Source organism: Leopardus geoffroyi, chromosome B1 (assembly GCF_018350155.1).
Source record: "Leopardus geoffroyi isolate Oge1 chromosome B1, O.geoffroyi_Oge1_pat1.0, whole genome shotgun sequence".
NCBI lineage: Eukaryota > Metazoa > Chordata > Mammalia > Carnivora > Felidae > Leopardus > Leopardus geoffroyi.
In genome coordinates, this window is record NC_059327.1 from 131,005,471 (window position 1) to 131,582,186 (window position 576,716).

The 576,716-nt window shown below is 36.4% G+C and overlaps 1 protein-coding gene, 5 long non-coding RNA genes and 1 pseudogene across 10 annotated transcripts; 2 read left to right on the forward strand and 5 right to left on the reverse strand.

Moving 5' to 3' along the window:
• The first annotated feature begins 42,365 nt into the window (after window positions 1-42,365).
• On the forward strand, window positions 42,366-199,117 carry SNCA (synuclein alpha). 4 transcript variants are annotated; one of them, XM_045472950.1, is made up of 6 exons: window positions 42,366-42,480; window positions 44,219-44,359; window positions 54,304-54,345; window positions 61,937-62,079; window positions 189,075-189,158; window positions 198,599-199,117. In XM_045472950.1, the coding sequence occupies exons 2-6, from the start codon at window positions 44,239-44,241 to the stop codon at window positions 198,629-198,631; spliced, it is 423 nt and encodes a 140-aa protein (XP_045328906.1). In that variant the 5' UTR covers window positions 42,366-42,480; window positions 44,219-44,238; the 3' UTR covers window positions 198,632-199,117. The 4 variants fall into 4 exon arrangements, with proteins under 4 accessions (XP_045328906.1, XP_045328900.1, XP_045328890.1 ...); XM_045472944.1 differs by having other exon boundaries at window positions 42,403-42,516; window positions 44,217-44,359; XM_045472934.1 differs by having other exon boundaries at window positions 42,456-42,657.
• LOC123595359 lies at window positions 129,166-142,905 on the reverse strand. 2 transcript variants are annotated; one of them, XR_006711144.1, is made up of 4 exons: window positions 141,933-142,905; window positions 132,753-132,893; window positions 131,537-131,610; window positions 129,166-129,294 (listed from the first exon to the last, which is right to left on the reverse strand). It is a non-coding gene; the product is annotated as an uncharacterized LOC123595359 (long non-coding RNA). The 2 variants fall into 2 exon arrangements; XR_006711145.1 differs by lacking the exon at window positions 141,933-142,905 and adding an exon at window positions 139,171-139,268.
• LOC123595365 lies at window positions 166,896-388,587 on the reverse strand. The gene is made up of 5 exons (XR_006711147.1): window positions 388,484-388,587; window positions 332,900-332,988; window positions 170,404-170,512; window positions 167,532-167,641; window positions 166,896-167,356 (listed from the first exon to the last, which is right to left on the reverse strand). It is a non-coding gene; the product is annotated as an uncharacterized LOC123595365 (long non-coding RNA).
• Window positions 200,612-213,507, reverse strand: LOC123595369. Its single transcript, XR_006711150.1, has 3 exons — window positions 213,497-213,507; window positions 209,819-209,821; window positions 200,612-200,652 (listed from the first exon to the last, which is right to left on the reverse strand). It is a non-coding gene; the product is annotated as an uncharacterized LOC123595369 (long non-coding RNA).
• Window positions 330,967-356,855, forward strand: LOC123595364. The gene is made up of 4 exons (XR_006711146.1): window positions 330,967-331,165; window positions 332,981-333,085; window positions 351,019-351,114; window positions 356,576-356,855. It is a non-coding gene; the product is annotated as an uncharacterized LOC123595364 (long non-coding RNA).
• Window positions 388,588-393,109: 4,522 nt separating the features above from the next.
• On the reverse strand, window positions 393,110-393,516 carry LOC123595352 (annotated as a pseudogene).
• Window positions 393,517-489,365: 95,849 nt separating this feature from the next.
• Window positions 489,366-498,964, reverse strand: LOC123583270. The gene is made up of 3 exons (XR_006704814.1): window positions 498,950-498,964; window positions 490,658-490,661; window positions 489,366-489,504 (listed from the first exon to the last, which is right to left on the reverse strand). It is a non-coding gene; the product is annotated as an uncharacterized LOC123583270 (long non-coding RNA).
• Between the last annotated feature and the right edge of the window lie 77,752 nt (window positions 498,965-576,716).

Here is a 576,716-nt window from a genome sequence, read left to right on the forward strand (position 1 = left end):
ATGTGTGTATATATATCCCAAATAACTCTAATACAAAGTAAAGAAATAAGCATTTTAAATTTTTTTTTTCAATGTTTATTTATTTTTGGGACAGAGAGAGACAGAGCATGAACGGGGGAGGGGCAGAGAGAGAGGGAGACACAGAATCGGAAACAGGCTCCAGGTTCTGAGCCATCAGCCCAGAGCCTGACGCGGGGCTCGAACTCCCGGACCGCGAGATCGTGACCTGGCTGAAGTCGGACGCTTAACCGACTGCGCCACCCAGGCGCCCCAGAAATAAGCATTTTAAAGAGCCAAAAGAAAATAAATAGGGGAGTCATTCAGAGGTCACTTTTCATCCATTCATTCTCATAAATGTATGTGCATGTGTGTGTATGTATGGAAAGAGAGACAGAGAATCTCTGTGTGGAAAAGTAACTTTGTGAGTCAAATTTTCTTTCTTTGTATGTCATCAGTGTATCTCTAGAACGTGACACATTTATGTGTTTATTAAATACTTGTTGAAAGCAGTTTTCAAAACTAACGTCGTTTTCTGAAACTTTCTCAATCCCCAAATATCACTTTTTCTACAGCAGCCAGAGGTAATTTATGTAAAATGTTAATCAGATTATGTACACTCCTGTGTATATTAAATTCTTGTCTTCCCCATTACGTCTAAAACACAACCCAGATTCTCAGATGCTAATGATCTTACCACTTCAATCTCATCTGACACCACTCTCTTCTCTGCTTACGATGTCCCTGTCACGTTGATGTTCCTTCAGTTCTCAAACTTGTCACTTTGTCATTGAACATTTGAGGCCCCTTGCCTACAAATCTGTCTTCCCAGTCTTCCCAAGGCTGCTTTTTTCTCATGGTTAATTCTCAAATTATATAGTTCCCTCGTCCCTACAAATATCTCCTTCAAATATGTATTTTACAGTTAGTTGTTCATTTACTGTTCATTTCCTTCCTACTATATATCACAATTAGCTGTTATTTCAGCTATTTATTTGTTCCCTTTTAAAAAAAAGTTAAATGTTTATTCATTTCTGAGAGACAGACAGAGCATGAGCAGGGGAAGAGCAGAGAGAGAGGGAAACACAGAATCCGAAACAAGCTGCAGTCTCTGAGTTATCATCACAGAGCCCAACCTGGGGCTCAAATTCACAAATAGTGAGATCATGAGCCAAAGTCAGACACTTAACTGAATAAGCCAACCAGGCGCTCCTTGCTTATTTATTAGTTTTTAAGCATTGTCCCCCAGATGAGTCACTAAATTCCATGATGGCAAAGGAACATGTTAATCACATTCAGTTATTTTATCTCATTGCCTAGCACAATATCTAACATACGTAGGTTCTTAAGAATTGAAATTGAGGGGCACCTGGGTGGCTCAGTCGGTTAAGCGGCCGACTTCAGCTCAGGTCATGATCTCGCGGTCCGTGAGTTCGAGCCCCGCGTCGGGCTCTGTGCGGACAGCTCAGAGCCTGGAGCCTGTTTCAGATTCTGTGTCTCCCTCTCTCTGACCCTCCCCGTTCATGCTCTGTCTCTCTCTGTCTCAAAAATAAATAAACGTTAAAAAAAAATAATTGAAAATGTTTGAAAAAAAAAAAGAATTGAAATTGAGAGGCACCTGCGTGGCTCAGTCAGTTGAGCATAGGACTCTTGATTTTGGGCTCAGGTAATGATCCCAGGGTCGTGGGATTGAGCCCCGTGTCAGGCTCTGTGCTGAGCATGGAGCCTGCTTGGGATTCTCTCCGTTTGCCCCTCCCTCCTGCTTGCGCTTTCTCTCTGTCAAAAAAAGAAAAATAAAAAATAAAATTGAGTGAATTAAAAGTAACTTCTGAATACCCATAACTCTTTATTTGTATTTCTCTTTAAACAATTCTTTCTACTTGTGTTAGAGCTATTTGGGATAAAATTGGAATATAAAGTGCTCACGTGTCCAGGGCAAGACATGCTTTTTATTTCCTTTTTTTATTATCCAGAGCACAGATATGCAGTCTTCTGAAGTAGATACTGTGATATGCTACTCAGTTTCCTCTCCAGGAATAGAGAATTCATTCCCCCAACTGCTGGAAGACAGCCCACAACTATCAGCTTTCTTTGGGAATTATCTCAGCCTTGCTCAGTGTCATACCTCCTTCCGACAGTTGCCTGCAAAAAACAATCAGAGTTGAAATATGAAGACTCAGCTTCCTCAGTCTGACTAGGGCTGATTGTAAATGGGATTGACTTAAGTCTTTGCTGGGACTGAAAAGCATCTCACCTTGTCTCTCAACCCACAACTATTCCCTCAACCTTATGTAAGTGTTGATCTCAGGAACACTCTCTAATAAACTTCCTTGGAAGTAGTCTCCATCTCATAATCTGTTTTCCAGACAACTTGACCTGCATCATCTGCAAATATTTATTTCCCCCTTTTCCACAGTAATAGAGACCCCTTTTTTTTGGCTGAATTAAGGTCACATGTCCTAGTATTCCCTGCAGTCAGTTGTGGCCATGTGACTAAGTTTAGTGGGTTATAGCAGTAATTGTGTGTCTACCTGCCAGAATGTGTCCTTAAAAATTGCATTTGCATCTTTCTTTGCCCCTTCCTCCTTCTTACTGGATGGAATATCTGGAGTTACCTTGTATCCTGAGAATAACTTGGAATCAAAATCCATGCAGGGCATAGCATTAGCATGGAGGAGTCTGGGTCCTGAACATTGTGATCTATCACTCCAGTGCTGGACTGACCATGTCCAGACTTCCTGAATAGAGAGAAAAGTAAACTTCTATCTAGTTTAAGCCATGCTTAATGGAGATTTCCAGTGATTGGCATTCAACCCAAATACTAACTGAGTACATGACACAGAGCTTCAAACATTGTTTTGAAAGTTGAATCAATAGGGGTACATGGGTAGTTTTGTCAGTTAAGCAGTCAATTCTTGATTTCAGCTTAGGTCGTGATATCGCAGTTCATGAGTTTGAGCCCCGCATTGGGCTCTGTGCTCACAGCGTGGAGACTGCTTGAGATTCTTTCCTCTCCCTTTCTCTCTCTCTCTGCCCCTCCCCCACTTATACTACTGCTCTCTGTCTCTCTTTCTCAAAAATAAATAAACGTTAAATATATACAAAGAAAGTTGAATTAATAAATGAATAATTATAGGAAAGTTAATATTTTAGGCAAATTTTCACCGTGAATATGAATAAGAAATAATGGGAGAACAGACGAAGGCAAAGATACCTTAACAATGGGACTCATTCCTTGAATGGCACCTTAACAATTTATATTTGAAGGCAGAAGAAAAAGTAATATAAAATGTTATGCTCTAGTTAAATCACCTTGAATAAGACTATAAAACATCTATTCTCTATAGTGCCCCAATTTCCCTCTTTGCTTGAATCTTTACTACAAACATGAATTTATGTCTTCTAAGATGTATTTGGTAAGGCCTAAAAAAAGAGGGTATTTTAGACAATCCTCTAAGAGCAATACTATTAAAATTATTCGATTTCAAAGGGAATAAATCATGCTAAAAATGTTGACATTCTCTCTGCACTCGGTGAAAAACAATTGGCTCCTAAGAAACTAGTGTGCTAGTAAAATATAACAAATTTAACTTTTCATCTGACGATAGAAGAAAAAGAGAATTTGATACTACAAAATGATCTTATTTATATTAGAAATTTCATTGTGATAAAATACATTATTATACAGGGGAGAAAAATAGTCCCGGGTGTTGACTCTGGAGCTGGAATTCAGTCAAATCTGAGTTCAATTCTTGACTCCAGCATTTATTTGCCATATGATCTTGGTGAACTTTTTCAGGTACCTATATTTCAATTTCCTTATCTCTTAAGTGGGACATACCTACTAATGCTTTCTTCACATATCGAGGCTATAATAGGTTAACTTGGATCTTCAATTTTTCCTAATTCTTGAGGTCATACTACTTATTAAAAAAAATAATGACATTGACATAACCCATCTTTTCAACTTTGTGTCCCCAAACTCTCTCAATGGAAAAACTCATGATACCTTACATTTAAAGCATATCTGTGGAAGTGAAAAAACAATTCCACCTATGGGAAGTTGATGTCATGATATTCAATGTTAGTCAGAGATCAATCTACATCATGAAAAATTTACATGGTGGCTTGAACGTGTCAGAATTCTCAAATCCCCTCTTCCTCATACTTGAGTGACACAGGAAAGTTTGCCATCAGTTAGCATACAACTTTTGGAAAAGGAGAAGAGGGTTAATTAAAGTTGTCTCCTTCATTCAGTTCAGATTCAATAATGTACACTGGAAGATGACACAAAATCATATTTTTCTGGTATTTGATAAATGGGGTCATCAGCATCAAATCATTTTCTACATTCTCTACACCAAGTAGTTTGCTATTGAAGAGTATTTAATGAAGGAAGGTGAAACTCAACATATACACGAAAAAAAAAAAAGAGAGAGAGAGATGTTATCATTTATTTTGAACTAAAAAGGGAGAGAAACTTTTAATTTTTATAAAAATGTATCCACAAGCTTGAGGAAAATATATGAAGGGAAAATTGGAGGCTTTTAAGATTCCTGCTAAGTGTTCATATGACCTAAATCAAATGCTACTTTGTAAATGCATTGCAATAATGTTGGAACTAAGACCTAACACTCCTAATTGTAATATATAAAATAAATGCTTATTTGAAAGGACACTGGGCCTCCACTTATCCCCACTGGGGCCATTTACATGTTCTATGATGTAATCACCTGTGCTGCTATTTTAATTTTCTTTTCTGTAGTGATTTCATGTAAAGTTAAAATGTATCTAAGCTATATGTATGTAAGCCAAGTCCCTTATGACTAACAACAAATAATAAAACAACAGATTTATGATTTAGGTAATAGTATAATAAATTAGTTGTATTAGTGATAATAATGATATTAATGCATTATTTTTGAGCATCTTCATTTAAAGTCACATATAGTATAGAATTCAAGATGCTTGTAATTATAATCAACATCTTAATTCTCTAATTTAATACTAAAATATTTTAATAATAAGATGATTCAAGGTGAGACTACATGGACAGTAAAATTGCCATTAGTTTTTAGGAAGTGTCATTGTGTTTGGATATTGGTGCAAACCATTTGCAAAAAGACATTTTGAAAAATCAGGGAAATTTGGTTATGGACTGAATGTTAGATGAACAGGAATAATCTGATATAGTTGCATGTGATAATGGTTTTATTGTTACATAAATATATGGCTCTGTTTTTAGAAATGCAGACTAAAGTATTTGGGTAAAATGGGTAGATCTGGAATTGCTTTAAAATATTTCAGCAAAGGAGAAAAGGAATACAAAACACAATTTTATCAAAATATTTTTTTGAGTATAGGATATGTGGGAGTTTATATTATTATTTTCTCTTTTTCAAATACATTTTTTAAAGGAAGACTGAGTGCAAAAGCAATGAAAAATTGATGGCTTGGAAATGCATTAAAGAAAAGAAATATCTTGATAATTTTTTTAAATGCTATCTATTTTGCTTACTTATATTATTGCTCTTGCAGAAAGTGACTTAAACCGTGAATCCCTCCATAGGGTTTTGTGTCATGTGTCACCCTAGACCACTTGATTACCTTTATAGAATGGCATATGTGGCCACACAGCTATGCCCCAATCACATCTGACCATGACTCCACCCTTGCTTACTGTGAGCAGCACGCTGGTCTCTTTGGATGGCTTTACCACAAGACCTTTGCACAAGCTGTTTCTTTGGTCAGGAACATACTTCTCCAGATATCCACATGCTTGCCCCCTCATTCCTTTAGGTCTTTTCTTAATTGTCTCATTAAGGCTTTTCCTGATTATTTTATGTATTCACTTATTTTTAAAATTGAGGTGTCATTGACAAATAAATTTAAGATATTTAAAGTGCATGACATGATGATTTGATAGATGTTTACACTGTGAACAGATTCCCTCCATCCAGTTAATTAACACTTCTATCACCTCACATATTATCTTTTCGTGTTCGTGAGAGATTTAAGTTCCATTCTTTAGCAGTTTCAATTATGCAATACAGTGTTATTTATAGTCACATTACACATTAGATCTGATTATTTTCTTTAAAACAGTAACACCCACCTGCCCTATCCCAATATTCTGTATCTGCTTTATTTTTCTTATATAGCACTTATTATATCATATACTCTATAATACACTTATAATTTTGTGTGTTGTCTGCTCCTTCTCCACAGCACTGTAAACACCATGAAGGCAGAATTTTGTTCCTGGTGTAGTCACTATAGTATTTCAAGTACTTGTTAAATGAGTTAATGGGGCAGATTTTGAAGAAAGAAGAGTAGAGATACAGCAATTGTTACATTTTCATCTCTGGTTACTAGGCAAGGATTTTGGCAATGGGAGAGGGTATTGAAGGCCGAAGAGCGGTGTTGCAAATGTGGTTCATCTCAAAAGGGCCAAGAAGCACAGAAACATTCTCCTTGTTCGCAAATATCTCAGACAACATTCCACACCATAAGATTCCATTTGAGTCAAAGTTATGTTTTAAAATATAAGCTCTTTGTAGAGTTAAATCTTTTATTTTTTCATACTTTATGATGAATTTCTTAGATGAGATTAAGTACAGTGACAATCAAGAAATGATGAATATTTTCATGTGACAGTGATGAATGAAGAAGTCATTTGGAACATATACCAGACAGGATGGAGCACTTTAAAAACAGAGGCCTGTGGGAGACAGAGAGAACAAAGTGGAAATGGGATCCCAAGTATGTAAAATACTGGCACTTTAATCAATTTTATTTTATTATTTCTAAATCAATTTTATTTTATCTATAAATATAACCTATAAATATAAATTATATCTATAAATAGTACATATAAGATATTTATACATTATGTATGTTTTGTACAACATAATATATTATGAGATAAGTACAATACCTATAAATATTAATATATACATTTTTATAACAAAATGCTATGTTAAGAAACCGATAGCTTAAAAAACATATTTGAGGGGCGCCTGGGTGGCGCAGTCGGTTAAGCATCCGACTTCAGCCAGGTCACGATCTCGCGGTCCGTGAGTTCAAGCCCCGCTTCGGGCTCTGGGCTGATGGCTCAGAGCCTGGAGCCTGTTTCCGATTCTGTGTCTCCCTCTCTCTCTGCCCCTCCCCCGTTCATGCTCTGTCTCTCTCTGTCCCAAAAATAAATAAACGTTGAAAAAAAAATTAAAAAAAAAAAAAACATATTTGAAATTTGAAACCAAGTCAGCAAAACTAAAAGGCAATGCATGGAATGGGACAAGATATTTGCAAATGACATATCCAATAACAGGCTAATATCCAAAATATACAAAAAACTTATAAAACTCAACACCAAAACAACCAAATAATCCAATTTAAAAATAGGCAGAAGTTAAGAATATACATTTTTCCAAAGAATACATCCAGATGGCCAACAGACACGTGAAAAGATGCTCAGCACCACTCATCATCAGGGAATGGCTAAAATCAACAACACAGGAAACAACAGATGTCGGTGAGGATGTGGAGAAAAAGAAACCCTGGTGCACTGCTGATGGGAATGCAAACTGGTGCAGTCACTCTGGAAAATAGTATGGAGTTTCCTCAAAAAATTAAAAATAGAACTACCCTATGCTCCAACAATCACACTACTGGGTATTTACCAAAGAATACAAAAACATTAATTCAAAGGGATACATGCACCCCTATATTTATAGCAGCATTATTTACAATTGCCAAGATATGGGAGCAACCCAAGTGTCCATTAATTGAAGATATGGTTTATATACGCACATAATGGAATATTACTCAGCCATGAAAAAGAAGGAAATCTTGACATTTGCAATGGCATGGGTGGAGTTAGAGAGTATAATGCAGAGTGAAATAAGTCAGAGAAATAACATGATTTCAGTCCTGTGTGGAATTTAAGAAACAAAACAAATGAGCAAAGGGGAAGAAAAAGAGAGAGAGAAAGAGAAACAAATCAAGAAACAGACTAAATTATAGAGAGCAAAATGATGGTTACCAGAAGGGAGGAAGTTTGGGTGATGAGTTAAATATGTGATGGGAATTAAAGAGTGCACTTGTGATGAACACCAGGTGATACATGGAATTGTTGAATCACTATGTAGAAAAGAAGGGGGGGATCTGAAACCAGAGTCATCATCCTATCTGTAAAGTGTTATTAAATATATTTAATAAATGTATTATCTCATACTTCACAGAAATATTCTTTGAAATACCTTTATTTCTTTATGGCTTTAATATTTTCTGGAATTTCACCTGAATACATGCTTGAATTGTCTTGCACCTAAATCTGAGACAAAATTTTCATCATATTTAATATTACATTTCCTGGTCAGGTACACATTTCAACAAATATCAGAGCCAGAAACAGATCCTAAGTAAGAGAAGTTTAATAGGAAAAGAGTATAGAGAGGAAAGAGAAAGCAACAAGATAAGGAAAAACTGATAGATGAAGACAATGATACTCATTTAAAGGCTTTTCTTGTTTTGATTTTCTAAACTGTTTTTTGCACTAGTTAGCAGTAGACTTGAGAAAGTAGTAGGACCTCAGTTGCCTTAGGAATAAACTGAAGAGGTCCAACTAATGATCTCTCAAGTTCGTGATGGTAAAATGTTTAACCACTGTTTTTGTAGGGGGTGAGGAGAAGCCTTGAAATCAAGTTTCAACTTGAAATCAACTGTCATTTGTCAGTTTCTTGTATATAAACACTTCTGCCATAGCTACCAATATGAAGGCAGTGAATGCAAATTTGCTTTCATAAACTGGTGAGCTGGCTCCATCACACCATTGAGGTTCTCTCCAAATCTAAATTATGTGACTCCAGTCCATATGAGCATGGGTGTATCCCAAGACTTGAGCAGCACCTCTACCTTCTGATTAATTGATTCCCTTAATGGTGCCTTTCCCTTTGAACTCTAAATAGATACTCAATATAACCAAAGTATTTTAGACTCATGTGTACAATAATTTTACTGCATGTATGCATCTGCTCTTTAAATCTAGTTTGGTTTACTTATCTTGGGAGTTAATTTTTTTTAATTTATTTTTTTTAATTTACATCCAAGTTAGCATATAGTACAACAATGATTTCAGGAGTAGATTCCTTAATGACCCTTCCCCATTTAGCCCATCCCCCCCCACACAACCCCTCCAGTAACCCTCTGTTTGTTCTCCATATTTAAGAGTCTCTTATGTTTTGTCCTCCTCCCTGTTTTTATATTATTTTTGCTTTCCTTCCCTTATGTTCATCTGTTTTGTATATTAAAGTCCTGATATGAACAAAGTCATATGATATTTATCTTTCTCTGACTAATTTCGCTTAGCATAGTACCCTCTAGTTCCATCCACATAGTTGCAAATGGTAAGATTTCATTCTTTTTGATTGTCGGTAGTACTCCATTGTATGTATGTATCACATCTTCTTTATCCATTCATCCATCGATGGATATTTGGGCTCTTTCCATACTTTGGCTATTGTTGATAGTGCTGCTATAAACATTGGGGTGCACGTGCCCCTGTGAAACAGCATACCTGTATCCCTTGGATAAATACCTAATAGTACAATTGCTGGGTCATAGGGTAATTCTATTTTTAATTTTTTGAGGAACATCCCTACTGTTTTCCAGAGTGGCTGCACCAGCTTACATTCCCACCAACAATGCAAAAGAGATCCTCTTTCTCCGCATCCTTGCCAACATCTGTTGTTGCCTGAGTAGTTAATGTTAGCCATTCTGACAGGTGTGAGGTGGTATCTCCTTGTGGTTTTGATTTCTATTTCCCTGATGATGAGTGATGTTGAGCATTTTTTCATGTGTCGGGTGGCCATCTGGATGTCTTCTTTGGAGAAGTGTCTATTTGTATCTTTTGCCATTTCTTCACTAGTTTATTTGTTTTTTGGGGTGTTGAGTTTGATAAGTTCTTTATAGATTTTGGATACTAACCCTTTATCTGATATGTTGTTTGCAATTTTCTTCCATTTCATCAGTTACCTTTTAGTTTTGTTGACTCTTTCCTTTGCTGTGCAAAAGTTTTTATTTTGATGAGGTCCCAACAGTTCATTTTTGAACTTGCTTTTGTTTCCCTTGCCTCCAGAGTTGCTGCGGCCAAGGTCAAAGAGATTTTTGCCTGCTTTGGGAGTTAATTTTTTAAGGTAGAATGTAGAGTATGCTTATGTATCCACAAATTTAGAAATATTCTTAAGAACTTCAGGGCATAGAGTCCAAATTATTTTAATGCCAAGAAAAAAAACGTAAACTAAATTTATTTTTTTTCATGTTTTAATTGACACATAATCATCATACAATTAATTGCACATACTTGAGATGTATAATTTGGTAAATTTGACATATGCGTGCAGCCATGAAACCAACACTTTAATCAAGATGATAAATATATCTATCATTCCCAAAACTTTCTACATACTCCTGGCAATCCGTTTCTCCCACTCTCCCCATATTCCATCCGTATGCAAACACTGATGGTATTTCTGTCACTGTAGATGAGTTTGCATTTTCTAGAATTTCATGAATAAAATTGCATTACTATTACACTATTACACTGGTTTCTTGAGCTAGGCACAATCATTTTTTATAGTTATCCGTGTTGTTGTATGTATCAGTAGTTCATTTGTTTTTCTTGCTGAGTAGAGTTTTATTCTCTGCATATACTCCAATTCATTTATCTATTTATCTGTTAATAAACACATGGAGTTTTTCAAGTTTTTTAACTACTACAAGTAAAGCTGTTATGAATATTCATAAATAAATCTTTGCATGAACATATCCTTTCATTTTTCTTGGGAAGATATCTCGTATCAAATGGCCAACTCATGTGGTAGGTTTATATTTAACTTAAAAAATTTATTTTTAATGTTTTTATTTATTTTTGAGAGAGAGAAAGAGTGAGCAAGCAGGGGAGGGGCAGAGAGAGAAGGAGACACAGAATCCGAAGCAGGCTCCGGGCTCCGTGCTGTCAGCACAGAGCCTGATGTGGGGCTCGAATCCACAAACCGTGAGATCATGACCTGGCTGAAGTTGGGCGTCTAACTGACTGAGCCACCCAGGCACCCCTGTATATTTAGCTTTTTAAGAAACTATCAAACAGCTGTCAGCACAGAGCCCGATGTGGGGCTCAAACTCACGAACGCTGACATCATGACCTGAGCCAAAGTCGGACACTTAACTGACCCAGGTGTCCAATTTACCTTTTTAAATAATATGTTTGTCTGTTCTTGATATCAGAGTAGTGGTGGTCTCACACTATGAGTTAGAAAGTATTCACATCTCTTCAATGTTCTGGATAGATGTTTGTATAGTATAGATGTTTGTGTAGTATAGATATTATTTCTTCCTTAAATGATGGGTAAAATGCTCCAGTGAAGCCATCTGTGTCTGGGATTCCTTGTGGGAATATTTTCATCTATAATTTCATTTCAATTTCTCTAACTAATATAGAGGATTATCAGATTATCTGCTGACTTAATTTCTTCTTGAGTGGTATCTGGTTGTTGATGTCTTTCTAAGAGTTCACTTATTCAATCTAAGTTTTGAAACTATTGGCAAGAAATGGCTCAAAATATTTCTTATTATCCTTCTTATAGCTATAGATTCTCTAGTAATATCTCTTCCATTACTGAAATTTATTCTTCTATTGTCTACTTCACTGATTGCACTCTAATCTTTATTACTTCCTCTCCTTTTGCTTATTCTTGGTTTTACTTGCACTTATTTTCCTAGTTTTATTTCTTTTTAATATAAGCATTTAATGCTGGAAATGTCCTTACTTTATCTGTAATTCCCAAATTTTTATATGCTATTTGTTCATTTTCATTCATTAAATGTACTTTGAAGATCCCTTTTTGTTTCCTCTTTGACTCATGTGTTATTGAGAAGTGTATTATTTAATTTCCCAACATTTAGGGATTTTCTGGGGAAGCTTTTGGTCGTTGATTTGTAATTTAATTTTATAATATTCAGGGAACATGCTATACATGAGTTTAATTGTTTTAAAATGTATTGAGACTTGCTTTTATGGCTCAGGATATGGTCTATCTTGTTAGATGTTCAATATGCACTTGAAAATGGTGTGTGTGCAGTTGATTTTGGGTGGAGTGTTCTAAAAAGATCAATTTGGTCAAATTTATTGGTAATGTTATTTAAGTCCTTTATATCCCTAACTGAATTTGTGTCTACTTATTTTATAATTATTGAGGAAAGAGTGGTGAAGCCTATAATTATGGATTTGTCTATTACTCCTTGAAATTCTAAGATTCTAAGGCCCCAGATCTTGCCTTGTGATGTACATGCCATATTATCCTGGAGTTTTTCCTCGATGGATCTCATTTATTTATTTATTTATTTATTTATTTATTTTTATTTTTTTTTACATTTATTTATTTTTGAGAAACAGAGTGAGACAAAGCGTGAGTGGGGGAGGGGCAGAGAAAGAAGGAGACACAGAATCTGAAGCAGGCTCCAGGCTCTGAGCAAGAGGTCAGCACAGAGCCTGATGTGGGGCTCGAACTCACGGACCGTGAGATCATGACCTGAGTCAAAGTCAGGCGCCTAACTGACTGAGCCACCCAGGTGCCCCTCGATGGATCTCATTTAATCAGGTGAACCTGTAAAAGGAAAAAGCGTCCAAGTAAGAGGGATTTGAAGTAGGATAGGAATTCTGTGTGAGGGAGGCTCCCTGTTCCTTGCTTTGAAGATGGTGGGGTCCAGGTACCAACATCCAGCCAAGAACTGGGGACCTTAGTCTTGTGGCCACAAGAAAGTGAATTCTGCCACAATCATGTCAGCTTGGAATAGAACACTGACCTCTAGATTAGAATATAGGTCATCTGACATTGATTTCAGCCAACTGAAGCTGAGTAGAGAACACTGTGCCCAGACTTTGACCTATGGAACTGTGCAACCTAATAGGTGTTTTAAAGTCATTAAATTTGTGGTAATTTGTGATGCATCAGAAGAAAGCTAAAACAGTGCATAAACATTTAAGATTTCTATGTCCTCATAATCAGTTGAGCCCTTCATTATTATTAAATAAACTTATTTACCACTGGTAATATTCTTTGATCTGAAACCTACTTTGTCTGATGTTAATAGAACCACTCTACATTTCTTTTGATAAATGTTAGCATAGAATATCTTTTACCATCCTTTACTTGTAAACTGTGTTTTCTGTTTGATTTGGATCTACCAGAGGCAGCATGCACTTACTGTTTAATCTGACATTGACTGTCTTTTAATTTGGATGTTTAGACCTTTACATTACTGTGACTCATCGTTGTACGTGATTATTATATAGTTGGATTTAAAGTTGCCATCTTGCTATTTGTCTTCTATTCAACCCATCTGTTCCTTTGCCACCACTCCAAATCCCCTTTTTTTTGTCTCTCTGACTTCTTTTGAGTTAATCAAGTGTGTTTTATGATATACTTATGATTTTTATTTGTTGGCTTATTCGCGATAACTCTTCATATTATAATTTTAGTTTCTGTAGTGTTAATAGTACCTATCTTTAACTTATTACTGCTTCCCTTTAAGGGATGTTATTCTACTTATACTTAAGTGTAAGAACCTTACAAAAGTATTCTTCCTATTCTGCTCTTCCAGAATTTGTGCTGTTTTGCTATATATTTTTCTTCTACATATGTTATGAACCACACAATATGCCATAATTAATTTTTGAATTAATAATTATCTTTTAAAGAGATTTAAATAATAAGACAAAGAGCCTTTATATTTATTCATGTGGTAACCATTTATGGTGCTCTTTATTGCTTTATAGAGGAATTCATTTTCATCTGGTAGCATTTTCCTTCTGCTTGAAGAACTTCCTTAAAATTTTCTATAGTGCAGGTTTTCTGCTGCTGACTTCTTTCAGTTTTCATACGCGTGACAAAGCCTTATTTCACTATTGTTATTATTATTACTATTTTACAATTTAGTGATACATTCATTATTATTTTTGAAAGATACTTTGGCTGAGTGAGGAATTCTAATAGTCTTTTTCATTCAGTACTATAAAGATGTTACTCTAAAGTCTTCTCACTTACGTTGTTTATGACAAAAAAAAAAAAAGAAGAAAAGAAAAAGTACTGACATCCTTATCTTTGTTCCTCTATATACAATGTATTTTTTTCTCTAGCTTCTTTTAAGAATTTTTCCTTATCACTAGTCTTAAGTGATTTGATAGTGATTTGCACTGATGTGTTTTTCATGTTTCAAGAGCTTGTGGCTCTTGAATCTATGGGTTTAAAGTTTTCACCAAATTAAGGGGGCAATGACCATATTTTCTTCCTCCACCTTTGAGGGTTCCAATTACACATATATCTGGCCATAGTCCATTGATTTTTTTTTTTTCAGTTGTTTTTCACTCTAGGTTTCATCATGGGTAATTTCTATTACTAGGTCTTCAAGGTGATTGATCTTCTTTTACAATGTCTTATCTGCCATTAATAATCCCATCCAGTGTATTTTCCATCTTGGATATTATTTGAGTGTTTTTTTTTATCTCTTCTATGTCTACACTTACCATGTTTAATCTTATTTCTCCCTTATTGACCATATTGAAAAGAGTTAAAAAGCATTCAATGTCTTTGCCTACTAAATCTATCTTCTGTGTCATTTCAGTGTCACTTTTAATTGATTTGTTTTTCTCCTCATTATGTGTTATATTTTCCTTTACTTTGCGTGCCTGGTAAATTTCAATAGTATATCAGACATTGCGAATTTTTCCTAGTTCAGTTTCCTTTGGGGTTTATATCTGCTTGAGAAATATAAGAAGGAAGACTTTTTTAAAAAAATTTGTTTTATTTTAGGGAGAGAGACAGAAAGAGGGTGCGCAAGTGGGGGAGAGGGGCAGAGGGAGAGAAGAAATCTTAAGCAGGCTCCATACTGAGTATGGTGTTTGATCCCATGATCCTGGGATCATGACCTGAGCTGAAATCAAGTCAGATGCTTGGGGCACCTGGGTGGTTCAGTCCATTAAGCATCTGACTTGGCTTGCATCACGAACGATCTCACCGTTCATGAGTTTGAGCCCCATGCTGAGCTCTGTGTTGACAGCTTGGAGCCTGGAGCTGTCTTCAAATTCTGTGTCTCCTTCACTTTCTGCTCCGCCTCTACTCACACTCTCTCTTTCTCTCTGTCTCTCAAAAATAAATAAACATAAAAAAAGAGTCAGATGCTCAACCTACCCAGCCACCCATGTGCCTCATGGCATCATTTTTTATAGTTGCTAACTTCTAAGTAGATAGTTATATAATATTTATATTTATAAAAATCTCAAAGCTGTAATGCCTGTTATACAATATAAAAGAAATGACATAAGCTCTTAAAGCCAAATTTAGAAATATAGCATGAATAAAGCACCATATATTTCTCTCTTTTTAATGTGTTGATAGCACAGGATAAAATGATCTTACACAATTTTTTCTTGAAACCTAGCAAAGAAATTGTAGCTTTAAAGGACATGCAATTTTATTTCAAAACAGCAGATGGCAGTATCAAATTCTAGATTCACCTTACAATTTTTTTTTCTTAAACTTTTTTTTTTTTTTTTTTTTTTTAACTCATAATGCTTGGCTTACCCTCAGAAACACAATTAGCTTTAATTCAGGAAATACAGGTTTACAGGCATTAATTCCTGGAAAAAAAGAAAGGTTTGCAGTATCTAGAACAAAACACTTTTTTTTTTTTTCAGAATTAATATCTAACTGTAGTTAAAAAGCCAGTTGATCAAATTTTAGAGGCATTAACATCAAAACAAATGAAATCAAACTCCTAATCCAATTGATTACACTAACAGCCCTGGAACACTCCACTTTAAAACTAGGATAATCTTTTCTGAGCATCAGCAGAGATTCATGAGGGAAAAGGCTGAACTAAAGTCCATGAAAACAAGGTGGCCACCAGGAAGCCCAAGGCCTGATGGTCCTCTAGATTCTAAAGGTAAAGTTAAAATTAAGATATAGAATAAATTAAAACACTGCAATTTGCCAAACTGTTCTTTTCTTTCCCTTAAGAACTATAGTCCAGGGTAGCACATATGGGGAAAGAGCTGAGGAGAAGGAGGAAAGATGGAAGAATAAATAGCTTCATTCTCACAGAAGAGAGATATTCCAGTCTGGCATAGGAAGAACAGATTTATTTCCTGTGGAATTATGCCATAAACACGACTTCTTGATAGAAGGGTTTAGTCAGCGACTTTATCCCGATGACTCCCTTATTCTTATTCTGGTCCATCCTGGAGCCGCCAAGGAGGGCCAGGGGTAGAGTCGCCAACGTCAAGTGCTCATCTGTTTCTGTGTCTATGGTGTCCCACTTTCAGCAATGCCAGTGATATATCATTCTGTTTTGCCAAGTAGTTTGCTTAGTACAACATTCTGGAAATTTAGCCTCAAATATTCTCTGGATCTGTCATTGTGCCATTTCTCCTGCTTATATCTTTTTTTTTTAAGTGTACTTTCCTCTCTTTTCTTTATCACTCAAAAGTGAATTATTTACCTTTTTCTCATCACTTAGCAAAGTATTAATAATTTGGCTTTTTCCACATTTCCTACCTCATTCTTTTCAACTTCTTATTATGCTTGTTAAAATAGATTTCGGATGTAACTTTTTATTCCATTTAATATAAACTTTTTTGCTGTTTCAGTGTATCTCTACATGTGTAACTTAGAGGAGACCCCTGCTGTGGTGTGTACAATCACTGTCGTCATTTCTCTACTGAATTGGTATAAATGTCTTGTTCAGTTATTTCAACCGCACTACAAACAGTGTGCATTTGCTACACGGATTTAGTGACTTCAAGAATAAGATTTAATTGCCTTTACCTATATTCCCGGGGTTTCAAAACAAATAGCCTTAAGTAAATCACTCACTCTCCATTCCTGGTTGTGCAGAACTCCACGGTGTTATTATCGTGAGATGCCACGATGTTTTCAAAACAAAAACAAAAACAAAGACATGCAAATAAACGGAGACAAAGTTCAGTGATGTCTGGAGCTCAGTAAGGGCGGGACTGATACCCCTGGCACAGCGGCGGGGGTCCTGTTAACAGTCTGTATTCCACCAAAAGGGTAAAAGGAGGCACAGGAGTAGCAGATTCAAGTGTTCACAGTGACAAAGAAGTATAGACACAAGTGAAGGAAGATTAATTTTTCTTGAAAAATACACATATATGGTGCTGTCTTTCCTATTTGCACTTTTCACGGAAATGCGGCACATTAGGGTTAGTTTCCATTGCAAAACAAAAAAACAAAAAAAATACCCCAAAAAATGAAAAATAACAATTGCCTAAATAAAGAAATAATTTCTCTCTTGTGGAGAAGTTCAGAGATAGCCAGGTGCTGGGATGGCAACTCTGTTCCAGAAAGTTTTCAAAGTCCAAAGCCACATCTAATCTACTGCTCTGCCATGCTCAGTATATGTCCCAAGTCCTCAGGGTCCAAGACTGCAATAAAGGCCTTCCCCATTATATCTGTGTTTTAGAAAGTGGAATGAAGTACTACATGCAGAATAAAAGGAGGCAAAAAGCTGTGCAACAGTTGCCTTTAAAGGAAGGTTCCAGAAACTGTCATATGACACTTGTGCTAACGTTTAATTGACCAAAACTCAATCTCATATCCCACCAAGCTACAAGACATTATAGAAAAATGTGCCTTTCCTCATTCTATCTGAATGGAGACCCATTATCCCTGAATATTTCTCGACACAGAGATCTATGCAGCCAATATCAAAAAGTCAGTATGGACACAAACCTAGTCCTTTAACTTTGAATAGAAGGACAAATGCTGTGTTGATTGTCTCTGTTTCATTTTTGGTTGTGACAATCAAATCCAAATGAATTTGATTGAAATTAAAATAAAATAAAATGCATTATATTCTGTTGTTATGGTAACTAGAATGGTTGAAATGCATGCATTATTTTCACAGCATAAATGATACATTTCTAACCATGTATTTTAAAACAAATTGCTGTGGGGTTTGCCTAACAGCCAGAGTATAAAGGAGTATTTGTTTCTTAGTTGGCAAAAATCACAGTTTTGACTAATTTGACACATTTTTAGCAGTTCTGTAATCCATTTGATTTAATTAAATTGTCAGCTTGTTTTCACAATGAGTAATGGAAATAAAATTTAAAGGTCTAAATAGAAGAAAATTAAACTTGAATTTCCTGATTAAACGACTTAAAATTTTTATTTGCAATTTACTAACTGAATGAATAACTAATTTCACTGGATATGAACCATCTCAAAGAGAATATGGCCACTTGCATGTCACAAAGGATTTAAAGTAAACTACAGACTATGTTCTTAGAGTTGACAAAATGTTAAAGCCCGTATATTTGGAAAATCAATATTTTGCTTATGACATGCATGTGTATGAGATGTGCATATGGATAAGTGGATATAAAGTTGTAAAGATAAGGCAAATTTTAAACTTTTGACAACAGTGGTAACTTTAATATTTCAAAAACTTTCAAATGCATTCTTTTGACAAATGTTCCATGGTTAAATTAAATGTTAACAGAAGAGTGAAAGATATATAGGAACTCTCTGTGCTTTATAGCTCCTCTGTAAATCTCCTATTTTTTCAAAATAAAAAATGTTTTTAAAATGTTCAGTCTTGGAATGCATTAGAAATGTTAATTCAAATTATTATCGGTGTTACAACTAATATATTAATATTACATACAGAAAAACAGAGAGTGAAAAGGTTAATTTGAATATGACTGTTGTTTTAAGCCATTCACATTCAGTCTTAACAACTTTACCTCGAGAGTTGGTCCATATCACTTCCCAACTCAGACACATGGTAAGGTTACGGTAAACATTTAAAAGTAAACAGGGGCACTGAGATATCAAGAATTCACCATATGTCAGGAAATGATAAATTTCCACAACCTCTTAGCACCAATGCCAGGCTGTCTTAAAGAAATCATATCTCACATTCATCAACAGTGGACTCACAGCTTTGTAAGGCAAGTGTGAAAGGAAGTATTTATTTCAGTGATTCTTAAAAATGTTGAAAAAATAACCCCTAATTCAGTTTTCCTCTTCACTCAAGTTTTTTTCTTACCCTTTTTTTTTCACAATTAAAACTATCACCATTTTTCTAGATGTCCAAGAGAAAAAATTAACTCAGAGATGTATGATTTTTGTTGCTGAAATACAGGTTTGTATTTATATTCAACCCCTCCTTTCTATCAAACCTTCCAGTTCAGCATGCTTGTAATCTGGACTGCCAGGCACCTGCTCCCACATACCCTCTACCTTTTATTATTACACAATTCATTCCTGGAAGCACCATTAGCTTTTTCAAGTGCACGTCAATATCTCTGTGCCTGCCCTGATGCACTCCCTCCCCGACTCCCCTCCACACACACACATATTCAAAGATTTTAAGGCTTAATACTGAGCTCCAGCATTCATTCTATTCAGTTCAATAAATCAAAAGCACGTTTTACTACAGGCTGTGGACTAAACACTTTTATTCGCAAAGAATTAAGACCAAATGCCTGCACTTGTGAAAACAGTGGGGAGTTGGCCATCCAACATTGTATTCATTCCTATTGCCCAAATTTTTAGTCTATTTTAGGAAAAATGGACACTAAGCTCTCTAGGTCTGCTCTCCACACTTCTATCTGCACTTAAAATACCTACCCTTTCTCCATTTATTTTTTTTCCAGTTATCTATAAAGATCTATTTGAAGAATCTCTATTGCAATTTTTTTTTTCTAAACCATACAGCAACAAATGATCTTCCCATTTGCTTTTAAAGAAAACTTATTGGGGCGCCTGGGTGGCTCAGTCGGTTGAGCCTCCGACTTTGGCTCAGGTCATGATCTCACGGTCTGTGGGTTTGAGCCCCGCCTGGGGATCTGTCCTGACAGCTCAGAGCCTGGAGGCTGCTTCCGATCCTGTGTCTCCCTGTCTCTGCCCCCCTGCCACTCTCACTTTCTCTCACTCTCTCAAAATTAAATAAATTAAAAAAAAATTTTTAAATAAAGAAAGAAAACTTATTTACACAATGAATATGTGCCTAGTAAGCTCCAGGACACAAGACATTTAGAAAATGAAGAGATGTGATTATGTAACAATTTCAACTTCTACAAATCAAAGACTGCAGAAGCAAAGTTCAATAATAGGAAATTTTGGAATTGTTTAGACACAAAGAAAGCCTTCTGGCACATGCTGAGCACATTCTATTTAATAGTAATATAATCTTTGTCTGTGTTTTTCATCCTTTACTAGTTTGTAAGCTTCTTGAGGAAGCAAGGATATTTTTAATTTTCTTTTTTATAATACTTTCCATTTTATCCCACACAGCCATATAATGAATTGTTTGTTAAATGTATCATAATCTATTTACCAAACCTAACAACAGATTAAATGTAGGCAACATGCTGAGAGACAATTCTCCATAGGTCTCTTACCTCTCTCTATGTCTTATAAGCAGGTGCACTCACTGCCTTAGTTTCAGAATGTATTTTCAGAGATATTGGTATGTGGAATGCCTTAGACTATGATGAGAGTGTCTTTCACCAGAATAAGAGCAGATTTTATAACAGTTTTTGGAAAATAGTCATAATGTTTTATTTCAGGGAAAAGGGCAGACATGTATATTCTTCATTATAAATGATTTGGGTGTAGGGGCGCCTGGGTGGCGCAGTCGGTTGAGCGTCCGTCTTCAGCCAGGTCATGATCTCGCGGTCCGTGAGTTCGAGCCCCGCGTCGGGCTCTGGGCTGATGGCTCAGAGCCTGGAGCCTGTTTCCGATTCTGTGTCTCCCTCTCTCTCTGCCCCTCCCCCGTTCATGCTCTGTCTCTCTCTGTCCCAAAAATAAATAAACGATGAAAAAAAATTTAAAAAAAAATAAAAAAAAAAGATTTGGGTGTCTCAATATAAAGGTTTTCCTCCCTGTATGCAAACACCCGCATGCACAGGCAACACTGTGCTGTCCCGTGGGGATTTGGGTGTGTAGTCTGGCCCCTGCTATTACTAAGGGTAAGGAACTGTGTTTCAGCTGTGACCCAACAATCTTGGATCTTCCGTAGCATTTGTGAAACTGTGGCTGGCTAGAACTTGCTGGTTGCAAGTAGCTTAAAATCTTGGACTCTTTGTAGTTCTTAACTCAGTATTTTGAAAAATATAGAAAATTGGAATTGGGGAGAACTGAGGCACACGTCATGGTCCTCTTCTTCAGGATAGCAAAAGCCAAGAAGGACAAAAATATCAAGTACTGACAACTCTCACCCACATCTGTTAAGAGTACAATTTGATATCACCACTTTGAAAAACCAGCAATCTCTACTAAATCTGAGTGTATGCATACCTTATGATCAACAATTCCATCCCAGAATGAGGATCCCCAAAGACGCTCGCTTCTTCTCTCTGGGATGTATGAGTGTTATCTTACTTAGCAAAAGGGACTTTAAAGATGTGATTAAGGTTAAAGACCTTGAGACTGGGTGCTTATCTTGGGTTATTCAGATGTGTGTTTGGTCTATGTCTGGAGGCTCTTTGTGTTTTCCTCCCCTGCTTTAACATTCCTTGATGTTTACACCTGGCGAACGTGAAACAGAGACCATGTGCAGTTTGCTGCTGCTGCTGCTGCTGCTGCCGTTTCGCTGACAGAGGGAGCCCTGCACGTTGGCTCAGTCTAAGTGCCTGAGAACTTTTCCTTCGGTGCATGGCTACAGACCTTATTTGGAAATAGGGTTTCTGTAGATGCAATCAAGTTAAGATGAAGTCATGCTGTATTAGAGCGGGCCCTAAATGCAGTAACTTGTGTCTTTGTCAAAGAGAGGACAGGAGGACTTGGATACAAAGGTGTAGACACACACAGATGTGAATACAGAAGCACAAACTGGAGTGATGTGTCCATAAGCCAGGGAATGACATGGGCGCAGGAGAGAATTCCTCCCCGCAGTCTTCAAGGGGAGCGTAGTCTTGTGGACACCTTGATTTCAGACCTCTAGCCTCTGGAACCAGGAGAGGATAAGTGTCCGTTGCTTTAAGCCAACCAGTTTGTGGTGCTTTGTTAAGGCAGACCTAATAAATTGATGTAAGTACCCATCTCACAGGTTTTTTGAGATAGGTTGATGACATGATTTATATGGCAGTGTTTGAAAAGAACTGTCCACTGTTTCACCTCAACATTCTCATGGGACTGAGTCTTGAGGTAAGATGTATTCCTCTAAGCTACACATCTAAATAACAGATTAAGCCTCCTGAGACAGAAAAAAGGAATGAGGTGGATGGGCAGAGAAATACATTACAAAATCAGTTGACTGGAAGGTTTTTATACTCCTTTAGCTTTTAGCTTTTTACTTATTTATTTATTTTTAATGTTTATTTATTTTTGAGAGAGAAAGACAGGGTGTGAGCAGGGGAGGGGCAGAGAGAGAGGGAGACACGGAATCCGAAGCAGGCCCCAATGAGTTGTCAGCACAGAGCCCAATGCAGGGCTCAAACTCACAAACCATGAGATCACGACCTGAGCCACAGTCAGACACTTAACTGACTGAGCCACCCAGGTGCCCCATCAGCTTTTTATTTTTTATTCTTCACATATGAAAAGAAGGGACATTGATGTGGGGTTTGGTGTCTAAGTGGGCCCAAAGTATAGCAGTGGTTTTCTTTATCTAGATTCGGAAATTACTAGGAATAAGGCAAAAGAGAAGAAAGCAGAGAATAGAGAAAAATATTACCTGTATTAGTACTGAAGCTAAGTTGGAAATTGCAGTTTAATTTAAGAAAGCAACAGGCCTACTAACTGAATCACAGAATTGGTAAATTTACTCCCTCATTCCTCAGTACCACAAAACTACAACAAGCCTCCTCCAGGGCCTGCACAGGTAAGATTTAGGGCAGAACCCTAGGGTGTTCTGGGCTTCTGTCTATAGAAAATTCATTTAGAAATGTATTACACAACCCATCGGTGCACGAGGGGTATAGTGATTTATTGATAAAGTTAGAATGGAAAAGAGGTATATAACTTTTCTTATTGTACATTTAATGCAGGTGAAGTTTCTTCACAGTATCAGACATCACTCTTCTTGTTCAGATCCAGGAACTATGTCTCCATGCTTATTGTCAAAGGCATGGTTCTGGGTAAATTTCATATCTCCCACTTTGAGAAAAAGGTAGTAACATGTTATTCACAAGGCATCGGTTCTTCAGAATCCATTTGTATTGAACTGATATGGGTTGCCTTGCCTCTGCAGTTGCCTAATAGCATTTATTTAATGCCGCTTACAGAATTACTCATGATGTAGCATCATGGTGGATGCACCACGCTGCCTGTGAATACCAGCTTCTGAAGACTCAAGAGTTATTACTATGCTTTGTGGATGAGGATCATACAAGTCTTAGAGTATGTAGGAAAATGTGAACAATTTTTTCTCCCCCTCATGTTAAATTTACTCTTGGGAATTTTATATCATAAACCTAGAACAACTCATCTTCCACGTTTTCTCTTAAACTCTTTATGATATAATCACTGACTCTCCAGAGTGTGGTCTCACCTTGCCTCTCACACATCATCACCAATGAGGAGGACAGGGGAGGGGTCAGGGGAGGGCTAGAGACAGAGAAAGCATAGAAGCCACATTTGCACAAAAATGTCCATTTCCATCTCTAGCACCATTTAAGACCAACTTCCTGGGGCACCTGGCTGGCTCATACGGTTGAACGTTGGACTTCTGGCTTCAGCTCAGGTCATGATCTCACAGTTCATGAGATTGAGCCCCACTTCAGGCTCTGCACTGACAATGCGGATCCTGCTTGAGATTCTCCCCCTCTCTCTCTGCCCCTCCTCCACTTGCACTCTCTCTGTCTCTCTCAAAATAAATAAATAAACAAAAAAAAAAACCACGCACACACAACAGACCAACTTCCTAAGAACATGACTTTGGGCTTTACCATGTTGAGAAGCAAGAGAGGACATTGATCAGAAAGACTCAAAGGCAATGTAGAGCAATTAACTTGAAAGCCCTCAGAGAAGATACGTGCAGCTACCTCTGGCAGTTCGCCTGATGGCTGGTCTGGAGCTTGCAGAGTGAGTGGCACGATGGCTGTGGACAAAGGGTACCTTCCAGCATTTCCGTTAGTGAGAGTTAGTGAGAGTCAGTAGGTAGCCCAGAGCCCTGAACTGGTCTCATGTCTAACATGAGTGAGTGGTCACCCTACAAAGGCACATCAGCACATCTGACTGAATCTTTCTTACTAAAGAAATACTTCTCTAGCCAGCGGGAAGTGATTCATGACATGCTCTGACCATAAGGCCCCAGAACAAACCTATAGATTGAGCCCTAGGATTCTTCAGAGCATCTGGTTGACTGTACAAGGCTAGAGGGTTAGAGAGTGAAACCTCAAAAGGGAGAAGGAACTAGCCTGTGAGATTCCTATTCTAGGCTGGGAGTGCCCCTTCTGGAAAGCTCTGGTTACCTGGCTGATTCCAGCACTGAAGGAAGAGAGAGTTGGAGAATTTTGAGGAAGCACTCCAAAGTATGGGCAGTGTCAGGAGTAGACTTCTGTCATGAAGAAATAGGAGGAAAGCTGCTTTTCCCCATGTGGTAACAGAAGAGGTTGAGCCAAGCCCAATAGTGTATCCTTCCTATTTTTACCCATTGTTTAAATGACCCCATTTTCCTAGGGCAGAGTAAGAGAGAAAGAATTCAGGAGAATTTAGGAAAAATGTCTCCTTATGGAAGCCCAAGAAATGAAGAGAAACTGTTTGACCTTAACAGTAGAAATAGCTGCCTTTTCTTCAGCCATCAAAATAAAATTCAGAAAGTTCATGCATAACTAGACTCTCCTGGTAACACCTTGCTTATCATCTGAAGTGAATCTCAAAACAATATGTTTTTAAGTTTCTTTATTTTGTGACAGACAGCATGGGTGGGAGAGAGACAGAGAGAGAGGGAGAGAGAGAATCCCAAGCAAGCCTTGTGTGGTCAGCATAGAGCCTGATATGGAGCTGGAACTCTTGAACAGTGAGATCATGACCTGAGCGGAAACTAAGAGTCGAATGCTCAACCAACTGAGCCAGCCAGGCACCCCTATCCTCCACCCTTTTCAATCCTTACTCTTTTCTGATTATCTTATAAATAACGCTTAAGAAACTGGCTTACTTAAACTATAATTTCAAACTCTCTTGCTGTGGGTTTGAAGGTACAAGTGCCTCAGTTGTTTATGTTCACCCCCTATGTCAACAGAGAGTGTGGTTCACGTGAAAAGCTAGCTAATTACAACCCACTTGGACAAGGTTAAATTTTACTTCTCTGCCTTAAGTAACTTCAGTCTGATGACCTATCTCAGCCACAAACCTCCGCTGACTTGTAAGAGGAGGAAGCCTTCAAACTAAAGTTTGGAGCATTGTCATATGTTCTTGGTACATAACCTCCTCCTTCCCCCTCCCTGTTTGGGATCTTTGCCACAGAGCCCATAAACAGGGATTTACAGAAAGTTCTGCCGTTTTCCAGGGAACAAATTGAGGACCATGAAACTGAAATACCCAGTGCCATTTAAATATATAAATATGCACAGCAGCTCAGTGTGCTTTTCACTGGATTAACAACATGCTGTTAAACCATGGTGCTGCCAAAGGACCTGATATTTCAAAGCAGGAAACATTAGTGCTAGAAAAAGAGGAGCAGTAGATCTAGGTTATGTCCATGATCCCTTTGTGAATATGTTGTCTGCTTCATTGCCTAATGCAGAACAAAAGAACGTCGCAAAAAAGAAGAAAATTCTGGATCAGCCTAACCTAGGTCCTTCGCCCCAATATATGCCCTTTGCTATTCTGTTTCCTCATCTGCAAAGTGTGTATCATTATTAATACCCAACACAAGTCGGATGACTGAATGAGGTTAATTAATTTAAAGCACTTAGGTCACAGCTTGAGCCATAATAGGAATCAATAAACACTTAGCATTGATGTTCGCAATCTTCACTTTCATTTGGATGATGGAACGATAGTATACTTATAACTTATATATTCATAGGATTACTGTAAAGAAAAACCAATTGTTATAAAAATAGTCCAAAGAGCTAAAATAAACTGAAAATAAAGTAGTAAAATTTTCATTTACTTTAACTTGTGTTTATTTGACATCAGCCAAGTGACCATTTCAGTCAGTGTAATTCAGGGGTTCTCCAAGTATGGTTCAGGAGCCAGTAGCATCAGCATCATCTGGGCAGTGAGTTAGAAAGGCACATTCTAGGGACCAATTTCAGGCCTGCTGAAAACCACTGATGTGATGTAGTTGGGGGGAAACCAACCAAAGCACTTTATTTAGCATCATGCAGGGAAAAAAAGAAATCTGGTATTGATAAGTACTTCCTCAACCTTTAAGTACTTATTCTTATGGAAACCAGATCTGACTATATTGTTACAAACAAAGTTTTAAGTTTTTTTCACAATGTGTTTTTCTTTTGTGATCTATATTTAGGGAAATGCTCATCCCTGAACCCAGATATAGACTCAGGATCAGCCTGTTTTCTACCTATATGTCTCTCTTTTCACCCCCCCTTCTCCCTGGACCCCACTCTCCTCCCCTGCCTCCCAGAACTCATTTTCCTGGAGCCCTCAGCTTATTCTGCTCTACCCTTCTATCCAAATATGCTGTCCAAAGCATTCCTTTTCTCTTTCCCTGTCTAAACAGCCAGAGCCTTCATTGCTACAAGAGAGCCCAGAGCAGCTCCTGAAGACAAAGTCTCCACAGGGAATGAAAGATTCTCTGTCTTAGCAGTGGTGGCTCTGTGTCCATGCTGTGCCTTCTGCCCAGACCAATATTTCTTAATATTTTTCACATCTTCACTCAGTGTCTTCAGTAGAGTCTCTGAACTTCCTCAAGAGTCCTTCTCTAATCACTCCATATAAAAAGCTGCTCTCCTCCCTCCAGGAATTTTACAAGACTTCCCTCTGCTTTGTTTTTAAATTAATTATCTCTCTATTATGTAATATTTTTTATTGAATGTCCTGTCATTAGATTGTGAGCAGGTCTTTTCTTCAAAGCAATACATGCCACAACACAGGCACACCGTGAACACCACCAGCGTTCAAATGTAAAACTCTGAAATGCCCGCCATTTTTTGCAAAAATAGCATATACCTAGTGCTTACTTGAGTTCACAAATATTTATGGAGTGCCTACTGCCTACCAGACATTTGGCAAAGGACTAGGTAGAAACAATAATAGGGTATGCTCCTTGCATTGGAAGAGTGTGAACTCAAGTGGTCATTGGCATAATAACAAGAGCATACACGGTAGCATGGGAATGCTGAGGCCAACTTTACAGATAAAGAAGTGTTTTCTAAGAATGGGTGATGAAAAGCTGAATCTATTTTAAAACTGGTAAATATACTTTCAAAAGGCAATAAGCATTTATAAGTTCTATCAATATTATAAATACCATGCTTTATTCAAATTAGTTCAGACCACATTTTCAAGAACAAAATACATTTGTCTTATGTATGTATGTATGTATGTATGTATTTTAGAGAGAGAGAATGGGAGAAAGCACATGAACGAGGGAGAGAGGAACAAAAGGAGAAAGAGAGAATCCCAAGCAGGCTCCATGTTCAGCTTGGAGCCCGACCTGGGGCTCAATCCCAGGATCCTGAGACCATGACCTGAGCCAAAATCAAGAATCAGATGCCCAACCAACTGAGCTACCCAGACACCCCTATTCTTTCTTTTAAATAAAAAATTTATTGAGTTAAAAGCATTATCAAATACGTCTTGTAGCCATCTTCTACTCATAATCCCTTAACATTCTCACAAATTTCCAACACAGAAACTGGAAAGCCTTTTGACTTCCTTCTCTTTCAGTTCTAACTTGCAAACTATCTTTTAATTATATCCAATACACCTCCTATGTTTGCCAAATATATTTCCTCCCTTTAGTGCCTTCTCACCACCAGTGCTTTCTCTTTAGCTGGAGTTTCAGCTTCTAGACTAGGAACTATGAATACTGACAAGAACAGGACCAAGCTTTGCTTCAAGGACTCATGGTCCACAAGAACAAGTCAAACATGTAAGCCAAGGTAGCCACTTTACTGACCAAATTCACCTTGTCTGAATACAAATGTGAAGGTTTTTTTTTTTCTTTATTGCCTTTAACCATACTATGTTCACTTCTTCTTTCCAAACCTTTGGTAGAATCTTGGTAGAAATAATATTTTCCTGACAAATTTCGGCTATCCAGTTATTCAGTCCAGAAGATGTTAAAGCTTCAATAGCATACCAATTCAAAACTTCCTCTTCCTCCACAGAATGCCAAGTCTGTGGCTTACAACCTGAGGTGAGGTGAGAGTATTTGTAAATACTCTCCATTTCAGGTCCTTTAAGGATTTTCTAACAGCCACAGTTGGTGATAATATTGAATTTAACTGTAGTAGCAACAGTTTAGCTATTCTAAACATGAGCAAGTTTATGTTACCCAAAGCATCATAAAACTTTCCTATGGTGTGTAAATTTTTGAGGGTCCGATAAACTAGACTGGAGCGTTTCTAATTCTGAAAGCATTGTATAACGGAGCGTCAATGTCAATTGGCTATGGGGCTTGAAAGAAAAAGGTGTTTGGAGATGAGGAAGAGCTACTTCTTGAACCTGAGAGATGACAGCACCATGAAAGTCTTACGTGGAGTCATTACTTTTGCGGGAAAAAAAAATCCTACTGTAACCACTTGAAATATCATTCTTCTATCTTGTGAACATTCCATATTTACTGAGAAAGTTGCTGGAAGGGGCCATTTGTCATTTTGATCACTTAAAATCTAGCATTATGAATTCAATACTGCTAGCTCCTCTGAATTCCGCATACTCTCTAGGTAGAAACTGTCTGACACTTTTTCTTGTTGGAATTCCTTATATTTTAAGTAAACACTAAGTGTTAATACATGTCAAATCTCATCTTGGCATTTTGAGATTTTCAACACCTGCCAGCTCTGAAAGTTAAAATCAGGTGAAAAACATGCAATAGATTAAAAATCGAAATCTCAGAGCATTGTAGATATAGTTCAATAATTTTAAAAGTTCAAATGTCTTGCCAATAAACAATAAATAATAATTTATTATTTTGTTTTATTATTTATTTAAAAAAATTAATGTTTATTCATTTTTGTGAGAGAGAGAGAGAGAGAGAGAGAGAGAGAAAACATGAGCAGGGGAGGGGCAGGGAGAGAGGGAGACACAGAATCTGAAGCAGGCTCCAGGCTCTAAGCTGTCAGCACAGACCGCGACGTGGGGGTGGAACCCACAAATTGAGACATCATGACCTGAGCCAAAGTCAGACGCTTAACCAACTGAGCCACCCAGGAGTCCCTAATTTATTATTTTAAAGAACAAAAACAAAGAATGTGTGAGACAATTGAATCACTCAAGCAACAGCTTTATTAAATTACTGAAATGAGTTCAGAGAAACATAAGATATTTATATTAATATACTTGGCTGTTTCTGAAAAGGGGATGAGTCAAAAATTTCTCGACAATTGATACTAAACAAAATTTTTGTTCAGACACAAATGAGAATTTAATTTGGTGTTCTCAATTTAAATCATGTACTTCAATTTAGACTGTCTGCCAAGCTATTTTAGGAACTAATATAGGTGATGAAAATTATGGTTATGAATTATTGCTATGAATTTCTGATGATCACTATGTTGACCATAAATACATGTACATTCATATATATATATATATATATATATATATATATATGATGAATGCTATATGTAATTAGAATTTAAAACAACAACTATGCATTAGTAGGAAAAAAACTTGAACTTTTCACAGATTTTAAAAGCAAACACTTGTGAAATGAACAAAGAAGAGAAGCTAGACGTGGAGAAAGAGCTGGAGATAGAGGAAGGGGAGGAAAGAGAGGAGGGATATGGGAAATACCCCTTCAATAAACAGAGTGATAAATTGGCACATTCTGAAAATGTTATGTAATATACAAAGTGAGACTTGTTGGCAGTGACAGGTTAGACTTGTTCTTTGTGTAGTGACTGTATTGAGTACCAACTAGGCTAGGGATACAATAATAGAAAAAGCACAGGAACTGAAGGCAGGAGATCTGGTTGAAATCTGGGCCTGACACTTAAAGCTCTCTAAGGACTCTGTTTTCTCATGCTTCAAGTGAAAAGGAGAAAGTGATTAATGATTCATATCTCAAAAGGTAATGTGAGAATTAAGTGCTATATGAAGCCATGAGCATATTACCTGCCCCAGGTTAGTGTTCAAGAAATATTATCCCTTTTCTTTTTCACTACGGGAGATAGTGGGTTCTTAATTTTTGTACATTTTCTTGTCTGTTTTACATATAGGTATGGGAAGGCAAGAAAGTTTCTTGAGTTATTTATAAATTTATGACTTGGAGAAAATATGTTTTCAATCAAATCATCTTTGTCCACTGAGTGTGCTATACTAGCTGGTGAAGAGCGTTAGTTTGTGAGATTTGGTGTGGCAATAGTAAAATAGAATTTTATACATCTGTATGTTTAAGCAGGATTTTCACTGTGGAATTTCAAAATGCCTTTTCTTGTTTATATTCTCCTAATTCAAATGTCTAAATTAGTTACTGAGGTATAGACTAAAGTTTACCTCTTTGGGCCTTATTGAAAGAACTACAAAAATTACATGGAAAAACATACTAGAAATATTATTGCACATTTGATTCATACATTTATTATTAATTATTTTAGGTACTAAATAAGGCTAATAATCCGAAAGATTTGTTTACTGAATCTGTTTATGTTTTTACGATAAATTTTTTGTAAACTATTCTATAATTTTATTAGTTAAGAATAGTGTCAACTTTCTTTTATCCATATCACTGAGTATATAAGTAAAGTTTTATTTAGGAAGACAGGATCAATAATAGATTTTTCAATAGAGACAACCTAATATAAGAATTGTTTACATTGTGTTGAAGGGCTGAAAAAGAACCTAATGGGATAACACAGAGATTAGTAAATATAAGAAACAGGTGTTACCCATAGGGCTGGGCAATGAAGGTCAAAGTTTGAGTTACCAGAACCTAAAATCTCAAAGCAGGACTCCTGTCAAGTTGGTATGCACACTTCTGAGGAGAGGGTGCTGGCATCTCCGGAGCTCAGAGCTGCAATCAGACCCCTGAGGAAATGAGACCCACGAGGAAGGGGCAGTGCCTGGCTCTGCTGATAACTCAGAAGCTCAGGAGAAGAGCCCCACCTGGTTCACCTCAGGCATTTGAGGAAAGAACGCTGCCTTCCTCATCCTGGAAACCCTGAGGGCAGCAACAAGATTGTTACCAGAAATCTATGAAGCACGTCATGGAGCCAATTGCTTCTACTGGCATGAAGTAAGATGGTTGGAGTCGGGTGATAACAGCCAGCAAGTAAGGATCAAGTCCCTTCTCTCCTGTCTTCCACTATGTCTCTCAAGTCCTCAACTGGTAGAATCTAACAGCAGACAAAGGAACATGGTTTGTGGATCCTAGCCCAGCACCAGTGAGGAAAGAAAGGAAAAACACACTTGGACTGAGGAGCAGTAGCTTTGTAACTGGCACAGTGATGGGTTGTAAGTTTATAAAAATCTTTCTCATCATCAGTTTTGCTCGGCACATTCACTTATTTGGATATCAGTGTGTGTTGGGTGCCTGAGTGGCTCAGTCCGTTAAGCAAACATCTGACTCTTGATTTCGGCTCAGGTCATGATCTCAAGGTCATGACAGCGAATCCCTCTTCAGGCTTTATTCTGGGCCTGGAACCTGCTTAAGATTCTCTCTCTCCCTCATTCTCTGCCCCATCCCCTGCTCACACATGTGTATGTGCGCTTTCTCCCTCTCAAAATAAAATAAAATAAAAATGTATATCAAGGTGTTTATTTTGTGATAATTCATTGACAAGGAATTGAGTATTTGGTGTTCATGAAAAGCAAATCACTATCTTAATACAAGTTTTCTTTTCTTTTTTTTTTTAATTTTTTTTTTCCAACGTTTATTTATTTTTGGGACAGAGAGAGACAGAGCATGAACGGGGGAGGGGCAGAGAGAGAGGGAGACACAGAATCGGAAACAGGCTCCAGGCTCTGAGCCATCAGCCCAGAGCCCGACGCGGGGCTCGAACTCACGGACCGCGAGATCGTGACCTGGCTGAAGTCGGATGCTTAACCGACTGCGCCACCTAGGCGCCCCGACTTAATACAAGTTTTAATGCAATGTTAATTGTCTTGATTTAGATACAGGGAACTGTCAAATTACCGTCATCTGTTCGATTACTCAAATATGAGAATCTAGTTGTAAAATTGGCATTCATTCTGGTAAATTATTACTTTTGTATCAAAATTTGGATATTCCTTAGTAAGATATATTTTCTACTTTAGGACTCTAAAATTTAAGTAATAGTTTATTATTGTTATCATCATCATCATATCATTACATCTACTGCACAAGTACCCTGCTATGGTCTTTACTCATACAACCGTATCCTGTGTCCTGAATTGGCCCAGTGTGGAAGTCAAGCATCTCTATTTAATGTGTCCAATGGAGGAAAATGTGACAGTGATTTGATTAGGCACATATGTATTTGTTTTTAGTATACAAAGGAGACTAACCCTTAAGGTTGCCAAACTGCTTCCTGCTTGTGTAATTATCTCTATTTCCGGTGCTTCTTTTCAACACCTATGAGCCTGCATTTATTTAAAAGTTCCACTTGAATCACAATTTTATCATGGAGTATACATAGCAGGAACCAAAACACAGTCTATTGCAGTTGGAAGGACAGGAAATCTGAGGAATATACTATAAAACTAACATAGTAACCAGAATAGTCTAATGTTTCCCAAGGGATCCATGAATCTACACCTTACTGGATGGTATCTTTCAAGTTTTATTTTTCTTTGCAGAGTGTCCAATAGTTCTGTCTTTGAAAGTGTTTCTGCCAAGATTGATAATTTCAGAACTGAGTCTGGGAAGCAAACAATCCAACATCCAGGTAAAAAGAATGGAGAAAGATGAATACATTTTTCACGTTTGTTCTTTTTTTTTTTATTATTCTGATGTTTCTTCACCCTACAAGAATAAATGATTCTACCGGCTGGATAAATTTGTTTCATCATAGAAGATTAAGAATGATAAAATCAGTAAAGGTGGAAACTACAGGTTAGAAAGGGAAAGAATCAAAATGCCTGAATGAACCTTATTCTTTTTTTTTAAATTTTTTTTTCAACGTTTATTTATTTTTGGGACAGAGAGAGACAGAGCATGAACGGGGGAGGGGCAGAGAGAGAGGGAGACACAGAATCGGAAACAGGCTCCAGGCTCTGAGCCATCAGCCCAGAGCCCGACGCGGGGCTCGAACTCCCGGACCGCGAGATCGTGACCTGGCTGAAGTTGGACGCTTAACCGACTGCGCCACCCAGGCGCCCCTGAATGAACCTTATTCTAATGAAAATACCAAATAGCCAAACTAGAAAGGTACAATAATATTTTGAATAATATTTTGAATCAAAGTCAAAATAACATTTGAATATTTTCACGTACACATTTGCCATTTAAGAAGCTTTGGGGGCAAATTGCCAAGTTCTAAAGATATATACTGTCAAAGTCAAAGAAGAACCCTAGTCCTCACAGGAGTCGCTTGGGTGAGTAGACAGTTTCCTACAAAAGGAAACAGTGGAACCAATGTCTGTCAATCATTTGACGTCAATCATTTCTTAAGGAGTTTTAATTATCAACAACAAAATTGAATGGTTTTAAACAAGTTATTCTGAGAAATTTGTAATAAATACAAGATGCACTTGGGCCACTTCTCTTTTGCTTCTAGGTGGACTCTTTTTGTTTATTTATTTATTTTTATGCTTATTTATTTTTGAGAAAGAGACAGAGCATGAGTGGGGGAGGAGCAGAGAGAGAGGGACACACAGAATCCAAAGCAGGGCTCCAGGCTCTGAGCTGTCAGCACAGAGCCCGACGCAGGGCTCGAACCCATGAACTGTGAAATCATGACCTGAGCCGAAGTCAGATGCTTAACCGACTGAGCCACCCAGGTGACCCTAGGTAGACTCTTTTTGATGCTTCACATTTGTCTTGGTGCTTTTTTGCCTAACTGGGAAAGTGTCTTCAACCTCGCTTCCTTTTCATCCAGTTAGTAGCTCATTCCTGTCCAGAACTAAATCTATTCTTTACTTCCACAAACACTATTTCATCATAGGTGGCATTTGTCTCAGGAGATGAGCAGTAAAATGATTTTTTCCCTTTTTTTCCACTGAAGTATGTTTTATAAGTTAAGTAGAATTAGCTATTTCACACACCATCATGGTAGTTATTTACATACGTTAGCTCTACATTTTCACAAGTTTATTAGGTAAACATAGCTAACCTTTCCTTCTTAAAGAGCAGAGGGCAAATGGAGGAAAAAGTAAATTGCAAATATCTGGGCACATTGTGCCATTTAAGAAGAAAATATGGAGACACAGGCTTCATCATTTACTAGTTATGTCACATATCACATAAAGAGTAAGTGGTCTTAGCACAATATGTAATCAGAAACTTAACTTGGAAAATTACATTGCTAATTTTATGGGAAAATGCAGGAATGTTCTTACAATTGTAGTAAACAGCATAAATACCTTTCTTTGAGTGTACTGAGGATAGATCTCATTATTTTCTGAGCATAGATCTCTAGAAGTGAAATTGCCCAAATGTACAGACATTGCATGCTTTGGGTACATATTTTTAAATGATCTTTTTAGAAAAGGTAATTCTTAACAGGAGAGTCAACAGGTTATCTCATGTGGCTGACACAGTGATACTTTGTCTGTTTTCCTTTTCTTGTATGCATTTATTTCTAATAAGCTTGTGCTATTTGTGTAACAACAAAAACTAATATTTGTGTATCTTTTCAGTCAGTCCTATCATGGAAATCCACTTTTATTTTTAACATGTGTGAGAGTGTTATTTTAATCATTTAAATGTTCCCTACAGGTTAAGACAATAATCCAAGATGATTAAGGAGATTGAATTCTCATTTAATTGATTGTTGTTATAGACACAGAGAGATAAACTAAGCCATTGAACATGAGTTGCTTTTACTACCTGGCAAATCTTTTCACTGCTATTCTTTCTTCACTACACATAACATCTACATTATGCGTATATGTGTCTATTAAAATCTTTTATCAGTATTTTAATGATCTTATGGGTGTATGCTACTTCCTTACTTGAAAATTGGCTGTACACATTTGAGTAACATCAGTGAGATTTTTTTTTTATGTGAATTAGATTTTCCTTTTGGTGATTGTGTGAAGATGTTTGAGTGTTATTTTTCTTTGTTATATATGAACTTGAAGACATACCTGTGAAATCTCTAGTTAGATTTCCTGTAGGAATTAAAGATTTACATATTGAAGCAGATTTATTTCTGCACTGTAAATTTTGATAATGTAAAATAGAAACATAATTTATTTTTTAACTATCCTCAAATGTTTAATATCCACTGCTATCAAAAAAATCCTTCATTGTGATAATCTGATTACTCAGAATTTCTTCCTATCCTGATCTACAAACAAAAACAAAAAGAGCTTTGAGTCTAATATTTTTGTGAGGAAAATTAAGGGGAATTTCTTGATTTATTTTTTTTAATATAATTTATTGTCAAATTGGCTAAAATACAGTGTGTAAAGTGTGCTCTTGATTTTTGGAGTAGATTCCCATGGTTCATTGCTTACATACAATACCCATTGCTCACGAAGGGGAATTTAAGTCAAAATGGGCTCAGCAGAGAATCCATGAGACTTAAGGAACAATCATTGCTTACCAGAGAAGTTGATTTAAGAGGAACTCATTCATAGTATATAAATATATATGAACAATTATTAGGCTGAATATATAGACAAGCTCTTGTCCCCTTCTTGTGAAGATAATAGAAGAGAAATTGAATTCAAGTGATATTTATAAAAATTAAAAATGAAAATTAATTTTAAAAAGATGATTGATTACATACATGATACAATGTAATTTTCTTAGTGAAGTGGTGTTACAAATATGTATTTATTGGTGTCATTATGTTTTAATGCTAAACTGTTTATCAAGTAGCCATTAAATAATAATTTCTTCTCTGAATAATTTCGTTTTCTTAATTTCTTAATAATGTAAATTTTTAATTTTGGGTGGGATAGCAAGCTTCCAAAATATTAATGACATGCTTTTTATATACAGTTGAAGAAAAAAAATAAGTTTATTTATTTTGAGACAGAGAGAGTGAGCACTGCCCTGCTGTCAGCATGGAGCTGGACTTGAACTCACAAACCTTGAGCTCATCACCTGAGTTGAAATCAAGAGTTGGACCCTTAACCGACTGAGCCACCCAGGGACCCTAAGAAAAATTCTTACATGCCACTTACTATTATCTACAATCAAATTATCTACAGAGGGAAATATATTAGATGCCTGTATAATTTTGATATTAGAAGAAAAACATGCTCATTTTATTAATTTTCTGTGATTTCTGTTTACAAAGCATTATAACTTCAATTCAAAACACTACACAAGACATTATAATTTCTCCTAAAATATTTTTTTCATCCATTTATTTTCTCCCCTGCTGAACTCAAATGCTCCTGAAAAGTAGAAGCAGATCTGTCACTGTGTTATCAGTCTGTCCATTTTTCACTCACCTGGAACATTAGAGGCTGAGTTTATCTCTGAATTGGATATTCATTCTGAAGTTTTTCAGAGCTGCTGTCTCAATGAGTCTGGCAAATTTGGAAACCATTTGTTGTGTCATTTTATTTTTCTCCCATGGCAAATCAACATAATTCATACAGAGTTCTGCCACCACCCTTTTAAAGAAACCAGGTTTTTTTTTTTTTTTTTTTCAACGTTTATTTATTTTTGGGACAGAGAGAGACAGAGCATGAACGGGGGAGGGGCAGAGAGAGAGGGAGACACAGAATCGGAAACAAGCTCCAGGCTCTGAGCCATCAGCCCAGAGCCCGACGCGGGGCTCGAACTCCCGGACCGCGAGATCGTGACCTGGCTGAAGTTGGACGCTTAACCGACTGCGCCACCCAGGCGCCCCAAGAAACCAGGTTTTAAGAATGCAAAACTGCCGATAAAAGATAGTAAATGTTAATTCTGTTGCTATCACTATTATTTCTTCAGGCTGCTGAAGCAAATTCTATGAATGATGTTGCTATTGTAATCCATACACTAAGGAGAGAAAGAGATACCCTCTTTCTAACATCCCACAACCTCTCTACCTGGCTGAAAATGTTTTACTTCCCATAGTAAACCAAAGTGATTGATAGGTATCAGATATCTCAGGTATGTTGTGGGTGGGACGGGAGGTTGGGGAAAGCTTAGAATAATGTTGAAACTGCTGTAGTGAAAAAGTGCTTCCAAAGGCACCTTAAAATAGGGGGACTAGGTAATAGTAACAACTACTTATACTGAGAGATTCCACTGTGCTTGGTTCTTTGCTAAGAACCATATTATTTATTCCTTACAACAATCACACAACTGAGATACCCTCATTTCATAGATGAGAAAATTAGAGGTTAGAGAGATTGGATATTTGCTCTCAGTCACTGCTACTCAGTGGTAGAAACTTGGTAAGTCTCTGTGTTTAACCTGTACCTAGTACCCCTATTCTCAGAAATCTACCAGGCTCACTAGGGTTTAGTGCATTTCTTGAGCTGATTAATATGATTTTTTCTTCTAATACTAAAACATTTGAACTTTTTAAATCCTAAAATATTTAAATATCTTTCCTATCTGGCTTTGAAGTCTGTATCTTACAATTGCGCATGTCTTTATATACTTAGCACTACAAAAACCACAGGGATATTCAAAATGATATGCAGTTTAATTTTACCTATTTCTCAGGGCACTTTCTCATGGTCACAATTTATATTTATTCTACATTTTTGAGGATATATTACAATATTAGTAGATGTGATAAATTACATCATGCTAGAATAAATGTCCATTATTTTTTGCTGCCTACAGTATTGTAGAAACAGTATTGTAGAAGTTGTTGATGGGGTCAAATTAGAGAATCTTCTTTGGACACTATGCTCCCTCTTCATTGTTCTTCATGTCTTTTGGAGTAACTCTATTGCCCTGTCTCAAGCTCAACCCCTTTTAAAAATCCTATGCAATGTCATCCCAACTGTATCCATTAGGCTTTCCCTCCTGTGCTCACTATGAAATTAATGATTAATTTCACTGTGAAATTACAAGAGAAGCCTACCAAGATGCTTTTCACACATCTGCAGAAGATGAGAAAAAGGTACTGATAGAGAGTAAGCTACAAGTGACCCAAGAATCAACATTACATTGCCCCTTGTGTCTAAAGATAGTAAAGATTGTATTTTCCTCACTTAAACACATTAAATCAGCTCTTATCAGCTCTTTAGTACTTGGTCCTAAGAAGCTTCCTTATTTATCATGTCGTTCCATTTTTCAGCACAAGCTTACCACATGGTACACCTAGAAAATTAGTTGTTGTAAGGGGAAGACAAAGAGAGTCTAGGTTAACCATGCATCTCATATAATGTTAATCTCTAGTTAAATTATTGTATTAAACTCAGATAAAACAATCCTATTAAAGAGTAGCAAAATATATAGATTTCATTTATCAAAGAGAAAAGCAAACATATATGTAGCAGTTGTTAAGAAAATGTGCACATCAGTAATGTCTCCCAATAGGTTATTCTTCCATATTCTTTATGAAGTACAAGCCATTCAATGAGTTAAATTTTTTTTTCCAGTTTAAAATTTAAAGTTATACTTGTACAGTTAAAATATTACTTAAGAGTATGCTGTCAATCAATGATGAAAAGAAAAATAATATCTCATTAACTTCCAGTTTCCTTTTTTGTCCGTGAGTAATTCCATTTCCTTAAGAATACAAAGCTAAGAGACTATAAATAGAACATAAGCAATGTCACTATTGATATCACCAGTAATTAAAAGTTTATTGAATGCTTACTATGTTCAAGGCACTTTGAAGGAAGAAAACAGGAGTAGAATATAGAATTATAACTATAATTCTAAATGACACAAAATTGGTTTACAATTCTTTCTTTTATCTTTCTTTCTTTCTTTCTTTCTTTCATTATTTCTTTCTCCTTCCTTCCTTCCTTCCTTCCTTCCTTCCTTCCTTCCTTCCTTTTGTCATCTTCCCCTACAAAGAATTACCAATGTAGAAAAGGCAAAATTTCAAATATGAATACTCTGTTTTGTAATAACTTAAGTTCTTCTTGATTTCTATGGTCAAATCCAAATTCAAAGGCTATTGGGTCCCACCTTTTTCCTCCCACCCCATACCACATCCAATCTGCAAGGTTATAGAGAGTAACTGTCAATGGAGGAGACTATTGCACCTTTTGGAACAGTTCTTGCTATATTATCTCAGCTTTGCCACTTTCAGCCTTTACCAAAATACTTTGAGCTTCAGATTTTCTGACTATAAAAGGTACATAATAAAACTTAATTTACCACTTGTTGTGATTAAATGATACAGTACATTAGTCTTTTGTGAAGCATAAAGTATCATATAAAGGTGTTTTGGTATCACGCTGTGCTATAAGAAGCACAAAAATTTAACAACCATTCCCAAATAATTCTCTCATTGGTCTGCCATGAGACCCAAGAATATACCCCTTTGACCTAAAGCACTAGGTTCCCAGGAGGTCCCTTTTAAACTATAAATATATCATATCATATATTAAATAATTGTCATAATAGTCTACCAAGGTAACTTGCAGTGTTAGTTCACAGTGGAAAACATTATTGCAGTAATAATAAAAAAAAGCAATAAAAGGAAACAAACTATTGACACATGCAACAACATGAATAGACTTCACAAATATGTTGAGACAAAGAAGGGGAAAAATTTCATACTGTATGATGCAATTTTTGTGCAATTCTAAAGTATGTACAACTAAAAACAGCAAAAGGGAATTTTCTGGGGTGATGAAAATGTTCTGTCCGCAAAACAGTGTGGATTACACTAACGCATGTTTTTCAAAACTAATTATTAGGAACACTGAAGATCTGATGATTTCACTATGTAAATTATAATTGAATTTTTAAAAAGCCTATCTAAGTGTTATGGTGGTTATTTAAAAATAGCTCTTATATTTTATGCATACAGGATGAAATATTTACAGATAAAATGATATATGTAATTCTTGGGATTTAGTAAAACATGAGGGGTGGTGATGAAAAATGGGAAGTGGTTGAGCAATATAGATGAAACATGATTAGCCATGCGTTGAAAAATGGTGGCAGTTGGGTGATATTCACATGGAGTCATTTATTCTTTCTGTTTTGTTTTTGTTTAAACATTTTCCATAATAAAAAGTTGAAAAGAGAGAGGTCGGGGCGCCTGGGTGGCGCAGTCGGTTAAGCGTCCGACTTCAGCCAGGTCACGATCTCGCGGTCCGTGAGTTCGAGCCCCGCGTCGGGCTCTGGGCTGATGGCTCAGAGCCTGGAGCCTGTTTCCGATTCTGTGTCTCCCTCTCTCTCTGCCCCTCCCCCGTTCATGCTCTGTCTCTCTCTGTCCCAAAAATAAATAAACGTTGAAAAAAAAAAAAAAAAGAGAGAGGTCATCTGCATTAATCTCATTTACAAGAGAAAACTGTGAACAGAGGACATAACTTGTTTAAAGTCTCAAAGCCAGACTGCAAACCAGCTCTTAAGTTTAACCTTTTTCTGATCCCAAGGGAGCAAAATAGCGTTTGGAAAGGCTGCTTTTAAAAAAGGCAGACCAGGGGCGCCTTGGTGGCTTAGTGGGTTAAGCGTCTGATTTCCGCTCAGGTCATGATCTCACCGTTTGTGAGTTCGAGCCTTGCGTGGGGCTCTGTGCTGACAGCCTGGAGCCTGCTTCAGATTCTGTGTCTCCCCCCATCTCTCTGCCCCTCCCCTGCTTATGCTCTGTGTCTCTCCGTATGTCAAAAATAAATAAACGTTTAAAAATTATTAAAAAATAATGAAAAAGGCACACCAATAATGCAAGGACTTGTTTAAGCTATATATATATATATATATATATATATATATATATATATATATATACATATAATTTGCTTCCTGTTTCTCTTGGTTTCAAGAGGTTGTTTTGTAGATTTAACTGTATTTTACTCAAATTTCAGATAAAACAAAACAAAACAACAACAACAAAAAACATACAGCTAAGACTTGTTTTTCCCCCTTTCAGTGCTAAAATCATCCTCTCAATTCAGGCAAAAACAGCAATGCATTCTGTTAGAGGGAGGAGATTGCTTCTCCATTCTGGTGTGATCCAGGAACAGCTGTTTTCCCTCCAGCTCTGAAAGAGGTGAAAATGTGTTAACCAATGCAAAAATTGTCAAGTCCGCGCGTATGTATGCGTGTCTGCGTGCGGGATGGGGTAGGTGGGGTGTCAGCTCCGGGGGCAACGTGCATCAAATCAGAAAGGTGAGCCGTGTGTGGGAGGGACCAAGAAATTAAATGTGATGGTTCGGGAGAATAAACCCCGCTAGATTTGTCTCCTCCATCAGGCACTTGAGTGTGGAAAGTAAATTCCATCTCGAGAACGAAAAACCTTATGACCGCTTGATATCGACGTCTGGGGAATATTGATTCCGTATTCCACGGATGGGGAAAAAAAAAAAATCGGCGTCTGGCAGCCGCTGATTGGTGGACAGGAAAATGGTGACAGTGGGGTGGGAAGAGGACTCCGAGAGCCTCCTCCTGCCTCAACCTGTAACTCTTCCTTACTAGTCTCCTCTCCATCCGCCGGACCCTTTCGAGCTCACCTGACGTTAAGAGCAAGGGAAGATCTGAAGGATGTTTGAACAAAAGCGTCTTAAACATTGTGTCCTACGGCCGTTAATAAAAATCACAGCGATGCCAGGGAAACGTGCTCTTCTTGGGAGGGCTTCCTGAGCCGCCTGCCTCCTTCGGTAGCCTCCCAAGAGGACGGCTCTGTCTTTGGTGGTCGAGCTCCCAGGCCTCCGCTCCCCCAGGCTGGCTCCCACAAGGGGGTCCAGGGAGGAACCAGAGGGGAGGGCGGAGACAGCGAAGGAGGGGGGGTGGGAAAGAGGGAGAAACATCAGCCTAACAGCTCCCGATCGCCACGAGAGTCCCCTTGATCCTGAACTAGAGCGGAAGCGCAGACTACCCCACCTCCCACCCCCCCCCCACCCCCCACCCCCACCCCCCCGGGCCCAGGCTGGCGTCTGGAGCCGGAGGTGCGGCTTTCCCCCCGCCCCCATCCCCATCCGAGGAGAGGAGTGAAGTGCACGCGGCTGGGAAAGCGGCGAGCGCCGGGAGAAGGGCGGGGAGAGGCGCTGACAAATCAGCTGCGGGGGCGGCGAGCGGAGGAGAAGGAGGAGGAGAGAGAGGAAGAGGAGGCAGACCGCGACGACCAGAGGGGACCCGAGCGAAGGGGTGAGAGACCCAGCGCCGAGACGAGGGGCGAGGTGTGTGCTAGCTGCAGGGCGGACCCGAGGACCGTGCCGGCCCTTGGCATCCTGGGCGCTCTCTCCCCGCCTTCCCTTCCGACCCTCTGCCTCTTTCTCTCGGATCCAATTGTGCGGGGGACGGGGAGTGGCAATTCGACGACAGGTTCGTGGGTTCGCCTCCCACGCCCCCAGCCTCTCATCACCCGGCGGCGCTGACGGCAGCCTCCTCTGGGGACCACCCCGGTCCTGGTGCTGCCTCCTCCCTTCCTGTGCGCTTCTTATCCTCCCCCTTCCCATTTCAATAACATCGGGGAATTGTTTTGAACAATTTCGTGTAAGGGGCGGGTGGGGAGGAATTGTACTTCTGAGGATCAGAGGCACTCAGGTAAGGACCAATGGATCTGAACAGGCAGCTTTGGAAATGCTGGGGGAAACCCGGGGGAGAGGAGTCGTGCGCTTCTGGGAGGGGGGAGGTGGTGCTGCAATGAGGACCCGCTGGGGCAAGTCTCTCCGAGGTGGGTCCCTATCTCTCCAGCGAGCTGGACGAAAGTAAGTTGACCTCTCGCTTCCGACTCGGCTCTTCTCATCCCCAAAGACCGAGAGGTTAGGCTGCTGCTCCGGGGTGCGCTTTTCCCCTGGGGAAACGCGAGGATGCTCGATGGAGCACGAGGTGCCAACTTTTATTTCTGTTACCTTAAATCCCCCAGTCCGCCCTCTCGGCGTTCTCGGTCAAGCAAGCAAGCTGCGTTTGGCAAATGATTAAATGGAAGTGCAGGGAAGGCAGGTCAACAGGTGGTAAGGGGTTAACAGGTGCGGGTGCCTGGTGGGTGGTGAATTCAGGCGCGCGGAGAACGCCCCCTCGGGTGGCAGGCGCGAGTCAGGAGACTGTTCCCGAGTGTGCACAGGCGCCTGCTCCTGGCAGATAGCTGGGGGCGAGCGTGGATGGTCGGATAGATTAGAACGGGTGCGGGTGGGCTCGCTGTGGGCCTGAGGTTGGGCCACACCCAGAGTGAGTAGTTCTCTTCCCTCCCTTCTCCGGGATCAACCAGTTAGCCCTCTTCTGGAATTCATTTTAAGACTGACTCCGACCCCATGCCTCTAGCTTCTTTTCGTTTCTTTTCCTGTGATCTTTTAACCATACTTATTTTTATTTTTTAAGATTTTTTTTAATGTTTATTTTTGAGCGTGAGTGGGGGGGGGGGACAGAGAGAGAGGGAGACACAGAATCCGAAGCAGGCTCTGAGCTGTCAGCACAGAGCTCTACGACCGCCTGGGGCTCGAACTCAGAAACCCACAAACTGTGAGATCATGGCCTGAGCGGAAGTCACAGGCTTAACAGATTGAGCCACCCAGGTGCCCCTGAACCATACTTCTAACTTGTCTTGTCGTTCTTTGGACTCTGGGAAGTTCAAAGAGGGGTCCATCTTTTCATGCAACTACACTTCGAAGATACATTAAGAACAACTAGATGATTCATCTTAATCCATGTTTGGGCAGCTAGACTTTTACTAGCCAAGATGGATGAGGAATGCTAAATTTTTAATGCAAAAGCTAAAAAAAGGCTCCCCCTTCCCCACCCAGTGGTTGAAATAAGAGTATGGTTAAAAGTGTCACACACTTTTGGGAGTTATACTGATCTTTCTGTGGTTTTTATCTTGGGTGGTTCTAATTTTATTATATTCTACTCACAAGTTCTCATTGAAATTATATTTTGTGTTCTCCAGTGTAAAGGAATTCATTAGCCATGGATGTATTCATGAAAGGACTTTCAAAGGCCAAGGAGGGAGTCGTGGCTGCTGCTGAAAAAACCAAACAGGGTGTGGCAGAAGCCGCAGGAAAGACAAAAGAGGGTGTTCTCTATGTAGGTAGGTAAACCCCAAATATCACTTTGATATTTATTTATGACTGATGGGTTATGATGATTGATGCTCTAAAGGCTGGTATTTCTTGCTTGATTCATTTTTGCATCATCACTTGTCAAAGGGATAAACTGAGTCAGGGGACTGTGTGAGTAGATAAATCCGTATATTTAGAGCCAATAGTAAAAAAGTGAAGATAATTTGTTTTCTCAGCTGATTTCATTTTTTGGTGTGAATGCTTCTGTGTATAAGTGACTATATTTCAAGAAAAGTTTTTAAAAGTCAGTCTCAAAAAATAATTAACATTTTTAAGAATCGAAATCATTCATAGACCTTTGATTTTTTATTATCATGAATAATATTGGCAAATTTTAGTGTATTCACATTTTAAAATAAGACCTTTTGATATGGCCCTGGGATATGTAAAAAAGAGACCTACTGTGGCCCTAAAAAGGAAAGGACAGAAAAATCTTTGGTACAGTTCATCCTTGTGACTACTTGGTAAATGAAGATTAATTACCCCCAAAAGTGCTTGACGCCTGCTACTGATATCTCAGAGACATTTATATAATTCATTTGTCAAATGGCACACATACTAAATAATGAGATGGGTGCTTATTTCTACTTGTTCCAAATTGCCACTTAGTAGTATTCATGCAGATCCTGACGCTCTTCTTATCTTGAACGGTGCTTGGTTGAGTGTTATTTTGTAAATCCCTTCGGCTTCTTTGGGGAAGGAATAGACACATGCATAGACAAACACTCGTCCACATGGACATATGCCCACAGGCACACGCTCACTTTCGGCCCATTCTGCCTCTCCCTCTTTCTCTTCTGCTCCTCCAAGCTCTTCCACATTCTCTGGTGGCAGCTGTAGCAGCAGTAGCACAGGGTATGCATAAGGTGGAGGATGAACGTATTGGGCGGCGAAGGGCTCTATGCCTGTGTCTGTGGGTGAAGGACAGATACACTGTCTCTCCAGCGTGGATGCACTGAAGAAGAGTTACACTTGGAATGATTTTTAAAAATGCTTCTCATGTTATTTTTTCTCATTGTCCATAGACTCTATATTGGCTTGAGTTTACTGCAAATCTTCAGTTAAATTCTTCTTTTTCTATCTTAAGACATATTTTCAGAAAATCATTGAACTAAAGAGTGTTACAAGAGGAAAAAGTGATGACTTAATTTCAAGTGGTTTTGTAAAGTGTGAATTAGATCTTTTTAGATGAAATTTGGAATACTGAATCAGTGATGTGCAGATAATCGATATCTTTATACTTGTCCTCAGTTTTCTAAATTGTAAAAGTGTATACTTAGAAATACTTTTTGATTTTAGTTTATAATTTTGTAACTTTAGATATTTTTTACAATGCTGGTATTTACGCCATTAGTTTGTAGTGAGTCCAGAAACTACTGAATATTCATTTAATACATTGCTCTTTGCTAGGTAATAAACACGCTTCATCATCTGGAAAACTTTGTTTTCATTGTCAACTATGAGTTTGGGCAAATAGAATTATTTTGTTTCTTAGAGATTAATTCTGTTATTTACTCTGACACTATAATATAAAATTATAATTTTTTTATGTCACATGTATTTTTAAACCATCTTCAGTATTTATCGTGATATTTAATACATAGTGCATTCTATAAATTGTGTATTGGTTGTGTCCTGAAGGATAATTAAAATTTGAACTCAAACAGAGGTTTTAGGATGAAAACTGACCCTAAGAAGACACAGTATGTAGGTCGGGGGTTGGGAAACTTTTCCTGTAAAGTGCTATACAGTAAGTATTTTAGGCCATAAGATTTCTGTGTGAATTAATCAACTCTGCTGTTGTGGTAATGAAAGCAGCCATAGACAATAATTATCTGTATTCCAGTAAAATCTTACTACTGGAGCAGGTGGTGAGTCGATTGGGCCCATAGACTGCAGTTTGCTGAGTCCTGGAAAAGTAGGGAGAACATAGACTTGATGTCAGACAAACCTCAAATCTAGTCCAAGCTATATCATTTATTGCCTTCAGAAGACTATAAAACTTAACTACCATCTATGAGCTTTACTTTCTTCATTTGTAACAATGTGATTTAGATAAATGCAACTACCTTGCAGAGTTTTTGTGAGAATGTCATAATAAAACAAAACACATGAATGATAAAGTACACTTAAAAAAAAGAGACTTTTTTTTTGTAGTGGTTTAGATTCACAGCAAGATTGAGAGGCAACTAGCAGAAGTTTCTCACGTACCCTTTGCCCGCACACATGCATAGCTTCTCGCATGGTCAACATCTCCCACCAGAATGGTACATTTATTAAAATTAATGAACTACACTGACACATTATGATCACCCCAACCAAATCCATAGTTTAAGATTCCCTCCGTGCGCTATACATTCTCTGGGTTTGGACAAATGCATAATGAAGTATATCCATCATTATAGTATCATCTAGATATTTTTGGTGTCTTAAACATTGTTTGTACATCATTTATTCATCTTCCTCTATCAACCCCTGGTAACCAGTAATCGTTTTACTGTCTCCACAATTTTACCATATCCAGAAGGTCATATAGCTGGTATAGAGACTGTTAAGATTGGCTTCTTTCACTTAGTAATATTCATTTAAAGTTCTTCCTTGTCTTTTCATGGTTTTATAGCTCATTTCCTTTTAGCATTAAATATTAATCCCATTGTCTGGATGTATCACAGTTCATCTGTTCACCTACTGAGGGACATCTTGGTTCCTTCCAAGTTTTGGCAGTTATGAATAAAAATTCTAGTTAAACATCCATGTGTGGGCTTGAGTGGATGTAAGTTTTCAATTCCTATGGGTAAATAGGAAGGATCACTACTGATGGATCATATGATAAGTACCTGCTTAGTTTTATAAGGACGTAACAAATTTTCTTCCAAAGTGGCTGGACCATTTTGCATCCCACCAACAGTAAATGACAATTCTTGTTGCTCCACATCCTTGCCAGCATTTAGTGTTTCAGTCTTCTAGATTCTGACCATTCTAAGAGGCATGCAGTGGTGTCTGATAGTTTTAATTTACATTTCCAAGATGGCAAATGATGTGGAGCACCTTTTCATAAGCTTATTTGTTATCTAAAAATCTTCTTTGGTGGGGTATCTGTCACGTTCTTTGGTCTGGTTTTTAATCTGCTTGTTTATTTTCTTACTGAGTTTTAAGAGTCCTCTATATATTTTGGATAATAGTTCCTTTTCAGACATATCTTCTGCAAATATTTTCTCTCGGTCCATAGCTTTTCTCTTGACTCTTTCATGGAGGTGAAATTTTTAATTTTAAGGAAGTTCAGCTTATTTATTCTTTATTTCATGGGTTGTGCTTTTGGTGTTATATCTCCAAGTCATTGGCATACCCAAGGTCATGTAGGTTTTCCCCTATGTTATTCCAGGAGTTTTATAGTTTTGTTTTACAATTAGGTCTATGATCTTTATTGCATTAACTTTTTGTGAAGAGTGTAAAGGTGGTGTCTAGACTCTTGTCCTCCTTTTCCCCTGCCTCCTCTTCCTTCTCCTCCTCCTTCTTCTTCCCCTCCTTTCCCTTCCCCTCCTTCTCCTCCTCCTACTTCTTTTGTTCCTCTTCTCCTTCTTCTCCTTGCCCCTTCTTCTCCTTTCTTTTCCTCCCTCCTCCTCTTCCTCCTCCTCCTTCTTCTTCTCCTTCTTCTTCTTCTCCTCTTTCTCCTCGTCCTCCTTCTTCTTGTGCATGTGGATGTCCAGTTGTTCTAGCACCATTTGTTGAAAAGACTGTCTTTGCTTTATTGTAGTGCTTTTGTTCCTTTGTCAAAAATCAGTTGCCTATATTTATGTGGTTTTATTTGTAGGCTCTCTATTCTAGTCCAATGATTTATTTGTCTACTCTCTTGCTATTATCACACTGTCTTGATTACTGTGGGTTGAAGGCAAATAGTGTCAGACCTATGATTTTATTATTTGACTTCAATATTATCTTGGCTATTCTGGGCCTTTAGAATCTGTTGATATCTATAGTTTTTGCTCTCCACGTAAACTTTAGAATCTGTTGATATCTATAAAATAACTTGGTGAGATTTTTATTAAGATTACACTGAAATAGGAGCACCTGGGTGGCTCGGTTGGTTGAGCATCCAGCTTCAGCTCAGGTCATGATCTCACAGTCCATGAGTTCTAGGTCTAGCTCAGAGTCTGGGTCCTGCTTCAGATTCTCTCTCTCTCTCTGCCTCAACCCACTCGCATTCTGTCTCTGTCTCTCTCAAAACTAAATAAACATTTAAAAATTTTAAAAAATATATTGCACTGAAATATACATCAAATTTGGAAGAACTAAGATTGCATTGGACTATAGAGTAAGTTAAGAAGAACTGACATCTTGATAGTATTGAGTATTCCCATCCATGAACATGGAATATACCTCTTTTTATTTAGTCCTCTGATTTTGTTCATCAGAGGTTTTTCCTCATCCAGATCTTATATTCTATTCTTATAGAATAGATCTTATATTAGATCTTATATTCTATTAAATGTCTACCTAAGTGTTTCAGTATTTTTTGGTGCTAAGATAATTGTATCGTGTTTTAAATTTTGAATTTCACTTGTTCATCGATGGTATATAGGAAAGTGGTTGACTTTTGTTTATTAACCTTCTATCTTGCAGTCTTACAATAATTGCTTCTTTGTTGTTGTTGTTGTTGTTGTTTTTGTCGTTGTTGATTCTTTAGGATTTCCTACATAGACAATCATGTCATCTGTGAATGAAGACAGTTTTATATCTTCTTTCCCAATCTGTATACCTCTTATTTCCTTTTTGTGTCTTGTTGCACTGGCTAGGACTTCCAGTATGATGCTTGTCCTTTTCCTGATCTTAGTAGGAAAGCTCTAGTTTCTTGCTATGAAATATGATGTTAACTGTAGGTATTTTTGGAAATATTTATCAAGTTGAGGAAGTTCCCATGTATTTCTAGTTTACCAAAAGTTTTTAATCATACATAGATGTTGCATTTTGTCAAATGTTTTTTCTGCATCTATTGATATAATCATGTGACTTGTCTTTTTTACCCTGTTAATGTGATGAATTATTCTAATTAATTTTTGAGTATTGAACCAACCTTGTGTACCTGGTGTGAATTCCACTTGGTTGTGGAGTATAATTCTTATTACATATTGTTAGATTTGATTTGTTAACATTTCATTGAGGATTTTTGTAAAGCACACTTTTATATAGGAGCCATGGTTATGATTATCAAACAAGCTGTCCAACTGAATACTTACTTTGCCAAGATATTTTCTTTTCATCTTTTCATTCTTCATTACAAAACTCATCAGTAGCTAGAGTGAAATACTGGAAGTGGCTAGAGAAAGTTTTGTAATTTCAGTGTGGCTGAAGATGTTTAGCACACTGTTTTCTTAAGCCTACAGATGAAAGTAATCTTATTCCTTTATAATATATTTTTGGCAACTACCTTTTAACTAAGTGAGGAACTACCATAAGAATCAGTGTTATTTTATGATTTTTCTTCATTTGTGATATATTTGTATACAAACATTCAATCAATATACTTCAGTTTAATAAATAACAATTATCTCAATCAAATGGGTCAGACATAAGTATAGAGTCAAATTGAAAAGCAAAAAACATTGATTTTCTTTATGTAATGCCAAGTATTATAACTGTAAAGGCAAAATCATTATCTTCACAACTCTCCCAATGCCACTTTGTTCAGCAAGCAGCAATAGTCAGGAGCATGGATTAATATCAAGCTCTCAAATCACAATATGCTCCAGCTGCATCAAGTTGACAGAGTCAACATAACATGTACAATAGCAGTATATTTGAGTTCTTGCAACTCCTAGGCATTACTTTCAACCTTCTCCACTCTGTGCCTTTGTGAAGTCATGAGAGATAAGATGGGATAGTTTTGGCCACCTCAGCTCATGCAAGCCATCAGCACTGGTCTCTCTTCAATTTACTAGTCACTTAGCCACTTGGTACCTACTTTGTAGCTATAGGTTTTCAATGACAGATTACTCATCAATAAAATGTTAATTATTAATTACAGATACTAACAAACAATTGACAGCAAACCACAGGTGATTGGTTTGATATGAAGCACTTTGTTAAGACTCTCATTTATCTTTGAATCAGGATACATTCCATGATTTAGCCCAAGGTCAAATTCTCAGCTATTACTCAGGCAGAGAGGAAAGACCACAGACCAACTGTTACACATTTATTTCAAATAGTTGTTTTTAAAAATATGGGGTACAAGGAGTGAGTAGTAGTGATAAGAAGTATTCTCTTAAATAAAAGGTGTTCTCACCTTGTATAGTTCCAGGATGCAAGAAATTTCCGACACCACAGTTAGTTGAATAATACCAGCTCCTCACAACACAGTTGGAATTTCTGTTACCATAGTACATATACTATGATTACATACATTACAAACTTTGCTCCTAGCCCTTCAGCCCACAAAATGCTACATAAACAACAGAGACCCATTATAATCCATGATCAAGTTACATCACTTCTTTCAAAGTTTTTCAGTGACTGGTCATTGTACATCTGCTATTCAGCTCATACAGACGGCAAAGCCTCTAGCTGTATTGCTTCTCCCAGTGATAGACCCATGTGATATTTCGAAAAATGCATAGTTGAAAAAAAGAAATTGGCCACAAAATATGGAAATGCAGCAAAGAGATGAAGTGAAAATGGCTGGAGGTAAAATTTGAATAAAAAATATTTTATTTATACAACAAATAGCTGACTTTGGGAATGGTGACACTGCTACTGTTCAGGAGACGGAATAGATAGCCAGTGGAACTGATCCAAGCTGACTGAATAAATGGGAGAAGTTGTCATGAATAAGTTGAAGATGTTCCAGAGGAAGTGCTGCTGCAAAAGTACCCCATATTAGAGGAACAGTCAGAGATAGGCGTGATGCTAAAAGGGTAACATTTTGGAAACTGATCTAAACTTATAAAGGAGTATGACAATTTAAGACTTAGGAAAGATGCTCACTCCATATAGAAAGCTATATAATGAGAAGACAGCAGCACTGTTTCAACTGCTCTTGATAAGCTTTTTTTTTACAAAGAAATGAAACAGTTTAATTCTCAATGTCTTAAATTACAGTAAACAAAGTAATGATTTTGCTAGTTTTTCACTTCCCTATAAATTTATAAGTGAGTATGAGAATTTTTAATGTTTTGAAAAAAACATTTAAAGGTCATGGGACAATTGTAATGTTTACCACCAATTAATTGACATTTTCTTCATTGATTTTTAAGACCACTTTCTACAGCTTCACCTCAGCTTATGCATGCTCACCTTACAATCCCACAGTACCGTGCAAAGTGAACATTGACTGTAAAATATGTACATGTACATACACGAACACATTGACATGTCCTATGAGATATATATATATATATATATATATATATATATATATATAAAAAACATTATCTTGTATCCTTTTATATATTTAATAACTGCACAATTTCATTTATGTGAATTTTTGATTAATGACTTGTCCTATATTTAACCTGCAAATCCCTTTACAAATATTATATGAAAATAATAATAATGATTTCTTACTATTTGCTATATATTAAACACAGTTTTAAGAACTTTATATGTATATTTCCTTTAGTTTCATGTTAACCAACATGATGTATATTTGATTATTGTGACAAAGGTTTAAATACAAGAAATCTAAACCCAGGGCCCACATTTAAAAATTTTAATTTAGGGGCGCCTGGGTGGCGCAGTCGGTTAAGCGTCGGACTTCAGCCAGGTCACGATCTCGCGGTCCGTGAGTTCGAGCCCCGCGTCGGGCTCTGGGGTGATGGCTCAGAGCCTGGAGCCAGTTTCCGATTCTGTGTCTCCCTCTCTCTCTGCCCCTCCCCCGTTCATGCTCTGTCTCTCTCTGTCCCAAAAAAAAGAATAAATAAACGTTGAAAAAAAAATAAAAATAAAAATTTTAATTTAATTTTTATTATTGAAATATAGTTAACATTCAATGTTACATTAGTCACAGTTGTAATAGTGATTTGACAACTCTATACATTACTCAGTGCTCACCACAGTTAAGTGCAACCATCTGTTGCCATACAATATTACTGCAATATTATTGAGTATATTCCCTATGCTGTATTTTTCATCTCTGTGACATTTATTTTATAACTAGAAGAGGTTGTTCTTCTTAATCCATTTTACCTACTTCACCCATCTCCCACCCATCTCCCCTCTGGCATCCACCAGTTCTCCATATTTATGAGTCCATTTCTGTTTGTTTGTTTTGTTGTTTAGATTCCACATATAATTGAAATCATATGGTACTTTCTTTCTCCATCTGATTTATTTCACTTAACATAATACCCTCTATTGTCCATCCATACTGTTGCAAATAGCAAGAGCTCATTCTTTTTTATGACTGAGTATACACACACACACACACACACACACACACACACACACACACCATATCTTCTTTATACATTCATCAGTGCACACTTAGCTTGCCTTCATATCTTGGCTATTATAAATAATGCTACAATAAACATAGGGATGCATATGTCTTTTTGAATTAATGCTTTTGTTTTCTTCAGGTAAATATTCAGTAGTTGATTACTGAATCATATGGTATTTCCATTTTTAATTTTTTGAAGAACTTCCATACTGTTTTCCAAAGTGGTTACACCAATTAATGTTCCCACCAACAGTGTCCCAAGGATTCCTTTTTCTCCACATCTTTGCCAACATTTATTTCTTTCTTTTTGATATTCACCATTCTGACCAGTGTGAGGTGATATTTCATTGTGATTTTGATTTGTACTTACGTGATGATAGTGAAGTTGAGCATCTTTTGATGTATGTGTTGGCCATTGGTATGTCTTTGGAAAAATGTCTATTCAGATCCTGTATCCATTTTTAAATTGGATTATTTGTTGTTTTTGATCTTGAGTTGTATAAGTTCTTTATATGTTTTAGATATTAACCCCTTATCAGATATATCATTTGGAAATATCTTCTCCCATTCTGTAGGTTCCCTTTTCATTTTGCTGATAGCTTCCTTTGCTGTGCCAAAAGCTTTTTATTTTTGTGTAGTCTCAATAGTTTGTTTTTGCTTTTGTTAACTACTTCAGGATACGTATGCATAAATATCTTGCAAGGATTGATGTCCATTTTGACTTGATTTTTGCATATTGTGTAAGAAAGTGGTTCAGTTTTACTCTTTTGCATGTAGTTGTCCAGTTTTCTCATCACCATTTATTGAAAAGACTGTGTTTTCCCATTGTATATTCTTGCCTCCTTTTTCATAGTTTAATTGGCCATGCAGTGTGGGTTTATTTCTGGGGAAAAAGTACATTCTCAACTACAATGCTATAGTTTATTTTATGTTTTATCTTTATTGGAAGTCCGTAAATATATTCAAATTGAAACTTCTTAACTACTTTGAAATTGTTTTATTAAATATGATACTTTTCTTGACTGTTTAGCAAAATGTAAGTTTAAATATGATACATCCAAATTTCACTTAATGCCTTATTTATATATTTTCATAAAAATACTTAGTAAACATTTAGTGAGAACCAAGCGATGTATGGAATTGTTGAATCACTATATTGTACACCTGAAACTAATATAACACTATATGTTAACAAACAGGAATTAAGATAAAAACTTAAAAAAAAATTGTCTTAATTGGGGGTTAAAATTTAATGGGAGACAACTTCCTGCTAGCTTTGCTTTCTTCTATTTGTTGTGTGATTACTGGATTTCCTTGTTTTAGTTTTTTGTTTGTTTGTTTTAACCCCTAAGGATATCTTTCCATATGAGCTTCTTCAGATTGAGAATTTTTTTTTTATTAGTTGTATTTAAAGCTAGCTAATCAGCAATATAAGGAAAATTTGAGACTTATATATGTTTTAAATTTGTTTTTTTATAGGCTCCAAAACCAAGGAAGGTGTGGTTCATGGTGTGACAACAGGTAAGCTCCATGGGGCTCATATCCAAGAATGATATGGAAACTAGTAAGCATTAATCATTCAGAATGTAATTGTAAGCAACCACTGAGTTCATAGGAAAGCATTCTAAGGGAACATCAGTTTTGTTTAACCTTAATTCTTTATTACATATTTTCAGTAGGTCAATATCTATTATCAATAAATAAAACACAAAATATTTCATTGTCAAAAATGATGACTCTGAATTGACCAGATAGGTTTAATTTATGGTAGTAATAGCATTTGAATATTCTGACCAACATAACATTTTGGCAAACTGCTGACATAAATTACATACAGGAATTGCCATGTTTTGAAGGATTAATATAAAATTTTCTGTAGAGTATATTGAAACATTCTGACATTGAACTATACTCAGTATAATATTTCCTTGATGATTCAGAAAGCATTTATGGAAACACCCTTGGAATGATCAGTGAAGTATTTATTGTATTTATCTCTACTTGGCATAATTTCACCAACAATCTGAATAGGTCTATTAGAAGATTATAATAACTTAATATCAAAATGATGAAAATTATGGTGGTGATGATGGGGAGGAGGAGTATGATAGGGCTAGAAATAGAAAAAATGATAGGGGAACTGAAGTTTAATAATCTTAAGAGCCCACAGACTTGCTGTGATTCAGTTTCATGTTGTATGTATTCCAGGCTGTCTGGCAGATGCGGTAAAACAGGGTATATAATGAGAAATATAATTCATAGGATCAGAAAGCAGTAAGTGTAATAGAAAGTGTGAAATATAATTCATATAATTCATAGGATCAGAAAGCAGTAAGTGTAATAAAAATATACCATGTTCTTATTACTGAATTAAAAATGGAAGTGGGGAAAATCAAGTGGGACTATTAGTATAGTGTTGTGGTTGATCCCATAACTCTGGAGCCAGACTTCCATGGTTCAAATTTCTGCTTATCGTTTTTCAGCTGTGTTATTTTCTGCAGGAATCATAACCTTTTTGTGATTTAGTTTCCTCATCTATAAAAGAATAAAGAGAATTAATGTATACAAACACCTAGAGTAATGAAGGCAAGTAGTGTGTACTATGTAAGTGTTATTTATCCTCACTGTATACTGGGTCTATCTTGAACAACATTTTTACAGATAGTGGAGAAAAATATTTCATATGACTATTTTATATATACTTTTGATAAGTAAGTGAGGGTGCAAAATTAAAACAGAACCCTTTGAAACTGTTTCTGCTAGAAGGTAAATTAAAGTGAGCTGTTTGTTTTTCTGTGTTGGCAATCCAATCAATATGTAATGCCCAGAACTAAGCAAGTAAATGAACTGTATTGCCTTGTAGGGACCTTTCCATAAATATGATGTTATTAAGCATGTTTTTATATGACCTGGACAGCAGACAGTTGGAGACTACCATCTGAAGGGCATAGCTAGATTAGTGGTGTTCCAGTTGGTAGTTGAAGAATCCCTGTAGTTTAGAAAGCAGATAAGCTTGTGGCCCAATTTGGAGTCTGTGCCATTCTCCAGAATGACAGAAAGTAAATGAGTGTGTGTGTGTGTGTGTGTGTGTGTGTGTGTGTGTGTGTGTGTTACTGAAGTTTGTACAATAAGGCAACATTTTAGCCTGCCACCTTACGTTTCCCTGATTTTATAATATTGAGAAGTTTGCATATCATGTCTTTAGCATACTGAGGAATCTAAAATAACCCATAGTAACGATGTTTTCATAATTTAGTTTAATCCAGGGCTTCTCAAATGTATTTGACCTTATTTCAATAGTTACTAGGATTGAATGAAACCAAGGTTCCACACAACACTGTGGAAAATGCTGCTAAGCAGCAAGGCCATGATGATTTTTATGTGGGTAATATTTACAGCCATTGTATCAATCAGCTACCCTGACAATAGTAAGATATCAAAAATGCCATAAGTAGTCTGACCAGGAGGAATGCATTGGGATAAATCTGCAATAAATACTACCATCCTTCTCCCATATCAGGTAATGAGTAGGATTATTTAATATAAAATCCAAATTCCAAGTGTAAGGATAAATAAGATAATTACCTCAATGGTTAGGAGAAGAATTGGTCTTAAAGCAGAGAAATGAGAAACTACTATATAGAATATAACATTATAAGCTAATGTGAAAGGAAAAATTTCCTCAAGATTCATCCCATTACTTATTTTTGCAGAAATATCAGCTTCAATAAACTTACTTAGACTAGGAGTTTTCTACCTCAAAAATTCCAAGAAAACTAAATCCCCCCAGTTAGATAATCTCATGATAAAATCTAAAAATCGCTACCTTAAACCCTAGCTTTTTTTTTTTTATCTCAGTTCATTATTGTTGTAGTGGTCAACTTAATGCATTATGTTATAGAAAAATATGAGAGTGTGTTTAATCTGGACTTACTGAATGACAAATCTTTGAAGGTGCTTAAAAAAAGTAAATGTTGATTGGGGCCCCTGCGTGACTGAGTCGCTTAAGCGTCTTGACTCTTGATTTCTGCTCAGGTCATGATCTCATAATTTGTGAGATCCAGCCCTGCAACTAGCTTTGTGCTGGTAGTATGGAATTGGCTTAGGATTCTCTCTCTCCCCCTCTCTCTCTTCCCTTCCCCCTGCTTGCCTTCTCTCTCTCTCTCACTCTCAAACTAAATAAATAAACATAAAAGTAAAATAAATGTTGATAAAAGCTTACTTTTTTTTTTCTCATGGAAGTATGGTTTAAAGAAATTCCAATTATTGGAGATTTTCTGAAGGTTTTGATTCTTAGAAACAAAAGTTTATTATATGATAATGAACACAGCCAATTTCAACATGATATAATTTAAATTACCATATTAAAATGTTTAATGATATAAGTTTATTTTCATCAAATGTATAATTTGTACTGTTAAAAGCTAGGTATTCTTAACTTTATAATTGTGTTTAATAACAAGGTTTGGTTTTACTATATCTATTTGAAAAGTTGGTGCCACATTTCCTTTCTGAAATTTTATTTTTGTCTTAAATCTAATGATTGAAGTTAATGAATAAATTACAGAATACACAAAATTTCTCTTAATGCATTGAAATAATTTATTGGTGTCTGCTGTGAAATAATATAAAGAGAAATAACAGGATCTCTGATTTTAATGAACTCCAAATAGACTGATGGAGGTGGATAGACATAATGGGAAGTGAATAATTCTGGCACAAAGTTCAATAGCAGAGATATATCTAAAATTTTATGAGATCACAGGAGGAGGAACAGGACACCTGTTGGGAGGAAATGTTTTTAACATGGAATTGGACATCTGAGGTGGGTTTTAACAGCAGTTTGAATTTGCTGAGTAAATAGGGAGATATCTGACAAGGATCAAAGCTTCTGGCCAGAGGGAACTATATGAAAGAAATTGGGAAAGACTGGCACATTTGGGGGAAAACATAAAATATTATACTATCAGTAAGTTGGGAGGAAGTATCTGTTTTGATCCTGGTTATGAGGTCTTTTCCCTTAAAAATGAATATTATTTATCAGATGAAAAATGACTAATTTGAATGTGTCTCCTTTTGTTTTGTCATCTTTTGTTTGGCATATCAATGGAGAAACAATGTTCTTAAGAGAGGGACTTGGGGCTTAAGATCAGTGGATAATCCACTAGATAAATCAAGTCCAATGAAATCTTTTAAAATGTGTCCATTATTGCTACAGGTATGCTCTGTCATTTTGTAATGTAACTAATTTACTTATTTTTACAATGATAAAACCTGGTGAATTATAATAAAGTACAAAGTGCATTTTACTGTGAACTTTATGTGCATTAAAAGTAAATTAATGTGTATACATATACAAAGCATGGTCTAAATATTGTAAAAATAACCTCTCACGGTTGGCAGAAAAAATACGAGTCTATAAAAAGATCAAAATTTATTCTTGTCTTTGAGATACTGTAACAAGAAAGTGTTCATTTTTCAAGCAAAATTTTCTATTGATGTTCTTGGAAAAGAAAAAAATGACAAGTTAAAGCCCATAATTCACTATTTTTAAAGGATCAACATTCTGGAAATGTTTTAAAACATGAAATCTCTAGTACAGCTTCTCACTGACACTGGAATTGAACTTTGCATTGGGAATAGCCATTATTTGTTAGGAGGCATCAACGGTATCCCTAGAAGTGGCAAAAAGCAAATATCAAGCAACATCTTCTGGGGACTCTTCCTGGTTTTAGACGCTAGGGCCATTTCAATTTTGCCACGTTGCCTAGAACTGAAGAGTAAGCATCTATCCTTACAGACCACCTTACTTCCATGACCTGCCATTTCAAAAGCCAATTGCTTTGTCCACATTGTTCAATCATTGGCTTCCTCCAGTGAGTGACATGAAATCTGTACAATAATCATGTGATTAGCATATCACACCGACTTAACAGCTGACAGTGTAACTCATCAAATTCCTTGGGGTGGGACTTATCTGGAGAGGATGTACACAAGCCTAAAACATAACCTCCCGCCCCCCCAAAAAGTGTCTCTATTTGCTTGGGAGAGGGCCTGAGGAAAAGTATCACTCAAAACCGCAAATTCTTGAAATCTGGGGGAAAAGCAGAAAAGAAAGAGTTTATGAGGCAAAATGAAGGCAAACGTTACATAAATGGAGATAAAAGATGCAAGATGTAGACTTTGTAAGTGTTATAAGGTTTAGATGAAGAGAGATTGTTTTATTTCTCTATCAACCTTGAGATTATTAACAGAGCAGAAGATCTTGTGTTTTGTTTTTTCATAGAAATCTTCATTTAATTGAAACAAACATTTTTATTGGAGTTTCCTTTATTTGGGAATTGCATGGAGGTAATATACAAAGATTAAACAGCAATTATATCAGATATGGTTTTAGAGAAATTTTGATATGAGATTAAGTTTTTGCTTCCAAATCTAATTCCAAACTATTTACACTGTCTTCTCTAAATTTTTACCTTATAAAAAAAATCTACTGAATCACCATATTGTATTTTGTTTTATGAAAATAAATTATAAGTTTGCTCAACAAACTTCATTTTCATACTAAACACCTAGTTCTTTTGTTGCCATTAAAATTGTTGAAAATCAATCTTTTTATTTCAAACCCTGTTTCGACGCTTGAAGTTTCATAAAAGGATTAAAATTTCTTCATAACCATACCTTACTCTATTGTTCATTTTTTTTTGGCTTAAGTTTTATTTTAATTCCAGGTAGTAAACAGACAGTGTTATATTAGTCTCAGGTGTACAATGTAGTGATTCAATAATTCCGTGCATCACCTGGGGCTCACCATGACAAGTGCACTCCTTGATCCCTGTCACCTATTTAACCCGTGCCCACCCCTTTCCCCTCTCGTGACCATCAGTTTGTTCTCTATAATTAAGAGTCTGCTTCTTGATTTGTCTCTCTCTCTCTCTCTCTTTTCTTTCCCTTTGCTCATTTTCTTTGTTTCTTAAATTTCGCATAGGAGTGAAATCACATATTTGTCTTTCTTTAACTAACTTATTTTGCCTAGCATTATACTCTCTAGCTCCATCCATATTGTTGCACATGGCAAGATTTCATTCCTTTCTATGTCTGAATAATATTTCATCGCATATACTGCATCTTCTTTATCTATTCATCAGTCAATGGACGCTTAGTTTGCTTCCATAATGCTGCTATAATCATTGGGGTGCATGCATCTCTTTGAATTACTGTTTTTGTACTCTTTGAGTAAATATGCAATAGTGTGATTGCTGGATCATAGGGTAGTTCTATTTTTTTAACTTTTTGAGGAAACTCCATCCTGTTTTCCACAGTGCCTGCACCAGTTTGCATTCCCACCAAGAGTGCACAAGTTTTCCTTTTACTCCATATACTCACCAATACTTGTTTCTTGCATTGTTGATTTTAGACATTCTGACATGTATGAGATTCTATCTCCTTGCACTTTTGATTTGCATTTCTCTGATTGTAAGTGATGATGAACATGTTTTCATATGTCTGTCAGCCATCCAGATCTCTTCTTTGGGGAAATATCTGTTCATGTCTTCTGCCCATCTTTCATTTGGATTGTTTGGGTGTTGGATGTTGAGTTCTATAAGTTCTTTATATATTTTGGATACTAGCCCTTTATCAGACATGTCATTTGCAAATATCTTCTCCCTTTCTATAGGTTTCCTTTTAGTTTTGTTGATTATTTATTTCACTGTGCAGAAGTTTTTTTATTTTGATATATTCCCAGTGGCTTATTTTTGCTTTTGTTTCCCTTGCCTCAGGAGACATATCTAGAAAAAAAGTTGCTCTGGCCAATGTCAAAGAAGTTACTGCCAGTGTTCTAGGATTTTTATGGTTTCAGGTCTCACATTGAGTCTTTAATCCATTTTGACTTTATTTTTGTGTAAGTGGTCCAGTTTCATTCTTTTGCATTCAGTCTTCCCAATACCAATATCTGAAGAGATTGTCTTTTTCACACTGGATATTCTTTCCTGCTTTGCCAAAGATTAATTGATCATATAGTTGTGGACTATTTTCTAGGTTTTCTAGTCTGTTCCATTGATCTAATTGTCTATTTTTGAGCTAGTATCATATTGTTTTGATCTCTATAACTTTATAACTTGAGGTCTGGAATTGTGATGCCTCCAGCTTTGATTTTCTTTTTCAAGGTTACTCTAGCTATTTGGAGTCCATTGTGGTTCTATTCAAATTTTAGAATTGTTTGTTCTGCTTATGTGAAAAATACCATTGGTATTTTGAAGGGATCACATCACACTGCTTTGGGTAGTATAGACATTTTAACATTGTTTGTTCTTCCAATCCAAGAGCGTGAAATGTCTTCCCATTTCCTTGTGTTGTCTTCCATTTCTTTCATCATTGTTTTATAGTTTACAGAGTACAGATCTTTCACCTCTTTGGTTAGGTTTATTCCTAGGTATCTTATTATTTCTGGCGCAATTATAAATGGGATTATTTTCTTAATTTCTCTTTCTGATGCTTCATTATTGGTATATAGAAACGTAAGAGATTTCTATAGATTTATTTTGTATCCTGCAACATTACTGAATTCATTTATCAGTTCTAGTAGTCTTTTGGTGGGGCCTTTTGGATTTTCTATAAATAGTATCATGTCATCTGTATTGTTCATTTCAGAGGGTAACATGAGCACATATGTGTTGTGTGACTAGGAAGGTATGGTGAAAATGGGCATGCTCGGTGAGATTAACGAATTGGCATTGAAATTGAAATAAATAAATAATTACTTCATCTTACAATAACTGCACCTGGAATCATTGCTTTCTGTAAACTTTCCTTAATAAAATGTTAACCAAACCTCAATTGCTCAAAGGCTTTCAACTTGTGATCATTACACTTGAAGCACATTTTAATATTTGCAGGATTACAACAACATATCTTAGCAAAGATTTAATGTTTGTCTAAACGACACTCACTTAAAAATCTCTGTAGTTTTTATTTCTTCTGACACCTCAGTTATTTATGGTATGTGTAAACACAGGTCTTTAGAAGTTAACAGCTAGTGGAAGTGAAATTATTTTAAGTCCCAGTTGTTCCACTGTCCCACTGTTAATCTGCTGTTCTGGATTTATCCCAGTGGCTGAGAAGACCAAAGAGCAAGTGACAAATGTTGGTGAGGCGGTGGTGACAGGGGTGACAGCAGTTGCACAAAAGACAGTGGAGGGAGCAGGGAGCATCGCAGCTGCCACTGGCTTTGGCAAAAAGGATCAGTTGGGCAAGGTATGGTTGCATACATTTTATGTTGCATTTGCAAAGTCTCGGGATCACAATGCATTTTCATGGAAGGCAGGAATAAGATGCTTATTTGAGGGAGGACTGACTCACCCTCCTCTCGTTAAAAAAAAAAAAAAAAAAAAGATCTACCTTCATGTGTGCATTCTTTTTGGAGGCATTAATCCAGATAAATGCCGTGAAAACTGTACAGTAATCATGATTGTTTCATTTTCTGGAAGAAAGTTAATGAAATGAACAAATGTAATAAATATGAAAAGAACTATGACATTTCAGAAAGAATGGGTGCTTTCACGTTAGCTATGAGTCTTGCAATCTCTCTTTGTTGAAACATAACAAATGCTTTGTGCCCAAATGACAGATTTTCAAAATGAAGATCTTTTAGTTGATTTCTTTATAATGACATCATCTCTTATTAAATGGTACATTTGCTTATCGCATAGCAGTTCATTTGCAAATACATGTTTGTGGGAACGGAGAGACTTAAATTGTATACCAACTGGAGATTGTGCTTTTGGGGTGATTTTAAAATTCTCAGAACTTTGAATGCATTTCTTGACAAATATGAGACGCTAGTAAGAATATACAAAAGATACTATGACTTTCATTATGACAGATAAGTGATAGAAAATGAGATGTTAACTGGAATATGAAATTTCATAAATTTCAAGACCACAGCAGCAGACATTTTTGCTGTTTCTCTGACACCATGGCCTCCTTGCTACTCCTTAAACAAACCAAGAACTCCCTTGCCCTGGCTCCTCTCTCTGTCTAGAAGGCTCTTCCCCAAGATTGTATACTTGGTTCACGGCCTCATCTTCTCAGGTCTTGTTAAATGACACCTTCTCAGTGAGGCCTACCCTGTACTATTTGAGATTGAAGTCATTCTCTTCACCTCTGGTATTCCCAGTCTCCCTACTGTTTATTTTTTTCCTTTTATACCAAAGCATGTATCACCTTTAAGAATCATGAATAACTTACTTTTTTTTTAAATATCTGTTGTTATTTTCTTTGTCCCCTCCTAAAATATAAGCACCATGAGGGTGGAATATATTGATTTTGTTCACTGATATTTCACAAGTGTCTGGAACAGTACCCGACACATAGTAGATAATTAGGAATATTTATTAAGGAGGAAAAGAAGGAAGGAAATAAGTAAACAAGCAAAGTGATTTTTATTTCTGTATCTAATAATTATGTGGAGAGTATAGCAACTGTGGCTATTCAACTATCTGAAAGTTATAACCAAAGAGATTTTGGAATAGATGTTTTGAAAAACTATAAGAAAATAGCTTTACTTGCTGGCAAACTACTCTGGGTTATTTCCACTCCATACAATGCTATGTAGCAGGCCTGCTTTGATGGATCATTAAAACATTGATATTAGAAACACAGGACTAAAAACCTGTGACATACTGAAATTTATCACATGTATTTATATCATCTGGGAAACTTATGCTAGTTATGGAAAATCTGGGCTGGGCTTCTAGTGAAGTTCTTCATTCAGCCTACACTGAAATGTATAGCTGGTGAAAGTAGTATTCTTTTGTGTGGATTACGCTTTTCAAATAATCATATTTCTTGTGCTAATAGTCTGCAAATTTCTACTTTCTGTCTCAATTTATAATTATATTTGTAGCTTTAGTACTTTTCAAAAGTTAGGAGGGACCGCAGGTATTAGGACAGAAGCAATTAACCTGTTTGGTGTCCTAGACTCTTCTGCCAAATCTGATAGAAGCTGTGGACTCTCTTCTCAGACATATGCACAATGAAAGGCTTAGGGGGGTCTTGGAAGCCCATAAATAGACAGAGTCCATGATTTAGACCAATTCTCTGTGCAGATGGGGAAAGTGAAATCTGCAGAGGGGAAGCGAGCAGTCCAAGATCACATGGCCAATTGTAATTGATTGGATACCAGTACGGCTTTTCCCATCCACTATGTCCCTTCCCTAGTCACTTACCTTCCCTTTGAGCTTTTATAGCTGACTTGTGGACAACCAGAAATAACTGGAAAAATTCTGTGCTTCAGAATATTAAAAAAACAGGGAAACGTGTACCATCCGCTTCTCACCCCTACGTAAGGCTTACAGTGTAAATTGCAAATAAGGCATGAAAGTGCTTCATTTCTTAAGAAATTGGGCTTGGTTTTTACTTTTCTAAAAATATTACTATTATCTTCATACTTTAAAGCAGAAATCTAAATGATATAACAAAATTAACCATTTGGAGATATTTCTCTTATGTGTACTTACAAGTTCTTCTAAGTTTTTAATATGAAAATGAAGCCATAATACCTAGAAATTGCAGTATAGTTCTATAAAAAAAAATTAAACTAGAATTTAAATAGCTGATTTTCATCCTTGCTCTATCACCAACAGGCTGGATGACCTTTTGAGAATCTCCTAAAACTCTTTCTCAAATAATGAGAAACTATACCAGAAAACTGTTAAAGCCCAATTTAGCAGCAGTGTTCTGAGTTTCTATTATAACTCAAGAAAGATGGTAATAATCTTTCCGTTGTGGCTGTATCTATGAAATCCCCAAAATGCTAGAGAGTTTAGATAAATCATTCAATTTACTCATTATGAGATTGTGAAGTAGTGTAATTTCATCATTCAAACTCTGATCAAAATGATTCTGGTAAATGGAAATAAGCAAATTATCGAAGCTTTAACCACTTGTTAATGATTCCATCGACATACTCATTCTTCACTCAAGAAATAATGCTTGCTCACTGTATGTCAGAAAACTATACACTGTTTTTTCTCTCATTAAGCTTACAGTCTAGTGACAAAGATTAATAATAAGCATCTAATTGCCACACAATATGTATGCAGTTCTAAACTGTGAAATGCTATGGAGTACATAATGCTGAGAATATCCCAGCTAGTATGCAATAGGGGTAAGGGAGAACATTACAAAGGCTTCCCTGAAGAAGTGATGTTTGCACTGAGATCTAGAAAAATGGCTGGCAATTAATAAGCAAGTGGAAGTTGGAGAAAAAACATTGCAGGCAAAAGTAACAACATGAGGAAATCTCATGTGGTAGGAGGGGACTATGGACTGTAGCTGGAGCCACAGAAAATAAGGTAGAAGGAGCTGGAGAGGTGTGTGGAGATCACATCCTGGTTGGCTGGGTTGAGACTGTTGGTCTTTATTCTAAGAATGAAGGAACCTATTAAAAATTTTTAAGCAAGGATGTTAGCTTATAATTTTGCCTGTTGAATAGATGTCTCTACCTGTCAGGCAGGAAACAGATTAAAGGGAGGGAAGAGTGGAATCCAGGGACAGTTAGTGGGCTATGATGGAAAGAGGAGATGAGTGCATATTCTAAGATGTTAGTGGGGGAAGAGAAAGGAAAGGATTAATTTGAAAACTATGTAGGAGGTAATATCAACAAGATTTGGTGGTTCATTTCATGAAACTGGAGGGAAGAGGGATATGATTAGCAGGACTACTGGGTTGTTGGAGTGGACTGCTGGCTGTGCCATTCTGTTGGCAGTTGGTGCTTCTCTTGAATATCAAGAACACTGCAAAAGGAGTGGCTATATTGATGTTTAGCCCTCATGCCCTTTGAGGGTATTTGGCTCATTACTCCCTGATTAGTGGAACAAATCTCCCCCCCGCCTGCCCATTTCTTTCCTCCTTCCCTCTCTCCTTCTTTTCCTCCCCTTCTCCCTTCCACCCTTCCTTCTTTTCTTTATTTCCTCCCTGTGGTGTTTTCTCTTCCTTTTTTTTTTTTTTTTCTTTAATCAAGAGCTCCAGTAGCTCATTTTGGTTTTTCCTGTTTTTGATAAATTTATTTCTTTGGGAACGTTTGCTTTGGTGTACTCTATCTCCTTTTGATGTTAACAGAGAGATATAATGACAGATATGTAAGTATTATTTTGAATTTGAATTTCATATGAATGAAGCTATCCTTAGATCTAATTTCTAATTATAAGACATTAGATTAAAGGACAAATAGGATGTCTTGAATTTTAAGAATTTGCTTTATCAAATATTATTAGCTCCTCTACTGAATACATTAGAATAATACATCTACTGATCTATATTTTTACCTGTGTGCACACAAGAGGTTATAGCTACACAATTTATTTCCTAAAGCTTATTTGATTGGCATGGTAGAAAACAGGCTGCAAATGCACTGGCAGAAATACTCAATCTTTAAGTTCAAACAGAGTTATATAGACAAAATTTGTTTACTACTTCTATTGAGAACAAGTTATCTGCTGATACCAAGACTATTACAAACAATCAAATAAGAGGTTCTGTAGTACATTTATGTGTGCAGTATACAGCTAGTCACTACATTGACTCCATTACAACCCCTCAACAGTGCTTTGCATGTGGTTACTGCTTAAATAAATCCTTGCTGAACAAATGAGCATTTATTTATTGCTTTCTGGAATACTCTAGAAGAGCTGGATCCTCAGTGTCCCTGAAGTCTATACTTTTGTAAAATATATATTTTTTAATTTATAGAGAGTGAAAGTTCTACATCTCCTATAGAGCCACTGCCTGACAAATAGTACAGCAGTCAGCTTCATTATCACATGCCATTTAGTCATTGAACTATCTGCATGGAAATTAATAGGTTTAATTCAGGAAATAAGCTTGAAATATCTATAGCCTCAGATACTTGAAATATTCAAGTTCACCTGTTTTTATTTTTCTTCAGAATCAGAGTGAAGTGCCTAAACAGTATGAAACATTTTGAAAAAAATAGATCAGATTTTAAGAATTTTTTACTGGCTCCAGCCTAGTTATCTGGAAAATATTGATTTCAAATGGATAGTAGCATGCATACTCTGTGCTCCTGCATTAATTCATAAGAAGATAGCTAACCAAGTTTGTGCTGGAGGAGTAAAACAAAGCAGGAATGAAAAATAACAGGTTTGACATAATTTATAACATTTAAATGTCCTTCTACTTAACTTTCCTTTGACTTAGCAGAGCTACGATGTCTAGCTTGATGCAGACTTATTTTTAAACACTTGAGTATTATAGACCTAATCAAATAATCAGATGATGGATGTTGACATCAGCTAACTTATTTATGCTGATTTCATAAATAAGCCAAAGGTGACAGTCAATCTTTCAGATTTCTTTGAAGAAGCATATACCTATTATAGGTATAATCTTAATAGTGTATTGTTTATAACAAGGTAACAGGAGATGTCAAGATTAACAGAATATCGTAATCTTAGCTTAAAGCATGTTGTAACTAAAGAAAAAACCTAATTGATCTGATTTCTTTGTTTTAACATGTCTATAATCAGTAATATTTTGCAATGTGGCATATAAAAAAATCAATATTTTAAGCTCATATGAAAGTCCACTAATATTACATGAAGTCTCTCCACTTGGAAACACATCTGTTATGTTGGACTTTCTTTATATCTAATAATATTTCACTGGGTTCAGGAAGGATTAATCATGATTCCGAATGACACTTAATCTTGTAAGGTTGTGAATGGGAAGGTGCACAATAATTGTACATGAAGTTGTAAGGAACATAGGCTTATGGTTATGTTTTCATTAAAATTCAATAGCATTCATTCATTTAATGGGTACTTTGTATGTGCTGGACACTCAGTTGGGCACCATGAGGAATACAGAGGTAGATAACACACGGATGGCTCCAGCCTTCAAGAAATGTGGGGTCTTGGCATAGCACTGACATATTTACCCCTGGGAAAAAGGAGCATCTCTGCTCTTTGAGACTGTGTATGTGTCTGTAAAAAGTACATATCCACCATAAGGGAAAAAATGCTTGTTGTTAAGAATGAGAGCGAGATCTGTACTCTCAGTATATATTCTACTTTAAATTTTGTTTTTGTCAGCAGGCCATGAAATTACCTCACACACATAGAGATAACAGCCACAATATTTTAGCTGTTTAGACAGAAACATAAAAATTCTCCCACCTGAGTCCTAGGACCAGTTGTTAATAATGTGTAAGGATTATAACCCCGCAATAGATACATGGCTACAAATCCAATTTCAGTCTTCAAAGAACCAGTTGTGATAGTAGTTGTGTTTGTTAGAAAATGTATTATAGGAAGAGTCTGATAGAACTGCTTCAAGGCACACCAGCAAATAGCTTTAAACCATATTTCTGAAATTGGCTTATTCCCTCATAAATGCTTAATGTGAATTAAAATTCAGTGAATGCACTGTGAAAGCAATAACCATACTTTTATGAATCAGTCTTTACTGTGCATGTGGCTAACACCTATTGCAAATGTCCCTTCACCTGCAAAAAGAACATGATAATTTTGATAGTTTCATGAATCAGATACTATTATATGTAGAAAGATTTCAAGCTAAGGTGTTTTCATTTTAAAACTCTGCTACCATCTGAGCTGTATTTCCACCTCGTAATTCAATGGAAAACCTGGAAAAAGAATATTAATATGTTTCGGTGACAGGAATAAAGGTAATAGATGTATTTTTTCATTATGACATACAGTAGTCATTTCCCAAACTTCAATGATAATCAGTTTTTTTGTTTCTAAAAAGTAAGAATAATTTGAATTTCTGCCCCTTCAAATATAGGTTTTTAGTTTTCCAATTTTCAGGGAGATAGTTGATGGTGTTTGCTTTATCAAAAGAAAATAGATATTTTAAAAAACACAAAAATCTAGGGCAAAATATATTTACTTGAATTCAAAGGAATAGAAATAAGGTAAATGAGATGCCAATTGTGTTTTGCATGCAACTACACAATTATGGAACTAGAGTTGAATGATATATCTCATCAACCCAATTGTTCCCTGGTGAAGAGAAAATAAGTAGTTTGTAAATTCAAATAGGAGGTAATTCTTTTATAAGAAATTTTATCAAATCTTTGCAAAACATTGAAATACTTAAGTTACAATTTTTTAAAATTTAAATTCAAGTTAGTTAACATACAGTGTAGTCTTGGCTTCAGGAGTAGAACCCAGTGTTTCATCATTTACATATAACACCCAGTGCTCATCCCAAAAAGTGCCCTCCTTAATGCCCATCACCCATTTAACCCTTCCCCCCACCTACTGCCCCTCCAGAAACCCTTAGTTTGTTCTCTGTATTTAAGTCTCTTATGGTTTGCCTCCCTCTCTGTTTCTATCTTATGTTTTCTTCCCTTCCCCTATGTTTAACCATTGTGTTTCTTAAATTCCACATATGAGTGAAATCACATATCTGTCTTTCTCTGACTTATTTTGCTTAGCAGGATACACTCTAGTTCCATCCACATTGTTGCAAATGGCAAGTTACAATTTAAATATTCCTCTATCAGGTGATTCTAGAATCACTAAACAGATATTTTGAAAATTCTCAAAGTAGTAATTAATTCTTAATATGGCTATGGTGGTACATTAATACAAGGAACACTGAGCTAGAAATTATGTGTTTTGAATAAATAAATAATTGAATGAATAAAACAGTTTTTTTAAAAGAATATATATTTTATCTTCCTGGTTAGAAGTAGAAACTACCTTACTTTTCCTTTGTGTTCTTCACACTAACACAACATAATAAATTTATTTGGAACTCCATTCATAAGAATGAATTCATTTGGCAGCTTTTTAAATTGTGAACTATAATGTGTGAACTGTTAATTTATGAATTTTAGAATTTAAGAGTTTAAGACTAGAATTTAACTGTCTGACAAGCCATAATAGCAAATTATCTCCAATTCACATACATATACACACTTTATCCTATTTAATTGTTGGAAATCCTCAAAAAAGTGGAGAATTGTCCTTTAAATATACACTGTGCTAATTTATGCCACAGGAGTTTTCTGAGTATGTACATACAGCTTTGTCTGAAGGGCCCAGTTTTTGGCCAGTAGACTGTGTATTTTTTGCTATCTAGTGAAATTGGAGAAAGCACGTGCTCCAGCTACATCACTGAGTTTGAAGATTAATATAATTGTCATGAAAAGCATACAATGGCATTAAAAATACTTCATCTTCAATTTTTACCATTATGATGTATGTAAAGTAGGCACCTTAAAAAGTAATCTTCACTAAATACTAATAACTGCTTAAAGTAATAACCTTTCCCTCGTAGTCTTTCTGCAAGGGAAACTAACACTTGGGAATTTAAAACAAAAGCAGTTCACAAGTTTTCTAATTAAAGCTGCTCTATATCTGTTCTTTTGACTCCCCATGATAGCCACTGACCTTTATCTTTGTACTGGGTTTCTGATTTACCTACATCATTTGATTTGGTCATGTGTAGGAAAAGCATGGCTCAAATCTCAGGGCATGGGCTTTAAGTCAGGGAACATGGAATTGGTCTTGTCTCTCTCCCTCTGCTGAGTGATATCATCTCACCCCTCTGAGCATGGATTGTCTCATCTGTGAAATAAAAGGGCTGGATTAAATGAAGTCAAAATGTTTTAAGTATGTTTAATGGCTTGAATTTTAGGCCAGTTTGTTCAGTTACACATTGCCAGACCTCAGAATTCATTTAACCTTTCTAAACCAAAGCTACTTGAGTGTCTGTAACTGGCCAGCCACTGCACAGAGTCTTTGTGAATGAAGTGAAATCATGCACACAAAAGATAAACATGAGCTATAACATGTTATACAGTGGGGACATTTTATTAAGAAGAGGCTGTATTTTCATTGAATTGTGTTAGATATATAATTATAGGTCTCATTTATATAAGTAAATTGTAAACACAGAAAATGTAAAAACCATTCAATGAACATCCTACTTTATTTAACTAAATAAAATGAAGTTACATTACTATTATTTTTCCTTTGATTTCCTCAATGTGGTTCTACTAAATATTACACACATGATATAAATAGAAAGAAATAATTTAGGGAAACAGGTGTAAATGAAGTTAAAATTTTTTTTTCTTTGAAGTAGAAGAAAATCCCAGAGCCCTAATATCTTATTAGGAGTAGAGGTGCTGTCTTTTCTAAATGCCTTTTTAATACCAAAGCCATGGAGAGTAGTTCTGGGTGTTTAGTGGAGCTCAGGTCTGGAGCTCAGGCTTACTGAAATTGTTCCCATTCACTCTTGTTGTCTTTTTCTTAATAAGGTTGGTGTGTAGGTCCTGGGTTAGAGATATTTAGAGAGATCACCAGGACTAAGCATCTCATATCTAAATCCTATTCTTTTATAGCCATTTTCTATAAAATCTCTTGAACAAGGCAAAAGAAATGACTTTCTTCATTCCTATGAAGATTTTGTACCAAATGCTGATGAAGCTCCCTGCTGACCTGTATAGGGACATGTCTAAGATTTGCCTGTGTATCTTCTCGGCTCCTTCCCTTATACTCAAAGGAAGGAAAGTCCATTGAAGGGAAGAAGGCCAGAGAGTTTTTCCTGAAGCTGATTTTCTATGCCAAAACTTTCTAGAATGGGAGCTTCCAGAGGAGGTACAATCCCAAGCTTATCTGACTTTGACACCTTCATGATAAGCACTAATGCTTAGTTTATAACATTTAAGGCCTTGCATTTAATGTTTAGTTATTTCCCATGTTAAGCAGACTTATTATATAAATATTCAACCAAATGCAAGGTTTACTTGTTGCCAGAACTTAACATGAGCTCAAAGTTTCCTCTCCCCAAGTTCACCTGAAAATGAGGTGATATGTCTGCAAAGAGGGAAAGAAGGAAGGATAGGAACAACAATATCCTTGCTCTTGATTGGGCCTGGTTTTCATTTAGCACAGCTATTAATGTCCTGGGGTGACTCTCTGATGTGGTATGTGGTGTGGTCTAAATGTGCCCATCTATCCACTCCTGTTCTCCCGTCATCCCCTGCTTCTGTCATCCACACTTGGCCACCAGAGCCCATATACTCCTCTTTTTACCCGATCTGGGCTCAGGGGAAACTTAGGAACCCCTGCCACACCAGCCTCAACTCTCAGGAATCAGGGGATGTAGGTGTGAGGGGAGCAAGATTAAACTCTCCAACTTGGTATGTCAGCCCCCCATGTCTGTGTGATTATTTGCTCATACTCTATTAGCATTAGGAAAGTTATTTGGTCTTACTCTTCAGGCAGAATCCCACCAGGGAATGAGATGTGAGCTTGCCCAGCTCACAGATCTCTCCAACTTCATGAGTTACCACTCATAGAGAAATATTCAGAGAGAAGTATTCAGAGCAAAATACGGATTCCGACACTCCACTAATACTTTCTTTCAAATCTATTTCCCTAGAAATCTCTCTCCTCTTTCTTTTTATACTTTACTGTTGGGAAAACAGTGGAAAAGGGTCTGGAACTTGAACTTTTATAATTTACTTTCAGTGGCTCAACTGTGATCTTATTTCACAGCAATCCTCACACCTGTTTAAATGTGGGATAGGGAATTGCCTATTACAGCTATTACCCAAGGTTACAGTGCCTTCAGTTGGTGTTTCACATTTCTGGCAACTTCATGTGACAGATGTCCACTCAATCACCAACATGATGGTTGGAGCACAAATTGATACATATCATTCTTGAGTACATGTTGGAAATCTATATTAAAGGCACTGAAATTATGTATATTCTTTCAATCAACAGTTTCACTTCTAAGAATTTAAATGACCATTAATTTAGGGGCACCTGGTGGCTCAGTCAGTTGAGCGTCTGACTCCTGATTTTGACTCAGGTTATGATCCCAGGGTCATGGGATTGAGCCCCACATCAGGTTCTGTGCTAAGCATGGAACCTGCTTGGGAGTCTCTCTCTTTTTCCCTCTGCTCCTTTCCCCCCAGCTTATTCTCTCTCTCTCTCTAAAATAAAATTAAAAAAAAATAAATTATCATGAATGTATTTATTTATTTATTTATATTTTTTGTTTATTTATTTTTGAAAGAGAGATAGAGTGTGAGCGGGGGAGAGCAGACAGAGAGGAAGACGCAGAATCTGAAGCAAGCTCCAGGCTCTGAGCTGTCAGCACAGAGCCAAATGTGGGACTCAAACTCACAAACTGTGAGGTCATGATGTGAGCTGAAGTCGGATGCTTGACTGACTGAGCCACCCGGGTGCCCCACTGATCACGAATTTAAATATAAGGATATTCATCTCAGCATTGATTATAATGGTAGGTTGAAGAAAATTGTTAGTAGTTTGACAATAGGGTTTTAGATAAGGTTGATAAGGCCTAAGATATGGGTGATCCATACAGTGGTATGTTGAACAGCCATTAAAATGTTGGAGTAGAAGAATAGAATACTTCATGGAGTGGAATGACGCTCTTGTTGCATTAAGTGAAAAGAACAGATTACTAAACAATATGAACAGTTTGTATAGTATTACTTATTTCTATTTAGAAACCATCTGTGCCTGGTGTATGTGTGTATAAAGACCTCAAGTAAATGCATCAGGCTCTCAGTTTTTCTCAGTGAAGCACTCTTTGCATTTCTGGTTGAATAATATTTTGCTTTGGAGAACTCTCTCATTCACAGGCATTGCCTGTGAGATGCCAGCACTATCCCTCAGGCATTACAGCAACCACAAAAAGTCCTCCCACGATGTCCTTGAGGAAACACTACAGTAGACTTTTTCTGGGTCACGGATTATAGTCATTTTATTGGCTCCCCTTGCTTACTTATATTTTCTTTAATTTCCTTTAATAAGTATGTATCAGACTCATAACAAAAGCATAATAAGTGATATTTATAATATTCCACTATATTCAACATTTATGTGACTAAACATTCTGCTGGTTTGACCATAATTAGAACTTAAAGAAACCAATTTTCCTTCTTAGTGTCCCAGTTCTGTTTATGTTTGTTCAATGAATTAAAAAAAAAATCAGTTTCATGGGTACTTAAAAATATAGTTATACTATTAGTTATTCATCCATTCACCCATTTACTCATCCATTCATCTGGTCCGTATTTGTTAAAGTCATGCTGTGTGTGAAATGCTATGCCAGGCATCATCAGAAATATAGTGATGTACAAAACCAATTTATTGTGATCTAGGCATTGATATCTAGCTCTTCATCATGATGAGTATATGTAGGAGTTTGTTAGTCTATTGGTTTCACAGACTGCTTGAAGATTGCTTCCCCCACCTCCTTCCGTTTAAGTTTAGAGAAAGGCTGTCTCTGAGTGAGGTATCATAGCACTCATAGTCTCTTATTGTTTCTCAGATATATCTGGCTATAGTCCTTATTTCTCTTGATCCCAACTGTCAAACCAAATTAAAATGCCATTTCAGCGATTGTCTTTTTATTTATCTAATAATACTGGGTACTACATCCAAATTTCAAGATAAATTTGAACAAAGATTTTTGCAGAGTAATGAGTTATACTGCCTGAATGAGTTTAATGCTTTATTTGTTCTTTCATTTTTGGCAAGTTTATCTGATCATTTGGGGCCTTACAATTTGACTTTGCAAAATTTTAATGCAAATCTTTTGGGCTCTGAGAAAGCTGTCATCATTTTATATTCATGTATACTCAGATCTCCTTAAGCTTGCAAATAAACTTTTAATGTTTTTGTTAATCTGATGACATATAGAAAGTTGTAAAAGTAGGGGCACCTGGGTGGCTCAGTCGGTTAAGCGTCCGACTCTTGATTTTTGCTCAGGTCATGATCCTGCAGTTTGTGGGTTCCAGCCTTGTGTCTGTCTCCGTGCTGGCAGTGAGGAGCCTGTTTGGGATTTTCTTTCTCCATCCTTCTCTCTCTCTGCCTGTCTCCTGTTCGCGCACACACATGCACATGCTCTCACATGTGCACTCTCTCTCTAGAAATAAATAAACAAAAGAAAAAAAAGAAAATTGTAAAAATATACTTTTTTTAACTGGAGTTTACTTCTCTTGGAATTAGATAAATTCATCCACAGTGTACAATTTATTTTATATATGAACAAAGGCCTTGTACATGGACTAGGAAGACCTTTATATGCTTTAGTCTTTCCTATAACCTGTGAGTATCTCATTAATAGGCACTGCCATTTGGTCCTAACTAGAAGATCTGATCATCCCAAATGCCTAAAGTCACATTTTAAAATGTTGTATTTTTGGACCTAAGAGTTTATTGAAACATAATAAGAATGACATATGTATTGAGGAGACGTAGACTTCAGTTGCAAATAGAAATTTGAAAGTAATTGATACCTTTCTAAAAAGAAACTACAAACAATGTGACTTGAGGAAGGTACTATTTTATGCTGTGAGTGGTGGGTTAGTGTTGTTGATGTGTGTATATACATGAGGGTGGGTGCGAGGTGTGTGTGTGTGTGTGATGAAATTTATGGTAACAATTTAGAAATCTGCTTGGTCCTTCTCAGAGTTCAACCATTTTATAAATGCATCTACATTGATCTATCTTTGGAATCTATGAAATGGCTTTTGGCAGTACTTCCCTTAACATAATTTGGAAGTTATTAGCTAGATTAGTTCTGGAAAAATTAGCCAGTGGCTGTCCACTATCTATAGAATCAAGCCCCAAGACATAATCTTGTTATTCAAGACCAATTTTGTTTGGTCTCTCTTTCTTTTTAATCAGAGATGTCATAATTGCTCGACATAACTCTTCAGTCTAGGCAGACAAGTGTTTTCAAAATACTTTCCAGTTACCTCATCTAATATGTAATTTTTAACTCTGCTTTACCTTCGAGAAGGCTTTTAGGCTTCTTGTCTGAATTTTACCTGGTCTAAAAAGTCCAGCTCAAGCCTCCAGAAATACAAAACAGCATTCTGTAACTGCTGAAATGTGTAGTAATTTCACCTTATTTAGTGTTCCTAGCATCTGCAGATATACTATTCATATTTGGTTGCTTAGGTGAAAACATTGAAAGAATCCTTGATTCTTTTTCTTTCACATCCTCCATCCAATTCTATAGCTAATCAGTTCACCTGTATTTCAAAATATACCTCTGATCTTACCATGGCTCCTTTCTCTGTTCCACCATCCTTGGCCAGGTGTTCATCATTTCTTCACCTGGACTCCTTCCCTGGCCTCTGAAGTGACCTCCCTGCTTCTACTCACACACCCCACTCTGTTCCCTACCAGTCACAGTAATTCTTTTGAAACAAAACCCAAATCATCCCTCCCCTGCTGTCAACCATCTAGTGGCTTCCTTTCACAGACAGAATGAAATCCAAATCCTTACTGTGGGTTACAGACCCTACATCCGGCGGCTCTCACTAAGCTCTATGTCCTTTCCCTTTTCCACTGGTGCACTGCCCTCCAGCTATGCTGACCTTCCAAGTACATTTCCAATACATAATAAATGTATATAAAATGAATTTTATTCATTTAAATAGGGACTGTTTTCTTCTTCTGAAAGCAAAGGCAAATGTTATAGTCTTCTGCAAAAAAACTAAATAACCAGAAATTTTTTTTATCTTAATTTAAAAAGACAAACTTCAAGAATGTATAAAATGGCAAAGCTAATTCTCTACTTCAGATTTCTGTGTGATTTTTGGTGTATATTTTGCTTTTCCATGCTTGTTAACAATTCTAGTTGATCCTACATGGGTATGTGAAATTAACTTTCTCCCTAAGAACAAAGTAATGTTTTTACTCGTAAGATAAATCTTGGAAATTTAAAAAACTGTTTAAAACTATACATTATTCATATTCCATTAAATGTTTTCCTAGTAAGTCACATAAATTAGATTGACTGTTGGACAGATGGGCAGATCCACATGCATCCAATATTAGGCAGTTGGTGAGCATGAGATGCCAGAAAGAAGATGAGGAATATCAAGGCAGGAGGCTTCCTACTGCTCTTGAAAAAGAGGATTCTTTTGCTCCTGACTCTCCACTACATGTTTTCCTTTGAAAGTAAAGCCTTCCAAAACAACTTTCCACACTTTGTCTCTAAACACGCACTCAATGTTTTCTCATGATAATTGATATGTAAATAATAAAATGGAATGTTTAGGCAGATTGATAAAGGGATTTTCCCTTCCCTCTGCCTTTTATGCAAGGATGACAGCTATGAAATGTGTTTCCTCTGCAAGGAATGTGACAGTGTTCAGCTATGAGAAGATGAGAAGGAGAGAAAGGCTGCATATGGAGGAATAGTGTGTCATTTGTCACTGCCTGGATTCATCAGCCATGTGGAACTCCGGGAGGCACTGGCTGAGATACCAGTCTTCTTTATTTATTTCTTCCAGAATACGTCAGCAATACAGATTTCATTAGGAGCAGAGAAAAACATAAAAAACCAGTTAGCCTTTGTGATGGGGAGCAGTCATCTCAGAATATTGATCAAGAGTCAAAAAGAAGGCTTTTGTAACTTATTTCATCCATAGGTTACACTGATTTATCTAGAAAATTTTAATTTCAGGATGTATCTTTGGATACAACAAATGAGGATCTGTCTAAAACTACAGATAAATTCTACCTACTGTAATGTTTGATCTGGTGGAAACCATTTTAATTTTTTTTTTCAACGTTTTATTTATTTTTGGGACAGAGAGAGACAGAGCATGAACGGGGGAGGGGCAGAGAGAGAGGGAGACACAGAATCGGAAACAGGCTCCAGGCTCTGAGCCATCAGCCCAGAGCCCGACGCGGGGCTCGAACTCGCGGACCGCGAGATCGTGACCTGGCCGAAGTCGGACGCTTAACCGACTGCGCCACCCAGGCGCCCCTGGTGGAAACCATTTTAGTTTAACAATCCCTTCTCTATGAGAGGGGATCAATGGATACCCTACAGCAAAATGTGTAAGGGCCCCTAGTTTCACATCCAATGCAGATTTTGCATATATTTGATCTTTCGTAATCCAAAATATATCTCTCAGATCTAGATGTCAGTGAAAATTGAGTGAGCAAAAATGCTTCAGGGCCACAGTCTTTTTCTACTTCCTGTCCCCAGATCCCTTCTAATTGATAGAGTAAAATGTGATGAGCCAGAGAGCAGACCACTGTGGCCTTTTCCATACTGCCTCACAAAGGTAGAATTAATGGCCACAGTGATGGTGATCATCCTCACTTTTTATGTTCAGATAAATTTGGATATTTGCTTGGAGTTAATACTTTCTACCACAGTAAAAATTTGGGGAAATTAGTCATATAAGTCAGTGTGCCAAATTTTGTTTTGTTTATCCATTTTATTTTGAGTGGTATTAATTCAGCGCTAAATTTTCACTTAGTTATTCTCTACCCAAACTTTGAACCCATATCAGCCAAACATATACAAAGAAATGGCTTTTGCTGCCATCATGGTTAATTCTGTTTTATTTTGTATTTTTTTGGTTAATTCTTTTAAAATTACTTTTAAAAATTTGGTAAAATATGCTTTAAAATTTATATTTATTGAATGTTTTTCATGAACTCTTTTTTCTTTTCCTTTGAATACATGTATAATTGATTTGCAACTTACTTTTTTGTTTGTTTTCTAATTTATATTTCTAATTTTTTAATGTTTTTTAAATTACAATTCTGGTGTAGTTAATATAGTGTTATATTAGTTTCAGGTGTACAATATAGTGATTCAAAAATTCCATGTATCACCCAGTGCTCATCATGACAGATTCCTTCCTTAATTTCCATCACCTATTTCACCCATCCTCCCTGCCCACCTCCCCTCTGATAACCATTAGTTTGCTCTCTATAGTTAAGAGTCTGTTTCTTGCTCTCTCTCTCTCTCTCTCTCTCTCTCTTTCTTCTCCTTTGTGCATTTGTTTTCTTAATTTCCATACATGAGTGAAATTGTATGCTATTTGCCTTTCTCTGACAGATTTATTTCACTTAGCATTATACTCTCTAGCTCCACCCGTGTTGTTACAAATGGCAAGATTTTATTCTTTTCCATGTCTGAATAATATTGCATTGTGTGTATATAGCACCATCTTTTCTATCTGTTTGTCACTCAATGGACATTTGGGCTGCTTCCATATCTTGGCTATTGTTAATAATGCTGCTAAAAACATAGGAGTGCATGTGTCCCTTTGAATTGGTGTTTTTGTATTCTTTGAGTAAATACACAGTAATGCAATTACTGGATCATAGGGTAGTTCTATATTTAACTTTCTGAGGAGCTTCCATACTGTTTTCCACAGTGGCTGCACCAGTTTGTATTCCCACCAACATTCCGCTAGTGTTCCTTTTTCTCCATATCCTCACCAACACTTGTTTCTTCTGTTGTTGATTTTAGCCATTCTGACAGGTATGAAGTAATATCTCACTGTAGTTTTGATTTGCATTTCTGATGATGAGTGATGTTGAGCATCTTTCCATGTATGTTGGCCATCTGGATGTCTTCTTTGGAGAAATGTCTATTTGTGTCTTCTGTCTATGTTTTAATTGGATTATTTGGTTTTGGGGTGTTGAATCGTATCAGTCCTTTGTATATTTTGGATACTAACCCTTTATCAGATATTTCATTCGCAAATATCTTCTCCCATTCTACAGGTTACCTTTTAGTTTTGTTGATTGTTTCCTTTGTTGTGCAGAAGCTTTTTATTTTGATAAAGTCCCAAAGGTTTACTTTTGATTATCAACTTGCTTTTCATGTTAGTTTCTATTAACTTCTGAGTTCTAATATTCTTTGCTTAATTTGTTTTCTACATGTTTCTTTTCAGACTATTGAAGGAATATTTATTAGGTTTTTGGGATTTTTTTAGAATTATATCTGTTACTTTAGGGAATGTGTGTGTGTGTGTGTGTATGTGTGTGTGTGTGTTTAAAGTTTATTTATTTATTTTGAGAGAGAGGGAAGAGAGGGGGGACAGAAAGAAAGGAAGAGAGAATACCAAGCAGGCTCCCCATTGTTAGTGCAGAGCCTAACACGGGCTCTCTCTCACAAACCAGGAGATCATGACTGGAGCTAAAATCAAGAGTCAGATGTTTAACCAACTGAGCCACCCAGGTGCCTCTGGAATGTGTTTTAAAATATTTTAAATGCAATCACCAGTTAATACAGCATTGAAGTTTTTCTTGTTAGAGATATGTTATTTTCTCTATGCCTTACTGGAACAGAAGTTGGCATGATACTGTTACAATGTATTTAGCTGGTGGGGCGCCTGGGTGGCTCAGTCGGTTAAGCGTCCGACTTCGGCTCAGGTCATGATCTCACGGCTCGTGAGTCCGAGCCCCGCGTTGGGCTCTGTGCTGACAGCTCAGAGCCTGGAGCCTGTTTCAGATTCTGTGTCTCCCTCTCTCTCTCTGACCCTCCCCTGTTCATCCTCTGTCTCTCTCTGTCTCAAAAGTAAATAAACGTTAAAAAAAAAAAATTAAAAAAAAAAAACAACAATGTATTTAGCTGGTATTAACTCTTCTAAGGTGCATTGTTTCTGGGAATACCATTGTTTGGCTTCACTGGGGTACATTTAACACAAGCTGATAGAGTCAGTACTTCTTTTCAGGGCCTATTACCACACAGATGTTAAAACTTGGCAATCTTTCACCTGCCTATTTCAGAATCTTTATGTAATCTCTGTTAGACACACATTTAAGTTTTTAGTGTTCTTTCTTTTTAAACGTATTTTGAATGAAGGTTGAGGTGATCTCTTAAATAGCAACCAATAGTGATTCTAACAGCAAAATAACTTAAAAGGAACCTTGTTGCAAATATAGAACATAAGTGAACCCACAAAAATTATATGAAATTGTAGTTACATCACCAACTCCTTTCACATCTGATATTCAACTAATATTTGATGAATTTCCATATGGTGCCATACACTATGGTAAATTTTAGGATACAAGAATGAGTAAGAAATGCTCTTAGATCTTAGGGAAAAAGAATATAGCATCTCTGTGTAATAGTTAAGCCTGAAAAAATCTCAGGAAAGCTAAGGAATAGCTTTCTCGAATCTGTTTTATACTCTAGACGGTTCAGTGTTTTCTTTTTTTCTCCTTATCAGGCTATAATCATTACAAACCTATTAACTTCTTGGAAACCATGAAAATTAGACAGACAGGATACTAAATCTGCCACAAATTTATCCTGATATTCTATCAATCTTACTTGGTACTGAAGGCCATAAAGAGAATGAGATAGTTTTTATGTGTGTTGGTCTTTCTTGCTTGCTTGCTTGCTTGCCTTCTTTCTTTCACTGATAGAAGAAAAACAAAATCAAACAGCAATAGGAATACAGAGACAATGTCTGGAAGTGATTCTTGAGTAAATAGGAATCCTACCCTTAAGAATCTCCATGTAGGGATGCCTGAGTGGCTCAGTCTGTTGAGCATACAACTTCGGCTCAGGTCGTGATCTCATGGTTTGGGTTCGAGACCCACGCTGGGGTCTCAGTTGTCAGTGCAGAGCCCGCTTCAGATCCTTTGTCCCCTCCCTCTCTCCACCTCCTCCACTGGCTCTCAAAAAAAAAAAAGAAAAAGAAAAAGAAAAAAAGAATTTCCATGTAAAGATCCTATACTTACCAACTATCAATAAGCTATGAAGTAATCTATTGTATGTAGTGCAGTTTGAATTATAGTAAATTGAGTTCTAGAAATGGTCCCTTTAGTTAAGGATATATAATGTAGCTTTTTCCAACTTTCCATGAAAAGTGGAATTATACTAACTTCATTAGATTTGTTATCATGAACAAATTGCTTCATTGTTCAGTTACATTCTCTATAAGAAATGAGAATAATAAAATTCACATCTAAGAGATGTGATAGACTGTACATGAGATAAATATGGACCCAGAACCTGGCACAAAAAACCTTAGTATCTATAGTCTTCAATGATTCTTTCTTTGTATTCCAAAGGAAACTTGTACCATGTTTATAGCAGTGATCAGTCGTAATGTCATTAGTTGAGTGCTTTCTTGCCAAATTGTGAGCTCTTTGGGGTAAGGGCCATCACAGATATGACCCTATATTTTATATAGTGTTTTATGATTTTCAGTTGTTTTCATAGTATCAAATACATAGCATAGTTAAATGCATATTGTTATTACAACAGTTTCATGCTAAGATGGGCAGAATGAAAGAATATATTTTTCATTTTGCAAATGCATATTCGAGGCTGACAGGAGTCAAGTGAACAAAGGTCACATGTTTGTGAGTGGCTCCGATGGAGGAAACTGAATCCACTGACTCTAAGTTCAGTACTCTACTCTCCCGTTGAGACTATCACATATCCCAAGAATATTTCCAATGCTGTATCACATGATTCTCAGCTATATATTTGTATACATCAGAAAAAAATGTCCTGCTACTCAATATTGCTAACAATTATCAGGCACTGATGGTCATTACTGTTGAAATCTTTACCAAATGATACATTGATATCAGTGCAAGAAAGGATGAAGAGAGGTTTATATCCTGTGTATGTCACAAATCGACTTTCTTCAGTCTCTCGTTAGTTAGACAGTTAAACTGTTAGAAAATTCTTTATATTTAACATACAACTTTTTTATAACTTCAACACATTTTCTTGTCACTGTAATTAAAAAGCAAAACTTTGGTTGTCTGATCTTTTCTTGGCTACTTGCCTGTCCATTTCAAGCTGTAAAGCCAACTGTACACCTACTAGAATGACTAACACCAAAACACTTGCACCTCCTAAGGCTGGCCAGGATGTGAAGCAATGGGAGCTCTAATTCATTACTGGTGGGGATGCAAAATGGTACAGCCACTTTGGAGGTCACTTTGGCTTCTTACAAAACTAAACAAACATACTCTTACCATATAATCTAGCAATCACATTCCTCAGTATTTACCCCAAAAGAGTTGAAAGTACATCCACATAGGTTTATATATGCAATGGAATACTACTTGGCAATGAGAAAGAATAAAATCATTCCATTTTCAGCAACATGGATGGAACTGGAGGGCATTATGCTGAGTGAAATAAGTCAGTCAGAGAAAGACAAATATCATACATTTTCACTCATGTGTGGCTCTTGAGAAACTTAACAGAAGACCATGGGGGAAGAGAAGAGGAAAAAAATAGGTACAAACAGAGAGTGAGGGAGGCAAACCATAAAAGACTCTTAAATACAGAGTAAAAACTGAGGGTTGATGGGGGTGGGGAAGAGGGGAAAGCGGGTGATGGGCATTGAGGAGGGCACCTGTTGGGATGAGCACTGGGTGTTGTATATAAGCCAATTTGACAATAAATTATAGTAAAAAAAAGGAACGTACATCCACATAAAAACTTGAACATAGATGTTCCTAGAAGCCTTATACATAATTGCCAAAAGTTGGGAGAAACCAAGATGTCTGTCAGTTGGCAAATGGATCAACTGTAGTGTATTCAAACAATGGAATATTATTTGGTGATAGAAAGAAATAAGGCATCAAGCCACAAAAATATGGAGGAAGCATAAATGCTTGTTTCTAAGTCAAATAAGCAAGTCTGAAAAGTCTAAAGACTGTATGATTTTAACTCTATGACATTCTGGAAAAAATAAAACCATGGAAAGCATAAAAAGACCAGTTGTTGCCAGAGGTTTGGGGGAAGGACAGAGGGAGAATAGGTGGAGCACGGAGGTTGTTTAGGGCAGTGAAGTTATTCTTTTTGATACTGTGATGGTGCGTGCATGACACACAATTGTAAAACTCATAGAACTATACAGCAGAAAGAGTGAACCCTAAGATAAATGATGGATTTTAGTTACAGTAATGTATCAATGTTGGTTCATCAGTTTTAATGAATGTATCATATTAATGTAATATGTCAATGATAGGAAAAATTGGGAGAAGGGGGAAAAGCTATATATGGAAATTCTCTGTATTTTCTGTACTATTCTTCTATAAATCTAAAACTTCCCTAAAAAATGAAATCAATTTAAAACATTGTAAAGCCAGATGAACTACAGTACCAATATAGTAGGAACCTTATTTTACATTATTTCACCTATGCAATATATATAATTATGCTTCACTTTGGTAAGACTCACATACAAATATCTGGATTTAAGGTTTATGGGGAAATTATTTGAATTCCAAAATAATCCTTAATGTTCTTCTTCTCAAGTAAGACAAATGGAACAGTTAATGTTTCATTTATTCACAGAAGATTGATGCACATAAGATATGCCAGGAATGCATTTAGAAACTGGGAGATGGTATACTGACAGCTCCCACACAGAACTTTAGGGCACCGTGTGGTATTTTTTTCCTTCCTCCTTCAAATTTCATTTAGCCACACATTCAACTAATACTTACTGTGGGCTTGGGATCTGGCACCTCGCCGAGTACTGACAATACTCTCTTTGCCATCAGGGTGATAGAATGTACAAATACCACCTTTACCTACAGTCTTACTTTGGTTTTTGTTTGTCTGCTTGTTTTTGTTTTTTTCTGTTTTGTTTGCACCTCAGGAGATTGTCAGTTCTTCTGAGGATAAAGACTACATTTTAGTCACCTTTGTAACCTCCATAGTATCTAGTACAATGCCTTCAAAAACAATAGGCTCCAAGAATTTGTTGACTCAGTGAATGAGTACATGACTAAATTAACAAACATCTTCATATACTTTCCTGCTTCTTACAGAGTGTGACCATTAATACTGAAACCGTCTCATTTCTTTATGATCTCAATACTTTCTTCTTGGGAATAGTGCAGTTTTATAGTTCTACCTGCTTACTGCTCTTCATTGTAAGTTTTTTTTTTTCCTTTTTGTTAAATTTAAATTTTAGTTAGTGCAATATGGGTTTCAGGAGTAGAATTTAGTTATTTATCACTGACATACAACATCCAGTGCTCATCACAACAAGTGCCCTCCTTAGTACCCATCACCCATCTAGCCCATCCCCCTGCCCACTTCCCTCCGTCAACCTCATTGTAAGTTTATATCTCTATTTCGCATGAGAGTAATAAGGGCAAGAAAGCATTCTTAGTAAACTTTTGTATTCATAACGCTTTTTGTTAAATCAAAGTGTAAGAGGTAATATCGGTGTGAATCAGTGATTATTTCAAGGCTGTCTGCACAAAACATTGCCATAATTGGGGCTAATATGGAGAAAACACCTCAATGACTATTGCTAAAGCAAATGTAATTTGCTTTGCTGTAAATATTTTGATATGAACTTATTCTGTATCAGTTATAATTCCTGCAGAAACAGATGGTACACACAAATTAGGTAATTTGTGGAGACTTCCATAAAGTGAGTAGTTATGAAGGGTTGGATAGAATTAGGATGTAGTGTAGTACTTCAGGATAGTAACAGTGTACATCATTATAACCACTAGGCCTAAATGAGGAGGGGCAGGAGAGGAGTTACAGGTTCTGAGGGAGTGGGAGGAGGAAGAGAACAGGTATATGTGCGTGTGGAAGGAGAGAGAGAGAGAAATTGAGAGCGCGAGAGAGAGAGAAGGAGAAAACATGTGAATAAGCAGAGGTTGTTTAAAGACAGCTGCCTGCCAGGATCTGTGATATTTGGATGGACACAGATTGCTTACACTGACCTAGAAGGGAATGGATATTTGGGAAACAAACAACTTGATCCTACTTTCCACCTTCCATTTGTTCTGATGCTCCCATTGGCCAAGCACACATGGTAGCTACATTGATATAACCCTATGGTTCTCATTGCTGGAAGATGAAGGCAGCAATTTTGTTCCCAGGGGACATTTTTGGTTGTTTCAACTTTGGGAGGAAGGAGATAGGTGCTAATGGGTTCCAGTGGGTAGAAGCCAGGCATTCTGCTAAAGTTCCTCTAACAACAAAGAAGTATCTAATTCAAAATGTCACTAGTGCCAAGGGTGAGAAACCCTGATGTAGTTCATGCAAGTTATCTTCCCAGGGCGCAGAGCAAGAGTAGAGGGGAGTGAGTTTCTAAGGAAGAAAAATGAAGAGACCAGCATATTTCACAAAAGAAACTAATAAAAATAGCAGACATGGGAAGAGATAGGACTGAAAACATAGAAGTGTCAAATATGTGACTGGTAGTCTTTTACGGAGGTTATTAAAATTCATCCTGGAGTGCGTAATATTTAGCAGACCAGGTTTGTCTTTAGAGAAATAGAAATCCTTGTGAGATTTATACAAGGGTTGATTAATAAAGGGCACACACAATCATCAGATTACAGTCAGTCATGTTATGCAAATCATGGACAAGAACATAATAGAACAAAGAATTTCATGAGTATGCAGGCAATTCTCTCTTCCTTTCATTTATGTACTCTGAAACTCTATGGTGTACATTGTACAACAGCCACATAAAACGGTAAACTTGACATTTAGACGGCTCTATATGTTTGCACATACCAAAATTCATGGTCTTTCCACCTATTTGATATTTGATTCTTTTATTTATCTCCACTTTATTTCCTAGAGCACTCTTCGACAAAAACTGTTTCTCACGCTTTTACAATTTAAGGTGTGTAGGTTCCTGACTTACTCTCTGAGTTTTGCTTTTTCCTCAGCAATATCATATATTCTCATTAATGTTTATCTCTTTATATATTTCTAGTGGGCTCTCTTTCTTAATATACACTCTCATATTTCTCTTTGTCTAGTGCACATTTTACTTTAGATATCACATCATCACTTTGGTCTAAAGTTGGGCCTAATCTTTTTCTCAGACAAGGATCCCCTCCATATCAGTTATCACCTAAGACATCGGTATTTTCTCTATGACCTATGGCATAAATCTTTGGTGTATTCACAATCTCCTTCTCACATTTGCCATAATATGATTCTAAGGATCCTTATTTTTTCTGTTTGTTCTTTCAATCTCTTTCCTGTCCCTTCCATTATGGTTTGGATAGGAGTCTTATTAACTCATGCCTACGTTAGTGCATAGGCGCTCAGTTCATCTATCTGTGGCTTACCTTGTCCTCCCAGTAAATTTTTAACTATCATCTGCACTGATTCATACATCATTTTCCATTCAAACATATGCAAAAGTTTGTCATCAGATCAATATTTTAGTGCTCACATTTTTTCTTACGTTGTTATATCTTTTGTTCATTTTTTATTCACACATTTAAGAGTTGGCTAACATTTGAACATCCACAAAATGTAATATGTATCATATGAAGTCTCTAATGCCAGTTCATTCATCGTCACCAGAACATATCAGGCTTTTCTATGTTCCTGTATATACTTAAAATCTTTTCTTAATTCACAAATATCTCAGGCCTATACTTTTGCTCAAGATCACAAAAATTCCTGCCATAAATCTTTATAGAACCATTTGCCTACACTACTCCTATTGAACTTGTCAGAAATGGCTGTTCATATTAATTATCTTTTCAGTACAAAATATTTTTCCCTATCTTCATTGTAATTACTTTAGTGTTGGACTGTGATTTTTTTCCTCTTAGTTTCTCTAATAGCTAGTACAATTTCTTGCACATAATAGGTGCTCAGTGTTTCCTGTTCACCTCCTTGTCTGCACTGTCCAATATGGTAGGCACTAGACTTACATAATATTATTAATCCCTTGAAATGTAGCTAGCCTGAATTGACATGTGGTATAAAATACACATAGGATTTCAAAAACTTGAAGAACATAAAATTTCCTAATAATTTTTATATAGATGACGTGGATATTTTGAATGTTACATTAAATTAAGTATAATATTCAGCTGTTATTTTTAGCTTTTCTCATGTGTTACCTAGAATGTAATTTCAAATTACATGTGTGACTTACCTAATAATTGTATTGGACAGTGCTGTTCTAGGCAATAATGTGCATGAGTAGTTAATGTGCACTATAAGCATGTGATCAGACAAAATATTTCATATTCCTTGATGGCACATTATTCTTAAAGTTGATTCTGTCGTGTATGTATATAGTTAACAATGGTAATGGGAGAGAGCAGGGTAATAGCAGGTTTCCATCCTTTTTACTAACTTGTAAAGCTATACGTGATACCCCAAGTATCTGAATACTTAAGTAATTTTCATTCACTTGAAGAATTCCAAGGATGTTTATGGACCTTCATGCTGCTTTTAATTTTCTGTCTCAATGAGACTTTTCCTTGAACTGAGTATATGGTATTCAAACCTATCCCCGTTTTCTGAGATTGCCTTTTTATATCACTGTGATTTCCAAAAACATTTAGGGTTGTGCACCGCATATTGCACAATTTGATTGATTGCACAATGGGTACTACATGTATCAGATGCTCATTATTCTAATATTTCAAACCCCTGCGGTGTTTATTTGAGTTTTATACAAGTTGTGTCCCAGATTTTGCTGTTTTTAACCTACATATTTAAAATTTTGATTAAACATTATGGAATTTCTAAGTGGCTCAGCAAAAATAACTGTCCTTCCTATGAGGAGCTATACAGTGTAGTGGTTAAGAGTATTGGATCTAGAGTCAGCGAACGTGTGTTGCCAGTCTGTGCAGTTACACACCTGCTGTAGTACTGTTTCTTCACCTGTAAAGTGATGGTAACAGCAATAGATTCCAGAGTGTTGCTACAGGATTAAACGAGATTAAGCATCCACAATATATGTGATGCATAGTAAACTTTCAAAGAATGTTAGGTATCACTATTGGTATTTTAACCCTTTAAGTATCTCAGCTTCTTCTCTATCAATAAAGCTAAAGTTAATATTTCATATAAAACTTGTAGATAAACAATGAAAAGTTTCCAAGTACAGTGCATATTTTCTATTTTCTGAACATTGATTTAAAATTTAATAGGAAAAGTATAATGTAACATTTGATCTTTTATTTATTTATTTAATATTTTTTTATTTTACAATTCTTTTTTAATGTTTATTTTTGAGAGACACAGAGACAGAGACTGAGTGTGAGCTGGAAAGGGGGGCAGAGAGGGGGACACAGAATCTGAAGCAGGCTCCAGGCTCTGAGCTGTCAGCACAGAGCCCAATGTGGGGTTTGAACTCACAAACCACAAGATTGTGACCTGAGCTGAAGTCGGACGCTTAACCAACGGAGCCACTCAGGTACCCCCTGACCTTGCATTTAGAGACTATCAAATCATTTACAAGAAATTTCAAGTAAAGTTGCACAAGGTAAAATTATACAGTGTGGAATTTTCTTAGAGCATCCTAAATCTGTCTATCAGTGCTCACAAGGACCCTGTCTAATCCCTTTATTATTAATCTTGTTATTTACTAAAAATTGGTTTTATTATTATTAACTCTTAGATTATTTTCATTATTCAAACATATTAATTAATCATGTATGTTTATAAGTTTAAAAATTTTTTTAATGTTTTTATTTATTTTTGAGACAGAGAGAGACAGAGCATGAGCAGGGGAGGGGAAGAGAGAGAGGGAGACACAGAATCCAAAGCAGGCTCCAGGCTCCGAGCTGTCAGCACAGAGCCTGATGCGGGGCTTGAACTCACGGAATGTGAGATCATGACCTGAGCCGAAGTTGGACGCCCAACCAAATGAGCCACAGGCGCCCCTCTTTATAAGTTTTTAAACCTAAAAGTCTACAAAGAAAAACAGAAATTCAAATACTCAGGGGAACTCTATGTTGGAAATCTATTCAGTTCTGTCCTTTAAAAATTTTGCTCGAGGGGCGCCTGGGTGGCGCAGTCGGTTAAGCGTCCGACTTCAGCCAGGTCACGATCTCGCAGTCCCTGAGTTCCAGCCCCGCGTCGGGCTCTGGGCTGATGGCTCAGAGCCTGGAGCCTGTTTCCGATTCTGTGTCTCCCTCTCTCTCTGCCCCTCTCCCACTCATGCTCTGTCTCTCTCTGTCTCAGAAATAAATAAACACTAAAAAAAAATTTTTTTTTAAAGAGAAGAATGGTCCAAAATTATTGGTCTAAACTTTTATCTTAATAAGGTAGAAAACTAAGAAAAATAATTAAACCTAACGTGATAAAAGGAAATAATAGCAATAAGAGCAGAGATTAACTGTGATAGAAAACAAAACATAACTAGAAAAAGGTTTAAAAAGCCAAATCATGGTTTTTTGAAATTACCAAAAGAAGTGATGGAGACTAGGTTGACTGAGAGAACACAAATTACCAATGTGAAAACTTAAAGGATGCAGACATTAAGGGGGTGATGGATCCTACAGACATTAAAGGGGTAATAACAGAATAGCTTGAGCAACTTCATGCATACAAATTCAACGACTTAGGTGCCATGGCACAAGTTATTTTGAAAATACAGTTTATCACATAAGATGAAATAGAAATCTAAAATTTATCCGTTGCAGACATTGTAGTAAGTACCTTAAACCTTCCCAAACCAGAGGAAGTTAGGTGGGGAATGGATAAAATAGGTGATGAAGATTAAAGAGTACCCTTATCCTGATGAGCAGTGATTAATGTATAGAATTGTTGAATCATGATATTGTACACATGAAATTAATATAATACTGTATGATAACTATAATGGAATTAAAATAAAAAAAAAACTCAAAAAATAAGATGTATACAGAGGGGAGAAAGTTACCTTCCCACCCAGAAAATTCCTGGTGTACATGGTTTCACTGGTGAATTACATATAATATTTGTGGAAGAAAATGACACCACTATTAATTAAATGAGCTCTTGCAGAAAATGGAGGATTGGGAAGATTTTCCCAACTCCTTCTGTGAAGCTAGCATAATCTTAATGCCAAACCTGACAAACATACTGTGAAAAGAACATTAAAGACAACTATCTTTTATAAATTAAAAAAATTTAATATTTATTTTATTTTCGAGAGAGACAGAGAGAGATCATGCCTAAGTGAGTAGGGGAGGGGCAAAGAGGGGGAGACACAGAATTCGAAGCAGGCACCAGGTTCTGAGTTGTTAGCATAGAGCCCGACGCAGGGCTCGAACCCATGGACCACGAGATCATGACCTGAGCCAAAGTTGGACTCTTAACCGACTGAGCCACCCAGGCATCCCTCTTTTATGAATTCTAACACCATTGGAAGTAAAATTTCTGAACAAAATTTTCACAAATCAAATTAAGCAGCATTTGTAAAAGATAATGTGTAATGACCAAGTGGAGATTATCCTATGAATGAAAGATTGAATAAATATTTAAAAATCAATTGATATAATTTATTCAACCTTTGACCATTTGAATAGATTCAAAAAAGCATGTGACCTAAAAGAACATCCATTCCTAATTTATTTTTTTTTAAGTTAGCAAAGTCAGCAAATTAGGAATAGAAGGGAATTTTACCACTCTAATAAAGGACAATTATCAGAAACCTAACATCATATTTAAACATGGAATACTAAACACTTTCTAAGATAGAGAATAAGGCAAGGATGCTTACTCTCACCATATCTACTTAACGAGAATATTAGGAAAAACTATATGCCAATAAATTCAACAATGTGATAGTGGGTCCATACTGTAGGTCCTAGAAATACAATAGGGCAGGAAAAAGCAATTAAAAGCATAAAAATTGGAACAGGAAAATGAAAAGTGTCACCAATGATCTGTTTGCGTATGTAGGCAATCCTAATAAATCAATAAAACAAGTGGTAAAATGGTTCAAGGTTGCAAGACAGAATATACAAGATCAATATACAAAATCAATTGAATTTTTGTATACTAGGGAAAACAATTCAGACATGAATTTTTTAAAATGTCATTTCTAATAGTGTCAAATAACAAACTATTTCAGAGATAAATTTAACAAAAGATATACAAAACTTCTATACTAAAGACCAAGAAATTTCCATCTGGGTTTTTATAGACATTGACAAACTAAGTTTATAATTTATAAACATACTCGAAGGACCTAGAGTAGCCAAAACAGGCTTGAAAGAACAAAGGATGGTATGGTGTTAGAAGAGATCCATTAACAACTTTTAGAATGTACTCTAAAGCTACAACAACCACAACTGTGTGGTATTAACAAGAATAGACATATAGCAGGGCACCTGGGTGGCTCAGTCAGTTAAGCATCTGACTCTTGATTTTGGCTCAGGTCATGATCTCACGGTTCATGAATTTGAGCCCGGTGCCAGGCTCTCCGTTGACAGTGTGGAGCCTGCTTGAGATTCTCTCTCTCTCCCTCTGCCGCTCTCCCACTCTTTCTCTCTCTCAAAAATAAGTACATTTAAAAAACATTAAAAAAAAAAACGTTTAAAAAACATGAGTAGATATATAGCAAAAGAATGAAACTGGACCACTTTCTTATATCACACACAAAAATAAACTCAAAATGGATTAAAGACCTAAATGTGAGGCCTGAATCCATAAGACTCCTAAAAGAATACATAGGCAGTAATTTCTTTGATATTGGCATTTACAATATACTTTGAGATATGCCTCCTCAGGCAAGGGAAACCAAAGCAAAATTAACTATTGGGACTACATCAAAATAAAAAGTTTTTGCACAGCAAAGAAAACCATCAACAAGAAAAGGCAACCTACTGAACGAGAGAAGATAATCTACAAATGAACTATCCAATAAGGGGTTGATATTCAAAATAGATAAAGAATTTGTACAACTCAACACCAAAAAATCAAATAATTTAAATAAAACATGATCAGAGGACCCAAATAGACATTTTCCAAAGAAGACATACAGATGGCCAATAGAGAATCACTAAAATAAAAAGCACAAACATAACAAGTGTTGGTGAGGATGTGAAGAAAAACCAACCCTTGTGCACTGTTGGGGGTAGTACAAATTGGGGGAGCCATGGTGGATAATTATATAAACATTTCTCAAAAAGTTAAAAATAGAATTACCATATGACCCAGTAATTCCACTATTGGGTATTTTCCCAGGGAAAACAAAAACACTAATTCAAAAAGAGATATGCACTCCTATGTTTATTGCAGTATTATTTATTGCAGCCAAGATATACAAGCAACTGAGTGTCCATCGATAGGTAAATAGCTAGAGGAAATAATATATATATATATACATATATATGTATATATATATGTATATATATATATAAACCTTTGACAAAGAAATGACATTTTTACAGCATAAAGTTGCCTTGTTTTTGTGAAAGGATTATTTTAAGATTTATTTTGACATTAAAACTTCAAACTAAAGCAAAAAGTGGGGGAGATGATCTTCCTGGACATTGCTGCCTTAGTGTGCCAAATTGCCTTGACCAATCTCGGAAAGAGGTGCATGTTAAGGGGAGAATATTTTAAAAGAAGGAGTCTGTAACTCAGTGTTCACAACTGTATTTACCAAAACAGTGAGGTCAAATGTAAAATTGATTACAATGTGTGTTCAGCATTATCTTATTTGAAAATATGGGGACATCTTCACTTAGAAATACATGTTTATTAAAAAATTTTAAATATACATTTTATGCCTGGAAAAAAATACTCTATATGGAGATGAGTAACTTGTTCTGTGAATGTTCTGTAAGACACACAATCATTTGTAATAAATTTTAACTTGATAAATGAGTGATGTCTTGTGATACGGGTAGTCCATGATACTGAACATCACATGATCACAACTGAGCTAATGGTTCTTGAAATTTGCTTTGATATACAAGAGCTTTGGATGACAAGCATGTTTCCAGAACAAATTATGCTCACAAATCAAGGTTTTACTGTATATATATATGTATCATTATATATATATAACTCAGCCATAAAAGAGAATGAGATCTCGCCACTTGCAAAAACATGGATGGATGTAGAGAGTATGATGCTAAGTGAAATAAGTCAGAGAAAGACAAATACCATATGATTTCACTCATTTGTGGAATTTAAGAAACAAGACAAACAAAAAAGGAGAAAACAAAAAGCAGATTCTTAAATATAGAGAACAAACTGGTGGTTGACAGAGGGGAGGTGGGTAGGGGAAGGATTAAATAGGTAGGAAGAATTAAGAGTATATTTATCTAGATGAGCACTGAGTAATGTATAGAATTGAATCATTATATTGCACACCAAAACTAATATAACACTGTATGTTAATTAAACCTTAATTAAAAAAGTAATAGGCCTGAAGATAAGTGAAATATTATCATAAATCCAGATATAGCCCCACTTGTATATTGTCAATTTATTTTCAGCAAAGATGAAATTCACTGGGAAAAAGAAAGTCTTTTCAAAAGCCAGTGCTAAAACAACTGGATATCCATAAGGAGTGGGGGTGGGGGGAAGAATCTCTACCTTTTCCTCATACCATATGTAAAAATGAACCCTGTATGGATCACAGATTATATGTAATATAATAAAAAATTTTGTGGTATATCGTACAGTGGAATACCACGTAGCAATAGAAATGGAATGAACTGATAACCTCAGCAACATGGATGAATCTCAAATGCTGAGTGTAAGAATCAGGCAGAAATGAGTATATACTGTAATTCTAGAACACACAGATCTCATTCCCAGAAACAAAAAGTAGATCACTGGCTGCTGGGGGCAGGAGTTGAGCATTGATTAAGTCATCTTGGAGGTAGATGACAAGATGGTATTAGAATTACAAGAGATTAATTGGGGGCAATATCCGTGAAAGCTAAAAAAAGAGAATGGGAGCAAAATTAGGCCAGGAAAATCTTGAGACCACAATGCAGTTTCACTATCTGTGCAAAGGGAGGTAGAGGGAAGAATTGGGTAGGAAGAGCCCCTGGCTGCAGGGCAGCTCTGAGGCAGTCGTGGCTTCTGACAGTGGGGTCTGGAACATAGATTGGTGGTTCAATCATGCTCTGGTCAGAAATCTCCCAGCATTAGTTTACATGCTGTTCCCGGTCTTTGGCAGGAGGCTGCCTCCGTTCATATGCAGGTGGATCCCATAGCTACTGTGGCAGGAGACTGGCAGCACTGCCTGTTGCTCTTTGGCTTCTGAGTAGAGATCCAAGAGATGTACCTTCATGGCCACCACACTGGGCCAGTGCTGAGGGGCCTGGGGAGCGGGGATTAACTAGAAAAAAGCACAAAGGAAATTTGGGGGAGATCAGAAAAATACGTGAGTTCTTGATTGTGGTAATGGTTTTTTTGGAATTATACAATCAAAATCAAAACTCTAGAAATAGACATTTAAACTGTGTATATCATTGAAGTAGATTAAACCTCAGTACAGTTGACTAATTTTTTTTTTAATTTTTTTTTCAACGTTTATTTATTTTTGGGACAGAGAGAGACAGAGCACGAACGGGGGAGGGGCAGAGAGAGGGAGACACAGAATCGGAAACAGGCTCCAGGCTCCGAGCCATCAGCCCAGAGCCTGACGCGGGGCTCGAACTCACGGACCGCGAGATCGTGACCTGGCTGAAGTCGGACGCCTAACCGACTGCGCCACCCAGGCGCCCCAAGTTGACTAATTTTTAAATTATGACTTTCCTTTATATATGAGAACAAATCTAAGAGCAACCTTCCCTCTAAAAATTAGTTGCCTAATAATCAGCCTAGCAGGAGTTACCTTATAAAAGACTAATGAATGAAACATGATATTTAGCAAGTGGAGGTGGAGGGGTGGGTAGGAGGCTAGACCTTGTCCTAAGTTCACAAACTTCAAAAGGTCCGCTAATAATATACATTTTGAAAAGGCCACAGTGTCTTCCCAGTATAAATTTTGGGTCCATGAAAGGTTTAGATTTTACTTCGAAGATCTATTGAGGGGTCTGGAGAAGCAAAATATGAAGGATCTCTTTGCTAGATGAGATATTTGGCTTTCAGAACACGTGGGATGAGGTCATGTTAATTACACAGTGGTGCTTTCCTATCACTGGTCACATGATGAATTGATCCTCTTTGTGCTAGGCTTGCTCCCCTTCCCATAATCTGTTGTTTTCATTTTTTTCAACTCTCTCTCTTTACCGACTTCCCTCACTCACAGTCAGTCATAAAATCTGTGATTTATTTTCTATATACAAAATTTCTGGGATTCACCTCAGGACTTCAAAATCTCTTTGGTGGATGTTTGCGGTTGTCTCCAACTCAGCTCTGTTTTTCTCTCCCTGCAGCCATCCAAATTCACGTCTCATAACTTGGAGCTGTCCGCTGCTTAACATGCAGTCAGCAGCTCTCCTTCAGGTTCAGGACAGGCTCCTAGGTATTGACTTAGGAGCCCCTCTGTGTGCCAGCTCAGGCTTTCTCTCTTACCTCATCTCTTATCTCTGCTGCCCTGCATTTTCCCCTCTGCTTGTTTGGTGCTCCCTCAGCATGCCCTGCATAGCTTATCATCTTTGATGATACATGGTAACTTTGTTAAATGCTGTTTGCCAAAATTTGACAAGGATCTTCCTAAAGGCTAGGATCAATTGTGTTGTTCTCATTCTTAAAAACTCCTCAGTATTTTACCAAGTCGTTAAACAGAGAAGAGCCCCAAATGAAATAAGTCAATTGTTATTTAGTGGGTGGTTTCTCTTTTGCTTTACATGATTTTAATAAAAAGTAATAGTTGTGATCTTTTCTATTATGTAAAATACATAATATGAGTTTGACGTAAATTTTAGGAAAAATAGAGATATTTCTTCCTAAAAGTTTTCTTTCTATAAGCTTCCTGTTTTTCCACAAGATGCAAGATAATAGAAAAAAATGAGTTTCAATATCCATCCATGAAGTGCTATTATGACAAATAATGCTCAGGAGCTATTTGAATTCTCACCACATTTATTGGGGCAGACTCTAATCTAGATTTTTCTGTTCTAATGTTGAGTAGTTTCATTGGAACACTATACAAAGGCTTCCAAACTGGTATTTTTTTTTTCTTGGATAGTGGGTTTATTTTCTTCTCTTGGATTATTTAAGAAGAGGACCTAATTTTCCTAGTGAATTCCTCCATGTAAACTTGAGCCAATTTTAGTTGTCAGCCTTCCATCCAAAGAGAGCAAGATTCACCCTGCCCTGTGGGCACTGGAGGCTGTGTCATGTGAAGTGAACAGTTGCTCTTTATCTCTATCTGCTGATCAAGTTGCTCAGAGTCTTTCCTTAGCCCCCTCACAATAGAAATAGGAATATTATGTCCATTGCACGACCTGGTGGTATTTTTAGCTATAATACTGTATGAAGTTGTAATAGATGCGGTTCCATGGGCATTACGGACTTTTTAACAGTAGTTAAGTCCACGTTAGTAGATCAAGGAATCCCCAAATAATAATCCTGTGGTAAATGAGGTCTAGATTGTAAAATGGTAAGAACTAAACTGGCGTTGTTTATTATGTCCAAACTAAATAGAGGAAAAGTTCATTAAAGTGCTCCTGAACTTTTATTTCTTTCTTCACAATTTCTTCTCATAGCCCAGTTAAAAAAAAAAAAAAGCTACATTTTATGTGAAAAATACACAAAATATGTGTCTATTGAGGATAAAAATATTGGTATCAGGATGATTTCTTCCCTCTTGCTCTCCAAAACACCCAGACTACTGACTTGGCTTTGCCTAAGTGTTTTCTCTACCTCCAACATTCCATGTCTTTTCAGGTCTTCAAAATTTTTCAGTTGGCTTGTAATAATAACTTTATAAATGCTTTCTGTAACTATACACATTCCTGCTACATCAACATAATGTATTGGTCGCACACTATCACCTCAAGGTAAGAGCCTGCCCTAAGTGACTGAGACTTGGAACATCTGTTACATTGACTAATAGTTTTCAGGACCTCTCAGGGGCCTTTGGGAATTATGCAAAATAATGTGAGTTTGGTAGGGATGTGTAATTTGAAGGAAATGTTCATGCCTGCTTTCAGGTTTTAATAGGTTTAAATAACACTTAAAACATTAAGAACTTTTACAGTATGGAGAATCCAAACTTCTTTTCATCATCATCACCAACTCAGCCATCACTCTTTATCCTATTTTGAGTTCTGCAACAAAACTTTTAAGAAAACACACACAGAACCAGCTTTAAATGGTAGGATAAAAGCCTCCCTGAGGTTCTTTTCCTACACACAACTAATACTAATTCAACAAATATTTTTTCATCTCCCACTTTGTACCAGTTGCTATTCTAGGTACTAGAGATACAGGGATGAAGCACACAAGATTTTGCTTTCATGCGACAATTTATAAATGAGTAAAGAAATAAAGTAACTTGGATAGGTGTAGGTGCTATAAAGAAAATAAAGCAGGGCCACCTGGGTGGCTCAGTCAGTTAAGCATCCGACTTTAGCTCAGGTCATGATCTCGCAGTTCATGGGTTTGAGCCCCATATCAAGTTCTGTACTGACAGCTCAGAGCCTGGAGCCTGCTTTTGATTCTGTGTCCCCCTCTTTCTCTGCCCCTTCCCTGCTCATGCTCTGTCTTTCTCTCCCTCTTTCTCTTGAAAATAAATAAACATTAAAAAATTAAAAAAAAAGAATGTATGTTACTTTAATTAATAATATTAATAATGATAATAATACCATTTGTTGATACTATGTGGCAGGTACTATGCTACAAGTATTCATAAATGTAACCTCAATTAATCCTCAAAACAATATCTTGGTATTAATACCTTTAGCTTACATATAAGAAAATTGAGGTTTAAAACTTCCTTCTGATAATATGGTTACTAAGTGACAGTATAAAAATTTTGGCTTTCATTCATTAATGCAAGTTGACTGAGAGCTTGTCCAGCAGTGTTCTAAGATACTAAGATACAGTTAAGAACAGAACAAACAAAATGCCTGCCCACAAAAAATGAGCACTTTTACAGTGGTTAGGCAAACATAAAACAAAGAAAACAAGTACAATTATATGATGTTGGATTATGATAAGAGCTATGAATGGCCTTAAGCTAGAAAAGTCAAGGAAGCATTCCCCCTGAGAGCTTCCAGAGATGAACCGAGCCCTGTGAACACCTCGACTTTAACCCAGTGAGACCCCTGTAAGACTTCTAACCTGCAGAACTCTAAGCTCATCAATTTGTGTGGCTTTAAGCTACCAAGTTTGTGGTAATGTATTTAACAGCCACAGTGGAATAATAGTATGTCAAAATAGTTGTATCACGGAACAATAAACTGTAAATATGTCAATACCTATGGAATTATTGTAAATGCTAAAGAAGATAATGGATTAAAGCTCTAAGGACAGTATTTGACATAAAGTGTTGCATGCTGTAATATCATTGTCAAAATCTAGGGGCTAAAACACTTGGCATACATGTAAGGAGATATAAGATTTTCTTGCCGAAGTAGAGGTTAGAAGAGAGTATATCCTGATAGATAACAGCTATCAAATAAGAAGAAGCTGAATGTTTGTTTGGGTTAAATCTAATTTAAAAGGCAATAAGAGATCCATTGTAGGCTTTTGAGAGGAAAATGCAGGCTAAAGGATAGATTAATCTCTGACTACAGTATGTATAAAAATAAAGACATGATGGAAATACCGGGAAACTAGATTGACACAGTGTATATACGTGTGACAGTGATGGCCAGGAAATTAGCATAGGAATAAAGGATATCAAAAGTAAACCAAGGAGATTGTGTTAATATGTGAGTGTCCACAGAATGATTCTCTGGCCAGATATTGGGCTGTTGTGAAGGAATTTTGTACATACTACATCACTGGATTTCACCAGGGAATAATTGAGCAAGATGGGCTTAATAACCCAGGTCCACCACTAGCTTATGGTGTAGGCAAGTCACTTAAACTCATAAACCTTGTTTTCATTTGTAAATATGAGGATGTATCACAGGATCTCTAAGGTTCTTTCTAGCTGTAAAATTGTATAACTTCCCATTGTCTCCACAGTGGACATTTACTGTTACATCGCAATTATTCTAAATGTATGGAATGTGAGGAACATTCATTCCAAAAATAATAAAATAAAAAATAAGCATCCAAGAAATAAACACAAATAATGTTTAGTTTCTATATGTCTTTATTTCCCTTCAAAAGTTTCCATGATACAAACAACTCAGAGGTGAAAAAGTGTCATGATGTTCTTAGCACAAGTTGGAAAATTTTGCTCTCCTGAAGCTAGAAAGCCCTTTTCATTTTTGAGTGTTTTTTATTTTCCCAAATGAAAGAAATTTGGAAGGGTCAATGTCTATGTATGAGGGTAGCCAGTTCAAAATTACTTGTTTGCAAAACATTTTTACCCATAGAAACCATTGTCATATAACATAGAAGCAAGCAATTCAGTTGTAGGTATATTTATAAAGTGCTGGAAAATTATAATCAGCATGATTTGAAACAACTGTATATCATTACTTTTGAAAGTGGTTAGAGTTAAAAACATTTCACCAGGCTAAGTAATGATGATGGGGCAGGGTAGCAAGGGGACGGGATTTGTATTGTGCTTTCTTTGTGGACAGAGAAACACATTCTTCATTTTTGTCACACTGCTAAATCACAGCCGTGCAGAATTTATTAATGTATTCTTGTGAGGCAAGCAAAAATCCACCAGAGGAAATCAACAACTTGTTCTCCTCAGACCCAGAAAGCAAGATGAGAAACATATCTATCAGTGACTTTACTTTTGACCTGTGGAATAACTCCTCTTAAGAAAAACAAATTAATTCAATGGCTATCTATTTAATCTTTTGACCTTTATTTTATGAGAGATTTTTCCATATGACATGCAGAGCTGCCCCAATTATGTCAGCCTGTCCCTGAGATAGGTGAGACAGGACCACAAATATTATATAGCACAAAATCTTTAACGACAGTTATATACCAAAACATTACTTAAATTCTGTATAGTACAAATAGTACTCATTAAATCAGAAAGCATTTTATAAAATAATGAACTAAAGCACTTAGAAATATTGAATAGTAACTATTATTTTGAACTAGTTTGTGATGTTCCAACTGTCAATATTAAATTGATAACTGATGAATGTGTGTGTGTGTGTGTGTGTGCACGCATGCATGTGTATGTATACATATACATACACAGCAGAGGTGATATCCTAGAGGGCGGGATTCATTTACCCACATAGGGTGTTGCTGAAATTGTCCTTTCTTCATCCCATTGTCTTTAGCCATTGTTTATATGTGTTCCCATTGTTCTCCTACCATCATTTGTCACAAAGACATGGTCCTCTCCCTGCCAAGTGCTACTAGAGATCTAGGATATGGAAATTTAGACAGCTTTCACTACCTACCAAGAATGAGACCATGAATCCTGCACGTTTGCTCATGAAGACTCAGTCCCTTTCTGCAACAGCCAGGAACCCCTCTCCCCTGCCTAGAGCTTCAAGACTTCTTATCTTGCTATTGAGAACTAGGAAAACTTACTGCTGAGGACTAGGATAACTAGTACAACTAGTCACTAGTAGAGAAACCTGGGTGTTGAGAATGGACCCTTAATATTTCTTGGTTAGGTACATAGTACTGATGATACACTGTTACAGTTTCATGACAGTGAATAAGACACCCTGTTGTGGACTTGCTTTGGGAACTAAAAAACATCCTTAATGTAATTTCTGTGGAAATAAGGTCATTGTTTCAGCAAATGACTTACAAACACAGTTTCGAAGCAGACACATTTATAATTGAGGAGACAGTGCCCTAGGCAACAATGTTCTCTTTCTGTTATAATCATGTCATAATTAGTTTTCTTATATACCCTCACATGTATTGGTTATTTTTAGCCCGGTTTGGTTGTAGTATTGCAGATATTACTTTTCTGTTAATTTATCAAAGTCCTCAGTAAAATTTTATATGTAGTACATTAATCATGAGATTTCTTATAAGATTACTTAGAATAATTAATAGATGCTGAAATTATTGTGTAAAATCTAATTTATTATTGCATTAAATAAAATACTGCTAACCAGCCCTGTCTTTATTCATTTGAGATAAATTTTGGCATTTATTGTGAATATTCAAGGAAGGGAATATATTTTTAGCAGGAATCTTGTATACCTCCTACACAGAAATGGAATAATTACTGAAACAACTGAGACAAAATGTTTTAGAATGTATACAATACACTTCCTATAACCTCTTTTGTGACTGCATTTGCTTTTACCAGAAAAATCATGTTGGCTTACACATATGTGCTATAAGTAAGCAGTGTTTTAGTTTGTGATAAAAAAAAAAGATTAAAATTTTAAGCACATAAATAAGGTCTTCTTTGTAATCTGAGTTATGCTACTGGAAAATTGGGGAAAAAATGTCATGTTCTCATGTGGCCCTTGACTTTCTGAGTCTAGGAAGATATTTCATAACAAAGGGACAAGAGAAAAAATATTTTTACCTTAATCTGACTGAAAAATACACTTTTGTGTGCTTGACCCTGCTATTTAGGAAAGTAGCAAGATGCTGGTCATCAAAGGCAGCCCGCTCTGATTTTTCAGACAACTCAGGTATTCTTTTCAATTCAGACAGAATTTTGAGAGAAATATAAATGTTCATATTAGGTAGTCTCTCGGGGGATGTTTTTACTATCAACTTTTAAAATGTTACTTGCTAACATTTTCTTTCATGCACTATGTTAAAAATGAATTAATTCATTCATCTTCCCATGTTCTTCTTGTTTTTTGTTCCTTTTTTCATTTCCCTTTCCTCTTGCTATGGAGACACACAAACATGGGTGCCTGATGTCTGAGCAAGCCTGAGGAAAGGGGTTGCCAAAGACAGCTTAACTGCAGTGTGCCCAGAACCAAAGAAGTGGGAGAGGGAAAGGAGAGAGCCCGAGATGGTTGGTGGAAGAGGCAGCCAGAGTGATTATCATATTTGTCACACTGGACAAATAATTGAACAAACCATAAGTGCATAATAATTTTAATACTCTGGCTTGGATGGTAGAGTTGTAGCATTGTTGATTTACTGGTTGTAAGAGTTGTATAGTGTCAGTTGGATGGTGTCGTTTTGTTTTGAGGAGGTAGATATTGGGGTATTTAGGTTAATGCACTATTGTACAGGGAAAAAAGAAATATGTGTGTGTGTGTGTGTATACATATATATATATACACACACACATATATACATATATACACACACATATATATATACATATATATATATATATATATATATATATATATATATATAATTTTTATTTAAACCCAAGTTAGTTTACATTATAGTGTAATAATGATTTCAGGAATAGAATTTAGTGATTCATCACTTACATATAACACCCAGTGCTCATGTCAACAAGTGCCCTCCTTAATGCCCATCACCCATTTATCCCATCACCCCACTCAACACCCCACCAGCAACCATCAGTTTGTTTTCTGTATTTATGAGTCTCTTATGGTTTGTCTCCCTCTCTGTTTTTTATATTATTTTTGCTTCCCTTCCCCTATGTTCATTTGTTTTGTTTCTTAAATTACACATGTGAGTGAAATCATATATGTCTTTCTCTAACTTATTTCAAATAGCATAGTACACTCTAGTTCCATCCCGTTGCTGCAAATGGCAACAATTAGTTTTGCTAATTATTTCCTTGGCTGTGCAGAAGCTTTTTATCTTGATGAGGTCCCAATAGTTTGTTTTTGCTTTTGTTTTCCTTGCCTCCAGAGATGTGTTAAGAAGTTGCTGTGTCCAAGGTTAAAGAGGTTGTTGTCTGTTTTCTCCTCTAGGATTTTGATGGCTTCCTGTCTTATGTCTAGGTCTTTCATCCAGTTTGAGTTTATTTTTGTGTATGGTGTAAGAAAGTGGTCCAGGTTCACTCTTCTGCATATTGTTTTCCAGTTATCCCAACAGTATTTGATGAAAAGACTGTCTTTTGTCCATTGGATACTCTTTCCTGCTTTGTCAAAGATTTATTGGCCAACATTTGTGGGTCCATTTCTGGGTTCTCCATTCTGGTCCATTGATCTATGTGTCTGTTTTTGTGTGAGTACCATACTGTCTTGATGATTACAACTTTGTAATACAGCTTGAAGTCCAGAATTGTGATGCTTCTATCTTTGGTTTTCTTTTACTTTTTTTTTTTATATGAAATTTATTGTCAAAGTGGTTTCCATACAATACCCAGTGCTCATTCCAACAGGTGCTCTCCTCAATACCCATCACCCACACCCCTCCCTCCCTCCTCCATCAACCCTCAGTTTGTTCTCAGTTTTTAACAGTCTCTTATGGTTTGCCTCCTTCCCTCTCTGTAACTTTTTTCCCCCTTCCCCTCCCCCATGGTCCTCTGTTAAGTTTCTCAGGATCCACATAAGAGTGAAAACATATGGTATCTGTCTTTCTCTGTATGAATTATTTCACTTAGCATAACACTCTCCAGTTCCATCCACATTGCTACAAAAGGCCATATTTCATTCTTTCTCATTGCCACATAGTATGCCATTGTGAATATAAACCACAATTTCTTTATCCATTCATCAGTCGATGGATATTTAGGCTCTTTCCATAATTTGGCTATTGTTGAAAGTGCTGCTATAAACATTGGGTTACAAGTGCGCCTATGTATCAGTACTCCTGTATCCCTTGGGTAAATTCCTAGCAGTGCTATTGCTGGGTCATAGGGTAGATCTATTTTTAATTTTTTTTTTTTTAATTTTTTTTTTCAACGTTTATTCATTTTTGGGACAGAGAGAGACAGAGCATGAACGGGGGAGGGGCAGAGAGAGAGGGAGACACAGAATCAGAAACAGGCTCCAGGCTCTGAGCCATCAGCCCAGAGCCTGATGCGGGGCTCGAACTCACGGACCGCGAGATCGTGACCTGGCTGAAGTCGGATGCCTAACCGACTGTGCCACCCAGGCGCCCCTATTTTTAATTTTTTGAGGAACCTCCACATTGTTTTCCAGAGCGGCCGCACCAGTTTGCATTCCCACCAACAGTGCAGGAGGGTTTCCATTTCTCCACATCCTCACCAGCATCTATAGTTCTCCTGATTTGTTCATTTTAGCCACTCTGACTGGTGTGAGATGGTATCTGAGTGTGGTTTTGATTTGTATTTCCCTGATGAGGAGTGACATTGAGCATCTTTTCATGTGCCTGTTGGCCATCCGGATGTCTTTTTTAGAGAAGTGTCTATTTATGCTTTCTGCCCATTTCTTCAATGGATTGTTTGTTTTTCGGGCATGGAGATTGGTGAGCTCTTTATAGATTTTGGATACTAGCCCTTTGTCCAATATGTCATTTGCAAATATCTTTCCCATTCTGTTGGTTGCCTTTTAGTTTTGTTGATTGTTTCCTTTGCAGTGCAGAAGCTTTTTATCTTCATGAGGTCCCAATAGTTCATTTTTGCTTTTAATTCCCTTGCCTTTGAGGATATGTCATTAAGAAATTCCTGCGGCTGAGGTCAGAGAGGTTTTTTCCTGCTTTCTCCTCTAGGGTTTTAGTGCTTTCCTGTCTCACATTCAGGTCCCTCATCCATCTTGAGTTTATTTTTGTGAATGGTGTAAGAAAGTGGTCTAGTTTCATCCTTCTTCATGTTGCTGTCCAGTTCTCCCAGCACCATTTGTTAAAGAGACTGTCTTTTTTCCATTGGATGTTCTTTCCTGCTTTGTCAAAGATTAGTTGGCCATACTTTTGTGGGTCTAATTCTGGGGTTTCTATTCTATTCCATTGGTCTATGTGTCTGTTTTTGTGCCAATGCCATGCTGTCTTGATGATGACAGCTTTGTAGTAGAGGCTAAAGTCTGGGATTGTGATGCCTCCTGCTTTGGTCTTCTTCTTCAAAATTACTTTGGCTATTTGGGGTCTTTTGTGGTTCCATACAAATTTTAGGATTGCTTGTTCTAGCTTCAAGAAGAATGCTGGTGCAATTTTGATTGGGATGGCATTGAATGTGTAGATAGCTTTGGGTAGTATTGACATTTTGACAATATTTATTCTTCCAATCAATGAGCATGGAATGTTTTTCCATTTCTTTATATCTTCTTCAATTTCCTTCATAAGCTTTTTTATGGTTTTCAGCATACAGATCTTTTACATCTTTGGTTAGATTTATTCCTAGGTATTTTATGCTTCTTGGTGCAATTATGAATGGGATCAGTTTCTTTATTTGTCTTTCTGTTGCTTTGTTATTAGTGTATAAGAATGCAACTGATTTCTGTACATTGATTTTGTATCCTGCAACTTTGCTGAATTCATGTATCAGTTCTAGCAGACTTTTGGTGGAGTATATCAGATTTTCCATGTATAGTATCATGTCATCTGCAAAAAGTGAAAGCTTGATTTCATCTTTGCCAATTTTGATGCCTTTGATTTCCTTTTGTTGTCTGATTGCTGATGCTAGAACTTCCAACACTATGTTAAACAACAGCGGTGAGAGTGGGCATCCCTGTCGTGTTCCTGATCTCAGGGAAAAAGCTCTCAGTTTTTCCCCATTGAGGATGATATTAGCTGTGGGCTTTTCATAAATGGCTTTTATGATGGTTAAGTATGTTCCTTCTATCCTGACTTTCCCGAGGGTTTTTATTAAGAAAGGATGCTGAATTTTGTCAGATGCTTTTTCTGCATCGATTGACAGGATCATATGGTTCTTATCTTTTCTTTTATTAATGTGATGGATGACATTGAATGATTTGGGAATGCTGAACCAGCCCTGCATCCCAGGAATGAATCCCACTTGATCATGGTAAATAATTCTTTTTATATGCTGTTGAATTCAATTTGCTAGTATCTTATTGAGAATTTTTGTATCCGTAGTCATCAGGGATATTGGCTTGTAGTTCTCTTTTTTTGCTGGGTCTCTGTCTGGTTTAGGAATCAAAGTAATGCTGGCTTCATAGAATGAGTCTGGAAGTTTTCCTTCCCTTTCTATTTTTTGGAACAGCTTGAGAAGGATAATTATTATCTCTGCATTAAATGTCTGGTAGAATTCCCCTGGGAAGCCATCTGGTACTGGACTCTTATTTTTTGGGAGATTTTTGACAACTGATTCAATTTCTTCACTGGTTATGGGTCTGTTCCAGTTTTCTATTTCTTCCTGTTTGAGTTTTGGGAGTGCGTGGGTGTTTAGGAATTTGTCCATTCCTTCCAGGTTGTCCAGGTTGTTGGCATATAACTTTTCATAGTATTCCCTGTTAATTGCTTGTATTTCTGAGGGATTGGTTGTAATAATTCCATTTTCATTCATGATTTTTTCTATTTGGGTCATCTCCCTTTTCTTTTTGAGAAGCCTGGCTAGAGGTTTATCAATTTTGTTTATTTTTTCAAAAAACCAACTCTTGGTTTCATTGATCTGCTCTACAGTCTTTTTAGATTCTGTATCTGCTTATTTCTGCTCTGATCTTTATTATTTCTCTTCTTCTGCTGGGGTTGGGTGTCTTTGCTGTTCTGCTTCTGTTTTCTTTAGGTGTGCTGTTAGATTTTGTATTTGGGAATTTTCTTGTTTCTTGAGATAGGCCTGGATTGCAATGTATTTTCCTCTCAGGACTGCCTTTGCTGCATCCCAAAGCGTTTGGATTGTTATATTTTCATTTTCGTTTGTTTCCATGTATTTTTTAATTTCTTCTCTACTTCTGGTTGACCCATTCACTCTTTAGTAGGGTGTTCTTTAACCTCCATGCTTTTGGAGGTTTTCCAGACATTTTCCTGTGGTTGATTTCAAGTTTCATAGCATTGTGGTCTGCAAGTATGCATGGTATGATCTCAATTCTTTTATACTTATGATGGACTGTTTTGTGACCCAGTATGTGATCTATCTTGGAGAAGGTTCCATGTGCACTCGAGCAGAAAGTATATTCTCTTGCTTTGGGATGCAGAGTTCTAAATATATCTGTCAAGTCCATCTGATCCAATATATCATTCAGGGCCCTTGTTTCTTTATTGATCCTGTGTCTAGATGATTTATCCATTGTTGTAAGTGGAGTATTAAAGTCCCCTGCAATTACCACATTCTTATCAATAAGGTTACTTATGTTTGTGAGTAATTGTTTTATATATTTGGGGGCTCCCATATTTGGCACACAGACATTTAAAACTGTTAGCTCTTCCTGATGTATAGACCCTATAATTGATTTTTTTATCTCTTTTTCTCAGCTTTCTCTTTTTCCATAATTTTATCTTCTAATTCACCTATTCTTTCCTCTGCCTCTTCAATCTGAGCTGTTGTTGCCTCCATTTTATTTTGCAGCTCATTTATAGCATTTTTTGGCTCCCCATGACTGTTTTAGTCCCTTGATCTCTGTAGTGATTGATTCTCTGCTGTCCTCTATAGTTTTTTCAAGCCCAGCGATTAATTTTATGACTATTATTCTAAATTCATGGCCCGTTATATTAGTTAAATCGTTTTTGATCAATTTGTTAGCTATTGCTATTTCCTGAGTTTCTTTTGAGGAGAATTCTTCTGTTTCGTCATTTTGGATAGTCCCTGGAGTGGCGTGGACCTGCAGGGCACTTCTCCTGTGCTGTCTGGAGTAACTTGTGTTGGTGGGTTGGGCTGCAGTCAGACTGGTGTGTACCTTATCTTCCCTTTTCCCAGGGGCAGGATTCACTGTGGAGTGATGTGGCCTCTATCTGGGCTACTTGCACACTTTCAGGCTTGTGGTGCTGCTTTGATGGGATCTGGCATATTGGCCGGGGTGGATCCGCAAGTTGCACAGGGAGGGAGGGGCAGGCTTAGATTGTTTTGGTGTTGCTGGTCCCCTGCAGGAGGCACCCTGCAGCACCAGGAGGGAGGCAGACCCGTCAGAGAGATGGATCCATAGAAACAAAGCTTTGGGTGTTTGCTCAGTGCAAGCAAGTTTGGTGAAGGGAACTGGTTCCCTTTAGAATTTTGACTGGAGGATGGGAGAGGGAAATGGTGCTTGCCAGTGCCTTTGTTTCCCTGCCGAGCTGAGCTCTGTATTCCAGGGCTCAACACCTCTCCCTCCAGGTGTCCTTTTGCCCTCCTGCTCTCCAAGCAGAGCTGTTGACTTTTAACATTTCAGATGTTAAGTCCCGCTAGCTGTCAGAACTCATGCAGTCCGGCCCCTCTGCTTTTGCAAGCCAGACTTGGGGGCTCTGCTTTGCCAGGTGGCTGGGCTGCCCCTCCACCGCCCCACTCCCTCCCACCAGTCTGTGTAGCGCGCACCGCCTCTCCACCCTTCCTACCCTCTTCCGTGGGCCTCTTGTTTACACTTGGTGGTTTTCTGGGTTATTTAGGCAGATGTGGGTGGAATGCAAGTAATCAGCAGAACGCGGTGAGCCCAGCGTCCTCCTACGCCGCCATCTTCTCCCTATTTGTCTGATTTTCTTTTTCAACATTACTTTGACTGATCAGAGTCTTTTCTGGTTCTGTACAAATATTAGAATTGTTTGTTCTAGCTCTGTGAAGAATACTGATGTGATTTTGATAGGCATTGCATTGAATATTATGTAGATTTCTTTGGGTAGTATTGACATTTTAATATTTCTTCTTCCAATCCATGAGCATGGATGTTTTTCCTTTTTTGTGTGTTTTCTTCAATTTCTTTCATAAACTTTCTATAGTTTTCAACGTATAAATTTTTTCCCTCTTTTGTTAGGTTTATTCCTAGGTATTTAATGGTTTTTGTTGGGAAAAATATTTTTATGCTGGAAAAAAATCTCTAGTTATGTTGCATGCCATGTATACATAGGGATATACATATGCATATGCCTATACATATATAGATACATATATGTGTCTTGAGTATTTTGTATATGTATTTTGAGTTTTTAAAAAAAAATTTGTTTTAAAGGAATTTGTTTTTTTTAAAAATTAATTTGATTTAATAGAATTTGTTTGTAAAGAAACAAACAAAAAAGAATTAATTCAGTGAATATCCATTGAACATGTGCATACTAAAAATCATGCTATGAATTTCTATAAAAATACTCAAAAACAATAAAAGTTTATTTCTCATTCATATAAGTCCATAGTAGGTATGTTGGGCTAGGGGTGAGTTTCCTGCACAGGGTGACTGAGGGACCCAAACTGTTCCCATTTTACAGCTTCACCATCCTCTAAGGGGACGTATCTATTCCCAGTCTGAAGTAGCATACATTATTTCCTCTCTTCCCCCACTGGATATTGGACACAATTAATTCAAGACAGACTGGAAAATGCAGTAGATAGCCACATGCCCTGACAAAGAAGGAAAAACAGATTGTACTAGACAACTACCAACCTCTGATACAACCTATTATTAAGCACGTTTGTAGATACATGTTGACTAGAAGGAGATTCTTTTTGTTTCACCAAACATATACTGTACAACTTTTCTTTTGTTGGAACTGAATTAAGTTTTGGGGATATTGAAATTTTATAAACAGACATAGTAATTCTTGTCAGTGAGCTCAGAAAGGATGAATATGTGTGTAAAAATATCATACCTACGTAGGGCTTGTGTCATTTAAGTAAAATGAATATTCATGAGTATAATTTTTAGCAGTAAGTTTCTGTGAGATGGTTAAAAGTCATCTTTAAATGTTATGCAAAGGAGAAGATGATTTGGGGTTGGAAGTTAATAATTATAGTTAAAAACAGTTCTAAAATTTTTTAGTCTTACTTTGCTATGTTTAAACATATTTATACCTTCTAACATTCAGAAGGTAGAGACTGTGGTTTTACAATCATGACAAAAATACAACATGGTAATAATGCAAGTGCTACATTTTTTACAACCAACTAAGTCACGTTACCTGCTTTGGACTGAATTGACCATTAAGATTGATCTGGCTAAGAGTGCAGACGTGGCCAAATGTGGAGAACCCATCTGTGTTGTAAGTTTCCTTATGCATTCTTATCCAAATGCTCCTTAAATTTTTATTAGAAATTTACTTTGGAGACCAGACACCCTCTTGGCTGGATCATCACTTTTATAACAAATGTATATGCTATTCTCACTGAGATATTTTTAGACATTGCCCTACTGGGAGTTTTTTCAAGTAATTAATATACAGCTTTTGTAGCAGCTTGAACTTGGCTTCTTGGAAATAATTCACTCTTAGCAGAATCTAGTGCCAGAAGAACATTGAAAACTTCTATGAATGTTAGCTAGCTCAGAACTTCCTTTCTTTTCTTTTCTTTTTTTTTTTTTGTTTTTGTTTTTTTATTTTTTTAATAGTTTGTCTTGAGGACAGGCCTTGTTTAGTAGAAGAAAAGTTTATTCTATTTATTATCTTCAAGTTACCTCTTCTCTGTCATTTCTCTGATTTTCCTAAAGGAATCCAAGGCACTATTTTGGTAAGTAAAATTTATGAAGAAAAACCAGGTGAAGTATTGACTTTGGCTTAGCTCTTACCTTCTAATAAACTTAGCCTTAAGACCCTTTTTAACTCACTTAGTTTTGATATGAATGAGAAGTTCTGCATTCAGTTTTTAGTTCCTACCAGAGTATCATACTATACTGTGACTGCTAATGGAGAAAAGACCTTAAAAATATATTTATTTCTTCTAGGTTTATTGACATATGATTGATAAACAAAAATTGTATATAGATTATTCAGCATGATTTTTAAGGTATATAATGTAATGATTTAATATACATATATATTGTGAAATGATTACCACAGTCAAATTAACTAACACATTTGTCGCCCCACATAGTTTCCATTTTCCTTTTTTATACTTGTGAGAATGCAAATATACAATACAATGTTAATACAATGCTAATAATACAGTATTATTAACCATAGTCACCATGCTTTAAATTAGATCCCTGGAACTTACTTATCTTATAACTGAAGGTTGTACTATTTAGCCAACATCTCCCCTACTCCACCAATCCCTTGGTAACCACTTTTCTACTCTGTAGTTCTATGAGTTCCATATTTTTAGATTCCATATATAAGTGAGACCATACAGTGTTTGTCTTTCTCTAGCATATTTCACTAGCGTAGTCTTCCAGATTCATCCGTATGGCCACAAATGACAGGATTTTCTCCTTCCTCATGATTGAATAATATTCCATGACACATATGCACATACACACACACACACACACACACACACACAGACACACACACACACACATACATTTTCTTTAATTGTTCATTCATAATGGACACTTAGGTTTTACCCATATCTTGGCTATGGTGAATAGTGCTACAATGAACATGGCTGTGTAAATATGTTTCCAAGATATTATTTTTAATTCCTTTGGATATATACACAGAAGTGGGATTTCTGGATCATATGGCAGTTTTATTTTTAGTTGTTTTTTTTTTTTTTTTTTTTTTGCGTAACTTCCATACTGTTTTCCATAATGGCTGTACCAATTTACATTCCTATCAATAGTATACAAGCGTTCTTCCTTTCTCCACATCTTCATCAACACTTATAATCTCCTTTCTTTTTGATAACAGACACCCAACAGGTGTGAGGTGATACTTCATTGTGGTTTTGATTTGCATTCTTCTGATAATTAGTGATGTTGAATACTTTTTTTCATATACCTGAGCCATTTGAATATCTTTTTTGGAAAAAAAATAAAAAGTTTATTCAGGTCTTTTGTCCTTTTTGTGATTGGGTTATTTGGGATTTTTTTTGGTTTTTCGTTTTATTATTTATTTATTTATTTATTTATTTATTTGCTATTGAGTTGTAGGAGACTTTCATATATTTTATATATTAACCCCTTATTAGATACATGGTTTGCAAATATTTTGTCCCATGTTATATGTTGCCTTTTCAATTTGTTGATTACTTCCTTTTTTGTATAGAAGCTCTTTATGTAGTTCCATTTATTTGTTTTGTTTTTGTTGCTTGTTTTGATGCTGGTAGTATTATAGCCAAAAAATCATTGCCAAGACCAATATCATGGAAATTTTTCCCTATATTTTTTTCTAGAAGTCGTACAGTTTCAAGTCTTATGTTTAAGTCTTTAATCTGTTTCAAGTTAATTTATTTGTGACTGCTTTAAGATAGACGTCCAGTTTCATTCTTTGGATGTGGATATCCAGTTGTCCTAACACCCTGATTAAAGAGACTATCTTTTCTCCCTTGTGTATTCTTGGAGCCTTTGTCAAAGATTATTTGACCATATTATGAGCTTATTTCCGAGTTCTTTATTCATCTATGCATCTGTTTTTATTCCAGCACCATTCTATTTTTATTATTATGGCTTTGTAATATGGTTTTAAACCAGGAAGTGTGATCCCTCCAGCTTTGTTCTTTCTCAAGATTGCTTTGGCTGTTTGGGGTCTTTTGTGGTTCTTTATGAGTTTTGGGATTATTTCTTCTATTTCTGTGAAAAATGTAGTTGGAATTTTGGTAAGAATTGCACAGAATCTATAGATTGTTTTGCGTAGTATGGGCATTTGGACAATATTAATTCTTTTAATCCATGAACACAGTCTATCTTTCATTTATTTGTGTCTTCTTTAATTTCTTTCATTAGCATCTGGTAGTATTTAGTGTATATATCTTTCACCTCTTTGGTTACATTTATTCTTAAATATTTTATTCTTTTTAATGCTGTTGTATATGGGATAGTTTTCTTAATTTCTTTTTTGGGTAGTGTTTTGATAGTGTATAGAAACACAACTGTTTATTATATGTTAATTTTGTATCCTTCAAATTCACTGAATTTGTTTATTGGTCCTAAGAGGTTTTTTAGTGGAGGTTTTGGGTTTTCTATATATAAAATCATCATCTTCAAATAGAAGCAATTTATCTTCTTTTCAATTTGGATGTCTTTTATTTATTTTCCTTGCATAACTGCTCTGGCTAGGACTTCTAGTACTATGTTGAATAGAAGTGGTGAGAGTGAGTATACTTGTCTTTTTCCTGATCTTAGGGAAAAGACTCAGCTTCTCATCACTAAGTATGATATTAGCTATGGGCCTGTCATATATGACCTTAATTATGTTGAGGTACATTCTTTCTACACCTTGAAAAGTATATTTAAAATTAAGTGTATTACAAAGCATTTGGTACATATGGCAGCATAACAACCTATTATTAACTGTGCTATAACCTATTTATCCTCCCTTTCTTTTAGCTTAAAAAAAGAATTATTTTCATCACAATTATACATAAATCCACATCCAACAAACATCTGGGAAAACCATCAGTACTGCAGTTAGAATATGACATAGAGTATCCTGGTAGAGAGAGTTCTATATCTAGTGATATCTAACATAAATTTGAGTCTCAAATCTGTCCCTAACTACTGCTGTGTCTATGATCAAATCATGTGACCTCTTATCATTTCAATTTACTTATGAATAAAATGCCACTCTTTATTTATAATTTTATATATTATAAATAATGTTGTGATAAACATCCTTACATTTAAATCTTTGTTTATATCTTCATTAATTCCTTAGGAAAGACTGGAAAAATAAATTGAAGATGCATGTCTGCTGCTCAAAACATTGAAAACTCTTTATGTGCAATAAATGTAATGATATTTAGTAAATATTTCTCATTTTTAAATTTATTCAGAAAAGGACTTGCTTAAATGAAAGTATTGGACTTAGCTCTTAAAAGTGATTGAAATTCAGGGCACATTTGTTTTGAATTGAATAGATGAACAAATGAATGAGCTGATGTAAATGAACAAACAGATAAAGCATATGAATTTTAGATTGTCTATAAACAAAGATTAGGCTTTTAATTCTAAAAAGTAGTGGAGTCAAGAAAAGATAAGTTAGCTTCTTTCTTTCTTTCTTTCTTTCTTTCTTTCTTTCTTTCTTTCCCTACTTTAGTAAGGAATTGAACATGTTTGAAGCAGAAAAGTATGAAGTGGGATGTATTAAATTCATTAAGAAAAAATTGGTTACATGTAAGATTTTGGTCTAGGAAAGTTGAGAATGAGATATAGAAAATAAATGGAATTTTAAAGCCAAATCTTTAAAAAAAATAATCTAAAATAGATTTAGGAAACCAAAGCCAAACAAAAGATTGTATAGGAAAATACCTTTCTTTAATGATAGGCTTAAGTTCAAAGTGGCAAAAATTAGTTCAGAGTGGATTTTCCTGTTTATAATGGATTACTGTGTTTTGTCTTAAATCTGTTCAATTGTAACTTATGGGCTAAATTGAAGTAACAAAATACTTCTTCATAAAAAAAAAGTTATTCACTGTCTTGCTTTTGTAGTAGTTTCCTGAACAAACACATACAAAGTCACTAAAAAATTAGCAGAATTGTACAAAGTCATATAACGGAGTATTTCTTTTGATGTCTATATAAGTAGTTGATCCTGTAGAAATGTTTTAGGAAATATACTCAGTATCACATAATCTAAGAGCTCTGTGACTTTTTTGTGTCATTTACCATCTCTCAATCTTTTGTGTAATACGAGAATAATATTATTTAGCAGGCAGTGTTATATGAGAATCAGATGGAAACACACATGCGAAAGCACTTTACAAGTGGTAAAACAATATATATATTTTTATTACTGTCATTAATGTTTGATAGATAAAACTTTCAGCTTCACTGAATGATCTGTATTTTCAATTCCTGGTTACACTGGTTTCCCTCTAACATTTCCCGAGATCAATGAATAAGACATTTCTCTTAAATATATTGGCCACTGAGTTTCAGTGAACATACTGGTACATTTTTATAGTAATGCCAAAACATAGTGAAATTTTGAAGCTCTTTATACAGGATAAATTTATGAACAAGATTAAAACTAATGAAATGAACAAATGAATTTATACGAAGCATGTCCCAAAACATTTCATCTCTAAGAGGGGGCCAATTTCAAGAAATGTCTGACTTGTTTTTCATGGACATTTCAAAATAAACGTAGCTCATATGGTACAGTTTTAAGGAAAGGAAAGGAAAAAAAAGCTAAGAATTTCTGGAATCCTGCCAAAAGTATAATTTGGCATTTTGTCCCACCTTCTGGATGCAGTTGATCAGCACATTACATGATGCCAAGGGCACAGTGGAACTAGAAGAAAACCAGAGAATTCAGTGTTCTTGCTCTTGAAGATCAGCATGTTTTGTTAATAGCAATAGAATTCTGTCACTCCATACTGCAAATCTATATTATAGGATTTCTGGGACCAATCTGTTTTATGTTGCTAGACTTTCACATTCTCTGCCCACACTAACTTAGAAAAGTAAACATTTCTTGATACATATTGGTTGATAGTCCCATTCCATATTTCTAAAAAAAGTTCCTTTAAAGAGAATTTATGTATTCAGATTAAAGTGATGAAATACATATTCATGTATTTCAAATAAAATATATTGATATCTTAAAAGAAAATAATTAGATTCTTAAATTTTTGGTCAAGTAGAATGATCAATCTTAAATAAGTATCTAAGATTTGTTTAGCTTCCACTACCTTAGGAAGGAATAACTTAAGGGAAATTTTAATAAAGACATCTCTTCATACATGTGGCAGTTTTATGTTTAGGAAATACTACCATAGGCATTTTATAAACACATATTAAATTCTTGATACCCTTGAGAAGCTTCCAAAATGCCAGGGAAATTTCAGACATAACTGTGATTGCAGAATCTCCAGTCTTAGCATTGGAATGGACCATAATAGGCCCTCTTCTTCAGATTCATTTTTAAACCCAGAGTAATTAACTAATCTTCCCAAGATCACAAAGCTAGAAGGTAGTGGCATGGGCACTAGCACAAGTATTACCCTCCTAAGTGCTATATAGTCTTCCTACTACTAAGCCTTCTATGTTTTAAAAGTATTGAAGACTATCTCTGCTATTGATGTTCTTTCATTGATATATTTCATATTTTTTGTCATTTGTTTTATATTTTTAAGCAATTGAGATACAATCCCCCTGTTCCCTATTTCCAATTCAGCTTAAGGAACTTAGGATAGATAGATGATATATAGATATAGATATACATATACATATACATATACATATACATATACATATATCATCTGCAAGATGATTGATAGTGATGCATCCCGTACAAATATTTCTCTCCAAGTCGGGGTTTTTCTGCTGATAATAGAAATATTATGTATTATTAAGTGTACAAAAATCTTCTTCAACAAGGAATTTTCATGCCCTCCCCTTATTATAGCTATCTGAGTATTGTGGTCCCATGTTCTCCTAGTGTCTGTGTTTAAGTCTTTTTGTTCACAGGTGAAGGAAGCGTGTATATGTAATTTGTCTAAGAGATTTGGAGTGCTCATGAAAGATGGCAAAGGGTCCCTTTTTCACTGATAAAAGTAATGTAGAAAAATTATCCAAAGATCATGTCACAAACTATATGACTATAATACTATGTCAAATTTATAGTTTAAGGTATTGTAAATACAGACATTGAAAAAAGATATAGATCTCATAAAAATAATATAAGCAGTTTTTATTACCTCCCTATTATGTGGGTCAATAATTTAAAAAAAAGAAAAAAATAGTTTTCTTTGATCTACAAAAAATGTGATCTACCAAAATTTAGAAAGAAATGTGTATTTTCTCAAGTCAGCTCTCTAAAAAATTTTGAATGTGAGAATAGAAGTTTGTCCTTGAAAATTCATCACAAACTCAGTCTGTGTGCCTTTCCTGTTCCCTGGTGAGCTGTATCAAATAACTGGAATCTGGAGCTACCATTCTCATTCTTAAAATCTTTCTTAACATTCTGTTGATTACTGGAATAAATAATTTTTGTCTTACCTGATTCCTCTAACATCATAGTGATTAGGATCTTAATGTACCCTTTGGTCAGCAGAAAATAATTTAACCACTGATGGAAGTGGTAAATTAGTCCAAGAACAATTAAAATTAAGCTTAGAATTCTAAGGAGTAAAATAATTCTAGGGAAATTTGCATTTAAGTCATTTGTATGACACAACATGTTTGCCCACGCATGCAGAAACAACCAATTCCATATGGATATTTTTATTCACAAATAAGTAACCACATGGGATCCCACTGTTGCTTCCCAGCAGCAAGAGTATTTTTCTAAAGGTAAAAAGATATTTAAAAAAAATTATGTGTTGCTTCAGCTAAAGCAGGATATTTTCCATTGTTAGTGGCTTTTAAAATTAAAACAAGTTCAGTATGTAGATCATTAACCTTGGGTATGTTCTTTCTCGTCATGATCTTTAACCATCGGTTCTCAAATCTAAAGTTTTGTTTTCTTTGCTAGATTATACTCATTCTCACAATACTGATATGATTTCATTATATTTAAAGACAAGAAAACTGTAAAAGTAACACCTTGCACCTCATTATATTTAAAGATGAATTCCTAATGAAATACTCCCCTCTGAGAGTGAGAAAGGAATCAAGTGACATCTATGTTACTTGGATAGACTAGTTCTAAGTGCTTTCTGGCTCTTTTTTTTTTTTTTTTAAACATGTGTCTTAATTTTTTTTTCTTTTTTTTTTTTTACCATTTATTTATTTTTGAGACACAGAGAGACAGAGCATGAACGGGGGAGGGTCACAGAGAGAGAGAGGGAGACAGAGAATCTGAAACAGGCTCCAGGCTCTGAGCTGTCAGCACAGAGCCCAACACGGGGCTTGAACTCACAGACTGCGAGATCATTACCTGAGCTGAAGTTGGAGGCTTAACCGACTGAGCCACCCAGGCGCCCCTTTTTGACACGTATCTTAAGGAAAAATAAGAAAGTCAGTTATTCAGCTATATTTGCTTTGAGAATATGTTTATAACATAAATATTAGGAAATGTTTTCCTTTTATGTTCTTCTTTAAGAGCAAGGTATAAAGGATTTTAAAAATATCATTGGCGAGTATATATGCCTAAAGTAAAGGAAAGTTGGGTGCCAATGACATTAGGTGAAACAGTGTACTATTATCTTACTCTAAAGTTATTTAACTGAAAATATAAGAGTACCTCTTGTTTAGGATTAAATGTCAGCTACAATCAGGATTCTACCTTCACTAGGATACATAGTTTGCTTTTTCCATACGTGGTGTTGAATGATACTGAGATACGTACCTCTTTTGTGGCCACAGCTTTGTTCTAGTGCAGTCAGCTAGGCTTAGACATTCTCTTTTAGTGTGTGAAAGAGTGATACCTGGTGTGAAGCTATGGGTCCAGAAGGGTGTGACTATGAGCTCGATGCTAAGCAGGAAACCATAAGACTTCATTTGCATTTGTACAAGTTAATGAAACATATTTCACTGTTTTCCCATAACATCTTATTTATGCCAATCTTGTTACAAACTAAAACCCGTTGATCAATGTTTTGTTTTTTATTTTGCATTAGATGTAATATATACGTAAGGCCTTATTATATGAGGCTCTCTATACAAAAAAGTATAATTCAATTCATCAATCACGTATTGGACCTCTTTTCAACTGCCCTTAGATTTTATAATCTAATTGACAAGTGGAGATGAATTAATCCATCACTTAATCATTTAAACAAACCAATTAATAATATAACTAATACTTAATTTCTTTAATAATCGAACTGTGATAAATTAAATCAATGTGTTAATAAATGTTTTATGAGTATTATAGGCAATAACTTTGGAGAATAGTGATAGTAAAGGGTTGGTTCTCTGAAAACTAGTCACACAATAGTGAATTTTAATCAGATTCTTGAAAACTTTTAATGAGAGAAATAATATTGAAGGCTTCAAATATTCTGATGGCAATGCATAAAAATGCTTTGAAGAGAGAAGTTAGGGGTAGGAATAAAAATTTGAAGGCTATAACAGAGTCATCTGAAATCTCAAGATTTTGGAGTGCTTATTTATATAACTGTCAGTTAAATATTTAAAGGATAGTTTCTTTAAGAAAAGAAAATTCTGCTAACAATGGCTTATTCATAATAATTTTAAAATAGTATTTTCCCTAGTTTATGCAATAGATTTAGAAAGGCTTTTGAAATGATTTTCATATTACTAATTGATGGGCTTTTACAAAATGATAAGCTGGTAAAGTATTTTTTAAGGTCCCTGTTATAAATAATATGTGAAATATTTGTTATTGGTTCTGAGGTACTAACAACAAACTATTCTATACATTCATATGTTTCCTGAAAACTCTTTAGAAATTTTTGTCCTCTTTAACACTTGTTATCTCTGTGTTCAGGTTTGGAGTAGGGATGTATATTTCCTAATAGCAGAAAAAACAATCAGTGTCTAAGGGGTATAACATGGGTCAGAAAACCCAGTGGCACCAGAGGTCTACACTGAGGACTTACCAAAAGGTAACAAAACACATGGATAGAGATCCTTGAAAGGTCTTCCTCTGGAGTGAAAACCATGCACATACCCTCACCTTCATACACACACACACACACACACACACACACGACCAGTAGGCCTCTATGAGGTAGGAAGGGATGGCCATGATAGTACAGACAAGCATTCTGAATGACCATCCACAGGAACATGGCATGGACCCAACCTAAGCTATTACAAGTACTTGGCATTCAGAGGCAGGATTCAAAGCAGGATCCTAGGTGTACAAATTGAGGAACCTTGGACAGGGGAACTATGTCACTGAAATATGGGTTTAAAAATACCCACCCCTCTTTGGACAGGGCCTTCCATGCCATGCAGGGTTTATATGTGTGTTGTGGGACATAGATGGCAGGGAGATGATTCTATAAGCCAGGATGTGGCCATTAGCTTATGAACAGATAAACATTAAGGAGGACTTAGATAAAAAAGCAGATGCCCCATGACCAGTGCTGTGCACTTCCATGATGAACCTAATAGAAAGGTGACTTTGTGTCCATTGTGCCCCAGATCTGATCGCCAAAGAGAAGTAAATTAAGAACAGATTATGGACAGGGGCACCGGTGGCTCTGTCACTTAAGAATCGGACTCTCGGTTTTGGTTCAGGTCATGATCTCACGGTTTCATGAGTTTCAGCCCCATGTTGTGCTCTGTGCTCACAGCATGTAGCCTGCTTGGGATTCTCTCTCTCTCTCTCTCTCTCTCTCTCTCTGTCTCTCTCTCTCTGTCTCTCTGCCTCTCTTTCTGTCTGTCTCTGCCCCTCCCCCATTCATGCTGTCTCTTTCTCTCAAAATAAATAAACTCGAAATGATATGGACAGAGAAATAGGGAAGAGACCCATTAAACTGTGATATCTTAGGCATTTTCACCTGCTTAAGTATTTAGAACCTTAGATCAACCTGGTTCTGGAATGTGAGAGGAGGATAAGCATCATGGGAAATCAGTAGGTCTGGCAATTCCAAGAATTTCAGAGAAATGCTGTGGAGTAGTTTGTTGTTTTGATTATAACTAACCTCACAATTGAGATCCCAAATACTAAATTGTTGGGGATATTTTTAATATGATCTTTTGCCTCATTTTTTTAAACATAGTTTTCAAGATTCAACACAGTTTACAAGCATAGTTTATGAGCACATGCTTCTTAACAGCTGGGACTTTTTCTCTGCATATCTCTGTGATTCCATAACAGGAGGTTTGAAAAATTTCAAACCCACTTAACCATCCAATCTTATGCAACCCGTATATTCACAAAACATTTGTGGGTCACACTGTGGGTTAGAGATACAAAGATAAACAGAGGTCATGGTGTCTCAAAGTATGTAATACAATGTGATAGGTATAGTATTGAACACCTGCAGCAGCAAATCACTTCTAACTAGGCTTTTTTTTTTTTTTTTTTTTTTTTTTTTTTGCCTTGGTACCCTTGTACCAGTCTCTCCCTTGCCTTCCTTCCCCTTCTCTTAGCCAACTCTTCCCTCTACTTCAAGACTTCCTGCAGACATCGCATGCTCCATTCAAGTCTCCCTAACTTTCTTCTTCCCAGCCTGGCTTATATATTCTTCCTCTCTGCTTCCGTGGCACCTGTGTTCACTGCTGTCTTTGCACTACCAAGTTACTTTACTACCTTTCTGTCTCCTCCAGTTAGACTCTGAGCTCACTGAAAGCAATAACTACTACATTCACCTTTGACATTCATCCTGGACACCACGCTAAGACCCTGAGAGGGAACACCCGGGGATGAAGCCGGGAAGTAGGGTTTGCCATATAGCGAGTCACTCTTTATATCATGTGCATCTCAACTCTAGCCGGTAGCAATATGAACACATTGACAGTGTTTCAAAAGGGGTCAGGTGAAATCACATTTCAATTTTAGAAAGAAAATTCTGAAGACATACATAGAATTAAGGGAAGAGATTAGAAATAAAAATTCCAATTAAGAAATTTAAGCACAAGTATGGGTGAGAGATCACTGCAGGTCTGACCCAGATTTCAAATGTGGCAATGGATAAAATAGGTAGTAATTTGAGTGTGAGGGGTGAGAGGGAGGAAAAGAGAGGGGTGTGAAGAATACTAAGTGTGGAACTGTTTTTAAGGAACAAATGAAAATTTGAGTATTTGAGTTAATCCGGCCTAATACCCACTTTTGGAAAAAGTAAAATGCTTGGCAACTTACATTTCAGCCATGGGCTAAGAAATATACATACAAATCTTCACTTCACAACCACCTTCATATACTGGATTTGACAAAGGAGTCCAGCCGGTTCCATTGCTTCCAAACTCCATTACAATCCAAAGCTAACAAAACAAATGAATTCTACTTACCCCAAGAATCCTATATAAAAAGTTACTGCCTTTTTTTTTCTAACCACGTGTCTAAGTATGGGTAGAACTTTTACCTATGTTTTAATAAATTTTTACTATAACCATTTATATACATCAATGTTTCAAGTAAACAAATCATTTCCCTAACTAAAAAAATTATAACTGGGTAAAAGTATTTTTTCCATAAGAAACATAGAAATGTTGTAATAAATCATTTTAGAATTAATCATTTTTTTTATAAATTAAAAAAATTGATATTTATTTTTGAGAGAGAGAGACAGAGAGTGAGTAGGGGAGGGACAGAGAGAGAGGGATACTCAGAATCTGAAGCAGGCTCTAGGCTCTGAGCTGTCAGCACAGAGCCTGAAGTGGGGCTCAAACTCACAAAGGGTGAGATCATGACCTGAGCTGAAGTCGGACGACATTTAACTGACTGAGCCACCCAGGTGCTCCAAAAATTAACTAAATAATTTTTAAATATTTATTATGTAAAATATGACAGGTCACTTTAAAAGTAGTACGATTAAAAAAATACTTCAGTTTCATCTGCTAGCTATTTCTCAGGATGTTTTTTCATATAATTTCCCATTTTATACCACTATTACAGTTTTTTTTCTTCAAATCTTCATAAGATATACTTTTGTATACCCCAGACCACCATCCTGGAATCCATACTTATATCTGAATAAACATTATTAGCTTAAGGCTATTGTTAACATAGTTGTAAGAATATGTGTGAGTTTTACCATCAAGCAAATAATTGCATTGTATTTTATGTTCAATCCGAAAATACAAAATTTATTTTCAAACCCATAGAATGCTGATAAAGAAAATGGCCAGAAGACTCTGGGCTTGATTTTTACAAATCTGAGACCATTCGTTGGTGGATTAGTGAATACTGTATAGGCAGAACATTAAGGCTGGCTGCAGGATTCAGAGGGTCAAAGAGACAGGGATGGATGCATGATCCAGCAAAACATCCACATCTGTGCTCTTCTGTAATGTTTTTCTGAAACTTTAAAAGACAAAGAAGAAACCTTGGGAAACACTAGGTATTTACAGCTCTGGGTGCTGATGAATAAAAATGTAAATTGCAGAGCGCTGGCACCTTGCCCAGGCACCATTGTATCGGGACTGCTTTGCAGCAAGGCTGACTGACAGAGGTGAACGAAAGTGACACTTGGTTCTAGTCCCTTTTTCCTTCAGACTGCACTTGACCCCTTCCCCAGGTTACTATCTGTAGCTGTGAAGCCTGAGAAAAGATGTCCATCTCATTTTCTTTCTCCCTTACCACCTATCTCAAGTTACATTGGGGAAATATTAGTTTCTTCAAGACTTTGGCCATGTGTGTTCTTTTGGTGAGTCAGCTTCCTTCATATTCTTTCATCCCACAAATATTTCTGAGCTGCCATTCAGTACTTGATGCTGTAACTGTTGCAAGTGTGTTTTACAGGTCTGTTTCCTAAAGCCCACAGTTGAACAAAAAATTTACAAATGAGAATTCTGAGTTCATTTATTCAATCATCAAATATCTACTGAACATCTCTAGTTTGTCAGAGACTGGTAGGTTCTGGGACCTGAGAGCATAGAGGCAGGATATGTTTCAATAGGAGCGGGGCCTTGTCTTAGCTTTGGTGGAAGCTGGAAGCTGATTTTGCAGTATAGTGGAGGATGCAGGTAGTTTATCTGGGTAGAAATCCCTATGAAGAGGGGAGAGTGTGACAGGTCAGGTGAAAAAGCCAATATAAAGCAATGTTATTGAGGGCAATGGAGTCTCAAATTCTCTGTTATCTCAAGAATCATATGGACAGTTTCCCTGAATTATCTGTTGAAGGACAAGAGAAAGAAACGCATGAACTTCTATCTCCCATCATGTGAAAGCTGCCACTAGGATATGAATTCCGTGATTCGCTGCCGGAGTCCCTCTTAGGTTTGGCACTGCAGAAGCTCCTCGGCAGAAATAAAAAAGGCACAACATTTTAAGGCAAGATGCTGGCACAAAATAAATCAAAGCCCATGGGAAACTGCATCTAGCACTGGCTGGAATCTGAGGAGTTGGCAAAGGACTGTGAGAGTGGCACTTTTGATGTTCCTTTTGATCTGATCTGTAGCTCTTCCTGTGTAGAGATGAGTAAAAGCATGCTGGACAAGTGGATTAACAAATGAAGAAACATGACAGCAAAGAGTAGGTCTTCAACTCAGGAAAAGTCAAGATGCGATGTGCTTTTCCTGACTCTGAGAGTCAGAAAGAGAATGTGTGTGAAAGAGGAAGAAGTTGAGATAAAAAGTTAGGTGGGGTGAGACCTCAGGCTGGAGAGAGTTGACTTTATCCTACAGGGGAAGAAAAGCTCCTGAAGGATTTTAAGATTTGTATTTTAGAATGGGACCTTTCTCACCAATATTGAGGTCTGACTTAGGGGCAGCAAAACTAAGGGCAGAAAGACCATTCTGATGATTGATGATGCAGAAATGAGAAAAGTATCATCTGGAACCAAAGCATGAAGCTACCTGGGATATATAATCAAGAAGATTTAACAGGTTGGATATGAAGGGAGAAACAGCAAACAAGTCATTTGTTTTGTTTGTTTTTGTTTTTGTCTTTCCACTTCTTCTCTCCAAGTGTGGATGAACTCTACAAACACTTATACAAGAAAGTTCTGGGCATTCATACTTGTCTCTTTGATGAGACAAGTAAGCCCTTATATATTTTAAATGCATAAACAAGTTTAAATGTTAGGAAAAACATTTAAAGCATAAACAAATTCCCTGGAGGGGGAGAAGGGAGAGACCTGGTTTAATTTTTTGCTGGCAATAAGGTTTGTGATTTTTGTACATGATGCTTATATCTAGACTCACATTTTGCTAATTGGAAAGTGTTTCTCTTTGTAAGTACTGCTACCACTGTTACATGTTTTAATGTTCCATTTTTTGCAAACTTAGAAATCTATGATCAAATAATCATCTCTGACAACTTTTAAAAAACATATTTAACTATGCAATCTGCATGGCTAATATGTAGAGGCACAAAAAAGAAAATCCCATCAGATTTGGGAAAAATCTATAGTTTATTTACTTGTAATTGCAGTTCTAGCTCTGGAGAAAGGCAGCTCTTAGGTGTTTCAGCATCATACTTCCCTAAATGAATAATACAGAGGAAGAATTATCACTAGAGTATAGTTGAAGTAGCAGTCAGTTCTCAAGCACAAAGGCCAATCCAGTAAAAATGTCCTCGGCTTCCATGGCCTCAGTTGAAACGTTGGCCTTTCTGTAAAAGATGCAAACAAACAAACAAAAAACAACTGAAAAGAATCTGTTGCAATTAAAAAAAAAAAATTAACGTTTATTTATTTTTGAGACAGAGAGAGACAGAGCATGAATGGGGGAGGGTCAGAAAGAGAGGAAGACACAGAATCCAAAATAGGCTCCAGGCTCTGAGCTGTCAGCACAGAGCCCGACGTGGGGCACGAACCCACGGACTGTGAGATCATGACCTGAGCTGAAGTGGGACGCCCAACTGACTGAGCCACCCAGGCACCCAAAAATCTGTTGCAATTTTGAAATACCTTGAAATTTTATTGGGGTGAAGCCACCTTCCCTTAAATAAGGGACAATTTGCTGGTTGTTTTCTTCCTAGGCAGATGGGACTAATGCCCTCTTTCTCTATTTAGTCTCAAAACCTCATCTGTTATCCTGTATCAGAAAAGCAGGACACCGTAAGTGGAGATGTTATGTATGGGGGTAATCTGAAAAGGGACTGGTAGGCAAATAAGGAGATTAGTATAGACACAGGTGGTTTGGGGTGGGGGAATGATTTGAAACCAAAGAAATAATAATTAGCAGAACCTGGTGCATGGTGTGTTTGTTGCATCAGAACACAAGAAAGAGAAAAACAGGCAGATTTTTGTCTCTAAGATTAATCTTCAATGAAGTCCTGGGACTCTTTTGTTATTGGGGGATAAAGAAGTCCCTGAGCATTTCATGTAGAATGTTGGTCACTTGGAGATGTCATATAAATATAAATTTATACTATATACTAATTAAAAACAAAGAAATTGCCTGAAGAATTTCAAAAGAAGGTGACTCAATGATTTTTAGAACTAGTAGTGTACGATAATTCAAAACATGGAGACTGTTGAAGAAAATGGAATCCAGAAAATGATGACATGACCTTTTATTTGTGTCATAGTGGACTCTTTTCTATGACTGTGGAACAGACCTGGAATTAAGAAAGGATGGTCAGCTGGAAGTCAGCTACTGATGGGTGAAATCTATATTGAAGCCAGTGCTGAATGCAACACAAATGTCATCATTATTTAATATTATTGAAATAGTAGGATTAGTTTTGATGTTTACTGCTAGTACCCGTACATTTTACTACTTAATTAATGCTTGTTAATCTTAGTTTCTACCTAATTCCTAGTAAAACAGAAGGCATAATACTAAAAAACAAAAACGAAACAACAAAAACAAATTTTGTTTTTCTTTTAAGAATGTCATATTAATGTGGTGGGTAGGATAATGCTCTCTGTTCCCCCCAGCCACCACTTTATTTTGAGAGAAAGAGCATGCGAGTGGGAGAGGAACAGAAAGAGAATCAGACCCACGTGGGCTCCAATGCGGGCCTCAATCTCACCAACCTGTGAGATCATGACCTGAGCAGAAACCAAGAGTTGGATGCCTAACTGACTAAGCTACCCAGACGCCCCTCCCTTCCCCCCTCTTTAACCTCTAAAAATGTCCGCATCCTAATCCCTGGAAACTGAGAATATGTTGTTTTATGGAAAAGGAAAATACGGTTGCATTTGGAATTAAGTTTGCTAATCAGCTTACCAAGGATTGTCCAGGTGGGGCATATGTAATCACAAGGGTCCTTATAAGTGAAAGAGGCAGGAGAGAGCTTCATTCAAGGTGATGCCACTTGAGAAAGCGTTGACCAGCCATTGACAGCTTTCCAAGAAAAGCCATGGACCCAGAGGGGCATATGCCAAGGAATATGGGGAGACTTGGGAAGCTGAAGCAGCAAGGAAATATTTTCTACTCTAGAACCTCCAGAAAGAAATGCAGGCCTGCGGACATCTTCACATTAGCCTGGTGAGACCCATTTCTTACTTCTTACCTCCAGAATTGTAAGAGAATGCATTTCTATTGTTTTAGCCAGTACATGTTTTGTGATTTATTATAGCATCAATAGGAAATGAATATAATTAAAAATCCTAAAAGACAATTCAGTGGGCATAATGCTAAAAGAATTTAGAAAAGATCATAATAATTTCGTTACCAGTTAGGAATTTAAAATTCATTGTTCCTTTTAAAGCACAGTCCTTTCAACTATGTAAATATCCCTTTGAATTTCACAGAAATAAGTATTATTTGATGACTTGTGAAAACACAGAATTTAAAATGTAAGTTAATGCTATTAAAAAAGAAACCAAAAGAACATAGTACACAGAAAGTCTGTCTAATGGACTTCATATCATACACCTATACCAGTGTTCATGGATTCAGAGGTGGGTTATGAAATATGATCCTCAAACAAAAATCTTAAAGGAAAAAAATAAATTATTCAATGAAAACTTAATGCACCTGTTATAGGTATAATACACCTGTTATAGATGCATCTTTTGAACATCAGGCTGTATTTATTTAAAATTTTAAAGATTAAATCAAGGATGGTAGTAGTTCCTAATTTAAACATCTAATCTAAGACATAGTTCTGATATGGAACAGTTGTTTAATGTTTAAAGAAAAGAAAAGGCTAAAGAAGTTCAGCTACACAGTTATACTGTGGATACTCCATAACTATTAATTACATTTTACTGGTTATACATTAGAGGAAAATGTTTCATTTTACTGTCCTTTAAAAAGACAAAACCCAGAATTTTTACACACTGCTAAAAGAAAAAAAAATAAGTATTAAGTGTATGAAAGAGGAAAAGTATCTTTTATTCACTTGTCTTGCATATTTTAGAAGTAAAGTTCAACTGCCCTTTATGTGAAAAAAAATAGTGAAATAGTTTAAGGAAAGTCTATGATTTTGATTTTAAATAATCCACTTAAAATAATATTTTCCTTAAATGTTCATGCTCTCTCTTCCACCAAGTCCAGGTTTAAAAAAATAAAACCTACTTGGACTTTAAGGTGGAAGAAAAAAATTAAGTGTTTTGAAAATATCACACTTTCTTGCCTCTTTTTATTTTTAATGCAGAAAAAGAAATTGTATGGATTCAGTTTGTCCTGGGATCTCACAAGTATCAGTATTTCTCTCTCCCCTTATCTTGATAACAACTTGAAATAGGATCTCAGTAACTAAAGCAAAATTGGGCTCTGAGATTTGGTTAAAAATTATTTGGCTGGGAGCCTGTTGCTGAGGGAAGAAGTAACAAATCCTGAGCATATTTTTGGAGCCAAATGCCAAATTGTCTGTGCTTAGTATCACAGAATCAGCCTTACCCTTCAAAATGATTCCAGACCAAATGCCAGAAATGTTCTGGTTCTGGTTACAGAATTTACAAGGAGCAAGAGGCAGAATGCCACTTCTATGTGACCCTTCATGTTTTTCAGATTCAGTGTCTTTTGCTTTTTAATCCTTTACCATTCTGATTTTCTTTACATTTCATAATTTTTAAGGTGATTACTTCCATAAGAAGCACCCTGTATATGTAAATATTTTAAACACTCAAAAATTGCTCAAAGTATCTTGCAGTATAAAATAGATGTGGGGGGAGACTTAAAATGTTCTTTCCCTATGCTGCCCCACTTTAGCATCTGTATTTTTTAAATTTTCCATTGTTAACACTTAATTTAGTGATAGTAACTGTTACCAAGGCAACTCTGTGACTCCACCCAGATAAAAACAAGTCTTTAATCTTGAGGATGAGTTTCTGTGTCTCTGAGCATAGATTCAGGATGCTTACAATTGAGCAAGTTTGTGTGTGTGTGTGTGTGTGTGTGTGTGTGTGTATACGTATATACACGTATATATATATATATATATACATATATATATATTTCACATATATATGTGAAAAATAAAAGAGAAGCATCAAACACATCTAAACTTTTTTATCAGTTTATAGATATACATTTATAGTTATGCCTTTTTAGTCTCAGTTTATACAAATAATTATACAAAGCAATTGCTCTCTGTGTAAATATCAAGTATTTCCAACAGACTGAAGACTTTAATAAGGCCACTCTTGTAGCCATCTATTTGTTTACCTTATTTCTTTCTTAATATTGCTGCTCATTTTTGCTTAAGTCTTTCAGTAAATGCTTGTGACCTCAATCTTATCCTGTGGAAATACTGGTAATGACAAAGTACATATTTCAGATTAAGGTAAAATAGAAACAGAATGCCAGTTCATGGAGAAAAATCTCCTTCTGTACTCAAATAATGCCTTTTGTTTTGTGTTTCTTAATCTTCTCTTGCTTAATCAATTGTAACCACCTTGAATATAATTTATACATTTAGGAATAATTAATACAGAATCAGAGATAATTTAAAAGTGGAGATCTATAAAGAATTAAATGAATTACAATAAATTCTCCTCACTTTCAAAAATAGATTTGCACTCATTTTTAATTTTCACTTTATTTTGACTGGGAGCAGTACCCCTTTCATCTAAGGAATTAACAACATCACCACATTTGAGTGAGAAACACCTTTAGTATCTTCAAGACTGAAGGTACCACATGACTACCAAAATCATAAATTTGTCATCTACTAGTGACGAGGCACTTTAATTATACTCAAACATGCAGTAATAATTCCTCAAGCAAATTCTTCTTTCATATTATTTTGAGATCCTGTAGGTGCTAGCATCTCATTCTTTCCAGAATCTCTAACATCTAGCATTGTGTTGGTCATAGAGCAGATATGTGCTGATGAATTGAATAAGGATATATACAAGGGACAGAATTAGCACTGTTGGAGGAGATGTAAAAAGATAAAGAGAACCTTTGGAGGGTTCATCTTCAAAGCAAAAAGTAATATCTCCTCATTTCCTGCTTAATTGCCCTTTGATTTCCACATCAAAGGGCACATGCAGCACTATACTATTTCCGTGTGTCTTGAATCTAACACCTACTCCTAGGATACACTATTAATTTAATAATACTTTTATTAACTACAAATCTAACTACAAACATGCAGTACTATACTATTTCCATGTGTCTTGAATCTAACACCTACTCCTAGGATACACTATTAATTTAATAATACTTTTAGAAGAACTTGGGGAGACAGGCAGAGAGGAGACTATATGTAATAATTTTAGAAATGTATCCCAATATTAGAAACCAGGAAAATATGGAAAATTGTGGGTCATTGAATCAAAGAAACAGTATTTTAAACTACTTTGTTTACTATGACTTGGTAGCAAATTATTATAATCACTGACTTACATTGGGCACGTAATATGTACCAGGCATTGGGTTATGGCCTTTATATGTATTATCTCATTTAATTTTCACAATAACATAGGATGTAGGCATTTTGAGAAATTAAGCAAGTTGCCTTTGTTCAAAGACTTACTAATTAGAATTCAGAAATATCCAACTCCAAATCTCATACTTTTTAACCATCATACTCACCACATTAGCTCTCAAATTTATTTGCAACCCAAATATTAAAAGGCAAGTCATAAACTTAGAGGCACCATTGTATCTACTTACTAAGCTTTATCTTCAAACGGTGGTTTTATTTAGTTTATAGATTAAGAAGCATAGCATATTTTTATATTATGTAACAAGAACTTATTTGTATATATATGCACGGGCATGGTTACAGATATGTCTATCTCTTATGCTGTTTCACAATGGCAGAACATAACAAAAAATGAAACTCGATACATAGATATCATTAGGCCTGTGGTATCTGAAGAGAAAGAAATGCCCTACAACAGAGGAAAGAAGTATGTGAAGTATTCCAGTAAACAAAGGCCCTTCAGTCACAGACTTAGGAAAATAACAACCAAAACACACTTAAAATTTCTCATGAAAAGTACATAAAAAGACCACTTTGTTTAAACAAACTATGTTCCATAACTACTTAAAATGTTCTGTCAAATACTGCAAATTTTTTTCTGAGATCTCTTCTGCCTGTTTTAGATTAATAGGACATGGCATACTTTTAATTTGCTTTAATTTCTTAGATGGCAGATAGCAAACATGTTAGAACAGTGGTCTCTGGGTTGGTGTTGATGTTAGAGTTTTGCTTTCCCACTTCCCAACTATGCCATCTTGGGCAAGTCACTTTGCCTCTCTCTCAACTCTTCCCAAAGAAGAACAATAGGAATACTCACCTCAAACAAAAAGCTGTTAACTGTTTAGAAATATGTCTCGTACATAGTGAGCACCCAATGCATGTTGGATTTTATTATACTCTGGAAATGGAGCGTGGGATTATCAAAGTTATGTTTCTAAAATTCTCCTAAGTGACAGATTTGGAAACAATTATGGGTCTGTTTAAGAGAGATTGGCATGTGTTTTTAGGATAAGACCATTCCACTTCAGCTTCTGATGAAAGGGCATATCTGAGTTCTTACGTTTCAATGTCAGCCTTCTTGCCTCCATCCTGAGATACAGAAGCTTTGATGGGACAAGGTAGAGTTTTCATTGTCTGCAAAAAATTTCCTAAATCTTTATCTGCTTTTTAAAAAGTTTATTTATTTTGAGAGAGAGTACACAAGCAGGGTAGGGACAGAGAGAGGGAGAGAGAGAATCTCAAGCAGTTTCCATCCGCATTGTCAGTGCAGAATCCCTCGTGAGGCTCAATCCCACAAACCATGAGATCATGACCTGAGCTGAGATCAGGAGTCAGACACTTAACCGACTGAGCCACTAGGTGCCCTACTGCAAAAAGTTTCCTAAAGGAAGTAGACACCCTCCTTCCGTGTAGCCCCAGAGTCTGATCCAGCCCACTATATATATAGTGTGTGTGTGATTATATATATGTATGTAATTATATATATATAGATAGATAGATAGATAAGTTTATAAGTTTATTTATTTTGAGAGAGGGATAGCACACAAGCGGGGTAGGGAGAGAGGGTGAGGGAGGGAGAGAGAGAGAGATTGAGGGAGAGAGAGAGAGAGAGAGAGAGAGAGAGAGAGAGAAAATCCCAAGCAAGCTCTGCATTGTCAGAGCAGAGCCTGATGTGGGGCTCGATCCCATGAACCACAAAATCACGACCTGAGCCAAAATCAAGAGTTAGACATTTAACTGACTGAGCCACCTAGGCACCCTTAGATATATTTTTAAGTCCAGGGAATTCTGTGTGTAGTATATTTTTACTATATGGGTCTGTAGTTTCTGGGAATAAAATATTCAAAGTCAGGAACCAGAGTCAAAGTCATAAGTTAGGTCAACACGTCACCAAGTCGATTTGTGTGTCACTTGCATAAAAGCCCCAATTGCTACTAACTTGACTTTCGTTCTTTATTTACCAGCTATTCAACAAGTGCCTACTATGGGCCAAGTCCTTGACTTGATCTGCCTTTTCTTATATTGTTGTCTTCTGCTGTCCCACTCTTCAAACCATAAACATACGAAGTAAAAAAATGAAAATCTGTCTTCTATCAAAACCATGTTTTAAACAAGCCATATTTTTTTATTGAAAATGTATATTTCATCCTAATGAAACTAGTGTTTATGGTGTACTATTCAGAAATTTTTGTTTGTATCTGGACAAATATATTCATGTACATAATTTTGGGGGGATTTTCTTATATTAATGCATTGTGCCCCATTTTGCTTTTTACCTGATTCCTTGATATTGTCTTAGTTGAGTCTTGACCTAGTTGAGTATTAACCTAGTTGAGCATTACGGGACTCCAGAGCCTTCTAACCTGGGCTGCCTGGTGTGAAGAATGGTGGCTTATCACAGGATTTCCTATGTAAATCTAAAAAGACATATTTTAAAATCAGGTCTTCTGCTGAAGTGGTAAGGTAGAGTTATGATGCCTATTTTATTTCTGCAAATAGCTAAGTGTCTTGCAGATCGCATAATTTTAATTATATAGGATTTGTGTGTACATGTTTTAATAAGCTATAAATCCCTTTAAGTTATAGAAGCATAGCCATGATAATTAGTTATCTAAATTTGGTAAGCATCTGTGGTGCTCTAATGTTGCTTCAGTGCAAAGTGGAGTTTTACTTAGAAATGTAAGGAACCATTTAAATCCTATTTAAAAGAAGTCTGTCAGTGGCTGAAATATATACCAATACACAGGCAAACCTGAAACCTACCTGTTTAGTCACAGCTCAGCATCCTCAGACTTCATTTTCTTTCTCTCATTTCTATAATCCAGATGTGTTGGGTAATTGGAAAATAGTTCTATTGCTTAGGGGAGCAGCCATGCAGAGGGCTCAGTCCAGGCAGAGAGTGGAATTAGGGCAAGCCACTTTGTAGTGCAGAGACTGTGATGGCCCAAGTGTTGGAGGTGTAGCCATCAAAGTCTCCCTCATCCCTCCATCCAGTTGATCATGGGGGCCTAGAAATTTCACTTTCCAAATATTTTTTGATTCCATTTTTCCTCCCAAGCTTATCAACATTCATGTAGTTCAGACCTCCTCATCTCTCCCCTAGTCTCTACCTAGAGGTGTCTGAAAATGCAATTGTGCATAATCCCAGCTACAACACTTCCATAATTACTTACCACACACACACACACAATAAAGTCCAGACGTCTTTTTAAGGCATCCAGATACTCTATGACCTAGCTTTGTTTTCTTCACATTAATTTTCTAGCAATTGACTTCTAATGACAATGCAGACCTAGTCATGACTGCATTTTAAATAAATTTGAAGCTGAAGATCCCAAAAGATGATGCAATGAAATTTTTACATTGGTACCGCAGGAAGCCTTATAGTATAATGGGTGAAAGCTTGCTCTTTACCTTTCACATACCATTTGCCAACTATGAGACATTGGGTAAGATGCTTTAATCTTTTCCTTTTTTTTTTTTTAAGTCTTATTTATTTATTTTGAGAGAGACAGAGAGAGTGCGGGGTGGGGGAGGGGCAAAGAGAAGGAGACTGACAGCACAGAGCCCTAGTAGGGGCTCAAACTCAGAAAACTGAAGTAACTCACAAGACCCAAGACGAAATCCAGAGTCAGACTCTCAACCAGCTGAGCCACCCAGGCACCACAAGATGCTTTAATTTTTACGTGCCTCAATTTCTTTCATAAAGCTTTGAGCACAGTACATGTGTTAAGTGTTGAATAAGTGTTTAGCATAACAATGACAGATTTAATGGTAGTGGTTATTATAATGAGAAGATTATTGATTCGTGCTTAAAATAGTTTGCTGGGTGTAGATCTATGGCTATAAAACGAAGGTTAATGACAGAATGACCTGGAAAGAATTCGCTTCGGGATAATCAAAGGTAGTGATGGCAGAATAAATAAGGACACCAAAGTGTGAACCCACAATAGCAGAAAGAATGAAGCCACTGGTCTTGCCGAACTAGTGTTGGGGAAAGACAGATCAAAAAGGCCATCATGTCTTTTTGGCCTCTTTTGCCAAAATGGAAATAAGAAATTTGGGACTTAAAAATTAGGGCAATTGTAGCATCTGGTTTCCAGATAATTCTTATCCCTAAAAACGATTCTATAAGAAACCCAGAGGATAAGAGGCAAGTATGGATAACATTGCATTTCAAATTGTCTTCTACTTACTAAAATTATAGCTTGTTTCCAATATGAAAATAAAGTTTGCAAATTAAAAGAAAATGAGTTCCAAATTTGTGACAGGTAACATGAGGATAAAAACCTTTTAAGAGATGAATTCCATCTCTTCAGAGATCAAGTACATGACTTACCAACGTCCAATCATGCCTTCAGCTAGTATATTTAAAATCATAATTCCAAAATGTTAATGATGCCAATTAACAGTACAGTATCTCTGGATACTACTGAAAATAATTTGTGCAATTTTACAGTTAGTAAAACTGAGAAGCAAGAAACGTTAATATTCTACCTGAATGTATATGGAAATCCAATATCAATGAAATATTATCTGTTGGGACTAGAAATAAATAAGAACTCTTATAGCTTTCCATTTTCTATTTTCCTCAATGGTGCGATCCCATTGAAGATAGTTCTGCATAGTAAGGTGTGTATATTCTTTCTCTGAGGTTAAAAGAGTGAACATACTGATTTCAGCATAACTATTAAATTAGTTTATAGTTAGGTAGCAATTATATTACTAGCTTTGGCCCTGTTACTATTTTCCATTTGATTTTATATAGTGGGGTTTTTAAAAGTTGAATGCCTTTTGGTATCCATAAACTTTACTGAAAGATGTTTTTATTTGTTAGAATCCACTTATTTTTATAATCATAATTTCACTCTTACAGATTTCTTATAGGATTACTACAAATGATTTATAAAGTACTAAATTTCATTGTACATATAAATAAGCTTTTACTCATGGGAAAAAATATTGATCTGCAGTTACTGAAAAGGCTAATCAAAAATGTTATAGCTTTAAATGTTATAGAATTTATATTTTGAAAGTTAGATGTTGGGAAAAATCATGATCTGTGGGTATATTAGAAGCTACCAATAATTCTATCAATTATATAACTATCCAATACCACATTCCCTTAGTGAATAATATTAAATTTAGTAGTGAAAATATATCAATGTTCTAATCCTGCATAATTCAGCTAATTTAGAGGTGATATCTAAACCCATTTTAAATTTCATGATATTTTTCGTCCAACCTTCACTTATTTACTGAATGAACTTATTGAATGCCTACAATGTATAAGGCGTTGTATTTAGCCTAGCATTTACACTGTTATGGAGGTTAATCTTTGAAATATTAATGAAGATATTGACAAATAAAAGGTCTGAGGAAGGACAAAGGGTTAATTAATTTTAAAAAATGACATTTGAGCACTAGTTTTTTGGTTTGGTTTTTTTTTTTTTTTTTTTGCATGGCATAAAGTTAACACCTTTACTAAAAAAAAATTTTTTTAACGTTTATTTATTATTGAGAGATAGACACAGAGCGAGAGCAGGGGAGGGGTAGAGAGAGGGGAAACACAGAATCTGAAGTAGGCTCCAGGCTCTGAGCTGTCAACACACAGCCCGACGCGGGGCTCAAACTCACAAACTGCAAGATCATGACCCAAGCCGAAGTTGGTTGCTTAACCAACTGAGCCACCCAGGCGCCCCAAGTTACCACCTTTACTAAGAGTAGATGTTTCAGATTTAGGATGTAATACTAAAAAATCAAGCTCACTGAATAGCTGCTACGCTGATGACCTTGTTACATGAACACAAAGTGATGTTGTGTACTGGCTACATGCTTCAGCTTCCATAATGGTTAATTCCTTCCATCCTCATTAGTGATTTTTCTGAGCTTTGGGATTTCCTATATTGTCTAGAGTATAAAAGCCTGTTTATCTAAATGAAAAACAAAGACTAAGATATAACAAATGTGAATGAAATATAAATGGCTTTATCAATTTATTGTAGCAGAAAATGGATGTTTGAGAAATTAAAGCTGACGCTACATTATATAAGTGCTTTTTAGCTAGAAAATATCCCATGTCAAGTTCTATGTACTTTGGGGTTGAGAAAGAAATAGAATTTATTTTTATGCACTGTCATCTGTTTTCTAGAAGAGCTCTCTGATGAAGGAGCACCATGTAAATATAGTAGATATGTAATTATAGGCTTTCTTGACCTAGTTCCTAAATAATAGATGTCATTTTAGGAACGAGTCTAATACTTTCCTTTTGTTCCAGACTATATTCAGACACATATCCACTCTGAATCCCAGAGTGGGACCATACTGTTCACATACCCCGTTTAGTCCTCATGCATATAACTCCTACCAAGTGGACCGTAGGATAGTGACTGGCTGTGCCTACCCAGGTTCATGGTGTTTATTATTATGGTTTCATGGGGAAAGGCAACACTTAACAGATAAAGTGGCATGAAGAAGAATAATCCACCAGACAACTGACCCATTGATTTGCCATCTCTTCCCTTCAAATGGTTTTCTTCTGAAATTGCAGCTGGCACAGGTCAAAGTCAAGTTTAAAAAGCTGTGGTTCTCCACAAACCACTATCATCCTTGGCATAAAAGAGATTAAGATCTTAACCATTTCCTTCCTAATGGTAGTAGTTTGTATTTTCATGTTCTGTTAATAGTATCAAATATAATTATACTAAAATATCAGCAAATATGTAAAATAGGGTTAAAAGGGTAAATTAAATGGGATATCTGTGTTAACTATATATAATGAAAATGATGATAGTATGCATGTATAAAAATAACCTATTGTAGAGAAAGGGGCCGCATTATAAATAAAAACACTTAGAAAACAACACTTTTGGGGTGGCTCAGTGGGTTAAGCATCCAACTCTTGATTTTGGCTCAGGTCATGATCTTGTGGTCCTGAGACTCTTCCCTACATGGGGTTCCACTCTATGTGTGGAGCCTGCTTAAGATTTCTCTCTCTCCCTTTGCCCCTCTCCCCAAGTCATGCATATTCTCTCTAAAATAAAAAACAAGCAAACAACAACAAATACACTTTTTAAAAGAGTACAATTCAGTCGTAAGTCAGGAAACTTATTAATAAATGTGTCTGTAATTCGGATTGTTTCCTCTGTGTGCATGTAAGCTTTGTCTTTTTTTTTTTTTTCTCATAAATAAGAATGCCAAAGTAGATAGCATGCTTTTTTTCTATACGTGTTTCTAAATGGATTCCTCAAAAGATGGATGATTGGTTAGATTCTCTTACCCTGTGAGAATATATAAAAAGTCCCATTTAAATCAGCTGGGGCCCTTATTTATTTCCTGGGGCCCTAAATAGAGGGAGCCATTCCCGATGTATGTTGTTCCAAAATTCACAAAACCAATGTGGAAGTTAGGCAAAGAAGCTGATGTAGCCCAGTGAAGCGTTTGCCTGCTTGTTTGTGATTATACAAGCACGATTAATATGTAACATATGTTTAAAACTTCTGTAATAAGGGCTTTTTTTTCCACATACTGCATCATAAAAAAGACTAGATGTCAAACAAATTCGATGATGGAAGGGATATGAGTGAGAACATTAGACTAGGCAATTGAGCATCGCTGTTTTTCACCACAAATCTGTTTCATGCTTTGCTCACTTAACGCTGAATCCACTTGAACACTGATGGCTAGATTATATTCTTTGGGATAAATTTTTGTGCTCCCATATAGTGCACAGAATAGCATTGATCATCGGTTATTTTCTTGTCTTTGAAGACCTCTCTTTCATAACCATCTTAGAATGTTTTAATCATCCTTAAAGTACAGCCAAAGACCACCATCCCTGGTAGGGTTCACATGGACAAAATGTAAAAGGGATTTTAAGTGAAGGTCATTTTAGTCCTCAGGTAATGTTAATCACATTGAAAACAAATCTGTCACTGAACAGAACTCCAAATACTAGAGCCATTTGCCAAATGTGATCTTTTAAAATAGGAGTTCTGACAGTTAAGATGTGTGTTCTGTCACACATGAGAGCATTTGGGTCTCTGAAGATTTATATGAATGCTTAGCTGTTATTGAAACATCTCTTCATAGATGACTTACTAAATGTCTGTTTTTGCATCAGATGATGGCTTACAAGTTAATCTCTGGCTCTCAGTTACACACACACATGCATACACCCATACCCTTTCTTCCCAAATAGCTTATAAAGTGGGAGAAAAAGACTTTGATTTCTGACTGTGTGATTTGATAATATTACACAGGCTATCTGCTCATCATCTGCTGCTCACACAGGCAAAGTTTATGGTATCAATGATACTGAAAACAATGCACATATTAGGAAATTAGCAGTCTTCCGAAATAAGTTTTATTGTAGTTTTAAAATTACCCAATGTTTTTATCTCATGCTTTATAATATTTAATAATAGAACTGACAAATTCAATTTTTAACTGAACTGTTCAGAGTAACTATCCATAGCAACCCCCTAGCACCCAAATTTCAAATCTTCTTTTCCTGCTGTAAGTAGTTTGCCTAGAATAGGTAACATGGTCAGCTCCAAAAAAATCCATATCAGGATTCATTGCATTCAAACAGAGATTGTTTTAAAGGTGATTTCATGCCAAAGCTGTCAGTGAGTCAAGCACACCTTAAAAAGTGACCTAGAACAGTGAATTCCAACTTCTCAGAACACATACCTATTGTTTTTAAAGATATCCTTGTTCTTTCCTGATACATTGCATTATGCACATATTCCTTATAGTCACAGAATGTTTATATTTCATTTCAGCATCTCTGAAATAAACATCTATATTTTAATCTTTCTCATTCCATCAAAAATGTCTCATGTAGAGATACTTCTGCAAGTATACATACTGTGCTTACAACACTAGGGGTGAAAAGAGGTAATAAACAAAACTTCCAGTGTAAATGTGTGGGAGGTGTTTGAAACTATAGACTGAGGCGGTTCCAACAAGAAATACATTTGTCCAGTCCAGATTGCCTTAGCCTCCAGATAAAAAATATTTTGGGGGGCATTGTGTACCTGATTTTATTAAATGGCTGGTTCTCTTTTTATATACACAGAATTTATATTTCTGGCTATCTTTGTAACTGGTGCCTAAAAGCTATTATTGAATAAATGGCTAGCAATAAGGACCAATATCTATACAAACTCACCCTTTATTTGGGTGTAATTAACTATTTTCAGGTGCTAATCGCCTCTAAGAATGACAGCTGCAATTAGTTAAATAAACCATATGTTTACTATTAGAACATTAGGCTGTTTATAAGCCCAAATAACTAATAAAATTTCTATCTCCTATTATTACTGTTTACATTATCAGATGCTGAATTTTATGGCCTTTTCCAACTATTCCACTTAATTTTTTGCTGCTCATCCATTTGCTGAATATCAAAATAAAACCAGTTAAAGAGAGAAGGGTTTTTAAAAGCCTAGACAACTGTACTTAAAATGAAAATAAATGCCTTATTTATAAACACTTATTTTTATATTGTATATTATCTAGGCCTTTTAAACTGTATTATTCTTATAAGTCTAGGATTCCTATAACATTTATTTAGACTTGGATAATTTTTTTAAATGTCTTTTAAATTGCTTTTGAAATAATTGAAGAATATAACTCTGCATTCCACATTTATGTCCAAACATTTAATTTGAGCAATTTCGCAGGCTCCCTAGAAAACCACCATTTACTCTTCTACAATGTAAGGAATATATGACAAAGGTCATCTTTCAACTTTCTCTAAACACTTCTTTTCCATCCCCTTTTGTTAGGAATTCTGAAAGACCAAATTTTGTCTTAAGTTTCACAAAGCAATGTAGGAGAATATTTAAGCTGAAGTTCTTTTAAAGCTGTTATTTTCAGGACACATTAACATTGCATGTTTTGGGGTTATATATGTAATGAAGATCCCAAAAACTATTGGTTAAATAAGATTTCTCATTTGTTAAATATATTTACTAATTTAAAGTTATGAAAGGTATCTAAGTGTTTATACTTTTCCCATGCTAATAATCATAAAGAGTCTTACCCAGTGGTCATATAGGCTATACTTTGTGGAAGTTTTTTTTATTTGTTTGTTTCTTGTTTGTTTGGGGTTTGTTGTATACAAAGAATTCACATATTTGCCTTCCTTAGTGGAGCTGATGAAACAAAAATATAACAACAAATATATTCTGAGTTATATTTGCATTTTATGATAATTATGTTTAGAACGAACCTTTAAAATCTTCCAATAATTTACTTTACATTTGTATATTTCTAAAAGATATACTTTTTACTGTCAAAATATGTGACTTTTTAGTTCTACTCAATGTTTTTAAATGTGGGTCTACAAACAGTGCATTTAAAAAAAAATTTTTATCAAACAATAGAGGACAGTTGCCTGAGCCCCAATTGGAGACGAAACGGATGGCTGAACTTTATCACTTTAAACCCCCCACTGTTATACAACATGGCCACACAAGTGAGCACACGAACCCATCTGAGCCTCAGTGCTATAAATGTTTTAATAGTTTTCTTGAACTCTGCAAATGGAACAGTCCACAGACGATGCCTCCTCCTTTGAATGTCATTATTATGTCCTTTACAAGTTAATTAATAATAAAAAAAAACTTAGATGTTTCATTAGCATTTGATGAAACCTTATTAATCCTTGATATTTTGATTCTGTGGGTGAATAAAAATCCTTGGAGAAATGAAAATCTTGGAACATGTGCAAGAATATCCACAAGGTATCAAATACAGTTTTTAAAAGGTTTGCAAACATTTACTATTACTTTTAAAACGTGTTACATGTGATTTAATATAAAGTATCATATAGTTTAACTTGTTTCGAGATTAAAAAGTAAATGTTTACTTCTTTGTTTAAAATGGTAATTCTAGTGATGAGAAAAGCAATTTGCCCATTATAGCTTAGTTAAAAATAATCTTTATCAGTTACAGAATGTAGAATTACTTCATTAACTAAGGTAATATTTCAAGTAGCTAACCCTAAAAAACAACAAAAAATTTCCATGCTCTGTGCAGTTTCCACATAAACTTATTTGTTTCATCTGTGGTGGGGGAGGGGTGGAATCTAGCCATGGCCATAAACTCTACTATCATCACTTTCCTCTCCAATGCATCCTACTAGATCCATAGGGAAGTAGGAGAGATAGAAGATGGTTCATGATAGTTCATCAATATCACAAGAGAGAAAAAGATACTGGTAGCACATGTTGTGCTGACAGCAGCATATGCATGCCAGTGAGAGCATATCAGTATTGTCAAATCAGTTGCAATTTTTCATGGTTGAGAATCAAATGAAATGCTTAAATGTATTGAGTCATTGGACTTAGTGACTAATTACAGCTAGATTTATGGCTGTGCTAAAATAAAGCTACTTAGAAAACAGACTAAATTCCCTGAGATACCCAGCCTGACTGATGACTCACCTTAAATTTGGAAAGCATCATTTATCCTCACTTCTTTGTTTGTCTGTTTGACGGCTTGCCAGTATCCATTAAGTAGCTGTGAGGAAAGGGAAAAGTGCTGTGTGGGTGCATGACAAGACACTGGGATTGATTTGTGGCTTTTGATAATTCCTGGATGCTTTTATCTGCTTTAGTATAGAAACAGATCTGCAACTGCTGATAATCGCTGGCTGTTACTATCCCAGGCGTCACTTACTTCACCCAAGTAACTTCAAATCTGACAGCCTGAGGATAGACATGATTCCCCTCCATTGCAGAACTCCATCTGCAGGGCCTGAGCCTCCCCTCTGGCTCCCCACTGATGTACTGGAATCTCCAAGGGTATCTCACCTGTGCTTGAGAACAAGTCTGCTCACTTTTATCTGCTTTGCTTTGCTTGCTGAAATCTGCTGCCCCCAAGTTACTAAGGGAGGAATCCTTCCACTGCCACCCTGGCCAGTGACCTTGCTTCCTGTGCCCTCAATCAAAACAGTGCCTTCAGCATTTGCCGTGGTTCTCTCTCTCTTCCTCCTTAAGCTCCCTAGAACCAAGCTGGCCAACAGACTAACAGACTACTATTTACACTTTTGCACCTCTATACCAGCACTTTTATCCTCCTGAGACTACCTCCCTTTTATCATTTTTTTTGAACAAAGCATCATAAAATAGATACTTTGAGCACATAATGAAAATAGGAGCCTATTAGCCATTTGGATTCAGACAATCCAGTTTATGGAAACTTCATACAGGAAGGTCACATTTAAATTGAGATGGAAAGAATGAGAAGGGGCTGACTATGTGATGAGAGAGAGAAAGAGAATATGAAATTTTGGGGTGGGGTGATGGAAATGCGAGACAGAAGGCAGGACATGTGAAGGCCTTGAGAAGGGGAGAATCTGGTCGTTTTAATGGCATGAAAGGGGCCAGACTAGCTACAAGCTTTGAGAGAGAAAGGGACAGAGGCTATAGATAAAAAATGACCACAGGTTGTATAAGTTATAGTAAAAAGGATTTATGTATAGACTGGTGGGAAGGCATTTAAAATTTCTACAAAGGGGATTAACATTGCCCAATTTATGTCATTTATGATATAGAACCAAAAATGTATGAAAACAAGTTTTTTTAAAAAAAGGAACAAAACCGTGGTGATATTTTTGGATACAAAATGCTTACATACCCATTTTCACAATGTAAAAATCTTTTCATATAAATGTGAACATGTATGAGCTTAGGAATATGAAGGTTTATTGGGGAATATTGTTAAAGGTGGGATTTATTACATGAATAAAATTTATTAGGAGGAAACTTCTCTATCTATTGAGTTACTGCATGCACATTTTTTGTCTTCTTAGAAAGCTGTGAGAAATTATTAAGTAATGTCCATAAAATACTTTTCATTTCTTTGAAGAAAGCAACATTATAAATAGAAAAATTGCAACTGGTAAGTCCTGACAGTTTCCAAAGTCCTCATTCAGAAGCAAAGGGGAATTTGCTTATTGAAATTGCTCATATTCAGCTAAGTTCTCAAAAGCATTTGTTTTCATAAATTTCTTCAAAACACAAGGAATCTTGAGTTTAAGTTATTAAAAAAATCTGACTGTATTATATTTTGAAAAAAACAAACTATACTTATAACCGTATCATATAAAATGCTTTATATCATAGTGAAAAGGACTACCATTGTCTTTGTGCCTTTATAAGTATATCTGTCTGTGCATCACAACTATCCATTTATTGAAGGTTCTCAGATCTTGACCACATGGCATAATAGTAATGTTTTAGCTGCTGTTGTTCATTTTACATAAGCCTCTTAAGAAATAGACCCAAATTGGCACAAAAACAGTAGATTATCAGTGCAAAATTTCATTGTTGTGTACTTTTTTTTTTTTTTTTTTCCAAAAAAATGTATGTTTGGGGCATCTGGGTGGCTCAGTCAGTCACCCAGTTGATCTGACTTCAACTCAGGTCATGATCTCATGGTTTGTGGGTTCGAGCCCCACATCAGGCTCTGCTGACAGCTCGGACCCTGGAGCCTGCTTCAGATTCTGTGTCTCCCTCTCTCTCTCTCTCTCTTTCTCTGCCCCTCCTCCACTCTCTCTCTCCATGTCTCTGTCTCAAAAATAAACATTTAAACATTTTTTTTAAAATGTATGTTTTTCATACTTTCATCACAAATACAAATTTCTTTGGCTTTAAGCAATAAAGTCCAATGCTTTTCTCTTAGAATATCTCCCTCCTCCTTTGTAAGTTTTATACTTATTCACAAAGGACTATTCCAATATCGGATGCTATTGTCTGTGGTTCTTCCTGGAGCAAGTGTTAATTAATCTCTGTGGGTGTGTATGTAGACTAGAGATGGGGGAGGGGGGAGGAGGGGCCGCTGTCAAGGGAGTTGACCTCATCTTTATAGGAGAGCAGACTGATGTTCTGTATAAAAAGCTTTTGGAAAAGGAAATGGAGCAGCCACTTCCCAGGGGCTCCCCCAGTGGTCAGAATCCTTCATTGCTTTAGATACTCTGGCTTTTTTTGTCCTTCTGAGCCCACTTGATTGGATGGGTTGCCATTGTTCTTGTTCATATTTTGGCATATTTTTACCTGTGCTCTTCAGAAAAGATGCTTGGGATAGGATAGATACATGCTTTCTCTGAAAACACCAAAGTACATAATACATTCCAAATGTAAAGGGAAATGAAAGAGAAAATATATTTAAAAAATAATTTATAGAAACACCCCATGGGATGTATGTTTTTAAAAATCCATCTAATGTTCTTGCTGAGTTCCTACTAAGTGTATTATATTGAGGAGAACTTAGATATCTAGAAAATAGTTCATACCTTTGTATATATTTACTTTTCAGTGTGAAAGTTTCCAAAGAATTCTACTTATTGAATTCAGGTAACAAATTATATTACTTGGGGAGATTATAAATAAAACATTTTCTGAGGTTTTAGGTAATCTAAAATTATATAGAATATCAAAACTAAAAGAGGAAAAAATAATTCAACAATGCTTCGGGTGAATATAGAAAATGGTTTTTCTATACTGTATTATAGTTTCAACAGTAAAAAATGTCTTTCAGACAAAAGTAGCATGAATACAAGTCAAAGATTTTATTCAACTAATTAATATAAGAGCTAGGAAGCCGGTAAGATTGGTTCAAAGGAGAAATTGAGGAATAAAGATTCATAGAAACAGTGAGTCAAAGAAATTCTAAAATGAATTGGCTAATAGATGCAAAACTGGTTGATATTTTACTTGTCAATGAACCTTTGGAATTATGTGTTCTACTGAATGAAAGTCTGAAATTTAACATAAAACTTCAAAGTGCTTGGGCTCCAATCAAATACTTAATTGCAAAGTCTAACAGCTCTCGCCTCTTAGATAATTTAATTGTTGGCAAGCTGTTTAAAAATATTTTAAAAATCTATAGTAATCTTTTTTCTTTGTTCCCCAGCTTTAAATTTCCTCATGAGCATAAGTGCTATGAAATTTTTAAATAATAAAGACATCCCATAGGCTCCTAAACACCTCCAAAAAGGCATTCTAGTCTATGGTATGTATGTGTACTTACACATTTGTTTGTGTATTTGTATATTAACTAAATAAGTGATGCTTAGAGACTGTTATTAATTGATTTTATAGCAGATGGTGTGGTCGAGAAAGAAAGAAGGGAGAATGAAACATTATAATAATTACTTACCTTGTATTCAGTTTGTTTTCTTTTTCTAAATTCTTTAATAGAAGTCAGAAGGTAGCAGTTTCTGGGAAACGTGGCAAGACTTAACAGTCATCTTCAGGAGAAACTAGAGATTTTTGAGTGGACGTTAAATGGGGAAAGTGTTTCTTCTTCAATGTCTCTTGTACTTGCGTTTGATTCATAGAAAGGTCCTCACCTGTTAAATTTTAAAGGTACTGCTGAAAGGGATACAGACTATTAATGAATCCCACTAAAATTTTGATGGTTTAGAAGATACAAATATTTTCTCATTTGCCTGGAATTCCAATCATTAATGTAAACATTGGTAGACAGATTAAACACAAATAGCATGCTGGTATGCATGTATCCCTAAAGGTACACCCACACATATCCAGCTGTTCTTTGAAAGGCAATGTGGCCTGGTACTGGAGAGCATGGCTTCCAGAGCTAACATACTTGGTTCCATTTCCTATAAGTGGATTGAATTGGGGTAAATTAGTTATGTTTGTAGAGTGGACCTCATCTTAGTACCTACATCCTAAGATTATGGGAAATAGCCCGATGAATAACAAGTAGTAAATTGTCAAAAAAGCATTAGCTACCATTATTACCTGGCCTATAGTTTCATTCTATAATCAAGGTACTTTAAGCATTATTTATAGTCATTCATTTTTTTTAATTTTGAAAAACCACTTTTTTTTTCCATTGTTAAATGCTTTATAATGAATGCATTCCTTTTTTATCCAGAATGGACCTCTGTAATGGCTTTGGGAGACTTCTGCAAGGAAATTAGGGCTAAGGACTAGAGGCCACTTCACTGCCTTGGATGATATAGTCACTGGGATCAAGATTTTTGTAGAAGTGGAATCTCTCAAAAAAGCTGATTACATTTTAATTTTCCCCAGAGAAAAATTCTTTTCTCAGAGAAAGGAAATTTAATAGCCAATGAATATAAATTTTGCAATAGCAGGTAAAAAACAAAGAGTCACTTTTAATCCTAACAAATAATCCTAAGAGCTTATTTTTAAAATTCAGATTCTTATTGGTTAGCCTCCCAAAATTCTGATTTAGTAGTTAACCATCAAAGCTTAGAAATCTGCATTTATAATGAGTACCTCAGGTGATGGGCATGCATATTGGCTTTAATGTACCATAAGTGCTTATATATAAAAGGAAAATAAATTTAAAAATTTAAATTTGGCATAAACATTTAATATCAAAAATATATATTTGTACATATTATACAACAAATCATATTATGGGGCATTAGTATCTATTTTTATTTGGATCTGAATCCTAATTTCTGCTATAAATCACCAAGGGATTGCTACTTTACACAATTTAATTCAGCTTATTTTTTAATAACTCTTGGTTTTCTGTTTTCTCCACTGGTGTCTTTATATATATTTATTCACTCTTAATTTTTTTCTTGGCATTATTTGTTAGGCAAAGAACTATAGAAGATAAAGATGAATATGATTTTATCCCTGCTCTTAGGAACTTAAAACCTCCTAGAGGACATCACCTACACCAATAATCTTATGACAGTTTATGCTGAACTAGATCCATGGGGAAAGCATTTAGCATGGCACATAGCAAAGGGAGATTAGCTCTGACAGAGGATCTCATGGAAAATTTTATAGAAGAGGTATAGTTATTCAATGATTGTTTTTACTAGGGGCATTTATTATTCTAGAATCTAAGGATATGGTAACGATGAAGACTTTAGGTCACTCTTCTTAGATACCTTCTCTTCTGGTGGGCATGAGAACTGGCCTTAGAAATAGGTAACTAAGGAAATTGGTGAGGAAACCGAAGTTCTTATCACTCAGTTTGCTTGCTTTTATTTGCGTTTTTATTTTAACACAGCACAATGTAATAAGATATCTTCCAAATATCCATGGGTCAACTTTGGTTGACATTCCTGTAACCAAGAGCCAGGTTCTCTGATCATTACATTAATCTGGGAAGCCCCCCCCCCCCCATCCCCAAAAGTAATGTTGTACCACTCTCACGCTAATGAATTATCAGTTTGCTTCTTGTTTTGCTAAGTTTTCACATCTTACGGTGGTGATCTAGTCTAGGTATAACTTTAGCATCTTGATCACAACAAGCACCTGATTCATATTTTTTTACTAGCTCAGTTGAAATCTGATTAGGTAAGTACATTACAGGCTATAAAATGTGTGCAAAATTCATAATGACCTCCTTTAAAAAATGTGCAGAAATAAGATTAAAGCACATTCCGGAGATCTTTTTGAGAATATCTGTATATCAGAAAATTTGGCTGAGAAGCAATCTTTTTCTTAATGTATTTTTTTCTCTTCTGAAAATGAAGAACTAAAAATACTTAAAGATGCAGAACAGCAACCTGTCTCCAGTGATCCTCTCTTAATTAACGTGGTGATCTATGTGGAGAAAAGGGACAATTGCAAGAGTCCCTTAATAATTATCTAGCCAAGGGCTTCAGATAATTACAGCAGGAAGATTTTCAAGACACAAAACACTATGCCAAATTTGACCTCTCATTTGATTCAGGCATTTGTTTTAAAAATCTTTTATTTTGGGGCGCCTGGGTGGCTCGGTCAGTTAAGCATCCGACTTTGGCTCAGGTCATGATCTCACGGTTCGTCGGTTTGAGCCCTGTGTCGGGCTCTGTGCTGACAGCTCAGAGCCCGTAGCCTGCTTCGGATTCTGTGTGTCTCTCTCTGCCCCTCCCCTGCTCACACTCGGTCTCTCTCTCTCTCAAAAATAAATAAAAACTTAAAAAAGTCTTTTCTTTCATGTTGATGCTTATGCTTCATAAAGTCAGCCTGATATCAGATGGATCAGGAAAGAAAGACAGTGCTCAGTTCACAGTTGGAGGATTTCAATATAGTGAACCAGTCTTTAAAAAAACCAGTAGTGAGGATAAGAAGATGTAGTGGAAAGAAAATCAAGTAATGCTCCGGTAGGAATAGGGAAACGTGGAGTGGAATAATAAAACATATTCAAAATAAGAAGTATTAACTCTTGGCAAGGGAAAAAAATAGTACCAGGAAATGATATGTTCCATTTGTGTAGATGATCATTAATTAGTGTTCTTGCTGTGGGAAACATTGGAAAAAATGCTGAACCATCACATTCATGAATATTAAACCACCCATTAGCAAAACTTCCCTTTTGCTTAATTCACAATTGATAGTCCAAATAATATTCAGTTCCCCCCCCATTGCAATTAAATTAAAAAAAAAATTAAGCCTTTGGGTGAGTTTCTGGACTTTATAAATTCAGTCAGAAACTGCATAAAAATACTTTGTTTTTGTGAAAAGCCAGCTTGCCTTTGTGATCTTTCTAAATCTTTAAAAGGTCTTTTATCAGCCCTTTCTCTAACTTGAATAATGGCATGCTTTCTGAAAATGATAAACTCTCTGCTTGGTGTGCCTCAAGATACAGAGTATATAAACCATCCTTGGAGATTGAGCTCTCAATTCTGAATTGTCCTTTGGGAGACCAGGCAAGGACACTGCTTTGTATTAAGTGGCCCCAGTATTAAGTATAGCCAGAGGCAACACTACATTTTCTAAATACCTTATATTCTTTTAAAAATGACTGGCATGTCAGTGAGATTTAAGTTGAAAAATGCATAAATGTTATATTTTCAGTTTCCCATCTCCCCACCCCCCTCCGAGTTATTTCCCTATTTTAGCAGCCTTTTCTCTCAGGTGCCTTGCACTCCACAGTGGTGTGTGTTCACACTAACCAAGGCAGTTGTCTTACCTGCCAGAAATAGCTGTGACATTTAAAGAGAGGACCAGAAGAGAGAGCAGTCTTTAACACCCAAGGCTGAATAGCTAATAGCGAAATTGGGACATCAGTTACAGAGATTTAGGGGTAATATGATTACAGGTCCATCTTTACATGTTTTATGGAAGTGATTTCTGTTCTAAATATGATTAAAACTAACCCATGTTAATCTTGTTTATTGATTTACTTATTCATCAATACATATTGTGCTATACTGTGAAGATAATAAAACTGAGAGTCTAATAATTCACATCCAGACACTCACTGTATACATGTTGTATAACACCTACCTGTAACTGATGTGTGTATGTGGTTTGAAAGTCTTGTTTTATAGGTATGCAGATGAAATACAGATTATCTAATCTGTTAAATTATAATTTATACCTTGAAAGAAGCTTCAAGTTTCTAAACTACTGATACCCTATTGTATCATGCTGCCCTTTTTCCTGAAGTAATGTTTGTATGTTTCTTTTGATGAAGTATGTATCTAGTTGATCATTGTGGTTTTCATACTTGCTTCAAGGAACTCTGTATTCCTTTGATGTGCCTAAATACCCTGTCCCAGAGGGAGAGGAATTGATGGAACCACGTCTATCTATTTACACAGAGATTTTAAAAACTTTCTTGTGAAGAGATAGTTATATGATACTCAATAACAATTATGCTATGATAATGATACAGAAGTTTAAAATGATTGGCTTGGGGCGCCTGGGTGGCGCAGTCGGTTAAGCGTCCGACTTCAGCCAGGTCACGATCTCGCGGTCCGTGAGTTCGAGCCCCGCGTGAGGCTCTGGGCTGATGGCTCAGAGCCTGGAGCCTGTTTCTGATTCTGTGTCTCCCTCTCTCTCTGCCCCTCCCCCGTTCATGCTCTGTCTCTCTCTGTCCCAAAGATAAATAAACATTGAAAAAATAAAATAAAATAAAATAAAATAAAATAAAGTGATTGGCTTGTCGGGGTGCCAACAAAAAGAAAAAAAAAGTAAAAAAAAAAAAAAAAGAATGCCAGAACACTGGAAAAGTTAGGGCAAGAGAAGATTAAATAGTTCCCCAGACTTAAATTCCAGAGATATTGAAATTAGAAGAGGAGTATAAAATGAAGGTAAATTGGGGCACCTGGGTGGCTCAGTCAGATAAGCATCCTACTTCGGCTCAGGTCACGATCTCACGGTTCATGAGTTAAAGCCCCGCGTTGGGCTCTGTGCTGACAGCTCAGAGCCTGGAGCCTGCTTCAGATTCTGTATCTCCCTTCTCACTCATGCTCTCTCTCTCCCTCTCTCTCTCTCTGTCTCTCAGAAAATGAATAATGTTAACTTTTTTTAAATGAAGGTAAATTAAGCAATAAAAGTTTGTATAGGAATGTGCAAAACAAATACAATAGTCATTCAGAATAATTATAGATTTATATTGAATTGTTTTTAATCTTAAAAATCAAATTTCATTTCTTCTCATTTTAAAATGTATTATGGATAGTCTCTTTTGCATATGTCAATTTTATGCCAAAGTAGCTTTTTTCTTGTTTGCAAATGCTTGGAATTATTAAAAAATGTTGTATGATTTAGGAATTTGGGTGAATAGAAAGTGGTTTGGTATATAAATATAGTGTATGTACATACGTATGTCTATCTATATGTCTATGCTTTAGACTTGGCTTTTAGTTAATGTAACAAGTCGGGCCATTCAAATGATTTGTTTAGAAACTAGCTATGGGTCCAGAAAGTCACTCTATGACAAGAAACTGGCAGTAGAATGCTGTGGTGGTTTTTCATCTATTAAATCCTATTATTGCTGTAAAACAGTTGACAATGAACTCAATCCATGTGCATAGTTCAAAAGTTAGACTAAATCCTTTGCCTGCTAAAGAAAAATCAGGATATCGTGCTGGTTGGTTCAACGAAAAAATAATGATACCCAGATTCCACTTGGCACTCATTACTTCTCAGCAGCTGTTTCTTTCTTTCTAATTGATATTTTATTTTTCAGAATCCATTATAAAATTTTTCTATTTAAGACCACAACACCACCATAGCAATTAAAAACATATCTTTAGCATAAGATGATGCTTCTGAAGTCAGTTTTACTGTTAAGCATCTTTGTGACTTTAGGCAAACATGCAATCTTTGATATTCATGTTTATCAGCAATAAAATGAGATGATTAACCATGAGATCATCCAATAAACATAAGCTGCTTCCCCTGCCTTTGTCACCCTTAGATCCTTCATATTTATAATCTCATTACCTATCTTTTTGTAAAAATAGAGACCATATGTTTCAGGCTCCTTTGGGTTCTCTTGTTTCCATTAAGAAATATATGTGCAGACACATGTCCTGCCTCTTCCAAAGTAAACATCCTTGTGTTCTTGACTCCATCCTTTTCTCTCTCTTTTGAGATTTTTATGTTACCAACAAAATCCCTGTCTTGTGAAACTCTATCCCTATTGAAATCATTAAAATCTCTCCATTTCTTTTGTTGTCATTATTTTTGAGAGAGAGATAGAGTGCGAGTGGGTGAGGGGCAGACAGAGAGAGAGACACAGAATCTGAAGCAGACTCCAGGCTCTGAGCTGCCAGCACAGAGCCTGATGTGGGGCTCGAACTCACCGTGAGATCATGACCTAAGCTGAAGTCAGATGCTTAACCAACTGAGCCACTCAGATGCCCCTCTCTGTTTCTTTAAAATAAAAACAAAGCAACGAAACAAAAAACAAAACGCAAAAGACTAGTAGTCATTGCAAATCCCATTACCCTAAAAATTAATTGTCCCAACAACTTTCTCTACTCATAACTTCTCAGTTTTGTCTACCATCCTGGCCTCCTGCTGTCCTATTTATTCTTTTGTTCCCTGAAATCTGACTTCTTCAACTTTTCTGGATTATTCAACAAACCTAAATATTTAATAAACATATATGCATCTCCATTGCATAAAATACTTAGTACTAAAAGTGTACCTGTGTTCTTCTCTTATTTTCTTTTTTCAGTTTTTGAAACCGCCAGTGATAGTACCAATCTGTCAGTAAAACTATTTTCATTTAGCTTCTAAAATATTGTTTCCTGTCTGCCTTTGCTTTTGCCTCCTTTTCCTGCCTTGCCTTCCAGCTAAGAAGTTTCTTCATGTGATACTGTAATGTTTTCTTTCACTTGTCTCTTTTTCTCTTAGTTTTGTGAGCTCTAATGACTTCTATGGAGTATTCAAAATATACCTATATTTCCAAAGCCTCAAGTCTAATCTCATATTTTCAACATATATTTATGGAGGCACCTCAGCGTCAATATAATAAAAAGTGACTGGCATTAAAATTTACTTTGTCCTCTTTTTCTCTGTTACAACTACGAATGGTCCCCATCTTCCTAGTCAAACTCAAAACTTGTTTTTATCCCTTTTCCTTGCGTCATCTGTGCATTCAGGTAATGTGGGAGCTTAAGAGCCTCACACTTTTGTACATTTTGAAAGCGAGGCACTAGCTGCCTTCTGTTGGAGACTGTATTTCAAGGATTTTTGTAAAGTGAACAGCCTTGGAAGATAAAGATAGTTTCTTTGTCTAAAGCAAAGGGTGAGTGTGTTTATAGCCTTGGTTAGAGATAATGTCCCATTCTGGAGCAAAGGAAAGACATGTTCACTGCCTACTATAAAAGATTCAGGTTCCTAGACCCTGGATTCCTCCTCTGTAAATGCAATTCACTGACTGTAGGTGTCACCTGAACTTCCCTGAATTAGGACTTAGAGAATCAACTCAAGAAAATGATACTTTGGCTACTACTGTTGTTATAGGTAAAAAAGACATTTACCTCTGACCCAGAACTCTTGTGTTTTTGGCCAGTATCTGTAAAACTGTGGGAGACTACCTTGTTAGCTTGCAAGTAGGATAAAATCTCAGACTTCTCACAGTTCTTAAATATCAGTGGCTAAATTCTGTCCATTCAACTTCTACAACATCTCACCAAGGCAATCCCTTTGCTCCATTTCCATTTCCATTCCTCTAGTCACCAGACCACCTCTTTCCAGATTATTGCTGTGGCTAATCCACTTCATAATCCTTCCATTTAATAATAATTTCTATTAGTTGAGTAGGTTGATATTGACAATAAGATTGCCTGTTTGATAATAATATAACATAAAATATATGGAAGCTCTATCTCTGAATTAGATTATAGAGAAACAACATTTTCTGTTTCATAATTTATAATTTGGAGGAATTTATAGATAAATAATAAAAAAGTTATCATTGGTCAATTCATTGTACAAAATAGGGTTAATTCTACATTTGTCTTCTCAAATTGTACAGCCCCTTAAACACAAATACATTGCACATTTTTGGAAACAAGTCACAGTGTTACCAAGTTATTGTGACACCTCATCTTAAATACTAATGTTGCAATATTGGTATTTGCCATTTTTTAAATAATTTCTTTTTTAATTTATATCCAAGTTAGCATATAGTGCAACAATGGTTTCAGGAGTAGATTCCTTAATGCCCCTTACCCATTTAGCCCGTCCCCCTCCCCCACAACCTCTGTTCCCTATGTTTGCATCACTTATGTTTTTGTCTCCTTCCCTGCTCTTATATTATTTTTGCTTACTTTCCCTTATGTTTATCTGTTTTGTATCTTAAATTCCTCATCTGAGTAAAATCATATGATATTTGTCTTTCTCTAATTTAGCTTAGCATAGGTATTTGCCATTTTTAAGACCTCTGTACTCTATATTTTTTCCCATGTGTGTCTCTATGTCAAGGTTATAATTGACTGATATAGCTGTCTACAGTTTCATAGACACATTACTAACCCTCTGTGAGATTGACCCAAGAGTCTACAAAAATAAGTCATAATATAGGTTTCGCTTTTCTTCAATTATGAGAAGTTAGTTATTGCAAGGATAAGAGGTGCTTCTTTACCAGCATTATAAACATCAAGAAAAGTACATTCTTCTTTAAGTACTGGTGCTGTGAATATTTCTTATCCTCGGTCTTGTCTAAATATAACATTACTTGTAAGTCTTTAGTTAAAAGCAATTAGGACAGTGTCCTTGTAGCATTTGCACTGATATATAAAAGGCAAATGCTATAGAGCTATCTCACTTGGATGTACTCAGAATATAACAACCTCAATCTACTACAAGTTTTCAGCTGCATTTCTAGGCAGCTGAGAGAAAGGAGACAAAAAGGATGACTTGTGAACCAGTTTGAGAAAGGCAAAACTCTGAGGTCCAATGGAGAGTCGCATGTAGCCAGTCAATGAAAAAGGCAAAAGCTTCAATTCTTAAAACAGTTGTTTGCTTCAATCATTCCCCCCACACAAAATCTTTATAAAAATTAGCAACAAGATGAAAATATAACAGGTAATATGTATTGAGACAATATAGGATGTACATTTATTGGGATACTTAGATCACAAAAATAAGATGCTTAGGGGCAGCTGGGTGGCTCAGTTGGTTAAGTGTCCAGCTTCAGCTCAAGTCGTGTTCTCATGGTTCGTGGGTTCAAGCCCCGCATCTGGCTCTGCACTGACAGTGTGGAGTCTGCTTGAAATTCTCTCTCTTTCTCTTCTCTCCCTGCCCCACCGCCACTTGTGCTCTCTCTCTCTCTCAGAATAAATAAATAAACTTATATATATATATATATATATATATATATATATATATTATATATATTAATATATAAAATCAGAAATTTAATATATATTATATATATACTTATATATATATTTAAAAAAAAATGCTTAAGACACTCCAGAACCAAGTAGATGCCTAGTAAATATTTGTATTGTTCTGACTGCACTGGTCATTATAGGCTATTTTATGTATATCATTTCATTTATGACAACAGTCTGGGACAGGTTTTATTATTATCATTTTCCATTTGAGACATCTCATAATCTCACAGATACCATCTACCGCTAGGTCAGTTGGCTACCAAATCCCATGCTCTTAAAAGCGTATTTTTTCCTTGTCTTCCCAACAACAAATAATATATACAATTGTTGGAGGGAGGAGACTATGACACAAAGTATTTAGAGTGATTGTGTAACCACATTTTTAGTTCCTCAAGAGTAATAAAATTAGAAATCATCCTTAATGTATAGTTTCCAACACACACACACGCACGTGAACCCACCCCACCTACTCTTTGTAACTGTAGAGACAGTTGCAGCATCTTAAATACAGAATATTCTGTGTTTTTTTTCTCCCTTTTATACAGAAATTTAGGAGTTACCACTTAATAAAAGCCAAAAAGAGATATAAATAAATCAAATTAAAGAAATGAGAATGGTTGAAAATTAAATCCAGAACTCCAGAAATAATGGATGCTTTAAAAGTGATTAAAGAACACAAATAAACATTTAGTGCCTAAAGAAAGGAAAAAAAAAAAAGACAACATTAAACGGAGCAAAGGGTATTCACTTGTGATGAGGAAATAATCTTTGATTCCCCTTCAAATTCTCTGTGGGATAAGGCAGAGTAAATAAATAAACATCATGACTAAGTGTAATATCTGCCCCATGGACTTAACGGGCCATTATGTTTTATTATGATAACCAAAATAAATTTGGTGTAGGGGCTTGGGAGAGATTGCCATTTCCAAAGTAAAGCTAAGGAAGACAAGGCTATGACCCAGGCAGAAGCTTTATTGGTTGATCAAAAGGATTGAAGAAGGAAGCTCAAGTGATGATATTGCAAAGCATTCTAAAAAACTGTGGTTTCTGTGCCACATATTTGGGGGCAAAATGAACAGTATTTCTGACAATTTTATCATCTTTATTCTGTTAAAAGACACTAAGGAAAAGGTTTAAACCAGAAAAATGCTATGCATTGAATTAGTAATAAGCTATTTTTCTTTATAAAAATTAATTAGCTTAGTGTTTGCAGATTTAATAGCTATATGGTTAAAAAATACATTCTATCTGGTTTTGTCCTTGTAAATACATTTCTCATAGACAAAGAGATAGGCAATTCTTTTAGTTCCTTATTTTTTTTATTCTGATAAAAATAGGGACAAATTTCTAAGTAGTAATAGACTTCAGATATTTAATCATAAAATACTTTGTATAGTGTTTTAAACTCTTCATTTTTCGAAACTTGATTTTATCTTGTGTAAACTCAGATTAATGTTTCGATAAGAAGTTTCTCGTTGTTTTTCAAGAATCTTGACAAATAATATTGCATAATAGCTAAGTGCTTTTGGAGCCAGACTGCCTATTTCTGTTAATTCATTGATAAAATAGAGATAATAGTAGTAACTTTCTCATAGAATTGTTTTCTAAGATCAAATAATGCTTGTGAAACTCTTGAGACAGTACCAAATATAGAGTAAGCTATAAATGAACCTTAGTTGTAAAATGGAAAATTAAGCATTTTAATAGTTTACTTGCATGACCTTCTAAGGATACACCCAGGCCATTACCTTTCTTGATAATCCTTTAAGTAGATTTCCTTTTATCTCTGATCTGTTGAAACATGGATAGAGGTTTTCAGAGGAGACTTTTTCTAAGTAACCAAAAGAAAGTAATGACTGTAATAGTGTGACAAAGCTTAACAATGAAAGAATTTACAGGATAGGGTAATTGCAACACCCACAGAAAATGACAACTGTGGGGCCTTGTTCCCAGAGTTCTTTTGTCAGTCATAGATGCTACTGTGACATATACATGGTTTATGTATACATACACTATAGAATTCCAGATACTATGGAATATAAAGATATTCCAACTTGAAGGCTGAGATCCACTTGAAGAGTTTTTCTTCCATTTCTTCAAAGCCTTTCACATGTGACTGGCCTCTGTTCCCAATAGTAAGGAGACTCTTGGAAACTCAGATATCACATGCATCTGATTACATGTACTGTGTTGTGCTCTGGCTTTCTTAGGGCCTTTCCTAGTCTTACTTTCTTAGATGAAGAAGACACATCTTTATATTGCTCTTTAAGATTCTCCTCCTAGATTTAACATCCACTAGTCTTGAAGCTACTGTATTCACTCTGTGCTTCAGAGCCCTATTGGTCCTATCCAGTCTTTGGTGTATGAGTTCATTTTGCCTGACATATTTTCTCCCAGTCAGATATTAAGACCAGTTTCCCCCCAAGTTTTGAAAACAAATACCTGGATCTTGGATCACTAAGATTTTGATGGCAGATTTTTTCTTTCTGGGAGCCTTTTAGCATTCCCAACATCCCTAAAATATAGAAGAAGACTCCTGATCTCTAACTCCTCATTGATTCTGTACCCAGTTGCTAGTTTTAAGACTTGCCTCCATATATCAGTGCATTTGAAAGATAAAATGACTGGCTGCTTCTGAGCTTAACACAAGAGTAGATCTTTCTTAGGTTGACCTACTTTTATTTTGATGTCTCATTCAATCACTATCCAAGGGGTGTTTTTAAAATTTAAAATAATAAATTTTTAAAAAATGTGTGTGTGTGTATGTGTGTGTGTAGTAGCATTTTTCATTAATTGAAGAAGAGGATTAATTTTTATATGTGAAAACAAAATATAGTTTATTCCTAGACTTCCCAATGTACATTAGTGTTTGGAACTAGGTCTATAACCAAGTTAACAGGAAAAAAAAAAGCTGGCAGCGTTGCTCTTCTGTGAAGTCTTATTAGGTGAGTCAGCTAATTACATGGCATGGTCATAAATATGGCAGTGACTGAGCTGCTTGCTATGCTTACCAAGAAGAATAAAGTTTTAAGATAGAATATTACCACTTGGCTATACAATGGAAATTTCTTCTAAAATATGATTTCACACTAATTCTTGATTTATAGAACAGTTATTTTGTAATTTATGATAGGTTTAATGTATTAATTTTGCACTCTCCTTCATTTTAAGCCTTTAAAAAGTCAAACTAATTTTATTGTATCTGTTACCTTTATCTTTCTCTCTCTGAGGGGATTGCCAAGACTCAAAAATAAAAGGGCAGAAGAAAATAAATAGTGTGCTAATAAATTATCCAAAGTAGGGTATAAGTGGCTTCTAAATACATATTTCTATTGAAGACTGGTTTCTCTAAAAGTATCATTTAATTAAAATAGATTTGAATTTTAAAAGTTTATTTATTTTGAGAGTGAAAGAGAGTGCACAAGCAGGGGTGGGTTAGCGAGAGAGGGAGGGAGAGAATCCCAAGCAGACTCGATGCTGTCAGCGCAGAGCCCAACACGGGGCTTGAACTCACAAACTATGAGATCATGACCTGAGCTGAAATCAAGAGTTGGTTGCTTAATTGACTGAGCCATCCAGGTGCCCCTAGATTTGCATTTTTAATCTGAAAAGATTCCCCTGTAGGTATGAACTATGTATAGTGTATAATGTGTTTACTATACACTTACGGTGTTCATCAATTTGACTGTACCCAAGTGATACAGATGGTTGATGACATAGTAATTTGTAAATTTGCTGAGACAATCTGAATAGGTGTATAACACATGAAGAGTGTAGGTTGCTTTGCCACTAAGAAAGCCTAGTAGATAACCAGGAGCTATATCTGCCCTCAGCCTTGTTGCTAGGTTTTGTTTACCATGGCATATGCAATTTATGATGAAAATCATGTGCTGTAGTTGCACTTTTTATTAAGAGAATTATGATGGTCTCAGGAGCTAGCCTTAGAGATAATCAGTGGTCTAATATAATACATGTGGTATGTGCATGTTTTCCCACATCCTAAAGCATGTCTTATACAATTGAGTAGTAAATGTTGACAGAAAAATTGTGGGCTAAAACATCTAAAGGACAACAGGATATCATATTATCAAAACTAAAATGTTCTATCTTGTTGGAAAATTAGGCCAACAGAATCTAAAATACTGCTTTATTGAAAAAGCAGTGCAAAAAATTCAAAATATTGTACTTACAGATTTGTCTCTATGGCTGTACCAGGCCTATTACCTTTTAATTCCTGCTGATGCCTTGCCCTCCCACTAACTCATTCTCTTTTACATCTATCTCACTACATAATTGAACAGATTAGTCCAATAGGCTTCAACCCCAAGGTCTCTAATGGCAAATAGCCATTAATGCTTATCCTGCCTTATTTTATGCATTCCTAAAGGTATAGCATTGAATGGACCAATTCTGTTGATCATTTTAATTCTGCCCTAGATCTAAACCATAACTACACCCTACCCTTAAAAAATAGAATTTTATTTTAACCATACATATTTGGAAAAGGGGGTAGGAGTTCATTAAGTGTCTCTTTAGCAATATTTTTTATTCTTTAGGTGTTGATTACACCAGAATATGTCAATTTTCATGGTTTCTCATGTCATAGCACTTAATTACTAGAATGCATTTAAACACTCTTTATAGTCTGGAAACAAATATGATCATTACATCATTTTAAAATTTTCTATTCATAACATTAAGACTTAAAATACCATGGTGTTTCTGAAGTACAAATATTGTTTTGGTTTTAAAGATTAAATAACATTGTCCAAAGTTTTTTTATTAGTATTATTCAACTTTTCTTTATAAAATTCCTTATTTGTTTAAAAAAAAAAGAATCTGATTTTGAAGCAGATGCTCTTTGCTCTCCATTTCAAATGACATTATTAGAACACTAAGAACTGACAAAAATTTGAAAATATTGAATATATTTTAGCCTTATTTTTAAAAACGATTCTTATACCTGCCTACTTCATTTTATTAGTTTTCAATTAAATAAATGTCGCTTAGCCCTGTCTACACACATTTCACTTACTTCCTTTTTAAAAATCAAGAGTATATGATATGCACATTATTTTAACAGTCTATGTCACTTTCCTTGGAACAGGAGTTCTGAGCTTGATTTCAAATCAAGCTATATCAAATACTGGATTCTTTAAGATGGGTGCTATGTTGAATCTTTTTTCTCTCTTAAGTTGGAGTTCTTTATTTAGTTTCTTTATCATTAGGGTTACTCTCTTTTGTTTGAGCTGTTGAGTTATTTGGGGTTGGTTAACATTGTTTTACAATGCAGCAAAATAACAGTTCTACCCAAAATATCTTTCAATGTAAACACAGTGAGGAAAGTGTTTAAGGCCTAGATGCCTGGCAGTGGATGAAGCCATTATTTTTTTTTTTTTTTTTCAACGTTTATTTATTTTTGGGACAGAGAGAGACAAGCATGAACGGGGGAGGGGCAGAGAGAGAGGGAGACACAGAATCAGAAACAGGCTCCAGGCTCTGAGCCATCAGCCCAGAGCCTGACGCGGGGCTCAAACTCACAGACCGCGAGATCGTGACCTGGCTGAAGTCGGACGCTTAACCGACTGCGCCACCCAGGTGCCCCTGGATGAAGCCATTATTAAAAACATGATCTGGTGTTGCTTCTTAGAGTCTTTAGAACACCCTATCCATTTGCCAACAATCTTCATAGGTTTCCAACTGAAAGATTTTTTAAAAAGTGGTTTTTTGATATATTCACACTGACAGCAAGTACATTGCTCTACTCTAAACCAAACGATGCTGCAGAGTTTACAAACAGTTGATGATGTGGAGTAATAATTTCCAAGGAACATATAAAACATTCGCAGGGCCCTAGAAACCTACATTGTTAACAACAACCCCAGATGATGGTAGGTTTTGCTTGAGAGGATTGTTTGCAAAAGCAATTTTCATCTCCATTGTGCATTAGAAAAAATATACAAAAAACTAAAAGTCCTACAATTGAACAGAAATAGTTTTGTTATGCCAAGTATATTAACTTACATTTGTTAAAAGAATAACTGAGGCATATAAACAATTTTAAGTGTTTATTTGAGCAAAAAATTAATTTGAATCGGGAATCTTCCAATCTAGCAGGTAGAAAGGACCTCGAACTGTACAAAATGAAAGACTAGTAGGCAGAAGGGAGTGGGAACAAGGAAATTATATGTAAGTAAAAAAAAGCAGGTTGGTTATGGGAAGGTTACTTTCCTTTAGGAGGTGGCGGGGCATTTATCAGGCAGTGAACCTAACTAGTGTTCATCAGGAGATTCCTGAATGACTCCTTTAAGATTTCCATTTCTGGGAGAGCTGAAACTTTAATGAAATTAAGTCTTGGTTTGGTGATATGGGGCTTAGCTTAAATGACTCCATTCTGGGCCTATCTCAGTTTTGTTGTTGTTGTTGTTTGTTATTAACCATTTCCCCCTTTTGATCAGATTCTCAATCTAATTAAGAGATTGGATACTTTAAGGCATTAGCACTACTTCCAGTTACCACTCTGGATCTCTCATGGTTTTTGCTGAATCTCTGCCTAGTACTCACAGCTCACAACATCAAGTTCAAATTTTTTAAGTGGTCATTTTCTTTGTTCCTGTTATGATGTTCTATTCTTAGGGAGGTCATTTGCTTGGTGGTTAGCAGCTGTTAACATGCATTTAAATCTTTTGAGAAACTACAGTGCACCGGGGAGACTACTATGATTATTATGGGCAGGATCATTCCTTTTTTTTATTTTTTTTTTCAACGTTTATTTATTTTGGGGACAGAGAGAGACAGAGCACGAACAGGGGAGGGGCAGAGAGAGAGGGAGACACAGAATCGGAAACAGGCTCCAGGCTCTGAGCCATCAGCCCAGAGCCTGACGCGGGGCTCGAACTCCGGGACCGCGAGATCGTGACCTGGCTGAAGTCGGACGCTTAACCGACTGCGCCACCCAGGCGCCCCTGGGCAGGATCATTCTTGATGTGTGGAGTGCACTTTACAGCCATGGTCCCCAGGACCCAAACCAATCAGACTCAAGTCCAAGAAAGACCCCTTTGAAGGGGTCACGTTCTTAAGCCAATTGGACTGTTCAGTAATCTTATGTAGCTGAGTCTCAGCTTCCTCAGAAATGTTAATCTAGGTGCAGCAAGTGCTGTTGGCCACAGGAGTGGTTCCTGAAAATAGCCTCATTTATGCTTATTCCTAGCCAGGGGAGTAGGGATCTGCCAAAGCTAGTAAATCTTGAATCATGTATGCCTTCTGGTAATTCCTGTTTGAGCCTGTGGCTCAGGACTGGAAGCATGACAGCCATGGAGGCTGGTAAAATGTAAGGGTCTATAGACAACTTAAGTGGTTTTATTTTCTTTATTTACCCTTGTCTTGTCTCACTCTCATTGTATAGAGCCTGGTTGCAAAATTCTCTGGATTGGGATTGTTAACTGGAGATAGGGAAATGGACCTCTAGTGTTAGGGAGTCTGACATGACAGAGATAGGAGATGTGAGATATGCACCTGAATTTTTATAGCTTGGAATTTGGCTGCAATGTCAGTGGTCAAGAGTCCTTGGTAGGGTTCTTTCCATGAATCTCATTTTTGCAAAAGCATTAGAGTAACACAATGATGGTCTATAAATAACAAAAGACTTTAAAATGCCCATAGATAAAGATCTGATGACGGTTCATTATAATGGAATTGATGAGGAATCTTGATTATTTCTACATTTTAAGATAATAGCTGGAATTATGACCCATAACATTACACCAGAACATATCATATTTTTATGAATTTTGTACAAATTTGAGAACACATATTTATAACATGCATCTATTTATCTCTATATAGGTGTATATATAGATATATATGTATATAGATATATATGTGTGTATAAATATATATTCCTATGTCCACAAATATAAGAAGGTTTATCATCACTTAGTTAATAATGCTTAACACATAATTTAACATACCAAATAAACCTAATTGTTTTATCATCTCTCTTATACAGGTGAGAGACAACCTCATTGAGATTTTCCAGGGTTCCTCTAGGAATTCTCAAAATTAGTTTGAAGTTAGAATTTGATTTTAAGAAAATGTCAAAAGGTTTGATTAATTAGGATTACAAACTACTATAAAATAAGACTTAATTATCTATTTAACAAAAGTGACAAAAGATGTTAAAGGCAAATACACAGGCTACATAGTGATGGACAAAAACAGCTCTCTTAATAGAAGATTGGGTCTTATTAAGTAATCAAAAACCTGATCAAGTCAATGTGAAGCACAATAAGTCACTTTGGTAAGACACAAGATCTTTGCTGACCAAGCAGATGACTTAAAAAGTAAAGAGAAACCTATGTTTAAAATGTCTTATTATGAGCAGACCAATAATCTAGGGGAATTTTTTCCTTTTAACAGACAAAACCAACTTCCAGTTTTGTGCCAGTATACTTTTGATATTAAAACTTTTTTTAAAAAATTAAATCCATTCTGATCTTAGCCATCATGACCACACATAAAATTCCTTCTCCAATATTCATTTTCCACAAACCTTCTACAACTTTCACGTAGCCATTCAGATATTTTCCTCTTTCTCATTCTGAAACAATTATTTTACATTCCTTAGCAACTTTTCATATATAGTGGTTTCCTTTGATCTTTATTATTTCTAAGTAGTTTTAACAACATACATTGATTAGAATTCTTAACTCTTGGAATTCTTCATTCCTAATGAAAACTAAGAAGTCAGCAACTGTGGGTTGTTACACCAGCATTCTGTGGGATTGGTGAATTTATAACCATTTAACACTATCTAGAAGCATATTCTTCTTGTAGTAAATTTTCCAATGTGGCATTCTTTACTAATAGACCCAATTATCTTTAATTCCTCTGTAAAAGAAGGTTTCTCTTACTACATCTATACACTCTATTGAACTTTGCATGCAACTTCTTTTCCTAAACATGCAAGTATATGCGTAATCTAGGCGTGTTTTTCTCATGTATCTTATTACTATAATATATTCTGGCTTGATACACTATAATAAAAACTTGGGATCAAAAATGTTTCCAAAAGTGTCCAACATTTGTTATTTAACTTTTGTTGTTGTTTGTTTGTTTTTGTTTTTGTTTTTGGTGTGGTAAAAATGAATAGAAGCTGAATTTCATATTTTATGATAAGGATTATGTTTTGAAAACAAGTCCTTACTATCCATAAATATGAAATATTAATGTTATTTAACATTCAAAGCATAATTAGGCACAATTCTAAATTGGAGTTAAAATTGAAATTTATTAAGAGATAAAGTGGCAAATATATAAGTTAAAGATAAAATTATATCTGGTAATTAAAGTGTTTCTTGTGATAATCTCTTTGGAATAGCTGCTAAATGTTTTAGTATACTTAAAAATCTAATACATGGAGTTGGCAAATATAGATCACATAGTCATATTCTGAAAAACATATTAGTGTTAGAGACTACTGAAATGAATTTTATTAAATTTGTTAAGAAAAAGGACATACACAACTCATCATCAACTGATAGATGCTGTTTCTTCTATACTCCGTCCATTTCTCCCCACCCAAACCTGGATAATTTCAAAGCAAATACCTAGATATCTTATTTAATAAGCAAACATTTGATTCTTTAATTTCTAAAAGTTAAAGACACTTTTTTTAATGCAAAAGCCCAATATATGATCATCCTTAAAAAGTAACTCTCTACCCAGTGTTCAGAGTTCCCTGTTTCATATTTGCTTAAATCAAGATTCAAATAAGACTAAAATAACATTAAGTTGCAATTTTCTGACGCTCTCATCTACTTTAATCTATAGCTTCTTCAAAACTGTTGTTTACCTTGAAATTTACTTGTTGAAGTATCTGTATTATTTGTCTTGTATCACTCCCCATAGTCAGAAAATTTGCCAGTTACATCTAATGTGAACATGTTCTTCAGCCCCTTGCATTGCTGTAAATTGTCAGATCCAATGATAGATGTGAATCCAGTTCAGATGTTTGGCAAGGATATCTTATAAGGAACACAGAACGTGTGGTTATATCTCAAGTCTTGTTAGCAGCCATTGCCAATCATTGCCTAGATTCCATGTAAAAGCATGATACTCTATATTATCTTCTTTAGAGTATATCTAAAGAGAAAAGCTTGTACTCACCAACTATTTGTTTAACCTAAGGTATAGTTTGTACAGGAAAGGAAAATACATTCCTGATGATTTCTGAGATTGCATTTCTCCTTGTCAATTCTGACTCTAATTTTTTCCATAAAATAATCTATCTCCCACCTATTCTGTGCCTTTCTCATCCCACAGCATCCTATTCTGATTACCGTGTAATAAACTTCACTGAAGATTTTGGGACACCAGGCTACGAGGGGGGAAGGTGGGACAGTGAAATCATATTGTAGCACAGGACTCCATAGAAAACAGGATGTTGAATTAACAGTCATCCTTGTCCTTAAAGGATTTTGCTTACTTATATAGCAAGAATCATCATGGGAGTAGGCCTTTTACACTGTCACTTCATTCCTACCAGTTCCTTGACCCTCACTAATTTCCCAGGCATGTCTTTGAGGTAGATTTTTATACACACAGGTGATTCATTAGAGTAGTTTGATAGAGACGATTTTCACCTATGCTTTAACTAATATTGTTTTTCCTTCTGGGTAGACTTCTATAATATGAAAGATGCAATGGCCCCATGGAATATATAATATTACTGAATAAAATTCTTTGATGGGTTCAGCAATCAAATTACAAAAATTTCATTTACCAAAAATAGACTCTTAACTAGGTCTTAAAAGGATAAATTGGACATAGGGACATAACAGAAAGTCAAATTTCTCAGTTACTGAAATCTGTACTTTTCTTTTTTTTTTTTTTAATTTTTTTTTCAATGTTTATTTATTTTTGGGACAGAGAGAGACAGAGCATGAACGGGGGGGGCGGGCAGAGGGAGACACAGAATCGGAAACAGGCTCCAGGCTCTGAGCCATCAGCCCAGAGCCTGACGCGGGGCTCGAACTCACAGACCGCGAGATCATGACCTGGCTGAAGTCGTACGCTTAACCGACTGTGCCACCCAGGCACCCCGAAATCTGTACTTTTCAATTAAAACGTTTGAATGCCAGAACTCTCCGAGAACTTCAGAACAGTGGTTTAGAGCATAAGTCACCTGTGCCATTGTGACTCTGAGTAAATTACTAAACCTCTCTAAGACCAAGTTTCCTATGGAAGATATGGTTGAGGATAGTTGGTCCATAGTTCTGTGAGCTGTCCCTGTTCTATGTAATATAAAATAGTTATTTAAGATTTTTAGTCAGTTAAAAATTTATTCAATTAATGTATTCAATAATTTCATTCTCCAGAGAACAACACTTATAAAGTCCAGCAGTCAGACTTGTGAACACAATATATTTATGCCTTTAATGAGTTAAAGGTTTCTGAAAGTATAAACCTGTTCTTGTTACATGCTGATAGTTGTTGAATACCCTGGGATTCTTTTTGATTGCTTACTTTTATCTTGTCCCCTCTTTTTTCTGTTAGATAACAAAGATTCAGCTGGGTATATTTTAAAGATCTAATTGGCTTTATTAAACAATTACTGAATGGGGCAGCATCCCACCTAGCAAGTAGAGGGAGGGCCCAGGGAGATACACAAAATGAAAAGTTTTCATAGAAAAAGTGTGAGGCAAGAAGGTTATTAGCAAAAAAAAAAAAAGAAGAATTATTTCAGGTAAGCCCACTTTCTAGGGGAAAACACAGGGTTTTGTTTTTTTGTTTTTTTTGTTTTTTTTTTTTTTTTATCATGCATATTACTCTTCCTTTGAGGGATGGAAAGGACCCAGGTGGCAGACTGATTGGCACTGACCAGTATTCCTGACTGGTTAAAACTACATTTCTGGGGGAGGTTGAAGCTGAAATTAGAATAGGTATCAAGCCCTGCTATAGGAACTTAGTCTAAGTGACACCATTTTGGGCCTGTGGTTTTCTTCATAACAATTCTTCACTTTCGAGCAGACTCTCAGCTTAACTGACAGATGTTATCAAGCTTGAAGGCATTGGCTTCTCTCTAACCTATCTCACTGAAGTTCCTACAACTTTGCTCCTCTGTGAGGCATCAATAGGCCATGACATTTTTACTTAACCTCTGTGATATTCATTGGTCACATTTTCCAGTTGACATTTTTTAAGTTGATAATTTTTGTTGTTGTTGTTCCTTAGATGTTCCAGTCTCAGGGGGATAATTTGCTTGGTGGTTAGTAGCTGCAAACATACATTTAAAGTTTTTTGAGAGAATATAATGGACCACGGAGATTATTATGATTACTATAAGCAGGATAATTCCCCAAATTTAGAATATACCTTGGAACCATGGTCCCCAAGACCCAAACCAATCAAAGTCAAATAAGTCAAAGAAAATCCCCATGGAAAGGCATACCTTTTTAAAGTCAAGCAGCTTGTCCTTATTTTGAGTTTTAGCTTCCTCAAAATTGTCAACCTATACATGGCAGGTGGTGTTATTCAAAGGACAGACACCTCCTTGATCAGCTAAAAGATAATCAAGAGCTCTTCTGTTATCAAGGACAACTATGGCTGGAGAGTTTAAAGACGTTCATTTGTTGGGCTACTATTACTTTGGCAGATTTTTTAATGATTTCAAGAAGTAGGGAGACATTTTTGATTGTAGCCTCATTTATATTTATCCCTAATTGGGGAAATATAGACCTGCCAAAAGGAGTGAATCCTGAATCACAAAAGCCTCCTGAGAAATCCTATTTAACTCAACAATGTAAATTTAGGAGAAATAACTAATGAGATGTCTTATTTTGCTTGTGAAAAATTAGGGGCACATGATTTTCTCTTTGCCTGAAATCAAAGACGTTATTCCCTGCCTTAGCAATGGCCTGAGAGATACAGATGAGGGTGTTATCTTTCTAGGCCAATGCCAGAGGAAAGGAAAGTAAAGGAAAAGAGGAAGAAGGGGTTTTATGTTCAGTTAATGTATTAAGTCTTAATCTGGAACCTTGGCAGGAAGCCATGTACCTCAATGTCAGCTACTTCTCTTCCTTGTCAATTTGATTTAGAGGTCTCTACCATCTTTTAGTTTTGCAGCAGTGTCAGTGGTCAGAGGCACTTGTTAAGGTCCCTTTCAGTGGGGCTCAAGGGTTGTCTTCCTCTGATGACATTTTAGACCAGCCACCACACTGTAGAGGGTGACCAACAGGTTCTTTTAAATTAGGATCTAGCAAACCTTCTTTATGGATGACATCCTATGGATGACAGGCTTGAGCATAAAACATTAGAGATTTACAGTAGCTGATCATACTAGCATGAAACAACAAGGGATCAGCAAAAGGCTGTATACTGGTAGAATTTCAAGTTGATAAAGCTTTTGGTAAGGCTTCTAGGATTAGGCCAGTGAAGTGGATGCCTTAATCACTGGAGATAGTGGAAAGTACACATAAATGGGAAACACATTTAAGTTTTTAGTTTTTTGCTTTTCCTGTGAGGGCATCCGACTTGGAGCAAGGAAAGACTTTAATCCATCTAGAAAATGCATATACAATAATAAGAACATATTGATAACCCATACTAGGTAGCAATTTAGTGAAGTCTAGTTGCAGGTGTTTTGTTGAATTTACAACCATTATTTCTCCATATGAAATTTTCTCATTCAGAAGCAAACTGGTGCCATGTCAGAGGACATTAAAATGGCAAAAGTCTGGCAATGCGGGGCCATTTTTGCAGGAGAATGGACTTCATCTACATGTACCACAATCCTATAAATATAAAAAAGGCTTAGTATTATTTATTTGACAGTGCTTCCATGTAAATTACATATGAAATGCCCAATTTGTTTAACAAATCTTTTGGAATATTCCAAGTTAAAAAGGCATTTAAAAAAAAGAATTTGATTTTGGGGGCACCTGGGTGGCTCAGTTGATTTAGCATCTGACTACAGCTCAGGTCATGATCTCACAGTCCATGAGTTCAAGACACCTGTCAGGCTCTGTGCTGACAGCTCAGAGCCTGGAGCCTGCATCAGATTCCGTGTCTCCCTCTCTCTCTGCCCTCCCCTGCTCATGCTATGTCTCTTTTTCTTTCTCTCAAAATAAATAAACACTAATAAAACTAAGAAAATTAAATTAAATTTAAAAAGAATTTGATTTTGGAAGTTTGTCAAAAATACCAAAAAAGGGCTTTTAAATAAAGCACTTATTCTAAATAGGATCACAGATAATTATGAAACTTAATATTTAAAAGGTAAAAAACCTTCTACAATAATTTTACTAAAACCAGACTAAAAGTCCAAGAAAACTGTCCTTTTAAAAAAGACAAAACCAAATTTTAACTTTGCACCAGCTTTTGATATTAAATCTATTTTAAAAATAATTTTTTTTAATCTTAGCCAGCTTGACCATATATTAATTTTCTAAAGGTTTGCTTATAATTATTTTTTATATTCTGATTTTGTCCTTTGTCTTTTTATCCTTAAGCTAACCTCTATTTAGGACAAAATTACTTTTTTTCCATGTCAACAAAAAAATGCATCTTAATTTTTCATTTATTTTATTATTTATTTATTTATGTATTTATTTATTTATGCTGAAAATGTATCCTTTCCTGGCATACAGAGATGTTTCCCCCATTTTTAGTAGTTTTAATTACAAATATTAATTAGAACTTTAACCCTTAGAAAGCTTAATTTCTAGTCAAAACTAAGAATAAGCAATTGTGGAGGGTCACATCAGCATTTTTAAAATTTTCAAATTTATAAATATATTTTAAAATTTCTAGAAGCATGTCTCTTAAAGTTTTCAAATGTAGCATTAACATTTCCAAATATCTTCTAGTTTCTCTGTAACAAGCCAAAAGTAGAAAAACCTATGTTTATTAATTAATATTTTAGTATTTTGTCTTATTTTAAAATTAGATATTTATATTGTTATGGAACCAGGCTGGAACACTGGCAGAAAAACCAAGCAAAATTTGGAGATCTTGGTGTGTTGGAGATTTATTTAACACCAGCGGGCTCAGAGGAGACCGTTTCTCCAAAAATCTGAGCGCTGAATGCAACTGGGAAGTGTAATTTATAGTTGTCAGCTTCCATATCTGTGGTGGGTTTTCTCATGTGTGGCAAACAGGGCAAGAAGAACCCAGAAGAGGGGTCTCTAAGCTAGAGACCAGAGCTTGTTTTAGCCCCACGGCCATCTTTGGCACAGTACTTTATTCATTTCTCCAACATTCCCCCCTTTGATGCCTTTAAAAAAAACTTGCCAAATACTTGCCATCAGACAGGCCTACAATACCTGTAGAATTGGGCATATTCCTCTTCATGAGGTCCCCAAAATATCCTGAGGTTCCTGCACCTGCCTGGAAGTGACCTTCATTACTCATCTGGTGAGGCTTCTGGGAAATCTGTAAGCAAGGTATCAGGCCAACATTTCCAAGGGGCTTTATGGCTCCATGTTTTATAAAGCCAACCTTAGTTCCTTAAAGCTATCTGGTCATATCTGAGTCTATGAATGTCACTCTGAAATATGACATTCCAGTCAAAGCCTTGGTAAAATAACCAGTATTTCCAGTGGTGAACTGTTACAGAATGAACAGATTCTTATTGAACTTATGCAAACAATTATAATTGCCATGAAACAAAGAATACTCACCGAGAGTTTTTGAATTTCAGGAAGTTATGTAGAGAGAAAAGATAAATGCTTCAGTTTTCAAATGAATGCTTTATGACATTTCTGTATATCATAGATATCTTAAAAGAAAGTTTCCTTATTCTGAAAGAGGAAACATTAGAGAACCAGCAATACTTTCAACAAGAATCATAAAACTATAATCTTCTTCAGTTCATTTAATCCCATGTTCCTAATTCTTGTTCAATTTGAATGCAGCTTGTTAGTTCTGGAAATTCTTACCCATTTTAGTATCAACCTTAAAGATGTTAAATACCTGTATTTGTCCCCAAAGTCCTTTTTATAAATCTCCTTGAAGAAGAGACACGTTTTGTGAGAGAATAAGAACAATTATAAATGACAAAATCTCAGAAATAGACATTGTTAAAGATCTGATGAGAGTTCATTATGATGCAGTCGACAAAGAAATTCAGTTATTTCTGTGACACATAACACTTTAAGTAATCAGAATATTAAGTGATGACATTATACCAAAACACTAAAACTTTAGGAATTGCATATATATATGGGCAGTTACAGCATTTACCTGTGCAATACAACCTAAGGTTTACCATTGTATGACAGTGCTTTTCCAAGTAACTTAGCACCCAAAATAAAAGGGCCTAATTGGCCAAAAAAGACTTAATTTACCATTTAAATCCTGGGAAGTTTGTTAAAACCTTAGGAAGTTATAAGTACATCCTGAATAGGATTACAGATCATTACAAATCTTAAAACTTTATTTATTCAACCAAGGTGGCAATAAAAGATCCTAAAGGTGAATGTATAGCATTATATAGTTGTTACCAAAACCTATCTCCTTTAACATAATCAAAGACCTGATAAAGATGAAACCTAAAACTTTGGTTTTCCGGAAGACAAACCTTTGTTTGCATTGTCTTATCAAGATTAGCTCAACAGTCCAAGAAAACTTTGTCATTTGAAGAGAGAAAAGCAGAATTTCAACCTTATACCAGTGTACTTTTAAACTTCCATTCATCTCAACCTTCGTCCATCCTGAGCACACATAAAATTCCTTTCCAAAGATTTCCCTTCATGAACCTTCTACAACTTTCCGTTGCCTTCAAACTTTGTCCCAAAGCCATTTCTCTCCAAATAACCAGTCTCATTTAGGACAAAATTATTTTCTTCTACCATCAACAAAAACAAATTTCCATCCCTTATATCTTTCTTACATACTTCCTACTTTCCTATATACAGGGTTGCTTTCCGTATTTCCATCAGTCTTAAATACACTTAGCAGAATTTTAACTCTTAGGAAACCTTAGTCTCCAATTGAGGACTTAGCAACCAACTGAGAGGTGTTTACACCAGAATTTTTTTAGATGGTAAATTCATGAACCAATTAAGTACAAAGCATGTTTTCCAATAGATCCAAATAGCCTTAATTTCTCTGCAGTAAGAAGTTAAAAACACAAACCTATGTTCAGTAATCAAAGCTTTAGCAATTCATTCTATTTGGAAAAGACCTAGTTGTCCAAGGGGATGTACTTTACTCCTTGACCTTGAGGATGGGAGGAGGAGCCAATGGTGCCTGAGGCACTGAGGAGGGTATAGGAACCAGCTATGTAGACCACACCCATGTTGATGCAGAAACAGCAGGGGGAGGGGAAGGCAGAGGAGGAAAACCTAATTTAAAACCTTAACTCAGAGGAGCAGCCACCATGTTTTTCCACCAAAGTGGAATATCCACATCAGGCCAAAGAAGACCAGGAATTTCCCCGAAACAAATGGAGTTTCAGCAACTGCTTGGGAACATTCTTTAAAGTCCCCATCCTGAGGCAGACTAACCACAGTTGGCCCCAATTATAGCTATTAACCTGGGAAAGGAGGGAGAATCCTTCACATTATTAGGCAGAGGAACAGGGAGAGAGTCAGTGTCCCCTTCAGTCTGATTCTCTCTTGGCCAGACCAATAAGGTCCCCTTCTCAGCATTCCTCCTGATATCGGCTGGGTTTTGAGGGCCCCTTCTGATTCGGACATTCATTCTTCCAGTGTCCCTTCTCTTTGCAGTATGCACATTGGTCCCTTGCTAAGGGGGCTCTGGGCTTCCCCCATTTTTGTGGTTGGGGTCTTCCCATCTTTGCAGTGTCTGTTTCTTTTAGTGCTGCTGTGAGAAGGGTGGCCTTCTTTTTTAGTCTTCTGTTCACTTCTCTTTCGGCTGCGGCTTCTCTGTTCATAAAAACTTTATTGGCGACCACTATCAGCTGAGTGATAATCATCCCGGCAAAGCCCTCCAACTTCTGGAGTTTGCTTCTGATATCTAGGGCAGCCTGTGCCACAAAGGAGGTATTTACCACTTGTTGACTTTCTGCTGTATACACGGTATGCTTCACATAGTTTTTCATAGTAGTCTCCGGGAGTTTTGTTTTCTATGCTCTAATAAAACTACTTTTTTGTACTGAATTTAAGGTTATTGGTCTAGATAGCTAAAGTTTCCTTTAATATTTGTGGAGGAGACAATTAAGATTTGTATTTGGGGACACCTGGGTGGCTTAGTAGGTTAAGCGTCCAACTGTGGCTCAGGTCATGATCTCATGGTTCATGAGTTTGAGCCCCTCATCGGGCTCTCTGCTGTCAGAGCCAGCTTCTGATCTTCTGTACCCCTCTCTCTCTTCCCTTCTCCACGCACGCTTGTGTGTATTGTCTCTGTCAAAATAAATCAACATTAAAAAAAAATTTTTAAAGATTTGTATTTGTCCTTGGCAAGTCAAGTTCTAAATGGCTTTAGCCCTTGTTTTTTCTTGATAAAAATTACCTCTCTGAAATTTGCATTTTAAAGAGATGGACTAATTTCCTGGAAAAGACCAGGCAGCACACTGAACATTTACAGTTCAATAGCATAGGAAAAAAAAAAAAAAATGCAAGCACTTTCTAGAATGACTTCTTCTCTCAAGGCCAGGATTTTTACAATATTTATACATATTTTGAGATAAATAGGTTGTGGGTTGGGCAAAAAAGATTGGTGATCTTTGAATTGCTTCTGTAATCACTTCTGATCCTGCCAAGACTAAATTCATAAAATAGGAACAGCTTTTTTTTTTTTTTTTAATTCCTTAAAGAATTGGGTTGCTGTGTAATGATATCAAAAGACTGACACACCCATCCACCTATGAAAATGTCTTCTTTTCCTCTGGGTACTTTGAGCTTAGCTGAGAAGGCCTAAAAGTTTTATATCAGGTTCTGAATATCAGCTTCCAATTTGGCCAAATTTCTGATTATACAGTTGTTAAGTCTTTTCGAATATCTTCTCAGGTTTTAGCTAGGACAAACAGTAAATATTTCTGGCAGTATCAAACAACTTCATGCACCCAAGAGGAATCCTCAAAAAAGGTGTAAAAGATACAATTTTTTCGATATCTGGAATTACTCCCATAGATAGCCAAAAAAAAGAACTGACAATCTGAATGTCCCAGGCAGGCAGAAACTCAAACCATTTCTTAAGATGTAAAATGAGAAAAACACAAAGAAAATACTTAGGCCTGGGAGGGAAAGAATAAAAACCTAATAGGTCTAAATTTGGACCAGAAGGGATAACATGAATTTTTTTTTAAGGTTTTATTGTAATCACCCAGTTCTCAGATCAGCAAATTCATTCCATAACCCCCATCACCTATTCACCTCACCCCCCCCGCCCCCCGCCAGGACCCTCCAGTCTGGTAACCATCAGTTTGTTCTCTATAGTTAAGTCTGTTTTTTTGTTTGTCTCTCTCTCTCTCTTTTTTCCCTTTGCTCATTTGTTTCATACATTCCACATATGAGTGAAATCATATGGTATTTGTCTTTCTCTGACTTATTTCACATAGCATAATATATTCTAGCTCCATCCATGTCCTGGCAGATGGCAAGATTTCATTCTTTTTTGTGGCTGAATAATATTCATTATGTATGTGTGTGGATATATATACATATATATATATGTATCATGTATATATTTATATATAAGATACATATATATTTATATATAAGATATATATATATATATATATATCACTTATTCTTTATCCATTCATCATCTATTGATGGACACTTGGGTTATTTCCATATCTTGGCTATTGTAAATAAGGCTGCAATGAACATAGGGATGCCTGTATCCCTTTGAATTAGTGTTCTTGTATTCTTTGGGTAAATACCCAGTAGTGTGATTGCTGGATCAAAAGATAGGTCCATTTTTACCTTTTTGAGGGACCTCTATACCGTTTTCCACAGTGGCTACACCAGTTTACATTCCCACCATCAGTGAAAGGGTTCCTTTTTCCCCACATCCTTGCCAACACCTGTTGTTTTTTGTGTTGTCGATTTTAGCCATTCACAAGGTATAAGGCAATATTTCATTGTACCTTTGATTTGCATTTCCCTGATGACAACTGATCATGAGCATCTTTTCATGTATCTGTATGTCTTCTTTGGAGAAATGTCTGTTCATGTCTTCTGCCCATTTTTCAATTGGATTATTTGTTCTTTGGGTAGTGAGTTGTATAAATTCTTCATATATTTGGGATACTAACACTTTATCAGATACGTCTTTTGCAAATATCTTCTCCTTTTCTGTAGGTTGCCTTTGTGTTTTGTTGATTGTTTTGTTTGCTGTGCAGAAGCTTTTTATTTTGATGTAGTCCCAATAGTTTATTTTTGCTTTTGTTTCCCTTGTCTTAGGGGAATTATTTAGAAAAAAAAGCTGATCTGGCCGATGTCAGTGAAATTACTGCCTGTGTCTCTTCTAGGATTTTTATGATTTCAGGTCTCACATTTAGGTCTTTAATCTATTTTGAATTTTTTAATGTTTATTTATTTTTGAGAGACAGAGAACATGAGAGGGGGAAGAGCAGAGAGAGAGGGAGACAACAGAATCTGAGGCAGGCTCCAGGCTCTGAGCTGTCAGCACAGAGCCCAACGCAGGGCTCGAACTCATGAACCGTGAGATCATGACCTGAGCCGAAGTGGGATGCTCAACTAACCGAGCCACCCAGGTGCCTGGTCTTTAATCTATTTTGAGCTTATTTTTGAATATGGTAAGAGAAATTGACCCAGTTTCATTCTTTTACATGTTGCTGTCCAGTTTTCCCAACACCATTTGTTGAAGTGACTGTCTTTTTCACACTGGATATTCTTCCCTGCTTTGTCAATGATTAATTGATCATTTAGTTGTGAGATTCTTTCTGGGTTTGCTGTTGTATGCATCTGTGTGTCTAGTTTTGTGCCAGTAGCATACTATTTTGATTACTGCAGCTTTGTAATATAATTTGAAGTCTAGAAATATAATGCCTCCAACTTTTCTTTTTCAAAATTGCTTTGGCTATGTAGGGACTTTTGTGGTTCTATACAAATTTTAGGATTGTTCTAGTTTTGTGAAAAATGCTGCTGATATTTTGATAGGGATTGCATTAAATCCATAGATTACTTTGGGTAGTATAGACATTTTAACAATATTTGTTCTTCCAACCCATGGGCATGGAGTGTCTTTCCATTTCTTTGTGTCATCTTCAATTTCTTTCATTAATGTTTTTTGTTTGTTTGTTTGTTTGTTTTATTTACTTTGAACCAGTGCAAGTGTGGGAGGGGCAGAGAGAGAGGGAGATAGAGAATCCCAAGCAGGCTGTGTTCTGTCAGCGTGGAGCCCACATGGGGCTCAATCTCACGAACCATGAGATCGTGACCTGAGCCCAAATCAAGAGTTGGATGTTTTACTGATTGAGCCACCCAGGTGCCCCATCAGTGTTTTATAGTTTTCAGAGTACAGGTCTTTTACCTCTTTGGTTAGGTTTGTTCTTAGGTATATTATTATTTTTGGTACAATTGTAAATGAGATTATTTTCTTAATTTTTCTGCTGCTTCATTATTGGTATATAGAAATGCAACAGATTTCTGTACATTGATTTTGTATCCTGTGACTTCACTGAATTAATTTATTAGTTCTAGCAGTTTTTTGGTGGAGTCTTTTAGGTTTTCTGTATAGAGTATTATGTTACCTGCAGTGAAAGTTTTACTTTTTCCTTACAATTTGGATGCTTTTTGTTTCTTTTTGTTGTCTGATTGCTGTCTCTAGGACTTCTAGTACTATGTTGAATAAAAGTGATGACAGTGGACATCCTTGTCTTGTTCTTGACCTTAAGGGAAAAGCACTGACTTTTCCCCCTTTGAAGGTGATGTTAGCTGTGGGTTTTTCATATAGACGTTTATTATGTTATCTTCCTTCTAAACCTACTTTGTTGAGGGTTTTTGTAATGAATGGATGTTGTACTTTGCCACGTTTTTTCTGCAGCTATTATAATGATTATATCAACAAGAGAAAGGATAAAAACCATATAATACATCATGTTGATTGACTTGTGAATATTGAAACACCCTTGCATTCCAGGAATAAACCCTACTTCGTCGTGGTGTATAATTTTTTAATGTATTGTTAGATTCAGTTTGCTAGTATTTTGTTGAGGATTGTTGCGAGATATATTGGCCTGTAGTTTTCTTTTTGTGTGTGTCCTTATCTGGTTTTGGTATCAGAGTAATGCTGGTCTCATAAAATGAGTTAGGAAGCTTTTTTTAATCTTCTATTTTTTTTTTTTAATACTTTGAGAAAAGAATAGGTAAAAGGCTTCTGTAAATGTTTGGTAGAATTTGCCTGTGAAGCTGTCTGGTCCTGGATCTTTGTTGGAAGTATTTTGATCACTGATTCAATTTCATTGCTAGTAATTGGTCTGTTCAAATTACTGTCTCCTACTCGTACAACTAAAAGAGCTAGAGAAAGAACAAACAAAACCCCAAACCAATAGAAGAAAGAAAATAATAAAGATTAGAGCAGAAATGAACCAAATAGAAACTAAAAAATAGAAGAGATCAATGAAACCTGGATCTGGTTCTTTGAAAAGATCAACAAAATAGATAAACCTCTAGCAAGACTTATCATGAAAAAAAAAAAAAAAAAAAAAAAAAAAGGGAGGACTCAAACCAAACCAGAAATTAAAGAGGGGAAATAACAACCTATACCACAGATATACAAAGTATTATAAAAGTATATTATCAAAAATTATATGCCAAAAAATTGGACATCCTAGAGAAATGGATAAATGCCTATAAACATATAACCTACCAAAACTGCATCCAGAAGAAATAGAAAATTTGAACAGACCAAAATTTTCCTAATTTTTCCTAAGAAAAATTAACTTATACTTTTTATGGTTTCTGCTTTATTCACAGAAAATTTATCAGTGTGGTATAAAACATGTTTACTAATAGGTGCAAATATTTTTGATTCCTATGTAAAAGTAAATAAGCCTATGTTCAGTGATTAATGTGTCAGTATTTTACTTGGAAATAATTTTGATACTTAATGAATTTAACTTAACTCATCACTTAGCAAAACTTTAAAGTTTAAGGTTATCAAAAAGATTTGGGGAAATGATCCTAAAATGTCACCTAAACTTTTTTATTTAATTTATGCCTATTCAGTTTGCTTAATTATGTTTAGATTTGGACATTAGACAAATCAGCTCTATTCTAATTTTTTTTTCTCTGAAAAATTTTGCAACATAGTGTGAACCTGTTTGAATAGTAAGCCTAGGCAGAATAAACAAGTCTATGTATTATATTCAGTGTTGATAAGTCTAAGATATGTTTATTATAATCAATGAGCAAACTGAAATTACCTTTAATACTAAAACTTTTCCCAGGTCTGGTGAAATTGACAAGCAGTTCCTTTAGTTTCTATTATATTTCTGAGATTTTTCTAAAAAATTCTTAAGTTATAAGCACTTATATTTAGGCCAATTAAACAGAGCTCTTTACAAATGTTAGTAGTACCATCCAGAGGTAGAAAATATCACATTCTATAATAGAAACACATAAACATATAATCAGAAACCTTATTGTTTAAAAATGTTTAGCCATGAGACGAGTATGATAATGCAAAACTCACAGGGGGCCCTCATTCTAAGGTAGATATGGGAGTGCCTGTAAGGTCATTAACTTGATAGACTTCTGTTTATGCTCATGTAAGGCAATTTAGGGAGAGGAATAGGATGAGTATTGAACTAAAAGAGGATAGAGGGAAGTAGTAAGAATTGTCTGAGTCTTACAGTCTTTTGCGTTACTTTTTGCATCTTTTAATTTTTTTATGTTTTTTTGCAATGAAATTTTCAGTGAAGCTATTTTTGGAATTTTGAAGGTTTTACTTTTAAGTACACTTTTTAAATGATCTTATCTAATTGGAACATTCCTCATAGTGGCCATTGTAATTTTATTGTTTTAAATAAAATTTTGCCATTTCTGTAGATATTCACACATTCTGGGACCATAGTTTTTAGAAATAAGCAGGTGTGCTAGAAGGTGGTGTGCTTGACTGTTTAGAAAAGGATGCCAAGTCTTTGGGTTTCCCAGAGCCAAGCTGTTATCTAAAAGGGATATGCAGGTGGGTTGGGAATCATGCATGTTTTACAGTGTACCTTGTTGCACAGAAACGTTCTTAAAGTCAATGGCTTACCTAGTATCTAACCCACTGTGTAACCAACTTATACTAATGTGGTAGTCTTTGTATTAGGTGGTGTGCACACTAACATCTCTTAAATGTTCAACCCATGCCCACCAATTTTTGCAGGTTTTTGGTGTCCAAGATTCCCTTTAGCAATTAGCTTTTATCTCATGTGCATATTAACAGGAACCAATAGTTACCAAGGAAACAAAACTGTGGACACCAGCAGGAAGCAAAAAGGATTGAACCAGCAGACCTCAGAGAATGGGGACTCTGGACTAATTCCAAATGTAACTGCCACCAGCAGTTCTTAATGTGGAATCTGAGGATAGAACCCAGGGCCAGGTTTCAGAAGTTACTGTGAACTTGCCAATAGAAGTTCCTATACACATCAACAGCATTTCCCAATGTGGACTAAACCAGCAGACTCCATTAATGGAGACTGTGGACTGTAACTGGGAAAGGATTCCAAACTGAAATTGCAGACTGAAACAAGAGCTAAGGACTAGCGTTCTGTTAGTTATCCTCCTGTCGGTCTACACTGTAAACGAAACTAGATTGGGAGCTAGATGCAAAAAGAACAGAGATCAAACTCAGAGGGATCACCAATGGCCCTCAGAAATGGTAAAAAAGACAATGAAGTCAAAAGTGTTGGTGAGGCATTGGGCCTCTGTTTCTTATCTCAGAACGTTGTCAAAAGTTTATGTCAGTTGTCAATACTGCCACAAAATTTGTTATAAAACAAAATTCAACTGAGTAAATTTGGAGATCTAACTGGCTTTACTCAATGATTCATGAATTAGGCAAATAGAAAGGAGTTCCATAAGCTGCAGAAAAGGAAAGTTTTTTAAAGGCAGAGAGGGAATGGCAGGAGAAGAAAAAAAAAAGCGTTGTTTAGGCAAGATCACCCTCTTGAAGGGAACAGAAATGGTCTAATAGCAGATTACCTCTAGTGTTGACCAAAATTAGTTTGGCTGGTTAAAGTTTATATTCTTGGAGGTGCTAAAACTGCAATTAGGTTAGGTATTAAGACTTGGTTTACTGACATGGGTCCTTAACATAAGTGGTTCTATTTGGGGCCTGTGGTTTTCTTTTTAACAACAGGTTTGCCTTATTTTCCTCATACTTAACTATCACTAAAAGTTACCTAAATACCAGTAGTGGATTAATGATGTCATTTGCTCTTCCCTGTTAAAAAAGGTATTATTGCCCCATTTTTTCACTGTCTATTTGGTGCTTAGAAAAACTTAAGAAACTTGCTCAACATCACAAAATATCTAGAATCTGGGATATCAGGAAGATATGGCAGAGTAGTAAGTTTCTAAATTCACCTGGTCCCATGGACACACCAATATAACAGTTACATATGTTATCTGGTACAACAAACCTTCCATAGTTAATCATAAAGCGGAGGCCACATGGAATAGTGTAGAAGGCAGACACATAATTGGGAACCAAACCCCCCAATGAGACCAATCACAAATGGGAGAGACATCACAGATAGAAGGATGGGGGGATCAGCACTGAGAAGATGAGTCCCTCATAACATTTGGCTTTGAAAACCAGCAGGGCTTAACTTAGTGAGCTTTTGCTATCAGCAGAGCTTAATTCCAGGCACTTTTAAAATCATAGACATAGTTCTGGGAGAGCTAGAGGGTGATAAGATACTGAGTCCCTGTCCTTAAAGAACCAGCATGGTAAATAACCAATGGGAGTAAAAACATAGAAGCACAGTTAAGAAACAAACAGACAAAAAACCAAAAAACTGTTATATATTATGAAGGAGAGTTAATTACTAATCTCAGAACACGTACTGAAGGGACAGGGATCTTCAGGAGAATTATCCAAGAACAAAAGTGCCAGAAGATACCACTTATCTTCCTCCTTGCAAGACTAGATAGCTGGACACTTGCCAGAATCAATGTGAACACATCCCACCTCTCTTGCTAGCACAATGTGCCAAGTGCCCACATTCCCCTGCAGATTCACCCTATGCAACTCACCTGTGTCAACAGGGCATCCCTCCAAAGCAGCTCCTGCCCCAACACACCCTGTAAGCAGCCCCACCAAAGGCTGTTGCCATTGCAAAGTGATTCTTTCCCAGGCATGAGGAGAAGAAAAAAACATATATACCCATAAACTCACAGTTCCTGCACCTGAGTCTTTTAGCTGGCTGTGCAGGGATAGTGCTTTGCCTTTTGGTTCATCTGCAGCCCTGGCAGACATACTGGATGCAGACATTAGGTTTGACTGACAACCTTGCCCACCATTGAAAGCCTCTCAGGGGCTCCACAGGGAGAGCATTTTGCAGTTTGGTGTATGTGCACCTATGGCAGACAGACTGAGAGCAGACAGCAAACCTGCCTGCTGACATGCCCTACCTAAAAGCCTGTAGCATCCTCAGACAGACCTTTCAAAAGCACAGCAACCAAATACTGATTATTGCATTCACAGTGGGAAAACTGGGTCATTACAGCTGACTTGACTGAAGGCAAATGCAGCTCAGCCACGACAGGAGAGTACACACGCAGCCCACATAGGAGACACCCCTGAAATGCCTAGTTCTGGTGACCAGGAGACATTATGCTACAGGGCATCACAGGACTTCTTCATAAGGCCACTACTTCCAAGACCAAGAGACATAGCTGACCATCCTAATACATTGAAACAAACACAGAGAGTGAGACAAAATGAGCAGAGGGATATATCACAAAAGACCAAGACAGAAGCACAGCAAACTAGCTAAATGAAATAGAGATAAGCAATATGCCTAATAGAGAATTCTAAGTAATGATAATAAAGAAACTCACTGGACTTGAAAAAAGAGTAGAGAATCTCATTGAGACCATCAAAACAAACAAACAAACAAACAAACAAACCAGAAATATAAAAAAAGAACCAGGTAGAGATGAAGAACTCAATAACTGAAATTTAAAAAATACACTAGAGGGAATCAATAGAAGATTAGAAGATACAGAAAAATGAATCAGTGGTCTGGAAAACAAGGTAAGGGAAAGCAAGCTAAACAGCAAAAAGAAAAATTAAAAATGAGAATAAGGGGGCGCCTGGGTGGCTCAGTCGGTTAGGCGTCCGACTTCGGCTCAGGTCACGATCTCGCGGTATGTGAGTTCGAGCCCCGCGTCGGGCTCTGTGTTGACTGCTCAGAGCCTGGAGCCTGTTTCAGATTCTGTGTCTCCCTCTCTCTCTGACCCTCCCTCGTTCATGCTCTGTCTCTCTCTGTCTCAAAAATAAATAAACGTTTAAAAAAAATTAAAAATAAAATGAGAATAGGTTGAGGAAACTCAGCAACTTCAAGTCTAATAACATTTGCATTATAGGGATATCAGAAGGAGAATAAAGAAGGGGATAAAAATTATTTGAGAAAATAATAGCTGAAAACTTTCCTAATCTGGGAAAGAGACATTCAGATCCAGGAACACAAAGAATGACTACCGTCACCAAGGAGGTCCACACCGAGGCAAAATATTAAAATGACAAGAAAATAGTGATAAAGAGATAATTTTAAAAGCAGCAAGAGAAAACAATTATATACAAGAGAACCTACATAAGACTATCAGCTGATTTTTCAGCAGAAATTTTGTAGGCCAGAAGAGTGTCATGATATATCAAAGTGCTAAAAGAAAGAAACATGCAACCAATAACACTCTATCTAGCAAGGTTATCATTCAGTATGGAAGAAGAGATAAAGAGATTCCCAGACAAAAAAAGTTGAAGGAGTTCATCATCACTAACCCAATCTTCTAAGAAACATTAAAAGGAATTCTTTTAATGGAAAGAAAAAGCCATAACTAAAAAATGAAAGTTATGGAAGAAAAATATTCATAAGTAAATGCAAACATATAATAAAGGTAGTAAATTATTTATAAAACCAGAATGGAGATTAAAACACCAAAACAGTTAAATCAATTATGTTTACAAAAATCAGTCAAGGGATTCACAAACCAAAGGATATAAAATATATCACATACATAAAAACTGGGGAGTCCATGATGTAAAAATTTAGTGCTTTTAGAATGAGTTCAACTTAGCTTACCATCAACTTAATATAGCCTACTATATACATAAGATGTTATATATGAACTTAATGGTAATCACAAATAATGAACTTATAATAAATACACAAAAAAGAGAAAGGAAACCAGGCATAACACAAAAGAGAAAGGAAACCAAGCATAACACTAAAGAAAGCCATCATACCCAAAGAGAAGAGAGCAAGAGAAGAAGAAAGGAACAGAGAAGGATGACAAAAACAACCATAAAACAAATTACAAAATGGCGGTAAGTACACACCTATCAATAATTACTTTAAATGCAAATGGACTAAATACTCCAATGAAAACACACAGGGTGACTGAATAGATAGAAAATAAGACCCATCTATATGCTGTCTATAAGATACTTACTTTAGAAGTAAAGACACATGAAAATTGAAGGTCAAGGAATGGAAAAACATTTACCGTGAAAATGTAAATGTAAAAAAAAAAAAAAAAAAACCTGGGGCAGTAACACTTCTCAAATAAAATAAACTTTAAAACAAAGACTAGCAAGAGACAAAGAAAAGCACTATATAAAGGAAAGAGGATAAAACAATTGTAAATATCTATGCACTCCACATGGAAGCACCTACATACATAAAGCAGCTATTAACACACATAAAAGGAGAGATTGACAGCAATGCCGTAATAATAGGGGATTTTAACATTTCATTTACATCAGGGGATAGATCATCCAGAAAGATAGTCAACAAGAAAAAAGTGATTTTGAGCAACAGATTAGACAAGATATATATAAATATATTCTATCTAAAAACAGAAGAAAACGCATTCTATTCAAGTGCTCATGAACCATTCTCCATTATGATCACATTAGGCCACAAAAAAACATCTCAATGAATTCAAGGAGAAAGGAATTATTTCATGTATCTTTTCTGACTATAATGGTATGAAACTAGAAATCAATTACAAGAAAAATTATGGAAAGAACACAAACACACAGAGGCTAAACAACATGCTACTAAACAATGAATGGGCCTACCAAGATCAAAGAGGAAAAATAAACAGAAAAAAATGAAAACACAATAGTCCAAAATCTTTTGATGCAGCAAAAGAAATTTGAAGACAAAAGTTTATGGCAATATAAGCCTACTTTCAACAAGAAAAATATGAAATAAACAACGCCAATCTTTTATACCAGAAGGGCCTATAAAAGGAAGAGCCCAAAGTGAATAGAAGGAATGGAATAATAAAGATTAGAGCAGAAATAAATGAAATAGAGATTAAACAATAGTAAAGATCAATGAAACAAAGATATGGCTCTTTGTAAAGATCAACAATATTGAAAAAAGAGAGAACTCAAATAAAATTAGAAATGAAAGAGAAATAACACCACAGCAATACAAAAAAAATCATAGGTAAATATTATAAAAAATTACATGCCAAACTGGAAAACCTAAAAGTAGTAGACAAATATCTAGAAAAATATAACCTTCCAAAATGGAATCAGGAAGAAATAGAAAATTTGAATTACTAGCAATGAACTTGGATCAGTAATCAAAAACTCTCAACCAAAAATCAGGACAAGATGGATTCATGGGTGAATTCTACCAAACATTTAAAGAGTTAACAACTATTTTTCTGAAAGTGTTCAAAAGAAAAAGAAGAGAAAGAGGGGGAAGGGGGAGAAGGGGGATGGTAGAGAGTGTTGAAGAGGGGGGAGGAGGGAGAAGAGGGGCAGAAGGAGGGGGGAGGAGGAAGAAGAAGAAGGAGAAAAGGAAAAACTTCCAAATTAATTCCATGAAGCTAAAATTACTCTGATATCAAAACCAGAGAAAGACACTGGGAAAAAAAAAAAAAGAAAACTACAGGCCAATATATATGATGAACATAGACATAACATCCTCAATAAAATATTAGCAAAAAAAAATTGATAATACATTAAAAAATCATTCACCACAATAAATTGGAATTTATTCCAGGGATAAAAGTGTTCACTATTTGCAAATCAACCAGTATAATACATCACATTAACAAGAGGAAGGATAAAACCATATGATTATCTCAATAGATGCAAAAAAAAAAAAAAATTGACAAAATACAACATCCACTCATGATAAAAATCCTCAACAAAGTTGGTCTAGGGAGAACATACTTCAATATAATAAAGAATATATATGAAAAACCCTCAGATAATATCATATTCAATGGAGAAAAAACAAAAGCTTTTTTCCTAAGATTAAGAACAAGACAAGGATGTCCATCCACCACTTCTATTCAACATGGTACTGTAAGTCCTAGCTGCAGTAATCAGACAAGAAAAATAAAAAGCATACAAATTTATAGGGAAGAAGTAAAACTTTCACCATTTGCAGATGACATGCTATATATAGAACACCCTAAAGACTCTACCAAAAAACTACTAAAACTGATAAATAAATTCAGTAAATTTTCAGGATATAAAATTAAGGTACAGAAATCTGTTGCATTTCTATACACTAATAACAAAGCAGCAGAAAGAGAAATTAAGAAAAAAGTCCCATTTGCAATCACACTAAACAGGATTAAATACTTAGGAATAAACTTAACCAAGGGGAAAGACCTATACTTTGAAAGCTATAAAACATTGATGAAGAAAACTGAAGATGACACAAATAAATGGAAAGAACTCATAGAAGAATTAGTATTGTTAAAGTGTCCATAATACCCAAAGCCATCTATAGATTCAATACAATCCTTATCAAAATACCAATGGCATTTTTCACAGGACTAGAACAAATAATTTTTAAATTCGTATGGATCTACAAAAGACCCCAAACAGCCAAAGCAATCTTGAGGAAGAATAAAGCTGGAGGTATCACAATCCCAGATTTCAAGATATACTACAAAGCTGTGGTAACAAAACAGTATGATACTGGTACAAAAATAGACACATGGATAAAGCAAAGAGAATAAAGCACCCAGAAATAAGCCCATGCTTATATGGTCAATTAATCTACTACAAAGGACACAAGAGTATATAGTGGAAAAAAGTCTTCAACAAATGGTATTGGGAAAACTGGATAACTATATGCAACATTATGAAACTGGACCGCTTATACTATACACAAAAATGAACTCAAATCAATTAAAAACCTAAATGTGAGACCTGAAACCATAAAACTCCTAGAAGAAAACATAGGCAATAATTTCCTTGACATCAGTTGTAGAAACACTTTTTTTAGATATGTCTCCTTAGGCAACGGCACTGAAGCCAAAAAAAAACTTTTGAGACTACACCAAAATAAAATGCTTTTGCACAGCGAAGGAAACCATAGTCAATAAAACTGGGACACCTGGGTGGCTCCGTGGGTTAAGCATTTGACTTTGCTCACACAGTTGTGAGTTCGAGCCCCACATCAGGCTCTGTGCTGACAGCTTAGAGTCTGGAGCCTGCTTCAAATTCTGTGTTTCCCTCTGTCTCTCTCTTTCTCAAGAATAAATAAACATTAAAAAAAAAACAAAAACAAAAGGAAGCCTACTGAATGGGAGAAGATATTTGCAAATGCTATATCCAATAGGGGTTAATATCCAAAATATATAAATATCTTATACAATATAAAAAAAAAACTAAAACTAAAACAATACAATCAAAAAAATGCGCAAAGAACCTGAGTAGACATTTTCCAAAGAAGACATACAGATGGCCAACAGACATGTGAAAAGATGCTCAACATCAGTAACCATCAAAGAAATGCAAATCAAAACCATAATATTTATTACCTGACACCTATCAGAATGGCTAGAATCCAAAGGACAAGAAATAACAAGTGTTGGTGAGGATGTGGAGAAAAAAGAACGCTTGTGCACTGCTGATGGAAATGAAAATTGCTGCAGCCATTCTGGAAAATAATGTGCAGTTTTATCAAAAAATTAAAAATAGAAATACCATATGACCCAGTATTTCCACGACTATTTACCCAAAGAAAATAACAACACTAAAACTAGTGCATAAAAAGATGTATGCACTGCTATGTTTACTGCAGCATTATTTACAATAGCCAATATATGGAAGCAACCTAAGTGTCCATGGAAAAAATGAATGTATAAAGAAGGTGTGGTGTATGTACACACACACAATGATATATTACCCATGAAAAAGAATGAAATGTTTCCATTTGCAACAATATTGATCTAGAGGGTATAATGCTGAGTTAAATAAGTCAGACAAGAAAAACAAATACCATATGATTTCACTCAAATGGGGAATCTAAGAAACAAAAAAAAATAAACAAGGAGACAGTCTCTGAAATTCAGAGAATAGGTGGTTGCCAGAGGAGAGGCGGGCGGGGCAATGGATGAAATAGGTAAAGGATTTAGAGGCACAAACTTCCATTTATAAAATGAATATGTCACCGAGATGAAAAGTATAGCATAAGGCATATAGTCAGTGAGTTTATAACATTGTTTGGTCACAGATGGTGATTACACTCGTCATAGAAAGCACTGAATAATGTATAGAATTGTTGAATCATTATGTTGTACACCTGAAACTAATATAACACTATATGTTAATTATATTTCAGTAAAAGAATCTAGAATCTAGAAAAGCTAAGATTTGAACTCAAGGCTTGTGATGCTACAGACCTCATAGCTAACCACTATTCAATAGAACCTGTATTCTTGGTTTGTGCTAACAGGTGAAACACTATAGAAACAATATCTTTATTCCACATTTAAAAAATAAATGGGCTTTTTGGTGTATAAAAAGGGAGGGCAGGAGAAGATGATATATAAACTCCTCAGCCCTGCTAATGTAGGCATGAGCTATAGTTTGACCTTTTCTCGTGGGCATCCATTTCTTTTTTCCTTCTGCCTTCCTGTCAGTCACTGATAAAGATAGGAAGAACTATTATTTGCACAAGACATATTTTTAAACATAACCTACATTGGCTGAGGGACTATTTGATCTCTTTGAGTAAGTCCGTTTTAGGCTCCCATTGCCCCCTCTGCTTTTTCAACTTTCAGTGAACTTTATCTTTTTATAATCACTTTACTGGAATCAGTGCAAAACAACAAAAGGTATTAATGAAGGATACTAGTAGAGACATAAGTTCAAGCTGAGTTTTATGGCATCTTGTTTCTAAAGAGAGAGATGTGGTAAATTTGAGGATCATGTGTTTGGTGTGTGTGTGTGTGTGTGTGTATGTATGTGTGTGTGTGTGTGTGTATATATATATATATATATATATGTATGTATGGTTTCAGTTTTGAAACTTCAGAAAACAATTTCTTTGCCAACACTTAAAAATAAATTATAAAATATGTATACTTTCACATTACAAATGGTTATATAAGTTAACTTACAAAAAAGTAAAAACATAACTACCCGATAAAACGTACTTTCAATATTTTGTTGGGTTTTCTTTATCTTTTTAGCTTTGTATCTGAATTATACACTGGTGATGTCTATAATATATACAATTTTGTATCTTTCTAAACATTATATCATGAATATACTATCATTTTTTCACTGCTGTCATTGATCCAGTAAAAAAAAACATATTTGGACTATAGCTTTGGACTATTTCCTGGGTAGTGAATTACTTGGGAAAAAATTCTGTACATTTTTAGGTTAATAATACACCACCATAATGTTTCTGCAAAGGTATTGCATAGTTTAGAATGCCAGCAGTAATATTAAGGAGTGCCATTTTTACAACATTCTTACCATTTGGTATATAAGATATTTTCAAAGTGTGCTTAATTTTTAAAAAGTAAAAAATGGTACCTCATCATATTCCCTTGTGCTTCCCATTTAGAATGAAGAAGGAGGCCCACAGGAAGGAATTCTGGAAGATATGCCTGTTGATCCTGACAATGAGGCATACGAAATGCCTTCTGAGGTAAAACTTTATATACATACAACTCTGAAAGTAAACTTCAGGAGTTCAGGTTGGGTCTTTCTAATAAGCAGTATCAAAAATCTGTCCCTCTCAGATTTTTGTTACATTTGTTTTTATTGAAAACTATTTACTCTCTAGAGGGATAAGTTGGCCAAATCCAGAATGTTTTATGAAGACAACTTGAAAACTAGAAATGGTTTTTACATTTGTAAAGTATTGTTTAAAAAAAAAAAGAAAAAGCTACAGAGACACTATGTTGTCCACACAAACTAATATTTGTACTTGCTTAACCTCTACAGAAAGTGTTTGCTGAACACTACATTGGAAAATTATTTTATTAAATATGGTGTTTTTTTATTTAAATTTTAGTTAGTTGACATACAGTGCAATATTGGTTTCAGGCATAGAATTCAGTGATTCATCACTTATATGCGACACCCAGTGCTCATCAAAACAAATGCCCTCCTTGGTACCCATCACCTATCTAGCCCATCTCCACATCTCCGCTTCATCAACCCTCAGTTCTCTATCATTAAGAGTCTCGTGTGGTTTGTTCTCCTCTCTTCTTTTTTGTCCTCCTCTTTCTAGAAGTTCATTTGTTTCGTATCTTAATTGCCACATATGAGTGAAATCATATGGTATTTGTCTTTCTCTGATTGACTTATTTTGCTTATCACAATACATTCTAACTCCATCCATGTAGTTGCAAATGGCAGGATTTCATTTTTTTGATGGCTAATATTCCATTGTGTATATATACCAAATCTTCTTTATCCATTCATCAGTCAATGGACATTTGAGCACTATCCATAGTTTGGCTATCATTGATAATGCTGCTGTAAACATTGGGGTGCATGTATCTCATTGAATCTGTAGTTTTGTATCCTTTGGGTAAATATCTAATAGTGCAATCAGTGGATCCTAGAGTAGGTCTATTTTAGTTTTTTTGAGGAACCCCATATTTTTCTCCAGAGTGGCTGCATCAGTTTGCATTCCTAACAACAGTGCAAGAGGGTTGCTCTTTCTCCACATCCTTGCCAACACCTGTTGTTTCTTGTGTTGTTAATTTTAACCATTCTGACAGGTGTGAGGTGGTATCTCATTGGGGTTTTGATTTGTATTTCCCTGATGATGCATGATGTTGAGCATCTTTTCATGTACCTGTTAGCCATCTGGATGTCTTCTTTGAAAAAGTGTCTATTCATGTCTTCTGCCCATTTTCTTAACTGGGTTATTTGTTTTTTGGGTATTGAGTTTGATAAGTTCTTTACAGATTTTGCATACTAATCCTTTATCTGATATGTCATTTGTAAATATCTTTTCCCATTCTATAGGCTGAGTTTTAGTTTTGTTGATTGTTTCCTTCACTGTGTAGAAGCTTTTTATCTTGATGAAGTCCCAATAATTCATTTTTGCTTTTGTTTCCCTTGTTTTCAACAACATGTCTTCTTACTAAGAAGTGATTCTGGTTGAGGTCAAAAAGATTGCTGCCTCAGGGCACCTGGGTGGCTCACTCAGTTAAGCATAGGACTTTGCCTCAGGTCATGATCTCATGGTTTGTGAGTTCCAGCCCAGCATTGGGCTCTGTGCTGAGAGCTTGGAGCCTGGAGCCTGCTTCAGATTCTGTGTCTCCCCTCTCTGTCTCTCTGCCCATACCCCACTTGCACTCTGTCTCTGCCTGTCTCTCAAGAATGAATAAACGTTAAAAAAAATAATTGCTGCCTCTGTTCTTCTCTAAGATTTTGATGGTTTCCTGTCTCACATTTAGATCTTTCATCCATTTTGAATTTATTTTTGCTTATGGTGAAAGAAAGTGGTCCAGTTTCATTCTTCGGCATTTCGCTGTCCAGTTTTTCCAAATCCATTTGTTGAAGAGACTGTCTTTTTTTCCATTAGATACTTTTTCTTGCTTTGTTGAAGATTAGTTGACCATATAGTTATGGGTTCATTTCTGTGTTTTTCTGTTTTGTTCCACTGATCCATGTGTCTGTTCTTGTGCCAGTAGCATACTGTCTTGATGACTACAGCTTTTAATATAGCTTGACATCCAGAATTGGGTTGCCTCCAGTTTCATTTTTCTTTTTCAGGATTGCTTTGGCTATTCGAGATCTTTTGTGGTTCCATACAAATTTTATGACTGTTAGTTTTAGTTCTATGAAAAGTGTATATTTTGATAGGGATTGCATTAAATGTGTAGATTGCTTAAGGTAGCATAGACATTTTAAAAATGCTTGTTCTTCTAATCAATGAGCATGGAATTCTTTTCCATTTCTTTGTCTCCCCTGCAGTTTCTTTTATAAGTGTTCTATAGTTTTCAGAGTACAAATCTTTCACCTCTTTAGTTACATTTATTCCTAGGTATCATATTGTTTTTCATGCATTGCAAATGGGATCAATTCCTTGATTTCTTTTTCTGCTGCTTTGTTATTAGTGTATAGAAATGCAACCAATTTCTGCATGTTGATTGTATATCCTGAAACTTTGCTGAATTCATCTATTACTTCTAGCAAACTTTTGTGTAGTCTTTTGAATTTTCCACATAGTGTATCATGTTGTCTGCAAATAATGAAAGTTTTACTTCTTCCTTGCTGATTTGGATGCCTTTCTTTCTTTTCTTTCTTTATTTTGTCTAATTGCTGAGGCTAAGACTTCCAGTGCTATGTTAAAAAGTAATGGTGAGAGTGGACATCCTTGTCTTGGTTCTTACAGTAAGGGAGAGGCTCTCAGTTTTTCCCTATTGAGGATATTAGGTGTAGGTCTTTCATATATGGCCTTTATGATGTTGAAGTGTGTTCCATCTATCCCTACTTTATTGAAGGTTTTTACCAAGAATAGATGCTGAATTTTGTCAAATGTTTTTTCTGCATCTATTGACAGGATCATATGGTTCTTATCTTTTATTTTATTAATGTGGTGTATCAGGTTGATTGATTTGTGAATATTTAACCAGCCCTGTAGTCTGGGAATCAATTGTAATTGATCATGGTGAATAATTCTTTTAATGCACCGATGAATTTGATTTTGCTAGTATTTTATTAAGAATTTTTGCATCCATGTTCATCTGGGATATTGGCCTGTAATTCTCCTTTTTAGTGGGGTCTTTATCTGGTTTTGGAATCAAGGTGATACTGGCTTCATAGAATGAGTTTGGAAGCTTTCCATCCATTTTTATTTTTTGGAACAGTTTGAGGAGAATTGGTATTAACTCTTTTTTAAATGTTGGATAGAATTCCCCTGGGAAACCACTTGAGCCAGAACTCTTGTGTTGGGAGATTTTTTTTTTTTTTTTTTTTTTTTTTTTTTTTTTTACTATTGATCAATTTCTTTGCTGGTTATGAGTCTCTTCAAATTTTCAATTTCTTCCTGTTTCAGTTTTGCTAGTTTGTGAATTTCTAGGAATTTGTCTATTTCTTCCAGATTGCCCAGATTGTTGGCATATAATTTTTCATAGTATTCTCTTATAATTGTTTGTATTTCTGTGGTAATGGTTGTGATCTCTCCCCTTTCATTCACGGTTTTATCTATTTAGGTCCTTTATCTTTTCTTTTTAATAAGTCTGTATAGGGGGTTATCAATTTTGTCAATTCTTTCAAAGAATCAGCTCTTAGTTTCATTGATCTGTTCTTTTTGTTTGTTTGTTTCTATATCATTTATTTCTGCTGTAGTCTCTATTATTTGCCTTCCTCTGCTGGCTGGGCTTTATTTGCCTTTCCTCTTCTAGCTCCTTTAGTTATAAGATTAGATTGTGTATTTGAGACCTTTCTTGCTTCTTGAGATAGACCTGAATTGCAATATACTTTCCTCTTAGGACTGTCTTTGCTGCATCACAAAGGTTTTGGACTGTTGTGTTTTCATTTTCATTTGCTTCCATGTATTTTTTAAAAATTTCTTCTTTAATTTCCTGATTAACCCATTCATTCTTCAATAGGATGTTCTTTGGGGCGCCTGGGTGGTGCAGTCGGTTAAGCGTCTGACTTCAGCCAGGTCATGATCTCGCGGTCCGTGAGTTCGAGCCCCGCGTCAGGCTCTGGGCTGATGGCTCAGAGCCTGGAGCCTGTTTCCGATTCTGTGTCTCCCTCTCTCTCTGCCCCTCCCCCGTTCATGCTCTGTCTCTCTCTGTCCCAAAAATAAATAAACGTTGAAAAAAAAAAAAAAATAGGATGTTCTTTAACCTCTGTGTACTTGAGTGCTTTCCAATTTTTTTTTTTTTTTTGTGGTTGACTTCAAGTTTCATAGCATTGTGATATGAAAATATGCATGCTTTAATTTTGATCTTTTTGTACTTGAGGGCTGATTCATGACCAGTATGCAATCTATTCTGGAGAATGTCCCATGTGCACTCAAAAAGAATGTGTATTCTGCTGCTTTAGGATCAAATATTCTGAATATATCTGTGAAGTCCATCCAGTCCTGTGTATCATTCAAAGCCATGTCTCCTTGTTGATTTTCTGCTTAAATGACCTGTCCATTGTTGTAAGTGGGGTGTTAAAGTCCCCTACTATTATTGTATGATTATCAGTGAGTTTCTTTATGGTGTTAATTGATTTATATATTTGGGTTTTCCAAGTTTGGGGTATTAATATTTACTGTTAGATCTTATTGTTGTATAGATCCCATAATTATGATATAATACTCTCTTCATCTCTTATTATAGTCTCTGTTTTAAAATCTAGTTTGTCTAATATAAGTATGGCTACTTCAGCTTTCCTTTGACCTCAGTTAGCATGATAGATGGTTCTCTATCCCCTCACTTTCAATCTGCAGGTATCCTTAGGTCTAAAATGAGTTTCTTATAGGCAGCAAATAGATGGATCTTGGTTTTTTAATCCATTCTGCTACCCTATATCTTTTGGCTGGGGTATTTAGTCCATTTACATTCAGAGTGATTATTGAAAGATATGAATTTAGTGCCATTGTGTTACCTGTAGAGTTTGTGTTTCTGGTAATGCTCTCTGGTCCTTTATAGTCTTTGTTTTGTCTTTTTTTTTTTTCTTCACTCAGAGAGTCCCCCTTAAAATTTCTTGCAGGGCTTGTTTAGTGGGCATGAACTCCTTTAGTTTTTGTTTGTCTGGGAAACTCTTTATCTCTTTTCTTATTCTGAATGACAGCCTTCCTGGATAAAGACTTCGTGGTTGCATATTTTTGCCATTCAGCAAGTTGAATATATCCTGCCACTCCTTTCTGGCCTGCCAAGTTTCAGTGGACAGATCTTCTGAGAAACTGATCTGTCTTCCCTTGAACGTTAAGGCCTTTTATTCCCTTGCTGCTTTCAGGATTCTTTCTTTGTGTATTTTGTGAATTTGACTATGATACACCTTGTCAATGGTGGCTTTTGTTAAGTTTAATGGAGTTCTCTGTGCTTCTTGGATTTTGATATCTGTGTCTTTCCCCAAATTAGGAAAGTTTTCAGCTATAATTTGTTTGAATAGACATTCTACCCCTTTTTCTCTCTCTTCAAATTCTGGGACTCCTCTCATACAAATGTTACTACATTTTAACAAGTCACTGAGTTCCCTAAGTCTGCCTTCATGATTCATGACATTTGTTTCCCTCTTCTTTTTAGCTTCATTATTTTCCATAATTTTATTTTCTATATCACTAATTTATACCTCTGCCTCATCTGTCCTTGCTGTCATGGCATCGATTTGGGTTTACATCTTGATTATAGTATTTTAATTTCAGTCTGACTAGATTTTAGTTCTTTTATCTCTGCAGAAAGGGATCCTCTGGTATCTTCTATGCTTTTTCAAGCCCAGGTAATATCTTTATCATCGTTTTAAATTCTAGCTCAGACATCTTACTTATATCTGTATTGATTAAATCAATAGGCCATGAGTTCTAAATCCTGTTCTTTCTTTTGGGGTGAATTTCTCTGTCTCATCCTTTTGTCCAGAAAAGAAGAGAGAAATAAAAACAAAAACAGAAACAAAACATTCCCCAGAAACAAACAAAAAGACAACAAACCTAGATCCTGGGTTTATTTTTGTCTGCTTATTAAAGGAATCTAGATCCAAAAATAAAATATATATATATGTAATATATGTGAAAATAAAAATAAAAAAGGAATTAAAAATAAGAAAGTAAATGAAAAATAATAATTAAAAAATAAAGAATCAAAATAAAGAGGAAACTAGATCCTATTTCCCCTAGAGCTGAAGCTTTGGTGCACTCTATGATTAGTAGACTTGGTTCAAGAGAGTCCATGCTGCTCTTCTGGGGGAGAGGCCTGGTGTACTGATTCTCAGGCTGACTTGTTTTCCTAGAAATGTGCCTCTAAGAGGCAGAAGGATAGGGCTCCAGCCTCCACTAGGTGGTGCTTGTTTTCTCCCTGAAGGCTTTCAGAGCTGATGGGTGGGATGAATATAGCAACATCCTACTCTCTAGGCTTGGAACTGAAAGATCAGTCCCCCACTCTTCAGGGAGCCCTCACAGAAGAGTATTCAATCACTCTTCTTGTGTTTCCAGTTTCTGTCAGAACCCTGTGTTCACTCTGCTGTGTTGGAACTTTTTTATCTCAAGCACATAACTGAGTTTCAAAACTCCAAATTGTAAAGACTCCCACAACACCTGCTCTGTTCCTCTGGGGGAGGGTCTTGCTGCATTTTTTGCAAGCCCATGCTAGGAAAGCAGTCACAAGACCCCATGGCAGTTCAGAGTTTATGTCAAAGAGCAGAAAGCTGGCACCCCTGCTTGATGCCCTCAGCCCAAGTCTCAGCTCCTCTGCCTGGACACAGCTCAACATATTGGTGCCTCTCAGACCCATGGGATCCTCAGACCACACTGCTACTCCTTGGATTCTGCCCCTATTGGCCATGTGAGCACCTTTAAGCCATGCACATCCCCTGCTGTGAGGGACTTCTAAAAGTTCAGATTTTGTACTCCACTGCTATAATACTTTGCAGTACCCTCCATAAGCAGGTTTCCTCCCAGCCGCCATACTCACAGCTTTGTCTCCCCCAAGTCAACACCTTGCATCTCCCACCTTCCGAAAGGTGGTTGCTTTTTTACTTGTAGACTTGCAATTTTTGTTCTCTCACACCTCTGATTGATTTCTTGGGTGTTATGAATGATTTGATAATTATCTAGCTGTGTTCACAGGATAAGACAAGCTTCTGCCATCTTAACTCCCTTCAAAAACTTACTTTCTAAAATAAATCCCCAGATGGAACTTTGTATAAATTAACTGAATGCCTAAGGAAAGTAATTATTATTTCCATACATTTCCAGAAAGATATTTGCATAGTAAAATAAAAGTTGCCCACAAAAATTATAGAGTAAAAATGTGAGAAATGCATGGTTTGCAACATTGACGTATTTCAATTTAGCATTTTAAACAGCTAATTTACCTATGTTACTTTGGAAATAAGTTTTTTTTTTTTAAATAGAAAATGTATCACAAGGAAAATTGAAAAATACTTTTAGATTAATGAAGCTGACACAAGAAGAAATAGAAAATCGAAATAGACCTATAACAAAGTAAAGAGACTGAATTATTGTTAAGAAAATCTACTCACAGGGGCACCTGGTGGCTCAGTCAGTTGAACGACTGAATTTGGCTCAAGTCATGATCTCATGTCATGTTTGTGGGTTCAAGCCCCATGTCAGGCACTGTGCTGACAGCTCAGAGTCTGGAGCCTGCTTCAGATTCTGTGTCTCCTTCTCTCCATACCCCTCCCCTGCTTATGCTCTGTCTCTTTTTCTCTTTTAAAAATAAACATTAAAATATTTTTCTTTTAGAAAGGAAAAAGAAAATCTACCCACACACACACACACAAATCCCAGGACCATATAGCTTCACTGGTGAATTCTATCAAACATTTAATTAATAAGTATTAATTATAATTAATACCAATTAATTTCTCTTCCAGAAAAAAAAAAAAGAAGAAGCAATACTCCCAAATTAATTCCATAAGGGCAATACTACACTGATGCCAAAACCAGACATCATAAGCAAAAAACATGTAGTATTCATTAAAAATTAAGTTAAAACTAGTAGTAGTTACATTAGATATTGGCATTAGTAAAAGACATACTGATAATCCCATTTATAGAAATTGAAATTAACTTGGTTTTTTTGCTTAGATTTTTACCAATAATTTTGAGTCTTTTTAAGTTCAGCACAATGCTAAACACTATAGAAAATACAAGAAGGTTAATTGATAGTACCAGGACACAAGTAGTCCATCCTAATAAGTTTGATAAAAACAAATACAAATTTACTGTTTCATTTATTCATGATGATTCCTTTAACAGACATTGACTGTCTTCTATATATCAGGCATCACAGAGGCAAAATATGCAAGATACACAAAAAAGTATAATATTTTATAGAATCTGTTTAGAGTCATCGGGAGTTTTATACAAGAGTTGGTGTTGATTGGTGTGGTAGGGGATGGGAGATAATGATGGCCAAAATGAAAGGAAGATATTCTAGAACAGGTAATATTGGAAGCAAGGCATGTCTGAGCATGCATAAGGATATGTTTGAGGAACAGTGAATAATTAAACAGGATTTCAGTTTAGGGAACAGAGAGAATTGTAACAGATTAAGACTGCAGAGATGAGTCAACGACAAATTGTAGAATATTAGAAGAACCTTCGCATTTAAGTTTGTACTGTATTCAGAAAGCAACTTGAATTATTGAAGGTACATTTATTTGTTTTAAAGCAGGACCTTGATTCAAGTTATTCTTTAGGAGGACTATTCTGACCACTTTAGTTAAGGCCTTTAATATTTTTATTGTGGATGTTATCTACATATTGTTTGGGGAGAGGGGGATTTAGAATAGAAGTAATAACTGAAGCCGAGGATGAAGAAAAGATTTTCAAAACATCACTGGCCTTAATGTCTTTGTCTCCCTTTAAGAATTAGAACATTTTAGCCCTGGAAGAGGATTTTAGGCCACTTGATTTGGCTCTCATAACTTACAGTTGAGGAAACTGGGAGCAAGATAGACCACCTAACTTGTTCTATACGATTAGAACATATGATTATTGGGGCGCCTGTGTGGCTCAGTTGGCTGAGCATCTGACTTTGGCTCAGGTCATGATCTCACAGGTTGCGGGTTTGAGCCCTGCATCGGGCTCTGTGCTGACAGCTCAGAGCCTAGAGCCTGCTTCGGATTCCTTCTTGCTCTGCCTTCCCCCCCTCACACTTTGTCTGTGTCTCTCTCAAAAATAAATAAGCATTAAAAAAAAAAAAGACCATGTGACTGTTAAATGGCATCTGGATACCCTAACTCTGAGCAGCAAAATTCACTTGTATATTTGACAGGAAGACAAAACTGTTACAGAATAAGATCATATTGTGTATAACTGAATAGTTGCAGAACCTTTATTCAAGGTGGTGATCCATGTCCTATCTCATTCACCCTAAATCCTTGATTCCTGATGACTAATATTAACACTGCATGTTTTCTTTTTGGTTTTCTTCATATTAGGAAGGGTATCAAGACTATGAACCCGAAGCATAAGAAATACTTTTACTCGCAGTTTCTTGAGATCTACTGAGAGATGTTCCATCCTATACAAGTACTCAGTTCCAACGTGCCCAGTCATGATATTTTTCTCAAAGTTTTTACAGTGTATTTTAAACTCTTCCATCAGCAGTGATTGAAATTATCTGTACCTGCCCTTACTCAGCATTTCAGTGCTTCCCTCTCACTGAAGTGAATATATGGTAGCAGGGTCTTTGTGTGCTGTGTGGATATTGTGGCTTCAAATCTAAAAGTTAAATTAAAACACCTAAGTGACTACCACTTATTTCTAAATCTTCACTATTTTTTGTTGCTGTTCTTGAGAAGTTGTGATTTATTGTCATATATTATAAGATTTCTAGGTGTCTTTTAATGATTCTGTCTAAAAATAATGATGTATTGTGAAATTTGTTAATATATACAATACTTAAAAATATGTGAGCATGAAACTATGCACCTATAAATATTAACTATAAAATTTTACTGTTTTGTGATGTTTTATTAACTTGTGTTTATATATAAATGGTGAAAATTAAAATGTCTCATTACAAAGATCTTATTTTTAATCCCATCTCATTTTAAATAATAAAATCATGCTTATAACAATGTGAACTGAGAACTCCCACAATTAAAGTTCTTGACAGCCATTTGAAGGAGAAGGAATTTTGGAAGAGTTAAGCAGACAAGATGGAACATTAACCCTACTCTGGGAATTCACTGAAGCAACACTACCCAAAGTATGTTCTGATGTGCAGTGGTTTCTTGAGAAGCTATACAGAAAAAATGGGTTCCACCAAACAGTGATTTTAAGAAATAATTTTGACTGTCTGCTTCAGATATTAATAAAACATATTAGTACATTAAGACTCTGAGAGAATCTGGTTAACTTTGTTTAACACAGCATTTTATTTTTATTATTTCTAAAATCAAACCTTCCTATCACTCACCCTAGGAAATGCCTTTAAACATTTCTGGGAACTACCAGACCATTACCTTAAGAAATGTCCATTTAAGTGGATAAATTCCTAGAAATGATATCTTTCAAAACTAAATCAGGAGGAAGTAGAAAATTTGAAAAAAAAAAAAAAAGATTACTAGCAATGAAATTGAATTAATAATCAAAGAACTCCCAACAAACAAAAGTATGGGACCAGATAGCATTACAGGGGAATTCTACCAAATATTTAACGAAAAGCTAATAACTTCTTCGCAAAGTATTCCAAAAAATAGAAGAGAAAGGAAATCTTCTCAGATCGTTCTGGAAGGCCAGCATTACTCATTTCTCAATTTACAGTTGTACCAAAAAGAATAAAATACCTAGAAATAAATTTAACTGAAGAGATGAGAGACTGTAATCTGAAAACTTTAAGTCACTGGAGGAAAAAAATTAAACACTATACAAATAAAATTAAACACTGCACAAATAAATGGAAAGATATATTGTGCTCATAAATTGAAAGAATTAATATTTTTAAAATTTCCATACCACCCAAAGCCATCTACAGATTTAATTCCTATCAAAATGCCAATGGCATTTTTCGCAGAACTAGAACAAAGAATCCTAAAATGTTTATGGAACACAAATGATCCTTAATAACCAAAGCAATCCTGAGAAATAAGAAAAATGCTGAAGGTATAATGCTCCCTGACTTCAAGCCACATTACAAAACTATAATAATAACAGTGATATGATATGGCACAAAAACAGACCAGTGGACTAGAATAGAGAGCCCAGAAATAAACGTATGATTATATGGTCAATTAACCTAAGAGAAAGGAGGCAAAAATATACAATGGGGAAAAGACTGTCTCTTTACTAAATAGTGTCAAGAAAACTAGACCACTATCTTAAACATATACAAAGAGAAATTCAAAACGAACTAAAGACTTATAATATAAGACCTGAAACCATGAAAGTTCTAGAAGTAAACGTAGGCGGTAACTTCCCTGACACTGATCTTAGCAATATATTTTTTCGGTCACTTTCCTCACACAAGGGCAAGAAAAGCAAAAATAAACTATTGGGGACTACACAAAAATAAAAAGCTCTTGCACAGTGAAGGAAACCATCAACAAAATAAAAAGGCAGCCTAGTGAATGGGAGAAGATACTTGCAAATGATATATCTGATAAGGGGCTAATACCCAAAATATATAAAGAACTTCTTCAATAAAAAAAAAAAAAAAAAAAAAAAAAAACAGTCCAATAAGAAAATGGGCAGAGTACCTGAATAAACATTTTCCAAAGAAGACATACAGATGGCCAACAGACAAATGAAAAGATGTTCAACATCACTCACCATCAAGGAAATGTAAATCAAAAGCACAATGAGATATTACCTGACTCCTGTCAATGGTTAACAAATTAAAAATGGAAGTACGATATGACTTAGTAATTCCACTACTGGATATTTACCCAAAGGGGGGGGGGGAGAAAAAAGAAAACCTCCAATTCAAAAAGATATACACACTTCTATGTTTATTATAGCATTATTTACAATGTCCAAGATATGCAAGCTTCCCAAGTCTCCTTTGATAGATGAATAGATAAGATGTGGTATATGGGATATTAGTTATAAAAAGATGAGATCTTTTTGTGTCAACACTGATGGACCTAGAGGGTGTTATGCTAAGTGAAATAAGAGAAAGACAAATATGATCTGATTTTACTTATATGTGGAATCTAAAAAACAAAACAAATGAAGAAACAACAACAAAAACAAAAACCAGACTCTTAAATACAGAAAACAAACTGGTGGTTGCCTGAGGCGAGGTGGGTAAGAGAATGGGTGAAGTAGGTAAAGGAGATTATGAGATACAAACTTTCAGTTACAAGACGAGTCATGCAGATTAAAAGTACAGCATAAGAGATATAATTAATGAGAAAAATATTGATTCTCTAGGTGTATAAAAATCTTATGACTTTTGAATTCTGCTACATATATGAGTCTCAGGATACTTTTTTAAGCAAAGGTTTTCTATTTAGGAAAGATTCATTAACTCCCTAGGGATGCCGATAGTAAATTTGACTATGAAAACCCTATATGAATTAGTTGAAAAACTATTTGGTTTACCTTTTTAGTTATTCAGGAGAAAAATAGCAGTTACTTTTTAAAGTCACCAGTACAAAGTATATTTTTAAGTAAGAAGATTCTAGAGGTGCTAGGCAGTTTTTATGTGATTGTGAGTAATTTGATGTATATTGGGCATTGGCAAGGAAAGAGAAAGGAATGACTGTAATGACTCTAAGCATGATCACCATAGAAACTTCCATTTTTGCCTAATTGGAAAGGGACCTCTGTGAGTGTTAAACCGCCTATGTGGTCTTAAATTGGAAAGAAGTGATGTCTCGTGTTTGATTTCAACACATTAATGAGTATTTTTAATTAGAACAACATGAAAAATTAAAATATCTTTGTTCAAAAAGCATTCTAGTACTAATATACACCAGTGGTGGTTATCTTGTACCAAGCACTTAAGCAAAAAGTTGTATAAGACACACAAGCCTTTTCAGAAAGCTTATCTCCTAGCCACTGCTGAGGCATCCATCTGAGAAGTGGTCTGAACGTTAGACTGGTTCTAGATTTATTTTGCAGATACCATTCCCTCAAGTTTGAGTTATTCAGCCTTATATGACTCTATGGGGACTTTAACAAAACAAGTCAGGGTGGGCTTTGGCACCCAAATGACAACATAACAATCTAATATATGGTTTGACCTTATAAGTTGGATTGTTATCAAAATCTCCCCCTTAGTATGAGATGCAAAATATGTTTTCTCATCTTTCTGGCTCATGGTGTAGGCAACTATTGGATTCAACACACACATATCTCATGGACAACCATCAATTTTCAGAGATAGTGGTGTCTACATCCGTACTGAGGAAGAAAAGCACACTTTTCTAACAGCAAACTCTAAAGACTCCTCTGTCCATTGTACTGACATTACTCTGTTTTATCCAGGATGTCATCTCACTGTATTCTTTGTCTTGGGCAGGAGGGCAATGGGGGTGGCATTTCCCTGTGAGCTCTGCCCTGGCATTGGAAGAGGAAATATTTTTTTATTACTGTGTCAAATATAAATTTAAGTCATATATCAATATTAGCTCATTTAATTCTCAAAACAACCCTAAGAAGTTCCATTATTATCCTCATTTTCTACATGAGCAAATTGAGGTTCCTCCAGGCTAAGTAACTTTCTCATAGCCACATGGCTAAGAAGTCACAAAGCCAGGAATCCCAGTTATTATAGGGCCAGAGTCTGTGTTCTCAGCCCCTAGCCCACACTGTCTCTGAGAGTAAGAACATACAGCTGTGTGAGAGAACCCAGCTGTGTGAGAGAAGTTTAGGGACTGGGGTAGTGGCCTTGCTTTTCTACATATAATTATTAGAATATTCCTATTTTTCTTCAGATGTCTATGTCCAGAATAAGTGATACTCATATATATATATGGAGATATACTTCTAAGAGAAAGTAGTGAGACCCTGATTTCCCTGATTGACATTTCCTTGTAATTAAGTGTGCATATCCTGATGATAGAACTAAGTTATTTATTTTAGTAGAAAATAAAAATGTTAATATAGTAAAAAGCAGCCCTCAGTAAGGTACACTTTGTCATTTTTTCTGTTGAATCACAGGCCCTTACCTTCTGTCAAATGGCATATACATATGCCACACACAAAGTATACATATATATCATGTAAGTAGTATTTTCAATGATACGTACTTAGGAATATAATGCCTGAATTTATAAATAAACTAGAAAGGGCAAGCATTAAGAATTTGTATTTTTAGGGGCGCCTGGGTGGCTCAGTCAGTTAAGCGTCCGACTTCAGCTCAGGTCACGATCTCACAGTCCGTGAGTTGGAGCCCCGCGTCGGGCTCTGGGCTGATGGCTCAGAGCCTGGAGCCTGCTTCCAGTTCTGTGTCTCCCTCTCTCTCTGCCCCTCCCCCGTTCATGCTCTGTCTCTCTCTGTCTCAAAAATAAATAAACATAAAAAAAAAAAAAAGAATTTGTATTTTTAAATGTGGACACCTTAACATTTCAGAATACTTTGAGTTTCTAGGTATATTTTTTGATACAGTAATATTGCATTTAATATTTGAGTAAGCCTAGATTTACATAATCCAAAAGGAATAGAATAGATGTAATGCAAACTATTCCAAAATATAATATTAGTTCTGATGTTTCTTGTATAATTATCTAAGATTTCCTCTATGTTTCTTTGTTGCTACAACATTATCTTTGATTATTTTAAGTCCAATAGCACAGATGGTGTATTGGAAGTAGTTAAAAAAATGTTTCTTCAAAAAGTGGGAGTTTGAGCCTCTAATAAGTTTTGCTGATATAATATACTTCTCAAGTCAGGTGGGATTGCATAGGGGATTTCCAAAGTTGTCCTGCAACTAGAAGTTAATATACTGGGATTGCTTCTCTTATGAACCCTATGAAAATTTATCCTCAATTTCCATTAAAGGTCAATGACCAGAAATTCCCACTGTTTCTATGGCAACACAGCAAGATATGGTGCCTTGGAAATGTGCTGCATTTTAATTAGGTTCCTCTAGGGCTTCCTAACTGCCTTTTGTAGGTAAACTAAATACCAGGTTGCCCTATATCTTGCAGTGAGATGAAAGCTAACCCATGTCTGCAAATGTCAAAGCTAAGCTTGGCTCCAGTAAAGTTAGATCTAAACAAATAATAGTAGCAAGTCTATGTGTTTACCTTAGAAAAGAATATAATACTTTTTACCTAGAATAGTCGAGGATGTTTGCTTAATTAAGCTGGCAGGAGTAGTAGGAAGAATATTGGATTTAAAACCATTCTAGGCAGGCTGACTTTCAGTTATGTCACTTCCTACCTTTTCTACTTCGAGCAAGTTACTTAATCTCGCAGTGCCTCTATCTCCTTGTCTGTAAAAAACATAATAATACTGCCTCAGAGCATTGTCATATGGATTAAATGAGTTAATATAAGTAGAATACTTAGAAATATGCCTAGCCCAAGATCAATAACTTAGTGATGCTATTAGGAGTAGTAATACCAGTAGTATGGTAGCAGTAGTAGGGTATAGAAATAAGAAATATTTAAAATATTCAGATATAGTTGGTAAGAAACATTTAGCCAAAGTAATAGCCAAAGTAATCTCAAGAAAGAAGAACAAAGCTGGAGGCATCACACTTCCTGATTTCAAATTGTATTACAAAACTACAGCAATCCAATCAGTATGATATTGCATTAAAACAAAAGAGATCAACGGAACAGAATAGAGAGCCCAGAAATAAACCCATGCCTACATATGGTCAACTAATTTGCAATAAAGGAGTCAAGAAAATAAACTGGGGAAAGGACAGCTTTTTCAACAGCCACATGCAAAAGAATGAAAGTGGACCAATACCTTACAGTATACATAAAAATGAACTCAAAACATATTAAAGACTTAAGTGTAAGACTGGAAACCATAAGACTTCTAGAAGGAAACATATGCTATACGCTGTTTGACATCAGTCTTGACAATGATTTTTTTGGATCTGACACCAAAAGCAAAGGTAACATATGCAAAAATAAACAAGTGGGACTGCATAAAACTAAAACGTTTCTGTACAGCAAAGGAAACCATTAACAAAATGAAAAGGCAACCTAATGAATGGGAGAAAACATTTGCAAATCCTGTATCTGATAAAGGGTTAATATCCAAAATATATAAAGAACTCACACAATTCAAAAACAGTATGATTTAAAACTGGGCAGAGGATCTGAATAGACATTTTTATAAAGAAGACATACAGATGGCCAAGAACTACATGAAAAAGTGTTCCACATCACTAATTATCAGGGAAATCAGCCACAATGAGATATCACCTCACACCTGTGACAATGGCTATTATCAAAAATACAAGAGATAACAAACATTGGAGAAAATGGGGAGAAACGAAAATCCCTGTGCACCGTTGGTGGGATGTAAATTGGTGTGGTCACTGTGGAAAATAATGTGACGTTTCCTCAAAAAATTAAAAATAGAACTACCATATGATCCAGCAATTCCACTTCTAAGTATTTATCTGAAGGAATTAAAAACACTGTCTTAAAAAGATATAAGCATTCCATGTTCATTGCAAGATTATTTACAATAGCCAAGGTATGGAAGCAACCTACATGTCCCTGAATGGATGAATGGATACAGAAAATGTGGTGTGATATGTATATATAGTGGAATATTATTCAGTCACAAAAAAGAAGTAAATCTTGCCATTTGAGATAACTGGGTATTATGCTAAGTGAAATAAGACAGATAAAGATAAAGATAAAGATAAATAAGACAGATAAAGATCTCACTTAAACATAGAATCTAAAATAGTGGAATTTATAGATGCAGAAAATAGGTGAGTGGAGGGGGAGGGTGTAAAGGTGGAAAAGGTAGTCAAAAAATATAAACTTCCAGCTATAAAATGAGTAAGTCATGAATAAAGATGTAATATACACTATGGTGACTATAGTGAATAATATTATATATTTGAAAATTACTAAAAGAGTAGATCTTAAAATTTTTCATCACAAGAAATAAAATCTCTAACTATGTGTGGTAATGGATATTAACTAGGTCTATTGTAATCATTTTGCAATATATGCAAATGTTAAATCATTATGTTGTACCCCTGAAACTAATGTTATGTGTTAATTATATCCCACAAATAAATTTATATTTGTATTAATCAAGATTAGGATGATGTAGAAACACTTAGGAGACTTGAACAGAGGCTATTTACTAATAGCTACTGGAGCATTTTAATGGTTTAATAACCAGTATGGATACTAGTAGACTAGTAACTAGCACCAAAATACATCGGGCAAGTAAGAGGTAAATATGCACCAAAACCATAAATACTAGCTTCACAGAACACAACTATCTTTAGATTCAGCTATATTCACCAAGCCACAGCATCTTCATATTGAAGTGATATATTTTGCTGTTCAATTTATACAATATGTTCACTGATTTTGGTTCTGATCACCAGAAAAAAGGAGAAGCATATATAAAATTAAAACACACTGGTCCAAAACAGGTTATCATCAACCACAAGGGGAAAAACGGCAATTGAATCCCCATCCATTTCCCAAATCTCATCCATTCCCTAATATGTTTCCCCAAACACCTGCCATTTGGTAGGCTCATCTTGGGCCCAAAAGAGGCAACATTTTACATGACAACTTCTGCATTACACTAGAAGCAACAGAAATACCAGCAATCAAATGGTTCCAGGAAAAGTACTGTTTCTCTTTATGTCTTTAGTGAGTCCCTGGATATCATTGCTGCAAAAGAGCAAGTGAGCTGGTAAAATATTGTCAGATCATCCTCTGTAGCAAATACTAAACATCACTCAGTAGGACCATGCATGCTTGTCCTTTTACCCTCGGGACTGTTTGGCACAGACTAGGAAACTAAATTATAGTAGCAGAAAATTATTATTCAGTACTGTATTTCCCAAAAAAAATCAACCCTTGTGGTAAAAATAACCGAAGACTAAATCCAGACAGATGAGCATCTAGAACATATTATTTGTGATGTGAGACCTCCCCCTAATCTCTATGGAAATGGTTAAGACAAGTTTTGAGAGGCTGCCAAACATTTGTAATTCAGCAGGACCGACTCCTACCGTTGAAGATGAAGTGCCATGTTGAATGATGAGAAGTCTGGCAAGTTGTTTTGGCAAACGTCCCCAGCAATAAGCCATGGGTACCCTTGGTGGCTTATACCAAACTTTTAGCTAGGACATTTGCCTGAAAATTATGAGCAACAGTGTAAAACTGAGATAAAGACCTTTTTCATAAATTTTAAAATCTCATCTGAACCAGAAGAAAATACCTGATTTAAAGCAATTGTAAATTATGTATTGTTAATAACTGATTCTGAGCTCTAATTATCACAGCAATGTTTAGATATGAAATACAGTGGATACTCACTGCCATTCTAATAAGAAGTTTGGCACAACTCAAAGTTATATCCAAGAACAGCTCTGGAAATCAATATTAAGGAGTTTTGATCTGGCTGTTTTGTTACCGCCCATGGGGAGGATAGACATTCTAATGCTACACTCTGTTGGCTTTTCACTATCAGCTTGAGTTCCAGGCCATTAGACATAGCTTTCAGTCATCGTTTTCATGCCAACAATTCCTGGATGCACTAGAAGTAGTTCGTTCAAAGTAATTATTTCTGGAATAAAAAGGATTTTCACATAATAGACACCTTTTTATAGATGATAACTCATATTGACAGTTTGTAATTGACTTGAATTCCTCGAGCTGTTTCTTTACTGACAAACCTTCCCATCCTTACTCCCACACAACACCCATCACTAGTTTAATACAGACCAATCTATAATGTTGCATATTTAACTGTGGAATACATTCAATATGAAGGTGTTGATGTTGTAATCTTTAACACTTAATATCTGTATAATGTTTCTGACTCTGAATGCATTTATCATTTATATCAAATACACCTTCAACAAAGTCAGACAAGAATTACAACAAACAAACAAATCACCAAACCAATGAACAAAAAACCCATCACAGTGAATTGTAAAATAAGGCTGATATTTTTTAAGTGACAAATTTTTTACAGAGAGCTGATAAATAAATCTACTGAGAATATGGTGTGGAATAATATATTTAAGCCCTACACTGACATCTAAGTTTGTTGGTAGCACTATCTGAATGGGAAACACAAAGACTGTATAATTTTCAGTGTCTGAAGAAGGAAGATATTTTGTTGATGGAGGTGGTTAGTATCATTATTTTGCAGAGGAATAGAAAAGTCCTTTTAATTTTTCCTGTTTTTATATCCAGTAGAAATTTATCCCCAAACAACTATTTTAAAAATAAAACACAGCAAATGGAACCCTTCAAAATCATAACTCCTGGTAGTCAGAGACATACTTATAACCAGAATCATTGCTGAAGAAGAAATAGTGAAAGTCCTAGGCCATCCTAAGGATGGGTGGCTGGGAAAATTATACTGTCCTCCTCTTCAAAGCAGGCCCACATTATGGGCAGAACAGACAGGGACAGATGTTTCAGTTTATCATCTCTTCTAGGTTTCTAAAAGCAGTGAGCCAAAGTCCCAAGCACTGCCTACTCAGTGACAGAATTAAAAGCATTACTTTTCCTCGAGGAGAAGGCCCTGTGAGGTGATCCATACAAATTAGGAAGGCATCTCATGATATTCAGGTATAACAGGCTCAGATACTTGTAGTATAGGACATTATTGGGAGGAACAACATTGTGAAATTTACTCATGTACAGAAAGAAGGAAATGCTGGGAAGAAGTCTAGATAGAGAGGCAATAGGGAGATAACTATACAACAAATGACAAGAAGCCAGGAACATGCATGTGAGATACAATACTAAGAATATAGGAACAAGAACTGTTTGTCCGGACAGCAAAAGGAAAGTCTGACAAAAGGCAGCTGCATTCTGTCCACCCCAAGCCAGGAATCTAGCAGTAGAATTCCAGAGCTTTCGGTACATTGGCAATATTAGGGTCAGGCTACAGACCAAAAGACCAGGGTTTTGAATAGATTAACAAAAAGCTCTACTTAAAGTGCCTTATCAGCCTAGATAGCCTAAAATGTCAGCCTTGACTGAGAGGCACTTGGCAAAATACTAAGCAAAGTTCTTACCATGGTTTCGATACTCAGAAAAATTTAAAAATTTTAAGAATTAGTGTTGAGAATCTTATGTAGAAGCAAATGATGCCATATATATCTTAGGCTGAGGTAAAGCAGAAGTATGAAAAATGTCATTTTCCCATGTATTTGGGCCTACAATCTCTATGATACAATGCATATTTTAGTTCATTTTTGGTTTTGTTTTCTTGCAGGGAAGAATCAAAGCCCCCAACATATAAATTCCAAGGAGCAGATTAATTGGCATTGTGCTTTCTGAAAATCCTCAAAGTACACATTTGAAAAAGTTTAAATTCCTGGCTAGAACCTTGATGGCATTTGTGTTTCCTGTGGTTATCTAGTTACTTTCCTTTTTGGTGGATGCCTTCATCTTGTTAAGTTCATACAGGAGTTGTGATTAGGTTTATTGTAGTGAAATTCCCCCACATGACAGCAAAGAGAAAGAACTGTTCAAAAACAGTCTAGATTGTTAAAAGGTACAAAAAACAAGGAGTGAGACCAGCTCAAGATTTAGAATCCAGTGCAGATGTAGGAAGAAAAATCAATCTCCATAGCTCTGAACGTCATCTATCAATGAGGGCTGACAGCTTTCTCGGAAGATTAATTCTACCTTTCCTCCCCCATTAGCTCCTCCCAGTGGTAGAGAAGCCCTGCCCACCATGACCACAAAGTTATGGGCTAAGGCTCAGAAAACTATCTAATTTTGTAATTGTCCAATTCCTTTATTTTATATAAAGAAGCAAACACCCAAGATTGTATGGTCTTGCCATTTTGGACAGAATTAAACTTTCAACCAATAAAATATTGCAGTGAAAGCTAATAAAGGTGAATTCTACCCTAATTCATAACAATACTCTAAAACATAATTTCTAGAAGGCATAAAAATATTAACACTAAAAATCCTCCAACATACACTGGAAGCATAATAATGCTCCCATATGGTGGTAATTATTCGTACAACAGATTCCGGATTTACTATTTCCCGGTCCTTGGAGCCGCTGTATCCATTCCTACCCCCATATTTTCCTTATTGCTTAAGAGGAAAAAATGTAATCCTTAAGTAATTTCTTTAAAAAGTATAGTAAATTTGGGGCGCCTGGGTGGCTCAGTCGGTTAAGCCGCCGACTTCGGCTCAGGTCATGATGTCACGGTCCGTGAGTTCGAGCCCCGCGTGGGGATCTGTGCTGACAGCTCAGAGCCTGGAGCCTGTTTCAGATTCTGTGTCTCCCTCTCTCTGACCCTCCCCCGTTCATGCTCTGTCTCTCTCTGTCTCAAAAATAAATAAACATTAAAAAAAAAAGTATAGTAAATTTATATACAAATATACAAGAAAATAAACATAAATTTTTGTCTGACTTTTAAACACAAAAATAAGAACTAAATATATACGTAAAGAATGACCCATATACTCATACAAATGTAATCTTATCAGGTTCTTTACTGAACATATTCTCAGGCCCTTATAGTCCAGTTCCAGGTTGAATCTTGCAGACAGTAAGTATCTGAATGAATGAATCAAGCTATTAGATGTTATTCCTAAACATAAAATATCTTGTCCTGGATATATTAAGATTGAGATAGAAAGAAACTCTTTTGTACATTCACTAAATGTGAAAACATGATTAAAATTTGTTATTTCATTCAGGTGTAAAATTAATATAAGTATGGCATGGATAAACTTTCAAGTGCCTACCATCAAGTAGAGTGACATTTACTTTTGAAATGCTACTTCTCTGTCCTTTAAACCATGACCAAGTTACCTTGATCCTTTAAATAAAGGGACTTTAGGTCACTGAAAAAAAAAAAAAAAGGTAAGTGCTTATCTTTAGGAAAAGAAAAACTCAGTCATTTCAGGACACCATCAGCTTAAAAGGAGGCAGCACTTTTTTGGGACTATGTTTGACATTTTCCACATATTTCAAGAAGGTCTTAGTGATCTAAAATTGTAGCAGATGGAATAGCAGCAGGTGTGAACTCAGCAAATATACAAGAGATAAGATTCTAAACTAGGCCAGTCACTTAAGGCTTTTGACAATTGAGGACTAGAAAAGATATCAAAGAATATCAAAGACAGTGGATAGACTAGAAAATATATCAAATAGTGTGTGTAACTGTGTGTAATGCATTAAAATTTATAAATTTTTTTATGACATGCCATGGATCTAGATCCTAGTACAGAGACAATAAGCATGGGAAAACAGAGGTAAGAGATACCAAAGTAAGAAGAGGAAACTTATTCCTAACTACTATGTAAACTAACTCAATTACTGTACTTTTAACCTTAGGCAAATGCTTCTCTAAAGGCAAATTCTCATTTATTTTGAAAAGTTCATCCCAAATACTTGTTCTATCAGTTATTTTGAAATTGTCCAAAAAATGAAAACATATTGACTATTTTTAAATCAGAATCTTTGGGTTCAAGTCTTACCTCTACCACAGTCTAGCTATGACATCCTAGGAAACATCTTAGTCCCTCTGAAAATAACATGTAAATTGGAAATAATGGAACTCACATACTTTGTTGTAAAGATTAAATAAAATCTACTATAATTAATTACTCTTAACATCTAGTATTTCTTCGTTTCCATTTTCTCATCCTCAGTGTTGAGTCAAAATTTTAAAAGATGGAATATAATTAAAATGTTATAGATATTATTCAAATAAATATGAATTACAAATAAATATATCTGTTTGGGTTTAATGCATAGTAATTCCTTACATTACTATGGTGAATATTATAAAGAGGGGGAAAACACTCTGAACAATAAGAGCTTAGGGCAAAAGAAACAAAGAAAAATGTTTTACATACATTCCAACTTTGTTATCAGTGTAAAATTACTTTTCTATACATTATGTTGGAGAGAACTGGGTAATTTCCAAAAAGCCTTTTGATTCAGTAAGAAACACATAAACAAAGAAACTTAAATTAAATTGCAAAGTAAAATCTTATTGTTTACTTACATCATCCTAACTTATGTAGAGGAAAAAGAAAAATGACAGAAAACTATAAATACTCCATCCTTAGACATACATTTGAAATAGACTGCACACTACCCAAATATAGCATGCATTTTGTACTTTTGGCTGTAATAGAGCACAGAAATGTTTTACAAGCTGTTAAACTGACTAAATATTATGCTTGTGAGTATCAGTAATATAAATTCAGTAAGGAAATTCTAATATATCTTTAAACTTTATCCACTAGAGAAATACATTTAAAATTTTGTATTCTAAATACTGTATTTCAGAATATATACAAGGGGGGTGGAAACAATGCTTGGCTTTCTTGTTCTTGGTTCTCTGATAAATGCCTCTATCTTTGCACTTGCAGGTGATTCATAAGGGCAGTGACAAGGGCAAAGGCACACATTATATTACGTAAAGGGCAGGAGTAAAACTGCAAAACTTCAGTTATCAAGAGCTGACTAATCTTCATAGTAGCAGTTCCAAAAGGAAGGTTTAATTTGTGAGTGAACCAAGAGGTTCAAGTACCAATGGTAGGTTTTAACAATCACCATTAAATATATGCCCAAATTTTAATTTTATATAAAATTTAATATACACATATATGTGTAGCTTTTTCTGGATAAAAATATTTATGACCGTCTACTTCTAAAGTGGATGTGACTCAGGAGAGGTTGAAAAATTAAATAAGGATGCCTGGGTAGCTCATTCTGTTGAGTGTCCGATGCTTGATTTTGGCTCAGGTCATGATCTCACAGTTGTGAGGTTGAGCCCTGTGTTGAGCTCCACGCTGGGCATGAAGTCTGCTTAAGATTGTCTATCTCCTCTCCCTCAGCCCCTCCCCACTCAAAACAAACAAACAAAAATAATAAAAGTGCACTTCCTGCCCAAATATTCAGTGATAGATAATCAAGGAAAAATTTTATAATACAATTCAAATCAACCAAGTTTTAGTGAGAAAAATAGCAACTGTGCCTTTGACATCATGCTATTTTCCAACAACCAAATAACCATAGTTTTGCACAACTGGGTAAGCTGACTGCTAGGTCCCAATTGATGAGTAATTCTTTGCATATTCTTTAATTATCTGGGCAAATGACCTTTGAAAAGTATATTGCCTGGCTCTGTCGTCACCGGATCCTTACTTCTTCCTCCCTAACTGGTCACTAGGTGAACAGGAAAAACAACAACAACAACAACAAAAATCCAACACATCAGAAGAGCTAAAGACAGGGCAGAAAAAAAACAAAAAAAACAAAACAAACAAAAAGACCTTTTTATCAGCAAGCTGCACATGTTAGAGTCATTGGGGAAATTTAAAATGTGATAAGTATAGCCAAGAGCTATATTTTTTGCTACAGAATCACCAGAATTTGAAGTTTAGTCCATTGGAAACCTATGTCAAAAACAAACCAAACCATGGGGCGCCTGGGTGGCGCAGTCGGTTAAGCGTCCGACTTCAGCCAGGTCACAATCTCGCGGTCCGTGAGTTCGAGCCCCGCGTCAGGCTCTGGGCTGATGGCTCAGAGCCTGGAGCCTGTTTCCGATTCTGTGTCTCCCTCTCTCTCTGCCCCTCCCCCGTTCATGCTGTGTCTCTCTCTGTCCCAAAAATAAATAAAACGTTGGAAAAAAAAAAAAAAAAAAAACCAAACCGAAAAGAAAAACTCTGCTGATTAAACTTGAAGAGGAGTGGATCTACATTGTCATACTTCCTAAGACTCAAACATTCTGTGTAACTGCTTCTAGTGTTACAAAGACCTATAGGACTGATGTCCCTTGTGAATGAGTTGGAAACACATTTTACTTCTACAAGATTCACAGCTGTAACCTAAAGAAAGAAAATAAGAGTGCAGATCATCCTTTTTTCCTACCTATTTTTATGAGCTGTTCAATTATATCCACAAACTCCATTTAAGCTGACAACTGGCATCTTTCTTTTATTCCCTCTGCTCATACTAATGTTTTTAAGCTTCCATGTTCTCCTCTAGTTGCACCATCTTGTTTTTGCCTGCATCTGTTCTTCATTAGCCTCCCAGGGCGGTAAGTTTTTACACAACAATATTTATGGAGCACCCATGATGAGCACGAGACTGAATATCCATTTGGGAAAATTTGTTTCAAGACTCACAAAGCTAACGATCTTACAAGAGAGCAAAGGACAAAAATAGCTGCTACTTTATCCAACAAGAGTAAGATGAATTTTTTGATAAGTGGCTTTTTTGTGTGTGCAGTAATGAGATAGGGATTCACTTCCTTGATTTCTCATTCATAAAAGGCTATTTTGATATTACCTAAGGTTTGCTTTGGAAGCTATTACTTCTCATTTGTAAAATGGCAAGCAGCTTTACATTTAAAAAATAATTACAAATATTTTTAGAAAATCTTCATTGTTAAAAAGCTGTATGTTACACATATAGTATTATTTAAAATGCTGAGCTGATTGTTATTACACTGTGTCCTTTAATAGCAATCTTTACACTGCTGTTATTAGATAGGATATTGAATTACAAAAACATTTATGTGGTATATTAGAAATGTACTGAAATGAGGTAAGAATATAGTTGTCCAAAATATAATAAAAAATGAATTGATTTAAATTCATTATATACTGACTGAATACTTTCTGTATACTTAGATTAAGGGCATATTCTGTCAATAATTTTATTGCAGTAAACTGTAATATTAAATGTGGACTTTGTAGTACGGATATCCTTGGAATTTTGTTTCATTGTTGTTAATGTAAGCATTCTAATTTGAGTACAAAATTTTGGAGAGAAGTATCTGTCATACATTTGTTAGGAGGTAGGAGAAATGTAAAGGGGGACATTAATATTTACAATGCAAAAATAGATGCAAACACATGATAAATACAGTTTAAATATATTACTTGAGATATATTTGTTCGCAAGTAACAGACACCAAACAGAGGTAGATTAAACAAATAAACATACTTTTAGGAAGATACTGCCACATTTCACACAAGCTAAGCTAGAGCTGAAGTGGGTCTCAGGTAAAGCAGATATTCTTTCAGAATATCTGAGCAGGTTCTTTCTGTGGGAGTTCATAGGCCTCAGGGTATTGCCATCAATAAAACTCAACTACTAGAAGCTCCTAGTCTCTGTGTCTCTCATTCCAGCTTCCTAAATCACTGGGATCAGGCAATGGTCACTGGTTACATGAGGTGTCCACCTCAGACCCAATCAACCACAGCAGGCCTATAGAATAGCCATGACTGGTGGAGACCCCCTTCTGTATCAGTTTCCAAAGGTAGAGAATAGTTGTCATCTAGACACTAAGCCAAAAGATGTTTCCTAAAACCAAAAAGAAAAGAGTGTGATAGTTTACCAAATTCAATTTTAATGATAATTAAAGTTAATGATTATACTTTTAAGAATATCTGTTCACCAGTTATGGGCAGAGTATTTCCTATTTCAGCAACACAACTAAAATGTGTGTTCAGTCTTCCTTTGTAGTACACAGAGAGATTCATATAAAATGAATTCAATTTTATTCATATAAGTAAACAGATTTTTAAAACCCAGCTCAATAAGCTTTAATTTTTCTCTTTGTGCCTTCCAAAATCTTAGATGTGAAATGCAATCATTCAACTCTATTAAATTTTATAGAAAGTTGAAAACCTAATGGTATGAAAAAAGAATATGGTGACTTTTTTATACACTAGTGCGTATATAAAGTAATATGTGGGTGTGCTAACTTTTAAGAAGTAAGCTGTGGTGGGTGGGCAATGCCTGGATGGCTCAGTTGGTTAAGTGTCTGACTCTTGATTTCAACTCAGGTCGTGATTTTACAGTTTGTGAGACTGAGCCCCACAACCAGCTCTCTGCTGGCAGCGCAGAGCCTTCTTGGGATTCTCTCTCTACCTCTCTCTCTCTTCTCTGCTCCTCTCCTGCTTGCATGCTTGCTCACTCACTCTCTCAATAAATTAATAAATAAGCCAGCAAGCAAGCAAGCAAAAAAAAAAAAAAAAAAAAAAAAAAAAGAAGAAGAAAAAAGAAAAAGCTAGGGTTCCCTTTTAAACATTACAAGATACTAGAGTTTCTGATTGCTCTTAGATTAAAGGATGTTACTCTATTACTGACTGTACTTGATGGAGTTAGTGAAGAAGTTGTTTTTGTTTTGTTTTGTTACTTGCTTTCCAAGAAATAATAATACCTCAGCCTTATGTGCTTTAGCATTCAGAATTTACCAAAAACTTCAGTGGCTATACAAGTAGCACATAAATAAGCAATGAACAACAACAACCAACCCAGCAACAAAAACACTGAGTTCTTTGAATAGTTACATAATCTACCCTTGGTTTTTAAACAACACAAATCTGCCCATTCTACAGTGGCATAATGAGATGACCAATAGAAATCATGGGTGATTCCGTATGATTACTATAGGTGAAGAAAGCTGATTTCAGTGGCTTGTGAAAGACTTCCATGGTCAAAAATAGCTGGATTTGTTTTCTCCCCTCTGATAATAACCAAGCACTTAACTCCTTTAATGAAATCCTTTTGTTGGATCATGAGAGTGAAGAATGGAAAGCAGGAAATTACAAGATGAAGAGACAGACTCTCTTTGTCTGAGCAGCTGACTGCTGGGCCAGAGCAACATCGGGGGGGCTCAAGCCAAAACAGAAATGACAAAAAAATACAACAGACTCCTTTGTATATTCAGTGGCATGTTAGATTCAGGGCCAGATACTAGCAGTGAACGGACGACAGGAACCAAGCATGGATGTCTGTGAGGAGATGAAAGCCTTGCTGTTTTGCGCACTGGCAAATGACATGCATGGGAACACCAGGGATTTTTCACGAAGTTCCATCTTTCTTGTCCTGCCTTTCATCAAAGAAGGAAATCAATTAAATTGGGAGCCCTTGACCTTCACCCTCAAGGATGCAAATTGGCAAGAATGGCATTGCCTCTGTGAGAGCATGCCAAGCCGCCTAGAAAGGAATTGCACTGGGAATGAATAGCAAAGATTTCTGGCAGTATAGATGAGGGAGGGTGTGAAAACAGATTCCATTACGTTCCACAGGTTAAGGCAGCTTTACTAGAATTTTGACACAGTTGATTCTAAAATTAACCTAGAACTATTACTAGGTCTGTCAAGAATCCTAGTGCCTACTTCTAATAAGCTTGAGCAATAGCTATGGCCTAGAGCTCTCTGGATCATACCCCAACACATCAAGTTGTCCTGGCTAGGCCAGTTTTAGATCAGTGGAAACCACTAGCTTAGTTGCAATCTATGTCTTATTGTGAATCAGAGGCATTCCAGTAGATAGAATCAAATTCCAATACAAGCTATTAAAATTAGCCTTATTCTATTTGCAATATATTAAAAAGTAATAAGTGGGGGCGCCTGGGTGGCGCAGTCGGTTAAGCGTCTGACTTCAGCCAGGTCACGATCTCGCGGTCCGTGAGTTCGAGCCCCGCCTCGGGCTCTGGGCTGATAGCTCGGAGCCTGGAGCCTGTTTCCGATTCTGTGTCTCCCTCTCTCTCTCTCTGCCCCTCCCCCGTTCATGCTCTGTCTCTCTCTGTCCCAAAAATAAATAAACGTTGAAAAACAAAATTAAAAAAAAAAAAAAAGTAATAAGTGATTGGACTTCGTGAAAATCCTCACACAGGTCCAAAAACATCTAATATTTACATATTTAATAGAGTAATTGCTCTTTGCTGAAGTAGGGGCTTGTAACTCAGTTTGAATTTTGTTTACTGGAAAAGGCATCAAGTAAAAAGATAGAATGAAGTTTGATGCAATTGGTTGTTATTAAACTTTACTCAGTTGAAATGGATGAAACGCCAGGAAAGGGAAATGTACAGGCTGGTACAACATATCAGGCTTTTGGGAGGTTCAGTGGAAGTACTAATTATAAGGACAATGGAATCAGATAGCTCTTGCTGAGCATAATTGATGCATTGGAGAAAGACACTGAATGCCTAAAGGAAATTTCACAAATCAAAAGCACAATGTGAAATTCAGCCTCTAAAGCTGCATATAAAGTAACTTTTATCATTTACAGTCTACAACAGAGAAAGTAGAGGATCCCAGCCAATAGCAGATCTCCAAGGGTTGAAATCTCAACTACATAAAGTCAAGGCTTTAGTTGGATAGAGGTGGAACTCTGAGACATGAGAAGGCCATGTAAGTAGAGAATATCAAAGCCTCAGATCCCCTTCAACACCCTGGGTCTATAGGAATTTTCTGCCCCCTCTCTGCCCCTCTCTGTTAAACTAGAATCAAAGGGTTCTAGTTTCCCCTTGCATAAAGACAATGCATCATCCTCTAGATTGTACCCCATGCTGCCAAAAGAACCTAATCCCACATCCCCTCCTAGCCACCAAATCAAGATATAGCATCAAGCCACAGCAGAGCATGGCCAGTCAAGTGCTGGGACTAGAGGAGAAGAAATGGCTATATCCTGAAAAAGCTGCATGATTTAGGCAACATGTGCTAGCAGAAGCCTAGAAATTATGTATGGGGCTGGATTCTGAAGGTGGCAGACCATGGAGTTGCAAGTGGGGAAGGGAGGTGGGGGTGTGGATGAAACAGAAGGTTGTATAATTAAGAGTTTACTGACAGCAATATTCTCCCATAGTACAGGATCTCCTAATCTGGCAAGGACCTCAGAAGATGGTGCTGGTATACTGATTTTTCAGTATGCTAATTAGAGGGTTCTAATTCTAACTTGGTTGACACTTAGAAGTTTGGAGAGAGCACTGACCCACAGTATGTGAAATAGAAATGGAGTAACTGCAGTAGCAGTTAGTGAAAGCAGGAATGCTAGATCGGTATCTACAGGAGTTAGAAAATCTACTAGCTGACCATGTTTCATCGGTGGAGTTGGAGGATACTTCTACCAAAATGATATATTATGCCAGTGAGAGGGGAGCATTAAAACCACTATCAGTGGTTACTTTTCCTCTAGAAGAAAACAGTAGGAGATTCTGTTATAATTGGGCTCAATCGTAGAACTGGGAATTTTAGAATCCCAGAATAATAGATGCCAGGTAGTGGCACTTAACTGTCAGAAATAAAATAAACTCAACATTAGGCTGTTAGAATGAATGTAATGAGCTGCAAGGTTGGTATGGCAAACAGGGGACCTGAACCACAAGGTACCATGGAAACGGTTGATAAAACACAGTTTCCCTAGGGGTAATCTAGATGGGCAACCAACAAGGGTATTGTTCAATCCATATAATCAAAAGAAATCAAGAAAGGAGATTAAGGACACCAGGCCCAATAAAATATTTCAAATGCTTGCTTCGGTTTCAGATCTAAGCCATTTTGCAGATCTGAAATATTGACTAAAGTCCTCAGGAGAAAGGGCCCTGCAAGACTCTAAAATTGGGAGAATATGTAGAAAAATTACCCCTACAGGCCTCAGAGAGGTAGACATTTACTCAAGTAACCATATAATAATGAGGAAAAGGGAATACAAAAATATTTCAAAGAAAGTTAGTCACGGGGCCTGAGTTAATGTGATCATCAGTAATGTGAAGAATATAATAAAGGTAATACTCTCTGAGGTTCAGTTTATAGGGAATTCACTGGGTTCCCAGACCATCCAGTGTTTAGTTCTCTGGAACCTGGTCCTGAATAAATGGTTGTTCTTAGGATTCCCACATAAATTCCTTCTCCTAATTCATAGATTATGTTGTTGTGAGAAAGGCCACGTGGAAGCATCTAAAACTGACATCATCGCACCCCAACCCCATTGGTCAAGTCGGTAAATCAAAAACAATGTTGCATGTTGGAGGGAATGGCAGTGATTAGTGCCACCTTTAAAGGTTCAAAGGACAGGAATGATGGCCCCCATTATATTCCAGATGAATTCACTAGTCCAGTAGATGAATTCTGTTTGCTGCGTAGGACATGGATAATTAACATGGGCTCAGATACATGGTGTGTGGCCACTGATCTAACAAATGTTTTCATTTCTATTCCTATTAAGAAGGAGGATAAGGGGCGCCTGGGTGGCGCAGTCGGTTAAGCGTCCGACTTCAGCCAGGTCACGATCTCGCGGTCCGTGAGTTCGAGCCCCGCGTCGGGCTCTGGGCTGATGGCTCAGAGCCTGGAGCCTGTTTCTGATTCTGTGTCTCCCTCTCTCTCTGCCCCTCCCCCGTTCATGCTCTGTCTCTCTCTGTCCCAAAAATAAATAAACGTTGAAAAAAAAAAATTAAAAAAAAAAAAAAAGAAGGAGGATAAAAAACAAAGTTATAGTAATATGAAACAGACAGAAATATACTTTTATGGTCTTGCCCTAGGGCTACATTAACCCTCCTACCATCTTTTATAATATATTTGGAAGTGATCTGGACTGTCTGAATATTTATAGAATAGCACATGTGAGTATACTTTGTGGGTAATATCATGTTAATGGAACTGGCTGAGCGAGAAGTCACAAGTATGTGAGAAGTTTTGACTAAATGCACAAATTACAGAGGATAGGAGACAGACCTTATGAAGAATCAGGGTCCAATACATTGGTAAAGTTTTGAGGGGCTCAATGACCTGGGTCATGCTGGATGTCCCCTACAAAACTATTGCATCTCACACCTAAGAGGATTTTGGTGTCATGCAAGCTAAGAAGATAGCACTTTTGAGTCTGTGGCAGAATATCCCACTGGTGGGAATAGTGCCCTGACCTTTAGTAGATGGCACGAAGCTGCCAAACTGGAGTGGAATCCAGGGAAGAAAGGTGCCCTGCAGCAAGTCCAAGCTGATATGAAAGCAGTTCTACAACTAGGGCCATTGTCATGTGAAACCACTATTTTCACATTTCTGCATGGTCCAGGTTAAAGTAAAGGATGGTTTAAAGGATGGTTGAATAACAACTCTAAAGACAGATATCCCCTGGAGCCATTTGTTTATATTCCAAAGTGGTGTAGAAAAAAACCTAGAGATGATTTCTTCTCCTCCCCGGAGAAGGTTTGTTTATATCCCAGAGCAAAAGTCTCTTCTGGAGAGGAAGAAGGCAGATGTGTCATGATTTCAGAGTTCCTCTTCTATATCGCAACCTCTATATGTGCCAAGTAATATCTGTCCCTCACTGTGTGGCTCATAGGGGAATTAGGGCCCTGCTAAAATGCTCGGTGAATAAACTGTCTTATCCAGAGGCCTGCAGTTTTTGTTAGTAGCTAGATTGGTAGAAGAAAGACCAGCTAACTCATTAACTTCACAGTAGAATAACATCTCAGATCCTTCACAGTTTCAGACTTAAAGATGTGACCCATCATTTGGGGTGGAAAAAGATATGTTTTATGCAATTTCTGGCAAGTCCTAGTTGGAATTTCACAGCATAAATCCTAAAGATTTTGGAACTAGAGAATACTACCTACCTGTAGCAGAGAATTAAACACCATTAAAAACAAAACACACACACACACACACACACACACACACACACACACACACACACACACACACAGCTTCTGGGTTGGTTTTTAGCCCCAACAGAGATGCAGATTGTATAGCTGGCTGGCATGAGTCACGAAAGATCATAAAATTGTAGTAAGGAAACAGAAGACTAAGTCTAAAGTTCCAGTGAAGAGCACAGAGTGGGCAATGCTGCCTCTCAACCCCGAGAGATAAGAGAACATGTAGCTCTGCTTGAAAGAAGAAGAGGTTAATCAAGGTCTTCTAGGGAAAACAAAATTTATTTAAATCCAAATTATGCACAAAATATTTTGTAAAGAGTTTTGGGATCTGGAGTCCATTACTAATGGAATTGGAGACTCAGGGAAGAAGGAGTGTAGGAGGAATAGAAGAGGGTGTATAGATCAAGAAACAGAAACATACAGTGGTATTGATATAAGACAAAGCACCACTTACCCAAGAATCTACACTTAAATAATGGTTGAAAAAATAAGAATGGGAAGCAGATTGATCTTAGGTCCCAAAGATCAGTGCATGATAATGAATGACAGGCATTTGGTCAATGAGATGGTTCATTTTATGTGTCATCTTGACTGACTGAAGGGATGTCCAGATAGCTGGTAAAACATTATTTCTGGGAGTGTCTATGAGAGTGTTTCCAGAAGAGATTAGCATTTGAATCAGACTGAGTAAAGAAGATTCACCTTCCCCAAAGTGTCTGGCATTATCCAATTCTTTGAGGACCCAAAAAAGAATAAAAAAGGCCAAGGAAGAGTAAATTCTTGTTCTCTTTTTTTTGAGCTGGAACATCCATCTTTTCCTGTCTTCCTGTCTTCAGACATCGAAGATACTGGTTCTCTGACCTTCAGACTCTGGGACTTACACCAGCAGCCCTCTAGCTTTCAGGCCTCTGGCCTCAGACAGGGAATTTACACCATTGAGTACCCTGATTCTCTGGCCAGTGAACTCGGTCAGAATTATACCACCAGCTTTCCCGGTCCTCCAGCTTGCTAATGGCAGACCATGGGACTTCTCATTCTCCATAATGGAGATAATAAATAATCCCCTCTCATAATATCCACAAAAAGTATTTTATATTTATATATATCCTATCAGCTCTGTTCCTCTGGAGAACCCTAACTAATACAGTCAGCTTGGGACTTAACAGTCACCAGAATGCAAGGCTGAGCATTAACAGCCTCACAACAGAATGGGGCAATTTTTAAATGGCCAGCGACTGACAGCAGTGACAAGAACATTGGAGACAGGCATTCCTCTTCTCCCTGAGATGGATAGGAACCCAGCTGGGTATTCTTTTTCCCAACCTGACTGTTTTCAGAAAGAATTAATGAAACTCTAGAAGACTGCGAGGCCCACAGTTCCCTTTTAAGAACAAATGATTGTCTTGAGCCAGCGTGAGAAAAGCAAACAAACCTCAATTGACTAGACACATTGCTAAAGTAACTATATTTAGGTGAAACTGCAGAGGCCAGTGCAGATGATAATGAAACTAACCCAAGAGATTCTTGGGGAGTCTTGAGAGGTCACACAAAGGTGCATAGAGAGGCCAACGTCAGTTGCCCTCATGCTGTATTCTCAATGATACTAGATTATTCTCCTAGGTCTCCCTGAAGCCCATTCTGCTAGAAGATTCCATGTCTGAGGATGGAGCATATACTAACACTCTCAACCCTATTTCCCCATGTGTCCACCCTCATTGTAAAGAAACTGGGTGGCATTTTTCTTATTAGTAAAAGTAATTATGCCATAAGAGCTAACATTTTCTGAAAGCTTAAAATATGCCAAACGCTAGGCTGTGTTTTTTTTTTTTTTTTAAGCTTTATCTTCTTCTATACTTAAAGATTTGTTTGGTCCTATTATTAATCTTATTGTCATATAAAGGAAACCAAGGGACAAGGAGGTTAAATAATCACATAAATGGTAAATTGCGCAACTTGATTTCAAACTCAGGTGGGTGACCTCAGAGCCTGTGCACTGCAACCACTAACCATGTTGCACTGTGTTTTCCCTTTCACTGTTTATTTCCATTTTCACTTGGGAATCTCTCTGTTAGGACAGGTGAATGTGTCTAGTGCAGTCAAATATTATGTTTGCTCACGTAGAAATAAATAAAATTGCAAGATAGAGGTAACCAAAAGAAGATAACTGGTTAATGTGAATTGAGTCAATTCATTTAGAAGACAAACAATTTTTTGTTCAGAAGGGCAGAAAGTAGAGAACAATTAACTATCATACTTCAAACCTATAAAATAGAGCACAGGTCAGATGCCACCTTGAACACTTTTAGCCAAGTTGTAAAAACATGCAAGTCTGTTTTGGTACCATAGATACAAAACTTAAATTTCAATTCTAGATTTTATGTTCAATAAAAAATGGAACATTTGTCACATATATGCATTTTTTCATATATCAATTTCCATGAACTTTATTTGTCAAATATCATTTATATTTAGATCTCTAGGAAGGAAGTGATTAAAGGACAGATTTACAAGTAGGTTTTATCCTGCATTAACTCCTCTCCTTCCCCATCCTTGAAACCTAGCCACTATTGTTGTGAGGATTCCCAGGCTATAAGGAGATGCCAAGTGTAAGTGTTCCAGCTGCTAATCCCAGTTGAGTATATATGACAAGGCTGACAGGTAAATAAATGGGCACACACTCAGATAATACCAGTCCCCAGGCTACAAGGCTCTTCTCTGAGTGTAAAACCTATCTTCTCATCTTTCAGTTCTCTAATTAAATGTTACTCCCTCACAGAGGTTTTTTTGAACTCTCATATTTAATTAAATTGCCCTTTTGTACATTATCATAATACTTTGTGGATTCCCTCCATGATACATATGGAATATAAGTACAGATCTATTTCTATACTTATTCATTAAAAATTCTGTGCTCCCCACCGGTAAAGAGGTCAGGAGGGGTTCTTTTTTGGTTTGCCCTGTGTCCCTAGTGTTGTAATTCAAATACTTAGGAGACGTTCAGTACATATTTGTTATGTAAATCAATTGTTATTCCAATTACTCCAATATTACTTCTAAGGAGCTGAGGCACCAATGTTCTGAGAATTCCTAGATGCTCAGAAAGACGATTGTGTTTGTTGCCCTAGGAGATTGAAAGGGTAATGGTAGAAGACTGAACAGTCCAATTTTCCATTTTGCATTCCTATTTTAGTTAAGCGTATGTATGTTTGTTTGTTACGTAAACAAGTACCTCATCTGAGCAGATTTTATTGTAAACTCTTCTTCTTCCTTTGGAACATACAAATCACTTCTTTTAAAATGACCTTGCTTCTTTCTCTGCTGTGCTCTAACATCATTTATCATTCAGAGAATGAAGCTATGGTATAAAAGATGAAAAAAAAAAAAAAAAAAAAAAAAAAAAAAGGAGGGAGTCCAGAAGACAAATTTAATTGTAACTAAATGGATGATGGGCTGGGTGACCTAGACCTGGATAGGTTTTAAAATTTCCTACATATGTGGCTATGCAAAGCTGGAAAAGCCAAGGCTTCCTGATGGAAACAGATGCACATATATAGGCAGCTATATGTGTGGTGCAACTTAATGCCATGCAAAGTGGTGATAAAGACCTTGGAGATCTTTCCCAGGGGCAGCATGTTATAGTAGAAAGAAAAAGAGCTGTGATGTCAACAGAACCTGAACCGGACTCTTTTACTACTTAGCTGGGCCTCATTTCCAAAGGGGCCTAATGAAATTAGAATTAAATGAAATAATGCATATAAAACACAATATACATTAAGCTCTCAAAAGTTTTAATCCTTTTGTCTGATAAATATTAAAGAATCAAATTTATAACAAGCTGTATGTATCTTAACTGAATCAATATAAATATTCTGGCTGTAATATTGTACTATATTTTCACAAGTTGTTACCTTTGGACGAAACTAAGTAAAGAGGAAATGGGATGGCTCTGTGTTGCTTACAGTTCATGTGAATCTATTATTTTAAAACAGAAAGTTTAATTTTAAAAAGTCTAGCAAGAAGGAGAACCTCAGTTCATACAGTGCCACAGCTGATAGAATCTTAAAAAAATTCAATTTTGGGGGAAGCCTGGGTGGCTCAGTTAATTAAGCGTCCTACTTAGGCTCAGGTCATGGACTGGTGGTTCATGAGTTTGAGCCCCACTCAGGCTCTGTGCTGACAGCTCAGAGCCTAGAGCCTGCTTCGGATTCTGTGTCTCCCTCTCTCTCTGCCCCTCCCCTGCTCCTGCTGTGTCTGTCTCTCTCAAAAATAAATAACAAAAAAAAAAAAAATTTCAATTTTTTACTCACCATTATTTTACAAATTATATAAATGAGTCATTCCACAAATGTAAGTGTAAAGAAGCTCAATGCTGTTAAGTGATGGGCAACATGTAGCTAGTTATTGATCAAGTCAGAAAAAAATGTTGTGTCCTAGTTCCCAGTTGGTTTTATTACCCAAATATAAGTAGATTTTTGAAGAGGAGTCCTTGACATCTAAGTATGCTTTATTGTTCTAACTCTGGGGTTGCTGTATTTGTATCTATAGACTTTTATAGAGATGACTATTTTTTATGAACAATCTTTGTGATTCTTAATATAGAATTTCACGAAATCACTTTATGTTATACATTAGGAAAGAATCTTTTGGCAAATAACCTTGAAATCTCAGAAACAAGTTTGAATAACTTGTTTAATAAGATTTCTGGTGTTCATTTTCTGTTGCTGCTTTTAGACAGAAATGCCTTTCAGCGGTTATATGCATTGAGTCTTACTGTCTACAGGACAAGAATAATGCTATAGCCAGTAACATATCCATTCTCTTATTTGTTGAAATATAATGAATGGGAAAAATTCAACATTACAAATAGAACACATTGGATGTACTAATTTAAACACTTAACTTGAAACATCATTTAGGGCTAAGAAGGGCTTTGGGTAGTATGTCTTAGCATACCCCAGACATCCCCCCTCTCAAAAGGCCCTATTTCTTTGGCTGTCTTTAATATTGTCATTGTTTTTATTCCTATTGGTTACATCTGGATATAAACATCTCAGAAAAGGGTGTTTGGTTACCACCAGTGTTTTAGATTGCTTCCCAACAGAAGACTAGCTGAAACTAACATCCATCCTAAGGTTATAAAATACAGGATAATTAAATTTTGTTAGAGGACACATTAAACCATGGTAAGGAAGGGCTGGTCTTTATGGACCATTACGATGGGACCTAATGCAGTAACACATCTTAGTTAAAGGTAGAGGGTGGTAGAGGGCAGTAAATCAAATGGGGAGAGAAATATTGAAAAGGTTTCAGAGAAGAACATTTAGAAATACATTCTACTATTTTACTATTATTATTACTATTTACTATTACTAAATACATTACTACTATTTTATTGTCATATATATAGTAAAATAAAATTCTTAAAAAAATGTTAGGTGTGAGTCTCATAAAAACATACTAAAATTATTAAAATTAACATTAAAGTGATGGGATGGGGAGGTACAGGATACAAATGTCTTCCCATAAAAGTTATTTGTATTATTAAAAGAGAATTGGCTATATTTTTTTAATGCACTGTAAGCTCTGATGTTATAATGAAATCTCTTTTTTTCCACTACTTGACTTAAGGTTCCAGCTAGAATAATATAAGTATACTCTTCAATTCTACAAAAACAATTATTCAAATTTCTTTTATGTTATTTTGGCTATCTATTAGAATAGCCCTACATAAGTGGGTATGTCACCCTGAGCCCTCAAGAGAAGAATCAGGCTTAAAGCAAACAGCATAAATCAGTCTGACATGAAAAACTACATAGTAGTTCATTCTGCTGCCATTTTGGTATAGCTACAATCAAGCCATTGCTTGAATTCTATTTGAATTTACTGTCTTTGGCACTGCATTAGAAAACATGAAAGCATTCTTTAACATTTTCTTTCAAGTATATACAATTCCTTATTATTGAGAATGCCACATCTAAATGAAACAATGTGTGAGGACAAACGATGCATGACACTCATAATATCTTAGCATATGTGGCAATGTTTACCTAATATATTTCTCTGATATGGAGGAAATCTCTACCATGGTGAAAAAGTACTTAGGGCATTGCTTTCAGCACTACTTGGTTTCTATAAACCTTTTTTTTTTTTTTTTTTTTTTTAATCATAAATGGATTAAACCTCTAATGCTACAGAAAAAAAGCAAAACATGATAGTCTTTGTTAACCTTTAACTCCATCTAAGGTTGACCATTAAATCATTATAAAAGTTTACTGGGTATTCTTAAAAGTCTACAATACCCACAGATCTTACATGCAAGCATGCACGTGTGCACGCACACACACACACACACACACACACACACACACACTATAGCATACTATTCACATTATTTTGTGACTTACTTTTTTACCCAACAGTCTATACACATTAGATAAATTGTTATTGGTGATATTTAGGGTATTTCCAATTGCTATTAAAAACATAATGGGGGGCGCCTGGGTGGCGCAGTCGGTTAAGCATCCGACTTCAGCCAGGTCAGGATCTCGAGGTCCGGGAGCTCGAGCCCCGCGTCGGGCTCTGGGCTGATGGCTCAGAGCCTGGAGCCTGTTTCCGATTCTGTGTCTCCCTCTCTCTCTGCCCCTCCCCCGTTCATGCTCTGTCTCTCTCTGTCGCAAAAAAAATAAATAAACGTTGAAAAACAAACAAACAAACAAACAAAACATAATGGGATGAGTATCCTTTTACATATTTTTGTATATATGTAAAAATATGATTATGGTAGAGTTTCCTAAAAGAATAATGTACTTAATTCATTTTTAACTTTTTAGATATTGTCATATCTCTCTCCAAAGAGGCTAGAAAACATTTACACTCCCATCAGTAGTCAATGAAGATCTATTTCCTTCCACCTCAATTTAAATCTTATAGACCACCTCTGCCCAATAGAATCTTCTGTAATTATGGACATTAGAATGTTCTACAATTATGGACATGTCTTATATCCATGCTAATACAGTAGCCATTAGTTACACATCACAGTTAAACACTTCAAATTTAGCACCAAAATTAAGGAATCAAATCTTAAGTTTCATTTAAATTATTTTTAAATTTAAAAAGCCACATGTGCCTAGTGTCTACATATTGAACAGTGCGGTTATACACTGTTCAATATGAGATGAGATCTTATTTAATTTGTACTTTCTTGTTTATTCACAAAGTTGACCATCTTTCACACTTTTAAAGTGGTTTGTCGCTTTAAATTATTTATCTGATAAATTTTGTATACTGTGCTATTTTTCTATTGTATTGTCCTCATCATGATTTGTAAGTAATATTTCTATTGTATGTTTATTTCTATTGGATATTTATTAACATTTAGTCTACTATATAGATTATAAATCTTTGTTCCAAGTTTTTATTTATTCACATATATTTTGCACAGTAGGTACTATCATGAATTACACATTTTCTTTTCCAGTATAGTATCTCACTGGTAAAGCTTGCATATATGACTATTGTGTTTTGTATATTTATTTTGTATCTTGTCACTTCATTTAACTATGAGTATTTTTGGTAATTTCATTAAAATTATATTCTACTAACTTATTTTCTCATTTTGTCTTTTTTTCTCACTCGTCTCCCTCTGGGAATCCCAATTTGTATATGGTGTCTCACATGTCTCTGTTTCTACTCATTTATTTTATTTCTTTTCTGTTTTTAGAATAGATCATCTCAAAAGATCTGTCTTAAATTCCACTTATTCTTTCTTCTGCCATTTCAAATCTTTCATTGAGTCCCTCCAGTAAATTTTTTATCAGTTTTTGAGTGAGATATTTCTACTTAATTCTTCTTTTTGCTTATTTCTATTTCTATTCTTAGTTTGAGATATAATTCTCATACCTTCCTCTAATTCTTTATATATGCTAACCTTTAGTTCTTAAAGATATTTGTAACGCTGATTTATAATCTTTGTCTACTAAGTCTCATGTCTGGCTCTTCCTCAGGGGCAGTTCTATTGACTTGTTTCCTCTGTATATACAGTAGATACTTTATTGCAAAGACAGACATTTAAAATAACTAATTTTAGCAACTCTGGAAATCAGATGAAAATTACATGTCTTTCACTTTCCAAGGTTGTTGGTATTGTTGTTTGTTATTGGTTGGTTATATTTGTATGGCTTTCCTTTTGTTTGTGACTTTCCTGAACTAATTCAGTTAATCTGAATTAGTTAATCCCTGTTATATGCAGCCGCTTAAGTACTTGTTTTGTTAGTTTAGTCATAAGCTAATGATTAGACAGATTTTCTTAAATGTTTTGGACAACTAAGTCTCACAGACTTTGTAAGGCTCTTTGTGTTAATGTTTTGGCACATCTTCAACACCCAAGCCGACAATTTACAACTCTGCCTTAACCTTCAATTATTGTTTATGCAGACTCAAAGTCAACCATAGGTGAGAAACAGCCCTCTCAGCTGTTTCTTAGATGTGATCACAGTCCTGCACATGCATCTAGCCTTTTAAATTATCAGGAGATATAGCTAACTTTCCTAACACACAGAAACAGACACAGAGAGTTGGACACAGGAATATGTCCCAAATAAAAGAACAAAACCATAGCAAGAGACCTAAGCAAAATGGATATAAGTAAGATGCCTGATAGAGAATTTAAATTAATGATCATAAAGATGCTCACTGGACTTGAGAAAAGAATGGAGCACAACAGTGAGACCCTTAACAAAGAGATAAAAAAAAAGAAGCAATCAGAGATGAAGAACACAATATTTAAAATTAAAAATGCACTAAATAAATAGCAGGCTAAAGGAAGCAGAAGAATGAATCACTGACCTCGAGGACAGAGAAATGTAAAGTAATTAAGCTGAGCAGATGTGAGAAAAACATTATGCAAAATGGGAATAGGGAACTCAGCAGTTCCATCAAGTGTAATAACATTTGCATGATAGGTATCCCAGAAGAATAAAAGGGAAAAGGGGGTCAGGAAATTTATTTAAAGAAATAATAGCTGAAAACTTTTCTAATCTGCAGAAGAAAACAGATATCCAGATCCAAGAGGAAAGAAATACCTAAATGAAATCAACCCAAGGAGGTCCACACCAAGACGCATAGTAAATAAAATTGGCAGAAAGAGAATTTTAAAAGCAGCAAGAGAAAAAAACACAGTTATATGCAAAGAAAGCCTCATAAGGCTATCAGTGGATTTTTCAGCATAAACTTAGCAGGTCAGAAGGGGATGGCATGATATATTCAAAGTGCAGAATGGGAGGGAAAAATTTGCAGCCAAGAATTCTCCATCCAGCAAGGCTATCATTCAGTTTAGAAGGAGAGATAAAGAGTTTCTCAGACAAACAAAAGCTGACGGAGTTCATGGCCATGAAACCATCCCTGCAAGAACTGTTAAAGGTGACTCTTTGAGTGGAAAGGAAAGACCATAAGTAAGAGTGAGGAAAGTAGGAAACAGGAAAGCAGTAAAAATAAATTTATCTTAAAAAAATCAGTCAAGGGATTCACAAAATGAAAAAAATGTAAAATATGACACCATATACCTAAACTATGGAGGAGGGAAAGAATAAAGAATAGTTCAAACTTAAGTCACCATCTATTTAATACATACTGCCATATGCAGTAGATGTTATGTACAAAGCTAATGGTAACCACAAATCAAAAACCAGTAATGGATATGCAAAAAACAAAGAGAAAGAAACCCAAATGTATTGCTAAAGAAAGCCAGCAAAGTGAAAGAGAGGAAGAGAAGAAAGGATTGGAGAAGAACTACAGAAGCAACCACAAAACAAATACCAAAATGGCAATAAATACATGTTTATCAATAATTACTTTGAATGTAAATGGACTAAATGCTCCAATCAAAAGACATAGGGTGATGTAATGGATAAAAATACAAAATCCATCTATATGCTGCCTACAAGAGACTCACTTCAGCCCTAAAGACACATGCAGATTGAAAGTGAGGAGATGGAGAAACATTTATCGTGAAAATGGATGTCAAAAGAAAGCCAGAGTAGCAATACTTAAATCAGACAAAACAGGTTTTTTTTGAGAGAGAGTGTGTGCATGCACATGAGTGGGGGAGGGGTAGAGGAGAGGGAGAGTGAGAATCTTAAGCAGGCTCCATGCCCATCACAGAGCCCAACACATGGCTCAGTCTCACCACCGTGAGATCATGACTGAAGCTGAAATCAAGAATCTGATGCTTAACCACTTAGGGCCCCCAAGGCTTTAAAACAAAGAATGTAACAAGAGACAAAGAAGGACACTGTATAATAATAATGGGGATAATCCAAGAAGAAGATATAAAAATTATAAATATTTATGCACCCAACATGAAAGCACCCAAATACATAAAAAAAAGTTCATAACAAAAAGGAACTAATCTATAATAATAGAATAATAAATAGTAGGAGACTTTAACACCACACTTATATCAATGGACAGATCATCCAAACAGAAAATCAACAAGGGTACAATGGCTTTGAATGACACACTGGACTGCTGGATTTAACAGATACATTCAGGAAATTCCACCCTAAGACAACAGAATAAATATACTTTTCAAGTGTACAAGGAACATTCTTCAGAAAAGACCACATATCAGGTCATGAAACAAGTCTCAACAAATTTAAAAAGATGAAAGTCATACCATGCATCTTTCCCGACCTTAATACACTATGAAACCAGAAATCAACCATAAGAAAAATATATGAAAAGAGCACAAATACATGGAAGCTAAACAACATCTTACTAAACAATAAATAGGTCAACCAAGAAATCAAAGAAAAAATAGAAAACTTTAAGGAAATAAATGAAAATAAAAATACAATGGTCCAAAATCTTTGCAATGCAACAAAAGTGGTTCTAAGAGAGAAGTTTATAACAATACAGAGCTACCTCAAGAAACAAGAAAAATCTCAGTCTCACCTTACACTTAAAGGAGCTAGAACAACAACAAACAATACACAAAAACAGCAGAAGGAAGGAAATAATAAAGATTAGACAAGAAGTAAATGATATAGAAAGTAAAAAGCAATAGAACAAATCAATGAAACCAGGAACTGGTTCTTTGAAAAGATCAACAAAATTGAACCTCTAGCCAGACATACCAACAGTGAGAGAGAGAGAGAGCCAGAGCAAGAGAGAGAGCGAGAGAGAGAGAGCGAGAGGGAGAGCGAGAGGGAGAGCGAGAAGGCCCAACTAAACCAAATCATGAACAAAAGAGGATAAATAACAAACAACAACTGTAGCAGAATATTGTGAAAACCTATATGCCAACAAATTGGACAACTTAGAAGAAATGCATAAATTCCTCAAAACATATAGACTACCAAAATTGAAGCAGGAAGAAACAGAAAATTTGAACAGACTGATTACCAACAATGAAATTGAATCAGTAAGAAAAAAAATAAAACCTCCCAACAAACAAAAGTGTAGGCCTAGTCAACTTCACAGGGGAATTCTAGCTAACATTTAAAGAAGAGTTAATACCTGTTCTTCTCAAAATTTTCAAAAAAAAAAAAAAAAATAGAAGGGGAAGGAAAACTTCAAAATTCATTCTATGAATCCAGCATTACCCTGATATCAAAACCAGATAAAGACACTACTAAAAAGGAAAACTACTGGCCAATATCTCTGATGAACACAGATGTAAAAATCCTCAATAAAATATTAGCAACCTGAATCTAGCAATGCATTAAAAAATTCATTCACCAAGATAGAGTGGGGTTTATACCTGGGAATACAAAGGTGATTCAATAATTGCCAATCAATCAAGGTGATATATCACATCAATAAGAGAAAGGATACAAACTGTATGCTCATTTCAATAAATTCAGAAATAGCATTTGACAAAGTACAATGTCCACTCATGATAAAGCCCTCAACAAAGCACGTATAGAGAGAACATACCTCCATAATAAAGGCATTATATGAAACATCCACCACTAACATCATCCTCAGTGGGGAAAAACAGAGCTTTTGCCCTAAAGTCAGGAACAAGACAAGGATGTCCACCCACACCACTTTTATTCAACATAGCACTGGAAGCCCTAGCTCCAGCAATCAGACAACAAAAAGAAATAAAAGGCATCCAAATTGGTAAAGAAGAAGTAAATCTTTCACTATTTGCAGATAACATGATACTATATAGAGAAAACCCTAAAGACTCCACCAAAAATTAGTAGAACTGATAAATTCAGTAAAGCAGCAGGATACAAAATCAATGTACAGAAATCTCTTGAATTTCTAAACACTAATAATGAAGCAGCAGAAAGAGAAATTAAGAAAACAGTTTCATTTACAATTGGACCAAAAATAATCAAATACCTAGGAACAAATCTAACCAAAGAGGTGAAAGACCGGTACTCTGAAAACTATAAAGCACTGATGAAAGAACTTGAAGATAACACAACGAAATGGAAAGACATTCCATGCTCATAGATTAGAAGAACAAAGATCATTAAAATGTCTATGCCAGCCAAAGGAATCTACAGATTTAACGTAATCCCTATCAAAATGCCAACAGCATTTTTCACAGGACTATAACAAATTATCCTAAAGTTTGTATGGAATCACAAAAGACTCCAAATAGCCAAAGTAATCCTGAAAAAGAAAAACAAAACCGCAGGTACCACAATTCCAGACTTCAATTATATCACAAAGCTGTAGTAATCAAAAGAGTATGGTACTTGCACAAAAATAGACACATAGATCAACAGAACAGAACACAGAGCCCAGAAATAAAACCAGAATTATATGGTCAATTAATCTTTGACAAAGGAGGCAAGAATATGCAATGGGAAAAATATAGTGTCTTCAACAAATGGTGTTGGGAAAACTGGACAGCTACGTGCAAAAGAATGAAATTGGACCATTTTCTTACAACACACACAAAAATCAACACAAAATGGATTAAGGATGTAAATGTGAGAGCTGATACCATAAAAATCCTAGAAAAGAGCACAGGCAGGGATTTTTGACATTGGTCATAGCAACATCCTTCTAGATATGTCTCTTTAGTCAAGAGAAACAAAAGCAAATATAAACTCTTGGAACTACATCAAAATAGAATGCTTCTGCACAGCAGAGGAAACAATCAACACAAGGAAAAGACAACATACTAAATGAGAGAAGATATTTACAAATGACATATCCAATAAAGGATTAGTATCCAAAATATATAAGGAACTTATAAGACTCAACACCAATCAACAAATAATCTAATTTAAAAAGGGGCAGAAGACAAGAGCAGACATTTCTCCAAAAAAGACACACAAATGGCCAACAGAAACATGAAAAGATGCTCAATATCACTCATCATCAAGAAAATCAAATCAAAACCACAATGAGATATCACTTTGCACCTGTAAGAATAGCTAAAATTAAAAACTCAAAAACAAAAACTCAAAAAAATGTTGTGAAGAAACAAAAAATGTTGGCAAATGCACTGCTGGTAGGTATGCTATGGTGCAGCCACTGTCGAAGATGGTATGGAGCCTCCTCAAAAAATTAAAAATAGAACTACCCTGCAACCCAGGCATCATACTACTGGGTCTCTACCCAGTGAATACAAAAACCAAATACTAATTTGAAGGGATATATGCACCTTTATGTTTATTGCAGCATTTTTTACAATAGCCAAACTATAGAAGCAGCCCAATTGTCTATTGATAGATGAATGGATAAAGAAGATGTGGTATACATACAATGGAATACTATTCAACCATAAAGAAAAATGAAATCTTGCCATTTGCAATGACAAGAGAAATAAGCCACTCAACGAAAGATAAATGCCATATAGTTTCACTCATATGTGGAATTTAAGAAACAAAACAAAGAAAGAAAGAAAAAAAAAGAGACAAATCAAAAATCAGACTCTTAACTATAGAGAATAAATAGATGGTTACCAGAGGGGAGGAGGAGGGAGGATGGATGAAATAGAATTAAAAGCACACTTATCTTGATGAGAACTGAGTAATATATGAAACTGTTGAATCACTATATTGTATACCTAAAATTAATATAACAGTGTATGTTAACTACCCTGGAATTTAAAACAAATAAATTTCTTTGTCAACTTTCTATGAGCTCCATATCTTCATCTCTGGAAGTCGTGATTTGAAGTAACTGTCAATGATTGTTCTAGACACATACCCTGTGGATATGGCTAGATAAGCACAGAGTATGGAGTTTTTCAGACAGCTTCTATAAAGTTCTGAGCCCCTGTTCCCCCCTCCAATGACTTCTATGCTAGTGGTTTCACAGCTACCATGGTTGCAGTTGCAAGTCTGTTTGCTTTTAATGCTACCACAGAAATGGTGAGATGGGAATGAGAATAAGACATGTAAAATATCATAAAGTTCACACTTTTTACCAAGATTCAATGGTTTTTCTAAAATAAACTTCTGGGGCGCCTGGGTGGCTTAGTCGGTTAAGCGTCCGACTTCAGCTCAGGTTGTGAGTTCGAGCCCCATGTCTGGCTCTGTGCTGACAGCTCAGAGCCTGGGGCCTGCTTAAGTTATTTTTAACTCCTCTGTGGTTACTTGTGTCTCCCTCTCTCTCTGCCCCTCCCCTGCTCGCACTATGTCTCTCTTTCTCTCTCAAAAATAAATAAACAATAAAAATTTTTTAAATAAATTTCTTCTAAATGTTGAATGTTTTTAGTTAGCTTCCAGGTTTCTAAAAAAATTTAATTTTGATAATTTTTCCCGTTGTTTCTACTTCTTTTATGAAGGAGTGGTCTTGGAGGGCTTTACTTCACCATTCTGTCAATGTTTCTCCCTCTTCCTTTCATTTTAAACTTTTTTTTTACATATTTATTTTTGAGAGAGACAGACAGACAGACAGACAGAGGGTGAGTGGGAGAGGGGCAGAAAGAGAGGCAGATAAAGAATCCCAGGCAGGCTCCAGGCTCCAAGCTGTCAGTATGAAGCGTGATACAGGGCTCAAACCCACAAACTGCAAGATTATGACCTGAGCTGAATTCAGATGCTTAACCATCTGAGCCCTTAACCAAGTGAGCCACCCAGGCGCCCCATCCCTCTTCCTTTCATTTTTTTTTTGTTTTTTTTTTTAACAATTATAGAAGAAGGTGAGGAAGGTGTATATAATATATATAGGTGTATATAATATATATACACAATAATAATGAAAATATGTATACTAGACAGTGTTTATATTCAACAAAATAAAATTCAAGGTGAAAACATTAATGGCACCAACTGGACATCCATGTGCTAAAAAACAAATCCAGACACAGACCTTACACCTTTCACAAAAATAAACTTAAAATGGATTATGACGTAAATGTTGTTAAACACAAAACTGTAAAACCTGTAGAACATAAATAGGAGAAAACTTAGATGATGTTGATGGAATTTAGATACAATATCAAAGGTATGATCCATAAAAAAAAAATCACTGATGAGCTAGATTTCATTAAAATAAAAAATTTCTGCTCTGTGAAGGATGTTGTCAAGAGAATGAAAAGATAAGCTACAGACTGGGAGAAAATAGTTGCCAAAGACATATTTAATATAGGACTGATATCCAAAATATACAAAGAACACTTAAAACTCAAAAATAAGTAAACAAACAACAAAATAAATAATGAGCCAAAGACCCTAATAGATACTTCACTAAAGAAAATATGCAGATAGCAAGTATGCATCTGAAAAAGTGCTCCACATCATGTATCATCAATCAAGGAAATGTAAATTAAAATGAGATACCACAACACACCTGTTAGAATGACTAAAATCCTGATTGCTGACACCACCAAATTCTGATGAAGATATGGAGCAACAGGAACTCTCATTTATTGCTGGTAGGAACGCAAAATAATACAGCCACTTTGGAAGACAATTTGGTCATTTCTTAAAAAATATCATATTTTTATAATGTAATCCTGTAATTGTGCTTGTTGGTGTTTAGTCAAAGGAGCTGAAAACTTATGTCCATACAAAAATCTACACACAAGTATTTATAGCATCTTTATGTTTAGTTTTGTAACTTGGAAACAACCCAGGTACCCTCCAATGGTAAATGATAAAGATGTACATCTAGACAATAAAATACTATTCAGTATTTTAAAAAAGGAAGGAAGGAAGGAAGGGTGGGGAGGGAGGGAAAGAGCTATCAAGCCATGAAAAGACAGGGAAGTACCTTAAATGCATATTACCAAGTGAAAGAAGCCAATCTGAAAAATCTACATATGGTGTGATTCTAACTATGTGACATGTTGGAAAAGACACAACTAGGGAGATAGTAAAAATGTCAGTGGTTGCTAGAGTTTGGGAAGGAGGAGGGATGAATGGGAAGATCATGGAGGATTTTTAGAGAAGTGAAAATACTCTGTATGATACTATAATGATGTATACATACCATTCTACGTTTGGTCAAACTCATGGGAGGTACAACCAAGAGTGAACCATGATGTAAACCATGGCTTTAGGATGACAATTATGTGTCAATATAGGTTCATCAATTATCACAAATATATCTCTCTGGTGGGGATATTGATGATGGGGAGGCTTTGTAAGTGAGGAGGCAAGGAGTACATGGGAACTTTCTGCACTTTTGTCTCAATTTTGCTGTGAATCTAAAGCTGATAACAAAAAGTCTTTAAGTATGAAAAAATATTAATGGCTAAAATAGGTGTTTTATTTTGATGACATATGAAGTAATTATGGTGTTTGTGTTGCAAAAAACATGCTTTTGAAATCGAAAGATGTAGAGGGAGAAATAAAGCTATAATGGTCAAGGCTTTAACATACTACTCTCAGAAATAATTATACATAGCCTAACTTTATATAGTATTGTAGTTTTAATATTATAACTAGGTTTCAGAAATCTTTACATCTTGGGACGCCTGAGTGGCTCAATCAGTTAAGCATCCAACTTTAGCTCAGGTCATGATCTCCAGGTTCAAAAGTTTGAGTCCCACATCAGGCTCACTGCTGTCAGCAGGGAGCTCACTTCAGATCCTCTGTCCCCCTCTTTCTCTGCTCCTCCCAACTGGCACTGTCAGATCCTCTGTCCCCCTCTCTCTCTCTGCTCCTCCCCTACTTGCACTCTGTCTCTCAAAAATAAAACATTAAAAAAATCTAACTTAAAAAAAGAAATCTTTACATCTGACAAAAATTATAATTTATAGTCTTTTTAAAAGTCTTATAGAACAATTACAAAAATCTTTTCGACTACGAAGAAAATCTCTAAAAATTATCCTAAGTAGAATTTCAATGCATTACATTTTCTGAGCACAATAAATCTCTAGTCTAATGGGGAAAAAAGACAGAGAAAGTAGTAAAATAAACCTACTTAATTTGAAACAAACAAAAAAGCACTTTTCTAAATAACTTGTAGGTTAAAGACAAAATCAAAACTGAAAAAAAAAGATTTTCAAAGATATGACATTTTATCTTTTCAAATAGCTACTATTCTTTTTTGGATACATTAATTTGTTGAAATTCTCTAAGGATACAAATTTCAAACAAAACCTTTCTTTTTATACCTCCTCTTTCTTAAAAGCAGATTTTGACAGTACAATATCATAACATCCATAATCACATTTCCCAGAGGCAACTGCTTTTTCCACTTCAATTTTGTGCTATGCTGATGGCTATCTCCTTAACTGTGAATAAACTATTTATATCTCTATTTTGTGGATTAACGATTTTAGACATTGTCTATTGTCTCCTTTCAAAAGATCAGGATTTGCTCACATTATTTGTCATGTCTTTTTTATCTTTGTCATTTTACACTAGATATTTTATTTTTAACTCCTCTGTGGTTACCTTAGTAATTTTTTTTTTTTTTTGATAGAGAGAGAGAGAAAGAGAGAGAGAGAGAGAGAGGGAGGGAGAATCCCAAGCAGGCTCCACTCCCAGTGTGTAACCCAACACAGGACTCAATCCCACAACCTTGGGATCATGACCTGAGCAGAAATCAAAGTCAGATACTCGGCCAATTATCCACTCTGGCGTTCCTTAAATAATATCTCTAAGCTTATGTTTGTTATGACAATTTATGACTTTAGACCAGGAGCTCAAGTACCCACTATGTAATGGGAGGATATTATTGACCCTACAGCTTAATTTTCTTCTTGTCTCAAGCTTCCATGTAGACACTTTCATTATTATGTCAAAAGGATAATAATATTACATTTAATTTCTCTGTGCTTAGTCATAAGTTTGATCAAAGTGTGCAAAACTAATAAACTGTAGTTTCATTATTATGTCTATGTATTGGTGACTCCTGAATCAAGTACTGTATTAGATTTACCCTTTATTTTTGATAGGCATAATGCATGGACCCCTGTGACTCTGAAACATCAAGTTCAAATAGATTCTTTACTCTTATATTTCTTTGACATCTCAAAATCATGCCACGTTTTAACTTTGTTTAATATTAAGACCATTTTTTGTGCAGCCTTTGATTTTTTCCTGGTATTTTTAAATTATCCTCCTTTTTGTTGTTAACAAAAAAATATCTTTTTTTGCAACATATCCTCAAAAGTATCCAGTCTTTTAGAGACCTTTGACTATAAATTATAATTGGTTGTGTTTCTCTTTCGGACAATTGAGTTTTTGCAAATTTTTGTGATCGTTTCTTTTTCTTCATTATAAAGGAAGAACTAATATGATTAATATTGATGTTGGCAGAGGGTTTTATGGTCCTTATGTACATATGTTTCTTTATGGGTCTTCTTTCTTAAAAAAAAAATACAATCTCTGGACTGCATAAGGAAGGTTTATGAATTTTAGGGTTTTGTTTTAGAACACTCATGGGCAGCTCTAAGCCAGACACACTGACCCTCACCTCACCCCCCAATAAAACGATTTGTATTTGTTTCTGCCATCTTGGGAACTGCTAATTGGGCACCTCTTTAAATTAAATTTTGGGTTGAACTTTTTTGAGTCCCACAGGCATTGTGGATTCAAAATTCTATTCCATGCCTCTATTGTCTAGCTTCTGATTACTCTGCTCAATTTTTAACATTATGTGTCATTTAAATGTGACTCTTAAAAAGAGTAAAAAATTATGTTTTTTGTCTTTGAAAGAGGAATTTATCTAATCAATATGTTTAAACTTTTTGCTGCCATCTTGTTGTTCATGTTCTTGAATGTTTTTTTTAAAAAAAACTTTTCTGTGTTTAATCTAACTTTGTTACTTCTTTCTCTCTAATGAATTGTAAATTCTATATCTTATTTTTATTATTTTGTTAGTTATCCTTAAATTTGGAACAAAGTATTTCAATCCATTTTTCTTCAATGCCAAGAATTGATCATTTGAATTTCGATACATTATTAAAATTGTTTATTACATTGTGGATCATCTGTTTTATGAATTCTCTTTTGAGAATTGCATTACATTTTGGAGTAGCATCCTCAATAATTACTTAGTTAACTGAATATTTTTCTGGCCTTTCTGCTCATCGTTACTTCTTGAATCCAAAACTTTCCTCTTCCTTGGTTGTAGTTATCTTTTTTCTGATATTGTGTTCTCTAACCAAGTGTATGGGTGCCATCACTAGCTAAATAATGGCTGCAGAAATACAACCATGCTCAAGTCTTACTTAAAATTCAACTATAAACCCTACATAGGCTCTTAATGCTTGTCTGTAATCATACTACATTTTCCTATTCTATTCATTCCTATATTCCTCTATATCTGTGCTATCCAATGAAGCAGCCACTATCCACATGTGGGCATTTAAATTTAAACTTAACTAAAATTAAAGTAAAAAAAAAATATATTGTTCCCAGCTTCACTAGCTATGGCTAGTGTCCAATCACCATATGGTGATAGTGGCCACACAACTAAAATGAATAATGGTCCCCCCAATGTTATGTCCACACCTAATCCTCAGAACCTGTAACTATGTTACTCTACAAGGCAAAAGGGGCTTTACAGATGTGATTAAGTTGACACTGAGATAGGGATATTAGCCTGCATTTATACCGGTGGGCTCAATATAATCAGAAGGATCCTTAAAATTGGAAGCAGGAGGCAGAGGAAAAGATCAGGGTAATGAGATCTGAGAGGAATCAATAAGCCTCACTGGCTTAGAAATTTCATGAAGGGAGCAAAGCCAAAGAATGCAGGTGATTTCTAGAAGCTAGGACAGGTGCATTCTCTATTAAAGCCTCCAGGAAGGAATTTTATTCTGTTCACACCTTGATTTTATCCCAGTGAAACTGTGCTGGACTTCTGACCTACAGAACTTCAGGATACTAAGTCTGTGTTGACTAAGCCACCAAATTTGAGGTTAAGTTGTTATGGTAGAAATATAAGACCAACACAGCTTCCATATCAGATAGTGCAGACAAAAATATTTCTATCATTGCAGAAAGTTGCTTTGGACAGCATTGATTTATACAAATTTAAATAATCGAAGTTGTGGTAAATGGAACTCTCATTCACTTCCTGTAGTCTTCTATTTTTTACATGTGCTCATTTGTTTGGGCATAGCATGCCCAAAACTGAATTCCTGATTTCCTCCATTGTAGTCTTACTTACATAGTTCTCATTTTAGTTATTGGATATTATACAATTTTTAATTTATCAGGAAAAACAGGAATCATTTTTATTTCTCTCATAACATTTGTAGAACCTATCAGGAATGTTGTTCACCCTACCTACAAAATATATCTTGAATGTAATGATTTTTGTCACTTCCATTACTACCATTCTGTTTCAAACCACCATCATCTTTTGTCTTGAGTACTGTAATAGTCCACTCTATTAGTCAAGGTCCAGTGGAATAAGAAAACCTACTTTGGGGTTGGGGCGCCTGGGTGGCGCAGTCGGTTAAGCGTCCGACTTCAGCCAGGTCACGATCTCGCGGTCTGTGAGTTCGAGCCCCGCGTCAGGCTCTGGGCTGATGGCTCAGAGCCTGGAGCCTGTTTCCGATTCTGTGTCTCCCTCTCTCTCTGCCCCTCCCCCGTTCATGCTCTGTCTCTCTCTGTCCCAAAAATAAATAAACGCTGGAAAAAAAAAAAATTAAAAAAAAAAAAAAAAAAGAAAACCTACTTTGGGGTATTAATAGAAGCCAATTAGTTACAAAAAATCTTAGAATATCTGAAAGAACAAACAAAAGAGTTTAATTAATCCAGGTGATAGTTATTACAGACAGCTGCTACCCCACCCCTAAAGTTAGTTTTATTGGAACCCAAGATCCAAGACTACCCAAATAAAGTGGCTACCAGAGCAGTCTGCCCAGCAAGGACTAGACAAAGGAATATGTGCAACAGACACTAGAAGCGCAAACCAGAACCAATTAAGAGAGGGAGGAATACCCTAGTTCTTCTTTCTTTCTGCCTTTAAATTCATGATAGTGTTTCTCTTTATTCAAATTCAGCTTTGAAACCTGTTAGCAACGTAACCTGGGAAGTCTACTTCTCAAGGATTAGACTTCTAATATATAAATCTGATCAGAGGAGGTACCAGGAATGGATTTGAAAAAAAAGAACATACTTCCTAATTTGGCCCCCAGCTTCCATTATATAGCTATCTATCCACTACCACTCTCCAACACACATGTTCTATTCCAACAGAGTAGGAAAGTGATCCTATTATAAATAAAAACAAATCATTTCAGTCTGCTGCTCACAATTCTGTAATTGGCTTCTCATATCTCAGAATAAAAGTCAAACTCATTATTGTAGCCTACAACTTCTTTATGACCTGCTCCTTCCCTGCCCTTTGCCTCTTTGACCTATTCTTCTCCTTTCTCCCCCGCAACTCAAATTTCTCCAGCCGCAGTAATCAGCTGGCTGTTCCTAGAGGACATGAATCTCTCCTAACTTGACCTTTCTAACAGCTCAGATTCTCTTCCCCTGATATCGTCATCTGCTTCAAAATATCATATTTTCAGGCTGAAGAGTGATCCTTGGTTATTAGAGCTATGCGATTAGAACAGTGAACATTACTACATTGTAAAAGAACGGAACTGAGAGTTCTGTGTAGTGCCCACTGCTTTTACTGATGCTATTGACTCCTTTATTATATTAAACTATGCTAACTTAACTCACCTTTGTTGTTTTCTTCTCTGATTTGATATCTCATAAAAAAACATTACATTATTAACAAGGTAATAACTGTAAAAGGAATTGAACAAGCAAATGAAAATTCAGATGTCACCTCAGAACATTTTTGTTGTTGATGTTGTTCAATACAGTTCATTTCATGGTTCAATTCAGCACAGTATCTTGCTTGAACAAAATAATAGAGGAGAATGCAGTAGACTAAAGCAACAATTTCATTATTATACTAAAAACAAGTGCTATCTGAATGAATCATAGATTTGACAGATTTTCAATATGAAGAAGCTAATCTAGTAGAACAGTCTTGATTGTCTGTAGGTCTTTCTCATCTCTTTCTCTTGTCTCAAGGAAATTTTTATTAAATGCTGCCTGAAGCATACAATTGCATGCTGCTACATTTTAGAAATATCTTTTTTTTCTCAATAAAACAAACAACAGAAACAATACACGATTTAGAAGTACAATCTGCTGACAAAGCAGAGATTAATGTGTATATACTTCTCTGCCTCACACCGGCCCCACACCACACCATATAAGCGATCCCTTACCTGAATGCAATATTAGCTAAATTGCCGCCCTCGATCAAGATCAGTTTTTCCAGTGTTGATCTGCAATCAATCTTCCTGGCCAACGGCAAACATGGCACTTTGCAAAAGTGATCACAATCCTCGCTACTTTCTGTATCCATGCCCTTTTCAATGTGATTTTCAGCTCTTCCCCTTAAAAGGTAGAGGCTATTTTCTCATCTGTATACCTGCCCTGGCCTAGTAGGAGTGACGGTGTGCCGTTTCCAAGCCGACATCTCCTGAGGCTTTGCATGTAACCATATATTTCAGAACTCTGCCACTACCGTGTGTGCAAGGCCAGGCTAAAGTCTGCTGAAGGTGAGAGACGTCCAAATGAAGACAGAAACTGTCCCAGCTGAGTCAATCCTGGACAACCAGCCCCCGATCAGCCCAGCAGCAGACCATTCACACATTATTAGCCTAGAAAAACCACGCAGTTGATCGCAGCCCAAATTGTTAATCTGAAGATATGTGAGCTGAATGAATAGTTGTTGTTGTAAGCCTCTGTGGGGATTGATTGGTACATGGCAGCTGTTAGTCTTTTTTTTTTACTAGCAAATGAAAAAAAAAAAAAATTCCCGATTTCATCTCAAATTATAAGTTGGCTTTTAATTGGAAGAAGAAGCAATTCTCTTTTAGGTACCACAAATTATAAAAAAACAAACAACAACAACAACAACAAAACAAAAAACAACTTGTTATTGCCCCACAGTGTCTCCTCACTAGACCATGACTCTACATGCAGGTGGCTGTCAAGAAGTCACCCCAGTGGCGGTAGAGGGAGTCCCTCCCCATAGAGCAGAGTTGCTGTTAGAGCAGAACTATTACTGCCAAAGCCGCTGAGGCCATGAGGACCATATCTCCAAAGTTAATCATCGTAACATCTAACCTTTGCTTGATTGAATCATCTCTTCTGTGAAAAAGGAGGCTAAAATCCTTCACACACAATTGAAGGAAGAATTCAAACTGAAGAAAGAATTCATAAATCAAACACCAGAGCGAGGGCTCAGCTAATTTGGCAATACTGAGTAGGGAGGGAAGTCACTTCAACACAGTCCTCAGACCTGAATATAATTGTTGTCGTGGCTACAACTTGGGGAAGGGTAGGAGAACCATCCTGATACATTCTGCCAAAAAATGGACTGTGTGAATTTAAATCTCAGTAGCAAGAGCCTACTTGCTCTTAGAAAGCAGACAAAAATAATGAAATAAGATATGAAAAACAGAATTAACAATCTTCATCTAAAAGAATTTCTGTGCAGAAAAATTTTTTGCCATGTACTTCCTCAAGTCTGATGGATTCACGTCTGCCCTAATAAATGCCCACAAATCCATTACTTGCCTTTTCCCCCCCAGGCTCTTTTCTGTCTCTTCCTAATTTATCATTAGATTTTCAGGTTAAATGCTGATGTTTTTTTTCTTCAGGAGAGACTTTGGCCTTTTTAAATTAATTTCTGATAGTGAAACTATTCTATGAGTATAATTCCATTTGAACAAACGAGCTAAATCAGATCCTTTTAAAAAACTTCAAGAAAGCTCCACCCACTGACTTCCTGTTATGTATTACAGGTCAGGACTGTGTCACCTGAACATTCACAGTTTAAAAAGCAATTGACTTTCTCTAGCAAGGTGGTAGAAATCCATTATGTAATATAAAAATAGCAACACTGATCATTAAACTATAGGAAAATAAAATAAATGAATGTATACATACATGCTTGTGTGTGTGTGTGTGTGTGTGTGTGTGTGTGTGTTTAGCATGGTTCCCTATGATAGATAAAAATTGCCTCGGTTTAGGTCTCATCATGGCTATTAGTCTTAGGCATTTATAGTTCACTTTTATACTATTGTATCAAGTGAAAAATCTTTTTTCATGAAAACATGTCATTACCTCACATAGGTCTTGCTAATTTTGTAATATGCTAAATTGGACTTTTGCCTTTTAAATTAATGTACTTCAAAATAAAATTAGAATCAAATGATGAAACTAAGAATCTTAGAAGTCATTTGGTGAACATCACATCATTTGGTGGAACATCACACCAATCAGTCTCCATCAAGAGGCTGAAAGTCTGAGATCAGGGTGCTACCAGGGTTGGGTTCTGATGATGGCCCTCTTCTGGAAAAGAAAAGTTGCAGACTACTTATGTATCATTTTATCCTCACATACCAGAAAGCAGAGAGCCTGAGCAAGCTCCTGAGTCTTGTCTCATAAGGTCACTAATCTCATTAATGAGAGTTTCACTTCTTGATCCAATTACCTCCCAAAGCCCCCACCTCCTAATACTATCACATTGGGGGTTAGGATTTTCACATAGGAATTAGAGGGATGATACAAATATTCTGTCCATAACACAGTGTTTCTTGGAACACTTCTATTATTTGTTCACTATCTCTTATAACGTTTTTGTCCTGGTCCTCGCTTTAATGGCTCTAATCAGTTTTCATGCCTTCTTTGCCTGGAATGTAAAATTGTTTCACTATTATTATAATTTATGTCTTCCATTAGAATCTGTGAGGGGTGCCTGGGTGGCTCAGTCGGTTAAGCATCCGACTCTTGGTTTCAGCTCAGGTCATGATCTCATGGTTCGTGAGTTCGAGCCCCACATAAGGTTTCATGCTGACAGTGTGGAGCCTGCTTGAGATTCTCTCTCCCCATCTCTCTATGCCCCTCTCCGGCTCACTCTCTCTGTCTCTCTAAAATAAATAAATAAACCTAAAAAAAAATTTAGAATCTGTGAAACTTTGACAGGATAACTTACTAATTTTCAAGAAGACTGAAGTTACATACATTTTTCAGTTCTTAACACAGAAATCAGAAAGTGGTTGCCTTCAGGAAGGAAAACATTTAAGTGGAAAGAAGCACAAGGTAACTTTCTGTGTGAAAGAAATGATCTATTTCTCACTTTGGGTGGTGTACACAATTGCCAAAGGTGAACACTTAAAAAATTGTGCATTTACTGTAACTTATAAATTTTAGTCCATGATAAAAAATAAAATTTAAAAATAAAAATGAATTAATTGAAAGCTTATAATTTATAAACTTATTTTAAAACAGATACAAATAAATTAACAAACTTAATTTTTCAAAGTTTCTAAAAATGCTATACTAAATGTCATTATATCAATTCCTTTTTCTGAAAGTTTTAAAAGTTATTAGGAATATTATCACCATTGATACACAATTTTTAAGTGACAAAAATTAAATAAATATTTATGAATAGTTGGAAAGCAGCAGTTACCAAATTAATTAAATGAATGGCAACTCAGAGGGATAAAAATATCAGTTTTCAACCTTGAGAAAATTAAAGATAAAGAAAAAATCCTGAAAGATACCAAAAGAAAGCATCTTATCTGTAAGGGAACAAAGATAAGAATAACACTGGATGTCTCAGAAACTATACACGCAAGAAGAGAATAGAGTAAAAATTTAAAGTGTTGAGAGAAAAAAACTTCAATTTATAATTCTTTACTCTGAAAAATTATCCTTCAAAAGTAAAGGAAAAATAAAGATTTTATCAGAAAACAAAACTTGAGAGAATTTGTTGCCAGCAGACCTTTTAGGAAATGGTTAAAAAAAAATTCCTTAGAAAGAAACAAAATGATATGTCAGAAACTTGAATATATAAAAATAAAGGAAAAGCACTGGAGAAGTGAAATTAAAATGAAACCTTTTATTTTTCTTATTCTCAATCAATCAAACAGATAATACTTTCCTCAAAATAATAATAGCAACAATATATTTGATTATGTATGCATATGTATATGTGTGTGTGTGCATGTGTATCATGCACAGTCTAATGTATATTTATACAGAAGTAAATTAATGACATCAATGATATGAGAGATGGGAGGGAGGAATTAGGATTATGTGGTTATTATTATGTACTTGAGCCACCCATGAAGTCGTATAGTGTGATCTGAGGTGGACTTGGATTAGTAGTAAATGCATATTGCAAACTTTAGAGTAACTAAGGCTAACTAAGGAAAAAAGAAAAAGAATACAAATTACTAATAGCAAAAATGAAAGAGGAAATATCACTACAGATCCCATGGACATTAAAAGGAGAATAAAGGAATACCAAGAACAACCCATAGATATGATAACCTGGACAAAACGGGCCAGTTCCTTGAATGGCATAATCTTCCAATACTCACACAATAAGAACTAAGCAATCTAATAGGACTATATCTATTTAAAATTGATTTAATCATTAATAACCTTCCAAAACAAAAAGCACCAGGCCTGGATGGGTTCATTGATGTATTCTACCAAACATTTAAGGAAGAAATTATATCAATTCTCTATAATCTCTTTCAGAAGATAGAAGATAAAGGAATACTTCCTAGCTCATTCTATAAGGCTACCATTACCCTAATACCCAAACCAGACAAAGCCATTACAAGAAAAGGAAACTACAGACCAATATGTCTCATGAACATAGGTGCAAACCTCAATAAAATATTAGCAAATTGGATCCAACAATATATAAAAAACTTATCCACCATGTCCAAGTAACATTTATTTTTTGTATATAAGGCTGGTTCAATATTTGAAAATCAGTTAATATAATCCATTATATTTATAAGCTAAAGAAGAATAGTCGACATGATCATATCACTAAGTGCAGAAAAAAGATTTGACAAAATCTAAAACCCATTCATGATAAAAACTCTCAGTAAATTAGGAGTAGAAGGAAGGGTCCTCAACTTGATAGAGAATATCTACAAACAAACAAGCCAACAAACCAATAAAACAACTTAATGGTGAGAAACTTGAAGCTTACCCACACAGAGTAGGAAAAAGGCAGAGATGTCCTCTCTCACCACTGCTTTTCAATATCTTTCTGAATGTTATGGTTAGTACAAAAAAAGAAAAAAGAAAATTAAATCAAAAGTATACAGATTAGGAAGAAAGAAAACTGTCATTACAGATTACATGATCATTTATGTGGAAAACTGGATAGAACTGACGAATACACACCCATATCATCCTATACACTATTGATAAACAAGTGAAATTTGAAATTAAAAAGTAATACCATTTATATTAGCATCAAAAAAAGAAATACTTAGGTATAAATTAAACAAATTATGTACATGATCTATATGAGGAAAATACTGCATATTTGATCAAAGATATAAATAAATGTAGAGACGTTTTGTGTTTATGGATAAGAAGAATCAATATTGTCAATATGTCAGTTCTTCCCCACCTGATATATCGGTTCAATTTGTTCCCAATTAAATTCCTAGCATGTTATTTTGTGGATATCAACAAACTGATTTCAAATTTCATATTGAAGAGGCAAAAATCAAAATAGCCAACACAATACTGAAAGAGAACAAAATTCAAGAACTAACACTATCAGACTTCAAGACCTACTATATAGCTATATTAATCAAGACAGTGGTATTGGCAAAAAGAATAGACAAATAAATCAATGGAACAGAATAGAGAGCCTAAAGATAGAACTACATAAATATAGTCAACTGATCTTTGCCAAAGGAGCAAAGGCAGTACAATGAAGCAAAAATAGTCTTTTTAACAAATGGTGCTGGATCAAGTGGACAACTACATTCAGAATGAGAAAGAGGAGGACCATTTCAACACAGAGTTTACACCATTTACAAAAATATTAACTCAAAACAAAATAAATCTGTAAATATAAATAAAACTATAAAACTCCTACAGGATAACATAAGAAAAAATGTAGATAACCTAGAGAGTGGAAATGACTTTTAGATACAACACAAAAGGCATGATCCATAAAAGCAAGGATCAGTGAGCTGGGATTAATTAAAATTAAAATTTTCTGCTCTTCAAAAGACAGTTAAGAGAATAAAAAAATAAGCCACAGATTGGGAGAAAATGTTTGCAAAAAAAAAAAAAAAAAAAAAACAAACGGTAAAACACTGTGACTTAAAATGTATAAAAAGACTTTAAAAATCAACAATAACAAAACAACCTAATTTAAAAGGCAAAGACAGCAACATACCCCTCACCAGAGAAATACACACATAACAAATAAGCATCCGAAAGATACTTTACATCACATATCATCAGAGAAATGCAAGTTAAAACAACAATTAGATATCACTACACAACTATTAGAATGGCCAAAACTGTGAACCCTGACACAGCAAATATCATTGAAGATGTGATGCAGCAGGAACTTTCATTCATTGCTAGTGGGAATGCAAAAAGTTACAGCCATTTGGAAGACAGTTTGGCAGTTTCTTACCAAACTGAACATATTTTTACCATGTAATCCAGCAATTGCCCTCTTTGGTATTTACCAAAGTTGAAAACATGTCCACACAAAAACCTCCATATGGATGTTTTTAGCAACTGTATTTAAAGTTGCCAAAACTTGGTGGGGCACCTGGGTGACTCAGTTGGTTAAACATCCGACTTCGGCTCGGGTCATGATCTCCCAGTTTGTGAGTTCGAGCCCCACATCGGGCTCTGTGCTGCTGACAACTTGGAGCCTGGAGCCTGCTTTGGATTCTGTGTCTCCCTCTCTCTCTGACCCATCCTCTGCTCATGCTCTCTCTCTCTCTCAAAAATAAATAAACATTTAAAAAAGAAATAAAAAAATTAAGTTGCCAAAACTTGGAAACAACCAAGATACTCCTTAGTAGGTTAATGGATAAACTCTGGTATATCTAGACAATGGAATATTATTTAGTGCTTAAAAAGAAATGAGCTATCAAGTCATGAAAAGACATGGAGAAATCTTAAATGCATATTCCTAAGTGAAGAAAGCCAATCTGAAAAGACTTCATACTGTATGATTCCAACCATTCTAGAAAAGCCAAATCTATGAAGAAAATAAAAATGTCCATGGTTGCCAGGGCTTTGGGGGGAAGGAAGAATGAAAGAGCAGAGAACAGAGGATTTTTAGGGAAGTGAAAATATTCATGATACTGTAATGGTGGATATACGTCATTGTGAATTTGTCCAAAACCATAGAATGTATAACACTAAGAGTGAACTCTGTAAAACTATGGACTTTTGGTAATATCAATGTAGGTTCATTGATGGCAATAAGTGTACCACTCTGGTGGGAGGAATTTTGATAATGGGAAAGGACTATGCAAGGCAGAGAGCATATGAGGAACCTCTCTATCTTCCTCCCAGTTTTTCAGTGAACTTGAAATTGCTTTAAAATTATGTATATTAAAAAATTTTAATTGAGCAACTATCTTCTTTGAATGAGATAGAGTCTAGATTAATAGATAAAATGCATAGACAAAACAGGACATTAAAGAAGCCTGAGACATCATAGAACCAGAGTTAGTGAAATCTGAAGAAATATATAAATACAAAATATTTAGGAAGGCAGAGATGGGCTAGAGATTGGATGTTTAAAATAGGAAAATAATAACTTCATTATAAGTATAATTTAAATTGTCCCAAACAAATTTTAAAATGGTGTATTATAAAGATGCTTTTGAGCATTTTAGAAATGGGTGATTCCATGAAACCAATGTATGTTCATTCCGTCAGTCAAAGCACATCCAGCCAATTTGAATTTCTCTTTAATCTAGGCCAGTCATTTTCTAGTAGTAGTTTCTAATCTATTTCACAATTTTTTCAATAAAAGAAAACAGGAGAAAATACTGGAGTGTACTGCATGTGATCAAGGATAGTATTGTTTTGTGAAGCTTGTATTTCCATTTTATATATATACATACATACATATATATATATATATATATATATATATATATGTTTTCTGCTTCACAGTGTAAGATACATTACTTTTTAAAATTTTTTTTAATGTTTATTCTTGAGAGAGAGAGAGGCAGAGTGCGAGTGGGGGAGGGGCAGAGAGAGAGGGACACACAGAATCCTAAGCAGGCTCCAAGCTCTGAGCTGTCAGCACAGAGCCCAAGGCGGGGCCTGAACCCACGAACCTGGAGATCATGACCTGAGCTAAAGTCAGACGCTTAACTGACTGAGCCCACACGCACCCCTGTTTCTTATTTTACGTACAAGGTCCAGAAATATTTAAAAGCTACTATTCTAGTTAAGTTTATATAGTATTTGAATAGGAAAGTGCTAGAAGAAGGTAGCTACTATAACTGATTTGTTCCACATACTAGTTTGAGATACAAACTGTTGTTTTTAATATGTAAAAACTAAATGACTCTGAACTTTCCGTCAGTAGTGGTATCTCATTTATCTTGTCTACAATTGCCTAAAAATAACAGGATGCAGCATTTACTTTATCCAAGGTATTTGTCCTTGTTAGCATCATCCCACTCAGAGCTGCAAAGGATCTGATTGGCCATTTGCCTGGAGGGAAGAATTCTTAGCTTGTTTGTGTTATGTTCTCAAGGATGTGTGATATTGCTGTGAGACAAGGGTGGTTGACTGATCAGCACAGTGACTGAATGAGGCAGAAACTACCTCTGCTGGTCTGGCAGTGGTTTCTCTTTTTAGGGTGATAGTGAAAATGCTTCTCCTCCCCAGAGTTCCAGTAAGCAACGGTCACTCCATGCCACCCAAACCATGGGCTCTCTGTGTTAGAGCATGTCACAGATACAGCATTTTTTGTTCTCTTCCACATAGACATCCAGTTTCTTTATGCAGGTGGATAGTGATGGAGATGTTCGATGGTCTATGCCATCCACATGCTGTGCTCAGAAACATCCTTTTCCTATTATCTCAGGGAGAAGGTGCTACTTTTCTAATGTCCAAAGAATCAATCTCACTAATTATTTTATGATGCTGGAAGTTAGACATGACCTAGGGTTTTCACCATGGGGGTGTCACAGGAGGTAGCCCAGAGACTTGGTGACAGTGTTGCTCACTCTGGCTTGTCTTCAATGTCAAGGCCACCTCAACCCCCAACACTAAAACCATTCTTCCAGTATTCCTCCAGCCTCCAGGACCTGGATGGATCCATAGAAAGTCCTTTCCTCTGCTCCCTGCTTCAAGAAAAGCAAGCTCCACCACATTTCCAGTCACATAATTTTTGGCAAGTGGGACACACTCTTTCTTTTACACATTCATCTGAAGTGTTTTGGGCTGCTGAGGCTTTACCTTTGCTATTTAGTCATACCCCTAACTTTCTGCACTCTAAGAGATTTTTCTATACCTGGAAGCAGGATATTTTGCTGAGTCTTTTCTCAGTCCTCAAATTACCCAGATTTGAGGTTGAACCCTGAATCTATTACTTCAAAGCTATGTAGGTATATAACTTTGGGAAGCTTGCTTAGCTACTCTGAACTTCAGGTAAGGTTATTTATGTTTAAATGCTAAAACCATAGCAGATACTCCAAAACTATGAATTACTTTTATCTTCTCTTTTGTCATCCAAGGGTAAACACATGGTAGAATCTCACTAACTAGTTGATTTGCCTTATTCCATTAAAAGAAAGAAAGAAACTTTTCCCAGTTAATAATTGATGTTAGGATTGGGATACCATCTGTCACTGGGAAATTATCATTTTGGTAAGAAGAATGTCAATCAAGGAATTATCTTTAAATTATTGGTAACAGTGAGGTCGTCAAAGGTTAATTTGGGAGTGGAAAGGGAGGCAGTTGGATAGAAATATGTCATGTTTTATGAAAGGTTCAATAAGAATGTGTATGCTTATGAAGGAAAAAAACCCAAATGTACTGTGCTTTGAAGAGTGACAGGAATAAATTATTCTAGTAAGAATGACAATTACTAAAAATATCAATCCTGGCTGTGATTGCTATATTTCTGCCTGATCCTCTGAAAATGCTTTTTATTTATTTATTTTTAAACAGATGGCCATTTTAATTTACCGGGTGAGTTGTCACAGCTATCACCTTTCTGGATTTCCTCCCAAATTAAAGCTATTCCAATGTAATAAAGGAAAGCAATACAGTCTGTTGAATTATGTTCTCATGTCTCTCCTGAAAACTCTATAATGGAGGATCATATGGCCTCTCACGACCTTAAGGTAGAGAGGGGTAAAATGAGTTGTTGGCATTGTCTGCATTATGTATCTGGTGGCAGTAGCCAGAGCTAGTCTTATGCACAGATGAGGTATGCAGCTTTGTAGTAGTAGTAATCCTCTGTATTAGAATTAAGGGTACAACTGGAAGGAATGTATTTTCCCAATACTATATAATGCAGATCAAAATAGCATTAGTTCCCATAGGGCCTGTGAAGAAATTCAGGTCCATTTCCCTCAGTTTTTGTGGATTTAAAAAAAAAAAAAACCTTCCAAGAAAAAATTGTTTTTCAGCTTCACAAATCTTTTTACCATAGGCTTCTAGGGTACCTGAAATTCCTCTTTTAAAGATTACTTGCACATCATAAGGATCTTTAGTTAAAATGCAAACAGCCCCACTAGGCATAATACAATGACTATTATCCTCCAACACCTGTAAAGATTTTCCCTCAATGGGATTACTAAAATAATACACAAAAGACAAGCAATTGTGATGACAGGAGGCTAAGTATATGTGTGAATGGCAGCATGAGTATTCTAGGAACTTGGCAGAGTGGGTCTGAGAAAGGAAGTTGTTTGGGTTGAGAAAGCAAAGCCCAAATCAAACTTTTTCTATCTTATTGTATCTGGCCTCTGTCCTGAATGTAGAAAAAAACTTAACATTTGGATTATATAATAAGAAGATGTAATAATGCTGCTTCAAGGACCTCAAGAGGAATGGGTTTATTAATATTTCAAGTCTAATCTCAGACTTCCTGAGACTTTAAGGAGGAGGAGGAGTCTAAGACCACTGGATGCAGAAACCTTTCTTTGCCTATAGGTCTTTCACCTGTTCTAACCAACTTTTATTCCTGACCAAGTGATCTGCTGATGGGTGCATACTTAAGAGAGAAACCAGGAAACCCACCAACCTCACAGCCAGTCCTTCTCATCCTGCTTCCTCTCCAGAGTCTCCCATTCTCTGCCCTCCAGGAAGTGCCTTTTTAGTAAGGAGTCTCTGACTCCCCCCATCCCCGCCGAAAAAACGTAAAGATCCCTGGTTTAAATAACTATCTCAAGCAACCACATCTCCTGGATAAAAGCTACTTTTATAATAAAGTCTTATTCTAAGCAGAGCTGCCTACACTCACAGCTGAACATGACAGTTTCCTTAAATACAGCTTGCTTTGTCCCCACCCAGGTGAGGATAAGCAAAACAAACCCTAGGCAAAGTAGTCATGTCTGCAAAGCTCATCTTCCAGGTTTGTCCCTGGTTGCTCTTCCCTGTTTACCTGCCTTCCAGCCAGCTTTTCTCTTTCATATGTCAAATACTCATGAAAGTCTCAACTTCCTTCACATACAGTGTGTACGTTGGAACAGAAAATATTGCATTTCTTCCTCTTTGACACCCCAGAATCTGTAAATTTCTCCCAGACCTTTTCCACCTGTTAGTCTGTTTATCATATTCCATTTGGTCCAGTTTGGTTGTCAGTCTAAAGGAGCTCCCTTTCTGTAATTCCCATATCTTTCTCCAGGATCATCAACCTAAAACAATATCATCTGCCTGCTCTGCCCCCACCATTATTATATGACAGACACAAGAAGAGTAACCTAGAGTTTAGTTCTTATTCTTCTGTTTGCCGTAGTTATATTTTTTAGAGAATGACAATTAGTGTCTCTGGGCTTCAGTTATCTCATTTGTAAAATGGGTAAAAATGCCTATCTCATAACAGTGTTGTGGAGATTAATACATTAACATATATAAAGCAACCTCAACTAAATAGTTGACAGTCCAGTCTTCAAGACAAATTAGCTCTTAAATGAAGAAAAATAATTTCCAGTCACTGCCTTTCATCAATGACAGGTTTCTTTTGCAGTGTAGGGGATGTTACGCATACATTATATTTTTTAGAAATTTTTACACATTTCCGGTAAGTTTTTATCATATCATATTACTTCATCTAGAACTTAGTAGATGTCTAGAAAATTATGGATGTTTCCTGATTTCCACACAGAGTTATTCATTCCTTTCTTTGTTCACTTATTGAACTTTGTTCACATTATTATTATTATTGCCATTCCTACACTATACTATTAAAGTATTAATATGAGAATATAACTCAATTCTACCTTAAACTGAGAGTTCTTAAGGAGAAGAATTGTGATTTAATCACTTTCGGATTTCCAGTGTCCATTTTCCCTAATGGGTAAATAGATGTTTAATAAGCATTTGTTAAATTGATGAATATATTATTTAATACCTTCTGGGATGATTGAAAGTAAATGTATCATCTTATGCCAATTATACTTGCATAAATAAAGGATTTTTTTCTTTTTTATGTATAATATGCAGGGTTATTTCCTAAGCTAAAGCAAAAAATCTTTCTTATGGAAGGAAAGAAACAAAAATTCTATTTAAATGGCATAATGTAGTGTATAATATTATGGATTTTGTAGACAGACTTCTACCTTTTTTTTTTTAATTTTTTTCAATGTTTATTTTTGACAGAGAGAGACACAGAGCATGAGTGGGGGAGGGGCAGAGAGGGAAGGAGACACAGAATCCGAAGCAGGCTCCAGGCTCTGAACTGACAGCACAGAGCCTGATGCGGGGCTGAACTCACAGACCGTGAGACCATGACCTGAGCTGAAGTCGGACGCTCAACCAACTGAGCCACCCAGGTGCCCCCGAGACTTCTACTTTTAATGGTTATGTTACCTAATCAAGTTACTTGACTTCTCTGTGTCTTAGAATACTAATTTCTAAAATGGAAATAATACTGATATCATAATGTTATTAAAAATAATGATAACACATAACTAATACAATTATTACCTACAGTTATTGTATGAGTCATACAATTACCTACAGTTATTGTATGAGTCTTCAGTCATATTGGTAGTTTATATTTTCCTGAAGTTTTATCCATTTCATTTAGATTGTCAAACTAATCACTAAAAAAATGTCAGTTCCTTTGTACGAAAAAACGTGAATATGTATCAATAGTTATACCCTCTTCCTTATTCCTAATGTTTGATCCATTTTCCTTTTTCTTTTATCACATTATCCAATGGTTGTCTACTTTATCTTTAAGGTAATTAGCATTGTTTTTTATTGATCAGACCATTTTTGGTTTAGTTTGTTTTCCTTGTATACCTATCAATTTCTTTCTTCTTACATTATGTGAGTTTAATGTACTCTTTTAACTCATTGGCTCATTTAATGTTAAACATTTTTATTAATACGTGTATTTTTGGCTAGTGTATTTTTACATCTTAATAACATTGAATCTTCCAATCCATGAACATGGTCTATCTATCCCCTTATTTAGGTTTCCATTTCTTTCAGCAATGTTTTGTATTTTCTGTGTATAAGTATTATACATATTTTATTAAATTTTGATCCTAATGTAGACAAGTTTCTTTATAATTTTATTTTACAATTATTTCTTTTTCTTTTTAATTTTTAGTTTAATATATTGTATTAACAGAAAATACTGATATAATTTCTGCTTTGGAGAATTTCTTAGTGAATTAACGTATGGTCAATTTTACAAATATCCCTTGGATACTTTAAAAGGAAAGGTTCTCTTGGTTGGGTATAAGTTTAAGATATGGCTATAAATAAACCTTTATGATTTCTTTATTCAATCTTTAATTTTTAGATTTATTTTTATGTATTTAACTTGTTGATTTCTGAGAAAAATGTTTATGTTCTCCATTAAAACTGAGAATTTATTGAATTATCTTTACATTTATATCATATTTTTCTTAATTTGTCTTGATGATATATTATTTGGTGTCAAAGACTTTTATATTTGCTGTCAAAGATGTCATACATTCTTTTGTATGTTACTTATGCCACTACTTCTACTGTTCTTGCTGCCTTTGCTGATTCTGAGATTTCTATTTCATCTCTTTATTTTCAGCCTTTTAATTCTTTTTGTATTCGGTATGTCTCCTGCAAACACCTTGTGGTTGTATATTTTATCTCCTACCAAAGGTGATTAACCCTCTCTTTTTAATAGAGTAATTTGTTGAACACTTATTATGGGAAGTGATACATTTAGAATTATTTCTGCATTTTATTTTTTATTTTATAAATTTTTACGAATTTTTTTATTCACCATGTTTTTTGCCATTTCTTTGTCTTACTATTTGTACAGCTTATTGGAATAATTGTGTTTCTGCGGTCGTGTTTTTCTATCAGTTTATAAACTAATCTATTTTGTATTCTTTTTTGTGACCATTTTAATTTTTTTTTTAATGTTTATTTATTTATCTTGAGAGAGAGAGAGAGAGAGAGTGAGTGTGAATAGGGAAGCGGCAGAGAGAGAGGGAGAGAGAATCCCAAGCAGGGTCTATACCATCAGTGCAGAGCCCATTGTGGGGCTCAAACCCATGAACCATGAGATCACGACCTGAGCTAAAACCAAGTCAGACACTTACCTGACTGAGCCACTCAGGTGCCCATCATTTTAATTCTTAATAAAAAAAAATGCCATTAATAAATGTACAATTAATATTGGCTCCAACTATATCAGAAGCCTTATTCTATCTGTACTTTCCTTCACTGTGTTCCCAAAGTACTACCTGAAGGCATTTTGAATTTAAATTTGAAAACGTTACTAATTTGTTCATAATTCCATTAAGACTTGAATATTGTTGTTGATTTCTTTTATTATCACTGTTTCTTGTCTTCCATCTCATCTTTCCTAGAATTTCTTCCTTTTTCTGGAATAAATCCTCAAATAATAGTTTCAAAAAGGATCTAATGGTAATGTGTTAATGAGGACTGTCTTTGTCTGCTAGTAAGATACATATGTAACAATAGCTTAGACAAATAGGGATTTATTTGTGTTTTGTAACTAGAATACTGGATATAGGTGGCTGATAGCTTCGTACAGGGCTATATAATAATAGACCAACAGCTCTACCACTTTCTTTTCCTCGTGGTTATAGAAAAGTTACTGCCTCAGGCCTCAATGCAAACCTTCTAGTAGGAAAGACAGAAAAAGAAAACAATGGAATTTTCATCAAGAAATTTTAAAAAATAATAAAACAACCTTTTTCATGAACCCTATGACAAAATCCCTTATCATTAGCCAGAATTATATAATGTGAGCAAACTTAGCTGTAATTAGGCTATGGGAAAAGAGGATGTAAAAGAAGATGTAAAAAGAATTAGCTGTAATTAGGCTATGGGAAAAGAGGATGTAAAAAAAACATTTGATCTAAAAGGCTAACTTTTAGAAAACTTATATGATTGAACAAAAAATTTTTTGTCTTCAATTTGATAATTTTTTGGGGAGAGGGGTTATAGTATTTTAGCTTCAAATTATATCTTTTCAATACTTTGAAGATATTATTTTATTTTATTTCTCCCACACAGTGTTGTTGAGGAGTAGATCATTGCTATTTTTGTTTCCTTGTAAGTAACTTGTCTGTTTGTTGATAGTAATGGTCATTCTGGAAGCTTTTGATTCCTTATTATTATTATTATTATTATTATTATTATTATTAGATGTTTTGGTTTGAATTTGAATTATATCTCCCCAAAATATATGTTTAAGTCCTAACCCCTAGTATCTGTGAATGTGACCTTTTTGGGAAATAGGGTTTTTGTAGATGTCGTCAAGTTAAGATGAGGTCATAAAACATTAAGGGTGGGCCCTAATCCAATTACTGACTTCCTCATAATAGGAGATAAATTTGGACACAGACAGATACAGGGAGAATACCCTGTGATGACAGAGGCAGAGATTAGAGTGATGTGTCTACCTGCCAAATAATGCTATGGATTGATTGCCATCAATCACGAGAAACTAGGAAAAGGCAAGGAAAAATTCTCTCCTGCAGCCTTTAAACAGAACAAGTCTTGGCTGATACTTTGGTTTAAGACTTCTAGTCTTCAGGAGCATATGTCAACATAATAAAGGCCATATATAAAAAAACTACAGTTAACACTACACTCATTGAAGAAAAACTGAAAGCTTTTCTTCTAAGATCAGGAAGAAGACAAGGATGTCCACTCTTATCACTTTTATTCAACATAGTAAGGGTTGTTCTAACCATAGCAATCATATAAGAAACAGAAATAGGAGACATCCATATCAGTAAGGAAGAAATTAACCTCATTATTTGCAGATGGCATGATATCATACATATAAAACCCTAAAGACTCCACCAAAAAAAAAATGTATTTATTACTTTTAGTCAAGTTGCAAGGTATAAAATTAACACCCGCAAAATGGTAGCATTTCTGTATACTAGCAACAAAGTAGCAGAAAGAAAAATTAAGAAAATGATTCCATTTATCATCGCCCACCAAAAGAATTAAAATACCTAGGAATAAACTCAACTGAAGAGGTGAAAGACAAGACCTGTACTCTAAAAACTATGAAATACTGATGAAAGAAATTGAAGATAACAGAAATGGAAAGACAATCCATACTCATGAATTAGAATAATATTTTTTAAATGTCCATACTACCCAAAGAAATCAACAGATTTAATGCAATCCCTAGCAAAATACCAACAGCATTTTTCACAGAGCTAAGACAAATAATACTAAAATTTGCATGGAACCACAAAAGACCCCTAACAGCCAAAGCAATTTTAAATAAGAAGACCAAAGCTAGAGTATTACAATCCTGTATTTCAAGAAACACTACAAAGCTGTAGTAATCAAAACAGTATGGTACTGGCACAAAAGTAGAACATCAATTAATAGAACAGAATAGAGAACCCAGAAATAAAACCAGAATTATATGGCCAATTACTCTTTGACAAAGAAGGCAAGAATATGCAATGAGAAAAAGACAGTCTCTTCAACAAATGGTGCCGAGGCATGCAAAAGAATGAAACTGGATCCCTTTCTTACACAATACACAAAAGTAATTCAAAATGGATTGAAGACCTAAAGACAAGACCTGAACCATAAAAATCATAGACAAGAACATATGCAATAATTTCTATGACATCGGCCATAGCAACATTTTTCTAGACATATCTCCTGAGGCAAGGGAAACAAAAGCAAAAATAAACTATTGGGACTTCATCAAAATAAAATGCTTTTGTACAGCAAACAAAACCATCAACAAAACAAGAAAGCAATCTACTTAATGGGGGAAGATATTTTCCAATAATACATTTTATAAAGGGTTAATATCCAGAACATATAAAAAGAACTTATACAACTCAACACCAAAAAACAATTAATTAATTAGTTAATTAATTAATAATTAATAAAAAAATTTTAAAAAGAAAACAAATAATCCAAAAAACAGAATCAAATCTATAAACACAGAGAATTACTGACCGTTGCCAGAGAGAAGGGGGTAGGGGGATGAGTAAGATGGGTGAAGGGTAGTGGGAGATACAGGCTTCTAATTATGAAATGAATAAGTCATGAGAACAAAAGGTACAGCATAGGTAATATCTAACCTATTGTCAAAAGCCATTCTTGTTTTACAGGTTTGTGCTTCATAAATATATTTTCTTTTTGTTACATCAATAGAATTGCCAGCAGCATACGGAGTGAATGTGTGTGTTCAGTTGGTCATTATGAGTCAGGGCACTGATGGTTTTTAATCTACTTATTTACTTGAGTTTATATTTTTTCCCATCAGGTCTTTCAAGCCATATTGGTATTAAAAGATTTTCTGTTAATTTTTTTACTTTGTCCAGGATGCAAAATTTGTGGCTGGTTCTGAATATAAACAGGTATTTCTTCCCTCTACAGGAGAATTATTAATTGATTTCATGCAAGCTTAAATTTAAAAATTCTCATGTATATCAGAAATAGAGGTTGTGTAGTATTGGAATCATATTCCCAACCTAAGAATAATTCCTTAATATCCTTCAGTGTGCTCAGGTTTAAATTATCTTTATGTTCCAAGCTACTCATGTATATCAATGAAAGCCCTTAAATTTAGGAGACAGCTAATCTGTCTTTAGTAAAACTGCCAATTTTAAAAACTGCCAATGGTTTTCCAAATGCCACAAGTAGTCCAGTTAGATTTTTCTGGTTCCTAGAAACAGACTCCAAAATGTACAATTATAATACCTCCAGTATTATTTCTTAAGGTAAATTTAGTGCTAAAGAAAGATTCTCTATTTGCACTTATGCAGCCAGATAGTCTTAAATATGTGTAGCACAAAGCATCTCAATGATACTCTGCTTAATTATCAGGAGTCAACTAAAACAAATGTAAAATGAACATGAGACTAAGGATTTCAAAAGTAAAAAGAAGCAAGCAATATACAAAAGAATATGAGATTTTTTTTCATTGTTATTCCATTTTGTTTGATATATTTTTTAAAGAAAACAGTTTTTCACAGATCTCCAATATATGAGCTCTAGGTAAATGCTTGATATCTCTTAAAACTTCAAAGCAGAGCCTAAGAACAAAAGGAATTAATAAATTTGTAGTGAGATGATACTTTTTATTTTTGTTTTTCTTTAGTATCATTTTACATTTTTTTTTAATTTTTTTTTTAATTTTTTTTTTTCAACGTTTATTTATTTTTGGGACAGAGAGAGACAGAGCATGAACGGGGGAGGGGCAGAGAGAGAGGGAGACACAAAATCGGAAACAGGCTCCAGGCTCTGAGCCTTCAGCCCAGAGCCCGACGCGGGGCTCGAACTCACGGACCGCGAGATCGTGACCTGGCTGAAGTCGGACGCTTAACCGACTGCGCCACCCAGGCGCCCGTCATTTTACATTTTGTGATACTCTAGTCATTCAGAAAATACAAAGAATAATATAAGGACTATCTATGTACCAACCACCCACATTCAACAAATGTTAACATTCTAGCAAATTTACTTCATATCTTTTTGTCTTTTTTTAAATTTTTAAAAAATGTTTATTTATTTTGGAGAGAGAGAGCATGAGCATGCAGGAGAGGGGCAGAGAGAGACAAAGACACAGAATCCCAAGCAGTCTCCAGGTTCTGAGCTGTCAGTACAGAGCCTGACACAGGGCTTGAACTCATGAGCTGTGAGAGCATGACCTGAGCCGAAGTTAGACACTTAACTCACTGAGCCACCCAGGAGCCCCCTTTTTGTCATTTAATGTGCAAAAGGTTAAGATATAATGCAAAACCCCTATTTCACTTCTTGCTTTCTGATACCCTCCCTACCTAGAGACAGTCACTATTCTGAGTCATTTCCTTCCATTTCCAATTTTTCTTACTATGCATTTGTATGGTTTTATTTTCCCTGTTTATCCATTTTTTTGCCTGTTTTTCCTGTGATGTGCAAAGTTATTCCTTATCTTCCTCCTAAATCAAACAAGGATCTTGGCTTTACCTGCCTCCTCCCACCCAAACAATCTGTTCTTATTGACAAATATTTTAGTTTCATCTTTTTAGCCCCTATATATTTATTGTAATCAATAGTTAAATAAATTTGTCAACATATTTTACCAATTTTCATGCTTCCTGTTTTTTTCATGCTTCCTATTCTCTTTTTTTTTATTTTTCTGGATTTATTCTTCTTTCTACAGTACATCTTTGAATAGTTCTTTCTGGAAAAAGATGATTAGTAATTTTTATTTATTTTTACTTATTTATTTTTTTTGCTTTCTGTGTCTGAAATTATATTATCCCTTCTCTTTTGAATATATCCTAGGTGAACAATTAGCTTACCTCATCTCTTTAGTGGTAAAGTATTACTGTCTTCTGGCTTGCTTTTCTGCTCTTGAGAAGTCTACCTGTAGTCTGATTATGGTTCTTGTATGGGAATCTGTCTTTCTTCTGTGGTAGATTTCAAGTGTTTTTTTTTTTTTTCTTTATTTTTGATTATCCTAGTTTCAATAGAATGTATCTAGCTGTAGACACATTTTTAATTTTCTTGCTTAGCACTCAAAGTTAACTGCCAAGATTAAGTCTCTTAGTTTTATTAAAATCTGAAATATTATAATTTTGAATACTTTTTTTCCCCTCTTTCTAAAACCAAAATAAATGTTTTATTACTGAAATTTAATGCAATGGCTGTCTTTAAAATTTTTTCTCACATGGTTAGGAATATTGATTTTCAGGTAATATTGACCGTAATTCTCCATTTCAGCCCCACCCCTCCTGTGTAGAGATTTTATACCCAGTAACCTGTACAATACTGGTGAATTTGAGTGTGTGTGGCACTGTGTGTGTGTGTTGACCACACCTCAGAGTAGCCATTGAGCCAGGAGACCCTTTGGCTCAGGTCTTGACAAGGAGGCTTCCTGCTTCCTTCTCCTCAGGCCACAGCTACAGGGGCAAGCCACAGCTTTGTTGAAATTTCTTCCATTTGAATGGAAATCTTTGGTTTCAGGCAGTGAACAGAGTTCTGTCCTCCATCTACAGGATGTGCATTTAGTTTCCATTATCCCAAAGTGTCAAATTTCCTAAAGCATCAGCTTGCTTCTGGTCCCAAAGCCTTGTGGGCCTGCAAGTTCTACCTTATTTATCACTTTGTGTTTCAGTTTCATTTCTGGTCAACAAAAATACTTGTCATGCTTCTGAAAATAGCTAAGCCATAATAGGCGACTGACTCTTAACTTTGGCTAGGGTCATGATCTCATGGATTGTGGTATCAAGGACAGCAACAGGCTCTGTGCTGAGGGTATGGAGCCTGTTTGGGATTCTCTCTCTCCCTCTCAACCTGCTCCTCCCCTGCTCACAATCTCTGTCTCTCTCAAAATCGGTAAATAAACATTAAAAAATGATAATTTACATTTGAAAAAATCTTCAAATTAATATTTTTAAATTTCTCATGTCCTTACATCATTATTTGAAAAATATACCAAGTCCCAGAAGTGTGTTTGTCCATTCTTAAATGAGGAAATCTCTGTTTATTTTATGTCTTTTTGTGATATTTGAACGCAAATCAATTGGGGGACACTCACAATAAAATGTGAAGGAGTCCACTCATTTTCATATTCAGCAATTAATTGCTTATTTTCATGAGAATGAAAGTTTTACTCACTGAAATAAATAGTGCCATCTACTGGCTGAAGTTCTGTCATTAGATACACTCAAGTAAAATGAGGGTTGACAGGAACTCACATTGCACCTAACCTGATTCCTTGCTTTCACCTTCATATAATGGCTCAGTGAAGAGCTAGAAATAGAACTCTGATCTAAAACACTTAGTTGTTTCAGTTCAATAATGGCACCATCTTTCTAATGACTGAGACTATGGGAACTTGGAAGTAGCCATATTTGAACAGGTAAACAAGAATTTTTCATAGCACATTAGCTTTCTCTAATTCTTTAAAAATTATTTTCTTTAGTGAAAAAAAAATCTATTTTGAAATGTAATAAATTAAATATACTGAGTAGTCTTTAGTATTATTTCAGCATAAGGGGGCACCTGGGTGGCTCAGTCTACCTAGAGGCAGACTCTTGATTTTGGCTCAGGTCATGATCCCAGGATCATGGGATTGAACCTCACATCTGGCTGGCACTTTACAGTGCCAGAGCCTACTTGGGATTCTCTCCCTCCCTCTCCCTCTGCTCCTCCTCTGCTTCAGCTCTCTCTCTCAAAAAGAAAAGAAGAAACACTTTAGCTTCTGGAATAAGGTGGCAGGATAGAATGATTGGTATGTTTAGCATATTCATGATAAAATGACTTGCCCCTTCTCAAAGGCTGGGGGTCAGTCAGGCTGCTTGGTGTCTGTGTCAACTTGAGGCTAGCTGTAAGTGAGAGGGAGGCAGCAGGTAGCAGAGATCAAAGCAGGAACTGATAAATACTAATACAAAGAAAACAACTAAGTTAGATGGCAACGACATATCCCAAACAAAATCTTGGTATATAGGTTAATGTGTCAGAGTTTTAAAATACAATGATAATTTCCTATAAAATTTATGTCAGTAAATAGTTATTTACAAAATAGGTTTATTATTTCTCACTTGAATTTTATTTAAGCCAGTAAACTCAAATCCCACCTCTTGATAATTACAGGGATCTGTAGCCTCTAAAGACAGTTATCACTGTTTACTAAATCCTAAGATTATGGGAGACCTTAATATTTGAGTTCATTGATAATATAATTTCTAGTCAATATATCCCTTATTACAATCTCCAGATATAATCAGCTACCTAGAGTCATAACATCAGATTGATTAGCAATCAGCAAAATAAATCTAATTAGAGAATTTTGAAGACCCAATTTTTTTTAAGCTAAGTGTTTTAAATCTCATATTTCTAATAAGGCAAATCCTAATTTTATTTTCAAAATTATTTAAGACAGCAAAATTATATACTAATTTTAAAGAAAAAATTAAAAAGCTTTCTTAGTCCAAGATCAGCTAAAACAAAACCAAAACCATAACTTATGAGTTGCTCGAAGAGATAGAAAATGAGGGTCAGAACAATCAGACTTGATTTTCTCATCCAAGAGAGAAAATCTCCCGAGTATTAGAGACTGAGGCTGGGTGATCAACACCACAGAATTTTGCAGGAACTTGGAGATGACATGTGACTGAGCCTCATACACCTACAGTTTGTGCCCAGATATTTGCTACCTAAGCCAGGGAGCCCCCACAGACACTTGAAGTAAAACGTTTGTCCAGAAAAACATTAACTCAAGTGGTATAAGCTGTTGCTGTCACTAGTCAAGATAAACAATCAGCATGATTGTCCAGATTCTTCATTAAAATCAAACATTTTCCATATGGCGATGGAGCACTTTGGCCAACAGAATGGAAGCACCACAGCCTCTGGAGATAAATATAATAATCACAAACACTAATGTTGAAATTATAAATGTGAAATGGTAAAGAGGTAAGCCTTTCCTCAAGTAATATGTGTCAATGTGTCAGCTATGGAAAACCAATGAGAAATCTCTTAATTGATCGCTTTCCAATTTTTCTTCAACTGAAATGAAAAATAAAAGTTAACGGACCCAAATGTAGAAGTCTGATTCCTACAGGACCCTATTAGCTTTCTTATCCCACATGACCACAATCTTACGAGAAACACATCCAATTGCTCTGTATGTTTTTAAACAAAATGATGTGGAAATCCAAATACAAACCAGTTATATTCCTGGAAGAATATTTAATTTCTTAATAGCCTGTATTTTACTTTTTACTTTTGAACATGTATGTATTCTTGTTTCAAAACTGACATTGGAGGAAAAAAGTTGTCTACTAAGTGTTTTCATATATAACATATGTAAAATACATATATTATATATATCATATATAATATATATCATATAGAATGACAGTGAACAATATTTTATTTCAAATTTTGAAAATAATATTCATTTTTGGATATTTTTGGTTGTACTTAGTTGTCAAGATTTCTAAAAAGAGAGGAGATGTTTTTAAAATTCTATCACCATAGAAGGGTATAAAATTGAGACCAATAATCCTACCACTAAAATTTTGTATTTTATATTGATAGATTAGAACTAAGACAAAAGCACACACACGAAAAGATCAACTATTTCTTGTATTCTAAAAATATTCAGGAAAATAAATAATACTTAAAGAGAAAATGTTCTACAATGTCTGGTTGTGGTAGTTTATTTGAAAATTATTTTTTTTAGAGAAAAATTCATGAGTTTTATAAATATAACTGTGTAAAATAGTTAAACGTTTAGATATCTGTGATGAAATAATGATAATACATACATTCAAAGCTAAAAAAAATACCTGGAATTTACAAGTTGTGGTGTTTCTTTTTTGTTTTAAGTCTATTTTGATTTATTTTGAGAGAGAGAGAGAGACAGGGTCAGAGAGAAAGAGGAAGAGGGAGAATCCCAAGCAGGCTCCACACTATCAGTACAGAGCCCAGTTGCAGGGCTGGAACTCACATACCTCAGGTTCATGACCTCATCCAAAGTCCAAAGTAGGATGCTTAGCTTAATCGACTGAGCCACCCAGGTATACTGTTTGTTTGTTTGTTTGTTTGGGGAGAGGTTGTTTTCTAGAATAGATTCTGTTGATAATGAATGTCTTTCTAATACAAATGTAACAATTGCTTTCCAGATATTTCATTAGGTAATATTTTTTTCATTTACTTTTGGATATTTCTCCCATTGTCTTATTATCTGTTCCTTTCTGACTGATTTTATGGTTGTGCTGGAATAAGCAAGGGCCTGGAACACATCACTTGCATTTCTTACTAACAAGCTAATTACAGACACATTAAAGACGCTAAGTCCTTGTCTTCATTTCAGTACTTAAGCAGTGTATCAAGAGAACCTAAGTACTGTGGACAATGGAGAGGTCTGGCCTTGGCCAAATAAATATGACACAAGATATAAACTAAGACTAGATGGTGTTTAGACTGTTAAATTATTTTGATTTTAGGACTTAATTTTAAATGTTTATAGATTCATTTAAACATGTTATTATCCTATTAGAGTGGAAGTCACATTCTCACGTGACTATGAGTAGGTCAGAGGGCAAGATCTGGAGCACAAATTCAGGGTTTCTAATGGATTTGCACCAGATGTGCCTAAAGCCGTGTACAGAGAAGTGGTTCCACTCACTCTGGATTGAGCCTTCTCAAAGCACATTGTTCTGCCTGTGAAGCAATGACCACTAAGCATTGCTATCATACTGATCCATGTCAAGATAGCATTGAAAACAGTTCTGGTCAATGATCAGAGTGAATATCACCTTTTTAAATATTCCATGGTCAAGCTACTCCAAAAAAGCAAGTGTCAAACAGTAATTACTTAGAATTGTGTTTAAAACATGACTGTCAGTGAATTTAATAAATTGTCCAAATAATGGTTCCATGAGAATTGATAGTAAAAGGTTTTAAAAATACTACTTGAGAACTGAAAATAATTATTTTTTTCCCTTTCAGAATGAAAATGTAATGATGTTGTTCAGAATTTTTAAAAAAGCTTAAATTTCTCATTATTGAAGTTATAGTAGGTTAATTCTACAACTTTATGGTTTACTGTAATACTTTTTAAAAACCTTAAAATGACTTCAAAAGAAAAAAAATAGTACATAGTAAGTAAACTAAAAGGGATGAAACATTCAGGTAATATACATTGGCCTCAGGGTACATATATAGATGTATATTCATTGTTTAATGAGACAATCAACAAATATTTTCAAGTTCCTAGTGTTATGTCAAGGAGCGCTACTTGTCCAAGTGATTTTCGGTAATTCAGCCTTGCAACAGTACCACTCAGTTCTCATGGTGATTAGGGGGACAACCACCAGAAGATGAACGTAATTTAGGGATGTGTCCAAGTTTGGTTCTGGCCTCTGGATTTGGCCCAACTCTAACATTAAGGTTCATCTTTGGTCTTATCTTTTGAAAGCCCAAACAGACAAATGTCTGCTACAGTGTTATTTATGGAATAGTCAGTAGGTGTATGATCAAATAGATTACCATCTATCTTATATCTAAGCAAGTAACATCATGATATGAACAAGAAACAAGGACATACACTTCTGATGCATCGTTAATGTCTCATTATTCACTTGCAAATATAGGTAACTTGGAGTGAAAATATATTTATAATAAAGTTCTATCGGTTAATTTAAAGTATGAATATATATTATTACAGTAATAAAACAGAGTAATAATTAGTGATGGTTGTGCAAGCTGTGAATTATATTTATATAAAGCTTTTTAACAACTTTCAACTGTGAAATAGGGAAATAGACTTAATAGATTGACCTTTATGAATGTTAAAAGAAAATGTATTCCAAAGATAAATTTTAGGAAGAGCTCTGTGTTCTTTTGGAGCCAACAAACTGCTCTAAGTAATTTAATTACCAATAAAGAAAAAATAAAGACTAAATCATATTGTGTTTCTATCTTTGTAGAAGTGTTTGGGGACTAGTATATTTAACACTAAATAAAACAACCTCTAAGAACTGTATTTAATGTTCAATCATTTAATTCTCATTTTAACCATAGTGTTTCAATAAAAAGTTCTATTTGGTAGTCCTGTAGTCTTAGAAAAGATGATTTAACAGATGGGATACCAACTTGGCCTCCTTTGTTTATCACATGTGACAGGTGGCAACAGTATCATAAGCAGCAATCTAAGCAAAATGAACGAAAATATTCTTTACATCAATTTGTACCCCAAGTGTGGTGTGGGAACTGGAAGAAACAGTCTTGGACTTCATGGTGATGAGATATTCTTGTTTCTGTACTATTAAGCCAAATAATTAGTTATTAAAATAATTGACCTATATATTAAAATTTCTGAATTATTCTTTTATTCTATATGTTCATTCGAGAAGACAATAGACTGCTTTGGCCAAACACTGATTTTTGACACTTAGACATTTGACCTCTTTGTTAAAGTGTGTGCATCACATATGTGTGTGTGTATGCATATATGTGTACACATGCACATATATATATATGTATATATATACACATATATATATATATATATAATTATCTTTGGGGAAAATAGTTTTTAACTATGACAAAATATAGAATAATTGGAAATTCAGAAGAATTTTTTAAAAATACAGCATATTCCTACATTCTTACAAAAGCATAGTATAAAATTTTAGTTTTTTTTTCCCCATAAGTATAATTCACATGTACATGCACATACATACACACAAACACGTTCACTCTTTTGGGGTTATGTAGATAAAAATTCTAAAATGTTGAGGGGATACTTGTTTTAATTCTTCAGGGTATTTTTACTTTTTGTGAATAATTCTTTTACATTGTTAAAAAATACATCTCTGTATTTGTTTACTAAATTGTCTGGAAAATTTATATATTTTTATATGAGTATCTCTTCACACTGCTGCCCTGAATGGGGAAAATGACAAATTTTCTTTTCATATTTTAGAGTGAGAGTGAGTATAATTGGGGGAGAGGGGCAAAGGGAGAAAGAGGGGCAGAGAGAGAGAATCTTAAGCAGGCTCCATACTCAGCACTTGGTACCAAACTGACCTAGAAAAAGCTGGATAGATATTTGATCTTCTGAGTATTTTCTATTGTTCTGTATGATTAAGACGAAATATATCACATTTGCATAAACATAAACATATTCATATACAGGAACAATTTAGTTTATATTTGGACTTTAATAATATACTCAATCAACCTTTGCTGCCATAAAATCAATTATGAATTAATATTAATGTTTTTCTTAAATATTTTATATTAAGAGGAACATGGTTATTTCTCTTCTTTCAAGTTCAGTTTCTAGCATTGTTTCTTCTGAAGTTAAGGTGTATTAATGAACATAGAGATAGATGTAAGAGGTTCACAAGAGAGCCATCTTGTTTTGTCTTGTTTTGTCCTCAGAGGCTAAAATTTAATGTCTACTCTCATTATGGATATCACACCTAATCTACTTCCTAATGACTTTTTTTTTTTTTTAACCAAGCTGTAATTATGTTCTCTGTATCAGTATCTAGTGATAAAAGGCCAGGTACAATTACCACACTGAGAGGGGCAAGCTCTGTACATTTTTAAGGTAATGTGTTCCCCTTAATTTCTGCCCAAACACCCAGAAATTAATTGGTTCTGAGATATCTTAGTTTCAATGGAAATCCATAATTTTGAATGAACTTTGTATTCCCTCTGTGATTTATTACCTGCCTGTGGTATTTGAGGTTTTTTAGCCAGAGAGAATTTACAGAGATTTGTACAACTTTGTGTATCAATTTATTTTTCATTTCAGTCAAAGCTTTAAGTAGTACAACTATTTCTAGGGTTATTTAAGATTATTTTTATTCTTCCAATTCTGAAAATCTCTAATTGTCTAGCCTCTTCTTTACATGTGTACTTTAGGAATAGTATTCATTAAAATGGCATTTGAAAACAACAGCAGAAGAAAATACTTTATTGAAAAATCTAAAGTACTGAACAATAAAATAATTAGCCTGGATTGATTTACGTTGGTTTTAATTGTTATATATCATTCAAATTAAATGCTTTCTGTTTAATTATTCTAATCTGACTGAATTCAGTAAGAGAAAAAAAGAATTTAAGAAATCAAATGAATGGAAAAATCAACTTACTAAGCTTGATGTAGTTTAAAAAAGAATAAATAGAGGGACACCTGGGTGGCTCAGTTGGTTAAGTGTCTGACTCTTGGTTTCCGCTCAGGTCATGATCTCACGGTTCGCAAGTTTGTGCCCCGCATCTGGCAGTGCAGAAACTGCTTGGAATTCTCTAGCTCTCCCTCCCCCTCTCTTCCACTCCCCTGCTCATGCTCTGTCTGTCTGTCTCTCTCTCTCTCAAAATAAATAAATAAACCAAAAAAATAATAATATAATTTAATCATAATCAGTGGAATTTGATAATAAATAGATATTGACAAGCTCTCAAATTCATAGAATCCAACTACAAAACAAAAGCTACACTCCTCTCTTCACTGTTTTGGCTAAGGTACTTTTTTGAGTAGGCTGAAGCACCATCAATAAAACAAGTTTAATCTCTCTACTTAGATCTAATCATTCCCTTCTTTGTAAGTTACAGACTTCTGAAGAGGTCTCTATGTGGGCTATAGAAAATGCTTTTATACCTTTGTGTGTGTGCTTCTTGTTAGGTGTGCATTTCTAGAAGTCACCTTGTATCTTTAGGAGTTGTATAAGTACCTTGAATGCAGGTGAATCAAAGAACTTCTCCCAGTAACAAGAATTATATATACCTTTGGGAATCACCCTATTAAATATTTGATAATTCTAATCATTATAAAGTGTTGTTATAACGAGCTGAATTGTCTCTCCCTGTAGGATTTAGAGACCTTGTTTTTGTTATTATTTTTGTTTTCTTGAGACAATACGCAAAACCCTAAACTCATTGGACATGGATTATTTCATATGCAATTATTGAGGCAGTCAATGACATTTCCCTACCGTATATCCCTCTTCTACATGTTAAGTAAGTATCTCATCCCCAATTATCCCAAACTGAAATCATGGGTCATGGTTTTAATAATTTTATAGAACCTCTTGGTTTTTCTCCATTAAAAGAAATTATGTAGGTCCAGATTACTTGGAAAAATGGTTCTCAAAAGTGAAATACTATGTGTTTGAACACATAAAGCCAGACCCCTGTAGTTCTAGAAACTTTATTTCCTAAAGGGAATGATCTGCTAGTTACATGTTTACATGTAAAATCTGACTGTATATTTATGGCAACAATGGGGAAGAAAAGCTATCTTCCACGTGAAGTTAACAGGTGCTGTACACATACACAACACATATACATAATTTGTTCTTTGATCAGATTAGCTTGGAAAACTTCCGGTTAACTCAAGTGCCAGCAAATTTAAATCTAAAAGGCTTTTAAATAGTAGAACACATCAGTAATTTTAACGTGCTACTGTGCCTGATGACTCCCTTAGGGATCAACATGGCGTAGTGTTTCCCAAACATTTTTGACACCAGATCCCTTTTAACAGCGTGTCTTGCAGTGCATATTTTGAATTAGAATATTGTTACTCTTTGGAGCATGAAAAATTATGGGAGGTACACAGCCATCTGAAAGGTGAAACTGAAGTTAGTCATGCAACACAAATCTGACTAATTATCATGGAAGATTCCTATTTTTTAGTCCTAAATGCTGAACTGAATAGAAGTCTAGGATTTGTCAACAGAGTATGGTATTGGGCAGTTGGTTCCTGGAAAATGAGTCAAAAGATGGCATTCTCCAAGTGCAGACAAGTTAAGAGCTAGAGGTGACTTTAATTCTCCAAGAGGAAACTTTGCCTCTGTACCTACAAAGTGCTATGAACCCATTCAGGATAGAAAGCTCTTTTTAGCTTTGGGACAACCTGTAAACTGAGGCAGAGTTTGGGCCTTGGCTGAAATCTTGTGAGTGAAACTGTTTCTATATTTCTTGAAGTCTCGGATAATTTCTCTTGTGTTTTCTCTTAGTGTTCAGTACAATCTCTGAAAATTCCAACCAGGCTCAATTTTGTAATGCATATGCAAAATAGTTTTGTCTTTGCTAGTACTGGAGGAGAGCAATGTACACTAGCATTCAACTTTATGATGGACACCATATTAAGTGGCTGAATTCTGACAAAAAGGCAAAATGTACTGACAAGTTTATAAGGTCTGTTTTATCAGATGCCCTTCCCCATGTGGAGACCCTCATTTGTTACTAGCTGCTAAAATCTGAAAGATTCTGCATGCATTAGTGGAAATGATTTTCTTACAAACTGTTAGTTCAGTCAAGCATTACTTATCTCCTCCCCCCCCCCCTTTTTTTTTGTCTGAGGGAGCCGCATTACCTATTGATTTGCCTTGAGCTGATAATTAAAGAAAACAACAAATCTTTCTTTTTATTCTATTTTCTTTACCTCTGTTTGCTATTTAGTTATCTTTACCTTTGGAACCCAAACCAAGAATTTATATTGATTGCATTTAAATGTAATTTTAAGGATTTAGGCCAATCTTCTAATCTTTCTCCTTATTATTTCACCCAGCTTCTCTCCTCCAGTATAATGTTTTACATCCACAATTTTATCTGCAAATGTGATAAGTATCCTAATTCTTTATTCAAAGAATAAAATATAACAGACTAGGATCAATCTAAGTGTCACAAGCACTTTATTTTCTCCTTAATTACATTAATATCTAGCCTGTGTTTCTTGGTATATCCCTAAGGATATCTTGAGATACCTTGTCAAATATCTCATCAATTGCAGATACACAAGGGAAACAAGAGCAAGCCACACATTTACTAATTGGGTAACATTTCTTAAAAATATTAAGATAATTTAAATGTTATAGTACTATTATCTTTTGCTTCTTAACAATTTTTTGGTGGAGCTCAGAAAAAAAAATAATCCAATAGTTATTGGCTTTCAGACCTTATCAAAATTATTTAAATATCCTGGGCTTCAGTTCCTTCATTTTTAAGTAAGGGATCAATCAAAATTATATATTTAACATATCTGGCAAAATCCCGGAACTTAGATTTTCAGCAAAGATAGGTTTTCTTACCAAAGTCACTATAATTACCTTGATAATATAAAGTATCTTTCTTAAAGATGTGCTGCTTTCTTGACTATTAAATGACATCAGTGTAAATTCTAAGTATTGTATGAACAGAGATTAAAGTGAAATAGATACATTTATCAACTGATCAGTAGAAATCTGCACTTTGAATTTAGAAGTATAACACAGAGTAACATTCAAAATAATGTTATACAGTTAAAAAGAATTAAATGCCTACCATATATTTCACCTCCATTAATACAGGGGAGAGGGGGAAAAAAAGATTCAAATCTAAGATTTAAAGTATGGCCCTTTTTAAAAAGTACACCACAATCTAGTAAAGAGAACTTATCGAAAGCAAATAATTACAACTCAGTAAGCTGAGTTCTTCAAAAGTAGGTCGTGCTGAGAATTTGAGGAGTAAAAAAAAAAATGGCTCAGTTAACTGTCCCCAAAATACTCAGAGAATTCAGAGAAGAGGAATTTTTGCTGTTTTATATAGCAAGTGGAAGTTTTAAAGGGAATAACATTTCTTGCTTAGGAAATGGTGAAGGGTTTAGTGTGGCTACAACATATGGCTGAGTTGGACTCTCCAAAAAATTAAGCTCAATATGTTTTTGTGAACTTTATATATATGTTTACAACTTTAGGGCTTTTTTTCTATAGGTGCCCTTGATTTAGGGAAAAAATACATAGTCAAAAGCATTTAGGAGAAATAATGACACAAACTTTGGTACTAATTATTTTTGAACAATGAAAGAAGATCAGTGTGAATTTCAATTTCTGGTGACTAAACAGATACTAGTAAAATAGAGTTATGAAATGATGCAAGAGTAGCAAATTGGAGGTATATGTGGAGCTTGAGCTATTCAAGAAAATAACAAATTGTCCAATATTCAGCAGCCATGTGTCAATGAAGCCCCTGTGCTCATAAGAGACTATAGCTATAGATACAAATTTTATATACCATTTGCATCACTTGTCATTTTATTTTGATTATATAAGTCATATATATTCATTATGGAAAACATAAAATGTATGCAATAAAAAATAAAAGTTCCTCCTAATCCTACCATCTGTTAATAATTACAGGGATAATTTAGGCTTATGTCCTCCCAAAATTGGAGTTATAATGTTTATTCTTTCTTCACTTTATATGATAAGCATATTTCCATGCCCTTACATATTAATTTAAAAATAGTTAAATGGGGTTCCCTGGGTGGTGCAGTCAGCTGAGCGTTTGACTCTTGATCTCGGCTCAGGTCTCAGGTATGGGATCACGCCCTGTGTCAGTCTCTGAGCTGAGCATGGAGTCTGCTTGGGATTTTCTCTCTCTCTCTCTCTCTCTCTCTCTTTCTCTTTCTGCCTCTCCCCCACTCACTCTCTGTCTCTAAATAACTACACAAACATTTAAAAAATGAAATAAAAACAGTTAAATGCTATATTGTATTACATAGACAGATCTTAGAATTATTTAATTCCATACTACTAGATATTTTAGGCATTTCATTTGTTACAGTAAAATATTGTTGTTTTTACTGTCTTTTTCATAAATATCTGCACACATTTCTGATTTTCCCCTATTAACTACATTTCTAGCAGTGAAGTTAATTTAACAAAATATATAAAAATTTAAGGAGAAAAACGGAGAGTTTTCAATTGCCCTCCAGAAAGTTGGTCCCATTTTGCATTTACTTTCCCAAGCAGTAAGACCCATTTCAGTGGATTTAATTGTAACTGTAAAGTTGAATTTCATGTTTCCTAATTGACTCTATCTTTGAAAACAAGATGCTTGTGACTGATCCTGAAAAGGGAACGCATGGCCATGTAGTAATAGACTCTATTTTTATAATTATGTTAACACTAAAAACAGATTTCTCTTAGAAAACCCTTTTGAGTCAAGAAAAATGTTGCTATGGCTTGGAGCTACTAACCCAAATCGGGGATATTTACTGGTTTACCACGTGGGTGTGAGTCAGTGAGAAAGTGAGAGATACAAAGATGGTATACATACATATAAAAAATACCATTTATCAGGACACTATTATTTTAAAGATAAAAGGACAGACATGTGAAATATAATAATGTTAATTTAATTATTCTTAACTTTATTTTTCAAAGAAATTCCACAAATTGTTGAGTAGGCAAAGCTGAAAAGATAGTAAGTTTTTAAATAGAAGAATTTTCATAATAATACCTGAATATAATAGATTAGGAAACAAATATTAAACGTGATATTTGAATTTCAAGAGAGTTTAGAAATTTTATACTAAGCAACCACTAATACAAAATTTTGTGCCTTAAGTGAATTTATACCCTTATCACATTGAATTTTATACTGTGTCTGACTTTAATAAGTTTACTTATTTTTTTGAATGTTTGTAATTGTGATATCTAAATTTAAGGGAAGGACTGATGTAACTCTCCTGTATCTGCAATGGGTATTTATCTTGAATTACAGGATTGCAAATATTTTGTTATCAGGCTGCTGGGTGACTCAAGCCCTAGGGAGATGCTGGCCATTTGTACAAATTAGAGAAATTATTACCAGAAATAATAAAAAGGGTATGTACATGATGTAAGACTGTGTTGTCATTGATTCATTTCTCTTGAGACTTTTAATTTGTTAAGAAATTGTGAGGTTTTCTTTGTTGTTTTTTTTTAAAGATTCCAGTTCATTTTTTAATCAGAATTAATGCCTTATCTGTTTTCATTCAATGTATCAAAGTAAACACTGAGCAAGAAACTTTATGGCAAAACAGTTTATTTATTTTTATTACCTTTATGTGATTTTATTTTTAACTTACATCCCCAAAGTTAAAGACAAATCTAACTGGACCACTTAGTATTAATGAAAAGATTTAAAAACAATATAAAGGTTTAATAAAGTAGTTACGATAGAAAGAGTCACAGTCTAAGGACATATCATTTATTGGGCACTCTGTGGCATTTAGAAGCTAAGCCACATATATACCAAAGTCACATAGTTAATAGTGAATCTGAGGCTTGGATTTTGAGTTTTTCTTACCTCAAAGCCCATGCAACAGCCATGAAGTGAGAGTAGGATTAACTAACTGGTAACTGGGAACTATGTTGATCCCAAATGAAAGGCTTGGGACTGCCAGGAACCAAGCATCTCCCCAAGGCATCCAGCCCCTCACCATGTTAAAAGAAAGCCAGAAAGGGTCAGAGAATCAGTCCAAGTAATCAGAATACTTTCTTACAGAATTTCTTATTTAGTTTAGCTTTCTGATCTACCTTTTACTTCACTGCCAATTTCTATCCAAATTGATCTGCCTTCCACCCCTGCTTTTGTATCTGACTCATACTTTCATTTGCCCCCATCAGCTATATTCTGTACACCTGCCCTTATCTCTGGAATATCTTGAGTTACCTGGACTATAATACTGAGTGCTAGTGCTGTTCACAGAGTTCAGGAGTTTGGATTATTTTATAATACCTCTATTTTTTTTTTAATGAAGAATCTCCTATAAATGAGAATTTAGCTCTTGCTGCTTTCCCATGTAGAGACTCTCTTCTCCTAGGCATTGTTAATTAAAACAGGGATTCTGGGGTTAGGAGCGGCAATAAAACAACTGAGAATCCTTCTTCTGAATTCTGATCAGAAACAGAATGAGTCCCTTTTAGAATTATCACTTAACTTTTCAATTACCCCACAGAATTTTACATTTGTTTTGTCAGAAATCAAAGAATTGGGTGAAAGTAAAATGAGTAAATATCTCTATGGTGATTAATGAAGGGGAAACATAATATAGTCTGAAAATCAAAAGACCTAGTTTTTAGTCTTACTACAGAGCAATCTTAATTCAGACACTCAACTTATGTAAGTTGTTAATATCATTTGAGAAATAAAGGAAGTAAGTGATCCCTAAAGTATTTAACAGTCATAATAGTGTATAACAATATGATTCCAACAAGCAAAAGGGGAATCTAAAGATTACAAGTATACAGGAGTGGGCTTATTAACCAGGCCTCTAGTGAAGTAAGTGTACCAAGTTAATATAACAAGATGGTATACTTATAACTAGATCAATGTTATTTCATTTACCCCTGAAGTTTCAACTTGACATTATGAAATTGTTTTTGTAGTCCTAATAACTGAGCCTAGAAAATATTAAGAAATGTTAGCAAAGTTCTCTTAATGCTCTTGGTGGAAAAATCTATGAATAGAAAATGTTTTAAGGAGTCTCAAACTTGAGTCCCAAGCACAGTTGATCACACATGATCTCATTTATGAGTTTAAGCAGTTTAAGATGGACCTTTTATTGATTAGAAGCATAAATTTGATTATGCAAATTTAACTCTTTTTTTATAAAAACAAAATTACCATAAAATATAAATGTAAATGACAAACTACAGTATGTTTTAGAATATATACCGCAAATAATTTAACAAAAAATAAACACTGAACATATATATGAAATGCTAGTTCATAAAATACCTGGTTCATAAAATACCTTCAATTCATTACCAACTAAAAAATGAAAATTTTAAATAAAAATATACGATATTTTCTCAGTTTGGAAAATTTTTAAAGCCCTGGTAATATTAGGCCTTAGTAAGGATGTGAGAATACTCATATTTTCATATCCTGTTGGAAGTAATGTAACTTGATACCACTTTTCTGGTAGACATTTTGATATGTATTATTCTGCCTGAATTGGCATTGTATCTGAATTAGGAATTTCACTTCTAGAACACTATGCCAAATTTATATTTTTTTGCTACAGTATTAGCTATCATCTGGAAAATTTGGGGAAAGAAAACTGCTAAAAATATGGGTTAGTTAACTATTCATGATATATTAGAATACTAGGAACATAGAAAAAAAGCCTGATGATACAGTTTTATATTTATTGATATTAAATATTATGAAATATTGTTAAATAAAAAGCAAGTTTATTATTATACATCATTGTTATTACTACTAGTATTTTTTATTTTTTTATTTTTTTTATTTAAAAAAAAATTTTTTTTAACGTTTATTTATTTTTGAGACAGAGAGAGACAGAGCATGAACGGGGGAGGGTCAGAGAGAGAGGGAGACACAGAATCTGAAACAGGCTCCCGGCTCTGAGCTGTCAGCACAGAGCCCCACGCAGGGCTTGAACTCATGGACCGCGAGATCATGACCTGAGCCGAAGTCGGACGCTTAACCGACTGAGCCACCCAGGAGCCCCACTACTAGTATTTTTTAAATTTATTTTAATGTTTACTTTTGAGAGAGAAAGAGAGACAAAGCATGAGTGGGGGATGGGCAGAGAGAGAGAGAGAGAGAGAGAGAGAGAGAGAGAGAGAGATTGAATCTGAAACAGACAGGCTCCAGGCTCCGTGCTGTCAGCACAGAACCTGACATGGGGCTCAAACTCAGGAATCATGAGATCATGACCTGAGCCAAAATCAAGAGTCATACACTTAAGGCATCCCACAACGTTATAAGATTTTAAATCAAAGGACTCTGCTAAATCATGTCTGGATTTCTGAAACTGAGATAATTAAATGTGTTGTTCTAAGCTGCTAACTTTGTGCTAATTTGTTACACTGAAATAGATATAAATGCATTTGTGAAATAAATTAATATGTCCAAGTTTCCCATCTGTAAAGTAAGAAAAAATAAAAATAATTACATTATGGACTTTGGTCAGGATTAAATAAAACACCTGAATGACTGTCATGCAGTAAGTGCTCAATAAATATTTGTCATTATAATGGGGTGGATAAAATTTTTTCTGTACTTGATTTCTATCTGAAATGTCTAGAGCTGTCATCTCAGGGGAATGGAGATGAAGTCAAATGTAGAATAATAGACATCACGCTCCCTGATTCCAAACTATTTCACAAAGCTATGGTAATCAAAACAACATAGTACTGGCACAAAAACAGATACATAGATCAACTGAACAAAAAGAGATTCTAGAAATAAACCCACCTATATACGGTCAATTAATTTATGACAAAGGAGCCAAGAATATATAATGGGGAGGGAACAGTCCCTTCAATAAATGGTGATGGGAAAACTGCCCAGCCACATGCAAAAGAATGAAACTGGACCACTATCTTATACAACACTCAAAAATTAACACAAAATGGATTAAAGTCTTGAATGTAAGATCTTAAACGATGAAATAGTAGAAGAAAACATAGGCCATAACTTCCTTGACATCAGTCTTGGTGATGAATGTTTTTGGATCTGACACCAAAAGCCAAGGCAACTAAAGCAAACATCAACAAGTAGGACTACATCAAACTAAAAACCTTCTGCACAGTGAAGGAAACCATCAGCAAAATGAAAAGCTGACCTACTAAATGAGAGAACATATTTGCAAATCATATCCCATAAGAAGTTAATATCCAAAATATACAAAGAGCTTACACAGCTTAAAAACAAACAAAAACAGCCCTATTAAAAAATGAGAATACTTGAAGAGACATTTTTCCCAAAAAGACATACAGATGGTTGACAGACACATAAAAACATGTTTACCATCATTAATCATTACAGAAATGCAAATCAAAACCATAAAGAGACATCACTTCCTACCTGTCAGTTAGCTATGCTCTGAACTACATGAACCTCAGGAATCCACCTCATCTCACCAAACCTCAATAATCAATGGGAGCAACTATATTGCCTTGCAGGTAGAACTGAATCGAATAAACTATGTAAGCACTTAGTGCAGTTTCTAATTCAGAACTAGCACTCAATAAAGAGCAGCAAATCTTCCCTTGCTTTCTTGAATATCTTTGACAAAAAAAGGTTTTGTAATTCTGGAGCTCACAGCTTTCATAAATATCCAATGGAGAAGTGGGACCATATTATTATGTATCTTTCATTATGGACTTAGAGCTGAAGTACCCTCTTGCCCTTTCTTGTTGGCCTTCTATTTTTTGCACCTAGCACACATCTTTCCCCTATAAGATAGGGCCTCTTTGGGTCAGTTTGTCACCTGTCAACTCATCTTAGTTGCAGGTGGCTTTCTGTATAGCCAATCTTAGTGACTTAAAGTAAATAGACAAACACAGTAAGTCCCAGTTTGAAGACTATACATTGGTTCTGTGGTTTACCCTGGTGTGACAACAAAAACATTGCCTCTGGGCTTAAGATTTCACATCTATAAAAATGGATTATATCCATCTCAAAGAATTTTGGAGAGAACTAAATGATATAAAATGCTATGCTCATAAAATAGTTGTTCAATGAATGACATAGGTTACTTAGTTGTTAATGTCAATGTTATCATGATTGCCATTATTTTTATAGCCACAGAACTTAAAAAGGTCCAGAACAATGTTTGCATGTGACTGAATGAATGTATGTAGTCTTACTGCTGCTCAAGTCAAGTAGTGTCATCTGGATCTCTGAGGGCGAGCAATATTTTCTACTAAAAACATGAATTTCTATATTGGTAGCATTCATAGAACATATGGATGGCTTCAAATGGCATCTACTTGTAGCTTCTGATGACAATGCAACTCAGCCATGTAGCTGAGTGTAGTGGTGAGCCCTTAAAAATGCAGCTGGTTTGGCCTCTTTAAATAAAAAAAGGCAAGAAAAAAGTGGAAAACAGATTTATTTATAAACCTTCCTACACAGACACAAGGTGCAGGTTTGTTTTTGTGACACACCAGCAACTCTTTAAATATTTATTGTCAACCTGGGAATTCATGTGTAGACTGAAGACATATTTAGGCCTTTAATATGCCATCTCAGCAGAGCCTGCTTAAGGCTGCCCATCTGGAAGATGAAACTTTAGAACCAATTTTAAAATATTTTTTTATGGACATACAAAACTGTTTCTAGCTGATTTTTACCATGACATATGAAAGCAAACCTGGGGCTTTTTTATTTGAGAGTTAATATTTAAACCAGAAAGACAATTTATTTCCAGAACACCTGTAGCAAACTCCTGTATAGTGAAGCCTAATTTAAATTCAGTTCTATAAAGCCAACTGGAGAACAATGTATGAATCAAAGTGGAGAGATATATTTTCTTATTCTGACACCAAAAGCAGTAAAAAAGTATAGTTAAAATTTTATTCTCATTTCTTCTCTTTAGACTTAATGGATTGGTTTAATGTGTTGAGTCTCCACCAATTGAGAAAAATTGCTCAGAATTTTACCAAATACATTTCCAAATGAATGAGACAATATTACATTTCTTTGAATTACCGTTTTACCAATTTTTAAAATTCTTTAAAAAAAAAGTTAAATGCTTATTATAGAATCTCAAATGCCATAGGACTCATCAGAACTCGTATATTCCTTTTAGTCTTTCACAAACACATCTCCTGTAATTCGAAGGGTTAGTCTTCCTTGCCTCCCCTATCCCTTCCTTCTCTAACTCCAATCATCTCCTTCCTCACCCCCTTCCTTCTTTCCTACTTCCTTTCCTCTTCTTTCTTGGATTTTTATTAGCTAGTAATATTGATGTGAAAGTGTGAACAATGTCTAAATATTTAACCCCCTTTCCTCCCTCAATAGTTCAAATTATATTCTTCCAGGGGCGCCTGGGTGGCTCAGTCGGTTAAGCGTCTGACTTCAGCTCAGGTCACGATCTCGCGGTCAGTGAGTTCGAGCCCCGCGTCGGGCTCTGGGCTGATGGCTCAGAGCCTGGAGCCTACTTCCCATTCTGTGTCTCCCTCTCTCTCTGTCCCTCCCCCATTCATATTCTGTCTCTGTCTGTCTCAAAAATAAATAAACGTTAAAAAAAATTTAAAAAAAATTATATACTTCCAGAAGCTATGTTTAGATGATTTCTCTATAAAATTTTCCAAAAAAAAATTATGATTTCATCATATTTAATATGAGGTTAAGAGACATTTATGGAAGGTGGGGGAAGAGGAGAGGAAAAAAGAATGAGAGTAGAAGCAAGAACAAGAACTAGACTAAGACAGAAAGATAGAGACAGGGAGGGAGAAATAGAGAGACAGAGACTGAGAGAGAGATCATAAAAGTTCCAATAGGGACATTGAGATCACTGACAAAATCCCAACCACATCTCAGAGCACAATCACAACGTTTAAGTGGCCACCACCACCTTTATACTAATGAACAAAATTAGTCCCACTAAAATGATTTTCAATAATCTGAATTTTTAAAAAGCAGTTTGACTTGCTTCAAAATCATCTTTTCAAGAATTGAGAAGAAACATGTGACATAGCTCTCTCTCAGTCCTTGGGATGTTACTTTCTTAAAGTTAATACTGGAATCAAGCCACCAATATTATTTAATAAAATCCAGGGAGGTAATAATAGATGGCTGGAATGTTGCTCTTAACATTATCTCTTTTTTAAATGAGGTCTGATGTTACTAGAACAAAGAACAGGAGCTGATTTTCCTGTTTGCAATATCTAGTTGCAGATGTGTACAGCCTCCCTATGTACTTGGCAGTTAGAGTGATTACTCAGGAGAAGTGAATAAAAATGGGTCTCCGTCCAACTATTACCCCAGCTTTCACATAGTTTAAAAACATTGGCCATCATTAGCAGAACTCCTCATAGTCCTCTGTGCCACATAGTCCTATGTGCATTTCATAGTTCTGAAATGCATTTGCAATTGGAGAACCATATAGATAGGCAATTATTATCCTTACTGGGGAAGAAATTACCGGGAAAACTATTTTCCTAGAGGTTACATGGCTAGATTCCTCCTTCACTGCATTTCTTGAAAGAAAATGTGTTTGCAGTATGTCTCAAGTCTTTTATTCCCATCATTGTTCTTATCCTTTTTTTTTTCATTTTAAAATATAAAATGGTGCAGTGTAGTTCAATGTTTTCTAATGATTCTTCAGGCATTACTACAAAGCTGTATAAATTAGTGTCTTTCTATCTTAAAGTTGTGAGCTGACAATTATAAACTTTGTAGACCACTTCTCATTGGACTGAGTCTCCTAGTACATAGGACAAGTCCACCCATTTACTGCAGGACAGTTTCTAGAGATTTGTGAGTTTTCCTAAGTAGATCCAATTTACATGTATAAGAAATACACTTCTATAATGTTTAAGCTACTATTTTATTGGGTTTTCTGCTTTATTCAGCTGATTCTAACTCTGATTCATCTGGTTATCAGGAATAAACACAAATAGTTTCTACCTTGATTCTAACACTTGGTTTGTGTCTTGAACTAGATTTTTAGCCAAGTAGAGTTTGTATTAGGGGTAGGCAGGTTGTTGTAACTATGGAGATATAGAGACGCATTTTAGGCAAAATAAACGCTGTTCAAATGTACTGTAAGTACACTCAGACTCAAATCACTGAGGCTTGCCAAGAAAGCATCCTATAAGGGATTGCAGTGGTATGTCTACTCTCCCCAATTCTCCATCTTGCACTGTGTCACAGAAGGCTGACCTCCACGACCTGGATCAACAAGTTCCTTTGCCTTCAGGCTTCTGGTTGGGTTTAGTCAATGGAAGCACCAGTAGAACATCAGAGTAAAGAAAGAGAGTGAGGTCAACATATTTATTTACTCGTTTTTGTTTTTGTTTTTGTTTTCCTTTATGCAGGTTGGCTACATCTAGGAGTCCCTCTCTCTTTGGGGTCTATTGACTGCTCTGTTTCTTTTGTCCCTTTAAACCTAGGGGTGGTAACAGCATCCTGTTACTAGCCCAAAGGAAATCTTGTGATTTCCCTCCATATCGCCAATACTCCTATAAATGGTCTCTTTATTCAATGTTCCTCAAACAACTTCAATTTCAATATGTATTTTGTTTCATTTCCTGATCGGACTCTGACCAATAGAGTTCTACTTGCTTTGTTTTCCTAATGTAGAGTACTTATTAGAAACAATAGTAACAAGCTACTGGGTAAAAGTACTTATATTTCAAAATACCTGGGGAGATTTTTGTAAACACAGCAAGAATTTTTTGAAAATGACTGAAATCGCCACAAGAAAATTGTGAGAATTCTTATCCTTTGGGTTCTTTCTCTGTTGGTGTGTGCCCAGTGCCAAATGCACGCTATAAGGGAGTGTCACTTTATTGTGTTGGAGGTCTTATTGTTGAGTCTCTGCTAATCTCATTGTTTAGTTTTTTTCAAGAAATAAATCTTTTTTTCCCCCCAAGAAATAAATCTTAACCATATAATTTCTACAGAGACTTCCTTGCTCCCATCTTTTACTCTCTCTTCTAATCCACCTGTTCTGTAAATTGTTTGCTGTCTAAAACTTTCCTTGTTAACCCCTGAAATGACTTTCTTCTTTTTGTTCAGAACAGTAGCCATATTTCTCTTTGTCTCCTCTACCATGTTTACCATGTTGCTGGAGAGAAGGGAAGGATTTTCTTCTTTCTCACCCAACGTGAGGCTCAAACTCATGACCCTGAGATCAAGAGTCCGATGCTCTACTAACTGAGCCAGCTATGCACCCCAGCATTTTCTTCTTTTATTTTAGGAAGGGTCATTACATTCTTGCAATCAGAGTTGAAAAGAGACTTTCTATTGCACCGCACTCCACAGTTTTCATGATCACCATTTAGAGGCTCCAAAAGCTCTGACAGTAGCTCTGACAGAGGTAAGTTAGGGTTATATTATATACATATACAATGGTGCTGATGCATGAGAGCGTACATGAAATACACTGGTTACATGTAGTGTTAAAGAAATACACAGGTTACATGTAGCTAAAGATGAAAATAAGCATGAGGAGTCATAGAAGATGACGATAAAGAGATAGGAAGGTGCTTTTAGGAGTATACCTGACTTACGAGTAATTTTTTTTACTAAAATTAAGCAGTAGACATCCAAGTCAGGAAACTTGTTGATGGAAGAGGAGCTTCACACATTTACAGGAATTCATGTACAGCAACATTTAAACAAAAAGGATGGACAATAATCCAAATAGTTATTGAAATATTGAGAACCTACTATGTGCCAGAAATGATGAGGAAATTTCCCAACTTGACTTGTTCTGCCATTGTACAGTTTCTTTTAATCTTTAAAATCACTTGAAAATTCCTTTTCTATATCTATTAACAGATGTTGGCTTTATTTCTCCATACTTTTATTTCAAATTATTTTGATGAAGTGTTGCAATTTCTTTTGAAAAAACAAATCAGCACTGAAAGCCTTATTTCCTTTCTTCTCATTTTGTCAGGTAGTTCTTATTGTTGTCTCAGGATGGGTATGCCAGTACCAAACTACTGTGCATAAACACAAATGTCCAGAGGTGGGACAAAGGAGAAAGGGGATCAAATCTTTGTGTGCCTTTTGAAGATCTAAAAAAATCTTTTTCAGATTGCCAGCCATCTTCTCCTCATGTCCCATTGACCTGCATTAGGTTACATGGTACTCCTTAATCAATCATTGTCAATAGGCAATGGGATTACCAAAACTGGCTTAATCAATACATAATTATCCAATAAACATAATTGTGTTATCAAGATTTTGGCATGGGCAGGGGCCAGTTTTCCGTGAAACAAGCCTTCACATGCAGGAATAGTGACAACTGGGAGCCCCGGGGTGGGGGCAGGGGGTGGCGTGGAGGGGGGGAAGAGTTCCATCAGTAAGAAGAGGGAAAAATAGCTATTAAGTAGACAATCACCAATGTCTGTGTGAGTGACTGAAAATCTAAAAGACCATGAAAATGTAAAGGACTATGCTTGAGAAAATAAAACACTAGCAGAAGTAGCAAGATTTCAAGTAATAATTGGGTAGGGGGAAAAAATGTTTTTCTTGGATAGTTCCCTAGAGCTCTCTATTTAAGTAGCATGTTATCTTTTTTGGTAGAAAGAAAGAAGATGGTGGCTAGGGAATATTTATGTCCCACATCAAAGAAGAATTGAATTTATTTTTTATTTAATTATTTGTCAGGAAAGATATTCTGCAACTCATCCAAATACGGGTCAAAGTATAATCCAATTTTCCCACTGAGCTCATTGACAAATTCTTATCTTAACAAGATTAAGACTTTAAAGCAGAAACTCCTCTGATGTTTCAAAAGGCAACAGCTTTTTACTGATTTTTTTGCACATTTGACCATTTCTTGTCTTGTTAAGTTGCCATTTGTTCTTTAAAAACCTTTATCATTTGTACATTCTCAGTCTTTTTCCTTTCAGAGGCAATGGAGCTTTCTATTCGCCCTTTAGCTGAAAGGCCAGAGTGGCTGTCTCCTTGGATATGTGAAACTATATTATGAAAAATCTCTAAGATACTGTAAATATTATAAGGAAAATGTGTAGTGTAGAGCTTCCTAACAGCACAACCATGAATCCTAAGTCTAAATTCAGGAGTATAGTATAGTATAGTATAGTATTCTGTAAGTACAAGATATAGAGGAAGATCATACATATAAGTTGAAAAGTTCATAAATAATAGAAGTGAAACAAATGAATCACCAAAGTAGTAATTAGTAAGTTATTATACATAACTTGCAGGGAAACTAAAGGGATTCCATGAAAAAACTGTTTTTTTTTCTTCCTTTTCCTACTTCTTTTCTTGCTTGGAACACAACCCTGCCCTGTACACATGGCTTATAGTTAGTAAGGAGGTATGTTCCCCTTGTAAAGGTCAAGGAGTTAATGATTTCTTTGGAGTCCTCCAGCACAATAGAATACACCTAAGGAGTGATCAGGCAAGTCCTTCATGTATGTTTTCCAAGACCACTGACTCCAGACACCTTGACACTAACACCCATGGCTCCAGGGCATATGTAGCTTTTGGAGGACACCTGAGCATTCAGTCTTGTTTCAACCAGTTGCTGGATGCCTGAGAGGACATGTACACCAGACTCCAATGAAAGATGAGACCCATTCTCCTTTCCTTTCTGAGTCTTCCAGATACTCTGTTGGTATCTCCCCTCTCTAGATCTTCAATTAACTGTTTTCACTTCCTTCCAGCTCATGTTTGATTTCCATCCTCCTCGAAGCTAATGACCCTCATGGCTGATCCTGCAGGACGCCCCTCTGTAGCTAGTCTGCATCACATACACCGAAAGACAATTTGCAAGTGGTTTATTATTATTAAGCAGTTGATACAGTGAGAAAGCAGTGACAGTTTATTCTTCACAGGGATTGGTTATAATATCAGAATTTTCTTAAATGATAGGGAATTGTTTAGTGGTTACCTCCTATCAGTTTTAGATAGCCAGTTCAAGTTTTGTTTATAATGTCCAGAGGCATAAGTAAGAAATAATCCAGGTTAAGTTAGCTGTGCAAAGTAAACTAAGTTGAGTTTTATTTGTACACCTAAACTGGTTTTGTCTACTTGAGTAATTCTCAAGACTGGTCTTTGCTTTTTATTTTAACAGAGAATAGTATACTGTAAGTAGAGAAAGATCCTATATATATAAGCATGAACTTATACTTTCATCCAAGAAAGTAAATATCTTGTCTTCCTTCATTATCTTTTGGTGAGTGGCATGTGAGAATATCAACCGTCTCAAAGATTTCCCAAAAGCCTTCGTGGTATGTGTGAGTATCAGTCATTTTATAGATCCATCTCCAAATAAGGAAGCCTGGGTTCTCTGGAGACCTGGCCCAGTTCTAAAAGGAAAGCTTAAAGTAGCCTGTCTGCTTAGGATTAGAGGTTATCTAATATTAGCTTCTGTCTGATGAAAAACAAATTGCCCTATACATTAATCACGACATAACAGACTGACCTCAGAATGCAGAAAGGATTTTAAATTAGTGATAGTTGTATTTGAGGGAAATACACAATTGCATTCCATCCATATTAATCAAGTTTTCAAATCTGATCAAATTATCCTTTTCAATTTTTCCAAAAGAATCTGGTTTTTAAATCTTTTGATTTTATTGGAAGTTTGAGAAAATGTGAATGATTGTGTGGACTGTAGTTACAGATGGTCCCCTACTTACGATGGTTTGACTTATGATTTTTCAACTTGACGATGGTGCATGAGACATATGCATGCAGTAGAAACCATACTTTGAATTTTTATCTTTCCCTGGGCTGGTGATATGTGGCGGATACTCTATCATGATGCTGGGCAACAGCAGGGAACCAACCGCAGCTCCCGTTCAGCCACACGGTCATGAGAGTAAACATTGATACAGTCAGAACCATTCTGTATCCACACAACCAATCTGTTTCACTTTCACTTTCACTTTTCAATTTCACTACAGTTTTAAATAAATCACATGAGATAGTCAACACTTCATTACGAAATTGGCTTTGTATTGAATGCCATTGCCCAAATGTAGACTAGTATAAGTGTTCTAAGTGGTTTAAGGTAGGCTAGGCTAAGCTGTAATGTTCTGTAAGTTAGATATATTGAATGCATTTTGACTTATGATATTTTCAACTTATGATAGGCCTAAACAGGAAGCAACCTCATCATAAGTAGAGGAAGATCTGTATTGTAATATCAGTAGGTGGCAAAAATATGAGTGCTACCCACAATATAAAGAAATGTCTCTGTTCCTAATCAGAAATAACCCTTTTGCCCCAGAGAAAGTATATTTGGGGGGCAAAATAGGGCCTGAAAATATGTTTTGGTCTGGTAGCTGGGACCTGAAGATTGGTGAAAGATAGTAGTAATTTGGTTAAGTGTGTGCATCTAAGTAAGACTGTCTGGGTTAAAATACCAGCTCTATAATTTTTTGACTGTATGATTTTGAAAGATTTTTAAAAGTCTGTATACTTTAGTTTCCTGTCTGAAAAATTATAATGACAGAATTGGGTGACTGTGATCATTAAATTAGAAGTATAGATAAAGTACTTTAGGAGCACATGACTTAGCGTTAAGTATTGTATCACGTCCACCTTCAAGTCTAAGAATTTCCTTCCAACTTAGTTTTTTTATAATTTCTAATAGAGATATTTTGACTCAGAAAGTGCTTTACATTTCCTGCTTGGTACAGCCATGTGTTTATTGTTTTACATGAAATAGAAAGCAGTGGATTAGCCCCATTCAATCAGTAAGGTCCTGGTAAGAGACAGACCCTGTATTCGACATTAAGTAGAAAGGAGAGAAAACACAAAAGAAACCAAATAAGCACTCTATGTGCATAGAGTTTACATTGCAGTTTGATCAATACAATCAATACACATGAAAACAATAGACAATGAACTAGAATTATAATTTATGAATACTTTATAGCTCTACTATTTCACCTCCTCATTGAAACAATGCCCCATAGAGTTAATGAGGTTGAAACTAGTAGAAAGTTTAAAGCTTGTTCCCAGAGAACTGTTTCCTTCAAATCTAATTGTGTATTTTCAAATCCATTAGCTGTCTCTACAGAAGCTTGAACTCAAAGTCAACTGATATGGTTTCAACCTATGAAGAAGCAAGGCCCTGCATTTTAAGACCTCATTGAGTTTATACTGGCTCAGCTCTCAGAGCATGCCTATCGCTCCTTCTCCTTGTCCTCAGATAAGATCCTCCTGTCAGGGGCTGAACATCTTTTTGATGTTAAGTCTTCACTCCAAAGTGAACATGGGATGTATGTTACATATATGTTTGCTTAATATGCATGCTCCATCTGCCCTCATGAATAGTCATAAGTACCCCTGTGCTTTTCATCAATATGCATGTAATCTCAACCCCTATTATAAAAAACTTATTCTCTCTCCCTTGGGGGGAGGCAGATTTTAGGCTTGCCTCCCATCTCTTCATTTGGCTGCCCCTCGAATAAACTTCTCTGCTACAAACTTGATATCTTAGATTGGCTTTGCTGTGTATCAGGCAGATAGACTCGGGTTCAGTTACACTATGATCAAAAAATTATCTGTTAGTGATGTCTGCCCCTGAGATTAAAAGTTTATTGAGGGCTGGTATGAGGTCCTGCTTCTCAGAGGTCTAGGTATAGAACCTTGTGCTCTGTAAGCAGTGAGTGTTTGAAAATAAAGGAACTTTGTAGTCAGAGAGACATTCACAGACACAGTGGAAAGAATGCTGGAGTAAAAAGGAAAGGAACTGAGATTCCTGAGTTTGTCTTTCTCACTAAGTATCTATAAAGCTGACTCTCAGTTTCTCCACGAATCAGCCTAGGTTAGTGACATGTTAATGTGTGTGTGTTTTCTTTTTTTTTTTTTAAGTAGGGTAAAAACATTCTGCATATGAAATCTTATGAGTAAACAGGTAAGAGCAGAAAACCACAGCCTTCGTGTTGCAAAATGACAAACTTCCATAGTGTTTCAAAGAAGACCACCTGCATAAATCATTGTTTTATCTGAGTCCTGAAGGACAAATGGAAGTTAACCAGGGGAAGAGTTTGAAAATGAGAGAAGATTGTTCCAAAAGCTAGATAGAGCATAGAATTGAAATCCATTAACTCTGGTTGAATTCAAGAGTGTAAAGAGGGAGTGGAAAGAAAAGGCGCCTAAGAAAGTAAGCAATGCCAGAATATCAAGATCCATAAAAATCATGTTAAGAATATTGGATTTTATCCTTAAGGCAGTGGGTATCCATTAAAGGGATTTAAATAAGACAGTGATCTCAAATTTGCTCGTCAGAAAACTTACTCTGGTTATAGTGCAGAGAAGGAATTTCAGAGAAGCGGGATTAAGGCAAGGATGTCATTTAGGAGATTATTGCGATAAGTAAGTGAAGATGGTCGTTTAAACCAAACACTCCCTTGGTTCTCTTGCCTGTTTTCTACTCATCTATAGCATTAATACTACAATACCGGCTAAATCTAATTCTTTGTCAACTCCATACCTGTACCTAAGACGTTAAATGTGACTGGGGATAAATATAAATCTAAGCTAACTGCTCTCCTTTTAAATTCATGAAAAAAGCTGCCAATAGGCTATTAAAATGCTGCCTAGAAATCACATTCTTTATCTTTCAGGTCCCTTCACCCTCTCATTGTCCTAAGGAAAAAAAAAAATTTTTTTCTTCTTTCTTCCCTTTCTTCAAACTCTCAACACCTCCTTACCCATTCTCATTCTCAGCTTATGATCTTTCTTCTTACTTCACCAAGAAACTGAAACAGAGGGAATCTTCCATAGATTTCTGCCACTACATCTAACCACCTACCTGCTACTGTCCTTTTTTCTGTCTAGTAACTAGAGTTGTTTTCCATGGTCCTATCCAAAGCCAATCCCTCTGGTAGACTCTGTCTCTTCTCATTTCCTTTAGAACATAACTTTAGCAATTCTCCCCTGTCTCATTCCTCATTAACTTTTCATTTTTACTAAATCATTTTTATCATCATTCAAATATAGTGTTATTTCTTCCATATTAGAGAAATCTTTTCATGACTCCACTTTCTTTGCCAGTTACCACTCTGATTTCTCGGCTCTTTTTTGCAGAAAATTCCTTGAAATACTTGTCTATTATTTCTATTCCCAGTTTTTCATATCTGCTTTTCTTATAAACTCACTTTAATCAGGCTTTTACTCTCACCATGTCACTAAAATCACCATTATCAACGTCATTAATGACTTCTTCATTGTTTCTCAGTTATTGGTGTTGTTCTCACCTAATTTATCAGTAAAACTTGAGTCACTTAATCATTATCTCCTTTCAGAAAAAATAAAGATTATTAACTTGGCTTTTAGAATAACACATTCTCTTGGTTGGCCCATACTTGTATCCTTTTTTGATTCTTCCTTCTCACTCACTTGATATTAAAGCACTTCAGTGCTCAAATCCTGGGCCTCCTCTCTCCTCTATCTATACTCCCTTGTGGTTGTACCCAATCCAATGAGTTTAAATCCTCCATAGGTAGACAACTCCAAAATGTATATCTTCAGCCCAGTTATTTCTTAAGAATTTAACGGCTGAAACAAACACAGTATCTCATCAACTGGCTACAGTAATTGATTTAGGGGTAAGGATGCAAAATAAACTCAATAAATGAACTGTAGGACCTGTTCTGGGAATTCTGGTGCATGAATTCACATATTTTCCACTGGGTATATGAATTTGGGGCTTAAAACTAAATCAACATTTGCCAGAAGCCTACTCCATGCCTATGTTTGGAACCAAAATAAAAAGAAACCAGATCCTAAAGATGGATCTTGATGATCTTGTTTGAAATCTGGATGAAGTCATAACTCAAGCCAGATTTGCTCTTGGAATATTCAGTTCCATGAGTATAAATTCCCTTTTGAGTTGGGATTTCTGTTGCTTGAAAACACATGCATTCTATTTGATACACATACATTTTCTGTGAGTTATATATTATTATCTCTATATAAGAGGAAAAACCATGCTAAGATGCCTACATGATTTTCCCAAAGTCATTCATAAAGTAAGTGTTGCCACCAAGACCTGATCCAGATAGTCAAACTTAGGACTTCAAGTGTATAACTCCCTGTGAATAGGAGTTTGAAGATATTGGAATTTCACATTCTATGTGATGTACCCTTTTAAAGTGTGTGTGTGTGTGTGTGTGTGTGTGTGTGTGTGTGTGTGGTGGGGGGGGGGTGTGTGTATACTCTCACTGTAACCACAGCATTAGAACATTAAACAGATGGTCATATTTCTTAAGAAAATACCAAAGAGTTGATTCTCATTCATTATTTAGCTTAATTTACATTGAAATATCCTAGTAACAAAATCAACTTTACTCTTTGATCTATGTCCTCAATTTTAATTTTGTTCTTCACAGAAGAATGGACACTAATCACCAATATGGGTTTTGTGTTCTTATATTTTCAGATATGCAGGCAATGACCAAGAATCTGGTTTCATAATGTCCAAGTTTTATGGATAGATTTATCTTCTTACCCTTCAACTGATGTGAGCATTAGTGAAGAGGTCATTAAAATGAGCACAGAGCAAGGAATCCAGGAAACCTGGGATTATGCACTGATTCTTTATTTCTAGTGTGTGACATCATGCAAGTTCTTCAGTGCACTGGAGCCCTTTCTCCTCAGTAAAGTGTGTATCACAGACATCTATCTTACAGGAGTGTGGTGATGATTAAGTGAGATAACAAACACTTGACATATCATGCACCCTAAACAAATCAGAGTATTTTTACTATTTGCTTTTCAAAATTCTATAGGAATATAAATCTCTATATTAGCAAAGAAGATTCCCAAGCACCATTTTGTAGCACATTTATTTCAATAAATGTTTATTTTAACAAATGATATGGTTCATCACAAGAATTATCCTACCCCCAATACTTTTTAATTAAACATTAGTCCTGTTGACAGAAAATTAATTAGAGTGTGTTTTGGATGTTGAGCCATGAAGAATGGCTCAGAAAAGTCCTAGACAGAAAGAGAAGTCAGTCTGGCGTTCAAAAGTGTCCAGATATAAAACAAGAATGGATTTGCAAAATTGCCTCCATTGGCATTATGTGGATGTGCCTTGACCATTCTGTAGCTGAAAAAATCCACTCCAAACCTTGCATTACAGAGAATTCAATTTGACATTGTTTAATATCCTATGGAGTGAATGGGAAACTTATTGCATCTGCTATCTTATCTCAGAACGGGAGTGTTTTTCTTTAAGAATTCTCAGAAGGGAGTCATTCTTTGATAATTGAACTCCCTGTGGTGTTGGTCAAGTGGAAACAGTACTCAGAGGCTTCAAAGAAATGAAAGCTTGGAAAACAGAACAGAAGCTTTTCTGGCAGTGATGAGAAGAGGCATCTCTTTGACCTTTTAAATAATGAAAACCAATAGTTTAAAGGAAGCTCAGGCAGAAAACCCAGAACAGAGGGTAGAGGAACAAAATTTCCCACCCCAAATTGTTTCTCTTTAGCATGTGGATTATTTTAGGTTGGTTTTTATGTTTTTGTTTTTGTTCTGTTTTTGTTGTTTTTTTTGTTTTGTTTTTTTTTTTTTTTTTTTTTTTTTTGAGAGAGAGAGGGAGAGCGCATGCAGAGAAGAAGGGCAGAGAGTGAGACAGAAAGAATCTTAGCAGGCTCTATACACAGCACAGAGCTCTACATGGGGCTCGATCCCACAGCCCTGGGATCATGACCTGAGCCAAAATCAATAGTCAGATGTTCAACAAAATGAGCCACCCAGGCCATGCCTAGGTTGATTATTTTTAAGAAACGGAAGGCACAAGGACTTTGGACCTTCCCTTTGTCTGAAAATATTTAGCTCCAGGATGGGAGCTATTATTATAGAAAACTACATTAGAACTTAGCAAGTTCTGTTTATTAAAATTCATTTCTATGTCCCATTGTTTCTGTATGGTCCAGCAAATATTTTATCTTCCTTTGAATTGTGAATTGATTCCCGTGAATTGATTTCCTTCCCTTTGAAGTCTCTCACCCTTACCCCCTTCTCCTTAGTTCAGGATGACATAGATATCTCATTTTGTCAGACTGTCTTTGGAATCTCTCATGTTTGTGTGAATTCCTTATATGTACATAATTACAAGTGTTTTCCTCTAGCCAGACTTTTCAAAAAGAGAGAGGGAGTGTGTGTGTTCCCAAATAAATAAAATCAGAAATGTAAGAGAAGTTATAACTGATACAACAGAAATATAAAGGATTCTAAGAGACTAGTATGAAAAATTATCCACCAAAAAATTGGACAACCTAAAAAAAAGGATACATTCCAGGAAACACACACTTCCAAGACTGAATTATAAAGAAGTAGATCTAAGTAGACCAATCACAAATAATGAAATTGAATCAGTAATTTAAAAACTCCTTAAAAACAAAAGCCCAGCACCAGATGGCTTCATAGCTGAATTCTACCAAACATTTAAAGGATAGTGAGTACTCATTCTTCTCCAATTATTCAAAAAAAGGGAGAAGGAAAGCTTCCAGACTCATTTTTACAAGACCAGCATTACTCTGATACCAAAACCAGAAAAGGATACCACCAAAAAAAAAAAAAAAAGGAAAAAAGAAAAAAAAGAAAGAAAAATTGCAGGCCTATATCCCTGATAAATATACATGCAATAATTCTCAACAAAATACTAGTAAACCAAATTCAACAGTATATTAAAAGTGTCATGCATCACAATCAAGTGAGAGGGATGCAAAATGGTTCAACATTGGCAAATCCACCAATGTGATACACCATGTTAACAAAACAAAGGATAAAAATCCTGTGATCATCTCAATAGATGCAGGAAAAACATTTGACAAAGTTCAACATCTAATTATGCAAAAACTTTCAACAAAGTGGGTATAGAAGAAATGTGCATCAACATGATAAAGGCCATATATGAGAAACTTACGCTTGGTCTCATAACAGTAAAAAGCTGAAACATTTTCCACTAAGATCAGGAACAAGGCAAGGATGCCTACTCTCACTACTTTTATTCAACATAGTATTGGAAGTCCTAGCCAGAGAAATTAGGCAAGAAAAGGAAATAAAGTCACCTAAATCAGAAAGGATGAAGTAAAACTGTCACTATTTGCAGATGGCATGTTAATAAATATAGAAAATCCTAAAGACCCCACCAGAAAACCATTAGAATAAATGAATTCAGTAAAGTTGCAGGATACAACATCAACAGAAATCAGTTTCACTTGTATACACTAATAATGAGCTATCAGAGAAATTAAGAAAATAATTTCATTTACAATTGCATCAAAAAGAATAAAATACCTAGAAATAAACTTAAATAGATGAAAGACTGTACTATGAAAACTATAAGTCATGGAGGAAAGAAATAGAAGATGACACAAATAAATATAAATATATCTATGTTTATGGATTAAAAAAAATCAATATTGTTAAACTGTCTACAATTACCCAAAGCAGTCTATGGATTCAACATAATCCCCATCAAAACACCAATTAATTTTCAAAGAACTAGAACAAAGAATCCTAAAATTTACAGGAAACCACAAAAGACCCTGAATAGCCAAAGCAATCTTGAGAAATAAGAACAGAGCTGGAGGTTCTGTTCTTTGATTTCAAACTATATTACAAAGCTGTAGTGATAAAAACAGTATGGTACTGGCACAAAAACAGACACAGATCAGTGGAATGGAATATAGAGTCTAGAAATAAGTCCATACATATATGGTCAATTAATCTATGACAAAAGAGGCAACAATATACAATGGAGAAAAGACAGTTTCCTCAACCAATAGTGTTGAAAAAACTGAATAGCTACATGCAAAATAATTAAACTGGACCACTATCTTACAGCATATAAGCATACAGCATATAAAAATAAATTCAAAATGGATTAAAGACTTCAATGTAAGACTTGAAGCCATAAAACCCCTAGAAGAAAACATCGACAGTAAACTCTTGACATTGGATCTAGCAATATCTTTTTTGGACCACACTTCTCAGACAAGAGCAACAAAAGTTAAATAAGTAGAACTATATCAAACAAAAAGCTTCTGCACAGCAAAGGAAACCATCAACAAAACAAATAGGCAATCAACTGAATGGGAGAAGATTTCTGCAAATCATATATCCAATAAAAGGCTAATAGAAAGATAAAATATAAAAGAACTTAACACAACTTAATATCAAAAAAACAAATATTGGATTTAAAAATGGGTAGAGGACTTAAATAGACTTTTCCAAAGAAGACATACAGATGGCCAATGGGCATATGGAAAGATGCTCAACATCACTGATCATCAGGGAAATGCAATCAAAATCAATATCACCACCTACCTGTCATATTAAGTACTATCAAAAAGACAAAAATAACAAGTGTTGGTGAGGATGTAGAGAAATAGGAACTCCCATGCACGGTTGGTAGAAATGTTAATTGGTGCAACCATTGTGGAAAACAGTATGGAAGTTCCTCAAAACATTAAAAATAGAACTATCTTTGGCTAATTTTTCTTACAACCAAAATTGACTTGCACAGTTCTTCAAACGAAAAATGTCATTTTAGTCCTTTGTACTCCTAAGAAGGATACCAGATACCTGCATTTTACTTCCTAATTTTAACATGATGGTGGAGAAAAGAGAGTTTAAGAATAAAATGCAAACCACTTCTTGGGTTCTCAGCCGCAGGTGCTAATTTAAAGAAAAGTAAGCATAAATTTTGAAGAAAAAAAATCAGGATTGCATGGCAATTATAAATAATAGTCTCTACCTAGTGCTAGAATGGAATCAGAGTCACCCAGAAGAGTTACAAATTTTTCTTCTGCTGAATAAGTGTGAGAAAATTGCATAAATCTCAATGGTTTTGTTTACCTGGGATTAAAAATATATTTCATTAGGTTTCTACTACAATTAGGTTTTTCACAACTAAACCAGTTACCCATGATGTCAAAATATTAATCTTATGTGTTTTATTATATGTGGAGACATCCTGAATCTTATTAGGAATATTCTAACAGAAACAAAATTTTACTTTTATGGGTTTAATTCTATTTTCTCCTCTGTTTATACTCTTCTTGTTTAAGGCAGAAATAAGAGAAGCGTTCCCATTCCTGCCATATAATAACATGTTACATTTTAATATCCCTTTGGAATGCTGTGGTCCCATCAGGAGCAGTGGTTTGGCATTCGTGAAGGCCTGTAGGAGCCTGCACTATTTGAAGAACAGTAAATTGTGTTTTCGTCCAATTATCTGAAAGTAGATGAAATATTTAGCAACTGATCTGATGAAAGCTGCTGTTCCTAATAACCACAACTCCCAAGAGAAAGACCGTGCTCTGGTCTCTATTGCTAAGGAATTTCATCAGTGTCAGAGCAATATCAATCAACCAACTTCAAAATAGCTATTGAATGATAAGGCATCATCATAAGCAACAGTCGTAATATATGTGTGTGTGTGTGTATATATATATATATATATATATATATATATATATATATATATATATTTAACTTGGCTCACTATGAACGGCATCTTCTGTTAGGCAACAGGGCTACAAAATGGCTCAATAATCTCATAATTAGTTATAAAATTGCTCATTTATACTTGTAATGGTAAAGGCCCTTCCAGAAAAGTGTGAAACTTTCTGAAAGGTTTTCTCTTTTCTTTATATGTTTCTAAGTTGATTTTTCAAGGCAGCCACTATCAACTTTATAGGAAAATTAAATAGCAAGAAAGATATTCTTATAAGTACCTTTCCAGGAATACTATACACTGGTTCCATAAAGGGAAGCAAGAAAGCTGGGACTTTAGACATTTTGCCACCATGAGATAGAGAACAGAATGAATATCCAGCAACAAAATAATAGTTCATGGTATTTGCACTTATTGTATTTATGTCATCAAATTACATACATTTACCTGAAGATAGTTAATCACCGTTTACATATTAAGATAAATGTATGACTCACATCAGCTTGAACAGGGCAAAAAAAAAGCCATTAAAAATTGCACTGGGACTAAAACCAGAGATATTTAACCACCCATTTAACACATGCCAGGAATAAGAGGCAGGGTGAACAGTTGTATTCTTCTTTATATTGCAAAATCCAATACAAAAGCTAATTTTACTTTTCGTCACCCAGAAAACAGTACTATATTCCCTTCACATTGGTAAGCACACACCAAGCATTCAAATCAGCAATTGGCCGCATCTGATTGTGGAGAGCACAATTTGGTGCAGCTAATAAGAAAAACCTGCAGCCAAACCCCCAGCTACCCAAAAGGAACACATGCTTTTTTAGGTGGCATCAATCTAGTAATTATTTAACATTTGTTAGTTAAGGTATCTCTTGAACTTGGAAAATTAGAATGAATTCTGTTCTATTCATAAATATTCCCAAGAGTTTTAAGATGATAGATAAATAGGAATAATAATAGCTAACACTCCTTAGAGCATTTACCATGAGGGAAGTACTTTACATACATTATCTCATTTCATCCTCACCACAAACCTATGAGGTAGGTAACCTTATTAAGCATATTAAGCTTAGCTAACTTCATTAGGTCTTACAGCTAATAAGTGATAGAGATATAAACTCAGTGCCCAACTTTTCAAAGCCTGCCTCTTCTGCCTCATAAATCTGCTTCTATGAGTAGGAAATCAAGTATGTTCCAAGTAGGAAAAGTGATTTTGTTCCAGGAATTCTGCTCTAGCATTTAGATTAAGTCCACTATTTTTAGAGAATAAGTCCTTAAAACTCAAACAAGGTACCTGGAATGGATAATAGTTTAATCCATTTTAACCAATGAACCTATGCTCTGAGAAGAGGCAAATGTCTTAAGTAGGAAAGAGCGGAGACAGGAAGTGTCCTAAGAATGTCAACTCCTGAACAGGACATTCAGAAGAGGATTGGCCTGGATAGACAGAAGTCATGGACTTGAAGTAAAAGTAGAAGATAAATAAAGATATAGGAGATGAGAATAGGAGGCAGCAGATGAAACATGGCAGGAAGGTGGAAGGTTAAAATCAACCTTAGGGTTTTCTTTGGAATACATACTTTTCATGGAACACTTAAAGATGTAACTTCACCACTTGGTATCCCATTCTTGGACAAATCAAAAAAAAAAAAAAAAAAAAAAAGGACTTGTAGAATTCCAATCCATTATTTTGCTTTGGAATACAGAATTCATACTTGAAATGAATTCTGCTTTGAATATTAAAATCTTATCAAAGGGAGAAAGAGAAAGCATGACATTTGGTAATTACTTATTAAGTTGTTTAATTAAAAAATCATTAAAATTATTCCAAATTATATGAAAATTAATATCTCATAAGTTTTCCTAAAACAAAATATGAAAAAGTTCAATGAAAGCAATTTTTAAAAAATGTTTATTTATTTAAGAGAGAGAGTGCACCACACATGTGCTTGCACACATGGAGGAGGGGCAGAGAAAGAGAGGGAGAGAGAGAATCCCAAGCAGACTCTGCACTGTCAGTACAGAGCCTGATTTGGGGCTTGATCCCAGGAACTGTGAGATCATGACCTAAGCCGAAGTCAAGAGTCGGCCACTTAACTGACTGAGCCACCCAAGTACCCCAGAAGCAATCTTTTCCATTTTCAACTCCTTTCACCCATGAAGACAATGTATTCTTTTCATATGGGAGCAGTCCATGACCACTTTATTATACAATGAAATGAATTGACTTATATCTCATTAGCACTCTTTCATAAATTGGCTTTCTGACCAACTCAACTGTTTTTCACATTAATGTTGATATTCAGAGTATGTGAAGCAGAGTGACAAAAGCTGGATCACATCTCCACTGCAGTATTATCTTTTTTTAAATTTATTTTTGTAAAATGGCTTTTAAAGTAGTTTATATTGAAACATATTGTTAATCCAACTTCCTCACTAGTTTAATTTTCAACATGAGAAAGTCCTCTGAATTATCCATACAGCTTCCATCATAGTGTTGTCCTATAATGAATTAAAGATTATATACAATAAAACATCTTGAATATATGGGTACAAGCTTCCTATTCTGGATAAGAAAAATTAAGCAGATAGAATTGTATTCATTCTTCAAATTAAAACTATAACTTCATTTCTGTTGAGAAATATAAAATATGACCACATGGTATAATGGGAAGAGCTTAGACTTTGATTTTATACAAATGCAGTTTCAAAATAAGCCTGTGTCAGCTAACAGATGTATTGAGAAGTGAACTCAAGAGTATGTACTCATAAGCAACTATCCATTCTCCCACCTATGCTTCAAATCCTCTTATTGGGCTAGTTCTTTCCCTGTCTTTGGATTTTAGTCTCTTTTAGTTATATTTCACAAAAGCAGTGTCATTTTAATATGAACACGCAATCCTTGAAATAATGAAAACACTTCTGTAGTGAAGAATTAATCTTATCCAGAGAGAAGTATGGCCTTTTCTGCTGGCTCGTGGGAGGTAAATTCTAAGCCTTTGGAATTTCTCAGAGGGTAGGAGTGTCTTTAACATTCATGGTGGGTCCTTGGACCACACCTTATAATTTATGTTAATACAATGACTCAGTGTGGGTTGGGCAATATCAATAGTCTTAAGATGAGGTCTGGCCACACCAGAAAAACAACCATGTGATGAAAAGGTTGGAACTTTTAGCCAGATGACTTCCAAGAGGGATGAGGCTAGAGATCCAGTTCAACCATGCAGGCCATGATTCAATCAATCCTGCCTAAACAATGAACCTTCAATAAGGTCTCTGGACACCAAAGTCAAGTGAGCCTCCTGGATTTCAATACTCTATATGCTTATTACCACACATCACTAATGCCAAGAGAATAACATGCCCCGTAGACGTGACCATTTCAAGTTTGTAACTTTCAGTTCCATGTCTTCTCTTTGCATTTCTTCTTTGGCTGGTTCTAATTTGTATTCTTTTGTTATAATAAAACTATAATCTTATATATGGTACTTTCCTGCGTTTTGTGAATTGTTCTAATAAATTATTAAACCTTGGGGAGTCCATGAGGACCTCCACATTTGTAGCCAGCTGGTTGGAAGTGAGGGTGGCCCTGGGGACCCTTGAAATTGCAGCTGGTGTTAGAAGTGAAAACAGTCTTGTGAGGAGTTCCCTCTGATTTTGCAGGTAAATTAACTCCTTACGGTTGCTGCCGGAGTCTAGAGTAGACTTGCCCATCTAAAGAACTGTTCCTTAATCACCTTAACCTCCACTTTGGCTTCACCGCTGGTAACACCAAATTCTTATTCCATTTAGTTATCTGTTTCCTTAGCTTATTATTCCTTCAGGCTTATAAGCTGGAAGTGTAAGACTGGGGATTTCCCATAGGAAGAACTTCTCTCTTTACCCTGCCAGCTTCAGCCTCATTTATTAGCCACCATTTCCACTCAGTTGTCCTAGAAGAAGAGTGAATTCAAGTTTGTTTTGCATATTGTTATCTGGCATTGGGATTCTCAGCAATTTTTTTTGGTCTGGCTTACAGATATTGATTTAGCCCCTGGAGTGCTATATTACTTTGCCCCTCTGGATGACCTTTCTGGGTAGAGTCTTCACTTGGCTTAAGGTAAAGACAAATGTCTTCCTCACTCTCATTTATTATTGTTGAAAAAGCTTCTCTCCCAACAGATCCATTTCTACTCTTGTATAAGCTGATGCTGAGAGAACTCATTGTACATAATGAAATCTCGTGGCATGTCTGGCATATTGTGTTTTTATTTTTAAGCTTGTTTTCCTAGGGGGTATCCTTGTATCAGTGTAACTTAGTGGTAAACCAATGATCAATCAGAAAATTTTCTTAAATGCCTTGCTGCTATATTTCCTACCCTTTGTGAAGGGGATCTGTATGTAAAGACATGCTTTGGAAATTCAATCAAAACCTGTAATGTAAGGATTTTTTTTTGTATATATATAATCCATTCAACCTATTTTTAGTGTTGCTTTATTTTTATCTCCCTACTTAAAATTCTGTTATACTGAACATAAAATCAATACCTTTAGACACATTTGAATTATTGAAGTTCGAGGAATCCTGCGTGCTCTCATCAATGGTGTCAAAGATGTTTTATCACTGTTGTGGAAGACAGATGGCCAAAATGATTTTGAAAAATTCACCTTTAGATTGCCTCGAAATATATGGATATATTAATCTATAAGAGTTTAAAGTAGATATGTAAACTTATAAAGGGTTCAGAATAAAAAATAATCCAGCCTAGCATTTGACCTAAAACAAGTCCTAGTTATTTTACAAATGATCATGGGCAAAGTAATGGAAAAAACTACTGGCCTTGAAGCTGAGAAGTCAGATGGTTACCCAGGTCTCACGCTGTCAAGAGACATACCGAGAGATGTTGGCTGAAGTGGAATTAGAGATAACTAGGAGCAAGACCTTCAAACATGGCCTCTCACCCAGATATGCACTCTCTGCATCAGAACACGTACATTCTTGCCTTAGCTTCCGTGTTATGGCTTTTCATGCCAACCAGGTCTCTAGAATGTTCAATGCATCTCTCCCTTTTTCACTTTCCCCCTCAGGATTTAGACATTTTTTTATTGATATGCTGAGTCCAACCACATTTACCTACCACCCATGTAATTGCTTCCTTTTATCTTTAAATCCTCTAGCCCAACCACTTATTAATTTAAAAATTATGTATATCCCATAGAACAGATACTATCTGAGCTTCAGCTTTCTACCAGTGAATGAATTCTCTTAAGGCTGCTCACCCATTCTCCTGGGATGTTGGTGGACTCTCTAATTGCGTCAGGATTTAGTGATACCATAGAGGTTCATGGAATGCTTGCTATTACAAGGAATATACTTAACAGTTTTATCTTCTTTCACCTCTTGTATTTATTCCTGATGATGTAAAAAATGTATTACAATTTTATTTACACTCTAATCTCAGGCACATAATTAAAAAATGACCAAACCTGTGAACAAGCAGTTACTAGTAGTTGAGAAAGTGCAGATTACAATAATAACAGCAATCACAGCTCACCCATCAGACTCCTAGAAATGAAATAAATGTAATCATCTCACTACTGGCAGGGATGTAGGGAAAAAGGTGGAAATGTGAATAGTTGTGGGCTTTTTGGAAAGCCATCTGGCAGTGTCAATTAAAAATTTACAAGGTACATGTCTGTAAACCTAGCAATCCCACTCCTGGGAAATTACCCCATAGAAATAAGAGCATCGGTGAATAAGACTATATACACAAGGATGATTATTTCACATTTATCATGGCAAAAAGCTGAGACAAAGAGAAGCCATTTGGGGGCAACATAGATCATGACACATTTCTATCATAGGGTATTCTACTGCCATATTTGGGGGAGCACTAGAGAGCCACCAAATAAAGTATAAATACTTCAAGAAAAACATCAAGTTGCAGAAACAACTTATCTAATACGATCCCACTTTCGTAAAACAAACTGTGACTAAAGGAAACCCTGTATGCATGTATTATTTTGAGCATGAAGATGCCCATGCAAAGTTACACATGAAGTTTATAACATGGATCACCTAGAGGTGGCACAAAAGGCTAGAAAAGAAAAGGAAAGGAAGAGAGAAGTTTAGGGGAAAAAAAACTAACTTGAAAAGATAAGTGCTAATACAAAATAATATATTTTGTGTGTATGTTTTTGTGTGTGCACATGCGTGGGCATAGAAAGATGCACTAAAGGAAAAGATCGCTAAGCAGTAAATAGGGTTTTCTCACGGTAGGGTGATTTCTGGTAATTTTTACTATATCTGTTTAGTTTTTTTTTTTTTTAATTTTGACTCATTAAATGTTTATATAAGTTACATAATATATAAAACATTTACCTTGTGAAAAAGGAATGTCGGTGATTATTAAAATCATTTTCCATATCTGTTCTGTACAAATTGCCTCCACACCATTTTTTTAAAAAGTAGTCAGTAAATCTAAACTGATTTACTGATGGCCTATAGGTACGCTTTGTTGCAGATTGCTTCTCTCCTCAGTCTGGTTGTCAATAGTACTTGCTTATTTCCCTGGCCCTCTCTGTGTGTTCTTGAACCTCTACCTCTGGTTGCAGATCTGCCAGATTGAATCCCCACCTCCCTAACTTTTGCTTCATCATTTATAATGTGGCTTGCTACCTATACCAGCTGTAATTTTACATGATGAAGCTACCATATAGCTGTCACATTGAATTTCTAGACAAATTTTCTCATAATGAATATTATTATATTCTTATTTTTCTCTGTAATGTTGTCTACCACCTCAGCAGTAGACTCATGTTTTTCATTCCCCTTGACACGGATATTGCATTCAACTAAGTGAATCTGAAGCACCTAGAGACAAGGAAGAGTCTATGAATGAAAATTCACTGGTATTTTGGGGAAACAGGGAGTTCACCCAATTAAAAAAAAAAGTTCCAATGGAAATATGGTTTTCATTATCAAGAATGCAATAAAAGGATTTCATTAGAAGATCAAAAGAAAGTTACACCAGCTTATTGCTGATTTCCTTTTCACTTCTGTGAAATTTTGTGAGTTCTGCTTACTGATTTACACATGTGGTTATTTACTTCAAAGGCTGCTTGGGTGAACTCATATCCTTTTTACAAGTACTGGAGTTTAGATCAGATGATCCATATGAGATTACAGCATATATATCTCATTCTTCTCTCTGCTCCTGTGTGTTCCATATCTCAAAAAAAAAAAAAAAATGCTTAAAAGCAAGTTGGCCAGGACTTGCTTTTGTTTTTTGGTGGATTCCTCCTTGTTTTTGGCTTTCATACTGTCCCACATCATTGAAGGTCATTTCTGAATATCTGGCCACAGTGTATATTATAGGAAACACATATCTGTAATCATGAAAAGGGCTTCATATCTTAATATTTTCTTCATTTTTTAGTTTCAATGCCTAAAATCTGAGCTCAAATTCACAGAAGTAAAACCATGCTGTTAATCTTCCTAATTATTCTTTTGGAAACCTCCCTTTCTTACTTAGCTTTTCAGAATCAAAGTAAATTCTCATTGCAAAGACAACATGGGGCAACACATACAGTCTCCCAAAATTTCCTCCAAAAATATCCTTACTAGCTTCTTGAAAATTATCTTTGTTCCTTTCAACATTAGCCCCCTTCATCCCCAAATGTGTAATGTCTTTCTCTGAGGAAGGTGTAGGCCAAAAAGAAAAATGTGACCTCCAATACCCGTGTCCAATCTTTCCCTTTGAATGTTGCCTAAGTTGTTCTGAGTTTTATAATGGATTATCATTCTCCATATGTGCGTGTCTGTCTCTGTCTCTCTCAATCTCTTCCTTATAATACCCCTTTTTTATCTTTTCACTGTCTCTCATTTCTGTACCTACTGTGGTTTCTTATGACTGAATCCTCCAAGAAGGGTTTCGAGAGGTTGGACCTAAGTGCAGGAACCACATTGTATTACATTTGACCTGTTGCTTCCTGGGAGTTTTTCTTCTTCATTTCTTTTTAAAGTATCACTTTAACTGTATGGTTAGCAATTTCCAAATTGTTGTTCTTCTACAATCCCAGTACTATACTCTCTAGCAACCCTTTCATAGTCTCTATCTACTAAGTAAATAGTGACTCTACTTGACCAATTATGCACATGACATACTTCTTTGGAACCAATCTGTACCAACTCCTTTATTCCAGTATAGTCATGCTTTTAATTTCTTAACACTTGGATTAATATTATTACTAATATTGTTAGTAATGGCCCATTAAATTCACTTAATTCATTAAGGGATAATGAAAAATACAATTTTATGCCTTATGTTGCTCTATAAGCTGTGATTTAATGGAATACATTCCAGGTGTTAGAAAACTGGTGAATTAGAAGAAAAGAAGAATTTTATGTAGAAATTTCCCATCAGGAGGGAAGATCGTATCCAAAGAGATAATATCCTAAAGATGTAAGGTGTGAATAAAAAGGGAAAAAAAAGTTGAGGAAGTTCTGGATTTAATAAAAATTAAAATGCTTCTATTAGACTCTAGGGTTGAAGCTTGAATAAAGGGAGGGATTTATAGGAGCACCTGGGTGGCTCAGTTGGTTGAGAGTCTGACTTTGACTCAGGTCATGATCTCATGGTTGATGAGTTTGAGTCCGTGGCAGGCTCTGTGCTGACAGCTCAGAGCCTGGAGCCTGCTTTGGATTCTGTGTCTCCTCTCTCTGCCCCTCCCCCGCTTGCACTCTATTTCTCTCAAGAATAAATAAACATTAAAAAATTTTTTAAAAAAGAGGGAGTTACAAAATAGTTTATGTCAAAGATAGTCTATGAGGTTATGAAATCATAGTAAATGTGTCTAAGTAAGATTCTTTTAAAAAGGGGAGGGATCCTATCCCAAATCCATTAATTAAAATGAAATGTGAAGAACTTAAAACTTTGAGGTGCTTATTGAGCATCACTTGCCCATGAGCAGCCAGCTCTTAGTACAATTTATCATCCTTTGCTCTTATGAAATACTTAGACATACTTTTATTTGAACTTACAGCAGTATCCAATTATTTCTACATCTGGAAAAGCACATAGCATGAAAGACAATTTTCAAAGCCAAGAACATGAAATAGACACAGTTCAGTTTAAATGGAGGTGGCCTTTTTTTTTTCCTTCATCTCTATAGATAAAGAAATATATAAATATGGGGAGGAAAGAGACTCACTATAAGGGGGAGAAGGAAAAAGTAATTTGGGAAAATTGCTGGGAAAACTATTGTAGCTAAAAAAAAGTTTAAATAAGTCAAAAAAAACTTCTTTACCGAGTTCGAAAATCTCCCACGGACTCCACATACCTGTTCAGTTAATTCAGACTAGCTCACAGTGTTTAACTGTGTCTTTATCAGCCTTTTCCAATGTCTATTATAAAAAATCATTAAGATATATGTGCTTATAAAATTTTACAGAAGTAAACAAAAGGACAGAAATCAAGCAAAAAATTATTATAGACAAGAATAGCCAACAGAGGACATCTAGTGGTGGTCAAGAGTAGTGCTATGCTCTTCTCCAGTATGTTTTGTGTTTCACAATTACACAAGAGAGGTCAACTGTAAGAAATTGTCAGATGCCTGCTTTCTATGTCACTTTCAACTGAGAAAGAGGTTCCACAAACAGTGAATCCAATTAATAAAATTTAAAAACTACTGTTTGATTTCTATTTGAGAATTTGTCTTAAACCATTTAAAAATGTAGTCTGAAAGACAACAAAATTGTATTATAAACATAAAATTGCTTAGAGATTAGAACTTAATTGTTTCCACCCTAGAAGAAATGATAATCATGTGACATGAAAGGAGTGTTAGATAATGCTACAGTGGCAGTCATGTGTAAGTCAACTTACACAATGTTGTATGTCAATTGTATCTCCAATAAATTTTTAAAAGTATAGTCTGGCTGGGAAGTTGTAAAGCGGAACCTGTAATCACACAATAGATAGTTCTATGAAAAACAAACTTGCCTGTTCTTTAAGTGCCAGATTAATGTCAAGTATTTTTTTAAACGGCAAATGCACTCAGTAATTCCATAAAACAATGATGTCATTGTTATTATATATCATTGTGCCTATCATGAAGCTAGACACCATGCTGGGTACTGGGAGCACAGAATGAGTCTAATTCTAAGCATTAAATTACATACACACTCATGAACTCATCTGTGGACATCCAATATGTCCACAAATCCTTTTATAGTTCATCTCCCAAATGCTGGAGCCTAACTCCCCTCCCCTTGAATATGACTTAGTGACTGACTTCTAATGAATAGAAACTGGTGATAGTGATAATGGGTGACCTCCCAGATTATGTCATAAAAGGCATGATAGCCTTCAACCGGCACTCTCTCTCAGATCATTCATTCTGGGGCAAGCCTGCTGCCATGTCATAAAAAAACTTATGCAGACCTATGAAAAAGCCCTTATGGTAAGGAACTGAGCCCTCCAGCCAACAGCCATGTGAGTGAGCCATGTTGGAAGATCTTCTCTCCCCAGTCAAGCCTTGCAATGACTTCAGCTCCACTCAACATCCTGACTACAACCTCATTAGAGATCCTGAACCAGATCATTCAGCTAAGCTGCACCAGGATTCTTGCCCCACACAAGCTTTGAAATAGTAAGCATTATAATTTTAAGCCTCTAAATCTAGAAATAGATTACTAAAACACCATCCTTCAAGCCATCTCCTTCTTGGCTCATGACCTAATCCAGAACTTGTGGACAATAATGCAGATGCAGAATTATTATTTTCTCTTTAGAGGTATGAGTATTTTTCTACCTCCATCCCTGCCATAAGATGGAAATCTCAATACTCACCCTCCCTCTAGACCTTCTTCTGCCTGCCCGTGTTATTGTTAAAAGGCCTAGTTGCCATTTCAAGTCTACACAGCTCTTTTAACTAGTGTTTTCAGTCTTTATAGTTTAAGAAAGCAAACGTGGACAATCGCTGAACATCGCTTCCTCACAATTCTTTCTGCTCTTTCCTATAGCTTTGGTCAAAGTACACACCCTCCCCCAAGCCAGGATAAACTATTGTAGATGACTGTACTCACTACAACTCCTGATTAGCAGGCATAACCCAAAAATCCAGAACACAAAGAAAGAGGCTCAGGGTTTTACTTTTTTCACATAAACATAGGGACTCTTTTCAATGCAACCACAAGAAGCCTTAGTCTCCCAAAGTAATTATAAACATCGAAATTATTAATGGCTCTGGATTAAAAAGACAAAAACAGTGTAGTGGAAAGATCATCAGTTCTAAGAATTCAGGAATATATTGAATGTGAAAAGTCCTCTATAAAGTACTTTACACATTGTAGTTGTTGTTGTGGTTGTTGTTTTATTATATCGAGCCACCCATGAACACATACAAATCACATAAGAAATGGTCAGATTCCTAGGTCTAAGAGACTTGTGACATTGCCAAATCTGTCTGTTCTCTCAGCACAGTGGAAGTGTAACACGATATGTGAAAACTGCAGAAAGCTGCATTTTCCGGAAGCTACCACCTAGCAAACAAAACCAGGGGCAAGTTGCTTGTCTTCAAAGGCCAGTTTCCTCATCTAGAAAATGGGTAAATGAGTTAGAGAACTTTGGAATAGCTCCTTGGGTGCTAGTAACTGTAAAATAACACTTGTGGTTAAATGGCAAAGGAAGAATTTTAAAAGTCAGAAAAATAGTCAGCATATATTTTTACCTACTCTATTAAGGAAATAATTTTTACTCTGCATTCATTTCATTTGAAACGGTAAGTGTGAAAATGTTCTTACATATCTGTTTTGATAAGTAGCCAGATGGTGTCTAAAGATACATTTTCTTTGTAGTTTAATGCAATTGAAATGAGTTCTCTAGTCACCTCTTGAAGCCTATGGAGCTTTAAAATCAATCATTTAGAATATGAAGATCCTAGTGAGGCTATTAAACTCTATGACTTTTAAATGTTAAAATCACCAAAGCACCTTTAATTTTACTGGTAATGACATATACAACCTTTTATACTGGATATTAAGTATTCATATTAAATCATAATAAATATTCATGCTGAACCATAAGCCACCTGATATTGCAAATGGTCATTTATGTTGTCATTTATGTACCAGTGTCAGTTCTGATAGGATAATGTTTATAATTTATTAAGCAATATGTCACAAGAAAATGTCCATTTCCACACTATTTCCATATTAGTAGCAATGAATGTTGCCCGGGCATGGTGGAATATAAATTATTTCTCAGTTTGAACATGATGCTACTACAATAAAATGCCCATGGCTAAAAAAGTCATTAACATGCACTATAGAACAAGCTTGTCACACATAATACACACAGACACACACACGCGCACACACACACACACAATTAGGATATTTGGTAGTGCAGACAAAAAGAAATAAAAAAAATAAAAAGCAGTAAACATCAAAGCTGAAGGTCCTCTGATTTATAGCAAGCACAGCAGGGATGCATGGAAGTCTCACAATGAGATGCATGGAGAAAGGTTGGCTCCTTCATAGTAAGCCAAAGACTTTCCCTTTATCTACAAGGGAGCAAGGTTCAAAGCCAGGTCAGCCAGGGAAACTTGGAACCTAAGGGAACTAGAAAACAGAGATCTTTTGGAAATAGCTATTGCTTCCAATGGATGACTATGTGCCTAATAAAAATGGAAGGCCTTGTTAATTTTATTTAACTGTTAATCACCAGATGTTCTGAGCCATATGGAAAAAAATTTAATTTAATGTTTTCAGAGCAGTGATGTGTGTGTGGGTAGGATTTGTGTGTGTGTGTGTGTGTGTGTGTGTGTGTGTGCGCGCGCGCATGTGTGTAAGTGCAATACAATCAGATATTTAGATCCTCAGAAAAGGAATTTGTTTTATCAGGTCTTTTATCTCAACAGGAGAGAAGGCAGCATTGTGATATTTGTGATAATATCACCCTAGCACTATACAATATTTTTTAGTTTATAATATATTTTTACAGGTACTATTTTATCTAGTTTTTAACAACAATGCTATTATAACTAGTTTATTACAGAAGAAACTCAGATCCAGAGAGCACTGAGTCACAAAGTTCATAAGTACAAGATCAATGCTTAAAACCAGGAGATCCATACTCTCCACCAAAGTCCATAAGAAAATGTGGAGAAAAGGCATATAATTGAAATAATTTTCTTGGTGCTTGAGAAAACTGTATTAGGTTATTTCTTATCAATGTTCATTTAAATTATTCATCTTCATAATTAATTAATTGATTTTAATTCATCTTCTTAATCTTGTCCCCCCTCATTGTCACTCTCTAAAGGCTGAAAATATGGCCCATATATTCACTCAACAAAATTCTTGGTATCTATTATATGTCTGGAATAGACACTGATAATATGCCTATGAAAAAAAACAAAAAACAAAACACCTGACTTCAGGTCACATTTGTTTAAAGTCTGCTAAAGGAAAGAGTCAAATACTTTTGGTATTTGGGCACTCAGAATACCTCTAACTCTCCCCAAAGATGGCAAGAACAAAGGCAAATATGTTAAGAAATCCTGGGTACCATGGGTATAAAACAGTCTGTGACGTCCTGTGTTTAAAACTAAAGTTTAATGTGGGTTCTTATGTTCTTATTCATATTCTCATTTTATTTCTCCACCTCCACCTTTTTATTTTTTATTTCTTTTACCTTTCCCAACCAATCAACACCACTGTTCTATCTCATCTGTCCAAAGTAAGTATATGTTCAGTGATCCAGGCTTTAGGAGACCAAATCTCCCTGAGTGAAGCTTCTTCTTTGGAGGGCCTCTAGAGGTGACACCTGCATCTGCAAGGGATTTGAGGTGTTTCTTGTGGAGGAAGTCAGTGTCTCATACTGATAAGGATTGAGATTCCTTTCTAAGTCTGAATCTCTATTGTTGAATCTCTAAGTCTATTGTTTAGGAATGCCAAACTGTAGGGACAGTTGCATGTATGGGTACCTTTCCATAGAGTGCACAGAAATCTTAGTTTAAAATCTGAATGAGTCCAATATGTTGATTTCAAACCCGAATCCTCACCTGGCCAGACTGGTTTAAAATTTAACTTCAACCACTTTACTATAATGACCCTGATGGTTTTATCTGTTAGCAAGGCATTCCAAAGACTCCAACCATAAAGTATCTGTGCTAGTTACCTCAGAAACTCCCATTGTGCCATTGTTGTCCACCCTCTGCAGGTCTGCGGCTCTCATCCTTGTGAAGAACAAATGAATCTTTGGGAAACCATACAGCCATTCCTTACTCAGGATCTACCCCACACTTACAGGTACTGAAAAGGAGATTTTGCCATCTCCAGTCTCAGAGGCTCACTCTTTTCCTGAAGGAGATTCTCCTTCTTTTGAGTTTTGCTTTAATATGCCCTTCTCTTCTCACCTTCAGAAGCCTACCACAATCTCCTCAGAGGGCTTAGACTCCAAAAATTAGAAGCCATGATATGATGTGCCCTTCATTCTTGCATGTACATTCTGTGTTCTTCCATGCCACAGACCTCCCCTCACACAAGGGAGCCATGGTGTCTGCTAGTTGTTTGAAGGCAGGTTATGGAAATAAGGAAATACAGAAAGAAAAATGTAAATCATCATTTTGGAAATTATCTTACTTCATTAGTCTTGGCAGAGGTAGAGACGGACAGAGTTTGCACCTCAGAATGCTAGTGTGTCATGATCTTCACGGGCTACAATCTGCATGGAGTGAGTTAGATCTGGTTTTGATGGGGAAAGGGAGTTCTAAGGTCACAGGCAGATTTTAGGCTGGTGGTTGTGTTGGTTGTTGGAGGGCAGAACAGTTTCCTTGGTGCAGACCCAATGGTTTTCCCTTCATATTTTAGTTTTATCCAGAGCTGAGAACCAAGTTCAGAGGGTCACTTGGGTCATATCATGGCAAAGGACAGGTAGCCACAGTGAGGTGTGAGCTGACATCATGGGAGACTAAGAGAGAAAGAGCAAGGTTTTTGATAAAAGCCCATGGCATAAGTCAATGCACCTCCTTTGCTATCTGAAGGTTCAGGCTTCAGACATGTCAATAGACACAGGATAAAAGGCTTTAGTTAGTTAGTTAGTTAGTTAGTTAGTTAGTTAGTTAGGTTTTTTGTGATTGCAATACCCTAAAATGATTTTATTGGAGGAAGAATGAAAATATCTGTAAAATAATATTCATTTTAAATATCAGAGACCCTTAATTTTCAAATAATAAGTTTAAACAACATATTAGATTTAAACTACTTGTAAATCATCGTCTTTAGAAGTAGCAACACTTCTTCACCCTTGTTTCCTCCTCTAGAGGAAATTTTTAGCATTAGGCTGCCTAGCTCAACCATAACTTTTGCATCTTTAATCTTTCTCTGCTTTTTGCTTGGTTTAATACATATCCTTGCAAAAGAGGAAAATGGGAGAGGGAAGTTATAATTTATTTATGTTAAATGTTTTTTCCCCCCTTAGGATTTTCTTCCTCTTTCTTTCTTTCCTTCTTTCCTTCTTTCCTTCTTTCCTTCCTTCCTTCCTTTTTTAAATTTAAATACAAGTTAGTTAACATATAGTGTAATAATGATTTCAGGAATAGAATTTAATGATTCATCACTTACATATAACACCTAGTGTTCATCCCAACAAAGTGTCCTCCTTAATGCCCCTTGACCATTTAGCCCATCCCCCACCCAAAACCCCTCCAGCCACCCTCAGTTTGTTCTCTGTATTTAAGAGTCTCTTATGGTTTATCTCCCTCCCTGTTTTTATATTATTTTTTCTTCCCTTCCCTTACGTTCATCTGTTTTGTATCTTAAATTCCACATATGAGTGAAGTCATATGATATTTGTCTTTCTCTAACTGATTTGTTTCACTTAGAATAATACACTTTAGTTCCATCCACGTTGTTGCAAATGGCAAGATTTCATTCTTTTTGATTGTCAAGTAATATTCCAGTGTGTGTGTGTGTGTGTGTGTGTGTGTGTGTGTGTGTGTACCACATCTTCTTTATCCATTCATTAATTGATTGGCATTTGGGCTCTTTCCATACTTTGGCTATTGTCAATAGTGCTACTATAAACATTGTGTGTGTCCCTTGAAAACGGTACTCCTGTATCCTTTGGGTAAATACCTAGTAGTGCAATTAGTGGGTTTTATGGTAGCTCTATTTTTAATTTTTTGAGGAACCTCCATACTGTTTTCTAGAGTGGCTTTAAAATTCATTTGGAGTTAGAAAAATAATAAGAGAAGAACACGACATGGCAATTTCAAAATAAAAGAAAAGCCAAAAACTTGGCTTTTTTTTATTTGTTCCCCACAAAAGACATGTAGTTGAGTGCATAAGCTATGCCCTAAGTAGAGCCTCCATATGTAGACGGCTAAAGAGAAAATTTAACTTTCAGGAAAACTTAGATATTGGAGTATATACTGCCATAAATACTTCAATTTTTTTCCACAAGGTGGTAATGCTTGGATGCTGCTTTCCAAAGAAGCCCAGTTATATGAGAATTGACTTTCAAATCTCTTCTCTAAATACATGTATGACTCAATGAGTGGTATGACCAAATAAGGTTTAAGTTTATAGGTAGTAGACTCCAAATAAATGGCAAAAATTGAATGTCCTAATGAAGAAGCTAAAATAACAAAGCTTTGACTTTTCTTTCAGTTCTCTTTCTATTTACTGATTTCTTCAACTAATATGGGCAGCAAGCATTGGTGGTCTAGTGATGAGTATAGCTGCTTTCTAAATAATATGGGTTAAGCTTAATGTATTAGTTAGCTATAGTTGCCATAACAAAAATGCTACAGACTGGGCGGCTTAAACAACAAGAATCTATTTCCTTCCAGTTCTAGACTCTGGAAGTCCAAGATCAAGATGTCGTCAAGGTTTGTTTCAGTGAGGACACTTCACTTTTCCTGACTTGGAGAAACCCACCTTCTGTCTGTGTCCTCACATGGTCTCTTCTCTGTATGTGGCATGGGGAGAAAGAGCAATCTCTTATGTCTCTTCCTTTTCTTATAAAGACATCAGTCCTGAGGTGCTTGGTGGGCTCAGTTTCTAGAGAACCCAATTCCTGATGTTGAGGTCATGAGTTTGAGCCCCACGCAAGATGTACAGATTACTTAAAAAATAAAAGCTTACTGAAAAAAATGCATCAGTCTTATTGGACTTGGGGCCCATCCTTATGACCTTAACTAACCTTCATTACCTCCCTAAAGTCCCGATCTTCAATATATAGTCAAATATGGGATTAGGGCTCAACATATGAATTTTGAGGGAATGAACACAATCTAGTCCATAACACTCAATATGAGTTTTATTAAAATGTTTTTAGACTTTGGGAATATCACTTCAGCTTTGACAATGTTATTTTCTTAAGGAAGTGGTAGTTAAATAAGCTACATAGAAAAATCTGGTTCTGAGTTGTGTGGTAACCTCTTGACCCTGTAGAATTTTAAGTTTATTTATTTTTGAGATACGGAGAGGGAGGGGAAGAGAGGGGAACAGATGAACTGAAGCAGGCTCTGTGATGACAACAGAGAGCCCAATTTGAGTCTCAAACTCACAAACCATGAGATCATGACCTGAGCTGGAGCAGGATGCTTAACCGACTGAACCACCAGGTGCCCCTAGAATTTTAAACTTAAGATTCATTAAACATTTAGAATTAGTTTTATCTACCATTAGAAGTGACTCAAGCTTCACCAACAAGTGGAAAGTGGTCTAGGTATAGATGCTAAAGAAGGAACCAAAATTGACCCTTTGACTTAGAAAGAAGAAAGACTTTTTGTACATATTTTAAAATTCTAATTTCTGAGTAAAAGTAGGTTGAAGGACTTTTATTATGTGGAAGCAAATATTTAATTATAATATGAAGGGGGTTTGGTGTGATTATGTGTAGGTGTCAGCAAATTGGAGGCTTTGAATTATTTGACAAATGGTGAAAATAGCAAAATGTTTGAGTGCATGAACTCAGGGACCAGACTGCTCGGATTCAAAATCTGCTCTCCACTAACAGCTTGTGTTAAACTACTTAAACTGTGTGTCCCTCAGTTTCTTTATCTATAAAATGGGAGCCATAATATTAGCTACTTCATAAATTTGAGGTGAAAATTCAATGAGTTAAAACATGTAAAATTCCTAAGCTTCTCTTTGGCAATACTAACTGTTCAACAAATTTTAACTTCTATTACTATTTGAGTATCATATGAAATATGAAAATGATGATATGAATTCTATGGAAACTCTTCATTGCAAATACAACCATAACTGCTGAAAATAAAATGTTTAAATACGATTTGAAGTCTCTAAATTATCCTAAGGGCATATAGAAAATGAAAACATTCAGTTAAAAAAAATCTATTAGATCTCTGTAAGAACAGTCAGAACGTGTACATTTCAGCCATGACATCAACTTCAAAATGGAAGTTCCACTTACATGGCTGTGGCCAAGAAATGGAAATTCCTTCCCCCCAACTCCCAGTCCAGGTTGTGGTGTCTCCCAGAGGGGGTCAGGCTGCCAGCATTTATCCCCTCCAGCTCTCTGTATTATTTCATTTTATTTTTTAATGTTTGTTCATTTTTGAGACAGAGGCAGACAGACAGAGCACAAGCAGGAGAGAGGCAGAGAGAGAGAGAGAGAGAGAGGCACAGAGTCTGAAGCAAGCTCCAGGCTCTGAGCTGCCAAGCCCAACACGGGATTTGAACCCACAGACCTAGAGATTATGACCTGAGCCAAAGCCAGATGCTTAACCGACCGAACCACCCAGGTGCCCCCAGCTCTGTGTTTTAAAGGCTGAATCCAGGCAAGTGCAGAAAAGAGGTCAAGGATCGCTTTCTGCTACTCAGCCCTCACTTGTAGGTCAGAGGTTCTACCCCAGATGCAGAAGGCTGAGAATACTGGGACCCCATTGATCTTGCTCCAGCAAACATGTAGGGCAGAGATTTCACTGTAAGAAAACCCCCACTTAATACCCTGCTCATAAAGCAGGCACACCACTCTAAGAGAAGTGGCCACTGACCCTGCTTCCACATCCAGAATAATGGTGTAGGGATTTTGCTGAGGGGCAAGGCAGAATATAAAAGCAGAGAGTTCTGAAGCTGTCCCCATGGGAATTCAGTTTATTTGGAACAGAGTATGAAGAAGTTCAAATCTAAATATATCATCAAGATTAATGAAGATTTTGATGATAAACAATTAAGAGGAGGCTGGTAGCTCCATGAGAGCAATGAATTAAACTGTAGACCAATGGAAGTTTTCCAGAGATAACTAGGATAAAAATGGTTAAGGAGAGCCCCACCCCACCCCAGGGTTAGAATAAACCACATAGACTGGCCTCAAAGACTATCCTGTAAAGGGGACTGAGTTTAAATAGATCAGAGTGTAGAGTAATTGATGCCAGGAACATTGTCAAGAACAATAGAGCAAATAGCATGAAATTGGTAGAAGCTAACAGCTGGTTGTGATACCAACAGGGACAAAGAGTTTAACAACAATATCAAGGGAAGAGACAGTAAAAAAGAGGCCAAATCATGGTCATCCCTGGATGATTGGGAGCGTACCCAAGACTGCATTCTCCAAGCTGAATACTTGAGGGGAAACAGACTTCACTACAATGGTTCAGCCAAATCAGTAAAATATTAAGCAAGCAAATAACAAAAGGCCTCAGAAAAAAGGTATCAGTTTCCAGAATTGTTATATTATCTAAAAATTTCACTTTTCAACAACAAAAAAATAAAAGACATGTGAAGGAACAGGAAAGAATGATCTATAAGTAGGGGGAAAAGCAGTCAACATCTGCCTTTGACAGGGTCCAGATGTCCAACTTAGCAACCAAAGACTTTTGAGTAGCTATTACTCATATGTTCAAAGAACTAGGGGCGCCTGGGTGGCTCAGTCGGTTGAGCCTTCAACTTCGGCTCAGGTCATGATCTCACGGTCCGTGAGTTCGAGCCCCGTGTTGGGCTCTGTGCTGACAGCTCAGAGCCTGGAACCTGCTTCAGATTCTGTGTCTCCCTCTCTCTCTGACTCTCCCCCATTCATGCTCTGTCTCTGTCTCAAAAATAAATAAAAAAAAACATTAAAAAAATTTAAAAAAGAGCTAAAGGAAACAATGCTTAACTAAGTAAAGGAAGGTATAATGACAAGTACGTAACTAAAATGAAAATTTTATTAGAACTTGAAAGGGCTGACAGAAAAGAATCAGCAAAGTTGAAGAACCAAACTTGAAGAATAGAGGAAAAAATAATAAAAAAAAATTTAACAGTCTGAGAAAATTAGAGGACAGTCTCAAGTGTACCACCGTTTGTGCAATAAGAGTATTGGGAGAGAGAAGAGAATGACAGAAGCAGAAAATATTTAAAGAAATAATGGCTGAAAATTTCACAAGTTTAAGGAAAAACATTAACCTACACATCCAAACACTCAATGACCTAATGCAAAAGATTTACATCCAGACATATCATAGTGATAATGTTCAGAAGCAGAGAGAAAGAAAAAATCCTGAAAGCAATAAGAGAAAAAGACTCATCCCATACAAGGGAGCCCCTGTAAATTAAAAGCTGAGACTTCACATCAGAAACAATGGAGGTCAGAAAGCAATGGGATAACACATTCAAAGAGCTGAAATAAAAATAAATAAATAAAACTATCATCCAAGTATCTTGTATCTAGCAAAACTATCATTCAGAAATAAAGGCAAAATAAAGTTGTTTCCCTATAAACAAAAACTGAGAAAATTTGTTTCTAATAGACTCAATCTACCATCTAAATTCTTAGAAAGTCATGAACTATCAAAAATGATTTAAGAAATTACAAAAATCTGATAAGATCTATAATAAGTAAAAAGTTGAATTAGTAATAAGACTTTCCATGAAAAGAAATTCAAATGTAGATGACACGGCTGATGAATTTTACCAAATATTTAAAGAATTCTTTTCAGACTGTTCCAAACAATAGAACAGGGAACACTTCTCAACTCATTCTATGATGCCAGTATTACCCTGATGCCAATACCAATACCAAAGGCATCACAAGAAAACTATAGACCAAAACAGGTATCCCCAACTTTTTTCAAGTTCTCATTATGTAATTTTGCTTTTGCAAAAGACCTAAATTTGTGCCTATTTTTGCTAACCGAAAGAAATCCAAAGAAGAATTTTGCTTTTATGAAAAAAAAAGGTGAAAAGCAAAAATAGCATTCAGCTTTTGTTTTGCAGCAAGCCATTCCTTATGGAGGCAGCATGCACACAGAGCAGTAAGCGTTCCATAACCAAGCTCCCACCCTAGAACTACACTCAGCATCTTAGAGTAAAGCTGTTATAGTTCTTGACTGTGTCTGTGAGCATCTATCTGTGCTTTATCTCAATTTATTGTATCAGTTACCAAAATGTTTCCTAAGGTATCAGAAAAGCCTAACAAAGGTTACTTTTCAGGTCCAAGAATGCTCAAAATTTTTTCTACATAAATTAATTGCATATCTGCTTTATGCCATTTCAGCTTCTGAAAGATTTCTTAGGAATGCTCTACTTTCAGAAAGTGGGAGAAATCTGCACTTCTTACGAATATAGGTGTAAAAATCCTCTACAAAATACTAGCAAACTAAACCCAACAATTTATCCAAGCTTGGTTTAACAACCAAAAATCAATTAATAAACCATAGCAATAGAATGAAGGACAAAAACCACATGGTGTTCTCAATAGACATGGAAAAAGCATTTGACAAAATTCAACACCCTCTGATGATAAAAGCAATCAACAAACTAGGAATAAAAGGGAACTTCCTCAACATGAAAAGGTCTCCAGTGCCTGGGATGAGCCAGGGCCCACAGTAGCCTCAGGATGGAATGCTTAATTTAGCCCAGGATTCCTGTAGGTCCATTGCTCTTCAGGCTATTGTCAGGGTATTGACCAACTCTACCACCACCACCATAATGTATGAGGTTGACCATATAGTCATCCAAAGACCCTGGGGCCTAATTTTGGAAGGGTGACCTGGTGATAAGATAACTCTCACTAGTCAGCATTGGATTTGTTTCATGCTGTCACACAAGATTAGGCTGTTGGAATAGCACTAAATTGCCTATATTGAGTGAATCTCACTCACAGCACACACTGAACAACTAGGGCTCACAGCTACTAAAGGACCACTATGATCTTTGCACTTGAGCCATATATGTAGGCCCAAGGGTTATCTCTCACTATTCTACTTCAACTGTTGTTGACCGCAGCCTCCTTCTCCAGTTTACAGCACCCAAGGACAGTGGTAGTAGCAGTAGATTTCCTTTACCAAGAGCTCCCTAATTCTGGTACCCAGGGCAGATGTCTCATCCTCTTTGCAGGCTTCTTGCCACATATCAGGCTATCCTTCAAGTTTGCCTGCCCCCATCTTTCAAGACAATTACCCTACAAGGCCAATCAACCTTCAGATTGATATCGTTTCTTGCTTATAATCAATGTGGTGATATGTGCTCTCCCCAGTCAGCTTTAAGCTATACCAGAGAAAGGATAAACATTTCTCGAGTGACAGTTCTTGTTCAATCCATAGGCCCTTTTCCTCTGTTCCCCCATTGGTGGCATAATGTGTAAGGCAGGATTGCAATCAATATTTGGAGAGATCACATTCTAGGATTGTTGTGATTATTGTTCTAGAGAAGACCTGGTTCTGCATTTATGCTATAAAATTATAAACAGTAATTTTAATATGACAAGGAAACAAGTTTTTATTTACATTTTCCTTGACACCCTGGGTAAGATTTGCATGTGTGCAATGAATCGATGAAGTGCAGTAACAACCTTTGAGTTGTTGAAAGCCAGTATTCACTAGCAGTTCCACAGTGAGAGAAAACTTCCCTGAATTTCTCAATATTCTTGTAAAGAACCTAGCCTCTTGATAGTTTTCGTAGGATATGAGAATTATATCTCTAGCCATCTGTCTGGTTAAATGCTCTGATACAGCCTAGAGGAGGTCCCTATATTAAGCCCCAGGGTACAAGGAAAACTGAAGGCTATCTCTCTAAGTGTTTAGATTTCAAGGAGGAATGAGGCCCCGAAATATGAAAATATCCTTACATTGGAAAAGCAGAGACATAAGGACTGACTCTTGGAGAGATTTTTATTTATACACCAAAGGTTGGAGTTAGGATTCAATCCCATTTATTTTTGGAGGAATAGAAGGAGGGGGAGAGGGAGGGGAGAAGGGGGGAGGAAATTTTCTTACCTCATAAGCAGAGAAATATTTTTTCCTGATTTCTCACCTATGGAGTATCCAGCTCCTCATGCAGGACAGGGTGATCTAGCTCTCATGTCACCCCAGGGGTCAGCCCTGGGACAGAGGACCAAGAGGCTTGCTAAGTGAATGGTTAAGAGAAAAGTATGCAGTAACCATAAACAGAATAAGCAATGTAGTGGGTAGATTAGAATTTTAAGTGAAATATGCAGGAAAGGACTCGCTGAGGTTGCATTTGAGTGAAGACCTGAAGGGGGTGAGAGAGCCATGCATTCTGATATCCGGAGGGAAAACATTCTCAACATAGGAAAAAATGAAAGCAAATCCTCTGAAGCTTGAGTGTATCTGGCATTTTTTGAGGAAAAACAAGACCAATGTTGTTGGAAAAGAAAAGAAGGAGCAGGAAATAGTAGGAGAAGGGACCAGAAAGGTATCTGGGGCTAGAACTTCCAGGGCCTGTAGGCCATGCTATTAAGATACAGAAGAACTAGTATTTACCATTTATGGAAGCCATGAATAATACTGACAATTACCTTGGTAAAATTATTGCAACCAAACACAGTAATTATTATTATTACGGTGGTAATGGATTATTACAAATTAATTCATAATAAAAGTAACAGCTTAGGAAGAAATATTGAAGAGCTATTGTAGCTTTTATAAAATCTCTTAGTTATGGATATTAAATGATTCTGCTATTGATGATCATATGATATGGGGACATGCCACATACAGCCATAAAAATGACTTGTACTTTGTGAACAGAAAAAAGTACTTTCTAAAATTATCTAAAAATCATACAAAAATCATGCCAAAAATAGGGGTAAAGATCATCATGCATAAGCTATGTGCTCTATTTTCTCATGATATGAAAGAGAGAGAGGGGGAGAGAGATTCTAAGAATTATCTTTCCCAGAATAGTAACTACCTATGGGGGAAAAGACGTGTTGAGAGGGGAAGAGCTGTCATAGTGTGTTTTGTATCTCTCTGTACAACTTAAAAATTCTATTTCTATATTTTTGTAGCTTTTTAACAACAGCAAGGGTTATCTAATGGGAAAATGATATTTTCCTATTTCGTTTTATTCTTTGTACCTACTGTATTTTTAAGTGAATAAGTGTTAACATTATAAAAAATTTCTGCAGTCTTAGTATGAGTATTTTATGAGCAATAACACTATAAAACTTTTCAGAACGTTTTAAATAAAGGCAAACATTTCAACAAACTAGTCTTTAGGCAACCCTTCCTGAATTCCCAAGAAATGGCAGAACTGACAGAGCAAATGAGGATGGATCTAGAATTAGAGTGCTATGTATGGGGCACTTGGGTGGCTTAGTGGGTTAAGTATCCAACTCTTGATTTTGGCTCAAGTCATGATTTCAGGGCTGGTGAGATCAAGCCCTGTGTTGGGTTCTGCACTACCAGCATAGAGCCTGCTTGGGAGTCTGTCTCTGCCTCTCCCTCTCTCTCTCTGTCTGCCCCCTCCCTCTCAACATAAATAAAAAGTGCTATGTACATTTTAAAAACCAATATCTTTCCTAAAACAAATCTTCTAATAGCTCAAATTGCTGGAACAAAGCATGGGCGTTTTAATTTGTTCTAACAATATAATAGTATTTCAAGTTCCATAGTGGTTCGTATTGCTTACTGTCAGATTTTTCCTGCTTCTTTTCTTGGCACGATCGTGAGCTGCTCAAAGATCTCTCATTCATGTTATTACCACTAGCACCTAAAATGCTACCTGGCTCACAGTAGGGCACTCAGTAACAGCATATTGAGTTCAGTTGAGCTGGCTTACAAGAAAATAGAAGGAGCCACCTTATTTTGATAGGAATCCGTCAATTAAAAGAGGGCTACAATTTTGAAAGCTAATGACAAATTATTTTTCTAGGTCACAAAATATTTAAATAGTTCCTTCTACAATGAAATTAAAATGACACAACAGATGTAATAGAGAAGGAAACGATAGAACAGTGAGATTTTTATCAAAAAGGTACAGAGGCAGTGCGCCCGAGCTCTTTATGTGTTACCAAGAGCCTTAGTGTTTTAAAACTACTGGCCTGAAGAGACTCTAGCTTTTTTGTAAAATGAGGATAATCATATCAACCATACCTAAAACCCTAGGCTTTTGTGAGAATTAAATCAGAAAAATGTTTCTGAAAGTTCCTTATAAACCATAACACCCCAAACAAATACAAGGTATTATTCTATCTGCAGAGACTTACTTTGTAGAAAATCTGGAAATTTCTATAACTCTGGGCTCTTCTCACAGTCTCAGTATTGCTTTTAGAAGCTTGTCTCCCCATGCCAAGATTAACACTCACCCAGAGTTACCACTGAATGAACCTAATTTCCTAACTTCCTTTTGGGTTTTGCTATTTAAAAAGCATCTGAATCTGATCTGTAGTATCATACTAACTAGTTGGGACTGCCATCTAGTGACTTCCATAAACCAATCAGCTAACTCCAAAGAAATTTAGCTATCCAGATATTTAAACAAATCAATGCATAAATATCCCATTTTTCCAAAAGTGACATTTGTCTCTCATTTACATGAATTTTGTGTGTGTGAGAGAAAGCTACTATTGAAAATAGTTTTAAAAATAACATGCTACTAATACCTTGTTGCCTAGCTGCCTTGCAGCATTATAACATTATTTTATTATTAATATTATTATTAATTTTGCACTGTCTTAACTATTTCTGGTAGATACTTAAATCTTGATATCCATATTAGTAGCATTTCTTTTTCTGCCTCAAGAGAGAAATTATTGTGGATCACGGGTAGAATTATTCTGGATTTATTCACACATTGCCAGTATGTCTTGACCCCCAATGATAGTGATCAAGCAGCTGGAATCTGAACAAACAGCGCTGCACCCTATCTGATTTCTCTGATACATCCTCCTCTTGCCTAGGGAGCCCTGGCCTAAGAAATGGAGTGGGGCTTTGTACCATGTCATGTGAAGTGCCATCTAAGGTCAATGTGTCATCAATGGCTTACATAATTATACCAGGATTCAGCCTGTGATGTGGGGCTTGCAGCCTACATATTATTTAAGGCATGTGGCTTAGGAAAAGATTCCTGAGAGAACTACTAATGAGAAAAGCAAACATCTGTTTGCCTCATCTGGAGTCTACTTTTTTTTTCAATATATGAAGTTTATTGTCAAATTGGTTTCCATACAACACCCAGTGCTCATCCCAAAAGGTGCCCTCCTCAATACCCATCATCCACCCCCCCCCACCCCCCACCAACCCTCAGTTTGTTCTCAGTTTTTAAGAGTCTCTTATGCTTTGGCTCTCTTCCACTCTAACCTCTTTTTTTATTTTCCTTCCCCTCCCCCATGGGTTTCTGTTAAGTTTCTCAGGATCCACATAAGAGTGAAACCATATGGTATCTGTCTTTCTCTATATGGCTTATTTCACTTAGCATTACACTCTCCACTTCCATCCATGTTGCTACAAAGGGCCGTATTTCATTCTTTCTCATTGCCACGTAGTACTCCATTGTGTATATAAACCACAATTTCTTTATCCATTCATCAGTTGATGGACATTTTGGCTCTTTCCATAATTTGGCTATTGTTGAGAGTGCTGCTATAAACATTGGGGTACAAGTGCCCCTATGCATCAGTACTCCTGGATCCCTTGGGTAAATTCCTAGCAGTGCTATTGCTGGGTCATAGGGTAGGTCTATTTTTAATTTTTTGAGGAACCTCCACACTGTTTTCCAGAGTGGCTGCACCAATTTGCATTCCCACCAACAGTGCCAAGAGGGTTCCTGTTTCTCCACATCCTCTCCAGCATCTATAGTCTCCTGATTTGTTCATTTTGGCCACTCTGACTGGCGTGAGGTGATATCTGAGTGTGGTTTTGATTTGTATTTCCCTGATGAGGAGTGACGTTGAGCATCTTTTCATGTGCCTGTTGGCCATCCGGATGTCTTGTTTAGAGAAGTGTCTATTCATGTTTTCTGCCCATTTCTTCACTGGGTTATTTGTTTTTCGGGTGTGGAGTTTGGTGAGGAGTCTACTTTTTTTTTTTCAAATGTTTATTTATTTTTGAGAGAAAGAGAGAGAGAGAGAGAGGCAGAGAGACAGAGAGAGAGAGACAGAGACAGAGACAGACCATGAATGGGGGTTCGGGAACAGAGAGAGTTGGAGACACAGAATACCCAAACAGGCTTCAGGATCTGAGCTGTCAGCCCGGAGTCTGACATGGGGCTCAAACTAATGAGCCATGAGATCATGACCTGAGCTGAAGTTGGATACTTAAACAACTGAGCCACCAAGATGCCCGAATCTGGACTTTTAATCTCACTTTTCTTATATCATGTTTTTACCCAGTGATCACTTTATTGCATGATTTTTTCATTACCATCAGTGTTTCTAAATGTAGCATTGTATCATTTCCTATGTTTTAAAAGAATAAGTTAAAAAATTTAAAAAGAAAACCTGGATTACCAAAATGCTTAAGGGATTGTGCTTTGTTTATTTTGTTTTTTGTTTTTTTTTTTGTTTTTGTTTTTTCTACTCTGATTTGCCCAAGAAAATCAGATCCCTCTCTCTTGTGAGCTAGTAGCACTGTGTCTTACTGTCTGGAAGTATTTATTACAATAGTAATTAATTTTGGCCAAACATTTGAAACATCTGCAACCCTGCTAGAATGAAGGCAATTTACAAGCAGGGATGCATGGCATCTGCCTTGGCCGTGTTTTTCTCCCCAGAGCCTAGCACAGTGTCTCCCTGTGTAAGTAGGCACTCTCAGAGAAATTTATTGAATGTAAAATAAATGACCCCATGTCTAAAGATTAGTCTTAAAATTATGTCTTCTGCACCTTGTCTCTGTAGATTATAAACCATGCACAAAAAGTCTATCTCTACCACTTTTCTAAACCTTAGCTCTATTATCTTAGCTTTTTCATTAATGAGCTATTAAACCTTGGTCTTGTCAATTGATCCCTTTGTGCTCAATTCCCTCATTTGTGAAATCAGAACGTTTCAGAAAACAGTGATAATTTTTTAAATTTATTTCTTCATTTAATTATGTTTTATTTCTTTTTTAGAGCATATTGCCTTGGCCAGAACTAAAAGAACAATGTTAAACAACAGTGAGGGTGGAAGAAGGAGACCCTGGGTTTTTAAAGGCCTATGTGAAAGGCCATTTGAAGTACACCAGTGTTTCCCAAGATGTGTTGTTCGAGTTCTTTTTGAGGAGTGTCTTCCAGAATACTCCAAACTCTTAAAGTCTAAGATCAAAATGAACAAAACTGGATAGAGAAAAAGCATAGTTACTTTTAAACAAGCTGCTATTTTAATACTTTAAAATTGAATCTTGAATTATAATGCAGCAATAAAATCATCTGAGTGCAGGCAATTAGTTGAAAAGGAGAGATGATCACATAGCCTTCTGAGGTAATAATTTGCAGGAAAGCCCATAGATTCAATGTTTTAAGTACTCTTTTCATATTTGATCAATGTAATCTTCTTGTTCATTTTAATGATGATGTTAACATTAGGCTGTCTGAATCCTTTGATTTACTGCTAATTGTCAATTTCCAAGCCGTGCTCAGCAGATGCTCATGCCTGCATTCATAGATATAATTATGTGAACCATCTTTTTAGCAGTCAAGGCCATAGATTTAAAATGTAGGTAAAATAGTAGCTTTGGGAAATAATTATTTTCAAAATCCAGGGTTTCTTTTTATGATTAACAAAAATCTATCCAACAATATATAGATGAATGCTTTGCCTTTCTAGAACCACTCTTAATTTGTTACTTCCATATGCTTTTTGGTATTTTCCAAATGTTCTACAAAGGGCTCATAAACTTTAAAGAATGTTCTCTTTGTAAACTGCTTCACAAGGGAGGCCATTTCTCTTCAGCAACCCCTCCAATCACTCACCACTTCCAGGAAATTAATGAGACTCAAATTCCTTCATAGAACAACCACCCTGGTCATTGCTTAATGGGCACATATACAAAGTGGCTATGGCTCAAAGGGAGAGGCCAAACTGCCAACAGCAAAGATTAAAATTGAGCCTCTGATGTAGAACCTTTCCCAAGGTTACCAGAAGGGTGAGATTGGCTCTTTCAATCAGGGAGGAAGCAACCATTTTTGTCACAGGAATGGAAATATATTCCTCATACAAATTTATTTTCTGTGCTCAAAATGTCTCTGCTACAACTGGAATTTGTGGCATTCCTTATTCATCATTACAGCTTCTCATATAATAGAACTTCTGGCCAAGGAAATAATTTTATGGTGAAGGATGTATAGCAATGTGTCTTGCCCGTAGGATTACCGGCTATAGACAAAAAAGAGGCAGAGCAAGATAGCCAACTAGGAGGTGCCAGACCTTGTTCTCCACTAAAAACTATGACCTAACCACTTCTAGAATAAAAAGAACTCTGGAAAAGTTTCACAGTCCAGGTTAGAAATTGCAACAAACCAGTGGGGCAAAAGAACTGAGGATAACTATATACGAGAGAGTGGGAAAAAATAGTTTCACGTTATTCCTTCCCCCAGGCACAGCTCAGTAGTAAGAAGAATCCTTTCAGCTTTGATTTCCCCCTTGGGGAAAAGCAGTATAGGAAGACACCAACAGTTCTCCCACTGCCAGGGACCAGATTCTTTGCTGCTAAGGAACCCCACAGTCTTCACCAGTAAGAGCCCCAGCTTCTGGAGCCACCAGGAGCTCAAACTGCCACATCTCTCCAGAGCTGCAGATATTGTATGCCCTCCCTAACTGCCACCACAGTGCACCACCTCTCAGCTGACACTGCTAAGTACCTTTAGTACCACCACATATCCCTGGACTTGGAAGCCCCAAATCCAATTGCCCACGTGCCCGCATATGCTTCTGGAACCAGGTGTTACCATGCCCCACCTCCCAGAACTGGTACCCATACATGCTCCTAAATCCAGCACTCACTGGACCTGGGTGCCTCCTGGATGGGTGGCACTGCACACCCCATCCTAGATGGCAGCCTCATGCCCACCCACAGATAAAACTCCTTCTCTACTGAATCCGGTATGTAAAGGCTATGAGGAAGTCACTGCTTCTTCTAGTGAGCAGACACCAATGCAAGGCTACAAAGAACACAAAAAGTTGGGAAGAAAGACAACCCAGAAGGAAGACAATAAAATTTCACTAACAAACTCCTGAATGTGGAAATCTATGAATTGCCTGACAAATAATTCAAAAATAATTATTTTAAAGAAGTTTAGTGAGCTTCCAAAGAATACAGACAACTCACTGAAACCTGAAAAATAATACACAAAGTTCAACATAAAGATAGAAATCATAAAAAAAAAAAATATTTTCTGATAAGCGCTCTCTTTCTGACTTGAAGATAGTCACCTTCTTGTTATGTCTTAACATGGCCCTTCTTCTGTGTATGTGCTGAGAGAAAAAGAAACTCTCCCATGCCTCCACCTCCTCTTATAAAAAACATCAGTCTTATAGATTAGGGCCCTACCCTTATGACCTCCTTAATATTAATGACCTCCTTAAAGGCCCTCTTTCCAAATAGAGTCAGACAGGAGGTTAAAACTTTAACGTACAAATTTTAGGGGAACATAATTTCATGCCATAACATCTTCCCCCCAACCCTCCCACCACCAACATATTCATATACTTCTCACATGCAGAATACATTCACTGTGAACCAATAGCTCCAAAAAGTCTTCATACAACCCGGCATCAATACTAACTCAAAACATCATCTACATCTCCTCTAAATCATGTATGGGTAAGACTTAAATTGTGCTTTACCCTGAGACACAATACCTCTCCAACTGTGAACTCATGAAACCAGACATATTAGGTACTTCCAAAACACAGTGCTGGGACAAGCACAGGATAGACATCCTCATTGCAAATAAGAGAAATAGGAAATTAAAAAGGGGGGATGTGTCTCAAGAAAGCCCATAACCCAGCAAGACAAATTCCAGTAGATTTTTTTTCCCCAATAGATCTTAAGACTTGAGAATAATCATCTTTGGCTCAGTGGTTTGTCTTCCAGGCCCACTGGGGTGGCAGTCTCACCAGCATGGCTTTGAGACAGTGGCCCCACCTCACCTCATCTGTGCAGCACAGCCTGGCTACTGACACCAAGGAAGTGGGCCCACCCTATGAAACTAAGAAGAAAGAAGCCTTGTACACATGGGCTTGTGGATGTGAGTGGCAGCCTTGATTATCTCTGAAATGTCTTTATATACGTCATTTTCTCCCTTTCCTACAGGATATGGCATGCTCACAGCTGGATAACTCTATTGTTCCATGTGTGAAACCCCTGAAGTCTAAAAGCCTTCCTTTATTTCAACTGATCTCTGTCCCTTTCCATGCAAACTAGTAGCATCTGTATTGGTGTAATCGCATCTTTATTTCTGGCTTCTGCTGAGATTGTTGATTAAAATTATGTGGCTCAGTCAGTTAGGCATCCGACTGGCTCAGGTCATGATCTCACATTTTGTGGGTTCAAGCCCCGCGTCAGGCTCTTTGCTGACAGCTCAGAGCCTGGAGCCTGCTTTGGATTCTGTGTCTCCCTCTCTCTCTGCTTTTACCCCACTCATACTCTGTCTCTCTCTGTCCCTCAAAAATAAAGAAACGTTAAAAAAAATTTTTTTTAATTATGCACAACCTCTTTAGGAGGTGATTGCCCAGGCACACTGGACAGTGATGTTCTCTCCAGAACATACTTTCTCATTTTTTGCCACATGCATAGACTGAGAATTTTCCAAATCTTCAATTCTGGTTACGTTTTACTTAGCAGTTCTTTCCATTTCTTGCTCTCCTCTCACACTTTACTATAAGCATTAAAGAGAAACCAGGCGATAAGTTCAGCAATTTGCTTACAAACCTTTTCAACTAAATATTTATCACTCATAGGGCTAAAGACAAAGGAATTGTACCCAAGCACTGTACTTGAGTTCAAATTATGTTAATAATTCTGAAATCACAGTACACATATAATGGAAATGAACACTTAAGAAAATGAATGGCAATAGTGGGAGCCAGGTTTCTCATGGCTGGAGTAGGAGGAGGCAATGGGAGAAGACTATATTGATTCACATGGTAATGAATTGAAGTTCTCAACATCAATATGAATTCATGGTTAGCTCGCTATAGATACACATTCTTACATATAACAATATTTATGAACATGTCTCCTTAAAAAGAAACAACAGGTCTAAAATGGAGTCACTTTTGCTAAGCCCCACCAAGACTTAATACCTAACCTAACTTCACTTTCAGCCTTTCTCAATAATAGAATTTTAAAACAATTAGTCTGGAATTTCTTGACCAGTACTAGTGAGGAAATCTACATGATAAAACCCCCTGCCTTTCCTTAAAGGAAGGTAACTCCCTGAAATAATCCACTCTTTTAACTTCCTTGTCCTATCCTCCTGCCTATAAACCTTTCCTTTTGTGCAACTCCTCTGAGCTCCTTCTATTTGCTAGATAGGATGCTGCTCAATTCATCAATTGCTGAATAAAACCAATTAGATCCTCAAACTTACTCAGTTGATTTTTTTTTTAATAGTATACACACAGGTTAGTATATGCATACATATTCTGCCCTGTCAGCTAAGAGGACCTAAAAGAAATGACATCTCACTAGTAATAAGCAAATCTAGTATCCACATCTTGATTTCTGATACTATTTTCAAATAAAGAAAATTCAAAGAAAATTTCTCCTTGGAGAAATGGCTGATTTTAAGACTGGGGCAGAAAATACACTGGGTGAGCCTTTAAGCAACTGGTAAGTAAAATTGTATTGGATTATAACCCAAAGTATAAAATAAATATCCATAAGTCCATATAGGTATAAATGATTGGCTACGTAAATGGGTGGAAACAGACAAATCACCGTGCAGGGTAATTAAAAATAATTTATATAGGTACTTTACCAGATGCTTCACTCTCAAGAAGGGGAGGAAAATTATCCACTCTTGACATGTGTGCTTGACATGTGTGCCTTCCTTCCAAAGGCTGCAGTCTGAAAAGAGTAGAAAAGAATAACTTTACATTGGAGAAGCCTAACAAGCACTACTTCAGCCAGATGATCAAAGTTGACATCAATCGTGATAAGTCATGTGAGTATGAGTTATCCTTGATAAGATATGATGAGAATCGTACTTGATCTGTTGTCTTCCTCACAAAAGCCTCAATACCAGTCTAGTAGTAAAAGACAAATTCCATCTGAAGAACATTCTGCAAAATATCAGACCAGTACTCCTGACAACTGTCAAGGTCATCAAAAACAAGGCAAGTCACTAAAACTGTCATAGCCAAGAGGAGTCTAAGGGGACATGATGATGAAATGTAATGTGGTATCCTGGATGGGATTCTGGAATAAACAAAAAGTCAGTAAGTAAAAACTAATGAAATCTGAATAAAGTATGGACTTTAGTTAATGATAATGTATCAGTAGTGCTTTTTAATTATGACTAATGATCCAGACTAATATAAAATAATAATAATGTAATTATTATGTTCTTATATTTATATTCAAATATAATATTTAAATAATATAAAATAATAATAATTGAGGAAACAGAGTATGAGGTATGTGGGAACTCTGTAGTATCTTTGAAATGTTTTTGTAACTCTAAAACAATTCCAAAATTTAAAAAGTTCATTTAAAATAATCAATTAAATCCCTTCTCTCAAAATGAAAATATGTCTACCACAGACAGTTCAGTTAAAAAAAAGCAGACTTAAAAAGATATTACAATAAACAATAATGATAGTAATAATTAAAATTTTCCATCAAATCCTTTTCAGATATTTACGAATGACTAAAAATTCCCAGAAATACCTTTGTCAGAGGCTTCCAATTCTGCAGCTGCCTTGCTGCATAAACTCAAACCTCTGTCAAGCTGGATAAGTTTTTACTCTAGATTAACATTTTACTCTAGATTAATTCACTAATGTATCCATCTTTAAGTGACTTTGTGTATCTCATTATCTAATTGTAAGGTTTAGGACATTTTAAAAATTTATGCTCTAAGATCATCCATAGTGTGCTATAATTCACTACTTATCATTATAAATGGTGAAAATAAAAACCTGTGTGGCTTGAATTGGTGCCCATCCTCCTTTGTCATAGGAGTCATGTCTGTCTTGTTAACACATCTGTACACACATCTGTGCACCTCTTGTAAATTTTGGTTAGTACTTTGAATGTTAGCCACATGGAATGTTAACTCCACAATGAATAAGAGATCCCTAACTCCATCAGGTCAAAATTCAATGTCCCTCCAAATGCTAAATTTTTGCTAGGTGGAGGTAGACCTCCCAGTAGGGCATAAAGCACTAAGTCATTTATAAAGCCACATGGTCACTTAAATCTTTTGGGAGACAGAGTAGGAAGATGAATAAATAAATTAAACATAAAAATTTCAATACTAGGCCTCCCCGAGACTGGAATAACTTGAAGACATAAAAATTTTTCTTACTCAAATTTTTACTTTTAGAATTCCAGTTTTCTCAGAAAACTATAATTTGATGAAAACGTGTTATTTGGTGACATAGCTATACATAGCATTTCATCAAATAGCAAAAGTAATCATAAATAGAAGTATAAAATTATGAAGAGATAACAATTTTATTTTTGTGATTACCACAAAAAGCAAAGATTATGCACAACATGTGTACAGTATAACAAACAGAATGGAGCATACTCAACTATAGTAATAATTTAGAAATGATATAAAGATGAACATGAACTTAATAATTACATACATTAAGATGACAATTTAAAAAACGGGCTTACATATACTTATGAGGGGCTTTTCTCATAATGCTTAGAGATGATTGATCAGCCTTCTCATTTGGGAAGGGGAAGAAGATAATTCAAAAGTGAGATAACCTATCCTCCATAGAGTCAAAGATCACAATTATGAACAAACCAGAGGGTTTTTTTCGTAGGGAACAATTAGCACAGCTCTCTGAGACTTAGTCTTCACATTCAGGAATTTTAAGAATTGTTGCAATATTCAACAATTAAACAAAAAGCTTATCTTGTGCTCAAACAATTGTTTGATTTGACAGTTTTTATTTTATTTCTGTTACTCTAAACTGGTTGTATATAAATTCATGAAAGCTAAATTTCTCAATTATGTCAAAACCATTTGGCATTATATTAGGCAATTCCTTGAGTGTTAATTTCTGCCTTTCTCAGACATTCCTTCTCCAGGTGCTGCCCTGACTGTTTTTCAACTAAGGCCAGTTAGATGAGCCATGCATAGAAGGCTTAGCTCCACTGGCTGGTGGGGTCTTGGTTAATTTTTGTTGCACTTAAACCAGTTTAAACTACCAAGGGTTAGTGCCTCATTTTTCACTAAACCTCAGGGTTTCTGTTAAACCCTTTCTTCTTATGCTCAGGATTCAACTTTTGTTGTTGTTTTCTGATCTGTACTCCGATCTCCACCATTGGGATTTGATTGGTATCTCTTTCATAAGTAAATTAGAAAGCTTTATCCTGCACGTAAGAGATGCTTCCTCAGACTTGTACTACACATAATAACCTGTAAGAACTTGGTTATGCAGTACGTTAAAACTGCTGTGACCAGTAGAGAAGAAAACTATGGTACTAACTTAGTTTGTCTCCTAAAATAGCAGTCTGCAATCCAAGTCTTAAATGGCGTGGATGGGTCAGGTTTGGAGTATATCAGTGTCAACATCTGAAAGTCTGGCAAGGTGGGAAGAAAACTGGGAGTGGCCTGATTTAAAAGAGAAGAGCAAAAGAAGCAATGCTATTTGAGTCATGGCAGTGTAGCTCTACCTTATTTGAAGCAAAACCCTAGCGAGTAATAGGGATTAGAGCTACTTTGCACTTTGTTCAGAGGTGTTCCTTTGACTTCAATACCATTCTGAGACTGGACTGCATGGTTCATGACTTTAGAAGTATTGTAGTTGTTTATTTGACAGTCAAACTTTATTTTCCCAAATAAATTATCCTTATTTGATTCTTCAGCAATGCTACTTTAGTTCACATGGCAGACAGTAAATGGTAAAGACACTTTCTGTGCACCAAAAGTTATGTTCTTTCCATAATATAGAGTTCTTGCCAGGATGCAGTGGCTAGGATAGGCACTACAGTCTCCAACCAATCTTGTGTCCAGATGTGTCCATGTGACCTATTCTTAATTAGGATAATGTCATTTTACACCCGAGACTTGCCGTAAAATTCATTATACATAGCAGCCTGTGGGAACCAGACTAGGTTCACAACGGAAGAATAGAGAGGCATTTAAGCTGAACTCTCCACAACATACTCTAGGTTACCAATGAAAACAGGCCACAATAAAAATCTCTTCCAGGAAATTATTCAAGATACTCTCTCACATTTGATTCCCAAATCAGTAACTGAAATCATTTTCATAGCATCAGCCTCCTAGTTCCATCTTGTTAGATCTAGTTACTCTGTGGCTATTCACTCCTACTGGCTTCTTTGGTACCCCAAGATAGCATTCTCCTTTTAGGACTCAGATATTTCCCTGTTCTGAATTCTCTGTCCTATGAAAGAATGAAACCAGTATCTGTATCTTTTTCTAAGAACAGAGTAAATGTGGAGGACAGAGAATTTAAAAGCTTTGATACAAGAAAATGATATTCTAGAATATACTGGCATTACTCCCAGAGAAAAAGATCAGCATAATTTTACAAGTTAACAATTGGAATCTAGGCTTTTGAAGAAATTAGTAATTAACATCAGAAAGCCACTTCCTTTCCTAGATTGGAGAAACAAAGGGATGAGTTTGTTTATCAGATACCAAAGTGTAGGGTCAAATGACAGTAGCTGTAACCACAGCAGGCCCAAACAGAGGGAGCAGGAAACAATGAGGAGATACAGCCACTGCTAGAGAAGCTCCTCTAGGTAGGGAAGGAAGAAAAAAATAGCCTAGTTGGTTCTTCCTTAGTTGCCCTCCAATCTCCATCAGTACTTCCCATTGGCCAAATCCAGGAGGAAGGCATCTGCTAGCATGGAGATCACTTAGTTTCCCTTCAAGTCTTTCTACTTAATAAGCTGGAGTCATTTAACACAAGAGATTGCAGTTCTCTTTAAACCATCAAAATAATAAAATTAGTCTGTTCATATAAAGGACTAGCTGCCTGTATTGGAAAGATATCAAATTATTTTTAGTTTGAATATCAGAAATTATTGGGTAAACAGATATACAGTGAGAGTAATTGAGGAGTAGACTTCAAGGTGTCTAGAAGTTCTTTTGTTTTATTCTAAAAATTTCATGGAGGAAAAAATTATATTTTTCTTTCCTAAAGTACAGTAAGAAATAGTACTTATGCAGCACTTATAAATGCATTCTTTAAAATTTTTCTTAAGTTACTGTACCTCATCTAAAACTAGCTATGTGACATTTAAATTGTATTTATTCTGATGAAAAGATTTGCAATAATTTAGTTAAAGAGGATCATTATTATGTAGAAAAAACAATAATCTTACTGAATTTCATTTAAAGTGATCTTTCAATAATCCGCTTAGTTCTGAGAGGTGAGGACACAACTCTGTAAGCAGACCCTAATGAGTAGAGCCCTTAGGCAATTGGTAGAAAAGAGGAAACCACTGCCCTCTAAAATTCCACCTCAAATGCCAGTCTTAAGGAATAGAGATAGAGTTGCAACATACAAGAGGTCACAGTTGAAAAAAGAAAATCACAGAACATAAAGGAAACAAGCCACCATGTATAAGAGTCAGCAGAAAATTATAAACAAACCTAAAACCACAAAGACATCTGATATTGTTATGTTTCGATACTGAATACAAAATAAGTGTGTTTACTATGTGAGAAGCAAGTTTAAAAAAACTGAAATCATTAGAAGAAAGAAAATTAGATATTGAATCTACACTCCATCTTAACCTAGAAGCTTTGACGTTATCGGTTGAAAGCTTAGAAATAATTCCATCTACACTGCAGAAAACTCAAAAAGTTCAGAACTAATAATATCAGGAAATAAAGTCACAGAGAAACAAAGAGATGGAAAATAATAAGAGATTATGAGACACAGAGAATCATAGTAGAAGGTCCAATCAACCTTTAAGTGGAATTTTAAAAGAACACATTGGAAACAATGTAAAAGGATAAATATGGAAGAAATAATGCTAAAAAATTATTATTAAAAAATCTTCATATAGAGGTATAAAATCCCAAGCAGGATAAGAAAAATCTAAATCTTGATACACTGTTCTGCAGCCATATAAAATATAAAAAATAAAATATTAAAACCATTGAGAGGAAAAGTTACATTACCTACAGGGAAACAGCAGTTAGATCAAAACTGATTCCTCAACATCAGCAAAACAATCAGAGAACAAATAAATCCACATATCAACAATCATAACAGACATAGGTACGATGACTTTCCAGTTAAAAGACTGGATATAAGTTAAATAAATAAGCAAACAAATAAATTCAGCTATGTGTTTATAAAAAATATGTACAACATAAGAACACAGGTAGTTTGAAATTAAAACTACAATTGAAAATAGTTGATATACCTATATTACTGTATTAGGGTTCTCCATAGAAACAGAACCAATAGGATATATAGAGAAGTAGATAGATATATGAAATCCATTATAGGAATGATTTGTGCAGTTATGGAGGTCAAGAAGTCCTACAATCTGCTGTCTGCAAGCCAGAGAACCAGGAAAACTCGTAGCATAATTCAGTCTGAGTACAAAGGCCTGAGAAGCAGGAGTAGATGGGTTTCCCAGCTCAAGAAGAAAGAGTAAGAATTTATCTTTCCTTTGCCATTTGGTTCCATTCTAGCTTCCCATGGATTGAATGATGCCCATTTACATTGGTGAGGGTAGAACTTGTTACTGGTCTATTGAATCAAATGCTAATCTCTTCCAGAAACACCCATACAGACATAGCCAGAAATAGAGAAACACTCATACAGACATAGCCAGAAATAATGTTTTAGCAGCTATCTGAACCTCCTTTATCCTAGTCTAGTTGATATATAAAGTTAACCATCATAATTACTATTAAAACACTCACAAAGATATAAGAGAAAATAGACATTAATATTGAAAGCAGTGCCAAAGAATGAGTCACTGTAACAGAATTTTCAGTGCATCAGGCAAAAATAAAAAGAAAGAAAGAAAAATTAAAGTCATATGTACCTAATAACCTAGATTCAAAAACTGAAAAATCAACCAATCCATTGTCATATTTGTACATTTTACCATCCTCATTCTTGACATATACAGATATAGAACTCTGTACACAACAACTATGGATTCCCACAGTATCTTCAAATTTATTTTTGAAACATTTATAAAAACCAAGCAGATATGAGAATAACAACAGCAACAAAAAAGGCTTAAAATTTTTCAAATAACATATATAATATAAAACATGGGGGGAGAGGATTCTTATAATCTGTATGTTATAATCTATACAATACAAATCATGTGAGAGAGTGGTAGAAATATAACTTTGTAAAAGTACTTTGAAAGTAATTTGACCAATTTGAAGATAAACATGTTTCATGATCCAACAATTCCCCTCCTAGGTATACTTTTATTTATATGTAGCAGAAAACTTGTATAGAAATGTTTATAGTATTATCTGTAATATCAAGAAAACTAGAAAGAACCCAAATATCAATTGGCAAATGAATGGAGTGCAGTATAGTTACGCAATGGGATACTATATATCAGTGAAATAAATAACTCATAATCATAAAAATCCAAATGTATGAATATCAGAAACATGTTGAGTGAATAAAGAAATATCAGAAAAATACATAGAGTATGACAAAGTTCATAAGAAGCAAAATAAAGCATTAAATTCTTTTAGGAGATACATATATGGAATAGAGATAGAAAAGGTTAAAATAATAAATATAAATTCCAGGTAAGAAATTTCTGGACTGGGGTTCACGGGGGTTGTGATATAGGAAGTAAGTACAAGGACCTAGATCAGTATGGTGAATGCTCTATTTCTTAAGTTGAGTGTTGGTTTTTCTAGGGTTTGTTTAATTATTAATCTTTACATTCCATACTTGTCAAACATAAACTTTTATATACAAAATATTTCATAATTTTGACCAGAATGCAATATATGCAACTGCCACTTAGCACATAAAAAGATGTTTAATATCATTAGTCCTCAAGGAAATGCCAGCCCAAACCACAATGGGATACCACTTCACAACTATTTAGATGGCTATGATTAAAAAAAGAAAGAAAGAAAAGAGAAAAAAAAGGAAAGAAAGGAAGGGGAAAGAGCTAGTGTTGGTGAGGATGTGGAGACATTGGTACTTTCATGTATAGCTGGTGGGAATGTAAAATGTTGCAGTCCCTATGGAAAATAGTTTGGCAGTTCCTTAAAAAGTTAAACATAGAATTACCATATAATTTAGCAATTTTACTCCTAGGTATAGGTATACCTAAAAGAATTGAAAGCAGAGATTCAAACATAAAGTTGTATACCAATGTTCATGGCAGCTTTATTTACAATAGCCCAAAGGTGGAAACAACCTAAGTGTTCATGAACAGAAGTATGAAGAAACAAAATGTGATATATACAATGGGATATTATTCAGTCAAGTCATAAAAAGGAATAAACTTCCAATATATGTTATAACATAGATGAACTTGGAAACATGCTAAGTGAAATAAGCCAGAAAGAAGGACAAACATTACATGGATTCAACTTATATGAGTACCTAGAATAGGCAAATTCACAGAGACAGAAAGTAAATAAGTAAACAGGAACTAAGGGAAGGAGGAAATGGGGCATTATTGTTTAATGGGTACAGAGTTTCTGGGTTAATGAAAAAGTTGTCGACGTGGATGGCACTTATGGTTGCACAACATAGTAAATGTACTAAACACCACTGAATTGTACACTTAAAATTAGTTTAAATGGTAAATTTTAGGGGCGCCTGGGTGGCTCAGTTGGTTGAGTGTCCGACTTCAGCTCGGGTCATGATCTCACAGTCTGTGAGTTCGAGCCCCGCGTTGGGCTCTGTGCTGACAGCTCAGAGCCCGGGGCCTGTTTCAGATTCTGTGTCTCCCTCTCTCTCTGACCCTCCCCCACTCATGCTCTGTCTCTCTCTGTCTCAAAAATAAATAAACGTTAAAAAAATTAAAAATAAATAAATAAATGGTAAATTTTATGTTATATATATTTAAACACAATGAAAGATTCTTCATAAAAAAAAAGAATTATTCAGATCCAAAATATTGACAAGGAACAATCTCTCAGACATATTAAGTTAAAAAAAAGCAACATGTGGAATGGTGTATATAGACAATTGTACCACTCTTAGAGAAAAAATTGGGAGCTTCCTACACACATCTGCACATACATGCACACAAAGATATGTATACAGAGAGATTTTCTGGAAAGACACCCAAGAAACTGATAACTATGGTTTTCTATGAAGTGAGAGATAGGGTGGAAGAGTGCTTTACATTAGATTTTTAATTTACTTACCACATATGCATCATCCTATTAAAAATAAAATAGATTTGAAAATAGAGACTTTTAGTCAATAGAATAGTAGGTATTTTGGAAAAATTAAACTTTTAGAAATGCACATTGATTAGATAGGTAAAAACCAGAGTTACAATACTATTTGACTGATTATTTTACTATTGTAAACATGTGACAGTTGGCATCTAAACAAAAACTCTGTCATTGGAAAGGAAATTGAGAAATGTCGTAAATATTGATTTAATAGGTATAAAGGATAAAGAATAAATGAAAATACAGAGATAAATTTCGGGGTCTGGTTGACTAAGAAATTGACAATCCCTTAATTATGATGAATAAATAATAAAGAAAATTCTCTGCATGTATAGATTCATTCCTCAAACATTTATCAAGCACCTATGTTGTGCTTCCAGACATCGGGCCAGCACTGGAACACAGAGTTGAGCAAACACATCTCCTACTATGGAGACACAGTTTTGTAGGGAAGACAAATGTGACTAGAAAATTACAGTGTAATAAAATAAATGCTGTGATGTCTTACCAATCGATGTAGAGAGAACACAGAGTAAGGGGGAATGATAAGAGCTTTCAAAGAGGGGTTACAATCTGAACACCAATCTGAGGGAGGATTTAGAACCACCCTAGACAAGGACAGAACTATCAAGTGTACGAAATGGGTTTGGCATTTTTCAGAAGTGATGAGAACTTCACGGGTCTGGAGAGCAGAGTGTCATGTGGATAAGAGTGTAGGGAAGTGTTAAGTCTCCCAGATCCCCAAAACCAACACATGCAAAATGATAGTCCATGAGTTATCCACAAAAACCTGCTGCTCTTGCTGACTCAATAATTTGGTTTTAGGCATCACAGTCCTAAGCATATTCACTTGTGATTTATAGTTTTGATTATTTTGTATTCTATGCCTTGCCAGCTTCCTCCCTAAGTTATATATATATATACATTTTCTTCCCTGAGGCCTTAAAGTCCTATTTGTTAAGTTTGGGGAAAGGAGGAGGTGATGAGTAAGAATAATCATGATTCTGTCTTTATGCTTCCAAGCAGGCGGAGGAAAAGGGAGGTTTTAGAGAAGATGGTGGGGACTTTTCAAAAATACATCCTTGAAGACCTCAGTCTTTCATAAGTTCTTATTAAGAGCTGTTGGGGGTGCTTGTCCAGGCACCCAACTACAGTGGTGAGAATGTCTGTGGAGTTCTCAGTCTGCTACCTCAGTGACAAGGCTGCAAAATGACATTACTCAAGTAATGAAATCAATACTCAGGTGAGGCATCAGTAAGTGATTGAGAGAATTAACAGAGACATAGGAAAATACACTCGGTAGATGATCGCTTTGTGCAGCAAAAGTATTTTATTGTATCTGGCATGAAAATGTTAATTTCCACAATTCTCAGCCTTCTTTTTTCCCCTCTCACCCTCTTCTTTTCTTTCTCTGTAGGGCAAACAGCCTGCACTGACACACAATAGAAATCAGCAAACATATTTATGACAAAGACCTAGTTGTTATAAGTACTGTCTTATGGGTGATAACAATAAAAATAATATTGATAATGGATAATATTTGAGAATGTCCGGTGTTCTAAGTGTTTATTATAGTTTGGTTTGGTCTTGCTTCACTACAAACCTTCAAGGTAGGTATCATTGTTACACCTATTTTTAGAGATGAGAAAACTGAGACATGAAAAGGTTGAATAAATCGCCCATGGTCACACAGCTAATAATGACAGAGCTGGGATTTGAACTAGAACAGTCTGGCTCCTGAACTGTTAAATGCGACACTATGAAACTCTTGAGTGACATCTGTTACTCTGAGCTAGCAAAGGAAACATGGGTATAGCCTCAAGAACCTTATTACAGAGAATTGTAACTGGTAAACAAATTTGTAGCGATGGGATCATACAGAGTCTATTACAATGGCCAAGATATTTATCTCCTAGATTGACCATTGAGATACTAGCTTTCAATATTCTTTCATAACTTTATAAATTAATTGCCTATACACATAAAATCTCTGAAGTTAAGACTTTTTTATGAGGATCTTGGATATGCTACATTTTTATAATTAGAATTGAAATATACTAAGTATTTTTATAAAGAAACAGAAAATAAAATTTGGAAACAAATAATTCCCATGTTTTTGCTTACAAGACTCTATAAGTTATATTATGTCTTATCAAACCATAATACCAAAAAACCATAGAAACCAAAATTGAAAAATCTTAGCTCTCCTTTTGCTTATCCTTTCTGCAATTGCTGTCATTATTTTTGGTTAATGGTCGAAAGGCAGCAGTAATCTCAGACTTTTAAATTTGTGGAAATCTGGGAAATAACTGCATACATTTACAAATGATACATTTTAATCATTTTACACTTTTCTTCTCAGTATTTTTTTCTTTTCAAAAGGCCTTTATCCCTTTATGTTCGCTTGTTAGACACGAAGGTCTTTCAGTGTTTCAAAAATGCCACATGTCATGACGACATTTTATAAATGGCACATTTGCTCCCGTGACTGCATTTAGCAAAATACCCTCTTAGTACAGTTCATGATTCTCACCAACACTGACTGAGAAAGGGATGCTGTCATCAAAAGGTATTCATTATATTTCAAGAAGGCAATATTAAGTCAAAGGAAGGAGACCCATTTCATGACAATTTACACAAAGGAGAATGTCCTTGGAGATGGATGGCAGAGATTTGTAAAATGTATGCTATAATTAAAATTGTAACCACGGGTTCATGATTTTCTACAGATACCACAAGCTACATTAATTGACTAGGTGGAATTTCAAATTAGCAAAGTACTATAATCAAGATGAGGAGGGTTGTAATTAAATGTGCTTGCTGGTAAGGGTCACCAAGTGAGACAAAAGTAGATTCTATTGGCTGCTGCTGTCCTTCAAATGATTTAGAGCAAAATTATGATGTAGCAACTTAAGCTAAAATATTGTCTTTAGTGATTTATTAGCTCAGAATCATAAAGGCATAAGGTGTGATGAACATAGGTAAGTGTGTAACATATGAAATTTAAACCACTCTTAAAAGGAGAAACACAGTGGAGAATTTTTTATATATGTAAACACATAAAATCTAACACATAATTCCCTATATATGATATATATTTTATAAAATATGTTTGTCATTAGTATACATATTTATATTAAAATATATATAGTATTAAAAGAAAATTTTTGTTCTATATATACTTAAATCCTAACCCACTGCTCCATTGGGAATATCGATGAATGAAAAATGTCAGTGTTCATGAGGATAAGTACTCTTCCTTCTGTCACTTCATTTGTTTTTTTTGTTTTTTTTTTTCTTCCCTTTTAGTAAGAGGAGAGTATGTTGGAGAAAAGCCAAAATGTTCAGAGCTATTCTCACTATTTAATAGCTTTAAAGCTCCAAGTTTCAAGCAAATCTTTTCAAGAGCCCTCGGCTGAACTCATAATAGATGTTGATTCAAAGGAAGTGACAAAAGCTTGCCTAGTTGCCAAAAGTGTTTTTGTGGAAAACACGAAGAAGGCAAAGGAGGTGGAGAGTAAAATAGTATTCTCTATTCCAAGGCTAAATACAGGTAACCTTTGAACAGCATGGGGGTTAGAGGCACCACGCCCCTTCCCCAGTAAAAAACCCACGTATAATTTTTGACTCTCCAAAAACTTAAAAACTAATACCCTACTGTTAACTTGAAGTCTCACCAATAGCATAAACAGTCAATTAACACATATTTTGTGTGTTAGATGTATCATACACTGTGTTCTTACAATAAAGTAAGCTAGAGAAAAGAAAATGTTATTAAGAAAAGTGTAAGGAAGAGAAAATACATTTAGAGTACTGGACTATATTTATCAAAAATATCTGCATATAAGTGGACTTTCACGATTCAAACCCACGTTGTTGGGTGAACTGTAGTCACAATTTTAAGTCCAAGAGAAAAGACTTATGAAATGTTTTTCTTTTTTATAGCTTCCTCCTTTCCTCAAAACAACTTAAATGCATTTTAAATGTTGTCTTCGTCTTAATTCAGCACTTTTTGCAATTCCTTTATATTTTCTGCCTCTCTCACCTACTAGAAAGTAAATTGCAAGAAGGTTTGGATGATCTTACCTTGCTCACTGTGGAACTGGATGTAGATAGCAAGTGCTTGTATTAGAAGACTGTTCCCCTTCATGTCTGTTCAGCCTCACCTGTATTCCAGCCACAGGGGTCAATCAGCTTTCCCATCTGCAATTTGACAAGGCCTCACATTGGCCAGTACCACACACCCTCCTGACTCAGGACTTCCCTGCACCAAGAATGCAGCTGGAGGCACTGGCCCCCATCTTGGAGGAAACTCTTGGATGAATTAGAAGAACTCTCACAAGAGGGAGGACTTGAGGTCTGCAAGGAGTGGACCTTACCCAAAACTTTTCTGTACCACTTTTTATCCATTCAGTTCTATCTCTTGTTCCAGCCCCTGTTCCATTCAAGAACCAAAATGATGAAGGTTTAACTTGCCAGTACTCACCTAGATCAGTACTACATATTTTGCCATTCCTACATGAAGGCCCTTCTAATGCTACAGTATGACTTCCCCAGGTGAACCCACTCAACCTAGCAGAAGCTACTGATGCACAAGCCAGAAGTGTGAGTTATTTAAATTTTTTTTAATTTATAAATTTTTATTTATTTTTGAGAGAGAGACAGAATGAGTGGGGGAGAGGGCAGAGAGAGAGAGGGAGACACAGAAGTAGGCTCCAAAGTAGGCTCCAGGCTGTGAGTGGTCAGCACAGAGCCCAGTGTGGGGCTCGAACTCACGAGCTGTGAGATCATGACCTGAGCTGAAATCGGATGCTTAACTGACTGAGCCACCCAGGCACCCCAGAAGTGTGAGTTATTTAAACCTGTGGGGTAACCGCTGGCCAATGGAAGGCAGAATTCCATAGATAAATGTGTCTTCCTTTCATCCCTGGAGTGTAGAGTCCTGAGAAATATACATAAGTTTCCTCAAATTATCCCAGAGGGTTAAGCATTGGTTACCAGCAATGAGAGCCACCTTGATAATGCTCTCTTATTTTACTCCACTGATTCCTCATTTCTGCCTTCTAGCTGGGCTCACTTCTAAATAAATTACTGAATGCATACTTTCATCTCAGATTCTGACTTGGGGCCAACCCAGGTTAGGAAAGAGATCAACATATATTCTTTGAATGAACAAACAAGTAAATATTGGTAATTCTGCACCTTCCCTATTCAGTTCTTTTTCTTTTCTTTTCTTTTCTTTTTTTTTTTTTTTTTTTTTTTTTACTTTCTCTTCTCAACCTTAAATGTTGGTACTATCCAGACTTTGAACTTTCATTCTCTTTCCTTTTATGCAAATAAAATTCCCCTGAGCAGTCCCAATACACATCAAGGCTATGGCTAATCTCCATTCTGACAATTAGCTCTTGCCAGGTTCAGAAACTCCAGAACTGTGCGTGTGTCAGTGTGCACATCAGCATATAGTGAATGCTGTAACTCTGTAGAGTATTCCCTACTGTTTTTCCACTTGAATACCCCATAACCATTTTAAACTCAATATATCCAAAGAAGAAATCATTGTCTTTCTCCTAAAATCTACCCCTTTTCTGGGTTTCCATCCACTCAAACCCACAAGTCAGAAGTTGGAATCTTTTTTTGATTCTGATCTATCACTACCATAACCAATTAGATACAAAATCCTATATACTAAGATATTTAAGAAGTCCATTCTATCTCTTAAATATAATGTAAATTTCTCCCCAATTAACATTTCACTACTTCCTTAAATTGAATGCTTATACTGCTACAACAACATCATAACCAGTTTCTCCAATTTCATTCTCACACCTGTATTTTGAAGATGGAGCGATTTTCCTAAAATTCTTGTAATTTCCTTGTTTTAACTTCTTAGCAGTATCTCATGGCCTTTACCTTAAAGGTGAAATTTCTTAACAAAGGTCCTTTATCATATAGGTCTTCCCTATTTCTCTCATTCTTTATCTTGTCCCTACACATACATTTTGTATCAATCATACAGAGCTCCCGAACAAGCCATGTTCTTTTCTACCTCTGTGTCTTTATACATCAGGGGTGCTTTTTCTAGAACAGCTTTTTTTTCTCTTGTCCACCCATCTGATTATCTGTCATCATTCAAAAAGCAACTCCAGTCTTACTTCCTCTTAAAAATAAAATAAAATCTTTAAAAATAAAATCTTTCACCAATTTACCTCACATCTTCTCAATACCAAGGCTTAATTAAATATTATTCCTTTAAAAATTTGTTTATTTATTTATTTTGAGAGAGAGAGAGAGAGAGAGACAGTGCAAGTGGGCAAGGGCAGAGAGATTGGGAGAGAAAAAGACTCCCAAGCGGGCTCCTCACTGCCAGCACAGAGCCCAATGCAGGACTCAAACTCATGAAGCTGCGAGGTCATGACCTGAGTGGAAACCAAGAGTTGGATGCTTAACCAACTGAGCCACCCAGGCACCTCTGGACATAACTCCTTATCACACTATTTTTTTAGTTCTTTACTATTCAATGTCTTCTTCTCTGATAGCATTATTTTAAGTATATTAGTTATTGATTTTCTTAATTTTCTTTTACACAATATGCATCTTTAGGTTAGGAACTTAACAACTTTATATTTTTGAGATACATTGGAGTGTCTGAATATAACTCCTCAATTAATGTTGCCAAATAATATAATCAATATCAATAGAGATTATTCATTGTGTAATAACATTTTCAAAAGTATACTCTAAGAAAGGCATTATTTCCCACCATTTTTTGGAAAAGAAAAATGAAATTTAGAGAAAGTGAGAGACTCCTTCAAGTACACAGCTAGGCAATATGAAAATAGCAAAATTTTGCAAACCTTTGTCCCTATCATTATAAGGCCCATATCCTTACTCTATGCCACATCATCCTCCAAGGCCCAAATCAATTGTGTATGGAGAAGAAAGAGTCAGTATTATGAGAGGTAACTGAAGAAAAAAGAAAATCCAAGTCAAGCTACCACAAATAACTTTTTATTTCTACTCATATTTTTGTTGTTACTTTCCTGCTAGTTTATATTATTTAGACAAGAAAATAGATTCCTACTTCTTTTAACAAGCCACCTTAAGAGCAGAATCTTCTACTGACAAAACCAAAAATTCATCAAGTCCTACTTTGCTTTAGTTATTTTCTTCCAAATTTTGGATGATCAATAAATGACTTGACTTGAAAAGCAACTATTTCCTTTTCATATCCACTATTCTTCATATTTGACAAATCAAAAAGAAATGAATCAAACAATTTGTTAAACATCAAAGAAAACAGGATCTTATACAAATAAAAACAAAGACACATTTTTAACATTAGAATAGATCTTCTTTGTCAAACTGGTTAATGTAAGAAGAATAGCTATTTTTTTCCTATTATTTTATTTTAGAGCAAGAGTTTTGTTTTAGGCCAAAAGTGCTATTTGTTTTTGACACTCTTTTGTCTCCTCTTGTTTTCCAGATATATAGACATTTAAAGCCCTTTGTCAGGCAATGCAAACAGTGGAGACATTCACCAAAACAAAATGAAAAGGAATAATGTGACATTTATTTCCCTACTCTATAGATTTGCTTAGAATTATACTGTGGGAAAAAATTCTTAACATATATATTATTCTAGATGAAGATATGAATTCTGAAATGTTTAAGGATGAAGTGTACTGATAAAGTGAATTGCCTTGAAAGCATAAAAAATTATTTGATATATTTATGGAGGATGAATAAGATGACTGGGTATTTAATAAATAATTATAGCAAACTGAATAATCCTTTCAGTTTTTTTCTGTATTTTGGATAAAATTTATTTAAAAATGTGAAAAAAATCAATGGAAAAATATAATTGATCCCTTGCACAATCTCTGGACTTAAAGTCAGTTTTCAGAGCCAGAACTCATTGGCTGAAAGAAAATTCTGGGATTCTGTGAGAAAATATCATATTTAAAAACAACTTTTTTTTTAACGTTTATTTTTGAGAGAGAGTGAAAGCAGGGGAAAGGAAGGCAGGGAGGGAGACACAGAATCCAAAGCAGGCTCCAGGCTCTGAGCTGTCAGCACAGAGCCTGATGTGGAGCTAGAACCCACAAACTGTGAGATCATGACCTGAGCCCAAGTCAGACACCCAACCAACTGAGCCACCCAGGCACCCCAGGAAACATCATATTAAACTACGACAAGTATGTTCACTACTAATTTCCCTATCCTTCTCTAAATGGAACTACAGCCATTTTCTTCATTAACCACCTATTGGTAGAAGAGAATTTCTCCAAATGTTGAAAGTTAGGTATATATCGATATATTGTCATTGATGTTTGGAGGTCTAGGTTGCCATCTTCATCTCTCTAATAGAATATGTAAAGATGTTATCTAGGTAATAAATGTTCTCTTAGAGTAGGTTCACCTCACAGTTGTGGTCACACCCAATAGTTATTTCTCATTCTCTAACTGTGTAATTGTATTAGACATAGCTGGTAATTGGTAGAAGCCCCATATTAGTTCCTTGAACTGTGGTATAAGAGAAATAATAAGGAAAAGACCAAGTGGAAGCTACTGAAACTGCCCCTTTACCTCTGGCCAAGATAGTAAATATGATAAATCACGAGCAATAACATATTATCAAATGAATCAAAGAGATTAGTGCCACACTAAAGGCATAAACTATGATGGGGTATTGGTATTCATCATATTCAACTCAATTCAAAAGTCTGGCCCCTACAAAAATTAAATAAATACAGAAAACTAGCTGACTAGGAGCCCACATTTCAGCTTCTGTGTCAGATATGGCATCTATGCTAGAGCAAATTAACACAGCTCCAGTATGTATTATGTAGCCACTGATCTGCTGAATGCCTTCTTGTCCATCCTTACCAGTAAGGAGGATCAGAAACAGTTTATACTTATATAAGATAGACAACAGTATGCATGTATTATGTTACCCTTAAATTTTCCTGTTCTTCTCCGAAGTATAATCCAGAGTGACTTGAGCCGTATCAACATTCCACAGCTACTGTATCTATGACATTATGTTAATTTGGTTAAAATGTAAATTGGCAGCTTAGGTAAGATAAATGTGCTCCAAAGGTTGAATAGCACAACCTACAAAGACTCAAGGTCATGCCTCATCAGTGAAGTTTTCAATCATCCAGTAGTCTGTGACATGCTGTGTTATTCCTCCAAGGTAAAGGAGGAATTTTTGTAAGTATTTTTTAAATGTTTATTTATTTATTTGGGGGGGGGGGAAGGGGAAAGGTGGAGAGGGAGAGAGAGAGAGAGAGAGAGAGAGAGAGAGAGAGAGAGAATCCAAAGTAGGCCCCACACTGTCAGAGCACAACACACAGCACTGGGCTTGAACTAACAAACCATGAGATCATGACCTGAACAGAAATCAAGAGTCAGATGCTTAACTGACTGAGTTACCCAGGTGCCCCAGGAGGAATTTTTTTGTATCTCAGATTTTCCAGCACAAAGAGAGACATATAATATCTGGTTTACATTTTCAGATTTTGAAAATAGCAGCTTCTGAAAACAGAGGAACAGTACTCTGACCTATTTATTGAATGACAAAGAAGCCTAGCTTCAACTGGAGCCCAGAAGAGGTAAGATCCCTCAGTAGTTTCAGGGTGTGATTCAAGTAGGTCTGTCCCTTGAAATAACCAGGATAAGAAAAGAATACATGTGGTGTTTATAGTAAGACCAAGTATCAGAAGATTCTGAGGGTTCTGAAGAAGTTCTATGTTATCTAGAGCACAGAAAGGATAGAGTCTTCAAAAAAAATGGTATTGGAAAAACTGGATAGTTGTAAAATAATGAAATTGGGTCTCTGACCCACACCATAGATAAAAACCAATTCAAAATAAACTAAAGACTTAAAATGTACAACATGAAATCATGAAACTACTATAAGAAACATGAGCAAAAAGCTTCATGACATAGGTCCCAGTCATGGCTTCATGGATGTGACATGAAAAGCACTGTCAAAAAGAGCAAAAGTAGATGAGCTGGACCAACTCAAACTAAAAATATTCTGCTCAGTAAAGGAAACAATTGACAAAATGAAAAAGCAACCTGTAGATTGGGAGAAAATATCTTCAAACTACATATCTGATAAAAGAGTAGTATCTATAATATATAAAGAATTTCTACAACCCAACCCAATTTAAAAATGGGCAAAGGATTTTAATAGACATTTCTTCAAAGAAGACATACAAATGGCCAACAGGTATATGAAAGGATGCTCAACATCACTAATTATCACAGAAATGCAAATCAAAACCACAATGAACTATTACTTCACACCTGTGAGGATGACTATTATAAACACACACACACACACACACACACAATTATTGAGAGGATGTGGAGAAATTGGAACCATTGTACACTGTTGGTAGTCATTCAGGAATTATGGAAAAAACTAGCGATGTTTCTCAAAAAATTAAAAATAGAACTACCAGATGATCCTGCAATCCCACTTTGGAGTATTTGTCCAAAAGAATTGAAATCAGGACCTCAAAGCTATATTAGCATTCATATGTTCATTGCTGCAACATAATAGCCAAGATATGAAAACTTAAATGTCATTCAACAGATGAATGGATAAAAAAATTGTGGTATATACGTACAATGGCATACTATACTACTCAGGCTTTAAAAAAGAAGGAAATTCTGCAATACCTGACAATATTGATGAACCTTAAGGACATTATGCTAAGTGATATAAGTCACAGAAAGACAAATACTGCATAATATCACTTAATATCAAGTATCTAAAATAGTCAAATTCATAGAATCACGAGTAGAATGGTGGCTGTGAGGGGCTGGGAGGGAAGCGGAGGAGAAATTAGTAGTTCTAATCAATGAGCATTACTTTCAGTTAAGCAAGATGAACAAGATCTAGAGATCTACTTTACGACAGTATACTTATAGTCAACAATAATGTATACTGAAAAATTTGTAAAGAGGTTAGATTCATGTTGTGTTTTTATTATAGTAAAATAAAATTAAAAAAAAATATCTGATAGGGGTGCCTGGGTAGCTCAGTCGGTTGAGCATCTGACTTCAGCTCAGGCCATGATCTCTCTGCTTGTGAGTTCGAGCCCTGTGTCGGGCTCTGGGCTGACAGCTCAGAGCCTGGAGCCGGTTTCCAATTCTGTGTCTCCCTCTCTCTCTGCCCCTCTCCTGTTCACGCTCTATCTCTTTCTCTCAAAAATAAACTTTAAAAAATTTTTTAAAAATTATCAGATAAATGGCTGTTAAATGGGTTTAATCCCACATTTGCCTAATTTTAAATTCTATGCCCTTTCCATTAAAAATACTGCTCCCCTGAAAATTATTTTGATTGCAGAAGAGTCTTACCAAAATCTGATCTGCATGGGGATATGTGAATTGTAGAAAATGTTGAAAGAGATAACATGAGTTTGGCCATATATTTATCTCACTATCTTCAACATATGAAAATATATCCAGTGTACAAGAGCTTCGCATTCTCTAGGGAAGATTTATTGTTGTTACTGTTTTGCTTTGTGTTTTAATTTTATGATATAGAAGTATTTTGTCAAGTCTTAACAATTCCTGGACATTTTTTCTTTTAAAACTACCAAATTTCATAATTTTTTATTTGCTATGAAATCATTAAGGCCTATAATTTTGTTTACTCAGCAGGAAGGGGTACCCTAGACAAAGGAAATGCATGCTTTAGTCATTAATCATTACATATTTTACTATAAATGAAGAATTAGGATTCTATGTTAGTCATTGTTGTCTCATAAATTTATTTTATGAATGAGATTTTGAAGGCCTTTTTAATAATTTCTCAACCTATAACACAGAGGACCAGCAACTGAGTGACAGAGGTACCATATAAACCAAACCTCCCTGCAGGTGTTTGCTATGAATTCGTTAACTTTCACTAATTCAAGTTGAATCTTATTTCATTGATGATCCACTTAATTACCTCAATTGATAGGCATATAATTCTTCCCCCCAAAAATCAGTGTTTGGTAACTGGAGGTAATCAAGTATAATTCATGACTCTATTAAAGTGGGAGTGACTAAAATGAGACAAATCAGAAACATTAATCAATAAGGCTAATGTATTTCAGACCACCAACTAAGACTTTCAATATGTATCCAAATCAATGGAAAAGTAGTATAAAGAGTTTTGTTATAAAATTCTTTACTATTGAAATACTGTGATTAGTAAAATCAAAGAAGAAAGAGTGAATGGGACTGAAAAGTCACAGTCTGTTAGCAAACCCACTAAAAAAAATTCAAGTTTAAGGCTTATATTAACTCTTAGTTGATGTGAAAGCACAGATAAAATCATGGGCAGGGTCAGACTCATCAAAATGACTGGTGTTCTGAAATTTCCAGTACCCCAAATGACAGGGAAAATCACAGGACATCTGGAGTGCCACATAATCATTAGCTTTATGATCTTGGTTGTAGCTCTACCTCTCTGAGGGTCCGTTTTTATATCTCTAAATGGGGATAGAGTACTTATCTCTCAGGGATTTTTAAGGATTACAGAAGATCATCCGTATGTCTATTGTGACAGAGTTACATTTCGCCCTAGCACACAGCTAAATTCTATTTTCCAGCCTCCCTACAGTTAGGTAGGGCCAAAGGATTAAATTTGGAGCAATGGGGTGTTGGTGGAAATGATGTGTGCCATTTCCAATAGCAGCTCCTAAAATGTCCTCTACAATCCAAATTCTGTCTCCCATGTGCTGGCTAGACGACCTCAGGACATTAAAGAGAATGGAGTATTTATCACACTTGACCCCTAAATTAATGGACTTCCAGAAGACCCTCATTAGACAATGAAGTGAACGTAAATTAAATATGATTATGATTATGGTTGTACAGAAGTTAGTTAAGACTGACAAATACTACAGAGATGCTGCATTGTTGTTTTTTTCTTTTTCCATTATTAACTAGTCACATAAAGTTAAAGGGAAATCTATCTGACAACACAAATGCCATTTGATCTGGTTTAATTAATTTATCTATTTAACAAGATTAATTGAATCCATATGTGCCCAAAACGGCTCTAGAAATTAGGAATAGAATGGTAAATTCAACATAGTCCACACTCTTATATAGCAAATATTCTATTGAGTGAAACAATAAACAGGCAAATTTACACACACACACACACACACACACATTATATACATAATATGTATTATTTATAAGTTATATGAAGAAAAATATAATTGTATAAGAGAATACAGTATGATAGGGGACTATTTTAACAAGGCATTCTGGGAAGTTTCTTTGGGATATGAACTGAAGTATGAATGTAGAGAATAAACCACTCCAAGAAGAAGAAATTGCAGATGCAAAGGCCTGGATGGAAATATGCTTGGCAAGTTTGAGAAATCTCAGGGAAGTAAAACTAGAGGCCAGAGAGTAAGAGCTAGAGTGGTAGGAAGTGAAGCCACAGACTTATTTATCATTTATATGTATCATAACATGTATATTGATAATATATATAATGCATATATTTATACCATATAATATAGTTATAATATATACAGATAATAATATATACAGATAGATCCATTTGTAATATATATGTCCAATATTCTATATATGGACATACGTATATGTGTGTGTATCCAGATCACGTAACAACAAGGTCATAACAGGGATTTGGGTTTTTTTATTTTTAAGTTTATTTGTTTTGAGAGAGAGAGCACAAACATGGGAGAGACAGAGAGAGAGGGAGAAAGAGAGAAATCCAAGCAGGCTCCACATTGTCAGTCAAGAGCCTAATGCGGGGCTCGAACTCACAAACTGTGAGGTCATGACCTGAGCCGAAACCAAGAATCAGACGCTTAACCAACTGAGCCACTCAGGTAGCCCGGGTTTTTGTGTGAAACCTGATGGAACTATGTAAGAGTTAAGACAGGAGATAATATGGCTTACCATTTTAAAAAGTAACTAGCAACTTTGACTACTGTGCAGAGAACAGACTGTAGAGTGCAAGAGTGGAACCATGAAGAACTGTCAGGAGGCCACTGAGATAATGCACATGAGAAGGGATGCTGCCCGTGAATAGTGTCTTGGTGGTATAGGTGGTGTGAAGTGAAGGGCTTGTAATTCATTGCAAAGGCTTGTAATTCATTGCAGATTGCAGGTGTGTTGAAAAGATGTCAAGTGTGGCTCCAAGGTGCGATGCATGAAACGGAGTCAAAACTGGTGCCATTTGTTGAGAAGGAATATACCATGAAAAAGATGATTTTGGAGTGGTCACAGGGAAGAATCAAGGGTTTGGTACATATTAAGTTTTACCAGTAAAATGTCTATTGTTTACTCTTATACCCCAATTGTCTTAAGAAAATAAAGGAAGTTTGAAAAAATTAGGCTGCTCCAAAGATCTTTCCCCAGTGGCACTATGGGCATCCAGGAGAAGGCCTACTTTCATCACTATAGCAGCTCTGAAGGAGGCCAGGACGTGAGTTCCTGTATTGGATACCTCCGATACCCTACCTCACCTCCTCTCGGCCCAATTTATATTCCAACCTTTGCTTCTGCAACTAGCTTTGTGTACTGTGACCTGATGGTTATCAGCACCTCTCTCATGCCCAGCTGTATTGCTCTGGGTTTCCCTGAGGTTTCAGTGAGGGACTGGTATGAATGGATCTGGATGTATAAAGAAGCTAACACTCCATGGGACAACGCACAAACAAAAAAGGATGAGAACTGGTAGATAAATGTTTCCTCCTTCATCCAGGTGGGAAATTCTAAGGCTCTTTCCAGCAGTTCCCTAGAACTTTGTGGCAGGACCAAACTCCAAGAACCAGTATCAGTAACCTATTTATATGCCTGGCCTTTTTTCTTTCTCTATTGTACTATCTCCAGTCCCTTAGTGGATCTCCCTGGGATCATTTTCCAAATAAACCATCTCATGTGAAAAAAAAAAAAAAAAAAAAAAAGCATATCTTCTGTATGGGATGCTGGAATGAGATCACTCACTCATCACATAAAAGAGGAAGGTCTCAGGATGTAATAATTTGTTTCATTAACTGTCTGCTATTGTGTCTTTTTCAGGAATTGTTGTCAGATACTACCCTAAAAGCTTTGTGGTGGACTGAACTCGAGTGTAACCTCATGGTGCTAACTATGAACAGAATCAAGAGACTCTTATACCTTCCCTCACATCTTCCTGGCAGCCCTGCTTTCATTCCAGCCATTCTGGGGCAACCAGCACAGAGCAGATACAACCTGACAGCGCCTTGACCCAGCTACACCTCCTGCCTCTTGCTTTCTCACTCAGACCTCTCTAAGTAAACCTTGAAGGACTCCATGCAGTAGTGGTCTGAGACTTCAGATGATCAGATCTGCCAGATTCTGTGTAAAATAGAATCAGGAAGAGCTAAATGGTGTCCTGAGGCTCGTTCCTGGTTAATTGAGTAATTGATTTTGAAATGCAATTTGATGTTGGTACACAATAATTTCAGCACCCAGGTGCTTTTTCAGCAACAATTTCAGCTAATCAGAAACTATTTTAGTTAAAACTAATGTTTTCCATATTTTGAGCCAACGATGGAGTGGGAAGTGTTAAAGGAATATAGCTTAACTAAAGACCATTATGCTTTGCATATATAGATACTACTAGTTTAAAAAAATTTTTTTAAATGTTTATTTATTTTTGAGAGACACGGAGCACAAGTAGGGGAGGGGGAGAGAGAGAGAGAGGGAGACACAGAATCCAAAGCAGGCTCGAGGTTCCAAGCTTTTAGCACAGAGCCTGACGCGGGGTTCAACCCCACAAACTGCGAGATCATGACCTGCACCATAGTTGGATGCTTAATCAACCAACCTCCAAAAGCCCCAATACTACTAGTTTTAAATAGATATAGATGTCTAGAGTAATGAAATGCAAACTGATCTAAAAGAGTATCTGAATTCATAGTAGTGTTTGATTGGTATATTTTCTCAATAAATGGGTACTAAATATACAACTACTATCACGGAGAAATGGTGCATAATTTTTTACTTAATGTTAAGAATGACTCATAATGCTCAGAAATATCAAGAGCTATTGTGCCAGAGGATGGAGTTTGCCAGAAATGTTACTCATGAATAACGTAAGGAGAAGTACAAATTGAAGATACAGGCTAATTCTCCCTGTTAAAAATAATGTAGCAGACTTATCTTCACTTCTTAGAGCATTTACTTTAGATAACTTGTAATTGTATTTACTTCCCCCTCTCTTAAATTGTGTAAGTGTCTTTGAAAAATAGGACTTTTGACTGCTTTAGGACACAAGGCTGTGTTACTCAAGGATCTGAGAACAGTCTCTTTGAAATATAAACATCAAAGGAGATAATACTCCCATCTCCCAGTTTCTGTGGGAGGGTAGGAGTGTAATTTCAGTGCCCTTGCTTCGAGTTGCAAAACTAACTCCTACCATAAAGACATGAGAAGTTTATTTTTCTTCTGGATAAAGTCAATTTGTTACCATAAGATGGTCACCCCAATTATGAGATGAATCTAGAATTAACTGTGTGACAAATGGTGCTGTCATGTCCTCTTACCTGAGCATTAGGTGTCATTTATCTTGAGAATGTAATGGGTCCTATCTGCTTAACTCTATAAAAGGGAGAGATTTCTGTCTTTGTGATATCTCAGTGAGTTGTTGCCTGTGATGTGCATCATATTCTCATGTTTATTCAATCATGAAACTGTTTTCTTGGCTGCCTTTGTGGAAAGGTTTTACAGGTTGGGAGATCTTGTTTTTAATTATATTTTCCCAATAGTAAAGAAGAAAATTACTCTTTCAATGGACCCAACATTTATCAGGCCAACACTGAAATGAGCAATACAGCAGATTCCATTACAGAATATCTACCCTTTCTCCCTCATCCCTGAGGTATCTTAAACAAACCTGAACCCTATAATCACTGCTCACATGTGTAATGGTAGCTCTGTGTTACCCGTGGAGCTTCCACCTCCTTTTCTGAATATAATGAGGCTGCTAAAAACATTTCCTCACATGATTACTCTTTAATTTTTCCTTCTTCAGACCTTTTTTGGTCATTGTCAGTTCTTCAGATTTTCCCCACTGAAAGCTGGCTTCAATCTGAGCATTCATCCTAAGCAGCTATGCTCAGCACCTGCTTGTCCCTTCTCATTATCTTTTACTGCAGTCCCAAGTTACAGCCACTGTTCAGAAATTCTCACCCTCATGCTTCAGAAATAACGTCATTTCAGAGTTTTTCCTTTACTCCATTTTCAGATTAAGAATAATTTATACATTGAAAGAGAAGCTATATGCTTGTAGTAGCATTTTTCTTTCAAGGATGGTGGAAGGTCCAAGGTAATTCCACTATGCCTGGGGCAATCTTTTTGTATCAACAAGCCAGGACTACATTTCAGTTGGCAATTATCAGTGTGCCTACTGACTTAGTCTCTTGAGTTCTAGCCATCCTGTTTCCAAACTGTCACCAGTACTGTGGTATCCCAGGCACAAAATGTCAGTAACACTGATAGAAGGATCTTACACAGCACACAGTATGGTAGGTGATGTTCATTAGCGATGACCCTGTACTTATTTCCCAAATGTGATTCTCAGACTAAAGTAACACCCAGAACATCAGCTTGTTTAATTGGACTGTTCTGTTAGGCAGTGACTCAATCACAAAAGGAAGAAATAACATGTGCTCTTTCAGAATTCACTGACATCTCAGTCACACCATTCCACAGTGATTTAAATGGAGCTTACAGCTGTTTTGTGCTCAAAAAATATCTCTTAATTTTGATGGAAGTCCCTGTTGACAGTCTCATCAGGAACACTGCATACCCTTTTCTGCTATTAGCAACAATTTTAACAGAGTTACCCATCACATATGTCTTTTCACTTTAAGACAATACATCTAAAGTTATGGTTCCTCTTTTGCCTTTCCATAATACAGGAAAAAAAATCCATACACAGATTACTACAACATTTTGAACTTTTTTATCAGTGATTCTTTGACTAGTGATAACAACTCCATGGCTCCTCATAATACGCTCTGGTACAGAGCAAAGGAAAGCCATCATTTTCTTTTACCTGGAGATGTTTAGGGCAGCCATACACCAGGATGGATGATCAGGCTCTTAGCAATGATGCTACCCAATAAATATCTGGATTCACTGAATCAATTTGAAGTCAACACAACAAAACTGTTGTAAGAAATCATTCCTTGTGGAGAAATTAGAACTCTTGTGCAGTGTTGGTGGGAATGCAAAATGGTACAGCTGCCATGGAAAACATTATAGAAGTTGCTCAAAATATTAAAAACAGAACCACCATATGATCCAACAATTCCACTTCTTGTTATTTATACAGAAAAACTGAAGAAAAAATATTGAGATCTGCACTGCCATGTTTATTGCAGTGTTGTTCACAATAGCCAAGTTGTGGAAGTAAATTAAGTGTCCACCTATAAATGAATGGATAAACAACATGTGGTGTATACATACAATGGGATATTGTTCAGCCATAAAATAGGGAAATCCTGTCGTATGCTATAAGATGAATGAATCTTGAGGATGTTTTGTTAAGTGAAATAAGCCAGTTATAGCGGGACAGGTACTCTGTGATTGTACTTGTATGAGGTATCTAAAGGGGTTAAATTCATTAAAGCAGAAGGTAGAATGGTGTTGCCAAGAGCTGGGATGGAGGAGAAATGGGGGGTTGCTATTCAATGTGTATAAAATTTCAGTTATGGAAGATGAAAAAGTTCTAGAGATCTGCTTTGCAACATTGTTCTTATAATTAACAATACGGTGATGTACACTTTAAATTTTTGGTAAGAGCATAGAGCTCAAGTCATGTGTTTTTTACCATAATAGAAAGAGAGGGAGGGATGAAAAAGGAAGGGAGGGAGGAAGGAAAGAGAGGGATAGAGAGAGAAAGGAAGGGACAAATGAATGAACAAAGGGAGGGAGAAAGACAGACTGGCTCATCTTTGTGGCCACTATAGTCAAAGCATAATTGTCAAAATGATGAGGTCTGAGTTATGACCTCTAATCTCACACACAATACTGTAGCTACCAATGATAGCACATTTCTCACCTCTGTTCATGTTCTATGACCATCAGAGTGGTCATAAATGGCAACTCTCACACTAAATAAATATATTTAATGGTATACTTTAGTTGGTAAGTTTGTATGATCAACCCTGATATGTCTACATTTAATTGGACTTTGGTGTAACATGATGACTCAATCATAAAGGGAAAAATAACATGGGGATTTTCATAGTGAACATAGACAGCAGTTTCTATTAGCTGTTCCCAAGTCAGTTAAAATACATTCCTGTTAACTTGTACTAAGTTGGGGTTTTTTGTTTGTTTTTAATTTATACGTTGATTTTTTGGGAAAAAAAATCATAGATCTTTTCAAATGCTGTTGTGCATAGGTTGTACCAAAGTTTGGATTCTGGAATGGGTACTAGCCAAATATGGTGTTACTGTGGCTTCAGCTGAATATGAACTCATGTATGATCAACGGATATGTGATTATGCAGGAAACCTTCATTCACAGTCATTTTAATGTCATTAATGATATGAATAAGATGCAATGGACACTGTGGTACATCACTGAGGCATTCATTCTTCCTGAAACCAGGAGAACGGACTGATGAGGTTCATCGCTGAGTCCTTCCCCATGAGTTGGCCTCCCACTGAAGGAAACTGCCTTATCCAAGCTTTTACCCCATCCCTGATCCTTCCCCAGAGATCCTGGTCTATGATGTATGTTATGTTGTTTTAGAATTATTATTTTTCCTATTTATGAACATTTTTAAACATATAGAAAGATTTAAAAAAAACATTACAGTAACACTGTATGTAACACTATGTACCTATCACCTAGCTTCTACCATTTACATTTTACTATACTTCTTTATCGGATATGTATCTATCCATCTTGGATTTATTATGAAAATCTGAATATTTAATTTAAAATATTGGTAATCAATGTGAAGCGTAAGGTTGCAATGAAAACCTACCTCACCAAAACCAGGCTACAGGTTATTAAGGTATTTTAAACTACCTTATCTTGCACTTATTTAAGATGTTCAACTTAGATAGAATTAAAACCATCACATGTTCAAAGGCTACTTGAGCAAAGAAAGCAAGTTCATTACATACTTTGCAGATATAGGAAAAACTAATGGTTGCTTGCAAAGTTCTCTTCTGCTGAAACCTGGGGAAGAAATCAAACCAATACATCATGAGATGTATTTCTTACATGCTACCTGATGGACAGACCCTCCTATCACTCCATCATTCCTCTCCAGGAGTACTTGTCAGTGAGAGACAGAAACTTGAGTGGCAGATAGAAATTCAAGAACAATTTCACTATCCTGAAAGCCAGTCATATTTTTCTATTGCCAAAATTTTCATCCCAGGTTTAAGGACACATTTTTCTCAAGAGGTTTTGTGAAGCAGACAATGACTGGAAAAATATTAGATATAAAAATATAAGTGAGATTCACAATTGCAAGACTGTTTCTGAAAATATTCAGGAAGTATCTTGTTCAGTGTTGATACAGAGCTTCAGTTTGTGGGGTCACATCATCAACATCGCTTTATCATCACCCTCTAGTCCAGAAGCCAAAGAGGTGGGAAACTTAGTTACAGTTTGGCAGACGTATTGGGGGGTAGGTATTAATAACTTGGTCACATTATTACATCAGCTGTACCCTAGATTGTAGGAGTTAAACAAAGGAAGTTGCTCCTCCACTAATCTCAGCTGAAAATGAAAGTCTATTTAGTCTAACATGCAATATAATTACCGTAGGAGAAAATATACCAGCCACCAATGCTGAAAAATACTTCTGCTCTATAATGTCAAGCTTCCAAATGCGATTACTAAAATTATAAAGAAAATCTCAAGAGCTAAACTTTATTTAGTAACATTTCAGATTTGTTTTGCATTTGACATGTTTTTCTATATTATGATACCCATCTTGGCCAACTGTTGATTTTAACATTTGAACATTCAACATTCAGTCAAAATGTGTATTCACTACATCTCCAGTGAACTTGATAGACTGTTTTTCCTTTGTTAAGGTGCCAGATTTTTATGTTGTTGAAAAAAAAAGATGTCCTATACTTTTATATTTTAAAATTATATAATGCTCCTAGAGAATTCTTTCCATTTCAGAATCTTCAAGTACCTTTAAAAAGCAGTATTAAATTCATTCTCACAATTATCTCTTTTGGAATTAGTGTAAGCTCCCATAAAATTAGAAAGAAAAAACGCAGATTTTGTTTTATTATTTAGAATATATACATGGATTTCAGAGCTTGTATAGAGTGATTTTTGGTTTCAAAATTTTTACTAAAATAATGTGGTTCTACTTTTTGTGGACTGCATTATCTTATATAAAGTTCCATTTTTGTATTTTCTTAGTATGACAAAAAGTCAAAAGTTAAATTTTGAATGTATGGCTTTACTAATTAAATATCTGATACTCATTAAGGGGGGTCAGAAGACAAGGAGTGAAATGCAGAGCCTGTGTGAAAGAAATGGAGCATCTATGTAGCGGGAAGGATGCTGTGAGAGCTGGGTCCACAATGAGCCCAGACTCACTCCCATATTAGGAGCAGGTGCACATTTGAGCAGTAGCTTATGTCCTTTTTTAAGGCTGTTATTAGAAACAGCTGGACAAATATTTCACGAAACTCAGGAAATAAACTGGAAGAGAATGGTTGATAGGAATAAATAATACAGAGGGCAAAGGGTATTTGACTCAAGTATGGACATAAGGAAATTTGCCAGTTTAAACAGGAAACAGAAAGGAAAGGTCAAGCTTCCTGACATGAAGCAAGACTCTGTTTAACAAAATGAGGCTCATCTTCCAAGCGAAAATGGGATTAGTAGGTAAAGAGCTAGCAGATCTTAAGTGTAACCATTTTATTGACCCAGGGGGAGGTCACAACTTCTAACTACATTTGATAGCTGACTTTCAAAGGAGTTGTTCATACTGAAGTTTGTAAAAATGGTTTAAAGAAAGTGTTTGCAGGGTGCCTGGGTGGCTCAGTCGGTTGAGCATCCGACTTCGGCTCAGGTCATGATCTCGCAGTCTGTGAGTTCGAGCCCTGCATCGGGCTCTGTGCTGACAGCTCAGAGCCTGGAGCCTGCTTCAGATCCTCTGTCTCCCTCTCTCTCTGCCCTTCCCCCATTCATGCTCTGTCTCTCACTGTCTCAAAAATAAATATAAAACATTAAAAAAATTAAAAAAAAATAAAGAGTTTCATTTCATTATAATGTGGGTGCCCACACAGAGGATTCAGTATACAAAATGTTCTTTAGTTTTTAGTAGTTAATGAAAGGAAGACTACTCTTACCCTTGAGATAATGTAGATGTAACCTCTTCTCTAAGTATATTGGCTCTTTAAAAATAATAATATGGACTTCTTTCTACTCTGTATAAAAGAAACCTGAACTTTTAATTATTTTTTTTAATTTTTTTAACATGTATTCATTTTTGAAAGACAGAGACAGAGTGAGAATGGGGGAGGAGCAGTGAGAGGGAGAGACACAGAATTCCAAGCAGGCTCCAGGCTCCAAACTGTCAGCACAGAGCCCAATGCAGGGCTTGAACGCACAGACCGCAAGATCATGACTTGAGCTGACATCTGCTGCTTAACTGACTGAGCCACCCAGGTGCCCCACTTTTAATTTCTTAAGAACCAAACAAGCAAGTGGAATTCTTTGAGTTCTGTATTGTGGTACAATTACACTTTCTCTTAGTAGCTTTCTTGTAGTGAATCTTGGCTCATAATTTGTTTTAAAAGAGGTAATGATTTCAGTTGAAGTTTCACCAATAACCTTGCTTAGCTACATGACTGGAGTGTGAAAAGGCAGGAGCATTTCTAGCAGTCCAGATATCAAATGTGGGTGTCACCTTGGTAGCACAAATCTCAAGGCATCGCTAAGACCCCAAGAGGAAAATCCTTCTCTGTGGGGAGTATTCACCATTGTCAGAGCAGATGTAATTAGGAATGCTAAGAGTATTTAGTCCTAGAGATTTTGGCTTGCCTGAACAAAACACGTGTTAGCTTTTGTTGGTTCCACATTTTGCCAATTTTCTCACTTTGTTACAGCTATTTTAATTTGTTCACTTTTCAAATGCTATGCCTGCCTCTGCCACCACAAGTGAAGAAAAAAAAAAATAAATACAATTCTCTTAAACGCTGATAGATCCAAGAACTGATGCACAGTTTAGACATTGCCTGCCCAAGAGGTATAATTTTGAAGATAGTGGCAAAACCTCTCCCAAAGCCCGACTTAGATCACTGCCGTATTGTTTGAAATTATACCCATTTAAGGCTTCATTGGATGGAAGAATTCAAACAGATCTTGTAGTATATGTCTGTCTTTCAGAAAGGAAATTGTGTGAACCTTTAATGTTCAATGACAAAACCTGTTCCAAGAAAGGTCAACATTTTTGTTTCAGATAAGCTGTTTATTTCCATGTTTGGAAAGAACTGAGCCAAAAAACAGAATGGAAAATGGAATGAATCCCTAGTCCTTCTTGTGATTTGGGTTTATTCCAAGTACAGAATGGAAAATGGAATGAATCCCTAGTCCTTCTTGTGATTTGGGTTTATTCCAAGTATTTTCTTATATTGCAAAACATCGAACATAGTAATATTCAAGTATGATCACATAAACACAGCATTCAGCAAAAATATTAGAAAATTATATGCCATTACAAAGAACCTTAATCTGCTTCTTCAGTTCATTAATGAAGACTTGTGAAGGCTTTTAAATTCCTTTTATATGAATGCGACATAGAATTATAGGAATAGCAGTATTTATTACCCAGTGCCTACCTCTCCTTGGATATCTGTAGGCAAACACAGAACTTACAATTAGATTTACTTGCCAGTAAATTTATTCTATATATACCGGCCCAAAGACTGTGTGCCCTCAGTGTGTCTATACGTGTGTATATTCACATGTTCCTATGTGTACATTTGCATGCCTGTGGAAAATTCTGCATCGAGAGTGGTATATATATCTACATTTCGATATTTACTGAGTTACGCTGATAACTCTAGATGATCAGAAGTAACTTTCGCTACTTCACAATCACACTTCACATCTTCTCTGTCACCCATCTGTGAAAAACCCAAAATGACTTAACGTCAACCTTAAGAAAAATTAAGAAATCATGTCATGATTAAACCAAGGATTTAAAATCTAGTTGGCATGCTCTGTTCAAACCTTTTTTTTTCTTTTTTCCTATTTAATTCACATGGGATTCTTCCCCTTAATGTGAAGTACTGTCTATGTATCTGCTGCTCAGCATAAAATAATTTGTTCTCTTACTCTGGGAATATGAGACTATGAGCAGTAAAGGAAGCCTGGATGAATGCTGGTTTGAATGTAAGCTCTGCCTCTATCAGCCATGGGAGCTTGGCCAATAACTTCTCTGTGTTTCAGTTTCCCTATCTCCAAAATGTGGAAAATATTATCTACCTCATAGTGTCGTATAAAGATGAAACGACAGAATATATGCATCTTGCTTAGCATAGTACCTGGGACACACTGGGAGGCAATATTAGCGTGGAGTGGCTAAGGGTACTCCCTTGGGAGCCAGACTCTGCCACTCCTAGCTCAGTGATTCAGGGCAAGTTACTTGATACTCTGTGCCACACTTTCCTCATCTGTAGTAGTGAGGGTATGATAATAACACCCAACATGCTGGTTGGATTAAACAAGACACTTAAAATAATTTTATAATAGTAGCTGTTAATACTGTATCAGTGGTTAATATTAATATATGTTATAAAAAGTGCAATTTTATTTTTATGAGGAAAAAGTATTTTATTTTATTTATTTTTATTTTTTTAAATTTTTTGTTTAACATTTATTTAGTATTGAGAGACAGACAGCATGAACATGGCAGGGGCTGAGAGAGGGGGAGACACAGAATCTGAAGCAAGCTCCAGGCTCTGAGCTGTCAGCTGACAGAGCCGGACATGGGGCTCCAACTCACGAACTGAGAGATCATGACCTGAGCTGAAGTCAGTCAATTAACCGACTGAGCTACCCAGGCCCCCCGGAAAAAGTATTTTATTTTTTAATTATTTTTAAAATTTTTTTAATGCTTATTTTTGAGAGAGAGAGAGAGACAGAGTGCCAGCAGGGGAGGGGCAGAGAGAGAGAGAGAGACACAGACTCCGAAGCAGGCTCCAGGCTCCGAGCTGTCAGCACAGAGCCCGACGAGGGGCTCGAACTCACAAACTGCGAGATCATGACCTGAGCCGAAGTCAGACGCCCAACTGACTGAGCCACCCAGGCACCCCACCAGAAAAAGTATTTTAAAAAAATAGAAGCAAAAAAGCAAAATATCCGTGGGAAATGGCATACGCTCCATGACTTTCACCTCACCACCAGCCTTGCCTTCACAGATGGGGGACTGACCAAAGTTTAACCACCATGGGAGAAAACAAGAGCTGCTGTGTGGCAGGCCCTGCTTCTCTCCCTGGTAGCTGCCTCCTAGAGATGCCTCTTTCAGAGATTCTTCAAAGAAACAATAATGCAGACAAAAGACTAGATTAGTTCTGCCCTGTGGGAAGGAGGGTCTTTCCTGTGTCTCAGTTTTCATCTTCGTTGTGGACCCATGTCAGCCTTTGCAGATCATTTTTAATCCAGTTCCAGGCTCGTCCTTTCTCCTGGTCTATGCCCCAAATTCCCCCAACCCAAGGCTGGCAGCCAGAATGCCTCCCCTTGTAGTTGTTGCTCAGCCAAAGGTTTTCTGCCAAAATGAAAAACAACTAACTGCTACAGCCAGTGAGAATGTTCCTGACCACGTAACACCCTGCAGTCGGACAACGGAGGTCAGGCAATTCAGGTTTGGAAACTAAAGTTGCAACATGAGTACAAGTGAGTAATTTACACACAAAGGCAGGAGTCCCATTTGTAGACAAAAGTAAAAAATTATATAATGAAACAATTGTCTGTAATGGAAGAATTAATTTGAGATTTTTAATTCAGAAAAACCAGTTTTCTATGTACCATGTGATCAACATATGCACAGAAACTCTCCAGAAGGACATGCATATATCAACATGGTAACAACAGTAACTGTCTCTGGGTAGTAAAGTCATAAATTATTTCCTCTAAATCTCTGTTTCTATATTTGCGAAAATGTGTGACTCTTTTATAACATAACATTAAAATTAAATTAGTATTAGAGATAGCCAGCCTCAAAGATGTCCCCAATGATCCCCACCTCCTGGTATTGACACCCTTGTGCTATTCCTTCCTACATTGTGCCATTGTTGGTCTGTGTGACCAATAGGATATGACAGAAGTGACGGTACATCACTCTCAAGATGAGGTTATAACAGATGCTGGCTTCTGTCTTGGGTTTTCTCTGCCCCCCTCCCCCCACCATCACTTGCTCTGAGGAAAGCCATTGCCATGTCATAAATACATGACCTACTTGGCAAGGAATGCCAACCTCCAGCTAACAGCCAGTAAGGAACTGAGGCCTGTTAACAACCCATGAATAAGCTTAGAAGTGGATCTTCCAGCCTCAGCAGAGCCAAGAGACATCTGCTGCTCCTATGGAAAGTTCCATACAACTATGGAAAGCTGTAATCTCACAAGAGACCCTGAACCAGAACCAGCCAGGTTCTTCACGCTCTCAGATTCTTGAGCCTCAGAAACTAGGTGATAATGAATATTTGTTATTTTAAGCAGTTATATTTAGGGGTAATTTATTACTCAGAAATATTTTTTCTATAATATTGAAAATTTTTTCTATAATATTGAAGATAAAGACAAATAAACTGATGGGAAAAAAATGTATTTTTTCTTTAAGGTGGCTTGCACACTTTTCCAAGGAGGGGACAGGGGGTTTAAGCATTATTAACCTTTATCCATAAAGACTTCCAAAGTGAAATATCTGATTGATATGAGGACTTCAGAACTCCTTCTTCAATTTTGTTCAGATCTGTGAAGAGGGAATATTTCCTAGCACACATTATATCTGGACTGATAGAAAACCTGAGGTAAAGTGAATCTAAGTGTGGGAAAGAACCCTTAAGGCTAAAGTAATTTTGTACCAACCTGGGAATTTTATAAAAATAGCCTATGGCTATAATTTTATTAAAAACTAGACTAAAGGAGCAAATCCAAATGGAAAGCATTGAGTTATTACTTTCCTGCTCTGACAGCATAAAGATATCATTCTAGATCTGGAAGGGCCCTGGGGCTCTCTGCTCACTAAATTGTACCTATGAAGAGGCTGACTGAACATGGCGCTTTATGCAATACTGACACTTTACCAAAACTTGTCTGGAAGGTGAAGGCTTTGTGTTTTTGTTTTTGTTTTTTTAAATGATTCTTATTCCTTGAGGAAATAATAGAAATAATCTGCCAGGTCTTTTTATGTCTCTATCCTGGATACCTTTCCAAATAGGCCCCAGCTTCCTTTTAAAGCATACAACAGATGAGATGATTTGTGTCTTTCAATTTGTTCTTACTCATTTGGCTATTTCTAGCTCCTCATCTCTTGGGAAATGTAAAAAAAAAAAAAAAAAAAAAAAAAAAAAGAACAGAAATTGAGAATGACCAAATCTTTTCATTCTATATGATTGACCATGCACAGATGTAACCAGGATGCCTGGAAGCTATTCTTGTCAGATGGTTGTATAAGCACATAAACACCCTCACAGTCACTCAGGTAGCAGCATCAGAGCCACAGTGGGCGCCCTGTCAAAATTTCACCTGTCAAGGCATTGCCTTCTTGAATTTTCTTCTTGAATGCTTAATCAAAAATTCTTTTTATTCTTTTTCCCCAATTGCTTCATCAGTATATATTTTTTAAAATTTTTTAAATGTTTAATTTATTTTTGAGGGGGGGAGGGGCAGAGAGAGACACACACAGAATCCCAAGTAGGCTCCAGGTTCTGAGCTGTCAGCACAGAGCCCTAAGGGGGGCTCAAACTCGTCAACCACGAGATCATGACCTGAGATGAAGTCAGACGCTCAACTGACTGAGCCACCCAGGCACCCCATCCATCATCAGTACATTTCTTACACCCTTCTTTTATTCTGCCTTTTACTAATGTTGTTTGTATATTTGTCTTTATTACACACAGATGGACTAGCAGTAATTGTTCTAGACGCTGGCAATACAATGATAAGGGATGCATGGTTCCTCAGCCAGAGCTAAGAGGACTCAACAGGGATCATCACAATCCTCAAGAAAAACCCTTCTCTTTCCCTATCCCATTTTAAAATACTGCCTGTGTCACCCCATAACAGCCAAAGAGATCAGTATCTAGAAGGAGACTATAACTAGAACCTATTATTCTTCAACATTATCTTTCCTTGCAAAAAAAAAAAAAAAATCACACAGACTGCCCCCATATTTACAACCTTCCTCCTTAGACACAGGGACTCCTAGTCTTCCAGCCTCTCCTTCCACATTGCCCCTTAGCCATCCAACCTCTCAGCAGGCTGCCCTTCACCTGCACTGTGTCTTCTAGGATGACATTCACAAAAGAGCTTGCATCGTCAAGTTCTTTGAATGTCCCTGTAGCCTTCTGCGTCTTTGAAACCAGGTTATGCCTCAAGGACACTACCTTCCCTGCAGGCCTTGGATGTGGAGCATTTTGGTTCTCCCTCTTCCCACATCACACTAGGCCTAAGTGGGGTTGGCAGCGTCTTTGCTTCCCATCATGGCTTCCAGATCAATGTTCTTACCATAAAAAGAAAAAAAAAAACACCACATACTTGAAGTACATTCATCATTATACCAACTTTCATTTCCATAGGTGTCTACTACTCTCTGCCTGCTCACTCCCTATTCATTGACGATTTTAGCACTTGGCTTCAAGTGCTTATTCCTACAGAATTCCTGTCATTGCTCCTGGTAGTTTAACATCTATGTAGATGTTTCGTCTGCACTTCTAGCTCTTCAAATCCTCAATTCTTTTCATCTCTTATACCCAATGTCTTATGCTTCACTCTCAGCCACTTATGTCCATGGTTTATATCCTTAACCAGAGGGCTGGCCTATGGCCTACAGCCATGTCTAGCCCACTAGCTGTTTTTGTCCAGCCTGCAAACTAAGGATGGATTTTATATTTTTAAGTGGAACACACCCATGTTCACTTTTTTTTTTTTTTTATTGTCTGTGACTGTTTTCCTATTACAATGGCAGAGTGAGTCGTTGAGACAGAGACCCCACAGCCTGCAAAGCTGAAAATGTTTATCATCCGGCCCTTTGCTTAAGGTTTGCTGACGCTTGCCCTACACTTTTATATTACTAATAACTGCAACACCTTCAAAATCTCATTTTCAAAAGTCCCCCTCTTTGACAGCTCCCTCAGCTCTTTCTGGTTTGCTTGAACAATCTTTAACCACCCAACCTACTGATGCTGTCATCACTTTTTCTCCACCTCACTTCTCTCATTTCTCAGATTGGATTCCAAATCATCAGCACACTTTCTCCGCTGCACATAGCCTCAGCTTCCATGTCCCTTTTTCTATCATTCCAGCTTCTTATGACTGTAACCAAATCATTGGTTAAGTTCAACTATCTGCCTATTCTGTGCCTGCCCCCGAGCAGGTGAATGTGGCTGCAGCCATAGCAGCAGCAATAGGGCCTTGATAAACATACATCGGATATCCCCAGTGGCCATCCAGTCCCCTCTGTACTCCAGAGGAGTATCTATGAAAATAGGCGTCCTTGACACTCCAGTCAAATACCCATGAGGGATTATTTAGAGCTCTCATATATTAATGGGTGATGCATCACCATGTTAGTCTTGCTTTCCTTTCAACTCTGTTTTATCATGGATTTACCTTGACCTCATCTTTTACAGCTCCAAAGACTTTTTGGTTCCAGCTTGCCTGCAGCTATGTTTTCACGTATGTTTTTTGTGCATATTTACTCCATATCCTTTCGACAGCATCTTCAGTTTACTTCCAAGTGGATAGTGACCAAAATAATGATTCAAATGTATATCTGGAAATTTCTAGGATATTTGAAAAGGATATTGAAAAAGGTGCCGCCTATTTAAATTGTGAAGGAAACAGGATTATAGAAATTGTGGCATATTTAAATTTGGAGGATGAATATATTTCAATGGTATCACTGTAGCTTGGTGTGTGTTTATGTAAACTGATTTGGAGGTAATATCAAAAGCCTAAATTTGAGTCCTACATTAAATGCACTTCCTGGACCTTTATGGTAAAACTGGCTGAGTACCTGGAAGACATTTAACATTTCAGTTTTCTCCTATGTGCAGTGAGAGCATTTGCTTAGCTACTTCTAAGGGCCCTTCCTATGTTAAAATTCTATTATTCTGAGATCTACTCCTATTCTTCTCATATTCCATTGAAGTAAAAGCCTTTGGTCTGTTAGCCAACTTCATCTCTTATTGAACAAGAGTGGTCCTGTGTTCTCAAGTCTGATCTAAATAGCTCTTAAAGAGAAATCAAAAAATTTTTTGAGACTCTTGAGTCCTGATTGACTGAGACCTTTACATCCTAACAATAGCTATTTGATATAGTCACTGGATAAAGCAATGGCTCTTCCATTGATGTGTCCAAGTGTCTGCGAGTTCAGCCAACCAAAAAATCCATTTGGTTGAGTAGTCTTAGTACTGAACAAGGTTTCATCCCAAAGGAATACATCTTATTGTAAGATAAGAGAAAATGTTGGGTAATCTTTAAAAAAAAATCTTTGTGGATCCAAATGCTTCAGCTGATAACTTGGCAGGGGGCTGGGAAGTAGTTTAAGTAGATCTATGTTTTTTAAAAGTGAATTCTATAAGATCTCAAACAAAAGCAGCAGTTTGAGGGAATAAGCTACACGTCAATGGTGCAGTAAAAATAAATGCTGATATTAGTTTTGTATTTCACAAGAATCCTCATAGTCAAAGAAATGGAAATATACATTTTAAGTGAACTTACCTGTACTTAGGCAAAACTTTTTATCTTAATAGCTATGAAAGCATAAGATAAAATCAAGTCATTATTCTGAACTATTAGTCAAATGCCTTAGGAAAAGTTGAAACTTTATGGCAAAGGGAGTTCTATGTTTCAGGCAGGAAATGTATAAATGAGGCCAAAAAAATCCCAAACAGAATTTTTAAATATCTATATGATGAAGAGTTATATTTATAAGGCTTTTGACGTTTTCAAAGTGTCTGAATATCACTTTTTAATGGTTAGTTGATATTATTAGCATCTAGCCCTGTGTCTTGCTCCAAAAGTCCAAAAGGTATATTGAGAAGATCATGAAAATTTAAACTATCCTTAATGAGCTATATAAGATGAGTTTCTACCTTTTTTTTTTTTTTTTTTTTTTTTTTCGGTCACACTAACTCTTTTTTATTCTTAAACATCTCTCCTCTGAAATTTTTCTAATCCTATTTCCCCTGGCAGGTTAATCACTAGCATTCTGTTTTTATTTTAAACAGAAAACTGGTATACTTTAACATTCATGTTTTAATTATTTGCATATCTGTCTCCTTCACAATGCTCTTTTGTTCATTTCTGTGTCCCTAATACGAAGCATGGAGCCTGGCATACATAAGAACATAATAAATCATCTTGAACTAGTGAGAAAACTGAGGCCCAGAAAGAGGCTGTTTCCACAGATCATACACCTAGTTAAAGTGCTTTTGCTAGAATTCCATGACCTTCACATGATAATCTTTACATGATTCATAAATATTTAAGAATTTGATGAACCAACAGGTTAATAAGGCAATGATTCCTAGGAACTTCCCATTGCACTGTTCTGATAAAAAAAAATCAATAGAGCATGTCTCATTTTTTTTTCTAACCAGTCTTCTGACTACTTGGTTTTAATGAGGAAATAAGATTAAGATACACAACAACAGGGGTGCCCGGGTGACTCAGTCATTTAAGCATCCGACTTCTGATTTCAGACCATCATGATCCAATTATCATGATCATCCAATGATGGGATATGATCATGATCAGGTCATGATTTCATGGTCATGAGATCGAGCCCCACATCAGGCTCTGTCGTGGGCATGGACCCTGTTTGGGATCCTTCCTCTCTCTCTGCACCCCCTCTCAAAGTAAATAAACTTTAAAAAATATATATATACACAACATCAAAGGGACCAGATATTTCACATACATTTATTATTTTGGTTACATAGATACAAAATCTATATCAATCATATAAACTAATTTTAATCTGTTAATAAATATCTGTTAGAGGGGCACCTGGATGACTCAGTCTGTTAAGCGTCCGACCTTGGCTCAGGTCATGATCTTGTGGTTTGTGAGTTTGAGCCCCACATCGGGCTCTGTGCTGACAGCTCAGAGCCTAGAGTCTGCTTCAGATTCTGTGTCTCCTTCTCTCTCTGCCCTTCCCCTGCTAAGGCTCTGTCTCTCCCTCTCTCCGTCTCTCAAACATTAAAATTTTTTTTTTAATCTGTTGGATCACTAATAGTTTAAGCCAATGATCTGAGAGACAACTTTCTTACCAAGTTGAATATGTATCCTAGCAACACAGTTATCTAAGAGTGTTTGTTTGAAAATTAATCTTGGACATGGGTCAGTCAATGTGTCACAGATGTTTAGGGAAAATTGAATGGTTCTTTCTCTTGTTTTGAAAGCACAGGGGTAAACTTTTTATTGACTTGGACAATGCAGAACTTCCCATTTTACCTCAAGAATCATAGTATGCTTTGGATATATCATTTCTCCAAAGCAAAATAAGAAACCTCTGCCCTTAGATAAACACAAGTCTTATTTTCTCATGTCAACCAGATATCTGTACTTATATCACCTTACCAAAGAGGCTTTTTCTGATATGTTTGAAAACAAGACCCCATACAATTTATTTCTGGGCTGCAGGGGTGGTACAATATTTGCAAATCAGTCAATGTGGCATATCACATCAATAAGAGATTATTTCAATAGATGCAGAAAAAGCATTTGACAAAGTACAACATTCATTCTTGATAAAAATCCTCAACAAAGTAGGCTTTAGAGGAACATTACTCAATATCATAAAGGCCATATATGAAAAACCCATAGCTAACTTCATAGTCAATGGGAAAAAAAAACTGAGAACTTTTCCCCTAAGGTCAGGAAAAAGACAGGGATATCCACTCTCACCCCTTTTATGCAACATAGTACTAGAATTCCTAGCTACAGCAATCAGACAACAACAACAACAACAGGCATCCAAGTTGGTACGGAAAAAGTAAGACTTTCACTATTTGCAGATGACATGATACTGTACTACATAGAGAAAACCTGAAAGTCTCAACCAAAAAACTGCTAAAACTGATAAACTAATTCAGCAAATTTTCAGGATACATAATCAGTGTACAGAAATTTGTTGCATTTCTATAAACCAATAATGAAGCAACAGAAAGAAAAATTAAGAAAACAATCCTATTTATAATTGTACCAAAAATGATAAGATACCTAGGAATAAGCCTAACCAAAGAGGTGAAAGACCTGTACTCTGAAAACTATAAGACACTGATGAAATAAACTGAAGACGACACAAACAAATGGAAAGATACCCCATGCTCATGCACTAGAAGAACCAATATTGTTCAAATGTCTATATTACCACAAGCAATCTATACATTTAATGCAATCCCTATCAAAATATCAACAGCATTTTTCAAAGAATTACAACAAATAATCCTAAAAATTGTATGGAAACCACAGAAGACCCCAAATGGCCAAGGCAATCTTGGGAAAAGAAAAAAAAAAGTCAAGCTGGAGGCATCACAATTCCTGACTTCAAATTATGTTACAGAGCTGTAGTAATCAAAACAATATCATACTGGCACAAAAATAGGCACATAGATCAATAGAACAGAGTAGAAAACCCAGAAACAAACCCACAATTATTTGGTCAATTAATCTTCGACAGAGGTAAGTATATCCAGTGGGATAAAGACAGTCTTTTCAACAAATGGTGGAGAAAAATGGACAGCAACATGTAAAAGAATGAAACTGGACCATTTTCTTACACCAAACACAAAAATAAATTCAAAATGGATCAAAGACCTAAATGTGAGATCTGAAACCATAAAAATCCTAGAAGAGAACGTAGGCAGTAACTTCTCTGACATTGGCTGTAACAATTTTTTTCTAAGCAGGTCTCCTGAGGCAAAGGAAAGAAAAACAAAAATGAACTATTGGGATTACATCAAAATAAAAAGCTTCTGCACAGCAAAGGAAACAATCAACAAAACTCAAAGGCAACCTACTCAATGCAAGAAGATACTTGCAAATGACATATCTGATAAAGGGTTAAGATCCAAAATATGTAAAGAATTTATACAACTCAACATCCAAAAATCAAATAATCCAATTTAAAAATGGGCAGAGGACATGAACAGACATTTCTCCAAAGACATCCAGATGGCCCACAGGCACATGAAAAGATGCTCATCATGACTCACCATCAGGGAAATGCAAATCAAAACTACAATGAGATGTCACCTCATACTTGTCAGAATGGCTAAAATCAACAACACAAACCATAACAGATGTTAGAGGGGATGTGGAGAAAAAGGAACACTTGTGCACTGTTCATGGGAAGGCAAACTGGTGTAGTCACTATAGAAAACAGTATGGAGCTTCCTCAAAAAGTTAAAAATAAAACTACCCTATGATCTAACAATCACACTACTGGGTATTTAACCAAAGAACACTAATTCAAAGGGATACAACATGCATTTTTATAGCACTATTATTTAACCATAGCCAAGATATGGAAGCAGCCCAAGTGTCCACTTATGGATAAATGGATAAAAAAGCAGTGGTTGTGTATAGACACACACACACACGCACACCCCAAAAAATATTATTTAGCCATAAAAAAAAGAATGAAATCTTGCCATTTGCAATACATGGATGAAGCTAGAGAGCATAATGCTAAGTGAAATAAGTCAGTCAGAGAAAGACAAATATCATATGATTTCACTCATATGTGGAATTTAAGAAACGAAACAAATGAGCAAAGGGAAAAAAGAGAAAAACCAAGAAACACACTCTTAACTATATAGAGAACAGTCTGATAATTACCAGAAGGGAGCTTGGTGGAGAGATGGGTGAAATAGGTGATGGGGATGAAGGAGTACACTTGTGGAGATGAGCACTGAATGATGTATGAAGTGTTGAATCACTAAATTGCACACCTAAAACTAATATAACACTGTGTATTCACTAGCTGTAATTAAAATAAAAACTTACATGATTTGTTTTTTGTTTCTTTGAGAAAGAGAGAGAGTGAGTGGCAGAGGGGCAGAGAGAGAAGGGGATAGAAAATCCTAAGCGGACTCTTCTTTGACAGCAGTAAGCCCGATGCAGGGCTTGAACTCACACTGTGAGATCATGACCTGCACTGAAGTCGGACACTCAACCAACTGAGCCACCCAAGTGGCTCTTAAATAAAAACTTAAAAAAGAAGAATAAATGGAACGATTTAGAATAAAATAACTAAATTAAATAGGACCCCATTCTGGTTTTCTTCCTTTGTCCCCAACCCTGCTTTTCCTGCACCTATTATCACCTGATATAGTGGATGCTTACTTTTTCCATTTCTTGTTACTGCATGTGTACTATGTATATATAATGTGTATGTGCCATCCACATTTCACACATTTAATACTTTTTTAGTAACAAGTGATCAATATCATAGATACATCAGAGATCCTACTTTGAGTAAAATTTAAGATTTTAAGATTTAAGATTTAATAAGGCTAAAGATTTAAGATTTAATAAGGATATTGTAGGCCATATGGTATGATTTATTTCATGAGATCAATGACAATAGGTAATTAATTACACACTTCATGCTCAAGGCACTGAGTGAAATAAATACATGCATAAACTCATGATACTTATAGCAATTCTAGAAAGTGGATCTTACTATATTTTATTGATTTAAAGATATACTTTTTTCACATTTCTGCTTTTATTATCTATATGCTATCAAAATTGAAATCAGAATAACTATCACTTCAAACATTTTAGAAGTTATGTGAGTTTGGAAAATATAAGAAGGAAAGGAATTGAAGAGAATATCTTTGTTTAAATAAAATAATAAATTACCATGTTTACCACTATGTAACTTTTAACAAAAATCTCAAAAATGAAAAAATAAATTTGCCAATAACATAGTTTGTAGCACAGAGGCTGATGTGGGGCTTGACCCCACAAACTGTGGGATCATGACCTGAGCTGAAATCAAGAGTCAAATGCTCAACCAACTGAGCCACACAGGCGTCCCTTCATAGTTTGTAGTTTTTTTCTCTGTCTTTTCAGGAAAAAAAAAGTGTTCATGATTCTCCAAAAAGAAAAACCACATTCCACACCACCTGTATCATGTATAATATGTGAAACATTATTTGTCCAGTGCTCATGTGAGACTCAGCTGTGCAGGAGAGTGACTCGAACAACTAGATCATGGATCCTGAGTGTATCATCCGAGGTGAGAAGGTCAAAACTATGGACATAGGCAAGGATAATTTCTAAGCAGGAGTCAAAAGTTAAATTTCTGAAATCCAAAGCAAGTAAGGGTAAAAGACAGGGAGTTGCTGTCCAAATAGCTACACAAGGCAGAGAACATGGTTAGAATCAAAGATGGAGTTCAGTGTGGGGAGGACCAGAATGGGCAAGGGGTCAAAGCAGAATCTGCCAATATACACGGTGGCCTGAATTCACGGTTTAAATCAAACTAAAAACAGAAGAAATTAGTCATAACTGGAGAGGAGTTTAAATTTGGGCAATAGAGCAAAAGCACTAAGCATGAGTAATTTTTAATTGTAGGACACAGCTGTGTGCCCCACAACTCCTGCTCTTTGGAACAGATATGCCTTTGAGATACAGTCCACTGTACGGGGAGGCGATATTGGTGATTTCACTTGGGTGGGTCCTCCTGGAGCACTAATAATTCTAAGAGCCAATATCTGCCTAATTAAACAGATAAAATTCAAGATCCACTGAGACACTCTTGTGGATATTGAGCATAATCTTTGGTGCCTATCTTTTTATAAAGAAATAGTCATGTTAACATATGTTAGCACAACGCACCCAAATGACAGACTACCATGTGCCCCATAATCCAAGGGGATGACATTCTGTCAAGGCTTTTCTCATAACAGCCCTGCATTTATGACACAGCACTAGAGGAAGGCCATTTGCAGCTACAACCCCCATTGCTTTGTAGGCTAGTCATTCAATTTCCAAATAGAGCTGCCTCAAAAAAAAAAAAAAAAAGCCAATTTGTAAGGTTTAAGTGATAAGATTAAAATGATACACCTAGACTTATTAATTCATGAATATGAGCACTGTCTTCTAACACAAAAATATCTTAATGGACCTAATCTACACTGGGCAACCCCTATCAGACACTTTTATTGAGCATGAATAAATGTTTATGAAAAACTGCTCAAAGTTTTTATGTGTTTTGTATTTTTTAAAAAAGAGAATTTTTAAAAAAGAGATCAATTCCTATATCTACACAACAATGATGATTGATGCAGAAAATTTAGCCTCCAACATGAGTATTTTAGTCTGACATATCTCTATTCACTAGATAGATATGGCTTATCTGCACTACTTTAAGAGGACAACACTGAGCCAGAATGAAGATTGTTGCTGCAACATTTGCAATGTTCACTATAGTTTTAAACTGTTGTTTGGGATATCACTAGTTACTGACTGTAGCTAGCCTTTATTAAATGCTTAATATTCATCAGTGTTTTCTTTTTAAGTTTATTTATATGTTTTGAGAGAGAGAGAGTGCACACGTAATTGAGGGAGGGGCAGACAGAGGGGGAAAGAGAGAATCCCAAGCAGTTTCCATGCTATTAGCATGGAGCCTGATGCCGGGATTGAACCCATGAACCATGAGATTATGACCTCAGCCGAAACCGAAAGTGGGATGCTTAACCCACTGAGCCACCAGGTGCCCCCACCAGTGTTTTTTTTTTTTAAGAGATTGATGTATTTTGTCTTGTTTAACCCATACAACAACCTTCTGAAGTGGTATTACTTTTAATCATTTTACAGGTAAGGAAAAAAGGACTTATGGATGTTACATAAGTTATCCAAGGGGACACAATTACACAGGAACAACAGAAAAGTGCCTCTTTTAGGGAAAGGAGTATGGAGGGCTTGGGTAGTGGGTGGGAAGTGGAAGTTTGCTTACCATAGCATTTCTTACTGTAAATGAATAAATCAGAATTAATGGTGGTGTATCCATTTCCTCAAACTTGAATAACCTAAGCCCACTTGGGAAAGATGGATCGGTCCCTAATGCACATATCAAACTCCAAATATGATAAATTCACCAAATAAATGTATTTGTATCTATGTAACAGGGCTCTTCAACCCAGTGACCTCTGCTCCATTTAACAGTAATTGTACAACTATGCTGGGAGAAGAATCAATCCAGAGATGAGTTCTTTTAAAAACCAGTTGTTGGGGGAGGAGAAGGGGGTTCCTGGGTGGTTCAGTTGGTGAAGCATGTGACTTCAGCTCCACTCATGATCTTATGGTTCATGGGTTCGAGCTCCACATCTGGCTCTGTGCTGACAGCTTAGAGCCTGGAGGCTGCTTTGAATTTTGTGTCTCCCTCTCTCTCTGCCCTTCCCCTGCTTGTGCTCTCTCTCTGCCTCTCAAATAAATAAAAGCATTTAAAAAATAATTTTTAAAAAGTTGTTTCTTGCTGCCAAGGCATACCTGCCATAACCTAATATTCCATACATCTTTTAAGAATTCAAAAGGAAATAACTGTAAACAGAACTTAAATAATACAAAACATAAAACCCTGTTAAATATATCTAATGTATGAAATAAAATTCTTCCTTTAGCTAATACTAGGCATACATTGATATATTGGTATATTGGTATATCAGTAGCTACTGAAACTTCAATAATTGTGCTCTTAAGAAAAGAACTATTACCTGGTGCCATGATCTTGGGTTCTGATACCATTGTCCAATAGAAAGAACCAGGGCTCTTCAGAGAAATGGCTGACTCCAGAGCTGGGGCCAGAAGCACCTTAGGGTGCCAGAAAGTAAGGCAGTGCTCAGAGAACAGAAGGATGGGGTCTGTCAAGGGAACCAAGGTGAAAGAGCTCCTAATGGCCAAAGCTGGAACAATTTAAGCAACAAAATAAATACCTGGTATTAGATGATAATCTAAAACATAAAATAGAGATCCCAAGTCTATACTGATATAAATAAATGATGTAATAAGTAAGCAAATGAGGAAGAAGAGACAATTCTTTATTTTTTCTAAAGTTTATTTATTTATTTTGAGGGAGAGAGAGAAAATGGGGGAGGGCCAGAGAGACAGGGAGAGAGAAAATTGCAAGCAGGCTCCATGCTGTCAACACAGAGCCTGATGCAGGGCTTGATCCCATGAACCATGAGCCAAAATCAAGAGGTGGACGCTTAATCCACTGAGCCACCCAGGTGCCCCAAGACCATCCTTTCTTACAGAAGAATCTCTTGTAATTTACATGGATTCTCACTTTTCCAGCAAGTGGAGCTCACATTGCCCCCCTGCCCCGCCCCACATTTGAGTGTGGGCTACAAGAGTGACTTGCTTCCAAGAAGAGAGCAACTACAGCAGAGACAAGGAGGAACTTCAAAGTAGGGAAAGCTGGCAAGCATTGCCTTGGCCAGGTAATTAAGATTAACATCATATTAATAAATGATGGTGAAGGCATGTAGCCTTGCTCTGATGTGATGAGAATTCAGCTCCCTGGTCTTTTTCCCAAAACCTATAACCCCAGGCTAATCATGACAAAGACATTACACAAACCCACATCGAGGGAACACTCTACAAAATATTCTCTCCAAACTGCCACATTCGTAAAGAACTAGGAAAGATGGAGAACCTGAGGAGACTGACACGTGATGACTAAAGGTAATGTGGTGTCCTGCAGGGACATACTGGAATAAATAGTGGATATTAGGGAAAAAAATTAGTGAAATCCATATAAGTCTGGAGTTCAGATAATAGTAATATACCAATGTTGTTTCCTTAGTGTCACAAAGGTACCACAGTAATATAAAACATTAACAGAGAAATTGGTGGAAGGGTATATATACTAGAACTCTCTGTACTATCTTTGCAACTTCTCTGTCATCAAAAGGTATTCTAACATTAGAAGTTTATTTTTTTTAATTTTTTTTTATTACGTTTCTTTATTTTTGAGAGGCAGAGAAAGAGCACGAGTGGGGGACAGGCATAGTGAAAGGGAGACACCGAATGCAAAGCAGGCTCCAGGCTCTGAGCTGCCAGCACAGAGCCTGACGTGGGGCTCAAACCCATGAACCGCAAGATCATGACCTGAGCCGAAGCCGGACGCTCAACTGACTGAGCCACCCAGGTGCCCCCAGAAGTTTATTTTTAAAAAGAGAACTATTGCTTTCTTCACACTGTGCCATTCTTAAAAGGTATACAATGAAAAATCTTGTATCGGATGCATTCTGACATTTCTAATTGTTCTGCCATGGTAAGTCACCTTGAAAAGACTGCATTCAGATTGAGCAACCTAACAATTCAATTATATGCCACAAACCATCTGCACTTGGGATGTTGTGAGACACAAGCTCTCTGGCCTCAATTATAATAGCAGGATCCTTTTTTGATCTGACTCCTTTGTTTGTAGTAAAGGCTAAAGCCTGGTAGTAAAAATAAATAAACAGTAAATGAAGAAAAACGAGATCAATAAAACAATCATGTCATTACAGGTACTCAGCTGAGTCTGGAAGAAAACGAACAAGGAATGTTTTGAGAAGTTGCCTCATAAGAAGAGGGGTTGGGATGGGAAGTTACATTAAATAACCTATTCAGTAAAAATGTATTGCTCGCCTTTGGTGAGCTAGCTAATCCAGAAACAGGGAGAAAGGACAGAGCTCCTGTACTTCTCATGGAAGTCACAATCTGGGGAAAAGACTGACATGGAAAGGGAAAATTTAAATGCACTGGGAAGTGCTAAAGCCTTTTCCCTCCAATGTTTGTACTTTATAAAATATGCTGGATGCTGTCTCAACATACCACCTCACTCTGCACCATCAGTGGTTACAAATTCAGGGGCCATTCCAGATTGGGAGCAAAAATAATTTTCAGATTAAAAGCTACCTCAAAAAACTGTATCCTTTTTTTTTTTTAGAAAGCCATTACTTAATGGTAATTTCTCTGTCTCTTCCAAATATTCCCCTTGCTACCACCATCCAGTCTTTTGTTATTTAACCATTTCATGCCCACTTATGAATAAGTCACCATCGTGAACTACTAGTATAGGCTTATCCTTGAAAGGAGACTTCTGATTCCCAAAGATCTATAAATGCAACCTCTAAGTGTAGAATATGTTTTTACAAGTGCCATGCGGATTTCTTATCTCCTTTGCCTAGCAATATGTGCAAAACATGTTACCTGATGTCTCCTGACCTGACCAGTAAACCATGGCACCATTTGGGATTTCTTTTGTAATCAATTTTATTGAGGAATAAAATATGCTCGCCTTAAGTGCACATTTCAACAAGTTTTGACAAATGAATATAACCACCAATGATAAAGATATCATTGAGAAAGATATTAAATTTTCTCATCACTCCAAAATTTCCTTCATCCCCCACCCTCAGCCCAACCCAGCCCAATCATTGTCTTAATTCACATAGTCTCAGACACAGGTGCCAAGATAGGATTAGCCATGAAGGAGATTTAGGGGAAATAATGTGAAGGATATAGGAGAGAGGACTCAGGGTGTGGAGAGCCTGTAGAGCAATGCAGCTCTGACACCTGTAAAAGAAAAGTGGAATGCCGGAAGAGGGGGTAAAAAGAGATTCTTAGACTGTAAAGTGCAATTCCAAGAAAGCTTTGGCCAGCCAGAGGTGTCCTCAGGCAATCTCCCATTGGAGAAGGCCTGTGTCTCTTAGCAATGGACTGAATCTAGATCTCCTCTGTGCTCAGCCATTGACTGGGGATAGTATTTCATGTATGATGTGACACAGTTTGTTTATCTACTCACCTACTCCTATATCCTGTCACTTGATGCATTATTTCTAGTTTGGGGCTATTATAAATAAAGCTGCTACGAGAATTTCTGTATAATTGTTTGTGTAAACATATCTTTCATTTTTTTCTAAATATTTATTTTATTTATTTTGAGAGAGAGAGGGAGAGAGAGAGAGAGCAGGGGAGGGGCAAAGAGAGAGGCGAGAGAGAGAATCCCAAGGAGGTTCCATGCTGTTAGCACAGAGCGCATTGCGGGGCTCGAACTCACGACCATGAGATCATGACCTGAGCCAAAATCAAGAGTCAGACCCTTAACCAACCAAGTCACCCAGGTGCCCCATATACTTTCATTTCTGTTAGGTAAACACACAAGAATAGGATTGCTGGGTCATATGGTATGTGTAGTTTAACTTTAGAAAAACTGGCCAAACTTTTTTCCCAAGTATCTGAGTCACATATTTTACAAGATTTCCAGTTTCCAGTTGCCCACACCCTCTCCAACACATGGTATTGTCAGTCTTTTCCAGTGTAGCCCTTCTAGTGGGTATGTAAAGATGTCTCATTGTGGTTTTCATTTGTCTTTCCCTGATGACCAGTGATGAGAAGCATCTGTTCATGGGTTTATTGGCCACCCCTAAGTTTCCCCAGAGTTTCATCCCATTAGAGCATCTGCTCAAAAATCATTTCAATCAGATGCAGGTGTAAATGAGGTTCCTGGGTGTAATCTATTAAGTATAGCTCCTGATGAGTCAGCGTTCCCTACTGAGGGAAGAATAGTAAAATAATCTAAAAAATATAATAACCTCAAGAAGGTTGGAAACCATGTAAGCCATTGTTTCAAAAAATATATATATACAAAATACTTTTATATGTATTTACATATATCTATATAAATATACATATATATTTTTCCTTCATTTAACTTCATGTCACCAAGCTAACACATTTTGTCAGTTTATAATTGCATTCAGTGCTAAAAACAATTCCAATAACAGGGACTTAAAATACATATTCTTCTTACAAAACAGAAGTAAACATTTAACAACATTGGTTCAAGAATATTAGTGCTGAAGTACCTGAGATTTTTCTCACCTTTTTTTCAAGGTCCCAAGACGGATGCTCTGACCTCAGCCATTCCATCCCATTTCCGGAAGGCAGAAAGAGGAAGTGGAGAGGAACAACAGTATGGCTCCCAGCTGGGGCAGCCCTTTAAGAGTTGTCCTGGAAGCCCCACCCACTGACTTGTGATTGTATCTTATTAGCCATCTAATTGTAGAGAGGCTTGGAAATGTGAATTTAAACTGGGGATGTTATTGTGACTAAAAATAAACAAAGATTCTGTTACTCAGTAAGGACAGAGTGGAGACTAAGTAAGCAGCTGGGAACCTGCAGTGTTCTTCCCCTCACACTTGAGGGTGCTAAAAAAATTACCTCTGGGGTGCCTGGGTAGCTCAGTCGGTTGAGCATCGGATTTCAGCTCAGGTCATGATCTCACGGTTCGTGGGTTTGAACCCCATGGGCTCTGTGCTGACAGTTCAGAGCCTGGAGCCTGCTTCGGATTCTGTGTCTCCCTCTCTCTCTGTCCCTCCCCTGCTCATACTCTGTCTCACTTTGTCCCTCAAAAATAAATAAATATAAAAAAAAAACCTTAAATTACTGTTCTCTATTTAATCACTTTTTTTTAAACGTTTCTTTTAATTTTTTTTTTTCAACGTTTATTTATTTTTGGGACAGAGAGAGACAGAGCATGAACGGGGGAGGGGCAGAGAGAGAGGGAGACACAGAATCGGAAACAGGCTCCAGGCTCTGAGCCATCAGCCCAGAGCCTGACGCGGGGCTCGAACTCCCGGACCGCGAGATCGTGACCTGGCTGAAGTCGGACGCTTAACCGACTGCGCCACCCAGGCGCCCCTATTTAATCACTTTTAATTCATGCTTAATACATCTAGCTTCTGTCATGTAACTTCTCTTTTTCTATATTTAATTTTTTCAGTATATTTTATCCTTTCTGGAGTATTTATCTATAATTAAATCCCTTCTTTTAAAAATGTCTTCCTTGCTTTATAGAAAATTATGCTGATGACCCACCCACTGTCAGGCTACTCCTCAGCCTCCTATCTTAACTCTTTGCCCCTCTTCTCTTCTTATTTCTATACATTCTCACTGGCAATTATCATTCACACCTGTGGCATCGATTTTAACATAATCTGTCTCCCCCCACCACCATTGGTTCTTCTTAGCCTCAGATTTGAATTACAAATCACCTACGAGATACCTCCTTGAACTGCCGACAATCTGCTAGATTCTTCTATCTGGATATCTTACAAGAAAATCAAATTCTAGATTTTCAAATTGAACTTGTCCCCTTTCCTTTCTTTCACCCCAAATCTCCCATAGCTTCTATCCCAGCCGATGTTACAGAATGAATAAAGATAAGGAGCAAAAGACACATCCAAAAAATTATAAATCCCCTATTATGACTCAGAATCAACACTAAAATATTTTTATGCCCCATCTCATTTAATTTTCCCCATAACCCTGTAAGAAAGGCACTTTAGTATATGCATTTTATAGTTGCAGAAACTGAGACTTAGAAAAGAATAATTAAAACCAGAGAGCTAATAAATGATATTCTTTCTTAGTCTTGAGTCCAAAATCAGCCTAGAAACACTAGGCTGTTTCTCTCTCTTCCCACCTCCCCCCCCCCATTAAGATATTTAATATAACTTTCCTATGCATCTAACTGCCTAGGGAAAGTGACTCCTACCTCAACCTTCACAAAATTCAGCAAAGTGTACCTTATAAATAAGTTTAAATAGTCATATCCCACAGCCATTGATTTTAATGCAGGATCTTAGCATTTCTTGTCCACACTAATACAGATACTTCTAAAAGTCTTCTTACCAGTGTTACCAGATTTTCCTTTCTCCATTCTCACAAAAAAAAGATACTTGCAAAACTGAATTCTGACCATGTCAGTACTTTGATCATATTCCTCCAGTGACATTTTATTATACATAAAATAAAGGCCAGGTCCTCAATGTGATAAATAGCCTGTCATAGCTGAGCCAATGTCTCCTTCTCCCCATCACCTCACATTTGTCCTATGCTTCAGCCATGAGGTAATACTTGATGATTCACTATCTTTGCATATCCCTTCCCTTCAGTCTGTCTTGACAACTCCTTTTCCTTCTTTGGCATTTGGATCTCATATCATACTCTCTTGGAGACTTCTGGCTCTTCCACACAAATGTATTTCTCTCTCTGTATCTCTGTCTCTCTCTCTGTCTCTCATGAACCATGGTACTCTACTATATATCCCAATACCTAAACAAGAATGAGACAATCAACTCTGATCTCTCTGAGGTCAACAACTGTGTCTCTCTAAATGTCTATGAATTTAGTGCCTGAAATAGTACCTGTTGCTAGAAGCTCACAGTCAAGTATGAGACATGTTAAAAAATATGTAACAGAGTAAACTATGTCCTACCACAGGATGGACTCAAGATATCATATTAACATAGATATTATTTATCTGTACCTTGTGTTATGCTATTTCTTCTCCTTCCTCACAATAAGCAAAAATAATGAAATAGGTTAACTTAGGTTTTGTAAGATGTTAGTGACATGAGAAAGAGACTAGTATTACATCTTCTAAACAGCCAGTGAAAAGCAATGGGTGTGTTTTACATGTACAGGACTTCCCTCTTCCCTCATTCTACAACACATGGTATACCTGCTCCTGACTCTCATAATATTAGTTCACTTTGCCAAAGTAACAACAGCTCCAAGTTTCAATAAGTTACTACCACAAATGTTTTTTGCCAATAGATGTTAAATTTAACTACATCTCGACTCCAGGCACAGGCACTGCTCAGTTGGTCTTCTCATTCCAGGACCCAGGATAAAACAGTCACCATCTGAGACTTGTTAAAATAGCCCAAGAGCAAGCTGCTCCACATAATTGCGTCCCATGACTCTGCCACCTCTACTCACATGTACCTCAGCAAATCACATGGCCAAGGCTGCTGATGAGGCACTAAGAGTCAAATGGCAATGGCAATGAGATATAAGCCTCTTACAAGAGAGGAAATGATTGCTAACAATAAGGCAACCTACCTCACTAAGGTATTTGTTTTTTAATTTTTGTTTGTTTGTTTTTTGTAAACAGCACACAGCAGTGGAAAGAGGACTCATCAGAAGTCACGAGGCAAAAACATTTGTCTCTGCTCTTGTCCATCTCATTCAACTTCACTAAGATTCAGTTTCCTCATTGATAAAATGAAAGGATTGGGCTAGATCATCTGAAAGGTACCTTCTAGTCTGAATTATGTAACCAAATTATTTTATTTTATTTATCTTAATTTATTTATTGTAGGGAGAGAGCACACATATGAGTGGCAGACAGGAGCCGAGGCAGAGGAGGAGAGAGAAAGAGACAGAGAGAGGGAGAGTGAGAATCTTAACCATGTTCCACGTTCAGCACAGAGCCCAACACGGGTTTGATTCCACGACCCTGAGATCATGACCTGAGTTGAAATCAAGAATTGAATGCTCAACCGACTGAGTCACCCAGGTGTTTTATGTGACTAAATATTTTAGATGGAGTGTAAAGCAAACATAAGAAGATTATGAAGAAACACTGCTTCCCAGTAGGCCACTCAAGTTTTGTGTCACATTATCTCATTCTATCAAGTCACAATTTTTAAGGCCTGGTTCAAACACATTATATCACAGATGTAAATCATTTTATACTTTATTGTGGGATTATTTTTTTTCTGTCACACGTTAGAAGAACCACTTTGCTTATCTCCCATCTGACAAATATGTAAGCCATATGTGCTCATATCTCTTAAGAGTTTTTTCAGTTGCAAATAACAGGTATTATAACCACATTTTTGTACACAACAAAGATGATTTATTAGTTAACATACCTACAAAGTCTAGAGGAGGGCCGGCTTCAGGTATGCCTGATTTGATGACTAAATGATTTTACCAAGAATCTTTATCTCAAGACTGACTCCTCTTGTGGTTACAAAACAGTTGCCAGTTGCAACTGAAATAACGGATGCTTTTCCTTCTAGTGCAAGAGGAGAGCGCTTACCATCCCAATGATCCACTAAAATTTCTGGGCTATCCTCTGAGTGGATCAACTTTTGTCCAATTCCCTGAACCAATAACCAGTCAGAAAGAGAATATAACTTGCTCTTTAGTTTCTGCCCACACAGATCCCCATGCCTTTACTCAATGGAGAAGGGGTAGAGGGAATACTGGAGGCATAACTGATCGAGCCTATAACAAAAGTCAAAAATTTATAAGGATATTTTAATTATTGCTTTGTAATTAAAATATTTAGTGAGGATATTTGCTTTGTAAACTTTATCAATATTGAGTAATATATCACTATCTTATAGAGAAGAATAAAAAATCCACCATATTTACATATCCACAAACATATTTTTATGCTCTAATAGGAGATACGATAACTAATTCTAATCTGGATTTTGTAAACTTCCAGTGTTTTTTTTTTTTTGTTTTCTGGTTTTTTGGTTTTTTTTTGTTTTGTTTTGTTTTTTTGTTTTTTTTTTACTAAAAGTACCTATTTGAGTAAATTTAAATTATCTAATTTGTAGAAGCACCTAAAAGTCTTTCTGGAAAAAAAAAAAGTTTCTCTATAAATGATTAAATATTTGTGAGGGAAAAATATAAATCCACTGTATTACCCCCAGAAATTTCTGTTTATTCTTTTAGCTTGCATTTAAGATCTTAACAATATCATAAAGTATTTTGCTAGATTAACTCTTTTATTGACATAAACAGAAGATTCTTGTTTTTGTGGAAATAGGAGACCACTACATTTGAGGAGGAGGAGTCCAAGATTAAAACTACACAGCACACCACAAATGCCAATTCCTTTCTGGTTTATTTTTATCTCATTAAATAACTTCCTCTTCTCAGGAAAGTAGACCATATGGGCGGTGTGTGGAAGAACTAAACAGGAGGGATGTTTTTGGCTTCTGGAGAATCAGGTCTTACAGATGTGGCTTGAGTCTTTTGTATGAAATATCGGAAATTCCTAGAGCATTGGCCACACTTATTCCAAAGGAAATGCCAAAATGTATTTCACACACAAATGTAAGCGATTTTTGGATTATCTGCTTTTGTTCCTCTCCAATAGCTTGGAAAATTGAGTCAACTGCATGTGAACTTCTTATTCACAGCTAGACAGAATATAGCCTCCTCTGAATTATTCATGCTAATTATGGAGAAGGAAAAAAAATCATGAATAAATTAAATCCACAGATGAACAAAAATATCTGTATTTCCATGGCATATTGCATTTATCACTGAAATAGGATATTTAACAGTATATTGTGTTTATAATGTTTTGTCTATTAAGACTTGGAATTTGGGGGGCACCCAGTGATTAGCAATGGAAGCACACACTAGAACCACAGAAATCAAAAATCACAGTTGGTCATCTGAAAGAATTTAGTGTTTTATGGAAGACAGATAAGAATATTAAGGTTTACAAAACAGTAAGACAATTGCATAGGGACACAAGGGCCAAGAAAGAAGGAGCTTGCAGGAACCAAGATATTTAAGAATAGATAACATATAAGTTGAATGTTAAAGAATGAGTTATCTAGCTGATAAGGAAGGCATACTGAAATAAGGAAACCTCAGAGCTCACAAAAAAACAAACATTTCTGTTGAGTTTTGTACAGCTCTGAGTAGCGTGGAAGTCTAGGGGCTTGGCTGTTGCCACAGCCTTAACTGGTATCACAAGAAGTTATGGCAGTTAGAGGACGCCTGGATGTCTCAGTCAGTTAAGTGGCCAACTCTTGATTTCGGCTCAGGTCATGACTTCAGGGTTCATGTTGGATTCTGTGCTGACAGTGCGGAGGCTGCTTGGGATTCTCTCCATTACTCTCTGCACCTCCCCAACTCACTAAATAAATAAATAGATAAATATTTTTAAAAAGTTATGGCAGTTAAGATTAAAGTATTATGCAAAGAACCAAAGCTTCTGAGGACTTACTTTTTAAAGTGTAGATTACTGGGGCGCCTGGGTGGCTCGGTCGGTTAAGCATCCGACTTCGGCTCAGGTCATGATCTCACGGTCCGTGAGTTCGAGCCCCACATCGGGCTTTGGGCTGACGGCTCAGAGCCTGGAGCCTGTTTCCAACTCTGTGTCTCCCTCTCTCTCTGCCCCTCCCCTGTTCATGCTCTGTCTCTCTCTGTCTCAAAAATAAATAAATGTTAAAAAAAAAAAATAAAAAAAAAAATAAAAAAAAATAAAGTGTAGATTACTGGATGCCACACCTGACTGATAAATAGGAATACTAGCATTGGTCCCAAGAATCTGCACTGTTAACAAATTAACCAGATATTTCAAATGTTCACTAAAATTTGACAATTTGTTCTATGGCATTTTAATAACGTAGGAAGTCTTAAGAGATGCAAATTCCTGGGCCCATCAAGACATTGACCTCAGTCATCATTATTTTTTTCGTGGTTTCCCAGGTGATTCTAATGTACCAACAAGTTTGAACATCACTTGTCTGAAGGAATGATCAGTCCATTGTTTTTCTTACCTTTTTGTTGACACATCTCTGCAATGACATTTAAGACCAAAAATCAGAGTTCTTTCTGTAGGTACTAAAACCCATTTCTACTAGTGCCATTGTAATGACAATCTGGTTTTTGTGTTTGTGTTTGCCAAAACTTTGAAACCAACCTTGCAATCTAGTACAACCACCTAATTACGTCTTTATCTAAAGCACAATCAGGATAACTGAAAGAATATTAGGGAAAACAAAATCGTTAGGAAGAAAGTATCTGGAAATCTCAAGTGCTGTGTATTGAGATTAAGAAATGATCAAAGAGCTCTGTTTCAGGTGGCTCCAGAACCTTAGTTTCATTAATATATTTTGACAGTCTTTCTATACATGTGAATATGCCAACTAATTTGTGGGTTTTCAAGTATACATCAAGTGGATTTTCAAGCCCACTTTGAGACCACTTTTTATTTGTTATAATTTAGGAAAAACACAGTGGTTTTTTCCAGTTTTACTGAGATATAATTGAAATAACATTGTATGAGTTTAAGGTGTACAACATAATGATTGGACATACAGATATATTCTGAAATGATTACCAAAATATGTTTAGTTAAAATTCATCACCTCATATAGTTACAATTTGTTTTTCTTGTGACGAGAAATGTTAAGGTCTACTCTCTTAGCAACTTTCAAATATACAATAGAGTATTGTTCACTGTAGTTGTCATGCTGGACATTATATCCCCAGGATTTCTTTATTTTATAAGTAGAAATTTGTACTTTTTGATTATCTCCACCCCTGGCAACCACCAGTCTGTTCTCTTTTTCTATGAATTCATGTTTTTAGATTCCACATATACAGTATTCATCTTTCTCTCTCTGACTTATTTCACTTAGCATAATGCTCTCAAGATGACTCCATGTTGTCATAAATAGCAGGATTCCCTTCATTTTTATGACTGAATAATATTTTCTTATTATAAATATACATATTGGAAAAATAAATATAATATTTAATAATATTTTTGTGTTTTCCCACACGCATTATATATATATATATATATATATATATATATATAGCTATATATATAGTTGTTTCCATGTCTTGGCTACTGTAAATAACACTGCAATAAACACAGGGATGTAGCTATCTCTTCAAGGTGGTAACTTCATTTCCCTCACATATATATCCAGAAGTAGAATTGCTGGATCATATGGTATATCTATTTTTAATTTTTTGAGGAAACTCCATACTGTTTTCCATAGTGGCTGCACCAATTTACATTCCCACCAACAGCATACAAGTGTTCCCTTTACTCCATATTCTCATCAACATTTGTTATCCCTTGTTTTTTTGATGATAGTCATTCTAACAGGTGTAAAGTGATATCTCATTTTGGTTTTGATTTATATCTCCTTGATGCTTAGTGATGTTGAGCACCTTTTTATATACTTCTTGGTCATTTGCATGTGTTCTTTGGAAAAATGTCCATTCAGTTCCTCTGAACATTTTTTATTGGATTGTTTTTTGCTATTGAGTTGTACAAGTGCTTTATAAATTTTGCATACTGACCCCTTATTAGGTATATGACTTGCAAATATATTCTACCATTCTTGCCTTTCATTCTGTTGATGGGTCCTTTGTTGTGCAGAGGTATTTTTATCTCACTTGTTCATTTGCTTGTTTTTCCTAATACCTGTTGGAGGCAATAACTCTTTATTTTCCTCAGATAAAACCATTATAAGAAGGTGCTATTTATTTGTTTGTTTGTTTGTTATTCCGCATGGCTCTTTTCAGTTTATTGCTCAAAGGAGTTACTCCAGTCCAAGTTAAAAGCAGACCCCAAATGGTTATATTGGGTTATATATGTTAATGGTTATATAATGGTTACATAATATAATGGTTACATTATACTTACATTATACAAGCTGTGAGGTTTTTAAACTTGTGGGAGAAAAAACAAAAACAAAAAAAAAAAAAACTTGTGACAAGGAACAGAAGGGAAATTCTATTCATTGCAAGGAAATCCTCCTTTAAGCTTCAGTGAGCCAAAAGCACTTAAAACCTATGAACCTTCAGCTGATCGTCCTTAGCCAGTCCAATCTCTACGAGGAACTGATATATGCTCTTGCACTAGTCACCCTGTAAGGGAATTACTTCTCTTGAGTATATTCTGAATGCTCAATTACAGTACCATTGCAGACAAATTTCTGAAACGCCTTCACCAGTTTCTTTTTATCAGAAACATCAGCGATTCCTTGGAGAGTAATAAGGATCTTCCTGCCATTTCTCTGTTGAATTCTTACATGGATATTATCCTCAGTGCCAACAGAAGCAGATCATCACCCTTATTTGCATAAGCAAAAGAGTCCAAAGAGTGGAGGTTCTGGATGGCAGACATATGATATGATTCCTTTTCCTTGGTGGAAAGGGCCTGTGGAAGGCAGCAGCTAGAGAAGGCTGGTGGGGGCATGGTGATTTAGGAAGCTAGGGGACTGGGGGGGTGGGGTAAAGGGGGTGCTGAGTTCTCAGCAGTGGCTCAGTGACTGGGGCCAGGAAGGTACTTTTTAAATAGATGCTGACCCCTCAAACCTGTACTGCACAGTCACTACCTGTTTGGCAGTACATCTTCCCAGTGTTAAAGGACAAAGGAGGCAGTCAGTTACTGACTTAATTTCCAGCTGTACCAGAAGGTAGAAAGAAGCTAAAACTAGTCTCTACTTGTTTTGGATAGACAATGGTGAGAAAGATAAGGACATCGAGGAGATGGGTGTAAGAGGATGATTCCACTTATTTGTTGGCTGAAATAATGGAAGTACCAGAGCTTTTAATACTAATGGGAGATGAGGGGAAGAGAAAGAAAAAAGCAATAAATTACACGTTTATTTATTTATTTATTTTATTATTATTTTTTTTTTTTTTTGCTGAAGATAGTTCCCAGCTGTTTGGAGTCTGGGGCCAGTGTTGTTTACCATGGAAACTTAGCTTGCTGAATAAAACAAACACTAAGGTCATGCCTGATTTTGTGTGTGGTAAGTAGTGAAACCACCGCCCTTCCCCACAGTGTTCTCTCCAAACTATTTCTACATAATGGCAGGAAGTGAAAAGGAAAGTGTGCAATCCAACCTAAAGTGTCTCTTTTATCACTTTCCTAACAATGTCTTCAGGCCAGATACGAGCATTCAATACATTTTGTCCAGTGTAATGCATCTAGTAAAATGCTGTTTTGTTGTTGGCCTGTAGCATCAGTATCACCAAAAGCATTCATGATATTGCACAAAGTATTATATACAGGAAGTCAAATACATTTACTCATTGTTTTTATAAGGTTAAAAATCAAAGTCAATTGATTGCATGGATGGGTCAGGTAAACAAACACAAGGTGAACCCGTGACATTTTGCGGCACCAGGAAGTAAGGAAGTACTAAAAGGGGGAGGGGAGGGATGGTAGATGTTAAAGGAACAAAGGAGCCAAGCTGAAAGATCACAATGATCAAAGCTAGAACAATTTGAATAATGAAAATAATTAATGTAGTATTGGATTGTAATCTAAAGTATAAAATAAATATCTATGAGCTATATGGATGTAAACAAATGGAGGAAAAGAGACAAATCTCCCTTAAAGAAGAATTTTTCATAATTTATATAGATACCCTCCCTCCCCTCTAGAAAGTAGAGTTTAATTCCCCTATCCTTTGAATGTGGGGTGGACTTAGTCACTTGCTTCCAAAGACTAGAATAGGGAAAAGGAAAAATAACTTTACCGTGGAAAAACGTGACAAACATTACCTTGACCAGATGATCAGTGTTAAAATCATTGGTGATAAATCATGTTAATAGCATGTGTGCCCTGATATGATATGATAAGAATAACATTTCTTCATGTGGTATTCTTCCCCAAAATTCATGACCTCACTTCAGTCATGAGAAAGACATCAGACAAACCCAAATTCAGGATATTCTATAAAATACCTAACCAATACACCTTAAAATCATCAAAGTCATGAAAAACAAGAAAAGACTGAGAAACTGTCACAAGACCAGAGAAGACTAAAAGAAATATGATGACAAAGTACTATATGGTATTTTATCTGAGTTGAGTCCTAGAGAAAAAGACATTGGTGGAAAAACCAGCGAAATCCCACAATTCAAATTAATAGTAATTCCCTGGCATTGGCTTCTTAGTTTTGACAAATACGCCCTGGTTATGTAAGATGTTAATGATAGGAGAAACTAGGTGAACGGTTTATGGGACTCTCCATGCTATCTTTGCAATTTTTCTGAAAATCTAAAACTATTCCAAAATAAAAAAAAAAAAAAACTATATTGAAAGACAAGTCAACATTTAAAAGCATATGGGATGAAACTATCCCAATGCATGTATTTGACACATAATGTGCAGGTAATTTAAAAAATTGTTGTGGGGTGGCTGGATAGCTTGGTCAGTTAAGTGTCCAACTCTTGATTTTGGCTCAGGTCATGATCTCATGGTTCATGGGATGGAACCCTGAGTGGGACTGTGTGCTGACAATGGGGAGCCTGCTTGGGATTCTCTCTTTTTCTCTCTCTCTGCCCCTTCCCATCCACCATTCTCTCTCTCTCTCTCTCTCTCTCTCAAAATAATAATTTTTTTTTAATTTGTGTGAATTAGGTGTACTTTAGAAGGAAAATGCCAAGGACATATTATGATAGTTGTATGCATGTAATTTAAAGTGGTTCCGCTTTTTTGTGACAATTCAGGAAGCCTTCTTATATCAGCTTTCTTCTTTTTCCTAATGCAAACAAATAAAAGATTAGTATCACTTAAGTGCTTTCAAGGGTAAATTTCTTCCAAGCAATACTGAACCTGACACCATTACACAACAGGATAAAAACTTCACAGATTTATTCACCTAATATCTATTATTAGATCCCAAATTCACCTGCGGTGGATTACTTTTTCTGTTAATTCATAGTGTTTGACATTCTTTCTCTTCAGCTGGTATGTGCTTTAGTTCCAGATGAGGTCCTGCAGCCTCATTAACTGCTTCTGTTTCCCTTTCTTGGCCATCACTGCCTTTTTTTTATCCTGTTGCTTAGAGAGGGAGCAGAAGAATTTGGAGGAGAGCTTTATTTCCATCACAAATTGTATAAAACTTGATCATTGTTGGATAGCATTCAAGTTACTCTGACCTCTTTAGTCTTGCTTCTAAGTCAGTGTTTTTTTTTTTTTTGTTTTTGTTTTTTTAATAATTTTATTTATTTTTGAGACAGGGAGAGACAGAGCATGAGCAGGGGAGGGGCAGAGAGAGAGGGAGACACAGAATCCGAAGCAGGCTCCAGGCTCTGAGCTGTCAGCACAGAGCCTGATGTGGAGCTCAAACTCACAGACTATGAGATCATGACCTGAGCCGAAGTCGGATGCTCAACCAACTGAGCCACACAGGTGCCCCTAAGTCAGTGTTTCTTAAGGAGTAGTGTGAAGATCACCTGCCTCAGAGTCACCTGGGATGTTGACTCCTGGGCCAGACGTACTGACTGGGGTGGGGCCCAGAATCCAATTTGAACACTGGTCCCAGGTGACTTTTTTTGTCCACCATTCTGAAAGGTCACACCTCTCAGGACATCCCAAAGGAACTTTCACTTTTAGTTTTAGCTTCCTTATATGGAAGACATTGAGACATTTTTAAAGTCTCCTAACTCCAAGTGAAAACTGAGGTGCTCCACAATTCAGAGGCTGAGAAAGCTTCGCCCTCAACTCTTTTTGTAGGAAGAATCTATTAGCCCCATAATAAAGGACTCATAAAAATAAAACGTCTCATGACTGTGTCTCAATCTCAGCATTTCTAAGGGCGTGTTAAGCCCTCTTCTAAGACGCAGATATAAAAGGCTACATTGACGAGTGTTCTTACACATCTAAACACTATTTCCATATATGTGCTTCCTTATTTTTAATGAATTTCTTGCCAGTTTTCTAAACTAATGATATAGTATCGAGCGTCACATATATAATATAAATAGAGAACTAAGCTAAACTTTGGTGAAGAATATATCACTTAGCTGACATTACTTGGTTTAAAAATTCCCTGAAAAGACATTTATTTTCTCAAAGTTAGCATAATTTGAAGTGTTTGTGCTTTATATTTGTTCTACTTTTCTTTGATAGCTAAATTCCCATTGTCTGCCTCATTGTGACATAACATTCTCATTTTCTTCTCATTTCATTTAAAACAGTCAAGTTGTCTTTCATGTTAATTAGCTTCAAACAAGAAAAAATATCTCTGTGCACATAATAACCAACTCCAAATAGGCATTATTTCATTAACTTCACACTTTAGAGACATGGTGGCTGCTTATTAAAGTATAGCAGAGCTGGTATAAATTAAATCTCAATGGGTCATTCATTAACAAGGCAGTATAAAGTGCCCTGGAAAGCTATATCCTTTGACTAAATTTAGTGGTATTTTTCCCATAAAATTTACCCAATGTTGCCCTTGTAGTTCAAACACAAAACCATTTTAATTGATTTCTAAAATCCTTTTCCCAAAAATAATAACTTAAAAGGAAGAGATTAATGCTGATTAAACCATATGACAAAACAAATCTAAAACATCAGCCCTGATGTTTCTAACCAAAGGCTATTAAGGCCTGTACATATGTTTTTCTGCACAGATTCATTATTTCCTAAGAAAATAATATGCAAAAAGCCGATGATGGCCATTGAAATATTATATTTAATTATTTCATAGACATTAATTATTTTAAAGCAAGTAATTCATTCCCTTAATATTTTGAAACCTACAGTAGCACAATCTTAACCAGGTTACAATGCTTAATAAAGCATTGTAGACAGAACTCTTTGTATTCAAAAAAACTTTGTAGTATTTTTTTTCCTGCTAGAAGATATGTGTGTTTGCATGGTATTTGGCTCTGTTTCAGTAAACATATGGGGGAAGCCTTCCAGTTATAAAACATATAGAAATCTAGTAATGACATTTTGAGTAAAAATCCTTCCCATCCATTCATTCAGCAAAAATTTTCTCAACCCTTTCCATATGCCAGGCACTGTACCAAAATCTCTTTGAGAACAAATATAAATAAATGCTCCCTGCCTTTATGAAGCTTGGAAACTAGTGCCATTATTTTATTCCTAAAACAAATGACTAAAATATGATTTTTTTGGTCATTTTTATGCTAGTTGGGTTTACCTTATATTAATCAATAAGATTTTATAGTACCTAATAATTACTGTTTCAACAACACACACACAGACACAGACACACACACACACACACACATATACACAAAACTCACAGAATTTTAAATATGGTAGAAACCTAAGGCATACATTATACATGAAATAATTTGTGATCAAGGCATTAAGACTTTTACAGAATTTGTGATCACTGCATTTATGACATAATTCAGTCAACTATGTAACAAAATTAGAAAACATAAAAGTACCTGACAAGATTCAAATTCTGTGATACAAACCGCACTCTTCCTAAAATTAGAGGAAAGTTTTTTTTGGTTTTTTTTTTTTTGGAAAAGTCTTTATAGACTGATAAATCCTAGCTTAGAAGGTTCATGATATTTTTCTTCCCAAATAAATAAGTACATAATAAATAGGCAGAGGAGAGAAGGCTATCTCTTTTACTCTCCTATAAAAGTGTTCTATGATTGTTACCATTCAGAAAATTATAAATGTAAATTAATTAAAAAGGGAGTTTTGAGTAATTCATAACAATCCCAGAAAGCAGTTTTTCATTGTGAGATTAAAATGTATACAAACATTAACATTTAGAGTTTAGCCATTTTACTACCTAGTGAATAAATTCAGGAATAACCTAGAAACTGCTTGGTTTCTCCCAACTTTTAGTTCAGTTCAACCTTTCCATTCACCGTTACTAAGTTAGTAATGGATTTCTATTGGTCTCCTAGGAAACTACAATATAGAGAGGATTGAAAATGGTGATAATCTTGTTTCCCATAAACCTGTAAACAGGAGATAAGTTGAATAGAGAAAGCACCAATGCGGTCACTGTCCCATTGGAAACAACAGGTTCAAAATTACCTTCAAAAAGTCTCTTCAAAAACAGAGAATATTGTTTTACAGTAGAAAAAAAAGGAAACGCAAAAATCTGAAGAATTCTCTGGAGGTACCTGGATAAAAGAGGAAGGAAATAGAACATGAAGTATAATGATATACATTTATTACAAATTCAGGAAGTATTTTTTTTCCTTGTCTGGCTTAAAAATTAGAATTACAAGCTTGCAATTTTGCCCATATTACCTTGTCTTTATTACACAGTGAGACAATTTTATTTGGCAGTACAATATAAGCAACTTTCCAAAAGGTTTAATGAAAACAAAATCTCAGCAGTAGCATTTTTGTATTTCACTGAATGGTTTTGGAAATATCCAGAACTATCACTTTATTAAAATCTGTGAGTTAACTTAAGTGTGTAAAAGTTTCAGTTTCCGATTTTCCAAATTTGAAGTTATAAAATGGAAAAAAACAAAAACAAAAACAAAAAACCCTTTGACCAAAAAGGAGGAGCATCAGAAGGAGGAGGAGACAAGAGCAAAGTGTTGGCAACCATGTTGGAATTTTAGCATGGTTCATTCTGATCATTAGAAGATCTAAGTAAAAGTTAGGAGTAGGGAAGGAGCAGGAAAAGCAAATATGCAAATATTAGCAGATTGGAAAGATAGCAAAAATAAGTTTTAATTAGTTTACAATTTAGGTCAAAATGAACTCCTATACAGATAGCTTTTGTAACACTAATTGCCTGTAAGATATAAATTCACACTTGGTTATATTCAGTTAAATACATTATTACATACCTTCTATAGTCCCCTGTCTTACACTGCTAATATCCATTTCTACATATACTAAAACTAAGGCCCTTCAGGCCCACAGCATGCTGTGTATTTCCCTCATGCTTCCCATACCCTCCCACCTCTAGTAGAGAATCGATAAATGCTCTAAAGAGAGAAGTAAAATAGGGTAGGAATGGGATTGACTTTCTTAAAGACTGAGTTGGCAGCTACATTTTCAGCCTTCAATTCTTTACTTCTACTAATAGAGTCATGAGGCTTAGCACAAGCTACCCCAAAATAGGCACCTTGGAATACCGAACATTTTAAGCTGAAGAAATGTAAGAAAATAATAGAAGCAAGAAGGTCATTCTGTCCTTCCCTCTGCCCTTCTCCTCAGAAACAGGTCATAAAACCCTCATGTGAGAGGGCCCCCCATGTAAGAGGGCCCATGTGAGAGGGCCCCTCATGTAAGAGAGGCCCTTCCGAGGTCTTCTTATCTTGGAAGACCAAGGAACACCAAGGCCAATCTGAACAAACAGGCCCTACTAAGTTTCCTCTAATTTACTACACTTACCTCATATTCTGATCTGTCATATTTCCTATGGGACTGTCCACTTATCATCAAACCTAGCATAAAAATACTCAAGTTTAACTGTTTCTTTGGATCTGTGCTTCCCTATGGAGGCTTCCATGAAACTTACATGAAGTCAGTGTGTATGCTTTCCTCCTGTAAACCTACCTTTGTCAGTTTAACTTCCAGATCCAGGTCAGAGACCCTAAGAGGATCAAGGGAAAATTTCCCCCCTACACAGAAGATATATGTTCATATCTTCCAAAGTTGGGTTTTTTACATGGCTTTCTCATTAAATAGCTTTAAAACTAGAAAAGTCTTAAAAGTAGTTCTTAAGAGAGCTATGAAGAAGGTTTAAGAGTTTAAAAGGAAATTTTAAAATCTATTTAGTTTTGTTAAAATTCCTTTGACAGAATTTCTTTAAAATGAAGAAAGTAAAGGGAAATGGGATAATGTAGTGTGCATAGGCTTTCCCAAGAATAAAAATGACTCTTCAAAGAGAAAGTTTTATGTCCCACATATTTTCTTAGCGACCAGTTCAAATTGCCATGTGAAAGATGAAGCACGAATGAGCTACCTCTCAGTTGCCTTGTTATTCTGTATGCCCTACATCAGCACCTATCATATCTCATTCTTACCATGAGATGGCCATCCTGGCTGGATGATGAGCCAGAAACGGAAGGACTGTGGGGAATTTATGACTAATTTAATTCACAGATACCAAATCATTAGTTTTGTACAATGTCAATCTTTTTTACAGAAAAAAAGGGGACTTTAAGAAATGATAAAGCTAAGTAATATTAATAACAATCATGCACATACATATAATGCTTCACAATTTATAAATTAATTTTATAAGCATCTCTCATATGATCATCAGTACAAATCACCAAAGCAGATACACAGTTATTATCGTCTTTACTTGATAGCAAAAGGAACTCTGACTTAGAAAAAGTTTAACTTAATATACTTAAATGTTTAACTATAGGTACATCAAATCATACATAGAGGAACTATTCATTCACCTCTTAGAGATTCCATTTATATATATTTTTTTTCAACGTTTATTTATTTTTGGGACAGAGAGAGACAGAGCATGAACGGGGGGGGGGGGGGGGGGGGCAGAGAGAGAGGGAGACACAGAATCGGAAACAGGCTCCAGGCTCTGAGCCATCAGCCCAGAGCCCGAAGCAGGGCTCGAACTCACGGACCGCGAGATCGTGACCTGGCTGAAGTCGGACGCTTAACCGACTGCGCCACCCAGGCGCCCCGAGATTCCATTTATAAACTACATGGTGTGGGGCCCCTGGGTAGCTCAGTCGGTTGAGCGTCCGACTTCAGCTCAGGTCACGATCTCACAGTCCGTGAGTTCGAGCCCCGCGTCGGGCTCTGTGCTGACAGCTCGGAGCCCGGAGCCTGTTTCAGATTCTGTGTCTCCCTCTCTCTCTGACCCTCGCCTGCTCATGCTCTGTCTCTCTCTGTCTCAAAAATAAATAAACATTAAAAAAAAATTAAAAAAAAATAAAATAAACTACATGGTGATCTTTTGATGAATTAGAACCCATGTTTTATGCTATATAAGGTACCTCATACTTTTGATACATTTAGTGATGTGAAGGAAAAGAATTCAGTGATCAAACTGGAACTCCAATAATAGCAATGTCTGTGTTTGTGGGTTCTACTTTGTTTAAGGCGCAACTTAACTTTTTTTAGTATAACTAAAAAAATAAAGAAGTCAAAATACTTCAGTAGGAACATTTGGTATGCATTTTAAGGTCAAACCTTAAACTCACTATTAAGTAGCCATGGAATTTGTTGTTAACACTGTTATCAGGAATTGCCAGTAAACCTGTAAGCTTCATCCAGAACTAGTACAATAGGTGATACATTTCCTTTTAACAAAGGGAAACGAGAAACATATTTTACTATTGCTATGACTAAATATTCTACTAGTAAATGTCAAAGAATGGGAATACTTGTTTGGAAAGATGGAAGGTCATCCCTTTGAAAGAAGAGATTGGATAACTACACTGGAAATTCTGCTCCTTAAATTTCTTCTTATAAACCCCAGTTAAGCACCCCTTCCCCTTAGAAGACAGATAAAATGGTAATATTCTTACCCTTTTCTGTATTGGTCTATATACATTTTGTAAACACATGTAGAAGCTTATGTTTCACATGTGTATTTCAAAAGTAATTATCTGCTTTGAAAGGTGAATCCAATGTTATTTAAACATGCGTACAAATTTTGTAGTTTAGTCATGAAGGTCCCATTGGGACCATTTTTTCCCCAAAAGTCATAGGCCTTTGGGTCACGGATAGCTTTCCTTTCTTTTCCTTCCTGCCCTTGTCAAGATCCAAACACCAGCAGGGAATAAAATCAGCAGGACGCTTGGCAGCCAACTTCAAAAAGGCCACCTCTTCACTAATGAGGCATTGAGAAGAGAGAGCCACAGACTCTAATAAAATTCTGCTCTGAAATCTGTGATGCTTCCAGGTACATTTTCCACTAGCATCAGATGAAAGTAAGGAAATATATAAAATCATGAAAAATAATATAATAGAAATGTCATAGCCAAGTGTAACCACAACATAGAGACACAGCTTTGAAATGTATTTAGCTTGATACAATTAGTACTCGAATGTTTTAAGACACTTGAAATTTTATACCATGCTGAGCATTATTTTCATTTTCCAAGAAGTTGTTTTGAAAATCAAAAGAAAATCATTTTCTGGCCTAAACATTTATTACTAGCAAGATAAAAACATTTCCTTAATTGAAATAGAAATCTGAATGATCTGAAGTCCCACCAAAAGATGCAGACAAAGGCCCTGGTGAGACTCCACTGTGAGCATAGAGACCAGAGTGGAAAGAGGATCAAAATTCCGTACTGTCACGTGAGCACCTTGCTGTGGGTAGAACACAGATCAATTCAGATCAAAACTAAAATTAAATCATGCATAAGCCTGTGGCAACCCTGGGGTAGGGAAGCGAAGGTAATAAAGAACATTCTTTTATAGTCTTTCCTCTAGCATAAAATATCATGATTGTATATTTATTCTACAACTCTAGCTCAATAGGAATTATTAGCCAGGTGGCTTAAAATTTCAAACCTTGGGTCCAGATGGTTTAAATGTGGAGCAGAGGATTTTGTGTGTTGTCCTCATGAAGATTTAGACACGTGGACTCATCTGGAGGACTAGCGGAGCTGACCAAGAACCCACCTGCACAGCCTCCATGGAAAGGTTTCATCATCTGGCTTTGGAGCAGAGATAGCACTCAGAATTTTCCTCACTTGGTTGTCTAGTCAAAACCACATGGTCTCCTAGAAAAGTCATTAAGAGAGAATTCCTACAAGAAAAATAAATGAATTTTATAGAGAAAATGTTGCGACACACTAGGAACACAATGCTGGAGTGGTTTGAGACCAAAGTAAGGTGCTCAGGGCTAAACTAAATACATCTTTCCTGGAGCACTGCACACAGACTCCCAAAGGGACCATGTGGGTACTTGAAATACTCAGAAAAAAAACCCAAAACACATTATTTTAAACAGGGTCCTTGCACTTTATAGGATATTACTGAAAAAAAAAAAACCCTGGAGGAAACTGAACAAGGTATAAGGATGAGATAGTTTTATTCATTTTCATATTTGGATGGTTGTTTCACATTTGGATATTGGATGGTTGTGTAGGAGACACACATCTTTGTTTATATGAAATACATACTAACGTACACAGCTTAATGAAACATTAGATGAACAAGTTAGTCTCGAATGGTTGAGGAAAATAAGAGTTGTCTTAAACTTGCCACTTTTTTATAAATTTGTAAGTTTGAGATTGCTTTTAAAATTATATATATGCATACCTGTGTGTGTGTGTGTGTGTGTGTGTGTGTGTATCTCCATGACCTAGCCTAGACCTACTATCCCAGCTATTTTACTCATTATTCCCTTCATAAATCCTGTACCCTAGTTTGTTTGGCTTCTTGACTATTCTAATATATCATGTTGTAGACTTTGTCACTGATGTGACTTTGCTCAGTTACCTCCACCCTAAAAGCTGTTCAGAAAAAAATCTGCCTGTCACATTCTACTCATCCTTGAAAGCATCTCCTGAATGACATCTCCTCCATGAAACATTCTATCAGAGCCTAGTCTAATGCCTCAAATAGATAGTATGTGTTCAAAATACATCTAGTGAAAAGAATTAATCACCTATGACTGGAATAGTTAAAGATAAGACCATAGAAATTGTACATGATCTGGGCCTTTCAAGATCAGCATAAATCCACAGTGCAAAGGTAGATAAAGACTTAACTTTTATTCCACAAACAGGAATAAAGAAGAAGATTTTAAAAGGAGGTATAAAGTGGTTATTTGAAGGTAGATTTGAGAACATACTTTAATGATGTATGAGAAGGAGCGTAGAAAAGATTCAGATCATGGTAATTGGCAGAATAGAAACCTAGCCCTGCTGTATTTAGGGACTGGGTATTAATTTTGAAAGCTAATGAAGCCAAGGAGAAATGAAAAGATTTTCATATGAAAGCTGTTAAACAAAGCAGGACAAGATCCTTTTTCAATAAGAAGAATTTGTCCATATTTTATTGTGTTCAATTGCCTGAAGTGACACAGTGTTGGGTCACAGGAAAAGATTAGTGATAATCCTAAAACACTGCAATGGGAAGAACAGCCAAAAAAGAATCACATATTCTGGCTATATATTTCCTAAACCATTTTTCTGGAAAATGATGCTCTAAATTAAGGATATATTGTTAGTCATAGTCACGGGAGACCAAACACATAACTGCTAAAGAGAAAAAGTGTTCCAGCTTCTCCTTGAATTTCCTAATAAAACTTAAAAGGCAATAACACATAATTCCAATGTATCCAGAATATTTAATCAGAGACTACCAAGAATAGTGCAGACATTACTGATTGCTACTTTAATGTGAATTCCAGCTTTTAAGAGATGACTTCCTCATGGAAAAAAAAAAAAGTGACTTCAGTTTTTGAAGGAAAATATTGGAATACTGCCATTTTGTAAGACTCAGCAGTTTGGCAGATGAAGGTCTCACTCACAAAACAAAAAGAAGCTACTTCATCATCAAACAAAATTACCAGCATGAAACATCTGTCATGTCACCCTTAACCCTGCACTCTTTCTATGATGTTTTAGGAGGTTTGGCATTTCTATTAAGCTGTGGATCACCTTGTTTTTAATACTCTCACTTCACTAACAATTTCACTGCAATACCAAAGAAACAAATCTCACAAGAGCCTTACAAAGGAATGCATTTTTATAAGGATTTCCTGAGTACAATATGTTGAAATTGCTGCCCAAAAGCTTGGCATTTCTCCATTCATTTATGCCATCCTATTTTCCTGTTTCTAGACTTTCCCACAGACTGATACCCCGTTTTCCTTGCTAGAGCTTTCTTTTTTCTTACAGCAGTCTCCTGAGACTAGCGTGACTTGAGTAGGAGACTCTCAACATATCTTTTGACCCTGAAATTCTGTTATCTAACAGTATTGCATTGTAAGGCTCCAGTCCCGTTAGCCTTTCCCTTACAACACCCCATATTAAACTCATTAAGCCAAAAAAAAATCATGTGACCATTTTCTGCAAATTATCATTCCCTTGGGGTGCTTTTCCAGAGACGAATTAAAAGGAAAAAGGCTCATTTGCACTCTAGGAACAAATAATAATGGCTTATAATGACCATGACAATAAACACCAGCCCATAGGGTATAGGGCTTAGAATAAATCAGGGGGGTGCCTAATGTGAAACAGGCAGTGGTCCTAATAGGTAGTGGGCAGGGGTACTAATGAGAAATGCAATGATTCTGTCATGCTTTCCCATGAATTTGTGGTGTGCTTTCTGTTGTACTGATTTTTAGTGAGCTTTAAGACATGTCTCTTCCATGAACATGCTCGTGTTCTCTTAGCTTTCAATTTGGAGATCACTAGATGTTATGGAGGAAGATCAAGAGGAAGAAAATTACATCTGAAATGTGTGAAGAAGGCAAATATCAGTCTATTTTAGTCTATTTGAGTGAGTATACTAAGTCTGACAGATTAATATTGTCGTCGGGAGGGTTGTTGTGAGCACTCAACCAATTGTAGTACATCTCTTTCTGCATAAAATATTTCCTGGATTCTGAGAGGTATAGTAGATAATGTTTCATATTTATGAAGCTAATGATAGCATTTCATCCTGTCAAATTCTTACATAAGGAAAGAATAGCATTCTTTGATCTATACATTGGAATATCTAAGGCCAGATGTGTCTATACAAAGAAAGAAGTCACAAATCATGTTGCTGAAACAGTCTTTTGGAAAAAGAGCAAACTGACTTGAAAGCAAATTTTAACATTTTAAATAACCAATTAGAAACTAGTATTGGAAATTAGCTGTTTGGTTAAGGCAAGTTATGTGTTCTTTAAAGCAATGATAGTTTTGTTATGTTGGGAGAAAAAAAAATCTTCAGTAAATTGATTCCTTGATATTTAGAGTTGGATATTAAAAGAAGTTGAATAAAAAAATATTGTCTGCAATTCATAGAGCTGAGTACACTGTATTGAATTTGCTGTACTTCTAATTATTAGCAAGTTTTTATTTTCAGTTACTCCCAACAAAATTAGCTAAGACAGTAAATAATAGTTTATTTGTAGCAAGTGTTTCAAAGCTAATGAGAATTATTAAAGATAATTTTTATCACATGGCTTCCCTGCAAAGCCAGTAGATTAATAACTAAATAGGGATGTTACCCACAGCTTGGCTGCCAGGAAGAATTATATAAACTAATTAACAAAGACCTTGGAGGAAAGTGGTCTCATTTACAATCTTGATAAAAAGGCAGTGAGAAAAGATACCACAAAGGAAAAGATAGATTCTTCTATGTATTAAGTATCCTTTCTTTATAATAAAATATATCATAAGTGAAATAAAGAGGGAAAAGCTAATGAAATATTTTCAGGAAAAGACATAATACCAAAAAGAAAAAAAAATTGAGCACATGTAAGGAAAAATTAGCAAACAAATAAATGGAAAAATTAAAATTAGAAATTAAAAATTTGAAAGCATGTTATATCTAGTAAGTGTGCAAAATGAAAAATAAGGTAATTATTTATATTGGTGATATATATACATAAATTTATAAACATTTTAGAAATCACTTTTACTATGTGTTCCAAAAATTATATAAATCTTAGTATCATTTGATGGAATACTCTCACTCCGAGGGAATATTCTTAAGGATTATCTAAAAGAAAAGATATCTATACTCATTGCAGAATTATTTATTGAAGACCCCCTCACCAAAAAAACCTAGATATTTAGCAATAGGAAATGATTAATTAAATTTTGGCCTATCAACTTGATAGAAGAGTATTAGACAATAATAAAAATACATGTGAGAATTCTATAGCATCATATAATGAATATTAAGTGAAAATGGCTTTCAAAAAAACTGCATAGCTGTCAAAAATAAAAAGGAATGTGGAAAAAGAAAAAATCATTAAAAGCAGAAATATTGCTAATTCTGTATCTAATTTTTATCTATGTGTTCTCACTTATGTGGGGAGAGGTGAAAGATTGCTCGAGTTTCTGTTGGAATTCAGTAATTTCAAGATAGTAAAATATAAGCTCTTCTAACTAAACTTGCACTGCAATTTATTTCCAAAACAACATTCTTCCATTATATATATATATTCAATAAAATGTTTGATCAGTGCTGTTGATTCAGGCAGATGAGTTTTGACAGGATGTTTTCCTGAAATAATTGACAATGTTTTGGATACAAGAGCAAGGGTTTGGGTCTGGTGCAGGTCAAGGACAGCAAAAAAGACAATACAGACAGGACCAAGAGCTGTTCTAATCAGAAATCATCTCAAATGCTTAGTGAGGAGAAATTGATATTGATCTCAAAGTGCTTAGTGAGGAGAAATTGATACTGATACCAGAACTTTCCTCCATATCCTTTGTAATTTTACCCTATTAATTTTATCCTATATAATATCCTTTATAATTTTACATTTATGATTAGGTATAAAAATTGCTGCATGAATTCATTAGAATGCAAGCTCAGTCTCCCTGCATAGATCCTTTGATTGTTTTCATAAAGTCCCAAGTTAATGATTTATCTAAATAGTATACATAAACATCCAAACCAACTATTAGAGCAAAAGTCAAATGCTAAAAGCCTGGAGGCTTAACCTAGTTTATAGATTTGTGTTTGGGTGGGCACAGGCTGACAAAAATTCGAATTGGAATGTCTTACAATGGAGCAACCAGTCTGGACCAATCTGTACATTTTTGTTATCTTCCCGGTTCCCAAAGGCATTGGAGCTGACACATTTGACACCTATTTTAGAGTTTTAGGACTCAGAACTAGTGGGAAAATGAACTAGTGATCTAAAAAGTCTTGCGAATAGGTCCTTTATAGGAATGCTCCGGGGCCCTCTAATTCATGGATAGCTCAATTTTTCCTGGGGCTGTGGCTGCTGAGTAGGACTTCCTCAAAGCAATGTGGTTGCCAAGGCTGGGGAGGTGGGATTGCCTCACCCCTGTCTTTTCTTTCCTCAGCCCAGGAGGCTGAGATATTTTGGGAACAAACCATTAGTGTAAGGTTGGAATTGGTCAGCCTTTGCTAAATTGAGAAAGCAGCTGTGGGGCTCTCATCCTGTTTCTCTGCCTCCTACTGACAGAGGCCGCTCTGGCAACCCTCAATTGACTATTAGGTAGTAATATTCAGACAAGATGATATTGGCATTATTGATAGTATATGGAGAGTCCTCTACCCCTGTTTAAAAGAAAAATACAGTTATTTGGCATATATTGCAATTAGGCATGCATTTCATTTAACACCTTTCACCTGAGAATCTCAGAAGTTTATGGAAATTCCTAGTTAACTTTTTATCCTTAGAGTCTGCAGACCACATATAAAAATTATAAATGGAATTTCAAGATGTGACAGGAAAGGATAGAATAATAAAAAGAAATAAAATACATTGTCCTCTCAGAGGCTTTAAATCTGTCCAATAGTAGGAAACATTGCACTTAATAGATAAAGGCATCAGGGGGGAAAAGATTTATGATAAAGAAGGTTTTCTCACTCTAACATATTTTCACAAATAAATTCAAATAATACTTGATCACATCTGTGTACTAAGTGTGGCTGTTACTCAGGCATCTTTAACTTTTTGGTGACATCTACTGTCCAAAATAGGAAATGCTATGGACTCATTCCATCCTCAGTATTTAGAATTTATTTCATTTTTTTTTAATTTTTGTACTTACAAGGCTACAACTTCTTTGATACTTCCATTTAATATAAGTAGACCTCATTAAAAGATTTAAAAGGTATTTAAATAATTTCTATATGCGTTGCTTCATGGAGCCATAAAAATATTGGTCTGTGCTGTCAAATCCTAATTTTTAGTATATAATTTAAAGGTGTCATTTCAGTTTAAAGACTTTATTAAGCCTCTGTTCAAATATTAGAAAAATATTGAAGTGAATATTTAAATGTATTTTGTTATATTTAAAGAAAACCACTTCTGAGGGCTGTTTACAATATTATTGATATTATAATAGTAGTATATACAGTAGAATCCCAATTTTAAATTGTTTTTAATATTCTATTTATTTTTGAGACAGAGAGAGACAGAATGAGCAGGGAAGGGGCAGAGAGATAGGGAGACACAGAATCCAAAGCAGGCTCCACACTCTGAGCTGACAGCACAGAGCCCGACGCGGGGCTCAAACCCACAAACCAGGAGATCATGATCTGAACTGAAGTCAGACGCTTAACCAACTGAGCCACACAGGTGCCCCGGTAGAATCACAATTTTAAAGGAAATCAAAGTTCCTAATCACTTGTCACCCTGACTTTCTATTTCTCATTCTAGCTATAAAAAATAAATTATCTGTTATTTACCAGGAAATAAGTATCATTTATACTCCTAATTATGCTCCACCTATTTCCCAGTTGATGGTTTGCAAAGACTTAAACACTTCATTTCATAAGTAATGATCATAACTGGAAAATTTTTTCAGAGGCATCTGGTAATGCAACAGCAAGGTAAACAATTTTTTTTTTAATTGGGTATCTCTTATATACAGGCATTGTGCTAGAAGCTTTCAACAGTGTAACAAGTGATCAAATGGGATAGTTCCCAAAGAATACCTCAAAATAGGAGGGTCTCAGGTTCTATAACACAACCCACTTCCATCCACTCCAGTAAGAAGGGAGAAGATATTTCCCTAATTGACCATGGTTCTCCCATTCTTAGAAGAAAAAAAAAAATACCTTGCTCTTTTTAATCTATCCATTGTGATCCAGTGAACAGACAGTCATTTCAAGTTTACTACATGGTAACAAACAGATATGGTAGAAGTAAACAAACCTAGAGTCTCCTGTAACATTACATGAACAGCTTTAAAGTATCAAGTAATTCCTTCTCCATTGTGATTTGTTTTCCAGGCCTCAGTATCCTTTTTTAAATTAGTTACCCCAAGGCCCAATGATCTGCTTGAAAAAAATAACCCATGTCAATTAATCGATTAATTTGTCATTATTTTTATAATTATAATAATTTAATAATTACATGTATAATAATTAACTATTGTGTATTTATTGTCAAGGTTGGCTTTCCCTGTACCCAATAAAATATATGCTATTTTTTCAAGGGTTTACAGCCTATGAAAGGTTGGCATCAAAATTTCAAATCAAAATAGAATACCCTAAAAGATGAATGAGACACACAGCAATGAGATAAGGATTAAGTAAAAAGGCAAGAGTACTTCCAGCTGAGGGAACCAGGAAAGATTTATGGCAAAAGTGATGCATTTGATCAAATATGAGGAGTGTGTGCATCTTCAAAGTGGCAGTGTGGGTAGTCTAGGAAAGGAGGAATATGAGAGCAGGGTCTTCAAGGAGGTAGGAAGGCCTGGACACATGTGACACTGAGCAGCTCAGGATGTCTGCTAACTGGGAGCAAGTAGGAAACAAACAGAAGCTGAGATGTCTCACAAAGGGCCCTGCCTTGCAAACTAAGGTTTGAATATTTTTACCAGGACAGTGGAGTTCCTTACTCCAGATCCTTAGATTATAGAAGGGAAATATCTTCAAATCTGAGTTTCAAGTCAACTTCCTTTCAGCTTCATCTCAAAGCTGTTGCTCTGGGTTGGGTTTTTCCCAGCTTTATTCTTTCTTTACTTTTGATTTCTTCCTGACTTTAGACCAAGGTCACTGACAAGTTATTATCTCTAGATCTATCACATCTGATCAGTTTATGCTCTTTCTTTTTAAGTTTATTTATTTATTTTGAGAGAGAGAGAGAGAGAGAGAGAGAGAGAGAATCCCAAGCAGGCTACACACTGTCAGCATAGAGCCCGACATGGACCTCGAAACCATGAACCATGGGACCATGACCTGAGCCAAAATCAAGATTCAGAAACTTAACCAACTGAGCCACCCAGGTGCTCCTATGCTTTTGATTTAAAAAAAAAAAAAAAAAAAAAAATCTTTGTTTCCCCTATTTCCTCTAAAAGTTACAAATAACAACCAACCACTATTTTGCCCTGGAAAATTGTTTTTATACTTCACTAAAAATTGTTAAATACTTTTTTTTTTAAGTTTATTTATTTATTTTGAGAGAGACAGGGAGAGCGAGCAAAGGAGGGGCAGACAGGGAGGGGGAGAGAGAATCCCAAGCAGGCTCCATGCTGTCAGCACAGAGCCGGACACAGGGGTTGAACTCACAAACCGACTTAACCGACTGAGCCACCCAGGAGCCCCCCAAAATTGTTAAATACTTTTGATTTTCCTCTCTAAGTATATTTTATCATATTTGGCCCTAGACTTTCGCTTAGCACCTCTAGTAAGTAAAGGAGTATTCTGGGAACACATCCATTATCTTCCCCGACCACAGAAGGTAGGAAAGTGACAGTAAAGAAAAGGCAGGTATGGGAGACAGTTTCACTCAACTTACTTGCTCTCACCTGCCTTCCAAAACACCCTCGGTTTAGTTTCTGTTAAAGTTCAAAATAACCCTTTCTGTGACTTGTCAATAAGATACATAAACAGCATATTTGAAATGCCTAATATATAAGTACAAAATATTCAGAGCTAATTAAATTCAGTTGGCGTGACTGCAAATCATAAATATATGCATATTATTTGAAATTCTGCCTAGAATTTAATTTTCACCCTAATTCTAGAAATAACTAAACATTTTTCTACTAGGTTAAGTTGGGGGTTCTCAATTCTACCCTAAGAAAGTACAATTTTGAGTTCCAGTCTGTGAGTTTATAATTTTTTTTAATCACGTATCATTACTCTTCCACAACCTTAGCATATTGGTAAAATTAAATCATCATCTTTTCTTTTAGTTCATAGTCGCAGTCTAACTTCATACAACATATAGAAGAAAAATAGGACAAATTCAACCGACAGAAAACTTCTATACTAATTTTTATATGCATTTCTATACTAATTTTCTGTACTAATTTTTAGTATAATTTTTATACTAACTTTTTTAGTATAAAATATAAAAATATACTAATTTTTTTATTTCAGCTCAAACTTACAGTTCTCTCTATAATACACTTATAACCATCCCATCTCGCTCTCTCTCCCTCTCTCTCTCTCTCTCTCTCTCTGTCTGTCTAAACTGCATGAAACTGGTTTTCCTCATGTGCTTGGCTCTCCCTTAGACAACATTGTCAGGACTTCCACATATCGACAGCTCAGTTTACACCTAAATGAAATGACTTAACAATGACAGTGTTATTTTTTGTCCAAATCCAGACACTTTTGAGAATGCAAAAAAAAAATTTTACATCATTCTCAAAAGTATATAATTTTTTTCCTAAAATTAAAAATTAAATATCTGTGTTAACTAAAAATTTTAAAACTTCTTTATATTCACTATCTGAATATTAGAAGGTAACAAGCAAAATAAATACTCTTGGTACATATTCATAATTTGAAATGTTTTCTAATGTTTATTTATTTATTTTTGAGAGAAAAAGAGAGAGAGCACACAAATGGTGAAGGGGCAGAGAGAGAGGAGCCACAGCTCCAAGCTGTGAGCGCAGAGCCTGATATGGGCCTCAAACCCACAAACCATGATATCATGACCCAAGCTGAAGTCAGATGCTCAACTGACTAAGTCACCCAGGTGCCCCATATATTTTAAATGTGTTTCATAGTGATATCTGTCTCTAATACAATATGCTCTAAATTTCTCTGAAAAGTATACTTTAATACAATTTTATTGTTTTTACAATTTAAAATTATAAATGTTTTGCCAAAATCTTTTTAAATGATATATAATGGTTAATAAAGTTGAAGTTGATATATTCACTCAACTCTTCTTTGTAGGTATAATTAAGAAAATGCCTTCTATGCAGATGCTAAACTACTTGAGAATTTTCAGAGTAAATTCTGCTAAACGGCAGCATTGTCATATAGTCTTATATTGTTCCCAATAGATTTTTCCTCAAGATAATAATAACTGCAACAGGAGCCACTAATGGCAAAGCTTTAAGTCTTATTTGGAACACTGATAAACTAAAATCACAATTTGTGAAGTAGACAACTATGATAACATTTTAGATTGTATGTCTCACAAACTAATGGTATTATCAGATGAAGACAGTGGGAGATCAGAGGCCATCCTGATAGGACTTTGCTCCGTGTTTTTAAGAAAAATATAGTGTTTTCAGTCAGAGATGGAACCTAAAAGCTGGAATCAGTATTCCAGGTAATAAAACCAAGAAAATTGAGCCTTCTGATGTTGTTTAGAAGCATGGTTCCACAATCACAAGTCCCGATTTTTATTTCAAGGACACCAAAGCTGTCCCTATTATTGCTTTAATTTAAAAATGTTCAGGGGCACCTGGGTGGCTTAGTCAGTTAAGCTAAGGACTTCAGCTCAGGTCATGATCTCACGTTTCATGAGTTCAAGCCCCACATCAGACTCTCTGCTGACAGCTTGGAGCCTGCAGCGTGCTTTGGAGTCTATGTTTTCCTCTGTCTCTGCCCCTCCCCTTCTCATGCTCTGTCTCTCTCTGTCTCAAAAATAAATAAACATTAAAAAAAATTTAAATAATAAATAAATAAATAAATAAATAAATAAATAAAAATGTTCCAAGACATCCTACCCTACAACCACTCTAAGTGCCCTACAAGAGTAACACATTACAGTGGAATTCACAGTTTGTTAAAAATAAGTTAAAAAGCTTTAATTGAAATATTTAACAAATAGAGATTTTAAACAAAAACTTCAACTTTTGAAACTTTTGGAGAATTATAATGAATGTACCAGAGCTTACAAACAGGAAGACACTGAAATGAATCCTTACAAACGCAAGGGACAAATCAAACACATAAGTGATGGGAATTCCACTGGCATAAAAATTCAATTTTGAAATTTTATACTTGCACTTCAAAATGCCTCAGCTTGTGAGGAAAATTTATGACAAAACTAAAGAGGGAGAAATACTCAAAAACAACCCAAAACAGGGACAATATATTACATCGGTTTTGTCTAGTTAGAGTATTTGGTGAAGAAAGGTACCATGAAGGGGGGTCCTAAAGCCTACCTGTGAATGGATTTAGGTAGAAACATCTGCACATTTCAAGATGAACAAGATTACAATTCAGAAAACCCTTTGTGTGTTAGAATTTGTTCTAAACTTACCAAGTACACAATTCTGTGCATTACAGTATCGGGGTCTGCCGTGCAGCAACCGTGTGACTTTGAATATTACCATCTAAAATCCACTTTTCCCCTTCTGTAGAATAGGCATAGTAATAGTACGTATTGCACAGGTCTTTGTGAGGCTTAAAGAATGTTATGGATGTAATGGGCTTATCAGAGTGCCTAGCATACAGTAGGTGCTCAGTAAATGTCAGCTGCTATTGTCTCGCTACTATCATCATCACCCTCAGCATCATCTCTTTTCCTTTAACTCTAAAGAGGAAGACAGTTTGGGTCAAGCTGTAGACTTATATTTAAACAGCATACATATCTTGATGCCACAATGAGAATAAATGTGGGTAAGAACCACTTACTGATCAGATTATAATTTAGAGGTATGGAAAGCACAGATAAGTTTTGACCCTCCTTTTTTTTTTTTTTTTTTTAATTTTTTTTTTCCAACGTTTATTTATTTTTGGGACAGAGAGAGACAGAGCATGAACGGGGGAGGGGCAGAGAGAGAGGGAGACACAGAATCGGAAACAGGCTCCAGGCTCCGAGCCATCAGCCCAGAGCCTGACGCGGGGCTCGAACTCACGGACCGCGAGATCGTGACCTGGCTGAAGTCGGACGCTTAACCGACTGTGCCACCCAGGCGCCCCTTGACCCTCCTTTTTAAATTAAAATCTTAATTATTCAAACTCTTTTTGAAATGCCAGATGTGTGTCCCCTTACTATAGGGGATAGAAAGATAATTGGTGTCTACATTTATGATGAGATTTAGCTTCAATAGATACTAGTTCCACCATGTATTTCAGAAATAGTAGCTAAAGATGAATTGTTCTAGAACTCAATGCAGAAACTTTGGAAGACATCCTCCAGAATGTGTTTGATTTACTTTATTTTATTTTTTTTATTTTTTATTTTTTTAATTTTTTTTAATGTTTATTTATTTTTGAGACAGAGAGAGACAGAGCATGAACGGGGGAGGGGCAGAGAGAGAGGGAGACACAGAATCGGAAGCAGGCTCCAGGCTCTGAGCCATCAGCCCAGAGCCCGACGCGGGGCTTGAACTCACGGACCGTGAGATTGTGACCTGAGCTGAAGTCGGATGCTTAACGGACTGAGCCACCCAGGCGCCCCTAGAATGTGTTTGATTTATAATCAACAACCATACATAACAAAAATACCCACTTCTTTCCATGTATGTGCATTTTGCTACAACTTTATCCTATAAGGTCCATCAGGAAGGTATATTGCTTGAAATCAAATATTCCAGACTAAAATTATTGAGATTTCATGATCAAATGGGTCATTAAAGGATATCTGCTTTAGGAACCATTCTTTACAGTGCAAAAAGAAATCTTTGTAACAAAATTAATTTTGTATCCTTATTTGCATTGACCACCAGGAAGCTTAGATCTCAACCTGAGGCCTATCATTAATCATTTAAAAAACCAGGGGTGCCTGGGTGGCTCAGTTGGTTAAGCATCCACCTTCAGCTCAGGTCATGATCTCGTGGCTCGTGAGTTCAAGCTCCAAATTGGGCTATGTGCTGACAGCTTATTGCCTGGAATCTGCTTTGAATTCTGTGCCTCCCTCTCTCCACCCCTCCCCTCCCCTTCCCTCTCTCTCTCTGTGTCTCTCTCAAAAATAAACATTAAAAATATTTTAAATAATTAAAAAAAACACAAAAGATGAGTTGTGATAAGGATATGGAGAAAAGGGAATCCTTGTACACTGTTGGTGGAAATGTTAACTGGTACAGCCATTATGGAAAACAGTATGAAGGTTCTTCAAAAAATTAAAAACATTACCACCATTTGCAATCTCACTTCTCGGTACATGTCCAAAGCAATTGAAACCAGAATCTTGAAGAAATACCTATATTCATATACTCATTGACTCACTATTCACAATAGTCAAGATGTGTAAACAACCTAAATGTCCATTAACAAATGAATAAAGAAAATACGGTATATACATACAATGGAATATTAATCAGCCTTCAAAAAGAAAGAAATCCTACCATTTTCAACAACATGGAATAGACCTGGACATTATGCTGAGTGAATTAAGCCAAACAAAAAAAAAAAACGAATATTACATGATCTCATTTATATGTGGAATCTAAAATAGTCAAACTTATAGAATGATGGTTGTCAGGGTCTGGAGGCAGGGAGAAATGAGGAGGTGTTGGTCAAAGGATACAAAGTTTCAGTTATATAAGATAATTAAGTTCTGGAGACTTACTATTCAGCGCATAATCCCTACAGCTAACAATACTATATTGTATACTTCAAATATTCTAAGAGGGTAGATCTATGTTAAGTGTCCTTTCCGCCACCATCACTATCACCACCACCACAATGATAATAATAATAATAATAATAATAAATTATAATAATAATAATAAATAATGGAGGAGGGAGGAAACTTTTTGAGGTGATGGATATGTCTATGGTTCTGATGGTAGTGATGGTTTCATGGGTATATACATATCTCCAAACTCATTGAGTTGTATATATTAAATATATATGGCTTTTTACATGTCAAGAAAGTATGTGGACGGTCTAGTGATTATGTGGTGTTATTAATGCATGACAGTAAAGAAATAGCTTCTGTAGAAAGGAATAATTTGATAAGTGAGCCATGGAATACAATTATATTAAAGTAAATTGAAAATGGAATCATATTTTTTACTCTATATTTAGGCATTTAATTATTTTTCTAGCAGATAAATAACAACTGGGGTTGTTTTTCTGAAGATACAAATACAAATAATATCACCATTTGTTAATAAAGACTCTGCAGCTATCCTTAATCTAAAGAAAAATATATCCATATGTCCTTCCACTAAAAAATAACTGTACAAAATCATAACTGTACATATTGCCATTATTATTGGTCGAGTTTGCCTTTAATTTTATTTATTTGAGTATGTAATACAAATATAAATATAGTATGAATTTTGAAAGTTCCAAAATTTAAAAGAGGTAAAAATGTATACATGAAAAGTTGTCCTTACTCCTCTACCTTTCATCTACTCGAAACCCCCTACCCCTACCAAATCATGAAAAACTACTCTTATCATTTTTTTATTCTTCCAGAGGTCTTCAGAGAATGTAAAATCATGTGCATATGCTTTTTTCTTTATATCTTCCTTTCTTCCTTCCTTTCTTTCTCTCTCTCTCTTTTTTTTTTTTTTTTTTTTTGCAGAAAAGAAGCAAGCCATACCCATGATTTTACCCTTTGCTATTTTCTTTTAAATATATATAGAGAGAGACTTAGTATCATATAACTACATACAGATCCCCTACGTTCTTATTATAGCTACTTAGTATTACATTCTTGTAATACTTGTAAGCATATTATTTTTTCACAATATAAATATTTGAAATTTTTGAAGATTTTTCCAAAAACTTTATATAAATATTATCAATTTGTATTCCGACTAGCCTGCTATTTTTTTTTACATGTGTCAATATGATTTGTGAAGAACAATATCATAGTGATAGTACTGTCTTATTGTGAGTGAAACTGGGCATCTTTTTATGATTAAGATCCATTTGCATTTTCTGCTAATTGTCTTTTTATATCATTTTCCCTTTTTCTATTGGATAGATTATCCTTTCCTTACTGATTTTTTAAAATCTCTTTTTATATTAGAAAAACTATGGACACCTGGGTGGCTCAGTTGGTTAAGCATCCAACTTTGGCTCAGGTCATGATCTCACAGCTGTGAGTTCAAGCCCCATGTCAGGTTCTGTGCTGACAGTTCGGAGCCTGGAGCCTGCTTCGGATTCTGTGTCTCCCTCTCGCTCTGCCCCTCCCCCACTTACAGTCTGTCTCTCTCTCAAAAATGAATAAACTTGGGGCGCCTGGGTGGCGCAGTCGGTTAAGCGTCCGACTTCAGCCAGGTCATGATCTCGCGGTCCGTGAGTTCGAGCCCCGCGTCAGGCTATGGACTGATGGCTCAGAGCCTGGAGCCTGTTTCCGATTCTGTGTCTCCCTCTCTCTCTGCCCCTCCCCCGTTCATGCTTTGTCTCTCTCTGTCCCAAAAATAAATAAACGTTGAAAAAAAAAATGAAAAAAAAAAAATGAATAAACTTAAAAAAAAAAAAAAAGAAAAGGAGAAAGAAAAACTAGATCATTAAATGTAATGGGTTGCAGATATTTCTTCCAGCTGGTCATTTCTCTTCAAGAGGTTTACTTGAAGAAATTTTAGTATTGCTTTTGTTTTATCTGCTTGAGTTTATCAATCTTTTATTTTATATATTCTAAGTTTTATATCATACATAGGTAGACTTCCTCTCTGAGATTACATAAAAATTCATAATTTCTTGCAGTGGCGATTGATTATAGCCCTGTTGTTGAGTCTTCACTGGTTCTGGAATACTTTCCAACTATTTTTGAGAAGGGGATTTTGCCTGTCAACTGGTTTTATTAAAGAAGATATTTGCGTTAGATTTTCTTTTCATTGTTTCCTTCTTGTGATTTCTAAGAAGTGAAGGGGGAAATTACTGACAATATGTTTCCATTTTTAAACTGAAAGTCATTGTTTTTTTTTTTATTTTATTTTACCCAACTTATTTCTATAAGTCAAGTCAAATTCTTTGTAGAATGACATTACAAATGCACAAACACAATTATTGTGATATATAAGCAATGAAGTTTTTGTTGTTGCTTATCACTCAGTTTCCTTTGAAATACATGTTTTTTTTTTAATTGTTTTCATTTAAGATGACTGTCCTTGTAAGATTAGGTTATCGGACAATAATGTGTAAATTTATGCACAAACTTTTGCATATAATTAATTTCAGGAGCTTCAGAGAGCTCTTCAGAACTCCTAATGCCCATCATGACCTATTTTGAAATTCAGAGATAAGCTGAATATAAGAGTCTCGGACTCAAAATGCACAATAATTTATGTTGAAGGAGAAAAACTTTCTTTTGTTGTTACCAGTAAGGTGTGGAGATTAGGGGCACCTGGGTGGCTCAGTCAGTTAAGTTCTGGTCATGATCTCAGAGTTCATGGGTTCGAGCCCCATGTCAGCCTCTGCGTTGACAGCTCAGAGCCTGGAGCCTGCTTTGGATTCTGTGTCTCCTTCTCTTTCGTCCCCTTCCCCACTTGCACTCTGTCCCTGTCTGTCTCTCAAAAATGAATAAACATTTAAAAAAATTTTTTTAATGTGGAGATTAATATGCCAAACAAGATGGGACTTACTTTAACAATCCATAACAAATACTATTAAAATTGTTACTTATTTTAAAATGATCATGGAATATATGATTCAACATAAGATCTTGCTGTTTCAAAGTATGAATGTGAATGGACTTACTAAGTAAATACTCAACACAGTTTTGAATAAATTATCGAGTTTTTTTCAAAATCTTTCGTTCAAGTAGCAAATCTATTGACAACTAAATTCCTTTATAGAAAAAGTCCCGGGGCGCCTGGGTGGCGCAGTCGGTTAAGCGTCCGACTTCAGCCAGGTCACGATCTCGTGGTCCCGTGAGTTCAAGCCCCGCGTCGGGCTCTGGGCTGATGGCTCAGAGCCTGAAGCCTGTTTCCAGTTCTGTGTCTCCCTCTCTCTCTGCCCCTCCCCCGTTCATCCTCTGTCTCTCTCTGTCCCAAAAATAAATAAACGCTGAAAAAAAAAAAAAAGTCTAGTTAGACTGTTGAGAATATAAATTAGTTAATGTTGTAGAAGGTAAACTTTAGATACAAAAGATAACAGCATGTTGAAATGGAGCTTCATCTGCTGCAGTTTTAAGTCAGGCCCAAAGGCAAAACAGAACCATTAATGCTACCTACCCTCCAGTTTAGGGTAGCTTGTTAAATCATCTATGTAAGAATTACAAAGTAAGCAGTCAAAAAATATTTTTGCACTTGTTGACTTACTACCTAATTTATTGTTATATAATAAGCTAAATAAATCTAATAAAAGAAAGAGAGAATTACTTTAGGTTAAATTATCCAAAAATAGTAGAGCCCCTCTCCCACCTTGGATAAGGAAGAAAGTGCTTCTTCCTCACGCTAAGGCTACTGGATGGAACAACCAAGCTACTGCTGAGAGAATCGAATGTTTGCCTACTAAAGTTTGGAAAACCTTAATATCCAGTGTTTGCCTCCCACTTGAAAATTCCAAAGTAAAAGTCTGAATCTGGGTCTGTAGAATGAAAAGGAAAGACTATATTTGCCAGTAGTAGTAGGTCAGAAAGACGTGATTCCTTCCTATGTTTGGCGGTTGGTCTTAGAGGAAAGAGGCACACAAGGATCATTTTAGAGGAAAACTCCTCTTCAAGAGGGTTTACTCCCAGGAACAAGGAGCTTTAGCAAGAAGAGGTTGAGAGTGTGCTGTCCAATGAAGAAGCAGTTGGAGACAGGGCATGTAGGGAAAAACTACTGGAGAAACTTTCCTCACAGCATAAGAGGTGAATTTTTGTGTTTTTTGCAAAGGGAGAATATCAAAGAAACACACACAAATATATATATATATATATATATATATATATATATATATATATATTTTTTTTTTTTTTTTTAACGTTTATTTATTTTTGAGACAGAGAGAGAGCATGAACAGGGGAAGGGCAGAGAGAGAGGGAGACACAGAATCTGAAACAGGCTCCAGGCTCTGAGCTGTCAGCACAGGGCCCGACATGGGGCTTGAACTCATCAACCGCGAGATCATGATCTGAGCTGAAGTCGGAAGCTTAACCGACTGAGCCACCCAGGCGCCCCCACACAAAAATATTTAAGGAGAAAAAGAATGAACACTGAAAATCTGCCATACTCAGAGGGCACCAAAGACCAAGTTACAGCTACTTCTCATAAGTAAGATTTTGTTCATGCTTCCTTTGCTCTCTCCAGAACCAACTCAGGAACTTGCAGTGCCAGCCTATGGGCAAAGTGATGATGAGAAGGGTTGGAATATATGGAGAGATGGAGAAGAGGCCATATTCACTTGCCCTGCTGTGATGGTTAATTTTATGTGCCCACTTGACTGGGCTAAGGAATGCCCAGATAGCTGATAAGCATTATTTCTGGGTGTGTCCATGAGGTTGTTTCCAGAACAGATTAGCATTTGAAACAGACTAAGTAAATTTCACTCTCACCAATTCAGGTGGGCATCATCCCATCCACTGAGGGCCTGAATAGAACAAAAAGCCAGAGAAAGGGTGAATTTGTTCTTTGCTCTATCTGGGACATCTATCTTCTCCTGCCTTTGGACATCAGAGCTCCTGGTTCTCAGACCTTTAGACTCAGATCTGGACTTACACTATTGGGCTCCTCAATCTTTAGACATTTGCACTCAGACTGATTTGCATCACTGGTTTTCCTCATTCTTCAGCTTGCAGGTGGCAGATGGCAGGATTTCTAGGCCTCCATGATTACATGTGCCAATTCCTATAATAAATCTTCTCATCTATATCCATATCTGCATCTACATCTCTGTTCTGTTTTTTTAGAGAATTCTGACTAATACACCTGCCAAAGGATTCCTAAGTTGAAGGCTTAAATCTAAATGAAGCACAGAAATTGGATCACTACTGATGGAATGGGAAAAGATATTTTCAAATGGCATATCAGATGAAGGGCTAGTATCCAAAATCTATAAAGAAATCACCAAACTCCACACCCAAAAAACAAATAATCCAGTGAAGAAATGGGCAGAAGAGATGAATAGACACTTTTCCAAAGAAGACATCCAAATGGCAAACAGATACGTGAAAAGATACTCAATGTCACTCATCATCAGGAAAACACACATCAAAGCCACACTGAGATACTACCTCACACCGGTCAGAGTGGCTAAAATGAATAAATCAGGAGACTATAGATTCTGGCAATGATATGGAGAAAAGGGAACCCTCTTGCACTGTTGGTGGGAATGCAAACTGGTGCAGCCGCTCTGGAAAACAGTGTGGAGGGTTCTCAAAAAGTTAAAAATAGAATTACCCTATAACCCAGCAATAGCACTGCTACATGTACCCCAATGTTCATAGCAGCACTTTCAACAATAACCAAATTATGGAAAGAGCCTAAATGTCCACCAACTGATGAATGGATAAAGAGGATGTGGTTTATATATACAATGGAATACTACTTGGCAATGAGAAAGAATGAAATCTGGCCATTTGCAGCAATGCAGATGGAACTGGAGGGTATTATACTAAGTGAAATAAGTCAGAGAAAGACAGATACCATATGTTATTACTCATATGTAGATCTTGAGAAACTTAACAGAAGAACATGGTGGAGGAGAAGGTTTAAAAAAATGTTACAAACAGAGAGGGAGGGAGGCAAACCATAAGAGACTCTTAAATACAAAGAACAAACTGAAGGTTGATGGAGGGGTAGGGGAGAGGGGAAAGTGGGTGATGGGTATTGAGGAGGGCACTTGTTGGGATGTGTACTGGGTGTTGTATGGAAGCCAATTTGACAATAAATTATATTTTTTAAAAAATTAGATCACTAAAAAAGACAGAGCATCTCATTTGCAATACTGAGTTCTTATGGATGATTTCAATTTAGTGAAATCAACAGAATCTTTTTTTCCAAAACATAGGATATAGTATATACGTGTTTTATTTAATTCCTCTTTACCCAGTTGGTAAGGGAGAGATTCCTACTCTATGGTTATGAAGATGGCTGAACACACAACACCTGACACTGGACAGATAAGATTGATGACAGTTTGAGGACATCACATGCCATGCAGGGCCACATGGGGGTTGCACTTGGGACAAATGAGCAAGCATTGTACAGGAGGGTGTAATTGGTTTGTTTGAATAATTCTTTGGGCTGACAGGGAACTGAAGCCTGCTGCTCAGGGATAAGCAACCACTGTGCCTGGTTTCTGTGATAGGAGGGTTGCTTGACTAGGGGTCCCTATCTGTCAGAGGGGGAGGGGAACTTGTGGCTAGCCTGTTCACAGCTCTCCCAGTTTTAAGGTCTCTCTAGCTGTAATAAATTGAATGGTTGGGAGTAGGGCATGGTCAGAGACAGGTAGACAATTAAGAGGCTATCAGTGTGTCTAGAAGAGTGAAATGCAGCAAAAGAAATTCTGGGAATAGAGAGATATGGGTGGATCTCAGAAACATTAAGTAGAAAACAACAATAACAACAACAACAATGACAACAACAATTAAGTTTTCTGGATTTAGCAACCAGATAAATGATCATGTCTTTCATTATAGCAGGGAAAATCATATAAGCACAATTCAAAACTGGAATGCTCGATTCATAAAATTATAAGTTAATCATATGGTACAAGGATGAGAGTCATTTATATGTATTAATTCCACTTCCCATGTTTATAGATTATTAAAAGCTAAAGCACAGTGGAACCAATATCTAGGTAACACGAATCAATGAACAAACATTTTCAATATACCTAATAGAAAAGATAGCACTCTCAAAGAGTTTTTACTAGTTGGGTATATTGAGACCAAACTCATAAAAGAACTAATAGTACATTGTGTTATTTGCTAAGCACCAAATGGTCAAAACAGAAAATAAGTCTTGTAAAAGTATCCAAAAATGTCTATGAATACTAGTGGAAACTTTCAAAATCCAAAATTTACTTTTTTAAAAAACTTGTTGTCAAGTTAGCTAACATACAGTATATACAGTGTGCTCTTGTCTTCAGGAGAGGTTCCATGATTCATCACTTACATATAATATCCAGTGCTCATCCCAACAAGAGCCCTCCTCAATGCCCATCACCCATTTTCCCCACCCCTGACCCCCCACCCCTATCAACCTTCAATTTGTTCTCTGTATTTAAGAGTCTCTTATGGTTTGCCTCCCTCTCTATTTGTATCTTATTTTTCCTTCCCTTCCCTTATGGTCTTCTGTTAAGTTTGTCAAATCTTACATATGAGTGAAGTCATATATCTGTCTTTCTCTGACTGACTTATTTCACTTAGCATAATACCCTCCAATTCCATCCACATTTTTGCAAAAGGCAAAATTTCATTCTTTTTCATCACTGAGTAGTATTCCATGGTATGTATATATGTGTGTGTATGTGTGTATATATATATATATATATATATATATATATACCACATCTTCTTTATCAAGTCATCAATCAATAGATATTTGGGCTCTTTCCATACTTTGGCTATTGTTGGTAGTGTTGCATAAACATTGGGGTACGTGTGCCCCTATGAATCAACACTCCTGTATCCTTTGGATAAATTTCTAGTAATGCTATTGCTGGGTCATAGGGTAATTCTATTTTTAACTTTTTGAGAACCTTCCACACTATTTTCCAGAGCAACTGCACCAGTTTGCATTCCCACCAACAGTGCAAGAGGTTTCCCCTTTCTCCACATCCTCACCAACATCTGTTGTTTCCTGAGTTGTTAATTTTAGCTACTCTGACCAGTGTGGTTTTGATTTCTATTTTCCTAATGATGAACAATTTTGAGCATCTTTTCATGTCAAAACACAAAATTTAAAATGTCATCTTTTAATCTAGAAGTTCTGCTTCTAGGAATTTATGCTAGGGAAATAGTGAAGAAATTATGAATATGTATGCATATAATGGTACTCTTTGCATTTTAACAGTGAAAACTTAGCTATCATCACTATTAACATCAAAACCAGATTAGTTATATAATAACAGCACAGCTATACAATAGAATACTATACCATCTTTAAAAAATAATAAAGTAGAACTGAGGTATTACTAAATAAAAGACATAGACAATATATTATTATCTCAAAAAACAGTTCATGGGAGAGTGTAATGACATGGTAATATCTCTATCTATAACTATCTGTATAAGGAATTCTTAAAAGAATTACCCAACAGATTAACAACAGTTAACCTTTGAGAATGTGAAATTGCAGAGGTACTTTCACTTCTTCTCTACCATTTGAAATTTTAGAATGATAATATGTGTAAAAGATAAAACATATTATGAAATGACTTCCGTCGTTGTCCTATGAGGAGCTTGCTGGACCACTCTTTTTCAGAGAGAGAAGGCCAAATGGCATGGAAACTCTTCTATGGTTGCATCCTGACTCCTACCACTGAATGCCTTCCATTCCCAGCACCCAGAATTTAAACTAATATACTTACCACTTTGATGGGTTCACTGTTTGACCAACTCATGACTACTTACTGTTCATTTTTCTAGTTTTAAATAATAATAAATACAATTGGGCCATTTCAGAAAACCCAAATATAGGGCTTTTCTATTTCTATTAAGGTCAAACATTCTCTCAACAACCCAAATTCAAAATTACAAAACCAGGTTTCATTTTTTCTTTGCTTTCTACATCAAATCTTTAACAAAGTCACCCATATTCTCCCACTCCTTTCTACTCTTTATAATAGGTGTCAGTAAACTTTTTCTATAAAGGGCCAGATAGTAAATACTTGAGCAAAACAACACACTTAGATCTTAAATGCACTTTGCTAAGTGAAAGAAGTCATACATAAAAAGGCTCATTCTGTACCCTTCCATTTATATGGCAGTCTGAAAAAGGCAAAACAATAGGGACAAAAAAGCAGATTAGTGGTTGCCAGTGACAAAGGAATAATGGGAGGCCTTGAATAAATAAGCAACAAAAGGGAATGTGGGACTGAGAAAACTGTTCTATGTGGAACTGTAGTGGTAGATACATGACTCATTGCATTTGTCAAAATTCAAAAACTGTGCATCACAAAGAGTGCATTTCGCCACGTTAATTTTTTTTTAAAAAAATCAAATAGGATGTAGGGAAGGATGGAATGCAGACTGTAGCAAATCTAGCTGTATTACAAATGAATTGCATAATTACAGAAAGGAGCTGACCTAAGTAGCTTTGGCAGTTACCACTTTTTAAATTATTTTTATATGTTTATTTATTTTTGAGAGAGTGAGAGAGAGACAGACAGCGTGAACAGGGTAGGGGCAGAGAGAGAGAGAGAGACACAGAATCCAAAGCAGGTTTCGGCTCCCAGCTGTCATCACAGAGCCCTATGTGGGGCTCAAACCCACGAGTCACAAGATCTACTGAGCCACCCAGGCACCCCTGGCAAACAGTTACTTGACCCGATACTTTATAGCTACAGACAAAAAGAAATGTACACAGCCCTCTGCTCTAGCTTAGGGGTTGGCAAAATATTTCAGTAAAGGGCCAGGTAGTAAGTTTGTTAAACTTTGCCCACCATAAGTCTCTCTCACAACTACTCCACCCTGCCATTGGAACACAGAGCAGCCATAGACAATACAATATGAACATGGTTATGTTCTAATAAAACAATTTATAAAAAACAGGTGTCCAGTCAGATTGGGTTTATGAGCTGTAGTCTGACAATCCCTGCCACAGTTGATAAGTTTGTTACTCACAGGGGTATAAGAAGTTCAGAAAGTTCTCTTTTTTTATGCTAGGGCTGAACCAATAAGTAAATACACCATAGAAATTAAAAATTGGGTTTCTCACTATTGAAGAAAGAAGTTACAAATAAGGAAAGGATAGATGCTAGAGTGAAACATGTGGTACCAGAATGGAGATGGAGGTATTGAAAGGATTTATGATTTTTTTCTACAAATATCAGACAGAAATAAATAGATATGCTTATAGGCATAAACTAGGGTACATATACATATTTCCTAGTTCAGTCCAGTACCAGGTACTGGAAGAAATGCTACCTCAGAAGAAATGAACTTGGTTTCCAAATACTATTTCTTGATAAAAGGAAAATTGGTTTATCCCAGGGCTTGGCAGAGAAAACATAACATGATCCTGGAACAGTTTGTGATAGCAGAAAGAAGGAAGTGCTTATGAATAAGTAATAAAAGATCAATACATACTGAAAGGACACAGGAGACAACCCCAAAAAAGCTCCCAATAGCAAAAATTAGGACAATTTGAGAAACAAAAAAAAAGTAATGACAGTATTGGATTGTAACCCGAAGAATGAGATCAATATCAATCCAATATAAGCAAATGAATGAATGAATGAATGGATGGATGAATGAATATGGGAGAAGGGACAAGTCTTCCTTACAGAAGGTTTCCAATTAAAATTATAGAGAGGATAGGGAAAATAGTAAACCACAGTAATACTTCCCTCAAGCATGATCCAATGATGAATACTAAAATTAATGGGTAAAATTTAAGCAGAAGTAGGATTTTGCCCAGTCACAAGATATCTCTCCCCAAATATTTAGTAGTTACAAAGGGAAAACTAGCAACTTCACAATGGAAAAACCTGGCAGATGTCAAGTGATTAAGGTTAACATCATTAATAATAAGACATATCAACATCATCTACCCCTGATATGATGCTTAATGCATTAAGGCACGTCATCCCTGAATTATTCTTCTCAATGATGCAGAGCTTCAATATGATCAAGAAAAAAAACCAAATGGAGAAAATTCTATAAAATAACTTGCCTATACTCTTCGAAAGTGTCAAGATTGTAAAAAAAACAAGGAAAGACTGAGAAATCATCTCAGATTGTAACAAACTGAAGTCTCATGGCAACTATATGCAGTGTGAGATTCTGTAGTGGATTCTGGTACAAAGATACCGGAGTCCAGCTCCAGCAGGTCCAGGGGTTCCCAAAGGATGAACGGTGTCGGCGAAAAAGTGAAAATAAAACAAAACTAAAATAAAAACAAAAAATAAAAATGGACACAGACAACAGCAGTGTGTTGAACTGGCTGATTTATTGTAGCAAACGTGGCATTATATTTGCTAGTGGTTTCCTCGTAGCATACATCATCTATGTTTTTCTAACATTACCTAATTTTGAAAATGTTCCTATGTGTAAACAACCTTTAAGAAAGAACATGGCGATTTTCTTGTAAAGTTCCCGCATACCCTTTGATTATTGATTAATTTCTTTCATTGTTTTTATTATGTATCTATGTTTATCTATAATCTATAAAGTATTTGCTTTGCTGTTTTCATGAAAGGTCATTTATCTCTCAACACCTCAAGTGGAACAGTTACAGGGACATGACCTCTTAGTTGTTTCCCTGAACCATTCGTGGTTTTGAAGAACAAAACTGTTCACCTGGGTCCTAGGTGTCAAGAAGGGGGCCAAAAGGGCCTTAGAAACCCACGCCTTATGCATTCTCAGAGAGACAATGCACCTAGGAACCAGTGAACCATTCTCTACTTTAACCAACTAGGTTCAATCATCATCTGGAATGCCTCCTGGGGGCCAGGTGGGCCTAGGGGTCAGAGTGACCTGTGTCCATAGATACACTCCTTAGTTACCGGAGTGGGGCTTTCGCATCCATATGTCTCTCCTTCGTTGGCCGCCTTTGCTGGCAAATGCATGAGGCTATCCTTCCTGTAAGTAGAGGAGTCTCCATAGGGGATGGCAAAGACTAAATGTAAGGCTGCACAATTTCTTGCGGAAACTTATTTTCTTTTCTAATGGTTCTTTTCCCAGAGGGTCTGTCGAGGGCAATTCCCCAACAGACAATACCCCAGGTAATTTTAAGGCCAAATTACCTAAAAGCGGGAGTACAAGAAGCTTCACTGTCGGTGGGCCGCCTTACAGTCACCAATCTGTCCACAGCCCGGGCCTTGCCACTCAAGCTGGGATAGCTCGGCTTCCAGCACAAAGAAGTGGGGTGGGGGGCAGTAGTGTGAAAACTGGTAGAATTCAAAGAGATTCTATAGTTTCATTAATATCATCATACCAAGATTAATTTCCCAGGTTTGATCATTTTTTTTTCCTTGATCATGTAAAATATTGGCATAAGGCTAAGCTGGGTGACCAGTACATGGAAGCTTTTTGTAGTATTTTTGCAACTCTTCTATAAGTCTAAATTTACCTCAAAAGTATGAAAACATTAAGGCTGAAAATTTATTCATTGAATTCTAACTATATGCTAAGTATAGAATTAAAATCTAAGATTATTAAAAACATCACTCTGGTCTATAAATGCCCTATGCAATCAAAATTGTATTTAAGATACTACCTTATAGATAAGATAATTTTTAAGTGAAATTCACTTGTCATTATGAGGATAAAAGGAGGATATATAACCTCTTTGGGGTCCAGTTCTAAAGCAGTTAGATAGAAGAACATCAAATGTAATGGTCTATCTCCCCTAGTATTGCATGACAGAAGTCTCAGGCCTCTATGAGAAGCCCAACATTTGACTTTACACCCAACTTGGCACAGAACCAATAACAACATCAATGCAGGGAGGTCTGAGCTAGATAAGTCTAAATAAATACCATAGATCTCCATGTGCTGTACATATGGATAGAGAAGTGTCCACATGATCTGAGATACAGAGTACTGAGAGGACCAATGGGCCAACAAAAGTTTGGAGGTCATGGCTAAAATACTCCAGGATTTCAACACTGACTGGAACCATTGATTTCCAAGTAGGTGCCAGCACTGGTCAGGGACTAGATAAGACACCACACTTTGCAGAAAACCAGCAAGGATTCACGTAACTCAATATGCCTCCCAAGCCCACCCCTACATCTCTCCTATGCCCACTAGGTCAAGTAAGTTTCCTCAAAACTCAGAAATTACCTGGAATTAGAGCAGGGGGAAGAAAAGGAAATTTTAAAGACTGGAAACTAACACCAAAAAGCCTGAAACAAGCCAAAGAGATTATTTGTGCTGGAAGAGATTTAAAGATGATTACTTTATATTCTAAAGTGTGGTATTTTATAGAAAATAAGTCACATTTTATTTGCATATGTGAGAAGCAATTACTAAATTAGTGCATCTGTTTACTTTTATGTATTATTACACCAAAAATTCTATGGAAACTGGAACTGCATCTTTTTTTATCCTTGTATGCCTAGCATTATAATAATTATTTGACAAATATTTGTCATATGAATGAATAAATGAATGAGGTTACTGCCCTGGAGCTCAAAATGTGGAAAGGCAAGCAGACATGTAAATAGATACTTAAAATAAACCTAAATAGAAGATACAATACTACCCAATGATCTCTGCCTGTTACAGGAAAAAAAAGGCTTCAGAGGTATAGATCTTAAAGAATTCACGGCAGTTTGATAATGATCTTCTGAACTACAAAGAACTTAGAAACTTTCTTGATGTTAAAACCATTGATTTTATACTTAATATTTTCTCTGTGCCCCAGCACAATAACAGGAATTCAGTAAATGTATTGATTTGATTTGAGTTTCAGCTTACAATCCATTAGTTAAAAGAAATTGCCATTTCCTGAAATATATTTCCAATTCATGATGTTAGATGGAACACTTTTTTTAAGCTAAATTGATCACTACAGGGGTCTCGTGTAATTAATGACATTTATTTATGAAATGACTCACCATGGGATTAAATCAAATAATGATCATGAATAAACATACATTTACTCTCACCAGAATCTGACCATACTGGTACTGGTCACATGTGCAGCCTCCAGAACACTGATAAATTTTTGTTCTATGGTATTTTGTATGAATACAATCCAAACTAAGACAGTTGAACTATTTGCCTTTTTTATTATTGAATTATAAAGGTTCTTTGTATATTCTGGATATGAGTATTTTATCAGATATATGATTTGCTAATATTTTCTCCCATTATGGGAGTTGTCATTTCACCTTCTTGATTTATTTCCTCTGAAACATAAACATTTTCAACTTTGGTAATATCTGTGTACCTTTTATTTTTTGGTTACTTGTGCTTTTGATGTTGTATCTAACATTGCCTAAACCAAGGTCACAAAGATTTATCCCTATGTTGACTTCTAAGAGTTGTTTGTTTGTTTTTTAATCATTAAAACAGGCTTTTTTATTATTTAATTTTTGAGATACAGCACAAGCAGGGGAGGGACAGACAGAGGGGAGACACAAAATCCAAAGCAGGCTCCAGGCTCTGGGCTGTCAGCACAGAGCCCAATGCAGGGCTTGAACTCACGAACCATGAGATCATGACCTGAACCAAAATCAGACACTTAACCTACTGAGCCAGCTAGATGCCCCTAAAACAGTTTTTAAAAGCTGTTTTGCTCAAAGCTGTGTTTATTGGTTTTCCATACTGCCATTGTTGATTTGTGAGATTTCATAAGGTAATTATTGCCAGTTCCCTGATCACAGTTATAATAAGCTTCAAGAGAAAGGGATTGTCATATCAATATATACTATTTTACAAATATTTCAAAGTTCAGAGACTATCTCTAAAATAAATGTTTGAAGATTCCTTTTTTTAAAGTTGCCTATGGTATTCCTTTTCTTTATTTTATTTTATTTTTTTTGATTCACATCCAAATTAGTTAGCATATAGTGCAGCAATGATTTCAGGAGTAGATTCCTTAATGCTCCTTACCCGTTTAGCCCATGTGACCCCCCCACCACACCTCCAGTCACCCTCTGTTTGTTCTCCATACTTAAGAGTGTCTTATGTTTTGCCCTCCTCTCTGTTTTTATATTATCTTTGCTTCCCTTCCCTTATGTTCATCCGTTCTGTGTCTTAAAGTCTTCATATGAGTGAAGTCATATGATACTCGTCTTTCTCTGGCTAATTTCACTTAGCATAATACCCTCTAGTTCCATCCACGTAGTTGCAAATGGCAAGATTTCATTCTTTTGTATTGCTGAGTAATACTCCATTATATATATATGTATATATATATATATATATATATATATATATATATATATATATATACCACATCTTCTTTATCCATTCATCCATCCATGGACATTTGGGCTCCTTCCATACTTTGGCTATTGTTGATAGTGCTGCTACTGCTATAAACATTGGGTTTCATGTGCCCCTTTGAAACAGCACACCTGTATCCCTTGGATAAATACCTAGTAGTGCAATTGCTGGGTCATAGGGTAGTTATATTTTTAATTATTTTTAATGTTTATTACTTGTTTTTGAGAGAGAGAGAAACAGAGTGCTAGTGGGGATGGAGCAGAGACAGAGGGAGACACAGAATCCGAAGCAGGTTCTAGGATCCAAGCTGTCAGCACAGAGCCTGACACAGGGCTTGAACTCATGGACAGAGAGATTAAAGACCTGAGCGGAAGTTGGCCACTTAACCGACTGAGCTATCTGGGGGCCCCTACTTTTAATTTTTTGAGGAATCTCCATGCTGTTTTCCAGAGTGGCCTCGCCAGTTTGCTATTCCCACCAGCAGTGCAAAAGAGATCCTCTTTCTCTGCATCCTCGCCAACATCTGTTGTTGCCTGAGTTGTTAATGTTAGCCATTCTGACAGCTGTAAGGTGGTATCTCATTGTGGTTTTGATTTGTATTGTCCTGATGATGAGTGATGTTGAGCAGTTTTTCATGTGTTGGTTCGCCATCTGGATGTCTTTGGAGAACTGTCTGTTCATGTCTTTTGCCCATTTCTTCACTGGATTATTTGCTTTTTGGGTGTCAAGTTTGATAAGTTCTTTATAGATTTTGGATACTAACCCTTTATCTGATATTTCGTTTGCAAATATCTTCTCCCATTCCATCAGTTGCCTTTTAGTTTTGCTGATTGTTTCCTTCACAGTGTAGAAGCTTTTTATTTTGATGAGGTCCCAATAGTTCATTTTGCTTTTGTTTCCTTTGCCTCTGGAGACATGTTGAGTAAGAAGTTGCTGCAACTAAGATCAAAAAGGTTTTGCCTGTTTTCTCCTTGAGGATTTTGATGGTTTTCTGTCTTACATTTAGGTCTTTCATCCATTTTGAGTTTATTTTTGTGTATGGGGTAAGAAAGTGGTCCAGGCTCATTGTTCTGTATGTGACTGTCCTGTTTTCCCAGCACCACTTGCTGAAGAGACTGTCTTTATTCCATTAGATATTCTTTCCTGCTTTGTCAAAGATTAGTTGGCCATATGTTTGTGGGTCCATTTCTGGGTTCTCTATTCTGTTCCACTGATATGTGGGTCTGTTTTTGTGCCAGAAGACTCATGATTTTTAAAAGCATCAATTATACAAACTGAAAACACATGACGAGTTGAATTTTTGTAGCTCTCTTAAGCTTCTCATTTCAATGGAACTTTTGAAACATTAACTAGTGTTTGATAAAAGGTTGACAGAAACATATGAATTAAACTTCTAAATACACAGGATTTTTTAATTTGCAGAAAACATGGTAATTGCTAAATTATAATTTTGACCTATAACATTAGACATTGAATAAACCTAAAATGGAACTAAATTAATTAATGCATAATTTAAGGTAAAGAAAGTAAATGTAGAGATATGAAACTTTAAAAATACTTAAGTAGTATTTCTAAACAAACAAAAAGTAAATTATTTATACACATAATGTGAACAACTAGAGAATGACTTAATACCTTTAACTTTTTCAATCTAAAAAAAAAGGTAAAACCCTGACTCTTATCTGCAAGAAATTTATGAATAATATTTATTCTAAATATTCTATATATTCTTCTTTATAAAACTGAGGTATGGAGAAATTATAAAACAGTAAATTATTTACACTGCTGTATGTTATTAGAGTAAAGTATGTGGAACTAACCACACTGAGGCAAAAGAATAAGATATTGTGTCATACTTGCCAGTAAATCCTAAAGGATCCTTCAAAGCTACAAAGACTATTTCCATAAGCATTAATTGTATGTTACAATTAATATACTTACTTGGTTGGACCTTTTTAAGAGTAAATGTGTGTGGGGGAGTAGATTAAAAGTAAAAAGAAAGATAAATGCTTGTGTTGAAAATACAACACAATGCTTTTTTTGCATTTTTTTTGTCAAATGCTTTTTTTGCATCTCTTGATATGATCATGTGATTTTTCTTTTTAGCTTATTGATGTGATGGATTGTGGTAATTGATTTTTGGATGTTAAAATAGCCTTGTATACCTGGGCTAATGCCACTTGGTCATGGTATATAATTCCTTTTATACATTGTTGGATTCAATTTGCTAATATTTTGTTGAAGACTTGGCATCTATGTTCATGAGAAATAGTAATCTATAGGGTTTATTTCTAGTAATGCCTTTGTCAGATTTTTATATTTAGGGTAATTCTGGCCTTACAGAATGAATTAGGAAGTATTCCCACTGCTTCTATATTCTGGAAGAGATTATAGAGAAACTGGAACAAATTCTTTAAGTGTTTGTTAGAATTCACTAGTAGACCCGAGTGGGCCTCGTGTTTTCTATTTTATTTTTTTATTTTATTTTTTTTAATTTTAACGTTTATTTATTCTGAGAGACTGAGACACAGACACAGAGCATGAGCAGGGGAGGGATAGAGAGAGGGGGAGACATAGAATCCGAAGCAGGCTCCAGGCTCTGAGCTGTCAGCACAGAGCCCGACGCGGGGCTCAAACTCACAAACTGCAAAATCATGACCTGAGCCGAAGTTGGTCACTTACCTGACTGAGCCACCCAGGCACCCCATGTGTTTTCTACTTTAGAATAATGTTAAATATTTATTTGATTTCTTTAGTACACATAGGACAATTCAGATTTACCATTTCTTCTTGAGTTTTGGCAGATTGTGTCTTTCAAGAAATTTGTCCATTTCATCTAACTTATTAAATTTGTGGGCACTGAGTTGTTCATAGTATTCCTTTTTGAATCCTTTTAACATCCATGGGACCTGTAGTGATGTCCCTTCTCTCATTTCTGTATTAGCATTTATTGCTCCCCACTTTTCCAAACAAACTCTCCACTTAAAATAACAATCTCTGGGATGTCCTTCTATCTCAGACCAGGCTAATGTTTTCTTAGAGCCTCCTTACCTTGCTGATCTTTAAATTTGGAGTGCTCTTGGAGGTCTCTGACCTCCTATCTTTTATCTACACCTATTCTCAAAATAACATCTTTTAGTCTCAATTTTTAAATGCCATGTATTTGCAAATGACTCCAATATGACCTCTGGCCTTGAATCTTTTGCTAAACTCCAGATTTTTATATCTGACTCTTGACTAGACACTTCTGCTTGAGTGTCTAATAGGCTTCTCAAACCCAACATTTTCTAAAGGGATTTCTTTGTTTAAGTAGAAGCAGCAGCCTGCCCACGCCCTCCCCCCAAAAAATTTTCCCCAGTTTTCCACCTTGTGGTATATGGCAACTCTATTTCCTATTCTTTATAGTTTATTAGGCCAAAACATTGGAATAATTCTTTACACTTCTTTTCCTCCCACCTCATCTTAGTAAATTCTGTTGACACTGTTTCTTCTTTTTTTTTTTTCCTGTTGGCACTATCTTCTAAATAAACCCAGGTTTCAGACACTCATCAAACATCTCTACCACATTTGTGCAGTCACAATCATTAATCATTGGGACTACTGCAAGAAGCACCTAACTAGGCTCGCTGCCATTATTCTTTGCCCCCTTTGTTCTATTCAACGTAGCAACTAGATTGATCATCCAAACATAAGCCAAATCATGTTGCTCTTCTTCTTATACCATACAAAGCCATCACAGTTTATTCAGAGACATTCCAAGGCCCATACAATAGTCTCCTGTTTGTACCACACCATGAACAAGACCCTAACCTATTCCCCCTCCAGCCTGGATTCCCTTTGTTCACTTCTTCACTCACTCCATTCTACACTTCTTTCTTCAAGTCAAAATCCAAATTTCTCACCATCGTCTGTCTCCCCGTTCCCCCTGAGTTTGTCTTCTAGTGTTCTCCTTGCTTGACTCCCTCACTTGGCTTGCCATATTTACCTTATTGCTCTTTCTCAAACAGTAAAAGAAAGTTGCATAGTACTCATTAAGTATTAACTGTCTCTCTCTCTTTCTTCCTGTTTTCTTCCCACTTCATATCCCTCTTTTCCCTTTCTCTCATCCTTTACTCATGGATGCTACTAAGTCCCAAATAACAAGTTCATACATAAATAATAGAAATATTTGATTTTGAAAAAAAAATCTCTCCAAACATGGAATTACAAAAATAATTCTTTGGTATGAGATAGTTAACAGATTTTGTTTCCCATAAATAAAATATAGGGCCAGCTTCCTGCTCTGCCTGGACTGCTCTTTCACCAGAAAGCTGCAAATTTTACTTCTAATCCCTTCAGGTGTCTGCTCAAATACTACTTGATCAGCAAGACCATTTTTGATGATCCTGTGCAAAATAACAACCCCGTCATCACTCTTTACCTTTCTCTATAGGAATTAATATCATCTGAATATGTATTTGTTTATTTCCTGTCCGTTGCTTGAGAAAGTGGTGCTTCAGCTGATACATGAGTAGGAATAGGCAGCAAATAATGGGAAGAAGACATTCAGGCAGAAGGATCAGAAAGTGTAAGACTCTGGATCTAGAAAAGGCAGATGTGGGAAATATCTGCATTGTAAAAGGAACATGTCAGTCATAAAAGGACTTTGCATCTTATCTCAAGCACAATGAAAGACTTAAGGAGTAGGATGATATTATTAGATTTTTATTTTGAGAAGGTGACTTTAGCTAGTTGGAAGAGGAGATGGATTCAAGGGAGGCTAAGCAGGTGTAAGAAAGTCAGTGAGTGGCTCGGAATGACTGATGTAGGTGTGAGATGTGGCAGCTTCCGATATTTGTCTTCTGTAGTATTAACTATGAATCTGTTGTAGCCTCTGGGTCCAAATTTCTCCTTCTACTAATTTTGAGAATGGTATGTTTTTCCTTGGTTTGATAGTAGCCATATATAATATCTTAAAGTACAGAATTAACATTTCTACAAATATATGATTTTTTTTCCTATTTAAGTATACAAACACTAAACTGCTAAAACAATGTTTGTTTGTTTGTTTGTTCTTTCAATCAACTGAGATTTTGGATATGGGGTATAGGCAGGAAACTTGTACCAGGATCCCTTTAAGAACATGAACTGCCACTGCAAAGAGAAACCAGTACAAATAGAAAGGGAAAAGATAGCATAGATTTTAAATTGCATGCATTTTTCTATGAATTTGTTCAAGTCTTCAGTCCACAAAGGGAACAATTTTCTCTTACAGGATAATGATGTCCATGAGATGGAGCTGTAATGGGATATTTCTGTGATGAAACAAATAATTGTAAATGTTTCCATTCATTTTTTTAAATAAATGAAAGTGACAAAATAATACCCTATGTCCTTGATCATTCCATCTCTCTTGCTTTAACTGGCAGTTCCTATAATATGCACAGATTCTACTTGCTGCTTTCAAACTTGCATGTGCCTCTTTCAACTATCTGAATTTGATCTTAGTCTGTCATGTTTTAAAACCATAAAATGGGCTATAGAACATCTATGAAGAACTACTTTATAATAACTGAACCAGTAACTGCCTCATCTGGTAAATGATTCCATATGGTTAGGATCTTAGCACGTGACCTTAAGTCAAGGTTGTTTTGATTTAGCAAGAGATTAGTTGAATTTTTGCTTTATCCCTTGTCTATTTTTACATGCTGAAATTATCACTACACATAAAAGGCCCATTATAGGTAACAGTTAAGGCATGAAAAATTCTGAGAAATAAAGTTTTTTGTCTGTGTGCGTGTGTGTATGTGTGTGTGTGGTACATGTCTTTACCAGTTATAGTCTTTCATTCCATACTTAAAAAGGAAACTCAGGGCACCTGGGTGGCTCAGATGGTTAAGAGTCCAACTCTTAGTTTTGGCTCATGTTCTCATCTTGTGGTTTGTGGGTTCAAGCCACCTCAGGTTCTGTGTTCACAGTGAAAAGCCTGCTTGGGATTCTCTCTCCCTCCCTCTTCCTGCCCTCCCCCACTCTCTCTTTCTCCTCTTCTCAAAACAAGTAACTTAAATTTCATATAGTCATGGAAAAGCTAACTGTGGACTTAAACTCAGTGTACGCATTACCAAGCTGTGAAGTTAGAACACAACATAATTGACTTAACTGCTAAAACTACACTGACCAGAATTTAGTCTTTTTTAAAATATAAATTGTATGGTAGATTTTAAAACTATGCTGTGTGCTATCCCAAGGGAGACAAAAAGGGTACCCACTCCCTCAACTGCTCATCCAGAGCTATTTACCCAACAGTTACCTGCTTTGTCATAATGGTTTTCAGGTAAAATTTTATTTGAAAAATATATTCTACAGATTTAAATAATCTAGAATTATTTGGAAGATTAGATGGGATCATTTATATAAAGGAAAGTTGCACAGTACTAAGTAAATATTAACTCTCTCTTCCTTCTTTTTTCCTTCCCATTCCACATCCCTCTCTTTTCCCCTTTCTCTCATCCTTTATTCATGGATACTGCCATATCCCACATATTAAGTTTCATATAAACAAAATAGAGAAATATAAATACTTGATATTGAAAAAAACTCCCTAAACTTGGCAAAAATCCTTTGCTATGATATAGTTTACAGATTACATTCCCCATAAGTAATATATAGAAAAAATGTCTGATCACTTGATAAAAGTGGCTATAAAAATCAGTGGTTACTAGATTAGACTTCCATATCAAAATATGACAATAGAATTATGAATATGCAATCTTGATCTTGAACTTTCTTTTAATCATAAAAAACATTTATTGACCAGGGATACCATTGATGACAAATTACTGAAAAGAAAGACAGGATATAAATACCTTGTATGTGTCAGTTCTTTGACCTGTCAGCCTTCATTTTCCTCAATATTATCATGTTATCCTATGACTTGTGGTGTTCACCAACTATTAGGGAAGATAAGAGAGCACAGATCCTCTCCTTTCTTCTTGTATTGGTGAGGGATGGACACATGACTGAAGGTAAGCCACTGGAAGCTCACCCTGGCACTTAGACTCTGGGTGTCTGACATAAGAACATGTCATGACAGTTAGATATCAGGGCATCTCAATGGCCATTATGAGGTCCCAGCAAGGCTGGTGATTGCACCTGGACCTGACCCATCCTGCAGTGTAACCATGGGGAGTCTTGCTGGTTAATCTTCATGTCCCTTAGATACTGTTCATTCACCCTGTCTTATCCCTCAGATCCTGGGTGAATCTGTGGGGTCCATTTCATTCCAATAAACTGTCCTTATTTTTCATACTTTTTTTCCCCCTGTGAGATAACCATACTTAGTTTCTGTTGTTTGGCATTAATATGCTTGATACAGAAATTGGGACTAAGAGTAGGGTTAACATTAAGAGACTCTAAAATATGGTCTTAGCTCAAAGAGGCTGAGTAGAGGACAAAGAGACACCTTTATTCAGTGGTTAGAAGTTGCAATTTTTGTCAGACAGTAGTGAAGTAATAATCATGTATGTTTTTCTGTACCCTGAGAGTAAGATCATGTACATTTTGAGACTTCAGCATTAAGGAAGTTTGGAGGAAAGAATGCTAACTATTTTTTATGGCTTTCAATAAGTTCTTACATAAAAGAGATAAGATAGTTTTGATAGTGTCATCTGAAAGCAGAGAGAAGAAAATAAGACCTTGCTTAGAGAAATACTACCATTGATTTCTATTAAGTTGCTTGAGAATCAAGTACCTGGAACCTGGAAAGACTGGAAAAGCAGTTGTCTACTGTAAGTCAGAGTGCCAGCGGAGGAAAGGGGAGAGCAATTTAGGATGTAGTTGTGGCTCAGGAGAATACTGTTGCTTCCTGTCCCCCATGCAGGCCTCTGCTAATTAGCTCCTATTGGTAAGAAAAGAAAAAGACTAATCATTCCCCTTGAGAAGCCACACACACACAGTCTGCTTGGAAATAGGATTTTAATAGCACTGTCTTGCCTCAGCTTATTGATTCAAATTGTCCCAAAATAACAAAGGAAAGAAGAAAGAAAGAAAGAAAGAAAGAAAGAAAGAAAGAAAGAAAGAAAGAGAGAAAAGGAAAGAGAAAGTGGGAGAAAGAAAGAGAGGAAGGAAGAAAGAAAGAATCACTTTAAGGGCTTATTATACCATAGATCAGATAAGATTGCTGGGCCCTGACCCCCAGATTTTCTGAACAAAGGAGAGAAATGGAGGCTTATTACCAAAGAAATTTTGAAGGCAAGAACTGGACTTCAAGATTGCAACTTATCCAGATCTCTGACTTTGGCTGCTGGACTATGAAACAAATAGCCTGGAAGACTCTAAACTCTAATTGAGCTTTATTTCCAATTAAATTTCAAGCCTGTGATTTCCTAGGCCCTGAATATAATCCCTAAGCTCCTTAACTCACAGCAGTTGGAGATGAGCCTCTAAGCAGCATAGGGAAACGGGTGATACACTATTGGATTGTAACCTCCTCAGGAGCTCCCTGGGTGTAATCTGAAACTGGTCCCCATGCATGGAGGGCAGGGAGAGACCAAAGGAAGATACATGCCACTCCAGGTGGCAGTTTTAATAAACAAAGGGAACTTACATACATGAGACTTGACTTAGCCACAAGACAAGTGGATCCGTGCAGCCGCCCACCAAATCTTTATAGTTTACATAGAGGCCTTAACTAGCTTCAGTCATATACACCACGCAGATGTTCTAAACACCACATCACTATCACCAGATCAAGGCTGTGTCCTTGGAGCAGCCTCTGGGAGTGGAAAAAGCAAGCAGAACTCACATTTCAAGGACAAGAGAGAGGATAGGTAGCCTCTGATCATGCTTATTGCTTACCACAGTAAAGGAAACCATTTCCTTGATGGAATATTGGTAGCATTTCAGAATAACAAGGTCAAAGACAGGATATTTATTAGGGTTTAGTTCTTGTTCGTTGTACCTGGAAATAGTTCAGTGTGAGCACCATATGGGGATTGGGCCAAGTTTGTTATTAATAGTTTAGGATCAGCAGACGTAGCAAGGGGAAAGTTTTGAAGCAAACAGTCTAATGACCACAGTTGAATGATCTATTGAGACACCCTGGAAAGAGCAAGTTAAAAAAAGTTTTTTGCCACTTCATCTTCTAGGCAAGAATCTCCTGGAATAATGTGGATAGTCTGTCAAATGTAAGTCATATTAATGTAGATAGTAAGCTGTGTGATATATAGGATTTTGATTCCTACCAAAGCTTCTAGAATTTCAGTCAGTAACTAGATCAGTCTGGGTTGTGTTTTTTGAGATGAGGTATATGCAATCCATGTCAGCTTGATCATGTTGAAAGTATGTATGGCTGTTAGGTACCATAAGGAGTAGTAGACAAGGGTGAGCATTTGTGTCTGTCTCCAGAACCCTTTCCCCTTTTACCAATAGTGCCTGATTTCCATTTGGGATCTATGTGGTTGTAGGGAAGCTGACTCTTCTCCTGGAGTTCTGTGGAGGATATGACAATAACTAAGTGATTAGCACATTTTATTTCCTTTACAGTGACAGACAGGTCCTCATGCAGATTGGTTAAGATGTATGATCTAAATCTCTCTCATCAGAATGGATCTTGGAACACTTGTGGAGAATGCTCCATCAAAAGCATTCTCTCAGGGTCTGATAGTGGATGTGAGCTATGACAAGAGCTGCCGCCATTTTGCTAGCCTGAGGGAAGCTAGTGTAAGGGCAATGGCAACAACTCAGAGAAAAGGACAAAGCAGAGGGAAACCCTGAAGAATATAAAGCACACCTTTGACTCCTGGATTTCCCCCAAATTCTCAGTGTTTTAGATTCCTTTCTCAGTATTACTAAGGACAATGAAACAACATCCAAATCAGATTTTTTTGCTTTGCTTTCCTCTTCCTCGTCTTTTTTCGGTTCCCTCCTCCAGCATGAGAAAGACCTTCTACTTCTTCCTATCTAATGGGAATTGCCCTGACATCAGAAACTCCTTTATAATCTACTGAATCTCTTATCATAAAATGCTATGATATGAGTCATATGCAGGTGTCTTGATATATGAAAGGAAAGTATTAGAACTCAAGAAAACTTTTCTTTCTCTAAATGTGCTCAAGGCAATTATTTTCCCAGGTGCTCAAAAATATCTAATTTGACATTCAAAACTAAGTAATGATTTCTTTATGTTAGGTGCTATCTACTCTCACCCCCAAGCAATTGAAGTCTAATCAATGCAGAGATACTTAGGACAATATCATTTATGGGGATTGAAACTAGATTACTTCATTTTGAAAATATCTCTGTTATGGACATAAACCGAAGTCTCACTACATGATCAGGAAATTTAAATCTTCCCCTTTCCAGTGGTGACAACCAAAAATGTCTTCAGACATCTTCAAAATTGCCCCAATAGAGAACCATAACCACTGTTCTCAGGTCTCAGGTTAAATGTCACATCTTCTCTGGCACCTTCTCACACACATACACTTGTGCTATTTGTCAGAGCACTCATTCTAATTTGTAATAAAAATTATTTGGATGATTATTTACTCTTAGTTGTGTCCACTAGACTGTAAATTTGCTGACAGCAGAGACTGAGTTTTCCTTTCTTTTTTAAATCACTATTTACTAAGCAAATCTTTTCTATAAAAATAATAGTGTTAATATTTATTAGCAAGCATATGCTTGCTAAATAAATTAATTAAGATTTAGCTAAATAGAAGCAACTGAATGGCACAGTCAGTTAAGCATCCAACTCTTGATTTCAGCTCAGTTCATTATCTCATGGCCATGAGATTGAGCTCTGCATCTGCCCCTGCACTGGGCATGGAGAATGCTTGAGATTCTCTCTCTCCCTCTCCCTCTGCTCCTTCTCCACTGGTGTATGCTCTCACTCTCTCTCTCAAACAACAACAACAACAACAACAACAACAACAACAACAACAAAGAAATAAAGAAAAATATAGCTAAACAAAAAACACAAAGGCATTAAATGTCTGGTAGTTTCAAACCTGAACTCACTCCCTTCTCTTATTTTGGGAACAATGTATAATTGTTAAGAGACAAAGAAAGAGGAAAGGAAAGAAGAAAAGGGAGGAGAAGGGGAGAAATTGAGGAAGAGGCAAAAGCAAGAGCATCAGTGAAGGTTGTGATCCCATAGAATTCAGTGTTGCTAGAATAAATAACATTATTGAGAAGCTAGACTACTATGGTCTATACGCATAGTAGTCCTATACGCAGGAGTGAATATGGTTGCATATTGAAACAGATATTTGTTTGCAAGAGTCTGACTTTCCTAAGGTTAGAAATCTGTTGAATCAAATGTAAAACTATCTCTAGGTTCTCCTGCCTTCTTGTTCCTGATATTTGCAGCTATTCTCTGTGAAGTTTTGACCCTATCAATAGCTACCCTTAGCGTTTCTGACATCTCTCTAACTTCCCTCTAATTGTAAAAATGATTAAACAATGATTGATATCATCACACTGCTCCAGAAAATATGTTTTGTTGTCTGGTATTGCATATAGATCAGCTCAGGACAGTTCTCAGAATACCAAGAGATGCTCCAGAACTTGCCCACAAAGACACAACAATTTCTGTCAGCCATGCTATAGTTTCTAGTCAATAAGGGAAACTGAACCCTTGAAAATAGCATTTAGAAGATGACAAATGTGGAGGCATCACGTTTACTGATTTCAACCTATATCACAAAGCTATAATAATCAAAACAGTATAGTACTGGCATAAAAACAGGCACCTAGACCAATGGAACAGAATTGAGAACTCAGAAAGAAATCCACACATATATGGTCAACTAATCTTTGATAAGGGCACCAAAAACACACAATAGGGAGTGGATAACTCCTTCAATAAATGGTTTTGGGAAAACTGGATATCCACATGCAAATGAATGAAATTGGACCCTTATATTGCACACAAAAATTAACCTAAAATTGAGTATAGACTTAAGTGTAATATCTATGCAATTAAACTCCTAGAAGAAAACAGGGAAAAACTGCTTGGCATTGGGCTTGGAAATGGTTTTTTGTATATGACACCACATATATGAGCAACAAAAGTAAGCAAGTGGGACTACACCAAACTAAAAAGATTCTGCACAACAAAGGAAACAATCAACAAAGTGGAAAGGCAACCTACAGAATGGAAGAAAACATTTGCAAGTCATATGTCTGATAAGAGGTTAACGTCTAAAATATATAAAGATCTCACACAGTTCAAGAGCAAAAATCCCCAAATAATCTGATTTTTAAAATGGGCAAAGGACCTGAATAGATGTTTATTCAAAGAAGACACACAAGTGGTTAATAGGCATATGAAGAGGTGCTCACAACCTCACTAAACATCAAGGAAATACAAATCAAAACCACGATAAGATAATACCTTACACCTGTTAGGATGGTTACTATCAAAAAGACAAGTTATAACAAGTGTTGGAGAGCATGTGGAGAAAAGGAAACCCTTATATACTGCTGGTGAAATGTAAATTGGTCCAGCCATTATTAAAGTATCACAAATGGTATTGAAGTATCACAAAAAATTTAAAATAGAACTACTATATGATCCAACAATCCCACAATTTTTACAGTGGGTAAATACACAAAGGAAATAAGGTCAGTATCTTAAAGACATATCTAAAATCCCATGTTCGTTGACACATTATTCACAATGCAACAACGTGGGTGAACCTGGAGGACATTATGCTATGTGAAACAAGCCAGATACAAAAGATAAATACTATATGATCTCACTTATGGGTGAAATCTAAAGAAGTTGAATTCTTAGAGAGTAGAATGAGGGTTGTGAGGGGTAAGGAATGGGAGAGATGTTGGTTAAAGGGTACAAATTTTCAGTTGTAAGATGAATAAGATCTGAGGGCACCTGGGTGGCTCAGTCAGTTAAGCATCCGACTCTTCATTTTGGCTCAGGTTGTGATCTCAGGGTTGTGGGATCAAGCCCCATGTGGGGCTCTGTGCTGAGCATGGAGCCTGCTTAAGATTCTTTCTCTCTTCCTCTGCCCCTTCCCCACTCGTGCTCCCTCTCTCTCTCTCAAAAATAAAAAATAAAAAATTAATTAGTTAAAAGATGAATAAGTTCTGGAGTCTAATATACAGCATGGTGATGATAGTTAATAATACTACATTGTATGCTTGAAATTTACTGAGAATAGATCTTCGGTGTTCTCACCATTAAAAAAATTTGGCAACTATGTGAGGTGATGGATATGTTAATTAGTTTGATTGTGGGAATCATTTCACAGTGTATATGCATATCAAGTCATGGCATACACTTTAAATACGTACAATTTTTATTTTGGCAATTATATTTCAATAAAGCTAGGGGGACAAAATTAAAAAAAGTGACAAATGTAATGTTTGGGTATGAGTACATGAGAACTTTGGGCATGAGTACAATACAAGAAATGCAGAATAAAACTATCTATTAAAAAAAATACAGAGATAACCTCTCCTATGTGTATATGACTATACTTTTAAGAGATGTTTTATTATTATAAGTGCCTAAACATTACATGATTTTTTTTTTACTTGCTTCCAGACTACTGCTTATATTCCTGTCAGATTCAAATCTTTGTTGTTTTTAAAATATAGAATGATGCCTGTGATTAAATCTCAGACAGATCAGAGACAATAAGGAATGTAAATACTATATATGGTACCTTTAAAAAATCTAGAGAAAAATTAAGAGACTTTTATTAATGTTATTCTCAAATACAGTAGTATCAAGTTGAACACTAAAAAGGAGTCAGAACCAAACAAGAAATCCCAAAGAACTGAGCTGCTTTCAAGTCTGCTCACTCAGGCTTTTAAATTCAAATGACGGATTAGACAAGTTTCCACATCTATACTCCCTCACTCCATCCTTACTTTCTCACACTACCCTCCAGCTGCATAATTCCCACAAATAACGCTTTTTTCTTATTTTTTTTTAAGTTTATTTTATTTATTTTGAGAGAGAGAGAGAGAGAGAGAGAGAGAGAGAGAGAGCATGTACGGGGAGAGGGGCAGAAAGACAGGGAAAGAGAATCCCAAGCAGGTTCTGCAACGTCAGCACAGAGCCCATCTCAGGAACCATGAAATCATGACCTAAGTCGAAATCAAGAATTGGGCGCTTAACAAACCGAGCCACCCAGGCTCCCCTCCCACAAATAATGCTTTTAAAGTACATTATTTTCTTTCATCTACTTAAGGCCTTGTACATTGTTGGTAAAATCTGTTGTGATGGAAAAGCTGGATCATCCAAGATACTTTCCTGATTTCCAAACTAGAGATCTTTTGAGTTTAGTTAATTGAAGCTGGTGTCAAACATTTTATTTGATTGTCGTTAACTTGAGGATAACGCAACTTCATCTCCATTAAAAAACACTCAGGTTCATAAAAGAATCATAGTTTAGGTCAATGAATAATTCTTCCTTGAGATTACTCAAAATAATTAGGATATTATTATTCATTTCCAAAGATTGAAATCGTTTGTCAACCTTTTTTTTTTAAGTTTTATATTTTTACTTAGTTAAAAAATTTTTTTTAACATTTATTTATTTATTTTTTGAGAGACAGAGACAGTGTGCGAGCAGGGGAGGGGCAGAGAGAGAGGGAAACACAGGATCCTTAACATTCTCCAGGCTCTGAGCTGTCAGCACAGAGCCCAGTGTGGGGCTCAAACCTATGAACCATAAGATCATAACCTGAGCCGAAGTTGGATGCTTAACCGACTGAGCCACCCAGGCACCCCTATTTTTACTTATTTTTTTAACCCCCTATTGCTGTTGTTGTGTTTAAATACACCTTTTTCATTATATCTGAGACTTCTGTATACAAAGGCTCATTTGGTTGTAATTGTCTCTTTCCTCTTTTCTCTATTTGAAAATGAATAAGTTCTTTTATCTAGCTTGTACATGAAATTTCACACATAAGTAATTATCCCCCCCCCCACAGGTATTTTGTTGTTGTTGTTAAGGTTTAATATTAATTAAAAGATAACTGGCTTCAGTTTCCTTAAGCCATTCACTCTAATAGTCAATTATGAAAGTAAACTCAAAATGTAAATATCTTAAACTCTATTGATAAGAAACTGAACACATCAAAGATTAGGTACAACAGGATCTTTGTAGAGCAATGCTTTTATCTGTTTATTCTTTTGCAAATGTATTTACCTTAGCCATCTTATTTAAATTTTGTTTTCAGCCATTAGATTTTTGAGTTTTCTTTTTGGCCACTAGAGGTCTACCACACCTGTCTTCAAAACATCTTGGCCTTTGTCAGAGTAATACTGTTTCTGGACCTGCCTGGATATGTTTATCATTTATCTATCTTTTCATTCATTGAATTTCTTGGCATGTGCTTATCACTGCTCTGTGCAGTCATGGTGCAACTTTCAAAAGAGGAGGAAATTGTGAGTTTCTTTTATCTGCCTCTTTCCCTATCTTCCCTTGTATACAAGACTCTCAGCCTCCGCCTCCCCATGTTCTTGTTCTATCGGGCACCTTTCATCCTCTCTACCTTTAACCTTTGCATCTCTTGCTCATTCTCAGCCATTAGCATTTCACTTTTGGAATGAGCCTCGCATTCTAAAATCCTTCTTCCTTCTGATCTATCTCTGACTGTTCCTCTAGGGCTTACCACCCATTCGTGGACAAGTTCTCATGGGTCATCTGTGTTCCCAGGGTCACCTCCCATTCTTCTCTTGCTGTAGTTGGGCCCCACAAAGCTGCGCTAAAAAAAACAATGACATCATGGTGCTTCCTCTTTTTCCCCACCTGGAATCATTTACGGATTCCTGAGATCCTACTGCTATAATTCTTCCAGAATCTGACTGTTCTCTTCCTTGCTTCACCCTTGGTCAGGCCCAAATCATTTCTCATCTAAACTACAGCCACAACCTCTAACTGGTCTCATGGCATCTGTCTTGTTTGCTCCAAATTCTCTATCTTCATGCCAGAGTGATCTTACTAACGCACATCAAATAATGTTTCTGCCCTGCTAAGACCCTTCCACCAGTCCCTGAACCTTCGGGAGAATCCCACATCCCTGAAAATACAAAGGTGGCCTGTCCCACCTCTGATTTCCTCTTCCCTACACCTCTCACCACCTCTTCCCCCAGACCTTCACCACACAAACTTCTAGTTTTCTTGTCCTTTGATCACCATTGATTTTTGCAGCCCTCTTTTCTTCTCTATTGAATTTCATCCTTTAGAATACTTTCTTCAAGAGCCCATGGGTAATAAACATTTAGTCTTTGTATATCCTGGGAGTGGCTTTATTTCATCTTCTGAGGGATAACTTCTCTGAGAACACAGTTCTAGCCTGCTGCTTATTTTCCCACACTCCTTTGAAGATAAGATTCTAATGTTTTCCATCGTGTTGTTAGTGAGAACTCTGCTGCTATCCAGTTGTTATTCCTTGGTAAATAACCCATTTTTCTTTACTACTTCCTTTTAAAAATTTTTCCTTGTTGCTCAGCTATTTCATTCTCATTCATGTGTGTGATTTACTAATTAGAACACAGTATGGGTTTTACATCTGAGGGCTTCATTAACTTTATTCTGGAAAAATCTGAGCTTTTATCTTTCTCCCATTCTTTCCATTCACCCTACCATTCACCATTTCACTCTACCTAAACATATGTAGAAGTTGATCCTTTATCCTTCCCATCCCTCACTTTCTCATGCTGCATTTTCATCTCTGCATTGTTCACTCTGTTGTATTCTGAGCAAGCATCTCACATCCATCTTCCAACTCATTTTCTTTTTTCCTATGCTATTTCTATGCTGTTGCTTACACTCATCTCTCCAAGAATCCTTCTTGAAACTTAAACCTGAATTAAGTTTTCTTTCTCTGCTTACTATGGCTCCATGTACAAGTCAACACATAATACATTTTATTCTGTATTTTAATTACCTACTATTTTAATCTCTCCAGTTTCAAACTCTATTTTTTTTGCAAGCATATCTTTATATGCTCTGAACTTGAGGTTGTGCCTGAAGCATAAGAGACATTTTGTAAACATTGATTAAACATTTCCCATCTTTAGCCTCAATATGCATACAGGTCTGGAGCTACTAATAGTCTATTTTCTCTCTTCATCTACTTATACTTCTTACCCAGTAGATTCTGTAAGGGTAAGAGCAATATTTATTTTGTGCACTATTTTATACCAAGCACATAACAAACACCCAAATGTGCTTTCTTCATGATGTGTTTCTCATTACCTTGAAGAAAACTAAAGGAGTGATTTGCAATTTGAAAACATTTGCAACACTATTAGAGTTGAGGGGCCATTGAAAGATTTCCATTTTAAGAGCATAGCCCATGGGGCGCCTGGGTAGCACCCAGATGCCATGGAGTGCCTGGGTAGCTCAGTTGGTTAAGCATCCAACTTCAGCTCAAGTCATGATCTCACAGTTTGTGGGTTTGAGCCCTACATTGGGCTCTGTGCTGACAGCTGAGAGCCTGGGGCCTGCTTCAGATTCTGTGTCTCCCTCTCTCTCTGCCCCTCCCCCACTCACTCTCTGTCTCTCAAATTGAATAAATGTTAAAAAAAACAAATAAAGCATAGCCTTCTCCTGACTTTCCCATGACAGCTAATGGTTCCCATGACAGCTAACCCATTATAAACCCATCCCAATTTTATATTTTGAGCAATTTTTTCTACTCCAAGCACTTTGACTGACTTTCATCTCTATGTGTTTGCTGAAAGCAAAATTAACAATTCCAAATATCTGAGATATATTACTTTTAACCAAAATCATTTTTTTTCAACAGAGGAAAAATATAAATATCATTAGGAGACAATGCTTCTTTCCCATTCCCAGTGTTTTCTTCCGTATGTGAAACCTCTCTCCATCCTTTCACCAAACCTTAACTGCCCCACCTCCAAGAAGGAAAGTCATTTGTGAATTTGGTAGGGGAAAGTGTATGGATAGCTCAGTTCCTCCCTCTTTTCTTATTCTGGGGAGTGGGGATACTTCTCTGCTTCTCTGGGAACCCATTCTGGGAACCCATTGGCTATGGGCCAATACTGCAATATATTCATTCATTCATTCATTCAAAAAATTCTTATTGTGCATCTATAATGTGCTAGGCCCTGAGAGTACATCAGTGAACATAATAGTCAAAATCCCTAATGTCATGAAGTTCACATTCTAGTAGAGGAGGCAGGGAGAAATAAAGATAATAATAAGTAAGTGCTACTACAGGGGGGTGGAGGGTCAGGTGGGAAAGAAGATTAAAGGATTGGAAGTGTCCAGCAGGAGTGTGGGTAAGATAGGGAGATAAAGGGCAGCCTCATTGAGAACATAACATTTGAAACATTGCACAAAGAGTTGAAAAAAAGAAAGAGTAGGCCCTGGAGATATCTGGGAGAAGAGGAAATAGCTCTAAGGCAGGAAGAGTGAGGAGGTCAGTGGGGCTGAAGAAGGACTAGAGGGAAGGATAGGGAGGTCACAAGGGTCAAAGAGGTGATGCGGAGAAGGAAGCAGGTCATGCAGAGCAGTGGAGTCTGTAGTAAGGATCTGAGCTTTCATTCAGAGTAATGAGGGCTACCAATGAAGGATTTCAGCAGAGGAACAACCGTACCTGACTTGTGTAAGGATTGTTCACGCAGCTGTGTTGGTAATGACCCTGATGTGTGTGTTGCAGCAGGAGCAGTACAGAAGCAGCAAAACCAATTGGAAGATTTTAGCTATAATCAAAGTGAGAGGTGATGTGCCCTGGAAAAGGGGGCACAAATAGTAATAAATTGTCAGACTCTGGATATATTTTTCAGGTTGAGCCAAGAAGAATTCCTGATGCGCTGGTAGTTGGATATGATAGCCTGTGCTATTAACTACTTTCCAGGGTAACTGTCTTTTAGAAAATACTGACTAAGCCTGGTAATGCCCATCAGTGACCTCTGCCTCTGTGGATATCATATTTTCATAATTTAAAATGGAGGTTTGGCAGTTCAAGTTACTCCCAGTGTTCCTGGGAAATGAAGTCTGGGCCAGAAGGACTCATTTCGACATATCACTTGGTAGAAAAACTAAATTAAAATCTTTGCTCTCCAGTATTAATAAACACTTTTTAGATTATGTCATGTGTGTATATAAAACATATAGTTTTAAAAGGAAAATTTATTGATAAGTTGACATCCAGCCTCATATCCAGAGTAACTGAAAAAAGGATAGCTCCTATGTATTGCGCTTGGAGTCCACTAAAAGGAACAATGCCTCTAACATTTTGTGAATTTCTGTTAAATTTTAATCTTTATATGTTGTCCAAAGTACCAGGAAAACACATCATGCCTTCCTTTTTATAGTCTTTGACATAGAAGGCAAAACGAGGATTAGCCCACTCGATAAGAATATATTAAAAGGTTGCTTTTAAAAATGTACAGGCCATTTAAATAAAATACAACTTGAACTCAACACATGAATGACAGTTCCAACAGTTCGAACAAGATTATGAAATAAAACTTCCACAGACTTTTCTTCAAAGACTATCAATTTGCTCATACTCTGCTATCTACGGGAAAGTTGTAAAACTGTCAATTTACCAATGTAAATAATAAAGTATTTAACCATCTATCTTTTTCTTAATTATTACTCAGATGTAAGAAGGTGACAAGGCAAAAGGCAGCATTGTCTTCCCAGTACTATCATGGACTTTTGTTGGGAACAAAAGGAACATGCTAATTTTACCTATTTGCATAAGCTTATCAAAATTAGAACATGAAGAAACATAACCTACAGTCACAAACGTGTGCAAATAGTGTGCTCTCTCCTCCCAATGGCACTGCCATCATGCAATTTAACATGTGGTTTCCTTTCATCTGCTACCATTCTGTGTTTGAAGAAACATCCAAGCAACAAGGCATGAGTAACCTTTATTCCTACCTTCAGAGGCAAAGGTAACAAAGTAGATGTCAGCATCTTCTTAGCCGAACAGGAAGAATGTCAGGGACCCGCTTTTACAACAAAGTAATCTGAGGATTTTTCATTCAGAGATTCTATTGTTTTTTCCACTGCCATCTGTAACAAAACAGGGAAATGAGCTTTTAAAAAAAATCAATGTTAAATGTAAACAAATCATTTGGGCTCCACTCGGCTCCATAGTGTTTTATGTTTACTTTACAGATGTAACCTTTCCAGGCATTGGCCAATTCCAGTGTGATAAATAAAATTATCTTTAAAATTGGACTATGACGTCACCACAAACATGGTATGATGGAAACAAAGATAGAGTCAGTGTCCATTTATCCAGAATGATAGGAAAATGGATAATTGACTGGTCTCATTAGGTGAGAATTATTGTACATAAATTAGCAATTTTCCAAGAAATAGAGTCAAAATAGGATATATTTAAATGATACTAATCCAAGTTAGTCCATTTGGTTCACAATAATAATTATGCCATACTAATAATTACAAATATTAATTTAGGCTCTTAGATACTGAGTTGAATCACTGTTAGCTTTCTATTTGACCTGAAAGTTGTTAATTTCAACAAATTGAAATTGCCATGTGATTACATCATTATTTGTTTTTCTCATAAGAGGTATACGAAGGTACAGTTTTATAACTCCTGTAATTTTTTTTATTTTTTATTTTTTAAAGTTTATTTATTTGAGAGAGAGAGAGAGAGCACATGGGCAGAGGGAGGGGCAGAGAGAGGGAGAGCGAGAATCCCAAGCAGACTCTGCTATGTCAGTGCAGGGTCAGATGTGGGGCTCAATCTAACAAACCATGGGATCATGACCTGAGCCAAAATCAAGTCAGACACTTAACCGACTGAGCCACCCAGGCACCCTAGGTGTGTGAACTTTTTAAATATTTTATTTCAGAGAAATAGGAAGAAAGGACAGAAAACCACTATAAATGATAAGCCTCATATAGGAATAATAGAGAAAAAGGCAAATGTTTTTTTATGTTACTTTTAATTACTAATCACATAATATAAATAAAAATCATGGTTTAAAATATTAAAATTCTATGGTTGAAGTTGCAAAAAATGATTTAAGCTGTATACCCTTGTCCTACACTCGTTTTTATATTATAACAAAAATAAGCTTTCTAATCAGAAAGATTGAATTTGGAGCACAATAAATCTGAATACAAAATATCCTGGAAATATTTTATCCTGTTTTTGATACTGATCAGGAAACAGCTTATGCTTTTCAAATCCAAAGATCAATCTTACCTTTCTTTTGTGCATATTAAAGTTTCAAAATTTGTATTCAACACAGAATGGTGTTTTAATATGAACCAAAAGCTCTCTGCTCATCTGGGATTTTACTGTCTCCTAAGCAGCAAGAACACCCTGTTTTTTTCTCATCCTTGAAGGGTCTATAGCTTCCCAGGAATGCAGGCATTTTGGGGGACGACATAACCCAGAGAACTCTAGTGGGAAGAAAAGGCTGAGGAGATTCCAGCACCTGATACATGCCTGCCCTCTAGGCATCGCAGGCATGAACATGGGGAAGATACAGTGTGAACCTGTAGAGGACACCGTATCTCCTCAGATTCCTTCTGACCCTCTTTCCCAGCACTCACCATCTTCTGGTTGCTGTGCTAACAGGTGAACCTATGTCTTTGAGAGTCTCTCCCTTGTATGCTGAGTTACCTAGCCTGCAAGTGCCTGGTATGTTAGATCCCCCATCGCACAGACTACCAGGTCTACCTGTACCCAATGACTGATTCCTAGAATGACACAAAATCCCAGCTCCTTCGCCTCTACATAAGACAATCTCTAAAATGTAATTTATACCTCAGAGCTCCCCATGGGCTGCATCTGGAGCTACACCTGCTTGGCTTCTTTCCCTCTTTCCCCTCACTTGTTTCTCCAGAGAGCGCTTCTTTATAGATCACTCGCACCTGATTCTTTAAAGTTCTACCTCAGGGACAGCTTGATCTACCACAGATGCAAAGCTCAGTATCCAAGAGTCACAACCACAGTATCTCAGTTTAGGCAAATAGGTATCCAGGACAGAGAATAAATGCACAAATAGGGAATTTGGAGCAGGTGCCATTCAGAATGAGGATCTGGAAACAAAAGGCATCATCAGTAAATTCTAATGGCTACTATCAAAAAAGATTGATATTCAAGGGCAGAACTCAATTCTCCTGGGGGAGAATGGGACTTTGGCAAGTTATTAAGAATAAAGATATGGAAAGAGAGACCAATACAGAGGCCCAGTTATAGAGGGTGTGGCAAACTTTTAATTTCTTTCATGCTTCTTTTTTTTTTTTTTTTGTCATTTCATCATTCTTTCCTCTCTGCCACCTCTATAATGGGTACATAACTCTATTATTGTAATTATCATCCAATGTTATTTTTGATGTTTCATCTGTTTTTTCTTTATAGATTATGATGAGGCTGGGTATGTCTTACCATTTTATCCCTAAAATCTGTCATGACATCAAAAGCAACTATCATGAATTGACAGGAATGGACCCTAGAACAGTTCAGAATCCCAATTACATGACAAGGGTGAAGATCAAAAGCTCATTGGAGTTTTTCAAATAGATCCCATTCAAGCTGGGCTGGCAAATAGGATCAAGGCTAGTAGCTGAGGACTAAGGGGCACACATAAGGGGATAGAAAAAGGTGTTAACCATCATGGGGCAAAGAACCAGACTGGGTTGGAAAAGCATTTCTTTCTAGGTTCTTGCCTTTCATAGCCCCAAATTGAGGAACTGTATAAATATCTGGTTTTGTTCTTCTACACATGAAAGATCAGATTTCTTTTATGTATACACACACACACACACACACACACAGTATATACATAAACTATAAATATCCTATCAAGTAAACAGTTATCCTTTGTTTCCTTTTTCCTTTTGCTTCTGCAGCTTGGTGTTATTATATTTGTTGGATGGTTAAAGAAATGAAGTTTAAATCCTATTTTCTATCCAGTTCTATTAAATAATTTATTAAAGAATTCCTATTACCAATTTAAATAATGATTATAAATTATTTGTGCATTTTTCCCTATAACTTTAGGAAATAGATTTTTGTTTAAGAATCCTATTTGTGTTTTTGGTACCTTGATTCATAAAATTATAACCAGTTTATCAATGTACTAAAAAAGTTAACCCCATTGAATTGCACTTAGTCTGTACCCCAGTTCAACAAATGTGGAAAAAAAATTATTATAGTTCACTCAGATTTCTGTTTTACAAACTCACTGCATTGGGAAGGATGATAGGGTAAGACCTCAACTGTTCATTTTATGGTGTAATTGTCAATTCAAAAGGTAGACTCTGGGAGAGATTTAGTTTTCTTTTTTTCACTGTCATGATTCCCATTCTCAACATTACAACCTCTCAATGTTAAAAGGTATAGTACAGGGGTGTCTGGGTGGCTGAGTCTGATCAAGCATGAGACTCTTGATCTCAGCTCAGGTCATGATCTCATGGTTTGTGGATTCAAGCCCAGCATCGGGTTCTGAACTGACAGCATGGAGCCTGCTTGGTATTCTCTCTCTCCCTCTCTCTTTGCCCCTCCCTCAAGTGCATGTACATGCTCTGTCTTTCAAATAAAATTGAAAAAATGAAATTTCAATAAAATTGAAAACAAAAAGAAAGTTGAAAAATAAATAAATAAACAAACAAATAAATAAAAGATATAGTGCAAACAAGTAACATGTAATACGACACTCATTCCCATGACTCAAAAATGATCCATCTTGAAATACTTGAAGCTTGACATACATTCTGAGACAACTGTATCCAATCTGTGTTTTAACCATTTATCCCATTTCTCCCAGCCAAAAGGGGACCCATCTTTCATCCTGAATAGGTTCAACCCTTTCTTTCATATTTGGGAAGTGCTAGTGAATTGGAATCTTCCCATGGTGCTAGCTTTAGCTCACCCCTAACACTCAGGCCATGTCCACATTTGTTATTCCTCCTCTTCTCAGTATCTTAGTATTTGCTCTTCCTCTCCTCCACCATAATGAGTGTACTAGTTTAGTGTTTCATTGTCTTTCTTTGGAGTTATTTCCATACCATTCTTACCAGAATTCTCATTGACAACCTACTCCTGATACAGCCACCAAACTTAATTTCCTAAAACACAATTATATCATGTTATATCCACTGAAGGACTTTCAGTGCTTCACCATTGATTTTTTTTCCAAATGCTTAGTTATTTTTGAAAGAGAGAGAGACAGAGTGCAAGTGGGAAAAGGCCAAAGAGGGGGAGACACAGAGTCCAAAGCAGGTTCCAAGTTCCAAGCTGTCAGCACAGAGCCTGATGCAGGGTTTGAACTCATGAACTATTAGACCATGATCTGAGCCAAAGTTGGATGCTTAACCAACTGAGCCACCTAGGTGCCCCCCCCCCATTGCTTTTTGTTACAATAAGTATGTTGGCACCTTTCTTAGTAATTTAAGCTATAGCTTTCCCTGAATACTGCTCTCACAATAGACCACTTCCCCAGGCAGTATCTAAAACAGCAAACATTTCTACCCCTCTTTGGCTTTATTTATTCCCACAATACTCTCTACCAATCAGATTCCTATTCATCCCTCAGTGCCCTTTCAAATGCCATCTTCTGAATTAAACACTCTTCTCTGAGTTTTCTAATCAGAATTCATTACACATTTCATGGGCATCCTAAATTTTAACCATCTTAAGTGTCAGAACAGTGTCTTAATCAATCCTGTCTTGATTACCAAATACTTGAAACAATCTGGCCCATAAAACATTTTCAGTTAGTGTTTCTTTGAGTTAGAGTTTTCTGAGTCTTGGTCTTGGGAAATCATAAGATCCAACTCATAGTTTACAGTCTGATCTTCTTTAAATCTAAACTTCAGACTATTGTTAGATTGACTAATCTAAGATGTATATGACCTTGTCATTCTGATCATTAAAATGTTTCAACAAACCTTTGTCATTCATTTAAGTCATCCAGTAAACATTCTTGGAGGACCTAGTATATGATGGACACTGGGAATAAAAAAGTAAAACAAATGGACATCATCCCTGTCTTCATGGATATTACAGTCTAGTACAAGATCCAATTAAAAAACACACAGTTGTGACGTGCCTAGGTGGCTCAGTCTCAAGCTTCTGACTCTTGATTTCAGCTCAGCTCACAATCTCATGATTGAGTTCATGAGCTTGAGCCCTGTCAGGGCACATAAAGGCTCTACAGGCAGCAGGAGCCAGCTTGTGATCAGAACCTGCTTGGGATTTTCTCTCTGCCCCTCCGCTGCTTGTGCACACACACTCTTTCTTTCTTTCTCTCTCAATATAAATAAATAAACCTAAAATACACACAAACACACACACACGCACACACATTTTTGTACACACAAAGTATAAATTAGCCTAACTACTTAGAAGAAAGTACAAGAGGTACAAAAGAGAACAAAAAAAGATCTGAACTAATTGTATTTATTTTTCAATCTTCAGCGTCTTACAAAATTGCCAGTTACTGCCAAAGTTTATTACAAGTATGTTGAATGAAAGAGAATTCTTCCTGCTTTGTTGTTACACAGCAACAAACAAATGTGGGTAAAACTGTCGAGAGGTCTATTTATCTTACTCAGTTTATCCTTTTAGTTCATCAGAGGTGAAAAATCTTCAACACTGCTCATATGGGTACAAATAAATAGGTTTTCTATGCAAAAAGTCCTTACGTTTTTATGTAAATTTCAAAATTTAAATATATGAGGGAAGTACAAGACAGGCAAGACAGAGATAAATGACAAGAGAAGATAGAAAAGAATAATAAAAATGAGTGGGGGGAAATATAAGCAGAATTATAAGAAAAGAAGAAAATTAGAGTAGACATACAAGAAAGTTTCTGCTACCTATCTTCACACATATTAAAATCCTTACCAAGTACCTGGGATTTTTTCATGTTCCTCTGCCAACACAAGAGTTAAATTGAATCCCATGTTATAAAATTGTTAAAATAGACAAGATTGTTTATATTTTGTTTTGTTTTTTTTTTTATTATAGATACCATAACCATGTCTTTAGCTTCCTTTAGAGATTAGATAAATAGCTAGGGAAGTGTTTTACCAAAAATTTTTTGTGAGCCATATAGTCACTAATGAAACTCCTCAAGTTCACTTTGTAGTGTGAAAAAAATCTATAGACTACATACATAAACAAATGGGTACGTCTGTGCTTTATTAAACCTTTATTTGCAAAAACAGGCATCCTCGCTGTGGCTGTAATTTGCCAAGCCCTTTCTTAGAGAACATTTGTTCTACTGAATACATACATACACACACCTCTGTGGAAAAGGCCATGTGTATATTTGGGTTATATAATGTGCCTTTTATGTGACCAAGGGTATATATTATTCTAGGATTTAGTCTGCATTAAATTATGTATAAAATATGATACGTATTTTAATTATATTGTAATCTTCATCCTTTACTTTTTCTGAGACATTATCTGATTGATATATATACTAATATTTTTATGATCCTCAAATTTTGGTAGTCTATGATTTTTTAATAATTATTTTTTATAATAATATGACCTCAATACACATAGTAAATTTGATATATTTGCGTGTGCATGTGTTTTATTCAAACTAAGCACTTCCCTCCCACTATAACTCTATAACTTCAACTATTAATGTTATTTTGCAGAAATAAGTCCAGCCACCTAATCCTTTAAATTTATTGTTTTTATCATTGAGAGTTATATCCAAAAGATAGACCGATAGCAAACTTTTTCCTTATACAAATGTACTGCTGAGTGATTACTATGTTCCCTTTCCAAGAGAGAGAGTGTGTAGACATTCCCAGGAGAATTACTTTAATAGGAAATGTTTTATGCCTTTTTTGAAGGTAGAAAATTTTAAGAAAAAATATACATTTAATTGTCTGAAGAAGGGCAATGTCTGACCCATTTTCTTATGCTTTATAGGTTTCCCACAACTCAGCAGATGACCCATTTATGTTCTTGTTACTCAGTTTAGTATGCAGTTTCTGTGAGTTAGTTCCCATGGCCCTTTCACTGGTTTACATGGCAGCACTAGAGGCTAAGCAAAGAAACTTGAATGGTAGGAAAGTGACTGGATATTTATAGAACGTAAGCTGAAATTGTGCTCTTCAGAAAAAGGAAAGGGAGTTCTGTTTTCCCATTTACAGAAACAGGCACTAAGCCAAATTAATTTCTTCTAAAATTGAAGTTTGTGTTACATGGTCATTAAGTCTGAGCTCACAGAAATGAAGTTGACAGCTAAATTATAGGCAAAAGTCACTGTTAAGTACTGATCTCATAGCCTTTACTCACCAATCTATGTAGGAGGCTATTTCTGTGTTTGATGTGTTAATCTGATCCTGCCGGCTCTACCCAGGTGGAACTCCAGATGAAGACTGAGAAATCAATGGAGGAGTTGTACACAGACGGAAAGGTAGGAAAGCAGGATGGGGCTTAGGGCCAGACAGCAGGTTTGAATTGAGCCTTTGATAGTATATCAATTAAGCCTGACTAGCATGACAGCCAACAACTTTCTTGTCCTGAATTTGTAGATTGAGCTATGTGTCCTATAACCACAAAATGAAAGAGTACAGGCAGCCTGTTCTTCAGGTATGGCAAATAACTGTTGGTCAAGTTAAATTTTAGATCTCTCTCTAGGTATATATATATAAACAGTGTAGCCTGGTAATCTCTAAATTTAGCAACCAGACTAAACGTATTACTATTACTGCAGTTTTAAAATCTTATTTCCGCTTGCATTCTTAGCAAGAATATCAGATAGCAATGCCAGCTAAATTTGAATTTTAGCTAAATAATGAAAAGTACCCCCTGCAATAGTTGGGACATAGTTATACTAAGAAATAATTCAATTTTTGTCTGAAACTTAAATTTAACCAGGTATCTTGCATTTTATCTGGAAGCTCTAATTCATAGTAAAGCATGGAAGATAGAAATGGGTGAAATTTTGTTTTGTTATACATATTATTGGACGGAGAAATTGACACTAAGTCTTTCATGCTATGGTTCATTATTGATTGAACAAAATCAGTTTATTTTCTCTTACATAGACATACATAAATGATTCAGAATTTTTGGGGAAGTCTCATCTGAAATAGTAAAATATTTTAAAGCAAATGATACAATTTGAGGAAAGGAATCTGACAGAATTTACTCAATCTCCAGGGACTCAAAAATATTTATTCAAAAAATTATGCAATAAATTGTCCATTGTCATACAGTTGGCATGGATGTTAATTAATTCTAATTAAGGCTAATGGAGTAGTGACTTTATTCCCTTGAAGTAAATGGATAATTGTCATTTAAAGCCTTTTGAGGGTTGGACAGCAACATAGAAACAAAGAAATAACTACAGATACTTAGACAAAGATCAAAAGAAAAAAAACTCTCTCCTCAAAATTAACACAAGACAATAATAACAATAGTAGCTAACATTTTATTGAACGCATACTATTGTTCACATATTTTGCATCATCTCTTTTTGCCTTTTAATCTTCACAGTATTCCTATGAGAGAGATATTCTTACTGTCTCTGTTTCACAGTTAAGGGAAATTGGGGTTTAAGACTAATTAAGATGATTCACACAGAGGCAGGACAGTCCTTAATCCACATTTCACTAATAGCATAAAATTTCATGCTCCTAGACATTAAGTAATATCAACCTTACAAGCAAAACACCTATCTGATGTATATTTGAAAATTAAAAATAGGTTAGAATAAAATAATAAATAACCTAAGGTTGAAAGACTCAGAAATCAAGCATAAAAAGTAATCAAAAAGACAAATTAAGAATCTATCCATCTGTTTGATTACTCTGACTGCAAGGTAGCTAGAATCTTGTCCTAGGGAAGGGAAGGATGCTCCTGTGCATTTTATAGAAGCTCCCAAAGTGAATCAGATACACTCTCCTAGTGGAGACCATTGGTTTGAACAGATGCACCCTACTAATAGATACAAGTGATTCATTAGCCCACCATATGTTGGGAATATTAATTGAGACACAGGGTTGAATGTGATGGGGATGGCAGTGTTGTCATTAATTACCACTATGAAAATTGGCTTCCAATTTGGGTGGCTACCAAGTATTCATTGGGCATGGATAGAGCACATGTTAGCAAAACATCCTTTTGCAAAAATAGAACACTTTATTAAAGTTGCTAATGGCTTAGTCGGCTATACAGTGTAAGGAGGAATAAAAATTTGAATATACAAGAGGATCAAGATAGCAAAGAAATAAACATCTAAATTTAGCAGTATACCTTTTATAAAGTGTTGAATTTCTTTGAAATTAAAACTTTAGTGCCTTGTATGATTTTTAGCTCCCAAGACTTAGGAACTCACAAAAAAACCCTTCCCTTCCACCCCTGGATTCAAAACCAACTGAAAGACACAGAGATCACAGAGATAGATATTAAAATATAGGTGTTTTTATAATAATTTCCTGATTGGAAGGCATGACTTGTCTTAGACTTACAGCCACAACAAGCCTCCTCTACTTCACTCCTGAATTAGAGAAATGTTCCCAGCAAGAAACAGGCTGCTCTGGATAATCATAGTTCTGACCTTGCAGGTTGATAACACAATGGAGTAAGGAATTCATACTTCCTGCAGGCAAGCTGGATCCAAAAAGTAAAGAGAGGAGAAAAGACAAAATGACACATTCTAAGCTGTTTTTCCAAGCTCACTCCATAGATAAGCCCCTCCTCTCCTCTGGGGAGCAGATGCTTTGAGGGGCTTGGAAGAGGCCAGGAGTGTTATTCAAGCTGAAAAGGAATGGAAAAATATAAAACACAGACGTTTCTCTATCCTGTGCAATTTGAAGACTCAGTTGCTGAAGCTACTCAGCAACTTCTAAGAGTTCCAAAGACTTCTGGAAATTTTGGAATCAAGATTTTATAGTACTTTGAATGTAGTAATAAAAATAGCCACTATACTTAATGCTTATCATATGCTAGGAACTGTCTAAACACTTTATGTATATATATATTAATGTAATCCTTCCAATTATCCTGAGGGAGATTCTAATATGATTCACATTTTACAATGGCGGAAACTGAGGTACAGAACAGTTGAAAATAATCTTACATACTTTTGCTGGTGGTTTCTTTACTGTTAGTCTCCTTACCTTCTACCTGTGCTAGATCAGAACCACAGGAAAATTTAGCACACCTGGCTGTATTTTTTCTCCAGGCGATAAGCCTTCATTTGGATCCTGTCCCCAAATGTTGTATTCTATGTAGGATTGGAGAAACCTAAGGCCTTCTCTAATTGAACAATTTATTTCTCTTGTCCTTGTATCTATTTCCCCATAGATGCTCCAACTGCTAAAACTTCCCTCAATAGAGTGGCTATATCTCTGCCTTCTTTCTAGTCTTTCTGCATTAGTCAATCTAACTTTTTTAGATTTCTTCTTCTCCATAAACATTTGCTCTGTAAGTCTCTCAAGTGAACTGAGTGCAGCAGGGAATATAAAGCCAGCCCTTCTCTGTCTACCGTGCAGGACCCCATTCCCAGTGTGGTTAACATTAAGGCCCAGCTACTTGGGAAGTAACCCAGCTGTCCTTCCACTGGCTTTGAGGCTCTAAATGCACACATCAATTTGCTTCCTGAACTTTTTTTCTCTCTGTCCTACTTGGTTTGTTCAAGTCTCTATTGTTTGCACTTTGCTATCTGCTGTCCCTGACACCAACTTTGGTTTTTGGTTTTTCCTTCTTGGTTTGGCCCATTCCTGTCTGCATCATGCTCAGACTTATAACCTAGTCTTTCCTTCTAGACCAGTGCTTTTCAACTGCAGTCTTCACACTACTAGTAGGTATAGCCAGAATTTTAAAATGTAGAATATAGGGGTACCTGAGTGGCTCAGTTGGTTAAGTGTCTGACTCTTGATCTCTGCTCAGGTCATGATCTCATCATGATCTTGTCATTGTCATGGTATCGAGCCTTATGCTGAGCATGGAGCCTGCTTGGGATTCTCTCTCTCCCTCTCTCTCTGCCCCTCCCCAGCTCATGCATGTATGCTCTCTCTCTCTCAAAATAAAATAAACTTTAAAAAAATAAAATAAAATGTAAAATATAATTAAGTGTAGTAATGTATAACAGAATACAATTCCCATTATAATTATGAGGTTTATGGGCTTTTTTTTCCAGTTGTGTGTGTGTGTGTGTGTGTGTGTGTGTGTGTGTGTGTGTTTTACACACAGGAAGACCAGAGAGAAGTAGGTTGGCCTAATGAGACTATATTCAGGCAGAGGAGGATGGACGTATGATGAAGGAACAGAAGAAAGTCCAGGGCAATATTCTTTTTACACATTAGAAAGAAATGGAAATCATGAAGGTACATGTCCCAAAATATAGTTGAGGGTATAAAGGCAAAGCTACTGAGATATAAAGATACTGGATTGCAGAAGAAGGACTGTGGGTCCCAAAGGCCTCTAACTTCATGTAAAAGGATTTAGGTCATCTGTTAGAAGCACTGAGTATAAGTAGGGGATTTTGAAAAAGTCCGAGGTAGCTAACTTCCAAACTAGTAGCAATTTAAGAAGTCATCAGGGGCTGAATTTTTAGAAGGCTTGCTGAATAAGAGCAAACGCTCATTTGAAATTAGTACACTTCTTCATCTGTGCTAGCAACCTTGGGAAAAAAAAAACTGAGAAAGTGGTAGCTCAGGATAGGCGCAAGAGGATGTGGCAAAAAAAAAAAAAAAAAAAAGGCTGAGGTATAGGTGAGGGAGTCTAGCATGCTGGGTGGCAGATGCCATTATCAAAAGTTTGCTTTATGCTAGGGATAATAGCACTGAAAACACTGTCCATCAGGTGCAGACTGGGTATCTGTCCATGATGAGATGAAAGAGGGAATCGTAGGAAGACAATGACAGCATTTCTTGAGACTGATATATTCATTGCATATTAATAAATAGGATGGCTGAGGCAAGTCAGGTACAGGTTTGAGTATTCTTATTTAAATTTCTGAGCTCTGGTCTTCCCTAAATAAGTTGACTATTAAATGTCAGATTTAGAATTCCAAACCAACTTAGGTGATGGAGGAGAATGGGTGATTGGAGGTAGAAATAATTCTGAAACATAAATTCCTCTCCCTCCATTCTGTAGTAGTTCATCAATCTGCTTTCTGCTTTCTGCTATATTACAATAGATTGATAATTGATTAATAAAAGTCTTTTTAGTGAATGCACAGTGGCATTGATTAAATCTTGGAAAATGAAAACAAAATCAGCTTGTTTATTATTATTGTTTTGTGTTCCTATTACCTATTGCTGTGTGAGAAGCTCCAAACCTTATCGACTTAAAATTATTTACTTTGTTCCTAAATATGCAGTTTAGGCAAGGCTCAGTGGTGACATCTTAATTGACTCTACTATACTCAGCCTCAGTTGGAGTGGCTCCAAGGATGGGATCTGGAATCATCTAAAGATTTCATTACTCTCATGTTTGTCAGTCAGTGCTGGCTATTGATTGTCTACCAAAGCAGCTACACATGGCCTCTCTATGTGGCCTGAGCTTCCTCCCAACAGGGTGGCTGAATTCTTAGGGCAAGTATCCTGAGAGAGAGAGAGAGAGAGAGAGAGAGAGCACACCAGGGAGAAGCTGTAGCACTTCTTATGAATGAGCCTCAGAAACATCACTTCACTGGGGCCGTCACAGATATCTGCCCCAAGTCCCAGGGAGAAAAAGAGGAGAGGAGAGGAGAGGAGAGGAGAGGAGAGGAGAGGAGAGGAGAGGAGAGGGGAGGGGAGGGGAGGGGAGGGGAGGGGAGGGGAGGGGAGGAGAGGGGAGGGGAGGGGAGGGGAGGGGAGGGGAGGGGAGGGGAGGGGAGGAGAGGAGAGGAGAGGAGAGGAGAAGAGAAGAGAAGAGAAGAGAAGAGAAGAGAAGAGAAGAGAAGAGAAGAGAAGAGAAGAGATGCTAAATCTCTTGTACCACATTCTTTTTATCTGGGCATTCATAAAAGATTGCCAAGTTTCCAAGAAAAGAAAAATAGACTCTTCTTCTGGATGGGGGATGGCAAATTGCTAGAACATCTGGTCCTGGGCATATTGCTTTGGTCATTTTTGGAAAAGTTTGCCACATTTAGCAAACTTTTTTTCGAAAATAGTAAAGTATGAAAAGTAAGATTCAATTTCATTTAGTTACAAAGAAAAGAAAATCTGAAAGCTTTTTCAAGTGGAAGCAGAGAACTAGGAATTGTTACCCTTTTGCAAACCAGAGATTTCCTGAGGTTTTGCGTCAATGGGAATTTTATTCTAGCAGTCAAAGGTATAGTTTGACCCTAGAACTTTATGAGTGCATCTCAGCACAGACTCTGAGGATATAAGTAAAATGCTCTTCTGCTTGTGGCTTATTTTAGAAATAAGTAACGGATGAATCACTAAATAGCTTATGGTTATGTTTTTATTGATTTATGACTCACCATGTGCTCCTATCTCTCAGGCAAAAATAATGTCTTTCCATGTAGGTGATTTGCTCTATTAGACATGGGGGAAAAGAGTTCTTTGCTTTATGTTTTACTCTGACAAGGTAATGGCTCTTGTCCTGCTCTTGAGAAGTGACTAAGATGCCCAGTTGGGGAAAAGCATTAACTTTTCAAGCTATATAAGTTCCATTTATAAAATTATGTCTACTCAGGCATTATTTTCTGAAAGACTTAATGCTCTTTCTCAGCATAAAAATTTACTGCTAAGATCCAGGCCTCCCTGTATACACGGGATGCCACAAAAGGGAGATCATAGATCCATTCTGGGAAGTTGTGCTAAGGATCAAGGAAAGGGGGCAGATGACTTCTAAAGTGCTTAAGCATTTTTCTTCACTGTCAAAAACACAGAATGATCTCCTACATTTCATGGCTTTGTAGTTTTATTCACACCATTTCCTCCCTTCTGAGAGAGCCCTTCTTCCACCACAACCATCATCACCTCCAGGAATCCACCAAAAGCCTCTCCATGCTTCTCCAACATTATAATTACTGGAAGTCTATCAGCATCAGCTCAATGTCAGATTTAATTACTTATTTTTAAATTCAGTATCACATTTTATACGTTGTCTCTATTTGTATTTTTGGTACTTAGTACAATATGTTGAATTATTCTTTTGGGGGGGGTCGGAAGACTTTTTTTAATGTTAGATTCATAATATAGATGTTTTAGAATGGTAGCACACTGATAGAAGAAATTTTCATTCATAGTACTTTTACATGTGATTTTGGCAATAGTTGTAGGTTTTTTATATCAATAGTATTGTCACAGGGGAATCATAAAATTGGAATACAAAGAAAAGTTTGGTAGTTGTGTCTTGAATTATTTTCTATTTCCTTTCCTGTTGGAGACACTGATAACCTTTGTTCCTTTGGTGCCCAACATAAGGTCTGCCAGATAGAACTGGGATTTCCAGTGCTAACTAGCTTTATGTTAGAATCGGCAAGGGCACTTTTTAAAAATGCCATCCTCTGGAACTCACCCCATACCAATTAAACAGAATCTCTGAGGGAAGAATCCAGGTATATGGGCATTAGGATTTTTTAAAAAGTTTTCTTGCATAATCCAGTGGTCAGCCAAGGTGAAGAACCACCAACATAGAGGCTATCCAATGATGACTTTCTGAATGAGGTTTGTCTATTGAGTGCTGACTTCCCACTATAGACCCTTGAATCAACATTCTGCAAAAATGTAAGTACTTTCCTTCTTCCTGAGCTAGAATAAGTAGGAATTTGATATACAAATGCATTTAAACTCTACACAAAGAGCTTTCTACCAAAATTACTTATACAAAAGAGTACAAAAATTTAGGTAATAATATAACCTGACACATAAGAATAAATTTAAAATATTCCAGATGTTATCATGGCCAACATGAGGCTAATTATAAGACATAATAATCCAGGCATAGTTTCCAAACTATGCTCAGGGAAAATGTTTAAGCCAAATTCCATGTTTCATATATTTTTCTATAACTCAAATATGCCATAACCATGACTTAACATATTGGTGATTATTAACACATTAAGATATGTTGTAGTTAAAATTAGTTTTGTGGTGCTTCTCTGATACCTATGCATGTATACATGTACACACACACACACACACACACACATACACACACGTTTTCTTGGAAATCAGACCTACCCCCATCTGCTCACATAAAGCTATTTAAGAGAGTTCATTACTAAAGCATATGTGTGCTACTCTCAACCATATGCTGACAAGATTTAGGAACACTGGCTTAGAAAATGCACTTCTAGCCAAAAAAAAAAAAAAAAAATCAGTTGTAAAACAAGCAAGTGACATATATATTATTGCATATATCACACTGCAATAATATAACGTCATCAATAATTTAATACTTTTACATTTTAGGTAAAATGACTTTCGCATTTATTACAGGGAATGCAAGCATTATTAAATATTGTTGGTAATACAATTTTGACACAAACATGCCCAAATTCTGCTTTTTCAAGCTTCCAGATCAATGTGATAGAAAAGTATCTAATATTTTACAGTGATTTGTTATTTTTAACAATGATCATTTACCCTTTACAACTATTTATTTCTATGAATCTATTATATGAAACTAAAAGTGCATTAAGTAAATTGTATGTCGATGCTGATAAAGTGCAACGATTCTCATCTGTAACCATAGATTTTATTAGTAAATGTGTTTTGTTTTGTTTTTTTTAAATTTTTTTTTTCAACGTTTATTTATTTTTGGGACAGAGAGAGACAGAGCATGAACGGGGGAGGGGCAGAGAGAGAGGGAGACACAGAATCGGAAACAGGCTCCAGGCTCCGAGCCATCAGCCCTGAGACTGATGCGGGGCTCGAACTCACGGACCGCGAGATGGTGACCTGGCTGAAGTCGGACGCTTAACCGACTGCGCCACCCAGGCGCCCCAGTAAATGTGTTTTAATAAATGAGCTGCATTAATTTCAGTAATTGAGTTTATTATAAGCAAATGCATGCATGAACTTACATATTACCATTTGTTAACAAAATAAAATTTATATAAGTATTTCAGATTAATTTTCTTAGAGAGGTGGAAGATTAAAATGTTTTAAAAGAAAAAAAAAACTTGAAAATCCACTGATTTAAGAGACTGGAATTAAGCGTCTCTCAAATCTTTGCTCTCCTTTCCATCCTCATCATGGAAGCTTTGCTTCTATTCAACATTATCTCTCACCTACACTATTTCAATAACCCTTTAAATGCTCACCTTGTCTCTAGTATGACCACCAGAATTCCTGCTCTCTGTTGCCAGCTGAGTAGTCTTTCTAAAGCCTTGATGTGATCATGTCACTCTACTGATTATAAACCTTTAGTGTTTCTGCACGGCCTATAAGTCAGGTCTGAACTCAGCGTGGCATACAAGACCCTTCAAGTTTCCTTTTCTAGATTGCCTTCCGACCCTGACCCCGGCATTCATCACGGCTGGCCTTCACCTCATAGAACTCAACTACCACATCACCATGATTGACACCGGCTGTTCATCTACCCAGAATGTTTTTAGCCCTCCTCTTTCTTCCTTAGGAAGAAACACAAACTCATTCTTCAAAAACCCTAATTAAGTGCCACTTCTTCTGTGAGGCTTTCCCTGCTCTCCTCTTAAACCCCTTATTTATGAGTCTGTTTCCCTTGCTAGACATGAACTCCTTAGGAGCTGAGATTGGACTATATATAACTCAATTTACCATAGTAACTCCAGCAAATTATACATTTCTTAATATATAGTAAGTACTTAGTATCAGTTAAAGCATGCTACATCATAATTCTCAAAAGCTCTACCACCAACATTATGTGGGTTATTTAAAAATCAATTCTCAGTATAAAACAGACCTAAATTTCTGTAATGGTACTCGACACAATTACAAGTCTAATATTACTGGATACTACATAGGGCTCCCAAGAAATTAGACACAAGCCAGAAGTAACTGCTTTCTGCTTTTCAAACACACACGGTTATTATAATGAGAAATATGTTTGCTAAGTGGAGCTTGCTAGAAGAATCAAATTACCAGATTGAGACTCTAAGTGTTCATTTGGTATCTCAATAAAGTTCTATAGTTTGTTTGGAACTGTGTTTTCCCAGAAAAATCAAATGTCCTTCTTAGTAAGATATAGTTTTGTTTCGCTTTTTTTTCAGATAAATCTCAGGGAGCATGAGAAAAGCCCATGCCATGCATATCAGCACCAAAAACCATGTTTCAGATTAAAGCTAATTGAAGTTCCTTCAAGCCTATTATGTTGCAAGTAAAACGTTTGTCAGTTGCTTATTGTGTAATCCTCAGGACTTTGGATTTTTGTGCGGGGGTGGGGGGTAGTGGGAGCTGTTCCTTGCTTGGCCATATTCTCTTTGGTGTATGTTCTAAGGTCAATTTTTAGAGATTTTAGTTCAGTTAGTGAACCCCTACGTCAGCTAATTGGGAAAGGTAACAATAATAACACATTAAGGGCCTGCACCCACATCAGCTAATTCAATCAATAATTCTCATGTCCCTCTCCAGAGGCAAGAGCAGGAGTGACAAGGAGCTGAATTTAGCATTCCTCATTACCCATTAGGAATAGGGTTTGGCCTCAAAATATCTCAAGTTTGGCTTGACTCTAAGGGCTCTTAGGTTTAGATGCTATTTTCCTGGGACCTGAGCAGCTTTGTAGTTCAGCATATGAAACTACTGTAAAAGGCTCCTGAAAGCATCACTGGGGAGTTTAGAAAACGAACATTGTGTTCACCAGAATCTACCTTACAAAGGAGTAGGTATAATAAAAGTAACACTGCAGAAAGCCCTTTGAGGGGATTGGTGCAGGAACCCTGCCCCCCTCCAGTAAATGAGCATGCTGGAATAACAGATTATTTGAGAAGGCTGGGCCAAATGAGCTGCAGGGATTCATTTTGGTACCCGGGGGATTAGGCATTAGCATAGCCTTCCAGGGGACTTCTCTGCCCTTTGCTGGAGCAAACTTGGAGTACCTGAGAAATCCCTGTGGGGGCATATGGCTACGTAGTAGGAATATGGTGCTGAGCAAGTTACTTAACTTCTCATTCATTGCCTTTACTTTCTTATCTGAAAATAGCAGAACATTCTGCACTGGTATGTTGAGAGGGTTAAGTGAATCAACACACATAAAATACATAGAACAGTGTTTGGCACAAGTAAGAGTTCAATTAATCATGCTTACCTAAAAAAATGTCAAGAATATTCTTTCAAAAGAGCGTCAAATTAATCTCTAGCCAGAGATGCCCATAAGCCCCTATGTTTACTTAACGTTGTCTTTGGGATCATTGCCACTTCTATTGTATTCTACATTTTTTAGACCTGAAGGACAAAGTAACTATGAATAAATTGCATAGATCACAAATCTAGAAATAAAATTAAATGTACACCTTTTCTTGGAGAAAGTCAGCTAATTATGGTTAAATATAGGGCAAAAGGATTTCTTCTTGAGAATACATTCCTCCCCCTCAACTTTGTTTTTCCTTCTGGAAAATACAGTCCTAAAGGACCTATTAAATTCTGAGGTACTGATTTTAAAATGTCTGCTTATTCTTTTAATTCTTTCAGCAGAATCTTTACCAACACAAGTCCCTTTCTGACAGCAACCTGAGCCGAGCTCTGTAGCATGGGCAGCAGGCATCTCTGACTTTGGGGCTCTGTGTCTTTGGCATCTCTGTCACTCAGAAGACACACAACACAAACATACTCTCCATTTGTAACATAACAGCAAAGCCATGCTGGCTATAGAGTCATCCAGTGATGTAAATGGAAAAAACAGTTGCAAAATTAGGCTCTTGGTGAGTAAGATAAACTAGTCTCAGCAGTGACTTTGCAAAAGTTGAGAATACATCTACAAAACAAGATTATCTGCCTCTTGCTTTACAGAATGCAGTATAGTTTCCTTTCCACTATTTAGAAAGATCTTCAAGAGCAAGATGAAATAGATATTTGGGATATAGTTGGATATTTTATTTAAAAATAAAAATACAGCACTATTGCCTGGCAGGTATTGGATTTATGCTGAATATACCATAGGGAACAAAATAGATATGGATCCTAACTAACTTCATGGAACTTAATTTAAGCATGGAGTTTGACTTAGTGTGAGTAAGAATTACCCAGAAAGTTTACTTAAAATGTAGGCTCTCAGGACTTGGATTCTGATTTTGATAATCTGGGGGGGAGCCCTGAAATCTCTATTTTTCACACATGCCCCCACATGATTCTGGTGCATATCATCCAAGAACCACACACTAAGAACACTGGAGTAGTGAATATTCCAGGAAAATCTAGTTAAGAAACGAGTTTGGAAGAGAAGATGGCGGCGTAGGAGGACCCTGGGCTCACCTCGTCCTGCTGATTGCTTAGATTCCACCCACATCTACCTAAGTAACCCAGAAAACCGCCAGAAGACTAGCAGAATGGATTCTCTGGAGCCAAGCGTAGACAAGTGGCCCACAGAAGAGGGTAGGAAGGGCGGAGAGGCAGTACACACTACATGGACTGGCAGGAGGGAGCCAGGGCGGCAGAGGGGCAGCCCGCCCCGCAAGGCAGAATCCCCGAGTATGGCTTGCAAAAGCGGAGGGGCCAGATGGAGTGTGTTCTGACAGCCATTGGTACTTAACATCTGGAATGTTAGAATCAACAGCTCTGCTCAGAGAGTGAGAGGGCTGGAGGACAACGGGAGGGAGAGTTGTTGAGCCCCGGAGGACAGAGCTCAACTTGGCGGGGAACAAAGGCACTGGGAAGTGTCATATCCCTCTCCCATCCCCAGCCAAAATCCCAAAGGGAGCCAGTTCCCATCACTCAACTTGCTTGCACTGCACAAACACCCAATGCTGTGCTTCTGTGGATCCATCCCTCTGACGGGTCTGCCTCCTTCCCGGTGCTGCAGGGCCGCTCCTGCAGAGGACCACAGATGGCAAAGTGAGCTAAGCCTGCCCCTTCCACCCCTGTGCACCTTGAAGATCCACCCCGGCTAATATGCCAGATCCCAGCAAAGCAGCACCACAAGCCTGGCAGTGTGCAAGTAGCCCAGGCAGGGGCCACACCACTCCACAGTGAGCCTGCCCCTGGGAGAGGGGTAGATAAGGTATACACCAGTCTGACTGTGGCCCCAGTGGTGAGCTGGGGACAGACATCGGGTCTGACAGTGGCCCCGCCCACCAACACAAGTTACTCCAGACAGCACAGGGGAAGTGCCCTGCAGTTCCACGCCACCCCAGGGACTATCCAAAATGATGAAATGGAAGAATTCTCCTCAAAAGAAACTCCAGGAAGTAGCGACAGCTAACAAATTGGTCAAAAACGATTTAAGCAATATAACGGAAAAAGAATTTAGAATAATAGTCATAAAATTAATCGCTGGGCTTGAAAAAACTATAGAGGACAGCAGAGAATCTATTGATACAGAGATCAAGGGACTAAGAAATAGTCATGAGGAGCTAAAAAAATGCTATGAATGAGGTGCAAAATAAAATGGAGGCGACCACATCTTGAATTGAAGAGGCATATGAAGAGAATAGGTGAATTAGAAGATAAAATTATGGAAAAAGAGGAAGCTGAGAAAAAGACAGATAAAAAAATCCAGGAGTATGAGGGGAGAATTAGAGAACTAAGTGATGTAATCAAATGCAACAATATCCATATAATAGGAATTCCAGAAGAGAAAGAGAAAGGGGCTGAAAGTGTGCTTGAACAAATCATAGCTGAGAACTTCCCTGATCTGGGGAAGGAAAAAGACATTGAAATCCAAGAGGCACAGAGAACTCCCTTCAGATGTAACTTGAATCGATCTTCTGCACGACACATCATAGTGAAACTGGCAAAATACAAGAATAAAGAGAAAATTCTGAAAGCAGATAGGGATAAACATACTCTAACATATAAAGGGAGACCGATAAGACTAGTGACAGACCTATCTACTAAAACTTGGCAAGCCAGAAAGGAATAGCAGGAAATCTTCAATGTTATGAACAGAAAAATGTGCAGCTGAGAATCCTTTATCAGGCAAGTCTGTCTTTCAGAATAGAAGGAGAGATAAAGGTCTTCCCAAAGAAACAAAAACTGAAGGAATTCATCACCACTAAACCAGCCCTACAAGAGATCCTAAGGGGGATTCTGTGAGTGAAATGTTGTAAGGACCACAAAGTACCAGAGACATCACTACAAGCATGAAACCTACAGACAGCACAACGACTCTAAATCCATATCTTTCTATAATAACATTGAATGTCAATGGACTAAATGCTCCAACCAAAAGACATAGGGTATCAGAATGGATAAAAAAAGCAAGACCCATCTATTTGCTGTCTACAAGAGACTGATTTTAGACCTGAGGACACATTCAGATTGAAAGTGAGGGGATGGGGAACTGTCTATCATGCTACTGGAAGTCAAAAGAAAGCTGGAGTAGCCATACTTCTATTAGACAAACTAGACTTTAAATTAAAGGCTGTAACAAGAGATGAAGAAGGGCATTATATAATGATTACAGGGTCTATCCATCAGGAAGAACTAACAATTATAATGTCTATGTGCCAAATATTGGAGCCCCCAAATATATAAAACAATTACTCATAAACATAAGCAACCTTATTGATAAGAATGTGGTAATTGCAGGGGACTTTAATACTCCACTTTCAACAATTGATAGATCATCTAGACACAGGAGCAATAAAGAAACAAGGGCCCTGAATGATACATTGGAACAGATGGACTTGACAGATATATTCAGAATTCTGCATCCCAAAGCAACAGAATACACTTTCTTCTCGAGTACACATGGAACATTCTCCAAGATAGATCACATACTGGGTCACAAAACAGCCCTTCATAACTATAAAAGAATTGAGATCATACCATGCACACTTTCAGACCACAATGCTATGAAACTTGAAATCAACCACAGGAAAAAGTCTGGAAAACGTCCAAAATCATGGAGGTTAAAGAACAGACTACTAAAGAATGAATGGGTCAACCAGGCAATTAGAGAAGAAATTTAAAAATATATGGAAACAAATGAAAATGAAAATACAACAATCCAAATGCTTTGGGATGCAGCGAAGGCAGTCCTGAGAGGAAAATACATTGCAATCCAGGCCTATCTCAAGAAACAAGAAAAATCCCAAATACAAAATCTAACAGCACACCTAAAGGAAATAGCAACAGAACAGCAAAGACACCCCAAATCCAGCAGAAGAAGAGAAATAATAAAGATCAGAGCAGAAATAAACAATATAGAATCTAAAAAAACTGTAGAGCAGATCAATGAAACCAAGAGTTGGTTTTTGAAAAAAATAAATGAAATTAATGAACCTCTAGCCAGGCTACTCAAAAAGAAAAGGGAGATGACCCAAATAGATAAAATCATGAATTAAAATGGAATTATTACAACCAACCCCTCAGAAATACAGGCAATTATTAGGATTACTATGAAAAGTTATATGCCAACAAACTGGACAACCTGGAAGGAATGGACAATTTCCTAAGTACCCACACACTTCCAAACTCAAACAGGAGGAAATAGAAAACTTGAACTGACCCATAACCAGCGAAGAAATGGAATCAGTTATCAAAAATCTCCCAACAAATAAGAGTCCAGGACAAGATGGCTTCCCTGGGGAATTCTACCAGCCATATAAAGCAGAGATAATACCTATCCTTCTCAAGCTGTTCCAAAAAATAGAAAGGGAAGGAAAACTTCCAGACTCATTCTATGAAGCCAGCATTACTTTGATTCCTAAACCAGACAGAGACCCAGAAAAAAAAGAGAACTACAGGCCAATATCCCTGATGAATATGGATGCAAAAATTCTCAATAAGATACTAGCAAATAGAATTCAACAGTATATAAAAAGCATTATCCGCCATGATCAAGTGGGATTCATTCCTGGGCTGCAAGGCTGGTTCAACATTCGCAAATTAATCAATGTGATACATCACATTAATAAAAGAAAAGATAAGAACCATATGATCCTGTCTATCGATGCAGAAAACCCATTTGACAAAATTCAGCATCCTTTCTTAATAAAAACCCTCAAGAAAGTTGGGAGAGAAGGAACATACTTAAACATCATAAAAGGCATTCATGAAAATCCCACAGCTAATATCCTCCTCAATGGGGAAAAACTGAGAGCTTTCCCCCTGAGATCAGGAACACGACAGGGATGTCCACTCTCACCGCTGTTGTTTAACATAGTGTTGAAAGTCCTAGCATCAGCAAGCAGACAACAAAAGGAAATCAAAGACATCAAAATTGGCAAAGATGAAGTCAAACTTTCACTTTTGCAGATGACATGGTATTATACATGGAAAACCCGATAGACTCCACCAAAAGTCTTAGAACTGATACATGAATTCAGCAAAGTCACAGGATACAAAATCAATGTACAGAAATTAGTTGCATTCTTATACACTAATAATGAAGCAACAGAAAGACAAATAAAGAAACTGATCCCATTCACAATTGCACCAAAAGGCATAAAATACCTAGGAATAAATCTAACCAAAGATGTAAAAGATCTGTATGCTGAAAACTATAGAAAGCTTATGAAGGAAATTGAAGAAGATATAAAGAAATGGAAAAACATTCCATGCTCATGGATTGGAATAATAAATATTGTTAAAATGTCAATACTACCCAAAGCGATCTACACATTCAATGCAATCCCAATCAAAACTGCACCAGCATTCTTCTCGAAACTAGAAAAAGCAAACCTAAAATTTGTATGGAACCACAAAAGACCCAGAATAGCCAAAGTAATTTGGAAGAAGAAGACCAAAGCGGGAGGCATCATAATCCCAGACTTTAGCCTCTACTACAAAGCTGTAATCAAGATAGCATGGTATTGGCACAAAAACAGACACATAGACCAATGGAATAGAATAGAAACCCCAGAACTAGACCCACAAAAGTATGGCCAACTAATCTTTGACAAAGCAGGAAAGAATATCCAATGGAAAAAAGACAGTCTCTTTAACAAATGGTTTTGGGAGAACTGGACAGCAACATGCAGAAGAATGAAACTAGACCACTTTCTTACACCATTCACAAAAATAAATTCAAAATGGATGAAGGACCTGAGTGTGAGACAGGAAACTATCAAAACCCTAGAGGAGAAAGCAGGAAAAGACCTCTCTGACCTCAGCTGCAGCAATTTCTTACTTGACACATCCCCAAAGGCAAGGGAATTAAAAGCAAAAATGAACTACTGGGATCTTATGAAGATAAAAAGCTTCTGCACCGCAAAGGAAACAATCAACAAAACTAAAAGGCAACCAATGGAATGGGAAAAGATATTTGCAAATGAGATATCAGACAAAGGGCTAGTTTCCAAAATCTATAAAGAGCTCACCAAACTCCATACCCAAAAAACAAATAATCCAGTGAAGAAATGGGCAGAAGACGTGAATAGACACTTCTCTAAAGAAGACATCCAGATGGCCAACAGGCACATGAAAAGATGTTCAACGTCGCTCCTCATCAGGGAAATACAAATCAAAACCACACTCAGATACCACCTCATGCCAGTCAGAGTGGCTAAAAGGAACAAATCAGGAGACTACAAATACTGGCAAGGATGGAGAAATGGGAACCCTTTTGCACTGTTGGTGCAAATGCAAACTGGTGCAGCCACTCTGGAAAACAGCGTGGAGATTCATCAAACAATTAGAAATAGATCTACCCTATGACCCAGCAAAAACACTGCTAGGAATTTACCCAAGGGATACAGGAGTGTTGATGCATAGGGGCACTGGTACCCTAATGTTTATAGCAGCACTTTCAACATTATGGAAAGCCTAAATGTCCATCAACTGATGAATGGATAAAGAAATTGTGGTTTATATACACAATGGAATACTATGTGGCAATGAGAAAGAATGAAATCTGGCCTTTTGTAGCAACGTGGATGGAACTGGAGAGTGTTATGCTAAGTGAAATAAGTCATACAGAGAAAGACAGATACCATATGTTTTCACTCTTATGTGCATCCTAAGAAACTTAACAGAAGACCATGGGGAGGGGAAGTAAAAAAAAAAAAAAGAGGTTAGAGAGGGAGGGAGCTTAAACGTAAGAGACTCTTAAAAACTGAGAACAAACTGAGGGTTGATGTTGGGGGTGGGGGGTAGGGGGTGGGAGGGAGGGGAGGGTGGGTGATGGGCATTGAGGAGGGCTCCTGTTGGAATGAGCACTGGCGTTGTATGGAAACCAATTCGACAATAAATTTAATATTAAAAAAAAAAGAAACAAGTTTGTTATTAACATTTTCCGTAGTAGTAATTTATGACGAAGGGACAGAGAAGACGTGCTCCTGCCTTCCACATAACGTTGCAGGCACAAAGTGTGTCTGTAAATGGAAGGCAGGATTCCACTTCACAGGGAAGTTTGCGTCAGACGCAAGCTGTGTGGTTATTTAGGCTCTTCCAGGCACTCGGTCTTCCAGCTGTAACCACGTCTCTCAGGACTCCGCAGTCTGTGTTCAGCCTCTTTCCCAAGCCCCTCTGCTACTCATCCAGCTGTGCAGCGAGCAAACCAACTGAGTCAACAGGAGCTATATTTACCACAAGTGAAAGACTATCAATAGCAGCAGGGGATTCTGACATCTGGCAGCAGCAGATGATTAAGAAGGACATTTGGTGAATCAAAGTAGGGGAAGCTCAGGGAAGACAGCTGCTTTGTGAGATCAGGATTAAACCAAGCTGGTTAGGGAGAGAACTGTCCCAAATAAGAGCTGACTTGCCTGATGGTTTGCAAAACTGCTCCTTAATTCCCTGAGGGGTTCATCCTTACAGATGAATAAGTATGCAAAGCAACTTGTGTGACTGGATACTATTTTATATAAATAAGTACCATTTAAAATGAAATATCCATTCATAAATTATGTGTGTCTGCCTGAAGATTAAGAAGAAACATTTCTTAGCGGTGCAGAGAAATTCTGAATAGCTTTCATCAGTAAGTTTTCTGGCGAGAATTTTAATTTCTTTATCCTGTTGGGGCAGCTGCATAAACAAATAATATGCCCAACAGTGGTGTGATTTTTAGTAAGGCAAGGAAAGTAGCCTTCTCAATTTTTTTAGATAGATGTGCTCAAGCACATGTATCTAAAGGACCCTTCCGGGAAACATAGATCCCTATGTAATCATCCACTTTCAGTTAATATCTTGATGTCTCCGTTTCAAATGCTGATGGTGCCTTCTATATTTGGGAGGTCAGGCAGCACAAAATGGGGAAAAGGTCTGCGGTTGAAGATCAGGAAGGGAAAAAAAAAACTTGCGTGTCAGGAAGACAGAAAATTGACACCACAGAAGTCACTAAGCAGGTTTCGGAAACCCAGTTGGTAGAGTTGAGCAGGAAATGTAACCACTGGCAATGGGTAAAGGGAGAAAGTTCAGTGTTTCCTGACATGACCTTAGGCTCTTTGTCATTAGGATTTGCCTATACTTCATTCTCCATTTATTCATTTCATTCCATGAGTATGTATTTCACTGAAATGCCCACTGTGCTCTGTCCAGTGCTCAGTGCCGGGTATATCCAAATGAGCAAAATGATGAACCCCCACACCCCGCCCTGCTTTGCCTGCATTCCTCAAGATGAGCAGACTGTGCTAGACGATTCTCAGCTTAGGAGCATGAGCACAGTAGAACTGTGATGCGACAGTCCCTGAAACCTGACCTGTTCAACTATCATACCGTTTGTCTTTGTGCTAATTACTAAGCATTCATTTTCATGAGTTGCACTAAAACACATCCATTTAAAAAAAAAAAAAAAGCAGATTAGAGCCATTAAATAATTATGAAACAATTTAGTACAGCTTCAAGTACTTTAACTAAGGATATTTTATACCCTCAAAGACTGTTTCAATCTGAGTTTTCCCATTATCCAAATCATCTCCTGACAGACTGTTACTTAGTCATTAGTGAAGAATATTAAACCTTCTAATGCCACTAATGTGGCAATAATGTTGAACTAATACATTATAAAACATTCTAAAATGTCAGTGATAGATAATTTTTCAACATATGCTATGCAAGAGTGCTTATTTATTTTAAAGTTTGTCTCATCAGTGATGTTTCTTAACCAATTTAAACAGTTCAGATATTCTTTCTTAAGTCTTGTTCACTTACTTTCATTGTTGCCTTCTATTGAAGGAATTATTTCCAAGGTTACCCCAGTAAAAAGGATGCAGAGATCTAGAAAGCCACCTATTTTTTATCTCCATACATATTGTCTAAATTCTCTACTATCCTAATTCTCAGATATTAACAATAACAATTACTATTGGCTAAGTGACAAAAATGTGCCAGGTGTTATGCTAGATCTTGCATAAGCATTTACTCAAATAATATACCATATATTATATACAGCAGTCTGTAAGGTAGGCTTTATTCCACTTTCATGGTAAACTAAGGCTTAGAGAGATGGGGTGTGCATAGTCAGTGAGTCAGAGTGACAGATCTGAGCCAGGAGACAAGACTCCTAAGTTTATCGCCTCCACCCCACTCCACCATACCATCACTGTATTAAAGTTTTCTGCTAGTTCTCGAAGACATGAGTAGTTTTTCTAAGTGTTCCAAAACTATAAGGAAAATAAGAACAAGTATTCTCTGTTTACCATCTGTAGAAATAGACATAGATTTGGGTGATCAATTTGCTCAGTTTAGTATTCAAATTATTTATATGGGGTGGGATTAAAATACGGCATGTTGGCACATTGAATATTTGAAACTGAAGGAATTTGAGAAAACAGCAGAAGCAAGCAGGTCACTCTAACCTTCTCTCCAAAACCCCTCACCCCTTCTGCTCTTAAATAACTCATAAAGCCTTCACATGAGAGGTGCCCTCCCTATATGGAGAGAAAAAGAATGTCCTTGTCTCCAGAGGTAAAGTCACGCTGAAAAGGATCCAAACAGGCCTTGCTAAGTTTCCCCAATTTACCACACTTACTCATATTCCTTAACCTATCATATCCCTCTATTACCACCCATTGTCCATCAAACCCAGCATAAGAATACCCAGATCTAACTGTTTCTTTGGGCCTTTATTCCTGATGAAGGCTCCGATGTCACATAAAACCTGTATTAAATAACCTGTGCACTTTTCTCCTGTTAATCTGTCTTTGTCAGTTTCATTTTCAGACTCAGCCAGGAACCCAAAGAGGGTGGAGACAAACTTTTTCCTCCCCTATATATGCTGACTTATTCTTTGGCTATGTGGTCTGTCAAATTCTCTCAGAAGATAAAGATGTTTTAAGTTCACATGATTTAAAAACACAAAACTTTTTCAGTTCAGAATTTTTTTCTTTCTGTTATTTTATGATTTATTGCTTCCCCTCCACCTGTTCTTTCTTCTCCTTTTAAACTTGCTATCATTTGCATATTAAACTCCTGGATCTAGCTACCTTATCTCCTTATCTTTTAAGTCATTATTCCTATGTATTTTTGTTCCATATTGTGTAGTTGTATATCAATTTGATTTTACAGATTATTAATTTAAAGCAGCAAGATTCTTCCTCTTTTCGTTTCCTCTGTTGTTTTTTAATTACATATTCATTCAAAAAACAGCAATGGAGCATCTACAGTGTTCCTGGCACTGGTCCAGGCTCTTGGGGTCTATGAATGAATAAAACAGATAACTGTCCCTACCTATGCAAAAGTCATAATTTAGTGAGGATAGACAGACATCAACAATAAGCATGATAATTAAGTTAATTATATAACATTTTAGAAAGTGATAAGTGCTATGGAAGACAAGGAAAAATTTAAGTAGGGTAAGGAAGATTAAGAATACATGAAGGTGGGAACAGATGGCTGTATTAAAGTAGAGGCCTACCCTGCCTCAGTGAGAATGAGGTTTGAGTGAGGACATGAAGAAGGTGGGTACTTAGTTACACTAATATATGGAAGAAGGGCTTTCTAGGCAAGAAGAACAACTGAACTGACCTTGACCTTAAAGTGGGAGAATGTCTGCTTTGGATACTGATACAGCTGGAGCAGAGTGAGTGATGGGCAGTGTAATAGAAAATAAAGTCAGAAATAATTGGGGAGTGGCACCTGGGTGGCTCAGTCAGTTGAATATCTGACTCTTTATTTCAGTACATGATCTTGCAGTTGTGAGATCCAGCCCACCTCTGGCTCCGTGCTGACAGCATAGAGCCTGCTTGGGTCTCTCTCTCTCTCTCTCTCTCTGTCTCTCTGCCCCTTTCCTGCTTGTGCTTTCTCTTCTGTCTCAAATTAAATAAATAAAACTAAAAAAAAAAAAAATAACAGGAGAGAGTGGCATATATCATCTAATACTTTGTAGTTACCTCTGGTAGCTTCTATCCTCAGTGAAATGTGGAGACTGAGGATTTTGAGCAAAGGAGTCATATGACATAACAAATCTTTTAATGGGCTCATTCTGTCTACTCTGTTGATGGGAAGCTCCAAGAGTCAAGTATTGAAAGAGGGAGACCCATAGTAAGGGTATTTCAGGAATTCAAGTGAAAGATAATGATAACTAGGACCAGAGTAGTGATATTGGTGAAGGGAAGACATGAATATAGAATGAAGATAGAACTCACACAAACTCCTGACAGACAAACTATGGAGTGCATGAGAGCAAGAGAAGAATCAAGCATGACTCCAAGGTTTTTGGCCCAAACTATTAGAAAAATGAAGTTATTGTTAACTGAGATGTGGAAGTCTTTGGGTATTTGGGGTAAGAACAAGAATTCAATTTTTTATATGCTGATTTTAAAATGTCTATTAAACATCTAAATGGAGATGTCAAGTTGGCCGTTGAATATTAATGTTAGTTTTCTATTGCTGCCATATCAAACTACCACAAACTTAGTCATTTAAACATCTGACTTCGGCTCAGGTCATGATCTCACAGCTCATGGGTTCAAGCCCCACATTGGGATCTGTGCTGATAGCTCAGAGCCTGGAGTCTGCTTCAGATTCTGTGTCTCCCTCTCTCTCTGCCCCTCCCTTGATATCTCTCTCTCTCAAAAATAAATAAACATTTAAAAAAAATCAGTTTCCTGCTAATCTGTTGTTGGCAGAATTCAGTCCCTTGCAGTTGCAGGACTGAGACCCTTGTTTGCTTTCTGGCTGTCATATGAGGGCCAGTCCCCATTTCTAGAGGCCATTCATGTTCCGTGGTTTAGTTCTCCCTTTCTCTATTGCCAAAGTCAGCAAGGGTGTGTTGAGTCCTGACTCTTCAAATCTCTTCTTCTCCCTCTGTCTTCCCCATATCTCTGACTCACTTTCTCTGCTTTCCTCTTCAACTTTTAAGGCCTCATGTGATTAGATTCAACCCACCTGAATAATCCAAGATACTCTCCCCATCTCAAGGTCCTTAATCTTAATCACATCCACAAAGTCCCTTTTACTATGTAAGCCAACATATTTACAAATTTGGAGATTACAGTATGAACATCATTGAGTGACCATTATTCTGCCTACAGAATGTATTTCCTTACTTAGGTAAAGTCTGGAATTCAAGGGAGAGATTTAGGCAGATGATGTAAATTTGGCGGTAGTAGGCATACAAACGAGTCACATAGAGTTAGTTTAGATAAAGAGACAAAGGTTTGAACTCTGGGAGAAGAGAGGAATCCATCAAAAGAGAAAAAAGAAGTTAATGAGGTAGAAGGATAAACAAGACAGTATTATTTTCTGGAAGTTAAGTGAAGACATGTTTTTTGATTCTGGAAATTCTATTTGTTTTATATCAGTAATCTTACCTCCTTTGTAATTTTCATTCACTTGGCATAGTGTGCTTCTGTTACTATTGTTAATTCTGTTTTACTAGCAGTTCTCTATTCTGATATTTTTTTGTCTTCTAAACTCCTTAAAAAAATCTCTGCTGGGGCACCTGGGTGGCTCAGTCAGTTAAGCATCCGACTCCTGATTTCAGCTCAAATCATGATCTCATGGTTCATGAATGTAAGCCCCACATTAGGCACCAAGATTTCAGTGAGGAGCCTGCTTGGGATTCTCTCTCTCTCCCTCTGCCCCTCTGGTGCTCTCTCTCTCGAAAATAAATAAGTTTTCTTTGGGGAGGGACCAACATGGTGGAGAAGTAGGGGAATCCTAAGTTCCTTCATCTCTCAAACATAGCAGTGTTGAGGCCAAAAGACTTTGAACTCCAAGAGTCTGGACAACAACCTGATGGGCCCTAGGGCTACTTAAATGCCATAGAGCAAATCAAAGCACACCTGGCAGAGAGTTCAAAACATCACTACAAGTAGGGAGATAAAATAACCAAAATTACAACAAAAGAGAGCAAGTAACACTCTCCAAAAAACATCTCCTGAAGGGCCAGGCCCTGGACAGTGTATCACCCCTCTGTAATATACTAGTGTTCACAGGTGCAGGGCACATAACAAGCTTTTAAAACACATAAGGGACAGAAAACTAGCCAAAATGAAACAGAATAATTCTCCTCAAAAGAAATGGCAGCTAAAGAATCGATCAAAAGATATATACACAATATAACTGAACAAGAATTTAGAATAATAATCATAAGATTAATCACTGGGTTTGCAAAAGGATAGAAGACAGCAGAGAATCTATTGCTGCAGAGATCAAGGAATTAAAAAATAGGATGAATCAAAAAAATGCTGTAAATGAAGTGCAAAATAAACTAGAGGTGGTGACAGCCAGGAATGAAGAGGCAGAGTTAAATAGAAGATAAAATTATGTGAAGATTATGTGAAATAGAAGATTAAATTATGGAAAAAGAGAAAGAAAAAGAGAGAGAAAAAAATTCTGGAACACAAGGGGAGAATTAGAGAACTAAGTGATTCAATGAAACAGAACAATATCTGTATTATAGGAGTTCCAGGAGAAGAAGAAACAGAGACAGAGGCTGAAGGTGTACTTGAACAAATCATAGCTGAGAACTTCCCTGATCTGGGTAAGGAAACAGACATTGAAATCCAGGAGGCACAGAGAACTCCCTTTAGATGTAACTTGAACCAATCTTCTGCATGGCATATCATAGTGAAACTGACAAAACACAAAGATAAAAAGAGAATCCTGAAAGAAGCTAGGGATAAATGGGCCTTACACTACAAGGGTAGACACATAAGGGTAGTAGCAGACCTATCTACTGAAACTTGGCAGGCCAGAAAGAAGTGGCAGGAAATGTTCAATGTGCTGAATAGGAAAAAATATGCAGCCGAGAATCCTTTATCCAGCAAGTCTGTCATTCAAAATAGAAGGAGAGGCAAAGGTTTTCCCAGGCAAACAAGCTGAAGGAATTCATCATCACTAAAACAGCCCTACAAAAGATCCTAAGGGGGACTCTATGAGTGGAATGTTACAAAGACCACTAAAGGACCAGAGATATCACTGCAAGCATGAAGCCTACACATAACACAATAACTCTAAATCCATATCTTTCAATAATAACACTGAATGTCAATGGACAAAATGCTCCAATCAAAAGACGTAGGGTATCAGAATGGATTAAAAAACAAGACCCATCTATTTTCTGAGACCCATTACAAGAGACCTATTTTAGACCTGAGGACACCTTCAGATTGAAAGTGTGGGGATGGAGAACCATCTGTCATGCTACTGGAAGTCAAAAGAAAGCTGGAGTAGCCATACTTATATCAGACAAACTAGATTTTAAACTAAAGACTGTAATAAGAGATGAAGAAGGGCATTATATTATAATTATGGGATCTATACATCAAGAAGAGCTAACAATTACAAATGTTTATGCACCAAATTCGAAGCACCCAAATATATAAAGCAATTAATCACAAACATCAGCAATCGTACTGGTAAGAATGTAGTAATTGCAGGGGATTTTAATACTCCACTTATCACAATGGAAAGATCATTGTTTCAATAAAGAAACAATGGCCCTGAATGATACAGTGGACCAGATGGACTTGAAAGATATATTCAGAACTTTTCATCCTAAAGCAGCAGAATGCTACATTCTTCTCAAGTGCACACGGAACATTCTCCAAGATAGATCACATACTGGGTCACAAAACAACCCTTAATAAATATAAAAGAACTGAGATCATACCATGAACACTTTCAGATAACAATGCTATGATACATGAAATCGACCACAGGAAAAAGCTTGGAAAACCTCCAAATGCATGGAGGTTAGAGAACATCCTACTAAAGAATTAATGGATCGGGGCGCCTGGGTGGCGCAGTCGGTTAAGCGTCCGACTTCGGCCAGGTCACGATCTCGCGGTCCGTGAGTTCGAGCCCCGCGTCAGGCTCTGGGCTGATGGCTCAGAGCCTGGAACCTGTTTCTGATTCTGTGTCTCCCTCTCTCTCTGCCCCTCCCCCGTTCATGCTCTGTCTCTCTCTGTCCCAAAAATAAATAAACGTTGAAAAAAAAAAATTAAAAAAAAAAAAAGAATTAATGGATCAACCAGGCAATTAGAGAAGAAATTAAAAAATATATGTAAACAAATGAAAATGAAAACACAACAAACCAAACCCTTTGGGATGCAGCAAAGGCAGTACTAAGAGGAAAATACATTGCAATCCAGGCCTATCTCAAGAAACAAGAAAAATCCCAACTACAAAATCTAACAGCACATGTAAAGGAACTAGAAGCAGAACAACAAAGAAACCCCAAAGCCAGTAGAAGAAGAGAAATAATAAAGACCAGAGCAGAAATAAACAATACAGAATCCGAAAAACAGTAGAACAGATCAGTGAAACTAAGAGTTCGTTTTTTGAAAAAATAAACAAATTGATAAACTCCTAGCCAGACTTGTCAAAAAGAAAAGAGAGAGGAAACAAATAGATAAAATAATGAATGAAAATGGATTCATTACAACCAATCCCTCAGAAATACAAGCAATTATCAGAGAAAACTATGGAAAATGATATGCCAACAAACTGGACAACCTGGACGAAATGGACAAATTCATAGACAGCCATACACTACCAAAACTCAAACGGGAAAAAATAGAAAATTTGAACAGACCCATAACTAGTGAAGAAATTGAATCAGTAATCAAAAATCTCCCAACAAATAAGAGTCCTGGGCCAGATGGCTTCCCAGGGGAATTCTACCAGACATTTAAAGCAGAGTTAATACCTATCCTTCTCAAGCTGTTTCAAAAAATAGAAATGGAAGGAAAACTTCCAGATTCATTCTATGAAGCCAGCATTACCTTGATTCCCAAACCAGATAGAGACCCCACACAAAAAAAAGAAGAATTACAGGACAATATCCCTGATGAACATGAATGCAAAAATTCTCAATAAGATACTAGCAAGTTGAATTCAACAGCATACAAAAAGAATTATTCACCGTGATCAAGTGGGATTCATTCCTGGGCTGCAGGGCTGGTTCAATATTCACAAATCAATCAATGTGATACATCACATTGATGAAAGAAAAGATAAGAATCATATGATCCTGTCAATAGATGCAGAAAAAGCATTTGACAAAATACAGCATCCTTTCTTAATAAAAACCCTTGAGAAAGTCAGGATACAAGGAACATACTTAACCATCATAAAAGCCACATATGAAAAGCCCACAGCTAATATCATCCTCAATGGGGAAAAACTGAGAGCTTTCCCCCTGAGATCAGGAACATGACAGCGATGTCCACTCCCACCACTCTTGTTTAACATAGTGTTGGAAGTCCTAGCATCAGCAATCAGACAACAAAAGGAAATCAAAGGCATCAAAATTGGCAAAGAAGAAGTCAAACTTTCACTTTTTGCAGACGACGTGATACTCTACATGGTAAACCTGAAAGACTACACCAAAAGACTGCTACAACTGATACACAAATTCAGCAAAGTCGCAGGGTACAGAATCAATGTACAGAAATTGGTTACATATTTATACATCAATAATGAAGCAACAGAAAGACAAATAAAGAAACTGATCCCATTCACAATTGCAACCAAGAACCATAAAATACATAAGAATAAACCTAACCAAAGATGTAAAAGATTTGTGTGCTGAAAACTATACAAAACTTATGAAGGAAATTGAAGAAGACACAAAGAAATGGAAAAACATTCTATGCTTATGGATTGGTAGAATAAATATTGTTAAAATGTCAGTACTACCCAAAGCAATCCACACATTCAATGCAATCCCAATCAAAAATTGCACTGGCGTTCGTCTCAAAGCTAGAAGAAACAATCCTAAAATTTGTATAGAACCACAAAAGATCCTCTTTGTGTATAGAACCACAAAAGAGCCAAAGTAATATTGAAGAAGAAAACCAAAGCAGGAGGCATCACAATCCCAGACTTCAGCCTCTACTATAAATCTGTGGTCACCAAGAAAGTATGGTATTGGCACAAAAACAGACACATAGACCAATGGAATAGAATAGACAACTCAAAATTGGACCCACAAGTGTATGGCCAACTAATCTTTGACAAAGCAGGAAAGAGTATCCAATGGAAAAAAAGACAGTATCTTTACCAGATGGTGCTGGGAGAACTGGACAGCAACGTGTAGAAGAATGAAACTAGACCACTTTCTTACACCATACACAAAAGAAAACTCAAAATGGAAGAAAGATCTAAATGTGAGACGGGAAACCATCAGAACCCTAGAGGAGAAAGCAGGCAACGACCTCTTTGACCTCATCCACAGCAATTTCTTGCTTGACACATCTCCAAAAGCAAGGGACTTAAAAGCAAAAATGAACTGTTGGCACTTCATGAAGATAAAAGGCTTCTGCACTGCAAATGAAACAATCAACAAAACTAAAAGTCAACCGATGGAATGGGAAAAGATATTTGCAAATGACATATCGGATAAAGGGCTGGTATCCAAAATCTATAAAGAACTTACCAAACTCCACGCCCGAAAAATAAATAATCCAGTGAAGAAATGCACAGAAGACATGAATAGACACTTTTCCAAAGAAGACATCAGATGGCTAACAGACACATGAAAAGATGCTCAACATCACTCATCATCAGGCAAATACAAATCAAAATCACACTGACATACCACCTCACACCAGAGTGACTAACATGAACAACTCAGGACACTACTAGATGCTGGCGAGGATGTGGAGAAACGGAAATCCTTTTGTACTGTTGATGGGAATGTAAACTGGTTCAGCTGCTCTGGAAAACAGTGTGGAAGTTCTTCAAAAAATTAAAAATAGAACTACCTTACAACCCAGCAATAGCAGTACTAGGAATTTATCAAAGGGATACAGGAGTGCTGATGCATAGGGGCACATGTACCCCCAATGTTTATAGCAGCACTTTCAACAATAGCCAAATTATGGAAAGAGCCTAAATGTCCATCAACTAATGAATGGATAAAGAAGATGTGGTTAATATACAATGAAATACTACTTGGCAATGAGAAAGAATGAAATCTGGCCATTTGCAGCAACATGGATGGAACTGAAAGGTATTATGCCGAATGAAACAAGTCAGTCAGAGAAAAACAGATATCATATGTTTTCACTCATATGTGGATCTTGAGAAATTTAACAGAAGACCATGGGGGAAGGGAAGGGGAAACAAATAGGTACAGAGAGGGAAGGAGGCTAACCATAAGAGACTCTTAAATACAGAGAACAAACTGAGGGTGGACGGTGGCATGAGGTAAAGGGGAAAGTAGGTGATGAGGATTGAGGAGGGCACTTGTTGGGATGAGCACTGGGTGTTGTATGTAAGCAATGAACCACAAGAATCTACCTCAAAAACTAAGAGCACACTTCACACATCGTATGTTAGCCAATTTGACTATCCCAACATGGTTATCTCAGCATCTATGCAGACCAATCCAGAAATGGATTTGCAAATAATTCAGTTAAAACAGAAGTTTATTTTCCAGTGGGAAGATAAGCCAGCAAACTGAGGTTTTCCATGAGGTATGAAGTTGATTTTCAACTTCCCTAGGTATGAGGAGACAGTGGGATGAGTTCTCATCTAACCCTGTGAAATGGGATCAGTTTAACTCAACAATGCAAATGACTCCCAGCATTTCTAGGATCATCAAGCCCTTCCCCAAGGATGATGATGTTAGAGTGACAATTCTGTTCTGAGTTCAGAAGTGAATTAAGTCACCTATTTGCTAAGTATCCCTCCTGGAAGGTGAGTCACCTTTGCCCCAGATTCTGCTGGAAAGGCAAACCTCCACCAAAGTTCATCAGTTCCTATTATCTCCTTCATGTTGATGAGGGATCATAAGGCAAGTTAAGGACACAAGCTAGCACAACCATCTCACCCCCCTTGTGGGATATGTGTGACATTCCTCAGGCACTCCTGGCCTGCCCAAGAAACAAAGGAAAGGACGGAAAACAAATGGTTAAACAGATAGATTCTCCATCAGTTTACAAATATCTTAGTAATATTACAAGAAAAGGGCAATCTTATCAATATCCTGATCTCTAGGAACTCCCTATTATCTTAATGATAATGCTTTGCTAGAGGGTAAAACAAGTTTGGCCTGACAATAGCTAGGCCTCCAGTCATTGTGAGTCTCCTTTGCCAAATGGAAATATCCCTTTAAGAAACTTCCTTTTGACTTTACCTCCCCCAACTCCACTCTGTACAGCCCCAGTGCAGCTCTTTCTGCCCATGGGTCCTGTCCTCATGCTTTAATCAAATCACCTTTTTGCACCAAAGATGTTTTCAACAATTCTTTCTTGGCCATTGGCTCTGAACCCCCACTACCATTCCAAAACCCCATAAATGTCATAAACAATTTGGCAGGGATTTTAAAAGGAAAAGAGATTATAGATAAGTAGGCAAGTTGCCATTCACCTTGCAGTTTAAAATAACACCTCTTCTGCTCTCATTAAAGTGTTCAAAAAGCTTCATGCTCCAGCATAAAAATCGTATTACACCTGAAAAAATTCGTAGGGAATTTTTTTCTTTACAATGGTCCTCAGACCAATCTCAGAATTCAAACCACAGAGGAGTGAATCAAGGGACATCTAGTTCTGGTCAAATACTGGGATGCCCGAGAAAGGACTTTCTAGTCACCTAGGTCCAGAAGAAGCTCTCAGCTACACCCCAGGCTTTTCTCTGTACTTGAATATGGTTAGCAGGCAGACACTTCAGAGTGTCCCAAAATAATGAATTAGGACTGAAAACGGCAAAGGAGTCTTTTCAGAGGAGGGAAAATTACTCCTTCTTCCCATTTGAATAAGTTTCTGCATTCTTTCCTATTAAAACAAACAAAAAACTACTTTATTTCCTCAATTGTACCAGTTTAGATTCTTTCCATCAATCCCAGTCTCACGGTGATTCCCAGAAAACTGGGCAGATCCAAGTTTTGTTAGGTCTGAAGCCAATACAATAAGACAAAGAATTGGGCTTTTTAAGAAAAAGAATACAAATTTATAAATGCAAAATTAAGGTAAAATTTAATATTTATTTAGAATGAAAAATATATAAAATGAATTACTGGGAGCATGGAGATCTAGACCCTTATCTTCTATAACCTCTTTAAGGCATTTTACCAGAAATGCTTATATGGAAATTTTTCCCGGTGGCACTCTGAGTTCCCCTCCTTCTATAACCAGAATCTAGAGCATTCTATAACTCCAAGCACCTGCAGTACTCAAAACTTTAAATTTCACCTTAAATCTTCCTTTACAATTTGTGATTGTTTCTGGCCCAATTTACCCCATAAATCTTTGTATTGAGAGGCCATTTTCTACCTTGGGGTTTACTATTGCTAGAAAGTTCGTTCTATAGAACTGATTTAAGTGATTTTAAGTTATTTCTTCTTGATTTTTCTTGATCAATAGGTTATTAATACCCAGTTGAAAGAACATATGATGTTAAACACTCCATAGCTTTATAATTTTCAAGACTTTGTGCGTGCATACGGGGTTACTCACCAACCCATATGAGCAACTTAAGGGCAGATTTATCTCTGAATTTCTATAACCAAACCAACTGCCTGGCATATATGTTAATTTTTTTTGAATAAATAGTTGAAGGGCTGATTATTCACTGTATATTTCTTGTTGCCTTACATAATTAGAAAATCACAAAGAATTGAAATGATAGAACAGACACAATTTAGAATAGCCTGCTGAAATTCCATTTAAGAGAAATAAGTAGTAATCTGTGGCAGACTTTTCTTCATCATTTAAGTGAAGAGTTAAAGTAACTTCTTCCTAAAGTTTGCCTATTATTAAAATTAGCATCATCACATGATTTTTACTCAATGTTTTTTTTTCAGCAAACAGAAAATAAATTGATGTCTTTTTCAATCTCTTCACTTTGGTTTCTTGTACCAGTGATTTCCTTAACTAAAAGGTACAGCCTTTTATCATAATTGGATCATGGTACTGTCATTTTGCTTTTCATATATTTACATCTTTTATATACTTCCACAATATGGCAAAATATTATTGAAGTCAGTTTTTGTTTGTGTTTTTTTGGGTGGGTGGCAGGGAGGGAAGTGAAAGCTACTAATTTATACCATGATTTCCACTTTGCAGGTATTCAAAAAAAAAGGTTAAAATTATTTTTATCTCTCCTTTACACAGGAGCCAGTTCTCTTCATTTAAGCAGCACCCCAAAGAAAAAAATCTATAAGGGCCAGACAGGTGATATAACTGAACTATGTGGACAAGGTGTCTGTGAGTAGTGAAATGGCATGTTCTTTCTAAACAGGATGGATGGCTGCTATTTAGTTCCAACTCCACAGGAATACAAGCCCATAGTATGTACATTCCACATCTTCCAGCTTTCCATGAGAAGCCAGAAATATGTTCGTTCTTGCTTTTAATTTCAGCTTTATTAATGTATAATTAACATACAAACTTGCAAGATATTTAAAGCCTGCACATTGGTATCAGGATCAAGATGGCAGAGTAGGCAGCTCCTGAGTTATCTTTCTCCCCTGGGCACACCAAAGCTGCAACTGCATATACAGCAAGTCTCTGTAACAATGACCCAGTAACTAGAAAAATAGCTCCTCCACAGCCAAAGATTTACAGAAAAAGCCACATTGAGAAGAGCAGAAGGGGCAGAGATGCAGCTGCACTTGTAGGCACAGTGACCCGCAAAAGGAAGGGATTTCACAGGCGTGGAAGTCCTCCCTAAGGAGTGACGTGCTAAAGTCCTATATCAGGCACCCCTTGCCCTGGGTTCCTATATCAGGAAGATGAGTCCCCCTATCACAAAGCTTTGAAAATACCCACTTAACTCCAGAGCTTTGAAAAATCAATGAAGATTAACTCTAAGAGAGACAGAGAGATATAGGAAACCAATACTTCTCCCTTAAAGTACCCACACACAAACACTCTCTCCTTTACACAGCACAGAGGCAGTTTGAAAAGTGCTTGGGGTATATGTGAAGATTTGTTGACTAATTCTAAGGCATCTGCAGAAGGGGCAGAGGTCTGTAGGAACTTTCTAGAGAAATGGAAGCACTAGTGGAAAACATTTTTCTTGCCCTCTTGCCTAGCTAACCTGACACAGGCAGGTGCCAGTTCTGACACTCCTCACTGCCTTGCTAGCAACACCCAACCCACGCTGGCATTCCCCTGCTGACCAGCCCTATCCTACCCACCCACTTCAGCAAGCACCCCCTAAACCACTTGAAGCCCCACCCACCAGCATGCCCATGACAGTTACCACCCAAGGGTGCCTGGGTGGCATAGTCGGTTAAGCATCCGACTTCAGCTCAGGTCATGATCTCATGGTCCGTGGGTTCGAGCCCTGCATCAGTCTCTGTGCTGACAGCTTAGAGTCTGGAGCCTGTTTTGCATTGTGTCTCCCTCTCTCTCTCTCTGCACCCCCTCTGCTCATGCTTTGTCTCTGTCTCTCAAAAAAATAAATGTTAAAAAAAATTAAAAACAAAACCAAAAACAAAAACAGTTACCACCCAGACACAAAAAGAGGGCACATGTAGCCCACACATGGGATATACCTAGAACACTTGGTTCTGGGGGCCAGGTGGGATTGCACTTCTAGGCCCCATAGGATACCTTATACATAAGGCCACTCCTTCAACAGCAGGAAACATAGATGATCTACCTAACATATAGAAACAAACACAGAGATTGGGATGTTTGGGTGACTCAGTCGGTTAAGTGTCCAACTTCGACTCAGGTCATGATCTCACGGCTCGTGGGTTCAAGCCCCTCATTGGGCTCTGTGCTGACAGCTCAGAGCCTGGAGCCTGCTTCAGATTCTGTGTCTCCCTTTCTCTCTGCCCTCCCCAGTCGTGCTCTGTCTCTCTCTCAAAAATAAATACACATTTAAAAAAAAATTTTTTTAAGTAATACTCCACTTGGCAAGGTTATCATTCAGAATTGTAAGAAAGATAAAGAGTTTCCTACACAGACATAAGTTAAAAGAGCTCATCATCATAAAACCAGCCTTTCGAGAAATGTTAAAGGAGCTTCTTTAAGCAGAAAGGAAAAGGCCATAACAAGTAAGAAAAGAAAATTAATAACAAGATAGCCAAGATATAGAAGAAACCTAAATGTTCATTGGTAGATGAGTGTATAAAGAATATACATTCTTGTGTTATTGTGTGTGTGTGTTATTGGAGTATTTATGCTAATCTAATACTTACGTATAGCTGTTTATATGCTATTGGAATATTTCTGCTAAATGAAATATCCAGACAAAGAAAGACAAATATTGCATGATATTATTTACATGTGGATTCTAAAAAAGAAAAAAGAAAGTCAAAAGTATAGAAACAGAGAATAGAAAAGTGGTTTCCAGCAACTGGGGGTTGTGGTGAAGAGGGAGAGGTTGGTAAAAGGGTATAAACCTTTAACTGTAAGATGAATAAGATCTGTGGATCTAATGTATAACATGTGTGACTATAGTTGATAACACTGTTTTATATAATTAAAATTTGCTAAGGGAATAGAACTTAAATGTTTTCATCAAAAAAAAAAGAAATTATATATATATATATATAATTATTAATTAACTACATGAGGGAAATCTTTCACATACATGTAATCACCATGAGATGATGATGATGATGATGATGGTTATACTTAAGCAAATGGAATCTACTGGCTTATAAAATTAAAGGGAGTATATCTGTCTTTAGAGATAGCTTGATACAGAGCTCAAGAGAGATCAGAAAGCGGTCAGCTTTCTTGGTGTCAGTATTCGCTACATCCTGAGGCCCCAGTGGCAGTGAGATGGCTAGAGGCTCTTGCAGATTCCTATAGCACTGGAAATTGAGAGTTTTACAGAAATCTCGTTTCCTCTTGAGATACCATGCATCTGTCCTTGCCCAATCTGTGTGTCCAGAACACTATAGTTTGTCTGTTCAGAACTAACTCACTTGCTCTACCCTGGGGCCCAAAGGTAGAGTTCAGGAGTCCACATCACAAAAGTGAAGAGGGAATGTGTTGGGAAGACAGTTGTAGATTTCCCACAGGGAAACCAGAGTATAGTTACTACTAGAGAGGTGAAAACAAAAACACCCAGTGGACCACCATGTGCTTAGCACTTCCTGTGCTATGTTATGGTCACATACGTTTATCTCTTTCTCTAACACCATGATGAGCTGTTTGAGAAGAAGCATGTGTCCTGAATCTTTTTATATCTAAGATCTACTCAGTGTGCTAGATGATACAATGCCTGCACCAAGTCAGATCTGTAAATATTTGTTGATTTCAATTCTTGAATACTGCACATACACGCATAAGTTTAGAGGGGCACATACACCAACACTGGTAATTACAGTATGTTCAAATTTTTCACAAGGCATCAAACTCTTTCTTAAAGTTTGACTGAAAGACTGTTCTCACACTACATCTACTTCAGTTACTTCTTCTGTAATATCTTTGGTTTGTCTTAATATTTATTATTTCTACTATGAATTCATCCTTACTTATTTTCTCAGTCATATATTTCAGCCCACATTTAATTTATCACTTCCTAAGTGTTCTAATCCCTTCAAGTCTTCTCAAAGTGTGCTCCATGGAAGAACGGCATCAGCATCATCTGGGAGCTTGTAAGAAAAGTAGAACATCAGGTCCCACCCCAGACTTGCTTGAACCATATTGGCATTATTTTAATTTGCACTGTAGTTGACATACAATATTATATTAGTTTCAGGAGTACAACATAGTGATACAACACTTATATACATTGCAAAATGATCACCACAAGAAGTTTAGTTACCATTTGTAATCATACAAAGTTATTACAATATTATTGGCCGTATTCCTTATGCTATGCTTTACAACCCTACCATTTACTTATCTTATAACTGGAAGCTTGTACCTCTTAATATCCTTCACCTATTTTGCCCATGCCCCTATCCACCTCCCCTCTGGCAACCACCAGCTTGTTCTCTGTATTTATAAGCCTATTTCTGTTTTGTTTTTTAGATTCCACGTATAAGTGAAATCATATGGTATTTGTCTTTCTCTAACTTATTTCACTTTTAATACCCTTTAAATCCATTCATGTTGCCTCAAATGGCAAGATTTCATTCTTTTTTTGTGGCTAAGTATTATTCTGTTGTATATATGCCACATCTTCTTTATCCATTTATCTATTGGTGGACATTTGGGTTGTTTCCATATGTTGGCTATTGTGAATAATGCTGCAGTGAACATAGGGGTGTGTATATCTATTCAATATCCTGTTTTCATTTTCTTTGGATATATATCCAGAAGTGGGATTACATATAGAGATTGGTGGATCATGGTTTTGGGGTTTTTTTCTTTTTCTTTTTTTTTTTTTTCAATCTTGGAGTTCAATTTAGTTTCATTGTAGTTCAATTTAGCAAACCACCACCACCACCCCCCAAAAACTTGCAAACCTAACAAAATACATCAGTGGACTTAGGTTGTCCACAGCTTCCAGTGTGTGACATCCAGTTTGACAATCACAATTTTCTTAATACTGGAGGAAATTAAAAATTCATTTTTGTTTTATTTTTCTGAAAGAAATTTAAAATAATAACCCCTATACTTTGAGAGTTCAGGGTCCTATGAATAACAGAATGGAATTATTTCAGGATATGAGAATATAGAGATTGAAATTTGAAGGATTATTAAAGGGGAAAAAGTGGCATAAACCCAGAAAAGAATTGTTTCCCTAGACTGAGAGACACCACAGAGGCAAATTTCCAAATGGCAGAGCCTAGAGCCCTTCTATTATCTCTAGAGTCCTATTATTTCTAGGAGATGACACAGTTGGCTGCATGGATACATGGATGTCCATGAAATGAACACCAAAAAAGTAGAACAACCTATATTCAGATGCACTGTATAAACTTGACCACCATCATTTCAGTGGTTACCATTATGGGCTTCAATCTAGAGCCCAGTTCCTAATTTTCATTGATTATAAAAGTGGCAAGGACTTCTAGTCATTTTCTATGCCCCTGTCCCACTTCCATGGTAGTAGGATTTTGAGTGAGGCACTCAGCCAATAACTACATTCCCAAATTCCCCTGCAACTAGATGTGGCCATGTGACCATTTTCTATTGAAGCAGAAATAATGTGTACAACCTTAAGGACATACCCACAAAAGGAGGTGGCCTCTTCTCTTTCTTTCCCTAAAGTAGAATGAGGGCAGTAAACCATCTTGGATCAAGAACTGAAAACCTTGAGTTGACAAAAGCAAGTCAAAACACAGAAGGCAATCCCACTAACCCCTGGCCACCTGGCCAGAATATAATGTGAGAAAATAAATGTTTTTAACTTGTATAAGGCGCTGAATTTATAGCTGCCTTTGTCACTTTAGACTAATTTACACATAACGAATTCAAGATGCCCTGGAGTTTTTATAAAGATCCCAAAGAATACATCAAACCTCATACAAAAAAAAAAAAAAAAAGAATAAATGACTGAAAAAAAGGAAATTCTATGCTTAAGAAATTCCAAGGGCCAGGAGGAGTTGGTATCAGATTTAATTTTATTTAGAAAAATGTACGTACACACCCAAAGTAGGGAATTATTCATGCTGATTACCTGTTTTTGCCACTGAAAGAAGAAATAACACTGAATGTCTTGGCAGTTCTAGTCTTGAAGCATTTCCTTCTATAATCCACCTAGGCTAAGATCTGAGTACTTTGAGATGCTGCTCATGAAGATATTGGAAACTTTCCATAATGGATCTATTCCTACCCTCAAAGAAAGTATCATATATTTATTTATAGTAACTTGTTTTGATGACTAGTACTGACTATGATTTGTGCTTTGATTACTTTGGACAGGGGCCTGAAATTTTTATGACAACAAATGTTTAAAATAAAATAATTTATTGTCTCTCAATAGCAAATTTAGGTACATGAATTTTTTTATCCACCACTTCATCATACTTGACGGTTTTTTATTCTTCTTTTCAAAATTAGACTCAAATTTTTTTTATTTAATAGATTGATGAAATAAGGATGTAAGAAAATAAGTAGAAACCCAATTTAGTGAAAGAACATGGTAAGGAATGAGATCATATATATTTATGACAGCTTCAGCTTATTATTAGATGTATCATTTATGATAACAAGCCTCAAAGGTACAATTAACCCAAACATAATATTAGAATGAACATCAACAATCCCTTTAAATTATTATATAACTCTTAACAGAACCAAATATATTGCAGGGAGCTTTGTTATTGTTGCTCTAAAGCCTAGGGAACATTTCCTTTTATGGAAGAATAAAATCCAAGGTCTATTTCCTTGTCTGAGAGGTCTTTTAGCCTGCATAAGGATAAACAAAAAATCAGGCAGTTCCTATACTTTAACAAATATGTAAATGAATGTTCAAAGCTATTTGCTGAGCATGATTAAATATAATAAGTAATCTATATCAAAACATTTTCATCAGTTGAGATTGTATCCTGCATTACTTGGACTTCTTCCATCCCTGTGGTCTGGGGCAGTCTTTCATAACACACATCTTTCCCAGGACACCCTCTTTCACATCTGTGGAATAAATGAATGAGTGAAGGGAAGAATAAATGAACACCAGCCAAAATTCCCATCAAGTTGAAATATAGGGTATCTACCTATAACAACTTAATTTACTTGAATCATTTTGTTTATCTATATTCTTAGTAAAATTTCCCTTCAAAATAGGGAGGCCATTTGAAGGTTTGCCAGGGTAAGTGTTAGATATTGCCACACCTTGGTTCGTAAAGATATGTCACTGGGCATAACTAGGCATTCCCTAACCTGGGAAATACATGGAAAGCTAAAATATATATTGAGAGAGAAAATCATGGAACATATTATGTATATAACACATAACTGGGCATTTCCTGAACTGGAAAATACCTGGAAGGCTGCCAATATAGCCCTGAAGCAATAGAGTTCAGGGCAATATAGAGCAACACTGTCCAATAGTGGTGTGAGCCACAAATGCAAATTACATATGTCATTTTAAATTGTCTAGTAGCCACACTAAAAAAATAAATAAAAAGAAATAAGTGAAATTAATTTTAATGATTTATTTTATTTAGCTGAATATATCCTAATTGTTACACTTCAGTATGCAATCAAGAACAAAATTATTAATGAGATCTTTTCTATTTTCACAAACTAAGTCTTCAAAATCTGGAGTGTATTTTACAATTAAACTACTATTCAATCTAGACTAGGTGTACCCAAAGTGTTCCATAGACTCATGAGGCCAGTAGCCACCATCCTGAGCAGCATAGACAGACTTCAGAACTTTTCCTTTTATTCTGAGTGATCTCCTTTTCAGAGAGTGGATGAGAAACATAATCCTCATTTTTGGATCTTTGTTTTATGAAAAGTATTATTGATATCTAAAATATTAGACACCAAGCACTCCAAAGTAGAATAGAAATTATTTGGAAGTTTTGCATATGTTAATGCTGCATAACTCTTCAAACTCAAAACCCAGAGGAAGTAAACTATGTAAAATGCAAACCTACAAACTGCTGTGATTAAAATTTGCAGAACTGACTCACTTAATCCCATGTTTCTTAATTTCATTATCTGCAGACAGGCTCTATTCTTGACTTTTGAATCTGTAACTCTGAACTTTCTGCCGATCACACAGGAGAATGAATATACCTTTGAAACCAAATAGACTTAACACTTGACTTTTGTAAAATGGAGGTAGTAACACCTAGGTTGAGAGTATTTTCATACCAACCACACTAATATAGGTCAATTACTTTTTTCCCTCCCCCAATCTATTGCAATTTGTTCTTATTGCCTTTCATTTGCTCCCCTTGAATTGACTATCACCCATCACCAATCCTAACTCCCCTTCTTGCGCATTTGTATCCTTTCAGACCTTGTTCAGGGCCCCTTGGGTTATCAGCAGATTCAGGCCTAGACTGTGCTATCACCACACCCCTCATCACACAGGGTTATTTCCTCCAGCTCTCCAGGATAATGGACAAGACAAAAAATCACATGTTAAGGGACAATTATCCAATTTCTACCTTATATACACCTTTTCCTTATTTTTCTCACTCTTGTTGCTTATTCTTTGTCAATATTTCACTTCGCATTAGCACCCGTCTCACTGGGGAGCATAGAATGAAAAGTAGTGAACACGAAAGAGTCTGCTTTAGGATTAACAAGATCATTTAAAAATACTATAGCATAAAGGATGCTTTAGCTGTTAAGAAAAGTAATTGCGGTAGAGCGATGGTTCAGAAATGTGCCACATGGGCAGAGGCGGGGATGGAAATCAGACAAACAATTTGTGAGAAAAGACTGAACAGGGGCACAGGCCAGCAGAGGAGTCATCACCACAGGCCTATAAAAGGAATCCGCATAAGAAAGTCTGAGTGTCAGAAGGAACAATTCTCACATCTCCAATCATCCCATTTAAGGCTTCAGACACTCTGCGTGACAGAAATTTGTGCCCAGTGTGTGTGTGCATGCCATGTATGTGTGTGTTTTAAAGTTGGGGTGGGGAGAGAATTTGTCAATTATATATAGTATTCTAGGAGTAAATGTTAAATGTACTGTTTTAAGTTAAAGATATTAATATAAATCTAAGGTTAAAAAGTTCCATGTAAAATTGCAAATATTTCTAGGATTTCAAATAGGGTAAGTCTTTCATATTTCAAGGAAAGAAATAAGTTGACCATTAACATTGATAGTAAATAAGTGACTGAAAAAAAGTCGTTCTGGCCTGTGATTTATTTAATGAAGTGTTTACTGAATATTGGAAGTCTAAACAGGGCCTACCATAGGAAATCTTGGAGTCAAGCCAGGGGGAACAAATCTCACCCATACAAAACAATTCACAGGCAATAACATTAAGTTTAAAAAAGAAAGCAAATTTGTGCATTGCATATAATTTCTAGTTTAATTTTTCCTACTTTGCACCAAGCTTAGATTGAGAAAATCTAAGTTTTAGTTTTAGTACTGACTCTGCCAGTTCCTAGCTATATAATTTACATAACATTTCTGAGCCCACTTTCTATGTTATACAAGCTGGGAGATTATACAATCTCTTTTTTCAGTTCTTGTCAACTGTAACATTCTGAAATTCCAATTCTATTTACCAAAATGGTGTCCTATGGCTTACATTTTAACAAATACACGAGAATAACAGCAAAAAAACTTTTAAAAAAATTTTTGAGGGGTGCCTGGGTGGCTCAGTCAGTTGAGCATCAGACTCCAGCTTAGATCATGATCTCACAGTTCATGATTTTGAGCCCCACATCAGGCTCTTTGCTATTACTGCAGAGCCTGCTTCAGATTCTCTGTCTACCTCTTTTTCTGCCCCTCCCCTGCTCTCTCTCTCTCTCTCTCTCTCTCTCTCAAAAATGAATAAACATTTAAAAAAAAGAAATATTTGATACAAAATAAAATTCCAGGATGGGGACAGCAGACTCTAGTTTATTAAAGAAATTAGAAATATTAAGCATCAAAATCTTCAAATTTATTTTTGAAGCCAAAACCAACACAAAAAAAATGGGTTCTAGCTTCCATTGTATAATAAAAGGCAGTTTCTCCTTTACATGGAAAAACTCAAAGAAACATTTTGTATGAGAGACTTTTATTTATGATGGCATCACTCTCAATAAATTCAATACCAGCATTATAGAAAATACAGTTACTTCTCACTATTGTCATGTTTATGTGAAATCTTTATATATAAAAGTTAAGAGAAACTATTCATGACCACCTGTCTGACTTTTGGGTTATTGGTCCAGAAAGAGAGCTTATCGCTTGGATTTTTGCAAACAACAGAACAAGGAAAATAATTTGACTACCAGTAATTGATACATAAAGAAACAACTCTTGTCACATTTTCATTTCTCAAATTTCTTTTCCTCTAAAAAGGTTTTTTGAGTTAACTTGACTTAAAAAAAATCCTTATCTACATTTTTGGTTAGGATTGGCAATAGCTTCCAATGGTTTCAGTTTTTATGGAATATATGGCATTGGATGACAGACTGGTCATATTCTAGTTTCCTCATGCTCTATAAATAGCCATGGAGGAAGGATATAAGAGAGAGAAGCTATTTATATACATTGAGAATGGAGCACCTCCTGGTTTTCATGACTGTCCTCTCTCAGGATATGTTAACCCTTGTGCTAAAAAAGTGTTGGGTTTCAGCTCAGTCTGTATAAAAGTGTGTCCTCTCTGATAAAAGAATCTGATTCAAGGCAGGAATGAGAAGGAAAGTAGCTATACAATACTGAATTGGAGTATTTGGTACTGGCAAAGCTCATGATAAAAACTTTTTATTTTTATTTTTTTGCTTCATGCTTACTCTAATCTTACAATCAATATGAAAACATAAGTATGAGACAAAACCCAAAGTCAGTGTTCATGAATCTTTTCAGTTGAAAAGACTTTCTGCTCCTATCCTGAACAGAGAAAGAGCCAAAAGAACATCTAAGAGTTGGGAGAAGGCCAGATATTAGGTGTAATTGAATGGCTGATGAGGAGTTTGGGTTGTAAGCCAAAAATACAAAATGAAAAGTGCTTTCCATGCTTCTTAAAAGTGTAACAATCCAAAATGCATTGACATCCCAAATTATGTCTTCCTCTGAATCATTCAAAAATTTAATCAATACAATTTAGTCTTCTCTACCCAGTTAACTTATCTCCAGATGTCTTATTTTCCAGTATTGACATGAAAAAGAACACACTATATCTTTAGATGTTTTGTTTCAATACATGCAGCAGAGATGAAAGAATGCCCAATCACTTCTTTTTTTTTTTCAGTATTCCTATTTAACATCTCTCCCAGACTGTTTTCCTACCTCATGAAGCACCCCATTCACTGATTCGACTGCTTTTTCACTATCACCCCTGTCATAAGCTCACTTCCTTCATTAGCTAGAGTTTAGATTTCATGGTCCATCATTAAATTATCTATTGCTACAATCTTAACTATTTCTCCCATTTCTCTTGGCAACATATTCTCTTGGCAAAACCCCAGTTCTAATTAAATTCAACTAATACACTTAGTCTCAGCCTGCAACCTATCTCTCTTGGGAAAAAAACACACACTCTTACTGACTTTGAATGCACAGTGTGGCCACAAAACTCAAAGGCATACAACACTGCTCAGCAATGGTATTTGTCATATGACTCTTCAAAATGACCATTTCATGCATTGCTATCTTCAGTCCTCCTATATCCATCTCCTCTAGCCTTCTCTCGGTTAGCAACTTTGCCTCATAATTAGCCAAAAATTAGAACTATCAGACAATATCTCATGCATCTTTACAATGTGAAATAACCAGCCTACCCATATCTGTACCTTCCTATGAATATGAAAGAAGCATCCCTTGGGTTATCCAAGGCCAACCACAGCTCTCTCCTTTTGCTTTCAAGGACTCTGTTACTGTAATTACTTTCTTTTTATCCTGCATTGATTTCTGCTTCTCTGGTGAATTATGACCATTTATCTAAAACATGTTGAGTGTTTCCTTTCCTTAATAAAATAAATCCTTTCTTGAAGCCCTTCCTATTCCAGCTTCCATTCTATTTCTCAGCTTGCATTCACAGCACAGGCTCTTCCTTAAAGAGTGGTCCATACCCACTCCCTTCCACCTCTTCTTTCTTTCTTTCCACCTCACATTCTTTCATCATCTTTTCTGTCCCATTAGTTCACTATATCTGCACTAATCAAGGTTACTAATGACCTCCATATTGTCACATCCAGTGGTTACCTTTTTGTTCTTACCAGATTTCTCATAAGCATTTGGTACATTGACCATTCTCTTATTTTTCTGGTTTTCCTCTCACTTCACAGCTCACTCCTAAGTCCCCCATCTATGTCCTGATAAACTTCAGAAGTTGACATTGCACAAGACCATATCTGGATCCCTCCTGTTCTCTATCTAAATATTCTTCCTTTATGTGTTTTCTCAAATCCAATACTTTAGATCTCATCTATTTGTGACAATTCCCAAAATTAGTTATCTAGCCTTAGTCTCTTTCTGAAACTATAGGTTTATACATCCAACTTCCACTCAGTATCTCCATGAAGCTTTCTTTCTTTATTTTTTTTAATGTTATTTTTTATTTTTTTAAATTTACATCCAAATTAGTTAGCATATAGTGAAGCAATGATTTCAGGAGTAGATTCCTTAATGCCCCTTCCTCATTTAGTCCATCCCCCCTCCCACAACCCCTACAAAAACCCTCAGTTTGTTCTCCATATTTATGAGTCTCTTCTCTTTTGTCCCCCTCCCTGTTTTTATATTATTTTTGTTTCCCTTCCCTTATGTTCATCTGTTTTGCCTCTTAAAGTCCTCATATGAATGAAGTCATATGATTTTTGTCTTTCTCTCACTGACTAATTTCACTTAGCATAATACCCTCCAGTTCCATCCACGTAGTTGCAAATGGCAAGATTTCATTCTTTTTGATTGCCGAGTAGTACTCCATTGTATATATATACATTTTCTTTATCCGTTCATCCAGCGATGGACATTTGGGCCCTTTCCATACTTTGACTATTGTTGATAGTGCTGCTATAAACATTGGGGTGCCTGTGTCCCTTCGAAACAGCACACCTGTATCCTGTGGATAAATGCCTAGTAGTGCAGTTGCTTGGCCATAGGGTAGTTCTATTTTTAGCTTTTTGAGGAACCTCCATACTGTTTTCCAGAGTGGCTGCACCAGCTTGCATTGCCACCAACAATGCAGAAGAGATCCTCTTTCTCCACATCCTTGCCAACATCTGTTGTTGCCTGAATTGTTAAAGTTAGCCATTCTGACAGGTGTAAGGTGGTATCTCATTGTGGTTTTGATTTGTATTTTCCTGATGATGAGTGACGTTGAGCATTTTTTCATGTGTTGATTGGCCATCTGGATGTCTTCTTTGGAGAAGTGTCTACTCATGTCTTTTGCCTATTTATTCACTGGATTCTTTGTTTTTTGGGTGTTGAATTTGAGAAGTTCTTTATAGATTTTGGATACTGACCCTTTATCTAATATGCCATTTGAAATATCTTCTCCCATTCCGTCAGTTGCCTTTTAGTTTTGCTGATTGTTTCCCTCATGGTGCAGAAACTTTTTATTTTGATGAGGTCCCAGTAGTTCATTTTTGGTTTTGTTTCCCTTGCCTCTAGAGACGTGTTGAGTAAGAAGTTGCTGCAGGCAAGATCAAAGAGGTTTTTGCCTGCTTTTTCCTCGAGGATTTTGATGGCTTCCTGTCTTACATTTAGGTCTTTCATCCATTTTGAGTTTATTTTGTGTATGGTGTAACAAAGTGGCCCAGGTTCATTCTTCTGCATGTTGCTGTCCAGTTTTCCCAGCACCACTTGCTGAAGAGACTGTCTTTATGTCATTGGATATTCTTTCCTGCTTTGTCAAGACTCGTTGGCCATACGTTTGTGGGTTCATTTGTGGGTTCTCTATTCTGTTCCACGGATCTGAATGTCTGTTCTTTTGCTAGTACCATACTGTCTTGATGATTACAGCTTTATAGTATAGCTTGAAGTCTGGGATTGTGATACCTCCTGCTTCGGTTTTCTTTTTCAAGATCGCTTTGGCTATTTGGGGTCATTTCTGATTCCATACAAATTTTAGGATTATTTGTTCTAGCTCTGTGAAGAATGCTGGTGTTACTTTGATAGGGATTGCATTGAGTATGTAGATTGCTTTGGGTAGTATCGACATTTTAACAATATTTGTTCTTCCTATCCAGGAGTATGGAATCTTTTTCATTTCTTTATGTCTTCTTCAATTTCTTTCATAAGCTTTCTATAGTTTTCAGTGTATAGATTTTTCACCTCTTTGGTTACATTTATTCCTAGGTATTTCATGGTTTTTGGTGCAACTGTAAATGGGATCGATTCCTTGATTTCTCTTTCTGTCGCTTCATTGTTGGTATATAGGAATGCAACCGATTTCTGTGCATTGATTTTATATCCTGCAACTTTGCTGAATTCATGGATCAGTTCTAGCAGTTTTTTGGTGGAATCTTTTGGGTTTTCCATATAGAGTATCATGTCATCTGAAAAGAGTGAAAGTTTGACCTCCTCCTGGCTGATTTGGATGCCTTTTATTTCTTTGTGTTGTCTGATTGCAAAGGCTAAGACTTCCAATACTGTGTTGAATAACAGTGGTGAGAGTGGATATCCCTGTCTTATTCCTGACCTTAGGGGTAAAGCTCTCATTTTTTCCCCATTGAGGATTATATTAGCATTGGGTCGTTCATATATGGCTTTTATCATATCGAGGTATGATCCTTCTATCCCTACTTTCTTGAGGGTTTTTATCAAGAAAGGTTGCTGTATTTTGTCAAATGCTTTCTCTGCATCTATTGAGAGGATCATATGGTTTTTGTCCTTTCTTTTATTGATGTGATGAATCACATTAATTGTTTTGCAGATATTGAACCAGCCCTGCATCCCAGGTATAAATTTATACCCTGCATCCCAGGTATAAATCCCACTTGGTCGTGGTGAATAATTTTTTTAACGTATTGTTAGATCCAGTTGACTAATATCTTGTTGAGGATTTTTGCATCCATGTTCATCAGGGAAATTGGTCTATAGTTCTCCTTTTTAGTGGGGTCTCTGTCTGGTTTTGGAATCAAGGTAATGCTGGCTTCATAGAAAGAGTTTGGAAGTTTCCCTTCCATTTCTATTTTTTGTAACAGTTTCAAGAGAATAAGTGTTAACTCTTCCTTAAATGTTTGGTAGAATTCCCCTGGAAAGCCATCTGGCCCTGGACTCTTGTTTTCTGGCAGATTTTTGATTACTAATTCTATTTCCTTACTGGTTATGGGTCTGTTCAAATTTTCTATTTCTTCCTGTTTCAGTTTTGGTAGCATGTATGTTTCTAGGAATTTATCCATTTCTTCCAGATTGCCCATTTTATTGGAATATAATTGCTCATAATATTCTCTTATTGTTGTTTTTATTTCTGTTGTGTTGGCTCTGATCTCTCCTCTTTCATTCTTGATTTTACTTATTTGGGTCCTTTCATTTTTCTTCTTGATCAAACTGGCTAGTGGTTTATCAATTTTGTTAACTCTTTCAAAGAACCAGCTTCTGGTTTCATTGATCTGTTCTACTGTTGTTTTTTTTTTTTTTTTTTTTTTTTTCAATTTTGATAGCATTAATTTCTGCTCTAATCTTTATTATTTCCTGTCTTCTGCTGGTTTGGGGTTTTATTTGCTGTTCTTTTTCCAGCTCCTTAAGGCATAAGGTTAGGTCATGTATCTGAGATCTTTCTTCCTTCTTTAGGAAGGCCTGGATTGCTATATACTTTCTCTTATGACTGGCTTTGCTGCATCCCAGAGGTTTGGAGTTGTGGTTCTATCATTTTCATTGACTTCCATATACTTTAATTTCTTCTTTAACTGCTTGGTTAGCCCATTCATTCTTTAGCAGGATGTTCTTCAGTCTCCAAGTATTTGTTACCTTTCCAAATTTTTTCTTGTGGTTGATGTAGAGTTTCATAGCATTGTGGTTTGAAAATATCTAATCTAATGGGGGTCCTCTGTGCTTCCTGGATTTTGATGTCTGTGTCTTTCCCCAGGTTAGGATAGTTTTCCACTATGATTTGCTCACATAACCCTTCTACCTGTTTTTCTCTCTCTTCCTCCTCTGGGACCCCTATGATTCTGATGTTGTTCCTTTTTAATGAGTCACTGATTTCTCTAATTTTTAAATCATGCTCTTTTGCCTTAATCTCCCTACTTTTATCTGCTTCGTTATTCTCTGTAAGTTTGTCCTCTATATCGTTGATTCTCTGTTCTGCCTTGTCCATCCTTGCAGCTGCTGCATCCATCTATGATTGCAGCTCAGTTATAGCATTTTTAATTTCATTCTGGCTATTTTTTACTTCTTTTATCTCTGCAGAAAGGGACAATTCTTATCTATTTTCAACTCCAGCAAGTATTCTTATTATCGTGATTCTAAATTCTGGGTCAGACATCTTGCTTGTATCTGTGCTGGTTAAATCTCTGGCTGTTGTTTCTTTATGCTCTTTCTTTTGGAGTGAATTCCTTCATTTTTTTCATTTTGAAGGGAGAAAAGGAATTAATGAGGTAGAAAAATTGAAATTTAAAAAATTAATATAAAAAATATTTAAATTAAAAATTAAACACACACACACACACACACACACACACACACAAATCAAATAGATGATGCTAGATCCTAGGTGTGTTCTGGTCTGGGTGTTGAAAGTGGTTTGACAGATTAGAGGGGAAAAAAAGGAAATTGAGAATTTGAAAAAATGCATACACTAAAGTAGACTAAAATGAGATGATGTGGGTAATATACAATTTGAAAAAATATACACAAAAGTAGAGAATATAGCAGAAAAAATTAAGGAAAAATATTTTTAATAAAAAATAAAAAGGGGCGCCTGGGTGGCGAAGTCGGTTAAGCGTCCGACTTCAGCCAGGTCATGATCTCGCGGTCCGCGAGTTCAAGCCCCGCATCAGGCTCTGGGCTGATGGCTCAGAGCCTGGAGCCTGTTTCCGATTCTGTGTCTCCCTCTCTCTCTGCCCCTCCCCCGTTCATGCTCTGTCTCTCTCTGTCCCAAAAATAAATAAAAACGTTGAAAAAAAAATTTTTTTTTTAAAAATAAATAAAAAATAAAAAGAAAAATGTTTTTTAGTTTTCTGTATTTAAGAAAAAAGAAAAGAAATGAAAAAGAGAAAAAGCAGACAAAAAAAGAAAAGAAAAGAAAAGAAAAGAAAAGAAAAGAAAAAAAAGAAATCGTTTGAAAATTTGAAAAAGTGAATACACTGTAGTAGACTAACATAAAATGACAGGAGTAAGATATAATTTTAAAAAATTTACATAAAAGCAAAAAATATAGTAGTAAAAATTAAATAAAAGTATTTTTAAAAGAAATTGAAAGTAAAAATGAAGTTTTTCTCTTTCTGCATTCAAGAAAAAGAAGAGAAATGAAACAGAAAAAAAGAAAAAGAAAGAAAAAAAGGAAATTGTAAATTTGAAAAGGTGAGTACACTGAAGTAGACTAAAATAAAATGATGAAAGTAAAATAGAATTTGAAAAAATTTACACAAAAGTAAAAAATATAGTATAATTTAAAGACAGACATTTTTAGAAAAGAATTGTAAAAGAGAAAAAGGAAAAAGAGAAAGAAAAAAATTGAATAAATGAGCCTGCTAACAGATTGAAGTAGGACTGAAATTGCTTCATTTTCCCCTAGAGGTCAGTCCATGTAGCTGTTTATAGTCCATAAATTAAGCCAGCAGTGAGGCTTGTGTTCTTGAAGAGCAAAGTTGGCCCAGTTGGGCGGGGCTCGGTGTAACAGCTCCGCTCTCCACTGGATGGCACCTGCTAGCCTACTGGGGTGGATTGTTGTGGTGCTCATAGGTGTGTATGCGCATGCGCAGGAGCAGTGAAAATGGCGCCACCCAGCTATCCAGTCTGTTCTCCTGGATCAGCAATTGTGCACCAGTCCCGTCTTCAGCTCTCGTCCATGCCCCACTTTTCCACTCTCTGTAACCAGGCCCTAGGCAATACCTGTCTCCCAAGTTTTGTCTCAGTTGCAGCTGTTTTCCCTGGCCCCTTACTTCTGAAGGACTGTGGCTTTGACCCGATCTGCCCCTCTGCAGGAGGGTCTCACCAAGCAATGGCTGAATGAGCAATGGCCGAATGTCGGCTACACCCAGGAATGCCCACTGGACCCTGCTATTGCCGGTGCCCTGAGACTGCAGCCAGGTGCCAGCCCGCCCCCCAAAAAGTTCACAAAACAGTGTAGCATCAGCATTTCAGGGATTATGGAAAATCACAACACACATCTGGCACCAGGCTTCACCGTCAGTGACTTTGCCCCAGCACCAGCAAGTGTGGCTGCTTCCGGGATCTGCTGGGACCAGGTGGCTTCAACAGTCTCTACCAAATGTCCTTCCAGCAGTGGAACCGCTTTTCCCTGTGTGTCCCAAGAACCTCCCGGACCCTACTCTATTCCTGGGGATTCATCTTTCTCGCCAGAGCACCGCCAGGTATCGAGCTGCAGAGTTGCAGCCTTTGCGCTCCCCTTGTTTACAGTCTTAATGGAATTTAAACCCTCTCCTTTCTCCTTTCTCCTTTCTCCCTTTTTAGTTTAGTCCCTGCAGCTATTTCCAATTTTCTACTTTCTCTCCAGCTTCTTTTGGGGAGAGGTGCTTTTCCTGTATGCTCCCCCACTCCCCAGTCTCCATCCACTCTCCACCCGCAAAAGGGGTTCCCTACCTTTCATGGCTTCTTGCTCCCCAAGTTCAGCTCTCCGTGCCATGTACCTGCTGAATTCTGTGGTTCAGGTTGTGCAGATTGTTGTGTTAATCTTCCAATCAGTTTTGTAGGTGTGTAGGATGGTTCAGTGTTGGTCTGGCTGTATTTTATGGACACGAGACACAAAAAAAGCTTCCATGCTGTTCCACCATCTTGGCTCCTCCCCCCCATGAGGCTTTCTAATAAACATCTCAAAATTGATTTGGAAAAAGAGATCAATTCAATAGTTTTTCACAAACTTGCTTCACTCTCAATTTTTCCCCATTAAATTACATAACAATCCACCCAATTGCTTAAGTCAAAAATCTAGGCATTATCCTTCATAATCTACATTTAATCCATCAAGGCTTGTTGACTCCACCTCCAAGACTTATCCCAAGGCATCCACTTCTTTCCATATTCACTGTATTCATCCTATATCCTCTAACTGGTCCCTTGCTTTTTCTTTTACTCCTCTACAATTCTTCACATAGTAGTCAGAAGGGGTTTGAAATGTAAATCAAATAATGTCACTTCCTTCTTTTAAAATCTCTAGTGGCTTCCCATCATTCTAAAGTAATTCCAAACTCTTAAGCCACCTTATAAGTAACCTAGACCCTGCCTACTCCTGTGACCTCTCAGAATCCCCTTTCCCTCATTCACTGAACCTACCACCACTAGCTTTCTTGAACACCTTTAAGTGCATTTCTAGCCATAGGACACTTGCATTCATTCTGCCTAACTGGAAAGCTTTGTTTCTGATCTCTTCATACTTACTTTTTTTTTCTTTCAGATAATATAACTCCTTTAGAGCCATTCTACTACTTACTCAAAAGCAGGTCCCCAGTCCCCTATTTTAATTTCTTGCATTATGCTTGTTCTTATCATGTTTGTCTTTCTTTCTTTCTTTCTTTCTTTCTTCTTTCTTTTCTTTTTCTCTTTCTTTCTCTTTCTTTTCTTTTCTTTTATTTCTTGCTTAATACATTTATCTGTTTTTCTATTAGTTGTCTTCCCACTACCACCAATAGAATCTCAATCCCACAAATGAGGAATCTTACCTTTCTGTTCTCAGCTTTATCCTTAGCATCTAGAACAGTGCCTGTTTGACACAAAGTCAGTGCTCCATAAATATTTTTAATGTATGAATAATTGAATGTTTCAGGTACATCCATGTTTGAATTAAAATTTGTCAGGAAGTTTAGATATAGAGCATTTCATTATAGTTTTAAAAGAAAAATAATATTTTTCTGATTTCCTAAATGTATGACATCAGAAAGTTAATCATTGGCCAGTTTTATTGTTGAGAAGGATGAGAATAGCAGGCTTGAGTTTATAGGTCAGTTTTATAACACTCTAAGGTACAGTTTCTAGAACCAGCATATGATTCAGGATTTGCATATATATCAGGGAAATGTAAAAACATTACAGTCTATGAAAGTCAAGTTGACTATCTACCTAGTTGCCATGGTTAAAAGATACTTTACTTGGGCAATGTCCACTTCTGGACCAGTGGGAGTAACATGGCCCAGACTTATCCTCTCATCAGAATCAACATTAAAGAATAGCCAAAGTATATAAAAACAATGTTCTATATACACATAGAACATCCAGGAGTGCAGTATAATGATTCCTGAGAGTGAGAAAATGAAGTAAGCCCTATAGTTGTTTCAGCTGATAAGCTAGAGGGAATTTTCAGCCTGTGGGGTAGGGAGAGGGAATTTTAGTAAAGCTCAGTGGTCTCCCTTGAGTTGAAGAGATGGACTCAAGGGTCAGAAGTGATCATGGTGGCTAGTGTTTACACAGCAGAGTACAGGAAAGGAGACTGCTTCCCAGAAAGAGGAAGAGAAATAGAAAGACAGAGTGATGGAGATATATAGATAGATGATAGATAGATAGATAGATAGATAGATAGATAAAGAGAGAAAGAGAGAGCTCTAGATATCTGTTAAGGGTTCTGCTCAAGTCTTAGGCTAAATACTGACCAACACATGTGTGCAAAGAAATCTGGGAAAACTATTATATGAAAAGGGGAGTAGAGGGACAATCCTGAGGTTCACTCAGGGCTGCAAACAATTTGTGTTTGCACTGAGTCACAGATGAAGTCAGATAGTGTAGAGTCATCACCAAAAGAGAGACCACAGTAGCATCCAGGAGTACAAAGAGCTGATTTATATCAGACTTACTCTGTGATGTATACTTGTTTTATCAAAATAGCCCTATGAGCTAGCTGTTATTATAAACGTCATTTTACAGTGGTCTGTGTACCATTGTTCTGTGTACCATTACACAGAACATTGGTCTGTGTACCATTACAATGGTCTGTGACCATTATTCAAGGTCACAGAGCTAACAACCAATAAAGCTAAGATTCAAAATCACGTACATCTAGGATCAGAACCTAGACCTTGAGACAATAGATTATACCATATCTTGCTAGAAGAAGCCATAGTCATAGGAATTTAAATGATGAACAGACTGGAATGATGGACTAACCTGAACAGAGGTTTCTTGGGGTAAGGTTCTAGGAGCATACCTGCCTCTCCTGCTGCATGTGGTTTGTTTAAAGCAACTATATTTACAAACCATTACCTGACAAAGTAACACCTGAGCCTATTTTCTCAGAGTATCATATAGTAATCAAGACAGTGTAGCTCTTACTTTTCAGTAGGGCTATTCTTAACCCAGTGACTCTTCATGATGATAATTATAGTAGCTCCTTTCTTATTGAGTACTTATTATGTGCCAAGACCTGTGATTCACTTATACAAAATAGACTGAAATCTTATGGTATTTCTCAGGATTTTGTGTGTGTGTGTTTATGTGCATCTCCAATTGACATGGTTGAATTATCATAGTTAATTAAAATAGTTCTTCCTTATGGCCAGTGGAAAATTACTGCCAGCACAAATTACACACTAAAATCAATATATGCAAAATCATAGTTTTCAACATTACATCATAGGCTTACAAATTTACCACAGATAATGCAATTATACTCTTCTACAAGAAGCATGGCTTCTGAACTAGAATTTGGGATATTTATCTCTGTAATACAGCATTCTACTGGATGATAGAAATGTGAAAAGAAAAAACAGAAGGAAGAATGTTTTATATTTTAGGCCTAACATAATTTCATGATATATGATGATAAGTTTATAAGTTTATATAAACATCATAAGTTTATGATAAGTTTATATAAACATTTCCTTATTTTAATAAATTGACAGAAATTAATTTGTGATAGACCGAGTCCACAAATATTTCACATAAAATAACCTATTTAGAAGTCAAAGTACCACCATCCTCACAGGAGTTAGCAGATGCTATACACTCTAGCCTTCCTATCTCTTATTGCCATTTCTTTCTAAGTCCCCTGTCTTCTGTCAAATTATTGCCATTTTTTTCCTATTCTTCCCAGAGGCTGCCAGTGATTGATGTGAAGGTTACTAGTGTCTGTATGGTGGCCATTGTTTCCATATTATTGCTCAAAAGGCCTAGAGAATGCCTCTTTTACATTACCCTTTTTACCTGGCCCCAAGAGAGTGCTGCCTTGTTCTCTATTTGTCTCAGAGACTTTAAGGAAATCGTTGTCTTGTTTTATTTTTCCCATTGAACTTCACTGTCAGGATTCGGGTGGTAGACATCCCTGGGTTTGTGTTGGGGAATCAAGAGATGTGTGTAACATAAGGGACAAGAAGAAAGGAGCAAACACTCTGATGACCCCACCATACGAGTCCATGAACCTTTCATGAATTCAACATCTTCTTCGGGATAAGTTTCTTTCTAGGAGTCTCCTCACACTCACAGAACAGAATTCTGGAATATCTGTCTCCACCCCCCACCAGATACTGCCTACACATGCCTAAATTCTACAATGAATCTATATCATCTAGAAACAAAGGCCACTTACCTACATTTAATCACAAAGCATTTTTCCAACAGCTGTTACATATTTAGCTAGTTCAAAGAATCATGGAAACTACAAATAGGAGAGAAAAATATGTATGCTAGATATTGTCTTCTCCAATTTTGGCCAAGAAAGATTAAATGTCTATTTTGTTTTATAGCTTTTCTGCAATACACTGGAATAGCTAAACAGTAAAGATACATATAACATTGTTTAAATCAAGATTCAATTGATGTTCATTACAAACACTGATCTTTCCCAGGGACCATCCATGTTGTTCTGCAGCCTGTCACATGAGACACTGAGAGCCACAGCATTCTTTCAAATGAGACCTTCATTTAGTCATCATTGATAAATCAAAGGATTCATTTTACCATGATTTCTACAACATTTTCTTATTCTTTTTCAAAATTTTTTTTTTCAACGTTTATTTATTTTTGGGACAGAGAGAGACAGAGCATGAACGGGGGAGGGGCAGAGAGAGAGGGAGACACAGAATCGGAAACAGGCTCCAGGCTCTGAGCCATCAGCCCAGAGCCCGACGCGGGGCTCGAACTCACGGACCGCGAGATCGTGACCTGGCTGAAGTCGGACGCTTAACCGACTGCGCCACCCAGGCGCCCCAACATTTTCTTATTCTTAACTGCTGGTGTTTCTTATTTCTCATCAAGATTCTGCTCTGACTCTATGTTTGCTTTTGTCTTATACACTGCCTCTGATTAAATCACCTACTTTCATGGTTTCTGTTGCTACTTGGCTTCAGATGGTGGTCAAATCTGCATTTCTAACTCTCTCCTCCACTGCTGCCTTATTTTGTCGTAGAAGCTTTCATATTTCTGCCCTGTCATCATTCAGTCTGAACCAAACCAAGCTTGTCTTCCAGCTTTAACAACCAAACTTCTGAATTTCCCTGACTGTGTCAGTAATGCTGTCAGTCTCAAGCTACTATCCTAGGAGTCAGGGTGAATATTCTGATTCAGTGTATTTTTTTCCTTCCCCAAAAAGCAGTTAAATTCTATAGATTATTCTTTAGGTTTGTTTCTGTATTTGTCCTCTTTTTTCAGTTCACATTTTCACCATTCCAATCTGTCTCCTCATAATTTCACAGCAAGCTTTCTTCTATTGTCTCCAAAATGAATACTCTAACACCCTCCCTCGCCATCTCATCAACCTAATAGCCCACTGCCAAATCAGTCTTCCTAAAACCTACTTCCCCTCTACCATTACTGAGGAGGGAAAGAAAGGAAACTAATTTTATTGAGCAGCTAATCATGATTTGAGCACTTTACATGTTCCTAAAGTCCTCTCATCCAATACCAAGTGGTAGGTATTAGAGCTGGTATTTTACAGATGAAGCGAGGGTCAGATACGTTAACACCCTGCTGAAGATCACCCACAGCTAGTCATCAGTGCAGCTGATAGTTGAGCCTATGTTATCTCAATTCCATCCTGCTCACTCTATAACTTTCAACTATTCCTCATTATCTAGCACACTGTTCATTAAATCTTTATGTTTTGACTATAGTGTACATGGAACTACATGGGAAACAAAGATCAGCAAGGGCAATCCTTCCTTCAGGAGCTTGTAGTCTAGGAGAAAAGATAACATATGAAGATAACTAAAAAAAATTAATCTATTTTGTTCCTGTTGTATCTCCAACATCCAAAATAGTTCTGTGTTGGTTTCCTAACTCTGACATAACAGAGTGCCACTAAGGAGGGAGCTTAAAACAGCAAAACTTTATTCTCTCACAGTTCTGGAAGCTAGGGTCAAAATCAAGATGTCAGCAGAGTAGGTTCCTTCTGGAGGCTCTAAGAAAAAAATCCATTGCATGTATATCTCCTAGCTTATGCATTGCTTTGCTTGTAGCTGCAATGCTCCAATCTCTGTATCTCAGTGTCTCTATGTTCCCAAATGTCACTCTCCTTATAAGGACACCAGTCACTGGATTTAGGGTTCTATCCTAATCCATACGACTGCATCTTTACATTGGCAGAGATCCTGTTTCCAAATAAGGTCACATTCACAGGTTACAAGTGAACTTGAATTTTGGGGAGGTACTACTCAGCTACCTTGTTACAGTATCTAACACAGAATATCTACTCAAATATTTTTTGAATAAAGAAATAGTATGAACTTGGAAGTGCTAAAAGAGAGGTAGGATTTTTTTTTTAAATCACGTTGGTATATTTAGCACTGGGTTATATTTATATTGGTATATAGCACTGGGTGTTATATATAAGTGACGAATCACTAAATTCTACTCCTGACTAGCTTTTGAAGTTCTCCATAAAGAATTTTTAACCCTATAAATTCAATCTTATTTCTTACTACACTGCAACATAAGTCTTATTTGTCAATTTTTTTCTAATTTCTTCCCTGACTCTCATATTCCCATTCCTGATTCCCTAATTATATACATGGATGACTTATTCTTGCTTACTCAAGTTCATTTGCTTATGTTGTTTCTTTACCTTAGATACTGACTTCTTCCTCTTCAGCAACTTACCTCCTATTCAATTTTGAATACTAAGGTCTGAATGTGTCCCTCCAAAATGCAAATTAAAACCATGATAAGATGCTACCTCACACTTATCAGAATGGCTAAAATTAACAACACAGGAAACAACAGGTGTTGGCAAGAATGCAGAGAAAGGAGAACACTCTTACACTGTTGGTGGGAACACAAACTGGTATAGCCACTCTGGAAAAACACTATGGAGGTTCCTCAAAAAGTTAAAAATAGAACTACCCTATAACCCAGCAATTGCACTACTAGAAATTTACCCAAAGGATACAAAAATACAGATTCAAAGGGGTACCTGCACCCCAATATTTATAGCAGCATTATCAACAATAGCCAAACTATGGAAAGAGCCCAAGTGTTCATCAACTTTTTTTTTTTTTTAACATTTTATTTTTTTTGGGACAGAGAGAGACAGAGCATGAACGGGGGAGGGGCAGAGAGAGAGGGAGACACAGAATCGGAAACAGGCTCCAGGCTCCGAGCCATCAGCCCAGAGCCCGACGCGGGGCTCGAAATCACGGACCGCGAGATCGTGACCTGGCTGAAGTCGGACGCTTAACCGACTGCGCCACCCAGGCGCCCCTGTTCATCAACTTTTGAAGTGATAAAGAAGATGTGGTATATATATATATATATATATATATATATGTGTGTGTGTGTGTGTGTGTGTGTACATACATACAGTGGAATACTATTTAGCCATCAAAAAGAATGAAATCTTGCCATTTGCAACACATGGATGGAGCTAGAGTATATTCTCCCAAGTGAAATAAGTCAGTCAGAGAAAGACAGATACCATATGATTTTACTCATATGTGAAACTTAAGAAACAAAACAGATGAACATATGGGAAGGGGGAAAAAAGATAGAGAGGGAAACAAACCATAAGAGACTCTTAACAATAGAGAACAAACTGAGGGTTGATAGAGGGAGGTGGGTGGGGGATGGGATAAGTAGGTGATGGGTGTTATGAAGATACTTGTTAGGATGAGCACTGGGTGTTAGATGTAAGTGATGAATCACTAAATTCTACTCCTGAAACCAGTATTGCATTATATATTAACTAACTAGAATTTAAATAAAAATTTTAAAAAGAAAAAAAATGAATATGCCCTTCCAAAGTTCATATGTTGAACTGAACCCTGAAAGATGAGGTATTAGGAGGTAGGTCTTTGGGAGGCGATTAGGTCATGAAGATGAGTTCCTCATTAGTGGGTTTATTTAGTGCGTTATAAAAGAGGCTCCAGAGAGATCCCCACCCTCTTCCACCACATGAAGACACAGTGAGGTGCCAGTTAAATGTACAGTCATGTAATTCAATGTATATTAAGTATAGTTGACCCTTGATCAACACGAATTTGAAGTGTGCAAGTTCAATTATACATGGAATGTTTTATAAGTACAGTATAGTACTGTAAGTGTATTTTCTATTCCATATGTTTTATTAATAACATTCTATTTTCTCTAGCTTACTTTTCTGTAAGAATACAGTATATAATACATATAACGTGCAAAATATTTGTTAATTGACTATTTATGTTATTGGTAGGGCTTCTCGTCAACCATAGGTTATTTATAGTTAAGTTTTTGGGCAGTCAAAAGTTATACTCACATTTTCTACTCTATGTTGGGGGAGGGGGTCAGTGCCCCTAATCCCTGTGCTGTTCAATGGCCAACTGAAATTCAATTCTTTCAATGACTGTATGAGATAAGTCTATTATCCCTATTTTACAAAGAAGGAAACTGAGGCAAAATAAGGGTAAGTGCTTTTCTCAGTGTCCATAACTATTAGGCTGGTAGTAAAACCCAGGCATTCTGGTTCTAGATTTCATGCTCTTAACCATTATGTTTTCTTTTTATTGATATAATAATACTAATTATCATTATAATTTTATAGCATATAAAATATATACTTATACTTTATATAAGTATAGTCCATTCAAAACTACCCAGAAAATGTTTCAGCATCATTGATATGGATGAATGGACAGAAAAGTCAAAGAATGTACTTTCAGGCAGGATGGATTTCTATCTAAAATAGTGAGTTTCTTTTCAAGAAAGTACATACAAATAAGTCTAATAATGACTGAAATCATACCTGAAGTTAAGGCTCCATTTTATTTCTCTCACCCTCGTCCTCTAAAATCTCTGATAATTATGTAAATACCTGGCTTTTTTTGGTATATTTATAAGAAAAGCTTCGCTGGTCATGTCTTCAATGAACAATTCTGCTCTAAGCTTTGGTAATATCCTCCACCGTATTTGTAGGAAATTAGCACATGACACAAATAAAACCCATACCCATGTGGGGCAGTTAACATGCCACCATTTCATCTTCTTAACCTGATTGTTTTTAGTCACAAACTGGATTTAGGATGAGACACTAGAGCAGATTTGGTACATCTATCATTGCTTCTGGAAAAATCTTCAAAGTGCATGCATTTATAGTAGGATCGAAACTGTGCCTCCATAGGGTTAATAAGGTTAGGTTGAAACTAGCACAAAGTTTAAAGGTTGTTTTTCAGAGAACTGCTGCCCCCAGATCAGCTATTGTGCTTGTCAAACCCCACTAATAAATCCACTAGCTGCCTCTGCAGAAGCCTGGATTCAAGGTCAGCTGATATGGCCCCAGTCTGTGAACTATCAGGGCCCTGCATTCCTTTGACCCTATCCAGTTTATACCAGCTCTTGGAGCATGTCCATAGCCCTTTCTCCTTGTCCTAAGATAACTTCTTCACATCAGGGACTGAATTTTGCTTTGTTCTGATATTAAGTCTCCACTCCAAAGTGAACATGGGATATATGTTATATATATATTTGCTCAATGAGCATGCCCCATCTGTCCTCATGAATAGTAGTGTTTTCCTGCCCTTTTCATCAATATTTATGTAATTTCAACCGCTATGATTATTTAAAAACAACAACAACCTATTCTCTCCCACTTCAGGGAGGCAGATTTGAGGCTTGTACTCCCATATTCTTGTTTGACTACCTTTCCAATAAACTCTTTGTTTGCTACAAAACTGTCTGTGATTGGCTTTGTTATGCATCAGGCAGATGGACTTGGGCTCAGTTACCAGACAATTTTTAACACCTTCAATACTACATATGTTGTTTATTAAAACTTGAGGTGGCAGAGACCTGATGCTATGGATGCCAGAGTTTGAGTAAATCCAGAAAGTGTAACACTTCTGAATCTTCATCCTTCTTCTGTAGGTATTCAACATAACATGTTTTCCTCGATAAAAAATAGCCTTGATCTACTCAATATTTTTCTAATAGATATCCTATTTTGTTGTTGCTGTTTCCAGATAACTGTGAGGTCCCTGAAGCAGTTTTCTGTATGATTCCTACATATAAGCAAGGCTACATTTGGTACATGACATAAGGTGCTGGGAATGTAGACATGGTCTATTTAAGGTATGTTTTAAACCATGGAATAATCAAGCAAACAAAACCCCTTGATAAAATAACAGTGGGAATTGAGAGGGGCCTTTAGAATTCATGGTAAAAGTTAGGTAAATCTCTCTTTCTCTAAATCAGGCATGGACAAGGTTGTTGTCTAGCTCTCTTGGCATGGTATAGGTGATGTTCTCATTAAAATCAAAGGATTTTCTCACAATATAGCTGTTTGGGGTTGAATTTTGTTCCCCCCAAAGTTGTTGAAGTCCTACCCCCATGCTTGTGAAAGTGACATTATTTATAGATGATCAAGTTAAGATGAAGTTGTTACGGTGGACTCTAATCCAATAAGACTTATAAAAAGGGGAAATTTGGGCACAAAGATAGACATGCAGAGAGATGGAAGGTGACATGGAGAAGAAGGAAGAAGATTGCCATTTATCCAATGGAGCCCCAAAGAGTGCCAGCAAACCCCCAGATACTGGGAGAGAGGGATGGGGTAGATTCTCCTTGGCAACCCTCAGAAAGAACTGAGTCTGTTGACACCCTTAACTGCAGACTTCTAGCTTCCAGAATTATGAGACAATGAATCTGTCTTGTTTGAGCCGCCTAGTTGTACTTCATTATGGCAGCCCCAGAAAACTAACACAGAAGACTCATACACCCTATAACTTCAGGCCCTAGGTGGCTACAGATATCAGAGGGTAAGTTCTGGCAGCAGTAACAGGACACAGACTATTTAGAAAACAAAGGGGCTATTTACCACAGGAAAAAAACATGATTTTCTTAACCTTATATTCATGCAAGTCATGGCTCTGCCCCCAATTTCAGGAGGGAGAACAATTTTCCATGGTTATCATTTAATGAACAAATAACTTCATTTAATACTTGCCGTGTATGCCACACTCATTTAAGAAATATGTAAAAAGAGAGAATAAAGTCCTATCTTTAAGGAGTTTATAATTAGTTGGGGATAGGCAAGACACTAACCAAATTAAAAATAAATAAAAGGTGATGTCTAATAGATTTCTAAATTAAACAGTGTAAGGGTCTGTAAATTCAATGTTAATATAAAAATGTCATAGGAAGACTGTCTTTTTAAATTATGTATTTAATATGTGCAAGCATAATATGTGATACTTCAAAAGAGACATAAACTTTTAAAATTGGCTTTGTTTTGAAGGTTTTAGTTACTTGATCTCCCCACTCTCAATCTCCACCAACCAGGCTATGATTGTGATTTGGTGTCCACATAATCTAAATATCTACATACGGTATCTAGAGAGGTGTCCAGACTCTGGACTTAAACCAGCTAATAAGAAGGCTTAATTGAAAACAAATAAAACTATGATGTAGAATGTGAATTATGTGTGGTTTTCTTCTTTCCAGTGAACTTATTCTAGTATATATTATTATATACTAATTACCATAAAATATATATTAAAGCACAAATACTACCTTCACTATAAGTTCCTTAATGGCAGAGGATGTGTCTTACTCCAGTTTAGGATCTAGAGCTTTCAGGGGCACCCAGGTGGCTCAATCAGTTGGGCGTTCGACTTCCGCTCAGGTCATGATCTCATGGTTCATGGGTTCGAGCCCTACATTAGGCCCTGTGCTGATAGGTCAGAGCCTGGAGCCTGCTTTGGATTCTGTGTCTCGCTCTCTCTCTCTACCCCTCCCCCACTCATGCGTGCACTCTCTCTCTTTCTCTCTCTCTCTCTCTCAAAAATAGGTAAACATTAAAAAAATAGTAACTAGAGCTTTCAAAAACATTGGTTCAATAAACAAACAAAAGAATAAATGGGTGTCTGATAATACCTCTTCACAAAGAAACGTATTTATACTCCTAACCACTTGTTCTGGTACAATATACCTTACCTTCCTCTTGTGTTGATTAATTTCTATTGACTCTCTGGTGTATGGCCAACACTCCCCTTGTCTTAGACCATTAAGAGTTGGGTTATTGATTCCCTGCATCAGGATTCTTGTAACTATTTGCAGAACATTCTAAGTCTCTGCCAATGTGCCTGTTCAAAGTTCACTTTACGTGCCGAACTAATTAATTATATTGTGAGAGAAACTCTGTTACTTAAAGTATGTTCTACATCAAAGTTTGTTTCTTTTTTGGTTTTGGGATTTTTTGGTAACTGCAAGTTAATTCCCATCAGAAGGTCAAGAAATTAACCCAGTGGGTTGAAACCAGCTATTTTGGAAAGGATAGTAAGGAGGGCAGAAAGAACAGAAAGTAAAGGAAGGGAAGGAAAAAGTGTATCTACGGTATGGATAAGTATTACCTTATAGAACTTGTGTTTCTTACTTAGTAGGACCATAGTAAAAAATAAAAAAAAATAAAAAGTCTTTTTTGAAAGCCACTGTCTACTACCAATCTCCAACAATAACTTTTGCCTATCGAATAACTTTTAATATTTGCATGACCCCATTATTTAGATTCTTTGAATTCATTGAGCATATGTCTAGCTTTTCCTGAATCCTGCTCACTTTGTAGAAATGGCACTTAAATGTCTATCTTTTTTGGCAAGAATGATTTCCAGAATATGGCTACTTTTAGAATGATCTCCTGAGTTGCCCAGGTCACCCACGTCGATAAGCTCAGGTTATTTGCTGTGTAATTTGTAATAGATGAGCAACGCTAGCTCGGAGTAAGTATATTGTGTTAGATCACCTCTCCCCTTGAGCATGGCCTAGCCAGCCTCCACTTGCTGTCATCTGGGCTCAGAAGTCTGACCACTTGCAGCATCCTATGAACTGCGAAGTGCCTACTGATCAGATAATACACTCAGCATTATGTGCCAAAACTCTACAAACTAAATGTTCTCAAGTTTAGGATGTCCCTGCTAGAAACAAACAAAAGATTCTTCTGAGCTCCCAACAGGAAAGTGGTCCCAAATCAGTTGGATGTGATCAGTTTATGTAATAAGATGCCTTAAAGATGTGACTCTTAAAGTTCCCAGTGGGAAGCTCAGGACTGGGGCCAAATGATTGGTGACATGTCAAGGACTCTGGCTCACAAATCTGTTTCTGCAAAAGACAAAGACATTTATTTTTGTTTGCTAGGTTGGGGTGGGGGCGGGGGGACCTTGGATCCTGGCATTGAAGACAATTCTCCCCGCTAACCTAGATCTGTAGAATGATGTGCTCCTTAAATAATTTGAAAATAAAAATAATACTCTCAACCAGTTTTCCTAATACAAAGATGGTATTAAATAAAACAAAAAGATTTAAATAAAAGATCAATGTGACCTCTCTGTGTGGTGAATAGAGACTCAGCATCCCTCTACCCCCATGCCTATTCAGAACTCACTGCTCTTTACTGCTATCTTTTCCATTCATCAATTCAAAATAAATGTTCAAAGCACATATGTGTGCATAGTGCTAAGGGCTCTAATCTGATCTCAAGGGTCTTACTCTCCAGTATGGGACACAGATATTAAATTAGTTAACCACTATATATACATATACATATACATATACATATACATATACATATAATTATATTATTTATATATATATATATATATATATAAAATACAAATAGATACCAAGAAAGAGAGGAACAAACCATGGTACTACAAAAAATGTAATAGCAAAGGAGATGAGTTACTGTGAATTAAGTCGAGATAGATTATGTTTAACCCAAGACTAAATGATAAGAAGAAGCCATCTATATAAAGGCAGAGGGAGCCTTCCAGTCAGGTTAGGGGTTGCTTTCAGGCAAGGAAGAGTTTGGCTGGATAGACACTAAAGAAGACACTGCACAAACAGTTGGGACAGAGAGAGCAGTGGGGAGGGTGGGGAGAGGAAACTGGGGGTATAAGTAGGAGGTGGTGAGAAAGCTGGATTTTATTCTAGGTGCAATGAGAAACCATTAAAGGGTTTTTAGCAGAAAAAGAACCTGCTAAGATGGAAATTTAGTATGTATTGGATATAGAGACAAATGACCAAGAAGGCCCACAGGGATTCCACTTGGGGGCAGTTTCAATCTTCAGATGAAAGATGATGTGATTGGGACCAGGGCTGTGGTTGAGGAAATGGGCAGATGACGGAAAGTAGACTGACTAAACTCTGTGATGGATTATATTTAGAAGAAGAAAGTGGTAGAGGGATCAAGAATGACTCCAAAGATTGTGATTTCCATGTGTTTGTGGATAATTTTTGGTGTTTATTCAGATAGGAAAGCCTAGGGGAATAACTGGCTGTGGGGAGAAGATTAAGAGTTTTCTTTGGGAGTGGCTACTTGAGATGCCCAAGAAACTTCCAATGGACCTGAAAAGTCAGATTTGGACAGCAGGAAGAAACTCTAGAAGCACCTCTGCTATGATCATTCTGATGTTTCTGCTGCCTCATATAGTGGCCTGGAGTCCCACCTTCTCCCAAATAGGGACATGTGGTCAGCTAAAGGATACTTGATACTTTCTTTAATCAAATTGCATGCACTCTCTTGCATTTAATTTGGCAACTCCAAGATTAATTGCTGCCAGTCAAATTTTTATCCAGATAATGAACTGTATTTATTGCTTCCACATCTACTTCCTTCCTTCTTGTAAGCAGTAAAGTTACCACAAGGTAGAACAATAGGTCATATCTAAACTGGGAAGCAGCTAGTATTGGTTGCCCCAATAGTGAGAACTCTGAGATGGGAAAATGATACTTTTAAAAAAGTCAGAGAGGACTAATATTTAAGGTAAGAGTGCATCTCTTTTTCAAGAGATGCTTTTCAAGAGATATCAGTCAGTCAACATTAAGAAGAAAGCAGGAATTATGAGCTGTGTGATTGATACAAGGTCAAGGCAATCAAGAACGGAGCTACCTGGCACACTTCAGAACTCCCCAGTGAGCCAGACTATGTTAACATCTAGGAACATCTGTTCTCTTTCTCCAAAGCACAATGTGTCTTTTTTACAGTGGGACAATAAAGCATTTGGATATCTTGGTGGCTTCAAACTTGCATTTGACTTATTGCCAAGTAGAAACATTCAATGCATACTGTACTTAACTCTTGCCATGACCCTATGTTTGTCACTCCCATTTTATGCTAAATACATTGAGGCTCAGGTTGAGAGGTGTGTCAGAAGTTACAGATCTAGTGAAGAGCAGAGGTAGAATTTAATCCAGCTTGATCTGATTTTTATACCAGTGTTACTAAAGAGAATGTGCCTCAAATAAGTGAGCTGAGTAGAAAACTGAAGAATAAGATCATTAATCAATGACTTTACTATGGTTTACCATTTTAGTAGCCACTTATATAACTTTGTTTTAATAATAATTTCTACCTTACACTCACTAAAAATATGCCACAAATATTATTTTAAAATTCACAAAGTTTACATACATAAAAAATTATGTCCAATGCTCAAAATGCAAAGTCAAAGGTATATACACATAGAATATGTACTTTAATTAGGTGATAGCAGGGGCACCTGGGTGGCTCAGTTGGTTAAGCATCCGACTCTTGATTTTGGCTCAGGTCATGATCTCACAGTTTGTGAGATTGAGCCCCATGTTGGGCTCTGTGCTGACATAGGATTCTCTCTCTCCCCCTCTCTCTGCCCCTCCCTTGCTCACTGTCTTTCTCAAAATAAATAAACATTTTCTTTAATTAAGTGATGGCAGTGCCTTTGACATCTACAGTGAAGAATAAAATGTATACACTACTCATGTTTTTAGGACTGTAGGAAATTTAACACTTTTTTTTCCAATAAATAAAAATTTCATGGAGATAGAACTAAAGAAATTTCAAGATTATACCTCCAGGCAGTTTATGTATCTGTCCAATTGTTCTATTTACCATTTCTTAAGCTCACAATATACTCGAATGCATTTGCTTTTACTCAAGCTATTTCTTCTCCCTATAAGGCCCATGGTCTTCTTTTACTTTATAACTCCAGGTACCAAAATCCCACCCATCCACAGCGACTATTCAAATGCAACTTCTCCCATAAGCATTTCTAGTAATAACAGAAATAGAAGAACATTTCCATTATTTTTTTACCTTCCCATAACACTTTGTATTGTATGTGTCTTGACTGTTCTCTCTAATTCTAAAGCCTCTTCTTTGAGCAGAAGTAGTATGCTATGTATCTTTTTGTCTAACCCCTTTTGTGTAAATTTTAGGCATACTTCACCTCAGAGGGGTCTCAAAGAGTTCAGCATACAAAATTTTCTCATAAGAGCTTGAAACATTCTAAATGTTAGAATACACAGCAGGATTTTTCCAGAAGTACTCTCAGATTCTCATTGGAACTAGTATCATTGCTCTCCTGCAGAAGTAATATAGCCTTGAGTCTCCTAAGTCATCCCAATTTAAGTTTAACTTGCTCTGTCATTATTTCTTAGATAAATAACTTTCAGAACAAGGCTCATCAAGGACTCAGAGAATCTCCTTTTTAATTATAGAAAGACCTATGAAGACATAACCAGAATATAAAAGGCGTCCAGTTTCCACTGTTTATCTTTAGAACTATTCCCCTTTCTCCGCTATTCCTATTCGCTTTTTTAAAAAGATCAATGGCAAAATAAATTGGCAGATTATTTAGTAAAATAGATGTAAGATAGTAAAAAAAAATGGCTATAGAAACAACCACTCCAACTTGATAAAATCATGACTAAGAATTTGACAAAATTCTCTATGTAAATTATAAATAATTAAATAAAATGGACCACATTCTTGGTAGCAAAATGAAATTTAATTCAAGCCTTACTCATGAGATAGAGTCATAGGTAAAGATCCTTGAAGGCTAATATCCTTGGGCAGAAAGAAAGCAGGAGCAGAGTCCTGACCCTAGAGATATGCATATCTAGTGGTAACAGCACACCCAGAATTGGTGAGCACCTCGGGACTTCATGACATTGCCAGTGGAGAGGAAAACTAAGTGGAGAATGATAATGGAAAGAACTAGAAGCATCTGGGATAACAGTAACCACTAAAATTCAATGAGCACTTACTATGTACCAGACATTGGGTTAAGGGCTTTATTTGCATTGTTTCATTTAATTCCCACGACACTTCACAAAAGAGGTCCTATTTCCATTCTTCTCCTGTAATTAAAGAGAATAAAGTTTAGAAAGTTTATGTGACTCTCCTAAGGTCAGCATCTACCAAGTGGTGGCAACTGAGCTAGGTCCGGTGCACAAGGAAGTTGCCCTACAATTAAAATCATTACGTCTAGTCAGGATCAATTAGGATGGCAAATACCTAAGTTAGTTTCTCCACAAGAACAGTCCTCAAACTGAAAGAGGATGAGGATGATAACAGGTTCTCAAGGGGTCTGTGTGGTACAAAACCCAGTTTCCTGAGAATGCAAGTACTCAATGGGTTTCTAAGGAGCAAGCTGTGCAGTCCGAGATTCCTCAGTAGGTTCAATTTTGAACAAGGAACTGGAAGATGGAACAAAAGAATTATGCCTCATGCATCATCCCTTTGGCCCACCTACCATTTTAGCTGTAGCTGAGATGACTAATCCTTGTGCCTGCTGCCAAGATCCCACTTCATGTGCTCACTGTGTCTTTCCACTTTGCTATCTTGGAGCTTTTCTTCAAGCCACAGGAGCTCAACTAGTCTGCTCACTCAGGGTAGCCCAGATATTCAGAGAGTTACTGTCTCCAGGGATAGCCCTCAATTCAGTTGGGACAGAGACTGTCCCAGCCTCCTATTGTAAGGAGCTACCATCCTGAGGCTAATTCCCAAGGTTCCTCAGAAGCCCCAGAGAGCCTGAGCCCCAGTTTCTCATAGCAAGAAGGAGCTCAATGGTACACCCTGAGCTTTCTACCCTGTCCACTTCTTTGTACCTCACTTCTGCCTCCTAGGATCACTTCTGGTGCAGTAACTGCACAAAAGTTCTTAACAGGATCAGCTTTGGGGAAAACCAAAACTAAGACACAGGGCCAACTAGAAAACCAAGGGAGAAAATATGCCTTGAGCTCTGGGTGGACATGACAGGCAAAGGGAGAAAGGGTTGCAGCATGGTAGGTGCTGCCGTGTAGGTACCAAGCAACCATCACCTCTCCCTTCAACTATAACACTTGCTGTCTAACTTGTCTCTCTATTTCCCCCCTGACAATTTATTCTCCTCACAGAAGCCTGAGTGACCCTTTAAAATGTAACATGAACTTATTACTCCCTCAAACTCCTCCAAAGCCTTCCAATCCCAAGTGGAATAAAATCCCGAGTCTTTACCATGCCCTACAGGCATGTTATGATCTGGCTCCCAGATGCTTCTAAGCTCACCTTCTGCTCTGCTCTCAAATCTTGCAAGCTTGGAGAGATTTTCCCCATTGTCCTTTTTCAAATTAACAATTCTTCCATTCCTGTCATATCCATCCCTCTCCTTCCTTACACTCCACATAGCATTTGTCACCATCTGACTTTATATAATATGCAGCCAATTCTTACCATTTATGGCAGGTATGCTCTATAACATCACTGTGAATGCTGAATTGGGGAATACTGAGCCACTGCTCCTAAGGGAAATATAGGGTCAGGTTCCTGCAAGCCTCCAGACACATTTTCACCACCTAATCAATATACAACCATGCTTTCTGTGTATTTCTGTTTAAAGACACCTTATTTAATATGTATTGTTGATTCATTTACACTGAACTCACAGCCAACAGCCATATAACTCACACCTGAACAAAGCTTAGCAAATACACCTATTTTCTCCATAAGGCACATCATAGCTCTCTTGAGTTTAGGAAAACTAGATAGTACTTCAGCACTACCACTGGGAGCCATTGGAAACAACAAAATCACCCAAGAAACCCCTATACAAAAATGTAAAAAATGCAGCATGAGACAGACCACAAAAGGACATTTGTTTATAGTATGAGAGAAAAATAAGAGTGTGACCTTTGATTTCAGGTGGGTATGTGCACGTAAGCTAACTAAAATTTTTTATCACTCTGCACATATCTGAGAATGACTGCAAAAGTGCCACAAGTATTGATTTGGGAGCTTACAAATATATTTTAGCAAGCAGGCAAATTCACAAATATAGAACTGTAAATAATGAAGATTGACTATATTTGTTCATGTTGTATTATTTCATCGATCTTTTCTTCTTAATATGTGAGCTCTAAAACAAAGAAGATCTTTTGTATTTATTTTCCTACTTTGATTCAGCATCTAGACCACTATTGTCAGGAGAAATGTAATGTGAGCCACAAATGTGAATAATTAATTTTCATAATATATTAATTTACCACAATGTATCTAAGATATTATTTCAACATCTAATCAATAGAAGAATATTAATGTGATATCTTGCATTCTTTTGTTTGTTGTTCCACATCTTTTTAGTCCAGTATATATTTTATACTTATAGCATACTTCAATTTTGCCTAGCCACATTTTAAGGGCTCAATAGCTACCTGTTGCCAGGGACCACCATATTAGACAGCTTAGGTCTAGAACAATGACTGGAACATGGTAAGTCTCCAATAAGCACTATTGAGTGAATTCCTTCATCCTTCGCTTTCTGTATCCCAGACACTGTACCAAGAAGTTTACATGCGTTAATCACTTAATTCACACAACTGCCCTTTTGTTAAGATGTTTGACAATGAGAGAAACCACATGGCTCTGGAAGCATTTCATGTTTGGCTACATATAGCGTGCATGTTTTACCTTTTTAAGGCCCAGGTAATGCTAATTAATATAGTTATTATATGCCTAAGTGATTAAGCACACTGTCACCCCAGAGCCTGTCCATCAGCCGTCCTTATAACTTGCCAGAGATTCCCTGGGAAGGCTGGTGGAACTGCCGATGGGGCTTTGGAGCATGAAGCGTCACTCATCTTGTTATTGTTACTGACAATCTGAAAGGTTTGGCACTATTGCTAGGAGCAGTGTCAAAAAAGGCATCGTTATCCTTTGAAACCACATGGCTCCCCTCATTTTCCTATTGTGTGAAAGAAATGTTGCTATTTTTTCTCATCTGTGAGGCAAACGTTACTGCACTTTTACACCAACTTATGCAGGAAAAAATACCGCATGACACCTATTGAAAAGCAATGTAATAATCAATTCATAATATTTACCTTCTTGAGATTCCAAAAGGGACTTAGGTGGCTTAATCAATTAGTAAGAACAGCTCATGACTGATTAGCACAATTTATTCTTTCCTGCCCAAATTCTGCACCTATAAAAATCTGCAAAGAGGTAATTTGCTAAAGAACAAAAAAATGGCGATGAGAGAAGGATAATCAGTCAAAGCAGTCGTAGAATAATAAAGCTTATTTTGATTCTGTAAAAATTGAAGAGCCCTTAGTATCAGAATATAAACTGCAAATCATGTTTTGAAGCCAGACTGTGATAACAGCCAATGTTGCACGATTGTATCCCCTCAGCTTGCAGTGTTTTACCCACTCACTTATACAGAAGGTAATTTGGACATGCCAGCACATGAAGAGGGGATCAGAAGCCAGACTTCTGCAACGCAGGCCACTCTAGATCAGTAAGTGTGCTCCCTACATCATATATACCTACAGGAATAGAGCTTTTAAATAGAAAACAATCAGCACTTTTTTTTTTTCTAATCCACTCTGGGCTGTTGTTGTTGTTGTTGTTGTTGTTTAGTCTCTGAATGTAGAACTCACAAGAAATAACCATCCATGCACATCTTATATCGTCCCAGAGTAATTAGAGCTGAACCACATACTTCCATTAAGGTTTAAAATACTCTAACATGATGAGAGAAAATGCCTCCATCTTCTCCAAGAGGGTTGTAATGTTTGAGGGAAATTCATAAGAAACAAATGACTGGGGTGGCTTCTCTATGAATGCAAACGTGAGGTATGCATTAGAAGCAGTAGCACTGAGAAAAAGAATTTATCCAGTATCAATTGCATGTTGATTCTCTTGATTCTGAAAAGTTCTCAGTAGCACACTAAAAATAAACCCCATGAAAGTTGTTTTAAAAACTTGAATTTTTATCAGGTAGAAAAATAGATGGTATAATGCGACCTGCAGTTCAATTGACAATTTTAGTCAGGAGACAGGCTGTAGAACAGGGTCCCAATAGGTAGAAGAAGATTGTTCTTTCAAAAGTCAGATAGTGAAGATGAAAAGGAAGGACAGGCTAGCATGGCCTCGGGCTATAGGGAAGCCAAAAAGGGAAATGAAAAGAAATAGCCCTAGAGGATGCGGCTTTGGCTGCAGAGTGACTAGCTGTATTGGCTACTTGACAGAATGCCCAATCTGTATTCCCTAATATGAAATGATGTTGGTGATATTCCTCACTCGGTAATTTGTGTTCTAATATTTTTCACCTCAAAAGACCTTCTATAATATCTTTCCTCAGTTCTATCTGTCAAAGTTATTATGTTCACTGAGATGGTTGATTATGTGTCAACCTGACTGGGCAAAGGCACGCACAGATAGCTGATAAAACATTATTTCTGCATGTGTCTGTGAGGGTGTCATCCATCAGAAGATATCAGCATTTGAATCCATAGACTGAGTAAAGATTGCCCTCACCAATGTGAGTGGGCATCATCTAATCCGCTGAGATCCTGAATAGAACAAAAAGACAGGAAGGACGAATTTGCTCTCTTGCATGAGCCAAGGCATCTATCCACTTCTGCCCTTGGACCTCTGCACTCCTGGTACTCTGACTTCCAGTATCAGACCAGGACTTACATCACCAGCCCCCCAAGTTCTCAGGCCTTCAGATTTGAGTTGAATCACACCACTGGCTTTCCTACAGGTCCAGCTTGCAGACAGCAGAATGTGGGACTTAACTTCTATAACCACGTGAGTCATTTCTTACAATGTATCTCTTATACCTATGTGTCTATATATGTATATCCTATTGGTTCTGTTTCTCTGGAGAACTCTAATGAATACAGTCATCATGCACATAGTTAAGATTGAAGAAGCTATGATGTGAATATGAAATATAGATCCTTCACAGAAAGACTTCCATTCATTTAATCACCCATCATTTACTGAACACATATTTTTTTTTAAACGCTTACTATGTGCTGGGCACCGTTCTAGGGTCAGGCATACAGTAATTTGTACACCTAACAAAGCTCTTGACATCCTGGAACTTTATATCTAACTGGGAAAGATAAATATTAAATAAGACAACATATAAATAACATAATTTCAGACAATGAAAAAGCAGAGTAAAGATTTGGAGTCAGATGGGGAAATCTTGGGTGCAGTGAGACTAGCTGACATTATCTTGAATTCCCTAGAACCCTTGAGGCCTCCCACTGCACTGTAGCATGTGCCAGGTCTCGTCTGATCTAACTAGTATGTGAATATCTTGAATGTCTGTGCCAAGCCTAAGAAAATGGTGACACAAAGTAGCAGTAAGATGTACAGCAAAACAGATTTATGGTACATCGTCTGGGAGTGGGACAAGACATGGTAAGGGACCAGAGATCAACTGCGGTGGGTTATTCTAATCAGGGCAATCAAGGGAGGTTTCTGAAATATCAGTACTTAAGCAGAAGCCTTTTGGGGCAAAGCTCTGGAGGAAACGTGTTATAAGCAGAGGGAAGAATCTGAGCCCAGGTAGAGTTTTGGGTATTGAAGAGACTATAAGAAAGTCAGTGTGCTTAGAATATGGTAAGCAAGGACGATTAGTCAAGGAGATGAGGTCAGAAGGTTGGCAGCAGCATATCACACAGGATCTTGTAGATCATGGTAAGAAGCTAATGGTTTATTTTTAATGCAGTGGAATGTCATTGGAAGGCATTATACTGGGAGTAAGCTGAGGTGATTCAAAATTGTTAAACTTCTCAGAGGAAGACAACACAAAAGGAAGTCATAACCAACAATCAGCTCTCTGTTTCAGGTTGACACAGGCCTGGAAGGAGAGGAAATTAAAACAGGAGCAGGCAGGCTATATAAAAACAAGAGTAGAGAGGATTCAAAGGTTATCTGAAACAGGTAACCCAGGTCAAGCAAAAGGACAGTACTATGGACCAGACATGCTTATGCAAGAATGTGTAGTGCTCAGGTAAAATGATGGATTATCAACATGATAGAGCCTGCTGAGCCCTATCAAACCTACAGATCATTACTCTTGCTGCTTTTTCTGGGAAAAAAATGACACCTCCAGAGGAGACTTAGAAAAATATCTTTAGTAACTATGATTGATAGCTTGGGTTCAGAAACTGGAATGTCTAAGTGAAAAGTATTGATTTTCTTACTGCCCCTCTGCAGTAGCTACGGTGGTATTTCCTTGGATCTTCCTTCAAGAGAGCCTGCTGCAAGTTTCTCTCTGGCTCCCATGCCTTTAGGGTCCACTGCAGAGTCCACTCTCTCCTCAGATCACTGCCAGCCAATGGCATGCATATTGGGGGCACCTAGGCTTGGCAGTTTCTACCCAGTGAGGAAGTCCTCTAACAGCAACCTCCACTGGGCTGGCCAATTCACGGTTGGACCGGCACCTCCATCAGTACCTCTTTCTACCCAATCCTCTCCTTTCACAGCATTCAGACCCGGCTTTCCTTCTGAAGCAATTACTTCCTCTCCTCTTAACCATGCACAGGCATTATATTCAATAAATCTTTGTATTCCTACCTCCATCTTGACATCTGCTTCCCAAAGGACCTGAACTGACCCAGAGACTGACAAGTTTCTACTAAACACTAGAAATGGAAGAGTGGAAAAGAAAGAAAAACATGTTTCCCATGGGCAGAAATGTGGCCTCATGGTGAAAAACCCACATGCCCTGTCTTCAACACCAGTATTTTGTTCTCCTTGACACAATTATACACAATTACACACACCAACAGGACAGAAGGTACAATGAGCTACAACGACTTTCAGATAATATATGTTTGATGCATTCAGGGCCATATGAGAAGGCAGGACCTCTTATGGAGGGAAGAAGTAATCCATAGTGAGAAAAAGACTTAAAACGAAGACAATGGAGAAAAGAAACCAAATTAAAATGAGAAAATAACTTTTTTAAATCCCCAAATACAATGGGAAATTTTAAATCTGTTCTGGTGGCAATCAAGAAACAATGTTAAATGTTGGGGCACCTATATGGCTCAGTTGGTTAAGTATTTTACTCTTGATTTTGGCTCAGGTCATGATCTCACAGTTCGTGAGTTTGAGCCCTAAGTCAGGCTCTGCGCTGAGAGCGAGAAGCCTGCTAGGGACTCTCTCTCTCCCTCCTTCTCTGCCCCTCTCCCGCTTGTGCATACACGTGCGCTCTCTCTCTCTCTCTCTCTCTCAAAATAAATAAGTAAACTTTAAAAAAGTAAAACAAAAAAAGAAAAAAAATTAAATGTGGTAATTGAATAAACAACATTAAGAACCAACTTAACAGGAAAAGTAAGATGATTAGAGGGAAAAGTAGAGATAGAGAGCCAACCTACAAATTTTGGGTGTTACTGAAGAATAAATATGAACAAATGGAAATGTAACAATAATAAATAGAGAAAAATTTTGCTAAATCAAACAGAAATGTGAGAAGGTACAAGGAAAGGTTTCATTGTGTCTCATGAAAAAGCAATTTTAAAGTAGATATATTATGGCAATAATAATTGCAAAGATAAAAAAAAGTCAACAACCACCAAAGGAGAAAAAACATCTACCTACAAAGGCACAAAAACCAATCTGGCCTCAGCCTACTTATTTGCAACATTGAACATAATGAAGAAATTCCACATTGTCTCTCTCAGTTGCTTTCCTCAGTCCCTAGCTTGCTGGTCATATTCAAATGTGTGTGTAATGCTCTAATTACCACGCTCAGACCAAAACTAACCAAAGCCACTTGGATCCCTCTAATCCACGGTGTTCCTTGGGGTTCTTACTATAATTGCCACACTAGGAAACCACTCAGCTTCCCTAGAGTGTCACTCCCCAGGGCTGCCCCTGAGTAGCTCTGCTTTCACCAAAGCCATCAGGCCACTAACTACTTCTGTCACCCAAACCTACCAGAAATAAAACATCAACAGAAAAATACTCTATTCCTATATAAGAAAAGTAAGATTAATATATTTAGTAGACCCTCAAATTTGGAAGAATGACCAAAGAAGGAAATGAGATAACTAAAAATACTACTACTACTACTACTAATAATAATAATAATAAATACATGTAGTAGCTAGCCAACTGTTTCATAAAATATAATTACTCTTACTAGTAATTAAATAAACTGGGGCACCTGTGTAGCTCATTTGGTTGAGCATCTGACTTTGGTTCAGGTCATGATCTCGTGGTTCGTGAGTTCAAGCTCCGCATTGGGCTCTGTGCTGTCAGAGCAGAGCCTACTTCGGATGTTCTGTCCCCCCCTCTCTCTCTGCCCCTCCCAAGCTCTCTTTCTCTCAAAAATAAATACACATTAAAAAATAAAATAAACTTACATCAGGTAGAAATTGTGTTTCTTTCTGTAGTTTTTAATGATGGAAAGGAATATGCTATGCATTCTCAAGACTGTTCTTGGAAATGGATTTTGTGCCAAATTTTTAAAATAATTTGGTTTCACTCATCACCATTTCACTTAATAATTCTACTTCTAGCAATCACATCCAATGAAATAATGTGAAATACAAGCCAATATTTACCATAAAGATGCTCACTGCTAAGTTATTTATCATAAAAAAAATGGAAGCAACGTCAACATCCAAAATAAAGAAAACTTTAAGTAAATAATCATTTATAGTTACAAGGGAGTAGTGCACAGCCTTTAAGATAATATTCATAAGAAGTTTAAATAACAAGGAGATCCTTTAATATTATAATCTGACGTTAAGAGAGACAGCAGGATGTAAAGCTACTTAGATGCCTATCTATATGTAGGTATGTGTGTTTGTATATGAATACCTGCATGTATTTTATCAATGATCATTCATCTTAACTATAGAAAAAATCTACAGAATGTTATCTAATATAGGAATATAGCAGACTTTCTTGTTTCCAAATTTTTATGCTTTTCTGTACTTTCAAACTATTTGGAAAAAATGTTAATGTTTATTTTTGATGGAGAGAGAGAGACAGAGCGTGAGCAGGGAAGGGGCAAAGACAGATGGAGACACAGAATCCATAGCAGGCTCCAGGCTCTGAGCTGTCAGCACAGAGCCCAACACACGGTTCAAACCCATAAGCTGCAAGATCATGACCTGAGCTGAAGTCGGGTGCTTACCCAACTGAGCCACCCAGGCGCCCCTACTTTCAAGCTATTTTAAAAGAAGAATATGCTCATTCTATAATCAAAAATTATAAATCGCCACTTATTTATTGTATAAGGTTCTTGGATATTTTGAAAATGGTGGTATTGAGAAAATACTTATCAACTAAAGGTTGCAACTGGTTACCTGTGAGTCAAATTTGGACTACATATCTAATTTCGTTTGGTCCATTATGTGTTTTTGTACATTATTTTGTCACCAACATTGAAACGTAAGGAAACTTCATGTAAAAAATCCAGACATCTGGACTACTAGGAAAGTCAGAAGATCTCATAATTCTGGACCCACATTCCCTTGGAGCAGCAATGGCTGGAGGTGAGCAGCAGCTGGGTTTTTTAGGTGAGGCATGAGCTTTCCTCACCCAGCCTGCTTCTCCCATTCACATCATTTTCCCTGATCCTCATAAGCATTTGCCTTTGCTAGGAGTACTTTAGAAATATAAAACTCTATTAATACCACATTACTTTCCATAGTGAATGCCACCTCCCCGCCAGAGACCACTGAGCTCAGCTGTTTGGCAGTCTGGAGTGGAACACATTAACGCCCGCAAGGGCTTTGCGATAGAACAGGTGCGTTCTCCCCATCTCAACACTTCCAAACTGCTCTGCCGTCTGTCTTTCCTCTCCACTGTCTGCACTGGTTACACATCATCAACAGCCGGTTCTAACATGTGCCTATGTCGCTACCATCACGGCTGGCTTCTGTCACTCTGCTTCTTCTGTCACTTTATGTTCTTCATTTTCTATTTCTTAAATTTCAATTTCTCCTGAAATGGTTTTCAATTATTACATCATCAGACTTTTATATATTTATATTTATATACAGTTATATTTGTATGTAACTAGGCTTTGATAGATGTCCCCAGCCCATTGAAACACTTTTTCCTTCATACAAGACTGTCCAATTACAGTTTATTTATTCATTCATTCAACAAATAGCAAAGTGATAGTGTTTAGAGATAGCAGGGATCAGACACGCCCCTGCTGTCCCCATGTCTGGTGCAGTCATATGTTAGAGAGAGAGACAGACGACTAAGAAGTGACCAAGTAAGATCACTTCAGAGAGTGTTACACGCTATTAAAACAAAATAAATTGTGATACGTTAACAACTAAAGGGCTATTTTATATTGACTGGATAAGGAGGGTCTCTCAGAGGTAGTGAATTTTGGGCTGAATGACAAGAAGCTGTAAGTCAGAAGAACTGGAAGAAGGGTATTGCAGGATGTGAGAAGAGCCATTCCGCAGGCACTAAAATGGGAAGATGCCTGGCAAGTCAGAGTAGCAGGAAGGCAAAGTGGCAAGCCCAGTATAGTTCGAGAAGGTGGAGATTTGCAGGCACTGCTCAAGAATTTAGCTTTTCTTCTAAATGCAATGGGAAGCTGCTGGAGGGTTTGCAGGGAGGCCACTGAGGAAGCAGGCTGTTGCAATAGTTCCAGTGGGAGATTATGGTGGTTTGGGCCAGGGTACTTGTAATAGGATTCATAAAGTTATCTTTAGATTTTTCTCAAATACAGTCATTTTTCTCTGGGTCTTCTGTTGCTGTTGAGTCGCTTCAGAAGAGATTTTTTTCCCTAGTTATATAGACATAAGTGTATAATTAGTCTGGAAGTCAGTTATGGAAGAGCGGGTTTTGAAGAGCTCATGTTTCACTGTACTTGAGGGAATAAATTACTGCATTTTCTTGACTCTAACATGTCATTTATTGAAGATGAGCCATTATGTTAGGTACCACTAACAAAAAAAAATGTTCCAAGTAAATTGTGACACATAGGTTTTTTACCATATAAAATTTTTGTTTCACACATATTGAAAGGATTCTTTCAGCAGTATTTAGACATAATGTTTTAGTTGTCTTTTCTGCACATGCAATAAATTTTCATTGTAAAGCTAAAGCATATTGTGCTATTTTTGAAAAGATGTTAAACAACAATTGAAAGCAATATGTGTGATGCCAATAATACACATAACTCAAATAAAGTGGCCATGACAATACGTGAAGCTATTTCCTTATTCTTGTATTTAAAGGCAATGACAACCTTGTCCTAACTGCTCCCTGGCCAACAATCACAGTTGGAAGACATTATCATTTGTAACACACCCTGGTTTTAGAGATGCTAAAATATATCTAAAATGTGCATCTTATAGCTGATGATGTAAAGTAGTAATAGGAAATTTTTTTAGTAAGCAAAAATATAAATAGGGCTAGAGTTGAACTTCTTGATTTATTGCTGTCCTACTCTGCAATTTGTCTTTCCATTAATCAGAAAACTTGCCCACACCACAAATTCCACACACACACACACACACACACACACACACACAGAGAGAGGCTTATATGCATGCCCATAAACACATACATTAGTATCATAAAGGGTTCTAAAAATGTGATTTTAATTAAAAACCCCAGTTTTTCTTCTTCCTCACTTAGTTCAATATCTAGTTGGGCCCCTAACTCAATGTTTCACCCTGCCATTTCTCTTTACATATGTTCTTTTGAAAGTTGTTCAGGCTTATCAGCTAAGTTCTCCACCCTGTTACCACGTTCAGCAGGGAGGACAGATGGCCCGTGCAGTCTTGATGTGTCCCATCTTTTGGGTCACTCTCACATCTTTGTCCTTGTAGAGAGAGGAGAGATTCTTGGTGGTGTCAGTACAACAGAGTATCTTTACTGGGCCAAAACTGACACCACTCTCCTCATTTCTCCACTAACTTCTCTTGAAAAACAAACCTCCTTAATTTCTAAAGAATTCAAAATTTTCATGGGATTCAGGATATCTATGCAATAAATATTCAACCCCTTCCACTACTAAAGAATGGACACAGAACAGTGTACCTGGTCTATGAATTCAGGGTGAAAGAGATCAGTGCAAGAGAAATTTAAGAGTTATTGAAAGAGAAATCACTAAAAGTACAATGAAAATTTAACATTGTGGATGGAAATCCGGAGGAAAAGATGATTTGTGGTGCTTAGGAGGCTTACCTTCATCACTCCCTGCCTCTGGTTGCTGGGGCAGTTAGTTTACTTGATGGCAAGAAAATAATTATTGTTTAAAAGAAAATTAAAGAGGGGTGCCTGGGTGACTCAGTTGGTTAAGTGTTCAACTCTCAATTTTGGCTCAGGTCATGATCCCAGTGTCATGGGATCAAACCCCATATCAGGCTTCACATTGGGTGTGGAGCCTGCTTGAGATTATCTCCTTCTCTCCCTCTGCCCCTCTCCCCTCCTTGTGTTATCTCTCTTTCTCTCTCTTTAAAAAAAATTAAACTAAATTAACTTAACTTAAATTAAATTAAATTAAAGAAATAATTATGTCACTGGTAGCCCAAGCAAGGATTCTGTTTGCTTGTTTGTCTATTGTGGTAAGGGGTTCTTCTAAAAGACCTAGACATAATGAGGGGAAAGTTTTCTCTATTTGTGGAAGAGAAGTTAGCTGAACAAAGGAGACCCATAAGTGGTCAGCAAGAAACTCTACAAAGCAGACTCAGTGCATCTGAGAACACTGGTGTGTACTTCGGGTTGAACTGTGTCCCCTTCAAAGATATGTTTGGGTCCTAACCCTCCATACCTATGATTGTGACCTTATTTGGAAATTGAATCTTTGAAAATATAATCAAGTTGAGATCATATTGGATTAGGTGTCTTTTTAAGACTGGTGTCTTTTTAAGAAGAGGGTGATTTGGACACAGGCTCAGAGAGAACACCATGTGACTCAACAGGTAGAGATAGGATGAATGCATCTATAAATTAAGGCCAAGGATTCCTAGCAACCACCGGAGCTTTCAGAAACAGCATAGCCCAACTGACACTTTGATTTTGAACTTCTAGCCTCCAGAATTGTGAGACAATTTCTGTTGTTTTAAACCATCTGTGTGGAAATTTGTTATGGCAACTCTAGGCAACTAATATAGAATATAAAGAAAGTTCTTTGCTCCAGGGTAGGAGCCCCCAATGAGCATGGGTGGCACAGGCAAATCACCTGAGCAGATCACCTAAGCAAGGCAGCAGCAGCTCTTCCCGTGTGGTCCAGAGGAGGTGGGCAGCTATTGTGAACAGTCACCCGAGCAGAGGCAAAACTACAACAAACATGGAGCAGTGGAGTTGAAAAGCAACAGGGGACGCCTTTAAATCTTTGGTTAATGACTTCTTACTTCTTATTTCCAGAGAGTGAACCTTGTGGACCACCTAATTTACTTTATATTCCTTCCTTTACACATTGCTATCTATTGTAGCCCAAACTTTTTACTTAGCAAGCCCCCAAATTGTAACATTATTTTTCTCTCTCTTCTTCTAAACTATAAATTCCATAAAGCAAATGTCACCTCCGTCTTGTCCATTATTGATCTCCAACACACAGGAAAAGTTTTGAAAATTAGTGTGTGCTCAGAAGGTATTTCTTGAATAAATGAATAAATGAATGAAGACATCTATCACTTTGGGGGGATTTGAGAGCGACAAAATTAAAAAAAATAGCACTTTTGTCCTATGTCTTGGCAGGCAGAGTCCTATTAGTTCACAATATTGGCTAATTCTGACCAATCTAGACTGCTCCAACCATTCCTGGAATATGAGTTAATCTGACACCAGACTTTCAGAAGGACATGTACAAATGGATAATAATTAGCAGTTAGTGCTAACACAGAATGATGCCATGGGATGTCACAAAGAAAAGAAAAATCTTTTGAAGAATAAGACATTGGGGACCATGATAATTAACTCCAAATATTCAAAGGCTGTTCACATAGAAGATGCAATTGCTTTGTTTTGTTTTGATTGGCTTGGGTTGGGTTTGGTTTAGATTTGGTTTGTGTTGGGGAAGACATGATCACCAATTCACCTGTGAGCTGGAGCTGGGCACTCAGAAGCTCCTTACCCCCTCTCCTGTCCTTAGAATGTGGGTTCTCTTACCTTTTCCGCTCCCAGAGGCTGCTCCAAAAACAGAGCCTTGAGGCAGTGATGTAGTGTTGAGAACACCTGCAAGGTATACATGAGTGAATCCAATTAAGGTCTCTTTAAAAACTTTCAAGATTTGGTAGACAGGCATGGGGATCCATCTAACTTGTTGCTGCCCAAGACAAGCCTGGTAGTAAGTTCTTTTGCTTATTAAACCAGCAGTCTACCAACCTAGAGTGGCTTGCCTCTTTCTTTGGTTTCTCTCTGCCCTCTGCATGCTGGTTTCAGATTACACCTGGGAAGCTCCTGAGAGGGTGGTGAACCAACATTTTTTCGTTTTGTTTTGTTTTGTTTTGTTTTCCAGTTTTCTCAGTGTGCAAAACAGGTATCAATGAGTAGAACTTATAAGGAAGCAGACTTTGGAAGAATTTTCAAGCAGCTAAATGTAATTACTGAAGTGTGTGTGTCATTAGAGGTATATCACTTGAAGCCAAGTAATCTCTTGTTAAGGGTAATACAGAAAGGATTTAAGTATCCCATGAGAGTGAGATGGAAATTGGACTCAATAGTTTCAGAAGCCCTTTCCAATCTTATGAATTTATACTTCTGTAAAGCTAGATCTATAAATAAGTTCTCTGACTATACCTGGGTTATTTTATTAAAAAGTACAAATGGAATCCTGGTGGGGTTTTTTTGTTTTTGCTTGTTTGTTTGTTTGTTTGTTTTATATCATATCTGCTTTTAAACCATTAGAATTTAGTATAAGTCAATACCATTTTTTTAGTACTACTCTACTCCTGCACTTGTAAAAATTTGATTATTTGCCTCTAGTGATATAATTTTAATGGAGTTCTTTTGCACTATGCTGTTTTATTGATAGATATGAGGTACTTACAAAGCACAAAGTACTTCAGCTTTATTTTAGAGAGGACACATTGAGGTCATGAAGTAATCCATTTAATAAATGAAGCTACACTGTAGTTTAATGACTTACTAACATGGCTTAGCAAGAATTAAGTGGGGCTAGAATTAGAATCTGTGTCTGCAGATCTACTATACATTGCAAGGATTCTTTGCTTGGAAAGAAGAGAGCTTGGTTTACTGACTTGCCAATTTCAAGGGTGCACCAAAATGAGCCCTTCAAGACTCAAGACTTTCTTGAGACTTCAAGAAGGGTAAAACATTTTAATTTACCAATTTTAAGAGAGCATATCTGGATGATCTTGAAAGTAAACCTGTCACTTGGCAAAAAAATAAAATCAAGATGTTCTGAGAAATGATGAAATTCCCTCTACTGCAAACCAGAATAACAGAATAAAAGTGATGAATGTCCTAATTATCTTGAAATGGATTAAATAAGACTTTAAATAAATATAATGATTTAGGTTACGTTTTTAATCTGCATCCACATTTTAATTCTTGGATGGAGTACAGCTTATATAACCATGCAGCACTTGCTGGAGAGCAGACTATAGAAATGGGTATAATGTCACTTGGAAGTTTTGACATTTAAGACTAGCTATTGTTTAGAAGAAAATTTTTTCCTCTATCCTTCATGATTCTTCTGGCTGATCTAAGAATTAAATTGGCATGAGACAGATTAGCAGGAGAAAATCAAATTTAATTATTTACATATGAAAAATCCACATACACAGGACAGATTCCAAAGACAGGTGTATATGTCATCCTAAACTAAGAGGACAAGGGTTGGGGTCTAGGATTTCAAAGGCAAAGAAAGCAATTCACAGGAAGATGAAAAAAGCAATTCACTAGTAAATGTTAAATAAATGTTTGCTAGGCCATTCAGAAACAAGAGGACCTAAGGCACTTCGATCAAACAGGCCTTGCTAGGTTCCTCCATGTCTACCATACCTAGTTCATATTATACAATAGTTATCTATGGTGATAGCCCCTTCCTGGAGCAAGTCTTCTACCTAAATTCTTTTAGGCAGTCAGCAGGGAGGCAAAAAGAAAAACTTCCTGAGCCTTCTGTTTTTTAAAAATAATCAGCCTGAAATAATTCACGTGCCAAAGAGACGCATTTTGGGGTAGCACATTTTGCTCCATTACATTATAAACACAAATCATTGCTGAGTTTTCTCTACATGTTTCAGCTCCCATTTAGTTGAGAAGGGACTCAAATCCTCTTCACGGAAATGTGCTTGCAAGTGAGCATATAAACAATTGTATGGTGCACGAAAGTTCACAGTGCCATACTGATGGGTGACAGAAAGAAAATATGTAAAAAGCCATCCACAAAATCTACACTTACAACAGTGTTAATTCTTGAATCATATCCTGGAGATCTTTTCACCTCAAACAAAAGTCGCCCTGGTTATTTACAGATTCCGATATTTGAAGTGCTATCAGTAGAGAATCCTTTCCCTAACAGAGACACCCCCCTCAATGCTTGTTTTTAATAACCACCATGAAATAATTGTGATGTCGCTCCTACCCCAGTCAGCAAAGCTGCCAAATCCATTATTTGAGTAGTGCGTTTCAAACAGAATTAAACCTTAGTAATTCAAAGTGATTTATCACGTAGAAACAATGCTGAACATAAGTGAAATACTCTCATATCCAACAGCAGTGTGGGCTATCGCAGTCACATGAGCTTTCTAGTAAGAACCGTAGCAAGACCCAGGTGACTGGGACACAAAAGGTTATTTTGTTGTCGTCATTTCCTAAATGAGTTCCTTAGCTACATGTGATTCTCATAGGGCCACACAGTAAATCTTTGGGGTTGGAACGATGACTGATAAGCCTGCTGAGTCATATTTGTGTTTATTTCAAAAGCAATTATAATGATTTATACTTAGAAAGAGAATATAATAAAGAGAGACTCTCTCAGTTTGCCATCCCCCACAACCATAAATTTTAATTGCTTGTTATTATTTTGATTCAAAGGGCAATAAAGAACCTACGTATTTTCTCAAAGCTCAGCATACACATCAAAATCTAAAGTAACATGTTAAAATATTCTCGGAGGCAAATCTTTGTTCTGAATGCACAATTCAATAATGCGATTAGGTCAAGTTAATTTGCTAGCCACAAGCTCAGAAGCAAGACCTTTAGTTTTAAATAGTAGAGATGCTTTTTATGTGAATACTAAGCTATTAGATCTGTTTAAATTTTTGTTTGGATTAAAAGTGATTTAAAAAAAAAAAACCTTCCCTTTTGCCTGAGCCATTTATACTTGATGTAGCAGATAAATATATTTCATTCATTTACAGAACATTATTGAACAACTGTTATTTCTACAAAATTATTCTACTTACAGTTTTAAGGATGAAATTTTAAGCACCATTGAGATATTCACAAGTATAAATACAAGAGAAATAAGAAATTCTAGAATCAAGACATTTGTATTGTCCTATAGGAGCACAAAACAGAAGAGAATGTGCCAAAGACAGGCTGAAAATGGAATTAATCATGCCCAAGTCTCCATTCAAAGCCTTTTACTTGAGGTGCTACTCTGGGTATCCTATTCCAGAAACTCTTGGTGTTATTGGGGTCTTAGTCAGCTCAGGCTGCCATAATAAAATACCATAAACTGTGTAGCTTAAACAACAGAAATGTATTTCTCACAGTTCCAAAAGCTGGGAAGTCCAAGGTCAAGGTGCCAGAAAGGTTGGTTTCATTCCAAGACTTCTTCTCTTGGCTTATAGTCAGCTGCCTTCTTGCTGTGTGCTCATAATGGAGAGAGGAAGTTCTGCTATCTTTTCCTCCTGTTATAAAGACATTACTCCCATTATGGGGCCTCCACACTCATGAATTTATCTAAACTAATTACCTTCCAAAGACTCTAACTCCTAATGCCATCATGTTAGGGATTAGGGCTTCATCATATGAATTTGGATGGTACATATTCAGTCCATAACAATCGGTCTATCACATGGGCATTAGAAGTTGGAAAGAAGCTAGCAAAAATACTGTGTTAAAATTAAAAAAAAACTGAAAATAATGTCTCAGTTTAGTCTGGGGAATAAAGAGATGATATCTGGAATGTGGTGCAAAAAAAAATAGCATATTAGTAAATTGAAAATAAAAAGTGAAAAATTTTGGAACATTTACCTAAATACTTTAGAAGAATAAATCTTATTTTGAGAAAAAGTGATTTTAATCATTCAACCATAAAAAATACTTATTGTTCTGAGTTCTATGGAAAATATAGTCAAGTATATGACATGGTTTTTCAGTGCAAGAACTTATCTCATTTGCTTCTAATCATAGCACACAACACAGTATAAGAGATGTATTGCTCCATTCTAAATTCTCGACTCAACACTTCTGGTTCAAGATGCCTGGCTTTATCTTTCTTACTTCAAAAAATCCCATTGAAATAACATAAAAACAAATCCTCAGCAATCCTGTCAAGCCAGGAAATGTGTCATCAGCACACCAGAACAGAAAAGCATTTCTGATGAGAATAAACTGATGAAAAAATGCAACAGAGCTGAATCATGAAGTAATACTAAGTTCAGAGGGAATAGGGCTAGAAAAAAGTTATGCCTTGTTGGCTATTCCAGTCTCCTGTTTCCAGAAGCAAACTTCGAGCAACTGCCTTTCACAAGTGGAACCCTTCAAAAATGGGAGCCCAGGGATGGAGAAGGACAGATCTCTAGGTAACCTATTGCATCCAGAAAGGACACAAAACCTCTGCACATCGAAGATACCCAGCAAACATTCCCTAAAAGAAAGCCAACCGGGCCACATTTTTGCTACTTGCACACACACTCACACACATACATGCATACACACAGGAGTGAGCTCACATTGTCTTGAGTCTCTATTCGCTGCCAAGACAACAGAAACTTTCATTTGCACACTGAAATATTCTCCTGCTGCCAACAGCAATCTAAAATATCAACTATAGATATAACAGACAATGAATTTTAAGCAACCATTTGAAGAAAATCAACAACATAAAAGCTAATAAAATCGATAAACAAAAGAAACAAATGTCCCAAACAACCAAGGAGCGTTTGAAAATAAGCACAACTAGTAACTTCTAAAAGATTCAAAAGGATAACTCATCCATTAAGAATGAGGCTGCCAAGAAAAAGAAATTACTAAAACAATCAATAGGCGAGATGAATAGAAAATGAAACGCAGCTGAAAAATCAATCCTAGATATTGCTTTCGAATGCCATGCAAATAGGTAAAGAAATAAAAGCTAAATGATCAAAAGTATGAGAGAAGAGGAGGGGATAAGGCATAGAGTATAGATCTATGAACTCCAACATCCATCGACAAAGTGCTTCAGTGCAGAAGCACAGAAGGTATAGAGAGGCGGAGGAGAGAATAGGGAAAATTTAAAAAAAAAAAAATGCTAAAATACCCTATTCTTCAAAAAAAATGCTCTAGTTTATAGTTTGAATGGCCCCAACAACTCCGGTCAAAAAGTAAGTCAGGCTGATCCCCAAATTTGTATAAACAGGTAAAGGGCTAAAAAGTAGGTAGGCAAACAAAATAGGAGGGTTTGCCTTCTCAGATAGCAAGATATAATACACCTGAGTGGTTCCATGAAGGAAAGACAGACAAGGCTATGGGACCTAGTATAGAGCACAGAAACAGGGAGATAGTTGCCTTTAGGAAAACTTGGTACACAACTAACGCATTAACAATCAGTGAAGCAGAAATGGACTAGGTAATAAATGGTGCTGGGACTACTGACTAGCAATATGAGAATAGGATCCCTGTCTCACTTCTTGCAAAGATAAAATCATTCCCATGAAAATTAAAGATTTAAATGTGAAAATCAAAACTTAGAACTTATAAAAGTACATTGGGATTAATATATGTTAATGAGGATATAAAAAACAGAATTTTTAAGGAAAAATTAATTTAGGTTAATTCTATTAACTTAACAAAAGAGGAACAAAATTCAGTTCTAAAAGTAATATAGGGGTGCCTGGTGGCTGAGTTAGTTAAGCATCTGACTTCAGTTCAGATCATGATCTGCTAGTTTCTAGCCCTGCGTCAGGCTCTGTGCTGACAGCTCAGAGCCTGGAGCCTGCTTCGGATTCTGTGTCTCCCTCTCTCGCTGCCCTCCCCTTCTCACACTCTGTCTCTGTCTCTGTCTCTCAAAAATAAACATTAAAAAAATGTTTTAAGTAATATTGTATAGTATAGTCATGACATAATGACACACACACACACATATATATCTTATAATATATTACACACACATGTAAATCTATAAAAGTTCTCTACAGAAACATATGAAACTATTGCCACCAGAGGTGTCTGATTGAGAGGGGTAAAACGGCAAATAGCAAAAGCAACTTTAACATTTGACTCCATGTGTTTCTATTTTTTTAATATAAATGTATGACTTTGAAGTTTTTTTTTAACATTTATTTATTTTTGAGAGACAGAGAGAGGCAGAGCATGAGCAGAGGAGAGGGAGAGAGAGAGGGAGACACAGAATTCTAAGCAAGCTCCAGGCTCTGAGCTGTTTGTTAGCACAGAGCCCGACACGGGGCTTGAACCCGCGAACTGCAAGACCATGACCTGAGCTGAAGTCGGACGCTCAACCGACTGAGCCACCCAGGCGCCCCTGAAGTGTTTTCTAATTAAAGATTATGAAACTTTCAAAATACAAATTTCATGCATTGATTATTTGTAATAAACGAACGCATGTGTCATGGGCTTCATATTTTGAAGTCCCAAACCTCAGTCCCTCAGAATGTAACCTTAATTGGAGATAAGTTCTTTAAAGAGGTGATCAAGTTAAAATGAGTTCATTAGGATGGGCTCCTAATCCAATATGACTGGTGTTTTTATAAGGATTCAAAGAGACAGCAGGGATGGGCATGTACACAGGAAAGACCATATGGGGTCACAGTGAGAAGAAAGCTACCAACAAACCAAGGAGAGGGGCCTTAGAAGAAATCACCTTTGCTGGCTCCTTGATCTTGGACTTCTAGCCTCCAGAAGAACTGTGAGAAAATTAAGTTCTGTTTAAATCCTCCAGTCTGTGGTATTTTATTATGGCAGCCAAAGCAAACTAATACACACTCTTACGATTTCATTTGTCTTTTCCCATGCAGACATAATCTTAACAGATTAGTGGGAGAACAGTATGTGAGAGAATTTTAATGGAGCACTGAGGCTCGGTCTGGTTTGACCCTGTGACCTATTATTTACATTTCTTTCCTTGGATATAGTTAACTGGGCAAAGAAATGTCTTCCACGGCAATAGCAATAAGCGCTAAACTTTACTTGCAATATACTAACTGCAGTACATAAATTATCTCATTTATTCCTCACAATAACCTCTTGTACTTGGTACAAATTTTTTGTAAGTTTGTTTATTTTGAAAGAGAGACAGAGAAAGTGTCCACGTGCGTGAGTGGAGGAGGGGCAGAGAGAGAGGGAGAGAGAGAGAATCCAAAGTAGGCTCCACTTGGGAGGCTCTCTGCTCTGTCAGCACAGAGCCCAGCAGGTGAGAGGCTCCATCTCATGGGCCATGAGATTATGACCTGAGCCAAAATCAAGAGTCGGGCGCTTAACCGACTGAGCCACCCAGGCATCCTTGTAATAAGTACGAATTTTATTCCCATTTTATAGACATAAACAAGAACACTAAGCTTAGAGAGATTAGGTGGGGTTGGAATCCAACCCAGCAGCCTGGCTCTAGGACTTGATTTTTTAACTACTGCCCTCTGTAGCCTCCAGATGCCAAATCACATCTCTGCACCTACCCCCAACCCGGACATACCTCTTCTATATTGTGTCTGCTGCCTTGGGAGCAGTGAGATATATTCAAGATCATATCAGTGTGTTATTAAATCACTTAAACCCTCAAATTTAATAGACTCTAGCAAAATTCAGAGTGAACTGGCCACTCATGATATTACTAATTTGCTCACTGTACCAGTAATAAATATTCCTTTGAATAGACTACATGTTATTGAGTTAAGACACTCTGTCAATTGTTATTTTGGTATTCTTTTCTTTTATTGACTACTCCACAGCCATACTTCATTCAGAGTGACAGTAAGTACTACCTTACTTGTCTCTTTTGTTACAGAGCATCAATATTGATCTTTTTCCTAGCTCAACACTCTTAATGTGATTGAATACTTGCTGCTAGTCTTGACTAAAAGCATAAATGATGATAAGATATTAAATTCTAGAAAGTCACGAATTTTGGAAAAGATAAAAAATTTATTAGATTTAAAAGATATTAGTTTGAGGAGTTTTTCTTTCTCTCCATTGAACTATCATCAGTCTCTTTCTTCCATTTTTATATTCTTCTATGTTAAGGGAAGAAAGAAGAGGTCTGTCTAGCATTTGTTCCTGTACCATCTTTCTGCCAACTAGCTTCTCATCCATATCATATGCTCTGGTTACCTGTTTTGTTCTTTGGGGCCACAGATCATTCACTGATGGACCTGCTTTGAATTCTGAGCTACCATATAGATTTTCTGGCTGGACATCAGTAAAGAGGTAAATATGAGAGGTAAATATGAGCCTCATTTTTCTAACTGACATACCTCTTAGTTATCCATGTCACCATCAGAATTTTATGGTGTACTGGAATGTATTAATTTGAATATAGAAAAGGAAAAAGGGAAACATTTTAAACTATATTCACAAACATGTGAATTTACTTTCTCCTTAGTAAATGGATGCCCAAGAGACAGGCATCAAAAAAAAAAGTTGGCCTTTTACATTTGGTGTTTAGAATACCCAGTTATTCTCCACTGTCCTCAAGTTTTCACAGCATTAGAAAGAATGTCAGATAACGTGCAAGTCTCCCATCCATGATGATGAAACTCAGTCCCTGCCTCAAGGTTAGTTTTGCTTATAATATGCTCCTATCATCAGACAGTTCATGGAAATAGATACCCCAACAACACATTTCCCAGCACTGTGATTATTTAGTCCAGACTAACTATGGGCTGAGAAGAGGAAGTTCTTTCTAGACAGGCCAGAGGGCTTTGGCACACTTGAGTGTAAAGTGAGGAATCAAGGTTTTCCCTGGACTTCTAGGATCATCAGTTTAATCAGACACAACTCTTCCAAAGACAAACATTCATTCCTCTGGAGAGTCCAGTCTAGGACTGGGATATGGGACTGGACTTCCCATATGTAGGAAGAACAGCACTTTTCTAAATGCAACATGATCTGCACAGGCCTCCCACACAATAAAGATCAGGCTGCATATAGTTAAAAGAAGATGCCAGTCCTGTCCACCCTTCTCAGCTTTTGGGTGGTTTAGAAAATAGCACAACTGCAAAACCATCCAGCCACTGGTGCCTGGAAAAAGCAGTGCTGGTATTTCCCACTGCTCTGTGCCTTAGGACTGTTCACATTTTCCTGCTATTCTCTGTAATGGAATGAAGACTTAATAGTTATGAGTCTCCCAAGAACACCCAGGTTGACAAGAAGAGGGTGGTCCTTTCTTCTAGGGAGAGAAATAACAATGGCTTTTTCCTATCTTTCTGGTGTATAAAAGATGGGTGCTTTGGTTAGTTTTAAATGACTGGTTTTGTCTGTGTTAGGATATATTCATAAAGTATTTAATGGGCTTTTAATCTTTAATGATCTCAAGCTTATTTTACTAATTCCTCAGGTTTATGAACAATCTAGAATTAAGACAAATTTTCAAAATATTGTTTTGTATACACAAATACCTCTCTATGGAGTACAAATTAAAGTATGAGTTTTGCTCAAGTAATTTCTTTCCTTACATTGATATTATCAAAGAAAATAGAATAATGACCTAGTAACTGAATTGCATTGCTTTTTAGAGAAAGAGATGTTTGTGGTTTTCTATTTGAATAATCTCTGTTGTCTGCTCTTCCCTCTGAATTAATGTACTTTCTTAGCTTTATTATTACACAGAAGACTTCCTGTTAAAAATGGTATTGATATATATTCAATTTATAATGTATGATATTTTTGGAGATGATTAGAAATGTGTGTTTCAGAACAAGTTATTTGCATATTTAAGAAGAGCTGAGGCTTCTAAGCATACCACTGTTATTTTACAAATAAAGAAGATAATTCAGCATGGAGGACAAATTCTCCAGAACTTGAAGATTCTCCTGATTGAGCCAAATGACCTAGAAAGCAGATAGGAACATGAGTAAGCCCCATAAGGGCAGGAATCACTCTTCTGCTTACTGATGTACTCCAATTGCCTAAGACAGGCCTGAGTTGGTTAGCAGTAAATACTTGTTAGATGATTCAATTTATTAAAGGTAAATATTGTCTTTATTTAAATGCTTATGTATTTATTTTGAGAGACAGGAAGAGAGAGACAGAACAAGTGGGGGAGGGGCAGAGAGAGGGAGGGAGAGAGAGAGTGAGAGAGAGAGAGAGAGAGAGAGAGAGAATCCCAAGTAGGCTCCACACTGTCTGCACAGAGTCTGACACAGGACTCAAACTCAGAAAACTGTGAAATCACGACCTGAGCTGAAATCTAGAGTTTGTTGCTTAACCACCTGACCCACCCAGGTGCCCCAAGAGTAAGTATTTTAAATTTATATGTAGAGAACCAAACTGAAATGATTTGCCATTTGGCTTTCATACTATATTACCTAGGTCTCTGTCTTTTGTTCTTCTTACACACAATTAGGACAAATATCACAATGCTGGAGGTTGCTCCTTGGGTAGAAGGAGCAATTATAAAATCAGAAAAATTGGGGACACTGTGGATTTAAAGGGTTGATCTATGGGGCTTTAAATTTTTTCATGTCTTGCATTTCTGACATTTTTAATTCAACATTCACTAAATAATTATTGAATACTCACTGTGTGTCAAGCACAGTTTTAGGCACTGAAAACACAACAATGAATAGCACGAATGAAGATTCTTCTTCCATTCAATTGGGATGGAGAATAGAGATACAGATGAGGAAACATAAGGAAGAATAGAAAAATTGATTAATTGATCGGCTGATTTCAGATAGTGGTAAATGCCAGAAAGTACATTTTAGGTGGAAGAGGCGGGTGTGCTAAGAGTGACAGGTGGGGGGCATGCACATATGTGAAAGGGAAGCCACGAGAACTTCTTGAGGAGGTGATCTAAGAGCTAAGATCTGAATGATAAGATGAACTCAGGGGTGCAGAGATATGGGAAATGTTTTGCATGAAGAGAGAGAGAGAGTAACTTCAAAGTCTCCTAGACAGATAAAATCTTGGCAGGTTCAAGGATCAGATCTTATGCTAGAACAAGCCAGTAAAGATGAAGTAGTAGGGAATGAGATCAGAAAGGAACGGCATGCTGCCATTGAAATACCGTATTCCCAGTGTATTGGGAAGCCGCCGAACACTTTAAAACAGAAAAGTAACACAAGATGACATTTTTAAGAAGATCATATTAGTTGTTCTTTCTTTGTTTTTGCTGTTGATGCTGTATCTTTTGCCTAGAAAATCTTTAGCTCTAGGAGCACAAAGAGACGAGATCAAGACCCAGAAGAAAAGAAGTACTGAGAAAGGACACTTAGAGTGCTCTACTAGTTTAGAATTCTCAAGGATCACTAAGAGTGCTTGTTCATGATTCTTTAGGGCAACCAACCCAGTTCATCATTAGAGGAAAATAGCAGGAACTGGGTGAAGGTACTCTATCCGGAAAACAAGTGGACCCTTACTAGAATTGGATGTCTGATGAAAAGTTTTCTGATGTTCCTTTAAAAGAAAGAGACAGAGAGACAGAATATATGAACATCAAGGATATGTGCTCAACAGTGTCTGGGTTCAGTCTGACCTGATGCTTTAAGCAGGGCCTCACATTAAAGCACCACATTTATTCAATGACTCAGTCTCCTAACCTGCCCCATGCCTTCCATATTTCAATCCTTGTCCTAATTCTCTTCACAGCTATGATTACAGTCCTCATTGCCCATTAAGCCCTTGCTTCTCCTCCTTCAATCATTGCAAGTCTTATCTCTCATGGTTACCGGTCTTTAATTCTGGCTTTTGCGTCTCTCTTACAGCAACACGCAAAAAAAAGCTACAGTGGATAATGAGCACCCTGACTCTCCCCAGTTCTTCCTTCTCTGGCAATACTTAGGCTGACTTTTCTGATCTTTATAATTGAGGGGAGACCCAAAAAAAGACATTTCGCACATACAATAAGGGATTGCTTTCCTTTAAAACTGTACCCATTTCATTCTGCAACTGTGGTGGCAAGAAATTCAACCTGGCTTTCTGCTCTCCCCCTAAAAATAAAGAGGGCTGAATATGTTCACTGCAGAATTCCACTCTCTCACGAGATATGATCTAAAAGAATATTGCCTGAGCATATGGCTTCAAGAGAAGTTGGCAAGTTTCCTGGACATCACAGGCAGACAGCCAGGCTAAACTGTGGCATGTTATCCTTACCTGTAGGACAGACTGGGCAACAGCATATCTAAATAGCCAGTCAGGTCAAGGGTCCAAGCTGCCCACCACTAAATTTAAAAAGGAGCTAGTGCAAACAGAGAAACATCTATTGCCCACAGCCAAGCATAGGGCCTGAGAAGTGGTATAGGCTGGGGCCCAGAGAAGCTATCGTCCTTACTGTATCTACCAGGGGCCTGCACATATCCAAGGAGACAGCCCAGCCTGCCTGGAAAGAAGGAACTGATCGTGTCCATTCCTTCACTCCTTCACCCCTCAACGTCATTCCTTCATCAGAGAGAGGGAGTTAGAATGTCAGTGCTGGCAGTCTGGAATTACTATACTTAAAGAATAAACACAGGCTACTGATTCGATGATAGTGCTGAGACAGATTCTTAGACCCACTTCCGTACATGCTTTCCAACCTGGATGTTTCACCCTTTCAGGTATAAATGCAATAGTTTCCATTATGTTCCCAGGCCATCCAACCTCTTTGTTCTAAGAGGGCAATGAGCTGGGTTGGCTATAACTATTAAAATTGTTTCAATTATTATTGTTATTACAACAGTCATACATGTTTTAATAGGAATTTTAATAAAAAAAATTATTGCATGTTTCCTTGGGTTTCACCATCTGAAAGCTAATTCTCTTAAAAACCAGTGTCTACGCCTCTTGTAGCATTTTATCAATCAAATTTATAGAACTTCTGTCCCACTTCACCTGTAGGCAGGCAGGTCTGAGGGTGGCCCATCTATAAGAATGTTCTACACAATGCCTCACAGAAAGAAGGTACTCAAGTAAATAGTTACTGAATAAATTTGAAGGAAGAGAGGTTTCTTTATAATGCTGAGGAGAGAGGAACATCTCTCCTTCCGAAAGGGTATTTGGTGGTAATATCCAAGAATGTACTATTCAAAATACCCTTTGTCCCAACCTCTTCTGCCCTCAGGATTACTAGTGCTCCACTTCCCAAACAGTCATACTGACTCTGATTTCTCTGCTCAGATCTGTCCTCCAGACTGCCAACAGGATGTTATTTCTCACATGTAAAATTTATCATGTAATTATCCTTCCTAAAATAGTTTCGTCCTCATCAGGAATAAAAGCCAAATTTCTTTGTCTATGCACAGGTTCTTAGGGACCCTTCTCTCACACTTCTCACAAGCCACACCAAACTACTGTCATTTTCAAGTTCAGTGCTGCTTACTTCTGCACATGCTATTTGTCTTCCCTGAGATATCTCTTCTTCTTTTGTGCCTGGACAACACCTAGTCTCTCTTCAAGGCTGTTTAAGCAGTCAGCTGTCCCCAGAGATGTCTGTGAATTTGTCTGCCCAGAAGTATGTAATCACTGAAAGCACAACCCTTGGTTCACTCCTCTGATGTACTATGTTGTGCACAGTCATTAAGAAGCCAGCTGGAAAACCAAACTGCTTGCAGTGGAATTCTAGCTACCACTTGCTGTGTAAGCTGTGTGACCCTGGGCAAGTTACCTAACTGCTTGATGTTCCAGTTTATTCACTTATGAAACAAACCTAGAAGATAGCTGGTAGAAGAAGCAGAAGATAGTTGGGAAAGTCAAATGAGCTAATACATGTAAAGCGCCTGATACCATATATGTTCAATAAATGATGGTTATTATTACTATTAAGTGCACTTTATATTGGGCATAGCATTCATGAAGTTTACAGTTCATAAGTGCACAGCTTGATCAATTTTCTCATAGTGAAACACACCTGCATATCCACTCAGATAAAAAGAAACAGAACCTCACCAGCACTCTGAAAACCTCCTTTATGGCCCAACCCTTCATTACCTCATTACCCAACCCTTCAAGGTTTCCACAATGCTGACTTCAATCAGCATAGGTTGGTTTTGTTTATTTTTAACTGTAAAGTAGTATGGTACAATATGTAATTTTGTGTCTGGCTTCATTCACTCAACACTGTGCTTGAGTGATCTACTCACTTTGATACATACCATGTAGCAATAACCCATTCATTTTCATTACTGTAGAGTAATGCATAATATTCTGTTTTCTGAATACATCCTCAGCTTAATTTTTTATTCTAATGACTTTTCTGTGTGTGTGTGTGTGTGTGTGTGTGTGTGTGTGTTTTAAAACACCCACATGAGATCTACCGTTCTAACAGATTTTTAAGTATAGAGCACATTGTTGTTAACTTTAAGCAGTGTTGTATAGCAGATCGCTAGAACTTTTACACCTTGCACAACTCAAATTTTATACACATGAAACATCAACTTCCCACTTCTCTCAAACCCCAGTCCTTGGCAACCACCATTTACTTTATTTTTCTATGAGTTTCACTACTTCATATATCTCATATAAATGGAATCATGCAGTATTTGTCTTTCTGTGACTAATTGCATTTAGCATAATGTCCTCAAGATTCATCCATGTTGTCACATATGACAGGATTTCCTTCTTTTTAAAGCATGATCAATATTTCCTTATGTGTATATATCACATTTTCTTTATCCATTCATCTATTGATGGACTTTTAGGTTGCTTCCACATCTTGGCTATTGTGAATAGTGCTGCAATAACCATGGGAGTGCAATGAACATTTGACAAATGCCCAGAAGTGGGATTTCTGGATCATATGGACAGTAGTTCTATTTTTTAATTTTTTGAGGAAACTTCCTACTGTTTCTCATAGTGGCCATTTTACATTCTCATTGACAATGCAAAAGAGTTTTAATTTCTCTACATTTTCACCAACACTTACAATTTTGTTTCTTTTTAATGATGGCCATCCTAACAAGTATGAGGTGATATCTCATTGTGGTCTTGATTTGCATTTCCTAATGATTAATGACATTGAGCACCTTTTCATATTCCTATTGTCCATTTGTAAGTCTTCTGTGGAGAAAAATGTCTATTTGAGTCCTTTTTCCACTTTTTAATTGGGTTATTTGCTTTTTGCTATTGAATTGTAGAATTTCTTTCTATATTGCATCAACCCCTTATCATGAGATAGGTGGTTTGCAACTATTCTCTATCATTCTGTATGTTGCCTTTTCATTTTGTTAATTATTTCTTTTGCTGTGCAGAAGTTTTGAGTTTATTTTTACTTTTGTTGCTTGTGCTTCTGGAATCATATCCAGGAAATAATTGTCAACACCGATCTCGTGAGATTTTCCTCGATGTTTTCTTCTGGTAAGTTTACAATGTCTTACATTAACAGGTCTTACATTTAAATCTTTAATCCAGTTTGAGTGATTTTTGTATATGGTATAAGAGAGGTCTATTTTCATTCTTTTCCATGTAGATGTTCAGTTTTCCCAGCACCATTTACTGAAGAGACTCTCCTCTCCCCCTGCTGTATTCTTCATCTGTATTCTTCATTCTACTTTTGATGAACAGTTGGTTCATTTCTAGTTGTTTCTGTTTTTGTTTTTGTTTTTTCTACTGGTGGTGGTGGTGGTGACTATAATGAGTATTAATATTAACATTCTTTTACAAGTCATTTGGTAAACATGTATACATTTAACTTGTTTAGAAGTAGAATTGCAGGGTCTTTGGGTATTGTATGATTAGCTTTAATAACTGCCAGTTTTTTCAAATCATTCTTCACTGACACTTGGTATTGTCAACTTTTTGCTTAACTTTAGTTTTCTTGTACATGTATTTTACTGTTATTTTAATTTGCATTTCCATGGTGACTAGTAATGCTGATTACATCTGCAAATGTGTATTGGTCATTTGGATATTTTCTTTTGTGAAGTGCCTATTCAAGTGTTTTGCCCATTTATAATTATGTTTTCTGGGGGTACTTTTCCTTATTAATGTATAAGTACTCTGGATATAATTCTTTACCAAATATATGTATTACAAATATTTAATCCTACTTTGTGGTTTGCTCCCTTACTGGTATCTTTTAGTGAACCAAAATTCTTAATTTTAGTGAAGTCCAATTTATCAGGCTTTTCCTTTATGTCTAATGCTTTTTGATGTCTGGTTTATAAAATCTTTTCCTGCCCAATGTAATGAAAATATTCACCTATGTTGTTTTCTAGAAGTTATTGCTTTAATTTTCACATATAAATCTACAATCCCTCTGGAATATTTTTTTAATATGTTGTGAGATGGTCAATTAAATAGCCATTAACCCAGCACCACTTTTTAAAAAATCCTTCTCCCCATTATACTTCTATCATTATCATATCATAGTCACTATCATTAGCATTAGCATCATCATTACCATTTGTTTATAAACGTGTCTTCTTCACCAAACCATAAGCATCTTTGAATAAGATTGTGTTTTCTTCACCATTTTATCTGTATACATAAAACAGCTGTCAGTTAAGAGTTTATGTTCAATAAATGTTTATTTAATAATTATGCCCATGTCAGTCTATAATATGGGTAAAGGTACTGTAAGAAAGCACATGATTATTTTCAGAGTTCAGCCATTCTGTCTTAGAATATTATATGAAAAGGTATTAACTGAATATGGAGGGCAGTGAGTCAGTATTGTAGCTCTACAGAGAGCTGCTGAAATACTGGCAATAGGTTGATGTTCTTTTGATTTTTCTCTACATTCTGGTGAGTTTGATGTGGATTCTCAGAAATACCATCAAATGGATTTTAAGAACATTTAAAAAATAAAATAAAGAATTCTAAAAGCCAGTATCAGTTAATTGAGAACAAGTCATGATAATAAATTCAGTTGCTCTTTTGTAGCATATTTAGCTTGGTAGAGTAGGAAAATGTAGTTTATATATTTGAGAAATGCATCTGGTAAGCCCTCTCATGATACCCCAGTGACATCTACCCCAGTGACATGATACCCCAGTGACAGAAACCCTGACTTTTTAACTTTTTAACTGCTTGGCACCTAATACACCATAATAAATCACTGTTAGTGAATGACTTATAATAGAGTTAGGAAGATTCTTATACAGCAGAATGTCTCTGCTGAACATGAACTTGTACTCAGAATCTGACTGTATTTGATGACCTGGTAGTCTCGTCTCTTCATGTGATTTGATGATGTACAGAGCTCTTATTTGGGGCTGAAATAGAATAGAGAAGTTTGAAAGCCTGAGAAGAAAGATGAGGAGAACAGACCTGGGTATGACAAGAGATGGCTTAAATCTACCTCTTTCTGGATTGACGTCAGGATTTCAGTCCTGATGATGAGAGGGGGCAGAGTTTACAAGATGTCTTTATACAGGCCACTTGAGGCTATGGGCACAAACATTACTGCATTAGGTCCAGGTGAACAGTTCTCTCCAACTTTGCCATAGCTTGCTGAGGGGCAGGCAGCTATGGGCTCAAAGGAGTAACCTTGGGACATTCTCACAGAGAACACAGGCGATAGGTTGTGGTGATTGACTCATGAAGAACATAAACCACTTCTCCTGGACACAAGTGACACATCCTGACATCCTAGAAATAAATAGGGGTGACTTTGACAGGAAATTGAAGAAGTCCTTCAGTATCAAAGATAGAGCCTAAGTCACTGTAACTTGGAAGTTAAGACTTCATTGTAACAGGTTGGTGAGACCGGTGGGAATTCCAGAACCCATAAGCACTAAATGACCATGTAGAAAACTTTAATTTATTGACATCTAATCAATCGCAAAATCTTTGTAAACAATATTTTATTTAAACTTTTTAATAATCCAACTAAGTTTCATTAGCAATAAATTTAGTCATTTTTGTCTAAAAAAAACTTGGAAATATATGTGTCAACTATATTTCAATCAAAACAAAACAAAAGAGGGGCGCCAGGGTGGCTTAATAGGTTAAGCGTCCAATTCTTCATTTCAACTCAGGTCATGATCTCATGGTTTGTGGGTTCAAGCCCAACATCAGGCTCTATGCCAACAGCATGGAGCCTGCTTGGGGTTTTCTCTCCCTCTCTCTCTCTCTGTCCCTCCCAAGCTCTCTCTCTCTCTCTCCCCCTCTCTCAAAATAAAATGAAATAAAATAAAATAAAATAAAATAAAATAAAATAAAATAAAATAAAATACAATACAATACCTTGGAAACATCTGTAAAGTTATTGATTTTTTAATCTCATTTGAATTTTCATTAGAATTATTTTCACATATGTATTTGAGATAAAATATCATCGTGATACTCAATTCCCTCATAATTAGAACATGTGTCTCCAAATATTCCAAAGGCATATTGTCTACCTATTTATAAAAAAATAGTTTACTTCCTGTAATCCCTGCAATCCTTGATAAGGTTATTTCTAACTTATTTTGTGTATTTTGCTAATACTATTAATGAGCTCGTTTTTTCATTATATTTTCTAAATGAGAATTGCTGGAATATCACAGCTATTATTAAACACTTTCCATAAATACCATTTTACTGAAATTTTTAAAATTACAATACTTTTTTTTAGTTTAGTCACATACATTTTCTAGGTATATCTTCACATATGCAGATAATAACGTTGCCTTCACTTTTCCAAAATGTATGTACAGCTTATTTCTAGTTCAACCTTATTACATTAACCAGAACTTACAGAACATTGTTACATGATAATGTGGTTGTGGGCAGAATTATCTATTTTTAAACCCTTCCATGTGGCAAAATGGAAATAATTTAAGCGGCTCCTAACTCACTTATAAATTAAATTGAAAACCAGAAGAGAAATAACCCTAAGGGAAGAATGGGAGGTGGGAGGGAAACAGCATATTCACGAACCTACATATGGGAAACTGAGAAGGAAGACAGGAAAAAAGCTGTGGTCTGGTAATGTTCTCATGAAATGAGTATACCAGACCCCTTCCCTGAAACCAGATCTTGAGAGAGAGAAGTAAAGAAGGAATGAGAGAGATGCCTGGGTGGCTCAGTTGGTTAAGCCTCCAACTCTTAGTTTCTGTTCAGGTCATGATCTCATGGTTCCGTGACTTTGAGCCCCACATCAGGCTCTGCACTGCTTGGGATTCTCTCTCTCTCTCTCTCTCTCTCTCTCTCTCACTCTGTCCCCCTCTCTCTCTCTCTCAGAATATATAAAAACTTTAAATTTTTTTTAAAATGAATTAGAATGTTAGATATAGTGTTGTGAATGGGAGAAAAAGGCAAGGCAACAGGTGCCAAGAAAGGAGAGAGTGGATTATATAAAACAAATTTTGTCTTCTTCATGCTTTCACTTGGGACCAAGCTTGAAAACTCACATGGCATCTTGTATGGTGCTAGTTTTCAATGTTAGCCAGAGTAACGAGTTCACATATTTGATCTCTCTGTTCCTATTTTGAAGTAAGAGCAAAATTTTATTGTCACCATCTTAGAAATGATCAACATAATTCGTTCTGGGAAGGGGATGGACAGTTTTTTTCTGAGGATTTTTTCATAAGAATAAAAATTATACTTAGAGTCAAAGCAACAAATAATTGAGAGAGGTGGAATGAGGTTTTTCCACAAGGACAGCTTGAATTTTTTAAATAGAATCAATGTATTGGCAGAATTTACGGAAGAGGAGAGTTCATTAGAATGGAGTACACGATCTTACTGAGATAGACTTTCATAATAGATGTCAAACTTGCAGATAGAATCTGCACCTTAGATTTCTTTAGCTTCTGACAGAGGGAAAGCTCTAAAGATTGAGGAAGATGCTTCCCACAATAACACACCTCTGGCTGATGACGGAAACCTCTTCTTTACATAAAGATGTCATTTTCTCGTCAGATGTTTTCCTTTCTGAGAATTAAATTTTATGAAACAGGGGGTGGGGTGTCAAGAGCAGTGAGTGGAAAGAGAATGTCTTTTGGAAGTGAAACATCAGCTTGAATCATGGCCTATCCCTTATTATACTTAATAGTTCAGGCAAGTAACTTGAAATTCTGCAAACCTCAGAAATCAAACCCTCCATATAATAGAATAGTATAAAGTTGAAGCAATGTATATAAATTGCATGACCTGATACTGACACCCTTAAAGAAAATCAAAAGAATTGGTTCTCCTTTATTGTTATTTATGTAACATTTTTCAATAGGTTCTTACTTTAATATTTGTACTTTAAAACAAATCTCTGTTCACTGTCTTCTCCTTATTAGCCAGAAGTATCCATTGCCTCAGAGAAGTTCAATGTCTTTATAGCTGAGATACAAGCATAAAGAAAAAGTTATGTCCATTTCTGGACTTCCAAAACAGTCACTTACATCCATCTCTGGACTTTTCATTGTAACATCTGAGCCTTTTTTTTTTTTTTTTAATATGGTTTCATGCCCAATGTGGGGCTTGAATTCAGGACCCTGAGATTAAGAATCTCATGTTCTGGGGCTCCTGGGTGGCTCAGTCGGTTAAGTGTCCGACTCTCGATTTCAGCTCAGGTCATGAACCTGTGGTCTGGTAATGTTCTCATAAAATGAGAACATGGTTCTCATGGTTCTCATGGTTCTCATGGTTGGTGGGTTCGATCCCCATGTCTGGCTCCACACTGGCAGCATGGAGCCTGCTTAGGATTCTCTCTCTCTCCTTCTCTGTCTGCCACTCCTCTGCTTGCTCTCTCTCTCTCAAAATAAATAAACTTTATTTTGATAATAAGAAAATTAATAAAAAATTATTAAGGTGGTAAATTAAAAAAAGAAAAAGAATCTCATGGTCTATCAGCTGAGCCCACCAGGCACCTCTGGGCCTTTTTGATAAAAAAAAAAGGGGGGCGGATATTATAAATCCCAAAAGCTTCTCTTTAAATATCAAGGATCAAAGGCTTGAAGGCCAGAGCATAGTGTTTTTAATGTGAGCCACCGGCCAGGAAAGATTCAGGATATAGTACAAGTGCATACCCTACAGTCAGGAGATGATAAGAGCTGAAACATACGCATTTTGTATTCCAAGAACTTTACATATGTTAAGTCACTCATCCACATAACAATCTTTGTACAGACAAAGAAACTGATGCTCAGAGAGGTTAAGTAACTTATCCAAAGTCACACAGTTTGTAACTGACGGCTCTGGTATTTGATCCTATGCGATTTGGCTCCAGTCTGTGCTCTTGTTTATTGCACCATGGCGCCACACAAGCTCATCCAAGCACGGGAAGAGGTACTTGGAGGGTACTGGTAGGAACACTCTGAAATCCAAACACTTCAAGATGGCTTCACAGTGTGTCTGCATGGCTCCACCACTATCCCTGCCACACCCACGCCAACACTGGAGCAGTAGACATGTTGGCATGAAATGTTTGTTCAGAAAGAGGACTTGCAGAGCAGCATCCCCACGTGGAGGTGGGAGCCCAGGGCACAGGCTCCCGGGCTGAGCTCCTCTGAGAAGGCCTTTCTTGAGAATGGTCCAAAAGCACAAAGCACCTAAGAAGCCTCCCCCAGCTGATGCAGAAAGCCACCAGGCGATGTCCCCTGGCACCAGGGAGGGGGCCCTGTGGTTGGATCCGCTCTACCTGCATGCCCTTCCCCGGGTACCCCTGTTCCTGCTGACTGGGCTCAGCCCATGGCCGCCTTCCATAAGCAGTAGCTTTCCTTAAACTAAAACAAACAAACAAACAAACAAAAAGGATTTGTAGTAGAAGGTAGGACACTTCTGTTTTCCGTATCTTACTTAAATGCTCCTGCATGCCCTTCGGGTATCACATACTCCCAGAATTCAGAAATGGGAGGAGGTGTGCTGAAATGCGCATGCTCAGGTCACACTGGTGTGGAGAGCGCTAGGGTCTGGACAAGGGAAGTGCAGAGTTGCCTTCCCCGCTCTGGAATCCGGGTCCCTATTGTGCCAGCTTACAATGTTCAACACTCAAGGGGCATAAGGACAGCCAGATAAGGTGTATAGGAAACCCTGAAGCTTGTAGGATTTGGGGAGCCCTTGAGAGAAAAGAAAACAAGGTAAAAAATACAATGCTAAGAATTAAGTGAATATTTCTTTAAATATTTGGGAAAAGAAAATAAGTTCTTTTTTTCCCCCGATAGTTGGAAAGCATAAGTCATATGGCTTCACACACAGTTGTACCTGCTGTTTGTGCCTGTACCTTACAAACACAGGAATTCTAAGTTCTATTTTGCATAATTTCCATCATAAAACAATATATATATATATATATATATATATATATATATATATATATATATATGTCATATTTATAATGTATATGCTGCATTATTGAGTGTATTTCTGATCTGGAAAATTTCTATGTCAAGTTGTCAATGAGTAATAAATACTCTGCTTACAATTTTACCCCTCTGGTAACTGGAAGAATCTTCCCTAGGCTTTTTCCCCAGCTGTTTTCTCCTCTACTCCCCACATATTTCTGGTGCCAGGCATTGTAGGCACTATATCCTGACACCACCCCAACTCTGTATGGTTTTGAGTTGGTACAGCAGATGATAAGAATATTTCTAGAAGCCATTTCTACCCAACGTTGACCAGCATAGAATTTAACTATTCATGGAAGTGACTAAACCACATGAATATGTCACATTAATACAAACTGAATGTATCCTCATCTAGACTTCCCTTTAGTTAGATCCACAAAACCCCTATAGCCACTCCAAAGCTACTTTATACGAGGGAAAGTTTGGTGGAATGGAAATCAAGATGCAAGCAACAATCGTCTTTAATTGCTATTAAAATATTTTACTTCTACAAATGTTACAAAATCTATGACCATGTAAAACCCATCACTGCATCCCCTTCCAAGGGCTCAGAAGAACTCTGCCAATGAGAAGTCCTGGAGTTTAAGCTTCGTGAACTGTACAGTAAATCCAAAACCTAGGGCAACACCAAAGGAGACAGGAGGATGTCAGAACAAGGACCAGTGGCCTTCCCTGGGAATCTAGATCCCATCCTGGGGGCAGGGAGGGGAGCAGCAACGCTGACTTACCCTGGAAAAGAGGAAAATTTCAACTGAAAGTGACCAAGAAAACAAGAAAGGGCAGCTTCAAGTACTCCCCAGTTCCTGACAAGATTGGGATATTCATGGGCAAGTTGAGTTCAGTCACAGAAAATAAAATTTCATTTCTGCATTTCTAAGCAGTGTTTTTAAATATAAACCCCAGGACGTATGAGAAGAAAATGACAGAAACAGAGAAGAGCTAAAGAATTTAACCCTCTGTCCTAAAAGGATTGTGAGTTAATATGAAATGTTAAAATAAGGAACAGATAACAGCTTGGATGGTTTTAAATAACTTTCTGTGGTAACCTCTAAATCCCCAAGGTTTTGAGTGAGTTTGACAGAGACACGGACCAAGAAAGGGTTTATTGTTTCTTGGTTTGAATGTGATGCTGACTTGTGATTGTTCCAGGTTGAGAACACCACCTGGTGACTGGCAAGGGCCCTTCGAAGTTCACCCTTCTCTCACCAGGAAGAGTGATGGACACAGCTGGAACAAATTACCCCACCAAAAAATAAGGCAAAGGAATAAATTCAGTCAGTCCCTATTACGGGCTAATTTGTATTCCTCCAAAATTCATATGTTGAACTCTTAACCACCAAACTCAGAATGTGACTGTATTTGGAGATAAGACTTTTATTTATTTTTTTAAGTTTATTTTATTTCATTTTATTTTTCTTGAGAGAGAGAGAGAGAGAGAGAGAGAGAGAATGATCAGGAAGGGGGAGAGAGGGAGAGAGAGAGAGACCCAAGCAGGCTACAGTGTGGGGCTCGATCTCACCAACCTTGAGATCATGACCTGAGCTGAAATCAAGAGTCAGATATTTGACTGAGCCACCCAGAGGCCCCCTGGAGATAGAGCTATCAAAGAGGTAATTAAGTTAAAATGAGGGCAGGTGAGTGGGCCCTAATCCAATATTGCTGGTATCCTTATAAAATGAGGAGATTAGGCCACAGACAACATAGAGGGAGGATCATGTGAGGACATGGTGAGAAGTCAGCTGTCTGTGAGCCAAGGAGAAAGACCTCAGAAAATACCAACCCTACTTAAACTTTGATCTTGGACTTCCAGCCTCCAGAAGAACAGTGAGAAAATTAATTTTCATTCCTTAAGCCACCCAGTCTGTAGTTATCTGTTATCACAGCACCAGCAAACGAATACAATCCCTGACTGAATTCTGAGTGGAGGGTGCCCTTCATGCTTATAGATGACCATGATATTCACGAAAGTTTTAAAAAATAGTTTCACACTTATATCCACCATCTCTATCAAATCTTTCTCTCATATTTACCAAACCCTTCTGGGCACAGATGAGCTATTTTAAGGGGGAAAATGTCCTAAAAACTGATGTTGCAATAGGACCTATACCCCTGCTAGGTCCTGTCTTAAGCACAGAGTGTGGATCCCAGGGACTAGTGATAATTCCTATGTAAGAATTATCCCTTTTCAGTGATTTCTCTTGATTTCTCTGGGAATTCAATATTTCTCTGGAATTTAATATTTTTATCTTTGAAGTAAATTGCCGAGCCTATATTTGGGATGGGTTTTCTTCTATTTGTTAAAAAAAATGTGTGCTGTGTAGGACTGTGTTTTATATAAAATATCAACACTTCACTTTATAGCCAAAAAGAGTTGTCAGCATTTGAGGATGAGCACATATTTTAAACATCCTAAATCTTGTATTTTGCAAGCTTTTGTGTAACATGAAGCCTCCTTACCTAGTAGAGAGTTATAATTTAAACACAGGTAGTAGGACCATGCTGTCTATATGTGCCATGGCAACCATGAAGATTCATACTGGAAAAAAACCTACCAGGCCAGGCTAGCTGTCAGGGTCTGCTGTGTTTCCCCTGCATGAGTTTCTCCTGTTTCACAAAACAGGGAAGAATGGCCTCCCAAAGGAGCCCACATCCTAATCCTCAGGACCTGTGAATATGTCAGTTAAAATGGTAAAAGGGACTCTGCAGATGTGATTAAGTTAAGAATCTTCAGATGGGGAAATTATCCTGGGTTATCAGGTAGTAGGGTATGATCACAAGGTCCTTATAAGTGAAAGAAGGAGGCAAAAGACAAGTAAAAGATGTGACCACGGAGGGAGAGGGGGAAGGAGAGAGAGAGAGAGAGAGATTGAGAGTCAGAGATTTGAAAATGCTACAGTTTTAACTTTGAAGATGGAGGAAGAAGCCACAAGCCAGAAAACACAGCTGGAAATGGCAAGGAAATAGATTTTCACATAGAGCTTCCTAAAGGAACGCAGCCCTGCAGACTCATTTTGCACTTCTTACCTCCTGAACTGTAAAATAATAAACTTGTGCTGTTTGAAGCCACTAAATTTGTGGCAATTTGTTATAGCAATAATAGAAAACTAATACTCATTGTATACTGTAAGATCCCCCGGTGAGCCCAACCCTTTTCCTGGTCCTGAAAATGACATGTAAAACACCAGGAAATGTATGAAGATTCTCAGTTCCATTCTCTAGTGGAACGTGAATTAAATTGTGCCCTCAGTGTGACCCATTAAAAGGTTCATTGGAAAGAAACACTATGATGTCTGTAGCCCTTGAATCCACACACTTCCTACCCTGTCCTCCTTCCTCCCCTAATCTTTGTGGGCCTCTTGTGAACACTGAGCTACCTTGACTCCCATTAGTCCTATCTGGACCCAGGTCCCTAAGTTTCAGAACCATGACTGCCATAACTTGTGTAAACCTAGCTACAAAGCACACTGCGGAGGAGGGGCCCATATTTACTTAGAGCAGGGTCTGGAAAAAAAAAAAAAAAGAACAGAGAAGCTAAACCCTTTGGGGGAAGAATCAACATCTTAAGCCACAAAGCGGAACTTCTTAAGGTCTGTTCTAGTGGAAAGACATAAATAATTATTTCTTTGAGTGCTCAATTTGTGTCAGGAACTTTACATGCATCTTATTTAATGCTCATGGCAATGTCGATGAGGGGATATTTTATTAGCCTCATTTTACACATGAGGAAACTGAGGGTTCAGGAACATAATTACTTTGCCTAACGTTACACAGCTGGGACTTGAGCCCAGGCAATCTAACTGGGAACATTTGCAGAGACTTCCAGCCAGCAATGCAGTAAGGTCTTGGGAGGATTTGTTTCAAGGCTACACAAGTAATCCTGTCAGCAGTTATCGCCTCCTAGGGGAAGGAAGCTTTAAAAAGCTAAGTGAAGAGAGGGTGAGAGTTTTAGGGCCCCAGCTAATGGGCGGGAGTCCAGGACAGGGCTCTCTTCCAAGAGAAGCAAAGAACAAAGGCAGAAGAGGAAACAGCAGAGAGGCCATTTCCAATAGGACCTGGAGCAGAGTGAAGCTTTAATCCTACGCTCACCTGGAGACCCAGGTAAACTGAGTTCCCAATGCGACCAAGGGGTGAGGGGTTGAGGAAGCAGCAAACTTCTTAAGATCTCAAGTACAAGAGAGAAAGAAGGTCCCCCTATATTTTCAGTGCTATTTTCATGGACATGAGACACAAGAGGGCTGAAGCTTTTGGTGTTTGACCACTTTTTTGCTGGCCAAAGGGAAGAGCTAGGATAGGACAAGGTGGATAAGGAGGTATATTATGTAGTGGTGATGAGGGTGGGTAATGGAGCCCCTCTGCCTGGGTTCAAACTCTCCCCTGCTGCTTACTAGCTGTGAGACCTTGAGCAAGTCACTTCATTTCTCTGGCCTCAGTTTCTGGACTGCAAAATGTAGGGGTAACCTACTGCAAAATGTAGGGGTAACCTACCTGATAAAGCTTTTGAAGGATTAAAGGAGTAAATACATAGAACATGTTTACAACTGTATATGACACGTAATAAGCCTGCACTAAATGTTATCTATTATTACCTGCCCCTTGGAATGTTTCTTTTTACTTACCCACCCCTCCTCATTTACATATGGAATGTCCCTCACCAGCAAACTCCTCCTCTGAGGTGCAGCATGTAGGATCAGGTTGATTCTCTCACTCTCTTCCCCTGCCCCCACCCGCCATTGGATTCTGGCTTTGCTAGGTCAGACCCAGTTTCCACATTCTCAACACCTGTATTCACCAGCTGCCCATACATCACATGTAGGTAGCATGCTTCTCCAGCTTCCTTACTAACAAGGCTAGTCCTGGACAATAAAGTCACATGAACTCTCAGATTTAGAACATTGAACTAAGGATTTGACTGGCAAAGTGCAAACTCTAGACCGAATCACATTTCTTGATGATAGCATGTACGAGGTCATCCCAATAAGCCTGAAGGAACATTGAATTTAGCTTTTTTAAAAAAAATCTGAATAACAATACAAAATCATTTGAAGTATCTTATTCTGTGTTATATGAATAGGTCTTATTCTATGACATAAGATCCTTGCACTCTGCCTAGTAACACTGAATTTAAAAAAAAAAAAAAAACCTTCTTGGATAGCTTACATGCTTATGAAAATCCTCTGCTACAAAACACATACAAGCATACGCTTGAAATTTTACAGAGCATGTCAGAAAGTTTGCAGCACTCTTGATACTGGCCATGTACCCCAAGTTGATTTCTAATGGTTAGTTTAAAGTCCTTTTCCTTTTTATCATTCTCTAATCTTTCCCTCATTTTTCTGCCACCCCAATTCACTTACACTTACCCCAACTTGGTAATCAAACCACATATGAACACATACATGTATATTCCCTCTCCTTATTTCTAAACAAATATCCTAGAAATTCTTAGCAGCTAATTGTGGGCTCAGCACAGGGCTACTGGACAGATAAAACAGTGAATAAGAAACATTCCCTACCCTTAAAAAGCTTACAGACAATCCTATTTATCAGTAGGAGATGTCCCTCTCTAAGAAAAAGAAGATCGAGAAGAGAGCCATACAGATTCAGAATCATAACTGTCTTGGCTAATAAAATGAAACTTTAATTTAATGGATTTAATGGAGAGCAGCAGTGAAAGAAATCTTAGAAGAGTGCAAATTTCATGTTGGCAACATCGCTAGTCTGACCTCACTTTGCCTTTGGTTTATGTTCAATGAAAATTAACTTCAACCAGCATCAATACATTTAAAACTATTGGGGTTTTCCTCAGAGCTGAATTAATAAGAAGGTCTAATGGCTTCAGAACAAATTGATTAAAGTTTCACTTAAAGTCTGACATTTAAAGTGGAGCATTACAAGTAGCTTACTCGCCCTCCAGGAAGACTTAAATGTAGAAGTGCTGTAACTTAAACTGTGCCTCTGACAGTGACAAAAGTTGAGATTTATTAAAAGGATGATGACGATAGTGATATCTGCCCTTCATTGAACATCAGCTATATGCCAGACACTGTGGTGGAGTCTTCACATGCAATATCTATTGTCCCTGCACCAACTCCGAACAAGAGGGACTATTACTTTATTTTACATATGAGAAACAAGATTAAGTAATGTGCATAAAATCACATATCATAATGGAAGGGTGCACATAAATGTGCAATATTTAGGTAAGTCACTTTGATTTACTCATGTAGATATTTTATTATGTACATTATACAAAGACCACCTGCTTCTGTTTCCTCTTTCTCTTGCAACTTCTAGTTTAATCTTTAGATATTAAGTCTCTACTTAGTAATTCCCCAGAGTTCTGAGGAAGAATGGTAGACACCTGTTGCTTTTGCCTGTCCAGCATTCACACCCCCTTCGAGCAATGGCACCTCCATCCACTCAGTCCCTGTGATTAAGGTGGGCTTACCCCATGCTTAGCCAATCAAAGCCCTGCATTATCCTGACTACAACATAACTGGTTCCAAACAGAGTGAACTAAAATTATCTCCCAAACTTTCATTGGAAGTCTTGAGGAAACTTCCTTTTGACTGGGGTTGCTAGAATGATAGGGCAAAAGCTTAGACACAAAGAAACAACCTGCCTGAATTTGGAACTAGAGCAAAGGAATGATGTATCACATGATGAAGAAAATTCCTGGATCCATCTGTGTCTGAAGCCATTTGGACTTCTCCATTTAATAACCTAATGAATACATTTTCTCGCCATATCTCAATTTCTTGATCCAATAAAAGTCTTCTAATAGAGCATAATCTTAGTCTGCAACTTTCTGTTAGATGCAAGCCATGGTTTTGGAAATACCAAAACATGAAGAATCACTGAGCAGATTCTGTGGCAGGCAGAATAATGACCCCCCCACCCCCCATCAAAGATGCACCCATGCTCATCCCTAGAACCTGGGAATATGTTATTTTACATGGAAAAAAAAGAAACATCTTTGCACATGTGGTTAAGGATAAAGACCTCCAGATTAGATGGACCAATTTAATCGCATAAGTCCTTAAAAGCAGAAGAGGGAGGCAAAGACGTTACGAAATGGAGTGGGAGAAGATTGAGGAAAGATTCTAAGCATGAGGAAGAGTCATCTGCCATTATCAACTTGGAGGATGGAGGAAACAGGCTATGAGCCAAAGAATGTTGTGTCCCCTAGGAGTTAGAAATGATCCCCAGCAGGCAGCAAAAGAAGAAACTCAGTCCTACAATTAAAGGAACTGTGTTCTGCCAACAGTCTGAATAGAAAAGGTGTTCTTCCCTACAGCATCCAAGAAGAAATCTAGCCTGCTGGCACCTTGATTTTTGCCTGGTAAGATCCATACCAGACTCCTGACCTATGAGCTATTAGGTAATAAATTTGTGCTTAATTAAGTTGCTACATTTGTGATCATTTGTTACAGTAGTAATAGAAAACTAATATGGATTCTGATCACTCCATTTGCTTTAGAGACTCTGGGGAATCAGACCATACTACCGAAAGCTCTATTAGGAGGACCCCCTGGGCATCAGGGGAGGAAACTGTGGGCCTAATCCTCAGGTTAAGTATGTTAGCACCCCCACACAAAGAGGGAGGAGAGGAGGAGAGAAATATAGCATAAGAGAAGGCAGAGATACTAAGCTGATAAAATATGTGCCTCATTTTGTGTCACTGAGCAATCGTTACCAAGGAGCACATTTGCTGTGCTACCCTTGGGCTCTGGCAATCATGTTCAAAATTCCTAATTCAGCATTTGCAAGGAAAAAGCAGCCAAGCTGAGCCTTAGGGACCTAGAAAGCAGTAATCCATGATGAAGAAACTTCTCTCCAATGGCAAAGTTTCTGAGAGCGAGGGAAACTAGTGACAGGAAGAGAAAGCAATGAGAGTGTTGAATGAGAACCACAGGGACAGTAACACTGACAGGCCTAGAAAGATCTGGGCTTCTGTAGCAGCAAAGTTAGAGCAGCCACGGGAAAAGAACTTGAAGTCCCCAGAACCCTTGAAGGGAAAGTGGAAAGAAAGGAAAGAGTCAGGGTCCCACTGAGAATTCTGTGGAGGAGGCAGAGAAAATCAAGGAACGATGACTGGAATTTTTATACAAGCCCTCAGTGCCCCCCAAAACTCCCTAGCCCAAATATATGGGTTACCACACACACTAGTTTATATTTACAGAAACTTAGAATATTCTAAATGATATCATGTCCTTTTTTTTCAACGATGTCCTTGCGTTCAGGATGACGCATTAGAGGCCCTCTCAAGGTCCATAATTCAAGGCTCTGTTAATAATGGTTTTATGCTGCCAGGGCAAGTCAGGCAGGATCCCAGCTTTCGACCCATTTGTGGGGATTTGATACAATGAGGAGAAGGCCTACGTACTTGTGGCAGGATGATTTTCCACTCTCAGGTTACCTGGCTTCAGATGTCTTCTGAAGAGAATTCATCAGGGAGTTATTTACTCATAAATCTCTGAAGAAAGTACTTGAGAAAAAGACACAGAATTTATAAAATGAAGATCTTCAGAAATATTTTCTTCATTCAAAGAAAATAGCATTTATTACTAAAGCATCCCAGGTAGCTTTCTCTCTTAGGTAAATCCTAATTTTATTTTCTTTCTTTTTTGTGATGTGCTACAATTATACTCTTAAAGTGAATGGTTATGTCATATGAAACAATATACTATATTTGAAAAATCCTAAGAATTTTGAATTCTTCATTTAACTTTTAAAATTTTTAAGTGTATTTATTTATTTTGAGAGAGACAGAGATAGTGTGAGCAGGGGAGGGGCAGAGAGAGAGAGAGAGAGAGAGAGAGAGGGAATCCCAAGCAAGCTCTGTCAGCACAGAGCCCAATAAGGGGCTCTAACTCATGAAACCATGAGATCACGACTGAGCTGGACGCTTAACCTACTGAGCCACCAAGGGGCCCTGAATTATTCGTTTAACTTTTAAAAAGTACTAGAATCCTACCTGAAGACACTTCTAGCTATTTGGACTTAGATGTTGATGGGCCAAGAACAAAACAACAAAGAAATTAACAATAGTAATTGCAGCAAGAATTCGTTAGAGCCAGTGCTTACTATATGCATAAGGAATGCATAATGAATTAAAACCATATTTTAAAAAGTCATAGCCTAGAGCTTTTATCCATGTAGTCTTTGGTTTATTTACTCATATGTAGCTACAATATCTTTATCTACTAATGACTCAATTGAGCTGATCTCAGATAATCTATGAAACGGGGACTAGTTGACCTCTTGATACCCAATTTGGAAGAGAACATTCTAGTTCATATTTCATATAGTAGTCTGAGCTTGGGAAATTTTAAAGACAACTGGAAAGTGTTTTTTCTCTAAAGCTATATTTAGTTTTGTTTATCTTCCTTGCTGCTTAATTGCAATGTGAACATAAGATAGTCTGATTTCTGATTTACCAATCTACATCTACTAAACAGAAAACAATGGCATGTCCTTTCTAACCTCCAGGATTTTCTGCGCTGGGAAGGACAGTTAATTGCAACCATACAAATTACCCCATTGTAAAGAGAAGTGTACTGCCTTTCTTTAATCATTAGGATTAATTTTTCTTCATAATTCTTAGAAATAGCAATCCATAAGATTAATAATATATAGTTACCCCATGTGGGTTTTTCTGTCCTTTGTTTTTCTTAACAAATAAGGGCAAGAATTTGAAGTAATATTAAGTAAGTATTACTCATTAAACTCATGCACTCAATACAGTTGAACAAAACAAATAATTTTGTGGCTAAATCCTGATTGTCTATAAATCATTTTGATTCCTGGGTTTATAAGAAATCCTTCTATATTCTCAGGAAACTGGACTCTTTTTTTTTTTTATTTTTTTTAATGTTTATTTATTACTGAGAGACAGAGAGACACAGAGTATGAGCAGGGAAGGCGCAGATAGAGGGAGACATAGAATCCAAAGCAGGCTCCAGGCTCTGAGCTGTCAGCACAGAGCCCAATACAGGGCTCAAACTCACAAACCACGATTTCATGACCTGAGCCGAAGTCGAAGTCGGACGCTTAACCGACTGAGCCACCCAGGCGCCCCAGGAAACTGGACTTTTAAAATATTTTTAGAAATTGTGTTCTTCTTACTAGTCAGGTGGTTTTTTTTTTAATGTTTATTTTATTTATTTGTTTGTTTATTTATTTATTTTTGAGAGAGACAGAGACAGAGACAGAGAGCGCCAGCAGGGGAGGGGCAGAGAGAGGGGGAGACAGAATCCAAGGCAGGCTCCAGGCTCCGAACTGTCAGCACAGAGCCAGATGTGGGGCTTGAACTCAGGAACAAGTTCATGACCTGAGCTGAAGTCAGACACTTAACTGACTGAGCCATCCAGACTCCCTACTAGTCAGTCTTAAAAAAAAAAAAAAAAAAAAAAAACTAACACAGAACAAAAACCAGGAATATAGTTTCCACGAAATCGTCTCTATTTGCTTTGCTTGAGTAATGGTAAACAAATGTCTAAGATAACTCAGAGAATTTAAGAGGTGGAAAGAATCTTGACATCATCTGCTCTGTGCTGTCTTCCTTCACCTCTCAGCCCTGCTCTGTGGGTGAGGAAGATGTCTGCTTTGCTCTCCACTGAACCCCATTTCAGAAAAGAAAGTTGAGGCCCAGAGAGTGGTGACCATTATCACTCCACTAGCCATTAAGACAACAGGACTCCTAGCTTCCTGTGCAGTTTTCATTTCCTGCACCCAGAGTCCCTGGAGGATGTGAAGGGTCAGAACAGTGATTCAAATATTGATGTTGATATCCTGTTAGGGCTATAAGGAATGTAGTCATGTAATCCTGCTTCCATATTTTCTAGATGAAAAATATGAGACCCAGACATATTTTGATTTGTCTGAGGTCATATGCATTATCAGAGGAAAAGCAGAACTGAGTGGTGTCGCTCCCCCACTCCCTCCATCCTCAGAAGTGAACAAACTCTCTGTAGTGGGACCTGGCAAAGTAAGGCCAACTTCTGGGGACTTGATGGCTCTTTCACCTCTTTGTCTCTCTTAGATGAGTTGTTCCTCCAAATGAAGTGAGTAAAACTATTTCAGAATGAAGATTCTCAAGATATTCCTAAATTCCTTGAGCTAATAACAGTGACCATATAATTGACCTTTCAAAGAAAACACACTAACCTACCTTTTACTTCTCCCTTCTTGTTGTACATCAAGGAACAGAGCCATTTTATGCCCTAATTTGGGGTTGAGCATCATGATTACATTGTAGATACTCCAATAAAAAATAGAGGTTAGCAGGTGCCACTGACGCATGTTCTAATATGTCACTTTTTAGCTAAAAAAGAAAACATGTCCTAGGGAAGGAGCAAGCAGTGTTTAATGGATCAAGAGAAAGAAATCATCGCTTTAGTTGTATTTGTTACTTAATCTATTTGTAATGGACTGAATGTCTGTTTCCTCCAAAATTCCTATGTCAGTATCAATGTAATGGTATTAAGAGATGGTGCCTTCGGAAGGCAATTGTGTCATGAGGACATCTCACAAATGGACGAATGCCATTATACAAGGGACCCACAGAGCTTTCTTGCCTTCTTCACCATGTGAGGATACAGCAGAAAGAAAGCTGTCTGTGAACCAGGAAATAAGCCCTCACCAGTCCTCGAATCTGCTGGCACCTTGATCTTGGATTTCCAAGTCTTCGGAACTGTGAGAAACAAATGTAGTCTATAGTATTTTTATCATAGCAGTCCAAACTAAGACACCTGAAGTCTACATTTTCAATAGAAAGAACCGTGAAATCCATATTAGCAGACTCTCAGATGTGTCAGGGCATTTGGAGACGATGGTGAGAAGAGCACTGAGTGGGTGTGATGGTGGTGGCTTTCCAACTGTGTGCTGAAAACAAACCTTGTCACAGCAGAGCCCTTGAAACTCCCTCTCACATTCACTTGATACTCCAGTCTAAGTATGTGTTTGCCACAATGCCTCTGAAAATTTTAACTCTTTCTCAATTCCTTGATAAGCCCTGATCTCTCCGAAGTAAAAACTGATAACAAAACTGTCATTACATGAGTGCCACTTATGTGTGAGGGGCTGTGCTATGTGCTTTAAATGCATTATCCCCAGTCTCATGACAAACTTAAAAGAGAGATCTCATGATGTTCCCTTTACAGAACATGGGTTTGAGAAGCCTAGAGTTTGCCCAACAGGTCAGTGAACAGTTCACAGGTAGTTTAACAGGTCAGTTCAGGACAGAGCTTGCTTCCACTTGCAACCCTACAGATCCAGGTGTTCTTTGCAGATTCCTCTTCTCCTCCAATCCTACTCCGTTTCACAATCCCTATCCTCTGACTATATTACACCTGAACAGAAGGTTCAGAAATAATGCCCAACCCCAGAGAGACTGCCCCTGCTCTGGCAGTGAAGATGACTTGCTCACTTCCCATTGTTAGAGTCTCAATAATGAAGAAGAATTGGAGAGGGGCACCTGGGTGGCTCAGTTGGTTAAGTGTTGGACTTCAGCTCAGATCATGATCTCAAGGTTCGTGGGTTTGAGCATCATGTCGGGCTCTGTGCTGACAGCTTGGAGCCTGGAGCCTGCTTCAGATTCTGTGTCTCCCTCTCTCTCTGCCCTCCCTTGTCTTTCTGGCCCTCAAAAATATATAAACATTAAAAAAAAAATAAAGAAGATTTGGGGAAGGCCAAAATGAGACTGTTGTTTTCAGTTGTGCTTTGTACTTAACCTATAGTCTACATTGTCAATAGGAAAAGTGGTGAAATCCACAGTACTAGACGCTCAAACTCAGCAGGGCATTTGGGGACCTTGGTGAGATAAGCATTTGAGTGGGCTTAAGGAGATGTTTGAGCAAAGGAAAATTTGGAGATTGAATCTTGACACTTCTTAATCAGAATAATATTCAAATCCAAGAAGTGGAGCAAAAATAAGTACTAACTATGGGATAGAGTGGGAGAAGGAAACAATAAGATTAGAAAGGTTTTAGAAATACTAAGTAAGAGAGA

What these genes read in the sequence shown, in the direction of transcription:
- SNCA (XM_045472950.1), top strand. Translation starts at nt 44,239, where the DNA reads ATGGATGTATTCATGAAAGGACTTTCAAAGGCCAAGGAGGGAGTCGTG. An exon ending in GGTTCATGGTGTGACAACAG is followed by an intron (nt 54,346 to 61,936) that starts GTAAGCTCCATG and finishes GATTTATCCCAG; the next exon opens with TGGCTGAGAAGACCAAAGAG. An exon ending in CATACGAAATGCCTTCTGAG is followed by an intron (nt 189,159 to 198,598) that starts GTAAAACTTTAT and finishes TCTTCATATTAG; the next exon opens with GAAGGGTATCAAGACTATGA.